Raw genomic sequence first — 523,445 nt, 5'->3', positions numbered from 1 at the left:
GCTTTCCATCACCTTGACATCTTCAGGAAATCTTTCCCCAGGCTCAATCGCTGACATCACCAAGATTGGGTGGGAAGAAGTTGAGGTGAGAATGTAAAAAGTGCATTTTAAGTGATATTCTCTGATCTGTGGTTACCAAGAAAATTCTGAACAATCAGCCCAAATGCTGTTAATCCGGAATAGCAGACAGTGCAGTACACATGAGGTGCCCACGCTTCGTCACCAAATGCTTGTATGTACTTTGAAGTCTGCTGGACAGATTCTTTTGCTGATCTTGGGCTAGATTCACTAAGCAAATCGATCGTGTACCGATCGGTTTGTGACCTGATTCACTAACCTCTGTCCTGATCATCCTCCGAGCCGCGCATGCAAATGAGGGGGAAAGACATTCAAATGTAGGCAGGCAGTGATTCACTAATCAAAACCTGCAACACCGACTGGGCTGGCCGATCAGCAAACAAGCGACTGCTGGGGACCAGTCGTTCAGTGGTTTCCGACTGCATCTCCTGCTCTCTGCCCCCAATTTTCCAACTCTCTGCCCCCGACTCTCCTGCTCTCTCTGCCCTGAGCGCTGCCCTGCTTCTGCCGCGACTCTCCTGCACTCTCTGCCCCGAGCGCTACGCTGCTTCTGCATCCATCCGAGGGTAATTAAGGAACTGAAAGGGGCTATAGCTAACTGCTCCAACTAATAGCCAATCTGTCGATCAAATCGGGAAAGATCCCGGAAGACTGGAAGATGGCGAATGTTACGCCGATCTTCAAAAAAGGTTCGAGGGGAGATCTGGGAAATTACAGACCGGTGAGTCTGACCTCGGTACCAGGAAAGGTGGTAGAGGCACTGATAAAGGACTGCATCATTGATCACCTTGATGGACACAGGCTGATGAGGACCAGTCAGCACGGTTTTAGCAAAGGCAGATCGTGTTTGATGAACTTGCTGCACTTCTTTGAGGGAGTAAACAGGCGGATAGACAAGGGCAACCCGGTCGACATTGTATATCTGGATTTTCAGAAGGCGTTTGACAAGGTTCCACATGAATGACTACTTCAGAAAATTGCGAGCCATGGAATTGAGGGTGAAATACTCACCTGGATTAAAAACTGGCTAGAGCATAGGAAACAGAGTGGGGGTAAATGGACAATACTCGGACTGGAAGAGTATCACCAGTGGGGTGCTGCAGGGCTCGGTGCTTGGACCCGTGCTCTTCAACATCTTTATAAACGATCTGGATATTAGTACGATGAGTGAGGTGATTAAATTTGTGGACGATACAAAGTTATTCAGAGTAGTGAAGACACAGGGGGATTGCGAAGATCTACAAAGTGACATAATCAAGCTCGAGAACTGGACATCGACATGGCGAATGAGGTTCAACGTGGATAAGTGTAAAGTGATGCATGTCGGTAACAAAAATCTCATGCACGAATAAAGGATGTCCGGGGCGGTACTTGGAGAGACCTCCCAGGAAAGAGGCTTGGGAGTTATGATCGACAAATCGATGAAGCCGTCTGCACAATGTGTGGCAGTGGCGAAAAGGGCGAACAGAATGCTAGGAATGATAAAGAAGGGGATCACGAACAGATCGGAGAAGGTTATCATGCCGCTGTACCGGGCAATGGTGCGTCCTCACCTGGAGTACTGCGTCCAGCACTGGTCGCCGTACATGAAAGATACGGTACTACTCGAGAGGGTCCAGAGAAGGGCAGCTAAGATGGTTATGGGATTGGAGGAGCTGCCGTACAGCAAAAGATTAGAGAAACTGGGCCTCTTCTCCCTCGAACAGAGGAGATTGAGATGAGACATGATCAAAACATTCAAGGTACTGAAGGGAATAGACTTAGTAGATAAGGACAGGTTGTTCACCCTCTCCAAGGTAGGGCGAACAAGAGGGCACTCTTTAAAGTTGAAAAGGGATAGATTCTGTACAAACGTAAGGAAGTTCTTCTTCACCCAGAGAGTGGTGGAAAACTGGAACGCTCTTCCGGAGGCTGTTGTAGGGAAAAACACCCTCCAGGGATTCAAGACTAAGTTAGACAAGTTCCTACTGAACAAGGACGTACGCTGGTAGGGCTAGTCTCAGTTAGGGCTCTGGTCTTTGACCTAAGGGACACCGCGTGAGCGGACTGCTGGGCACAATGGACCACTGGTCTGACCCAGCAGCGGCAACTCTTATGTTCTTATGCCCCGACTCTCCTGCTCTCTCTGCCCTGAGCGCTGCCCTGACTCTCCTGCGCTATTTGCTCCCGACTCTCCTGCTCTATCTCCCCCGAGCGCTGCCCTGCTTCTGCCCCCAACTCTCCTGCGCTCTCTTCCACCGACTCTCCTGCTCTCTCTGCCCCAAGCGCTGCCCTATTCTGCTGCGACTCTCCTGCGCTCTCTGCCCCGAGTGCTGCCCTGCTTCTGCCCCAACTCTCCTGCTCTCTCTGCCCCGAGCGCTGCCCTGCTTCTGCCGCGACTCTCCTGCGCTCTCTGCCCCTGACTCCTGCTCTCTCTGCCCCGAGCGCTGCCCTGCTTCTGCCGTGACTCTCCTGCGCTCTCTGCCCCTGACTCTCCTGCTCTCTCTGCCCCAAGCACTGCCCTGCTTCTGCCGCGACTCTCCTGTGCTCTCTGCCTCCGACTCTCCTGCTCTCTCTGCCCCGAGCGCTGCCCTGCTTCTGCCGCGACTCTCCTGCGCTCTCTGCCCCTGACTCCTGCTCTCTCTGCCCCGAGCGCTGCCCTGCTTCTGCTGTGACTCTCCTGCGCTCTCTGCCCCTGACTCTCCTGCTCTCTCTGCCCCAAGCACTGCCCTGCTTCTGCCGCGACTCTCCTGTGCTCTCTGCCTCCGACTCTCCTGCTCTCTCTGCCCCGAGCGCTGCCCTGCTTCTGCCGCGACTCTCCTGCGCTCTCTGCCCCTGACTCCTGCTCTCTCTGCCCCGAGCGCTGCCCTGCTTCTGCTGTGACTCTCCTGCGCTCTCTGCCCCTGACTCTCCTGCTCTCTCTGCCCCAAGCACTGCCCTGCTTCTGCCGCGACTCTCCTGTGCTCTCTGCCTCCGACTCTCCTGCTCTCTCTGCCCCGAGCGCTGCCCTGCTTCTGCCGCAATTCTCCTGCGCTCTCTGCCCCTGACTCTCCTGCTCTCTCTGCCCCAAGCACTGCCCTGCTTCTGCCGCGACTCTCCTGTGCTCTCTGCCTCCGACTCTCCTGCTCTCTCTGCCCCAAGCGCTGCCCTGCTTCTGCCACGACTCTCCTGCGCTCTCTGCCCCCGACTCTCCTGCTCTCTCTGCTCCGAGCGCTACCCTGCTTCTGCCCCAGCCTACCCCTGCAGTGCAAGCCTGTGGTTTTAACCCATGGGTTTAAAGTGGGTTAAAACCACAGGCTCGCTGGGCTCGCTAAAAAGTTTAAAAAGTAAAATTAAAAAAAAAAAGGTCGCTGCTCTTTAAGCATGTGCAGACCATTTACAGATGGTCTGTGCATGCATCGGGATCACTATAGAGCGATCCAGGTGCTCGGGTGGGGGTGTGATTCCAATCACTATTATTTGCATGAGGACGATTCACAAATCAACCCCCTGGACACGGATCCGATCCGATCTGTGCCCTTAGTGAATCTGGGCCCTTGTGCAGGAAATTGTCCACAGACATAAGAGAAATTATCAGGATGGTTTACACAACCTCGTCTGTTCGTAATAATGATATCTTAGACAAAACCAAACAAAATATAAAAATTCACAGTGAGAAAAAGCAGCACAATCACTTTTTAGCATAAACTTTCAAATTACTGGTATATGTGATCGATGAGCTGTCCTAAAATGCAATATTGCGTTACAGAAACAGTAAAATACCGATGCTTCACGGTAGCATTATTGACGCAAATGATATAAACACAAACTGACGCATAACTTAGACACAGGATGTGATAGACGAAAACGTTTTCAGATTTAGAGTCAGCGTGTGACCCTTGTTAAGGTTCAGGTGACAGAACTCCAGTAGCAAAATAGGTCATTTTATTGGCCACTCTGACAAGTCTGAACTGGAAATCTATGTAGGACTTAGATGATTCAGAGAGTCCCTGACTACAGAGTGAGCTTTCTGTAGTTTGGTCAGGTTTAGGACAGTTTTTTCCTTGGAGCAGATCTAGTGTTGGACGTGTTTGGGTTTGGAGCTTAATTGGTACTGGTGAAGTCCGGCCTGGTTCCTGCCTTGGGGTTACGATGAACCTAGTCTGGTCTCTGGCATAGTTGCTTTCATAGTTTCGGGTATGGTTTATAATGGAAGTCTTTCATGGGGGTCTAGTCTCTAGTGTGGTCTGGTTTCTGGTGGGTGGAGGCCTGGTCTTTGATGTGGTTCTTTCATAGATGGGATCTACTCTTCACTCCTACGTTCTAGGTTGGTCGCTCACAAATCTGGAACCTTTTTGGTTTGAAGAACTTGGTCAATCCTTACAGGGAGCATCGGGTCCTCTCTATCCCCTCCCTCATCATTACCAGCTGCTCTCGATTTCTCTGGTGACAGCTCTAAAGGAAGGAGCAAAGGTTGAAAGCAGTGAATTTGGGAAACCGCAAGACACAGGATATGCTGATCTCACAGAAATGGCTGTTTACCAGTAATTCTAGTTTCCTCTGCAAACATTATTTCCGAGTGAGATGCTGGAGAGACAGGAAAGTCTCCCACATAGACGGGTGTCAAAGCCGACCTTCCTCTACGTCAGCACAGGCGGCTACACTGATCCCCAACATCTCAATCTGTCAGACACGAGAGTTTCCCTCTACACAGCCTCCATCTGTCTCCTTCCACTCATTTCAGAAATAGATACAATACTCGAAGCACTTATGGAAATCTCCAGCTTCCATCAGTCCTTCCCATCACACAAGGGTTTAGGTAGGGTGGAGAAAAAGAGGGTGCCTGATGTCATTTGATGCTAGGCAGAGAGAGGGGCTGTGACTCACTTCTGCCTCTGCCACGTCCCTTGCAATTATCTGCATGCCTTATGATGTCTCCCAGAAAACGCATGTCGCAGCTTTGTCCCCTGCAATATCTTTTAGCTGCAAATGTGATGGAGAAATTCTGCCTATAGGGCTGCTCCTTTATTCCTGGCAAGGAGTGCCCCCTGCTGGTGGAATGTGGGAATAACCACCCAAACACTGGACAGCAAACGGAGCTGTAAGACTCTTTTCCTTTCCTATGGATACATTGGTTCTTGACCATAAATTGAAAGAGAGAGCCTATAGCTAGAGAGTCCAATAGAAGGGCTCAATATGAATGCATGTGACGGCTATTCCTTATCAGTAAACTGTTCAAAGTTGTTAAAATGCATGCGGGTTGTGAAACATTGCAGGCAGACCTTAGGAAATTGGAAGACTGGGCGTCCAAGTGGCAGATGAAATTTAATGTGGACAAATGCAAAGTGATGCATATTGGGAAGAATAACCTGAATCACAGCCACCGGAGCTAGGGTCCACCTTAGGGGTTAGCGCCCAAGAAAGGGATCTGGGTATCATTGTAGACAATATGATGAAACCTTCCGCCCAATATGCGGCGGTGGCCAAAAAAACAAGCAGGATGACAGAAATTATTAAAAAAGAGATGGCTAACAAAACTAAAGATATTATAATGCTTCTGTATCGCTCCATGGTGCGACCTCATCTGGAGTATTGCGTTCAGTTCTGGTCTCCTTATCTTAAGAAAGATATAGTGGCGCTAGAAAAGGTTTAAAGAAGAGCAACCAAGATGATAAAGGGGATGGAACTCTTCTCGTATGAGGAAAGACTAAAACGGTTAGGGCTCTTCAGCTGAGGGGAGATAGGATTGAAGTCTACAAAATCCTGAGTGGAGTAGAACGGGTACAAGTGGATCGAATTTTCACTTCGTCCAAAATTACAAAGACTAGGGGACACTCAATGAAGTTACAGGGAAATACTTTTAAAACCAATAGGAGGAAATCGTTTTTTTTACTCAGAGAATAGTTAAGCTCTGGAACACGTTGCCAGAGGTTGTGGTAAGAGCAGATAGCGTAGCTAGTTTTAAGAAAGGTTGGACAAATTCCTGGAGGAAAAGTCCATAGTCCTTTGTTATGCATATGCTTTCATTCCTGAAACTCCAGACATTTCAGACAGGTTTTTACTGTTTCCTGAGAGAATGAGTGCTGATGGATGCTGGAGAGAAATACTATGGACTGATAAAGCTTGGTTCCTTGGTTCTGACGTGACCACGTTTTGTTCTACTGCTTCAGGAAACCAAACAGCTATGCGCTTGGAGAATGACAGCAATACACTGCTTATTGCTGTCATTCTCCAAGTACAGTCGAGTGCATAGCAGTAGAACAAAACGTGGTCACGTCAGAACCAAGCTTTAGCTAATCCACTTGATCAACTAAGAGAATCACTGTATTTTTTGAGATTTATACATTGATTGGGTGGTGAGGTGGTTGGGGGTATTTTATCCTCTGTTGTGCCCCTCCATGTCTCTGAGCTGCTTATATTCACAAGTCAACATTATTGTTGATTGAGGGAAGTGTTCTTTCTTATACATATTGAGTATTTTCACTCCCCATTTGGATCCCTAATGGTATTTATTGGATTTTCCCTGTTATTTTTTGACTGTCATATTTCTAGAACCATAAAGCTCAGTGACCTCACAATGCAGGTGTAAAAGGCAGGCCTATGGCCCTAGAGCACAGGTGTCAAAGTCGGTCCTCGAGGGCCGTAATCCAGTCGGGTTTTCAGGATTTCCCCAATGAATATGCATGAGATCTATGTGCATGCACTGCTTTCAATGCATATTCATTGGGGAAATCCTGAAAACCCGACTGGATTACGGCCCTCGAGGAGGGACTTTGACACCCCTGCCCTAGAGGGAGAGGAGGAACTAGTGGCCATTTGGCCTTTATCTGCCGTCCTGTTTCTATCTCGGGCTCTTCTCTCTCCACACTGAGCTTCGTGTAAGACTGTAGACCAACTCATAGCAGACAGCCAGAAAAGAGGGGCAATCCCCAGAATGGCAGGGGGGCTGGAGAAAGGAAGAAGGGGAAAAGTGCTTTATTCTGAGTTCTGTGTTATGAGAGAGACGAGAGGTGTAAAGTTATCATGAGTCATTGCTACCTAACCACTCATTTTCCTGCTGGCTTCAGTTCTGAAAGTTTCTTATTTTAGGTGGCAAGAAAGTGAAAGATATAAAACCATGACAAGGCTGATGATGGCGATGCTGGTTAGTTATTTATTCATTCAATTTTCTATACTGTTTACATGAACTGATTCAGGTACTCAAGCATTTTCCCCTGTCTGTCCTAGGGGGCTCACAATCTGTCTGATTTGCCCAGGGTCACAAGGAGCAGCATGGGATTTGAACCCACAACCTCATGGTGCTTTAACCACTGCGCCAGTAAAAGTAATACGTTGCAAAAGAGACTCAGGGACAGTGGAGCTCTTCGGAAGGCATAACATTGATATGAAGAAAGTATTTGATTAATTAATCTTTCTAAAGTCAGCGTGAGCAGGAACAGGCTGTGGGTTGTACTGGTTCCTTTTCCAGGGGCTGGAGGGTGTCTCCTTCCAGTGTCTTATATTAGGTATGTGAAAATTACTTCAAAGGTAACATGCTGGAAACTTTGAGGCGTTGACCAGAAGGAACAAAACCATTTTATCAACCTCTCAGTGAATCTACAACTGCCCACAACATACCAGTACCAGCTACAGGACTCACTCACAGCATTGGGCAGGTGTCTAAACTTGGAGAGCACCTTCCACTACAGAGAAGACCTAAAACCAAACTTCCTGTTTCAAATCTAATGCTAAGGTTAACCTGCTTTACAGAACAAACAAACAAAAAGCTCTAATGACAATCTCAGTCCTTATTACACAGCATGGCAGGGCTACTGACAATCCCAGTGCTTATTACTTACCCATGACAGCTTAGTCCCTTTTACAGAGGACAGGAAAGGCCATAACAATTTAGTCCCTCTTAGAGAGACCATAAAAGGCCACAGACAGCTTAGTCTCTTGTATAGGGGACGGGAAAGGCCATGACAATTTAGTCCCTCTTAGAGATGCCATAAAAGGCTACAGACAGCTTAGTCCTGTTTAGACAGTACAGGAGGATCACAGACAGCTTAGTCCCTTTTACAGGGGACAGGAAAGGCCATGACAATTTAGTCCCTCTTAGAGATGCCATAAAAGGCTACAGACAGCTTAGTCCTGTTTAGAGAGTACAGGGGGATCACAGACAGTTCAGTCTCTTTTACAGAGAACAGGACAGGCCATGACAATTTAGTCCCTCTTAGAGAGGCCATAAAAGGCAACAGACAGCTTAGTCCCTATTATAGGGGACTGGAAAGGCCATGACAATTTAGTCCCTCTTAGAGAGGCCATAAAAGGCAACAGACAGCTTAGTCCTCTTTAGAAAGTACAGGAGGATCACAGACAGTTCAGTCTCTTTTACAGGGGACAGGACAGGTCATGGCAATTTAGTCCCTTTTAGACAGGCCATAAAGGCCTCAGACAGTTTAATCCTGTTTAGAGCGTACAGGAAGATCACAGACAGCTTAGTCCATTTTACAGGGGACAGGAAAGGCCATGACAATTTAGTCCCTCTTAGAGAGACCATAAAAGGCCACAGACAGCTTAGTCTCTTGTATAGGGGATGGGAAAGGCCATGACAATTTAGTCCCTCTTAGAGATGCCATAAAAGGCTACAGACAGCTTAGTCCTGTTTAGACAGTACAGGAGGATCACAGACAGCTTAGTCCCTTTTACAGGGGACAGGAAAGGCCCTGACAATTTAGAACCTCTTAGAGAGGCCATAAAAGGCCACAGACAGCTTAGTCCTGTTTAGAGAGTACAGGGGTATCACAGACAGTTCAGTCTCTTTTACAGAGAACAGGACAGGCCATGGCAATTTAGTCCCTCTTAGAGAGGCCATAAAAGGCAACAGACAGCTTAGTCCTCTTTAGAAAGTACAGGAGGATCACAGACAGTTCAGTCTCTTTTACAGGGGACAGGACAGGTCATGGCAATTTAGTCCCTTTTAGACAGGCCATAAAGGTCTCAGACAGTTTAATCCTGTTTAGAGCGTACAGGAAGATCACAGACAGCTTAGTCCATTTTACAGGGGACAGGAAAGGCCATGACAATTTAGTCCCTCTTAGAGAGACCATAAATGGCCACAGACAGCTTAGTCCTGTTTAGAGAGTACAGGAGGATCACAGACAGCTTAGTCCCTTTTATAGGGGACAGGAAAGGCCCAGACAATTTAGAACCTCTTAGAGAGGCCATAAAAGGCCACAGACAGCTTAGTCCTCTTTAGAAAATACAGGAGGATCACAGACAGCTTAGTCCCTTTTACAGAGGACAGGAAGGCCACATCCAGAGCCTGGGATGTGCATTTGCTTAGAAAGGATGGGCTTGTTGCATTTTGAAACCAAATTGCAGCTAAACCTGTCTTTTCTATTTTGCAACAGCAAATAGTGGGCTCAAGGCAGGAAGTATAGTAGACTTGTGAGTGCCCAATACAAAGAGGAGTTTGGGGCATGAGCTATGCTAATGAAAGTATTAACTCTTCAGTGAGGAGTTGTAAAGGGTTAGTTCCTTCCTCTGTGGTCAGTGTTAATGAGGGTTTCACACCTGGCTGGTGTGCTGGAAGAAAGAAACATCTGCTGTGCACGGAAGAGCAGGGCAGCACATGTTAACATGCCTGCTGATCCGTGTGTGCACTGGCCCACATCAGTCCATTTGTATTCGATTTGCTTAATGTAGCAGGAAAGCCCTGGCTGAGGTTATACATAGAAGATAGGTGGGTGCTTGAGCCTCCCCGTGACTGAGTAAACTTGTCTCCAGGAAGGGGTCTTTCAGAAGGAGCCTAACCCACAGTTTCTGCATCTGCCCGGCACATATGAAACACAGTTTTAAACAAAGCTTTCATAGAAGCGTGTAGGGTCTTGACTTGTACCTCCTGGTACCAATGCAGTGTGGATGGTCAGACTGGATAGGCCATTTGGCCTGTATGGTTCTACTGAACTTGTCAGCTCAAGCAGCAGTGAAGCTGAGCTGCTAATCTCGAAGTGCGCAGCTGGGTCCCAGGGCCTGAGAAGGGCTGTCACAGAGCAAATGTTGAGAAATAGCAGAATCTATAAGTGAACCATGAAAGCATTCTCTTGTCTTGACTGACTCACGGGAAGACAGTAAGGGTGTGTCAATTTTAGGGGTAGATTTTTATTCTTTCAAATTTTACAATCTACTAGTGACCAAGTTGTGCAGTTTTGCATGTTGAATCTAAAGCTAAGAACATAAGAATAGCCTTCCTGGTCTCTGGTTGCTTCCTGAGGGTGGGGGCAACTGGGTTTGATTCGCACTGCAGCGCCTTCTGACTCTGGGCAAGTCACTTAACCCAACATTGCCTGTAATATAATATGTAAAACTGCTTTGATAGTAACCACAGAAAGTCCTGAAGAGGGTGGTGTAGTGATTAGAGTGACAGCCTCGACACCCTGAGGTTGTGGGTTCAATCCCCATGTTGCTTCCTCCCTGTGACTCTGGGCAAGTCACTTAATCCTCCACTACCCCAGATACATTAGATCAGGGATCTCAAAGCCCCTCCTTGAGGGCCGCAATCCAGTTGGGTTTTCAGGATTTCCCCAATGAATATGCATTGAAATCAGTGCATGCACATAGATCTCACGCATATTCATTGGGGAAATCCTGAAAACCCGACTGGATTGCGGCCCTCGAGGAGGGACTTTGAGACCACTGCATTAGATAGATTGTGAGCCCATCGGGACAGGTAGGGAAGATGCCTGAAGTACTTGTGGAATTCAAAGCCCTTTCCCTTAAGACAGGAGTGTCAAAGTCTCTCCTCGAGGGACGCAATCCAGTCGGGTTTTAATGATTTCCCCAATGAATATGCATGAGATCTATTTGCATGCACTGCTTTCATCGTATGCTAATAGATCTCATGCATACTCATTGGGGAAATCCTGAAAACCCGACTGGATTGTGGCCCTTGAGGAGGGACTTTGACACCCCTGCCTTAAGAAGAGAGAAACTACAGAGCCTTTGAGTCCAGTCCTGGTTTAATCCAATATCCCAACGCCACGGGGGATTTGCACTTCCTCCTTTTACCCACTGACTTGCTGCAGGACCCACAAAGCACCAGAAATCCAGGGCTGGACTATAATCATCCTCTTGGAAGCTCTGAAACCTCAGCCTGGAGGTTGCAATTAGAAAAGCCACTGGTGGCTCCACGTGTGTTCATTCTAGTGAAGGTGGAGTTTTGTCTCCAAGTCAGAACCTGAGCGGCCAGGTTTTAGGTGAGGAAAGTGAAAATACAAACAAAAGACTGGCCTTAGGGAGGTGTTTTACGCTGCTGCCTTGGGGAAAAAAGCAAAACAGTTGAGCAGATACAGAGTCTGGCTGGAGAGTTTTCTGTCTGCTTTGAAACTTGTGCTTGATGTTACAAAAGCTAACGGAGCTGCTTTGATTTGGGGGAATTCTTGATGCTACCGGGGTACCTGATCCCCTTTGGTGGGCAATCAGGAGCCGAGACTTCAGCTTTGCTAGCTTATAATTCAGTTGAAATCTTACTTGTTTGGGGAGTTTTTCTGCTGGAAAATTTAGCAGCGCTAAGAGTGAGAACTGTTGTGTTGACTTTGATAACCACTAGAGGGCGCTGAAAGACGCTCATGCTGTTCTTACGGCGTTTAGCGCGCACTAATGGCTTATGTGCGCTAACGTGCATGCAAATAAATTCCACTTCTTTTTACTGTCTGTGCTGTGCCAGTTGTATTTGACACAATTTGACTTTGCTCAGCTATTTGTAGGATTTCCTGCTGCTTCTGTGAGTGCAAAATGCTGATGTGTGATTGTTAAAATATCGCATGTTTTCTCTGCTCTGTCTCTGTCGTGGCTTCCAGTTGGGAAGCGATGCATTTTTAAGGCTTTTCGTTAAATGATTCCAAGGTACATATTGAAGAAACTGCTCATTTACTATATCCTATATAATAAAAGGCTAACTCGCCCATGCGCACTCCTATTTGCGTGTTCCGTGCGCTGTAGGTCTGTGGCCGCAGGAGTGCGCATGCGCGAGTCCCCAGTCTACGGAGCCACAAAGCCACGCGTGAGAGGAGCCGCGGGGGCGCCTTTTAAAATGACTCCCTTCTCCGAGTGCCCATCCCCTCCTCCTCCATCGAGCGGCTCCCCAGCCTTCTTCCACCACCTACCGAGCCAGACCCCGCCTCCCCGGTTCCAACCGACACGGCGCCGCCAGACCCGGACAGCTTCAAATAGGAGAAAATAACGTTAGGACCCGACGCTCACAGAGCCGCGAGCAGGGTTGCCATGGAAACCCAACCGCCATAACGAGGCAGCAAGACCGGTCCCGGAAGAGAAAGGGAAAGCGAAAGCGAGGCAGAAAATGGGTGAGAACAGGAGAGCAAAACAGTGAGAGGGGGGGGAGGAAGAGTGGGAAAATAAAAACAACCACTGCCACAGAGAGGGAAAGGGAAGGGTGGGGCTTCTCGGTGGATTAATAGGCTCCAGGGACATGGGAGAAAAGGGGGCTGGAAGCTGAGAGGAAAAAGAGGGGAGAAGAGGGCTGGAGGGAGGGAGGAGGGGGGGGGCTGAAAATAGGGGACATGTGAAGGAAGGAGGCTTTAACACTAGAGGGGATCAGGAGTGACATGCACAGCAGGGGCTTAGAGGGCAAGAGAGCTGCAGTTGGAGAGACTGAAGAAGGAATAAAATAAAATAAAAAAGAGACACCTACAGGGAAACACAGGATCAGGAGCATACAGAGAAAGGAGAGCAGAGACCCCTGCAAGAAGAGAAAAAGAGCAAAGAGACTGGGGATGAGAAAGAAAGCAGAGACAGCGCTACACAGGGAAATGGAGGGAGGAAAGAGACAGAAAGAAAAAGACAGACAGACATATATTCTAGCACCCGTTCATGTAACGGGCTTAACAACTAGTGATAGAATATTAACATAAATCTACACTTTAACACCTAACTTTCTCCCCCTTTTACAAAACTGTAGTGCGGTTTTTAGTACCAGCTGCGGCAGTAACAGCTCCGACGCTCAAAGGAATCCTATGAGCGTCGGAGCTAATACCGTCGAGGCCAGTGCTAAAAGTCACGCTATGGTTTTGTAAAAGGGGGAAGGGTTTAGGCGCAAGCCCTTATGCTAACTCAGGGCTCCTTTTACAAAGGTGCGCTAGGGCCTTGACGCACGCAATAGGGTGCGTTAAATTCCTGAGCTCGCTAGCCAGTACCGCGGTAATTATGTGCATGCGCTAAAAGCCCTAGCGCACCTTCGTAAAAGGATCCCTCAATGTCTGGTAGAAATTGCTTGCACATAGGCAGTTTTTATTTTTGGAGGTGGGGGGAATTCTATAAACAGTGCCTAGGTTGGGTAGTGCCCAGTGGTGCCTAGCCAAATGCCGTGCACAACTCCAAATTGACTGGCATTTTAATTGAAAATGCCATTAAAAGTCAATTAAAAACCATTAACTTTGGTTGAAGGTCTGCGCAGAATTCAGCATGGCAAGTACCGATGCCTAAGCCAAGGTGCCTAACAGAAAAGTGGGTGTAGCTAGGAGCCGGAGAATAGGCATGGTAAGACTTAGGCACCAGTAAATTAGGCTAGGAAAATGCCATGTCAAAAAAGTGTGTGAAGACAGCAGCCCGCAAACATTGCAACCAGAGATTTCTGTTTCCCGCTATAACATCTTTCAAGTAACACTTAATTGACATCCACTGTGTCGTCAGGTAAAAGCATTGATCGCTTGTGAGGCTCAGTAATAACTCATTTACAATCGGCGTTCAGACTTCTGAGGCCGGGCCTTTTGGGACAAAACACGATCGTGTCGAGTATTATCTAATACAATAAAACCCTTACCCGCTGCATGCGTTGAAACGGCGTGATCCCTGTCGCCGTGATTTCTGCTTCCGCGGCCATGTTCTATGTGCGGTGCATGCAGCGCGTGCGTGGCAGTGGAGTCTGTGGTGGTTTGATTTGCGGCGCATAAGCGAAGCCTGCAGCGCCGATTTTATCCATTGCCGATGTCATTTCCTGTCAATGGCTGTGTGAGACCCAGGAGGAGGGGGGGGGATGAGAAACACTACTGATGGCTGGCCTACTATAGGACAGGAGGAGCAGGGAAGGGGTGCTGCTGGACGGGCGAGGTAAAAGTAAGGGGAAAGAGCTACTGCAGGACAGGGAGAACGGAATGGGTGCTGCTGAACAGTGGGAGGTAAAAGGAAGGGAGAAGGGCTACTGCAGGACAGGGGGAGCAGGGAAGGGGGTGGGTGCACAGGGAAAGGGAGGAAATGCTGCTGCTGTTGCACAGAGAAGGGGGGAATGCTACTGCTGCACAGGGAAGTGGGGGGAATGCTGCTGCTGCTCAGGGATGGGGGAATGCTGCTGCATAGGGAAGTGGAGGAATGCTGCTGCTGCTGCACAGGGAAGTGGGGGGGGGGAGAGGGAAAGGGGGCCAGGGAGCAATCTTGGTTTGCTTTGGGAGGGAGACAGATGGAGGCCATGGAGAGAGACAGAAAGACAGGCAGGCAGCGCATGAGAATGAAAGACAGACACACAGAAAGACAGCGGGCAGAGAGAGATAGAAAGAAAGAAAGATAGACAGTGGGAGGGAGAGAGACAGAAAGAAAGGAAGAAAGAGACATGGGCAGGGAGAGACACAGAAAGAAAGAAACACAGACAAACATATTCTAGCACCCGTTAATGTAACGGGCTTAAACACTAGTATATATATATATAATGCTCTCTTTCATAAAGGTATGAAAACTTAATTCTGCAATGAACAAACTTAAAACAACTTTGACTGCAATTTTAATCATGTTTAGATTTTTTAAAAAAGCTGTTTGCGAATGTAGTGTGTAACCCAATGTTCTTCAACCTTTTGACACCTATGGACCCGCGGAAATAAAATAATAATTTTGTGGACTGGCACCGATCCGCGGACCAGTAGTTGAAGATCACCAGCAAGGTAAGGAAGCGGCGGGCACAGAAGGTAAAGGGGAGACAGGCACAGAAGGAACACACACACACACAGAAGAAGCAGGTACAGAAGAGAGCACACACACAAGCAAAAGGCACCGGTACATTAGTAGAGAGTACTCCAAATAGGCGGACAGCAATGGAAGCAGAGGGAATCCAGAGGATGAGCTTCCCAGTGTACTGCATGAACTGTCATATGTACGATTACCTCCCCTCCGGGAGGCAGTCGTATGTATGCAGTCGGTGTCAGAAGCTGAAAAGCTTGAAGAAGGAGGTTAGTCGCATGAAGTACAGGATTCAAGAACTGAAGGGACTCTACATCACAGAAGACCCGCTTAGGACAGCTGAAGACCCAGAGAGAGAGAGGCACATCGAGGAACAAGTCAGGGAGCTTGAGGAGCTCATCGAAGAGGCCTACAGGAGGGTGGAAGAACAAGAACATCGTAGGAAGGACGAAGATACACCCACAAAGAATAAAAAGCAAGAGCAGTCGGACTCTAAGGAAAAAGATGCCCTTAGAAGAACTCCGCAGGAAGGGGAGGCAAGGTCTTGCTGGTGCCTAGAAGATGAAGTAGTCAAGTACACCGAGGACACAGACCTGCGACTGAAGCGAAAATTGAAGAAGGGAAAGTGCGATCCTAGTGGGAGACTCAATCCTAAGGAATGTAGACAGTTACATAGCAGGTGGGAGAGAGGATCAACTAGTGACCTGTCTCCCAGGAGCGAGAACAAAGAACATCGTGGACAAAATTGGAGAGATTTGGAAGGAGCAGAGACAGAAGAGACTGCAGTAATGATCCACATCGGGACAAATTATGTCAGCAGGAGAGACTACAGAAGAAGTGCACTGATAGAAGAGTTCAAGATTCTGGGAAGGAAGCTGAAGATGAGGACCCAGAAGATGGCGTTCTCAGAGATCCTACCAGTACCGATGGCAGATGTGAAAAGGCAGGAGGAACTACAATCAATAAATGCGTGGATGAGGAGCAGTGTTCCCTCTAAGCGGGCGGGTGTTGTGAGCAAACTTTTTTCACCGTGAGCCAAAAATATCGGGCGCCAGCAAGTTATGAGCCAACTCGCCCGATTCTCCTCTCGCCGCCCTGCCATCTGCCGTACGCCTCTTCCGATCGTGCGCTGTGACGAGAAACGTGTGCGCTGCGATGTAATATTTTGTGCGCCAGCGCACGCCAGCGCAGCTTAGCGGGAACACTGGTTCAAATGGTTTTATTTATTTCCCCAAATTTATTTTTGTTATACGCATTGAAAATATTTGATATTGCGTTTAAATCAAAATCTCAATAAACTTGAAACGAGTGCCCGTGAGATTGTGGGAGGGTTAAATACTCAAAACTTAGAAGTTTTTGCTACGCCAGCTTTCTGGTATCTTTACATACAGTGGCGTACCTAGCATATGTAACATCCGGGGCCCATCATTTTTTGGCACCCCCCCCCATCTGTAAGAAAAACATGATTTTTAGTAACAAACCACACGTCACACATGAGTACCTAGGAAAAGGCAGCATCTTACATATTGCAGTGAGCAGTACATCAATACACCCATTGTAAAACTAAACAAGCCAGACCAGCACAGATCAATCCTACACCGTCAATCCTAACAGAAAACCATGTCTTTCGAACACACAGAACACAGAAAACACCTTCGCCTAGTAAGGAATATGTAATCACAAACTAACCCCTCCCTCTTTTACAAAACTGTAGTGTGGATTTTAGCTACGGAGGTAACAGCTCTGATGCTCATAAAATTCTGAGCATCAGAGCTGCTACCACCAAGGCTGGTGCTAAAAACGCTTCACAGTTTTGTAAAAGGGGGGATAAAATAAAAATACATAGACAAAGGTTAAATTGAACCAGCAAGAAGCTGGACTCTGCATACAATGCTTCACAGAAACAGTGACACATGTCTCCTAAAGCAATAAATAAATAGAAATTTTTTTCTACCTTTGTCTTCTGTGGTTTCTCCTTTCCTCATCTTCTTGTAACTCTCTTCCTTCCATCCACTGTCTGCCGTCTCTCTTCCCCTATATGGCATCTTCTCTCCTTCTATGCCCCTTCCAGAAACTGTATGCCTCCCCCTTCCATCTCTCCTTTCACCCCATTGGTCTGGCATCTCTCTCCTCGCCTTCCCTCTCCCACACCTCTCCTCATAGTCTGGTATCTCCCCTTCCCTGATTCTCTGGCATCTCTCTCCTTTCCTTTTCTTCCATCTTTCGCTCCCCCTCCATGCTCTCACATCTCCCCCTTCCTTTTCCCTTAGACTGGCATACCTTCCTCCTACGCTCCAAGCCCTGGCATCTCCTTTAATTCCCTCCCTCATCTTCCTTCTCCCTCCAGCTGGGTACCGCAACACTCTTCCCTGCAGCTCTGCACTTCCCCACAATTGCCATGCTTCGGTTCCTCTTCTTCCTTCCTTCCTCCCCCCCCCCGCGGGACCCTGCGGCACCATCAACTCTTACTCCCTCTAATGTCGGCCCTGCAGCTCCAGACTTCCTCGCACCTTCTCCCCTCCCCCTTTGGATCGCTATTATTTTAAATGTTATAGCCGCGGAGCTGTATCCATCAGTGGAGATGTCTAACCTCGGCCTGCCCCGGAACTCTTACTGCAACAGTGACTTCCTGTTCCTGCCTAGACGGGCGGCTGCTGCAGTAAGAGTTCCGGGGCAGGCCGAGGTTAGACATCTCCACTGATGGATACAGCTCCGCGGCTATAACATTTAAAATAATAGCGATCCAAAGGGGGAGGGGAGAAGGTGCGAGGAAGTCTGGAGCTGCAGGGCCGACATTAGAGGGAGTAAGAGTTGATGGTGCCGCAGGGTCCCGCGGGGGGGGGGGGAGGAAGGAAGGAAGAAGAGGAACCGAAGCATGGCAATTGTGGGGAAGTGCAATCCCCCCAATGCGTCCCCTTACCTTACCTCCCCTTACCTTTGCGACGCGTGTGTGCGCTGTGAAGAGAAACTTGTGCGCTGCGATGTAATATTTTGTGCGCGAGCACAGGCCAGCGCAGCTTAGCGGGAACACTGATGAGGAGATAGTGTGAAGAAGAGGGGTTCCACTTCGTGAGGAACTGGACAACGTTTTGGGGTAAGAGCAAGCTCTTCAGGAGAGATGGACTGCACCTGAGCGCGGAGGGAACTAGACTTCTGGCAAAAAACGTCAAGAGAGGAATAGAACAGGCTTTAAACTAAGAAGAAGGGGAAAGTCGACAGTCGACCAAGGGTCGAAGATTCGGAAGAAAGTATCCTGCGAAGATACTAAGGGGGGGAAAATAGGAAGAAACAATGGGCAAAACACAGGAGTTGACTAACCCAGAAGAGGAGGATAAAAGGATTGCAGCACAAGAGAAGAAAATAAAGTTCGAAACACATCGAAAGGAAATGAAGACAAAAAAAATACCAGGACCTAAATTGCATATATACTAATACAAGGAGCCTAAGGAACAAAATGGGGGAATTAGAAGTCATGGCCAAAACTGAGAACATAGACATCATTTGGGTCTCCGAAACATGGTAGAATGAAGAAAACAAATGGGATAAAGCACTACCGGGGTACAAACTGTCGCCAGGACAGGTCAGGTCAGAAAAGAGGAGGAATAGCCCTATACATAAAAGAAAGCATACACTCAACCAGTGTGGACACAGCAGAGACGACCAACAAATTGGAATCGCTATGGGTTAAAATACCCGGAAGGAAAGGGTCTGAGAGAAAGATGGACCTGTACTATCGTCCACCTGGGCAAACCGAAGCTATCGATGAAGAAATGGAAGCCGAGATGAAGTGAGAATGCAAAAGTGGTAACACGATAATTATGGGAGACTTCAACTATCCTGGGATAGATTGGAGTCTTGGAAGCTCAAAATGCGCCAGAGAGACCAGTTTCCTGGAGGCTATACAGGATTGCTTCATGGATCAACTTGTTAGAGAACCGACTAGAGGGAATGCCACTCTAGACCTAATCCTAAATGGACTAGGGGGACCTGCGAAAGAAGTGGAAGTAGTGGGACCGTTGGGAAACAGCGATCACAATATGATCAAGTTCAAAGTTGAAGTAGGAATACCTAAGGGAAAAAGAACCATAGTGACAACTTTTAACTTCAAGGAAGGAGACTACAAAGCGATGAGAGAAATGGTAAGGAAGAAACTTAGGAACATCTCAAAGAAATGGCAGACTGTAGAGCAAGCCTGGTCTTTATTCAACGACACTGTGATCGAGGCGCAAAATCTGCATATCCCAAGATTCAGAAAAGGGTGCAAAAAGAATCGAGCAAAAGATCTGGCATGGATAACCAAAGAAGTGAAGAAAGCGATAGGTGATAAGAAGAATTCATTCAGGAAATGGAAAAAAGGCAAAACTGAGGAGAACTGGAAAGAGCACAGGAAGTTTCAAAAAGAATGTCACCGTGCGGTCAGAAAAGCCAAAAAGGATTATGAAGAAAGGCTAGCCAAGGAAGCACGAAATTTCAAACCGTTCTTCAGATATGTTAAAGGGAAGCAGCCGGCTAGGGAGGAGGTGGGACCGCTGGATGACAGAGACAGGAAGGGAGTGGTAAAGGAGGAGAGAGAAGTGGCGGAAAGACTAAATATGTTCTTTTCGTCTGTATTTACAAAAGAGGACACATCTAACATACCGGAACCTGAGCAAATCTTCAAAGGAGACCAAACAAATAAATTAACATCCATGGAAGTAAGCCTTGAAGAAGTATGCAGGCAGTTAGAAAAATTAAAAACCGACAAATCGCCGGGCCCGGACGGAATCCACCCAAGAGTTCTGAAAGAACTAAAAGAGGAAATAGCGGAACTACTACAGCAAGTTTGCAATCTATCCCTGAAAACAGGAGTGATCCCGGAGGATTGGAAGATAGCCAATGTTATGCCCAACTTTAAAAAGGGATCAAGAGGAGACCCGGGGAATTACAGACCGGTGAGTCTGATCTCGGTTCCGGGGAAAATGGTGGAAGCGCTGATAAGACAGTATCGATGAGCATTTTGAAAGAAATAAACTTCTAATCACAAGCCAACATGGCTTCTGCAAGGGAAGATTGTGCCTAACGAATTTACTACATTTCTTCGAAGGAATTAACAAACGGATGGACATAGGGGACCCCGTAGACATCGTATATTTAGATTTCCAAAAAGCCTTTGACAAGGTCCCCCATGAACGCCTACTTTGGAAACTGAAGAACTATGGGGTGGAAGGAGACGTACATAGATGGATCAGGAATTGGTTGGCGGGTAGGAAGCAGAGGGTAGGAGTGAAAGGCCACTACTCGGACTGGAGGAGGGTAACGAGCAGTGTTCCCGCTAAGCTGCGTTGGCCTGCGCTCACGCACAAAATATTACATCGCAGCGCAAAGTTTCTCTTCACAGCGCACACACGCGTCGGTAAGGTAAGGGGACGCATTGGGGGGATTGCACTTCCCCACAATTGCCATGCTTCGGTTCCTCTTCTTCCTTCCTTCCTCCCCCCCCCCCCCCCGCGGGACCCTGCGGCACCATCAACTCTTCCTCCCTCTAATGTCGGCCCTGCAGCTCCAGACTTCCTCGCACCTTCTCCCCTCCCCCTTTGGATCGCTATTATTTTAAATGTTATAGCCGCGGAGCTGTATCCATCAGTGGAGATGTCTAACCTCGGCCTGCCCCGGAACTCTTACTGCAACAGTGACTTCCTGTTCCTGCCTAGACGGGCGGCTGCTGCAGTAAGAGTTCCGGGGCAGGCCGAGGTTAGACATCTCCACTGATGGATACAGCTCCGCGGCTATAACATTTAAAATAATAGCGATCCAAAGGGGGAGGGGAGAAGGTGCGAGGAAGTCTGGAGCTGCAGGGCCGACATTAGAGGGAGTAAGAGTTGATGGTGCCGCAGGGTCCCGCGGGGGGGGGGGGGGGGGGAGGAAGGAAGGAAGAAGAGGAACCGAAGCATGGCAATTGTGGGGAAGTGCAGAGCTGCAGGGAAGAGTGTTGCGGTACCCAGCTGGAGGGAGAAGGAAGATGAGGGAGGGAATTAAAGGAGATGCCAGGGCTTGGAGCGTAGGAGGAAGGTATGCCAGTCTAAGGGAAAAGGAAGGGGGAGATGTGAGAGCATGGAGGGGGAGCGAAAGATGGAAGAAAAGGAAAGGAGAGAGATGCCAGAGAATCAGGGAAGGGGAGATACCAGACTATGAGGAGAGGTGTGGGAGAGGGAAGGCGAGGAGAGAGATGCCAGACCAATGGGGTGAAAGGAGAGATGGAAGGGGGAGGCATACAGTTTCTGGAAGGGGCATAGAAGGAGAGAAGATGCCATATAGGGGAAGAGAGACGGCAGACAGTGGATGGAAGGAAGAGAGTTACAAGAAGATGAGGAAAGGAGAAACCACAGAAGACAAAGGTAGAAAAAAATTTCTATTTATTTATTGCTTTAGGAGACATGTGTCACTGTTTCTGTGAAGCATTGTATGCAGAGTCCAGCTTCTTGCTGGTTCAATTTAACCTTTGTCTATGTATTTTTATTTTATCCCCCCTTTTACAAAACTGTGAAGCGTTTTTAGCACCAGCCTTGGTGGTAGCAGCTCTGATGCTCAGAATTTTATGAGCATCAGAGCTGTTACCTCCGTAGCTAAAATCCACACTACAGTTTTGTAAAAGAGGGAGGGGTTAGTTTGTGATTACATATTCCTTACTAGGCGAAGGTGTTTTCTGTGTTCTGTGTGTTCGAAAGACATGGTTTTCTGTTAGGATTGACGGTGTAGGATTGATCTGTGCTGGTCTGGCTTGTTTAGTTTTACAATGGGTGTATTGATGTACTGCTCACTGCAATATGTAAGATGCTGCCTTTTCCTAGGTACTCATGTGTGACGTGTGGTTTGTTACTAAAAATCATGTTTTTCTTACAGATGGGGGGGGGTGCCAAAAAATGATGGGCCCCGGATGTTACATATGCTAGGTACGCCACTGTATGTAAAGATACCAGAAAGCTGGCGTAGCAAAAACTTCTAAGTTTTGAGTATTTAACCCTCCCATAATCTCACGGGCACTCGTTTCAAGTTTATTGAGATTTTGATTTAAACGCAATATCAAATATTTTCAATGCGTATAACAAAAATAAATTTGGGGAAATAAATAAAACCATTTGAACCAGTGTTCCCGCTAAGCTGCGCTGGCGTGCGCTGGCGCACAAAATATTACATCGCAGCGCACACGTTTCTCGTCACAGCGCACGATCGGAAGAGGCGTACGGCAGATGGCAGGGCGGCGAGAGGAGAATCGGGCGAGTTGGCTCATAACTTGCTGGCGCCCGATATTTTTGGCTCACGGTGAAAAAAGTTTGCTCACAACACCCGCCCGCTTAGAGGGAACACTGGTAACGAGTGGTGTCTCGCAGGGGTCGGTGCTCGGACCACTGCTTTTCAATATATTTATCAATGACATAGAAAGAGGGAAGAAGTGCAAAATAATAAAATTTGCAGACGACACCAAACTATTTAGTAGTGCTCAGACTAAAGAGGACTGCGAAGAATTACAAAGGGACCTGAACAAGCTAGGGAAGTGGGCGACGAGATGGCAGATGAAGTTCAATGTAGAGAAATGTAAAGTATTGCATTTAGGAAGCAAAAACCTGAGGTGCAGCTATACGATGGGAGGGATGTTATTGAGTGAAAGTACCCAGGAAAGGGACTTGGGGGTAATAATGGATAAGACAATGAAGCTGTCGGCACAGTGCGCAGCAGCCGCTAAGAGAGCAAATAGAATGCTAGGTATAATCAAGAAGGGTATTACAACCAGATCGAAAGAAGTTATCCTGCCATTGTATCGGACGATGGTGTGTCCGCATCTAGAGTACTATGTCCAATATTGGTCGTCGTACCTTAAGAAGGATATGGCGATACTCGAGAGGGTTCAGAGGAGAACGACACGTTTGATAAAGGGTATGGAAATACTTTCATACACTGAGAAACTGGAGAAACTGGGGCTCTTTTCCCTGGAGAAGAGGAGAATTAGAGGGGATAAGATAGAGACTTACAAGATCATGAAGGGCATAGAGAAAGTAGAGAGGGACAAGTTCTTCAAACTTTCGAAAACTACAAGAACGAGAGGGAATTCTGAAAAATTAAGAGGGGACAGATTCAGAACCAATGCTAGGAAGTTTTTCTTCATCCAACGGTTGGTGGACATCTGGAATGCGCTTCCAGAGGGCGTGATAGGACAGACTACGGTATTAGGGTTCAAGAAGGGATTGGACAATTTTCTGAAGGCAAAGGGGATAGAGGGGTACAGAAATAGGACTACTACAAAATCCTGGACCTGTTGGGGGGATGCCGTGCGAGCAGACTGCTGGATCTTTGGTCTGACCCAGCAGAGGCACTTCTTATGTTCTAACAGACAGCGGATGTAAATCAATCACTAAATTAAAATATAAAATAATTCCCCCTACTGTTGTTGTCTCTCTCCCTCCATCAGGGCCAGATTAAAGGATAGATCCAGGATGCGCGTGCCTGGGGCCCAGAATTGTCAAGGGGGCCCTAGGGCCGGCGTTAGGGGCGAGCAAACAGGGCAGCTGCCCTAGGGCCGGTGTTAGGGGCGAGCAAACAGGGCAGCTGCCCTGGGCCCAACAGATCCAGTGGGCCCCGCAGTCCGAACTTCTTGATTGAACTCCTACATTGTCCTTTTTAGAGGGGCCCTGACACGGCAGCTGTTCTCACAAACTGCTGGCGGCTGCCCCGAAGTTTTCTCTCTGTCGCGATCTGCCCTGTCAGAAACAGGAAGTTGCGGCAGAGGGAAAACTTTGGGGCAGCTGCCAGCAGCTTGCGAGAACAGCTGCTGTGTCGGGGCCTCTCTGAAAAGGACAATTTTGGCTGCAGGGGAGAAGCGATCTCTTGCCTCGCCTCCTCCTCCTCCCCCCGTATTGTCAGAACACCTCATCTCCCCCCCCCCCCCCAAGGCAGGGCCGGCGTTAGGGGGGAGCAAGGAGAGCATCTGCCCTGGGCCCTTGCCTTCTCTTTTGAGCCGCGATGGTCGTCTGCTTTCCCCATGCTTCCATGATGTGGCGGGCCCATAAACCTTCTTCCTCCCTGCCCCCCACGTCAATTCTGAAGTTCCGGGTTCAGAACTTCCTCTCCGACATCAGATTTGATGTCGGGCAGGAAGGCTTGTGGGCCCGTCGTGTCAGGGAAGCAGGAGGAAATTGAGGGCAGTGGCTTGGCGAAATCAGCAGCAGCAGTGGAGAGAGAGGAAGAAAGAAAGCCAGAAAGAAAGAGGGGGCAGGGAGAGAAAGAAAAAAGGGGACAGGGAGAGAGGAAGAAAAAGTTGGACTCATGGAGGGACAGAGAGAGATGTTGGTTGGGATGAGGTCTGGAGGAGAGGAAGCATGCAGGAGGAAGGAAGAAAGGATGCACAGTCAGAAGGAAGTGCAACCAGAGACTCATGAAATCACCAGACAACAAAGATAGGAAAAATGATTTTATTTTCAATAGTGATCAAAATGTGTCAGTTTCTCCAAATTTACATCTGCTATATTTATATTTGCAGAGTATTAGGGGGCTATGTTAGAGGTTGTAAACTGAAAAAACACCATGAACATCACACCAAGCAGCATTATGGGGTAAAGACCTAGAACAATTGCTCTCCCCCACCACTTACATGGAATTCAGGAAGCGCCTAAAGACATATCTGTTCCTGTTATATCTAGTACTTCTCCCTCCTCAATATCGGTTTTCTAGACCTTATACCCTCTCTCGCTCTCTTCTCCTATGTTCAATCATTTTGTACCTTCTCTTAATCTTTTGTAAACCGCATAGAACTTCACGGTATTGCGGTATATAAACTGTTATTATTATTATTACTATGTGTCATTGTGTCTGTGGTGTTTCACTGTTTGCAGTTTGGCTTCTTGGCGGTTCAGTTTAACCTTTATCTACATATTTCTATTTTTAGTTTGTGATTACTTATTCCATGCTGGATGAGGGTGTATCTGTGTTCCGTGTGTATGAAAGACATGGTTTTCTCTTAGCGTTGACTAGTCTTGTTTGACGAAATGCATCAGGCATGGTTCTTGGGAGCACCTTGAATAAACCTGATTTGAAACTCCTTTTTTTCTACCGATCTTCTTTTGATTCATGTTGGATTCTTTGGACCGCTTGCCTTGTTGTTCCGTTACAAGTTAATATACATGGAGTGGAATGTAGTAGAGGAGTTACAAATTTGGTTGTTTATACATACATATGGGTTGATGTAGAGGTGGGAAGGGAAGGATGGGGAATTTGTTCAGAGATGTTTGGGGGTGGCATAGAAGAAAAACTGCACTGGTATGCTAATCTTTGCTTGTTTTGAATTAAAAAAAAGAAATACAAGTGGAAGTAAATAAGAAAACAGATAAATGGGGCAGGGGCGGGGCGGGGCAAGGCCAGGGAGGGCCCAGTGTACTTGTGTGCCTAGGGGATCTCGAAGAATTAATCCTGCCCTGCCCTCCATGCTGTGCCTTGCCTTCTGGCCTATCCCCCGGTGTTATCTTCATGCTGGTCCACGATGCGATCTTCGAGCTGGCTCCCTGAGTGCTGCATTGCACAAAGCTGTGGGCAGCGGCTCCTTGCACGCATCCTGCGTCTCATCTGGAAGCCTTCCCTCTGACATTGCGATGTCAGAGAGAAGGCTTCCAGTTCAGGCGCAGGACGCGCATAGGAGCCTTTTCCCACAGCTTTGTGCACTGCAGCACTCGGGGAGCCAGCCCGAAGATGCCATGTTGATTGCATCGTGGACCGGTGGCTGCAGAACACTGTCTTGAGCTCAATGGAGGTGCCGGCCCTGTGGACCGGCAGAAAATTTCTGCGGACTGACACCGGTCCATGGACCGGCGGTTAAAGAACACTGGTGTAACCCATTCTGGGCTTTTTTGGGGAGGTCAGGCTAAAGAACTAACAAAATCAATATTACAGTGTAAGGAGTCCCTCAGCATGAAAGCTTCAGTACCAAGTTTGACCAGCAGGAGGTGTCTTAGGACAAATGATTCTTACCGTAGCTCATTCCCCATCCAAGCAATTACCTAAACATGACACTATCTTTCACAGACAATATTGCATAACTAACATAGCTGCAAATGTATACGTCCCAGATTGTATGATCATGTAATACATGACTCACAATGAAGCAGACAAATTTCTAAAGCAGTTAGAGATGTTTGCCGCATTGTACATGTGCATTTAACATGTAATAAGACGAGCCCTGTTCAGAGACTCAAAAGTGAAGGGAGGAATATGTAGAAGCTGATAAAGAAAAGACTGACTTACTTAACAAATATTTCTGTTCTGTGTTCACGGTTGAAGCACCGGGAGCGGGACCACAGAAGACAAACGTGAATAGGGATGGAGGAGTAATAGACCCTGATTGATTTTTTTCAGAGGGTTGTGTTTGTGAGGATATAGCTAAAATAAAGGTAGACAAAACGATGGGGCCGGATGAGTGTACATCCAAGGGTGCTGAAGAAACTTAAGGAAGTTCTAGTAGCTCCACTGACTGACCTTTACAACGAGTCTTTAGAGTCGGGAGTGGTACCGAAGGACTGGAGAAGGGCAGATGTGGTCCCTCTCCACAAAAGTGGAAGTAAGGAAGAAGTAGGGAATTACAGGCTGGTAAGTCTGACTTCTGTGGTAAGCAAATTAATGGAAACGCTTTTAAAACAGAGAATGGTCAAGTTTCTGGAATCCTGTGGATTTCAAGACTTGAGGCAACATGGATTCACTAGAGGTAGGTCTTGTCTGACAAATCTGATCAATTTCTTTGATTGGGTGACCAGAGAATTGGATAGAGGGAGTGCGCTAGAATATTGTGTACAATTTTGGAGACTGCGCCTTCAAAAAGATATAAATAGGAGGGAGTTGGTCTAGAGCAGGGGTAGGCAATTCCGGTCCTCGAGAGCCGGAGCCAGGTCAGGTTTTCAGGATATCCACAGTAAATATGCATGAGATAGATTTGCATCTCAAGGAGGCAGTGCATGCAAAGCCATCTCGTACATATTCATTGTGGATATCCTGAAAACCTGACCTGACTCCATATCTCGAGGACCGGAATTGCCTACCCCTGGTCTAGAGGAAGGCTACTAAAATGGTGCGTGGTCTTTGTCATTAGACGTATGGGGATAGATTTAAAGATCTCAATATGTATAGTTTTGAGGAAAAGTGGCAGAGGGGAGATATGATGGAGACATTTAAATACCTACGTGGCGCAAATGTGCATGAGTCAAGTCTCAATTGAGAGGAAGCTCTGGAATGAGAGGTGATAGGCTCAGGATGAAGTTAAGAGGTGATCGGCTCCGGAGTAATCTAAGGAAATACGTTTTTACAGAAAGGGTGGTAGATGTGTGGAACAGAGACTGTGTCTGAATTCAAAAGGGCCTGGAATAGGCAGACTGGATGGGCCATTTGGCCTTTATCTGCCATCATGATTCTATGTAATATAATTTTAGATAGATAAACAGTACATATAGGGGATGGAGAGTTTCTCATTGGGAGAATGGTGCGATGGGCATACGTATTAAAGTGGCACAAGCCATTTAGTAAAAATGCAAAATTCAAGGCTCATTATTACAGAATAACACAGTGACAAAATTCATCACCGGTCCTGGTTCCGTGGAAACCATCCCGTGTCATTCTTTAGCGTCCGTCTCAACCTCTGTCCTTGTACGCCAGTGTTCTTCAATGCGAAGCTTGAGGGTCAGTGGCTGGGCCCATTCATACTCTGATTCTTCCCTCTCTCCTTAAAAAATGACATGGAGATGTTTCCCGCAGTTATCCACAGGGACGAGAATAGTGATAAATTTTGACACTGTGTCATTGTCTACTCATGATCTGTTTTCTAGTGCCCAGGCTAGGCCAGCCCTGGTGAGGGGACGGAGTAGCAGAAATGAGGCTCCTGGTCCGAAAAACCTGGGGGATTTTTCTCTAATAACACAAGTTAGAACTGAAGATTCAAGCTCACTGGAAGCACAGACACTAGCCAGAGGCCCAAAGGTCTGCGTGAACATTGATTTCACAAGCCAGAAACGGCTGCATGTGTTTGCTTTAGGGCTGTGTTGCAAGTTAAGTGAAAATTGTCAGATATTGGGCAGCACCTATATTTCTTTACAAATACAAGAGGGGTCAGAAACAGAAAACCAGGACTGACAGATGGAAAGAGAGGGACGGATGCTTTTCCCTGCTGGTGGCACTGATGTGCTTTCAGCTGCAGCCTCTCTGGCCGTCTGCTGAATTGTACAGGATGAAACAGAAATGAGTCGGCATCTCCAGCATCGCTCTGGAGAAACTTACTGCAATATATCACTTATTTTTCCCGGTGATTTCCTCTCGCTGGGTGCTGGAGGAGGAATGGATGCCCCCACCCCTTTTTAAGAGCAGGTGAAAGTGGACACTCGTACTGGGTTATGAGTTGGTAAGGGAGGGTTTTCTCTGCATCCAGCCAGAATTGCACTTTCACAGATTCTGGTTCTTCTCATAGGAATTTTCCAGAGAGGAGGTACTTGATTTGCCCAAACCATGCAGGTCCATTCATTTATTGCACTTGGACACGTTTTCATTATATCTGACCAGCTTTAATGGAGCATTGCGAGACACTCTTATTGGATGACATCTGACACAGCCACTCGAGACACGCACACGTGTACACTTAGAGGGAAGTCGTCGTGTGACCAGGCACGCTGACACTCGTAGATGTGCTCAGAGGGGAGTCGTATCATCATATCATATGTTGACATGCGTTTGATAAGAGTTAAAAGGTTTATGATTTAGTTTTATTTAAATCCTGCTCTTTCTTAGGCGATTCACAAATTACATTAAAATTAGAAATGAACTACAAAATTGAATTTAAAAGGAAAGTAAAAGCAAAAAAAAATCTCCAATGTGGACTCGGCTGTGAGTGAAAAAGGAAGGTGGGACCAAAAAGATAGTAGGAAAGAGAAGAAAGGGATGAGAGCTTGTGTTTAGTGACCTAGAAAACCTGTTTGGAGACAGTATTGCTGACTTGTTGGTCTTCCTCGACACTCGTTTCTTTTATAGGGAGGTACTGGACAAGCAAACGCAGGTAGGCTCAGAGCCATGTTTCGCTGTCGTGTGGAATAGCTGGCTGGAGATAATATGGAAAGCACTTTGGCTCTGCCCCCACTGCAGGAAAACCCACTAGTAGCCCTCAGAAATCAAGGCTACCTTTCTGGGAGATGGCCATAGTCTTGCCAGCTACTGAATGATGCCACTAAGGCCTCGTCGCCATCCTGCTGCCACCACTGTGACTTATTTGAAGTAGGATAGGTGGGGATGTTTCCCAGAGGTTTGTGAAGAGAAGGGACCGCTCCTCCGTCCTTAGTGACACTGGGACATGGCTATAAATCTAGCAGGGGCAGCTTCTCCTTGGCCTAGGCACTTGGCATGTCAGCATTACATACAAAACCTGTCCACAATTCAGGCCTTAATCTCTGCTGTGTGGCCTAAATGGGTCGGCCAACACCTTGTTCCTTAACAAGGGACCCCTCTGACCTATGTCGCTGAAGGTCTGGTGCATTATTTTGCATGTCCTCATCTGGAAACAGGACATATATTGGAAAATCAGTTGCCTGCCTCGACCACCCATGAAATATCAGGTGCAGAGTACACAGAGACTTTGGGAGTGCAAGTTTTACAACGTGGGACATTTCTCTTTGAACATTCACACACGTTTAAAGGCAGCAGCCTCAATGGGCACCTCTAGTGTCGATTAAATAGGGCGGTGCCCAGAAGTTCATAAACTGAAGCTCGATCCTGCTTTGAGTTCGTGAAGGGGTCACGGATTGCATGGGAGGGGGGTTGGGACATATACTGCCTTTTAGTGGTTACACATTCAAAGCGATTCACGTATGTACAGGTGATGGAGGATTAAATGACTTGCCCAGGGTCACAAGGAGTAGTGCTGGGATTTGATCCCACAGCCTCAGGGTGTTGAGGCGGGAGCTTTACTACTAGGCCACTCCTCACCTCCGAATGGGTGCTATCAATCTTCTTAGCTCTTTAGATGAAAATGTGGCTTAAAATTGCTCCTCTCTTCTGTACATCTTGCTGCCGAGCCGTTTCCTCTCTAGTCTTGACATGAGGCCAAAAGTCTTCAGGCTGTGGTTTGTTTTTAGGTCAGGGAGCAATTATAAGAGCAGACCTTGTGCTCTAATTCTCAGTGGAGCATGTGGTTATGATGTGGTTTGGGTAAAGGCAGTTGAGTTGCTCGGCATGATATAAGGTGACGGTGTAGCTCAGAAAGGACCTCCAAGATACCCCTACTCTCTGCCATAGCTGGCGATGAGGAAAGCGCTTCCAAGACTGATCTCATGAATTAGAAAACAAAACAGGGACCCCCCAGTTCACGAACTAGATGGAACTAAGGAAACGCTTCCTAGCCACAGCCAGCAACTTCCAGAAGCTTTCACACCCAAACTGAAACATGATGGATAAAGCATTTACCCCATTAGGGAGCTTTTGGTGGCTTTCTTGGAAAATCAGCTACAGCTGACACTTTTTGGTTTGTCTTTGTGTATTACTCATTTCTTCAGAGGTTGGGGCTCTTCAGCTTGGAAAAGAGACATCTGAGGGGAGACATCCTGAGTGGTGTAGAACAGGTACAAATAGATCAATTTTTTTTAACTCCATCAAAAATTACAAAGACTAGGGGACACTCGATGAAGTTACAACCAATAGAAGGGAATAGTTAAAGCTCTGGAACGCATTGCCATAGGTTGTGGTAAGAGCGGTTAACGTAGCTGGTTTAAAAAAAGATTTGGACAAGTTCCTGGAGGAAAAGTCCATGGTCCGTTATTGAGAGAGTCATGGGGGAAGCCACTCTTGCCCTGGATTGGTAGCAGGGAATGTTGCTGCTACTCTTTGGGGTTCCAGAATCTGGCTATTCTTTGAGATTCCGCATGGAATCTTGCTACTCTTCAGATATTCTGGATTGTTGCTACTACTTGAATTTTTGCCAGGTACTAGTGACCGGATTGGCCACCATGAAGATGGGATACTGGGCTAGATGAACCATTGGTCTGACCTTATGTTCTTATCTTCTTATGTAGTTTAACATAACATAGTAAATAACGGCAGGTAAAGACCCGAATGGTCCATCCAGTCTGTCCATTATTTATTCTCATTAAAAATATATGATTAAATTAACTTGATATTTCTGGGCCATAGACTAAAGTCCACGTGGTATTGTCCTAGGTTCCAACTGCTGAAGTTGCCGTCTAAGCTTACTCCAGCCTATCCAAACGTCCCGTTGTTTGCAGGATATCTACCGTAAAGTCTGGCCAGTAACATCCTCATGTTCCAAAGTTAGTGGAGTTCCCAATCCTACTTGAATCACCGCATATGGGACTCGGACCACTGAAGCCTTTGTTCTTCCATTTATACCATTTGTTTTCTAACGAGAGATCCTCTGCTTGTCCCACGCTTTTTTGAATTCCACCACCTCCCTCGAGAGGGCATTCCAGTCAACCACCACCCTCTCCGTGCTGTAGAAAGGATTTAAACTTTCACTCTCTGGGAGGAATGTCCTAGTGGCCTGAGAATCATCCTTTGTTCTAGAAAAGCACAGCCGTTCCACCCTTCCATTCACAACCCACCTATCCATTTTATTTACTCAGGCCTTGAGCAAAACTCATTCTGGCTTTTTAAATGTTACCTATCCAGGTTGTCTAAGTGGACTCGAGCACTTTCCCTGTCTGTCCTGGTGGGTTCACAGTCTATCTCGCATATTTGGGGCAGTGGAGGATTTTTTTTATTTTATTTTTTTTTTGAAATAATGTTTATTAGAAGCAGTTGCAACACAGAAGACACAGATACCCAGCAGTACAATATCACCAGGTCCAAATAGAGAAAATACAAATTCCAACAATACACGGTCTGGTAAACTCAGAATAAGAAAATAAGAACGGCCAAGCTCTGAGCCAGTCAGTCACAATCTGCAAATTTTTAAATTATTCAAAGAAGAAGAACAGAAGCAACCCCCCAGCCATACCAAACGCACACCCCCCTCCAATACTCCATACAAAACACAACAGTCACTCCACAACCACACACACCCCCACAACCACACACTCCCCCACACATCCACCAGCAGGCCCCCCTGAAGGAGGAACGAGATACAGAGAGTAAGAAAGAAAAGAACTGTAGCCTCAAGAACGGGTTTCCAGCTGTGCCCCCAAATCCCCGGGACACAGCGACAAAGCCGCCTTCCATAGCCCCACATAGCAGCGCTGATCAATGCGTCCCCCCCGTGGAGAAAGGTGAATTTCAAATTGTGCTACCTGGGCCATCCGATGGAGCCAATGATTAAAAGAGGCCACCTGATCAGACACCCAATATTGCAAGAGAAGCTTTTTCACCAAAAGGAAGGCTAAATAAAGAAATTTTTGTTGAGGAGTCGAAAAACCAGCTTCCTCCAAAACTCAAGTTGCCCAACAAGAGCATGCCATAATCACGTGGGACTGGACGGTGCACTATGCGCTCCAGAAAAGGGATAACCTGCAGCCACAAATCAGTGGACGGGCATTCCAAAAAATGATGGGTCAAAGTCCCAGCAGCACGGCAGCACTTGATGCAGACATCCCCCTCCCAAAGGCCCATACGAGCCCCATGCTTCCGTGAGATATATGCCCTATGTAATATCCTAAACTGCATTTCCCGAAGATCTGACGAGCCCCCCATGGTTCTAAGAGGACCAAACAATGCAAGGAACGCGCTCCGATCCCCCAGGAAGCCCAGTTCCCTCCGCCATACATCGGCCACATCATCAAGGGCTCCCACAGGCAATTGTGCCCGCAACAGCCGACCCCAGGTGGACAGACTGTTCTGAGCCGGCGGAACCAGAAAGAATAATGCATCCAAGGGACCACAGAGCCAAGCATCCCCCCACTTCTGAGTTAGCGTAGTATAATAGTGGCGTATCTGAAGGTACACCCAAAAGTGAGTGTGGGGCAGATTCCATCTCTTCTGAAGTTGAGCATAAGAAGGAAATACTACCCCATCTCCTCCATCCCAAACATCCCTTAAGGTCCGACACCCCCGCTCCTCCCACGCCCTGAGGCGAGTAGGACCCATCCCCGGAACAAAAGCAAGGTTACCACATAAAGGCAGGAGTATCGACGCAGCAGGCGTTTTCCGCTGCTGTCGCCTCCACCATCTCCATGCCAACCGAATCGGCTGGAGGAGAGCCATTGTCGAGGAACCCCCTGGAACCGCCGAAGGCGGCAGATGTAGAATAGCCAAGAAGGAGTGCGGCGCACACCAAGAAGCGAGCCATCCCCCCGGAGCATACCTATAATGGCCAGTCCAACCCTCATGAATGAAACGAAACAGAGCCGCTACATTGTAATGTCGAACATCAGGGAGATTCAAGCCCCCCTGCGCTCTATCCAGCATCAATTTAGCATAACTAATACGAGCCCTCTTGCGCCTCCAAATAAAAGTAGAAATAGTGGAACGAAAAAACCGCACATCCCGGGCAGAGAGCCACAAGGGGATAGTCTGTAAGGGGTATAAGATTTTGGGCAGAAGAACCATTTTTGTGAGGGCCACTCTGCCCCACAAGCCCAACGGTAACTCCCTCCAACGTTCACACTGGGCTGCGATGTGCTCAAGAGGTCGACGAACATTGTACTGATACAGAAGGGATAAGTCAGGCGTCAAATACACCCCTAGATACCGCAACGGCCCTCTAACCGGCGGAATGGAAAGAGCAGAGTGCCACGCCTCCTCGTGAGTGGAATCCAGAGGCAACAGTTCGGACTTGGCACAATTAACCCGCAAGCCCGAGAAATTACCGAAAGTACGAACCATCCCGAGCGCTCGCTCCAGATCATCGAGGGGACGATCCAGATAGAGTAAGATGTCATCTGCGAAGAGGTTAATCCGACTCTCCCTGTCACCTATCCGAATTCCCCTAATGGAAGGATCAGAGCGCAACCGGGCTGCCAAGGGTTCTAGGGCTAGCACAAAAAGCAAAGGGGAAAGGGGACACCCCTGCCGAGTGCCTCTACCCAAAGGAAAAGAAGCGGTAAGACCCCCATTCACTAGCAAGCGCGCCTGCGGGTGGAGATATAGACTACGAATCCATTCATGATAGCGGCCGACCAATCCATATTGTTGCAGAACCCAGAATAAATACTGCCACGAGATGCTGTCAAAGGCCTTTTCCATGTCTAAACCAACTATAGCCGATGTGCTCCCTGTCCCCCGTCTGGAATGTAGTGCCATCAAGGCCCGGAAAAGGTTCATGGAGGCATACCTGCCCGGAATAAATCCCACCTGATCTTCATGAATCAACAAAGGAAGGACAGCATTCAGGCGGCGGGCCAATATAGCAGCCAGTAATTTGACATCCTGATTAAGCAGAGATATTGGGCGGTAGGATCCCACCTGTGCTGGGTCCTTCCCCGGTTTAGGGAGCAATACCACATGGGCCATATTTCTCAGGCCCAATCCCTGTCCCGAATGCATTGCATTATAAGCTGCCCCCAACGCTGGAGGAATTAAATCCGCCACAATCTTATAGAATTCGGGTCCAAACCCATCAGGTCCCGGCGCTTTCGTGAGTTTCAACGCTTTGATACCCAACTGAATTTCCTCCCCCGTAACCGGCGCGTTCAGAAGCTCAAGTTGGGCAGCGGTCACTTGAGGCAAAGCTAAATCCCGAAAAAATTCCGTTCGGTCGTGATCAAGGGAATCGCGATGGGAATAAAGAGTCTCATAGAACTTCACAAATTGGGACTGAATAGCCTCTGCTCCAGTATGAAGCCGACCCTCCTGATCTTTAATGGACAAAATGACTTGTTGTTTTCGAGGAGGACGCACGAGATTAGCCAGCAACCGCCCCGCCTTCCCCCCCCAGCGGTGGAGGCGATATCGTTGGAAATAAATATCCCTATGGGCCCGTTGCGTCAGAAGGACCTCCAATTGAGAACGGACATCGCCCATCCGACTCCTATCAGCCGCTGAGAGCGTAGCGACATGCCTTCGTCGCAAAATTTTCAACTCCTCAGAGAGCCGCAATAAATCTGCCTCCTGACGTCGTCGAACCCCAGACACATAAGCTATAATGTGCCCCCTAAGTACTGCCTTCGAGGCTTCCCAGAATGTTATCGGGTCAACATCAGGCGTAGCATTATGGCGACAATAGTCCAGCCAGTGTTCCCTGAGATACCGGTGAAACTCCAAATCCTTGTACAAATGGCTCGGGAACCGCCACCCCCGCTGTGGAATATCATTCGTAAGTCGAACCGACAGTATCAACGGGGAATGGTCGGATAATGGAACCTCTTCTATAGAAACATGCTCCACCTGCGGGAGTAATGAGGGCGGCGCCAAAAAGTAGTCCAAGCGTGTATAAACATCATGAGGGTGAGAGTAGAAAGTGTATGTATGCTCAGTGGGATGCATAGTCCGCCACAAATCCAACAAATGCAGCTGATCCATCAAAAAGTTCACCCCCTTGGCTCCATGGTCCCTCGGGTACACCCTCGCTGGCTTGCAGTCCATCATGGGATCTGCCGATATGTTAAAATCCCCCCCCAGCAATGGTTGATATTCCGGGTACTGAGCCACTGTAGCCAACAGCCCAGAGAAGAAGCGGTGACTATAGACATTAGGGGCATAGAGATTACAAAACAGCCATTTCTGACCCCACAGTTCCCCCAACACCAACACATATCTACCCTCTTTGTCCGAGAGAGTTTTGTGGATATGCAGAGGCAATTGTTTATGAAACAGGATTGCCACCCCCCTCTGTCTGGAGTTAAAAGAAGAAGAACACACCTCGCCCACCCATTCCCTCCGCAACTTGGCATGCTCGGCATTAGAGAGGTGAGTCTCCTGCAAATATGCTATATCAATGTGATTACGCTTAAACCAATTTAGTAATTTCTTTCTCTTCACGGGGGAATGAATACCATCTACATTATAAGTAGAAAAGCGGAGATTAACCATTATCAAAGGAAGTACGAGATGACAAAATAGGAAGAAATGAGAAAAAAGAAGAGAGAAGGCCTCCCCAGCTAAGAACCACCCCTCTCTGCAAATAGGGCCCTGTTAGTAGGACAATAGCCCCCAACGTCCTCCAGCCCCGCCTGGAGAACCGGGACCCCCAGAAAAAAGCTATGGGTGCAGCTCTACCACTCAACTCCCCACCCCCCCTCCACACGCATACCCATACATCCCACCACTCACCCCCCCCCGCCCCTCCAGACTCATCCCCATTCACACGACCCTGTCCCCCCTCCCCACCCCAGAGAAAGCTCCCCCAGGTCTCCCCCTGAACTCCCACCAAACCCCCAAAAAATAAAACAGCAAAACAAAATCCCCTAAGGGACGGCATAAACATAAAACAACAGAGGGGTCATGGATCTGGGCAATCCACAATCCGATATTAGCAGTACAAAACATGTTTCATATAGTATAACACGGTAATAAACAGTATAGAACAATATCAAGCAATATCATGCGCCCCCCCTCCCCCATCACATTCAACCCAGCTAGATGATAATACTAGGCATTCTATAGCAAGAACAGGCGAGTGCAAAGAAAGCAGAACCACAGCAGGACCACTGCCCGTAGCACTCTCCGCTCGAGAAGTGAATGCCAACACCAGCAAGACCTTCATGAGCGCATCCTCAAATCTCAGTTACTGCTACAGCACAAGAGCTGGGAGAAAGGAAGAGGAGAGTCCAGCAGCACCAGTCCAAACAAACAGCCAGGCAGAGAGAAGCGCAAACCACCATGATGGCAGCAAGACAGGCACCCCGCAGCTGCATGGACATGCCAGCACCCAGTTCAAGAGGCCGATTCTTTACCACTCTCCCCATCGGGACCGGCAACATTGAGGGCGTCGAGGAATCGCTGTGCCTCCCCTTTGGTCAGCATAGTGTGCACCTTGCCTTCCCTCCAGATCCGCAAGCTGGCAGGGTAAACCAAAGCAAAGCGAACCCCTTTGCGATGTAGGGAAGTGCAGATGGGCGCCATTTCCCGCCTCTGGGATGAAACACGTGCTGAGTAGTCATTGAAAAGTAGCAGCCGGCTGCCTTCATACATCAGATTGCCAGCTGCCCGATACGCTTTTAGCAAGTGTTCTTTCTCTCGCCAGTTCGCATATTTGGCAATAGCCGCTCTAGGCTTGGAGTTGGGCCCCGCAGCCGGTCCCAGCCGGTGCACTCTCTCGCACACAAACGTGGCCGCCGATGCCTCCAGGCCGAGATGCTCCGGCAGCCAGGAGTGAAAGAAATTATAGAGGTCATCCGATGACTTCAGCTCCGGGAGACCCACAACCCTCAGGTTATTTCGCCGATGGCGGTTTTCCAGGTCGTCCACCTTGTCCTGGAGGGCCGACACCTGGGATTGCAGGCCATCAGCTCGCCTCCGTTCCTCAAGGGCCTCATCCTCCCGGTTGGAAACACGCTGCTCCACCGCCCCCAACCTTTGAGCCTGAGCTTCAAACTTCTCGTGGATGCTCTCCACCGCCGACTGTAATTTGTTTAGTCGGTCCTCCAAAGCGGTCGTGACCAGGCGAGAGATCTCCAGGGCCCAGTCTCCCACCACTGGCGGTGCAGCCTCGGGAGCCGACGCCATTTTCGGGTCCGGCGTGCAGGGTTTGCTCTTAGCAACTTTGGCCGCTTTAATGGGCATACCGGGGCTCAACCGGATCGGCAAACTCCCCCCGATGTTCCTGGCGGGAGTCCAAGCGCTCTGGCCGTATAAGGGGCGCTAAAGAATGACGAAGAAATGCAGGTATGTGCTGTTATACAGAAATCGGAGCGCGGAGCCCAGCGGCACACGTCCGATCACCGCGCTCGCATCACGTGACCCCGGGGCAGTGGAGGATTGAGTGATTTGCCAGGCTTTAACCTACAACCTCAGGGTGGGTTTCTGACTTCCTATAGGGCATTTCCTCCCTTTTTCTCCTAATTCTTTATCACATTGCAATCCTTTTAATTTTGTTTCTTTTCTGGTGTTTTCCTTGCTTGTTTTTTTCTTATGTTGGTAACACTGTTGCCCCATTTTAATTGGAAGATGGAAACACGATGGCACATAAAAGCTAAATCCCATCCAATTTGGTTCTGCTGTATTTCAAATAAAGTTGACTTTGACTCTTCCTGTTTTGGCCTTGCCTTTTGGAGGAACACCTCCTTCCTCTCGCCTAATCCCCAGTTCTTTGCATATAATTTTGAGAGCGAGAGAGGTCACGGACAACTCTGTAACTTGCTTTGTATGTGGGAGAAATCACTTTCTCTCCCTGTGGCTTGAGTCATTGTACCTTGCTGTGTCTCTGCTTTGACCCTTGGCTGTGTGCGTTTCTCTGATAAAGCAGGTACGAATGGGAAGACCCATGCGGAGCTGGTTTTAAGAAAGGTTTGGACAAGTTCCTGGAGGAAAAGTCCATAGTCTGTTATTGAGAAAGACGGGGGGGTGGGGGGGGGGAGCCTCTGCTTCAATGGAATGTTGCTACACCTTGGGTTTTGGCCAGGTACTAGTGACCTGGATTGATGGACCATTGGTCTGACCCAGTAAGGCTGTTCTTATGCCAAAGGGAGATATTTTAAAGCTGCAGCACTGCCACCATGAGACTCTTGAAATCTCAGGGCTCACACTTCCTGCCTGTTAATGTTTCAGCAGGAAGTGTCAGTGGTGAGATGTGAAGCATGACCTATCCAGCCCGCTCAGCAAGTGGTACCTAGCTGTACTTGCCGCTCTGTGCAGAACATCCAGGTTCCCTACTCTGTACCTGCGAAGACGCTGGCTTCTTAAAAGGAAAATAATTTCCTGGAATGGGATTTGAGGGTGTTTCAGGGATGATGTCACTTAGACATCATCTGATATTCAAAGTTGTTAACCATCTGGGAATGGCCACCAACTGGCTAATTTCAAAGGTGCGCCGGGGATGGGTCTGGTTAGATCCCAATATTAATACCTAACCAGCCGGATTTAGTGCATAAACCGCTGTCCTGACAGTTTTAGTGCTGATGACGGACAAAAGAGCCCTAATCACTGCTGGCTGACTATCGGGAGGGGGGGGATATATGGGCTGATATGAACTGATAATATGTCCTGGTTAAATTGTGCTGACCAAGTCTTCTCCAGATTTTCAGTGCCACATAACCAGATGGAGTTTGTCATGGCAATATCCGATTAGTGCTAGGGTGGGCATTGCCTGGTTAGTGGAAATTTTCAGGTAAGTGATCGGATAAAGTTAGGATGGTAAAAAGACTGTCTTGCCTTAATCTGGGCACCTAGATAACTTTCGGCAGCCAGCCAAGGCCTGAATATTTGATGCCAGCGCTCGGATTCGGCCCAGTATTTGAGATGCATTCTGTGACCAGCACCTTTAAGATTGCTGAATGTCAGCCGTTAACTTATATGTCTAAGGGAAAACAGTAATCCACTAAATACGTAAGTGATATACACAAAGAGCAGGTCTAACGTGAAATGTCTGACTGAGATGTTTGAAGTTGTGTGTGGACATTCGGTGGCGTTACCTGAACAGATAGCATTGCAGACTCTCTGGTTTGAAATGACGAGGCAAGAGACAGCTGCAGGGCTGAATATTGGCTTGTTTAACTTGGCACATTTTCCGCTTTGCTTTCTTTTTTACTGGAATACTCCTGCCGCAGTGGTTCGTGTCCTATTCTTCATATGTGATTGGAGGCTGGAAGATTCCAGGTTGATCAAAAAAAATGCACTTCTGAGCAAATGAGTGACTGCATTTCAGAACGGATACGTGACAAAGAAACTGGTCAACGCTTTCTATTGAAATCAGTCTGAAGTTTCCAAGCCAGGTTTGATTTTGAGTTAAGCAAATGCATCTGCATCTTCATCTCGACGATGCATCTCACAAAAATAGCTTTGCAAAAACCACAAAAGCAGATCACCCCTTCACTTTATTTTTAAATACTAAAAGCAGATAAGGCAGAGGAAAGGATAACAGATTCTCTATAAGTAAGATTTCCAAGTCATGTCCTGATACTGAGCAGATAGTCAGACTTAAACTCTCCGAAACTAGGTCCCCAGGCCCGGGAAGCTTGTAAGCTGGCTGTCAGGCTCTGCTGATTCTATGCAAGGTTTGAAATGCTAGCAGAGTTTAATTATCGGTACTGGAGTTCAGCTTGGGCTGAATTTAAATCCTGAGGCAGAGGTGGCCTATGATATGCTAAAAAATAACCAACAAATATTCAGAATAAAGCTGCTAATAGTGGAAGGAAACAGGCTGAAAGGCAAGTAACTAACATGGAGTAAAAGACCTCAGTGTTTCAAGGAAACAACCAAGAAACTATATGTTCAGTTATAAACTGCCATACAAAACACATCCCAGGTCAAAAAACTCCATGGAAAAGATTCATAAAGATACAGTTTAAAATACACAAGTTAAACTGCAAAAAAAACAGCAAAAAACTGTAAAAACTTGCACTTATCTTCCATTCATCTCCCACAAGCAGTGGAAATAAATATCCGTTGCTCCAATACGGAACCAAAGAATGAACTCAGTATTCCCGACAGGCCCTGTTTCGCCTAGTGGCTGCGTCAGGGGAATATCTTTAGAAAGAGAGCAACTGCTTCAAAAAATCTTCCACGGCTTTATTCTGAATATTTGTTGGTTATTTTTTTGATTTTTTTGGATATTCAGCTTGTATACTTTTTGATACTATGATATGCTAAAACATCAGGAAGGTTAAAATTTGGAGACAAGCAGAACATTCCTGATAGTAAAAAGGAGACTACCTAAACTTTTTTCTTAGGCAGGTGACTTTTAGAACAGGCCTGCTTTAACTTCCACCAGGTTTCCAAGGGAAAGCCCAAAATTATATGTGGACACGACATGCCAGCCTTATGGACAGAAAAATGCTTCCACTCTGGAGATACAGTGAATGAAGAATATGGTTACAACCAAAAAGACCCAACACAGCCAGTGTTTCAGTGTCAAATGGCGTCTTCCTCGGGGTGGGGGGTTCTTAAGATGGCTGGAGCCGGCATCTCTTGGGAACTGATTTTCTTTGTGCAGAGGGCCAGCCACTTCAGAGGCCGAGTTTGGAGGTTTTGGAATCAGATTCTGAGAGGTGCTTGTTCCAGACATCATAACCCTTTATTTGGCATTGTTGCTCAGAAGCAGCAAACAGTCCACTCACACCATCCCTACCAAAGCCAACCCCTCCACCCTCCACCCATCCCCGGGCTCCTAGGGGAGACCTGCATCTCCAAATGCCTATTACTTAACACTGTTCCTCTCGCAGAACATCAAGTTACATAAAGCAGCCGTTTCACAATCTGCCGATGAAAGGGTTAAGAGCAAAACCCTGAGGAAGGCACCATTTGACACCGAAACACTGGCCAGGTGGTCCATTTTGGTTGTGATCATATTCTTTGTCGCTGTATTTCTAAAGTGGAAACATCTTTCCATCCCTATGCTTTTGTAATGTTGGATTCCCCACGGGGACTGATTTTCTGTTCAGGTTTTATGCATATACATATCAGGATATTTTATGAAAATGGTAGATTTTAAAATAGACCAGAGAGAATATTTCTTCACTCAACGTGTAATTGAAACTCTGGAATTTGTCGCTGGAGAATATGGTGAAATCAGTTAGCTTAGCAGGGTTTAAAAAAGGTTTGGATAATTTCCTAAAAGAGAAGTCCATAGGCCATTATTGAGATAATTTGGGGAAATCCTAGTTTATAGTAAATGATGGCAGATAAAAAGACCTGAATGGTCCATCCAGTCTGCCCATTATTTATATGCTTTAAAAATAAATGATTAAATTAACTTGTCCACTACTTATTCCTAGGATAAGCAGCATAAAATCTGCTTTACCACTTGGGATCTGGTTGGAAACAGGATCCTGGGCTTGATGGACTCTTCTGGTCTTAAAGCCTTACATCTGCACCTAAATCACTGCCTTACTCTGGAAATGCCTTTTCACCCCACCCCAAACATTTTCAGGTCTAAAGTGAGAAGACTATTTTGTTCTAAAGTAGAGGACTTCAGTCAGGAGCCAGAGCCATCTCTTGTGGATGCTAAAACTCAACACATTCACAGAGCTGACATCTGAGTCCTTCCCAGTCTAGGGGACGGAATGGGTAGACTGGTATCCTACTACGGGAACTCACTGGAGATGCCGAACTGAGATCTACTCTTCCTATCTTCTATAAACTGGTTTTGGACTGCTCTTTAGGACTTTTCTGGGATGGGCCTTGTGGGGAGCATTTCCTTGGAATGCTGTCTTGGGATCCTGGGAATTTACAGCCATAAATCAATAACTTTAATGTAATGTAATGTAATTTATTTCTTATATACTGCTAAACTCCGTTAGGATTCTAAGCGGTTTACAGAAAAATAGACAATAGGGTACATTAAAATTATAAGTAAAACTTTAAGTACCTGAATATCAGGTAACACTTTCCTGCTTTTGTAAATTTAGTTAAGAGCTAATTTTCAAAGCACTTCAGCCACACAAAGTACAATAGGCTGCTGTGAAAAGGAACCCCAAAATCTTTTACAATAAAATGCAAAAGAAAAACATTTTCTATAGAGAAAAGCAATGTGAATCCATCTTACGCAAAAATGAAACCCCAAACTTCATTTATGATCAGTAAAATCTGTGTTTTCTCCTCGTTTTTCTCCCCATACCTCTGTTAAGCACCATCTTCTTCAACTATCAACCCATGGATTTAATGACGCTTTTGACTTTTGTGAGAAGGAATTGTGGTAACCTTACATCAGGGATAGTCGGAGAACATTTACCATTTATTCCAAGCTACGCCTACGTGTCACTGCCCTGCCAGGAACCACAAAAATAGTGACATGGGACCCTGCTCACCAGGGACCCCACTGAGAACATCGTTAAAGAAAGGGGTGGCAGCAGCCCTGGAGCCTTTACTGGCCTGCATGACCCCAGTAGCATAAAAGAACCTTTGCTCCTTCGATTTGGACCTGCCATTTGTCCCCGTAAAGTCCCCCTTGGTCTTAGAAAGTGATTTAAATCATGAACATGCCGAAGTAGGACCTGGTTCCGTCTTTGATCCGTACGATGTGCTTACTGGGCACTTTGACAAAAAGTTCCTCCTCCTCCTCTAGGAGGACGATTCCAGCCAGGAAGCTGTTGTCCCACCACTGGTCCGAGTCCTTTCTGTTGCAGTAAGGCTTGTTATTCACCATCAGGGCCATCTCCTGGGGGTAGCTGGGAATCTTTTTGTAGATCCCATGAATCAGTATTAGCGACTCCTTGTTATGAGACTCACATTTCAGCTCTCCGAACTGGATCTTTGAGTATATGAAGTAGTGACCTGGTTTACGGCAGTGAAAATGTCCATTTCTGTAATCGACCTGGTGAAGGAAAGCAAGCCCTTGCTTATGTTCCCAGAGCAGCGCCTCTTCGCCTGAGGTGTTCTGTGTGTAAACTGCGCCTGGAAGAAAGCAGATATTTATCAACTGAAACATTTTCACCTTCCCACCAGGAACCCCTTGGAGGAATAGGAGCCAGCTCCATGGGTGCTTCAGCACCCTCAATCTCTGGAAAACCCCCGCCTCCTTGACTATGTGTAGAGAGAGGTAATTTCAGCAAAGCCTTTGATACAGTTCCTCATAGGAGGCTGCTGAACAAACTTGAAGGGCTGAAGTTAGGACCCAAAGTGGTGAACTGGGTCAGAAACTGGCTGTCGGACAGACGCCAGAGGGTGGTGGTTAATGGAAGTCGCTCGAAGGAAGGAAAGGTGACTAGTGGAGTCCCTCAGGGTTCGGTGCTGGGGCCAATCCTGTTCAATATGTTTGTGAGTGACATTGCTGAAGGGTTAGAAGGAAAAGTGTGCCTTTTTGCAGATGATACCAAGATTTGTAACAGAGTAGACACCGAAGAGGGAGTGGAAAATATGAAAAAGGATCTGCAAAAGTTAGAGGAATGGTCTAATGCCTGGCAACTAAAATTCAATGCAAAGAAATGCAGAGTAATGCATTTGGGGATTAATAATAGGAAGGAACCGTATATGCTGGGAGGAGAGAAGCTGATATGCACGGACGGGGAGAGGGACCTTGGGGTGATAGTGTCCGAAGATCTAAAGGCGAAAAAAACAGTGTGACAAGGCAGTGGCGGCTGCCAGAAGGATGCTGGGCTGTATAAAGAGAGGCGTAGTCAGTAGAAGGAAGAAGGTGTTGATGCCCCTGTACAGGTCATTGGTAAGGCCCCACTTGGAGTATTGTGTTCAGTTTTGGAGACAGTATCTGGCGAAGGATATAAGAAGACTTGAAGCGGTCCAGAGGAGGGCAACGAAAATGATAGGAGGCTTGCGCCAGAAGACGTATGAGGAGAGACTGGAAGCCCTGAATATGTATACCCTAGAGGAAAGGAGAGACAGGGGAGATATGATTCAGACGTTCAAATACTTGAAGGGTATTAACGTAGAACAGAATCTTTTCCAGAGAAAGGAAAATGGTAAAACCAGAGGACATAATTTGAGGTTGAGGGGTGGTAGATTCAGGGGCAATGTTAGGAAATTCTACTTTATGGAGAGGGTAGTGGATGCCTGGAATGCGCTCCCGAGAGAGGTGGTGGAGATTAAAACTGTGACTGAGTTCAAAGAAGCGTGGGATGAACACAGAAGATTTAGAATCAGAAAATAATATTAAATATTGAACTAAGGCCAGTACTGGGCAGACCTGCACCGTGTGTGTCTGTGTATAGCCGTTTGGTGGAGGATGGGCTGGGGAGGGCTTCAATGGCTGGGAGGATGGAGATGGGTCTGTAAGAAATTTCAGTGGCACTATTCAGCAAGGAAGGGTGGGTGGGGTTTTAGAGGAACTAAAGCGGAGATCTTGGCTTTATCCTATTTAAGACTGGAAAATACACAAGACGAGGATGGAAAGGAGACAGAGCTGCATAGGAAGAGATCCCTTGCAGGCTGCTAGGATCAGTGTGGACAGAATGACTGGATGGGAAGAGTGGTCTTTTCTTCCATCCTGTACTGTGGCTGGCACCTGACTGGATGCGTTGGACTTTTTTCCTGCCGTTATGAACTGTGGTTCTCTGTGTTCTGGGGCTGGATTGTTTCCTTAGCCGTGTGGACAGAAACCCAGGGCACAGCAGGTATGACCAATCTGACATTCTGTGCAATTATATAGATTTTCCCTTGACTTTTACAGGAAATGAAGGTTTTGGTCTTACCTATAACATGTGCTGCCGGTTTTTTTTCTTCTTTCACTGTCCTGTCTGAAAGAAATAAAGTGAAACAGGCTTGTGATGCTCTGATACAGCAGAGGAGGAAATAGTGGTTGGGCCATTTGGCCTTTATCTGCCATCACGTTTCTACTAATAACAATCTTTGGACGCCTTTAGAATAAACCACAAAGTGCCAGTAACACATCCAAACACTGGTGCAATCACAGAACCAAAATCCCAAGCGAGCACCAAACTGCCAATGAAATAACTTCCTAATCAACCAGCGATGCAGCTGAGGTCCAAAACCCGGCGCTGCACTATTCAAAGTGATAACACCTGGAACATCACAACTTGAGCACACTCTTGGCCACCAGCTACTACATTTGCCAAACTGGCACATTAATTCACTCTTGCACTCTGACCTTGAAGGTCTCGGGCGAGAGAAGAAAGGAGCCTGTCATGAGACTTTCATGTTGGAAAAAACGGGGTGTTTCCACTTACCCTGGACCACCTTTGCTACACTGGAGTTTATTCCATCCTGAAATATAGAATGGTTTAAAAGTCTTTTAATAAGTTTGTATGCATACAAGTTGGTACACATATGTACACAAACACGGTGACACACTGGCACACATGCTAATGCTCCCCTGCATACACCAGTGCACATGTGTACGCAAACACGGCACGCTGGCGTACATGTTTGCACATGCTAATGCTCCCACGCATACACCAGTGCACATGTGTACGCAAGCATGGTGACACAATGGCGTACATGTTTGCACATGCTAATGCTCCCACACATACACCAGTGCACATGTGTACGCAAGCATGGTGACACAATGGCGTACATGCTTGCACATGCTAATGCTCCCATGCATACACCAGTGCACATGTGTACACAAACACAGCAGCACGCTGGCACGCATGCTAATGCTCCCACCATACACCAGTGCACATGTGTACACAAACACAGCAGCACGCTGGCGTACATGCTTGCACATGCTAATGCTCCCATGGATACACCAGTGCACATGTGTATGCAAACACGGTGACAAGCTGGCGTGCATGCTAATGCTCCACGCACACTAGTGCACATATTTATACAAACACAGCAGCACGCTGGTGTACATGCTTGCACATGCTAATGCTCCCACGCATACACCAGTGCACATGTGTACGCAAACACAATACTTACATGCACACAATGATATTCAAAAGCAGTTATGTTGTCAGCAATAAACAAACACCTTTTTGACCACATTGGCATGTATAAATTGAACGCACTGTACATGGCAATGGACCAAAAGGAATAACTTCCGACAGAATGGAAAACCTGATCTGAGAGATTTCTGTATTGCGTGTGCAAGTTTACCCAAGAGTTTCTGTGGTATACAAAAGGGTTAAGATGAATGGTGTACTGGAGAGGGATTGGGAGCATTTCAGGTTAAGGGCCTCTAGGCCAGGGTTGCCCAACGTTGGTCCTTAAGGGCCGCAATTCAGTTGGTTTTCAAAATTTCCCCAGTGAATTTGCATAAGATCTACAGTTTCTGCATGCACTGCTTTCATTGTATGCAAATAGCTCTCATGCATATTCCATCCAGAATGTGCCCTCTTTCTCTACCTCCTTCCATCAAGCATCTTCCCCTCTCGCTTTCCTCCACTTTCATTCAGTGTCTGCCCACTCTTTCTCACCACTTCTGTCCAGAATCTGCTCCCCCTCTCTTCTATCCCCACTAACATTCAATGTCTGCCCTTTCTCTCTCTCCATCCACCCCACTGTTCCTCTTTCTCTCTCCCTCCACCATCCTTCTATGCAGTATCTTACTTCTCTCTCCCTCCATCCCACCTCCACCCAGTATCCTTCCCCCTTACCTTCCAAACCAACAGCAGCGGTAGTACACTTATATGCAGCCATTGTGGGATCTTCATGCATTCTCCTGCGGCTTCCGGCTTTGTGCTGGAAGAAGGAAGTGACGTAGGAGGGGGTGGACTGGAAGTCGCGGGGGGAGTGCCCAAAGATCCCACACTGGCTTTATTTAAGATTACTACCACTGCTGCTAGTTTGGGAAAGCAGTGTCGGAGGCAAAGAAGGGCAGAAGGTGCTGGTGTGCCGGCTGTACAACCCTCCCCACCCCAAAACCTAGTGCTTGCACTCGGGGTGAGCCACTGGGCCCAGAAGGAGGCTACTAAAATGGTTGCTGGCCTTCATCATAACACTACAGGGACAGACTTAAAGATTTCAATACATATACCAGTGTGTCTCAAACTTTCTCGACCTGGGGCACACTAAAGGTAGTGGCCATGGCTTGAGGCACCCAGAAGTGTGCGGACTTCGCCATGATGACATCACGCATATGTGTGGAACGAAACGGGGGCAAAACAAACCCACAAACACAAATATGCAAAAGACAGAATGGAATTGTCCAGATCAGAATGATGTGCACCAATAAAAGTGTCCTCCAATTCACCTGATAATATAAGAATCTTTATTCATCCAATAGCACAATGATACATCCAACGACTCAATGACTCGACATGTACATGTTTTGGCCAACAGGCCTGCTTCAGGAGTCTTAAGAACCACCAATGATAATGTCTGGAATGTGCTTCCACTCTGATAGATTTTGCCAGGCTTCAAAGTGGAAGCACATTCCAGACATTATCATTGGTGGTTCTTAAGACTCCTGAAGCAGGCCTGTTGGCCAAAACATGTACATGTCGAGTCATTGAGTCGTTGGATGTATCATTGTGCTATTGGATGAATAAAGATTCTTATATTATCAGATGAATTGGAGGACACTTTTATTGGTGCACATCATTCTGATCTGGACAATTCCATTCTGTCTTTTGCATATCACGCATATGTGTGAAATCATGTCAACATCTGTGCATTGTCAGAGGGATGCCAGTAGGGGGTGCCAGCAGGGAAGAGAGAAGGAGAGGCACTGGAGCCAGCTGATTGCCTACAGCAGTGTTTCTCATCTACTTCAAGCTAATTACCCCCTAAGTCTAACAAATATCAACTGAGTACTGCAACCACAGACCTCCTTAGGCCCAGCCAAGCTCTGTCCCAGATCCCATCCCCTTTACTAATTGTAATGCAATTTTTTTCCATTCATTTTTCATATACATACACAATATACACAGATATAAATTCTCAAATGTAAATGAAAGGAAATTCTGCAATGAGAGGGCATAGGATGAAGTGAAGAAGCGACAGGCTCAGGAGTAATCTAAGGAAATATTTTTTTGCAGAAAGGGTGGTAGATGTGTGGAACAGTCTCCCGGAGGTAGTGGTGGAGACAGGGACTGTGTCTGAATTCAGGAAAGTGTGGGACAGTCACGTGGTATCTCTTAGAGAGAGGAGGAGATCGTGGATGGGCCATTTGGCTTTTATCTGCTGTCATATTTCTGTGTTTCTAAAAATATCTGATAACCAGGAAGGAAGAGATGTTTTGTTTAGGGGTTTTTTGGTGTTTTTTTTTTTTTTTTTTTTACAGAAAGCATCATTTGTTGTATTTTATAAAAATCTATGCCGCGCTAGCAGCTATCTTTCAAACCTCTCCCCCATTCCAAGACCTGAACATTTTCTTTGGCAGCATTTTAGAATTTGACAGCTAACAGATCTCTCGCTAAACTGGTGTCTGGAAGTGCCAGGACCTCAAGGTAGTTTGCATGCTTTGGATTTTTCAGTGTCAAATAATATTTTTTCTGAAGGCTTTTTTAAGACTTACAAGAGACAAAAACTCATTGCAGCTCCACACAAGTTTTCCTCTGCAGCAGAACCATGCAAAAATAGCACGTTCTAAGCTAATTGGGCCCTCTTTGGTCTGACCACTTTGGGGTGCCTTTTATTACTTGGGTTGTGATGTTTGCACCACTTTATGGAGAGGTCATTGAAGCAGCTTTGAAAGGTTCTCCAAATTTGAGGGATCGGAATGTGTATCCCAGGATTCCTGACCTGTAATTTTAAGGGGAACTCTACCTCCCAATATGGGTAGTTACCGTATATTAGGAAAAGAAGAAAAATCCGCAGACTGTTCATGAGGAAATGGAGCAGAGATGGCTGAAGGGGGTCATAATATATCAGAACCAGTAGCCTCATTCTATGATCAGAGCTGTGGTTTGCAGGGTTTTCTTTTGTCCCAGAGAGTTACAAGATATCTTTGTTGATTGGTTACCTGCACATTGAAAGAATAATATACGCCTGGGTCTGATTATAGTTATGCTGTGTTTGATCAGCTAACTAATCGAGACTTCTGATTGACACCTGGGGCTCAAGTCTCCCTTTCCTTTGGCCAACCCAGCTCGTTTCCCTGCTTATGTTAGGAACCCACTGGAAGTCTGTGTTGCTGGTTAACATTGTCATGAGGTTACCAAAAAATTTGGAAAGGGATGACGTAATTTTGAGACAAAGCTGGTCCAGTTCAACCTGCTTTTTAACAAGGAGTCTTATAATTGTCCCTGTATGATAAACACTTAGCCAGCTAAACATTAATATTCAGCGGAAGATGACTGATTGGCTGGATAGATCCACATTGAGTTTCCAGGTTTGCCATCAATTGCTGCTTAGATATACTTTACTGATCTGGGAAGACACGGGATGAGAATGGAGACCTGATGATCACCTGAGACATCCCCCAGCTGGATGCAAGAAAGCCAGATAGCATGGTAAGGGAGAAAAACACCAGGACGACATTGATCAGAGGTGTTGGCGTCAAGGAAGAAATGTGGTCAGAGACCAAAGAGCTCCCTATTGTTTTTGGAACTAGAGGCCTCGTTCGGAAGACTTTCCAAGCACACCTGTTGAAATTGCCTGTACATGTAACTTCTTAGAAACGCCAGAGGGAAACTCTCGTTAGAACAATGCAAGGACTACAGTGAGCTTTAACAGTAAATTTGAAAGACTGCAATCATTCTTCGCCTACTCTGGCTTAGCCGTCAAATTTGCAATGGCCCATCTAGCACAGAATCCTGTTTCCACAGTGGCCAATCCAGTTCAAAACGGAACTTGAGAAAAGCCGGCAGAGGCAGATGGGGGTCCATTGATCCTAGCACCAATGGTGGAAAGTCTGAATCATCAACACCCAGCAAGTAGCATAATGCTTCAGTTTCTCTTTTGCAGGGTTGAACAGTGAAGACTCTTTAATAACTAACTAATCCCAGAATCCCACTTGACACCAATGTCAATGCCAAACCAATGGGAGTGTGTGATGCAGCCTCAGCACCCTGAGGCTGTGGGTTCAAATCCCTGGGCAATCCCCCTCATTACCCATGTGACTCCTTTGCTTTTGAGTCTCCATTGGTTCCCGGTTTATCTCGGTTTAAATGTATATGTATTATTTTTTAAATTTTATATGGTGTTTTCTTTCCTCTTCTATGGAATGTCTAGAGTTTCATATGCGAGAGGCACTCAACGATTTAAATTTTCTCTCCCTTCTAGGAAAGGAATTAAAGGAGTCAAGAATTTCAGCCTTTCTCTGGCTTTTAAATTTCACCAATTATGAGGTGTCTCGGCTCTTTTCAATCTTTTCGGAAATCTTTAAAATCTTAATTTAGTTCATGTGAAATGGCCTTGGAATCCCAGTGAAAATGATCAGACTTAAATGGATGACTTAGAAAGGACCAAATACTTCAAAGGTTCATTGAAAAATCTCCAGACAGCAAATAATTTGTGAAAAAATGTAACCACCCCTTATCTTGCAATTACAAAACTGTAGCAGGGTACAAGGACCATCTGGAACAAATCGGAAGATAAATGGTGGTTACATTTTTCATGAGTTACTGGAGGGTGTTTGATGGATCTATGAAGTATTTTGTCCTTTCTAAGTCATTTTGACTGGGATTCGGAAGCCATTTTTCCTCTGTACATGAACAATTGAATTAGGGCATTTTTGAATACGTGCACTGAATTCTATTCAAGTGGGATTCTGGTGATGACTCTCCCTGGTCTACTTGGCTAACAATTTTTGATGGGCTTTCCATAAAGAAAAGAGTCATATACTGAAATAGTGGAACCCAAGGGCAGATATAAAAACACCCTCCTGGACTCCATGTAAAGAGCATCGTTTTTTCCTGGCAGCTAAGGATCCTCTTAAATTACTGTTATCAGCCCTGTATCCCACTATTTACTGCATCCAGAGGACTCTCTTTTGATAAACACCATCAATGACTCTGGACTCGGAACCTTGTTTCCCATACTTTGAGCATTAGTATATACTGCTTTCCAGACATTGTCCCCTTTTCCTATTTGTGTAGAGAGATTTAGTGATTCAGTTAGCCGAGAGCTTATATTCACCGGGGGGCTTGGAACGATTCTAGTTTAAAGCCCTCTTCAGTAGGTTAGCCAGTTTGTTGCTGAAGACACTTCTGCCTTTCTTTGATGGATGCATACCATCCCTGCTTAGAAGCCCTTGGAAAATCATCCCAAGATCTGGGAAGCTGAAATTTTTTGACAACACCATCATTGCAGCCACGCATTCATCTCCAGGATGCAAGCTTCTCTGCCTTAGCCTTTACCCTAGATGAGAAGGATTGACAAGAAGACCACCTGCACACCTGACTACTTCACCTTCTCTTCCAGAACTACAAAGCCACTTTTGATACATTTGCGTTCAATTCTGGTTTCAAGTTTATTTAAATTCTTTGATTTACTCGCATACTCCAAATCCACTAGAAAAGGTTCAAAGAAGAGCAACCAAGATGGTAAAGGGGATGGAACTCCTCTAGTATGAGGAAAGACTAAAACGGTTAGGGCTCTTCATCTTGGAAAGGAGAGGGCTGAGGGGAGATAGGATTGAAGTCTACAAAATCCAGAGTGGAGTAGAACAGGTACAAGTGGATCGATTTTTCGCTCCGTCAAAAATTCCAAAGACTAGGGGACACTCGATGAAGTTACAGGGAAATACTTTTAAAACCAATAGGAGGGAATTTGTTTTTACTCAGAGAATAGTTAAGCTCTGGAACGCGTTGCCAGAGGATGTGGTAAGAGCGGGTAGCGTAGCTGGTTTTAAGAAAATTTGGACAAGTTCCTGGAGGAAAAGTCCATAGTTTGTTATTGAGAAAGACACGGGGTAAGCCACTGCTTGCCCTGTATTGGTAGCATGGAATATTGCGACACCTTGGGTTTTGGCCAGATACTAATGACCTGGATTGGCCACCGTGAGAATGGGCTACTGGGCTTGATGGACCATTGGTCTACCCCTCTATTGGACAACTTTCTGCTGGAAAAGGGAATAGAGGGGTATAGATAGAGGATTACCGCACAGGTCCTGGACCTGTTGGGCCGCCGCGTGAGCGGACTGCTGGGCACGATGGACCTCGGGTCTGACCCAGTAGAGGCATTTCTTATGTTCTTATGTTCTTATTGGTCTGACCCAGTAAGGCTATTTTTATGTTCTTATTCTTAAGTTGCTCTTATGAGTATCTGTATCTCTTTCTAAACAAGGGTGCTGAGAATCAAATTACAGGTATTTTGGTCCATACTCCAGTGAGCTTACAAACAAACTGAATGCTGAGTCACATAGAAACTGAGTTTTGAAAGAACTATATGCCTGACTTTAGGTGCTAAGGGCTGGCATCATTTCAGCTATGCTTAGGAGACAAACGGGAGAAATTATCAATGTGGGCTCACATTAAAATAGGTTATTTATACTGTTAACCCAGGTATTAGTAACTAGGTCTCGCTGCATAAAATGGGAGCTATGCTAAAATAGCACACGTTAGAGAAAATAGTACATCTATGTTGATCACTTTCCCTCTTAGTGTGAAGAGTTTCAGTTTCTGGTAACCAGAGTTGATATGAGGCATTATGATATCACAATTGCACCAATAAGAGCCATCCTCATCCGTGATGTCGCAATGGTTGATTGTCAACTTCCCCCCCCCCTTAGTGTGAAAAGTTTCAGTCTCTGGTAAGCAGAGCTAAGATTGTGATGTCATAGTGCCCCATTCCACCAATAAGAGCCAACCTCATCCGTGATGTCGCAATGGTTGATTGTCAACTTCCCCCCCCCCTTAGTGTGAAGAGTTTCAGTCTCTGGTAAGCAGAGCTAAGATTGTGATGTCATAGTGCCCCATTCCACCAATAAGAGCCATCCTCATCCGTGATGTCGCAATGGTTGATTGTCAACTTCCCCCCCCCCCTTAGTGTGAAAAGTTTCAGTCTCTGGTAAGCAGAGCTAAGATTGTGATGTCATAGTGCCCCATTCCACCAATAAGAGCCATCCTCATCCGTGATGTCGCAATGGTTGATTGTCAACTTCCCCCCCCCCCCTTAGTGTGAAGAGTTTCAGTCTCTGGTAAGCAGAGCTAAGATTGTGATGTCATAGTGCCCCATTCCACCAATAAGAGCCATCCTCATCCGTGATGTCGCAATGGTTGATTGTCAACTTCCCCCCCCCCCTTAGTGTGAAGAGTTTCAGTCTCTGGTAAGCAGAGCTAAGATTGTGATGTCATAGTGCCCCATTCCACCAATAAGAGCCAACCTCATCCGTGATGTCGCAATGGTTGATTGTCAACTTCCCCCCCCCCCTTAGTGTGAAGAGTTTCAGTCTCTGGTAAGCAGAGCTAAGATTGTGATGTCATAGTGCCCCATTCCACCAATAAGAGCCATCCTCATCCGTGATGTCGCAATGGTTGATTGTCAACTTCCCCCCCCTTAGTGTGAAGAGTTTCAGTCTCTGGTAAGCAGAGCTAAGATTGTGATGTCATAGTGCCCCATTCCACCAATAAGAGCCAACCTCATCTGTGATGTCACAATGGTTGATTGTCAACTTCCCCCCCCTTAGTGTGAAGAGTTTCAGTCTCTGGTAAGCAGAGCTAAGATTGTGATGTCATAGTGCCCCATTCCACCAATAAGAGCCAACCTCATCCGTGATGTCGCAATGGTTGATTGTCCTATACTTGGTTCACTTTTATTACATACAGCAGTTGTATTCCATTTCTCTTTTCTATAATTAAGGGATCCCGTTAAGATGTGACTAGATCTCACTGCATAAAATGGGACCTGGGCTAGCTAAAATCGTATGAGTTAGTCTCCCATTAAGACCTGCCCCTAATCTGAAGAGTGGAAATTTGTCAGGTTGAGGTTCCTACATCTAGGCCAAGCTATTTTTGCAAAGGTGCTGGAAATGATTAGCTCATGTTTTCCACACTGGCCTGGTCCACTTTTTAAGCTCCGAAAGGGGAAATTTTCACCTATTCGGATGTGGGCTCCTTAATCGTTTGAATATGCACCTGTAAGTTTTGGAGAGAAGCTTCTATACTGTTAATCCTATAGTCATAATGAATTTCAGTTTGAGACATGGATAGAAATCCTTCTGGAAGATACTTGAAATCCCATGAGGCGCTGTTTGAATAGTATTGTGTAAAACTCTAAACCCTTCCCACAGGTCTCCTAAAGCACATGTAAAGACATCGACTCCAGTCCACACTCCCGGTACTACTGAGTGCCAGGGCCGGCAATACTATGGTATGACAGAGATTTCAGCTCGTAAAACAGACTGACACATTCACCACTGTTGGGGAGAATTTTTCTCCTCCTATAGACAGAAAATATTATTCTGACTTTTACTCACAGAAAGCTGAAATGATGCTCTCTCCAGTTCATCCTGGAATTGTTTTAAGAAGTAAGCTTGTACGGCCACTCCCGCAAGTGCCAGCAGTACTAGGAGAGTGAGCACCAGGTAGGCAAGGCTGCAGGACCTCCTCTTCCGCCTCCTCGGAGGCACGAAAGGATAACTTCCAGCTTGTCCATCTACGATAAAGACTGAGGGGTAGACCATGTTGTCTGCCATTCTACTCAGCTGTCGGAGTGTAGGGCGAGAACTGAACCTCAAACACTGCCAAGCAGTCGTTCCTCTGTGAAAACTGATAGGTCAAGACACAGGAGCCTGTGGCATCCTTTCTGAGGACTGGAATTGTAGCAGTGGATCAGACTGATGAGCGGCTGACTCCCACTGCCGAATGAGCCACCCCACGCCCAGAGAGCTCTCCCCACATGCTGTGACCACGGTTTCCTTTCACGTAGCATGCTGTTAGTGAAACGGCACAGACAGGACAGACGGCGCTGTCCCGCCTTCACATGTCCTCAACACTTTTACTCTTTAGGGCAGAAGCTGATGAAGGATGAGAGAGCTGAAGTGGGGGTGTAGTATGCCGAGCTGAGATGCAAATGCCATGGAGATACATATTTATCAGGGCCATACCAAGAGCTGTGCAAAAATTAATTCCCATCCGTAATGTTCACCTTATGGCAGTAGTGCCAGGGTGTGAGTTGTACAGAGTGCGATTCTGGCCCAACATAATCTTGCTCTTTGTCACAATCGATCGTCAACCTTGTTACACAGTGGCCACAACTCAATCAGCCCCGAATCCGAGAAGAGCCAATTAAGGTCTTTCGAACAACATAGTATTGGCACAATACAAATGTAACATAGTAGATGACGGCAGATAAAGACCCGAATGGTCCATCCAGTCTGCCCAATCTGATTCAATTTAAATTATTATTTTTATTTTTTTTTTCTTCTTAGCTATTTCTGGGCGAGAATCCAAAGCTTTACCCGGTACTGTGCTTGGGTTCCAACTGCCGAAATCTCTGTTAAGACTTACTCCAGCCCATCTACACCCTCCCAGCCATTGAAGCCCTCCCCCTGAATGTTCAATACTGCTTACTTTATATTTCTTGGTTGAAACTCCTAAACATAATGTAAATTTCTTGATTTGTAAGCCACCTTGAACCTAGATAGGCTTAGAACGACCCGGAAATTGAAGATTAGATTAGATTATTAGAGGTTTCTTTGGTATTATATTAAATCTATGAGGAGCCACGGAAAAGTTCTCAGCCCAACCAGCAAAGTTGGGGTCTCTCCATTGAGGGCTATAGGCTTAGTTCAGTGATTTTCCACTTTCTTCATTCTGTCTGAAAAATGTGGAACAAAAAAAGTGGAAAATCACAGGACTAAGTGTATGGTGACTGCAAGGTTGGTCCAATGTGGTGACTTTATTGAATAATGTCTATGATGTGCTCTGTGAATTCTCTCATGTAATGAAAGAAAAGTTGTATTATACTGTAGAACTTCTAATCTAATCCAGTTTGCCAAGTTCAGTCCTTGAGGCTAGATTTTCAGGATTTCTCTATTGAATCAAATTGGGTTATCGTGAAAACTTGGCCTGTTTGCAATCCTTGAGCCAGGTTTAGCCAACTGTTAGTAAATGACAGCTGTCCAGCAAGTGTAAATTAAATTTCAAATAGTAATAACTGTGAATTATCTAATCTAGTAACCATTTACCATGTTATTGACAATCTGCCTGTGAAATTGTATTTTTAAATTTCGTTTTCCCTTAGTGAGATATTAGAAAATATTGTTATCCATTAATCTCCATTTGTTTGTCTATTTTGAGAATGGCTTTAAGAGTATCCACTAATATTTTATCTTGGATTTTTGTGAGGAGAAGAAGCAACGGTAGTGGAGAACATACTGGGATAGACAAAGGTCCTTCAATTCCAGTATCCTGTTTCCAACAGTGGCTAATCCAGGTCACAAGAACCTAGTAAGATTTTATGCTCTTTTTATCCTAGGAATAAGCAATGGATTTCCCCAAGTCCATCTTTATAATGGCTTATAGACTTTTGCTTTAGGAAATTATCTAAATCTTTCTTTAAACCCTGCTAAGCTAACTGCTTTTACCAGATTAGATCACTTTCAGTGTTGAACCGTCTTGGTTCCTGTGTTGTAGTTTTATTGGACAAACCCCGCTAAGGAAGCCACATGATAATTTTAAAAAATGTGGAAATCAACTCCTCTGGGGTGTCCTGTTACTATGGACCTATTGTGTTGTGTGTGCAGAGGCAGTGCTCCCCACTACATATGAATTGCCGCTGCTGGGTCAGACCAGTGGTCCATCATGTCCAGCAGTCTGCTCACGCAGCGACCCTTAGATCAAAGACCAGTGCTCTATTAGAGTCTAGCCGTACCTGCGTACATTCTGGTTCAGCAGGAACTTGTCTAACCTTGTCTTGAATCTCTGGAGGGTGCTTTCCCCTATAACACCCTCTCATAAGAACATAAGAATAGCCGTACTGGGTCAGACCAATGGTCCATCAAGCTCAGTAGCCCGTTCTCATGGTGGCCAATCCAGGTCACTAGTACCTGGCCAAAACCCAAGAGATAGCAACATTCCACGCTACTGATCCAGGGCAAACAGTGGCTTCCCCCATATCTTTCTCAATAACAGACTATGGACTTGTCCTCCAGGAAATTGTCCAAACCTTCGTTAAAACCAGCTAAGCTATCCACTCTTACCACAACCTCTGGCAATGCGTTCCAGAGCTTAACCATTCTCTGTGTGAAAAAGATTTCCTCCTATTGGGCAGTATTTCTTTGTGTCTGTGTTCATAAATACTAGCACACCGCTTCCTCCTCCTAGGTCTGTAATCACCAAGATTTTGAGGGGCATGAGCTGAAGATGTGCTCCCTCAAAGCTGGTCCCTACCTCTGTGAGCCTACAAGCACTGAAGCGCTGCTCTCTGCTGACTCACTCTGACTGAGCTAAGATAGATCCAAGGGTCCTTGTGCAAATGCGGGTGGTGGTAATACAGCCCACACGAACCCAGCTTCAAAGGCTTTTGCACTCAGAGTGAAAGTCTTTCATTTCAGCACAGTTCAAGGCAGAAATGTTGAGTACGTGAATTAGTCAGTGAAACCCCCACCCCACACCATGAACGCTCTGAGGTTTTGGGGCTATGGCACACGGGGAGGTGTTTAGAACAGTTTACTCTGCAAGTTTTTGTGGCAATACACATTTCTGCATGTAATTGATAGAATTAGATTCATGCTAAAGCACAGCATTACATTCCATTATGTTCTGACTTATACTCCGCTGAAACCCTTATGAGTTCATGGCGGATAACAATATATTTCTATTACTGGGAACAAGCCCAGTTAAATATGATGCAATGACAAATATTCAAATAGAACATTTATAGTAGAAGATGATAACATTTGTTTACGTTTCCTGAAAGCAGAATATTGACCTACAGATCATATGGAGATCCTTCCAAATTAAAGAAACCTGATAAAAGAAAGATGGCTTCCATTGAATGAATTTGGTGAGGGAAATTGAAGCTAGAATTGCTTTTGGTCTTCCTGCTAGTAATGAAATCAATTCCTGGCCATATAGAATATTATAAACCATATTTCCAAGCTTAAAATAAATCCTTGCATTTACTGGCAACCATTGACATTTAATCCTAGTTAGAGATGGAAAAAATTACCCTCACCACAGTATTCTACGCAGTTTGTAATCTTTTCAACAATCTTTTGATGTTTTTAGGCACCTTCGACTCGTACTCAAGTGAGTCCTACTGATTTGATGAATTGTGGATCTAAAACGAAATCTGTTTTGTGCTAGTCCGGAAAGGTCCTCCAGTTTCATCCCCATCTGATTGCAGGTCGCCCTCTTCGCCTGGTTCCTTCTCCAGTGATCTCTCTCTTCTGACGGTGTGACCAAAATAAGACAGTCGTAACTTCATCATTTGGGCTTTGAGTGACGTAGCCAGTTTGATCTCTTCTAGAATTGATTTGTTAGTTCTTCTAGCGGTCCACGCCTAAAATCCTTCCAGGTTGTAATCTTTTCAACCAGTGACGTAGTAAGAGTGAGGGGCACCGGGGGCAGTGGCGCCCCTCCCCTGCCACTCCCCTTTGCCTTCCCCTGTACCTTTTGGCATTCTCGCTGATGCTACTTCCTAGTTGTGCATCCTGGAAGCGACGCCAGAGAGCGCCAAAAAGGTATGGTGGAAGGCAAGGGGCGTACGCAGCAAGGAGAGGAGTGGAGAGCGAGTGGGGGGGGGGGGTGGAGAGGAGGAGGGGGCCACCGTGCCCTTAGGAAGACAGCGCACAGGGTGGACCGCTCCCCTTACAATGCCACTGTTTCCAACAATCCTTTAGCACATCCTAAATAAATGATTTTACAGTCATCTATCTGGGAAAGAATAAGCAATTGAACCACAAGGGCAAAAACTGACTTTATCAAAATATTTCCAAATTTCCTTAAAAGAAAAAATGATTTTTTACTAACCAGATTAACATGATGCTCCAAGCTCAATGAATTATCTAATTGAATGCCCAAAACTCTAGTTTGCATATCAAAAGTGTCATTAGTTTGGCCTAAGTGTGATAAAAGGTCTGATCTAGCCAAAGAACCTGCTGTAGGATGGGCATGAGCGCTGGCGGTCGAATTCTGACTTACACTCTTCTTCTGTAAATGGGCCCAGTTAGCGTTAAGGACCAGCTTTTCATGGGCTTTTTGATGCATTCTACTGAATGGTCCCTAGAGGTCTCCATACCGTGCATGTGTGTGTGCTGATTTATTTTTTAAATTCTTAGTATGAGGGGCTGCTGAAAAGTTCCCAGCCCAACCAAGAAGAGAACGATATGGATATGGTTCAATCAATGCCAAAACATAGAATTTTGTTCTCAAATTGGCACTTAATGAAATAAGATAACGCTCAGAATTTAGGAAGTTGGTTGGTTGGGCTGAGAACTTTTCGGCGTCCCCTCATATTGGATAGACTACTCCCATCACTGTTCAGAGTCACGAAGAAGATGGTCCTTGCTCGAATGAGCTTACCATCTAAACATATAAGACAAACAAATAGGTGCCAAGGATACAATTAGAAGCTGTAATCAAACCAGTTAATGTACATAGTGGAGGACAGTATCATAAAACTGCTTGAAGAAAGCGAGAAGGTTGAGCATTACCGTGAAATATCGGTAAAGAAGGCATTGAACGGGAAACCAAGAAACAAAGCAGGGAGGGCAATCAAGGACTGAATGAACGCTAAGCTGACCTTAAGAGGTGAAAGAACAACAAACGATGATTGATTGTTTTTATAGCGCTACCAAGTCCACTCAAAGCGCCTGGTGCAAAGTGGGCTTCCAGGGCAGATTTTTAAATCGCATTCAAGATGGATCTGATTGCCTGGACGCTGGCAACTAAAGCCAGAGTATGAGAGCTAAGAATCAGAAAGGTATCGAGAGAGGCAGCCCTAAAGGAGGGAACTATGGAAGGTTCTCGGAAGAGCAAAGCACTCAGGCACGCTGATAAGGAGAGAGCGTTTTAGATCAATTCAGAGGATAGTCTTGCTAGAACGCTATGAGATATGTTTGTGAGCGACATTGCAAAAGGGCTAGAAGGAAAGGTTTGATATGTAACAGAGTAGACACCAAGGAGGGTGTGGAAAAAACATAAAAAAGGATCTGCCAAAGTTAGAGGAATGGTCTAATATCTGGCAACTAAAATTCAATGCAAAGAAATGGAGTAATGCATTTGGGGAATAGAAGTCAGAAGGAGCCGTATGTGCTGGGAGGTGAGAAAGCGAAGATCTAAGGCAAAGAAACAGCGTAGAAGAAGAAGGTGTTGATGCCCCTGCACAGGTTGTTGGTGAGGCCCTACTTGGAGTATTGTGTTCAATTTTGGAGACCATATCTGGCAAAGGACTTAAAAAGACTTGAAGCGGTCCAGAGGAAGGCGACAAAAATGGTAGGAGGTCTACATCAAAAGACATACTAACATAAGAATAGCCTTACTGGGGCAGACCAATGGTCCATCAAGCCCAGAAGCCCATTTTCCAATCCAGGTCACTAGTATCTGGCCAAAACCCAAGGAATAGCAATATTCCATGCTACCAATCCAAGGCAAGAAGAGTACGAGGAGAGACTGGAAGCTCTAAATATGTATACCCTAGAAGAAAGGAGGGACGGGGGAGATATGATTCAGACATTCAAATACTTGAAAGGTATTAACGTAGAACAAAATCTTTTCCAGAAAAAGGAAAATGGTAAAACCAGAAGGTATAACCTGAGGTTGAGGGGTGGTAGACTCAAGAGTAATGTTAGGAAATTCTTCTTTACGGAGAGGGTGGTTGATGCCTGGAATGTGCTCCTGAGAGAGGTGATGGAGAAGAAAACAGTGACAGAGTTCAAAGAAGTGTGGGATGAACACAGAGGATCTCAAATCAGAAAAGAATGGTATATATTGAAGAACTATGGTCAGTACCGAGCAGACTTGCACGGTCTGTGTCCCGTATATGGACATTCAGTTGAGGACGAGTTGGAGAGGGCTTTGATGGGCTGGAGTGAGCTTTGACGGAGACTTCGGTAGAAGGAACTTAAGTCCAGTACTGGACAGAGCTCTGGGTTTCTGGACCAGAAATATCTAGGAAAAAAGACAATTTAAATCAGTAATTTAAAGAGCGGGTACAGCTGGGCAGACCGAATGGACCATTTGGGTCTTTATCTGCTGTCATTTGCTATATTAGGAGAATTTTATAACAGATCTTGCTAGAGACTGGCAGAGAGGTGACATGATTGTTACCATACCATACCATACCATATGTCAACGGAAGTCATTGCGGCTTACATAAGATTAATAACGTTAGCACAGCGTCCTGCAAACTTTGTCGAGCCATGGCACACTAAACATAGTGGCTGCGGCTCGAGGCATCTAAGTGTGTGGACGTCACTGTGATGACATCAAATGCATGTATGACATCATCATGTCAACATCCGTGTATGCGCGAAGGCCCTCCAGACAGACTGCGTTGCCAGTGGGGTGTGCCAGCAGGGAAGAGACACAGAGAGTCACCGGCCGATTGCCTATAGGACCCTCTCCTCCCCCCCAGTGTGTCGCAGCACACCTGAAATCTCAGGAGACACACTAGTGTGCCAGGGCACAAGTTTGAGATACACTGCGTTAGTAACATAGACATTATGAATTATGGCAAGACTATAATGAATAAACAACGTAGAGCCCAACAAAAAGAATATGACAATAGATGGCTGAAAATAGAATCCTTTCTGTGCAAAATATTGACACTGTGTAATCAAATTAAGTGCAAATATGTGAAGGTCCTTAGTATTCACTACTCTCAAGTCAGGGCAAGCCTGTAATAAGAATTGTGAGCCAAAATCACCCAACGGGGTAGTCAAGCGTGAAACATCCTCTTACCTATGTGCACAATAAACTGTAAAGTGTCTAAAATAATCAATAATATGTTGTCTAGAGACACTCCCAGTGTACAGTAATGCTAAATAGCAAAGAATGAGATACAAGATTCAGTAGGGGAAAAAAGTTCTCTAACATCCGCTGCAAAAGTTCACAAGATACTTGAAAAATGATGAGTTTGTACTTATCTCGATAACTGAGCATAATTACATTACATTAGAGATTTCTATTCCACCATTGCCTGTGGTTCAAGGTGGATTACAAAAAACGTATTACGTGAAGAAGATATCTGGTAATTTCTAGAGGAGATAAGAGTAGATGAGGCTTCTTTGGAGTTGATGGTTGAAGGCTCATCTTTCGTGCAACATAAGAGCATCTGAAGAATACTGAGGACCTTCACATATCTGCACTTAATTCGATTACACAGTGTCAATATTTTGCTTGGAAAGGATTCCATTTTCAGCCAGAAGACTATAAGTACTTAGGCAACTAACCTCTTCCCGTAATAACTGATCCCTAGAGCTGTTAATCACTAGTTTTTAACTTTGTTAAATCCACTCAATTTGTAGCATCTTTCAATCAATGTTAACCGACAGAATCCATTCAATCTGTAACATCGTTTAATTATTGTAAACCGCATAGAACTTCACGGTCCTGCGGTATATAAACTGTTATATTATTATTATAATGAAAACAGTTGCATTTTTAGCACCTTCCTAAATTGAAGATAGAAGGAGGCAGTTCCAAATTTTGAGGCCTGTGGATTCAAAGAGTGATTTCCTCCAAACTTGACATGGAGAGGGAAGAGGTAATTTATAGCATTGAGTCAGTCTTGAGTGAAACTTGAATGGCTGAAGTTAGCCCAGTCGAACTTTCTCCATATATAGTCCTGTGAACTATACATGTAATTTTAAATTGAATTCTATACTTGACTGGTAACCAGTGTAGTTCTAGCAGAGTGGACTGGCCTTCTCAAATCGGGCCTTATGGAAAATCGGTGTAGCTGCAACCTCTGAAGTCCTTTCTTTGTGATATTGCAATAATCTATATATGGAAGTAGAACTGTTTAAGTAACTCTCCGAAAACTAGTCGGGCTCAGGACTTATTGTCCTCAATCTGAAGCAAAATCTTTTGAACAGTGAGGTCATCTGCTTGCCCATGGTGAGATTGGAATCTAGAATTACTCCTAATACTTTTGACATTTCATGAGTTCTCATCTAAGTGAGGTATTGAGTTGTGATCACCAAACCATAGCACCTTCATCTTCTGCTTGTTTAATTTAAGGAAGCTCTGCTTTGACCAACTTCTTAGATCCTGAATTAGAATAGATATGTGTTGCAATGTATCCATAAAGAAGTTATTGGCTACACAGAGGAGAAAGATCATCTGCATACAAAAAAATATGGACTTGTGTGGAGGAGAACCACCTGTCCAAGGAATTCATTCATATATTGATGGTGAAAAAAGAGAGCCTTGTGAAACTCCACAGAAGGCATCGCAGGTTTGAGATTTCTTATGATCTTTCCTCACTTCATATGTTCTCTTGCTAATGAATTCTGTGAACCATTTCAACACTAACCCACACGAGATGCATTATAGATCAGCAAGGAATGGTATGGAAAGACCACCGAGATGGTCATGATCTAGACAAGTGAAGACCAACGCATGGAACAATGTCCGAGTTGCAACATCAGAATAGCCATACTGGCTCAGACTAACCCCGTCTTTTATTAAGGTGCATTAAATTGGCTAGCACGCCTTAGTAGAAAGACCCCTAGGACCTTGTCAAGAAACTGCTATTTTCCTTATTTTGGGGTGGCTAAAATCTCTGTAGGTTCCTGATGAAGGGGTTTTCCTGAAACCGAGCTCAGTAGAACCGGGGCCAGCTCCAGCCACAAAATAAAAAGGCCAAATGCTGGTAAAACCCTGGTGGGCCAGCAAAGATAAGTGTGCTAATATTTATTCTTAAACAACCAATGTACTAAAAACAATTTGGGTGGTTGCGAAATTTACATGACTCTTTCTACTCCTAACTTTAGGTATTTAAATTGACACTTTCTCTTTTTGCACTATTTGCTTTCAGCACAAGGGAGGGTCCAAGGATGGTGTGCTGCAATGGGCTGCGGAGGCCCATCTGGCTGCTTCGGTGGAGGGATCCGGGAGGAGGGGAAGTACAGAGAGAAGAGGAGAGATGCCTGCAAGGAGGAGAGTCATCCGCGCTGGCTGCCTGCCTTCAGGATGTGCCTCTCGCATCCTGAAGGCAGGCAGCCGGCGCGGATGACTCTCCTCCTCGCTGGTGTGCCGCGATACACTGAGTTAAGTATTGAACCCTGTTGCGCTCACCTGACTATGCAATCAAACCGAGGACCTCCTGTTTCTAAAATATTGAAATAGTTATTGATGTAAGATTTAAAACTCTTCTGAGGGGAATGTGTGTTTTTCCACAACCGCTTTGTTTTGTTGAGAAGAACTTCATATCTGTTCAGGATTTTCATAGTGTTCTTCAGGTTACGATTTGACAAATAAGTTTTTTGGGGGAGGGAATTTTAGTACAAGTTTTTATCCTAACTCAGCACATACTGAGGATCTAATACCAATATACATAACATACAGATAACAGGTTGCAACCTCCTCTTCAATTTGATCTAATCTATCATAGTGATATAATTTGTACCCTGGTAATAGTGTCCCATTGATTGTCCTACTTCCACTAGGTCTCTAAGATGCCTATTGTATCTATCTCATCATTCAGTGCTACTATATATACTTTAATTCTCCCATCTTATTTTTTAGGCTTCTAGCATTTGTATACATTGTGGGTTTTACCTTGCATTTACAGGCTGCTGAGAAATTGACAGGGATAATTTGTGTCTGCCTTCCTCTTAAACACTACTTTTCACCATTATTGAAACTTCCCTATTGGGATTCCCTAAATATCCTGTTTCAATAGTATCCTTCAAGGATACTCCCCACTGAACCATCTGTTCCTGAGCGACTGGTGTGAGGCTTTTATTTTTACTTGCTGAGGATGTACTTGTGTGGCTTTCATCTTTATTTTTCGGGCTTCTTCTACTTTGCTGCAGTGCTAGTGCAGGATGTACTCAAGAGTCCTGCAGCAAGTTCCTAATCTGTGCATATTATCCTTGCACTAAAATAGATTTAACATTTTTGTGCGGAGAGAGCATGTCTGGGGAATGGAGATATGGGCATGTATGCATTAATCAGTTAGTACCGTGAGAGCCTTTATTGCCTACAAAATAGGTGTCAGTAAGTGCGAACACAGTAATTTTATTTATTAGCCGTGCTCTAATGGCCAACATTTAGTGCATGACCATTAATGCAAAAAAGGAAAATTGGTCATTTTACTGCTGCAGAATAAAATGGACTTAGCTCACGGGAAAACCCCCACCTAAGGGCACAGTTAAGGCCATTTTATACTGCAAGAAAAACCCAATTACCATATTAGCAGTTACCAACAGCTTAGTAAAAGGACCTCTTTATTTGCTCAAGATGTATGAACCATGTGTGGCTTATTTTTGTTTATTTGCCGAGGATGTACTGTGTGCAATTTTTATTTTCGCCCTGCTGGTCTGACATCAGGAGCCTTGTTGTGTACATTTCCTGTATTCCAGCCACTGGCCTGATATTGCAGTGCACACTGGAGACCATCACTTGTGCACACATGATACCTGGGATTATTATCTATCTCTCTGATGGGCCCAGATTTGTGTTTAATTGCTGGCATTTGCAAACTCTGTATCTCAAGTCTAGAGTGCAGATTGTAGGTCCCTGCTCCCAAGGGCTTAAACATCTATTTACATTATTTAAAAATTTATATACCGCATAGAATTATGCAGTTTATATATCACATACATAGTATCTTACGTTCCCTATGGTTTCCATACATATAACAGACATAACTGGATAACTTCATTAACACCCCCTCCAATACATGATGTCAAATCAAATTTCAACAGTTGAGGAAGCAAAAAAGTATTGGATCAAACGATCCATTCTTTGGTAGATAACAAAAGCCAATCAACATATAAAGGCAAGAACAAATCAAAGTCAAACAATTTAGAAATGCAGACAAGCATTGAATCATAACATAGTAGATGACGGCAGATAAAGACCCGAATGAATGGTCCATCTAGTCTGCCCAACCTGATTCAATCTAAAAATTTGTTGGGGGTTTTTTTTTCTTAGCTATTTCTGGGTAGGAATCCAAAGCTCTGCCCAATACTGTTCTTAGGTTCCAACTACTGAAGTCTCCGTCAAAGCTCACTCCAGCCCAACCTCAACCAAACGGCCATATTGCAACAGCCTCTACTTACCTTGCCCGACCAACACAATAAAAAAACTACAGACCATCCAGAACACAGCCCTCAGACTCATATATTCACTCAGCAAATACGACCACATTACCAATGCATACCTAGAATCTCACTGGCTACCAATAAAAGCAAGAACACAATTCAAACTCTACTGTCTCATTTTCAAAGTAACCCATGGCACGGCACCCAGTTACCTAAATAACCGTTTTCACTACTACCACCCACCAAGAAAAAGGAGAACACAGAACCTCTTCACCTATCCACCACTCAATGGTACTTGTCGTAAGAAACTCTACGACAACCTCCTGGGGACACAGGCAGCCAAAATAGACTCTGACATCTCTAAATTACTGACCAAAACAACAGACATAAAAGAGTTCCGCAAAGAAATAAAAACACTACTGTTCAAAAAATATCTCCCATCACTCTAACCACCGCCCAATGAGTTCCCAATCAACGACTTCGGAATCACTCATCCATATTATCTCTTTGTCTGTGATCAAGAATGTACTGTAACTCTTCTACACTACACCCGACTTAACTGATCGAGTTGACATGTATTACCTCTGTAAAATGCATTATCTTCTGCTATATGTATTATCTTCTGTAATAAGTAATATCTTCTGTGAAATTGTAATATCATAACTCTTCACTGTTCCTGTAACTTACTCCTATCCTGAAATGTAATTCTACTGGAATGTCCCAGATATTTTCTATATTGTAATCCGCCTAGAACCGCAAGGCACAGGTGGAATAGAAATCCCTAATGTAATGTAATGTAATACAGACACAGACCGGCCTTAGTTCTTCAAGATTTACTATTATTTTCTGATTCTAGATCCTCTGTGTTCATCCCATGCTTTTTTTCAAATGGAATAAACATTAGCATAGAATTGCGTTTTCAGCATTTTCTTAAAATTTATCCTCCCAGTTAGAGAATGACACGGTGACAAAATTCATCACCGTTCCCGTCCCCGTGGATAACCACGGGAAATAATCCCATGTCATTTTCTAGTGTCTATTTCAACCTCAATCCTTCTACACCAGCATTCTTCAAAGCAAAGCTTGTGGGTCAATGGTTGTGGCCATTCATACTCTGATTCTTCCCTCTCTCCTTAAAGAATGACATGAAGATGGTTTCCCGCGGTTATCCGCGGGGACGGGAACGGTGATGAATTTTGTCACCGTGTCATTCTCTACTCCCAGTGCAGAATCATAGAATACCAGGGAGGGTATTCCAGAGTTTTACGTCGGCCACGACATCATTGATGCTCCAATCCTAACATGCATAATCAACATCCTTCCTTCCAAACTTAATTTAATCTCATTTACTGATCTAATATCTCTTCTCGGTTTATAAATTTCAAAGAGTTCCTGTAATATCTTTGGAGAAACATGTTACAATGTCTGGTGGATAGTCACAAGAATCTTGGTTGTGTGGGTAACAAGTGCCATTTTTTGTGTATTCCTTGAAACCCCTGTGATTATATAATAGATTTTAAGCCCTCTAGACTGAACCTCAGTTTGTATCTGAGATAAGAGGATGAAGTGACTTGAACCCTAGCCCCTGGCCTGCTGCCACTGGACTCACATTGGACCAGGTCCTTTAAAAGGAAATGAGTTCTTTGTTCCTGTTTGCTTCATTTTGTTAATAGAAGTGATTTTGTAACGTTTGATCAATAAGACCTTTGCAATTCTTCTATTTGACCAGCTCAAGTTTTGACAGACTAATCCTGTTGTTTCTTTCAGCCTAAGTCAACAGTTTCGCAAGTCAAATGGGAGGACATTTTGAAAGGGTGTACAAACATGTTTGCAAATATTTCTGATAATTCCAGGAAACCAGTCCTTACCGAAAAGCAGCTGATTACATTTTTGGCTGGCCTTGAACTTACACAGTACTTCTCCCACACCACACAGGTAAAATTGTTAGGTTTACGTGAGTGTGATAAAGCTTCCCAGGGCAAGATGTTATGGCACCCCGGACCCACTTTTGTTTTGACTCTCACCCTGTGCATCAAACTTAGGCCCACTTCTGTTTTGACACCTCTCTACCATTTTAAGAGAAAATGGGATACTCACGTGGGATCTTTAAGGGAGTAAATTCAGGGGAGGGGATACTTGGAATGGGCAGACTTGGTGGGCTATAGCCCTTTTCTGCTGCTTTTTTCTATGTTTCTATGTTTCTACCCACCTCTTCAGGCCATTTGACATTACTCCCCAGTCCTGACAGGAGGTGGCTTCATAGGCTAGTTGCTGCGAGGATGGAGGACCAATGTCGGTAACGAGCAGCGGCATCAGGAGGGAGGACGGAAGTGCTGCATTTCTGTCTTCCCTTCTCTGATGCTGACGTTGATACTGTCCCTCCCCCCTCCTTGTGGCAGCTGTCGGGCCCGAGCAGTGGCGTTGGAGGAGGGACGATGAGGAAAATGTTTAAACCGCATCTCATAGCTTAACTTATGGGTCTGTGATGTCATGGGCCCATTCATTTGGCGCCTTGGGCCAGTCCCTCAGCTGGTCCATAGGTTAAGCCGACCCTATGAGTGGGAACATCAAATCCAGCATAGAGTGATGTAAAAACATGCTGGAAAGTCTCGTTTTGGTGCCCACCAGGCCAATGGCGGCTCGCGCAAGAGACCAATCTGTAGCTACTCAGCCTTTTGGTTGGAGATGTTGAGACAGGGTGTCGCTGGTGAAGGGGAGACTGAGTTGGACAGCTGTTGATTGTACAAATAATTTGCATCTTTATGTTGCTGTGAAGTTTGATGCCTGAGTTTGCAGGGGTTCCCTCTGGTCAGGATGGCAGTTCCCCGAGTGTTTTACAGAAGCTCCCTGACCCAGGAAGTGCACATACTCATGAAAGAAAAGAGCGCCATGCGGGCTTTTGAAAGCATCGTGTAGGAGCTGAATTTTCCAAAAAGTATAGTAAATGACGGCAGATAAGGATCCAAATGGTCCATCCAGTCTGCCCAACCATACACTCTGCTGCTGCTGCTGCTGCTGCTATTTATTATTTCTATAGCGCTGAAAAGTGTACGCAGCGCTGTAAATTCTGACACATATACAGCCCTGCTCAGGAGAGCTTACAATCTAATTTAGACAGGACATTTCAGGGTTGGGGGGAGATGACAGCAGTGAGGGGGAGTTATGAGTTGAAGGTAGTTTCAAAAAAGTGGGCCTTTAGCTTGGATTTGAACACTGCCAGGGATGAATGCAGTCTGTTCCAGGTATACGGCGCCGCAAGAAATAAGGGATGGAGTCTGGAGTTGGCAGTGATGATTAATGATTTCATTTAAATTGTTCTTTTCCTAAGATATTTCTGGGCCAGAAACCCAGAGCTCTGCCCGGTACAGTGCTTAAATTCCATCTACTGGAGTCTCTGTCAAAGCTCACTCCAGCTTATCTAAACCATCCCAGGCCGTCCTCAACTGAATGTCCATATACGGGACACAGACCATTGGCCTTTGATTTCTGATTCGAGATCCTCTGTGTTCATCCCATGCTTGTTCGAACTCTGTCACGGTTTTCCTGTCCATCACCTCCCTCGGGAGTGCATTCCAGGCATCTACCACCCTTTCCGTAAAGAAGAATTTCCTAACATTAGTCTGAGCACTGAGGGGGCAGGACAGAGTCTAAAACTCATTTTTAGGAAAATCAGGGAAAAGAAGTAAGAAAAGAGACAGGAAGATGTGGATAAGATAAAGGAATTGAACAGAAATACCAGAGCGCCTAAGCCTTCCCAAAATAGGAGTAACCTGGCACATTGTTAAGAAACAAACCCTGTAACTGGTTAACGACTTTCTCCAGCTCCTCTATCTGTATAATACACTGTAAACATCTGTAATTCAGCAAGGATGGCAGAGGTTGCAATGGGCAACCAAACAAGTCTGAATGAGGGGATAGGTACTGTTGAGTAGTGCTGCTGATTCAGGGGAAAAAAATCGATTCAATTCAGCCTATTGAATCGATTTTTTTGATTCGATTTTTTTGATTCGATTTTCCTGCCCAATTGGGTGTGTTTGTTTTTTCAAACATCCTGTTGGTTTTTTTAAAAAGCCTCTTCACCTCCTTTGCTCTCTCCTACCCATACTGGTGCTGTGGTGTAAACAAAAAAGATTTTTTCTTTTGCTGTTAAATCCTAACTCATGTTTGTGGTCTTACACCAGCTCTGGCAAGATACACATTTCACAAAACAGAAAATAATATTATTTTTTCTACCTTTTGTCGTCTGGTCATTATTCAAATCATGTTCGTCTCGTGCTCTAGTTGTCTTCTGCCCATTTTGAGACATCTCCAGGGGAGGGGTTAAGACTAGGAGTAGCACAAAGGGATTTAGAGGGAGGGAATAATATGCATAAGTGGGTTCAATTTAGCTACTGTGCAAAATTCCAGACCAATTCTTAGGTAAAGCTTGATAGGCCCAATCGTTACATACCAACTGCTTCAGTACCATTTTGCAACCAGCCAGTAGAGGCATCATAGAGACTGACAAAGGGCATATCACTGAGGAGTGGGGAGGGGGGGCAGAGGGGTAGAGATAGGAGCATTAGGCTATACACCTTAAAGGGACAAGACGGAGAGGGAACCTAGGACAGGAGGTGGTACCCATGGATGTCTGCAGGAGTTGGGGGATTTTAAATAGGACAGAAGTGGGTACAGTTAAATGCTCAGGGCATGGTCAGAGCTGCAACCCTGGAAACCAGGAGAAATGAGAGCATTGGGCAACTGGGACTGTTTGGGGTTTAAGTTCTCCCTGGCCCCTATCTGTTCTCCAAGCCTTCTATGTGATACTGATGGGGTTGCAGGCAAGGGAGAAGCAGGCCTGCATATTCATTGGGATTAAGGGGAACATTAAAACTAGTTTCAATAGGTCAGAATTATCAGCAATCATAATCGGAGCTTCCCAAGCAGTTTGTAGGAAAAAAGTTATTAAAAAGAAGTACAGGTTCCAAGTCAAAGAAAATAATGGACGTATGAATATTGATCAGTCCAGAAAGTCTCTTCAAGTGTATCTGTAACCTGCAGCTCAGCAGTCTCTGGATAAGTTACAGTGGGTGATCATCTGGCAGCCAATGATCACTGCATGCTGCAGTTTAATATTAAGATGGGTATAGAGAGGGCTCATTCAAAAGCAAAGGTTCTAGACCAGGGGTGGGCAACTCCGGTCCTCGAGGGCCGGAATCCAGTCGGGTATTCAGGATTTCCCCAATGAATATGCATTGAAAGCAGTGCATGCAAATAGATCACATGCATATTCATTGGGGAAATCCTGAAAACTTGACTGGATTCCGGCTCTTGAGGACCAGAGCTGCCCACCCCTGTTCTAGATTTTTAAAAAAACTAACTTTGTTCGGATGGAGGGTTTACGTCAAGGAATTATTGTCTAGAGGGAACGTCTGAAAGGAGTGGAAATGTGATGGGCAAAACTGAAAGGAGCGATTGTTAGGGCGCCAAACCTTTTTAGTGAGGCAAGTAAGTAAAAGTAAGAGGAGAAGAAGGCCGTTTTGGTTCTCAAAAGTAGTAGCTGAGAAGGTAGGGAATTGGAGGTTAGCTTTCATAAACTACAAAAGATCGCAGAAAGAGGAAGACAGGCGAAATATCTGGAAAAGTTAATAGAGGCTGGTCAAGTAGTCAGGAAAGCAAATATGCAAAATATAGAATGGACGTTGACTATTAAAGACCTTAGATGGATGTTACGTTTAAATACGATGAATCAATGACACTGAAGATTGGCTGACATTAGCTGACTACGTGAATATGGTAGGACTTTCCCCAAGCAGTGGTTTGATTGGCTATTCTGGCGGTTAGGTCAGAGGATTTTCTTTTTCAAAGCGCTGTTAGACGCCGTGGCCAATTTTCAGTACCGGCGAAGTATAGCTATGGACAGCATTGACGCTAAGAGTTCCTTACACAGACATAAGTGTTTGTCTGACGAACCCTTTTTCAGAAATTAGAGAAAGGGCAGTCGTCCTACTACAACTATGTATCTGTATCTAATGAGGACTGCTAGGATACCATCATTACAGTGGCCTCACAAATTCTTTCCAGAACAAAGTCAACCAAAACTAGCTAGAAACACATTGTCAATACCACATTATCCTAATTTTTTCCTGGTTGGATAGCAGCAATATACTGTTCCTTCAACTCTAAGGTACTATGCTATTTGACCTGTTTTTTCTTAATATGGTTTTTCAACATGTTATCTTTAGTTGAGTATTTTTGCAAAAGTCTAGTTATGATTCGTATGAGAACACTGTCACTTCAAAGACTGGTGTTTCAGCTAGCCAGGCCTAGTGCATGTGTCAAAAAAAGAAAAAATTAAGGCTGTCTGTACTGTTTGTTAAACTCCATGTTCTCCATGCACTTATAACTTTTCTGTTTCATATCTAGTCCTGTCTGTGCTACGGATACACATTCAGACAGTGGCTTTCGGAAATAGCTACTAAGAACATTTGTCATTTCTTCTCTCTTTAGATAAAACGAATGCCCTTCATCTCCTCCAATCTGGCTACTATAAAGACACCCCCCCCCCCCTCTTTCTCCTAGAAATAAAGCTAATTCTTTTTCTTGGCATCTTCTTAAAGTGGAACAGTCTCCCAGAAGAGGTGGTGGAGACAGAGACTGTGTCTGAATTCAAGAAGGCGTGAGTTAGGCACTTGGGATCTCTTAGAGAGAGGAAGAGATAATAGTTATTGCAGATGGGCAGACTGGATGGGCCATTTGCCATCATGTTTCTATAACCATAAAACTCTATGACCTCAAAATGCAGGTGTAAAGAGCCTTAGCCTATAGGAAGAGGAGATGCAAATGTTAAGAGCCTTAGCCAATAGGGAGAGGATATAGTGGATGCTGTGGATGGGCCATTTGGCCTCTATCTGCCGTCATATTTCTATAATGCTCTCTGACCTCACAATGCAGGTGTAAAGAGCCTTAGCCAATAGGAAGAGGAGATGCAAATGTTAAGAGCCTTAGCCAATAGGGAGGGGAGGAGATAGTGGATGCTGCGGATGGGCCATTTGGCCTCTATCTGCCATCATGTTTCTATGATAAACAAGATGAGGAATGAGAATACACTTGGAAGTAGAGAGTTGTGCGGGGACAGAAATCCCACCTATCCCCGCCAGGATCCTCTCCGTCCCCACCTGTCCCTGCAAGGATCCTCTCCGTCCCTACCCGTCCCCGTCAGGATCCTCTCCATTTCTACCCATCCCCGCAAGGAATTACCTCCATCCCCGCCCGTCCCCATAAAAAGCAGCAATTATTTCTGACAGGATCATCAATTCCACAGTTTCTTTTGCTGTTTTCCTTGTGGAATCTCTTTGGTGGAACCCTTTTATTTGTTTTCTATTCAGGTAATTAACTTATAAACCCTCTCTTTTACTAAGGCTGACGTGTCCATTATTATATGGACGAACCCTGCTTCCAAAGCGTTCTATCCCCGTGGGAGTCCCGTGGGTTAGGGGGGAATTCCCGTGGGACTCCCGCGGGATTCCTGCGATCCCCTTTCCCATGCAGACCTGTACTTAGAAGAGAAACTTTCTGCACCTTTGCAGTTCATTAACTGTGCATGAGGCCAGAAAACCAGAAAACTGGATTTGGGAGAGTCCTTAGACATCGTGTACTTGGACTTCAGTAAAGCTTTTGATAGCGTTCCACACCGTAGGTTATTAAGCAAGATGAAATCACTGGGATTAGGAGAAACACTAACTTCATGGGTCAACGACTAGCTAAGTGGTAGACTTCAGAGAGTGGTGGTAAATGGCACCCTCTCCAAAACATCGGTAGTAGCCAGTGGAGTGCCGCAGGGCTCGGTGTTGGGCCCGATCCTTTTCAACATGTTCATAGGAGACCTGGCTCAGGGGCTTCAAGGTAAAATAACATTATTCGCAGATGACGCTAAACTGTGTAACATAGTGGGTAATAGCACTTTGCCCGACGGTATGGCACAAGACTTACTCTTGTTGGAACGCTGGTCCTCGACTTGGCAACTTAACTTTAACGCTAAGAAATGTAAGGTCATGCACCTTGGCAGCAGAAATCCGTGCAGAAATTACACCCTAAATGGTGAGACCTTAGCAAGGACCACAGCAGAGCGCGATTTAGGAGTAATTATTAGTGAAGACCTGAAAGCTGCCAATCAAGTGGAGAAGGCTTCATCCAAGGCTAGACAAATGTTGGGCTGTATCCATAGAAGTTTTGTCAGCCGGAAGCCCGAGGTCATTATGCCATTGTACAGAACCATGGTAAGACCTTATCTGGAATACTGTGTGCAGTTCTGGAGGCCACACTACCGTAAAGATGTACTGAGAGTCGAGTCGGTTCAGCGTATGGCCACCAGCATGGTCTTGGGGCTCAAGGATCTCTCATATGATGAGAGGCTGAATAAATTGCGGCTGTACTCTCTCGAGGAACGTAGGGAGAGGGGAGACATGATTGAGACATTTAAGTATATCACCGGTCGTATCGAGGAGGAAGATGATATTTTCTTTCTTAAAAGACCCTCGGCCACAAGGGGGCATCCGCTAAAAATCAGGGGCGGGAAATTTCATGGCGACTTCAGGAAGTATTTCTTCACCGAAAGAGTTGTTGATCATTGGAATAGACTTCCTGTGCAGGTGGTCAAGGCCAGCAGCGTGCCAGATTTTAAGAATAAATGGGATGCACATGTGGGATCTCTAAGAGGGTAATAGTGGGGGGAGAGTCATCGGAATAGGCAGACTCGATGACATATAGGATATCTGGGAGAATAAATTTAGGGAAGGGGATCTTTAGTGTGGGCAGACTAGATGGGCTATGGCCCTTTTCTGCCGTCATTTTTCTATGTTTCTATGAGGCATCCTTATGATGGAGCTGCTTCAGGAAATAATGTTGCTGAATTTATTAATTACCCACTGCAGAGGTGCAGAGCGTGTTCTTCCGAATGCGCTCTCATTCCCATTCTTGCGAATTCTCCTTGTTTGCTGTGTCTCAAATTTCTTTCCTCCTTTGATTTTAGTTTGCATCTTTCTCTCCACCTCACTATTGCCTGGAAACGCCGAGATTTGGAAACTCCAAGGTATGCATCTTTCTGTCCAGTTAATGATTCATTGCACTGAAAGTCCTGTGAAGTTTCTGATTACACAAGAGGAGGGGGAGACATCCTATATAAAAATCCTGCCCGTTCTAGGGAAGGCACTTTGTCCAGCATCATGGGGGGATCAGCTCTCTGTCTGGCCCTGGTGCTGCTATGCTTGGCAACTCGATCTTACAGTCAAGCACCGTGAGTATACCTTAATGGGGGGCTTGATGGGGAAAGATTTGGGCCCCTATTTCTGCTGGATTATTATGAAATCTTCAGTGCTCTTAAACTAACCCATTTCAGCGCATGAGAGAGGAGTGAAGTGATGTGAACCTGGCAACACCTGACAGGGAGACTCGTTCCCTGCTACCCACTCTTAGAAGGGGGGTGATGAAAAGGACATCACCTTCTGCTGGTATCGCAGTATCTGCTCAGAACCTCTATTTTTATCAGGTGACATAAAAATATTGAATAAAGAACGGAAGACTTCTGGATACAGTTTGTCACCTCACACAATGTCTGCAGCATAAGAGAGGAATTTCCTTCTCTCTTCTCGCTCGCATGCATAGTTCAGCCTTAGGACTTGAATTTTACAGATTCATATGCAGGTGTTTAGGTTCTGGATATCACATCTGGTTTGATTACCGTCCGCATCACTCAACTCCTACATCTTCACTGCAAAATCCTTTTTGCTGTTGTATCAATCCAGCTACTCTCTTGGGACTGTAAATTAATTACATGGAAGCTGAGGCAATGCTGGAAGAGTGTGTGGAAAGGCAGGGAATTCCACACCAGTTTACATAGCCTCAGGTTATCAGGAAAGTAGATTTGTTTTTTTAAAGAAATGTTCCAGACTCTCTCTATTAATCAGACACTCTGTTGGTGAGTTGAAAAGGAAGGTCAAATGAATCCAGGACCCCCAAATATCAGATCTTCACCTTCTCACTTGTTGAAACATCTCTCATGTCTAATTTAACACTCCTGGCGTGAATGTACCATCTATACCAGGGTTATCCAAAGTCAGCCTTTGAGGGCGGCAATCCAGTCAGGTTTTCAGGATTTCCCCAATGAATTTGCATGTACTACTTCCATTGTATGCAAATAGATCTCATGAATATTCATTGGGGAAATCCTGTTAACCCAATGTGCTGAGGGCTGAGGTTGGACACCCCTGATCTATACTGTATTCACTGACTTTGTTTCAAAGGGATTGGGACTTGCAGACCACCTTTTTCTAGTTTTACAATCGCATTCAAAGCGGTTTACATACTGGGCAGTGGAGGATTAAGTGACTTGCCCAGGGTCACAGGGAGCAGCGTGGGGTTTGAATAAATGTAACTATTGGTTGGTTCAAACATCTCTCTTGTCTCTTTTTAAAAATCTAAATACACCACATCTAGCGCACTCCCTCTATCCAATTCTCTAGTCACCCAGGCAAAGAAATTGATCAGATTTGTCTGACAAGACCGACCTCTAGTGAATCTCCTCAACTATGCCAGTGTCTCTCAAACTTTTTTTAAGCTCCAGCACATGTTTTTCATGGCACATTATAATCAAAATTCTAAACTTGCAAAACCAACAAAAATGTATGGGTAATTGTAACAACTTTGAAGCTAATCAGTGCAATCAATGTGCTTGGTTTTCTGAGTGCAAATGAACTCAAAATGCAGCTTGATAGTCAACAAGCAAACACGCATTTCATCATTCACCATCTGCACTCATTCTCATTTTTTTCCGATTTACCCGTAATGTCTATCAGAGCTGAAAATCCAAGTGCACAGAGATCAGAAGATCTAAACGGTAAGAAAGCCTGAATTGCTTTTTTGCTCGTTAGGATAACAACTGCATACAAAATAAAAACAAAATTACTCGCCGTTAGTTTTCAAGGACCAACCTTGTCAAAGAATGATGCTTGTCTCATAACATTTACAGGCTCTTGCATATGCGATGCACATGTCATCTATTCTTGTGTATACTTACGAATGGAATTTTGTCAAATAAAGTCAAATTCTGGAATCTCTTTGGGGCACACAGTTTGAGAGACACTGCTCTGTCTAGCGTACTCGGCTTCCACTTTTTCAACTTAAACTCATATATTATAAAGACGCTGGGTCAGACCAGAGGTCCATCGTGCCCAGCAGTCCGCACCCGCGGCGGCCCATCAGGCCCATGACCTGTAACGTGATCCTTCTCTAAGCCCTTTGATCCCTTTTATCCTTCTATCCATACTCTATCTAAAACCTATCTCTACCTCTATCTGTCCCCTTCATTAATCTCATATTGTCTGCAAGGTGTAAATTATGCCAAAATTTCAGAAACAAGGTAACACTAAAAAATGAGAATAGAGGAATAAAAGAATCAATATTTGTCTGGAGTTATTATGTTTATTACGATTTGATATTCCGCCAAAGCTTACAAGAGTTCTCGGCGGCATTCCGATAAAATAAAAGGAGAGAAAAGAACTCCATAACTAATAGGAAAGACCTAATAGCATAAACAAAATTCATACAAAATTAAGAGAAAATAAAATATATACTATAATAAGCTAAAAATATACTAAAGAGCCTGTTATGTGGCAATCGTATTTTCCTTTTCTTCTTCTCCAAGGAATTGTTGCTTATAATTTCTTCCTTGAGGGATATTTGATGAAATATTTCTTCCTGCTGATAGATGTACCCTAATCGCACCAAATGTTCTGCGGGTGGACAGCGAGGAGACGGTCTTGCTCGAAGTCCATGGCGTCAATACTCCCACTGTGGCCACCATTACGGTGAATGATTTTCCACAGAAGCGACAAAACCTTTTCAAGAAAGACATTGCATTGAATAACGAAAACAGTTTCATGAACACAGTGCAAATACAGGTGAGTGACGTGGAGATGTCGAAGATAACAGAACTTGGCGATTGTCTCGTTCTGCAGGCACAGCTGATAAGTGCCCTTGTACTTGTGGTTCCCCTTAGTTTGAAAAATCTGTCCCTGTCTACTTTCTCTATGCCTTTCAGGATCTTGAAGGTTTCTATCATGTCTCCCCTAAGTCCTAACTCTTTCAATCTGTCAGTATATGAAAGGCTATGGAAAATCCCTCATATACTGACAGATTGAAAGAGTTAGGACTTTTCTCCCTGGAGAAGCGGAGACTTAGGGGAGACATGATAGAAACCTTCAAGATCCTGAAAGGCATAGAGAAAGTAGACAGGGACAGATTTTTCAAACTAAGGGGAACCACAAGTACAAGGGGGCACTCGGAGAAATTGAAAGGGGACAGGTTTAGAACAAACGCTAGGAAGTTCTTTTTCACCCAGAGGGTGGTGGATACATGGAATGTGCTTCCGGAGGCTGTGGTAGACAGGAGCATGTTACAGGGCTTCAAAGAAGGTTTGGATAGGTTCCTAGAGGACAAAGGGATTGAAGGGTATAGATAGGTGTAGATATGGGTTGTAGGGATAAGAGTAGAGGTAAGTTACAGGAATAGGAGTAGAGATAGGCTATAGAGCTAGTCAGGGACCACTGCTCAGGCAATGTGCCTGATGGGCCACTGGGCGAGATGGACCTCTGGTCTGCCTCAGCGGAGGCAACTTCTTATGTTAAGTCTCGTTAAAAGCAAATGATCACGCTGTACAAATCACTACGAGTTTGTGTTCATTTGTCTCTCCATTTTTGTGATTGTTGTATTATGAGAATTAATGTCTTGTGCTTCAGAAATCTCACAACTGGCAGATTCAAGACCACAATGCTCTCTCTTCCATTGCATGTAGGTTCCCTCGAAAAACATGAAGAAAGATTCCAAATTGAACCAGTATGTGGTTTTGGAAGCCAGTTCTCCCTTATTCCATGTAGAGAAAGTTATTCTTGTTGTCATTCAAAAAGGCTACGTCGTTGCCCAGACAGATAAAACCATCTACACACCTGGGTCTACAGGTACTAGGGTTAACCGCATGTGATTTATTTATTTAGAATTTTTTTTTTTAATAGTACATTAATTAAAAGGTCATTGAATCTTTTAGGCCACTGACTGTTGCTTTAGCTTGGAATGAGGGGCCCAGGTCAGATTCTAGGTCACTGGGACAGCCTTTATGGTGTTGATAGGTATGTCAGACCTCCATTATGGTAGAACCTTGTGGTTGATCAGAGCTAGACTCTACAGAAGAGGCTGCTCGGCAGAAAATCATGTTATCTCTGCAAAAATGTATTTATTTAATTCGTCTTCTATCGCATTGTCTCCAAAGAGCTCAGAACGGGTTACAATTTGCACTGGATTTGCCATAATTTCAGTACAAGTTTTCATCCTGACTTGACACATACCAGGGGTCTAATACTAATATTCATATTATACAGTTTACCCTAGTTATCCTTACAGTACAAGTTTTATCCTAGTTGACACACACAGACAGTTTACAGGTTGGATTTGCCATAGTGGGGGGAGTGTGTGGCGCAGCTCCAGCCTCAGCACCCTGAGGTTGTGGATTCAAATCCACACTGCTCCTTGTGACCTTGGGCAAGTCACTTAATCCCCTATTGCCCCAGGTACATTAGATAGATTGTGAGCCCACTGGGACAGACAGGGAAAAATACTTGAGTACCTGAATGTAAACCACTTAGATTATAAGTGGTATTTAAATACTGAAATAAATAAATGAATGAAAATTTTACAATTCTTCTCTCTCTCTCTTCAGTCTATTATCGCGTCTTCACCATGGGCCACAAACTAGAACCCGTTGACAAAACTATCATTGTGGAGTTTCAGGTGAGTCCACCAATCTCTGGAGCGGGTTTTATGCACTGGAGTTTCAGCCTGGTTCAATTATATAGCTCCATATCGGACTCCCTGAAGCCCATCTCTCTGTCTCCCTTTCTGCTTATCTTGGGAATATTCAGTAAATGTTTGCATGTGATCGGCTCAGACTGCCATGGTGACATTCAGGAGGTGATTTTATAAAGGCCACACAGGCATCTACTGTATTTTCAGTGTATTTTATAAAGAGACACAGATATCTCTGTGTCTTTATAAAATTCAAGGGGTAAACCATTAGGAATCTTGGCGAGATCAAAGCGGGGAATATCCATGCTCATTCTGCCCAGACTTTGCCCCAGAACATGCCCACAGCTGGTCACATAACCCTACGTGCCTTCTTGACGCAGTATATAATATCTGGGAGAGTGTGGCGCAGTGGTTAGTCACAGCCTCAGCACCCTGAGGTTTTGGATTCAAACCCACGCTGCTCCTTGTGACCTTGGGCAAGTCACTTAATCCCCCCATTGCCCCAGGTACATTAGATGGATTGTGAGCCCACCAGGACAGATAAGGAAAATGCTTTGAGTACCTGAATAAATTCATGTAAAATTGAGTAAATAAATAGTGTGAAAAGTTTCAGCCTCTGATAACCAGAGCTGGTATTGTGACGTCATAATGCCTCATTCCACCAATAAGAGCCAATTTCATTAGTGATGTCACAGTGGCTTCATTATCCTATACTTGGCTCACTTTTATGACTTTTTAATGTCTAGAGTGGCACAAACCATTCTAAACTCCCTTGGGAGAACGGTATAGAAAATTGAATTGAGTAAGATGTACCTCCAGTGACTGTAGCTGAGGTGATATTATGCTGAACTGGTTCCTAACAGAAACTTGCTTTTCTAGACTCCTGATGGCATTATCGTGAAGAGGGATTCTGCCCTGTCTGAGGGGGGCACCGGCATTATTTCTCAATCTTACAAACTTCCGGAAATTGTAAAGTGAGTGGCAATAAGCAGCAAGAATTCTTACTGAATTATAGCGCTGACCTAGGACAAAAATAGGTCACAGTAATTACGGGATCGATTTGCAAATTCAAACAGTGATCAGCATTTCTCCTAGGTGTTTAAATGTTATAACCACTGAAAGGGGAGCTCACAAAATATCACTATAAGCCTGTGTGCAGATTTAACTTTTATTACTTTCACAAAGCTTCCTAATCATTAATCAAACAAAATATGTGTATTATTAAAAAGTGTCCCCGTATCCGCCTTGGGTAACAATGTTACTTTAATTTATCACTACTCTTAAAACACCATTTGAAAGTGCTGTGATGGTGGTCTGAGCACTTTTTAATAATACACATATTTTGTATGATTAATGATTAGGGGGTGAAGAACTTATGTACACAACAGAAGAGTAGGACTTGGGTTTGATTGTATATGATGATCTTAAGGTGGCCAAACAGGATAAAAAGGTGACAGCGAAAGCTAGAAGGATACTAGGGTGTTATCCCAAGGGAGTTGGTGGGCTATAAGGAAATGTGTTTTTACAGAAAGGGTGGTAGATGCGTGGAACTGTCTCCCAGTAGAGGTGGTGGAGACAGAGACTGTGTCTGAATTCAAAAGGGCCTGGGATAGGCACGTGGGATCTCTGAGAGAGAAAGAGATAATGGTTACTGCGGATGGGCAGACCAGACGGGCCATCATGTTATAGTCATTTCTATGCCCAGATTCAAAAACACATTGAAAAAGTGGAGACCTTTGTGAGAAGACCAAGGGAGCAACTTTATTGACCCTGAAGGCATCATGGATATAGGAAACAGCAATTAGCACACCTCCCTCCAGTCCTGGGTTTACTCAAGTTGTTGCAATAAGGGAAGACTAGAAAGGAAACTATTATGTGATGATGGAAAAAGAAGTGGACAAGACTAGAAAAAACCAATGGTCTCTAATAAAATATAACCAAAGTACAAAACTGATTTGGCTTATACTTCACAGAGAAAATGAAATACTCCTAATTATCCTAGTGCTGGAACAATTTTAAAAGATGACCAATTCCAAATCTTTTCCCAGGAGCAGGAAGGCACTTCTCATCCTTCTCACATAATCCACAGAAACAAAGAGCAGATACTCAGGGGAGGGGGGAACACTTTATTGAAGCCTGAGCATCACAAACTCTGTAGACAATGGGCTCTTTAATTCTGGCCAGAAGCAGGAAGCGAAGCAAAACAGTTCTGTTGGGAGCACCCAGTCTTCATCTCTGCAAAGCCATTAATACAGGGATTCAAACCTTGTAGATACCCTTTGTGATTGCTTCTGGCAACATCTAAAATCTTCAATGTAACCAATCGGGCTAATACTGCTTGCCCTGGATCGGTAGCATGGTGTGTTGCTACTCTTTGGGTTTTGGTCAGGTACTAGTGACCTGGATTAGCCACTGTGACAACAGTCTACTGGGCTTGGTGGACCATAGGTCTGACCCAGTAAGGCTATTCATATGTTCTTATGAGTATTCAAGGTACGTGGCTCGGATATATTACATAGTTTATTCTGGATATAAGTGTTTTGATTTAATTGGTAGCTCTGCATAGAAAGTGGCTGGTCTTAGGTCTAGTTCAGTATTCATAGTAACAAAACAAATTGCAGTCGTCGTTCACCTTTTGTCTACAAAGTCAAGGCTAGTACCAATGTTTATACCAGATAGATTTAGAAAGGGGCGTCTTGTTCTCCAGAGCCAGTTCCCACGTCTGTCCCAGAATAGATCTAGAAAGGGGCGTCTTGTTCTCCAGAGCCAGTTCCCACGTCTGTCCCAGAATAGATCTAGAAAGGGGCGTCGTGTTCTCCAGAGCCAGTTCCCACGACTGTCCCAGAATAGATCTAGAAAGGGGCGTCGTGTTCTCCAGAGCCAGTTCCCACGTCTGTCCCAGAATAGATCTAGAAAGGGGCGTCGTGTTCTCCAGAGCCAGTTCCCACGTCTGTCCCAGAATAGATCTAGAAAGGGGCGTTGTGTTCTCCAGAGCCAGTTCCCACGTCTGTCCCAGAATAGATCTAGAAAGGGGCGTCGTGTTCTCCAGAGCCAGTTCCCACGTCTGTCCCAGAATAGATCTAGAAAGGGGCGTCGTGTTCTCCGGAGCCAGTTCCCACGTCTGTCCCAGAATAGATCTAGAAAGGGGCGTCTTGTTCTCCGGAGCCAGCTCCCACGTCTGTCCCAGAATAGATCTAGAAAGGGGCGTCTTGTTCTCCGGAGCCAGCTCCCACGTCTGTCCCAGAATAGATCTAGAAAGGGGCGTCTTGTTCTCTGGAGCCAGCTCCCACGTCTGTCCCAGAATTCATCTACAGTAGGTGTGTCTTGTGCTTCCTTTCCAGTCTTGGGACCTGGACCATTATAGTGCATTATGAAGATGTTCCACAGCAGAACTTCAGCACAAAGTTTGATGTCAAGCAATACGGTAAGAGCAATGTGCATAATCTCTGCTGCCGGGTGAGACTTCTTCCCGTCTGGCAGACACTAATGCTTGGCTCTCGCATTTACTTTCTACACAAACATATTTTCCTTCCTGTTCTTTAGTTTTGCCAAGTTTTGAAGTCACTGTGGTACCAAATGAGAAGTTTTTTTACGTCGATAGTGAAAGCCTTGACTTTGACATCACTGCAAGGTGAGTCAAGTTTTTATTCATTTCTCTTTTTTCCTCTTCTCTCTTCTCCTCTTTCTCTTTCCTTTTCTCTGGCTGTGTAGCAACTTTTTTTTTTTTTTTTTAAACAATGGTCTATATATGTGCCAGTAACATTTTTAAGCACTTCTATGGTCAGAGCCTGTTGTCTTTTGGTCAGTGCTTTGAATATTGGACCCAAAATGTGTAAAAAAAAAAATTAATAGCACCTGTGAGATTTTGGGGAACTGACACATTTCAATCATGAAACTGAAAATAAAATCATTTTCCTTACCTTTGTTATCTGGTGGTTTTATTTTTCTAATCATCTTTTCCCAGGCTCTGGTTGCATTTCCTTCTGTCTGTCCTGTTAACTGTGTTTCCAGGGCCTTCTTATCCTTTTGCTGTTTTTCTCTCCTTCACTACATCCATCTTTGGCATTAACTTTTAACATTCAACTTTCTTCCATTTTTCTGTTTTCTTCTCAAAATCTATCTACATTTCCATGTCTTCCCTTCCCATTTATCCTTGTGTACCATCTTTTCCCTCTTTCTTCTCCCTATTCCCATCTATCCATAAGAAGCATTTCTTATATCTTTCTTCCCTTCCACACCCATTTCTGTTCACCATCTCCTCCCTCTCTCTCCCCTTCCCCTCCATCCCTGTGCATAATCTCTGCCTTCTTGCTCCCTCTCCCATGGTCTGACATTTCTGTCTTTCCCCCTTCCCCCTCCTATGGTCTGACATCTTTTTCCTTGCCTTCCCACAGCCTGGCATCTCTCTCCTCTTCCATGGTCTGGCAATTCTCTCTCCTTCCCTCCCTCTTCCTGTGGTCTAACATCTCTCTCCTTCTCTTCCCCTCTTTCCATGGTCTGTTATCTTTCTCCCCTCCTTCCCTTCCATTCCCTGGTTTGGCATCTCTCTCTTTCTCCTTCCAGTGGTCTGACATCTCTCCCTCCATCCATCTCCTTTCTCCAGAATCTGACATCTGTCCCTTCTTTGAATCATTCCTTCCTCCCTCCCTCCTTTCCCGACTATCATGTTCAAGAATTCTCCCTCTTCCTTTCCCCATGTATACCAACTCTCTTTCCCTCCCATGCCATGCACTTATGTCCAACAATTCTCTTTTTTTCTTCCCCCACCCCCCGACAGCATCTCTTATTCCCTCCCTTCTCACCACCAGAAGTCTTCAATCTGCAGTGTCCTACCTTTGTGGGAAGAGGATTCGCTGCAGAATGAAGACTTCTCGGGCAAGCTGATGGCAGCAGGTTCACTTTGTTGCTGCCGCCAGCTGCCCGAAGATTTAAAATTACACTGGCTGGAAAGAAGGTCGGTGGGAGAGTCAGGAGAACCATAACTCGCTCTTCTGACTTTCAATCTTGGGGGAGGCCATGGCCTCTCCCCCATTCTAATACCTATGCCTTGCGTTAGGGTGAGTCTGGGAGCCAGAAAGTGAAAAGGAAATAGCAGAAAGTGCCTCTCGTCCAAGGTATGTTTTGTCCAGACACTGCCCTCACAAATCTTCTCCATTATGTTTCACCTGGATTTAATATTTTCATGAATCTCGAGTTGACTTGTAGCTCAAGGCTTGTTTTGGTGATTTCCTTCCCAGGTTCTTGTATGGAAAGCCTGTGGAAGGAATGGCATATGTTCTCTTTGGGATACAGGTGGATGATGAGAAAAAGAGCATCCCGCAGTCACTTCGCAGAATTGGAGTAAGTTACAGTATTTGATAGTAAATCTCTTGGAGACGAGGGCATGGGGTGTGGTATTCAGCAGTGATGGTGTTACTCTCTTTGTGTATTCAGAGCTGGCCGTAGATAAGTTATCGGAGAGCAACTTCATGTTGGCAATCTCTGGATAACATTTGGACATCTCTGGGCCTGTCTCTCAATCTCTGCATAGCCTTTACTACTACTATTTATCATTTCTATAGGGCTGAAAGGTGTGTGCAGCATTGCACATTTACCATTCAGTAAGACGATCCCTGCTCAGAAGAGCTTACAATCTAATTTGGACGGACAGACAGGACATATCAGCGGAGCAAGGTGTTAAACTGAGAACTGACTTTAGCACAGGCAACTTTGATCTATATAACTTGCCACAGCATACAAAAGCTTTTAAAGCATGAAAATTCAGTTCTAAAAAAAAGAAGGCTTAGCGGTGTAGTTATTAATGTGGGTTCCTGTTAAAATGTGTTCTTTTACTACTAATTGGTGGTATTTTAGCCCAGGTCCCGTTTTATGCAGCAAGATCTGTTTTAATGGGAGCCTGCGGTGATCCCCCCCAATAATTGAAGAAAAGAGAAATGTCTCTAGAAATAGAAATTGCTGCTATATGTATGGATCTTATTGGTGGAATGAGACATTATGACATCACAATCTCAACTCTGGTTCCCAGAGGCTGAGACTCTTCACACTAAAGAGGGAAGTGATCAATGTGGGCTGCCGTTAAGATGGGTTATTAATAACTAGGTCCCACTGCATAAAACAGGATCTGTGCTAAAATAACACCTCAGTATCACATGTTGATCAATTCCCCCCTTAGTGTGAAGATGTATGTGGTAACCAGAGCTGAGATTTTGATGCCATAGTGCTTCATTCCACCAATAAGAGTCAGCCTCATCAGTGATGTCATAATGGTTGATCGTCCTGTTGATTGACAACTTCCCCCTTGGTGTGAAAAGTTTCAGTCTCTGGTAACTTGAGCTGATATTATAATGTCGTAATGGCTCATTCCACCAATAAGAGTCAGCTTCATCAGTGATGTCATAATGGTTGATCATCCTGTTGATTGACAACTTCCCCCTTGGTGTGAAGAGTTTCAGTCTCTGGTAACTTGAGCTGATATTATGATGTCGTAATGCCTCATTCCACCAATAAGAGTGAATCTCATCAGTGATGTCACAATGGTTGATTGTCCTGTACTTGGCTCACTTTTATTACACAGATCAGTGATTTCCATTTCTAGAGACATTCCTTTTTCTTTAATTAAGAGACGAAATGATCAACGTGGGATCCTGTTCACACTTGTTATTGTTCTGTTAATCTCAGTTATTAGTAAGAAGGTCTTACTTCATAAGTTAGTGTAGAATTCATGGTTACGTGGTTAAGAAGTATGATGTTACAACTTGCCCTCTTAATGGTTGATGTCAGAAAGGTTTATGAATAATGGTTCAGCCAATCCATGTCTGCAGATCTTCCCCACCCTCTATCCCACCTAAAGCACCTTTATAACAGGGCTCATGTGATGAACCCTCCATGTATCTAAGAAACCGATGTGCAATGAGCAGAGCTTTGGTTTAAGTCTTTGTAAATTTAGACGTTTGCTTTAGCTAAGTAGTGCTCTTTGAAGTTGATTACAACCTGTGTGTTTTCAATAATTTTGCAGTTAACATTTTCTGAGTTGGATTTGAAACTTACCAAAAAAGCATTTCTATTGGAAACACATAAGAAGTGCCTCCGCTGGGTCAGACCTGAGGTCCATCGTGCCCAGCAGTCCGCTCACGCGACGGCCCAACAGGTCCAAGACCTGTGCAGTAATCCTCTATGTATATCCCTTTTTCCAACAGAAAATTGTCCAATCCCTTCTTGAACCCCAATATCTATCACGCCCTCTGGAAGCACATTCCAGGTGACCACCACACATTGGGTGAAAAAAAACTTCCTAGCATTTGTTTTGAAGCTGTCCCCTTTCAACTTTTCCGAATGCCCTCTCGTTCTTGTATTTTTCAAAAGTTTGAAGAATCTGTCCCTCTCCACTTTCTCTATGCCCTTCATGATCTTGTAAGTCTCTATCATATCCCCTCTAAGTCTCCTCTTTTCCAGGGAAAAGAACCCGAGTTTCTCTAATCTCTCAGCGTATGAAAAATTTTCCATACCTTTTATCAGACCTGTCGCTCTCCTTTGCATCCTCTCGAGTATCGCCATATCCTTCTTAAGGTACGGCGACAAATATTGGACGCAGTACTCCAGATGCAGACGCACCATCGCCCGATACAACGGCAGGATAACTTCTTTCGTTCTGGTTGTAATACCCTTCTTGATTATACCTAGCATTCTATTCGCTTTCTTAGCGGCCGCTGCGCACTGTGCTGCCGGCTTCATTGACTTGTCCACCATTACCCCCAAGTCCCTTTCTTGGGTACTCTCATTCAATAACATTCCTCCCTTCGTATTGCTGTACCTCGGGTTTCTGCTTCCTACATGTAATACTTTACATTTCTCTAAGTTGAACTTCATCTGCCATCTCGTTGCCCATTCCTCTAGTTTGTTCAAGTCCCTTTGCAATTCTTCGCAGTCCTCTTTAGTCCGAGCACCACTACCGTATTTTCACGCAGATAACGCGCACCCGTGTATAACGCGCACACGGGTATAGCGCGCAGAAACCACGATTTTATGTATAAAAACTTTTGTATACCGCGCTCACGGGTATAACGCGCATGCAGCCCGACTGTCCTTTCGCCCGCCCCGACTCTCCTCTGGCCACCCCGACTCTCCTTTCGCCCTCCCTGACTCCCCCGGAGTTTTCTCAGCAGAATTTCCCAGACCACCTCTTCCTCTCAACACATTGACACTAGTGGGTTTATTTTATAGCTTTTTCACTCCCTTCGGTCTGCCTGTCCCCCTTGAAGGTCTGTCCCCCCTTGAAGGTCTGCCTGTCCCCCTTGAAGGTCTGTCCCCATCCTGAAAGCCTGATGCCCCCCCCGACGTCCGATACATCCACCCCCCCCCCCGGCAGGACCTCTCGCACCCCCACCCCGAAGGACCGCCGACTCCCCGACAATATCGGGCCAGAAGGGAGCCCAAACCCTCCTGGCCACGGCGACCCCCTACCCCCACCCCGCACTACATTACGGGCAGGAGGGATCCCAGGCCCTCCTGTCCTCGACGCAAACCCCCCTCCCTCCAATGACCGCCCCCCCAAGAACCTCCGACCGCCCCCCCAGCCGACCCGCGACCCCCCTGGCCAACCCCCACCCCTCTTCCCCGTACCTTTGGTAGTTGGCCGGACAGACGGGAGCCTAACCCGCCTGTCCGGCAGGCAGCCAACGACGGAATGAGGCCGGATTGGCCCATCCGTCCCAAAGCTCCGCCTACTGGTGGGGCCTAAGGCGCGTGGGCCAATCAGAATAGGCCCTGGAGCCTTAGGTCCCACCTGGGGGCGCAGCCTGAGGCACATGGGCCCAACCTGACCATGTGCCTCAGGCCGCGCCCCCAGGTGGGATCTAAGACTCCAGGGCCTATTCTGATTGGCCCACGCGCCTTAGGCCCCACCAGTAGGCGGAGCTTTGGGACGGATGGGCCAATCCGGCCTCATTCCGTCGTTGGCTGCCTGCCGGACAGGCGGGTTTGGCTCCCGTCTGTCCGGCCAACTACCAAAGGTACGGGGAAGGGGGGTGGGGGTGTCGTGGGGGTCGGCCAGGGGGGTCGCGGGTCGGCTGGGGGGGCGGTCGGAGGTTCTTGGGGGGGCGGTCGTTGGAGGGAGGGGGGTTTGCGTCGAGGGCAGGAGGGCCTGGGATCCCTCCTGCCCGTAATGTAGTGCGGGGTGGGGGTAGGGGGCCGCCGTGGCCAGGAGGGTTTGGGCTCCCTCCTGGCCCGATATTGTCGGGGAGTTGGGGAGTCGGCCGGGCAAGAGGGCTTGGGCTCCCTCTTGCTCCGATCGTGGATGTGGGTGCGGGTGGGAGCGCGTGCGAGCGGTCGTTCGGGGTGGGGGTGCGATCGGTCCTGCTGGGGGGGGTGAATCGGGCGTCGGGCGGGGTGGGAACTATGTAGAAAAACTTTTGTATACCGCGCTCACGCGTATAACGCGCGAGGGGTATGCGCGGTAGGTAAAAACGCGTATAACGCGCGCGTTATATGCGTGAAAATACGGTAAATAGTTTGGTGTTGTCTGCAAATTTTATTATTTTGCACTTCATCCCTGTTTCTAGATCATTTATAAGTATATTAAATAGCAGCGGTCCGAGCAGAACTTCCGTTGGCCAGAACTTCCTCTCCGACGGCAGAATTGATGTCGGGGAGAGGAAGGCTGATCGGCCCAAGATCGACCTATTGGAGAAAATGCTGCCGGGTCCTGCCTTTGAGGAAACAGAAAGCAGGCAGGACCTGACAGCAAGAAGAGCAAATCGCAAGCTTAACTGACCTGTCTCCCGCTTTAGCCCGCGAACGGGGCTCTAACATGTGCGTGCCGGCTTCCCTTCTCTCTCCCCCCCCCCCCCCCCCCCCCGGACATAACTTTCGGTTTCAGAGGGAAGAGAAGGGAAGCCGGTATAAGCACACGTTAGCCCCCGGAGCATAAATTCTCCAAGCCGGTTTTTGTTTTTTTTTTAATGTTGAGCAGCAGAGGCAGCAGCATAATTCAGGAGCGGGCCAGTCAGGAGGGAAAAAAAGAGAAGGGAAGAAGGGAACCCGCTCTGCGATCGACTGGGGTCGCCCGAGCGAACGACCTGTCGATCGCGATCAACGTGTTGGGCACCCCTGATCTAAAGTAATATTTAATAACTCCTCAGCAAGTATAAATTCAACAAAATTTTGGGATTCCACAGGGATCAATTTTATCTCCACTACTGTTTAATGTATTTCTGGCACCACTATTAACTCTTAGTCAGTCAGTTGAGTTCATACCCTTTCCTTATGCAGGACGACTCCCCCCAAAGAAGCGTAGAGTGGTAGTTATTGGAGATTCACTGCTAAGGGGCATCGAGGGACCAATTTGCAGACCTGATATGCAATCAAGAGAGGTTTGCTGTTTGCCAGGGGCCAGGATCCGAGATGTAACCGCCTGCCTAGACGGACTCATCAAGCCACAAGACCACTTCCCCATGCTTCTCATCCACGTGGGAACAAATGATATTGCCAGAAACACACCGGAGAGCATACCTGTAGACTTTGGAGCCCTGGGTGAGAAGCTGAGGAGGATGGATGCGCAGGTGGTCTTCTCCTCGATCCTCCCGGTGAGGGGCAAGGGAAGAGCCAGGGAAGATCGTATCCAGAGAACAAATGACTGGCTGCACGGATGGTGCAAGGAGATGAACTTTGGGTTCCTGAACCATGGAGAGGCATTGCAAGGACTACAAGGACCAGACGGACTACACCTGACCAGAAGAGGTAAGCATGTCTTTGGACACCGACTAGCCCGCCTACTACATAGGGCTTTAAACTAGGTAAGTTGGGGGAGGGTACTGGCACGAACAACCAACCTGGCAAGGTAAGCTGCCAATCCATTTCTGAGTCTGAGGTAAATACACATTGCATTCCCAAGTCTGGGGTAAGTACTCATTGCATTCCCAAGTCTGGGGTAAGTACCCATTGCAACTCTAGGTCTGAGGTGAGTACACACATTTCCGAGTCTAGGGTATGTACACATTGTAATTTTGGTTCTAGGGAGGGTACACACCTTGCAAACGGTACTGAAGGGGGCATGTTAGCTCAGGCAGGAATATTTAGACAAGGACATAACAAACATAGGGTATGGAGGGCTATGTACGTCAATGCCCACAGTTTGAGCAACAAGATTCTAGAATTAGAGATGGAAATAAGGAACGCCGACCTAGATGTGGTGGCGATATCCGAGACCTGGCTCACGGACTCCCATGGAAGACATAGAGAATATCACTCTTCGTGGGGACACAGTATTATTAGGAGACTTCAATATGCCTGATGTGAATTGGAACAATCTTACCTCTGCAACTAGCAGCAGCAGAAGGCTATTAAACTCTATAAAGGGAGCAAGACTCAGACAAATGGTATTGGAGCCCACTAGGGATCAGGCGATACTGGACCTGATACTTACCAACGGAGAAAGTGTCACGGAGGTCTCGGTAGGAGACACGTTGGCCTCCAGTGACCACAACATGGTATGGTTCAACCTCAGGAAAGGTTTCACTAAATCGACCACACTAACCAAGGTCCTCAACTTTAAGGGCACAAACTTCGAAAGCATGGGAGACTTCATCCATCAGGCGCTGCAAAACCAAGTAGAAACAGACAATGTAGAGGTAATGTGGTCAACTCTGAAAACAACCATACACGAAGCAACCAACCGTTATATAAAATCAGTTAGTAAACGGCGCAGAAACAATAAACCACAATGGTTCTCTGCGGAGATCTCAGACCTCATAAAAAAAAGAAAAGAGCATTCATCTCCTACAAACAATCAGGTAAGCAGGAATCTAGGGAAGACTATCTGGCCAAGTCAAAAGCGGTCAAAACAGCAGTCAGAGAGGCCAAATTTCAAATGGAAGAGAATCTAGCGAAGAACATCAAAAAGGGCGATAACTCCTTCTTCAGGTATATTAGTGATAGAAACAGAAACACAGGTGGGATAGTACGCCTTAAGAAACCTGACGGGAACTATGTAGAATCGGACTCCGATAAAGCCAAAATCTTAAATGAATACTTCTGCTCAGTCTTCACTTGCGAGGCGTTGGGATCCGGCCCTCAGCTGCAGACAAGGGAAAGCATGGAAGACCCATTTTGAAATTTGAAAGTGAACAAAGCTATGGGACCAGACAAACTACACCCCAGGGTGCTCAGGGAGTTGGGCGATGTCCTGGCAGAACCGTTATCCGCACTCTTCAATCTTTCCCTAAGTAACGGAAGAGTTCCGTTGGACTGGAAAATGGCTAACGTCATCCCGCTCCACAAAAAGGGATGCAAGGAGGAGGCTGCGAACTACAGACCGGTGAGTCTAACATCGATAGTGAGCAAACTAATGGAAACTCTAATCAAACGTCAATTGGACACGATCCTGTCCGAGGAGTATCTACGAGATCCCCATCAACACGGATTTACAAAGGGAAGGTCCTGCCAATCCAATCTGATCAGCTTCTTTGACTGGGTAACAAGAAAGCTGGACATGGGGGAATCCCTAGACATCGTGTACTTGGACTTCAGCAAAGCATTTGATAGCGTCCCACACTGCAGGTTATTGAACAAGAAAAAAAAGCCCGAAAAACCAGGCAATTGTTCAAACCCTCCCGGTAACACTATCCTGGATTAGCAGCTGCACCGCTCTCTCCTCTGTAGCTTTAGCAAGTCGGTTTCCTTCTGCAGCCTCAGAGCCTCAGGGCCTCATCCCACTTCCGATGATACAACTTCCTTCTTCCTCGGAGGCGGGACGGCCTATCAGAGGTCCTGAGGCTGCAGAAGGGAATTGACTCGCTAAAGCTATGGAGGAGAGAGCGGTACAGCTGCTAATCCAGGATAATGTTACTGGAAGGGTTTGAAAAATCGCCTGGTTTTTCAGGCTTTTTTTTCTTTTTTACTTTCTTTGGCCGGAGTCAGACACAAAACTTCAGGCTGTGCCGAGTCAAGCCGGGGAATCCACAAGCCGGTGAGAGGGTTTTAAAAAAAAAAAAATGTTGAGTGGCGACAATGGCGACAGCAGGATTTGTGACTGCAATGACAGCCGGGCACGGAGAGGAGGGTTGTGCTCCGAATCAGAGAGGCCGATTTTTTTTAATTTTTTTTTTAATACACATCGATTCGAATCGATTCACCCAAAGTGAATCGATTCGAATCGGAAATCGGGCAGCACTAATGGGTACGGAGAAAGCCAACAGCCAAAATACTCTTTCTTCCAAACATAAGGGCTTTTCGAAGAAACGCCTCACAGCCTGGTTTAATGAGATGTAGGCGAGCGGACATAGTAAAGAGAAAACTGGGATGCAAACACCAAATACATTCCCATAGGCTCGCCACATAAGCCACTAAAAAAAAAAAAATCATTCTGCAGATGAGGTGAGTCTGGTAGCTTCTTAGCATGCAATAGATAACTGAAATGATAAGGGCTATAAGCAATGCATTCTACCTCGGGGACTGAAAAATAAGCAGCATTAATGTGTCTGAGTTGACTAGCCATATTAAATGTGGATTGGGTTTGCTGAGTATATCCAGATCAGAATGGACATAGGTCTACCCCGCCACAAAAAAGCAAACAGAGAAGCCATATGGTGAGCAATATGGCGATTGGTCAGCATCAGAGGAAGCATTTGCAGTAAATAAAGCTATTGAGGTACCACCATCATATTATATAGGACTATACGGCCTAATAAGGAAAGCAGATAATCCTGCCATGCCTGTAATTTAGCTATGGTCCTATCTAATAAGGGAAGCACATTCAACTTATACAAGTATGTCAGGTCCTGTGGAATCTTAACACCTAGATATACCAGGAACGAAGAAACAGGGACAAAGTGCGAAATAATAAAATTCGCAGACGACACCAAACTATTAAATGGGGCTAGGACTAAAGAGGAATGCGAAGATTTACAAAGGGACCTCAACAAACTAGGGGAGTGGACGACGAGATGGCAGATGAAGTTCAATGTAGAGAAATGTAAAGTCTTGCACGTAGGAAACAGAAACCCGAGGTACAGCTACACGATGGGAGGGCTGTCATTGAGTGATAGTACCCAAGAAAGGGACTTGGGGGTAATAGTGGACAAGACAATGAAGCCGTCGGCACAGTGCGCAGCGGCCGCTAAGAAAGCGAATAGAATGCTAGGTATAATCAAGAAGGGTATTACAACCAGAATGAAAGAAGTTATCCTGCCGTTGTATCAGGCGATGGTGCGCCCGCATCTGGAGTACTGCATCCAATATTGGTCTTGGGCCCGATCCTATTTAACATCTTCATAAGAGACTTGGCTGAGGGGCTTCGAGGTAAAATTACATTATTCGCCGATGACGCCAAACTATGCAACATAGGCAACCGCACAACAGATGAAAGCACAGTGCCCGACAAAAGCTCAATGCCCAACAGTATGACGCAGGACCTACTCCTGCTGGAGCATTGGTCAAAGACTTGGCAACTAAGTTTCAATGCCAAAAAATGCAAGGTCATGCTCCTTGGCGGCAAAAATCCATGCAGGACTTACACCCTAAATGGTGAGATCCTAGCAAGGACTGTAGCAGAACGTGACTTGGGGGTGATCATTAGCGAAGACATGAAGACTGCCAATCAAGTGGAGAAGGCTTCATCCAGGGCTAGACAAATCATGGGCTGTATCCGTAGAAGTTTCGTAAGCCGTAAGCCCGAGATCATAATGCCATTGTACAGATCCATGGTGAGACCCCAATCTGGAATACTGTGTACAATTCTGGAGGCTGCATTATCAAAAAGATGTGCAGAGAGTTGAGCCGGTTCAGCGAATGGCCACCAGGATGGTCTCAGATCTCAAGGATCTCCCGTATGAGGAACGACTGGGTAAGTTGCAGCTGTACTCACTCGAGGAACACAGAGAGAGGGGAGACATGATCGAGACGTTTAAATATGTCACAGGCCGTATCGAGGTGGAAGAGGATCTCTTTTTCCTTAAAGGACCCACGGCAACAAGAGGACATCCGTTGAAAATCAGGGGTGGGAAATTTCATGGCGACACCAGAAAATATTTCTTCACTGAAAAGGTGGTTGATCGCTGGAATAATCTTCCACAACAGGTAATTGAGGCCAGCAACGTGCCAGATTTTAAGAAAAGATGAGATTGGCATGTGGGATCTCTTCATGGAGGTAGTTAGGAGGTGGGCCATTAGTGTGGGCAGACTAGATGGGCTGTGGCCCTTTTCTGCCGTCATGTTCTATGTTTCTATGTACCTGCAGAAGGATATGGCGATACTCGAGTGGGTTCAGAAGAGAGTGACACGTTTGATAAAAGGTATGGAATACCTTTCATACGCTGAAAGACTGGAGAAACTGGGGCTCTTTTCCCTGGAGAAGCGGAGACTTAGAGGGGATATGATTGAAACTTATAAGATCATGAAGGGTATAGAGAATGTGGAAAGGGACAGATTCTTCAAACTTTCGAAAACTACAAGAACGAGAGGGAATTTGGAAAAATTAAGAGGGGATAGATTCAAAACCAATGCTAGGAAGTTCTTCTTCACCCAACGGGTGGTGGACACCTGGAATGCGCTTCCAGAGACTGTGATAGAACAGGATACGGTATTAGAGTTCAAGAAGGGATTGGACAACTTTCTGAAGGAAAAGAGGATAGAAGGGTATAGATAGAGGGTTACTTAACAGGTCTGGACCTGATGGGCCGCCGCATGAGTGGACTGCTGGGCATGATGGACCCCTGGTCTGACCCAGCAGAGGCACTGCTTATGTTCTTATGTTATGTACCAAATACTGATTCGCTCACTTTAATGGGAATTCCCCCACCCAGCCAGCTTGAATTAAAGGGTCTGTAGGAAGTACCAGGGACTTCTGCCGATTTAAAGTCAGCCCAGAATAAATCTGAAACTCGTCCAGAAGTTCTAAGGCCTGAGATAATGAGCGCCGAGGGTTCCCCAGGGTGAGTAAAAGGTCATCAGCAAAAGCTAACACACAGAGTTGGGAAGCGCCTTCCGGTAAGCCCTCAAGCTCATCATCTTGCTGTAAAGTGCGAAGAAGGGGTCTAAGTATAGTATGAACAGTAAAGGCGATAACGGACAGCCTTGTCTTGTGCCCCTACCAACGGAAAATTTCCCCGTGTGTACCCCATTAATTAATACTGAGGCCATAGGATCTTGATATAAAGCCAGCAAGGAGTTATAATACCACCCAGTGAACCCCAGATAGCGCAGCAAAGGACACAAATAATGCCAATTAACCTTATCGAAGGCTTTAGCTGTGTCAAGCCCTATTAGGAGACCAGGATGACCGCTGCTCCATGCCCTGGAATAAGCCATCAGCACCCTACGAATATTAATAACCGAGTGACATATCTTCACAAACCCCACTTGTTCCGGTGTCACTAGGGTGGGTAGTATAAGAGCCAAACGATTTGCTAATATACGGGCAAAAATTTTAATATCTGTATTGACGAGTGATATTGCTCGATAAGACTACAATTCTAGTTTTGGCTTGTCTAGTTTTGGAATCAGAGCTATTAAGGCTTCATTAGCATAACGCGGCAATGTGCCTTTTTTCTGTATGGTCTCATAATAGGCTAATGGGGAACCCCCGATGGAAAGAGACAAGATTTTATAAAACTCTGGGGAGTAACAGATTGAGATCTTTAAGTCTGTCCCCATTCGCCTTATCACGAAGACCACACACCATTTTAGTAGCCTTCCTCTGGGCCAACTCCATCCTTTTTATAATTTTTTGAAGGTGCGGCCTCCAGAATTGTCCACAATTTTCTAAATGAGGTCTCACCATAGTCTTGTACAGGGACATCAAAACCTCCTTTTTCCTACTGGCCATACCCTCTTCCTATGCAACCCAGCATCCTTCTAGCTTTCGCCATCACTGTTTCAACCTGTTTGGCCACCTTAAGATCATCACATACAATCCCACCCAAGTCCCGCTCTTCTGTCATGCACATAAGTAATTCACCCCTAAACTGTACCATTCCCTCTGGTTTTTGCAGCCAAATTGCAAGACCTTGCATTTCTTAGCATTAAATTTTATCTGCCAAATTTTGCCTAGGAAGTGACATCAGAGGAAGAGCTGATACTGGTACAACGGCAGCTTGGAGGTTGCTACTTGCACCAGGAATGTTACAGAGGTACAGGGGAAGGGAAGCGGCATACGTGCGGCAGGAGGGGGAGGGGAAGGAGCGTTTCGAGGATGGAGAAGATGGTGGGGGAGTGGTGCACACCACATTGGGCACCTCTTGCCACACCACTGTTTAACATAAGAATATCCTTACTGGGTCAGACCAAAGGTCCATCAAGCTAATCCAGGTCCCTAGTACCTGGCCAAAACCCAAGGAGTAGCAACATTCCATGCGGAATCCCCAAACAGTAGCAACATTCCATGCTACCGATCCAGGGCAAGCAGTGGCTACCCCATGCCTTTCTCAATAACAGAGTATGGACTTTTCCTCCAGGAACTTATCTAAACCTTTCTTAAAACCAGCTACGCTATTCGCTTTTACCACATCCTCTGGTAACGTGTTCCAGAGCTTAACTATTCTCTGAAAAAAAGTTTCCCTGTAACTTCATCGAGTGTCCCCTAGTCTTTGTAATTTTTGACGGAATTAAAAATCGATCCACTTGTACCCGTTCTACTCCGCTCAGGATTTTATAGACTTCAATCATATCTCCCCTCAGCCGTCTCTTTTCCAAGCTGAAGAGCCCTAAGCGTTTTAGTTTTTCCTCATATGGGAGGCATGCCAGCCCCTTTATTATCTTGGTTGCTCTTCTTTGAACCTTTTCTAATGCCTGAGATAAGGAGACCAGAATTGAACGCAATACTGCAGGTGAGGTCGCACCATGGAGCGATACAGGAGCATTATAACATTCTTAGTCTTGTTTAACATCCCTTTTTTAATAATTCCTAGCATCCTGTTTGCTATTTTGGCTGCCGCCGCACATTGGGCAGAAGGTTTCATTGCATTGTCTATGATGACACCCAGATCCAAGGTGGACCGTATCATCCAGTAATTGTGATTCAAATTTTTCCCAATGTGCATCACTTTGCATTTGTCCAAATTAAATTTCATCTGCCATTTGGACGCCGCCCACTCTTCCAATTTCCTAAGGTTTGCCTGCAATTTTTCACAATCTGCATGTGTTTTAACAACTTTGAACAATTTAGTGTCATCTGCAAATTTAATCACCTCACTCGTCATTCCAATTTTCATTTTCTCTGTTTCTATATAGGTAGAGATTAGTAGTTGGTGAGGATGGACAGACTGGGTAGGCCGAAGGGTCTTTATCTGTGTCATTTTCTCTGTTTCTATATAGGTAGAGATTAGTAGTTGGTGAGGATGGACAGACTGGGTAGGCCGAAGGGTCTTTATCTGTGTCATTTTCTCTGTTTCTATATAGGTAGAGATAAGTAGTTGGTGAGGATGGACAGACTGGGTAGGCCGAAGGGTCTTTATCTGTGTCATTTTCTCTGTTTCTATATAGGTAGAGATTAGTAGTTGGTGAGGATGGACAGACTGGGTAGGCCGAAGGGTCTTTATCTGTGTCATTTTCTCTGTTTCTATATAGGTAGAGATAAGTAGTTGGTGAGGATGGACAGACTGGGTAGGCCGAAGGGTCTTTATCTGTGTCATTTTCTCTGTTTCTATGTACAGAGGATCACTCAGGGAGAGGAAGGGATGGTAGAGATTAATGATGTGGATGGACAGACTGAAGAGGCCGTAAGGTCTTTTAACTGTGTCATTTTCTCTGAGGGAGAGGAAGGGATGGTAGAGATTAGTAGTTGAGGTGGATAGGCTTTATAGTCTTTCTCTGTCAGTTTCTATGTCTTGTGTGTGTTTTACCATTTCAGAGTTTTGCACATCTAGTTCTACGAGTGATATGAATGCAACGCTCCCTTTTTCTTTTAGATAAGCAATGGTGAAGGCCGTGGAAAGCTGGAAAGAGAGATGCTCACATCCCTGGGGCAGGATATCAATGAGATGCTGGGTTACAAAATCTTTGTCGTTGTAACGGTTATAATAGAATCAGGTGAGTGACGGTTTTCTGTCCCAAGAGATGGGCAGCCATAGAAATCGGTAACATCTCTCAAATTAAAATGTTGAGTTCTGCTGTCAGTAGCATGACATACAAGGGTAAAGGGTAAGGGTCATGGGTTTGATGGACTACCTTTCTGAGGTACAACCAAAGCAGTTTACAATTACTTTCTCTGTCCCTGGTGAACTCAGTCTAAGGGTCCCTTTTACTAGACAGACATTAGCAGACGCTAGGAAGCTCATTATATGCCTGTGAGATTTTTAAGACCTTAGTGGGCTCCAATTCTGTTAGTGCACTTAATATTTTGTGTACCTCAGGTAGTGGACGGTTAAATGACTTTCCCAGCATCATATGGGGCTGCAGTGGAAATCAAACCTAGTTTCTAAGTTCTGATCCCATTGTGCTAAGCATTAGGAATTCCCTTCTACAAGGCAGGACCCTGGACTTCCCTCATCTGGAATATAAATTAAACCAGTACACGGATCCCAGTATAAAGATGCTCACACTCCACAAGAGGCTGACTGCACCTGATGTGCTCCACTGCCCCTCTGGTCCTAACCACAGCTAGTGATTCTCCTTCCCCAAATACCTACACAGTTCTAATTTATCTCCTTGAGGCCTCCACCCCAGGCATATTATTTTCCTCTCATGGGAATGATTGGGAACTGGTCCCGTTCGCCCATTGGATTTTTAATGATCTTTTGTTTTTACAGGAAGTGACATGGTAGAAGCAGAACTGTCAGGAATTCCAATTGTGACATCACCATACAAAATCAACTTTGCAAATACACTCAGTTTTATGAAGCCTGGCATACCCTTTGACCTCACGGTAACTTCATCTCATTTTCTGTACTGCGCGATGCTTCTACAACTGTTGCCCATCCGTGGAGAACACGTTATTCTGTGGTTGTGTGTGTGTGCATATTGTAGTAAGTGGAAGACGTTTTTGCACACTTTTGATGCGTCTCATTGCTGTTAATGTGGTGTGGACTTCACCTTTTGTCGTAGGTCCATGTAACAAACCCTGATGGCTCCCCTGCTCACAGAGTTCCAGTGGAAGCCGATAATGGAAAGGTTGAGGGAGTGACTCAGGAAGATGGCACCACCAAGTTGACTGTGAATACACACGCTAGTGAACAGCCACTACAGATTACTGTGAGTCCCTTTTACAATCCTTCGCATGTAGGGCTCTGACTACACGGTGCACGCTTCATGCAATCACTAAGCCAGGGTAGGGTTTTATTTAGCTTGTGAAATGAGAAAGATAGGGGAAGAGCTCGGGCATAGAGTGAGGCAGGCAATAAAGTCCTTTGAGGTTAATATTGCTAAACAAATACTTCTGTCCTATGTTCACGGAAGAAAATCCAGGAGAAGGACTGCAATTGGCTGGTAAAGCTACATTTGAGAATGGAGTGGATAACACACTGTTCACAGAAGAAAGTGTTTATGAACAACTAGAAAAATTAAAGGTGAACAAAGCCATGGGACCGTACGGGATCTATCCCAGGATACTGAGGGAGCTCACAGAGGTTCTGGAGGGTCCACTTAAAGATTTGTTCAATAAATCCCTGGAGACAGGAGAGGTTCCGTGGGATTGGCGAACAGAAGATGTAGTCCCTCTTCACAAAAGGGTTTGCCAATAGTGTAGAATAAATACAGTGGTGCCTCACACAACGAACTTAATTCGTTCCAGGAGCAAGTTTGTTATGCGAAAAGTTCGTTATGTGAAACGTGTTTTCCCATAACAATACATGTTAAAAAAAATAATTCGTTCTGCAGCATAAAATATGCTAAGATGACATAAAAAAAGATAAATTTGTCAAAATGGTGAAAATGGTGGTCTTGCTGAGGCCAAACTCTTTGACGAGGTCACACTAATTATTATTGGACTATCATATGATACAATATTATTTGGAACAGCAATGAGAACACAAAGTCCGATTTCTGCTGATAATAATAAACTTTTATTAATTTTAACAGGGGTAGCCATACAGCAAATTACTCAGAACTGGAAAGATTACACTAAATTGAATTACACTTTTTGGTGGAATTCAATTTGTCATATATATAAAATGGAAAAAGTACTGGCATTACAACAAGGTTATATTAACAAATTTAATAAAATATGGAGACCATTGACAATTTATTCCACTGATCAGATATAATAACACATGTATAGAACATATAGAAGGGGTAGGGAGGGAAAACTATTGTAATATTAATATGATATAAATTCTGAAAAAGGGTTTATTTAATTCACATTGTAAGAAAATTTAATGATAATTTCAAGTGTTTTTTTGTATAATTGAATGTATTACATGTATTTCACTTGATGTAAGAATTAAAAAAAAAAAAAATATTTATACTGTTTTACCCCACATTCACTCCTTCTAATTATTTCCCGTTTCATTTCAACAGAAATCACCTTCCTGCTTTTTTTAGAAGCCATGATATATAAAAAATATTGAGTTTATCTTAAAAGGACGACTGTATACAGTGAGAGAGGGCAGTTAAGCGCAGTGACTAACGACTGCCTGCAGTGCCTGCGCGGAAGGATGCAATACATCGGCAGCTCGGGCGACTTCGTTGTGTGAAACGAAGTTCGTTGTGTGAAACGAAGTTCGTTGTGTGAAACGAAGTTCGTTGTGTGAAACGAAGTTCGTTGTGTGAATCAAGACATGAAGTTCGTTGTGTGCAGCGTTCGTTGTGCGAGGCGTTCGTTATGCGAGGCACCACTGTACACCAAGACATAGTCCATGTAAACAAAGTGAAGAAGTTGTGGAAAGGAATCCAATTTCATTACAGTAATAACTCCTTGGTCACAGGGTGGATGCTGGTGAAATCCCTCTCTCTCCAAATGCCTGTTAGCCTACTTTACTGGTTCGATGCCTATGTCCCCTCTGTCAGCTGTGGTAGCCCTTTGGCCAGTGATTAAGCTCGGTATTTCACTCAGTAAAAACAGTTTCTCTGTTCTTTAGGTTCTTTTCCCCGGTGCTGTGGTTCTTTTGTGGAACAAATTAGTAGATGAGCCCTAAATGAGTTTTTTCTCTCCCGTCACTGCTTCCAGTTTTCAGGTCCTTGTATCAGCAGCGTCACTCTTCAGCTCTCTGTGCCAGAGGGATGAGAGTGCATCGTGATGCTAGAAAACAGAATTTAGAATTCAAATTTGATTAGCAGCTTTCTGGAGCAGAAGCTCCAAATGTCCTTCCTGCTTTTTTGGCAGGTGATCTTGGGGTGTAGGTGGCATGGTGCAGGGGTGAATTTATGTGACAGAATTTGTGCTCTAGTAAAATTCACTCTATCTCTGTTTTATGTATTAAAAAACACAAACCCAGTTGCCTTTCGGGTCATAATACTCGTATATCACCTGTACATACATCATTGGATGTCCAGAGCAGAGAAACGTTCTGGGGAGGATTTTGGGCAGGATACATACCTTTTCTGATTCTGGAAGCTTTTTATGTGAATTTTACTTTGGCAAAACTTCTCATACGAAACTCTCAAGAGTAACTTTGTGCCGGTGGTTCCTCCTGAGAGAATTTTCAAGTGAACGTGTGTGTGAGCTGCTTTTCCAAACTGGTGTAAGCTGGTCATCTAGCTGACAGATTCATACTAAATTATTGAAAAAGTCCCCCCCCCCCTTCCTGCTTATAAATATACGAAGCTTGATAGTCTAAAGGATTTAACTGTTCAGGAGAGGTCTCTGCCTGGTTAAACCACCGTAACCAGGGTCAACCTGAATATTCAGTGGGGCTTAACTGGATGATGATCTGGTCTACACTATTCAGGCAGTACAGGTGGCAATCTGGAGTGGAGTCTGGGAAGATCTGACATGGATGTTTGTTTGATTATCCACTATTTCTGAAAACAGATCACAGCGGATCACAATTAACTTTAAAATTCAGAAAAACAAAGAAAGAAGATAGAAAGGAATCAGTCACTCAAAGAATAAATACATGTTCCTGCATCAGCCATTGATGCTGCTCAGATCTGAGGGGAAAAATTATGTCATACCAAATGAAAGTTAAAAAAAAGAGCTTTTAAAAGGGACTTAAACATGGGGCAAGGTTATTCAATAGAAAAGGGGAATAGAGAGTAAAAAGCAGAAGCTCTAGTAGACTCAAGAACATAAGCAATGCCTCTGCTGGGTCAGACCTGAAGTCCATCGTGCCCAGCAGTCCGCTCACACCGGCGCCCAATGGGTCCAGGACCTGTGTAGTAATCCTCTATCTATACCCCTCTATCCCCTTTTCCAACAGGAAATTGTCCAATCCTTTCTTGAACCCCAGTACCGTACTCTGCCCTATTACGCTCTCTGGAAGCACATTCCAGGTGCTCACCACATGCTGGGTAAAGAAGAACTTCCTAGCATTCGTTTTGAATCTGTCCCCTTTCAACTTTTCCGAATGCCCTCTTGTTCTTTTATTTTTTGAAAGTTTGAAGAATTTGTCCCTCTCTACTCTCTCTATGCCCTTCATGATCTTATAAGTTTCTATCATATCCCCTCTAAGTCTCCTCTTCTCCAGGGAAAAGAGACCCAGTTTCTCCAATCTCTCAGCGTATGAAAGGTTTTCCATCCCCTTTATCAGGCGCGATGCTCTCCTCTGAACCCTCTCGAGTAACGCCATGTACTTCTTAAGGTACGGCGTCTAATATTGGACGCAGTACTCCAGATGCGGACGCACCAACGCCAGATACAATAGCAGGATAACTTCTTTCGTTCTGGTTGTAATACCCTTCTTGATTATGCCTAGCATTCTGTTTGCCTTATTAGCGGCCTCTGCGCACTGTGCCGTCGGCTTCATTGTCATGTCCACCATTACCCCAAAGTCCCTTTCTTGGGTACTCTCATTTAATAACATCCCTCTCATCGTATAGTTGTACCTCGGGTTTCTATTTCCCACATGTAATACTTTACATTTCTCAAAGCTGAACTTCATCTGCCATCTCGTCACCCATTCCCCTAGTTTGTTCAATTTCCTTTGCAATTCTTTGCAGTCCTCTTTAGTCCGAGCTCCACTAAATAGTTTGATGTTGCCTGCAAATTTTATTATTTCGCACTTCGTCCCTGTTTCTAGATCATTTATGAATATATTAAATAGCAGCGGCCTGAGCACCGAGCCCTGTGGGACCTCACTCGTGACCCTCCTCCAGTCCGAGTAGTGGCCCTTCACTCCTACCCTCTGTTTCCTACCCGCCAACCAGTTTCTGATCCATCTATGTACGTCTCCTTCCACCCCATGGTTCTTCAGTTTCCGGAGTAGGCGTTCATGGGGCACCTTGTCAAAGGCTTTTTGGAAATCTAGATATAAGATGTCTATGGGGTCTCCTTTATCCATCCGTTTGTTAATTCCTTCAAAGAAGTGCAATAAGTTCATTAGGCACGATCTCCCCTTGCAGATACCATGTTGGCTGGTTATCAGAAGTTTGTTTCTTTCAAAATATTCATCGATGTTTTCTTTTATCAGTGCTTCCGCCATTTTCACTGGAACTGAGGTCAGACTCACTGGTCTGTAGTTTCCCGGGTCACCTCTTGATCCCTTTTTAAAGATGGGCGTAACATTGGCTATCTTCCAGTCCTCCGGGATCTTGCCTGTTTTCAGGGATAGATTACAAATTTGCTGCAGTAGTTCCACTATCTCCTCCTTTAATTCCTTCAGAACCCTTGGATGGATTCCGTCCGGACCCGGGGATTTGTCAGTTTTTAGTTTTTCTATCTGCTTGCGTACATCTTCAAGGCTCACTTCCATGGATGTTAATTTTTCTGCTTGATTTCCATTGAAGAATTGCTCAGGTTCCTGTATGTTGGATGTGTCTTCGTTTGTAAATACAGATGAAAAGAACATGTTTAGTCTTTCTGCCACTTCTTTCTCCTCCTTCATCACTCCCTTCCTGTCTCCGTCGTCCAGCAGTCCCACCTCCTCCCTACCTGGTTGCTTCCCTTTAACATATCTAAAGAACGGTTTGAAATTTCATGCTTCCCTGGCTAGCCTTTCTTCATACTCTCTTTTGGCTTTTCGAACCACTCGGTGACATTCTTTTTGATACTTCCTGTGCTCTTTTCAGTTCCCCTCAGTTTTGTCCTTTTTCCATTTCCTGAATGAATTTTTCTTATTACCTATCGCTTCCTTCACTATTTTAGTTATCCACGCCGGGTCTTTTGTTCGACTCTTTTTGCACCCCTTTCTGAATCTAGGGATATACAGATTTTGCGCCTCGCTCACCGTGTTCTTGAGAAAAGACCAGGTATGTTCTACCGTTTGCCATTTTTTGGAAGTGTTCCTAAGTTTCTTCCTTACCATTTCCCTCATTGCTTCGTAGTTTCCTTTCCTGAAGTTGAAAGTTGTCGCTATGGTTCTCTTTCCTTTCGGTATTCCTACCTCAACCTTGAACTTGATCATGTTTTGATCGCTGTTTCCCAACGGTCCCACTACCACTACTTCCTTTGCAGGTCCCCTTAACCCATTTAGGATTAGATCCAGAGTGGCATTTCCTCTCGTTAGTTCTCTAACAAGCTGGTCCATGAAACAATCTTGTATAGCCTCCATGAATTCTGTCTCCCTAGCACATTTTGAGCTTACAAGACTCCAGTCTATCCCGGGGTAGTTGAAGTCTCCCATAATAACTGTGTTACCGCTTTTGCATTCTCGCTTCATCTCGGCTTCCATTTCTTCATCGATATCTTCAGTTTGCCTGGGTGGACGATAGTATAGGCCCATCTTTATTTCAGGCCCTTTCCATCCCGGTATTTTAACTCATAGTGATTCCAGCTTGTTGGTCGTCTCTGCTGTGTCCATTTTTGTCGATTGTATGCTTTCTTTTATGTATAGGGCTATTCCACCTCCTTTCTGTCCTGACCTGTCCTGGCGATAGAGCTTGTACCCCGGCAGTGCTGTTTCCCATTTGTTTTCTTCATTCCACCACGTTTCAGAGACTCCAATGATGTCTATGTCCTCTGCATTGGCCATGGCTTCTAATTCCCCCATTTTGTTTCTTAGGCTCCTTGCATTAGTATATATGCAATTTAGATCCTGGTATTTTCTTGTCTTCATTTCCTTTCCCAGTGCTTTGGTCTTTAGTTTCTTCTCTTTTGTTACAATCCTTCTAACCTCTTCTTCTGGGTTAGTTGACTCCTGTAATTTGTCCATTGTTTCTTCCCAGCCTTTTTTCCCCTCGGTATCTTCACGGGATACCTTCTTCCGAATCGTTGACGCTTGGTCGACTGTGGTTTTCCCCTTCTTCTTAGTTTAAAACCTGTTCTATTCCTCTCCTGATGTTGTTTGCTAGAAGTCTTGTTCCCGCCGCGCTCAGATGCAGTCCATATCTCCTGTAGAGCTTGCTCTTGCCTCAGAATGTTGTCCAGTTCCTCACGAAGTGGAACCCTTCTTCCTCACACCATCTCCTCATCCACGCATTTATTGATTGTAGTTCCTCCTGCCTTTTCACATCTGCCCTTGGTACTGGTAGGATCTCTGAGAACGCTATCTTCTGGGTCCTCATCTTCAGCTTCCTTCCCAGAATCTTGAACTCTTCTATCAGTGTGCTTCTTCTGTAGTCTCTCCTGCTGGCATCATTCGTCCCGATGTAGATCATTACTGTGGTCTCTTCCGTCTCCGCTCCTTCCAAGATCTTTCCAATTTTGTTGACGATGTCCTTGGTTCTTGCTCCTGAGAGGGAGGTCACCAGTCGATCCTCTCTCCCTCCTGCTATGTGGCTGTCCACATGCCTCAGGATTGAGTCTCCCACTAGGATCACTGACTTTCCCTTCTTTAGGTTTCACTTCGGTCTCAGGTCTATGTCCTCGGTGTGCTTCCTCTCCTGGGCATCGACTAGCCATTTTCTCCCCCTCGTGCGATGTTCCTCTGTGAGTGTCTTCTATGAGGTCATCTGCTTCTTGTTCTCCCTTCCATGTGCAAATTTAGGTGAAGGGAATTGATGCGAATCTAATGAACGCAGAGAACGCGACAGTGTCTAAGGAATAGTCAGTGTGGCTGAATAAGATGGGGACCCAAAGTGAAGAGATTTTTCTGTTAAACACAGGAACCAGCATCTAATATCGAATGGGAAGCTAGTGTAGACAAATGTCCAGTTATTGGTGGTTTTCAGAACTCCAACAGGATGGCTGACCAAAAGAAATTTAGCACAAAAAGGACTGGGGCTGAGGACAAACAGCTTCTCCCTCTCTCTCTAAGTTTCCAGCCTCTTTCCGCCAGAATTAATAGCTGTGACCAATGGACTTTCCCGCCAAAATTCAAATTTGTGACCAACGGATTTTCCTGCTTTAGTCACCTCAAACCCCAGCCAATCAGGTTCAATGAACCACTATATATAAAGACAAACTAGAGACCTCGCACCACAGTCATCACGATGACTGAAACGTTGATTCTACCTACCCAGGCATGGTGAGAGCCAGCAACTGCAATAATCGTGACTAGATGGAGTTAAAGACAGTAAAAGGTCTGACCTAACTTTTGCCTGCTTAGTTCCCCAGGTGCCGAGCTAAGTATTGCTGATACTGGGTAAATGTTGGCAACCCAGACTTTTGAGCACCAGAACCCAGACACAGAGCCTATGGTGTCCAGCATTTAAAACCATGCAGAGGGAGGAAGTGACATTGATGAGCTAGAAAGAAGCGTAAGCCCATGGCTCCCCGACCGCTGGAGTGGAAGCTGAATTGCTCTGGAGACGGTGTTACTTGAGAGGCTTAAGACTGATTTGCTCCTTGAGCTTTGTTGATAATTGCAAATCCAGTCTACAAATGAGTAAGAAAAAGACCCCTGATTGAAGGAGTATGCTTATCCGGGCAGTAGGCACCCTGGGAATTGATTCATTCAGCGGAGAATGAGAGTGTATGGAAGAGTTGCGAGGATGGTTTCAGGAACTGAAAGCAAATATAGTAGCATCGAGAGAGGACTTGGCAGCAATGAAATCTGAACTTAAGGTGGATATAACTGGTCTGGGTCAGTGTATAGAGGACGCGGAACAACAAGTCAAGGAAGTAGCAGTACAATTGAATTTAATGGAAGAAAAACACACGCAGCAGGAAAAACAAGTAAATGAACTAATGGACCGTGTAGAAGAATTGGAAAATAGGGGTAGGAGACAAAATCTTCATCTAAGAGGCCTACCTGATATGCCGGAATATCGTAATTGTAAAGAAATAGTTCAAAAAATATTGGCGTTTGTTCTGGCTCAAGCTCAAATTGAGAAGCAGGCAGATCAAATTCATTTTGATCGCGCACATCGTGCATTAGAGGCAACTAGGCCCAATCAATTTAAGGACATTGTAGTATGATTTCATAACTATGTACAAAAGGAGGAAATCATGACGCAGCACGGAAACAGGAGAAGATATTATGGGACACATATGAATTAATAAATAACTGCAGCAAAAAATGTTGCAAAAATGTTATAAGCCAAGTGGTGGAAATATCCTTTGAAAAACCATTTAAGTAAAGTGGAGAAAAAAGCCTCAACTAGTTTTATGCGCAGACGGCAACCCAATGAGATTTTTAGCCGTTCTTAATCTGCATCATAGGCAATAAAACTCCACTACTTCTCTAAATGTAATCTTTCAAAATAGGAAAATATTTCACCACTGTGCACAGGGAACAGGAAAAAAAACCTTCAGGAAGGTTACACTTATCTTCACAGCTGTTGATGTAAGCCAGGACCATGATCCAAAAACGCAACGATCTTCCTACAGTCACATTTCTGGCATTGAAGTGAAGACAAGAAACCGATGTCCAAATCCAACAAGGCACTTGTTTCACCAACGAATGGCTGCTGCAGGGAATTCCCTCCTATTCCGTCCCCAAGTGTAACCTTCCTGAAGGTTCTTTTTCCTGTTCCCTGTGTACAGTGGTGAAATATTTTCCTATTTTGAAAGATTACATTTAGAGAAGTAGTGGAGTTTTTTTTACCTATGATACAGATTAAGAATGGCTAAAAAACTCATTGGGTTGCCATCTGCATATAAAACTAGTTGAGGCTTTTTTCTCCACTTTACTTAAATGGTTTTTCAAAGGATATTTCCACCACTTGGCTTATAACATTTTTGCAACATTTTTTGCTGCAGTTATTTATTTGTTTAGATTGTTATTGCTAGTATTGTTTCTAGTTGAACACATATGAATTATCCATATAGACGGATATCTCACCCCTTACGTTGAGAAGACGAAGGGAATTTGCTCCTTTTACAGCAAAACTTAGAGAAGAACAGATATGTTATAGATGGACATTTCCATTTGGATTACAATTTAATACAAAGGGAGCCTCTTACTGCATTTCATCTAAAGATGCAGTCCTTCAAACTGTTCAATTTTTAGGATGGGGAGAAGAAAATCCCGTTGCAGGACAGGATAAGAAACAACAACAGACAATTAAAACGCCGAAATGGCAACGGGTTGGAGCTGGTAGGGGCAGATTGCGCTCTGCATTAAAAAAAATAAGAAGATTAAGATTGCTAATAAGGAGAACAAGATTTTTCAATCTGCCATAAGAATTATTAGGTAGAATGTATGACATGAATACTAAAAGAGGAGCTTTGGGTAGAATTTAAAGGTATTACTTTTGTTAGCTTTTATTGCCTCTGGAGAAATAAGTGGAAAAAACATATAAAGAGTACTCAGGAGGGGGAGGGGGGCGGCAAGGAACTGTTATAAATATACATAAAAGATTATATTTGTTTATCTATCCAAAGCTGGGCAGAGCAGATAGTCCTATCTGGTTGTTTTCTGCTGTGTTTCAGGTTCGAACAAAAGTGCCTGCCTTATCACCAGAACGCCAAGCCGAGGCCTCCATGATAGCGCAACCGTATAAGACCCAAACTGCTTCCAAGAATTACCTTCACATTAGCATCATGTCCACAGACCTGAAGCCTGGAAAAAATCTGCCGGTCAGCTTCCATATGCGAAACGCTGACCTGAGAGTCCAGGACAGGGTCGGATACATTACCTACCTGGTAAGGACACAGGATGTAGACCCTAGTCTGGCAAGGTGATGCCATGACACTTACTCACCATGGGAAGAATGTTCTGGTGACTGCTGGCATCATTGGCTACAAATGGTCCATCTCTGGATGATGTCATGCATGATTTTTGAATTCACACGTGCCTCAACATGTCTCTCTTCATTTACTTAGATAATGAATAAGGGGAATATTATTAAAACCGGCAGACAACCCAGACAGGTTGGACAGAATCCTGTCACATTGACACTGAGCATCACTCCACATTTTATTCCATCTTTCCGTGTCATGGCTTATTACTATGTGGAAAATGCTGGCGTGAAAGAGATTGTTGCAGACTCAGTCTGGGTGGATGTGAAGGACACCTGCATGGGAACGGTAAGGCGTACTGTCTGCAGGAATGGATTACCAGCGAGAGGGACTTTGCTGTAACTCACACCTATACTTGATATGCAAGATGACTTGCATTCATCTACAGAGGGAATTTTCCTGACTCTGGGGTGTTCGTACATGTAGTGGAGTTTGGAAGGTTTACACCTGTGAAAAATGGCCATCGCGCACACATGGCGGAGTGTGGAAGGTTTACACATGTGTAAGGTGGTCCATGTACACACATGGTGGGATGTGAAAGGTTTACACATGTGTAATGTGGCCATCGTGCACACATGGCAGGGTGTGGAAGGTTTACACCTGTGTAAAGTGGCCCTTGTACACACATGGGGTGTAGAAGGCTTACATTGTGTAAAGTGGCCTTCGTACACACATGGTGGGGTGGGGAAGGTTTACACGTGTGCAAAGTGGATTTGGAAGAAGTGATATGTATAGGTGAATGCAGGCAGCACACACAGATCGAAGGAGATGTGTTTCAATTGTGATTTTAGCAGACCTTAAAAGAATATATTTGTTTTCCCTATTTTGCAATGCTAATGTGTTAATCTTAAAAAAAAAAATTGCCATGTCAAAATTTACACCTGTTCCAAAGTTGCAATTAACTGCTCATTTGGACCCAGGGGGTGGGATTCAGGGGCAAATTTTGCTCCCCCTTGCTGGTCTTCAGAACCAGCTCAAAAAAGCAAAAAGTTTGAGTTTGCAGATCTGCTCCTCCTGGAGGTGAGGTTTTGCATCTGGCATGTACAAAGCTCCGAGTGAACAAGCGTTCTGGTAATATGATTTTTCTGCTATAGGCCTTGTACACGATGCAGACAGGCTTTATTATGACAAGTAAATTTAGGTTAAAAACCTTTTACCAGGTGAGGGACCCAACACGGTCCGTGTTTCGGACTAACCTTCGTCAGGGGTCCAATTTTGGTAAAGCAGAAAATTATCAAAAGAAAAAAGCCTTGGGTGATTAGCCGATAGGTGACATGCTGAAAAAACCGCCCGAGCATGTCACCTATCGGCTAATCACCCAAGGCTTTTTTCTTTTGATAATTTTCTGCTTTACCAAAATTGGACCCCTGACGAAGGTTAGTCCGAAACACGGACCGTGTTGGGTCCCTCACCTGGTAAAAGGTTTTTAACCTAAATTTACTTGTCATAATAAAGCCTGTCTGCATCGTGTACAAGGTCTGCAGTTTTTTGCTTAGTTTTTTGCTTGTTTGTTCTGGATTGTTTTTCACTGCAGATAGTTGAACCTTGTTTTCCTCCTTGGATTTGGTTTTTTTCTGCTATAGGATCACCAAACATATCTCATGGCCCGTGTGTGTATTTTACAAAAAAGCTGTGGGTTCAGTGAGTCTTTTGTAAAGAACAATGCGTGTTTGTGGTTCCTTTTCCAAGCTAGGCACTCCACAGAATCTCACTTCTGGGTGGTGCAAGGTGATTCCCAAAACCAAATCATTTTATAATGAAATGTGTAACTGCAGAATCATATCATAAATTTGTACCTTAGACTTCTAGTGGTTTTTGCCTGAAAAGCCTGATTTAGGGCGCTAAAGAGTTAAAATCTAACCTTGAGAACCATTCTTTGAAAACACATTTCCAGATTTTCTTCTTCGGACTTAAAACGTTTCTTTACCTACTGAATGAACCAGCTTCATTGTTCAATGTTCTTTCCAACAGCTGGTGGTCACTGGGGCAACCGACAGAGATAACAAGATTCATGAACCGGGCAGGCCCATGAAGCTGAAAATCAAGGCAGATTCCAGAACCTTGGTTGGTTTGGTGGCCGTGGATAAAGGAGTCTATGTTCTGAATAGCAAGCATAAATTATCTCAAAGCAAGGTAGGTTAATGGGGCTGTCCGTGGTCTGCATGTCTGGGATCTTGCTTATCATGAAGATACAGGAGATGGACCAGTTCACCAAAGGCTCCTAAGAAAACACAGACACACCAAAGAAAAAAATGTATATACCGTATATTACCTATACGGTTTCCATAGTAACAAGCATAAAATGTTAAACATACATAATTCAGTTGAAAACCAATACTGTTTTTAATTCTGTTCTTACCCCTATTTTATCACTGTAATACACTTAGTATTTTGATAAGCGTTCAATCAAATTTACAATAAACTTGGAAACTTAGAAATCTCCAAATCCAGTTTGAATATAAAATTTCAATTCAGAAAAGCCTTTTTCTTAAAATTCATTCTAGCAGCACACAAATGCAGGGCATTCCACAGCTTTACACCCCAAATTTCCCAAAATGCAAGGACACAAAGGCGCCTGTGTTTCTGTAACAATACCACAACCTTCCCAGGTAGAAAGACAAGGAAAACAGCAAATTCTTTCTTTATTGGTCAATGGAGACAACACGTTCGTGCTTCGGCCTGCCTCAGGAGTCTGAATCTTGAACTTATAAATGAAATTAATATCAACTGTGTTATTAGCTGCTAGAGTCAGATATTTTATTTCTACAAGCAGACACATTTTATTTTTAATTTTTATTTTCTTTCAAGTACAACAGCAATAAGGCTAATAAGTTTCAAGTTTATTAAAAGATTTTTTAAACCACTTAATCAAGTTTCTAAGCGGTGTACAATATAAAATTTACATAAAAACATATTAAAACTGGGGATACTGAGTACAATCTAAGTGAAATAATAACATACTGATAAGACATATAGACCTACTTCAAACAATAGGAAAATGGGGAAGAAGTACAATCGTGAAAGGGAAAGTACAATAGGTTAGGGTAAAATAATAATTTTAATTTAATTTTGTCCTTAAGAGGACAGTTGTTATCCAAAAGCATCCTGGAACAAGAACGTTTTTAATTTTGCTTTAAATTGTTTTATATCGGATTCGCTGCGCAAAGGGTTAGGCAGCGAATTCCAGAGAGGAGGGGCAGTGACAGCAAAGTTATTAGAGCGCAACGTATTGATTAATTTCAAAGAAGGTATAATGAGAAGATTCTGAGACATTGAACGAAGAGATTTTAAAGTATTATAAGGAATTAAATAATAATAATAACTTTATTTTTGTATACCGCCATACCCAGGGAGTTCTAGGCGGTTCACAACAGTTAGATGAAGTATAGACAATGTGGTTAATGAACTCTGGTTGGTTGTTTAATTTTGTTGTAAATGTTAAAAGTTAGATTTTACAACTGATTCTATGTTCAACTGGTAACCAATGTGCATTAATCAGAAGAGGTGAAACGTGATCGTATTTCTTTGCGTCACAAATGATCTTAATAGCTGTGTTTTGTACAATCTGCACAGTTGATATTAATTTCTTTTATAAGTTCAAGATTCAGACTCCTGAGGCAGGCCGAAACACAAACGTGTCGTCTCCATTGACGCAATAAAGAAATTGAACACCGCAGGTCACCTTTGCGGGTTTTCTGTAAAAATAGCCATCCTGAAACTGCCCACAGAGTTTCACCTTCACTCAGGCACCAGTAACTTTGTGTAAGTGCCAGTACAAACCAGTGCTTATGACTTTATTTAATAATAATAATAATAAAACTCCACCTCTCACTAAAGCCAACTACCCCAAACAAATAACCTTACCCATTTCTTACTCTTTTTGAAAATGACCAATTTTTTATTTTTTTTTATAAGTTCTTGTTGTAATACATCTTGGATAATTCTTTTGTAATCCGCCTTGAAGGTAATGGCGGGATAGAAATCCCTAATGTAATGTAATGTAATTTGGTCCCTGCTCCTTTCTCAGGAATACATAGAGTATATCATAAAAAATGGGTGTATACCACCAGTTTACATGTTAAAATCACTTAGAAGTCATCTGACTATGGCGGTATAGAAGAATAAAGTTATTATTATTAAAATAATCCCCAAAGGAGGGAAGAGTCACAGAGCTTTATGTATAAAGATGAGTTTTGAAAATGATCCCTTCACTCCAACCCTGTAGGAGATAGATGCTGTGGATGAGCAGACTGGATGGGCCATCATGATTCCGTATTTCTATGACCTCACAACGCAGGTGTAAAGAGCCTTAGCCTATAGAGAGAGGAAGAGATAGCGGATGGGCTGTTTGGCCTTTATCTGCCATCATGATTCTATGTTAGTTTGCCATTATTCGCACCTTTCTAAATGAGAGAAACAAAAAAAATGTTACTCCCTCAAACGTCAACTGAAGCCTCTGGTTCCCCAGGTCCTTCTCTGCACTCCACAGGTTAGAAGAAATCTCATAAGAGGTCACGGCCAATCAGTGGCTTATTACATGGCATTACAATCATAGAATCGAGCTATGATAGAGCAATAATCACACACTACAATGGGGCACAACATGAGCCTGAGGCTGGATTTGAACTCCAAGCTGTTTTCACAGATCTGGAATTCTGTGGAGAAGAACGACATTGGCTGCACCCCTGGAAGTGGCATAAACAATATCGGGGTGTTCACTGATGCTGGACTTGCCCTCGAAACAAACTTTCAGATTTCAACTCCCCAGAGATCAGGTACGATGTCCAAAATTCTAACTAATGTGAAATGAGAGTGTGCACGAGGAACCACAGGTTTATAAAACATGTCGAGTCTCTCATTTGAAAGCTTTTTCATTCTCTCACTCTTCAAGATCCTTTTTCTCACTCATCAGAACTTCAGTAACACTGCTTTCAGAGAGCGAAGCCTTAGGGAAGTAAAGTGTAGTTACTTACCTGTAACGTAGGTTCTCCGTGGACAGCAGAATAGTCAGCCACATATGGGTGTTGTCCCAACAGCTCCCAATTTGCGGATAAGCTCTCCAATAGCTCAGAGAGATTTTTTTTTTCTCTCTCTCTCTCTCTCTCTGAGCACGTGCAGTGCCCGGGCCCCACTGGGCATGCCTGAGCACTACCCATTTCCCCCTGCTTCCCCCTTATCCCCAGGATGTTCCTAGCTGTGGCCGGGTTGGCCGTATGGGGAGGCGAGTGGGTTGTGTTGCTAACTATCCTGCTGTCCACGGAGAACCTACGTTACAGGTAAGTAACTACACTTTCTCCTAGGACAAGCAGGATGAGTCAGCCACATATGGGTGACTCCCTAGCCGAGGGATGTACCAAATGGACCTGCGCCTTAGCGCTCTGTGCATCCCTCGTCTGGCTTTGGAGGCCGAGCTGGGCAGGGTAATCAGGGAAAGCAGGTTAAGTTGTGCAAAAAAAGGTTTTTGATAAAGTGCTGTGTTAACTGGGCAATAATACTCACAGAACAGTAAAATTGGTCAATAACAATCAATGAACAGTGAGAAACCAACTGGTCAACAGTGACAATTTGTATTTGCATGTGACAATTCGTACTTGCATATTCAACATTCAGTCTAGACAGGTAGTCTAGACTGAATGTCTAGACCTACTTAATCAATATCTATAACCCCCTACTTGATCAGTGTATGTCAAGGCTGTGCTAGTGGTTGCTGTCCCTCCCGGGAGGGAAGGGCTGCTTGCAAGACTGTTCAGCCGAATGCATTTCGGCATATATGTCGAGGCAGTAGTGCTTGGTGAAGGTGTGCATGGAGGACCAAGTGGCTGCATCACAGATGTCCTCTATTGGTGTGTAGTGTAGATGAGCCAGAGTGGTGGCTATGGTTCTGAGCTGGTGGGTGTGGGCTCCCACAGGCCGGTCACGCGCTCTTCTATAGGTAAAGGAGTTGCACTGGGATATCCAGCGTGACAGCGTGCATTTGGTGACCGGCAGTCCTGATCTGTTTTGGTCGTAGGAGACGAACAGTTGTGAGGTTTGTCTTGTCCATTGCGTCCTGTTGATGTAGGTAGTCAAGTCCCGCACACAGTCCAGGAGGTGTCGCTGAGGTGGCTGTGAGCCTCCCTGTGGGGGATGTAGAGTGCAGGGAGGATGATAGACTGGTTGATGTGGAACGCTGAAGCCACCTTCGGCAAAAATCGGGGGTGGGTTCTGAGCACCACCCTGTCCTCATGGAGGAGTGTGTAGGGGGGCTGATGGACCAGGCACTGGATCTCGCTGATATGTCTGGCCAACGCAATGGAGGTCAGGAAGAGGGTTTTCCAGGCAAGGAATCTGGGATCTGCCTACCCCAAAGGTTCGAAGGGGTCAAGGGTGAGCTGATGCAGCACCAAGTTGAGGTCCCATCCGGGTGGTGGTGGTCTGACCAGTGGGTGCAGATTGGACAGTCCCTTCATAAATTTCGCAATTACTGGGTGCCCTGACACTGCTGTGTAGTCTAAGCCAGTGTGGTACGCTGCGATCGCACTTAGGTGGACCTTGATGGAAGTGGGTTTTAGGCCTCCCCTGAGATAAGCTCAGTAGAAATATAGAAAGATAGAAACATAGTGGCAGAAAAGGGCTATAGCCCACCAAGTCTGCCCATTCCAAAGTATTCGCTCCCGAATTTACTCCCTTAAAGATCCCTTCCATAGCAAAGCAGCAGATGAATCCAGACTAGTGGGTATAGCTCACATCGACCAGCAGGTGGAGATAGAGAACTGATTAACAGTTGGCCTTAAAGCCTGGTGTTCCTCTTGTTACTTCAGTTTTGCTCTATCTCCCAGCAGGAATGGAGCTTACTCTACTAGCTCCTGGATTCTGGCTGGGGCCGGTTTGGTGGTGTTCCTGTGGCTTCCTCTGTTGAGACTCGGTCTCTTCAGTAGGACAGGGGTGCCTGGCTGAGCGGTGCCGGCTTTGGGAGCTACACCTGGGCCCTCCCAGGTCCCTTCTCCACCCTCCCCTCCGTTGGTTTGAGTGGGTTCTTGGGCCACTGCAGGAATGTGTGCTTAGGTTTCTTCATTCCAGTAAAAAAAAAAAAAAAAAAAAAAAAAAACCCAACGACTTCCTGCTTGTGCTGAGCCATGCTGTGTTCGTGTGGCTTTCAGTACATTTACCAGCTGTAACCTGGCTGCAGTTAGAGCGGGGGATCGTCAATTTTCCCAAGAGTTTTCTGTCCCCGTCGCAGTCTTTGGTACATCTGGGGGTCAGATTAGACACTGCTCTGGGGAGAGTTTTTCTACCCCGAGACCGGGGAGAGAAATTGCAGGCTCAGATTCGCCTACTTCTCGGGTCGCCCAGACCTCGGGTTTGGGATTATGTGCAGGTTTTGGGCTCCATGGTAGCGACTCTGGAGGTGGTCCCCTGGGCTCGGGGCCACATGAGACCCTTACAACAGTCGCTTCTCTCTCGCTGGTCCCCAGCTTCTCTGGACTACAATGTGCGTCTCCGATGGAGTCCTCGGGCGGCTCGCAGCATGCAATGGTGGCTACACGAGTTGCACCTGTGGCGGGGCATGCCGTTAGCCACACCAGAGTGGGTGGTGGTGACGACGGATGCCAGTCTGAGGGGCTGGGGGGCCCAGTGCCTGCAAGCATCGGTGCAGGGAGTGTGGTCCTTAGAGGAAGCACAGTGGCCCATCAATTTGTTGGAGTTAAAAGCGATCAGATTGGCGCTGAGGGCTTTTCAGTCCCTGATTCAGGACAGACCGACCAGAATCTTTTCGGACAGTGTCACGGCGGTCGCATATGTCAATCGTCAGGGGGGCACTCGGAGTCCGCAGTTGGCCGAAGAGGCAAGGATATTGTTTCAGTGGGCAGAAGGGCATGTTCCGCTTCTGTCGGCGGCATACATTGCAGGTCACGAAAACGTGCAAGCGGACTTCCTCAGCAGAAATCTTCTAGATCCGGGCGAGTGGGAATTGTCTGCTCGAGCGTTCGACCTGCTAGTCCGTCGGTGGGGGTTGCCAGAGTTGGATCTCATGGCTTCGTCCCACAATGCGAAGTTGCCTCGCTTCTTCAGCAGGCGCACGGAGAAGGGCTCGGAGGGGGTGGACGCGTTGGCCCTCCCATGGCCTCCAAATTCCCTTCTGTATGTGTTCCCGCCTTGGCCCATGATAGGGCGGGTGTTACAACGCATCGCTCTCTTTCACGGCAGGGTGATCCTGGTGGCTCCGGATTGGCCGCGTCGACCGTGGTACGCAGATCTCGTTCAGCTTTCAGTAGGCGATCGGGTGACGTTCCAGGTAACTCCGGACTTACTAACCCAGGGCCCAATCTGGATGGAAGATCCGGCCCGCTTTGGTCTTACGGCCTGGCTCTTGAGCGGTCAAGGCTAAAGAAGAAGGGCTATTCGGAGCAGGTGTTTGCCACGCTTCTTAAAGCTAAGAAGATTTCGACTTCGACCTCCTATGCGAGAGTCTGGAAGATTTTTGATGCTTGGTGCGGTCGACAGGGAATCGCGCCCTTCCATGCATCTCTGGCGGCTATTCTTGCCTTTCTGCAGGAAGGCGTAGAGAAAGGAGTAGCCTATAACTCTTTAAGGGTTCAGGTGGCGGCCCTTGCCTGTTACAGGGGCCGGGTGGCTGGCGCGTCGCTGGCGTCGCAGCCGGACGTGGTCCGTTTCCTCAAAGGGGTTCACCATATCCGCCCGCCGGTTAGGCGAATTTGTCCTTCCTGGAATCTTAAACTCGTACTGGGGAGGTTGCAGGGAGCACCTTTTGAACCCCTGTCAGCGGCCACTTTGAAGGATGTCACGCTGAAAACAGTGTTCTTGGTGGCAATGGCTTCGGCGAGGCGAGTATCAGAGCTTCAGGCGCTTTCTTGCAGAGAACCCTTTTTACGTTTTTCTGAGACGGGGGTGTCAGTGCGGCCGGTGCCGTCCTTCCTGCCTAAGGTGATTTCTTCATTTCATGTGAACCAGAGTGTATTCCTCCCGTCCTTCCGGAAGGAGGATTGGGGTAAACGATTTTTGTCTTTGCGTCGACTGGATGTGCGGCGTATGCTTCTCCATTATTTGGGGGTGACGAATGATTTTCGTAGGTCGGACCATCTCTTTGTATTGTTCGCGGGTAAGAACAAGGGGATGGCGGCGTCTAAAGCGTCCATTGCGCGTTGGGTCAAGGAGACGATTGCTTCGGCTTATGTGTTGACAGGTAAGAAAGTACCGGAGCACCTTCATGCTCATTCCACTCGGGCGTTGGCTACGTCTTGGGCGGAGTCTGGGGGGATGTCTTTGGAGGAAATTTGCCGAGCGGCCACTTGGTCGTCGGGTAATACCTTTTCGAAGCATTATCGCTTAGACGTAGCAGCCAGTGCGGAGGCAAGTTTTGGCACTGCGGTACTGGCGGAGGCGGCATTGGCGTCCCACCCGGTTTGAGTTTGCTTTGCTACATCCCACTAGTCTGGATTCATCTGCTGCTTTGCTATGGAAGGTAAAATTATGGTCTTACCTGTTAATTTTCTTTCCTTTAGAAGCAGCAGATGAATCCAGAGCCCCTCCCCAAGTGCACTGTATGTGTGTAGGGTGTTTGTTTATGGTTTCAGTTGGGATATTACATTACATTACATTAGGGATTTCTATTCCGCCTGTGCCTTGCGGTTCTAGGCGGATTACAATAAAGATGATATCTGGGCATTTCCAGTAGAATTACATTACAGGAGAAGAGTAGATTACAAGTAACAGTGAAGAGTTACAATGCATTCAATATCGCAGCAGATGTAACATAGCCACGGATTACAATAAAGAAGATATCTGGGCATTTCCAGTAGAATTACATTACAGGAGAAGTGTTAATTACAGATAATAGTGAAGAATTACAGTACATTCAATATCACAGGAGATGTTACATAGCAACTGAGTCAATTTACAACTGGTGGAGAATAAGAATTACAATATATTCTAGATTACAAAAGATGTTACATGAGCTAAGTCAAGTTTCTTCGGATGGAGAGTAGCATCATTTGCCTATAAGTGGAGGTGTATTTATTGTTTTGATGATTGCATGATGTTGGTTAATTAATGTTGATGATATGGACAGTAGGGGTGTTTAGTTTGGGTTGGATAAAGAGATTCTAATTCCCAATGGAATTGGTTGGGAACTCATTAGGTGGCGGTTTAGATTGATGGGAGATATTTTTTGAACAGTAGTGTTTTTATTTCTTTTCGGAATTCTTTTATGTCTGTAATTTCGATCAGTAATTTTGAGATGTCGGAGTCAATATTAGCTGCCTGTGTTCCTAGTAGGTTGTCATAAAGTTTCTTACGTCGAGTACCATTGAGAGGAGGGTAGGTGAAAATGTTCTGTGTTCTCCTTCTTCTGGATAAGAGATAGTAGTGAAAACGGTTGTTTAGGTAGCTGGGTGCTGCGCCGTGGGTTACTTTGAATAGGAGACAGTAGAGTTTGAATTGTGTTCTTGCTTTTATTGGTAGCCAGTGAGATTCTATGTATGCTTTGGTAATGTGGTCGTATTTGCTGAGTGAGTATATGAGTCTGAGGGCTGTGTTCTGGACGGTCTGTAGTTTTTTTATTGTGTTGATTGGGCAAGGTAGGTAAAGGCTGTTGCAGTAGTCTACCATACTTAGCACGAGGGATTGGACAATGATCCTGAATTGGTCTTTATTAAAGAATTTTCTTATTTTTCTCAGATTTCGCATTGTGAAGAATGCTTTTTGGATGATTTTATGGATTTGTGTTTGCATAGTGCAGCATCTGTCTAGTTGTATTCCCAGGATTTTGAGGGAACTCTGTATTGGGTACTTGGTTGAGTTTACTTCCAGTTCTGTTAGGGATGGTTTTTTGTCCTTCTCTAGTAGTAGGAAATTAGTTTTGTCCGTGTTCAGCTTCAACTTATGATTTGTCATCCATTTTTCTACTGTTTCCATTGTAGTTTTCAGGCGTCCTGTGGAGATGGGGTCGTGGATGTCGAATGGAAGGAGGATGGTTATGTCGTCCGCATAGCTGAATGAAGTTATGTTTAGGGCATCTAGGGTGCTGCCTAGGGAAGCAATGAATAGGTTGAAAAGTGTGGGAGAGAGGGGAGAGCCTTGTGGCACTCCGCAGGGGTTAGACCATGGTTCTGATAGTATTTCTTTTGACTTGACTCTATATGTTCTTGTTTTAAGGAAGCCTTGGAACCAGTTGTGCACTTTACCTGAGATTCCTATTGCGTCTAGAATCTGGAGAAGTATGGAATGGTCCACTAGATCGAAAGCCGCTGAGAGATCAAGTTGGATGATTAGCAATCTGTTTCCTTGGCTGAGGTGTCTTCGGGCTATATCTAGTAAAGATACCAGGAGAGTTTCTGTACTGTGGTTAGTTCTGAATCCAGATTGGGATGGATGTAGGATGTTGTGGGCTTGGTAATTGTATTATTTAGGGGCACATTTTCTACTGGAATGAAGTTTTGTGGATGCTCATGCTCCTTTCGGGCTGCTTGGGCAAAATGCATAACTGAAGTAACAAGAGGAACACCAGGCTTTAAGGCCAACTGTTAATCAGTTCTCTATCTCCACCTGCTGGTCGATGTGAGCTATACCCACTAGTCTGGATTCATCTGCTGCTTCTAAAGGAAAGAAAATTAACAGGTAAGACCATAATTTTACCATGTGAGCATCCCATTTACTCTTAAAATCCTTCACGCTGCTGGCTTCAACAACCTGCAGTGGGAGTTTGTTCCACTGATCCACCACTCTTTCGGTGAAGAAGTACTTTCTGGAGTCTCCTTGAAACTTCCCTCCTCTGATCTTCAGCGGATGCCCTCTGGTGGTCGAGGGACCCATAAGACAGAAGATATCATCTTCTGACTCAATGCGACCCGTGATGTACTTAAACGTTTCAATCATGTCTCCCCTTTCTCTTCGTTCCTCAAGTGAGTACAGTCGCAACTTCTTTAGTCTTTCTTCATACGTTAGATCCTTTAGCCCCGAGACCATCCTGGTGGCCATTCGCTGAACCGACTCGATCCTCAGCATGTCTTTACGGTAGTGTGGTCTCCAGAATTGAACACAGTACTCCAAGTGAGGCCTCACCATGGATCTGTACAATGGCAGTAGGTACTGCAGGATGTCCGGTATGGGGCAGTTGTAGCCCGGTATGTCTCGCTGCGTGCCTGTGCACCAGTAGCGGAACCTTCTCCATTTCAACATGAAGCATTTTCTGGTTGAAGGTCTTCTGGCTGCCATAAGAATGTGCTCCACGACTTGTGGTAGGTTCATCCTCTCAACATCCATACGGTCAGAGCTAGGGAATGCAGGTCGTGGTGGAGAGTAGAGCTCCCGTATTGCATTATGAGATCTGCGCTGATCGGGAGGCGGATGGGTGGGTGAACCGCTATCCATTGCTGGAACAGGAACCATGGTTGCCGGGGCCAGAACGGGGCAATCATGATCACCATTGCTCTGTCCTGATGGATCTTCTGCAGGACTTTGGGTATGAGAGGTGTTGGCGGGTAGGTGTATAAGAGTCCATGGTTCCAACTCAGAGACAGACCGTCGGGGCTGAGACGGCGATGGGTCGGTCTCTTTGAGCAGAATGTTGTGCATTTTGAGTTCAGTTCTGTTGCAAACAGGTCTATGCTCGGTGTGCCCCAGGTGCTGAAGATCTCCTTCGTCACCGCAGGGTTGAGGGACCACTCGTAGGGATCCAGCCGGCGGCTGAGGCTTTCTGCCAGGTCATTCTGCTCCCCCAGGAGATAAGTTGCCTGGATGGGGCATTGAATGGAGTTGGCGAACTCCCATATGCGGCAAGCTTCCTTGCAGAGTGAGGCTGACCCTTTCCCTCCCTGCTTGTTGATATAGAATATGGCCACCTGATTGTCTGTTTGGATAAGGAGTGTCCTGCCTGTCATCCACTGTTTGAAGGTTTCGAGGGCATTCCCTATGGCCCTGAGCTCCAGTAGGTTGATATGGAGTGAGGACGCCTGGGCAGACCATGTGTCCCCTGTGCGAGATGGAGAAGGTGTGCCCCTCATCCATGTTTGGAGGCATCCGTGGTGACCACCAGCTGGTGAGGTGGTGGTCTGAATGGTTTCCCCTTCACTAAGTTATCTCGGACCATCCACCAGTGAAGCGTCTTATGTATGGGTTGGCGAATGGGTATCTGGGTGGTCAGTGGTTGGGTAAGCTGGTTCCAGTGACGTCTGAGGTGCCATTGCAGGGGTCTCATGTGTAGTCTGGTGTGCTGGACAAAAAGACCACAGCCGCCATGTGACCCAGGAGATGCAGGAGGGAGCGTGCTGATGAGCTGCTGGCAGAGATGCGCTGGACCAGGGATGTCATGGCATCGATCCGACAGTACGATAGGAAGGCCTTGGTCTGTGTGGTGTCGATGACTGCCCTGATAAATGATACCCTCGGGGTGGGTATCAGGTGAGATTTTTTGTAGTTAATAAGGAACCCCAGTTCTTGGAGGAGGGTTATGATGGTTGTCAGGGCTGCCTGGGCCTCCCCTGGTGAGCGGGCCACTAGCAGCCAGTCGTCGAGATAGGGAAGTACGCATACTCCCTACAGGCGAAGATGTGCTGCTGCCACGGCCACGCATTTTGTGAATACTCTTGGGGCTGTTGAGAGTCCAAAGGGTAGGGACTTGTACTGGAAGTGTCTCTCTCAGATCCTGAAGTGAAGATACTTCCTGTGGGGCTGGATGTGTAGGCACATGGGTCCTGTAAGTCCAGAGAGGCTAGCCAGTCGTAGGGCTGTATCAGGGGCAAGACTGTGCCTCAAGAGTGCATCCGGAATCATTTCTTTTGTATGCACTTGTTGAGCTTGTAGAGATCCAGGATCGAGCATTTGTCCTTGCCCATGGGGACGAGGAAATTCCTGGAATAAAAACCCCTTGGTGATCTCCTCTGGTTGGCACTGCCTCTATTGATTCTGCCCGAAGCAGGTCCTTTCCTTTCTGCAGGAAAAATTGGGTCGTCAGATGAAGGGTGACCCGCCCACTCGGGGGGCGGGAGTGGAGACGAATTTGGTATCCCTGCTTGATGATGCTGAGGACCCACTGGTCAGTGGTGATCCTGGGCCAAGCCTTCGCAGACAATCTGATCCTGCCTCCCCTGGCCCCTTCTGGGCCGGAGGGTGGTCACAGATTCTGTTTTTGTTTTGGGGAGAAGGCTGCCCTTGATTGCCCCTATCCCTCGGGTGGCGCTTGTTTGCATAGCAGTTATATTAATGTTGCAAGCGCTGGGGCATGGAATGCTGCCAGTGTGGTGTTCTGGGGTATCACATGGGGGCGGTGAAAGACATGTGAGGTTGGTTCCTCAGGTGTCTTCATGGGTATGCCCAGCGTTCTAAGCCATTGGAGGCGAGGGTTTTGAGGGTGGTGCAGTCCTCTTTGGTGCCATTGACTGTCTCCGTAACCTTGTCCTCGAACAGGTTAACCTCTGTACATGGTGCATAAGAACATAAGAGATGCCGCTGCTGGGTCAGACCAGTGGTCCATCGCGCCCAGCGGTCCGCTCTCGCGGCGGCTCTTTTGGTCAAAGACTAGTGCCCTAACTGAGACTAGCCTTACTAGCGTATGACCTTGTTCAGTAGGAACTTGTCTAACTTTGTCTTGAATCCCTGGAGGGTATTTTCCCCTATGATAGCCTCCGGGAGAGCGTTTCAGTTTTCCACCACTCTCTGGGTGAAGAAGAACTTCCTTACGTTTGTACGGAATCTATCCCCTTTCATCTTTAAAGAGTGCCCTCTTGTTCTCCCTACCTTGGAGAGGGTGAACAACCTGTCCTTATCTACTAAGTCTATCCCCTTCAGTATCTTGAATGTTTCGATCATGTCTCCTCTCAATCTCCTCTGTTCTAGGGAGAAGAGGCCCAGTTTCTCTAATATGTCACCGTACGGCAGCTCCTCCAACCCCTTAACCATCTTAGTTGCTCTTCTCTGGACCCTCTCGAGTATTAATATGTCCTTCTTCATGTACGGCGACCAGTGCTGGACGCAGTACTCCAGGTGAGGGTGCACCATGGCCCGGTACAGCGGCATGATAACCTTCTCCGACCTGTTCGTGATCCCTTTCTTAATCATTCCTAGCATTCTGTTTACCCTTTTCACCACCGCCGCACATTGTGTGGACGGCTTCATCGACTTGTCGATCAGAACTCCCAAGTCCCTTTCCTGGGAGGTCTCTCCAAGTACCACCCCGGACATCCTGTACTCTTGCCTGAGATTTTTCTTACTGACATGCATTACTTTACATTTATCCAAGTTGAATCTCATTTGCCATGTCGATGCCCATTCCTCGAGCCTGGTTATGTCATGTTGCAGATCTTCGCAATCCCCCTGTGTCTTCACTACTCTGAATAACTTTGTGTCGCCTGCAAATTTAATCACCTCGCTCGTCATACCTATATCCAGATCGTTTATAAAGATGTTGAAGAGTATGGGTCCAAGTACCGAGCCTTGCGGCACCCCACTGGTGATGCTCTTCCAGTCTGAGTATTGCCCATTCATCCCCACTCTCTGTTTCCTATGTTCCAGCCAATTTTTAATCCACATGAGTATTTCTCCCTCGATTCCATGGCTCGCAATTTTCCGAAGTAGTCATTCATGTGCAACCTTGTTGAACGCCTTCTGAAAGTCCAGATATACAATGTCGACTTGGTCACCCTTATCTATCTGCCTGTTTACTCCCTCGAAGAAGTGCAGCAAGTTCGTCAAACAAGATCTGCCTTTGCTGAAACCGTGCTGGCTGGTCCTCATCAGACCGTGTCCGTCAAGGTGATCAATGATGCGGTCCTTTATCAGTGCCTCTATCATCTTTCCTGGTACCGAGGTCAGACTCACCGGTCTGTAGTTTCCCGGATCTCCCCCTCAAACCCTTTTTTGAAGATCAGCATAACATTCGCCACCTTCCAGTCCTCCGGAATCTTTCCCGTTTTGATCGACAGATTAGCTATTAGTTGAAGTAGCTCAGCTATGGTCCCTTTCAGTTCCTTGATGACCCTCGGATGGATGCCATCCGGTCCTGGGGATTTATCGCTCTTAAGCCTATCAATCTGCCTGTATACCTCTTCTAGGCTGACCGTCAACCCTGTCAGTTTCCTGTTTTCACTTCCAATATTTGCTAGAGACTCTCATCGTGGAGCGCCCGGGCAGGGACGGCTGTTCCCCCAGTGTGGCTGGATGTTTCAAAGAATTCAAAGGCTATCTTGAAGAGGTGCTTGCTGCATTCCTCTAAATCATGGAAGAGGGATGAGAGAGACTCCTGGACCGGCTTGGTGGTGAGCTGGAGTCCCTGTTTTATTTTATTTATTTATTTTTTTTCTCTCTGTGGCCTCCTGCTAAAGCAGCAATTCATGCGCTCTCGAAGGTCTTTTTCCCTGTGGAATCCAGGGTTTTTCAGGTCCTTCCCTGGCGGTGAGTTGGAGGGGGGTCGTGCTGTCCTGTTTCTCTTGAGTGCCGAGGCTATGTTGGTTGCCCTGAGAGCAAGTCTGCCAAATCTGTACCTGCAGTCCAGGAGGTTCTTGTGGACTGGAAACGCCACTGCCTGCCTGGAGTAGTCCAGGCATTGTAGTAATCTGTCTTGGGTACTGGTGGTCCCCCCACGTGGATCTTGAGAAGGGCTGTGAGTTGCTGGAGGAAACTGCCTTGTTTGTATATTTGTTTTTTGTTTTTTTTTTTGGGGGGGGGGGGTTATTATAATTATTTATTTATTTTTGTGGGTGGTGACTCAGGGCGTGGCTGAAGGCTGGTTTGCTGCTTGTTCCTCCGTTACTTGGGTGTATGGCATGCCGCTGGAACGTGCCATGCTGTTGTGCGTGGCTTTCTCTAAAGGGGGACATTGGGGGGAGTGTTGCCCGCTGAGAGAGGAGCTGGGTCAGCAGGAGGATTAACTGCTGCTGCTGGTCCAACCCTGGTGGTTTGCAAGTTCATGCGCTGCTCCGCTTGACTGGTTGTGGCTCCATGTATCCCACCAAAATTTTCTGTCCCTCTTGAGAGGGGGGGTGAGCCTGCAGAGAGGGGCAGCCTGCAGAGAGGGGGCAGGATGCACCCCTGCATCTGTGCCAGTGTCCCTGGCTGCATTTCCCTGCTGTGCCTGGAGGCAGAGGAGTGGTGATGGTGCCTCCTGTATGGGCTTCTCCTGCTATGATTATAAATTCTTCTGAGCAGGAATTGTCTAATGCATGTTAAAATGTACACCCAGTTTGGGTAGCAGACACAGGCAGCCAATAGTGGTTCCTACACGCTGCTGGCGGCTGACCCAGAATCCTTCCCTCAGAGGTGTTTGCTTCAGAGGAAAGGCTTCTGGCTCAGCCGCTGGCAGCATGTAGAAACTGAAAAGAAAGTGTGTGTACAAGGGTGCTCAGACACACAGTGACATGTGCACAGAGATTTCCATGAAAGAGAGTGTGCCAGATAAGCTGCTTCCATGCTTTTGAATGTCCTCTCATAGGATAATTTACTGCTTTCTTCTGCAGATCCATCGTGTCCACAACCAGTGAAACGCAAGCGACGCTCAGTTCAGCTTATGGAAGCGAAGACCAATAAAGGTGAGTATCAAGAGAACTGGTCCTCTGCTGGGAAAGTGTGGCTGTGCTTTTGAGTGTGTGAAAATCTTGCACTGGGGTAGAGAAGAGGAGGTTGGGTAGTAACAGCAATGGTGGGTGGAAACACTTTTTTGTAAGAGTCCAAGTTCTGTTATGACATTTAATGGTGCCTAGGAGAAAGCGATTTCTCTGTCTCCGGCTTCTGTGGGGATTGAGAGTGTGAGTGTGTTTGGGGGGGATTATATAGCTAATGCTGTTGCACTTTTTCTTATATCATTATTAATGAAATTGTTTGTTTATCAGGGGAGAATGGGAGGGTGTTTGTAGAAGAGCCTCAGGGTTTGTTTCTCTGTTCTTCAGTATTTTGGTTGCCTAAGGAGTTCGTTAGGGACTGGGGAGGAGGAGGCTGGGGGAATGGTTTATAAATGAAAATATTTTTACTCTTTTTGAAGGGAACTGTTGGTATTTTTTTGCACTTAAAAAAAAAATTATACACCACCTATAACTATACAGTTTAGAAATAAGCATGCAGGGCATAGAGAAGGTAGACAGGGACAAATTCTTCAGGCTGTGGGGAGCCACAAGTACAAGGGGGCACTCGGAGAAATTGAAAAAGGACAGGTTTAGAACAAATGCTAGGAAGTTCTTTTTCACTCAGAGGGTGGTGGACACATGGAACGCGCTCCCGGAGGCTTTGATAGGCCAGAGCACGCTACAGGGGTTCAAGGAGGGTCTAGATAGGTTCCTAAAAGAAAAGGGGATTGAGGGGTACAGATAGAAGTAGAGGTAGGTTATAGGATTAGTCAGAAACCACTTCACGGGTCATGGACCTGATGGGCCGCGATGGACCTCTGGTCTGACCCAGTGCAGGCAACTTCTTTTGTTCTTATGTTCTCATATCCTAGGTCATATTTCCAAACATAACACACACAATCCAACATAATACAGTCTCCAAATAATACAGATAACAAAAAGATGGGTCTTCAATAATAATAATAATAACTTTATTCTTTTATACTGCCATAACTAAAAGTTCTAGGCAGTTTACACTAAAAAGAGCAAAATACAATAATACAGTAAAAAATACAAATATTTGTAAAATAGAATTTCAGTAATAAAACTCTCATTAAGTAATAAACTTATCGAACAAAGTGGTCTTAATTAATTTCCGAAAACTGCAATAGGATAACATAGCTTGCTGAATACATTGACCTAACCAAGATTGTTGCCAGGGTCCTATCTAAGAAAGTCTTATATCTACACCCATTAATTTTGGGATAAGCAAATAAATAGAAGTTTCTAGTTTCTCTTGATGGTCTATGCAACACAAAATGAGGGAAAAGGTAAACTGGAGAGAATCCCGATATCAGCTTAAAGCAGATATAGGAAAATTTGAATAATACTGTTGCCTCCAAAGGCAGCCAATGAAGTAAACGATAATATGGAGTAATATGGTCATTCTTTTTTAAACCAAAAATCAATCGAACAGCTGTATTCTGAATTATCCTTAATTTCCTTAGAATTTTTTTGGGTGCTCCTAAATAGACGATGTTACAATAGTCTAAAATAGAGGAAATCCACTGCTTATTCCTAGGATAAGCAGCATAAAAATCTGTTTTATTCTTTGGGATCTTGCCAGGTACTGGTGACCTAGGTTGGCCATTGTTGGGAACAGGATACTGGTTTGGTCTGTCCCAGTAATGGCAACTCTTACGTTATGTAAGCTGGTCATAGAGTTTAAATCTCTAAATAAAAGGTAAATTTGTTAGTGCCTCGTGCAGAAAAAAATGCTCTTTTATCATCCAGATCATTTGAAAGTACTAACAGATCCACCTGATTTTCACTTCCAGCCATGACATACAAAGACACAGAGAGGAGATGCTGTGAAGACGGGATGACTGAGAATATGATGGGTTATAGCTGTGAGAAACGCGCCAAATACATCCGTAACACTGCCGCCTGCACGGCTGTTTTCCTGGACTGCTGTAACTACATCGAAAAAGTGCGCAAAGAAATGAGACGCAAACAGACTGTGATAGGAAGAAGTAAGTACCACAGAGCACCATGAATGGCAGAAGATGGGGAAAAGAAAAGCGAGGTTTGAACTGCCACATCTCTGACCTCTTCCCCTTAGGTGAAGTCGATGAGTTTTACTTATCAGAAGAAAACATCATGTCCCGAACTGAGTTTCCAGAAAGCTGGCTCTGGAAAGTGGAACATCTAAACAATCCACCGGATAAGGACGGGTAAGAATGTAGTTATGCAGTTCGTTACCTGACATGCCCCCTCCCCCAAGCTTTATCTTTCTTGAGGGATAAACTAGTGAATTGAGAAACTCGTGTCTCTTACTCTGTTTAGACTTTCCACGAAAACCCTGAATATTTTCCTGAAGGACTCAATCACCACATGGGAGGTGCTAGCCGTGAGCCTCTCAGAAGATAAAGGTGAGCAAAGTTTCTGTTTCTGTGAGAGGGGCCATTCAGAAATTGCAGCAGGAGATGAGGAGTCAAGTCCAAAGCAGTGACTGAATGGCTCTTGCCTCCCCTCAGGCTGTGCCCAGGGATCGATCACTTGAGTCCGAGAGCAACCTGCAAGCCCTTCGCGGTTCAAAGCACTAGTCGGAGGAGATTGAGGGTATGGTTCGAGATGCCACCATTCATTTCCTCCTGGTGCTGGTCTAATCACCCTGGAACAGGGTGTCACTGAACTACGAAGGGACTTGGGAGGGATCATTGTCAGCTGAGTGGAAGGAGGACTATGGGAGAGGGATGACTGTGTGGATATTGGCACCTGGGATGGGGGAATGAGAAGGTGGACATCTGCAGGAGCACCTGAGCAGGTGACAGTTATCAGGCATCATTCTTCTTTCTAGGAGAAGTGGAACATCTCCACGTATGATCATTAGACATAAGCCCCAGCCAGCACTATGGTTAGGGTGGGGTCAAGTTGGAGGTGAGGGAGCAGAAGGGGATTGAAGGGGGGATGGGGAGCTTAGCCAGGTGACTCGGCTTTGTTTCCCTTCTTGCTACCATGAACCCAGCTCCTTCGCAGGAATCAGCAGCCTGCCTCACATCACCAAAACCTGGACTTCCCATCTTTCCCCCTTGGTCTTGGGATCTCCCGTGCCATTCTCTGACACTGTGGTTCATCCATAGGAGGTGTCCCCATTTTGTCCACTTCTTCCTCCTGCCTCTGGCATTCTTTCTCTCCCTCCCCCCAGCAAATAACACAGCTATTTCCTATAACTGTGGCTTTTCTTCTGCTGGAGCCCCTGTTAGCACCCTGGTGCTTATATTTTATTTGGGCTGCGGGGTTGGGTTCCAGTGGCATTTTCTGGAGACAGGGTGGACACCCTGCTGATGTGTGTTCCCAACTTCTCGTTTGAGCAAACATAAATTTTGACAGACATAAAGATAGACAGACAAACAGGATGAACCTTTCCCAAGAGTTGCTATCACTTAAGAAAATCCCCTCTAAGGAGATCTGCTGTGGTCAGATCCAGACTTAACCCTTTATACACCTCTAAGCTTAGGAACCAGGGAGTGGAGGGGTGGTAAGGAGGTGCCTCTAGACAGAAACCTGCTTCACTGTGTTTCCCCTCTCTTGGACCTGAGCAGGTATCTGTGTGGCTGATCCCTACGAAATCACAGTCATGAAGGAGTTCTTCATCGATATGAAACTGCCTTACTCCGTTGTCCGGAATGAGCAAGTGGAAATCCGTGCTATACTCTACAGCTATTTTGACTATGAGATTACGGTATGTTTATTTAATTAATAAATCTCACCAAAGCTATTCAAGATGGCTTTACAATTCCACAGAAAGATAGACAGACATTTAAGAGTCTGGCTATATCACTGGTGAATCGGATTGGGTTTCAGTTATCATGCCACTGCACCGGGCCATGGTGCACCCCTACCTGGAATACTGTATCCAGCACTGGTCGCCGTACATGAAGAAGGATATTGTACTACTAGAAAGGGTCCAGAGAAGAACGACTAAAATGGTTAAGGGGCTGGAGGAGTTGCCGAACAGTGAGAGATTAGAGAAACTGGACCTCTTCTCCCTTGAACAAAGGAGACAGAGGGGACATGATCAAAACATTCAAGATAAAGAAGGGAATAGACTTAGTAGATAAAGACAGGTTGTTCACCCTCTCCAAGGTAGAGAGAACGAGAGGGCACTCTCTAAAGTTAATAGGGGATAGATTCCGTACAAACGTAAGGAAGTTCTTCTTCACCCAGAGAGTGGTAGAAAACTGGAACGCTCTTCTGGAGGCTGTTATAGGGGAAAACACCCTCCAGGGATTCAAGACAAAGTTAGACAAGTTCCTGCTGAACCAGAACGTACGCAGGTAAGGCTAGTCTCAGGACACTGGTCTTTGACCTAAGGGCCGCCGTGTGAACGGACTGTTGGGCACGATGGACCACTGGTCTGACCCAGCAGTGGCCATTCTTATGTTCTAAACTTTTAACCTGTTGATTAGTGTAGCAGTCAGCATTTGAACACTGTAATATGTAGCAGTAAAATCTCAATTGGCTCATTCAGTCTGTGACGTTTCTGTCCACACTGGTAAGAATATCATCCCGCTGCCAGCCACAGAGCGTGATGCTGTAGAAACAGCGCTCATTTATCCAAGGCAGAATCTGCTATCTTCTGAAAATGAACTGGGATATGTCCTGGATTAACCAGGCAATTGGACTGTCATTTTTATTATGGGAGGAAGAGCCATCTGCAAACGCTACGCCAGCTTCTAAAAAGAAAATGCACACAGATTACCTCACAGAAGAGCTGTGCACACACGCAGCCCTGATATGTAACTTGCAGGTAAGGTAGAAACCCTTCCCTAACTGCCCCCAGGAAGTTCTGCACTCTAGTCAGGGTATTTCAACAAAGCTATTTCTGTACATAGAAATGCCATGTAAGTGAGCATTTCATGCATTTTCCATATTTAAAGCATGTTTTAAAATAGTGGTGGTCTGCAAGAGCGCACCCCTCCATGCACTCTGCATGTGGCATTCCTTTTATAAAATACACTTGTATGCACACACAGAACTTGTCCAAATTTGCATCAAAGACTAGGGGGACACTCGATGAAGTTACAAATAGGAGGAAATTTATTTTTTCACTTGGAGAATAGTTAAGCTCTGAAATGCGTTGCCAGAGGATGTGGTAAGAGCGGATAGCGTAGCTGGTTTTAAGAAAGGTTTGGACAAGTTCCTGGAGGAAAAGTCCATAGTTTGTTATTGAGAAAGACATGGAATATTGCTACACCTTGGGTTTTGGCCAGGTACTAGGGACCTGGATTGGCCACCATGAGAACGGGCTACTGGGCTTGATGGACCATTGGTCTGACCCAGTAAGGCTGTTCTTAAAGAGAGAGGAGGTGAGGGATGTTTATAACATCATGAGTGGGGTGGGACTGAGTAATAGGGAATAGTTGTTTAAACTTCCAAGCAAAAACAAGAGGCCACTCCATAAAATCAATGACGGAAGTTGAAACCTTATGTGGCAATGTTTGTTTTCCTGCCCTTAAAATCTTTCATCTCGATGGTTTGTCTCCCTCTCTTCCCTCCTCAGGTTCATGTTGACCTGATATACAATGAAGCTTTCTGTAGTGCTTCCACTGCCAAAAAGAAGTTTGGACAAAATATCAAGATAAGAGAAAGATCGTCTCGTGTTTTGTCCTACATCATCGTCCCCCTGCACCTGGGATTGCACAATGTCGAGGTTAAGGCCGCCGTGATAAACGGTCCTACAGATGGTGTCAGGAAACAGCTGAAGGTTGTGGTAGGTAACCAAGTGTCATAAATGATGTGAATTGCCCTGTCTTGGATTCTGCCTTTATTCCTCCTCTGATGTCCCAGAGCTGACCCACCTGAAGGATGTAAGTTTTTGGTAGGGAAATTGAAGATTAATTGCTAGAAATAAAAGCTCAATTTAAGATCATTAGTAAGATAAATATAACTGATTTAAAACTCTATTAACTAGTTGCTGATCTTTGTATGCAACAGGTTGCCCACATAGAGGTTAAGTAGACAGAAGATGCTTCTGCCAGGGCTGGCTCAAGGGGGACCCCCTGGCACCCTGAAACAACTCTTTACTTGGCATTCCCCCATCCGCAATCTGATATCTCTCCCTCCACTCTCCCCTTCCCACCATCTGTGATTCAGTATCATCTTCACGCTCCCCCTTCTGCTGGATCACATGAGACATTGGTCCCTAGCGCTGGTGACAAAAGGTGACAAAATACCAGTTCAGCTTCTCTCCCTTTAGGAGTTTGAAGGTAGATTGGATTGGGATTTTGGTGCCCTGAGCCAGTGCCTCACCTGGTTGAGCCAGTCCTGCTCCTGATCAGTGGGTCATTCCCGGATATGGTACAACCATGGCTGGGGCAATCGTGGAGGAGCTGTGCCTATGAAATACAGGGGTTAAATGATTAGAGTACTAGCCATAAGCGTGGAGTAGTCTGCATGTGTGAACTTAGATGTGTAAATGTTGGGGGCTACTGAATCTCCGATATTGAGTAATTTGCATATGGAAGTACACCCGGGCAGAGTCTGGGCAGAACGTGGGTGGGGTGCACAATTATGCATGTAAATTATAGAATGCTTTGGGCTGCCATTAAGTTGCAGAGATGCTAGATTTCCCAGTTCCAGGCTGGAGGTGTTAGGACAGTACTGGATTTCTGACCACCCCATCAATGGGCAGGATCAGGCACTACAAATCCCACCTTCAAAACCAGGACTGGCCAAAAAGTCCCCAGTCTTGAACTGGGTAACCTCACTTCTCTGAAGACATGTCATTTTACCACTGGTCTCATTTCAGCAGTGAGACCTAGTTACTAATAACTGGGGGTTAACATGAGCCCACGTTGATCACTTTCCCCCCATAATTGAAGAAAAGAGAAATGTCTGTAGAAATAGAAATCACTGATCTTTGTAATAAAGGTGAGCCAAGTATAGGACAATCAACCATTGTGACATCACTGATGAGGTTGACTCTTATTGGTGGTCTGACATCACAGTGTCAGACTCTTCACACTAAGGGGGGGAAGTTGTCACTCAACAGGACAATCAACCATTGTGACATCACTGATGAGGTTGACTCTTATTGCTGGTCTGACATCACAGTGTCAGACTCTTCACACTAAGGGGGAAGTGATCAATGTAAGGTTTGCAAAAATACAAAGTCTATTGATAAATAAAATCTCACCAAGTATAAAACCCCACAATATTACTGGAACTTTTCACCAGTGTGTCATCCAGTCTAAAGTACAATCAATCTAAGGGTTTTCCAAGATCTTTTGATTTGTATCTCACTCTGTCTATACATAATCCTATTGCACAGTGCATACAAGGAAAAAAAATTGAATTCTACTTACCCAAATGAAATAATCAGGAAGGACCGAGAGAAGCCCCCAAAATGTAAGGTTTGTTAATGGCCCCCACAATGTAAGGTTGGTGGGGTCACTTGAGAGGCTCCCTTACAAACGCCAGGTCCCAGGTTCAGTTCCCTCACAGATGATTCACCAGGAGTAGAATCAAATAAGAAACACAGCCAGAGGTGCTTGCATAAAGAATATATTATAGAAATAGGCTTACAGAAAAGTAGTATTTATAAGCATTACAATTAATGAGAGAGCAAAGCAGTTTCCCTGTCTTACATAGTTCAGAGGCAAAGAGACAGAGAGTCTGAAGTTCTAGGGAGAGCCAGAGAGAGAGAGAGAAAGGGGGATGGGGTGATAGTCTAAGTTTCAGGTTCCAGAGATCAGCCAGAGAGAGAGAAAGAAAGAAGAAGAGAGGGGGGTGATGCTGCGAGGGGGCTTTTATAGCTTGGAATCTTATTCTGAATATAGAAACTATTGAGCTTCAATAGAAGTTAAATCTCCTCCTCCTTACTAAACTTGTGCTAGACAGCCGAAGAATAGGCTATAGTCAAATGTAATTTCCAGTCTGTCTCTGACAATAGTTTCTGATTAACTTTAGTTATCTGTGCACCTGGACCCATTGTCCTAAGCACCCTCTTAATCAGACATTAACACATTAACACCTTTTAGCTAATCATGATTTAATCAGGGCTACTTGAAACCATCTTTTTGGGCGATATGAAACAGTGTGCCTTCACTCAGGGTCTATCTGCATTCACATGCCAAAGTCAGATTGATATAATTTCCCATAGGCCTTTGCTGACATTAGTTATGCCAACTGAAAATGCTGATTGCTAGCAATAGCTATGCTGACAATCAACATGGGCTAATTTATCACTAGCTCAGGCTATGTTAGTGAAGGGCCCATTTTATGCAATAATCGAGGTTACCAGTGAAATAATATCTTAGCGATAGCTCACGTTGATAACCTCTCCTTCAGGCATGAGCATTTAAGCCTAAAATGTACCATGCTATGTTAGTATTCTGCAAGGAACAGGTGTCTCTTTCCTTTACAGAATAGGCTTCTCTTGGTGCCCCTTTATAGAATTAGCACGCAGTAAACACAGTATGATCACCTTTACCCTGGAATATCGGCACAACAATAGCTTGTGCTTTGCTAAGTGTGTGAGTGAGCAAGTGCTCTGAGAATTCTTCAGATTGCTCCTCTCTGAAAATCAGTAGAATCACACAAGCATTTTACAGCCGATATTCATATATATATCTTGAAAACTTAGATACCGCTACTAATGACTAGGGAGTCAATTCAGAGTGGTTTACTTGAGCTTCTGTAATGGTGTTACAATACAGAGTGTTTTCAATATAGACACATTTATTCCATAATCATCCTTCGTATATACACATATATATATCTATATATCACAAGTATCATGTATTATCCCAGGACAAGCAGGCAGCATATTCTTGACTGATGGGTGACGGCACCGACGGAGCCCCGGTACGGACAATTTTAGAGTGATTGCACTCTAAGAACTTTAGAAAGTTCTAGCTAGGCCGCACCACGCGTGCGCGAGTGCCTTCCCGCCCGACAGAGGCGCGCGGCCCCAGTTTTCTTAATTCCGCGGAGCTAAGAAGACACGTGTTTCCAACGGCTGTTGGAAGTTTTTTCTCTTTTCACTTGCCTTCCCGCTCGCGCGTATTTTTTTCTTCATATTTTATTTCTTTCCTTCTTTTTTACCGTTTGTGTAAAAAAAAAAAAAAAATCTTTTTACTTTTCATTTTTTGTCGATCTGCCCCGGCGGGGCCTGTTGGCACCTTCAAAGCCTCCGGCTTCGATTTTGCTACAGCAGTTTTTCCCTTCATGCCCCCATCACCGGGTTTCAAAAAGTGTCAGCGGTGTGCACACCCTATCTCCCTCTCTGACCCGCACAAGTGGTGCCTTCAGTGTCTGGGTCCGGACCATAGGGCTGAAACCTGCACCCGCTGTAGTTCTTTACAAAAAAGAACTTTAAAAAATCGTCAAATTCAGCAGCGGATCCTTTTCGGTACCGCTATGGAAGTTGCACCGGTATCGACGTCGGCGACTTTCTCCAAATCGACTCCGACTGCCTCGGCACCGCAAGATACATCGCCGGTGTCGACTCCTGTAGGTAAGCCGGCTAAGAAGCCTTCCCCTACTGTTCTAGGCCCGCCAGTCGAGCATGCAGTGAGCCAAGTCCTGCAGACTGAGCGCCGGCCCCGTAAACGCTCCGCTCCCATTGAAGTAACTGCCTCGGCATCGACTTCACCCGAGCGTCGAGCGGCACCGAAGGTACCGAGCAAGAAAAAAACGGTACCGGTGCCATCGGGACCAACGTTGGATGAGCGTATTGCCTCTATCCTCCAGGCCCAACTTAAGGAGCAACTCCAACACTTGCTCCCGGCTCTACTGACTCCGAACCTTCCAGTGTCGGTACCGACTGAGCCTTCGGTGCCGTCTGTCGATCAGCCTCTTTTATTGTCATCGACTGTTTCGGCACCGCACAAATCTTTGTCCATGCCTGTTCTGTCAGCAGAACCAAAACGGCGTGCTACTCCTACGGTGTCGGAACCGGTACTGTTCTCTGAACCCCGTACCGTACTACATTCCCCGGGTACCGTCTCCACTCGGTCTGGTAAATCGGTACGCAAGACTAAGCATACTGAAACATCGACTCCACTTTCCCAGGGCCATTTACAATCGGTACGGGACCCTGACTTGTGGGACGACTCAGATGATCCCCTCGGTACCGAGGAGGATTACACATCTGATGAGGATGAACCATTGGTGCAGGATACTACTGCTAAGCCAGAGCACTCCTCCTTCACAAAATTTTTAAAGGAAATATCAGACACCCTGTCTATTCCTTTGGAGTCTGACTCTAAAAAATCCAAAGCATTTCTGGATGCTTTGGATTTTGACCAACCTCCTAAGGAGTTTTTAAAGTTGCCCCTCCATGACATCTTGAGGGAAACTTTTTATAAGAATCTTGAAACTCCTTTGACAATTCCGGGAGCCCCAAGAAAACTGGAATCTCTGTATAAAGTGATTCCAATCCCAGGGTTTGACAAGCACCAACTTCCCCATGAATCTCTGTTGGTAGAGTCAACCCTAAAGAAATCTACAGGAGCCAGTGTGTATGCCTCTGTCCCTCCTGGCAGAGAAGGAAAGGCTATGGATAAATTTGGAAAGCGCCTTTACCAAAATGCCATGCTGGCCAACCGTTCAGGTAATTACGCTTTCCACTTCTCGTTTTACCTGAAGCATCTCATTCAACAGGTGACCTCTTTTCAAAAGTATATTCCGGACCGTAAGCTTCCTGCTTTTCAGCAATGTACCTCTAGTCTTTTGCAACTCAGGAAGTTTATGGTCCGTTCCATTTATGATACTTTTGAACTGACGTCACGAGCTACTGCTATCTCTGTAGCAATGAGAAGATTGGCATGGCTACGGGTCTCAGACCTGGATGTAAACCATCAGGACCGGCTTGCCAATGCGCCTTGCCTAGGGGATGAGCTGTTTGGGGAGTCCATGGATACCACCACACAAAAGCTCTCCGCCCATGAAACTAGGTGGGACACCTTGTTGAAAAACAAGAAGAAACCTCCTCCTCCTCGTCCATTCAGGCAACAATCTTCATATCAAAGGAGGTTTTCTCCTCGACCGGCTCAGCCTCATCCCCCTCAACCTCGCAGACAGCGTCAACAGCAGCAACAGGCTCGTCAACAACAACAGCCTACTGTAAAACCGGCTACTCAACCTAAGCCGACACAGCCCTTTTGACTCTCTTCTCCAGAACATTGCCAGTCTTCCTCCCTCATGTCCTCTACCTCAGCCCATAGGAGGTCGACTACAGGTTTTTCTGTCTCGCTGGGAAGCAATCACTTCCGACCAGTGGGTACTTGCTATCATCGCTCACGGCTACTCCCTAAACTTTCAGACTCCTCCACCGTTAAGTCTGCCAAAAGAGTCTGCTTCCAACAAGGCTCAGTCCCTCCTCCTCGCTCAGGAGGTTCAATCCCTCCTTCTTCTCAATGCCATCGAACCAGTTCCTCTAGACCAGCAAGGACTGGGATTTTATTCCCGGTACTTTCTTGTACCCAAAAAGACCGGAGATCTCAGACCAATATTAGATCTCGGGGATCTCAACAAATGTCTGGTCAAGGAGAAGTTCAAGATGTTATCTCTTGCCACCCTATACCCTCTTCTCTCTCAGGAAGACTGGCTGTGTTCCCTCGATCTCAAGGAGGCGTATACTCACATTCCAATTCATCTGATGTCCAGACAATATCTTCGCTTTCTTGTCAACCAACATCATTACCAATACAAGGTGCTACCCTTCGGCCTAGCCTCTTCTCCCAGGGTATTCACCAAATGTCTGATTGTGGTCGCAGCTTATCTCCGCTCCCACAATTTTCAAGTCTTCCCTTATCTGGACGACTGGCTCATCAAGGCTCCTTCTCCTCAGTCCGTTCACATAGCCACCAATCAGACCATTTACTTCCTTCGACTGTTGGGGTTCGAAATCAATCTACCCAAGTCGCACCTCATTCCAACTCAGTGACTTCAATTCATTGGAGCCATTCTGGACACTGTTCAGATGAGGGCTTTTCTTCCTCCAAACCGCCTTCACACCATCCTTCATCTCTGTCAGCAGGTGTTCCAGGAAACTTCCATCTCTGCAAATCACATGATGGTGCTCTTGGGACACATGGCCTCCACAGTACATGTCACTCCCTTCGCACGTCTCCACCTGCGTACCCCTCAATGGACCTTAGCGACCCAGTGGTCCCAAGCGACGGATCCTTGTTCACAACTCATATCTGTGACCTCGTCTCTTCGACAGTCGCTTCTTTGGTGGTTGAAATCCTCAAATCTATCCAGAGGTCTACTGTTTCATCTACCTCCTCATCAACTGGTCATCACCACGGATTCCTCCCCCTATGCATGGGGAGCTCACTTGAACGAGTTCCAAACTCAGGGGTTTTGGACCACCCAGGAAAAGAAACACCACATCAATTTCCTGGAACTCAGAGCGATGTTTTACGCCCTCAAAGCTTTTCAACATCTCCTTTTTCCTCAGGTTCTTCTCATTTGCACAGACAACCAAGTTGCAATGTACTACATCAACAAACAAGGAGGGACGGGATCCCGTCCTTTGTGTCAGGAAGCTCAAAGGATTTGGACCTGGGCGACTGCTCGTCACCTATTCCTGAAAGCAGTTTACATCCAAGGGGAACAGAATTGTTTAGCAGACAATCTCAGCAGAATTCTTCAACCTCACGAATGGACTCTCGACCCCTCGACTCTCCAGTCCATTTTCTCTCAATGGGGCACTCCTCAAGTGGATCTTTTTGCAGCTCCCCACAACCATCAACTGCCCCTGTTTTGCTCCAGACTTTACTCTCCTCACCGTCTGGAACCCGATGCATTTCTCCTGGATTGGACCAATCTCTTCCTTTATGCATTCCCTCCTCTTCCGCTCATGCTGCGCACCTTATTCAAGCTCAAGAGGGAACAAGCCACCATGATTCTCATCGCTCCACGGTGGCCCAGACAGCATTGGTTTTCCCTTCTACTTCAACTCAGTTCTAGGGAACCCATACCTCTTCCTCAGTTTCCTTCACTACTTACACAGCATCAGCAAACGCTTCTTCATCCCAACTTACAGTCTCTGCACCTGACAGCTTGGTATCTCTCGGGCTGACTTCAGCACATGCTCTCCTTTCTCAGCCTGTCCGTTCTATTATTGATGCCTCCAGGAAACCGTCTACTCTTCAATGTTACCAACAAAAGTGGTCTCGGTTTTCTTCCTGGTGCAAGTTCAGGACTAATGTCAGGAAGTTCTGCTTCACACAGAGAGTGGTTGACATCTGGAATACTCTCCCAGGGGAGATTATTGCGGAATCGACAGTCCTAGGCTTCAAAAGCAAACTAGATGCATATCTCCTTGAGAGAGGCATATAAAGATATGGTTGGCTATAAAATAAGCCAGGTGAATACCTAGCAGGGCCTCCGCGTGTGCGGATCGCCGGACTTGATGGACCGAAGGTCTGATCCGGAGATGGCGCTTCTTATGTTCTTATGCCTGTTACATCACCATAATCCCATATCTACAGCAGTGGGACTGGTGTTGGACTATCTATTGTCCTTATCTGACTCTGGTCTTAAATCCTCTTCGATAAGGGTCCACCTTAGTGCCATTGCAGCTTTTCATGAGCCGATTCATGGAAAACCCCTCTCAGCTCATCCCTTAGTTTCAAAGTTCATGAAGGGCCTTTTCAATGTGAAACCACCTCTTAAGGCCCCTCCTGTTGTATGGGATCTTAATGTGGTTCTTTCTGCGTTAATGAAGCCTCCTTTCCAGCCGTTGGCCTCAACGCATTTTAAATTTCTAACTTGGAAAGTGGTCTTTCTAATAGCTCTCACTTCTGCCAGGAGGGTCAGTGAGCTTCATGCACTGGTGGCGGATCCACCTTTCACTGTTTTTCACCATGATAAGGTCGTCCTCCGCACACATCCAAAGTTCCTTCCTAAGGTTGTGTCTGAATTTCATCTTAACCAATCCATCGTTCTACCTGTTTTTTTCCCAAAGCCTCATTCTAATCCAGGTGAACAGGCTTTGCATACCTTGGATTGTAAACGTGCTCTGGCTTACTATCTTGATCGCACCAAACCTCACAGATCATCTCCTCAACTGTTTTTGTCCTTCGATCCTAACAAGTTGGGTCATCCTGTATCTAAACGCACTCTGTCTAATTGGCTTGCTGCTTGCGTTTCTTTTTGTTATGCTCAGTCGGGCCTGACACTGGAAGGTTCTGTCACGGGCCACAAAATTAGAGCTATGGCAGCGTCTGTAGCTTTCCTCCGTTCCACTCCTATTGAGGAAATCTGCAAGGCTGCTACTTGGTCCTCAGTTCATACTTTTACATCTCACTATTGTCTGGATGCATTCTCCAGACGGGATGGACACTTCGGCCAATCTGTTTTACAAAATTTATTCTCCTAATGGCCAACCTTCCCTCCATCCCTCTTTTTGTTAGCTTGGAGATCACCCATCAGTCAAGAATATGCTGCCTGCTTGTCCTGGGATAAAGCACAGTTACTTACCGTAACAGGTGTTATCCAGGGACAGCAGGCAGATATTCTTGCGTCCCTCCCACCTCCCCGGGTTGGCTTCTTAGCTGGCTTATCCTAACTGGGGACCGCACGCCTCTGTCGGGCGGGAAGGCACTCGCGCACGTGCGGTGCGGCCTAGCTAGAACTTTCTAAAGTTCTTAGAGTGCAATCACTCTAAAATTGTCCGTACCGGGGCTCCGTCGGTGCCGTCACCCATCAGTCAAGAATATCTGCCTGCTGTCCCTGGATAACACCTGTTACGGTAAGTAACTGTGCTTTATGTTCATACTAAATCCTACTTATTTGCACACAAAATACCTGATTTGTGATGCCGATTGGGGGTTCAATATTGTGTGATCACACGTACGCACACTTTCTTTCCCTCTGACCTAACCACAGCATCAGAAACTTCATTTTATGCCTCCTAAAAGTATGGAACAGCCCTCCAGGGATTTTTAACAAGACTGAGTGAAGTCACCTCATTGGTTTAAATGGTTTAGAAATTACTCGTCTAAACTGTTAAGACGGTCCCCCAGCCTGTCTGTTTCTTGGACACCTACCATAAATATTTCATTATTTTAAATGTTACATGTTAATGATTTTAAGCTGTGTGTTTTTGTAAGTTGTTTTATTAGGCACTAGTGTTTAAGCCAGTATGGCTATTCTTCTTATGTCTTAGCCCCATATTCAGGCTCCCATTTCCCCTCTTACCTTCCCTATTTCTACCTTTTTTCACCAACTTAAATCTGTCCCCTTTCTCTGTCCTTCACCACCTCTATAGAACTCCCTCTCCATTCCCCCTTTCCCCATCAACCTTCACTTATTCTTCCAGCTCCTATCTTCAGCCCCTTTCTCTCACATGTCCCCCTTCTCCCATCTCCCCCTTTTTTCATCCCCAGCTCCCTTCTCACACATTTCCTTTTTATAGTCCCCAATCCTAACCCCCTTCTCATACCTGCTCTTCCAGCCCTCAGTTCTAGGCCCAGTCTCCTTATCACACCTGTCTTCCTTTTCAGCCCCCCAATCCAGACCAAGTCCCCTTCTCTCACAACTCACCTTTTGCAGTCCCGAGCTCCATCCCTCTTCTCCGAACTGTCTGCTTTTAACAGCCTTCTACACAGCTACCAAGAACCCCCCTATAAAGCCTCCTTCCCTCACATGTCCCTTTTTTTCAGCCTCGGCTCCAAACCCCTTTTTAATCCCCCCAGCCCCCTTCTCCCATCTTTTCCCTTTCAGCCTCCAGTCCCAGCCCCCTTCTCTTACCCATTGTCAGCTCCTTTCTCTAACATGTTCCCTTTTTACAATACCAACCCCAGCTCCAGCCCCCTTCTCCCACCTCCCCCTTTTTTTCAGCCCCTAGTTCCCTTCTATTTTCTCCTTTTGCCTCTGAAGTGTACAACTGCTGGCACTGTGTTTTTCTCAATGTGGAGTGGATTAGATTAATTATGGCAAAATAATGTGAGGCGCTGAGGAGGTTTTGATTTTTTCAGCGTTTTGTTTTACGTTCCTGTTCCTTACTCAGCGATTTTGTAGCAGTGTGCATGCATTTGATTGTTGTAGGGAGGCACGGACACAGCAATTATGTTTGTACGTTGATATTATCCTGCGCTCAGACGCTTCTCTGCTCGGTGGTTCTATTGTACTGCGCATGCGTTTTAATGTGGCACCAAAGCACAGAGTTTCAATCGTAGTGCGTATGCGCTATCTAAGGTATTATTATTAAAGATGTGCTGTTACCCGCTTAGAATTGTAGGCTATAAATTTTTAAATAAATAATTGGGATCTATTAACTGCCTTTTCATGAAGAGATTCACCCAAAGTGGTTTACAATACATTGAAGAATAATCAGGTACTGTTAAGTAGTGTCCCAGCAGCCTCACAATCTAGCTGAGAGGTTAAGTGACTTGCCCAGAGCCACAAGGACCAGCAGCTCTATCCACTAGGCCACTCCCCACTCTATAAGCATGAGATTTACATCCACTAGAGTGTGATTGTGCTGGTCTGGGTGGGGGATGTCCTCTGGGACTGTCCTAGAATACCGTCCACACCAGGCACTGTTCCTGCTCAAACCACTCCCTTGCCTTTACCATGGTCTGTCTGTCTTTCAGGCTGAAGGAATGCAGATATCAAAGACCATCAAATCTGTTACCTTGGATCCAGTGAAGAAGGGACAAAGTGAGTGGTGAAATTATCGATCTGAGAATAAAGTGAATGAACAAGGGGCTGGTAGGATGCTTGTCTGCCTATCAAATTGCTCTTTTAGTCCTGGGCACCTGTGGGAACTTGCGGCAGCCATTTTGGATTGCGGCTTTTACAGGGCAGGAGCGTAGGAAGCTTCGCTGCTAGACCACCAGGGCTTTAAGGAAAGGTGTGGAGGAGTCTCAATGCCAAACCCGTAAATATGGAACCCCCTCCCCATCCCAGTTTTCCTATAGAATCCTGAACATATGGTTCCTTTGAAAATTGGGGATAAGCCTCAAATACTCACAGACTATGCTTTTAGTGCAGATGAAATTTCACTGGAACATAATGTATCTTGATTGGATTTTTAAATCTGATCTAAACATGCTTCAAGGAATCTCTCGGTGCTATGAAAGACTGCAAATTTCCTGCCACACTGAGGGAAAGATTCTCAAAACTAAAAGGTGCCTTTAACGTGTTCGCTAAACCGGTTCCAGATGGTTTTTATATATTTTAGTGGTGGATTATCAAAATGGCTTACCATGGTCTTTTCCGAGTTTCCTAGCAGTCTCCGATATTGCCATGCAAATATACTACAACGAGGTCATTAATATTAAAATGATCACTCTGAGCGATTCCCTGTCATTGCCGAGTGATTCCCTAACCTCGTTGTGCCACATTTGCGGCTAAACTTTGCAGAAAGGTCTAAGCTGTCAAAGCCTTTTTTTCTGATCAGTGCCTGAGCGATGATTGGCTAAGGTACTGACAGGAAAATAAGGTTGACAGCTCAGACAGACCCCCTTCCATGCAAATTAAAATAAAAAACACTCCAAATTGAAGATCGTCAGGAGAGATGCCGACTCTCTCCTGCCGTGTTGCACAATCCACCGACACTACCACCTACCTCCCATTCTCTCCTACCACGTCACACAATCCTACGACACTACTGCCCACCCACCCCCATCGACAGCAGGAGAGATGCCCAGTCTCTCCCGCCACACAATTCTCTGACATAACTACCCCCCACCCACCCTGCAGCGGGAGAGATGGCCACTCCCTATCTTATTCACAAAGTTCAGCCAGAAGGACGCCTACCTGCTCCGGCTGGCAGGCCCGTCTCTTACAAAATGGCAGGCTTTCCCCTTCCTGGTGCATCCTGGGATGTTCCAGGGAGGGACCTAAGCCTCTGATTGGCCCAGGTACTTAAGGCCTCTCCTAGGAAGGGGAGTTATCGGGGGTGTCGGGCGATGGCAGGAGGAAGCGGACGGGCATCCTTCCCACTATGAGGGAGGGTGGTGGTAGTGTTGGGGGATTGTTCAATGCGGCGGGAGAGAGTAGGCATCTCTCCTGTTGATCTTCTGGTGGGGTTTTGGGGTTTTTTTTTTAATTCTCTGCATGTGCTGATCGCTACCACCAGCGACTCATCTCAAGTAAATTTAGCGAGCCTATGTGAACATCTGTGAACCTCATTTGCATGCGGAGTCTTTTGAGAATAACTTGCCTTTTTTCGTTACAATAGCGACCTCGGTAGCAGCCCATCGGATTTTACTGTGACGTTTTGAGAATCTTCCTGTGAGTGTGGGTAATTTTCAGACAAACAGGTACCCCTGGTAAATAGTTTTGAAAACTGTCACTCTTAGAGGGTGGTTTAGAAACTGATCAGGAATCTTGTTGGACCTGCAAACTAATTTTCAAAGGGACAATTCGCTGCAGGGTGTATAAAGCATATGGCACACTGTGTGAAAAGCCTGTGAGTTTGCTACCTCCTCCGACACCTTTACTCTGCAGCCACAATATCTCAACTTGCTGAGCAGCTCAGATAATTCACCTGGTTCATGCAAATGTGAAAATTCTTCTAGGCAGATGATCACGAGAAGATCTCCAGTCTGTTGGATCAGCACCTAAAAATGATACGAGATGGCTAATTGTATCATTCCAATATATTTGAGAAAAAGGCAAGAATTATGCCCAAAATTCCAGAATGTCTGAAGCTGCCGGGCTGTTAGTTGAATGATGTACAGAATATTTGTTGGGTTGTTGATTGATGAATGAAGTCCTCCTATCTCTTGCATTTTTGCTGCTGTCTCCCTCAGACTGTTCATTTTCCTTTCTTGTCTCGGATTCTAACACGTGGCCTGAAACCCCTCACTCCTTGCTTTGATGCTCTGGTCTGGTCCTTGCTGATAGAATCATGAACCTAACTTAGTCATGTGTTTTTTTCCCCTCTTAATTTGGTGATCTTAAGACCTGTCACTGAAGAGTATCCCCCTTTCCTTTCAGATGGAGTCCAGGTGGAAAAGGTCACTGCACCAAAACTGCCAGATATTGTTCCGAAAACAGAAACCAAGACGATCGTCAGTGTCCAGGGTAAGAGAAACCACATCTGAGGACTGATCAAAATAAATGAATTCTTGATCACTTCTCTTAAGTGGATTTTCAAGTGGTTTAGCTGGTTAATGTTGAGGGTTAACAGGTTTTTTCTTTGCTTAAATTGAGGGGCTTAAAAAAATGGAGGACCCCTAGGCTCTGGGTAGGTTGGCTGTTAGCCAGCTAATGTCCAAATTTTGGAAAATCAATTATAAGCTTAAATCTAGCTGGGCAAACTTCCACTGGCTAGATAGATGTCTAAGACATTTTTCAGTAGAGATCAGGAGTCATTTCAGATGAATTAAAGAACATCGGCAAATTTCTAATATCAATTTAAGACTGATGTAAATTGGAATGCGTTAATTATCAGCCCCTAGGGGGGGTGAGTGGGGGCAGAAGCAATCCCCAGCTTCTTCTGCCTGCTGGTGCCGGCTGAGGTTATCCTGCCTCCTCTTTATTGGGTTGGGGGAGGTTGAACTTTCTGGCCTACACATCACAAGGTTATGGCTAAAAATTGGTTTCACTTATCCAGCCAACTGTCTAGCACCTCACAATACTTCCAAAATCTAGCATTCAGGGATGACAAAGATCAAGTAATAGATAAATAACTGCAGCAAAAAATGTTACAACAATGTTATAAGCCAAGTGGTGGAAATATCCTTTGAAAAACCATTTAAGTAAAGTGGAGAAAAAAGCTTCAACTAGTTTTATATGCAGACAGCAACCCAATGAGTTTTTTAGCCGTTCTTAATCTGTATCATAGGCAAAAAAACTCCACTACTTCTCTAAATGTAATCTTTTAAAATAGGAAAATATTTCACCACTGTGCACAGGGAACAGGAAAAAGAACAACAAGGCACTTGTTTCACCAACGAATGGCTGCTGCAGGGAATTCCCTCCTATTCCGTCCGACTTGACATACCACTTTTTCTGTGTGATTTACACCATCAAAGCGGATGACGTGGGGCGATGAAGTGTTAAGTGACTTACTCGGAGTGGGAATCAAACTCACAACCTCAGGGATGCCGAGGCAGCGGCTCTAACCACTAAGCCACTCTCCTGTGACTGTAGCATACTTATTATCCCCTTGACTTCCGAAATTATACAGATATCAGGCCATTTCAATCATTAAATAGTGCAATATTATCTGCACTTTTAAGGGAGCAGCAGAGGCAGTGCCAGAAATTATCCATTGAATGATAATATTCAGCTACTAAACTAAGTTATCCATTGGAGATTTAGGTCTAAACAAATTAGCTCGTTTGGGTCACCAACAAATGCATATATTCAGGGCAGCTCCAGATGCAAATAATGGTGTTTAATATATGTATTATGCTGCATGCCGGGGGCAGCGCTTATCTGACAGTGGTAACTGGGCCAGCTCGATATTCAACCCCAAATTGAGAATGACACAGGGACAAATTTGTCCCCACCCCAAGGGATCGAAATATCCCTGTCCCGTTCCTCCAAGCTGTGCCTTAACCACACAAGCCTTGAACACTTAAGATTTTAAAGTGTTCAAAGCTTGTGCAGATGAGGATGGAGCAGGGATAGGGAAAACTTGCTCCCGTGTCATTCTCTAAAATCTCCTCATCCAAAAGACCTGGTTCACCTCTTCTGATGAAATATCTGTGCACATCTGGTTTATTTTCTGTCATTAACAGGGACCCAGATCACTCAGATGGTTGAAAATTCCATTGATGGTTCAAACCTGAAACATCTCATTCAAGTTCCTTCCGGCTGTGGGGAGCAGAACATGATATCGATGACCCCGGCTGTTATAACTACACATTACCTGGACAACACAGGACAGTGGGAAAAGCTTGGCGTGAATCGCAGGGCTGAAGCCATCAAGTTTATTCAACAGGGTAATTATCATGTTAGAAACGCTAAACCATAAGAGTGCGCCATACAAAGATCAATGCCAACTCTATCAAAGGCCTGAAGGCACATCAACTATTCCTTGGGTACAGACACCCCAACGGTATCTGATCCCTGTGGGCCCCCTCACTCCACCTGCTCCATGTAAACATCCCCTCTCCACGCACATTAACCACTTTCAGAATGGCCAGTCGTAAAAACTCAGAGGAGGGAGATTTGGTGGTGACACCAGGAAGTATTTCTTTACAGAAAGGGTGGTGGATCACTGGAACAAACTACCGGTGCAGGTGATCAAGGCCACTAGCGTGCTCGACTTTAAGAATAAATGGGACATCCACGTGGGATCTCTACGTGGGTCGAGCAGCACTCTGACTTAATGGGGTGGGACAGTAGAGTGGGCAGACTTGATGGGCTATAGCCCTTTTCTGCCGTCATCTTTCTATGTTTCTAAATGAGGGGCTGTGGTATTTAACTACTCAAGTGGTTTTTGTTAAATGTCCTCGTGTGACATAATGCCTTTTGCTTTTTGAAGGGAATTTACTCAGTACTTCAGAAATAACTGGTCTTTGTTTACATTTTATTAATCGCTATTCAATCTAAAAACTATCTAATTCAGCCAGCATAATCTTTCATCTGCATAACCATTTCATGGAGTTTACCTTTTATCTTCCCATCGCACCAAAAAACGGAGAATAAAGATTGAGATAATGGTTCAAGAAGAAACAATGTAAGTTTAAAATAGAACAAGAACAAAGCAACATAGGAGAAGAGAGGAAAAAGGAACAAGATAGGAGAAGAGACTGGAAAAAGAGAGATCGAGACAATGAGGAAAAAGGACCAGGAGAGGAGAACAGCTTGAGAAAATGTTCTATCCAGAAAGGACCTATATTTACAACCAGTGATCGCTGGATAGGCAAAAATATTACTATTTCTGGTTATAAAAATATTAAACAGACGGCCATATTCTGCACTATTCTTAATTTTCTCAATTTTTTTACGTATACCCAAGTAAATGATGATACAGTAGTCCAATATAGATAAAACCAATGACTGAACCAGTAGTCTAAAACAGTGTTTTTCAACCTTTTTACACCTATGGACCAGCAAAAATAAAATAATTATTCTGTGGACCAGCATCGGTCCGTGGACCGGCGGTTGAGGAACACTGGGCTAAGTCTTGGGCCAGACCCCGCCCCCAGAATAGTACTAATTGCACCTTGCATGACCTGTGCCTCATCTGGAAGCCTTCCCTCTGATATTGCAACATCGGAGAGAAGGCTTCCGGTTCAGGTGCAGGATGCCCGTAGGAGCTACTGCCCGTGGCTTTGTGCACTGAATCAATTATGAAGAGGGAGCTGGCTCGTAGATAACGCTGCATCGATCGCACCGTGGACTGGCGGTTGAAGAACACTGTGTTGGGCCTGATGCATGTGCTGGCCCTGTGAACAGGCAGGAAATTTCTGTGGATCGGCACTGGTCCATGGATTGGTGGTTGAAGAACACTGGTCTAAAAGATAAAGGGTCAAAATATTTTTAATGGTCTTTAATTTCCGTAGTGCAAAAAAGCACTTCTTTGCCAGGATAGAGTGCTTTATTTTGCAAGGGTCTGGATAACCACACAAATGAGAATTTTAGTGTAAAATGGTGCACAGAATGAATGCGAAGGAAAAGGCAATGATCAGACTCATAGCACTAGATGGGAGGAATGGATAGATCTGAGAAGTCATAGGATGAAATGTTTGAAGAGGAAAGGAAGTCAAATCGTAAAGCGTCCAATGAGGGGGGGGGGGTGGAGCTGAAATTGGGCCTATTAAGATTTAAAGAGCTGAAGAAGTGATCTACTGAATCCCTGGAGCCCCGTCTTTAATTCCCTAATCTTAGTAAATATATAAGAACATAAGAAATACCTTCACCGGTCAGACCTTGGGTCCATCTAGTCCGGTGACCCGCACAGGCGGTGTTGCCTGTTGATAGAAAACCACCACAATCCACATGGTACTGTTACAGTGAAACATAGTAACATAGTAGATGACGTCAGACAAAGACCCAAATGGTCCATCCAGTCTGCCCAACCCGACTCAATTTAAATTTTTTAATTTTTTCTTCCTAGCTATTTCTGGGCAAGAATCCAAAGCTTTACCCGGTACTGTGCTTGGGTTCCAACTGCCGAAATCTCCGTCAAGACCCACTCCAGCCCATCTACACCCTCCCAGCCATTGAAGCCCTCTCCAGCCCATCCTCCACCAAATGGCAATATACAGACACAGACCGTGCAAGTCTGCCTTAGTTCAATATTTAATCTTATTTTCTGATTCTAAATCCTCTGTGTTCATCCCACGCTTCTTTGAACTCAGTCACCGTTTTCCTCTCCACCACCTCTCTCGGGAGCGCATTCCAGGCATCCACTACCCTCTCCGTAAAGTAGAATTTCCTAACATTGCCCTTGAATCTACCACCCCTCAACCTCAAATTATGTCCTCTGGTTTTACCATTTTCCTTTCTCTGGAAAAGATTTTGTTCTACGTTAATACCCTTTAAGTATTTGAACGTCTGAATCATATCTCCCCTGTCTCTCCTTTCCTCTAGGGTATACATATTCAGGGCTTCCAGTCTCTCCTCATACGTCTTCTGGCGCAAGCCTCCTATCATTTTCGTCGCCCTCCTCTGGACCGCCTCAAGTCTTCTTACGTCTTTCGCCAGATACGGTCTCCAAAACTGAACACAATACTCCAAGTGGGGCCTCACCAATGACCTGTACAGGGGCATCAATACCTTCTTCCTTCTACTGACTACGCCTCTCTTTATACAGCACAGAATCCTTCTGGCAGCAGCCACTGCCTTGTCACACTGTTTTTTTGCCTTTAGATCTTCGGACACTATCACCCCAAGGTCCCTCTCTCCGTCCGTGCATATCAGCTTCTCTCCTCCCAGCATATACGGTTCCTTCCTATTATTAATCCCCAAATGCATTACTCTGCATTTCTTTGCATTGAATTTTAGTTGCCAGGCATTAGACCATTCCTCTAACTTTTGCAGATCCTTTTTCATATTTTCCACTCCCTCTTCGGTTTCTACTCTGTTACAAATCTTGGTATCATCTGCAAAGAGGCACACTTTTCCTTCTATCCCTTCAGCAATGTCACTCACAAACATATTGAACAGGATTGGCCCCAGTACCGATCCCTGACGCGTGTAACGACCTGAAGATGTGATCTACCAAGCTGTTGCATCCCCTTTTCCCCTATGTAAATCGGTGACCTATGTGTGTTAGGTGGGAACCAAGCAGTTTTCTCAAATCTTAGCACGCATCACGCATAGCGTGGAAATCCAAGGGGCAGGTCAAGGGTTTTGAATATGGTGGTGTATTTAGGCTTGCACTTTTATGCCTGGTGTTGACATGGGATAAGTGGCCGTGTTTAAATTAGAGAATGACACGGGGACAAATTTTTCCCCGACCCTGCGGGAACTCATTTTCCTGTCCCGTTCCTGCGAGTTCTTTTCCTATCCCTGCCCCATTCCTGCAAGCTCCGTCCTCATCTGCACTTTAAAATCATAAGTGTTCGAGGCTTGTGTGATTAAGGCAGAGCTTTCAGCAATGGGGCAGGGACAGGAACCATGACAAAACTTGTGGGGACGGGACCAGGAAATTGAGTTCCTGCGGTGACGGGGATAAAAATTGTCCCCGTGTCATTCTCTAGTTTAAATGTTGACCTGCAAATACTAACACGCTTCTGTTCTGTAATGAAATCTGTGCATCCAGGTGCTGTTGTGGTATCAAGTTTCAAGTTTATTAAAAAAATTTTAAACCGCTTAATCAAATTTCTAAGTGGTATACAATATATAATTTACATAAAAGCAGATTAAAAGTCAGGGATACTAGATAATACCAAAACAACTTAATAAAACACATAATATGACAGATGGACTTACTTCAAACAATAGGAAAAAAAAAGGGAAGAACTACAGTCGTAAAAGAGAAAGCAAAACAAAAAAGGAAAATACAATAGGTAAGGGTAAAAAGCAATAAAATTTGTTTATTTTTTCTCCTTAAAAGGACAGTTATCGTCTAAAGGCATCCTGGAACAAAAATGTTTTTAATTTAGATTTGAATTGTTTTATTTTGGATTCACTGCGCAAATGATTGGGAGCAGTGACAGCAAAATGATTGGAACGCAACGTATTGATTAATTTTAATGAAGGTATGACGAGAAGATTTTGTGACATTGAATGAAGCGATTTTAGAGAATTATAAGGAATTAAAAGTCTGTTAATAAACTCCGGTTGATTATTTAGTCTTGTTGTGAAGGTTAAAAGTAGGATTTTATAACTAATTCTATGTTCAACGGGTAACCAAAGTGCACTGAATAGGAGAGGTGAGACATGATCGTATTTCTTAGCGCCACAAATGATCTTAATAGCTGTGTTTTGCACAATCTGAAGCCGTCTAATTTCCTTTTTCGTAATGCCTTTATAAAGGGCGTTACAGTAGTCTAAGCAAGAGATTACTAGAGAATGGATCAATGTATTCAAAGAAGCTGGTTCTAGTAACTTTGCAAGAGAACAAATCATTCTTAGACGATAAAAACATTTCTGAACAACCGTGCTAATGTGATTGTGATAAGAAAATTTACTGTCAAAAGTGACTCCTAACAATTTTAGAGACAACTTTGATAGGGAGCGATTCAAACTTTAGGGGAGCCTGAAGCGTTATTCCTTCTTTGGAAGGGAAAATCATAAGTTTTGATTTGTTGATGTTAAGAGAAAATTTGTTTGAGTCTAACCATGTTTTAATTTTTTCAAATTTATGGTTTATATACAACCTCCTCGATATTATTAAGATCAATGGGATGGATTAATTGTACATCATTGGCCCACTGTCAAAAGGGGCAACATAAAGATGTTAAAAAGCAATGGTGACAAAATGGAACCTTGCGGGATTTCGTGTTTGGTGGTAAAAGGTTCAGACGATGCGCCATTGAACATAACCTTGGATGATCTGTCTGAAAAGTATCTGTCCTTAATGTCCTGCGTCTGAGCACGTAACTAACTAACTTTTCACGCTCTTTGCTGAATTCCTTCCATGGAGGTTCATCTTTAAAAGTGTGTCTAGTTTGTAGGTAATAAAAATTTGTCTTTCTGTAAAACAGAAAACTGCACACCTGGCGTCCTGTATAGGATACCAGCTAAGAGGTGAGACTAATCGCTTCCGCCAGTCACATCTCGATTGTTAAAGAATGCGCATACATTGATTATGAAACAGTCTAATCTGCATAAGTGTGCCCTGCCCACACTGCAACCAAGCTCTGCCCAAGTCACTGCTCACCTGCAAAGTTATGCGTTGAATTCTGGCGCTTGCTTGAAGACTAACGCAGAGACAGAAAATGTTTGTTCTAAACTCGTTGTGTAACGGCACGCATAATACGAAGGGGGTTTATACGAGGGTACGGCTCACACGTCACTCTTCAGCCATTTCCAGCAGGATTTTAATAAAGTCTTTTTCTGTTTTTCAGGATACATACAGCAGCTGGTGTACCGCAAACCTGATAATTCCTACGCAGCCTTTAAAGAGTGGGCAGGAAGCACCTGGTAACTAACTGTTTGCATTGAAACTCTGTAGAACCAAGCAGATAAACTCGCTGCGGGGGCACACGGGAAAACTCTTTCTGGGGTTTGTGGTTGGGTTTTTTTATAAATTTGTTTTTATTGAAAACTGTTTCTGAAGCAAGAGAGAATGGGTTATTTTTAATGATTTTATCATTTCATTTGAAATCTGTCTTGTCTAAAATGCAGACATGAAAATCCACATTCATGTCATGCAAAAGGTAAGAATGTTCAGCTCTGAGGTATAATTTAGTAAAAAAAAGTTGCCCCAGGGTGACTACCAATTGCCCAAATGCAAAAGCGAGTGTCCTGATATTGTGCAGTGAAAACCTAAAGCACCCCAGTACTCAAGGGAGTAAATTAATTTGCAATGAACCTCTTTTGTAAATATTCTGACCTCTGGGTGCTCCTACCTTCTTATTCAATGCAAACATCACCTGGAATCAGTGTGTCTTGCCTTACACCAGCCATCGACCTGGTGGAATTTTGGTCTCAAAAATGCATATAAACTTAGGATGTAAGTGGTAATCCCAGCTCCATCCAATGGGTTTAGCCCCTTCCATTCATATGCCTGATCACTTGCACAACCTTTGGTCTCCTGTTGGCACTTTCTCAGGTAAGTCTTCACCTAAGTGTGTCACTGCTACTGTTCTACATTTTCACACTGGGTGCCCAGTTGTAGAATCCTTCTTAGAATGGCTGGATCGCTGAGCACATATGTGAACAGGACACAGGACTACCCAAAGCTCCTAATTGTGTCTCTCCCTCGTCTTGGTAGGTTGACTGCTTACGTAGTCAAGGTGTTTTCCATGGCTAATGACCTAATCGCCATTGAAGCTGAAGTTCTCTGTGGGGCAGTGAAGTGGTTGATCTTAGAGAAGCAGAAACCCGACGGGATATTCCAAGAGGATGCTCCCGTGGTCCATGCCGAGATGGTGGTACGTAATACATAGTGAAAATCAGGCCAGGATCTTGAATTGTGTTTAGGCTCCTCCCCAAATAATCTGGCTCTTTCTGGCCCACAGTTCAAGCAGGTTAAATCAGTCTGGGATATCCGGAAATGACATGGATATTGCATCTCCTCATGTGCAATGCCTGTAGACTAATTCCATGTCCACTTGGTAAATGCTCTGTTTACTCTCTAAGTCCCTCAACATGCCCCTCTCTGCACTCCTGGCCTTTATGGGGTCTCTTTGTTTTTGGGCAGGGTGGCTACAGAGGTGCTGAACCGGAAGCATCATTAACCGCTTTTGTCCTGATTGCACTGGCAGAAAGTCGTGGAATATGCCAAGACCAGATTAACGTGAGTAAATCTGTAAGATTAATTTCAAAGATGTTGTGTTCTCCAGTGGTGCTGTGTCCCGTTACTGCTCCATTCCATAACCAAAGTTAACATTGGCAGATCCTTGCGACATCTACTCCCTGAGCTGTTTTCAGAAGCAAAGCCTATCGGGTGAAATGGCCAGTGGGTTCAGCACTTTCACGTCTCTCTCTTTATCTTTAAGATTATGGCTGGAAGCATGACAAAAGCGGCTGACTTCCTGGAGAAAAAGTTCCCCACCTTGAACAAACCCTACGCAGTGGCGATCACTGCATATGCGCTTGCGTTGATGGACCGACAGCCCTTGCTGGAAAAACTCATGGGAGCCGCAACAGGTGAACTGCCCTAGACACATCCCTGCGGGGAGATGTGTGGCACGAGAGACTCCAGCCCCTGCCGTAAAATTTGCTGAGATGCAGAGAAGCAATCATTATATCCCCAAAGAATGAAGTACAGTATCTTTGTTCAGAAATAAGAACATAAGAACATAAGCAGTGCCTCCGCCGGGTCAGACCATAGGTCCATCCTGCCCAGCAGTCCGCTCCCGTGGCGGCCCAAACAGGTCACAACCTGTCTGAATCCCAGAAGGGGCCCCCTTGCCACCTTGGTTTCCCATTGAGTCCTATCTTCTCTAGGAGAAAATAGATCCTTTACTCTCTCATTATCTGTAGCAGAAGTCATGAACATGCAGAGAGGAGAAGAAAAAGTGATCAAAAGGGTGGCATGTCTTCACCCTGGAGAGAAGAGAGAGCTGAGGGAGTTGGGAGAGATACCGACAGGTTCATACATTTCTGAGTGGGGTGAAACCAGTTAATACGAAACAATTATTAAGCTGTCAGACTGAACCAGGGTTAGGGGAGACGATTACTAATCATTTCGATAGCGCTGCCAGACACACGTAGTGCTGTATATTAAACATGTAAGAGACCATCCCTGCTCAATAGAGCTTACAATCTAAAACAGGATAAATATGGAACATAAGATTAGCCTTACTGGGTCAGACCCAAGGTCCATCAAGCCCAGTAGCCCGTTCTCACGGTGGCCAATCCAGGTCACTAGTACCTGGCCAAAACCCAAGGTGCAGCAATATTCCATGCAGTGGCTTCCCTGTGTATTTCTCAATAACAGACTATGGACTTTTCCTCCAGGAACTTGTCCAAACCTTTCTTAAAACCAGGTACGCTATCCGCTCTTACCACATCCTCTGGCAATGTGTTCCAGAGGGGTAGGGAATTTTCTTACAGAGGGAATGATGAAACAGACATGGGAATTTTACAAGTGAGTGGGAGTTTGGAGTCAAGAGCAGCTTGAAAAAGTGGGCTGATTTAAGAACATAAGCAATGCCTCTGCTGGGTCAGACCTGAGGTCCATCGTGCCCAGCAGTCCGCTCACGCAGCGGCCCAACAGGTCCAGGACCTGTGCAGTAATCCTCTATCTATACCCCTCTATCCCTTTTTCCAGCAGGAAATTGCCCAGTCCTTTCTTGAACCCTAGTACCATACTCTGCCCTATTACGCTGTCTGGAACCTCATTCCAGGTGTCCACCACACGTTGGGTAAAGAAGAACTTCCTAGCATTCGTTTTGAATCTGTCCCCTTTCAACTTTTCTGAATGCCTTCTTGTTCTTTTATTATTTGAAAGTTTGAAGAATGTGTCCCTCTCTACTCTCTCTTTGCCCTTCATGATCTTATAAATCTTTATCATGAAGGGCATAGATTCCTGGTGATATGTTGTATGGTGACTCCTGTCATAATCAATACAAGTTTATTATTGTTTGATGAAATTTGACTTTTTGTTCTCATTGACGTACCGAACAGAATTGTATCATATGATAATGCTACATGGTTTTCTAGTAAACAATTAATTTGAGACCAAATTGATTTCCAAAAGGCCATGATCCAGGGACAGTAGAATATTAAATGATCCAGAGTCCCTGCTTCCAGATTACAATGCCAGCATCTATTAGACTTAGAGCTATTCTTGTGTTCATCACATGCCCCCTAGTCCTAGTATTTTTGGAAAGAATGAACAAGCAATTCACTTCTACCCTTTCCACTCCACTCAGTATCTTATTGCCCTCTCTCATATCACCCCTGATCTGTCTCTTCTCCCAGCTGAAGAGCCCTAGCTGCTTTAGCCTCTCCTCGTAGGAAAGTTGTCCCATTCCTTTTATCATTTTTGTCGCCCTTCTCTGTACCTTTTCTATTTCCGCTAGTCCAAGTATTTTTGACAATAGTAAACAAGCGATTCACGTCTACCTGTTCCACTCAGTATTTTCTATTCCCCTACCATATATCCCTCTTCTCCAAGCTGCGTTAGCCTTTCCTCACAGGGAAGTTGGTCCGTCCCCTTTTTCATTTTGCTTGCGTTTTTCTAGTTCACTATGTCTTTGCTTAGATGCAGTGACCACAGCAAAATAAAAAAGCTTTTAGTTTCTACACAGTTAGGGTGGGGACCTTGTTGCCTGAGAACAGGGTGAATTAAAACAAAAAAAAAGCTTTGGACAGATTTGTGGAGGGTGTGTATGTAATTTCTTAGCCAGATCGACTGGGACAGATCAATATGGAAAGAAATGGGATCCTGCAACGACTGAGACCAGTCACTGTCAGACACAGGATACTGGGCTTAATGGGCCACTGGTCTGACTCCGAACAATACACTCCTGGGTAACAAAAATCATAACAGCGCTTTGAAATGCAGATAGAACAAACCTTTAAATGTAATTAAAGTGTGTTTGATCTAAATCCAGAGAGTGGACACCGCGGAAACTTTTGAAACTGGCCTTTTCTCTTATTTAGATGGAACCCACTGGGCTGATTCCAGCTCAAACCAAGTCAGTATTGAAGCTACCTCATATGCGCTTCTCGCCCTCCTGCGTCTACGAAAATTGGACATAGTTGCCCCATTGGTCAGATGGCTGACAGAGCAAAGGTATTACGGAGGTGGATATGGCTCTACCCAGGTGAGAGTCTAGGCAACTTCACGGTATTGCGGTATATAAGCTGTTATTATTATTATTATTAATTCCGGAAACAGAGAGAAGTATACAAATGGAGTCTCTGTGAGACCACTGGCTCTGGAGCAAGTGTGTCTGTAAATAGAGTGAGTGTCTCTTTATCTAGAGCGGTGTTTCTCAAAACTTTTTTTTAGCTCTGGCACACTAAACAGAGCAAATGGTTTTTGTGGCACATAATTGAAATTATAAAATTGTAAAACCAACTAAAAATTAAAGTTGAGAGTTATTTATTTAAAGTTCTTTAAGCTATGTCTGGGTAATTGTAACAACAGTGAAACTAAAGTAGATGGAATGGAATTGCTAATCAATGCGACGGATGGGCTTGTTTTTGAATGCAAATGAACTCAAAACACGTCTTGATAGTTGAAAAGCAAACATGCATTTCATCACCATCCGTAGTCTTTTTTTTTTTTTTTTTTCCAATTTAATTTCTGTCAAAGTTTGCAAAGATAAGAAGATCCAAATGGTAACAAAGCCTTGATTTGCTGCATCAAATGACTTGCCATTAGTTTTCAAGGACCAATCACGTCAAAGAATGATGCTTGTCTGGGCACACAGACGCTCATAACATTGACAGACTTTTACATATGCGACATACATGTCGTCTATCCTAGTGTATTCTTAGGGAGGGAATTTTTAAAATAAAGTCAAATCTTGGACACTGATCTAGCGAAAGAGGGAGGAGTGAGTGTATATGTCTGTATTTAGAGTGGGGGGGCAGTGTGGTGTGAATGAGAGGGGGACAGAGGGGCAGCCACTTCGAGGATCCAGGACTGATTGAATGACTCTGTTGTTGTGCTGGGAGGAGAAGACTAACCTCCTGCTTTTTCCTACCACAGGCCACCATTATGGTGTATCAGGCACTGGCCCAGTATCTGACTGATGCACCAACTGAAAAGGACATCAACATGGACGTTTCCTTAGAGTTACCTGGACGCAGTCAACCCCTCAAGTACCGAATTGACCGTGGAACTACGTTGCTTACGAGGACTGCGGAGGTAATCATCTCTCCATGCTCATGCACACAGCGTCTTTTCTTGGTATCGAATGCTGAGTTTATACTGTCTCTGATCATCCTCCGTCCTCAGGCTTAGGACCCTCTGCTTCTATTCAGGGTCAGCATCTTCCCATTCCTGTACCAAAATCATCCACAGTCTCCCCCTGTGACCTGTTGGTGTTGGATTTCCCAGTGAACCCTCTGTAGCACGGTGATCCCCATCTAATATCTGCGTTTGACCCCCCTCAGGTGATATAGAAAAGCATTAGCGTCATATCTACGTTATTTGAAGGTTCTGATTTGTGTTTATCAGATGCTTCATAAGTATTCTGCCTCCCTTTTAGAATGTATTCTATCTCTCTCATTTGAATTTTAGTGCTGTTAATAAGTTTGTTTTTGTTTTTTTAACTGTTTCATGATGGTCGTATTATTAAGTTTCAATTTACTGATTTTGACGTCACCTCATTCATTGGTTTGATGTTTATATTGGGTCTTTTGACTGTTATACTGTTAACAAAACTAAGTTTTAGGTCAAATTATATACCTGCTATACACCGCCTTGGGTGAATCTCTTCATCAAGGCGGTCAATAAATCTTAATAAATAAGTGACATTCAGTATTTAAACACTGCAGTGGGAGTTTTCGTAAAATCCCGGCCACTGTGTTTCAATAATGGAATATATTTAACTCCAACAACCGGATGATTGGTCAGGCCAAATAGGCGCCGATGGCGTTCACCGCTGGTGACTCTAGAGAAAGTGATGACATTCAGCTGCTCTCGGCACATAAAGCGGTTTAATCACATGGAAATCACATGGAAATAAAATGACTCTTGAGTAAGAGGCAAGGGCATCCTGCGATGAAAGGCAAAACAGTCACCTACACTCGGAGTCTAATATTTAAAAGGATGATGTCGGATTATAGGGTAATCACGATTGTAGTGTTTAATGATCAAAATCAAGTTTCAAGTTTATTTCGGATTTGATAAAATCGCTTTTTTCAAAGATTACAAAGCGATGAAGAATAAATAATTTTCAAATAAGGGAGACATAGGGAAGAACTACAATTTGAAAGAGAAAAGAGAAGAAATAAGGATCAAACAAAAGGAGTTATGTTAGATTAGATTAGTAATAGGGACCAGGAGATCTACCATTTTCTCGGTTATAGCTCCTCCCTCAGCTTTGGAACAATTTACCAATATACTTACACAATGAACCTTCTTTAGAAAAGTTCAAGCGTTCCTTAAAAAGCTTCCTGTATAAGGACACATTTGAAACATAGATAGCTTAACTTACCAATTACTAAATCTTATAGATCTTAATTAGACCTACAAGTAGGTCGTAAATTTATCTTCTTTTTTCTATGATCATTTCTGCCTTTATATCCATTTTTTTTGTTTGTTTGTTGTTTCTCTTTTATGTTCCCATCATATGTGTTCTTCCCTAAATGTTTCTTCTCTTTCTTTAAAGATTGTAGTTCTTCCCCCTCACCTTCTGAATCATTTATGTATTAGAACGTATATAATTTGTATTAAATTGTATAAAAATGTTATGTTTTGTCCCCTATTTTTTTAAAATGTTATACACTTTGAAGTATATGATATTGCGTATACAACAAACCTTAATAAAACTTGAAACTACTTGCCGACTTCAATTAGGAATAGTAACTCGGTTTGAAAGTCTAATTAATTAAAAGCATCTCGATACAAGAAACTTTTTAGTTTTGATTTGAATTTTTTGAGGGTCTTTTCTTCTCTTACCTGAGCAGGTAGTAGGTTCCAGCGTTTGGAGCGCAGTGACAGAGAAGAGGGTGGTACGTCTAGTAGTTATGATTCGTAGGGATGGAACTGAGAGTAAATTTTTATCCTCGGATCGTAAGGAGACTATGGAATAATAACGAATTGAATTGTAAAACTTTGATTGTTTTGAGCGCCTGTTTATAAGTTATTCTGTGGTTGATGGGAAGTAATGGTCAAATTACCTGGGATGATTTTTATGGCAGTTTTTTGTTTTAGTTGTAGTCGTCTTATTTCTTTTTGTGTGATTCCTTTATAAAGTGAAAACCTGAAAATTGACTGCAGGGGATAACGCTAACGATACTCCTGCTAATAAGATGAATTTCTCTCTGAACCTTTGTTCAGTGAGAAATAGAGGGGGGGGACTGATTCTGGAGAATCAAGAGAGGGTCTTAGTCAAGCACAGAATAAACCCTTCGACCTCCTCGTCAGACCGTTTGACTTCGCTTAAACTCTCTATGGAAAGGAAAAAGGATGAGATGTAGTCGACTGCCTTTTTGTGGTTCCAATCAAAGTGGGGGGCAGTGGATGGTTGAGTGACTGGCCCAGATTCAAAAGTTTTTTTTTTTTTTTTTTCCATTATATTTTTATTTTCAAATTTTACAAAAAGTGTACATAATAATAAAATACAGTTGTTAAATGCATGGTATCACTTTTATATCTAACACAATGTATGTCTGGGTTTGATTTTCCCCTTCACCCTCCCCCCACCCTTTTATTGCTTTAATATAATATTTTCAAATTTTATAAAAGTATACAACATATTAGAATATAATTGATAATTATTCAATAACATATTTATATCTAATACAATATATTCTGGATAAATTTTATTCATTTTCCCTCCCCCCACCCTTCTATTATTTTTTAATCATATGTTACATTTTGTATCATATAATATAATTTATTATATATAATTTGTTTTCCTTACCCCCCCTATATGTGTGTCATAAAAAAAAAAATCTCTAAAAGAAGAAAAGAAGAAAAAGTATTCCATTAATTAATCATTACAGTATTTTGTCAATGGCCCCCATATTTTTATAAATTTATTATATGTCCCCTTTTGTATTGCTATTGTTCTTTCCATTTTAAAAATATGGCATATTGTATTCCACCAAAATGTGTAATTTAGGTTGTTGTAATTTTTCCAATTGTTAGTTATATGTTGAATGGCAACCCCTGTCATAATTAATAAAAGCTTATTATTTTCTGGTGAAATTTGACTTTTTTTTCTCATCATTGTTCCAAATAAAATTGTATCATATGATATTGCAATATGATTTTCCATTAATTTATTAATTTGTGGCCAAATTGAATTCCAAAAAATTTTAATATAAGGACAATGATATAATAAATGATCTAATGTCCCTGGTTCTAGATTACAGTGCCAGCATCTATTAGACTTAGAACTGTCTAGTTTTTGTAAACGAGTAGGGGTCCAAAAAGCTCTATGTAATAAAAAGAACCATGTTTGTCTCATAGACGCTGACACTGTACATCCCATTCTCCAAGACCAAATTAGTGGCCATTGAGATGCATTAATTTGATGTCCAATCTCAATGCTCCAAATGTCTCTTAGACCATTTTTTGGTTTTTTATTCAAATATCCAGATATTAATTTATACCACAATGCGGCTTGATGTCCTAGGAAGTCTGCTTTAAAGCATAAGAACTTTAAACTATATTGATTGTTTAATGATTTCCATTCAGGGAACCCAACCTGAATGGCCTGCTTCAATTGCAACCATTTAAAACTTTGTGTTTTATTAAGACCAAATCTATGTTGCAATTGTGAAAAATCCAGCAGTTTACCTTCTGAAATAATATCATCTAGAGATCTAATTCCTGCAATAATCCAGTTCTTCCAAAGGATTTGAGCTCCGCCAATTTTGATCTTGGAGTTTATCCATATGGATTGATTAGTTGATTTATATATTGGGATGGGTGTTAATTTATCAATAAATCTCAATGTTTTCCAAGTATCCATTATTATTTTATTTTCTCTGTATCTTTTAGGTATATTAATACTTGGTAAATGAACTAAATTTAGGGGAAACATAAGGCGCCATTCCAAATATAACCAATCTGATGCATTATCTATAAGTTCTGGGAGGATCCAATACATACCCTGACGTAGAATATAGGCTTGATGGTACCTATAGAAATTTGGAAAATTTACCCCTCCCTCCTTAATTGATTTTTGTAAGGTTACTAAAGCTATTCTAGGTGTTTTACCAAGCCAAAGAAATTTTGTTAAAATTCTATTAAGCTTTTTATAAAAGGACCCCTGAAAATAAATAGGTATCATACTCATTTGGTAGCAAACCACAGGCAACATCATCATTTTAATAGTTTGAACTCTGCCCCACCAAGATATATGTAATGGGTTCCATTGTTCACATAACTCCATTACTTTTTTTAATACATATTTTTCATTTTCTTTTACAGTATCTTCAATTGTTTTTTTAACTTGAATGCCTAGATATTTAAATCCTTCTTCTTTCCATATGAATGGAAAAATATCAAATAATCCTTTTACACAGTAAACATTCAAGGGTATAATTTCAGATTTATTCCAATTAATTTTATAACCTGAAAATTTGCCAAACTTATCAATTAATTCCAATAAAGAAGATAAGGTAGACTCTGGATTTCTCAAATAAAGCAAAATATCATCAGCATAAGCCGAAATTTTATATTCCATATCTGAATATGGAATTCCTTGTATCTCCCTCGTTTGCTGTATTGCTAACAATAAGGGTTCTAATACAACATCAAATAACAAAGGAGATAAAGGACAACCTTGTCTAACTCCCCTCTGCAATTGAAAACCATCAGATATCTTATTATTAATATTTAATCTTGCAATCGGGAAGCTATACAATGTTTTTACCATTTGTATAAATCCAGAACCTATACCAAACCATTCTAAAGCCTGATACATAAAATTCCATTCTACCCTATCAAATGCTTTCTCAGCATCTAATGAAACTGTAAAAGCCGGTTCATCCATTTTTTTTGACAAGTTTAGCATGTGAAATAATAGTCTAGAGTTATTGGAGGAATGTCTTTTAGCAACGAAACCCGTTTGATGCATATCTATAATATGTGGGAGAGCTTTGGCTAATCTCAAAGCCAAAATTTTCGCCAAAAGTTTATTATCAACGTTTATCAAAGATATAGGCCTGTAGTTTGAAACCAAAGTAGGATCTTTATTTGGCTTAGGCAAAACAATTATTATTGATTCAGCCATAGTACCTTTTATATTACCTTTTATAAGTTGTGTCTGATATAATTTTAATAAATGTGGGGAGAGGATATTTTGAAATGTTTTATAAAATTCTACTGTGTAACCATCACCACCTGGAGCGGATCCAACTCTAAGAGATCTCAATGCTGTTTCTAATTCTTTTAATGATATAGGTTCTTCTAAACTTCGTTTTATATGATCAGGAATCTTAGGTCCATTTATTAAATCTAAAAATTTTTTTCCATCTTTTTGTTTCTCCAAATAAGGTTCGGAAGAATATAGATCCTTATAAAAATTTAAAAATTGTTTTAATATTATATTTGTTTGATTTGTTATTATACCATTATCATCTTTTATTCCATTAATATTAGTTCTCCTTTTTTTTGCCTTAAGATAATTTGCTAATAATTTTCCCGCCTTATTAGAATTTCCATAATACACCGTTTGTTTGGAAAACAAATCTTTTCTTATCATTTTTGAAGTTAATTCATTATATTTACCTTTTACTTTCAAAAGAGCTTGCAAAACTTCATATTCCCATTTACTTATCAATTTAGCTTCTAATATTTTTATTTCTTTTTCTAATTCCATATATTGTTTTTTAATTTGTTTCCTAATAAAAGCTGAATATGATATGATATTACCCCTCATAGTTGCTTTAAATGCATCCCATACATTCTCTATAGATGTATCTTCCACTAAATTTATTTGAAAAAATTCATTAATTTGTGTTTTAAAATTTTCCAAAAATTTGTCATCCACAAGCAATGCATTATCAAATCTCCAAAGAGGTCTATTATTTTCTAATTGATCTAATTGTAATTCTATCCATATTCCCGCATGATCCGAAATGATAATAGGATCAATGGAGGCTTTAATCACTTGTTGCACTTTATTTGTTGAAACAAAAATATAATCTATTCTTGAAAATGATTTATGAACCTGTGAACAAAATGAATACTCCTGATCACCAAAATGAAGAATACGCCATATATCTTTCAAATCACATGATCGAACTAAATTATCTAGACCTAAAGATTTAATATTTTTACCTGGTTTTTTATCCAATAATGGATCCATTACAGCATTAAAATCTCCAGCCACCACTAAATTAGAGGCAGCCAGTGGTAATAACATATTTTGTAGCTTTTTGAAAAATTCTGATTGATTCGAATTAGGGGCATATATATTAAATAACGTCAGGGTATCATTTCCCATACCTATATCGATATGTATCCATCTTCCATGTGGATCTGAATTTTTTACCTTTATATTGGCCATACATTTTTTATTTATAAGGATTGCAACCCCTGCTTTTTTACCCACTGCTGGAGCAAAAAAACATTCTTTTATCCATCCACCTGATAATTTCTGTGATTCCTTCATATTAAGATGGGTCTCTTGCAGACAGTAAATATCTGCATTTTGTTTTTTTAAAAATGTTAATATTTTTTTCCTTTTAATTACGTGATTCAGGCCATTGACATTAATAGAATATATTTTAAAAGACATTATATATTTTAATACTTTTCATTATCTTATTCTTCCTCTCTTCTTTCATATTTAATATCCAAAAAATTTTCTTCATGACACACATATTTAACCCTAATGTATCTCCCTTAATTATTCTAATAAATATTCTCCTTATCCCTCCCTTTCCCACCCAATACATTGGCTGCTTAAGGATACACATTGGAACTGTAATCCTAACATTCTCCCCATTCCAGGCAATCAATATTCAATTGTTTAAACAAATTTCCCTTCTATCTATCTATATTGATCTTTTATATTTATTTAATCATTTTCCATAACATTTTATTAATGTATCATTTTCCATTTAACAATATGTTAATTTGTATTTCCTTAGTATTATGATTTCAACATATAATTATTTTAAACATATATGCAGTGTATTATTTAATAATTTTCCTATATTCTGTTCTTTCTTTCATATAATTATTATTGTCTTTTCTTTGTATTGTTTTCCTCCATTTCTTCAAATATTTCGATATGTTATATTTTCTAATTTTTCATAGAGTCTTCAAAACCATCTTAATATATTATGTTAATATATCATAGGTTCTGGTTTAGAGAGAAAATCTTTTAGTTTTTCGGGATCCTCAAAATATAAGGACTTGTCTCCAGATGACACTCTCATTTTCGCCGGGTAGTATAGACCATATTTAAATCCTTTTTCTTTGAGTAGAGGTCTCATGTCTAGTAGTCTTTTTCTTTTAGTTGCTGTGTTTTTGGCGAAGTCTGGTAAAAACCATAATCTTGATCCTTTATAATTTAAGTTTTTATCTTTTTTTGCAGCATTTAGTATCTCTATTGCTTGTTGGTATCTCAACATTTTGAAAATGATTGGTCTTGGTCTGTTTTTATTTTCTAAATTTTTAATTGGGATTCTATGCGCCCTTTCAATTTCAATTGGTTGTTTCAAGTCTAATTGTAGAATTTTTGGAATTAAATTTTCAAGGAAAAGGATAGTATTTTTTCCCTCTAAATTTTCTTGTATTCCAAAGAGTTTGATGTTCTTTCTTCTTCCTCTATTCTCGTAATCCTCCAGTTGATCTTTTAATTTATTTAATTCCAGGCTGTCGTTTTTACATCTTTTTGATTCACATTCTATATTTTCCATTTTTGATTCTAGTTCAGTTGTTCTTTTGTTGTTAACTTCCATTTGTCTATGTATATTTAAAATTTCTTCTTTCATTTCAGACATATTAGTTATAGTTTCTTTAAGCATTTGTTTGATTTGTTTTAATTCTTCCATGACTTCAGCTTTGCTTAATATGTCTGGTTCATCAATAGGAAGTGGTATCTTGCTTGGTGTTATTTGATCTTGTTTTTGTCTTTTTGCAGATGTACCAGCCTCATTTTTGTTTTGTCTAGTGCTTGCCATATTGTTGTTTTTAATCCCTTTTCTTCCAAAATTTAGTTTTATCTTTTAAAGTAGAAATTTTCTTTTCCTTTTTTGCTTTTTTTCCTTTTCCTTTTCTCTTTCTCAGTTATCTGTCTCAATCTTATATACTCCTTTTTTAGTGTCTTTATCTCTTTAATATTGGTAAAAAGGTTCTTTGAAGTAAGTGTCAGTTATTTGTTTCCAGTTCTATAGATGTGAGAAAAAAAAAAAAACTAGTAATCCTTTTTTATGGTTCTTTTCCTTTAAGCCCCTTCACTGTTTCAATGAAAGAGGGGGATATTCAATCCAACAGCATTTCCTTCCTTAAATTTTTCGCAGACTTGTCGGGTTCTTCTACAGATTTAATTCATTACCTCTGGCGTCTCTCAACTGCCTCGATGTCTTGCCGCTTCAGCTTTTTTCCAAAAGTTCCGTTAACCCCTTCCTCTGTCTCCTCTCATACAAGCCCAATCGCAGCTTTGTAAGAGAAAAGCAATTTCAATTCAGTTTTTTGTTTATTTAGTAAGTTTATATTCTTTCTCTGTCTTCAGCGTTTCAGTGTTCAATCACTGAGAGAAAACGCCGGTATTCCTTTCACTCAGTTTTTTTCAATCAATCCCCCCTTTCAGCGTCGTCACCGAAGGGCTTTCACATATATTGTCAGCTCTTTTTCCCTCTAGCTCCGTTCAGCTTTACTCTCTCCCAATATCTATTCGTTTTAGCACGGAGGGAAAAAATTTTTTATCAGCCTTTTTCAGCGCTGGCAGGAGAAGGCTGTATCAAACTGTCACAGTTCCACAATCAACCGTCAGCAGCCTCACATCAAAATCGGCTTCCTTTTCAACAGTTATTTAGCGCACAGAGAAATAACAACACTTTTTATATTTCAAGCTTCTCTTTCAATATCTTACCCTGGCTTGGCAGTTTATAATATCAGGCTGATGTTCCCTACGCCGAGTTTACTTCAAATATGCCCCGTTGCTCTGGCTATCAACTTCCTGTCATGAAAGAACTCAGCATAAAGAGAAACAAACCCTCTTTCTTTACTTTCCTCCTTCAGACTATTGTTTGATTATCAGGCAGTATACTTTTTATCAATCTTTTTTTTTTTTTTCAATACTTCAATTTATTAATTGATCTCTCAGGGCTTCAACTGGCTGTAAAGGGCAATTTCAAACTGTCACAGCTCAGGAATTCAATCAACAGCAGGCTTCACACTAGAATCAGTCTTTCTCTTACTTTCCTTCTCTTTTTGGTCAGTTTAAATTTCTAATATCCCTTCTCTATCCCGTGCCGATCCAATTTTCTTTATTCAATGATCTGTCCAGCAAAAAGGACAATACTGATCTCTCTCATTCATCACCCGTAGGGCTCTGAGTCAGCGCCGGCAGGAGAAATCAAATCACCACACAGATCAACTGACAGCAGCCTCACAATTAGATCAGTTCTTTTCTTTTTAACTTTTTGTCAGTTTTAATCGCTCCAGCAAACCTCCTCTTCAGTCTCCTAATATTTCAGTGAGGAGAAAATTTGCCGATTTTTGCCCTCAGAGTCTCTGTTCAGCGCGGGCAAGAGAAGTTTGTTTCAAACCGTCACAGCTATATCTTTTAAATTTCTCTCGCTGCAAGACTCTCTCTCTCAGTGCCCATAAATTTTATATACGTTGGCCATTTTAAGTTTTTATCTATCTTCACTCTCTGCTTTGCCGTTTCAGTAAAGATAAATGCCGGTAAAATTACCTTCCCCTCAGCTTTTTTTTGATGTCGGCGATTTGTTGTCGGCACTCTAACTTTTCAGCTGTTATTCTTTCAATCTTCAACTTCAGGCTTTAGAGGGTAACACCATCATTATTAATAATTATTTTTTTTTTTGAAATCTTCAAGAAGGGAATAATATTTTTTCTTCAGTTGCCTAGATATAGAGGAGCTTAGCGATCACACTTCCATTCGTGTTCGCGTTAAGCCACGCCCCCCCAGATTCAAAAGTTGCTGTAGTAGGAATCCAACCCAGTTTCCCAGGTCACGGCATTAACCGTTAAGCTGTTTCTCCACTGCAGGTCTAACCTCCTCTCTCTCTTTACAGACTAAACTGAACCAAGATTTCATCGTGAAGGCCAGTGGCATTGGAGAAGGAACGCTGACAGTAAGTGAAAATTTCTCTCTGAAGGAGGGAAGTTTCCTGCCTTCCTAGAAGCAGGTTTTCCTACCCCATGTGCTCCCCTGGAAGAGATCAGGAGGCTGAGGACTAGATGAACCAAACACGGTTGTTAAGACTGCATGAGTCGCTGTTGGCCGATTTATTTTGAGCGACTCTGGAACAAAAATTTATGTTCCAACAAGTTTCCATACAAATGATTTGCACGGAGGTTTGCCCTAATCCTGTCGGACTAGTCGCTCTGAGAGTGATTTTGACAAACGTGCAGAGCTGGTTTGGGGAAGCCCCAAAGCAGCCTCCTGATCCTCTGGGCTTATTTCTTTTCCTTTTTTTTTAATGGCACAGGGTTTGGGGCGCCTTCCTGAGCGTGGGATAGGGGGAGTGAGGATATTTAGAACAGGGGAGAGGATGGTGTTATAGGAGGAAACAGCCTCCTTTTACAGAGGGCAAAAGAGGGGTGGAGAGAATGCTGGGGTTGATGGGCTGAAGATTTCCAAATGCACAGGAGGAGATCGGCCGGGGAGGATGATGGGTTGTGAAGGTTATCAGATGATGGTCAGAGAGGGGAAGGACAGCCCTGGAGAAATTAGTGAAGGAGCAGTTAGAGAAGATGATGAGATCAAGGCAGTGGGAAGACCCCCCCCTCCCCTCCCCCTCAGGCAGTGAACCTGAGCAACTCACGACCCACATTCAGATAAATCTACCTGGCGGATTTTAACTAACTTCTTTTTTTGTTTGTTTTTTCTGTAAAGGTTGTGACGATTTATAATGCTTTACTGGCTGACAAGGCCTGTAAGAACTTCGATCTGAGCGTGTCTGTAACGGAAATAAAAGACCCCAAATGTAAGATGATCAGCTCTTCTTCACTTGCTTTGTATTAAAACTGTCTGTTAAAAGATTTCCAGAAAGTCATTCATCCACCTTTGCAGATCCACGACTTCCACACTGCCAGTCGCTCTCCAGCTCTGCAGAGACACATGACCCCCCCCCTCACACACACACACACTGCCAGTCACTCTCCAGCTCTGCAGAGACACATGACCCCCCCCTCACACACACACACACACTGCCAGTCACTCTCCAACTCTGCAGAAACACATGAACCCCCCCACACACACACACACACTGCCAGTCACTCTCCAGCTCTGCAGAGACACATGACCCCCCACACACACACACACACTGCCAGTCACTCTCCAGCTCTGCAGAAACACATGAACCCCCCCCCACACACACACACACTGCCAGTCACTCTCCAGCTCTGCAGAGACACATGACCCCCCCACACACACACACTGCCAGTCACTCTCCAGCTCTGCAGAAACACATGAACCCCCCCCCCCACACACACACACACTGCCAGTCGCTCTCCAGCTCTGCAGAGACACATGACCCCCCCACACACACACACACTGCCAGTCACTCTCCAGCTCTGCAGAGACACATGACCCCCCCCACACACACACACATTGCCAGTCACTCTCCAGCTCTGCAGAGACACATGACCCCCCCCACACACACACACTGCCAGTCACTCTCCAGCTCTGCAGAGACACATGACCCCCCCACACACACACACACACTGCCAGTCACTCTCCAGCTCTGCAGAAACACATGAACCCCCCCCACACACACACACACACTGCCAGTCACTCTCCAGCTCTGCAGAGACACATGACCCCCCCACACACACACACTGCCAGTCACTCTCCAGCTCTGCAGAGACACATGACCCCCCCCACACACACACACACACTGCCAGTCGCTCTCCAGCTCTGCAGAGACACATGACCCCCCCACACACACACACACTGCCAGTCACTCTCCAGCTCTGCAGAGACACATGACCCCCCCCACACACACACACATTGCCAGTCACTCTCCAGCTCTGCAGAGACACATGACCCCCCCCACACACACACACTGCCAGTCACTCTCCAGCTCTGCAGAGACACATGACCCCCCACACACACACACACTGCCAGTCACTCTCCAGCTCTGCAGAGACACATGAACTCCCCCCCCAAACACACACTGCCAGTCACTCTCCAGCTCTGCAGAGACACATGACCCCCCCCACACACACACACTGCCAGTCACTCTCCAGCTCTGCAGAGACACATGACCCCCCCCCCTCACACACACACACACTGCCAGTCACTCTCCAGCTCTGCAGAGACACATGACCCCCCCCCTCACACACACACACACTGCCAGTCACTCTCCAGCTCTGCAGAAACACATGAACCCCCCCCCCCCACACACACACACTGCCAGTCACTCTCCAGCTCTGCAGAGACACATGACCCCCCCCCACACACACACACACTGCCAGTCACTCTCCAGCTCTGCAGAGACACATGACCCCCCCCCACACACACACTGCCAGTCACTCTCCAGCTCTGCAGAGACACATGACCCCCCCCACACACACACACACTGCCAGTCGCTCTCCAGCTCTGCAGAGACACATGACCCCCCCCACACACACACACACTGCCAGTCACTCTCCAGCTCTGCAGAGACACATGACCCCCCCCACACACACACACATTGCCAGTCACTCTCCAGCTCTGCAGAGACACATGACCCCCCCCACACACACACACTGCCAGTCACTCTCCAGCTCTGCAGAGACCCATGACCCCCCCACACACACACACTGCCAGTCACTCTCCAGCTCTGCAGAGACACATGAACTCCCCCCCCCCAAACACACACTGCCAGTCACTCTCCAGCTCTGCAGAGACACATGACCCCCCCCCCCACACACACACTGCCAGTCACTCTCCAGCTCTGCAGAGACACATGACCCCCCCCCTCACACACACACACACTGCCAGTCACTCTCCAGCTCTGCAGAGACACATGACCCCCCCCCTCACACACACACACACTGCCAGTCACTCTCCAGCTCTGCAGAAACACATGAACCCCCCCCCACACACACACACTGCCAGTCACTCTCCAGCTCTGCAGAGACACATGACCCCCCCCACACACACACTGCCAGTCACTCTCCAGCTCTGCAGAGACACATGACCCCCCCCACACACACACACACTGCCAGTCGCTCTCCAGCTCTGCAGAGACACATGACCCCCCCCACACACACACACATTGCCAGTCACTCTCCAGCTCTGCAGAGACACATGACCCCCCCCACACACACACTGCCAGTCACTCTCCAGCTCTGCAGAGACACATGACCCCCCCCACACACACACACTGCCAGTCACTCTCCAGCTCTGCAGAGACACATGAACTCCCCCCCCCAAACACACACTGCCAGTCACTCTCCAGCTCTGCAGAGACACATGACCCCCCCCCACACACACACACTGCCAGTCACTCTCCAGCTCTGCAGAGACACATGACCCCCCCCCCACACACACACACTGCCAGTCACTCTCCAGCTCTGCAGAGACACATGACCCCCCCACACACACACACTCTGCCAGTCACTCTCCAGCTCTGCAGAGACACATGACCCCCCCCACACACACACTGCCAGTCACTCTCCAGCTCTGCAGAGACACATGACCCCCCCCACACACACACACTGCCAGTCACTCTCCAGCTCTGCAGAGACACATGAACTCCCCCCCCCAAACACACACTGCCAGTCACTCTCCAGCTCTGCAGAGACACATGACCCCCCCCCACACACACACACTGCCAGTCACTCTCCAGCTCTGCAGAGACACATGACCCCCCCCCACACACACACACTGCCAGTCACTCTCCAGCTCTGCAGAGACACATGACCCCCCCACACACACACACACTGCCAGTCACTCTCCAGCTCTGCAGAGACACATGACCCCCCCACACACACACACTCTGCCAGTCACTCTCCAGCTCTGCAGAGACACATGACCCCCCCCCACACACACACACACTGCCAGTCGCTCTCCAGCTCTGCAGAGACACATGACCCCCCCACACACACACACACTGCCAGTCGCTCTCCAGCTCTTCAGAGACACATGACCCCCCCCACACACACACACACACACTGCCAGTCACTCTCCAGCTCTGCAGAGACACATGACCCCCCCACACACACACACATTGCCAGTCACTCTCCAGCTCTGCAGAGACACATGACCCCCCCCACACACACACACTGCCAGTCACTCTCCAGCTCTGCAGAGACACATGACCCCCCCACACACACACACACACTGCCAGTCACTCTCCAGCTCTGCAGAGACACATGACCCCCCCCACACACACACACTGCCAGTCACTCTCCAGCTCTGCAGAGACACATGACCCCCCCCACACACACACACACACTGCCAGTCACTCTCCAGCTCTGCAGAGACACATGACCCCCCCCCCCACACACACACTGCCAGTCACTCTCCAGCTCTGCAGAGACACATGACCCCCCCCACACACACACACACTGCCAGTCACTCTCCAGCTCTGCAGAGGCACATGACCCCCCCCCACACACACACACTGCCAGTCACTCTCCAGCTCTGCAGAGACACATGACCCCCCCCCCCCCACACACACACTGCCAGTCACTCTCCAGCTCTGCAGAGACACATGACCCCCCCCCACACACACACACACTGCCAGTCACTCTCCAGCTCTGCAGAGACACATGACCCCCCCCCCACACACACACTGCCAGTCACTCTCCAGCTCTGCAGAGACACATGACCCCCCCCACACACACACACACTGCCAGTCGCTCTCCAGCTCTGCAGAGACACATGACCCCCCCACACACACACACACTGCCAGTCACTCTCCAGCTCTGCAGAGACACATGACCCCCCCCACACACACACACATTGCCAGTCACTCTCCAGCTCTGCAGAGACACATGACCCCCCCCACACACACACACTGCCAGTCACTCTCCAGCTCTGCAGAGACACATGACCCCCCCCACACACACACACTGCCAGTCACTCTCCAGCTCTGCAGAGACACATGACCCCCCCCACACACACACACACACACTGCCAGTCGCTCTCCAGCTCTTCAGAGACACATGACCCCCCCCCCACACACACACACACACTGCCAGTCACTCTCCAGCTCTGCAGAGACACATGACCCCCCCCACACACACACACACTGCCAGTCACTCTCCAGCTCTGCAGAGACACATGACCCCCCCCACACACACACACACTGCCAGTCACTCTCCAGCTCTGCAGAGACACATGACCCCCCACACACACATACACACTGCCAGTCGCTCTGCAGATCACCCGTGGGTCCCAGATCTATTTCTGCAGCTTCCATTTTTAGGTTTGTCTTTGCAAAAGTACATAATAATAATAACTTTATTCTTGTATACCGCATTACCATGGAAGTTCTATGCGGTTAACAGATGAAGAGACTGTACATTTACAGCGAAGTTACATTTTCAGTAATGTTACATTTTAGACGATAAATTGAAGTTATTTTTGCAGTTAGGTTACATATACAGAGTAGTTACATTTGCTGTAAGTTACGTACAGCGGTGTTACAAATAGCAGTGTTACATACGGCGTTGATGAGTCTGGGGGTGAGTCGAGGTCAGAGGAGGAGGCAAGGAAGAGGGTGGATAAATCAGAGGAATTTGTCAAAATGGTAGGTTTTGATTAACTTCCTGAATGTTTGGTGGGGGGGGAATTGGAGATGAGAGTTGAGAGGCTTTTGTTCCATTTGCCCGCTTGGAATGCTAGGGATCTATCGAGGAATTTCTTGTAGAGGCAACCCTTCAGGGAGGGAAAGGAAAACAGGTGGTAGGTGTTTCGAGTACGAGAGGGGCCTGCAATTTCAAGGTGCTCAGATAGGTAAATTGGTGAAGAGCCTGCTAAGGTTTTGAAACAGAGACAAGCGAATTTAAAGATGATTCTTGCCTCCACCGGCAGCCAGTGGAGTTTAGTGTAATAGGGGCTAACGTGGTCATATTTTTTGAGGCCGAAGATGAGGCGGACAGCAGCATTTTGAACTATTCTTAAACGTTTGATGGTGTTTTTATAGGCTCCCAGGTATATGATATTACAATAGTCCAGTATGCTTAAGACCAGTAGACGGAAGGAGAGGTGGTCGAAGTGGCGTTTGATGGTGCAAAGTTTCCAGAGGGAGCAGAAGCATTTTTTGACCTGGGCACTGGTATGATCTTCGAAGGTCAAGCATCTATCTAGGATGACTCCAAGTATTTTTATGGTGGGGTTGATAGGGTAGTTTCAGGGAAGTGTTTGTTAGTTTATGGGTAGGGCTTGCCAGGAAGATTTTGGTTTTTTCGGTGTTCAATTTTAATTTTAATTGTGAGGTCCATAGTTCTAATTTGGTGAGGATAGAAGAGGTGAGTTGTTCCGTCTGTTGAGTGAATGAAGTTAGGGGGATGATAATGGTGATGTCATCAGCGTATATGAATGATTGAAGGTTTAAGTCGGCTAGTGTCCGTGCCAGAGGGGCCAAGTAAATGTTGAAAAGGGAGGGGGATAGGGGGGAGCCTTGTGGGACTCCGCAGGAATTACGCCAATGATGGGAGAAGGTTCCATTGCTGTGGACCTGGTAAGTATGGTTAGTTAGGAAGCTTGAGAACCAGTTTAGTACTTGGCCGGTAATGCCAATGGAGTCAAGGCAGCAGAGCATGATATCATGGTCGACCAGATCGAAAGCGCTGCTTAGGTCGAATTGGAGTACTAGGGCGCTTTTGCCCAATGAGAACAGGTGGAGGAGGTAATTGGTTAGAGCAGCTAAGACCGTTTCTATGCTGTGGATTGGGAATCGTGAAGAATGTTGAACTTTTCTAGATAGTTCATGAGGTCATGGTTAATAAGGCCTTCCATGAGTTTTTGGAAGAGTGGTATGTTGGCGATGAATCACAAGAGGTTTTGGTTATCCTAAAAACCCAATTTCTTAAGGAGAATGAAGCAGTGCTATGCATAAAACAATTAAGGAGCATACTTGAAGCTTTCTGTACGTCATAAGCAGGATTTTAACCTGTAACTTGTTCAGAACACTTTCTTAATGAGCTCTTGGGAGCCCTCTGGTGGTGTTATGTCACACTGGCCAGAGCTGCTCCATATGAACAGTTTGGAAATAGGGACATAGTTTCACTCACAAATTAATAAATATATGTTATAAGGAAGGAGAAGATCTGGCCACCTTTCACTCTGCTGTAGTCACACATTTCCGGCTGTCTTGGTACATATGAAAAAGGGATGGGGATTTGTATACCGCCTTTTCATACTTCCACAACCACACTCAAAGAGATCCTTACTTTGTAGCTGGGGAATGGAGGATTAAATGATTTGCCCGGGGTCACAAGGAGCAGCCCTGGGATTCCATCCCACAACCTCTGGGTGCAGGGGCAGCAGACTGCTGCAGGGCACCCCCAAAATTGCAGGAAATAGAAGACATCAGGGCAGGTAGGAAATAGAAGACGAGCCTCGCGGCTCGAGCTACTTCTCAGAGAAAGTTGCTGAAAGGAAATTTACTGGAAGATGAGGGTTGGACACGAACGTGGGAGGCAAACACAGGACAGAAGGGGGTCAAACGTAGGAGGCAAACGCAGGACACAAAAAGGGAGAGGGAGTGTGTTTTTGAAACAAGGCATGAGCTTGGGAGAGAGGATGGAGGAAGGGAGGGAAAGAGATGCTGAGGTGGGGGAGGGAATGTGTTTTTGGACACAGAAGGCATGAACTTAGGAGAAAGGAAGGGAGGGAAAGATATGGTTGTGTACACGGGGAATGGAAGAAAGGAAAATTTTTGGTCATAGGGAGGGAGTGAGGTACAGATGAGAGGGAAGAGAAAGATGAGAGGGAGAAATATTGTGGTGGAAAGGGAACAGTGGGACAGATTGAAATGGATGCAAGAGGGAGGAATGTTGGACATAGTGGTGAAGGGAATGGAGGGAGAGATGTGGCATGGTGCTGGAGAGGGGTTATAAAAGGAGAAATGTTGGGCATGGGGCTGGTGGGCAGGGTCGAAAGATGAGAAAGGGATAAATGCTGGGCCATGGTAGGAGGAACCAATGGACAGCAACAGAAGCATTTACAGAAGATGGGAAAGCGGAAAAAAGAAACTGGGACCAACTTTATGGAAAAATTAGTCTCCAGCCAACAAAGGTAAAAAATGGAATTTATTGACTAAAATATGTTTGCTTTGGGAAATGTATACAGCAGATGTCTTTGTATTGTGTTCAAAAGAAAAGGAAATGCATTTCTACAGTGTTGAAGTACTTGCTGGCCCTTGCTGTGGCTGGTGGGGATCCCCAAGCACCGCCAGCAGAGGACCTCCTCTAGAGATGGCTAGAACTCCCCTCCACCAAGCACAGCAGTTGCTGGCAGCATCCATGAGCCACTGAGGTGCCAGCATCTGTGACTCAAGGACGCTACTGCTGCCTGCCAAGCTTGGCAAAAGGGACCCCCGGCCAACTGCAAAGGAAGTCCTCAGCTGACAGCTTGGGGGTTCTCATCAGCTGAGTATTTATATTTTATATTTACATTAGAGGCTCTGGTAGAAACCCATTTACAAAGTATGTATTCTTCCCAATTAATATTTCCAAATTAATAAAGTGTCTTTGCTTATTTGTAAATGGGTCTCTACCAGAGTCTTTAATCCAGTAGCATAATTAAATGAAATAACTATTTCTGAAGTTTATAAGGACAGGTGGGGACGGAGAGGATTCCTCAAGGGGATGGGCGGGGACGGAGGGGATTCCTCGCGGGGACGGGTGGGGACGGAGGGATTCCTGGTGGGGACAGGTGGGGACGGAGGGGATTTCTCGCGGGGACGGGTAAGGACGGAGGGGATTTGGGCGGGGACCGGTGGGATTTCTGTCCCCGCGCAACTCTAGTGTAGGCCTGTCAAGCCATTGTGACATCACTGATGAGGTTGGCTCTTAGGCATTGGTGGAATGAGGCATTATGACATCACAATCACAGCTCTGGAATGTTGCTACTCTTTGGGCTTCTGCCTGGTACTTGGGACCTGGGCTCGATGAACCTTCGGTCTGTCTCAGTATGGCAACTCTTATGTTCTTTGTAGGATTAGGTGCTTCTCCTGGAGATGGATCATGTTTGTGCATTTTGATTCCCTGCTAAAGATTGATTCTCATGCCTTTGCATTTCATTATAAGAAAGAAGAACATCTATGTGTCTTCTTGTTTGGTATGAAATATTCCTGTGTCCTTTTTCACTTTGTTGTAGATAAAAAGGCAGAAGGAAAACTACATTCAGTCTTCCTGGAGATCTGCACAAGGTGAGTTTGCTCACTTCTGCCTCCCTTGTTATAAGGCGTATGGGGACAGACTTAAATATCTCAATATATATACTTTGGAGGAAAGGCGGGAAAGGAGAGATAAGATAGAGATGTTTAACTAGCAAATGAGTGACACTCGAGTAATCCTGCTGCCTGACATTCAGTATCTTAGTCCAGGCCTTCTAGCTATCATGAGTGTCATTCAGTGCAATAACTGTGGTGCCCTAGTTCTAAGGGAGACCATCTAGAGGGTTAGAGCTCACCCTATGGTCTCCAGCTCTGCTGTGAAAGAGGAACTCAAATAGGAATTTGCTGCAATTTAAAGGAAATAGAGAAACATGATGGCAGATAAAGGCCAAATGGCCCATCTAGAGCACCCACTATCTCCTCATCTTCCTATTGGCTAAGGCTCTTAACATTTGCATCTCCTCTTCCTATAGGCTAAGGCTCTTTACACCTGCATTGTGAGGTCATAGAGCTTTATGGTTCTAGAAACATGATGGCAAATAAAGGCCAAAGGTCCATCTGCAGCATCCACTATCTCCTCCTCTCCCTATTGGCTAAGGCTCTTAACATTTGCATCTCCTCTCCCTATTGGCTAAGGCTCTTAACATTTGCTTCTCCTCTTCCTATAGGCTAAGGCTCTTTACACCTGCATTGTGAGGTCATAGAGCTTTATAGTTATAGATACATGATGGCAGATAAAGGCCAAATGGCCCATCCACAGCATCCACTATCTCCTCCTCTCCCTACTGGCTAAGGCTCTTAACATTTGCTTCTCCTCTTCCTATAGGCTAAGGCTCTTTACACCTGCATTGTGAGGTCATAGAGCTTTATAGTTATAGATACATGATGGCAGAAAAAGGCCAAATGGCCCATCCAGAGCACCCACTATCTCCTCCTCTCCCTACTGGCTAAGGCTCTTAACATTTGCTTCTCCTCTTCCTATAGGCTAAGGCTCTTTACACCTGCATTGTGAGGTCATAGAGCTTTATGGTTCTAGAAACATGATGGCAGATAAAGGCTAAATGGCCCATCCAGAGCACCCACTATCTCCTCCTCTTCCTATTGGCTAAGGCTCTTAACATTTGCTTCTCCTCTTCCTATAGGCTAAGGCTCTTTACACCTGCATTGTGAGGTCATAGAGCTTTATAGTTATAGATACATGATGGCAGATAAAGGCCAAATGGCCCATCCAGAGCACCCACTATCTCCTCCTCTCCCTACTGGCTAAGGCTCTTAACATTTGCTTCTCCTCTTCCTATAGGCTAAGGCTCTTTACACCTGCATTGTGAGGTCATAGAGCTTTATGGTTCTAGAAACATGATGGCAGATAAAGGCTAAATGGCCCATCCAGAGCACCCACTATCTCCTCCTCTTCCTATTGGCTAAGGCTCTTAACATTTGCTTCTCCTCTTCCTATAGGCTAAGGCTCTTTACACCTGCATTGTGAGGTCATAGAGCTTTATGGTTCTAGAAACATGATGGCAGATAAAGGCTAAATGGCCCATCCAGAGCATCCACTATCTCCTCCTCTCCCTACTGGCTAAGGCTCTTAACATTTGCTTCTCCTCTTCCTATAGGCTAAGGCTCTTTACACCTGCATTGTGAGGTCATAGAGCTTTATGGTTCTAGAAACATGATGGCAGATAAAGGCTAAATGGCCCATCCAGAGCATCCACTATCTCCTCCTCTCCCTACTGGCTAAGGCTCTTAACATTTGCTTCTCCTCTTCCTATAGGCTAAGGCTCTTTACACCTGCATTGTGAGGTCATAGAGCTTTATAGTTATAGATACATGATGGCAGATAAAGGCCAAATGGCCCATCCAGAGCACCCACTATCTCCTCCTCTCCCTACTGGCTAAGGCTCTTAACATTTGCTTCTCCTCTTCCTATAGGCTAAGGCTCTTTACACCTGCATTGTGAGGTCATAGAGCTTTATGGTTCTAGAAACATGATGGCAGATAAAGGCTAAATGGCCCATCCAGAGCACCCACTATCTCCTCCTCTTCCTATTGGCTAAGGCTCTTAACATTTGCTTCTCCTCTTCCTATAGGCTAAGGCTCTTTACACCTGCATTGTGAGGTCATAGAGCTTTATGGTTCTAGAAACATGATGGCAGATAAAGGCTAAATGGCCCATCCAGAGCATCCACTATCTCCTCCTCTCCCTACTGGCTAAGGCTCTTAACATTTGCTTCTCCTCTTCCTATAGGCTAAGGCTCTTTACACCTGCATTGTGAGGTCATAGAGCTTTATAGTTATAGATACATGATGGCAGATAAAGGCCAAATGGCCCATCCAGAGCACCCACTATCTCCTCCTCTCCCTACTGGCTAAGGCTCTTAACATTTGCTTTTCCTCTTCCTATAGGCTAAGGCTCTTTACACCTGCATTGTGAGGTCATAGAGCTTTATGGTTCTAGAAACATGATGGCAGATAAAGGCTAAATGGCCCATCCAGAGCACCCACTATCTCCTCCTCTTCCTATTGGCTAAGGCTCTTAACATTTGCTTCTCCTCTTCCTATAGGCTAAGGCTCTTTACACCTGCATTGTGAGGTCATAGAGCTTTATGGTTCTAGAAACATGATGGCAGATAAAGGCTAAATGGCCCATCCAGAGCATCCACTATCTCCTCCTCTCCCTACTGGCTAAGGCTCTTAACATTTGCTTCTCCTCTTCCTATAGGCTAAGGCTCTTTACACCTGCATTGTGAGGTCATAGAGCTTTATGGTTATAAAAACATGATGGCAAATGGCCCATTCAGTCTGCCCATCTGCAGTAACCATTATCTCTTCCTCTCTGTAAGAGATCCCACATGCCTATCCCAGGCTTTCTTGAATTCAGACACAGTCTCTGTCTCCACCATCTCTTCCGGGAGACTGTTCCACGCATCTACCACCCTTTCTGTAAGAAAGTATATACTCCTGAGCCTATCACCTCTTAACTTCATCATAGAAACATGATGGCAGATAAAGGCCAACTGTTCCATTCAGTCTGCCCATCTGCAGTAACCATTATCTCTTCCTCTCTCTTTAAAAGATCCCACAACTCTGTCCCACAGTTTCCGTCTCCACCACCTCCTCTGGGAGATAATTTATCCCCCCCTCCCCTCTCCTCCCGCCACAGAAAATACAACAACCCACAAACAGATGGGCCAAAGGATAAAGTGAATTGGAAAAAAAAACACCCCACCTGTGCTGAAATTTAAAAAGAAATAGAATATATACAGTGGGCAAGAGGGAGAGAATCAATATACCTAAGACCTAGACTGGTCACTGTGGAAAGAGGGTAAAGGGTCATGGATTTGATAAACTGCCTTTCTGTGAGTACAATCAAAGTAGTTTTTATAAAGTTCTGCGCAGCTTACAATTAAAAAAAAAAAACCTGGACGTACCCAAGATATACAATAATAATGCAATTTCAAATTCATGACAGAGCATGGACAGTAAATTTATTGAACAGGTAAGTTTTCAGGCGTCGTCTAAAAGCTAAATAAACACTAGATGAAAAATAACAAGCCAGTTTATTGTAATGAATGCACTGGTTCCAATGGAGGGTTCTGTCAAAGCATGATACACGCTCTGCTGAATTGCCAGCCTCCTCTCAAGTTTATTAGGGTTTTCTATCCCGCAAATCAAACCAGAAATACAGCTTATGTTCTAAAATAGCAGAGAGGTGCTACGATACCTGATAGCGAGAGGTGGGCGGGGAAGGGATATTAGATCTTACCTGCTAATTGACTTCCCTTTAGTCCCTCTGGACCGGCACGGATGGGCTCCATGCGCTCCCACCGGCAGGCAGAGACCGAGAGCCACTGAGTTTTATATTATATGCAGGAACTTTCTATGGAGGGTTAAGTGATTTGCCCAGGTTCACAAGGAGCTGCAGTGGAAACTGAACCCAGTTCCTCAGCCCAAAACACTAACCATTAGACATTGGGCTTGATGGACCTTTGGTCTGTCCCAGTATGCATTAATGCCTGTCAACTCAAAACAGCTGACATCATGGGTAGGGTTCCCAGATTTCTTCAAGAAAAAGAGAGGACACTCATCTCTTCTCCTTCTCAAAGTCCGGGCCGCATCTGGACGGCTTCCAAGCATGTGACACAATGACGTTGCATGCATGCGTTTTGGAAGTCCACTTTTGTTTTTTCTGTGTGGTTGTTTATTCCCGTGGCAGGTACAATGCCAATCAGTCACAGAGAATAAGATAAACTGAGGCCACCTTACTGGGTAGACTGGATGCCCCACAACGGTCTGCTTATTTTGTTAATATGTATTTGATATAAGACTGTTTACTCTCTGCATCTGATGGGTGAGATTTTTTCTGCTCCTCCTTGTCTAGGTTTCTTGGGGAGGTCGACTCCACTATGACAATCCTGGATATTTCCATGATGACCGGTTTCCAAGCAGACCAAGAGGATCTTGACAGGGTAAAGTGGTATTAACTATTTCATCAAGGTTTTTGTTCTGCATGCTGGGTCATGTGGTTTCTGCTTTTCTTATGGAAATTACAACTACAATTCTCAGCATGCAATGGAGGGTAAGAGGGGCCTGAATGAACTGTTATGGGATGACCTGGGTGAGGTGGGGGTGACAGTCTAGCCCTGCACAGTAAAAGTAACCAAAAACAGAGGCCAAAAACACTGTGTTACTTTGGCCAAAAAGGGACTCTTCGTCAAGTAGGTCTTGAGGGGACCGAGAGGTGCGTTTTCATGTAGTCACAGCTACAGCTGAACATTGCATTGATTTGTTTGCAAGAGACTAGTGACAGGGGACTAACGATCCTTCTTGTGTATGCAGCTGACCAATGGAGTGGACAAATACATTTCCAAATCTGAAACCAACAAAGACAACGTCATCATCTACTTGGACAAGGTGCATTCTCTTTATATTTTGTGCATTGATAAAGAGTTGGGACCTCATCCTCTCCTCTTTTTTCATCTTTTGGACCCCTGTTTTTTTTGTATTTTGGTTTTTTTTTGCAGGTGTCTCACACCGAGGAAGAGTGTCTGAAGTTTAGAGCCCATCAGTTCTTTGAAGTTGGTCTGATTCAGCCAGCAGCTGTCAAGGTCTATGAATATTATCGTTTAGGTAACAGAAAATAGATTTTCATTCACTCCTGAAAGAGACTTCAACTGATCTTAACTGATGAGAACCAAATTCCACTAAGCCACTTGGTAATAAGATAAGGTGATGTCCATGGGTAGTAATATCCCTGGTATTTGCAATCTTTGACTACTGCAATGCAGCCCTCCTGGGTTTACCAAAATATATGATTAGACAGATCCAAGCAGTACAAAACGCTACAGCTAGGTTTCTACTAGTTAAATCGAGACAGATGAGTGCCACCCCACGACCTAAAGAGTTACACTGGCTTCCGATTGAGAGCAGGGTGAAATTCTAAATCCTGTTGCTGACGCACAAAACTGTTCACCTCTTGGAACTGCAATACCTAGCGGCAAGTGGAATGCTCTACCAGAGGAATTAAAGCTAGAAAAGGACACCGGAAAATTCAAGAAAGGGATAAAGACTGTCCTTTTCTCAAACTACTTCCCCTGAAATTATGAAGTTGACAGAGAGGAAACTAGAACTTTCATGGATGCGTGCAAATAGATTTACATTTAGTTGAAATGGCCAACCTCCTTAGGAAGTGTGTAAATTTAGCTGGAATAGTAAACCTAGTAGGACGGTTGATTTGGTATAAACGTGTGCATAGAGAGAACGAGAGGTCACTCTCTAAAGTTAAAAGGGGATAGATTCCGTACAAACTTAAGGAAGAGAGTGGTAGAAAACTGGAACGCTCTTCCGGAGTCTGTCATAGGGGAAAACACCCTCCAGGGATTCAAGACTAAGTTAGACAAGTTCCTGCTGAACCAGAACGTACGCAGATAAGGCTAGACTCAGGGCACTGGTCTTTGACCTAAGGGCCGCCACGGGAGCAGACTGCTGGGCACAATGGACCACTGGTCAGCCCAGCAGCAACAATTCTAATGTTCTTATGTGCCAGTAACGTAAGTAGGATGATTGATTATGGCATAATCTTGCCAGTATTAATAACTCTGTATTGTAACACCTCACAAAAGCTCTTTGTAACTCCTTATGGTAACAACTTTACAGACGCTCATAAGAATAGCCTTACTGGGTCAGACCAGTGGTCCATCAAGCCCAGTAGCCCGTTCTCACAGTGGCCAATCCAGGTCCCTAGTACCTGGCCAAAACCCAAGGAGTAGCAATATTCCATGCTACCGATCCAGGCCAAGCAGTGGCTTCCCCCGTGTCTTTCTCAATAACAGACTATGGACTTTTCCTCCAGGAACTTGTCCAAACCTTTCTTAAAACCAGCTATGCTATCCACTCTTACCACAACCTCTGTCAATATGTTCCAGAGCTTAACTATTCTCTAAGTGAAAAAATATTTCTTCCTATTGGTTTTAAAAGTATTTCCCTATAGCTTCATCGAATGTCCTCTAGCCTTTGTAATTTTTGACGGAGTGAAAAATCGATCCACTTGTACCTATTCTACTCCACTCAGGATTTTGTAGACTTCAATTATATCTCCTCTCAGCCGTTTCTTTTTCCAAGCTGAAGAGCCCTAACCTTTTTAGTCTTTCCTCAAATGAGAGGAGTTCCATCCCCTTTGCCATCTTGGTCGTTCTTCTTTGAACTTTTTCTAACGCCACTATATCTTTCTTGAGATAACGAGACCAGAATTGAACGCAATACTCCAGATGAGGTCGCACCGTGGAGCGATACAGGGGCATTATGACATTCTTAGTCTTGTTAACCATCCCTTTTTTAAATAATTCCTAGCATCCTATTTTCTCATGTAGTGTAGCACCTTTGCAGAGGCTCCTGTAGACCGCTCTGAATTGACTCGTAGCGGTATAGAAGCTCTCAATAAACAAGCAACTCCTCTGGCTGGTTTGATGGGGAGAAACCATGTGTTGCAGCTGTACTTCCCCAATACAAACATGTCGCCAGGATTCCCTACTTACAAAACAGCTGGGTTAGAAACCCAATGGGGGCTGTATTTAGCCAGTTAGTAAGGGGCCACTTTCACATTTGTAGGTCATCTCAACCCTGTCCTGGGGGAACCGCAGCCAGACAGGTTTTTAGGATTTCCCTAATGAATATGCATGAGACATATTTGCATGCCTGTCTCCTCCATTATATTCAAATCTCTCTTCTGCATATTCATTAAGGGTATCCTGAAAACCCAACTGGCTGGGGGCCCTCTAGGACAGGGTTAAGAACCACTGCCTTTGCTGACTAAATCTCCTTTGAAAATGGTCTTTGATATATTTTTAAGCAGGTTTAATGGATGCATCATTGTGTCCCGTGAGGTTGGCTTGGGGGGGGGGGGGGGGTATTCTTAGTTGAATGACACTGCCTGTGGACTTTTGCCTAGCATAAAAGAAATACATGAACTAGATCTGACTTTAAGACCTGTCATGTGTACCCTAACCCTAATGCAGGTAGATTTAAACATGCAGTTATCCAGTATATGGGTATTTGGGCAAAAGCAGGCCTCTGGGAGTCCTTCCTCCTTCTAATGTAGTTAAACATGCATGGGCTTTTAGTTAGATTAGTCCAGGCAGTTTCTGGCCTGTTTTTTGTTGTTTTTTTTACCTGGGTAAATTAACATTTGTATACTGACTGGCTTTTCTTTTTTTTTTAACTTTTTATTTATAGAATTTTCATTCTTTCAATACATGAATCACATATTATAAAATGTATAATAAAATATATATGTATGTACAAATTCATATCATAAATATTCATTCCTTTCCCCTATTAATTGTTTTTCCATTTTTTTTTCATATTAATATCTATATTTCCCACCCTAACCCTATATTACTATTATCAATGTGTTAAGATATCTGATCTCTAGAATAATTAGTCAATGGATCCCATATTTTCTTAAAATTTTTAATATTTCCTTGTTGTAAAGCCAAAATTCCCTTTAAGTTATCAAAAAAAATCTTCTAAGTGAGTTACCAGGTCGACTTTTGGATGTCAGTTATGTCCTCCATGGATAAAAATAACTGTGGGTACATTTCTCCCTTACCACAAAAGAGTAAAATCGCAAGTGGGGAAGAGCCTCAATCAGAAGAAAACGCACGGGATTTCATTTTGAAGTCCTCGTCTAGGATTTTTGATGTGAACTTTCCGCCTGACACATTCCAGCGGCATGTCAATTTTCAAAGTTAGACTCTTTCCGCTGACAGGCCTCAGGAAAGTTTTAAAACTTACTCCCATAATTAAGTGTTTTTCCTTCACACCTCCTCCAGAGGGAGTCTGAATGAAACTCACATTAAATAAGGTGGGGGGAGGGGTAGGTAAGAAGATAAAATAACTGGAATTGGAAAAAAACAAGAGCCTTTTGAGGGCTTTAGCTTGAATTAAATTTACCTTTCTACTGTTTCTTTGCACAGAAAACAGTTGTACAAAGTTTTACCATCCATCTAAAGAAAGTGGACTGCTAAGTAAAATCTGCCAGGGTGACGTATGCCGATGTGCCGAAGGTACAGTATTAAAGATGTTTATTCCTCTCCTCATCTGTCTCCTTCAGCATTTAAATGTCCCTTTGATTCCCTTTCATTTGTATTTAAGTAACCTGCAATTAGGAATAGTCCCTCCCATATCATGCTGTAGTGGATGTCTACCCCATGTGTGACCCAGTGGCATAGCGACATGTTGGCCTGGGCCCGCCCAGTGGCAGCACACATACGATGCAGCTGGTGAAGATCCCTAAGTTAAACCAGCTACAAACTCCCCAAATCTCTCTTGCGGAAAACGTTTTGAGAGCCGACCTTCACTAGCAGCGAGCAGTGTGACGAATGCTGGCCCCACAGCCTTCCTTTTGACGTAACAGGAAGTTGCGCAGAAGGAAGACTGTGGGGTTGGAGCAAGCAGTGTGTATCAGTCATACTGCTTGCTGCCTCAAAGATCGGCTCTCCAAAAGGTACGCTGTGGGGAGCTTGAAACACCAGAGAATCGGAGGGCTAGGGCGGGAGAGGGGCGACTTCAGACACCAGAGTGCCAAGGGGGCCGGATCACCTGGATGGAAGAGGGAGAGATCTGCCCACCCCTGCTGTCACTGCTCTGCACTCCTCCTGGTTCTGCCGTAAGTGTTCTGAATCTCTGAGATTGAAGATGCTAACAGAGAATTATGTTTGTATTATGCAGAAAACTGTTACTTGCAGCAGTCAATTGATAAGGATATTACGCTGGAAAAGCGGATGTCGGCCGCTTGTGAGCCTGGAGTGGACTATGGTAAGTCATTCTAATATTTTTCTGGCTTGAGGCTACACTTTGGACAAGTCCCTGCCCAGCCTCTGGGAATACAGCTGGGTCACTAACCGGTTTTCTCTGTTTTTCAGTGTACAAAGCCAAGCTAACTGCAATTGAGAAATCGCATAACTATGACACCTACCTTATGACAGTTGAGGAAGTTATCAAAAAAGGTGATGATTATTTCTGCATACTGCTCAGACTTTGCCTGTATTTGCATGTTTTACATTAAGTATTTGTATGTTGTGCATTGTTTGTCCATTTTCTGTCCAATGTATATATTTTTAACAATAGTCTGTATATCTATTTATTGTTTGTACATGTAAAAGGCAGGGGTTTTTAAGTGCACGTGTAAATGCACTTTGCTATTGTGTAAGATATTGTATAACTGTAAGAGGTGTTCAGGTAGGCAGGACATGGGCATGTCTCCAAATTATAGAATACGTCATGAGTGTTGTATGTTGATTAGAGCAGTCCCCATTTGCCCCATTTAGATCTAGGTACACCGAGTATTTCTGCTCCCTGCTTCTCCCCAGGGACTAGAGTCGGCACTGAGTATAGCATCCCAGTCGCACTCTCTAGGACCAGCCCGTTTCTGCGCATCTTACACTGACCTTCCCTCTACATTTTAAGACTGAGAACCACTGTTAATATGCTCCAAAAACTGACATTTCTTTAGCACTCTCCAGACCAGTAGAGGTTAATCTTTACGAATGGGTATATATCCAATCATGACCAGCAGGTGGAGACTGAAAACAAAACTGTGGGACAGTATATACTATCCTCCCTTCTCTATTTCCCTCAGTCTTCTTTCAGTCTCCAGCAGGTGTTGATGTGATCTGTACCCATCTCCCTTGGTAGGGCTGTTGGAATTTGTTTAGGGGGTTTCTAGTCCCTGTTTTTGGCCGGACAGAGCTTGGGCGGGCCCTGTTTGGGGGTCCGTCCGACCTCGGGGGTGTCAAACCCGGCGGGTCTCGAGCGGGGTCCCTCCCCCCACTTCCTCCACCTCCCCACATTTTTTTAGAGGAGCCTCAGCAGTAAGCCTTGCCCCCTAAATCAAGCAAGGCATATTGCTTCGAGAGCCTGTGGAGTCTGTTCTGTAAAAAAAAAAAAAAAAAAAAAAATCCTGAGGTAGTGCTGGTCTGGAGGGTTGTTTCCCTTTAAGAAAACTGTATTTTACTGTATTTTTTCATCTAACCGGCACTTTTTTCTAGCTAGGTCGCGTATGGAGCAATTGTGCCCTTCTCCGGGGGAGTGGGACACAATTAGGTCCAGCCGCGAGGCACTCGCGGCCGGCCTGAACTCGGCGGTTTGGGTCGGTGAGGTGGTGGAGCTCCGTCGGCAGCGGCTGCAGGCGCCCAGAGCTCCCCGCCGATGGTGCCTCGTGAGTCGGCTGGGAGCAGTGGGGAAGCCCGGTCTTCCCCAACCGCCCACAGAGGGATTCCCCGAAGGATTCCCTCTCAGCTGATTTTTTGACAGCTGATGCCGACTTGCCTGTTTTAGCGGCTGGGACTGTTCAGCCTTCTCAGCCGCTACAGGCCATGGAGGGAGCATTTTTGGCGGGAACTTCGCCATTTTCTCTGTCTGGCCCCTCCATTTTGTCTGCAACCTCAGGTGACCTTCCCCCTGTATTGCAAACACAGGGGCAGGTTTCAGCAGGGACCCCTGCTGGGGCAGGGAGTCCCTGGGGACCCCCAGGGGTTTTTTGTCCCCAATTTAATTTCTTTCTTTGTGCAGACAATTGGGGGTCCCACGTGCACCTGGGGGGTTTTGGGGGTGGTTTTCCCTCCGCGCCCCCTATGGCTTGCCTCCCTCTTTTCGTTTGGCGTCCCCTCTTTCTCCTCCCTCATCCAAGCGCCCGCGGGGGGGCTTGGATTGCGAATTGGTGGTCGGAGGAGCGTGTTGGCATGGTTGAGGACCTGGCTGCTTTGGCGGGCTTCCAGGATCCTCTAGAGGGGACGCCCGCTGGCAGCGGGGCGGCGGTTTTCCCGTCTTCCAGAGCAGATGCGTCCGTGGTACGCTTTTTATTCAGAGGGATGAGCTTTTAGACCTGATGTAGCAGGTCTCCTTGGTGCTGCATTTTCGAAGTTGCGCCACCGGAGACCCCGCGTATGGGGGCCCCTCTGCTTCAGGGGGGTCTGTCCTGTTTCCCGCTCTTTTCCTGTGCATCAGGATTTTCGGGATTTTGTGTTGGCGCAGTGGCCTATGGGCGCCGTTTCGTTTGGTGTGCGCCTTGGCTCATGGGTATCCCATCCCGGAGGGGGATAGGGCTACCTTACTTACGCCAATGGGGGACGCGGTGGTCTCGGCACTTCCTAAGCGGCATACCGTGCCTGTTATGGACGGATCTGCTCTTAGGGTCTCTGAGGAGCGTACGTTAGAGACACTTCTTAAGTATAATTTTGATGTCTCTGCCTTGGGGGTCCCGGCAGCTATTTGTGTGGGGCTGGTGGCTCGCACCGTGTTTCGGTGGTCTGAGCATGTCCTGGATCGTGAGTCTGATGACTGGTCCTTAGTGGATCTGGAGGTGGTGAAGTTTGAGATGACTGCCTCGTTCCTCTCGGTTGTTCTTTGTGACTTGGTGCTGCTAAGTCTGGGTCTTTTGGTGGCCGCACGCTGTACCTTGTGGTTTCGCGCTTGGTCGGCGGTTGCCGCGTCCAAAACTGAACTTCCCAAAATTTCCCTTTCGGGGGTTGTTTTTTGTTTAGAGAGGACTTAGATCCGGTGGTTCAGACTCTGACGGACCCGGAGGTGCCCCGTCTGCCTGAGGACCGTGCCCGCCCGGCTTCTCGGGTTGGCATTGCCCGGGGGCGTCTGTGGGAATTTCGCAAGTTTCGCCTGGGGCATGGGACTGCTTCTTTCCAGGCTTCCGGTTTTTCCCCGGGGTCGGTTGGCTTAGCGCATGCAGTCTTTTTCAGGGGGCCCGTCGGGGGGCTGGGAGTTTCCCCCCCCCCGGTTTCCCTGCTGCCCGTCCTGCGCGATGTCTCTTTGCCGGCGCCCCCTTTGGTTCCCGGGAGTGCCCGGCTTCGCAACTTGTTTCCAAAGTGGGCCAAGATCACGTCCGATCAGTGGGTCCTGGTGGTGGTGCGGGACGGTTATGTACTTGAATTTTATCCGCTCTCTGCCGGATCATATCTAGCCTTTCCACGTCAGGTGGCATGGGAGACTCTAGCCTTTCGCCAGACCCTTCAGCGCTTGCTAGATCTCTAAGCAGTTGTCCAGTGTCCCCTCAGGAGTGCGGTATCGGCTGGTACGCCATTTCCTTTATGGGGCCCTAAAGGGAGGGGACCTTTCGGCCCATCCTTGGTTTAAACTGAGGTCAACAGGACTCTCAGAATTCCCTTTTATTCGCATGGACACACTGCAGTCTGTCCTTCTGGCGGTTCAGCCGGGGGAGTTCCTGACTTCTCTCGCTCTGGCGGAGGCCTACTTGCCTGTTTCCATTCGGGCCGCTCCTCAGCTCTTTCTTTGCTTGGCGATATTGGGTCTGCACTATCAGTTCTGGGTGCTTCCCTTGGGCCTGGCCACGACTCCCTGGATGTTCGCCACATTGATGGTGGTCGTCACGGTGGCATTGCAGTCAGAGGGCATTCTGGTGCACCCCTTCTGGGATGACTGGTTGTTTCGGGCGAAGTCGTTGCAGGAGAGCGCCCGAGTTACGGCTCGGGTGGTTGAGTTTCTCCGGTCGCTGGGCTGGGTGGTCAACCTTTCCAAGAGTCGGTTGGTCCCCGCTCAGTATCTGGAGTACCTTGGAGTTCTGTTCGACACCTCCTTGGGGAAGGTCTTCCTTCCAGAGGCCCGGGTAAGCAAATTGCAATCTCAGATTCGCCTTCTTTTGGCGTCCCGGTGTCCTCGGGCGCAGGATTTCCTCCAAGTCTTGGGGTCGATGGCAGCGTTCCTGGATGTTGTGTGGTGGGCCCACATGTCTCTTCAGTATGCTCGGCTCCGTAGATGGTCACCCCAGTGGCTCAGTTTGGAGGTCCCTGTCCCTCTGTGAGGCTTGACGCGCTGCAGTCTTCTTTGGTGGCTCCAGACCTCTCATCTGGTCCAGAGGATGAGTCTGGACCTATCGCAGTGGACGGTGCTTCTCTCGGATGCCAATCTCCTCGGTTGGGGGGGCTCAGTGTCTAGGGGCACCTGGTCCATGGAGAAAGCATCCTGGTCAATCAACATGTTGGAGACCAGAGCCGTCCCTCTGGCGCTATTAGCCTTCCGCTCCCGCTTGAGGGGCAAGTCGGTCAGAGTCCGGTCTGACAATGCCACAGCGGTGGCTTATGTCAAAATCGTTGAGGCACCAGGAGCGCTCAGGTGGCGGAGGAGGCGGCTCGGCTCATGCTTTGGGGCAGAGTCACGCCTTCTGGACCTCTCGGCCTCTCACATGGCCGGGGTAGAGGTTGTTCAGGCGAACTTCCTCAGTCACATCTTAGATCACAGAGAGTGGTGTCTCAGCCCTGTGGCTCTTCAGTTGATAATGCCGGCTTGGGGTCAATCCCTGATGGACCTGTCGGCCACGAGTGGCAAGGCCAAGGTGTTCCGCTTCTTCAGTCGTCGCAGGGATGGACTGGCCGAGGGTCTGGATGCTCTGGTTCAACCATGGCCAACAGAGGGGCTGTTGTGCAGGTTCCCTCCGTGGCCATTAGTGGGCAGAGTTCTTCTCCACATTGTTCGCCATCCGGGTCTGGGGGTTCTGGTGGCTCCAGATTGGCCTCGACATCCGTGATACGCAGATCTGGTGACACTCTGGTGGCGGATCCTCTTCCTCTGCCTCCCTTGGACGACCTTCTGACGCAGGGTCCCATTCCCATGTTCGACCCGTCTCCCTTCTGTCTTACGGCTTGGCTTTTGAAAGGGGTCGCCTTGGTAAGAAGGGGTATTCAGATAGGGTGATTTCTACACTCTTGGGGTCCTGGAGGCTTTCTACCTTTCAGGCTTCTGTGTGGATTTGGCACTTCTTTGAGGGGTGGTGCCAGGTGCGGGGAGTGGTCTCTCTTCGCGTTTCTGTGCCTAACTTCTTAGAGTTCTTGCAAGATGGCATGGATAGAGGCCTGGCTTCGGCTTCTCTCCGGGTTCAGCTTGTGGCCTTGTCAGCCTTTCGGGGGTTTGTGACGGGTCAGCGTTTGACAGCCATTCCTGATGTGATTCGCTTTTTGCGGGCGGCCAAGGTGCTCAGGCCTCCCGTGCGGTCCTCTATTCCCTCTTGGAATCTCAGTCTGGTTCTCTCTATTCTGATGCACCCGCCCTTCGAACCGTTGGGCGGCTGCTCTTTGAAGGACCTTCCTCTGAAGACGGTCTTTTTGGTGGACATTTCTTCCACTAGGCGTGTTTCTGAGCTACATGCTTTCTCTTGTAGGGCTCCCTTCTTGGAGTTTTCTAGGGAGCAGGTTGTCTTGAGGCCTGTTCCTTCCTTTTCTGCCAATAGTAGTTTTTCCTTTTCATGTCAATCAATCTGTGGTCCTCCCGGTCTTGGGTAGTTGGGAGGGCTCTTCTGAGCAAAGTCAGCTGAGCATGTTGGATGTTGGTCGGGTCCTTCGCTCTTATGTGCACCGGACCCAGGAGATCAGGAAATAAAATCATCTCTTTGTCCTTCTGACTGGTCCTCTTAGGGGGGCTGGCGCTTCTAGGGCTACTATTGCATGCTAGATCAAGGAGACTTTTGCTTCCGCTTCTCTTCTGGGGAAGCAGCCCGTTCCGGAGTTTCTCAAAGCTCATTCTACTCGGGGTCAGGCGGCTTCTTGGGCTGAGTCGTCGCTTGTGCCTCCAGTGGACATTTGTACGGCTGCGGTTTGGTCTTCCTTGTATTCCTTTGTTAGACTTTTTCGGGTAGATGTTCTGGCGCGTCAGGACGCGGTGTTCGGTGTGTGTGTTCTGGTGTCGGCCCTTCGGGGGTCCCGCCCGTGTGAGGGACTGCTTTGGTACGTCCCATTCGTACAGATTAACCTCTACTGGTCTGGAGAGTGCTAAAGAAGGAGAAATTAGGTTCTTACCTGCTAATTTACTTTCTTTTAGCTTCTCCAGACCAGTAGAGGTCCCCACCCTGTCTATTGTTGTTGTGCTTGGGGCTGTTTCGCGGGCAGTTTTTGTTTTTTTTTGCTGCGGGTTCTAGTATTTTTCTAGGGCCGGGGAGAATTAAAGAACAGCGGCTGTGGCTCGGCTGGCTTAGCTGGCGAGCTGTGGGGACATTTTCCTTCTGGTATTTCTCCTCTGCATTTTCCAACAGCATTTGGGTATGTTATTTGTTACTCCTGTTCGGAGTATTGTTTTCTTTCTGTTTTCCAGTTCTTGGTTCTGCTTGGCTATTCGGCAGACTGATGTAAATAGAGAAGGGAGTATATTATATACTGTCCCACAGTTTTGTTTTCAGTCTCCACCTGCTGGTCATGATTGGATATATACCCATTCGTAAAGATTAACCTCTACTGGTCTGGAGAAGCTAAAAGAAAGTAAATTAGCAGGTAAGAACCTAATTTCTCCTTCTCATGTGTATCCTGACAGGGACTGATGAGAACCCTCTACAAAAGCCTCGACGTTTCATCAGCCACATAAAATGCAGAGATACCCTGAATCTTCAGGTCAACAAAGATTATTTGATCTGGGGCGTAAACAACGACCTATGGGATGTCCAGTCTGAGTAAGTAAAATGTGGCCGATTTCTTCATTAGACAAATAAATGTCAGGCGGCAAAGGAACAGCCTGCAATGGATGCAAAACAGTAGATCCTGATAGCCATTTGTTCTGCCACTTATTTCCGCCCAATGGGATGATCAGTGACACTCAAAAAAGCACACAGACTATATAAAGCCTAAACAATAACACTTTATTACATGCATAGATAAATATAAAAATAGAATAACATCACCGTATTTCCGGACATCACTATCCCTCACAATCTGGAATCCACAGCGATTAAGAACATAAGAACATAAGCAGTGCCTCCGCCGGGTCAGACCACAGGTCCATCCCGCCCAGCAGTCCGCTCCCGCGGCGGCCCAAAACAGGTCAAGACCTGTCTGAATCATCAGAAGGGGCTCCCTTGCCACCTTGGTTTCCCATTTAAGTCCTGCCTTCCTATCGAAGTCCTAGCCCTTCGGTCTTGCACATGCACGACCAGGTTAGTTTATACTCATTACCTGATTTACTTCCTATACTTGTGATAGGAGAGGAGAACCGAACCGGGCTGTCCCTTGGTTGTAACGAAACTGGATTCATTTTCTGTGGGCTGAGTTCGTCTCTTTTATAGAGAAAAACTGCTGCCCTCTTAGTAAGACAGCCGGTTCTGGTCTTTTGTTATCTGTTTTGACAACACCCTGGTCAAAAGAAGTCAAGATAGCAGATACTTGTTTGGTTCCCCTTTTCCTTTTGATGTAACCCAGGAGGTGTGGCAGAGCCCGGTTTCCCATTTGTCTTTACTGATGTTATTACGCATGCAAAGGAAGTCAAGCTGTTAAATAAGCAAGGTTATTGCAGAGACCATCTGGTCTTACTGTTCTGTGGAGATCAAAGAGGTCAGGATCTCAAATACGCAAGGAGGTGTTGCAGTTTTATTGTCTCTTTGATGCTATCCAGTTGTCACTCAAATAAAGGAAGTCAGGATAGGTGTTGCACTGTCTCTTTGATGCTATCAAGAAGGTGTTACAGAGGCCATCTGTCTTTACTATCCTTTTGGTGTGGTCAAGGTAACACTCAGGACAAAAAGGTCAGATAAGCAGACTTGAGGAGACATATCAGTAATATGCTGAACATGTCAGTAATATGCTGAGGTATAACACCATGTGAAACTTCAGACAGTCCTCGGTGCACACGTTTACCCAAAGGACATGATGTACAATCTGGTGGGTGGGGGGTTTAGGATTGCTCTGGGAAGGGTGATCATAATTATCATTAAATGTGAAAGTCCAGTGGGAGACATAAAATATGTTGGAATCCAGTGAGATGAACTGGCATAGATCTCCTTCTTGGGGGGCGTGGCTTGGACGCGAATGCTGACGGTCGGGTGAAGGAGAAGCTCCGTACCAACAAGCTTATTTAACGAAATTTACTACAAAAAAAATAATTTCCCATGATCTTGATGGTGTAATAAATTGAAATCTGTATCCTCAACTGAGACGGAGAGACGTTTGAAGACGAAAAATTAAAAGTGAAAGTGCCGTTTTTTACATCCGGAGAAGCAGGAGATCGACGGAGTTGAAACTGCTGGTGAGCTATCTAACAACAAGGATGAAAATTTATTCTTTATAAATAATAAATGAGGAGGTTGGTGCCTGTCGTCCTGTGGAGATAAGCTGTTTTGAAATAGCTCTCCCCTCCCGGAGATGAAGTAAAGTTTGCTATAAAACCTACTTGGCAACGGTTTTTTTTTTTTACTATTTCCTTGCTGCCAATTTCAAAAATTTGTAAATGACTAATATAAACATAAATACAATATAATATCAATCTCCTCTCCTCTTCTGAAATTGAAAAAGATTCTGATATAAAAGATTGTTGGCTTTTTCTTTCTCTTCAGCGCTTGGGCTGTGAGAAAGATGACAGAATAAAAGACCAACGGTTTCTAACCTGAAAAAAAAATATCGAAGTAATTGAGAAGCGCTGGAAACAAAAAAAAAACATATACTTATACATATACTTCAAATATACTGGAAGGAATACTGCTCTCCTCAGTAAGGGCTGCGATTGGGCTTATAAGAGGAGAGCAAGGAAAAAAAAAAGGATTATTGATTTTTTTTCAGCGCTGAAGTGACTAACGGATTTAACAAAATAAATCTGTAAAAAGATTGACCAGCAATATCTAAAAAATTTAAGGAAAAGAAAGGCTGCTATTATTGAATGTTATTGCCTTCATAGAGGCTGAGATAAGGCTTACTCACAGCAATAGAACTTGAGACAAACAACTGACAGTTGCTCTAAAAATATTGAAATAAAAGTTTTGAACCTGTTCTAATATAAGATTGGGACAGATAATCAAGAAAGGAGAAAAGAAGAAAAAAAAAAAGACTGAAAAAAGAAAAATTTTAAAATATAGAAACAAATCCTGAAAGAAAATCACTCATCATAAATTGAATACTCAAAACAAAAAAAGACAAGCAACATAATATTGAAATATTGAAACTGATACCAAGAGACAGTGAAGATAAGCTGAGATAAAGAGAAGAGAAGAATAACAAAAGATGACATCTAAAAAACAAAACAAATGTGATTCAGAAGCAAGTGGTTCCGGTATTGGTAGCAGCAATAAAAGATCAAAACCAGAGCCAAATAACACACCCTCAAAAGTTCCGTTGCCATCGGATGAAAGCCCCGACGTCATGGAAGAATTGAGACAAATTAAAGAAATAGTATTAGACAGCAATAAAAAACTAAAAAAAGCAATTGAAGATGCTGCAATTCTCACCAAAAGAGTTGATATAGTTGAAAATAAAATAAATGACCTAGAAAACAATACAGAACAACTAAATACAGACATGAGAAAATCTAAAATAATATGGAAAGAAGTTGAAGAAATTAAAAGAGACTTGGAAGATAGTCGAAATCGAGAAAGAAGGAATAATTTAAGGATCATCGGGATTCCGGAGGGGGTAGAAAAAAATGACCCTATAACATTCCTGGAACAATTTCTACCTAAAATACTACCTTTAAAATTCAAATCTGCATTAGAAATAGAAAGAGCACACAGGATACCAACACAGAATAAAAACCTTCAATCAAGACCAAGAACTCTAATATTTAAACTTTTGAGACACCAACAAGCAGTAGAAATCTGCCAGCTAGCAAAGGAAAACAAAAACCTTAAATGCCAGGATGCAAGAATCCACATTGTTCCTGACTTTGCAAAAGAGACTGCACTACGAAGAAAACAATTCCTGGACATGAGACCCCAACTGCGAGCTCTAGGGGCTAGATATGGCCTTCTGTATCCAGCAGTAATGAAAATTACCATTGCTAACAAGACTCAAAATTTTTCAGATCCTACAAAACTTCAAGATTTTCTCGATCAATGTGAACAACCAATGTCCTCTTAAACAAGAACTTATTATCGAATAATATATTTGTGTTTATATTTATAATTATGTTTAAATTAATAAAACATAAAGATTAAATATAGAATACAAATGTAAAGTTCGATACAGAAACAGAACTTTCAACTCCAACTGAAAGGAATTAGAAGAACATGGAACTGTGAATTAAACTGCAGGAATATTCTAAACAACGAGACTGGAAAAAATTCTTAAGTTCATGTTTAAAGATATATACAAAAAACTTACATGTAAAACTCTGAGCCAGGAAACATTCCAAAGATGAGATTGTGGTTTAGTAAAGAAAGGGAATGCTCTTCTGGATATAATAATTTCCTACTCTTTGATTTGATATTCTAAAATGTAACTAATAACTATTTTGAAGAGAAAAGGTTAAAGAAAATCTCCTGAAGGTTGGACTGAGGAGAAATCGGTTCATCCTTTGTGAATACCTTCAAATATATACCTAAGCCTTAAAAATATAAGTTATAATATTTCAATTACAATTATTCATCATTTTGAATTAATTCATATCTAACTGAATTTGTGGTATACATTGTTGTCATATGTAATAATTTCCTTAAAGATAGGGGAAAAAAATATAATTTAAACTTAATATTTAAAAATGAAAACATTTCTAGACACCACTTAGAATTTACTGTTAGAAAACAATTACTTTATTATACAATACAAACCAAAACATAATAATAAACTCAAAAAAAAAATAAATTATACATTGGGAATTTATAATAGAATAAAATAAATTAAAACATCTTTAAAGGGAGAAACATAATTTAAAAAAAAAAAAAATAAAATAAATAATAATGGTAGTAAATAAAGTTATATATTTTAATAGCTTGTAGGAGTTATATACACCTAACCTCAAAATGCGTATCCAAGTGGTCATATTAAAATGGGGAGGGAAGGGAGGGAAGGGAGGGAAGGGAAGGGGGAAATATAATGGAGAATGGGGAAAAAAAGAAAAAGTGTATATTCTAAAATATTTTAAATACTGGGGAAAAAAAATTAAGAAAAACAATTCATATAATTTTAAGGAAAATATATCAAAAATGCATAAATGGATCTTAAAATAATATCATTAAATGTTAATGGTCTAAATCATATGATAAAAAGGAAAAAAGCTCTATTATTTTTAAAAAGGCAAAATGCGGATTTATGCTTTATACAAGAGACCCACCTCTCAAATATTGAATCTAATAAACTACAAGGAGGTTGGGTCAAACATTGTTTTTTCTCACCAGCTACAAGGAAAAAAGCAGGTGTTGCTATTCTGGTAAATAAAAAATGTACTGCTACATTCAAATTAAAGGCAACAGATATTAATGGAAGATGGATAATAGTGGAAATGAATATGGGAAATACTACCATGACGTTGTTTAATATATACGCCCCTAATTCGAACCAAAATGAATTTTTTAAAACTCTTCAACAATTGATATTGCCACTGGCTACTTCAAATCTAATAGTAGCTGGGGATTTTAATGCTGTTATGGATCCTCTATTGGACAAAAACCCAAGTAGATATATGAAATCAATGGGACTAGATAATTTAATACAAACTTGTGATTTAATAGATATTTGGCGAATACTTCATTTTAATGGACGGGAATTTTCATTCTGTTCTCATGTTCACAATTCCTTTTCAAGAATAGATTATATTTTTATATCAAAACACCTAGCGCATCAAGTAACAAAAGCTGCCATTGATCCAATTATTTTATCTGATCATGGTGGGGTATGGATTGAAATTAAGATTACAGATCAAAATACAAATAGACCAATATGGAAGTTTGATAATGCATTGCTTGCTGATCCAATATTTTGTGAAAATTTTCAAATAAAAATGAAAGATTTTTTTCAAGTGAATGATAAAGATGAGATCTCTAGAGAAATATTATGGGATGCATTTAAAGCATCAATAAGAGGACAAATCATTTCTTATTCGGCTTATCTTAACAAACAAAATAAAAAACAATACTCTAATTTAGAAAAAGAAATTAAAAATTTAGAATTAAAACTAATAGAAAAATGGGAATATTCTATACAACAAGAACTGTTAAAACTCAAATGTAAATACAATGAAATATCATCAAAAATGATAAGAAAAGATTTATTTGCACAGCAGGCACTGTATTATGGAAACTCAAATAAGTCGGGAAGAATACTGGCAAATTATCTAAAAGTGAAAAAAAAGAAAACAAAAATAATTGCTATAAAAGATGAAAATGGTGAAACACTTACACAAATTGAACCAATCTTAAAACAATTTCTAAAATTCTATAAATCTCTTTATTCTTCCGAGACTTATTTAAATAAAGAAAAGGAAGGTTTAGAATTCTTAAAATTATTAGAGGGTCCAAAAGTTCCTGAACATATAAAACGAAGTATGGAAGAACCAATATCACTAAAAGAATTAGAAACAGCTTTGAAATCCCTTAGAGTTGGATCCGCTCCAGGTGGTGATGGTTATACAGTTGAATTTTATAAAACATTTCAAAACTTTTTATTACCCTATTTATTAAATCTTATTCAATATCAACTTAATAAAGGTTGTACAAATGGCACTATGGCAGAATCATTAACAATAGTTTTGCCAAAGCCAAATAAAGATCCCACTTTGGTATCGAACTATAGACCAATTTCTTTAATAAATGTAGATGGAAAATTATTAGCAAAAATCCTTGCGTTAAGATTGGCTAAAGCTCTCCCACATATTATAAGTATGTCTCAAACAGGATTTGTTGCTCAAAGACATTCATCTCATAACACTAGACTAGCATTCCATATGTTATACTTAACAAAGAAAATGAACGAGCCCACTTTTGCTGTTTCTTTAGATGCAGAAAAGGCTTTTGATAGAATAGAATGGACATTTATGTATCAAGCAATGGAATGGTTTGGTATAGGTCCTGGATTCACACAAATGATACAAACATTATATAGCTCCCCTTCTGCTAGATTATACATTAATAATATGTTTTCAGAAAAATTTAATCTACAAAGAGGAGTTAGACAAGGTTGTCCTTTGTCTCCTTTACTGTTTGATATAGTTTTAGAACCCTTAATATTAGCAATCCAACAAGTAAAGGAGATACAAGGTATAAATCATTCAGATAAAGAATACAAAATATCAGCTTATGCTGACGATTTACTATTATATTTGAGGAATCCGGAAACTACCATTCCATATCTACTTGAACTAATAGAAAAATTCGGAAAATTTTCAGGATATAAAATAAACTGGAATAAATCAGAAATACTTCCATTAAATATACATTGTACAAAAAGTTTATTTAATTCATTCTCTTTTGTTTGGAAGGAAGATGCTATTAAATACCTTGGAATTTGGATTACAAAAAATTTGGAAGATACAATGAAAATTAATGAAAAAAATTTATTACAAAAAGTGACAGAGATGTGTGAGCAATGGAACCCCTTACACTTATCTTGGTGGGGAAGAATACAAACTGTTAAAATGATGATATTGCCTATAGTCTGTTACCAAATGGGAATGATACCAGTTTTCTTCCAAAATTCTTTTTATAAAAAATTAAATAAGATATTAACAAAATTTATTTGGCTTGGAAAAAACCCCAGAATTGCATTAGTGTCATTGCAAAGACCAATTGCGGAGGGAGGGGTAAATTTTCCCAACTTTTATAGGTATCATCAAGCCTATATTTTACGTCAAGGCATGTATTGGATCCTCCCAGAGCCCACTGTAAATATCCCAGATTGGTTTTGGCTAGAATGGAGACTTATGTTTCCATTACGTCTTAGTCATGTAGTTAGTATCAAAATGCCAAGGCTATACAAAGAACATAAAATATTCATGGATACATGGAAAACTTTAAGATATATAAGTAATCTAACTCCTATTCCAATTAGTAAATCAACAACTCAAACAATTTGGTTAAACCCCAAGATCAAAATAGGCGGTTTCAAAATAATCTGGAAAAACTGGATGACAGCAGGTATTCGTATTCTAGACGACATAATAAAAAATGGTAAAATGCTGGAGTTTTCACAATTGCAACATAAATTTGATCTTAATAAAACACAATATTTTAGATGGTTGCAATTGAAGCAATCCATTCAGGAAGGGTTCCCTGAATGGAAAAATCTTACTAATTATCACAGCTTGGAATTCCTGTGTTTCCAGATAAATTCAATAGGACATGAAGCTGCACAGTGGTATAAATTAATATCCGGATATATAAATAAAAAACCAAAAAATGGTCTTAGAGACATTTGGAGCATTGAGATAAAGCACCAAATTAGTGCATCTCAATGGCCACGACTTTGGTCTTGGAGGTTAAAATGTACGGTGTCAGCATCTATGAGACAAACTTGGTTTCTTTAGCACTCTCCAGACCAGTAGAGGTTAACTTTACGAATGGGTATATATCTAATCATGACCAGCAGGTGGAGACTGAAAACAAAACTTTGGGACAGTATATACTATCCTCCCTTCTCTATTTCCCTCAGTCTTCTTTCAGTCTCCAGCAGGTGTTGAGTGATCTGTACCCATCTCTCTTGGTAGGGCTGTTGGAATTTGTTTAGGGGTTTATTGTCCCTGTTTTTGGCCGGACGGAGCTTGGTCGGGCCCTGTTTGGGGGTCCGTCCGACCTCGGGGGTGTCAAACCCGGCGGGTCACGAGCGGGGTCCCTCCCCCCACTTCCTCCACCTCCCCACATTTTTTTAGAGGAGCCTCAGCAGTAAGCCTTGCCCCCTAAGTCAAGCAAGGCATATTGCTTCGAGAGCCTGTGGAGTCTGTTCTGTAAAAAAAAAAAAAAAAAAAATCCTGAGGTAGTGCTGGTCTGAAGGGTTGTTTCCCTTTAAGAAAACTGTATTTTACTGTATTTTTTCATGTAACCAGCATTTTTTTATAGCTAGGTCGCGTCTGGAGCAATTGTGCCCTTCTCCGGGGGAGTAGGCCACAATTTTAGTCCAGCCGCGAGGCACTCGCGGCCGGCCTGAACTCGGCGGTTTGGGTCGGTGAGGTGGTGGAGCTCCGTCGGCAGCGGCTGCAGGCGCCCAGAGCTCCCCGCCGATGGTGCCTCGCGAGTCGGCTTGGAGCAGTGGGGAAGCCCGGTCTTCCACAACCGCCCACGGAGGGATTCCCCGAAGGATTCCCTCTCAGCTGATTTTTTGACAGCTGATGCCGACTTGCCTGTCTTAGCGGCTGGGACTGTTCAGTCTTCTCAGCCGCTACAGGCCATGGAGGGAGCATTTTTGGCGGGAACTTCGCCATTTTCTTTGTCTGGCCCCTCCATTTTGTCTGCAACCTCAGGTGACCTTCCCCCTGTATGGCGAACACAGGGGCAGGTTTCAGCATGGACCCCTGCTGGGGCAGGGAGTCCCTGGGGACCCCCAGGGGTTTTTTGCCCCCAATTTATTTTCTTTCTTTGTGCGGACTTTTGGGGGTCCCACGTGCGCCTGGGGGGTTTCGGGGGGGGTTTCCCTCCGCGCCCCCTATGGCTTTGCCTCCCTCTTTTCGTTTGGCGTCCCCTCTTCCTCCTCCCTCATCCAAGCGCCCGCGGGGGGGCTTGGATTGCGAATTGGTGGGCGGAGGAGCGTGTTGGCCTGGTTGAGGACCTGGCTGCTTTGGCGGGCTTCCAGGATCCTCTAGAGGGGACGCCTGTTGGCAGCGGGGCGGCGGGTTTCCCGTCTTCCAGAGCAGATGCGTCCGTGGTGCGCTTTTTTATTCAGAGGGATGAGCTTTTAGACCTGTGTAGCAGGTCTCCTTGGTGCTGCATTTTTGCAGTGGCGCCGCCGGAGACCCCGCGTATGGGGGCCCCTCTGCTTCAGGGGGTCTGTCCTGGTTCCCGCTCTTTTCCTGTGCGTCAGGATTTGCGGGATTTTGTGTTGGCGCAGTGGCCTATGGGCGCAGTTTCGTTTGGTGTGCGCCTTGGCTCTTGGGTATCCCGTCCCGGAGGGAGGTAGGGCTACCTTAATTTCGCCAATGGGGAACGCGGTGGTCTCGGCACTTCCTAAGCGGCATACCGTGCCTGTTATGGACGGTTCTGCTCTTAGGGTCTCGGAGGCGCGTGCGTTAGAGACTCTTCTTAAGTATGATTTTGATGTCTCTGCCTTTGGGGTCCAGGCGGCTGTTTGTGGGGAGCTAGTCGCTCGCGCCGTGTTTCGGTGGGCTGAGCGTGTCCTGGATCGGGAGTCTGATGACTGGTCTCTAGTGGATCAGGAGGTAGCGAAGATTGCGATGGCTGCCTCGTTCCTCTCAGATGCTCTTTATGACTTGGTGCGGATTTCGGCTAAGTCTATGGCATGGCCGCGCGGCGTATTTTGTGGCTGCGCGCTTGGGCGGCGGATTCTGCGTCCAAAGCTAAGTTTACTAAAGTTCCCTTTAGGGGGTCTTTTTGTTTGGAGAGGAATTAGATGAGTTGATTCAGACTCTGACGGACTCGAAGGTGCCCCGTCTGCCTGAGGACCGTGCCCGCCCTGCGTCTAGGTGTGGGGCTGCCCGGGGGCGTTTGCGGGAATTTCGCAAGTATCGCCCGGGGCGTGGGGCTGCTTCTTTCCCGGCTCAGGGTTTTTCCCGGGGTCGGTTCTTCCAGCGCATGCAGCCCTTTCGGGGGGCCCGTCGGGGGGCAGGGAATCCCTCCGCCGGTTCCCCCGCTTCCCGTCCTGCGCAATGACTCCTTGCCGGCGCACCCTTTGGTTCCGGTGGGGGCCCGGCTGCGCAAATTTTTCCCCAAATGGGCCGAGATCGCGTCCGATCAGTGGGTCCTTGAGGTGGTGCGGGACGGTTACGCTCTGGAGTTTACCCGCTCTCTGCCGGACCTTTTCCTCGCTTCTCCATGTCAGACTCCATGGAAGACGCAGGCTTTTCGTCAGACCCTTCAGCGTTGGCTAGATCTCGAGGCAGTGGTGCCGGTGTCCCCTACGGAGTGGGGCACCGGCAGGTACTCCATTTACTTTGTGGTGGCCATAAAGGAGGGGACCTTTCGGCCCATCCTGGATGTCTCTCGATCTGACGGAGGCCTACTTGCAGGTTCCTTCGGGCCTCTCATCAGCACTTCCTTCGCTTTGCGATCTTGGGGCGGCACTTTCAGTTCTGTGCGCTTCCCTTTGGTCTGGCCACGGCTCCTCGGACGTTCACCACGGTAATGGTGGTCGTCGCGGCAGCCTTGCGGTCGGTGGGCATCCTGGTTCTCCCCTACCTGGACGACTGGTTGATTCGGGCAAAGTCGTTGCAGGAGAGCTCCCGGGTTACGGCTCGGGTGGTGGAGTTTCTCCGGTCGCTGGGCTGGGTGGTCAACCTTTCCAAGAGTCGGTTGGTCCCGGCTCAGCGTCTGGAGTGCCTTGGGGTTATGTTCGACATCTCCTTGGGGAAGGTCTTCCTTCCAGAGGCCCGGGTGAGCAAATTGCAATCTCAGATTCGCCTGCTTTTGGCGTCCCGGGGTCCTCGGGCGCGAGATTTCCTCCAAGTCCTGGGGTCAATGGCGGCGTCCCTGGACGTGGTGAGGTGGGCGCGGGCCCACATGCGTCCTCTTCAGTATGCTCTGCTCCGGAGGTGGTCTCCCCGGAGGCAAGATTTGGATGTTCCGGTTCCCCTGCGAGGCTTGGCGCGCTGCAGTCTGCGCTGGTGGCTCCGGACCCCTCACCTGGTTCAGGGGGTGGGTCTGGATCTCCCGCAGTGGACGGTGCTCCTTACGGATGCGAGTCTCCTCGGTTGGGGGGCTCAGTTTATGGGCCACTCAGCTCGGGGCACCTGGTCCGCGGAGGAGGCCTCCTGGTCGATCAACGAGTTGGAGACCAGAGCGGTCAGGCTGGCGCTGTTAGCTTTTCCTCCCTTTTGCTGGGCAAGTCGGTCAGAGTCCTGTCGGACAATGCCACGGCGGTGGCTTATGTCAATCGTCAGGGGGGCACCAAGAGCACTCCTGTGGCGCAGGAGGCGGCTCGGCTCATGGTTTGGGCGGAGTCCCATCTTCTGGACCTCTCGGCTTCTCATATAGCCGGGGTAGAAAATGTTCAGGCAGACTTCCTCAGTCGTCACTTCCTGGATCCAGGAGAGTGGTTTCTCGGCGCCGGAGCGTTTCGGTTGATAGTGCAAGATTGGGGGCAGCCCCTGATGGACCTGATGGCCACGAGTGGCAACGCCAAAGTGCCCCGCTTCTTCAGTCGTCGCAGGGAAGGGCTGGCCGAGGGTCTGGATGCTCTGGTCCAGCCGTGGCCAACGGAGGGGCTGTTGTATGTGTTCCCTCCTTAGCCGCTGGTGGGCAGAGTGCTTCTTCGCATTGTTCACCATCCGGGTTTGGTGGTGCTGGTGGCTCCGGATTGGCCTCGACGTCCGTGGTATGCGGATCTGGTGAGACACCTGGTGGCGGTTCCTCTTCCTCTGCCTCTCTCGGACGACCTTCTGATGCAGGGTCCCATTCCCTTGTTCGACCCGTCTCTCTTCTGTCTTACGGCGTGGCTCTTGAAAGGGGTCGCCTTAGCAAGAAGGGATATTCAGACAAGGTGATCGCTACACTGTTGGGGTCCCGGAGGCTTTCTACCTCTCGGGCTTATGTGCGGGTTTGGCGTCTCTTTGAGGAATGGTGTCGGGCGCGGGGAGTGACCTCTTTTCGCGCTTCTCTGGCTAACATTCTAGAGTTCTTGCAGGATGGCCTGGATAGAGGCCTGGCTTGGTCTTCTCTCTGGGTTCATCTTGCGGCCCTGTCGACCTTTCGAGGGTTGGTGTCAGGTCAGCGTTTATCGGCTCTTCCTGATGTGATTCGGTTTCTGCGGGCGGCCAAGTTGCTTAGGCCTCCCCTACGGCCCTCGGTTCCCTCTTGGGATCTTAATCTGGTTCTCTCTGTTTTGGTGCGCCCGCCTTTCGAGCCCTTGGACGACTGTTCTTTGAAGGACCTTACTTTGAAGGCGGTCTTTTTGGTGGCCATTACTTCTGCTAGGAGTATTTCTGAGCTGCAGGCTTTCTCTTGTAGGGCTCCCTTCTTGGAGTTGTCTAGGGAGCGGGTCGTCTTGCGGCCTGTTCCTTCCTTTCTGCCGAAGGTTGTTTCTCCTTTTCATGTCAATCAATCGGTGGTTCTCCCGGTCTTGGGTGGTCGGGAGGGCTCTTCTGAGCAACGGCAGCTGCGCAAGTTGGATGTCGGTCGGGTCCTTCGCTCTGATGTGCAGCGGACCCAGGAATTCCGGAAGTCCGATCATCTCTTTGTCCTCCTGGCTGGTCCTCGTCGGGGAGCTGGCGCTTCTAAGGCTACTATTGCGCGCTGGATCAAGGAGACGATTGCTTCCGCTTATCTTCTGAAACAGCAGCCTGTTCCGGAGTTTCTCAAGGCTCATTCCTCTCGGGGTCAGGCGGCTTCTTGGGCTGAGTCGTCGCTCGTGCCTCCGGTGGATATTTGTAAGGCTGCGGTTTGGTCCTCCTTGTATTCTTTTGTTAGACATTATCGGGTAGATGTTCAGGCGCGTCGGGACGCGGTGTTCGGTGAGCGTGTTCTGGTATCGGCCCTTCGGGGGTCCCGCCCGTGAGAGGGACTGCTTTGGTACGTCCCATTCGTAAAGTTAACCTCTACTGGTCTGGAGAGTGCTAAAGAAGGAGAAATTAGGTTCTTACCTGCTAATTTACTTTCTTTTAGCTTCTCCAGACCAGTAGAGGTCCCCACCCTGTCTGTTGTTGTTGTTGTTGTTGGGGCTGTTTTCGCGGGCAGTTTTTGTTTTTTGCTGCGGGTTCTAGTATTTTTCTAGGGCCGGGGAGAATTAAAGAACAGCGGCTGTGGCTCGGCTGGCTTAGCTGGCGAGCTGTGGGGACATTTTCCTTCGGGTATTTCTCCTCTGCATTTTCCAACAGCATTTGGGTATGTTATTTGTTACTCCTGTTCGGAGTATTGTTTTCTTCCTGTTTTCCAGTTCTTGGTTCTGCTTGGCTATTCGGCAGACTGAGGGAAATAGAGAAGGGAGGATAGTATATACTGTCCCAAAGTTTTGTTTTCAGTCTCCACCTGCTGGTCATGATTAGATATATACCCATTCGTAAAGTTAACCTCTACTGGTCTGGAGAAGCTAAAAGAAAGTAAATTAGCAGGTAAGAACCTAATTTCTCCTTTTTCTTTTACATAGAGCTTTATGGACCCCTACACGTTTACATAGAATTGATAGCTCTAAATCTAATAGATGCTGGCACTGTCATGTTGAAATTGGGACATTAGACCATCTTCTATTCTTTTGTCCATTCATCTTAACATTCTGGAAATCAATTTGGCCTCAAATTAATAGGATGTTAGAAAACCCAGTAGCCTTGACATATGATACTATATTATTTGGAACAACAATGAGAACAAATAGTCAAATAACATCAAATAATAACAAATTATTGTTCATTTTAACTGGAATAGCAATACAACAAATCACATTGAATTGGAAAAATCATGACAGATTAAATTACACTTTCTGGTGGAATTCTGTTTGTCACATATATAAAATGGAGCTTACCATAGCAACACAAAAAGGATATATTAATAAATTTCAAAAGATATGGAGACCATTAACAGAATTTTGTAATGAATGATTAATTTTTCCCAAGATAAAAATTGATTAGAGGGGAATGAGATGGGAATTTATTTCTGATTTACACACTATATCAATGTTGAATGAATTTACAATAAAGTTGTTTTTAAATATTATTGATTGAATGGAAGGGAGGGAGGGAAGGGGAATACTACATTCAAAAGAAATTATATAAATCTAGATTTAATGCATAATATTATAAAATTTGTATAAAATTAATTTTCTAAAAAAATGTTAAACTTGAAGATGATAAGTATGTATATCAAGTGTATATATTTAAGTGTCTAATAAGTTTATATGAAACACTTGTTGTAACAAAAGAAAATGAATAAAGATTATAAAAAAAAAAAAAAAAAAAAAAAAAAAAAAGATCTCCTTCTTGAATGAAAGGTCTCAGAAAATACTACTGGAGCCCACCTGCCTAGAGCCATTATTCAAAAATGGTCCACATTAAGGAGTGCCCAAAGGGGCTTGTCTTGCCCCTTGTGCACAATCCTTAGACATATGCCTGAGATGTGTACTGTTAATAGCAATTAAATGTAAGCTTTTTGCTCAGTGATGTCACCTTCTGGTTGTGGACAGGGCAAGATCTGCATAACCCTATGTGAAGCTGAAAATTTCAAATAGTCGATATCCGGAATGGGCCAATGGGACATAAATATGATTTAGGAGGTCATTTCAGAAGGCTTGCATAACATTTGCACATGGACATAGTGGTATTTCCATGTATAAATGGTGATTTCACAACACTGCTATTTACATGTTAGCAATGGTGGTTCAAAACTGACACACAGATTTCCTATTGTACCCTGGGAATACCTGCATAGTTTTAAAAATGTCCCCATTGGCTTTTGCACCGCATTAATCTAATTTTCCATTTGTGAGTGGTACAAACCTATATAAGCTCAATTTCTTCACAAAAGGGAGGTAACTAAATCAGCTTTGGTAAAGTTTTCTTTCATCAAAGGCTTGAAATGAGTGACCCAGACAACAGTTAAGCTTATCAGCCTTTAAAAAGTGAAACTCTTAACTTATTTTGTCATTTTATCAGAACATGGCTCTTTGGTGTAGAGTTAGAAAAGGTGCCACCTAATATATTTGCAGATACCCATCTCAAGTGTGGCCACCTTTGTCCTCTTAGTGTATCTTTCTGAAACCCTCACTAGTGTATATTTCCCAGAGTCCTTATAGCTAGTTTGCACCTTGTATTTGGGGAACTGTGAACGTCCAGACCTAGAGCTCCCAAATCCTTCCTCGATGTCCAGTGCAAAATAGAGCTTCACATTTGTCAGTTTAGCAGCTGCAGAAGGGACAGGCAAAGACCCTCCCCAAATATTAAATGGCATTTGAATGGAAATCTTGGTGACCCAGCAAAGTGCATTGGTACAGTCTGACTCTGTTTCCTCTTTCAGCATGTCCTACATCATTAGCAAAGATACATGGATCGAGTGGTGGCCCAGTGAAGAGGAATGCCAGGACTCCGCAAATAGTCAGATCTGCGACATCCTTCAACAGTTCTCGCACACCATGATGATGAATGGTTGTCAGTCCTAAACCCCGGCAAAGTCTTCCATCGAGCACCAGAAGATGACAATATCATCAGTCAACAAGTCCCATGAGCCTAGTGACTCTGATGCAGCCTTTTATTTCTATAGGACTTTGTGCGTATATGTGTGTGTGTGGGGGGGGGGGGGTGTTTCTTTGTTTTAATAGACCCTATCCAAACTTATCAGCAGTCAATAAAATTTCTACCAAAGTAGATCTGTTTTGCAAATGAGTGTGTGAGCATATTTATTTATTTGAATTTCATGAATCACTAATGAATGGTGATAAGCAGAAGCAGTGTCCATGAGTGAACCAGGCTATCCAAAATCACTGGTCTCTTGTTACTTTAGGCTTCATGGAAGTGGACAAACTCTGGCTATGCTGAAGCCGCTTCAGAGACTAAAGCCAGTGTCCAAATTAAAAAGAGGAGTTTTGGAGGAGGTGTGCAAATGAGAAAGGGAAGTGATAAAAATCGGTCAAGTGTTGCTAGTTGAAAGTTTACACTGAGCATGCCTACAGGAAAGTGTGCATGAGAATTCGCAGGAGACCTGGAAATAGCTAAGAGCAATTTAATTGGTTGGTGGCTCAGGAGGTAGGAATTTTAGCTGAGACATTAAGGCCTCCTTTTACGAAACTGCGCTAGCAGTTTCTAGTGCGGGGAGCCGCGCTGAATAGCCCGTGCTGCTCCCGAAGCTCATAGAGTTCTCTGCGCTAAAAACTGCTAGCGCAGTTTAATAGAAGAGGGGGTAAGAGTTGGGGGACAAAGAGCAACTGTCTGTTTATACTCCTGGAATGAAAGATTTCAAGTTTTATTAAAATTTGATCTAATCACCTATCAATGAATTTCTAGGCGAATTAAAAGTATATATAAAATACAAGTTAAAAATAATACGAGTATATAAATTACAAAACAGCAAGTACATTCGACAAGGGAAATGAACAAGAACATGAAGGGAAAGAACTATAATAATTATAGGATAGTTCTGTGTACCCAGATGTGCAAAAATTAAAGCCTTCAAAGTAGTATTGCTCCGCTCAAAGGCGTTGCCTCAAAATGGTATAGTTTACTGCATCAAAGGCTGCCTGAGTCCATATCGCAAATGATGAGTGCTTGGCACCCTGAATTAGATATCTCTGCAGATGAGCTTTGGCAAGAGGTGTGGACCAGAGTATTCAGGTCAATTCACTCGGCCCCAGTCCTCCAGTCAATATACTTCTTTTTACATCGGACCCACTGGACCCCGCAGAAGATTGGTAAATTTTCACATAAAGTCTCCCAACTTATGCTGGTCCCGTAGGATATCAGTGGGTACTCTACCCCATATGATATTTCTCACAGTATATTGGGGGTAAGGTTTGGAACACCATTTCTGCCATATTAAAGATTCACGAACCGTGACATCTCAGAATTATTGTACTTGGACAACTGGATCTCATACAAGCTCTCTCAGAACCCAATGGTCACTTGCTCAGTATCCTATTGGTTTTGGCTATCAAAAATATATTGCATTGCTGGAAGAACTTAGCCAAGGTAGAGTTCATGGTATGGTGGAACACAGTATGTATCATTGCTAAATTTGAAAGGATGATTGCAAAAAAACTTTATTCCACCAGCTCATTCCTTAAAATCTTACTGTGGTTCAGACCGCTGACAAATAGTAATTTAGAGTATCCTGCACAATATATATATATATATATACTAGTCTTATAGCCCGTTACATTAACGGGTGCTAGAATATATGTGTGTGTGTCTGTCTTTATTTCTTTCTCTCTCTCTCCTTAGCCACTTTCTTTCTTTCTGTCTTTCTTTTTCCTTGGCTGTCCATCACCACCCCTTGCCTGCTCCCCCTGTCCATTCTCTCTTCCTTTTACCTCCCCTGTGTCCACCACCACCCCTTCACTGCTCTCCTTATGCAGCAGCAGCCCTTCTCCCTTTGTTTTACCTCCCCCCTGTCCAGCAGCACCTCTTTCCTTCTCCCCCTGTCCAACATTAGGCCTCCGTTCCTTTTTCTTCACCCCCCCTGTCCATCAGCACCTCTTTCCTTCTCCCTCTGTCCAGCAGTAGACGTCCCTTCCTTTTTCTCCCTCCCTCCTTCTTAACCCTATGATACACTTACCTTGCTCTGCCCCTGATCAGAGGTTCCCGACAGCCGCCCAGTTGCACCCATTGCAAAAGTTCCCTCTGCCGCATCCCGCACTCCTCCTGACGTGACTCCCGCTGTCTTTCTTTCTGTCTGTCTCTGTCCCTGGCCCCCTTTGTCTTTCTGTGTATCTCCCTGCCCCTGTGTCTTTCTTCTTTTTTTTCTGTATCCCTTCCTCCCTCTGTCTGTCTGTCCAAAGCAGCATTCCCTCCCCCCACACCAGTTCTCTGTAGCAGCATTAGCGTTTCCTCTACCCCCTTTCCCTTCCCGCAGTACAGACTACGAACCTGGCGATTCCAGCGTGTGCAGCAGTCTTCACACGCTGCTTCGGGTCCTTCTACTGGCCTGATTTACTCTGGCACGTCACTGATGACATCATCAGAGAAGCGGCAGAGCAAATCAGGGCAGTAGAAGGGCCCGAAGCAGCGTGTGAAGACTGCTGCACACGCTGCTTGAATCGCCAAGGTAGTCGGATCCGTGGGAAGGGGGGGGGGCGGCAAAGGACTCGGGTCCCGATCCGGGGCGGAAAGTTGCTGGGCTCCTTGGTGGGGGCACTGAGCGGCCGCGATCCCTCTCCTCCGAGACACCTCCCTGCCCGCCCGCTCGCCCGCTGGAGGAACGGAGATCGGCGGTTGGCTGCGGTCCCAGCTTGTGGAGGCATCGGCGGCTGGTGACATAAGCGCGCATGCGCACTCCTACCTAAGGTGCCCTACATCTCACGGAAAACGGACGCACGCAGATGGGAGTGCGCATGCGCGGCCTAGCATTTTATTATATTAGATATATATATCGATCCCTTTTTTTTTTTTTTTTTTTTTTTTTAGATTAAGTCAATACGTAATGCTCATTGAAAATCCTATTACAAGTTCACATATGTACCCTTCACTGATAATGTGTGTACTGATCCTACTATATATATATTTGACATGAAATAAGTGGGGGAGGGGTTGTTTTGCTTTGTAGATATCACCCATGATTTGTACAGTTGGATTGTTGTTTTTGTTTTATCCTAGATAATATCTGTATATCTTGTTAATTACCATATAAAATTAATAAAAATAGTTGACCCCCCCCAAAAAAAGAAAAACATACCAGGTCAACACAACTGGGAGCGGGGACAAAAAAGAAAAAAAATTATCTAAAGAAAGTGGGAAAGAAAAAAGGCAGAAAAAAAAGAATAGTGGGAAATAAAAAATTGAAATGGCTCTCCAAAGTATATAGTCAGGGAGTTTCTGAAGTTGTGATAGAATGTGGAATAAAAGTGAAGACAGTGTGCTTCTGGCTGGTTAAATAGTGATAATATTCGACAGGAGCTAGCAGGCCTTCTCCACTGAATATATTAGTGCTTAGCAGCTATATCATATAGAAACATAGAGTGTGACGGCAGAAGAGGGCCGGCGGCCCAAGTCTGCCCACTCAAGAACCCTCCCTCCCTGGAGTACCCATCTTTTATGCATAACTCTGTAGCATCCCCACCTGTTTGTCCCATCAACGTTTGAAGTTGAGCACGCTACTAGCTTCGACCACCTGGCGTGGAAGTTAATTCCATTGATCAATCACCCTTTCGGTGAAGAAGTATTTCCTGGTGTCACCATGAAATCTTCCCCCCTTAAGTTTTAGCGGATGCCCTCTTGTTGCCGTGGGACCCGTAAGAAAAAAGATTTCTTCCTCCACTTCAATGCGAACCGTGATGTATTTGAATGTTTCTATCATGTCCCCCCTTTCTCTGCGCTCCTCGAAAGAATATAAGCGCAGTCTGGTCAGACGTTCTTCATATGGGATGTCTTTAAGTCCTGAGACCATCCTAGTGGCCATTCTCTGGATCGACTCCATTCTCTAAAACTGGACACAGTACTCCAGGTAAGGTCTCACCATGGATCTGTATAACGGTAGTATGACTTCAGGCTTTCGGCTGATAAAGCTCCTTCTGATGCAACCCAGCATTTGTCTTGTCTTTGCTGAAGCTTTCTCCACCTGATTGGCAGCTTTCATATCTTCCTGGATGAAAACTCCCAAGTGCCTTTCTGCAGTGGTTCTTGCTAAGTTTTCACCGTTCAAGGTGTATGTTCTGCATGGGTTTCCGCTCCCAAGGTGCATTACTTTACATTTTTTGGCATTAAAGTTTAGTTGCCAAGTACTGGACCATTGTACCAACAAAAGCAGGTCCTGCTCCATAGTGCTGGGCCCGGTTGCGCTATCAGGTTCTGTTGTCCTGCCCATAATGTTGCATAGTTTAGCATCATCAGCAAATAATGTAATTTTGCCTCGAAGTCCCTGAGTTAGATCCCTAACAAAGATATTAAATAGCATCGAGCCCAAGACCGAACCCTGTGGCACTCCGCTGGTCACTTTTGACGTTTTTGAGGGAATACCGTTCACCATTACTCTTTGAAGTCTGCCGCTAAGCCAGTCTTGTACCCATGCTGTCAGTGTTTTTCCTAGTCCTAATGCGTTCATCTTGTTTAATAACCTACGGTGTGGAACACTATCAAAAGCCTTGCTAAAGTCTAAATACACAATATCCAGGGACTCACCCTCATCCAGTTTTTTCGTTACCCAGTCAAAGAAGCTTATCAGGTTGGATTGACAAGACCTTCCCTTTGTAAAGCCATGCTGGTGGGGATCCCTTAATCTTTCATCATCCAGAAATGTGTCCAATCTGTTCTTGATCAACTTCTCCATGAGTTTACTCACTAATGATGTGAGACTCACCGGTCTATAATTTTCAGCCTCTGACCTGCATCCCTTTTTGTGGAGCGGGATAACAATGGCAGTTTTCCAGTCCAGGGGAACTTTTCCCTTGCTTAGGGAAAGATTGAAAAGCACAACTAACGGCTCTGCCAGGACATCATGTCCGGGCCCATAGCTTTGATTACTTTTAATTTTGATAATTCTTGGTAGACTTCACTCGCAGTAAATTCCATGTCCCGGAATGGGTCCTCCAAATTCCCCTTTGTCTGTAGCTGAGGACTGGATCCTGGTGCTTCACAGGTGAAGACTGAGCAGAAGTAGTTGTTGAGTAGTTCCGCTTTGCATCTGAATCTGTAAAGTTGCCGTCAGATTTCTTTAGGTGCCCAATACCGCTTGTGTTCTTCTTCCTGTCGCTAACACATTTAAAAAAGGATTTCTCCCCTTTCTTTACCTGCCTAGCTATGTTATCTTCCATCCAGAGTTTGGCCTCTCTGACTGTCGTTTTAACTTTTCTGGATTTGGCCAGATAGGTTTTTTTTAGCTTACGGTCGTTGTGATTGTTTGTAGTTTATGAAAGCTTTTTTTTTTTTTTGCTTTACTAGTTCTGAGATTTCTGCGGAGAACCACTGTGGTCTATTTTTTCTGCATCATTTGCTCTCGGTTTTGATGTATATGTTGGCTGCTCTTTGCAGGGTATATTTCAGAGTCGACCATAGTTCCTCTACATTGTCTGTTGTGCTTTGGTTTTGCAGCACTTTGTAGACGTAGTCCCCCATGCCCTGAAAGTTAGTTCCTTTAAAATTTAGGACCTTAGTCGATGTGTTTGGCCTAGTGAATCCTTTCTTGAGGTGGAAGCAAACCATGTTGTCAAGTTTTCAAGTTTCAAGTTTTAATAAAATTTTGATTAATCGCTTTATCTAGATTCAAAGCGATATACATCGTAATAAAATTACATTGTTAAAATTCTTACTATAATAGATAAAACAAACTAGACTTTAGACAGATGCGACGAACTGGAAACATGAGGAATTAGGGGGAGAATTTACATTGTATTAAAAGTCTGGAGAGACATATAGGGAAAGGACATGAGGAAGGGTAGGGTGTTTGGTAAAAAAGAAAACATTTTTAAAAATTAATTTATAAAAGCATCATTGAAAAGAAAAGTTTTCAATTTACTTTTGAATTTTTCTATACTGGTTTCCTCTCTTAGATAAATAGGAAAAGAATTCCAATTTTGGGGAGCAATAACGGAGAACATAAACTGGCGGCGTGTATTTATTATTTTTAAAGATGGGATAGATAATAAATGTTGTTCTGTAGATCTTAAAGTTCTGTTGGTAGTGTAAGGTATTAACAATTTGTGAATGAAAGCTGGTGTTTTAAACATAAGGGATTTGAAAGTAAGCAGACCAAGTTTGTATATTATTCTGTGGGCTACTGGTAGCCAATGAGCTTCTTTAAGAAGGGGCGTTACATGGTCAAATTTTTTAGCTTTACAAATAAGTTTTATGGATGTGTTTTGTATCATTTGTAATCGTTTAATTTCCTTTTGTGCTGTTCCTATAAGCAACGCATTACAATAGTCTATTTTTGAAATGACAAGAGAATGAATAAGAATGTTAAGAGATTTATTACTAAGAAATTGTGACACCGAACGTATTTGACGGAGCCTGAAAAATGAAGACTTGATGACACTACTTATGTGTTCATGAAAAGAAAGTTTTTGATCAAATATAACGCCTAGTATTTTTATGTTATTAACCTCTTGTAGTGGTTGGCCCTTGATGGAAATAGGGATCTGTAGATTGAAATTCTCCTTTAAAGGGAAGAGTAATACGTTGGATTTCTTAATATTTAATGCAAGTCTATTTTCATTTAACCAATTATGAATTTTCTCTAGTTTAATATTAATTGATGCTGAATCAGATGGATTATTGGTATCTATGGGATGTAAGAGTTGAATGTCATCGGCATATGCAAATACATTGAAGCCTATGGATTGGCATAAGGTCAGCAAGGGAGAAAGAAATATATTAAACAGAAGTGGAGATAATATAGAGCCTTGAGGGACACCGTAAGCTGTATTAAGAGTATCAGAGGTTGTGTTGTTGAAAGAAACAGAAGAGGAACGATTAGAAAAGTAAGATTGGAACCAAGATAGGACTTGGTCTGTAATACCGATTGATTGAAGTCTGTTTAAAAGTAAATTATGATCGATTGTGTCGAAGGCTGCCGAAAGATCTAATGAAATTAAGAGAACTGACTGATGGTGATCTAAGTAATAATGGATAGTGGTAGTCATACCAATTAAAGAGTGTTCTGTGGAGTGATGTTGTCTAAATCCTGTTTGGTTGGGGTGGAGAATGTTAGTTTTTTCAATGAAATCTGAAATCTGATTAAACACGACTTTCTCAGTTATTTTAGATAAAAAAGGGAGATTAGCGATGGGTCTGTAATTTGAAGGATCTTCAGCATTAATTTTGGAATTTTTAATGATTGGGTGAATGAGTGAATGTTTCCAGACGACGGGAACAATACTTTGTTTTAAACTTTCACTTATTAGAGTATGAATTGCTGGACCAAAAATAGTGAAGAAGCGTTTGAGTAAGAAAGGAGGAATTGAATCTAATTGAGAACCTTTGATGTTCATGGATTTTATTACAGATTCTATTTCAAGTAAATTTGGAATTTTGAAGTGGGAACATTTTGAAGAAAGAGAGCTAACCTCGATAGATGCTTGGTCATGATTAGTAAGTGAGTTTATGGTAAATGTCGATCTAATCTTATCGATTTTGTCCATGAAGTGTGATGCGAGATCTTGAGATGTGAGATTAAGTAAGTTATCTTGGTTTTTTCGTTTGGTGGAATGTGAAATTGAGTTTAATATGCGATAAAGAGTGGAGGAATTTGGAGCTTTCTGAATTAATCCTGAATAATATTTTGTTTTGGAGGAATTAATTTTAGCTTTGTAGTATTTGGAATGTTCTTTATATGTTGTGGTCGCGGGATGCCAAGGTGTCTCCCACCGATACCTCTGTGACACTGTCTCCGTTGGTGAGCAACAGGTCCAGGATTGCCTGGTCCCTGGTGGGTTCCAATACCATCTGCTTGAGGTGTGCTCCTTGCATGGAGGCAAGTAGCCTCTTGCTGCCACTGGTTGTAGCGCAAGGTTTGTTCCAGTCCACATCGGGCATGTTAAAGTCTCCCACCAGCACTGTATCTCCACGCAGTGTGATGGTCTCAATGTCATCCATTAGTTCGTCGTCGGCATCCTCCTTTTGTCTTGGTGGTCTGTATACAACACCAAGATATAGGCATTTGTTATTGCCCCTGGCAAGGTTCACCCAGAGGGATTCTCCCGTATACTTTTTTTTGTTTGTTTTGTTTCATAAACATCTTTATTCAACTAGGGCAACAATAATACACAGGCAGAATGCCAACAGCCAATAAACAACCCCTAACAAATCAACACCCCCCACCCCCAACCGAGTGACAGAGCACAGTACAAAAAGGAAAAGAGGAACAGAAAAGTCCAGGAGTAAAGCAGAATACATCCAAGGCTCAAGTAAGGCCCCTCCAGGAGCCGTAACGATGCCAAATACAAGAAAAGGAACCACAGGTGTCATTGTTCAAAGCAGTCAATTTGGACATCAAGTAGATCTGATCTACTTTAAGCAGAAGATCAGAACGGGTAGGCAAAGAGGCTTGTTTCCAAAAAGTGGCCACACAAAGTCTGGCCGCCGTAGCAACCAGGGCCACAAAGTGGGCTTGTTCACTAGCAAGACCCCCCACAGAGTAATTATGTAAGAACACTTCCATATGAATTATCCCGTATACTTTGATGTCTGTGACTTTGATGTCATCTCTAATGTACAAAGCTACCCCTCCACCTGATTTGCCCTCTCTGTCTCAACGGAGTAAGTATGACCATATCCCATCCGTGGGACTCCGAGAACCACGTTTCTGATATCACCACTACATCAAAGTCAGCGTTTCTCATTTCCGTTTCCAGTTCCAGTATTTTGTTGCCCAAGCTAGGGGCATTAGCATACATGGCTGTCCATTCTATCTTTTTGCATGGAATGTTTTCTGACTGAGATAGTTTGTCCCCTTCATTCTTGCCTTTGTCCCCTTCAATCTTGCCTTCAATTTTGCCTTTGTCCCCTTCATTCTTGCCTTTGCCCCCTTCAATCTTGCCTTCAATTTTGCCTTTGTCCCCTTCATTCTTGCCTTTGCCCCCTTCAATCTTGCCTTCAATTTTGCCTTTGTCATCCTTACTATTGCCTCTGTCTCCATCAGTGTCCATGTGATTTCTCCCCTCTGACCAATTCTTAACACTGACGGGCCAAGTTTAGCAACTAAATTGGGCTGCCTAAATAGCTACTCCTTTTTTTAGCTGTTATAACTTAACCGGCCAGAGCTTCAAATCGACTTAGCCAGCTACATTTGAGTGGAAACGGCCCTGCCCTGAATAGCCAGCCTCAACAGCAAAGTCAGCCCCAAAGTCTCTGTTCTGAATGCTGTTGAAATTTGTGAAGTTGTGAGCCTAAGTTTGGGGAGGGGGAGAGGTTGGAAAGATGCTGTGAGCTATATGGGGGGGGGGGGAAGCCTGGTGCCCAGCCATGTTAATTCTGGGCTCACCCAAAATGTTAATTCTCCCTTTACTACTGCCCCATAGAACCAGCAATTTTGTAGACAAATTCATATATTCAGTAAGATGATAACATACAAACACTACAAGTACTTGAACTATAGGAACATGTTGCAGCTGGAGTGTTAGACTGTCCTGCTTAGGAAAAGGCTTTCTAAATGAAGGTCTTCAGGGTAATTCCATGTCAACCGGTCCAATTTCAATGAGGGTTTCCAGTCAACATCTGCCACAGATACAAAATAGTGGCACAAATAAAGGTTGACCTAGTTGAGATCATGCCCCAAATCTTTGGATATCCTATGAAAAAATGTCACCAATTTCTGAAAAGGTTGATTGGGGAGCTCTGGTAGATGTGAATCGCTTGTTCATTCTTTCCCAAAATACTAGGACTAGGGGGCATTCGATGAAGCTACTAAGTAGTAGATTTAAAAGAAACCATGATCAACTGCAATGTTTTTCTGTGACTATATTTTTTTCTTTCTTGTTCAATTTCCTGAGTTGTTTGTTTCCAAGCTGATTTGCATATGTGATGTCAAAGAAGATATTTAAGATGTAGGTGGGTACAGGGGTAGAATTGAAGTCTGAGTGTTCCTGGGGAGTTGGTTGTGTTTATTTCTGCTTTTACATTTAATAATTGTTTTATTTTTTTCAGGAAAGAGCAAATATTGGACAAGTTTCCAAGGGCAATTAAAAACCTTAATCCCCTGAGGAAGCCAACATGAGTAAAGTGAAATGAAAGCGGTCTACACTGAGAATTTAAAGCTAAGTGTCCCTTATCTTTATTAGCATTGGTCTTCTCAAGTTTTAAGATTGTTCAATGGGTGGTTTTAGCAGTAAGATTTAGAAAATTAAAAAAGCAGAGAATTTTTTCAGATATTGGAACCTATATTGGAAAGACATCATTTAAGTCTTTTTCAAGACTGCCAAAGTCTCTTTTCCTCTCAATTAATAGTTGAGAAGTATCACAGCTTGATAAAGTGCTTATAGCGGGTTTTGTTCATTACAGTTGTCAGCACATATATCACTTGTTTTGTTGGTGTATGTTCATCTAAATATTTCTTCATTCCAATGTGCAATTAAACTCTGGAATTTGTTGCCAGAGAATGTGGTGAAATCAGTTTGCTTAGCAGGGTTTAATAAAGGTTTGCATCATTTCCTAAAAGAGAAGGCCATAGAGGAGAAATCCACTGCTTATTCCTAGGATCTGTTTTGCTACTTAGGATCTAGCTAGGTACTTGGGACCTGTATTGACCACTATTGGAAACAGATCCTGGGCTTGATGGATCTTCGGTCTGTCCCAATATGTTAATGCTTATGTTCTTATAAATTGACTCCCCTCCCTTTCAGGGCAAGTTTTGTGTCTGATTGAGAGGGTGCCGGATTTTTGTTGGGCCTTATTGCTATGGATCAGGTTATCATTGTTTTAAGAAATCTAGAGTTCTGTTGAAACATAGAAACTTGATGGCAGGTAAAGGCCAAATGGCCCATGCAGTCTGCCTATCCGCAGATCCCACGCCTTCTTGAATTCGGACACAGTCTCTGTCTCCTCCATTTTTTTCTGATTGATGTTTGAGGGTCAGACTGGGGCTGAGTGAGAGATGGGATGCGAGTTGTAGGTCTTTGTCATTATTTCCAGTTCTTTTCCTATTTTGTGACTAACATTGGCTAGACTTGTGTTCAGGCTATAACTAATTTACTTTGTATACAGCTTTCAGTTTTGATTTGTCAGATTAGAATTGAATTATATGTTTAAAAAGTGACTGAACATATGGCTATTTAGTGATTTATGAATTTATGCAGTGTTTTAACTGTATCTTGATTAGTTTGACTGTTTATTTGTACATTGCTTTGAGATTTCTTTGTGAATGTGAAATAAAACTAAGTTACATGAACTAAAGTTCCTTTATCTAAGATGGAAGTCAGTGCTTGCAAATTTCTACTGACGCCTCCATCTAGGCACCTGGAGGCCACGTGGTAGGAGCGTGTTCTGAAATGAAGCGCTTAACATCTACATGCCCATATCAGCCAGAGACCTGGCCTATTCGTGTGCACTTAAATGACATGCCTAAGTCCCGCCCATTTCCCATCATGCCCTGCCCTGTGTTCCATCTATGTCATAAGAACATAAGAATGATCCATCTAGTCTTCACGGTGGCCAATCCAGGTCACAAGTACCTGGCCAAAACCCAAATAGTAGCAACAGTCCATGCTACCGATCCAGGGCAAACAGTGTTTGACAGGAGCTACGGTCATGGTTAGACACCCCTGCTAGTACGGTGTGGCTAACTGAATACTTAATGCCTGTAATATCATCTACTTCTATACATTATGTCCAAGAGGCCTGTAAAGGGGGGGTGCGTTTTTGATAGCCCTTCTGTAGGTGTGCCGTTCTAGGAATTCCCTCCCTCGTCAAAGCTGTTCCTTGGGGCAGAGTTGGGTTTTATGAAATTTGCAGCTGCATATTTGAATTGCACACAATCACAGCTTCGCACCACTGGGGCTAGCTCTGTTACCTTATTTCAGAACAGTCCTGAGGCACCTATAAAATAAGGTTACAGATGCCCTATTAAAAAAATCGCTCCCTGTATGTGTAGATTATGTTCTAATGCATTCAGGATATCATTTTGGGGCAGGGATATGGTCTGTAGTTTCTACTGGATAATGTCTAGAAGTGGGGTGAATATGGGAATAATAAGACACCCCCTCTTGCCCCCTTTCCCTTCCAGTAATGGACCAGTTGTCTCCCTCCCCACCACGGCAGCTTAAACAGAAAGGCAGTTACACACATAAACCCACCACTCTGATGAAGTAGGATTCAGGAAGAAGTTTAATGTTCACCAGGAACCTCGCACATCTTGCAGGTCTTGTGCTCCAAATCAAATTTCCAGATCCCGCAGGAGGCTCATTTCGGAAAAGAGTGGTTGTTGAAATGAGCCCTGGGCAGAGCTGGCACCACTCAGATGCGCTTTTTGGTCCAAGATTTATTTTTGAAAATGTTTATATTGCATTACAATAAATTAAAACATTTAGCTCAAGAAGGTGAAAACAGCAGGTGCAGCAAGGAATGACTTTGTTCTTGAAAGAACAGCAGTTACAGGCAGAAGAGCTACACCGATGCAGTCCTGAACTGGAGAAGAAAAACGTGGTACGTGGTAGGCACAGTTGTGCGTCTGGCGTGTTGAAACAAAAGGTGCAACCAGGACCCTGCTGTTTGTGGCCAAATGGCTGTCCCTGTGGCAACAGCTAGAGCATAGCAAAAGTGTTTTCCAAGGATGGGGGGAGGCGGCAAGAAATCAGCTGCGTTGCTTTAATCGAACAATTCTTGCAAAGGAAAAGCTGAGTCCACCCTGTCTCCCCTCCCTTCAGCACATGGACTTATTGTACATTGAGACATAATTTCTCTACCCCACCCCTATGTAGCACCAGAGGAGCTTAGCAGGCCATGAGCTCCCCATTTGACCTGGAAATGTCTCCAGGGAAATCTTTGGATGGACCATAGCTGCAACAGACGGAGATCTCCATTCACTGCGAGGCTGCTATGCCGAGGTCTCTCTACTGGTGGATACTTTCTTTAATTTGGACACGCCATCAAACAGACCTGTGTTAGTTATCCTACAAAGAGAGAGAAAACAAACCATTACATTTTCTCCTCCTCCTCCTCCTCTGCCAGCCCCTGTCTGATGCTTTCGTTTACAGGGTAGGGGTTAGTACGCATGCTTTGGCAAAGAACCTGGCGAGATAAATCCTCTACCCTTTAGTTTCTTAATTTTTTTTTTTGGGGGGGGGGTCCTAAGATAAATGACATGGATTCAGTCAGGGGAGGATGGAAAAGACCTGCTCTCAATTCTGGGCTTTCAAAGTTTGAACTACTTGATTAATATTGGGGCCTCTCGGAGCATTTATGAACACTCGATTTCACTCTAATATGAGCTTTGCTGGAGAGGAGCAGTGCTTGATTTTGTTTTCAGTGGAAGATGTCCCTGAAGAAGGAAATGAAACGGGGCTCTGTAGGGCAACAGACCCTCTTACTAGATGGATGTTGGTGGCTTCTCAGATAAGTTTAAATTGATTGGATTTCACATGGAGATGGGTCTGTAAAACAGCCAAATTGTCTTCTAGGGTGTCTTTATATTTGCCTATACAGGGCAATGGAGCTTTCCAGCCGGGCATGCAAAATGCCACCTTTCTTAGGTGGCAAGCACAAGATCTACAATATCTTTTTCACCTGTTTTCGGAGGAGGGGAGCCTGGTCACATTTGCCAAGCTGCAACGGACTTTTGACCTACAGGCTAATGATCTCTTCGCCTATTACCAGATCCGTCACTATGTTCAGTCCCTCCCAGTGGCTGCCCTTACTGAAGTCTGCAGGGAAGTGCTTTCGGAACTCTTCAGCCTTTCAGCCCAACAGAGGATTCCTCTACGATTTCATATTGTGGGGATCCGGGATTGCCAACCAAGTACGAATCTGGATATATTAGTGACAGTGTGGGCTGAGGACTTGCATTGCCAGTTGACTGCTCAACAGTTACAACGGGTCCTGAAGAACATTCAGAAGGTGTCACCCAATATTACTCACTGGGAGATGCAATTGAAAATTGTTCTTAGACTTTACATTCCACCGGAACGTGCAGCCCGGATGGGGATTACTGCGTCACATTCTTGCCCGAAATGCAATCAGGCTCACGCATCTTTGAGTCACATGTTTTGGGCCTGCCCCGCAATCCAACAGTTTTGGAGACATCTGGACCTATATACCACATCGCTTTGGGGACGGCGATGGCTTCCGCAACCGAGGGCGTTATTTGGATTTTATAATATAGCCTCGCCCAAACCCAGGGAAATGTCAGCATTTATCTCCAGAGCCCTTTTGATGGGAAAAAAAGCCATCCTATCCAACTGGCTCTCCCGTGATCCCCCGTCATATGCACAATGGAGATCCCTAATGATAGTGCACGCAACTCTGGAGAGACGCATGGTGGGAGACTTGACTCTTGGCCCGGGTCGCAAATTTTGTCAGGTGTGGGAGCACTTCTGGCAGGACCTCACACCGCGTGCTCGCGGTAGACTTTTGAATCTTTAAGATTTTATTCCCACTCTCAGCTGTTGGACTGGCCATGGATTCTTGGGGAGGGGAACTGATTATGTTGTTGAAAATAATAATAATAATAATAATTTTATTTCTTATATACCGCTGTACCGTGAAGTTCTAAGCGGTTTACAATGGTACTACTGTTTGTATTTGCTTCTTACTGCTGGAATAATAAAAATCATTTAAACATAAATTGATTGGATTTCTTGCTTTTTGAAATTCAGGAATGATGTGATTTTGCACCTGACACTTTGGGTACTTTTTTATTATTATTTTCAATCTTTGCACATTAGAATTTTTAATACATTCAATTGGTTTTTTAAGCTAGTGGATGGCTTTAAATAATGTTTTTGGGTAACCTTGCATGCACTCTTGGGTGCTGTATGCCTGATATGCCCTGGTGAACTTTGGACTTTCTGCCAACAAGTTCCCATGAACTTAGAGCCATCCCTCTAGAGATTCCTGGTGTATCTAACCAATATTAACTTTGAAAGCCCACAGATAGTTCCCAGAATTGAGAGCAGGTCTTTTCCTTCCAGTTTACATGTTGTGACTCCTCTCGTGTAGAGTAGGCGCTTTCTTATTTTGGATTATCTGATCTGATCTTACAGACCCAGTTATATATATTTTTTTCTTTTACAAATTTCCCTAGTATAATCCTCCCCGTTGTTGGTCTAATTATATAACTGTTGCTATTATTAAAGTTGTTTTCTTATATATTGCTTAAGACATAAAGGGCAGGTTTGGTTTACTGAGTTTGGAACATAATTTGGGGTCACTGTCGCGAGTCTGTCTTTTTATTCTGCTTAATAATGTGGCTTTTTATTTTCTATATTGCATTTCATCGCTTGCTATGTTTTATGTCATTTTGATGGTTACATCTGTTTTAGTTTTGCACTTCAGATTGGGCTCTTCTAGCGCATTTAAACTCAGATTTTCAAACCGGTGTCACCATCCAAACGGCATTTTTGACCAAGATTTGAGGCGCATGCTGGTGCTAGGCTGTCGAACGCTAACGGAGGGATGGCCAACGCCGTCCTTCCTTACTCCGGCTATGTCATCGATAGCTTATAGTAGGGCTGCCCAAGTCTGGTCCTCGAGATCTACTGGCAGGCCAGGTTTTCTGGATATCCGCAATGAATATGCATGAGAGAGATTTGCCTGCACTGCCTTCTTGGTATGCAAATCTCTCTCATGCATGTTCATTGCGGATATTACATTACATTAGTGATTTCTATTCTGCCATTATCTTGCGGTTCAAGGCGGATTACATAAGATTTACCAGGAGGTTACAAGAATTATAACTTTACATGAGAATTGTCATAGGTTACAAGGATTGTAGCTCCAGAAAACCTGGACTTGGGCAGCCCTGGCTTATAGTGTATGTCTTATCCTTATTTGAAGTCCTTACTCCCAACTATTGTATCACTTACTTATATTATGTATGTAAACTTGTGACCCGTTCTGGGCTCTTTTGGGAGGACGGGCTAAAAAACTGAATGAATGAATAAGTGGACGTTGGACGGCCTAAAGCGCCTATATCGATGCGAATCATGTGAAAATAGGCGCCAGAAATGTAGGCCTGGAAAACCCTAGCATCTATCTTTCACGTTAGCACAATACCGAAACCAGTGCCAATGCTCTACTGATGCAGGCCTTAATGAATACATATGAAGAATGAATTAATTCACTATCTCTATAATGAAACAAGAACCCTAGCTCACACTTCATCCATCTGTATGTCATCTTCCTCATCCTGGGGCAGCTGGAGATAAGGGTTATTGCAAGCTGGCCGGAACTTATATCCCGTGAGAATGAAGAAAATAAACGTGGATACTTCAACCAGCAGCTGAAACACAAAAGAGAAGTCCTTAAGTTTCACAGATTGCCACACAACAACGGTCCTTAAATCTGTCTCTAACTCGTAAACACAGGAGGTGCCAAGCATGTTTCTAAATGAAAGGAAAGCCATGTGATCTTTTGTTCCCCTCCCCAAAGCCTCTACCCAGAATATCCAGGAATAAACCCAACTAGGCTTCCTTATTTCATAAAAGTGGTGGTGGTTTCTTTAGGTCTCAGCAGTAGTTGTCTCTGATGGGAACCCCGTAGAAAATAGAGGGGTAAAGTTCATTTTGTGGCCATAGTCGTGCCTAGACCCAGCTCACCCCCACTCCTAGGACATACTGTGGGAGAAGGAGAAACTCTGCGCTGTCAGGAATCTTTGTAGGAACTGGTGTTGGCTTTAGATACTAACACAAAGGTACCATTTTTTTTAAGTTTCATGGACCAACATAACTGAAGCAGATTTTCAGCTATGAACAGCCATCAGTAGCTTAAATTTTTTTTTCTATATAGCCAAAAGAATTTTTATTTCCAAAAATGTTTTTTTAATATTACACAAAATCATCAATATTATAGAAGCAGTACAGATTAGGTGAAAATTGCCAACCACCAACACGATTGATGCCCCGCATCAGACACCTCAAACTAATTCAATCCCTCTCCATAGTGCAAAATCTGATATAACACATCATGCTTACTGCGCTTCACTAACGTCATGTCCAGACAGATATCCTGAGGGGGGGGGAGGGGTTGTCATTTATTTAAATCATTTATAACCTGTTCTATTTAAGCAATTCACATAATAACATACGCAATCAGAACAAAAAATTTAATATGAGGATGAAAAACAACCAAAAGAATAAGTAAAACACTTGAGTCAACAGATCTGCTTTCAAACATTTCTGAACATGCCAAACATATGCCACAGTGCCTAAGTCCTGTGGTTAAGAATTCCACAAAAGAGGATCGGCAACCTAATTATCCCACGCACCTGATACCTCTTTCCACTGAACTAGAGGTCTGCACGGGAACAGGGATCCCCCCCTAGGTCAACAGGACTCCCACGGGGATCCCTCCCAGGCCCATGGGACTCCCACAGGGATGGAACTGGGGTTCCTATCTTCCTCACGGGGACGGGTGGGGAAGGAGGGATTCCTCATGGGGATGGGTGGGATTTCTGTCCCCGCGCAACTTGCTAAACCTCCAGTGGTGCCTCAGTACTGTGTTTTCGATTGCCAGGGGCTGGCAGATTCCCTGGAGTCCTGCAGAGCTTGCTTATACCTCACTATTGAAAATGTGATAGTGAAACAGCACCCCCTGCTGGCAGGACAGTAGATGGAGCACTCCCGCTCAGCTTAGAGCAGTGGTCTCAAACTCAAACCCTTTGCAGGGCCACATTTTTGATTTGTAGGTACTTGGAGGGCCGCAGAAAAAATAGTTAATGTCTTATTAAAGAAATGACAATTTTGCATGAGGTAAAACTCTTTATAGTTTATAAATCTACTCCCCCCCCCCGAAGGCCTGCAAGTTCCCCCCTTCTTTGCAGCATCCTCCAGCTTCCCCCTGGCCTCCCGGTTTTAGTTTCAGCTAATTACCGCAGCCTGCAGAGAGGATTGCTGGTTCTGTAGCATTCCTTGCAGGCTGCCAATGGCCTCCGTTCCCTCTGCCGCGGTCCTGCCCCTCCTCTGACATCAGGGGCAGGATCGCGGCAGAGGGAACGTGATGCTGAGGACGACAGCACCAGCAATCCTCTCTGCAGGCTGCGGTAATTACCTGAAGGTATGAGCGGGAGGCCATGGGGGAAGCCAGATGACGCTGCAACGAGCGGGCAGCACTAGTACAGACAGCACTACTACAGACTGCGGGCCGCAAATAGTACCTGGCGGGCCGCAAGTTTGAGACACTGGCTTAGAGAGAACAGTGGAAGTACAGCCAACATCAATTTAACTGCAGACCTCAAAATTTATTTATTTTAAAAAATTTTATACCTTTTAAAACTAAACTGTGTACATGAATTATAAGCGAACATAATAAAACAGCTCTAAAAATAGCAGCAAAAGCTTAAATAAAAAGATCCTGAGAAATGGCGTGATGATGAAAATGATGGCTATTGATAGCCGAATGTCATACGAGACCTATAAGGGTCTGGTGCTGGAGGTGTTATTTGATCCCAACCATTGGATTTTTTTTTGATTGACTTATAAAGCAGGTATTGCTTTTGACTTTCCACCTATTTATAAAACTTCCTGCAGTACAAATCCCGTCTGTCCCCACTGACCCTCCCTCATACTGGGGGAATCGGGCTCACCTGATGCAGCCACTGCCACTGGAAAGGGACTATGACTTTCAGGAGGATGGCAATGATTCTGGTGAAGTAGATGTAACACACCACCTGAATACAGCAGAGACACAGGAAGAGTTAGGCCCAAAGAAGCCACTGAACCGAGAGCCTCAATGCTCAGACGGGACATGAAACATAGCGCCCAAGACCTAAACAGAAGAGCAAATTCCTTACTGTGTTCACGTTGGATTCATTTAGAAAACTCGGCTTGTACAATCAAGAGCAATGAATAAAATCTAGCACTTACCATGACGTAATAATATCGGAAAAGCTTCAGCTTTGCCAAGTTGATAGTCGCTGAAAAGGAAGACAGAAGATCAGCCGAGGCAATGGGAGATGGGAGATGCATTTTAATGACGTCTTTTATGCAGTGTACTCACATTTACCATCCGTATTGGAGGTTTCCTGAAGGTGGCGAATGGACCTGCAGGAAAGAAAGCATCGCTTCATTTCAGACTCTTCTAGAAGCCAGTTATCCACTTTTTAAAAGCACAGTGTTGCGATGATAAAGTCCTTTTTTGCAGCTCCTTCCCTACGAATCAGGGTCCACAGGATAAAGCAGAGACCAAGATTCAAAACGCATTGAGCTCAGGGCTGAAAGTGGCTGGTGCTTAACTGGATCATCTGCTCGGTAACAAAATCCATTTAACCAGTAGCCATGCTGGGGCTTAGATATTATAAAGGAGTGGATTAACCCGGCTGCCACACCACTTCACTAAAGGAAAGCAGAAACCCTGTGTATCGGAGGCTGGAAAGCTGAACCCCCTTGGGAGGGGCCAAGAGCCATCTCATAGATACTCAAGGGCTAGAAAGGTAGGACTTCCACCCAGCAGGTGAGGCTCCAAGCATTGGGGCTTTAGAACCAGGAGCCCGAGTGATGCTCTGAACAGCGAGAGGGAGATGATGCCACAGATAGAAGTCAAGGTGTGTTTTCTAAACGAAACTTGCAGAGAAGGGCTGAAGAATAACGAGGCAACCTTCATAGTTTATTTAAGTTTTGATTAAACGCTTATCCAAAAGTACAAAGTATTTAAAAATAGCTGGGAGACGAACATTTTTAAATTATTAAACATACATGAACTAAACAAAAGAGGGAAGAACTACAATTTTATAAAAAGAAAATACAATAGGAAAAGGGAAAAACTCCCAGAGTGGCAAAATCCCAGTGCCCCAAGAAAAGCCAGTAAACCGTTGGGTTATTAAGATAAGTGCACGTTAAATATTTAAGGAAACTTGCTTAGTTTTTCACATTTTCCATGAGGAGTTCTCCTGATCTGCGATTTTACCTCTGATTGCTCTGGAAATGGAGCAGCAAAACTGCTAAAAAGGGCAGGAGCGCTTCTGAGCTCATTTTAAGCACCTAGTTGGTCTTGAATTGATTCCATGCTTCCCTATTTTCATGTGTATAAACGGGCTCTTGTGACCGGCGTAGGATTGTGGGCGAATTCACAATATACATGTTCTAATATACATATATTGTGTGTAATCCGAGAACAGACCTTCACAAGGCAGATGCAATTTCTACTGCTTCTGAAAAAAACAAAACCCATGATTGGAATTGCCGTACTGGGACAGACCGAAGGTCCATCAAGCCCAGTATCCCATTTCCAACAGTGGCCAACCCAGGTCCCAAGTGGTAAATCAGATTTTATGCTGCTTATCCTGGGACTAAACAGTGGATTTCCCCAAATCCATCTTAAGAATGGCATATGGACTTCCCTTTTAGGAAATAATCCAAACCTTTTTTAAAACCCTGCTAAGCTAACGGATTTCACCACATTCTCAGGCAATGAATTCCAGAGTTTAATTATACATTGTGTGAAGAAAAATTTTCTCTGGTTTGTTTAGCAGCTTCATCACATGCCTCCTAGTCCTAGTATTTTGGGAAAGAGTGAACAAGCGATTCACATCTACCTTCTGCACTCCACTCATTATTTGATAGACCTCTCTCATATCATCCCTGAGCCGTCTCTTCTCCAAGATTCTTTACATTGTGTATCAGAGAGAGAATTTCCATTCTACTAGGGGGTCACTGAAGGAATTTACTTTATGAAAGTGCACACACTTCTATGTTGCTTTGATAAAATAAGGAATCCTTTCCCAATATTGACGTAAGCATATTTAAACATGTGTTATCAGCCAAACAGCTCCATTAGGAAGATAAAGAGTCCAGTTGTACTCATATAAACACCATAAACATCTGCCCCCTGCTGGTGAAAAGCAGAAGTTGCTCTCAAGCTCAGCTCCCGTGAATACATATTTCCCTGTGACTCAAGAGTTGTTGCACTTACCAAATAACAGGAAACAAAATGCTTCCACAGCAGATAAGATCCACCAGGAACAAAATTTGCATCCAGAGAGCGTAGTCACTGGAGCCCTCTTCGGAGGACTCGAGGATAATGTATGCAACATTGGCCAAAATCTACAACACAGAAGAGAGAGCACAGCAGCAAAATGAAATTGTTTACACCCTGCATTGCTTAAGCCCACGTGTAAGCACGCACACACAATGAATCCCTCCCTCAGCTCATGTGCGTAGTGCGTACACACACAAGCACACGTGCTATCCCTCCCTTAGTCCCTCTCTTCCTTTACCTGCAGTGGGAGAACAATCATGAAAATCTTTTTCTCTTTGTCTGACAAAATATATTTGATGAATGCCCATCCTGATCCGATCAGCAGTATCGTGATAAACAGAAGAGCGCCTTTCAATCTGTGAGCAACAAAACCTTGTGTGTTGATCTCCATATTCCTCCTATACATCCTGAGCAAAGTTCTTGAAATATTTCCTCACCCACTGTCAATATTCCAGCACCATTCTCTACTGCACCACCTGCTGGGAGAGCCTAAGATTGCAGGAGCTGTAAGATCTCCCTCCTGCTTCGTTCCCTAGGATAAGCTGGGACTGCAGGTGCTATGAGCTTTCCAAACAGTTATACTGCTGTACCATTCTCTACTGCAATAAAACGGCTCTTCCTGATCTTCTGCACTTCACATAGTCTCGGAGATCAATTGATTATACTCACATGTGGGTGATGTAATACATCACAGCTAGGCTTTCAATCGGTTGTCCCTTGGTATTAATCACATAATAGTTGACCTAAAGAGAGAACAAAATTCTGCTATTTCTTTTAGTTCGGTCAATGGAAAAGACAGCAGATGCCCACAAGGCAAGGGGTGCCTAATCCCCAGAGCAGAGTGGATCTCCCTTCTTATGAGAGACATTTTCTTCCGCTGTGTACACGGAGAGAGAAGAGATAGGTAGAAGTAAATCCAATTCGCTGTGGATAGAGGAAATCTCACCGCATTTCTGAGGTGAGTGTAGCTCTGCCCAGCCTGGCCTGAAAAGGAGGGGAAGGGGGGGGGTTCACATTGTCTTCCCCAGCTGGATTAGGGAAAGGGGACAAAAATTGAAGAACGTTACTCACACTGTGAAAGAGAAGTGCAAAGCTTTTGGTGAAAGTGAGAGCAGCCATTAGCCAGTGAATCTTGAAGACACAGTGCCTGGAAAGGGAAAAGACAAAATGAGACAGACCCTGTTGTATACCATATATTTTCAATGTTGCTTGCTTAGTATGTAATAAGCGATTTATCAAATTTAAATAAACTTGAAACTTGAATTTCTAATGCTAAAGCGCTTATCACACACACTTTTTAATTCTCTGTTTAAGATCAGTTCCATCTCCCCCTACTCCACAGTCCCTTGCAGGTGACATCAGTCAGTTTCTGAGCGATTCACATGCCCCATCCCCCTCCTCCCCTTATTATCCAAGCTGTTCACCACCATCACCTGGACTTCCTTTCATCTCTTCAATTGCACAGAAACTGCCCTTGCTAAAGTCTCTAATGACCTTCAATGGCCTCATCCATCTCGATCTGTCTGCTGCCTTTGATACCGTTCATCACCACCTGCTCCTCGATATGCTATCCTTGCTGGGATTTTCTGGGTTCTGTTCTCTCCTGGTTTTCATCCTAGCTCTTCCATTGCACTTTCATCCTCCACTGCTAACCTGCTGTCAATTGGTGTACCCCAAGGCTCTATCCTGGGACCTCTCCTTTACTTCCTAGGTACACTGAGTTCCTCCCATGGTTTTCAGGATCATCTCTATGCTGATGACTCCCAGATCTCTCTTTAGGAACCAAGGCCCAAGTCTCAGCCTGCCTGTCCAACATTGCCGCCTGGATGATCTAAGACTGAATATGGTTAAGACTGAGCTCCTTATCTTCCCATCTCAACCCACTTCCCCTGTTTTCTCTCTCTGTCTCATCAGCTTGTAACCTTAGGGTCATCTTTGACTCCTGTCTCTCCTTCTCCGCTCAGATCCAATAAACTGCTAAAGCCTGTCACTTCTTCCTCTATAATATTACCAAAATCTGACCTCTACCAAAACTCTTAGCCACACGCATTTGGTCTTGAAGAATTGGATGTACAATGTTTGCATCTATGAGGCAAACATGGTTTTTCCTGTTGCATAGAGCATTCTGGACCCCTGTTCGTTTACAAAAATTGGATTGCTCTAAGTCTAATAGATGTTGGCATTGTCATATTGAAATTGGAACTTTGGATCATTTATTATTTCATTGTCCACTTGTTAAGGCCTTTTGGTACTCAATTTGAGACCAAGTTAATCTTATGATGGAAAACCATGTCGCGTTATCCTATGATACGGTTTTGTTTGGAATGTGTATGAGGAGTAAGAGTCAAATATCTGCTGCTAATAATAAGCTTTTAATGATACTTACAGGTGTGGCTATACAACAGATCATGTATAATTGGAAAAATTATACTAGATTGGGAACTCTGTATGCTATATGTACCAAATGGAAAGATTAATTGCAGTACAAAAGGGGTGCTTTAATAAGTTCAAGGATGTGTGGAGGCCATTAATTAGTTATCATAATGATTAATAAATTTTGTTGCTTTTCCTTATAGGATATTAGTGAAAGAAAGGGGGGAGGGGAGGGTTATGGAATTATATGATCAGTAATGATGGGATATATATATATAATTAATGAATTGTATGATTATTTGTTGATGGAGGGAGGGATGGGTGGTGGGAGGGAGGGATTAAAGTACTTAAAATAACTTTGCTTAAGATTGTCAAGTGAGTTATGTGAATTAGTTGTATTAATATTGTACTCTTGTTGAAAGATTTGAAAATGAATAAAGATTTATATAAAAAACAAAAAAACCCTTAGCCACACTCTCATCACCTCTCGCTTAGATTATTGCAACTTGCTTCTCTCAGGTCTTCCGCTCAACCAACTTAAATTTAATGAGGGCCGCCATATTTGCATTACCCCTCTCCTCAAGTCACTTCACTGGCTCCCCATCAATTTCTGAATACTGTTCAAACTCTCCTTACTTATCTCCCCCTATCCACCTCCCTTGCCGTCTCTGGAAGTATTCAAATCCAAGCTAAAAGACCACTTTTTCAAGGCTGCATTCACCTCCTAACTCCCACTCACCATATAATTACCTATGTCCATCCTATCATTCTCTCTGCACGAAACTCCCCACCCCATATATGTCCTGTCTGTCTGTCCAATTAGATTGGAAGCTCTTCTGAACAGGGACAGTCTATTGCATGTTGATTGTCCAGCGCTGTGTATGCTTTTCAGTGCTATAGAAATGATAAATCATATTAGTTCATACCAAAGCACAATCAACTAAATGAAATTGATGGCAGGTCTGAGATAGCAGCCATTTATAAGAATACACAGCACTTTATGAATGCAATGATGTTATATGTATATTGTGAAATTTTAAATAAATAGTGTTTAATAAATATCTGATTTATTTATTGTCATGTAATGATTGCCAGAAAGATTTTTGTTGTTCGTATTGAAAGCATGACTTGCTCCTTCCTGTGCTCATGATCTTTCTTTCCTGGACATTCTGGCTTTCACTTATGGTGTTACCTCCACCAGGTAAGGCTTAAAGCTCTTCCTCCCGTCCTCTGTGTCCTTCTGATATTGCCCCAACCACTGTCCTTTGCAGATGTTTTTTTCAAAGTTCACAGACAAAAACATCTCCTTCACATCCTTATTACTGACTGGCCTTTGGATATCGTCTGCCTTACTGAGACCTAATTGGCTAATTGGACCAAATATGTCCCCCGACTACCTAATATGCTCAATCTACTCTTTTTGGACATCACGGCTTTCAGGCCATCGATTCATCCTTTCTACACTATGCTCAGACTTCACCTCTTTTCACCAGTCTTCAGCTTATCCTGATCAAGAAAAGATTCTTTTTTTTTTTTTTAATTCTTTATTCATTTTAAACTCTTACAACAAGTGATTTATACATAATAAAACAATCATTCAGATTACACTTGTGATTACATTCAAAAATTCTTAAATAATATAATATCTTCCCCTTTTCTCCAAAATTCTTCTAATTTTTTTTTATACTCACCACCCCACCCTCACCCATCCCCTTCCCTTAACTCTACCAGGTGCTAAGATGTCTGATCATTAGAATAATTAGTCAATCAAGAAAAGATTCTACGGCATCACTCCCTTGCTTCTTAGTGAATATCAGTTAACCATCTCACACCAATCCCAAGGTTGGCTCATTGGATTTTCCATAGACGATAAAAAATTTTTTTGATAGTGCATCATTTAGATTATTGGTGCAATCATCCATTTTATCCATTCTGGATTATTGTAATATAATATATGTGGAATCTCACAAAAAGCTTCAAAAGATTTGCCTGATTTTTGGGTTGAAAAAATATGACCATATTACTCCATTTTATCGACAGTTGCATTGGTTGCCGTTCGAGGCAAGGGTATTATTCAAGTTTGGCTGTATCTGTTTTAAAGTGTTGTTTGGTATGGCGCCTATTTATCTGTCTTCATGCTTTGAATGATACAAACCTAATTGGACTACTCGAGGGCAATATTTAGTTGTCCTCCCGACTATTAAGTCGTGTCGCTACAAGAGATTTTTTGATAAATTGCTCTGTTTTCAGGCAGGTAAAATGAATACATGGTTAAGTACAATTATTTTTCAGGCACACTCATATATGTCTTTTAGGAAACTACTAAAAACTGATTTATTTGACAAATTTATAAACATGTTTTAGTATTTTGATAGGTAAAAGTACATTAATTTTACAGCTTGCACATTTTATAGGATTTTAATGTATTTTAGCAAATTGCATTTCATTGATTGTATAACTTTTAATGTATGTGAACCGCCTAGAACTATGTGGTAGGGCGGTATATAAAAATACAATTATTATTATTATTATCCATGACTCCTCTGTAGTGCTCTCATTCCATACGCTCCATCCCACACTCGGAGTTGAGCTCAACAGTCTCCCTGTGGCCCCTTCCTTTTAATTTTAATGATTTTTATCAGAAAAATATAGCTCACAATAATCTCAATACAAATTATAAATTACATTGACATAATTAGCCTCTCCAACCTATTGATAACAACCCCAGACTACAAGATGTTCAGAAAGGAAATAAAAACTATACTCTTCAAGAAATCCCTGAATAAGGCTTAATACCACGAATACTGTCATTCTTACCATCCTCTCTCTAACACCTGATCCTACTTAACCCTCTCTTGGAACTGATCTCTGATCTAACTTTGTAACTCTCCTTCCATAACTCTTTTTGTAATCCGCTTTGAACCGAAAGGTAATGGCGGAATAGAAATCTGTAATGTAATGTAATTTAAGATAATACATCTTATCATTTAAAATCATTTCCCCCCCCCCCTCCTGGTATCTCATTCCATTAGGATAGTTTGATGAAGTAAATAATTTAGATCTTTCAGAAATCTTTTTCCAATTCAATCTGTTTTTCCCATATATCTGTAAACTTTGCCCACTGATTTGGCCCCTTCCTAATGTGTAATTAAATTCTAAAAACACCCTTTGGATCCAAGTTTTCCTGGACAACAGACTCCAGCCTTGAAACAAAAACCGAGAGCTTATGACTTGTAGAAGACGTTCTTCCTTCCTGCCATTCTCCTAACCATCCTTCCCCCTCTTATAACCCTGACCCTAATCAGGGTAACCTAGGCCTCCTGCTCTCTCCTGTACTTTTCACTACATTGTTTTAAATTGTAAACTGCCTAGATATGAATTGACTGGTGGTACATCAAATAAGGTGAACCCGAACCTTGAACATTTCCTCTTCTTTCTCTCACATAATATACATTTGTGGTCGTCAATCCTATTTCACACGGCTTTGCCATCCTTTATGAGCTAAGCCTCCAAGGACAGAAACTGCACATGAGCAGTCACTAACATCACAACCTGTGTGTCGATACCATTTTCCAAAATGACAGATAATCGAGTCTGAACACCCCATGATCTTTCCCCTAGTTGGAATGCATAACTGTGGGTCTTTCTTTTCCTTTTACAGAAGACCAACTCAAAAGGGTTACAGGGCACTGTCCAAGGCAAATCCCCTGCTCTGAACCCCTCAGTAACACCACCTGGTCCTTGCATTTCCTACAGAAAAGTTGAGAATCTGTACAAGCCCACAGAAGTCAGGGGGAAGGAGGAAGCAGAACATTTGAACATAGATTGTTAAAGACTTTTACTTGTGTTTCAGAAGAATGATAAGCCAGACTATGGCTGCGATGAAGAAACATCCAGAGGTGAGCAGGTAGAGTTTGATAAGAGGGAGCTCAGCTGCAGAAAGGTAACCTTCTGGGTTCTTCTCTACAATCCCAACCTATAGAAAAGAGAGAGGGTTCATGAGAGTCCTGTGGGCGGGGGAGGTGCATGGGCAGCGCTCGTTATGCAATTAACATACCATGAGTTATACACCTTCCTGCTGCACTTGGGCAAGGATAAGCGAGCACAGCTAGATTTTAAGCATGTCAATACCTTGTTTTGTTGGAATCATAGGAAGGATTGCATTTGTTTACAAAAAGGCCCCCTACAAGGCACTGAGCTACAGAACTGTCCTAATGGATATGTGAATTTTCAGCAGCACGGAGGGGGGGTGGGATTCTGTAGATGCTTAGCTTTATGTATGAACAACATGTGTAAATGTCGGTATTTTAGTTAATCACCTGTATATAATGCCACTTTTATAAATAACTGATCAGCATAACAGTATCTGCGTTGTTTGTGGGGTGAAGGGAGGAGTTGGATTGTGGGGGAATATATAACTAAGTAGTGTAATATTTCTCTGTGTGCATCGAACATCGCTATACAGATAGCAGGACCGAATTTACAGTCCGTTCTCATTATATACGGTAGTACAGATCTGAAAATGTTCACAAATTGCCTCACAATGAAACGCTATGTCTATGAGAATATAGGATCCAACACTACAATGAGTCCTATTGGGAAAATAGGGTTAGGTTCCTGTTGAAGTATAGGCAGTCCCCATTTTACGAACATCTGACTTACGAATGGAGGTCCTGTTCTACCTTCGGTGTCACATCGCGTCCTCTCCCTCCTGAGTCCAAAGACGCCCCTCTTCCTCCCTCCCTTCTGTACCCCAAGTTCGTGCCTCCCTCCGGTGGGCGTTTACCTTCTGGCCAGCTCCCTCCTCCTTCCAGCCACGGGCAGTGGCTCCTACACACATCCTACAGTTGAGCTGGAAGACTTCAGGCTCAGCTGCAGGATGTGCGTAGGAGCCGCTGCCTGCGGCTTTGTGCAGAGAAATGACTGCGGCAGGAAGGAGGAGGGAGCCAGCCAGAAGATAAACACCCGCCGCAGGTAGGCACGTACGTGAGATACAGAATGGAGGAATGGAGAGAGGGGGGCGTATTGGGACGCAGGAGGGAGGGAGCACAAACTTTGGGCATATGATGGAAGGAAGGAAGGAGGGAGGTGGCATGAACTTGGGACACAGAATGAAGGGAAGGAGGGAGGGGAGCATGAGCCATAAGATGGAAGAATGGAGGGAGTGAGGGAAAGAGATGCTGAGGTGAGGGAGGGAATAGGAAGGGAGAATTGGGTTTCTGAGAGAGGGAAAGAGAGATGGTGCACATGGAGAGATGAAGAAAGAGGAGAATTGTTGGGCGTGGTGGGAGAGGAGTGAGGTACAGATGCATGGGGAAGAGATGAGAGGGAATAATGTTGGATGTGGTGGTGGAGAGGGAACTGTGGGATGGATGGAAATGGATGCAAATAGGGCCTCAAGGAGGAGGAGAAGGTGCGAAGAATACTAGGATCTGAGTTGCATACAAATTCAACTTAAGAACGGGGACTGCTTGTACCTGTAGATGTCTGTAATTCACTTTCTGAATGCTGGAGGGGGGCTATATCTGGAAGCAAACACCAGACCACAAATTGAAAATGAAAGTAAGGAAAGCTGGTTTTGTTAAGCAGGTCCACAAAAATGCGAACACAGTGGCGTGAATGAGGAATATTGGTCACAATGGATGCAACTGCAGATACATGAAATAGCGCATTGGGAACACACAAATAACAAGAATGGACTGTATACAGCTGGTATTAACTTTAAAAAACCACTCACTGACAGTAGGGTTTAACCTGAGCAACTTATAAAATTCCATAAACGCAGAAGGAATCCCTGCCCCCTCTCCCCCCCCCCCCCCACCAGCATTAAGCGATTTGCCAAGGTCACAAATAAGGCCAAAGTACAAGCAGGATTTGAATTTAGGTCTCAAGGCCTAGAGGCCATAGTAATGTCATCCATGAGGAACTCACAACGAGGTCGTACAGATGGCGCTGGCTCCCTTTCAAGTTGTAACAGTTGTGGAAATTCATGTTGTACAGACCTTCGTCTTTTGAGCCGATCATGATGTGGAACTGTACAAGAAGACAGGAAGAGGCAGAGTTTCAGATAGTCAGAAGGAAAGAGGAAGCGTAGGTTTACGACGCAGTGTGAACTTACACTGAACATGTAGGTGTCGTTGACAACTTGCAGGGTCAGCGGCTCGATTTTGCGCACTGCATCCAGAGTGGGACTTGGTTTTGAGAGCTGTAAGACCCCAGTGCAATCACAATCAGGTTTCACATCAGGACATGATTTCCCCTCTTATCCCAAATACACTCCTCCTAGCCACCCTTTGAACTCAGCTCCCAGAGGGCAAAGGCTTTCTTACCGATGCAGCGTCTTTTGCTTCTCTAGTTCTCAAATTCTTGCCCACGTTTGGCTTTGGAATTGTTCCCTTTGTCTCTGTACCAGAAAGATCCATGAAATATTTTATTTAGAAAGTGAAGGAAGCGTGGAGTCAGGTTTCAGGTTTATTTAAAAATTTGACATACCGCCTTATTAAAATTCAAAGCGGTTTTACATAATATAAAAACAAAATATAAAACATTCAACATATAACCAATAACTGGAAGAATTATAATAACCTAAATTATACATTTTGGTGGAATACAATTTGTCATATATTCAAAATGGAAAGAGCAATAGCAATACAAAGAGGGACATATATTAAATTTATAAAAATATGGGGGCCATTGACAAAATATTGCAATGAATAAACAATAGAATTTTTCTTCTTCTTTTCTTCTTTTTAATAATTTTTTAGTGAGACACATAGAGGGGAGGTAGTGAAAATAATTTATATATAATATGATATAATATGATATATAATATGTAATATATGATTGAAAAGTAATAGAAGGGTGGGGGGAGGGAGAGGGAGAAAAAATATATTTAGAACATGATGTATTAGATATAAAAGTGATATTGTATATTCATCAATTGTATTTTAATAGTTTGTTCACTTTATGAAAAATTTGAAAATAAAAATATTGGGAAAAAAAAAAAAAACCCCAAAAAAAACAAAATATAAAAAAGAGCGTACATTAAAAACAAATTACAAATAATGCTACAAACAATCAAACGCACTGACAAACATTAATTTATCGATACAGGATGGAAAAGGGCAGAAATACAATTTGTATAAAGAGAAAGAGGGGGAGAAGGACCAAAACAAAAGGAAAGGGAACAATAAAATAAATAGTCTAGTATTTTGTAAAATAGGCTAAAATGATTCAAAAATGGCAAGGAACAGATTTCCAGTCCTCCCAGAATCCCACACACATTACACCCAACGCATGCATTACACACTGGCCCATGGTTTCACATACCACCTTCTTGACTCTTGACTGGGGGCTTCCCATAACTTTGTGATTTTTGGTCCAGTTTGTCCTGCTGTAGGTTAGAAAACACCTCGGAAGAAATTTGTAACGTCTCCAGGCCACCAACCTGCCAGATCTTGACCCTGTGAAGCAAATGTCTTTATTATTCATCAGCAAGTGGGAAAACTGCAGCTACATCCTGCTAAGCTGATACCCTTCGTTCCTCCCTCTCATTTTGCTAGAAGACCACTTCATTGCCTGAGGGCACAGGCATGAAAAGAAACTTATAAGAGAGCCGAGATAATCAAAAGAGGACCAGTGGGAGTCTTCAATTGGAACTTAGACTCCCATTTCATACAAAGGTTATCACATCTAATGCAGTCGGGAGGCCTCTTATTACTTCCTTGCTGCCTTCACATATTCCAGGACTGTTACAGGTCACAGATCAACTTCTAACACACTATTTTCTCCTCCCAACTGACTTCAGGCTGGTCCTGGCAGCCATGTCAGTACTCACATTTTCTGTTTGACATCAATGATGAGGGTCACCGAGTCGGTCTGATTTCTGTCCAATACACATTTATTGGTTTCCGGACCCTGCTGAAATGGAAACAGTTCAGAGAAAAAAAAGGTTCCGGGATTACCCAATATTCACAAGAAGGTCTCCCTTCTTACACAGGGTGTCCTACCATGCATCTTGGAATAGAGGCAAAGTGTGGAGCTGGGTTTCTGCCAGGTATTGTGACCTGGAAACAGGAAACTGGGTTAGATGGACCATTGGTCTGACCCAAGAGGTTGAGAATCATTTGTGGATTTGTCTGGTCAGGGGTTATCATGTATACTGCTCATTCTGTCTCAGGGGGACCAGTGGCTGAAAATACTCGCTCACGGGGACCTGGGTCCTACACAGACCCAGGCAGGGAAAGAATATGGGTGAAGAGAGAAGGCTTTGTATCACAGTGGTATAAAAACAAAGCTGTAGGAAACGTGTAAGTGTAGAGAACTCACCATGGAAGAGAGAATCTCGCCAGTCTTCGATCTGGACAACCTGAACCCAATCTAGTAAAAGAGACGCATTGGTTTATTTCTCAACTTACAGCCTCAGACCTTAGCAAACTACAGAGTGAAGAAACACATGGATGAAGCAGAGGACACAGCACAGGAATGCCTGCAGATACTTAGCAAATTTTAATTCGATTTAATTTTGGATTGTACAAAGCAGATTAAAATGCAGATTAATAGTAACAATTTCAAATCATTATTTCACATGGCAGAAACTGAGATTGAAAAGACTCTGCATTTCTGTAGTTGGGCAACTCAGAATTATGTTTTTGGCTATTTGTTCAGCAATAGCTCCAGGTGAATTACACATTCAGGTTCATTAGGTGTTTCCCCATCCCTGGAGAGCTTACAATCTGAGTTTGTACCTGTGGCAAAAGAGGGTTAAGAGACTTGCCCAAGACCACAAAGAATAAATCTACTAACTGGCCTCCCGCAGTGTCGCCTCTCTCTTTTGCAACCTGTGCAAAACTCTGCTGCACGACTCATCTTCTACCAACTTCGCTACGCTCATGTCACCCCTCTCCTTAAGTCACTTCACTGGCTACCTATCTACCATCACATACAGTTCAAGCTCCTATTGCTAACCTACAAGTGTGTTCATTCTGCTGCCCCTCAATATCTCTTCTCATACATCTCCCAGAGAACTCCGTTCCTCAGATAAGCTACTCTTAGCTGTACCCTTCTCCACTGCCAATTTCAGACTTTGTTCCTTTCATCTAGCTGCCCCCTATGCCTGGAATAAATTACCTGAGTTTGTCCACCAAGCCCCTTCCCCTACCTTGTTTAAAAGAAGACTGAAAACCCACCTTTTGAATATAGCCTTCAATCCATAAGCCTACTCCCCACTAATCTCCAACCCAGCCAGCAGATTAACCGTTCCCCTTAACTGTATCCATGACATCCTGTTTAGATTGTAAGCTCTTTCGAGCAGGGACTGTTTTCTTACTATTTGTGACTCTGTAATAGTAGTAAATCATTTCCCCAATTGACCAACATGACGTTCGCCTGAAGGTTGAATCTACAAAGGAGGAGGGCGGAAGAGACAATTTGGGTTAATTGAAAATGTGTTAGAAATCTTGTCTAACACACTCTCAATTCCCTCCCCGAAGCATCAGCGCAGTAGTGGCACTGAGCTGCAAAGCCCTCCCTCAAGTCCCTTAGTGGCAGAAGCAGGTGGTATCCTGAACTCCAAAACCCCTCCCTTACCCGAACACAACCTTTCAGCAGGAAGCAGCCTCAAAACAGGCTGCTTGTGGCCAGCCTCAGAAGGGCCCACCCTTTCCTCTGATGCATCGGAACTGATACGTCAGAGGAAAGGCCCTGCTGGGACTGGCCGCAAGCAGCCTGGTTTGAGGTTGCTTCCTGCTTCTGCCGCTAAGAGACTGGAATGAGGGAGAGGGATTTGCGGCTCAGGATACTGCCATGCTGGTGCTTCAGGTCGGGAGGGAGCTAGGGTTTGCGGCTCAGGACAGCTGCTGGTGCTTCGGGAGTCATCTTGTTTTTTCACCGGCAATTTTTTTGCTGGTTGGTTGAGATTGCCAGTTAACTGAGATTTGACTATATTATGATATATTTTGACTCTGGACTGTACTGGGCAATTTTTTGATTGGGAAAATGGACTATTGTTGTATCTAAAGAGAATGAGTCAGTGGGTACAAGTGTCCTGCCCTCCACTTACCGGATGCTCTTCTGGTTTGGAGCTGCCTGAGTCCCGCTGGTGCAGACTGACCTCAACGTCCAGGGTTCCATTGGTGTAAAATCCAAAACTGGTTACATGAACATGTGCACGTGTCTCGCTCTGAAAATAAACACCTTGGAACAATTAGTGCCCCCCCTCAAATGGCATCTTGGGGGATCCTGTCCCCCTCACTGCCAATGCCCTGCCATAGCTTACCTATCGCACATTCCAGTCCAATGGTTCAGTGTAGTTTATAGTAAGATACAAGGTTCAAAATGATATAACAGGTTGAAGGAAAGGCTATAGAGATTACGGCTGGGAGAAGAGACAGCTGAGGGGAGATAGATAGGATTGAAGTTGCAAAATTCTGAGTGGTGTAGAATGGCTAAAAGTGATTCAGGTTTTGTTTTTTTTAATATTTAAGTATTTTTATTGATTTCAATATTATATCAAGTAAACTTGTACAGAAAGCAATTTTAACCACAACATATTACAATCATATAAATCCATACTTAAAAGTGTTAAGCAGATTACAAAAGAAACTATTATGGTAAAATTAGCTCAAGTCCTCATTGGATCCAATAATTAATTGTGAGAAAACATGAAGAAAACAATCAAAGAAGTAATGCTATTCGTATAAATCTATTTTCTTTAGAGCTTAACCTTGAGTTTTTTCTTTGTCCAGACGGGACATCGCCAGAAAATTAGTCAAATGTTGAGGTTGAAAGAATACATATTTAATTGAATGGTAACGGACAATGCACTTACAAGGATGTCTCAAATAAAATGTAGCCCCTAATGAGATGACCCCCCCCCCCCCCCCCGGTTTCAAAAGAAGGAAATCGTGATTCAGTTTTTTACTCTTTCAAAAATTACAAAGACTGGGATAAATGTGATGATGTTACCTTTAAAACATATAGGAGGAAATATCTTTCACTCAAAGAATCGTTAGGCTCTGGAACTTGTTGCTGGAGGATGTGTTAATGGCAGTTAGTATAGTTGGGTTTAAAAGGAGTGGATAGGTTCCTGGAGGAAAAGTCCATAGGCTGTTATTGAGACAAATATGGGGGAAGCCTTCTGTTGCACTTTTGATTTTAACTTGTAAAGTAATGTGTATATACTCAAATATAAACTGAGATTTTGGGGCCAAAACATGGCCCAGAAATGGGGGTCTCGGCTTATATTAGGGTCAGCCGAAAGCCTGAAGTTATAATACTGTTGTACAGGTCCATGGTGAAACCTCATCTGGAGTACTGTGTTCAGTATTGGAGGCCACATTATCAAAAGGATGTGAAGAGAATGGAATCGGTTCAACGAATGGCCACTAAGATGGTCTCAGGACTCAAGGATTTCCCATATGAAGAACGGCTAAGCAGGCTGCAGTTATATTCTCTAGAGGAACCCAGAGAGAGGGGAGACATGATAGAGACGTTCAAATATCTTACAGGCTGTGCTGAGGTGGAGGAAGATAACTTTTTCCTTACAGGTCCCACGGCAACAAGAGGGCATCCGCTCAAACTCAAGGGTGGGAGACTTCATGGCGACATCAGGAAGTACTTCTTTACCGAAAGGGTGGTTGATCGTTGGAATGGTCTTTTACGTCAGGTAGTCGAAGCCAGCAACGTGCTCGACTTCAAGAGACGATGGGATAAACATGTGGGCTCACTCCCGGGAAATGCTTAGGGGAGGGTTCTTTTAAGGGGAGGGTTCTTTTAATGGGCAGACTTGTTGGGCCGTTGGCCCTTTTCTGCCGTCATACTCTATGTATCTAAGTATTGTCCTCCCGCCCCTCCCTTCCCAGACTTGTTGCAGGCCTCTGCTGGGCCTGCCAAATGGACTAGTGGAGTAGGCTGAGACAGGAGGGATCCCTCCCATCTCCTGTCCCAGCTGACAATGCCAATTTTTTTTTACCCCCTCCCGCCTACCTTTTTAAATCCCTGGTGATCCAGCAGTGTACTGGGCGTAAGTGAGCTTTCCTCGCTCTTGCCCGGCGCTGAACCACTCGCTGAATGGCTGTCCCAAGTTTTCATGGGACTTGTGAGAACTCATGGCAGCCATTCATTGAGCGGCTCAGCGCAGGACAGGAGCGAGGAAAGCTCGCTCATGCCTGGTACACTGCAGAGTCATGAGAATTTGAGGCAGCCATTTAGGGAGGGGCTCAGTGTGGGGCAGGAGTACAGAAAGTTTGCTCCTGCCCGGTACACTGCTGTACCAGCAGGGATTCAAAAAGATACGTGTGTGGGTTGGGGGGGGTAAAAAAAATTGACAAGTCGGCTGGGATAGGAAACGAGAGGGATCCCTCCTGTTCTGGGTCACCGGGTATTATGGCAGGCTCAATGGAGGCCTGCAGGACATCAGGAGAGAGGGGGGACAGGGTATAGGGCAGGGAGGGGGCTGCAGAGTAGGGCACAGATCCTGGCAGAGCACATTAATATCAACCCACCCCTCACCCATGGTCTTATATTCGAATCAACCTTTTTCCCCTACAGTTATGGGCTGAAGAATCTTAAACAATGTTTAATAGTAATCTTAACTCCTTTTAATTGGCAATTTGCTCCATTGATTTGGACACTAGAGAATGACACAGTGACTGTTACCCGCGGCTAGCAATGCTCACGGGTAATCCACTGAAATGGGGAGGAGAAAAAATGGTTGCCGCGGGTATAGGGACAAAGCCATTCACCGCCCTGTGGAGCGGTGAATGGACTTGTCCCCACAGTTAAATATTTTGCATCCGGCCTCGCATCACCCCTCACGATTGCGCAGTCCAGCAGCCCCCACCCTCCCTCTCGCCGCAGTCTGGGCATCTCCTTCCCTCCCTTCCCCTCACTTTCACTGGCGATTTTCATTGTATCTCCGAGTGGCACAAGCATTTTCACAAGTTGCACGCGGCTGCCTGAAACATCTTTTCTGACCCAACAGGAAACAGTAAGTTGCGTCAGAGGAGAAGTTTCAGAACAGCCACATGCGACTTGAGAAAAAGCTCGGACCACTCAGAGACAAAACAATAAAAATCATGAGGGGAAGGAGGGAGGGAGATGCCTGGACCGCGGTGATCAGGAGGGAGCTGCTGGAACTCACAAAGGGCACTGAAGAGAAGGGGAGGGAAGAGAGAGGGGAACACGTTGGAAGGAAGTGGGGGTAGGAGAGAGAGGGGAGAAGATGCTGAAGGAAAGTGGGGAGGGGAGATAGTGGAACCGATGCTGAAAGAAAGTGGGGAGGAAAGAGGAGAGAATCGTGAGAATTTGTGGGAGCCAGTCAAAGAAGCCACTGAGTGCCAACAGGAGCACCAAAGCGCGTTCCCGCTCATTGCTGCTCAGCGGCAGAAGAAACTAGCCGTGACTGACCGGGTTAGCAGCGGGACAGGAGCCGGAAAGCTCGCTCTTATCCACTGTACCTCTGGACCAGAGGAGGTAGGATAACGGGGCAGAGTCCAGAGCGAGCGAGGGAAGGGGGCTGGGTGCAGAGTCTTACAGGGGAGGGAAGGAAGGGGGCTGGGTGCAGAGCATGCCAGGGGAGGGAGGAAAGGGGAAAGGGTGCAGAGCCCGGCATGGATAGGCTGGGGGTAGGGGGTTTACCTTCGATGTATTCATTGCTCTTAATTTGTAGTTCTCCCCATTTTCCTATCGTTTCTAGTTGGTCATGTATTATTTTGTATTTATTTGTTTCTGTCTCCCTTTTTTAATTATAAATTGTGAAATGCTTAGAAGTTTTGATTTGCGTTTTATCAAAATTTTAATAAACTTGGGAAGGCAGGGAGGACAGATGCTCAGGGGTTTGGGAAAGACAGATACTGCACGTACTTAATTCTTATGTTCTTACTGGGAGAGGGTTGGGAAGGTCAAATGCATGGGCTGGGGGGGTTAGGAAAGAAGGAAAAGAAGAGGCTGCACAGGTGGAGTAGAGGAAAGGGAGAGAAAAAAATGGTAGGGGAGGGAAAAAGAACGGAGAATTGTTGGACATAGGTGCGTGGCGAGAGGGAAAGAGATGATGAATATGGGGAAAGGAAGAAAGAGGGAGAATTGTTGGGAAACAACTGTTTCCCGCTGGCAGTCTGTCCCGCTAGTGGAGCACTTTAGAATCCCTATACATCAGGTCTCCTGAAGCAGACTATGAAATGGGGCCGCGGTAGGACCCCTAAACTATCTAAGATAAGTGAAATTTACTTTTATCTGTTGGTCAGTTTGAAACCAGTTTTTTAGAACAAACTTTTCTCTAAGATACCAGTCTTTTGAAATAAATACAGCTTTAGATTGAGCACACCATCTATTTGCAATGACTGGATAACAAACTCTTACAGGAGGGTGGACAAGCCCCCCCCATGAGTTCTACACCTCTGAGCATACGGAAGCACATCAATCTTTGATTTGTTTTCATATTTAGCTTTGAATAGGAGAAATGTTGTATATTCTATTTATAGGTATACTTTGGTATACTGTTTATTATCTCCTTTGGTTTATTTATGTTACCCTGATTTGTTCACTGTTGATTCAAAGATGGAGAGAAAACCAGCAAATGGATAAGGTGGTCCTGGATACACAGTTAAGAGCACAGACAGAAGGAAGTGCAGCCAGAGACTGGGAAAGATGGTTTGAAACCCCAACTCACCAGGCAACAAAGGTAGGGGAAATTATTTTATTTTCAACTTAGTGATTGAATTGTGTCAGTTTTGAGAAATTACATCTACTATCTATATTTTGCACTCTTCAGGAAGAAATGCATTTGTTTCTATTTCTCTGGGGGTTGTACTGCATGCAGAGTCTTGCATCTTAGGGTTTTGTTTGTATATATTAGTACTTTGGTTTCTGATCCTGTATTTGCATAGGGGTTATCTGTGTTCTGCATGTGTGACCAAGGCCAGGTATTCTGGTAGAAATGAATGTTGAAAAACATACAGTGTGCTTTGTGTAGTTTAATTCAAGTTTATTAGGATTTTATATACCGCCTAGCAAGGTTATCTAAGCGGTTTTTACAATCAAGTACTCAAGCATTTTCCCTATCTGTCCCGATGGGCTCACAATCTATCTAATGTATAGTGAATAAGATTATATTATGTAAATATGAAACATGAATGGAAAAAATGGTATTATTAGTACAATTACGGGGCGGGGTCTGGGGAGGAGCTTGCGCCCCCCCCCCAAAAAAAAAAACAACAAACAAACAAACAAAAAAAAGCATTCCGCTGCCTATGCTATGAGATATGGACAGGGTTACCAGATTTTCCAGTAGGAAAACTTGGCCCATGGGTATTCCCCCTGGACTCATCCATGTCCTGCCCCTTGCCTCACCCCCTTAACCTGTTCATGTGTCGGGACGACGTCCGCTCACCTGACGTTGGAAATTTTTTAAAACCCAAAGTACCGGGTTTTGAAAAGCCTTCTGGACTCCTGGCATGTCCTCAAAAGGAGGAACTACGGACGCCTGGCAACCCTAGCTATGGAGCTCTATTTGATTTATTATGCTTTTTGAGTGTTAACTTACATGTTCGTTTTGGACCAAGGTGTGGAAAAGGGCGCTCTCTACCTCGATCTGATCAAATGATCAGTTTTAGGTCTCCTCCTCCCTTTTGGCTATTCAGGGTTTACAGATCCCTCTCTTTGAACTGTCAATAGCAGCCAAGCCAGGATTTCCCCAAGGCCTATGCATGAGATCTATTTGCATGCAAATTGATCTCACGCATACTCATCGGGGAAATCTTAAAATCCCACATTCTTTCATCGTTGCTCTCATTTTGCATTTAATAACGCTGCACCAAGGGACGTCTTTGCTTTCCATTGGCCTTTAAAAGCCCGAGGACTGCATTTCACGCGTTTCTGCACCGCCCTGTGAGCCACGTGCCACACCGCAGTCACAGCGCACGCGCACGCGGCAGTCTGGGCGGAGCTGTACGCACGCTAGCGGCCAGACGTGACCCCAGCGTCGACCGCTTTCGGGTTGGCTAGTTGTGGTCACGTGACGCCACGCCAGCCAAGGCGGAAGTAAGGGTGCGAGAGGACCACCGAGCCAATGCGAGGTCGCGCGTCCTTACCGTCAGCTGCAATCTGTGAATCCGCGCCACGGCGCCTTCGAGGCAGAGCAAAAGCAGGCAGGGAGCGAGGACGCGGCAGCGCGCCCCTTTCCGTTCTGCCATCGCGGTACGTCACCACAGCAACTGGCCGGAAGTGCTGCGCGTGGACCTCTCGGCCAATGAGACGAGGAACTCGGAGCCGTCTTGCGCCGCGCCCATCAGACGTCAGGCAAAGGGAACCAATCAGACGGTGGAGCTCCGCAGCGGCTCAGGTGACCATCTAGCCCTAGGCATTGTGGGGACTGTAGTTTGGCGTGGTATCTGAATGTTTTTCCTTGTCCCCAGTTATTTGGGGGGGGGGCAACTTTTCCAAATGATTGAGGGGTGCTAAACCCAATGGAAATGATCTCTCCCTGGACAAAATCAAGGACTTTGTTCAATATTGGCGATGTTCAAGCACCCACAAAGTGAGCTCCTATAATAAGAGCCAACTTTTCCAAATGATTGGGGTGAAATCAGAATGTCCATTTATTGCACATATTAGATAGACTGTGAGCCTGCCAGGACACATTGGAAAAAATGCTTGAGTACCTGATTGTAAACCGCTTAGTACACCTTGTCCAAGCGTAGGGTTACCAGATAGTAACATAGTAAATGGTGGCAGATAAAGACCTGAACAGTCCATCCAGTCTGTCTGCCCATTAGTTATTCTCATTAAAAATACATGATTAAATGAAGTTGTCTCTTTGATATTTCTGGTCCATAGATTAAAGTCCACCTGGTATTGTCCAACTGCTGAAGTTGCCATCTAAGCTCACTCCAGCCTATCCAACCATCCCGTTGCACAAGAGAGCTGGCATCGGAAGCCGAAATTCATCTGCTGACATAATCGCTGCACACTTGCAAAGATCTCTCTGGCTGGTGGGACTTGGCATCCCCACCAGCCATTAAAGCAGAGGGGGCCTGAGACAAAGATGAGAGATCCAAGCCCCCCCCCCCCCCCCATGACTATGAAGGGAAGTAAAGTTCCAATATTAAATAAATGACTGCTTCCTGGAGCAACTGGTTCAGGAACCAACAAGAAAGAGTGCTTTCTTATAGCTAGTCCTTACTGGAATGAAGGACTTGGTTCAAAAAGTACCAGTCCTGGTCATAACATGATCAAATATCCATTTAAATTGCATTGTATGTCACCTTGAACCTTTTTAGGGATAGAGCGACTCAAAAATATCAGATTAACAGGAGTGAAGACACTGAGGAAATCTACTGCAATAACATTTCACTTTCCAAAAGGGCATCTATGATAAAATGAGGAAAATGGCTTAAGAAAAAACGCTACAAGGAGGTTTTGTTAATGTTTATTCCAACTAAATGTAGTGCTTAACTTTTGCCAAACAAAGTGGTTTACAATTTATAGATAAAATTAAAAACGCCTATGAACACTCATACCAAGAGTTGGTCATAAATCCTGTGATCTGCAGAGCGGCTGGTGTGCATTAGGTATTTTTATCTTCCTAATTGATATCCGACTTGTTTGAAAAATAACCCCCTCCCACTTTTACAAAACCACAGAAGTGTTTTTAAGCGCAGGCTGGTACGTTGAATGCTCTGTGCTGCTCCCAAATCTCAAAGGAACGAGCATCGGGAAAAGTGTATTTATTTATTTAAAACAATTATCAACATGCACAGAATATAACAAACATCTTGGGTTACAGATGAATAATCGCATCTTAAATAGATCTTCACAGTACAGTTCATCTTAAAACCAGCATTCAATGTTTCAGCTTTATTGAAATGCTTCTAAAAAATAATGTTGTTTTAATTGTAGAGCATTCAGCACGCCAGCCAGGGCTAAAAACCACTTTCACAGTTTTCTAAAAGGGGGGGGGGAGTGGAGTTTTTAACAATACCTTGAACTCATTCAAATTTGCTTAAACACAGGCCCGAGTGCCACTCAGCAAATGCTCCAATGCCCATTCAGTCCCTATGGACATCGGAGCATTTAATGCATCGGCCCATGCTACTGGGCTTAGTAAATTAAGAGGATAATGTGGAAGAAGTCCTTCTTGAATTTGAATTCTGTTATCCAGCAATGACCATACATTTCTGTCTGGTGTGTAGGGGAGGGTCATAGAATGTAGAAATGTCTTTTATTTCTTATGTTACTTATTTGTGTTATTAATTGCTCGTTGATTCTAAGCCTTGGATTCTATTTTGAGGACTTGAGTTAAAGTTAAGCTACTAAATTCCTATTATATTGGTTAGATTATTATTATTGGTAAATTTTTTTCTTTTTAACTTTATCTTTCTGTACAAGTGGATACTTGATATGTTAATGAAAACTTGATAAATAAAATTTAAAAAAAAGAATGTAGAAATCCTGGTCGATGTCCATAGTATGTATTATGAAGGCCAAACGATAGTTGCCATGGTTAAAAAGTAAGGTGAAAGAGGCTAGAAGAGCCAAAGAACGTCTTTCAGAAAATAGGAAAAGGAACACAGAAAGCAGAATAAGCACTTGCAAGTTAGATGCAAAGCAGTGATAAGGTGGTGGAGAAGAAAACGTTGATGGAGTTCAAAGAAGCATGGGATGAACACAGAGGATCTAGAATCAGAAAATAATATTAAATATTGAACTAAGGCCAGTACTGGACAGACTTGCACGGTCTGTGTCTGTATATGGCTGTTTGGGGGAAGATGGGCCGGAGAGGGCTTCAATGGCTGGGAGAGTTTAGATGGGATGGAGTAGGTTTTAACGGAGATTTCGGCAGTTGGAACCCAAGCACAGTACTGGGTAGAGCTTTGGATTCTTGCCCAGAAATAGCTAAGAAGAAAAAAATTAAATTGAATCAGGTTGGGCAGACTGGATGGACCATTCGGGTCTTTATCTGCTGTCATCTACTATGTTACTATTGTTACTATGTAATTTGTGGTTTATTTATAATCCGCCTTTTATAAGGTGAAGTACAACACACATAATAGCACTTCACAAACAGTTTAGACATTTTACAAAAAAAAAATAATAATAGAAATATACATCATATTCAGCATAAAATCAAAATCAAATACCAGCCTGACAAAAATAGCAGCACCAATCACTTCTCCTATACCAAAAAAATCAAAAACAAATGTAACAAGAAAACTCTAAAAGGAATTCAGGGAAGACTAAATGAATGCTTTGCTTTGGGTTTTACTGAAGAGAGGGTAAAGGTAAGGTTACCAGATGTCCTCTTTTTAGAGAACTGTCCGGGTGGATTTTGAAAACCTGGCATTGTCCTGGTTATGGAAGGCCTTGGCTCTGTCAGAGCTTGGGGCCATGTCTGGAAGGACTCCAAGCATGTGCGGAGGTGAACAAAATTATTCAACACATTTTTAAAGGCATGAATACAGATGTGGACAGAAGTGAGACAGTTACTATTTCGACCATTGTTGCGTAGTGCTTGTTCTTATAAACACTTTAGAACTCAACTGAAAACCTATCTTTTTTCAAAGTATCTGGCGAATTAAGCTAAATGATAACCCTAGGTTATGTCATTTTTAATCTTTTGTTAACTATGTCGAACTTACAGTTACATGGTTTATAAGTATGATGTTATGTTATGTTATGCATCTGAATTTTCAGAAAGTATTTGACATAGTACTTCAAGAAAGACTCTTGAGGAAATTAATGATGTGCTGTTGAAACTGATCAAATATGGTGTTCCTATTTTTCAGTCTCTACATTAGACCTGTCCTAGCCCACAAATACCAAATACACTCCTTCGTGGATGACATCCAACTGTACCTACCGCTAGGAGAAACCCTTGACGCCCAGATCACAAAACTCCTAAACTGCCTCTCGGAAATAAAAAACTGGATGTCTGTCAACAAATTACAACTAAACACCTCTAAAACAGAACTCCTTTGGATCTGCAAAGAACACTGCAACTGCGCCCATCCCTCGCTACGCTGGGACTCAACTACCATAACTGCGAAGGACCAAGGAATACTCCTTGACGCCAACCTATCACTTTCCAACCATATCTCTCAGGTGGTATCTTCCTCATTTTACTACCTGTGACAACTCTGAAAAATAAGGAACTACTTTTCCGAGTCTGACTTCACTCGGCTACTCTATGCCTTAGTTCTCTCACGCATGGACTACTGCAATGCGCTATTCAATGGTCTCACAGTGAAGAATATGTACAAAGAGCAGCAATTGGATTTCCAAAAAACCTCCATATCCGCGACCCTGTCTCCAAGGCTCTATCATCGGCTCACTGGCCGCCAGCAGCCAAATGCATCTTCAAGGGCCTGATGCTAACATTCAAATCCTTGCACGACATGGAGCTGGGCTGCATGAAGACCAAGCTTCCTCCACTCTCAGGATGAAATACACCTCAAAACGCCCCCTGGTCATGTCCTTCAAATGCAATCCTCCAAATGACATTTCTACTCCCACTTCATACCAACCCACTGCAATAAACTGCCCCCACAGATTAGATCCCTTGAAGGACTCCTCAACTTTAGGAAAGCAATCAAAACATTCTTCTTCATCTAATTCCCCTGACCAATAGATTACAAAGAAATGTATATTGATACAAGATCATTGGTATGTGTCGCTTTAGGCCAGGATCTCTCATACTTTTTTTTAGCTCTAGCACACTAAACAGAGCAAATGTTTTTCGCGGCACATTATAATTGAAATTATAAAATTGCAAAACCAACAAAAAATGAAATTTGGGAGTTATGTATTTAAAGATCTTTAAGCTATGTAAAGTATGAAATTTGTATGTTTATGTTACAAGACTTTGGTAGGTGTTGTACCCACTTACCGTCCCAGTCATTTTGGGTTTTCAATAAATTCTCGACTTTTACGGAGAAATTCTCTGTTTTCATTGCCAACGTTAAAAGAATGTATCTCATAAAGATTCTTGGATAAAACTTTATCATATCAGGCTGGTATCTGGAGCAAAATCATAAGTGAAGTACTCCTGAATTAAATGTCTTATCAAACATTTAGAAAATCTCTGAAGGCTTAGTTGACAAATTTGTTTAAGAATTATCAGTTATGCACAGAACATGTTTCTTTCGTATTTCCCTGCTTTTGGCAGACTCTCTTAATGTCAACTGCTCTGAACTGTTAAGGTATTGCGGGTTATAAATAAAATGTTATTATTATGAAACTAAAATAGATAGAATTGCTAAACAATGCGATGAATGTGCTTGTTTTTGAGTGCAAATTAACTCAAAACATGGCTTAATTGTCGACAAGTAAACATATATTTCATCTGCAGTCATTCTCAGGTTATTGTTTTTTTCACTTTCTATCAGAGCTGAAATTCCATGTTCACACAGATAAGAAGATCCAAAAAGTAACAAAGCCTTGATTGCTTTGTTGCTCAATAAAAACCAAACTAAAATGACCTGCCATTAGTTTTCAAGGACCAACATTGGCAGACTCTTACGTCATCTATTCTAGTGTATACTCATGAAGGGAATTTTTTTTAAATAAAGTAAAATTCTGGAATCTCTTCAGGGCACACCGTTTGAGAGACACTGCATTAGGATAAAAACTTGAATTGAAACTATGGCAAATTGCAACCTCTTATCTGTATGTTATGCATATTGGTATTAGATCCTTAGTATGCGTTGAGTTAGGATAAAAACTTGTACCAAAACCCCCTCCCCCAAAAAACTTATATGTCAAATTGTAACCTGTTAACTTGTATATTATGGGCTAGATTCACTAAGCCCACCGATGAAGCCCCGACCACATAGCGACCCCAACCCGATTCACTAACCTTATTCCAGATCCGATCCGCGCATGCAAATGAGGGGGAACGGCATGCAAATATAGGCAGGCAACGATTCACTTAAAAAAAATGAGGGACACCAACTGGGCTGGCCGATCAAATCCTGCCTGTCTCCCTTGTCGGATGGTTCTAAAGTTTAATGTCCTTTTCTGAAGTGTTCTTCGGCCCCGACTCTCCTGTTCTCTACCCCGATCGCCGCCCTGCTTCTGCCCCAACTCTCCTTGCCTTCCCCGCAGTGCGAGCCCATGGTTTTAACCTGTGGGTTTAAAGCGGATTAAAACCACGGGCACGCGAAAAAGTGTAAAAAATAAAAGTTTGCTTTCCAGCAGCTCTGCCAGGCACGGAGGGCCAGCGCATGCGTCGGGATCACTGGAATGTGGTCGGTTGGGGGCGTGATTCTGATCGCCCTCATTTACGTGAGGGCAATTTGTGAGTCAGTCTCCCGGCCATGGATCCGTGGCGTTAGTGAATCTAGCCCTATGTATGTTAACCTGTAACCCGTTCTGAGCTCTTTGGGGAGGATGGAATCGAAAAATGAGGCCCTCTTGTGGCTTAAGAACTAATGAAAAGATAAAAGGAATGTAATTATGGGGCTCATAATCAAAACTTAAACACACCTAGAAGCCCCCAATACTGTCACACAGAATTTGTATAGCATTAAATATGTTACAAAGAATATCAAATTATTCATACAGTCTGAGGTCGTAAATAGCAGCTGTTTCGGGTCACATTGAATATTCATGAGAGAAATTAGCATACCTAGAAATTTGTCTTATACATATTCATTTTGGATATCCTGAAATCCTGACGGGCTGGATTGACCCTTGCCGAGGTAGAGGAGGATTTCCCAAACCACAGCCAGTCAGCTCTTCAGCATATGCAGAATGATCTTGCACCCCAGGAACCTGTTTTGAGTTTAGGCAGACAGTGTTGACATTACTAGTCTACCATTATCCAGAATAATCCCATTCAAATTATGTGGATGGTTTGACTCAGCAGATAAGAAAGCCTCCGTGCTGTGTTCGTTACATTGTCTGGCCGAGATCCTGTTCATTTGACTTTACTGTCTTGAATCATTTTCTGCTATGACTGAAGATAAAAAGGAGCCTTTTGTTTGTCTGGCCCTCCTGTTTTTAAGAAGAGAAGAGGAGAATGTAATCTAGAAATGTGAACACAAACCAACTCAGGTGGGCAGCCAGGTCTGAATTTTGGACTGAAACTGTGGCGGGTTTATCCTAAAGTTTTACTTGAATTTCAGAGGCTGTTCCAGGACAGGGCTGGTCTTTGCAGATGCTGCTATGAAGCTCCTATCTACCTGCATTTTCTCTGTAAGGTGGTGGAGCTAAAATGCCTCTTACCAGAATCCAGGGTTGGATGCTTTTCCAGTTATAAAACATAAACAGAAAGGAGCCTGTCAGACTCCTTGTAAAATATGAGCTTTGCCTTATTTTCTTTCTTTCTTTCTTAGGACGCCCTTTTGAAGGAATTCACTCAAAGGGATGTACAGCAAACATAGGTCATAGACAATTATAGCCGTACAACTTTTCAAATAACAATGGCAAATATGTTACCACAATATGTAATAAAACATTGTAATAGATGGGACATATAGATAGATGAGTAACAGGACTAAGAAAACAAGGAACCGATTTGAAGAGGTCAGACTGATGCTAGAAAGTTCTCTCAGCTGGGGGAGGAGCTGTAGGTAGTGTGTGCAGCCAAGGGTCCCTCCTTGTGTGTGTGACTAGCCCCTTAGTTACTTCTGCTTCCCAAAGTAGAGCGAAGCCTTTCAGGGGCTACTCCTGAGAAGTCTACAAAATCCTGAGTGGAGCAGAACGGGTACCAGTGGATCGATTTTTCACTCTGTCAAAAATTACAAAGACTAGGGGACACTCAATGAAGTTCTTTTAAAACCAATAAGAGGAAATATTTTTTCACTCAGATTAGTTAAGCTCTGGAACGCATTACCAGAGGTTGTGGTAAGAGCAGATAGCGTAGCTGGTTTTAAGAAAGGTTTGGACAAGTTCCTGGAGGAAAAGTCCATAGTCTGTTTTTAAGGAAGCTTGCCCTGGATCTTGATACTCTTTGGGTTTGGGCCAGTAAGGCTATTCTTATGTTCTTATAGTGAATGTATGAGTGGGATTTGCAGACTGAAAAAGATTTTTTTTCCTGTGTTCTGGGATTCGTTGTTTGAGGTGTGGTTTTTATTTATTATTGGAAGAGATTGACCAAGGCAGTGAAACCTAGTAACAGGACTAATATGCTACAGTCTCCATTTCCCAGCACTGTAGGCAATGAAACAGCCCGTAGCCTCTGAGGCAGTGGGCGTGGTGCTTTCCGTCGAGGGGCGGGGCTCCCGAAGGGGCGGGGCCTCCCTCTCCCGGGCACATTCCATCGCCTCCTGCTCGGCGTCTCTGCGCTTGCCAACGCCGCCATGGACTGGGGCTCTGAGCTGTGGGTGAGTCTGTGGCCGGGCCCCGGGGGGCGCTACTGGCCCTGAAGCTCTTGCACGAAGAGTCCCTTTTGGGGCCCTCCCTACAGAGACTGGGCCAGGCAGGAGGGAAGCTGGGCTGTCCGGGAAGGGTGCTTGAAACCCAGCCACTGCTGCTTGGCTGGGTGGGAGGGGCAGTGTAGTGGCATGCCCCCCCCCCCCGGCACTGCCCCCAGCTGATGAGAACTTGGGGGACTTGAACTCTGAGGCAGGAGGCCGAAAACTGTAACTTCAATCCCCAAATCAGAAAGCCTCTTCTAGAGCTGTTGGGAGAAAGACTTAAAGGGATTATCCACACAGAGCAGAGAGTGTCATGTCATGGGATCCCCCCCCCCCACCCACCCACCCACCCACCCAAAGGTCCTCGCTTTCCCCCTCCACTTTTTCTTACTGGGGCACTGAGTTTCCTTCTGTAGCTGGGCCCAAAGGGCAGAAGCAAACATAGGCAGGAAGCGGAATAGAGAGATGCCAGGGAGCCCCCACCCCCTCATCTAGGAACTCCCCCATGATCAGGAATTGTGCACAACTGGGGCTGCTTCTAGGATCAGCAGAGGAAGTTATTGGCAGTCCCTGAAACTCTGCTCACTTTTTTTCTTTTGCTTAGAAGAGGAGATTCTGGCCTTGGTCCTAGGACGCAGGGGGGGGGGGTTGGGGGCTACAGGCCTGGCCTTTGCTGCTGTTTATGATACGTTGCAGGATTTAAACACAGCTGCTTCAAGCGGAGTGCTGACTGAGACTAGGGGCCCTGTGCAGGACTGACTGGGGTTCTAGTCTTGGCTCTGGCACATGAACTCAGAAACTGTGGGGGGTGGAGGGTCCTAGGTGAGGCTGGGGCTTCAGGGTGTTAACCCTTCCAGGCTTGGAGTGCAGCAGCAGGCAGAGGGGCAGCTAAATTTCCATGGTCCAAATTGAAGAAAGGCAGCAAACTGTCTGAGCGGCTTTCAATTGAGAAATAATCCAAGGGGAATGTGTATCAAGGCTCCGTCCAGCCAAGATGTGCCCAGAGGGGTTTTGGCTTGGATCTGCCCTGATTATCGGTTCCTCCAGCTGTGCCCATGCTGATGTAAGGACACCCAACACTCAGACATGTTAGCACGTGTGTGATGCGTTTCATGGCAGGAGCATCATTCATCAGCCAGATAGCTAAGTGGTCCGCTGAGGGGGGGGGTCTCAAATAGCCCACCTTCTTGCATCTCAAATACATTTAAAAACTGACAAGCTCTGGGAGTGGGAAGTATACAGACAGAGAGCCTGTGGGGAGGGGCAGGGACCGCTGCGAGCAGAGGGGTCATCAAATAAAAGACATTGGAGTGAGCATGCGGGGGGAAGTAGGATAATGTAAGTTTTAAAGCTGAAATGTATTTTTTATGTCCACTGAAAGTGCTCTACCACGGGGTAGCTTTTTCTTTTCCAAATAAAGTTTGTGATCGTTTTCCTGCTGTCTCACCGGTCTAGATGTTTGACTTATTCTTACTGGTTACAAGATAGTGAATAAACCTTAATAAATAAAGATTTCACTTAACCCCAAAATACCTGAGATGTGCTGTGGGGGACTTGGTGTTTGCTTGGGAGAGATTTCTTCTCGGGGGAGGGGGTGTATTATTTTCAGTCTGTCCCATGTGTCTGAGAGAAGTGAAAATCAAGTCCCTCCTTGGCCCCCTCTTCCACCTCGGGTATATCCTCTACTTAGCTGCGTTTAGTTGATGCAAGGGGGAGAAGGAGGAATTGCCCCCTTGTCTGTGGATTTCATGCCCTCTCGCTGTTCTCAGAATGTGCTTCCATGGGTGGAAGTGTCACAGCATCACGGCACTGATGTTCACCCCTCTCTTTCAGCACTTTTTGAAAGATTTCAAACATGACATTCACAACATAGAGTCACAGACAACCCCCCCCCCATGCATGGCTACAGCGTATTTCACGCCAAACAAGAAACGTGCATTGATCTTTGGATCACCAAATTTTGCAAGTGATACCCCCTCTCCCCCGATCCAGCCAGTCCAAACTTGAGTCTCAGCTACTCATTATTAAAGAAAGTTGGCAACCCCAGGGGCGCACATTAGAATTCCTAAAAGAGGCTTTTGATTTTCCTCCGTCCCATCCTCATTTGAGCATTTGTACTTTGCACAGAGGATCAGATGCTCTTCTGCAGTCCTCTGTGTAAACGCCTGATGAAGACTGCATAAAATTTCCAGCCCCCCCCCCCCAAGTTGATACCAATTACAGGATCAAAGTCATCCAAAGTGATACACAGAAAATAAAAAACCAAGAAAAAATAAGTTATTATCAGCCAATAACATATTTACATTCTTCGTTTAGATTCAGACTAAAAATTAACATCAACATACAGGCAGAGCAAATAATCAGACCCCAACATTTTAAAATGCATCAGTCAGCAATGCCTGTCCCATATATTATAACAAATCAGGGAGTAAAAATGTCAACAAAAAGTAAGATGGAAATCTGTCTTAGCTCCATAGGCGATTTAGTCCTCTTGCCCTGAAACCACTGTGCTCTCTTTCAACAGATCTAAAAGCAGAAACCTCCAGGAAATTCTCCTAAATTTCTCTTAGGAACATGGCTCTGGATCTTATTCATATAGGCTGTTTGGGTTTTTCAAGTTAACGCTCTTTGGGATCCTTTTACAAAGCCACAGCAAATGTAGCGAAGCCCATTCAGTTCCTTTGGGCTGAATCGCATGTGCTGGGCAGCTTTGTAGAAAGAGGACCTTGATAGGAAGCCAGTGGGGTTTTCCCCGAGAAGACATGCGCTGTAGCGTTTGCCACCTAACGATAGCCTGGAGTGGAATCCTGAATCGACTGGACATATATGGATACTTTTGAGTGGAAGACACGTTGCATCGCCCTCAAGACCTTCAAATCAAGATACGTTTTTCACTTCTTAGTCATCTTCCATGTCAAAAGAGCTTCTTGCAGACATTGTGATCTCTTTAGATTCAATTCCATCTGAGCCAGTGGTATCATCCTCCCAATGATTCAGCCAAATCTACCTACATGAAGTCAGTAGGACCCATCCTTGGCAGGATGGAGCAAATCTTGAGGCACTGGTCTTTGCCCTAAACTGGTAGCATTGGTTAGACTGCTCCAGAACTGCCCATACGTCATTGTTAACAGACAGGCAAGCCAGATATCTATGTCTCTAAGAGGTCACCCTGAACTAAGTAATCGAAAGGCCATAACACAGAGTACAATTCTGGGGTTCAAAAAAGGACTGGATGACTTCCTGGAAGCGAAGGGGATAACAGGGTACAGATAGAGGTTTACCTTACAGGACATTAAGCGAACAGGGTATGGACGTTTTAGGTTAGGTAGGGAACACTTACTGGTCATGGACCTGGGAGGCCACTGTGAGAGCGGACTGCCGGGCACGATGGACCCCTGGTCTGACCTGGCAGAGGCAATGCTTATGTTCTTATGTTCCATCAGGGGATATCGGCCCAAACTTATTAAGTAAAAGAATCCACTCAGGGTTTTGGCAAAATGTACATCCCTTTTGTGGTCCACTGTCTGTGAGGTTGTAGGACAGCAGATGGTGACTACCCTTCGGTGTGACAGTGGGTTTTCTGGGTGAGATTTACCCTGCCGTGAAGTGTCCATCTTGCATTGGAACTAGATGGGGCTGACATTTTATCTGTTTTCTCCAGTTTGGTTACTCGCCCTAAACTGTGGATGATGAGGGAGACCCCAGAGACTCTCTTCCCTTCACCATCTGTTTCTCATCAAATATGAGAAAAATAATGTCTTACAATGCCAATAGCAAGTGCTGAATGAGAGGCCTTCTCCAGAATGAAACCACTCGTACCATTGTCTCTTTAAAGACTAGCACAGCCTTCCTGCTTGGAAAGCTCTGTGGGAATTGCTGTATTTCTCTATTCTGCCTTGCAAGAGGCAGCATTTGGGCTATGTAGAATCCCATGTGCCTCACCCTCCCCACCCACCCACAAAAACAAATCCTGAGTTTTGTCAGTTTTACCTAGCTTTTCTCAGTAAGCCTCCACACTGCCTGTGTCCGTCTCAACTAGATTGTAAGCTCTGGGAAGAGGGACTGTCTCTTGTGTTTCTAGGTATTACAATAATCCCCCCAAATTTGCCGGGGTTCCATTCCAGGAACCCCCGTGAATTTTGAAAATCCGCAAATGCGGTTTTAGGCCTGTCAAAAGGCAGGAGAGGTCAGCTGGAGCGCCGGCGGGTGAAGAAAATCACTCGCGGTCTGCTCCAACCACCCCTTCCAGTAGTAAAGTCAAGCTACACCAATCAGGAGCTGCTTTCCCGTATTGCATTGAAGCCCTGGAGGGCTGTAATTCCAGTATATCCCTAATAAATATACGTGAGAGCCAAATGCATATTCATTAGGGAGATCCTGAAATGGAGTGGATTGCATCCTTCTTATGGCATGATTCTATCATTATTTTAATTGCTTATGTACTTATTTATTGAGCTATTTATTTATGTATGTTATGATTTTATGATTGGTATTTTTAATTATTTTATGTTGGTGACTACCACCGATGTGGCCTGTGAATGAAATTTGGCCATGTTGAGTTAAATTGGACTTCTGATTATTTGGACCGATTTTACTTCTTTTATTTGGACTGATCTGCTTTTTTGTTTTATTAAACTGCGGGATAGAGAGAGACAGAGGAAATTTTGCATAGGATGTACAGGTTTGTAAACAGCAACCAACAATCTCAAAATTTATAGCACAGTAGACATAGTCACCCCATTGTATTCTCCATTTAAATCGCTACTGTATGATTGTATAAATGTATTAAGCAAATTTGGTTATTGAAAGAATCTCCAAGTTTCTGGCATTGGAGGAACCAGTTTCATCGTTTACTTTTGTTTGAAATTTAGGCGATCGTCTAGAAAAACACGTCTTTTTATGGAAGTTTGGGATCTGTATATTCAAAACCTTTCACCTAGAGCAAGAAGTTTAATTCTCAGTGATTTACGTTGAAGCTAAGGTTGTTTAAATTAAATTTCAGTTCTTTATTTTTGTCAGCTTTCATCCGGGGAGGGGGAATTGATTGTGGCATGGAAGGGATATGGATTAGAATTTTAACAATTGAGAATTATTTATTATTTGTATAGAATATCTTTTTGTATAATTTATATGTATTTTTACTCTATTTTTTAATAAAATGTTTGACCATAAATAAAGGCTGGGTAGAGAGGGGGAAGGGAGATGGGGAATGGGTGAATGTATAGAGGTATGAGGTGGGTAATATGGAAATATATTTTGGAGGAATGATAGAAATATGTATAATGAATATCTTATTGTATTATATTATTGTATACTTATTTGATTCCTTCAATAAAATGTTATAAACTAAATAGCTAGTGTGTCAGCGGGTGGAGGAGGGGCTCTGAGGCTTTTTCCTACCTTTTGATGTGAAACTGTTTCAAGTGTTGGTCCCTGGTGTTTTGAATAACCCCATGATTTATTGTTTTTCTTTTCTCATCTGGACTATATGTCTACTGTGCTATAAATTTTGAGATTGTTGGTTACTGTATTTCTGTTTATCTCATATACTTGGGTTGTTCTCACAGGAGCCCAAACGGATTACAATGATACATTCACAATGTTTTTGAGGCATTATATTGGTCTAGGACTAAGGGTACACATTTTACTAGAGATATAGGTAAGGAATATAGCGGCCGATTCATAATATATTGATGGCACAACATACTGTACGTGACGTATTCAAATCTAGGCATATAGAGATGCAATCATAGTGAATTGGAGGTGTTTGGTTAGAGTACTTTCTCTACATATTCGAGTGAAGGAATAGGTTGACGGTGGTGTATTCTCCCCTGAACTGGAGATATAGGGCTAATGAGACCTTGAGGTGTTGGGAAGATACCGGTAGAGAACAGTGTTTCGCAGTTGGCAATGTGCCTTAGTGAGCAGTTTGAGTTACATACTGTTAAAGCCTGGTCGTTAGAGTCTCAAGGCGGGTATGCATTGGTTCGAGACCAATCTGGTTTTTACCGCTCGAATGTCTGGGGGGAGCTGGTTCCACAGTTTAGTCATACTGTGAGAGAAGGATCGTTTCTGGGCGGTTTCAAGTTGGAGCTGGTGAGCTGGTGGGATGCTTAGTCGGTGTTTCTGCTATGATCCGAGTGGTCCAGTTGGTTGATAGATGGGAAGTTTTTTTAGCTACATAGTGGGGAGCCATGTTGTGGAAGCATTTAAAGGCAATGGTCAGTTGTTTGAAGATGGCCCGTTTTCCTATGGTTAGCCAGTGTTCTTCGTTCAGAGCAGGGGTAATGAGATCGAAAGGACTGAGGTTTTTCAATAGTCTGACTGCGGTGTTCTGGATTCTTTGTAGTCGGTGTTGTTCCTTTAATGGGAGGCCGGTGTACAGACTTATTACAGTAGTCCATGCGAGAGAGCACAAATGTGTATAGCAGTTGGGTGAAGTCTGTGTCGGGAAAAATATCGCCAAAGATGCTTTAGTTGGCGTAAGTGGTAGTAGGATGAGAACACCACCCTGGAGATCTGCGCTGAAAACGTGAGGTTTGCGTCTAGGATTATGCCCAGACTGCATGCTTGTTTTTTGAGTACGAGAGTGGTTTTGTCCCAGGTGAGGGAGGGTCAAGTGGTCTCTCTATGGATCCATAGCAGCTCAGCTTGAGTTTGTTGGACGTCATCCATGCTTTTATCTTGTCGAGTTGTGAGTTCCTTGCTGATCCCAGTGGGATGTGGAGCTGGAATGTGTATTCTATGCCTTGATGCAATTTCAATGACTGGTTTGATGTAGAGGTTGAAGAGCCATGGAGATAACGATGCCCCCTGGGGTACTGCATCTTTTGGTGTTGAGAGGTGAGCACCCTCTGTTGTCTGTCTGTCCGAAAGGATTGGAACTAGAACAGTGCCATGTTGCTGGTCCTGATCTCCATTAGTCTAGAGAGCAGGATGGTATGGTCTAGCATGTTGAAGGCTGCGCTTAGGTCTATCTCTGTCAGAGCTAAGCAGGAATCTTATGAAAGGCGTCTTGAGTGCTTTTGACGTAAAACAAATGGATTCCACGCATGTTAGAAACTGGAGCAGTCTCTCTACGTAACTAGGGTCTTTTCTAGCATAACTCATAACATGTGAGCTTGCTGTATATAAATCCTGTCTGTATGTGCAGAAAGCTTGTAAACCTCATTCCAGAATCTGAGCTGAGACTCTTCACTTCATGTTACTGGGACATACGGGGTCGTTGCTGCTCTTTCTCCTCTCTCCCTATGTAACATAGCACTGTAAGGACAAGAGACAGCTCTTTCTGCGTGTGAGAGGTTTTGTCTTTTGTTACTGGGAGACATTGTGCTGTAAGGCTAAGAGTAACCCTGCCTGAGAAACTCCCTGACCCCCTACTTGTCCTGTTTGTAAGCTCTACTGAGCAGGGTCTGTCTCTTGAATGTTTTAATGTACAGTGCTGTGTACATCTAGGAGTGCTATAGAAACGATAAGCTGTAGTAAGAGACAGCTCTTTCTGAGAGAGGTTTCAGAACACTCTGTAATATTGAGAACATTTCCGACATGGATAATGCTTAGTTTGGGAGCTCCAATGCCTTCCTCTGATTTCTTCTCAGGATCAGTTTGAAACCATTGAGCGACATACCCAGTGGGGGCTGGAGCTGGTGGATAAGTACGTGAAGTTTGTGAAGGACCGGACAGAGATTGAGCAGTGTTACGCCAAGCAGCTGAGGTAAGACCTGCTCTACCTGCCTCCATCGCAAACGCTTGACTTCTCTCTATTTTTCTTTTGGCATTTCCAGAGCGTGTAGAATTTGGGGGGGTTTTCTAGCCTTGACATGCTTACTGTCCTATTTAGCTGACCCTCCATTTTTTTTATAAGGCTCACAGTGCCCCCCCCCCCTTGGCATCCTAAATTTACATCTTCTTTTGGGATTCACTCACTCTTGTTTGTACCCAAATTTCACATACACTTCAGGAGTAACGGAGGGTGGGGGGGGGGGGGGGGAAGTAACATCATCTGACCTGATGGCTGCTTAGACTGCAAGGTCCCCGGAACCCAGCTTGAAAGACACCGATAATCATGCTATTTTGCTGACATCGAGCCTCCATAAGCATTTTTGTAGCTGCAAATATGATTCTATTGGTCCTGTGATGAAGAAAGGAGCAGTGATTTGCACAGAATTAGCAAATTTTGCTTACCAACCCTCTCCGGTGCAGGCCTCGGCCTCTGACAAGATGGTGGCAGAGCAAACATCCTCTGTGCAGTGCACAACCAGGGACTCGTGCTCGAGCATGGAGCATCCTTCGGTAGCTGACCCTATGGTGGATTTTTGCTTAATATTGGAAGAGAATGAGTGATATCGAAGCTGTTGCTATGGACCTGTGAGGGGAAATTACCGAGCTGGGTAATAAATTGCTGGACTCTGAATCGTGCCTCGAGGCAATTTCTAGATTGGAAATCTCACTTCAGAACTATAAAACCACCAATACCTATCTCCTTGACAAGATAGAAGATTCTGAAAATCACTTACGGAGGAGCAACCTGCACTTTTGGGGAATCCCGGACTGTGGGCACACGATACAGAAATGGTTGAGTGCTTTGCTGCATAACACAACCCACTCGGTACCCCCTGAGTATTTGCTGCTTGAAAAGGCCCATCGGGCACTGGGCCGCTCCCGTGCGATCACCCTTGACTTTAAACTGAAAGAGGCCATATTGGTCACCGCTCGATTGGGATACTTCTCCCATCGAGAGATATCAGGACTTGGCCGCCACCACGTTGCGCAGAAAGGGAGAACTTAAACCATATACGCATTTCCTTTTTGAGAAGGGCATTAAATTTAAGCGGTAACACCCGTTTTCCCTTGCCTTCTACTTGAAGGGCAAACTTCAATGACTGCGCTCGGTGACAGAGGCGAGCAAGCTGTTTCTGGAAGTATTTATTTTAAAAATTTCTTACCCGCCTATACCTAGGCAGCTTTCAAAGTACAATCACAATATGAAGACAAAGATACAAGTAACAAGCAATGATGTCTTCCATAAAACAGATCCATTCTCTTAAAACATCTCTACATATAATAATGCCGATATCCTCATGAACCACCATGAGAACAAGCTCCCTTGGATAAAGACCGATCGGACACAACTCCCCAGCCATGGCGAGCAGGGCTTCTACAACCGTCTCACCTGTCAGTCCTCTGATGTCCAGCTTCCTCTGTGTATCTTTCAGGGTCAGCGATGGCTGATGATATTGTTTTCCTGGCTTTACTGATCGTACTCGTTGCCGTGGGTGTTGAACGAGGGACCTGGTCCTCCCCCGGTCTTTTCTTTTTTTTTGGTTCTCTCTTTTGCTTTTTATTTTTCTTCTCTGGGAGCATTGGCCATCCTGCTGGTGTACCATTAGTTGGAATGGGGGGGATTCTTTGTTTTTGCAATGGGGTTTCTTTTTGATTTTCCCATTTTGATGCCATTCTTGTTCTTACATGCTTCAGGAGTAACTTAGACTCTTTCCCTTCCCTACACCCAAAAGCTGCTCTTTTGCCTGGGCTCTGGTGAAGATCTACTTCTGCATATCAGCATGGTAGATGCCCGGGGCAATGGTGGAGATCCGTTCTTCAGCTGTCTGTGCTGTGTTCATGCACTCTGTGTATCGGGGCGGTAGATCCATTTGCGGTGAATATTCTGCAGTTATATCCTTTTCTCTCCTTTGTTCACAGGAATTTAGTGAAGAAATATCTTCCAAAGCGTAATACAAGAGATGATCCAGAATTCAAGTAAGAAACCTGAGATATTTCATCCCCCCCAAAAGTTACTGAGCTACCTGAGGACTCTTGAGAGAGGAGAGGGAGTGTTGTAATGGGGAGGTGGAGGAGAAAGGTGGGGTGGGGAAGGGAGGTTAGTGGAGGAGCCTAATGGGACATTTTGAGAGTAGGAAGGTGGATCAGCGGTCTGTCAATTTGGTGAATTTCTGGTGTCTCTAACCTTTTGCTCACCCCCCTAGGTATTCTCAGTATCAGGCATTCCAGCAGCTGGTTAAGGAGTTGGGTGATTTTGCTGGACAGAGAGAGGTTGTTGCTGAAACCCTAATGCTTACAGTCTGCATGGAGCTTGTGAAATACTCACAAGATATTAAACAAGAGAGGAAAACGGTAACGACGCTTTCCTTCTGAGCTTGTTCTCTGGGGCCCTGGGCTCTTTTTTTCACTCCTGTGTACCGAGTATAACCCTTCCTCGCCAGGGTCTCTCCCCTAGTGGGTAGCATATCCTTCTTCCTGCTGGATTTGACACCTGCATCCACTTCACAGCCCCCCCAATATCTTTCCTCACTTGTCTCCCCCTAAGTCCCCTCCCTGCAAACTCCACTCATTGAGTAAGTCTGTACCCTTCTCCTCTATTGCCAACTCCAGACTGCATCCCTTCGATCTTCCTGTACCGTATGCCTGGAACAGGTTACCTAAATCTCTAGCTGTCATCAAATCCAGGCTTCAAACTCACTTCTTCAATGCTTCCTTCAACTCCTAAAATGCACCATAGCTTAACCTGTTGTCTGTTTTTGCTTAGATTGTAAGCTCTTCGAGCAGGATCATTTTTCTTATATGTACTAATAACTATCGATGTTTAGTAGATATAGTACTGGGAGATCCATCGCTAGCTGGACTTCAGCATCTGTCACTAATTTCTGCAAAAGACTTTTCCTCCTGGTTACTCTGTTTTGTTTTTTTTGTTTTTTTTTCATATTTCAGCATCTACAGGAGGGCAGAAGGGCCCAACAGCATCTGGAAACCAGTCTGAAACAGCTGGAAAGTGTAAGTCTGCTCCAGTTCAGACTGTGATGACAACATTCGGTCCTCTTGACTTGCTTCTGCTAACCACACTGGCTCTCTTGCTCTTCATGTTCTCTTAATGTACTTTCCACAACACCTTGGAGTTGTATCAAACTCTCCCTTAATTGCACAATACATCTTCCTCTGTCTCATTCCCAAATGCATCCCTAGAGTGTCCTTGTGCTATAATGCACACCTAAGCATCCTTTTACCACGCTAATCAGTTTCTCCATATTCTTTTTGTAAGTTGCCGTGAACCTTTGTAGGCATAGCTTGACCCTTAAATCCCAGGTTAGATTATTCGGCCTGCAGTGGTCAGCAGTTTTTTAAAGGTTGACTTCTGTTGACGGAATTAGGCATATCTGGGCACTTCCGGCCACTGCTATGAGTATCTGGGGCTAATTCATGATGTGGTAGCTGTTGGGTTGTATGCAGGTTCTGCATAAGGATATCTGGCCAGGTTCCCCCCCCCCCCAACTTTCCTGCTCATTTAAACTGTGTTATGTATCGACCCCAGTGTGTGTTATGTGGTGCAAACCTTTTAACTCTCCCCATCCCAAGACATTCATGTGGCATTTCACAGGGAGAAACAGGTGTGGGTGAAGGCGTGTGCTCACCCAGTGCCACATCGGGCTGCAACTAATACCAGATCATCTTTTACAGAGTAAACGGAAGTTTGAGCGGGATTGCAGGGAAGCGGAAAGAGCCCACCTGACGGCTGAGAGACTGGATCAGGACATCAATGCAACGAAAGCAGACGTGGAAAAGGTTAGTGACTTCTTGGATGGACACAGGCTGTCCTATATTCAGAGGTATTTAGGCAGCTGGGAACAGTTCCTGGCTGGCTAAATACCCCTAACTGTCGATATTCGGCAGGGCATAGCTGGCTGTCTCCCATTGAATATCTCTGTCAGCGGATTGGCTATATCAAGCAATGTAGCCAGTCACCATCAACATTCATTGGGTTGCCGGCTAAGACTAGGGGCCAGACAGTCCCACCTGAAAAACAGTTATACCTTAGCTGTTAATTAGGCAGCCAGAAATTCAGTGCCTGAGGCCAGATATCTGGGTTTATTGCCGACCTCCTGTGAATTGAATATCAGCCTCAGAGAGTCCCTGTGCACCAGGTAAACCCTGGCCTACATTAAAGATGTCTACAATGTACTATGCGTAATTGATACATCTGGGTGTCTACAGATGAAGGCGTCCTTAACAAAGGTGGCCCAGAGAGTCCTATACACCCCACCTCACCCCCCTCAGGAAACTGTCTTGACATGTTCATTTGGTGCCTAAAGTAATACTTTAGGGAAGGGGGAGTTTCTAGAGAATGACATGGGGACAAATTTGTCCCCACAGGAACTCAATTTCCCTTTCCCTGTCCCTGCCCCCCATTCCTGTAAGCTCTGCCTTAACTACACAAGCCTCAGACACTTATGATTTTAAAGTGTTTGAGGCTTGTGCAGTTGCGGAGCTTGCAGAGACAGGAAAAGAACTTGTGGGGATGGGAAAATGAATTCCCATGTGGATGGGGGAAAAATTGTCCCTGTGTCATTCTCTAACCCAAGCACAGCTTTCCGTAGTGTGCGTATTCCAGGCTGAGGTCTAGAAAGGTACCTGAGGACAAATGACATCCAGGGCAAAGGCTGCTCTGGGCACCCCTTTCCGTTTTGGGGGTGCAGGGTTCCTGCAGTTCTGTAACATCTCCTCCTGGATGCTCGTGCTTGTCACTTGACTGGGTTGTAAGCTCTTCAGGGAAGGGACTTGTGTGTATTTGTGTCCAGACTAGGCTGTAGGTTCTTGAGGCAATTTCTCCACAGTGGGTTAGTTTTCCACATACCATGACAGGAATGAACTTCACTCCTAAGCCAGGGCATGGGAAAGCTTCCTTGCCAGTAAAGCTGCTTTAACAAGTCTTGCTAGCACAGAAACCTTTTGAGCATCGGAGCCTCGTTCTAATTCTTCTATTGTGCCAAATACAGTTCATGTTACATGTATAGGTCACTTATCCAGGTGCACTCGGAAGTTTTTTTTAATCAAACCTGTGGCACCCAAAATGATGGGAAATATTTCTATATCTTTAGTACTTGAGAATCTTTCATCTCTCCATGCGATTAGAACTGACATCTCTATAATCCTTGCCGTTCTGTTGGTTTTTATGTCCAGTTTTCTGACATCCAGCTTTTTCTCACTTGAGATGGGAATGTCTCAGGTGATCATAACACCTTTGTTTTCCACATTTCTCTTAGGGTCATGATCCCAGTGCTTGTCTGGTACGCTGATGTTGTCATACTTAGTTTCCAGTGAATGAGATGTGAAACCTTGTGCCTTTCTGTATAAAATTTTCCTGCCATCAGCATTTCGCAGCCAGCCACGAGATGAGTAATTGTTTCTAGCTCTCTCCTTCAGAATCTAGAGATGTCTGTTAAACCAGTGTGTTCAGTGCTTGTTGTGAACCATCTAGTCATAATCCGCTGACTTGGGCTGTGACTGCTTATCCTTACATTACATTACATTACGGATTTCTATTCCGCCTATACCTTGCAGTTCAAGGCGGATTACAAAAGATTTGACTGGACATTTCCAGTGATGATCACATTACAGAGGATTTTACTGGACATTTTCCTTAGGTTTCAATTCACCTCTTCTTAACCATTCGTTTGTCCTTTGTTGATCCACAAATGGTTCCTGGAGTAATAATTTGTATTTGATCATCCCCCCCTCATGATTCTTATTCTCCTCTCCCCTACTGTTTCCCACTCTGATTTTATTGAAAACTGAATAGTTGCCGCATTGAATCACTTGTGGTATCAAGTAGAGAATGACACGGTGACAAAATTAATTACTGTTCCCGTCCCCGCGGAAAACCGCAGGAAATAATCCCATGTCATTTTCTAGTGTCTATTTCAACCTCGGTCCTTCTACACCAGCATTCTTCAAAGCAAAGCTTGTGGGTCAGTGGTTGTGGCCATTCATACTCTGATTCTTATGTGAGCCATTGTGACATCACTGATGGGATTGGCTCTTAGGCACTGGTGGAATGAGGCATTATGACATCACAATATCTGCTCTGCTCTGTCATTCTGTAGTGTCTGTTTCAGCCTCAGTCCTTCTACACCAGCATTCTTCAAAGCAAAGCTTGCGGGTCAGTGGTTGTGGCCATTCATACTCTGATTCTTATGTGAGCCAAGGATAATGAAGCCATTGTGACATCACTGATGTGATTGGCTCTTAGGCACTGGTGGAATGAGGCATTATGACATCACAATATCTGCTCTGGATACCAGAGACTGTCATTCTTCAGTGTCTATCTTAACCTCAGTCCTTCTACACCAGCATTCTTCAAAGCAAAGCTTGCGGGTCAGTGGTTGAGGCCATTCATAATCTGAGTCTTATGTGAGCCAAGGATAATGAAGCCATTGTGACATCACTGATGTGATTGGCTCTTAGGCACTGGTGGAATGAGGCATTATGACATCACAATATCTGCTCTGGATACCAGAGACTGTCATTCTGAAGTGTCTGTTTCAACCTCGGTCCTTCTACACCAGCATTCTTCAAAGCAAAGCTTGTGGGTCAGTGGTTGTGGCCATTCATACTCTGATTCTTATGTGAGCCAAGGATAATGAAGCCATTGTGACATCACTGATGTGACTGGCTCTTAGGCACTGGTGGAATGAGGCATTATGACATCACAATATCTGCTCTGGATACCAGAGACTGTCATTCTGTAGTGTCTGTTTCAACCTCGGTCCTTCTACACCAGCATTCTTCAAAGCAAAGCTTGCGGGTCAGTGGTTGTGGCCTTTCATACTCTGATTCTTATGGGAGCCAAGGATAATGAAGCCATTGTGACATCACTGATGTGATTGGCTCTTAGGCACTGGTGGAATGAGGCATTATGACATCACAATATCTGCTCTGGATACCAGAGACTGTCATTTTCAACTGTCTGTTTCAACCTCGGTCCTTCTACACCCGCATTCTTCAAAGCAAAGCTTGTGGGTCAGTGGTTGTGGCCATTCATACTCTGATTCTTATGTGAGCCAAGGATAATGAAGCCATTGTGACATCACTGATGTGATTGGCTCTTAGGCACTGGTGGAATGAGGCATTATGACATCACAATATCTGCTCTGGATACCAGAGACTGTCATTCTGTAGTGTCTGTTTCAACCTCGGTCCTTCTACACCAGCATTCTTCAAAGCAAAGCTTGCGGGTCAGTGGTTGTGGCCATTCATACTCTGATTCTTCCCTCTCTCCTTAAAGAATGACATGAAGATGTTTTCCCGCGGTTATCCGCGGGGACGGGAACGGTGATGAATTTTGTCACCATGTCATTCTCTAGTATCAAGCATCGGGAATGAATGCTAAATAAATACCACTTATTTCTCCCCTGCTGATCTAATGCCTTGAAGAGTATTTTCTCTTCCTTTGCAAATTCTGTTGCTTCCTTATCTTTTGATACGGATGGACTCTCAACCACTCCTTCTACTTGTCAAAATGTGTGCCTGAATTTAATGATGAAGTAGCTTTGAGAAATTTTATTGCACATTTTAATATCTTCCGTGCACTGGGATCTGATGCCATTAGATAAGCCTGAAGGCCTATGATAGCAGCTCATCTATTTCTATGAGATACATTCCTCTTTCAGATCTAGGAATGTACAGCTGAGTCTTATAGATGACCTCATGGGGATGGAGGAGTTTTCTCATTCGCACATCAAGACCTTGAAAAACTAGAAAAGGCCAGTCTACAATTCCAAAGCAATATGAGAGTGCAGGAAGTGCCATCTGATTAATAGCCTGTATCTTATTCTGTGATGTTAATGTTCTCTTTAATATTGGTAAGCTCTTCACTGCAGGGACTCTCGAGTATGTTTGGACTAGGTTGCCAGCTCTTTAGTGCAGGGACGTGCACCTCTGCCATTGTTCTACAGATAATAGTTGTGTCTGACACATTGTCTGGCTCAGAAGGGCATTATGGTGCCCCTGGACTTCGTGCTGAGAGGTTGCCCTGCCTGGAGGCCAGTTGCATACGTTGGTGGGATTTATTTTCAATAAGTCTGCAGGTCCCTTGTACTCATTGGCCCTAGCCATATGTTTTCATTGAAGGCTTTGCATTTACTTGAGGTGAACTGTTTGAAATTACCTCCAAAACAGTGAGCGAGTAAAGAGGCAAATATGCTGGTCTCTGATTTCATATGTTGATCTGAAATTTTTACAAAAGGTGCAGCAAAGAAGTTAATATCCAGGTTTGTCCAGCTAAATTTGAGAGGTATTTGAAGAAACTGGTTTTTAACCTCATTGTCTCCCTAGCCCACTTATTGGTTACACTTTTCATGTGGGCAAAGTGCTGCCTGTACAAGTTTAATCTGGTTAAAATTCAGCTGTCCTGGGGTTATTCCTAGGGTGTGGTTTAACTTTCAGCTGACCAAAGGTATCTGGTTAACTCTTGCCACTGAAATGATTCTCCTGAAATTATAGGGCTGTTTACCCACTTGGACCACATGACAATGGATTTTGGCTTAGTGCCCCATCAAAAACTGCACCTGAATTTGAATTCCAGCAAAGATGGTAGTTTTCTGCATTTAGAGTGAATTAGCAGGTTTAGTGATTTAGAAACATAGAAAATGACGGCAGAAAAGGGCCACGGCCCAACAAGTCTGCCCACTCGAATGACCCAACCCCCTAATTTCTTCCTTGAAGTGATCCCATGTTTTCTTAAAATCTAGCACGCTGCTGGCCTCAACTACCTGCAGTGGAAGATCATTCCAACGATCAACGACTCTTTCGGTGAAGAAATACTTCCTGGTGTCGCTATGAAATCTCCCACCCCTGATTTTCAACGGATGCCCTCTTGTTGCCCTGGGTCCTTTAAGAAAAAAAGATATTTTCTTCTACCTCAATACGGCCCGTGACATATTTGAACGTCTCAATCATGTCTCCCATCTCTCTGCATTCCTTGAGTGAGTATAGCTGCAATTTACCCAACCGTTCCTCATACAGGAGATCCTTGAGTCCTGAGACCATCCTAGTGGCCATTTGCTGAACCGACTCAACTCTCAGTACATCTTTTTGATAATGTGGCCTCCAAAATTGTACACAATATTCCAGATGAGGTCTCACCATGGATCTGTACAACGGCATTATAACTTCGGGCTTCCAGCTGACGAAACTTCTTCGGATACAACCCATCATTTGTCTAGCCTTGGATGAAGCTTTCTCCACTTGATTGGCAGTCTTCATGTCTTCACTAATATCACTCCCAAGTCTCGTTCTGCTGCAGGTCTTGCTAAGGTCTCCCCATTTAGGGTGTAAGTCTGCAAGGATTTCTGCTGCCAAGGTGCATGACCTTACACTTTTTGGCATTAAAACTTAATTGCCAAGTTATGGACCATTGTTCCAGTAAGAGTAGGTCTTGCGTCATACAGTCGGGCACTGTGCTTTTGCCTACTATGTTGCATAGTTTGGCGTCATCGGCAAATAATGTAATTTTACCTCGAAGCCCCTGAGCCAGGTCCCTTACGAAGATATTAAATAGGATCGGACCCAAGACCGAGCCCTGCGGCACTCCACTGATCACTTCTGACGTTTTGGAGAGAGTACTGTTCACCACCACCCTCTGAAGTCTACCTCTGAGCCAGTCTTTAACCCATGCAGTTAATGTTTCTCCTAATCCCATCAAACTCATCTTGCTTAATAACCTGCGGTGTGGGACACTATCAAAAGCCTTACTGAAGTCCAAGTACATGACGTCCAGGGACTCCCACATATCCAGCTTTTTCATTACCCAGTCAAAGAAGCTGATTACATTGGATTGGCAGGACCTTCCCTTTGTAAATCCGTGTTGATGGGGATCTCGTAGATTCTCATCGTCCAGGATCATGTCTAATTTGTGTTTGATTAATGTTTCCATAAGTTTACTCACTATCGATGTGAGACTCACCGGTCTGTAATTCGCGGCCTCCATCCTGCATCCCTTTTTGTGGAGTGGAACAACGTTAGCTGTTTTCCAGTCCAATGGGACTCTTCCTGTACTTAGGAAAAGATTGAAGAGCGTAGATAACGGTTCCGCCAGGACATCTCTCAACTCCCTAAGCACCTTAGGATGTAGTTTGTCTGGTCCCATGGCTTTGTTCACTTTGAGCCTGGATAGTTCATAGTAGACGCTGCCGGACGTAATCTCAAAATTTCGAAACGGGTCTTCCGAGCTTTCCCTTGTCAGCAGCTGTGGACCGGATCCCGGCGCCTCACAGGTACACACTGAGCAGAAGTATTCATTTAGTAATTCGGCTTTATCGGAATCCGATTCTACATAATTCCTGTCTGGTTTCCCAAGGCACACTACCCCATCTGTGTTTCTTTTTCTGTCACTAATATACCTGAAGACGGATTTATCCCCCTTTTTAATGTTCTTTGCTAGATTCTCTTCCATCCGGAGTTTGGCCTCTCTGACTGCTGTTTTGACAGCTCTAGACTTGGCCTGATAGTCTTTAGTTTCTTGTTTTCCTGATTGTTTGCAGGAGAAAATGCTCTTTTCTTCTTTTTTACGAGGTCCGAAATCTCCGCAGAGAACCACTGAGGTTTATTGTTTCTCTGCCGTTTACTTACTGTTTTTATATAGCGGTTGGTTGCTTCGTGTAGGGTAGATTTCAGAGTTGACTACATTACCTCTACATTATCTGTTTCGGCTTGATTTTGCAGCGACGATGGACAAAATCTCCCATGCTTTTGAAGTTAGTGCCCTTAAAGTTGAGGACCTTTGTGGATGTGTTGGATCTAGTGAAACCTTTCCTGAGGTGAAACCATACCATGTTGTGGTCACTGGAGGCCAATGTATCGCCTACCGAAACCTCTGACACTTTCTCCGTTGGTGAGTACCAGGTCCAGTATCGCCTGATCCCTAGTGGGCTCCAATACCATCTGTCTGAGTCGTGCTCCCTCTATGGAGGTAAGTAGCCTTCTGCTGCCGCTGGTCGTAGCAGAAAGTTTGTTCCAATCTGCATCAGGCATATTGAAGTCCCCTAACAACACCGTGTCTCCACGCAGAGTGATGGTCTCTATGTCTTTCTGTTGTCTTGGAGGTCTGTATACTACACCAAGATACAGGCATTTGTCATTCCCCCTGGCAAGGTTTACCCATAGGGATTCCCCGGTGTATTTGACTTCTGCGATTCTGATAACTTTGATGTCCTCTTTAGTGTATAGTGCTACCCCTCCTCCTGTTTTGCCCTCTCTGTCTCGACGAAGTAAGTTGTATCCCGGTATAGCCATATCCTACCCATGGGAATCCGTGAACCAGGTCTCGGATATTGCTATCACGTCTAGGTTGGCGTTCCTCATTTCCGTCTCTAATTCCAGAATTTTATTGCCTAAACTGTGGGCATTGACGTACATAGTCCTCCATACTTTATGTTTGCTGAGTCTCCGTTAACTCAGCATTTTCCGTGGATGGTAGGATAACTCTGTCACACAAAGTTGACGTCCTCTGGTGACCTCATGGACAGAATTAGCTCTCCTAGAGCTGAGAAAAGACAAGAAGACCTTTTGAAACATGTTCTTTCCCCCTGTCTGTTTCTGCCTCACTTTTTCTATTGCCTGCCCAAATCTTCTTTAAGAGCATAAGAATAGCCTTACTGGATCAGACCAGTGGTCCAACTAGCCCTGCATCCCGTCTTCATGGTGGCAAATCCTGTCAAAAACCCAAAAAAGTAGCACCATGTGATGCTGCCGATCCAGGGCAAACAGTGGCTTCCCTCATGTCTATCTCAATAGCAGACTATGGACTTTTCTTCCAGGAACTTATCCAAACATTTTTTTAAACCCATGTACTTTAACCACTCTTATCACATCCTCTGGCAATGCGTTCCAGGGCTCAATTATTGGAGTAAAAAATTGATCCACTTGCACCCGTTCGACACAGGATTTTGTAGACTTCATTCATATCTCCCCTCAGCTGTCTCTTTTCCAAGCTGTAGAGCCCTAAACTCATATTTTCTATTTCAGATTAAAAGTGCATTCTTTGGTTGCTCTCCTTTCCTTCCTATCCCCCCCTCCATCCAGGGACAGTCTCTCCCTCCCCAAAATGTTTGCAGGAGCCTTGGACATCTTCTCACCTGACGATCCCTCTTTTTTAAATATTACAACTGTAACATTCTATTTATTACATGTTTTCACTTATCCATTCTGTTTTTATAGTTTCCACTAGATGGCGCCATAACCATAGTACTGTATGTTTGAAATATCTTTTACTTTGAGTCAATTCATTTTTAATTTTTTTTTAACTATTTCCACTAGATGGCGCAATTCCTTCATTTATATTTATATAAGTTTCAGCTTATTTTATTATTTTAATTGTATGTTTACTTTCTTGCCCACCATTTATCTACAAGTTGATTTTTATTTTATTTTGCTATGCATATGTGGGTGTTTTCTGTCTTGACTTGCACTCACTATATAGCCACATCACATTTCACCTTCTCTAGTTTATCATATGGTTTCTACTTTTTGGTTTTCGATACTTACTCCACTTGATTTATTTGCATATTTTGTCATACTTTGTGTTTTCTGGATCTTCTATTGTGATATATAAAGTCATGTGAAAAAATTAGGACACCCCATAAAATATTCCATTTTTTCTTAAGAAATGTTCACATATCGATGTCAAATTTTTTTAAATTTATCTCTGGGAAAGAAAGTGATATAATTGCAAGAAAATAAAAAATTCCTTGATTTACTCATGAAACAAAAGATAACCACAAAAATGTGTATCTAACTGAGAAATAAATTAGGACTCTCTATATACCCTAATAGATAGTGTTACCCCCTTTTTAACTGAAATAACTGCTATGAGACACTTCTTGTAGCCGTCTACCAGTCTCTGACATCGGTCTGAGGAAAGTTTGGCCCACTCCTCAATGCATCAAAGCATCCCAAACCATGGCACTTCCACCTCCATGCTTCACAGTTAGTATGAGGTTCTTTTCCTAGAATGCTGTATTTGGTGTACGCCAAACATGTCTTCTTTCTGGTGTCCAAATAATTCAATTTTAGACTCCTCTGTCCATAGAACATTATTACAGAAGGCCTGGTCTTTGCCTACGTTCTCTCTGGCAAACTTCAGTCTGGCCTTGATGTTTCTCTTAGAGAGCAAAAGTCCTCCCATGCAAGTTAAATTTGTGCAGTCTCTTTCTAATTGTAGAGGCATGCACTTTCACATCAACAGTAGCAAGAGCCTGCTGTAGGTTCCATGATGGCATTTTAGGGTTTTTGGAGGCTTCTTTTAGTATCTTGTAGTATGCTCTGGGGGTCAACTTGCTTGGACTGCCTGACTTGGGCATGTTGGCAATTGTTTGGAAAGTCCTCCACTTGTACACTATTTTCTTGCTCGTGGAATGACTAATGTCATATTCTTTTGAGACAGCTCTTTTGATCTCACCATGGTGTTCACTCTCACCACAGCAGTCATGAGCACACCAAACTAAATGTCTGAGGTTTAAGTAGAGCAAACCTTGTACACCTGTATGTGATTTGAGCCACTTTAAGTGGGAGGATATGTGTACATTTCTTAAGAAAGAACTGAATAGTTCATGGGGTGTCCTAATTTTTTCACATGTGGTAATATTGTGTGTGTATTTTTGTGAGTTGCTCTAGGAATATTATTCGCAGATAGATATCTACCAGTTACTCCCAGTGACTGAGACATGATGCTAGGCACAGTGGACCTTTGGTCTGGTTCACATGATACCTCTCGTGTTCTTTCAGAGTGCTGTCCCATTTAGTCTTTCGCCTTCACCCTCAAGATCTTGGCTGCAACCCTTACTGTGAACAACTTTATCTCATCCTTGCAGGCGAAACAACAGTCACAGCTGCGCAGCGACATGGCTGAGGAGAGCAAGAATGATTACGCCTCCTGTTTGCAGAAGTTCAACCAGGATCAGAATCAGTTCTATTACAGCCAGATGCCCGAGACCTTCAGGGTAAGGAAGAAGGTCTCTGTTGCAGCCTCTCCTTAGTGCCCTCAGACCTTGCTATGTAATCAAGCTCTCTCTCGCTCTTTTACTCTTGCACTATTTATCTCAGGACAAGCAGGCAGCATATTCTCTACATGTGGGGTGACGTCGCCAACGGAGCCCCGTAGCGGACGTTTTCGCAAGCAGACTTGCTCGAAGACCTTCAGGCTTGCGATTGGCCCGCGCATGCGTGCGTGCCCTTCCCGCCCAGCCTAGGGCATGCATCTCCTCAGCGTGTCCTCAGTTCTCTGTTTTCCGCGGAGCAAGAAGCACTGCTCCCTTGCTTTGCGCGATCTCATTGTCCCTCTTGCACCGCAGCTTATTTTGTTAGTTTTTTTTGAGTCGCTGTGATCGCGTCTTTCATTTTCTTTCTTTTCATTTTTTCAGTTCATATATTTTTGACCGGGTTCCCAGTCTTCCTCTGGCCGCCTGGCCTCTTGGGGCCGCGGCTCTCTTTGTCCCGGATTTAAACACTGCACTAAGTGCAACCGGGTTATCTCCATCACCGATCCTCATCGTTGGTGTGTGGAGTGCCTGGGTGCAGAGCACCGTGCTGAGTCGTGTCCCCGTTGTGCGACTTTATAACCGCGGGCTCTTCGTTGGGCGCCTCGGCCTAGAAGTCCCCGTCAGCCTCGAAGGATCCGGCCTCGGCCCCTCCTGCTACTCCAGCTTCGGGTAAGTCTCCTCTTTCCTCCTCAAGTATGCCAGCGAAGAAGCCTACCTCGGAGTCTCATGTTAGCGCCGCCTCGTTGGCGTCAATCTAAGCTTGCCTCCTCATGTAGGGAATACTCTTCCTCGAGGTCGCCCCCGAAGGAGCGCACTGCTGCACCTCCGACCCACCTATCTTTGGTCTCGGTGCTTATGTTTGAGGACATGCTTAAGGCTATTATTACCACGCAGTTTTCCTCGGTGGTAAACCAACTAGTCCCGACTTTGACGCCCTTGACCTCGGTCTCGACCCAGTCGTGGTCTGACCAGCCTGAGCGTCCCCTCGTCTCTTGAGGCCTCAACCGTAAGACTCGTCGGATTCCCTCGAGCAGGTCTTCCTCTCCAGAGTCACCGGTGACTTTTCGAGGGTCCAAGCTGGGGGCTGCTTGTTCCGCCGCTTCTGTGGTGAGGCTCGCCTCTTCCAAATGGCCCCGGTCTTCCCCGCCCCATAGGGGCAGGTCTCTGACCTCGAAACCGTCTAGACACACACTTGTCCTTGAATTGGACTCTAGTGTTTGTTCCCCATCGAGGCGCTTGCCAGCTTCTAAAGGGACTGCTTCGAAGCCAGTTGGGGATTTTTCCTATACCCCGTCTTCTCCGAGGCTTTCTCAGCGCTTTCCTAGGACCCAGGGGTCTTCCCCGGTCCATCTGGCGCGGGGCCGTTCTTCGACGCCCCCTACATGCCTTAGTCGAACCTCTTCGGTCTCCTGTTCACGGGACTTTGAGACTCTGGCTTACTATTCCAGGGAAGTTTCTCCCTCTTTCTCGGCTGCACCCCGATCTCGGTCGGAGTCCACCCCCCCCCTCCCCCCGGAGGATGACTCTTCTTCTCGGACTTCCTTCTTTTCTCGTTTCATCTCTGACATGGGCAGAGCTCTGAACTTGGATCTTCAGTCTGACTCCTGCTTTACCCAGGAATACCTGGCGGAATTGGGAGTTGACAATAGAGAATGACAAGGTAGCCGCGGGTAACCCGCCGAAACGGGGAAGAAAAAATAGTGGCCTCTGTGGTAACGGGGACAAGGCCATTCACCGCCCCGTGGAGCGGTGAATGGACTTGTTTCCGCAGTGAGGCAATCAAAGATCGCACGGTCCCCACCCACCCAATTGCAGCGTTCCACCATCTCCCTCCCTCCACATCACCTTAGATGTAGAGCACTGTTCTTCAACCGCTGGTCCGCAGGAAATTTCTGCCGGTCCGCACAGGGCCGGCAAGATTAAGGGACAGGCGCAAAAAAAAAAAAAAGCCTCCCTCCTTCCTTTCCCTTGCTCTTACCACCCTGCTGCAGTTGCTAAAGCCGGTTTGAGTCCATCTTAGTGCTATTGCTGCTTTTCATCAGCCGATTGACGGGAAGCCTATCTCTGTTCATCCTGTGGTTTCCCGCTTCATGAAAGGACTTATCCATGTTCAGCCGCCCCTTCAACCTCCTCTGGTGGTTTGGGATCTAAACGTGGTTCTTGCACAAATGATGAAACCCCCGTTCGAGCCGCTGATGCGGGCTCACTTGAAATATCTTACTTGGAAGGTTGTGTTCCTTATTGCTCTCACTTCTGCCCGCCAGGTCTGTGAGCTTCAAGCCTTGGTTGCGGACCCACCTTTCACTGTCTTCCATCATGATAAGGTGGTCCTCCGTACCCATCCTAAGTTCTTGCCCAAGATTGTTTCTGATTTTCACATCAACCAATCCATTGTTCTTCCTGTGTTTTTTCCGAAGCCCCATTCTCACCCTGGTGAGGTGGCTCTGCATTCTCTTGATTGTAAGCGTGCGCTGGCCTTCTACTTGAAGCGCACCGCTCCTCATCGTACTGCTCCCCAGCTGTTCATATCTTTCGATCCTAATCGTTTGGGTTGCTCTGTTTCTAAGCGGACTATTTCTTACTGGTTGGCCGCTTGTATCTCTTTCTGTTACGCTCAGGCTGGTCTCTCCCTACCGGGTCGAGTCACGGGCCACAAGGTCAGAGCGATGGTGGCGTCTTGCTTTCCTCCGCTCGACTCCCATCGAGGAAATCTGTAAAGCTGCCACTTGGTCCTCGGTTCATACGTTTACCTCGCATTAATGTCTGGATGCTTTCTCCAGGCGTGATGGCCGCTTTGGCCAGTCTGTTTTGCAGCATCTGTTCTCCTAAATTGCCAACTTTCCCTCCATCCCATTCTAATTAGCTTGGACGTCACCCACATGTAGAGAATATGCTGCCTGCTTGTCCTGGGATAAAGCACAGTTACTTACCGTAACAGGTGTTATCCAGGGACAGCAGGCAGATATTCTCGCAACCCACCCACCTCCCCGTGGTTGGCTTCTTTGCTTGCTATCTGAACTGAGGACACGCTGAGTAGACGCATGCCCTAGGCAGGGCGGGAGGGGCACGCACCCATGCGCGGGCCAATCGCAAGCCTGAAGGTCTTCGAGCAAGTCTGCCTGCGAAAACATCCACTAGGGAGCTCCGTCGGTGACATCACCCCACATATAGAGAATATCCGCCTGCTGTCCCTGGATAACACCTGTTACGGTAAGTAACTGTGCTTTCTCTATCTTTCTCGCTCTTTCTCTCTCGCTCTTTTACTCGCTTTCACTCTTATTCTTGCACTCTTTCTCGCTCTTACTCTCTCTTTCTCACTCTTGCTCTTACTCTCTTGCTCTTTTACTTGCTCTACTCTCTCGCTCTTTTACTCGCTCAGCTCTTTTGATCTCTTGCGCTCTTTTGCTCTCTCTCGCTCTTTTACTCTTTTACTCTCTTGCTCTTTTACTCTCACTCTTTTGCTCTCTCTCGCTCTTTTACTCTTTTACTCTCTTGCTCTTTTACTCTCTCGCTCTTTTACTCTCACTCTTTTGCTCTCTCTCGCTCTTTTACTTTCGCTCTTTTGCTCTCTCTCACTCTTTTACTCTCGCTCTTTTGCTCTCTCTCGCTCTTTTGCTCTCTCTCACTCTTTTGCTCTCTCTCGCTCTTTTACTCTCGCTCTTTTGCTCTCTCTCGCTGTTTTACTTTCGCTCTTTTGCTCTCTCTCACTCTTTTACTCTCTCTCACTCTTTTACTCTGACAGAATCTGCAGGAAATGGATGAGAGAAGAACGGTGAAACTGAAGGAGGGCTTCAGCCTCTTTTCCAGTGCAGAGCAGCAAGTTGTGCCTATAGTCAGGAAGTGTCTGGAGGGTATGAAGGTGGCAGCGGATTCTGTGAATGAGAAACATGTAGGTCAAGGTTGTGTGTGTGGAGTTTCTTATTGGGGTTGTTGCCTCTGTGTGTGAGATGCATTATTCTGCAGTATCTCTTAAGGGGGATGTCCTTGTGGGGAAGAGCAACATAAGAATTGCCGCTGCTGGGTCAGACCAGTGGTCCACTCCCGCTGCGGCCCTTAGGTCAAAAACCAGCACCCTAACTGAGACTAGCCTTACCTGCGTATGTCTAACTTTGTCTTGAATCCCTGAGGGTGGGAGGGTTTGTGTCTCTGTAGCATAATAAATGACCTGCCTAGCAGTCATACTCATTATTAATTCATCATTAACCAATAGTGAATGTGGTGAAAAAAACCCACCTGATCAAAGCCTCTTTTTTTGCCATTTCTGGGACAGACCGCAGATGTCCACCCAGTCCTGTCCTTCCATTGCAACTACTGGAGCTGCCCTTCTTCCACAAATTTAGCTAGGCTGCAGTGGACTTCAAGGTCAGCTGGGTGGACGTCCCAGAAATGGCAAAGAGAGGCTTTGATCGGGTATTTTTTATCGCATTCATTTTACTTTGATCATGAATTGATGGCTCTGACTGAGAGATTATTCTGGACGGCCTTGTTGTGGCTGTCTCTTGTGTGTGTGTGTGTGTGTGTGTGTGAGGGGGGGAGATTGTATATAAAAAGAGAATTATTCTGGATTGTCATGTTTTGGTTGTCTTTTCTGGGGGAGGGTGATATTTTGTTTTTTTCCTTGGTGGTGTATCCTGGCCTGTAGTCACCGGAGACTCCCCCTTCACCCCCCACCCTGCGCAGTCAGCAAATCTGGTGTTTTCTTAAAATATTGTTGGTAGGACTCGCAGATGCTGATCGAGATGCATAAATCTGGCTTTGAGAGACCTGGAGATGTAGAATTTGAGGATTTCAGTCAGCCCATGAACCGCACCTCATCGGACAGTAGCTTAGGAACTCTTAAAGGGGCCCTGGACCCTCGAGGAGACTCCAGATTGCTGGGAAAGAGCAAAGCAAAGCGCTGGCCCTTTATGAAGAAAACCAAAGTGAGTATGGACCACTTGCTTCCGTCTCACCCTGGGTGTGTGATTTTTCTCACAGGGGAATATTAAGTGCTTCTATCTCGCCCTGGCTGTCGGGCTTATTTTAGCTCCTCTGCCCCTGAATCCTTTTCCTCTCTCCGGTCTCCCTAAGTTCTTGGCACTGGTTCTTTCGAGAGCTTTCCTGCTGGTGTTGCAGGAGATTTTGAGGGAATCTTTGGAGGTGGGGGGAGAGGGGTATTTGTTTCAAGGTCTTTAAGAGGAGGGGTTTAGGCCAATGGTAGAGTTGATTCTAGATCTCTCTAAATGAATTTTTGAATTATAATTAAAGCTGGGAGCTGCCTTTATTTTGTTAAAAAGTGAGGCGATGAGGGGTACCGTGTGTTATCCCAGGACAAGCAGGAGCCTCGATGTGGAAGCCTCGCTAGCAGACTTGCTTGTAGAAACTAGAAGTTTCAAGTCAGCTGCACCGCGCATGCACGAGTGCCTTCCGCCACTTTGCGGAGGCTGTTTTTCCTCCTATGTCCCAGCCAGCAACAGGCTTCAAGAAGTGTAGCCAGTGTCAGCGTGCGATTTCTCTCATGAACCCACACAGTTGGTGCCTCAAGTGCCTTGGGCCAGACCATCACCCGAAGTCGTGCGAGCGCTGTGCTATTCTTCAACCTCAAGCCCTTAAACGTCGTCTACTTTCAGTGGAGAAGCTCTTCAGGATGGATTCGACCACTTCCTCGACTCCGAAGCCGACCTCGGTCTCACCTTCGACCGAGGGTCCTCCTGTCTCCACTGCTTCGACCTCGAGCCTCATCAGACCTTCTTTGTTTGCAGCGGCTCTTTCCTCAACGAAGTCTGCTGTATCTTCCCCTGTATCCTCAGGTCAGATTAGCAGAAAGTTTCAGTGGTGGTGCTTAAGGTGCCTAAGACTTCCAAGTCGAAGCACATTTCCACTGCCTCTGTGGAACCTCCAGCCAAAGTAGGTGGTCCGGTTTCAGATGCGGATCCATCCTTGCCGGCTTCTTTCTAGACCATATTAGAGAAGCAATTCATTCAGTTCCTCACTAATATGGGATCGAAGCTTGTTACTCTAATCCAGCCTAGGCATTCTGAAGACTCCCGCTAAGTCGAGCCTCTTCCTATGCCTCAGTCTGAGCCTACACACTTTATGCAGGAAGCAGAGTCTCTGCGAGTGTCTGGTCTGGCATCTATGCACATAAAGCAAGGAGCAGATTCTTTGCAAGTGCTTCGACAGGAATCCTCACACTCCATACAAGGAGCAGTCTTTGGGAGTGCATCGAGGTTCCTCCATCAAGCCTCTGGAGCTTCGATCCACAGCTTCCAGCCCTATCCATTCCTTGGTGGCATCGACTGCTTCCATCTCCGGGGCGAAGTCTCCTCGATCTTCGAGATCTGCTTCCAAGCACCATTCTCACCGATGATCGAGGCCTTCCTCGAGGCATACTTCCAGGCATAGCTCTTCTTCCAAAGAGCGTCCTTCTTCAACTAAGCCTTGATCTATACCTTCCAGTTCTACTAGACCACCGACTCCTCGATAGAGATCCCCACTTCCACACCTCGAGGTCTCGGCGGTTTTGATTGCTTCATCCAAGTCTCCCTATTCTTTTGATGCCTTTTTTCCTGCCTTGACAACCTCGAGTCCTTCTTGAGGCAAGGCATTGGCTGATCAGCTATCTTTCTCTTTTCTTCGTCAGATGGCTATTGACTTAGACCTTCAATTGGATGCTTGTTCCAAATACTCTAAGGAGTATCTCGAAGTTATGCATCTTTCTCAACCTCCAGCAGAGTCACTTAAGCTTCCTCTTCACAAACTTTTGTCTCAGACTTTTACCAGATGCCTGGAGACTCCTTATGCAATTCCAGCTGTTCCAGGCAAATTAGACTCCAGATATAAAACTCTCCATTGCAAAGGATTTGAGAATTCAGTTATCCCATCAATCCCTACTTGTGGAGTCCTCCTTGAAAAGGTCCCATCCTTCCAAGGTTTATGCTACCATTCTTCCTGGAAGGGAATGGACAAGTTCGGACGTCGCATCTATCAAAATGCCATGATGTCCTCTAAAGTCCTTAATTACAATTTCCATTTTATCACTTATTTTGAGTTCCTCATTGCGCTTTTGCCTAAATTTCTCAGTTATTTAGATACTCAAAAGCACTTTGAATTTCAAGAAATCATAGCTTCTCTATCACAACTCAGATTACATCTACTTAAGCCTTCTTACGATGCCTTTGAGTTGTGTGCCAGGGCAGCTGCTTGTTCTATAGCAATGCGCCGCCTTGCCTGGCTTCGTACTATTGACATGGATCCTAATCTTCAAGACCGCTTTGCTAATATTCTTTGTGCAGGCAATGACCTCTTCGATGAATCTATTGAGGCAGCCACCAAGAAATTGTCTGAGCATGAAAAATCCTTTGCTTCTATTGTCAGACCTAAGCCAAAGCCAGCTCCTGCCAAGCCTGCACGCCCTCCTCCTATTTACCAGAGGCATTTTGTTCCGAGAGCGGCTCCTTATACTCGCCCTCCTCCCAAGAAACAGCAGAATCAGAAGCAACAGAAATCTTAACCGTCTGCTGCACCTAAGGCTACGCACTATGCAGCCTTTTTGACTGTTTAAAACAGAGCATAATCTCCACCGTTCTGTCTCCGGTGTTTATTCCAAAGCCTCATTCTCATCCTGGAGAATCAGCTCTTCATACTCTGGACTGTAAACGTGCTTTGGCCTTCTATTTGGAACTGCTCCTCAACTTTTTGTCTCTTTCAATCCAAATAAGTTGGGACATCCTATCTCTAAGCGTACCACCTCCAACTGGAAGGCTGCTTGTATCTCTTTCTGCTATGCCCAGGCTGGATTACCCCTAAAGAGTAGAGTCACAGCCCGTAAGGTCAGAGCAATGGCAGCTTCGGTAGCTTTCCTCAGATCTACACCTATTGAGGAAATTTGCAAGGCTGCTACTTGGTCCTCGGTTCATACCTTCACTTCTCACTATTTCCTGCATGTTTTCTCCAGACGGGATGGCCATTTTTGGCTGACAGTATTACAAAATTTGTTCTCCTAAATTGCCAACACTCCTACCATACCATTCTTGTTAGCTTGGAGGTCACCCATATGTGAGAATAGGCTGCCTGCTTGTCCTGGGATAAAGCACAGTTACTTACCGTAATAGGTGTTATCCAGGGACAGCAGGCACCTATTCTCACAACCCACCCACCTCCCCTGGTTGGCTTATCTGCTAGCTATCTGAACTGAGGAGACGCGCCCTGTGCTGGGCGGGAAGGCACTCGCGCATGCGCGAAGCAGCTGACTCGAAACTTCTAGTTTCTACAAGCAAGTCTGCTTGCGAGGCTTCTGCATCGGGGCTCCGTCGATGACATCACCCATATGTGAGAATAGCTGCCTGCTGTCCCTGGATAACACCTGTTACAGTAAGTAACTGTGCTTTACAGATGTCTGACTGCTTTAAATCGCTCCATGGGTCTTCTGAACCTGACAGACACTTGTTAGTGACTGGACAAACCCAATTGTACAGTAGAGAATGACACGGGGAAAAATTCTGTCCCATCCCTGTCCCACCATCCTCTTCACCGCCCCGTCCCTACAGTCCCCTTCACCGCCCCTTCCCTGACCTCCCCTTCACCGCCCCGTCTTCGCCTTGCCCTTTCACCGCCGCGTCCCTGCCCCCACAGCATCCATACAAGCCTCAGTACTGCAATATTTAGCTTATTCCTTCCTTATAATCAAAGTACTGTCTGCTGAACTAGAGAAAGAGATGTTCAGCTGGCAGGGCTTTGTTTGTAAATTTTTATAAACACAATTAATATACTACTTTATCCTAAAGCAAAAAAAAAAAATAATAATAACTATATAGAAATTTTTTTTCTACCTTTGTTGTCTGGTTTCTGCTTTCCTCATCTTCTTATTCAATTCCTTCCATCCACTGTCTGCCGTCTCTCTGCATCTTCAATTTGCTCTGTTACTGTGCCTCTCCCTTCACCCCCTCCCCAATTGGTCTGGCACCCATCTTCTTCCCTCCGCTCCCCCATAGTCTGGCTTCTCTGTCTTCCCTGTTCCCCATTTCCCAGCGTCTTCTCCCCACTCTCTGTTCCCCATTTCCCAGCGTCTTCTCCCCACTCTCTGTTCCCCATTTCCCAGCATCTCCTCCCCACTCTCTCTTCCCCAGTGTCTTCTCCTCTCCATCCCCCCACCCCAGCACCCTTTGCATGGTCCAGCAGCTCCCTCCCACCGGCCAGCCGTGCATCTCCCTCCCTCCCTCCCTTTCCCTTACCTTTTCTTGTGGTGAAATTGGCAATTTCTATAAGGCTATGCGCTGTATTACAGCGGGAGCCTTGAAGTCGCATCGTGTTGCCTGCTGGAAAAGTCCTCCGATGCCACTGAAACAGGAAGTTGCGTCAGAGGAGACTTTTCCAGCAGGCAACACGACGTGACTGCAAGGCTCCGGCTGTAATACAGCGTTTAGCCTTATAGAAATCGCTAGTTTCACCACAAGAGAAGGTAAGGGAGGGAGGGAGATGCACGGCCGGCAGGGAGAGAGGGGGCTGCCGGACCGCATGCTCGTTCACTACGTGTGCTCACCATTCACCGCTCTACAGGGCGGTGAATAGCCTTGACCCCGATCTCGCGGTGACCTTTTTTTTTTTTTTTGTTCACCATTTCGTTGGTTTACCCCACGGGTAACAACCACTGTGTCATTCTCTATTGTAGTTAGCTTCACATGTGGAATTAAGAACATAAGAATAGCCTTACTGGGTCAGACCAATGGTCCATCAAGCCCAGTAGCCCGTTCTCACGGTAGCCAATCCAGGTCACTAGTACCTGGCTAAAACCCAAGGTGTAGCAACATTCCATGCTCCCAATCCAAGGCAAGCAGTGGCTTCCTCATGTCTTTCTCAATAACATAATTGGCCCTTTCACACATGGGTCTTAGGTGATAAGATGCCTGGTACTTATAGATGCACAGCTAGCTAGAAATTGGGCAGAGTCAGCACCAGTGTTACATTTTTTTGTTGAGGTGGGGAGGAAGCTCCATTCTCAGCTCCTCTGTCCTTTTCTCCTCCAGTTCTTGTGTTTTTTCCCTAGCCCCCTTCTTTTTATCCTAGTTTTGGACTACCATCTGCCAGCGTAAGCCCCCTTTTGCCTTCCCCAGCCTCAGTCTCCATATTGGGCTCATTTCCTCATCGGCCCCAGCTTTAAACTTGGCCCCAACTGCTTTCTCCTACCTGCCCAGCGGCTTTAAATCACCCGCTGAGTTCAAAGTTTATTTAAAGTTTGTTAATCCGCTTATCAAATTTCTAAGCGTGGTTATACATAAAATAGGTCAGACAGACAAATTGGGAAGAAGGGGTATTGTCCTTTTTCTGACCACTAGCATGGAGCTGTTAAAATCGGAGATCAGTTACTTGCTGGGGTTTTCTTGCAAGGGACAGGAAGATGGTGGCCAGAGAGGTCCAAGGACAGGTAGAGCAGTGACAGCAGGAAGACGAGCTGCGGGAAAATCTTTGTGGCTCCCCCTCATTCTGATATGCATGTGCAGAGTCCAATATAAAATGAGTTCACATTTCTCAGATAAGGTGTGAGTTTGTCTTAATCTTTGGGAACTGTTGAGGCTGGTTCTGGGTGTCCATTTTCACACACTTCCATTTGAGGCAGGAATAGTACGTTTTGGAATCTCATACCCATGCGCTATCCGTCCATGTGCCCTGTGAAATTATGATCCTGTTTTTCCCATCTCCTTCACACTTTGCTCTAGGCTCTGCTCCTCACTCCCTCCCCCCTCTTCTCCAGTTCCTCCACCACCATCTGCCCTGCTGATGCCTCCTCCATGGGATCCTGAGGACCAGCGTTTCTCAACTCGGTCCTGGAGTACCCCCTTGCCAGTCAGGATATCCACAATGAAAGAAAGTTGCATATAATGGGGGCAGTGTATGCAAATCATTTATGCATATTCATTGGCAAGGGAGTGCTCTAGACCCTGCTCCTCACCCCCCCCTTTAACTGCTAATGCTTCAAGGCTCTTCTCCAGCTCCTCTGCTGATGCTTTTGGTTTTCCCTTTCTCCCTTTTTCCAGGCCTGTGTCTGCTGCCTCCTTTCCCCCCACTTGCCTGCTGCTGCCCCTTTGCCTGTGGCCTCCAGATCATTCTCTTTATCAGTCTTCCGGTCATGTCACGTTATTTTGGAATCACTGTTTGTTGGATGTGGGATGCTTTCTCTTTGCACTGGGTCAGGGTGGACGGGTGATAGTCTCTTATGCTTTGATGACTTAATGTGAAGGGAGGGGGTTGGGGCTCTCTTCTTACTATTCTTGGGAGGGATCTCTATCCTTGCTGTTGTCTCTGGGGGTTGTATCTATGATTTTCTCTTCAACTGAGCCTTTTTTTTTTTGCTTTCTCTCTCTTGTTATTTTTCCTATACTTAGCTTCTGTCACCTCCCCTTTCACTCCTAAATTCTTACCCTTCATCTGCTGCTAATGGACCCCCACCCCCCAGGTTCAGCCGGGATCCCTTGTCTTACTGTCTGAATGAGGTTAATAAGACATTGAAACCCCGAATCTCTTCCTTCTGCACCCTGAAGAGGGGGGTAAGTTGGATTTCATACACTGGCTGCTTCTCTGCTAGACTTGTAGATGTTTCAGTTTTAGGGAAGGGGTAGACTGCTCCCCCGTGCTAAATCTATGCATGCCCAGCTCTTGGAGACGTCTCAGTGACAGCAGGAATCTCTTGTTACTACAGAGTCTCATAACGGAGGATTTCAGCCATTTGCCCCCTGAGCAGAGGAGAAAAAAGCTACAACAGACGATCGAAGAAAGAAAGCGAGATTTGCAAAAAGAGATCGATCAAAGGTAATGAAGTACCCAGTGCTGGTCCATAAGGGTAAGAGAATGGTTCTGATGTAGTAGGGTGATTGGATTTTATGCATGTTTTATTGGCATTTTGGATCGTGCAATATATAAATATGTAAATGAATGCATGGGCCAAAATACTGTCCGGACCAGACCCTGGGGTCACAATCTGAGAATTGATTCCAGCACATTCTCTGAGGCAGGCTAGATCCTACAGGAGAATCGGCATTCGTAGCTTCCACATCATGGAATTTTCTTCTGCAAAGAGATGTGATTAGATCATTTTTAAGGGTGTGTTTTGAAGAGGCTCCCGGCTGTTTTAAATCGCTTTTGCAGGGCTCTTTGGGGATAAACGGTTCTGCCCTCACCCCCCCCCCCCCCCCCCCACTCCCTTATGCCAAACTCAGCTTGCTTGTCCGGAGCGGAGTTTGGACTTCTATGTTTTGTTTATTCATCTGTTTGTATCGCACAAGTTCAGCCTACCCTGGCTTTCAAGGTCGGTTCAGTCAGGGCATTCTTTTGAATAGATAGGTCACAGGCAAATTCTAGGATGTACAAAGTATCATGGGAAGACAATTAGGGCCTGATATAGACAGCGTGTCGAGCCATAAAATTGCACACCAGCATCTTCTCCACTGTGTTGGTTTGTTAGCTTTGGGATATGTACATAACAAATATATTTGTATCTATTCAGTGGCATAGCCACGTGACTAATTGGGATGGGGGGGGGGGGGCAGCAGGAGCCCAACATAGATGGATGGGCACCAAAGTTTCTTCCTACCTGAATGCAAAATATCCATACTTGAGCTGGTGGGGATCCCCCAAGCCCTGCCAACTGAAGACCTCCTCCTCTGGTCCAGCAACCAGAAATCTCCAAGCTTTGCAGCTAGCATGCATGAAAATACTGTTCCAAGCTGGACCTGAGGAGGTGGTCATCAGCTACAGCAAGGGAGATGTTCATTTTGAGGGAGCCTAAGCTCAAAGTGGGAAGCCCAGTCCCCTCTCATGGTTGTGTTTAGTACAAAACGAAGTACTTGCTGAATGTAACGTTTTGGGGTTTCTAGTTCACTTTTGGTATTCATATTTCTATTTCTAATTTACGATCCATTGTTCTGTATGTGGTGAAGGTTTGTATGTGAAGAAGTTGTTTAAAATGGTTTTATATAATACTAGTATTTAAACCTGATACATTAACGGGTGCTAGATTTCTCCCCGATCCAACGTCTCCCTTCTCCTCCCCACCCGCCATCCCACCTGTCAAACTGTTATTTAAAGTCGGCGACAGCAACAGCAGCCAAGTCCCTCTGGTCGGGAGCGTTTACTCTACCCCTCCTGACGTGACTTCCTTTTTCATGCCTGACAATTTGAAGGTAGGAAGAGAGGGCACAGCCGGAAACGGAAAAATGGCACTATTGGTTGAAGTTTATTTTTTAAGTTTAAAGGTGCCGTGGTGGCTCCTCTCTCAATCGCTGCCTGCGTCGGAAGCCTTCTCCGACGCAGATGCGGCTCATGAGAGGAGCCGCCACAGTGGCTTTAAACTTTAAAATAAACTTCGGCCGGTAGTGCCGTTTTTCGTTGTTGGAGGTCTGGGAGAGCAGGGAGGCCAGCGAATTTGTCTGCCCAGCACTTTCCGATTTGTCTGGTGGCCCCTGTCAAAGGTAAGCGCGCATACGCACTCCTGCCGGCCACGGACCTACTGATCAGAGATCACGGAAGCACGCAGGTAAGAATGCGCATGTGCAGCAAGGGTTTTATTATATAGGATGGTAGTAATGGTGCATGGGGAAATTGTTAGAAGAAGGGCCCCTCCTTAATTTCTGCCCTGGGCCCCAGCCTGTCTAAACCTGGCCCTGTGTATGGATTGTGCATCTTTTAAGCATTTAATTAAATTTAATAAAAATCTGAAACCTGAGAGAGATGTGAAACTTCTACATGGAGACTTTGCTCCAAAGCCCCTTCAAACACGGGTCCAGCTGCAGGAACTTCTTCTCAACGGCACTTCTCAGCTATCCTCTGCCACCATGTTATCTGCAAAGATGCCGCTCTAGCTAGCTTCAAAATTTGTGCCTCTGTGGGTTTATATTCTACTCAGTCACTTTGTCAATATATTCTTCCTCCCAGATGCTAACTGTTGCTTTTATTGACCTGCAGAGATGCCTTAAATAAGATGAAGGATGTTTATCAGAAATCCCCACAGATGGGGAACCCAAATAGTCTGGAGCCAAAGATCTCAGAAACACTCGGCAACATTGAGAAATTACACTTGGAAATCCAAAAATATGAGGTGAGGGCCAGGAAAATCCATGTGAGTGAGTGGTTTTACAGAAAGGGTGCTGCTGGTTTAGTATGTGGGGAAGGACAATGTGTGTGATTCTGTAGGTACACTTTGCGGAGCTGTAACTCTGGTTTTTGAGGTGGTTTTGCCGGGCATAAATCTTCCTTTTTCTTTATGCCCTAGACTTGGCTATCCACGGTAGAGAGTCGCATGAATAATCGTGGTGACAGTATGGTGAGGAACAGTGGCCATTCTGATCCCACCTCAACCCTGAACGATAGTGTCTGCTCTCTTGAGAAGGACAGGTAATGATTTCTGTTTAACCAGAACTTTCCCTTCTATGTAAACTAGGAAAATGTATCGGCATTCAGGGAGAAAAGGCCTCTGAAGTAAAGAGTTCATTAACTTTAGCGCGAAGGTGTCCGTTTGGCCTGTTTTACCAATTTACCTGGCACACTTGACTTTGATGCGCTGCAAAAACTAGATGGTGGCTATGAAGCCAATTTCAGAAGAGATTCACAGATTTTGATGGACACCCTAATCTTTATAGATTCTTCAGCACCGTCAGAGGTCATGTCAATGGGAGCCAGTTTCACCATATATCTTTGTCACTCTAAAGCGTAATATCTTATATTTTTTAAAACGGATTTTAGACTTTTCTTTCTTTATTTAGTTTACATATACTTAGGGCTCCTTTTACGAAGCCACATTAGCGATCCCTGCGCTAGCCGAAAAAGTACCACCTGCTCAAGAGGAGGCGGTAGCGGCTAGAGCGGCCTGCAAATTAGCGGGCGTTATTACGCGTGTTAAAATGCTAATGCGGTTTCGTAAAAGGAGTCCTTAATGTAATGTCTGATTTTATTCCTACTCTTTACGTTTTATGTACTCCCTTTTTTTATTATTCTACACCGTCTTGAAGCCAGATTAGGCGGTATATCAAACTTTTAATAAATTTGGATATGGCCTTGAGACAGCCTGTACTGGCGAAACATGGGTTCGCGTCGGCAGAATGTACCCCCCCAATATGAATACAGATAAGTGCTTCAGCTTCTAAATTTTAACGCTAGTAAATTTCACTATAAAGGGTGTTACATATAAAGAAAAGTCTGAAATAAGTTTTAAAAAAATTTAGCTTTAGACTGATGATGAAACCGGCTCCCATTGATATTGCTATGAGAGTGTCACCTCTGACGGTCCTGAAGAATCTATAAAGTGTTATTACTGAGATATTCTCTTGGAAAAGATACTGGAACCATTCAATGTAGATGAAGATTCAAAGTTGCAGAAACGAATGATAAAGCAAACTGGCAGACTCCATAGTAGGATATCGTTGGGACATGATGGTATTCATCATAGAATTCTAGATAACTCCAATGTGCAATTCTATCTGTGCGCAGTGCCACCTAGCTGATTTCTATCAGATGGTTAGTTACCCCATTCTGTAGTATCCTGTGTAGAAAGCCCTGAGTTGAAACCTGTGCATTAGTGTCATCAGCTATCTACAGTAGAGAGCTGCATGGGAACGGGGACGACGGGAATCCCGCGGGACCTGTGGTCACGGGGATCCCGTGGGGACGCCCCTCGTGGTCTCGGGGATCCCGTGGGGTTGGAGGCAGCGAGAGGCTCCTCTTCTTTTCCTACCTGCTCGCACACGTAGCTGACCGGAAGTCTAACCCTCGACGTCAGAGTAGGCGTCGGAGAGAAGGCTCCACGTCAGTCACGTGCAGGGTAGTGGGCAGATCTCTTCCTGGGTGAAGAACATGTAGCTGTCGCCTCTGGCAGCCTCGTGGAGGGCCACGCAGTCCTTCTCCTCCAAGAACCAGTAATTGAGGTAGGCAGGAACCTTGAGCAGTGGAATTGAGGAACAGGGAGCAGTGGAAAGGCTGGTCGGAGGTGGCGTACTTGGACGCACCGTAGAGTGGGGGAGCAGTGGCGGAGACGCCTTTTACTAGAAAGACGCAAAGCTTATGGCAAACTGCGTTGGGGGATAGGGTGAGTTAGAAGCTCTCCTTAAAAGCTTTTCAAGGATGGGTTATGAGTTCTTCCTCCAGGCAGATCTCAACACAAGGACTATCAGTATGGACGGTGAGAGGCAAACAGGCAATAGCTCACTCACCATTTGGGTTTCTCCCCCTCTCTCTCAAATCCAAAGCCTCAGCCTCTGTCCCCCCCCCCCTCAATTCTTCCAACCTGTTCCACACAACTGTCTTTCTCCAGTCTCTCGCTCCCTCTGATGCCGTTTCTGCTGTTTCTCCGGCAGGGCAGAGGGAGAGCCAAGGCGAGAAGTGGTGTTGGAGGGGGCAGGGTCCTGGAGAAGAAAAACGGCGGGTGATTTCAGACATGAGTAAGAAGGTAGGATTGGGGGGGGGGAGGAGGGAATGAGATTAAAGTGGCTATGTTGGATGGCAGGCTGGGAAGAAATGGTAAACCACAGGGTGAGATGGTAGACCACAAGGTGAAGAGGGGTGCTTAAAGGGTGAAGGCAGTCTCTGTGGTGGGCAGTGGTTGGCAATTGAAAGTGTGGTGGAGAGCATCGCCTACCTCCCTGCCCCCCCCCCCCGTCTTCCAAATGGTTCTGCCCACTGGAAGCCGAATGTGTTCATCCCTGACGCACCCATTCGCAGATGGACCAGCACGGCAGGGTGGCCTGCTCCTGCACCATGCACACCAGGGCGTACATGGAGTAGAGGAAAAACCTGAGCTCTGATGAGCAGTGCACCTTCACCAGCGGGTAGAACTGGTGCACCTCCAGGCCACCATCCTCCTTGTTCTTATGGCCCAGCATTTCCAGTTAATTACCAGGTAACAGTAACTGGAAAGGCACCAGAGAATTTTCTAGCCTGAAACCTAACCATACTTGGTTTGTTTGGGTTTTTAATGCTTTATTTTGATGATGCCAGTTATAGAAAAATGCTCAATATATAGGGCCTTGATGGTCTGGTTGTAGGCGATGTCCATGCACAGGGTGATGGAGATGGGCTGGCAGAAGCCGTGGTCCTGGATGTAGATGCCCCTTTCCCTGTGGAACTGGCACGCCACCCAACATTTCAGGAAGGGCAGCAGCGGAGAGGCCAGATGGTGCCAGATGCCAGGGACAGGCATGGTTGGTGAATCGGAGCAAAAAAATCACTGCAAAAAAAACAAAACAAAACTTGGGAGGAGAAATCCTCAGTTCTGTGGCTTGTGGAGACCAAACGGATCCACCGTGCAAAGAAAGTTTTCAGAACACAAGCTCATGGGCGCTCAGTATTTCCAAATAGGCCCTGCACGTGATTGACGCAAAGCCTTTCCTCCGACATCAGCTCTGACGTCGGGAGAAGACTTCCGGTTGGCTACATGTTCATGCTGTAGGCAGGAAAAGAAGACGAGCCTCTCTACCAGAGACTTTAATTCAGTAGCATAATTAAAAGAAATAACTATTTCTGAAGTTTATAGGGATGGGCGGGGATGGAGGGGATTCCTCGTGGGGACGGAGGGGATTCCTCGCGGGGATGGGTGGGGATGGAGGGATTCCTCACGGAGACGGGTGGGATTTTGGCGGGGACGGTTGGGGATGGGTGAGATTTCTGTCCCCGCACAACTCTCTAATCTACAGGAGTCTCTTTAAATGGGGGAATCTGAAGCAGCACTGTATGTGTTGCCATGAAATCAACACTTTTCACGATCTCCTGCTCTGTTGCTTACAGTCCTGAAACCCCTCGTTCAGATGACAGCCAGGACCCCTTGAACCAGCCAATTTACACAGAATTTGATGAAGACTTTGAGGAAGAGGCAGGATCTCCGATTGGACAGTGTACAGCGCTCTACTCATTTGAAGGTAATTTCTGGCACTTTCTAGCTTCTGGTCATCAGGTAATCCAGGGGTAATGAAACACAATCCAGTCTCTCTCTCTGCCCCAAACCTCTCTCATTGCTGATATTGTTCCAAATAAAAATAACGTAGAGCTGTGGCCACAATCGCCCACCCCATTCTGCTGTCTCTGTGCTCTCCTTGCACCCCTCATTAATCTGTGAATTGTGTTCCAAAGACCCCTCCAGGTTAATGCACTTTTGACCCTTCTTAGCCATGTGTTCATGACTTTATTCTGCTACTCATGTGGTAATCTGCATTTCGCTTCATATAGAATACAGAATTTATCAAAATGATTGTGGGAAACGGACACAATACGATGGTGGTGACATGTTTCTGTGTGTGTTAGGTTCTGCAGGCTTGGTGGTGACGTTATGCTCTTTGTCTGTCTCATCTTTTGGAGGCTGTTTGTGCATGTTAACTTCCTAGACTCCTGTTTAATAACCGTGATTTCACTATAGATGTAATAAATTAAGCTGTCTAATCTCATTTTATTCCATCTGTCTGTTTTGAATGGACTGTAAGCTCATTGGAGAAGGGACTCTTTCTTGGGTGTTTGTGTACAGTTCTGCATTTGTCTGTAATACGATAGAAATAAGCGATAGTAGATGGCTAACAAAGTCAACCCCCCCAAGGCTAAAGAAGTTGTGGCTGTTTCATATTGGAGAAGAGATATGATAGAGATTTCTAGTAGAGAATGACACGGGGAAAATTTCTGTCCCCATCACCGCCCCGTCCCCGGACCACCATCCTCTGCACCCCCCGTCCCCGCTGTCCCTTTCACCGCCCCGTCCCCGTCTCTGCCGTCCCCTTCACCGCCCCGCTGTCTCTATCACGGCCCCGGCCCCGTCTTCAGCGTCTTCTCCTTTCCTTCCCCCCACCCCCAGCACCCTTCACGCGGTCCAGCAGCTCCCTCCCTCCTTTTCCCTTACCTTTTCTTCTTAAAACTGGCGATTTCTATAAGGCTACGAGCTGTATTACAGCCGGAGCCTTGAAGTCGCTTCGGGTTGCCTGCTAGAAGTCTCCTCCGATGCAACCGGAAACAGGAAGTTGCGTCAGAGGAGACTTTTACCAGCAGGCAATGCGACGCGACTTCAAAGCTCCAGCTGTAATACTGCTCGTAGCCTTATAGAAATCGCCAGTTTTAAGAAGAAAAGGTAAGGGGAAAGGAGGGAGGGAGAAGCATGGACGGACGGCGGGACAGAGTGGGCTGCCAGTTCGAACACTCGTTCACTGCGCGTTCACTCCTTGTTCACCACTCCGTGTTACCGTTCACCGCTCCACGGGGCGGTGAATGGCCTTGTCCCCGAACTCGCAGTGACCATTTTTTTGGGTCACTGTTTTGGCGGGTTACCTGCAGCTAAACGCGGCTAGCCGCGGGTAACCAGCACTGTGTCATTCTCTAATTTCTAGGATCATGAGTGGCATGAAACTAGTAGATAAGAAACGGTTATTTTTGCCTTCAGACTGTACCAGAACAAGGGGGGAGCCCCGTGAAATTAACAGTTAGGGAGTTAAAAGAAACTGGAGAAAAATCCTCCCTCCCCCTGAATTTGAGCTTAGGTATTAATTGATCAGCCTAATGGTACCCAGATCACGATTCAGAGTGAGTAAGGACATTTGTTCTGCTGCCCCACTGAGAAATTCCACTAACCAAGAAACTCCAGCTCTGGCCCTGTATTGCCCGGCGTGTTGGTGCTTTTTCCTGATTTGTTTCATTATGGATCTAATCTAATTCGTCTCCTAGAAACAGGATCGTGTTGGGTAAAGTTGGCTGGCCAGTAGGATATAGCCCTTCCCACCCATTACTTTCCACTGGACGTCAGCCAGTGGCATAGTGAGGGTGAGAAGCCGCAGGGGGCAGTGGTGCTCCTCCCTATCCTCTTCCCTTCCCCCATACCTTTAACTTTCCTGGTTTGAGCAGCATCACGGACTTGCTGCCCACATCTTAGGCATGGAGCCCAGAAGTGACATCAGAGGGAGAGTTGACGCAGGCGCCAGCAGCAGGTTGGAGTTGCTGCTCACATCCCAAAGAGCTAGAGGTATGGTGGGGGGAAGGGGCGGAGGAGGACGGGTGCTGGGACCACCCCCCAAGATGGCACCTGGGCCACTGATGTCAGCCCTGATGTTTTTTCACTCCTTAAAGAACCTGGGGGGGTCATGCATTTGATAATCTCCCTTTCTGTGGTATAATTAAAGCAGTTTATAGCTATTATCTGAAGGGACTTAAAAAGGGCTTTGAACATGTTGATAGAGGAGGCCTTTGCAGTGCATATAGGAATGTTAATATTTCAGTCCCGGATACCCTTTCCCAGCCATACAATTCCTCTTTTCCACAAGCCACACCTTTGTGGTCTTAAGAGACCCTGACAGGGTTATCTCATAACAGCCCCTCGTGTGACTGATTTCTGTTCTTACTGCAGCTGAAACCTGGTTTCTGAAGCACAGGCCATAGTCAGTTTGTCTGTCTGCAAAATTCTCCTTCTAAGTTAATACTTTTAACCTGCCCTTGTTTTTTTATGCTCAGGGTCCGGTGATGGCACGATTGCCATAAATGAGGGTGAGGAGCTGAGTCTGATGGAAGAAGACAAAGGTGACGGGTGGACCCGGGTTCAAAAGAATAAAGGGACAGAGGGCTATGTACCGACATCCTATGTTCAAATCCATCTGAAATAGCCTAGGTGGGAATGTGACCCACACAGGAAAAATGGACTGTACCAGAAAATGCACAAGTGCTGGTATTGTAACTTTATTTCATAGGAATTTAAAGCCATTGTCTGCACTCGGACTTCAGAGCAGGCACCTGCTGTATAAGAGAGACTGAGCTGCGTGTGGTTTTGAAGGTCCCTCATGACCTGCCCTGATGGTTTTGCTTCTGTGTCGATGCTTTGGGGGTCTGGGCTGATAAATTTGGAGAAGAACATCACATAACATCTTTAATGTAGTGGGGTCAAGCGTCAAATGATAGGTTTTATGGAGCTGTGGGAAATGGTGGACTTCTGCTGGGAGGCAGTGAGCTGGCATTAGACTGTTCGGTGCTGTGTCACCATCTGGCTGGGCAGAGGCAGGGGGATGGCAGAGGGGCTATTAGTGATCCTGACAACGGTGGTGGTGAGCGAACTGACATAATGGCCAGAAATAGAGCGCAAGCGTTGAATGAAATCTCTGGAACAGGAAACCTTTCTCCATGTCAAAATAGACTTGGGACATGTGGTCAGAGTTCCTGGAGGGTGGGGGCGCTTTGAATTAGTAACGGTTTTGATCAGCGGGGAATCTTTGAGCCCCGATCCTGAGTGAACATTGTGAAATTCTGGGAGCAGGTGGTGATCCTGCTGTCCCCCTTGTGCTGGGAAAGGAGGGACTGAAACACCCCTTTCTGATTTCCTTGCTATATTTCCCCCCATCGTTGTGCACTTTATTTTATGAAACAGAAATGAAAGGACATGTTTCTGAAAAGAATGTACCATCCCCTTGCAAGATTCACCTGCAAACGCAATCCTGTGTCAATTAATTCTGTTGGTAGGGAATTATTTAATGTGTAGATTTTCTGTACCACTTTTCCTAAACTGTGTATAAATTGCTTTGATCGCACTGAATCTCAGGCTAGTGCTTTGGAGATGAGATCCAGAGCCACAGCCCTTTTCAGTGTGATTCAGAAATGTTTCTTCACCAGCTTGTGCCTTTTCTATGCTGTGGAAAGATCTGTATTTTTGCCTTGACAAGGTTTATAAAGAGAGAAATTGCTTGTGTTCGGTTGTGGGTATTTTCCTGGAGAGTTGGTGGGGTTGAGGGCAGTATTTGGGCTGCTTAGTTATGACACGGCAGCAAAGTTTGAAGTATTTTCAGCAGTTGGGTTGGATGGACCTGAAGAGTTTTGAACGTCAGAGGTTGTTCCTAGTATTTTTGTTTTTTGCAGTTTTCTCAGCAACCGCTTTGGACATGTTAAAATTATTAACCAAGGACTGGGTGACTGAGTGACTGAGGATAGCGTAGCTGGTTTTAAGAACATAAGATTTGCCGCTGTTGGGTCAGACCGGTGGTCCATCGTGCCCAGCAGAGTTCGCTCATGTGGCAGCCCTTAGGTCAAAGTCCAGTGCCTTATTTGAGTCTAGCCTTACCTGTGTATGTTCTGTTCCAATAGGAACTTAGCCAACCTTTTTTTTTTTTTTTTTTTATAAATCTTTATTGATTTTTAAACTTTGACAATGCAATACAAATATCTGAACATAAATATTTCATAAAATGCATTATTAAACATACAATTTATACTTGGAACAATCATTTTCTCTCCCCTCCCCCTTTACCATGTTAAAATTATTAACCAAGGACTGGGTGACTAGGGTGTCTTATTTATCACCCCTCACCCCCCCTTTTTACAAAACAGTGAAAGTTCCTATGAGTGTTGGGAGCTACTAAAAACCATTTTTGTGGTTTTGTAGGGGGGGGGGGGTTAGTCATTATACTTACGCATTACTGTTAAACAAATGACGTAATTGGCTTTTTAAAATTATTACCTAGCAATTTTTGTGCGTTAAAAATGTTTGAGCTAAAACAGTAAAATAACGTCATTCAAATGATACAATTAGCAACGCATCAAGATTTTGTTTCTTCCGGGCTGAGCTGCTGTTCGTGACATGATTTGCTCCAAAACCTTGTTCCTGCAGTATCTGGATTCTCATTTCATCTGTTACATGATTGCTCTTCCGATCTGAAAAACTGTTAAAGAAATTATCTGTAAACTTTCATACACAAATTCAAATGATCCAAATTATTATTTACGAAAGTCTGCGTCGCTGTGACATTACTAGTAAGCTGGTGTCCCATTTTATTTTTCAAATAGTGGTAGTTTAACAGTGCAAAAATGCAAAAATGAATATGCAAAAATCGTTGGGTGGTCATGGCTAAAAGTCAGTAATTTCACTTTGTTTAAAGATAATAATCTCGTTCCACTCAGGATATAAACATTAGAGATAAAGCTGTACAATTTCACCTTGTAATTCCAAGAGATTGCTAAGAAAACAGCAAAAATGCTCCAGGGGGCTACGTTTTTTGCCTCACCCTGTAGAAGATACCTGTATGTGTAAGAGAGTGTGTGTGTGTGTGTGGGAGGGGGGGGGGGGGTTGACTGGAATGGCTAAGCATGGTGTGGGTGGGGGTGGTGCGGGGTAGTTTGGAGTGCTTGGCCAGGGTGGGGAGACTGGAATGCCTGGGCATGGTGGCTGGGGGGTGGCTGGAGTGTCCAGTCTCGGTGGATGAGTAGCCAGGGTGGGTTGGTTGGAAACTCATGATCGAGAAATATTCCATGTTGTGCAAATAACCGTTTTTAATCACAGACTAGTTCCAGCAGTAAGTGCACAAGGTAGATGATGATACTTGAGTGACCTGGGGGCCTGCAGGTGGCATCTGCTTCTTAATAAATACAAAAAGTCATCCAGTGTTCTGTAGCCGTGGGCAAGCCAACCATCACCTCAAATCTCTGCTGTATGCCTCTCTAGGGCAGCCCCCCAAAGTCTTTGCTGCCTCTTTTCTCCCCAAGTGATCCTGCACCTGGGTCCTTCAGCAGTGGGCACAGCCTTGAACTCCCTCTGCCCCCTGCTCCAGCGCCACACCAGAGGAAGTCACCACTCCAGTTTCTGGGAAAGAACAGTCAAAACTTGATCAAATTTTTTATATCGTTCACTCTGTGGTGCTTCAGCTCCTTTACTGCCCCAGAACAACCGGAGAGCAAACTCTGTCCTAAAGGCCTCAAGCAGCTGTGGGCTGGGTTCAAAACCTGCGAAAGGAAGGAGAAGCTGTAAGTAAAAACATGCGAGAAGCAAGACCCTTCTGCCACTGCCTTTATGAGCGCTATGATCAGAAGCAGCCAATTTCCAGAAAAAAAATACTTCAGCACCTTGAAATGGAGTCACGTAAGTACTTTCAGATTTCAAATGTTGGTCTTAGAAGGATTTATGTATGATAGTTAATCACTGATGTGCAAAGGGCTCTTTTATGACTGAGTGTTGGGGGCTGTAACAGTGCTCACTTGGCCTGGGGTTGGGAGAGGTCCTGAGGACAGTAACCTTGCTCCCTCTTTTGAACTTCCACTCTGCAAAATGTTATCTCATGGAGGCTGATGCTCTGGAATCTGAATTTCCACTGATTTCACATTCTTGATTTATATAATGTTGAGATGGACAAATTTAAAAATCGTCTCACAAATATCGGCATGAAATCTCCCATGATGCCATCGCCAGTAGGCAGTGAAAGGGATCTCCTGAGACCAAGAGAACAAAATCCCAGGGCTATGTATGCACTGACTTTCCTTTGTCCCACAGAGCAGAAAAGCTGAAAGGGCCACGTCTCATGTTCAGTTGCTCAAGGCCTCACCTGCGAGTTTGTCCTCTGCATTCCTCTGGTAAACTCTCGCGTTCCCTGCAACGGATCGTGCTGACTCCAGGATGCGCAGCAGCAGTTCACAACCCTCTTCGGTGTGATCCCACAGCTCTGTCCCCTCCATCACGCTAATCAGAGGAAGAATATGTGGTACTGAGATGCCACCGAGGGACACAGACACATTTTCTGCAAAACAGACATGTCTGAGATTACTCTCAGGGAGGGGCTGACTAGATAGATGGTCTCTCTGGGGGGGGGAGAGAATAACAGGAGAAAAACACAATTAGGTGGGAGTCTCTTACCTTTGCATTCATTCAGGATTTTCATGAAGGGTTTTAGCTGTTTCTGAAATGCAATGGCGCTCGCTGTGTGATGCTGGCGCAAAGCTGACCAAGTCTGCTCAAGTCTTGCAATCTGTAAAAAGGAGCAGAGGGGATAGTTAAAAAAATGCATGTGCAGTGCGGCTGAAGTTCCTGCTTGAACCCAGCACAGGCGTTGGTATTGCATCATCACAGGACTGGTGGACGTGGAGCAGGAATGCTGTTAGAGGCAAAGATCCAGAGTAAATTAGTTAATGACCTGAATAGTCCATCCAACAGACACGCACTTTATTAATTCATGATTAAATTGACATTCTTTGACCGTAGAGCTTTTCCTGGTACTGTCCTTGGGTAGTAACTGCTGGAGCCGCTATCAAAGCTCATGCCAATAAGTCCAAACCAGTGAAAAAGATAAAGGCGAGAGGTGTAAAAATTTGGGAGCGGGTACAAAAGCATCACTGGGACCTTCACTAGAACATCCTGGTTCACCATTTCCAGGTCCCTCAATGACCTTTTCACTATATGGTGTTTCCAGAGGGGGGATCATTTTTCAAACATGCCAGTTTCCCCCTTGGTTGTATCGGATTCAGCACTTGGGTCACAGGGGCCTTCAATGTAAGGATTCTGTCATTGAATCCTGTGTCCTGCCAAACTAAGTCCTTAATACACAAACAAAGTTAAAAATAAGTTATGTGCATTTTTTCATGGTTAGGAAGACCTAAAGCCCAAAGGCCACTGCAATGCTTCTGTATCCCCTGTCCCTACACCTGGGTCTGCTTTTGGTTCAATCCTCTTTCTCTAGGACAATGTTCTTATTATTGGCTGACGCAGAAGCTGAATTGGAGCTGTCCTACAATCTCCCTCCCACCTCACAATAGTTTACATTTTTATCTGTTTCTTGATTCAATTGACTCTTGGCATCCTACCCTGACGGCAGATCGATGCACACACCTGCGGGAACTCGAGGGCTTTCATCACAGCAGAGAAAGCAAAGAGGTCTCCAATTGAGGCTTTCAGCTCCAGAGCTAGTTCAATGATCTTGTGGAGGGTCATAGCTCTCTCTGCAACTGTACCAGTGCATCCCAGAATATCCACCACAATTCCCAAAGCAATCAGGTGATGCCTGTAAGGAGGAAATGTTTACTTGTATTTTCATAAGAGACATTACTGACAGGCATGAAGCCTCCTTCCAACCACATACATCATCTACCCTACAGCCCCCACACACAAACATGATTTCTGCAAGTTATCTCACCCCCTTAAAGAACCCTGCAAGCCCCCCTACCCAAACTTTGCTGTTTAAAGTCCTGTAAGCTTAGGGTTACTAGACGTTCGGATTTCCCCGGACATGTCCTCGTTTCTCATCTGCGCATGCACGGATGCCATCCCGACGCACAAACAGGTTAATGGGGATGGGGCGTGGTCATGGGTCCGAATTTTCCTTCAGGAAAATCTGTAAGTTTGCTTCCCTTAACCATTCAGTCTCTACCTGCAGCACATGCAATGCATAAGATGAGCAGTAGGGGGCGAACCTCTCCAATAGATCTTTCCTCAGCTGCTGTCCATGAGGTAAAGTGATCAGTTCCAGACCAGAGGCAACACCCATCATCGTCTGCTGTTCGGGAGAGACCCCACAGACACGAATGACCTGTTCCAAAGACAGCTGTTAGTGTAGGACACAGAGGATCCCTTCAGAAAGATCACGTCACACTGTGCTAGAGCAGTGGTCTCAAACTCACACCCTTTGCAGGGCCACATTTTGGATTTGTAGGTACTTGGAGGGCCGCAGAAAAAAAGAGTTCATGTCTTATTAAAGAAATGACAATTTCTTTATAGTTTCTAAATCTTTCCTTTTGGCTAAGTCTTAATTATAATATTGTCATTTATAGCTAAAGAGACATATGAGCAAGAAACTGCTTTATTTTACTTTTGTGATTATGATAAACATACCCAGGGCCTCAAAATAGTACCTGGCGGACCACATGTGGCCCCTGGGCCCTAAGTGTGAGACCACTGTGCTAAAGGAACACGCTAGTACTAGTCTTATATCCCACCAAATCCTCACAGAGCGGAGTTCTAGGCAGGTTACAAACTGCATCAACGTTGCATAGAAGTTACATACATACAATATACGCTAAAAATCAGATCACATCCTGAACAGATATTTCTGAAACGCTGGTTTACAAAGAGCTTTTTTGTAGCTGGCAGGTTGCTGATAGCATTATCTTCACATGTAATTATTTCTAGGTTTAGTGACTTGTGGGACCCTGGGTTTGGTTTCTGGAATAAGGTGTGATGAGGGTTTTCTGTATATGGTGAAGGTTCAGTTGATTGTGTGGGGGATGTTTAAGTTTATTAAGGTACTTATAGATCAGTCTGTCCTATGGCACCTTCTCTCCCAACCACCTTTGGTGGTTCCTCTTCCACAGCCTTCCCGCTCTGTCCAAGAACTGTTCCTTTTCTCAATCTCTGCACCAGCTCACTTGGATCGCTGATCTCCTCCCACGGCTTCCAGTATCGACTCCAAGATATCTCTCCTGAAACCTAGACCCAAGTCTCAGCCTGCCTGTCTGAAACTGAATATGGCTAAAACGGAGCTGCCCACCTTCCCATTCTGTCGCTGTGGCCAATGCTCTCATCCTCCCTGTTTTGTCTGCTCGCCATCTCAGGGTCATCTCCTTCACCGCCCAGATACAACATATCGCTAAAACCTGCCGCTTCTTCCTCTCTGATATTACCAAAATCTGACCCTTCCTCTCCGAGCACACTACCAAAACCCTTAGCCACGCCCTCATTGCCTCGCACTTAGACTACTGGAATTTGCTACTCTCTGGTCTTCCCCTCTGCCATCTTTTTCCCCTTCAATCTGTCCAGAATTCAGCTGCACGACTCATGTTCCATGAGAGCCACTCTTCTAAAGGCACTTCATTGGCTTCCTATCCATTTCTGAATACAGTTCAAACTCCTCTTACCGACCTACAAATGTATTCACTCAGCTACCTCTAACTATCTCCCCCCCCCACCCCCGTGAGCTCTGCTCAACTGATAAGTCCCTCCTATCTATGCCCTTCTCCTCCTCTGCCAACTCCAGACTCCATCCCTTCTATCTTGCTGCGCCGTATGCCAAATCCCTACGTCGTGCTCTGTTGCTGGCAGTGTTCTAGTCCAAGTTAAAAGCCCACCTCTTTGAGACTGCTTTTAACGCCTAACTCTTCTCACCTTGGGTTCTGCATCTCCAACCCTATATGTCATGTCTGCCTGTCCGAGTTAGATTGTAAGCTCTTCTGAGCAGGAACTGTCTATTAAATGTCAAAATGTACAGTCTTTAAGCGTGATATAAGTGATAAATAGTAGTTGTGGGAAAATGGAGGATGAAGTGACTTTCCCAGGGTCACAGGGAGTGACATAGGGATCGAACCTGCAACCTCAGGGTGCTGAGGCAGTGGTTCTAACCATAACCAGCTTAACCTAGGGACAAGATGAGGCTCTGGCCCAGGGCTAAGACTTCACTGGCCCGTAAATGAATAGGAGGGAATGTTTTTGAAAAGAAATGTATATTGTTTTAAAATTTTGTTTATCTGTTTTATGATTATGTATGTTGGAATTCGCTTAGTTATAGGTGGGCTATAAGCTTTTTAACAAAAAAAATAACTAAATACCCTGTAGCTTTCCTTCTTCTCTTCCTCCCTTTTCTGATGCTTCATGGGCCAGTGACGTTACTGCTTGACACCGGCGCTGGCCTATGAAATCGCATCCTGTCAGGACTGGGGAGGAGGGAACTGGCAGGGGGCGGGGCACGGGCTGTGGCGTTGTCATCTCTTGAGCTGGCCCTACTCCTGTTGGTAGGGTGTACGTGTGGATCTACAGTTGAGTGTGTTGAGATGAGGGTGGCATGTGTGTGGCAGAGAGAACTTGTGTGAGCTTGTTGGGTTGAAGGTGGGGAGGGGGAATGAATGTGCTTAGGGTGGGTTTGGGAGGTCAGGTGACAGGTTTTCTCTTTACCTTGCAGTCCTCTTGCAGGATGTGTAGAGCTGTAGATCTGCAGTCACTTTGTGTGAAAATGTCTTTCAGCACTTTCAGAGCTCCTGAATCTAACGGTTTGTTTTCCAGGGTCAGCAAGTGAGACTTAAAGCTTTTGGGTTTAAAAGACGACGCAGTCTCGATTTGTGGACGGACAAATACATGTCCGTCATTCTGCAGGTCCTCACTGACCTGACTGCAGGATGTTGGAGCGGTGTTTGAACTTTCAGCGTCCAGGAACCCAAAGGTGGTCTCGGTCACCCGCGCACGGCTTTTCCACTTCTCTGCTCTCAGACGGTCCACGTAACTTCGGGTCGAGGTAGGTACTTTGGGTATCAGCTCACAGTAAGTTGTTCTCTCTGTCTCTACGTTTTCCAGAGGCTCCGAGACCAGCAGTGAAGGAACACGCAGGGGTTTGGGGGGGGCTTTGGAATGGAGCTGTCCATCAGATCCTCTAAGTGGTGCACCCCCCTCAGAGCATAAGATGTTGTGTTGAGAGGCGTTGGGCCTTAGCAGGGGGTCGCTACCTGTGCGGAAGAGGGGAGATGGGGGAGGGGCAGTTTGTTCTTCTGCAGTCAGCGTTTCTAGGTTAGCTGTGGAACAGAATGAATAATAGTTAATAAAGTGTGCAAATATGGAAATACTTCATGTAATGTCCCCCCCCCACCCACCTCTCCCCTAGAACATTCAGGATGAAACACCAAGTTTAGGAATTTCTGCCAATGGAAACTATAAGCGCAAATCAGGAGAGCGGGGACGTGACATGCAGCTAAGCTCCAGGCGTGCTCAGGACATAAACGCTGCTCCATCAGAGCCAGCATCGTGCCTCAGAGGGGATCTGGTCCACCCTGTTCGAAGATGTGTGACTGAGGAGCTCTACCTGGCTTCTGCAGAAAGATTGGTAAGTGTTTAAAGAATCACATGCACAAGCAGGTTGCAAAAATACACAACCAGAAGCTTTCCACAGAGGAGCAGCTAGTTACCTTTTAAATATCCAGCTGACCTAAGGGTTGTTTGTTTAACACCATATGCTAATGCTGTTATTGTATGCCTTGGATTCTGTGGCAAATACTGCTCTTCATAAATGATCCCTTTGGTCAAATGTGGCCACTGAATGTGGTCGCCTAACCTTATCTAACTGCTTTTATCCAGAGATTAGGGCTGCCAGGTAAAGTTAACTGTCCCCGCTCCACACCGCTTCATGACATAGTAACATAGTAGATGACGGCAGATAAAGACCCGAATGGTCCATCCAGTCTGCCCAACCCGACTCAATTTAAATTTTTTTATTTTTTCTTCCTAGCTATTTCTGGGCAAGAATCCAAAGCTCTACCCTGCACTGTGCTTGGGTTCCTACTGCTGAAATCTCCGTTAAAACCTACTCCAGCCCATCTCTACCCTCCCAGCCATTGAAGCCCTCCCCAGCCCATCCTCCACCAAACAGCCATACACAGACACACACCGTGCAAGTCTGCCCAGTACTGGCCTTAGTTCAATATTTAATATTATTTTCTGATTCTAAATCTTCTGTGTTCATCCCACGCTTCTTTGAACTCAGTCACAGTTTTACTCTCCACCACCTCTCTCGGGAGCGCATTCCAGGCATCCACTACCCTCTCCGTAAAGTAGAATTTGCTAACATTGCCCCTGAATCTACCACCCCTCAACCTCAAATTATGTCCTCTGGTTTTACTATTTTCCTTTCTCTGGAAAAGATTTTGTTCTACGTTAATACCCTTTAAGTATTTGAACATCTGAATCATATCTCCCCTGTCTCTCCTTTCCTCTAGGGTATACATATTCAGGGCTTCCAGTCTCTCCTCATACGTCTTCTGGCGCAAGCCTCCTATCATTTTCGTCGCCCTCCTCTGGACCGCTTCAAGTCTTCTTATATCCTTCGCCAGATACTGTCTCCAAAACTGAACACAATACTCCAAGTGGGGCCTTACCAATGACCTGTACAGGGGCATCAACACCTTCTTCCTTCTACTGACTACGCCTCTCTTTATACAGCCCAGCATCCTTCTGGCAGCAGCCACTGCCTTGTCACAATGTTTTTTTGCCTTTAGATCTTCGGACACTATCACCCCAAGGTCCCTCTCCCCGTCCGTGCATATCAGCTTCTCTCCTCCCAGCATATACGGTTCCTTCCTATCCCCAAATGCATTACTCTGCATTTCTTTGCATTGAATTTTAGTTGCCAGGCATTAGACCATTCCTCTAACTTTTGCAGATCCTTTTTCATATTTTCCACTCCCTCTTCGGTTTCTACTCTGTTACAAATCTTGGTATCATCTGCAAAAAGGCACACTTTTCCTTCTAACTCATCAGCAATGTCACTCACAAACATATTGAACAGGATTGGCCCCAGCACCGAACCCTGAGGGACTCCACTAGTCACCTTTCCTTCCTTCGAGCGACTTCCATTAACCACCACCCTCTGGCGTCTGTCCGACAGCCAGTTTCTGACCCAGTTCACCACTTTGGGTCCTAACTTCAGCCCTTCAAGTTTGTTCAACAGCCTCCTATGAGGAACTGTATCAAAGGCTTTGCTGAAATCTAAATAAATTACATCTAGCATATGTCCTCGATCCAGCTCTCTGGTCACCCAATTAAAAAATTCAATCAGGTTCGTTTGGCACGATTTACCTTTTCTAAAGCCATGTTGCCTCAGATCCTGTAACCCATTAGATTCAAGGAAATACACTATCCTTTCTTTCAACAACACTTCCATTATTTTTCCAACAACTGACGTGAGGCTCACCGGCCTGTAGTTTCCTGCTTCATCCCTGTGACCACTTTTATGAATAGGGACCACATCCGCTCTCCTCCAACCAGACACTTTGTGTAGCCAGCCTGTTATGCTGTCTGAAGGTGTGGGGGGAAGGTATTTAAAAAGCTAAGTTTTGTTCAGATACCTCTGGCTGTTAGATAAATCCTCTGACTAAATTGGAATCTCTCTAGGTTACCTGTTAGTAAGTTGCTGTCGGACTGGGCTGTTTGCAGCGGTGGCCGCTTCCCCACCGTGTCCAGATTTGCTGGGTGGCTCCCGCTCTTCTCTTTGCTTCTGTAAGGGAAGGGGCACTTGCTGAGTGAAAACATTCCTGATCTGAATTAGAGGTTTATTATCTGAAAAGTCTTAGCTTATGTTCATGGAGGGTTTGTAACCTGCAGGAAGTTCCAGTGTTAAGGTTCAGCGTTCTCTGAACAAGAATTCAATAATCTCAGAGGCTGCAAAAGATTTGTAAATGCTGCAGCTAACTTTCAAACAGAACCCAATGTGAACCACTCGCATAAAAGTATCCGTCCCGACTGCGAATCCTGCAGGCAGCTAACAAAGATCAAGCGATGTGTGCTCCTGAAAGTGGCCAGTGACTGCGCTGTTTTCCAGGCCAGCCTCGCTGAGCCTCAGGACCCCTCTTAAACCTATAGTGTGCTATGGAAACCTGAGTGTGTTTTAAGCTGAGCCTGGTGATCAGAAAGGCACATCACCGGGATAAGTAGCTTTCAAACATTCTGTATATATTTTAAGAAGAAATTCACCCAAGGTGGTGTATTCCTTGAACTAAACCTCACAATTTTGTTAAACAGCTTAACAGTGAAATGATCTGACATAAGCATAAACTGGAGATGGCAAGTTTATTAGACTGGTTTCAACTTCCACCCAACACTGTAGTTATTAAATTGGCATCTAGCACAGCAGGGCATACAGGCAGGAACGAGGTGCACTGGCAGAGCTATATGTGTGTGTGTGTGTGTGTGTGTGTGAGAGTCTCGGTTCTGAGACAGAAGAGGGGCTGTAGGGCAGGAACGAGGTGCACTGGCAGAGCTATATGTGTGTGTTTGAGAGTCTCGGTTCTGAGACAGAAGAGGGGCTGTAGGGCAGGAACAAGGTGCACTGGCAGAGCTATATGTGTGTGTGTGTGTGTGTTTGAGAGTCTCGGTTCTGAGACAGAAGAGGGGCTGTAGGGCAGGAACGAGGTGCACTGGCAGAGCTATTTGTGTGTGTGTGTGAGAGTCTCGGTTCTGAGACAGAAGAGGGGCTGTAGGGCAGGAATGAGGTGCATTGGCAGAGCTATTTGTGTGTGTGAGAGTCTCGGTTCTGAGACAGAAGAGGGGCTGTAGGGCAGGAATGAGGTGCATTGGCAGAGCTCTGTGTGTGTGTGTGTGTGTGTGTGAGAGTCTCGGTTCTGAGACAGAAGAGGGGCTGTAGGGCAGGAACGAGGTGCACTGGCAGAGCTATATGTGTGTGTGTGTGTGTGTGTGTGAGAGTCTCGGTTCTGAGACAGAAGAGGGGCTGTAGGGCAGGAACGAGGTGCACTGGCAGAGCTATATGTGTGTGTTTGAGAGTCTCGGTTCTGAGACAGAAGAGGGGCTGTAGGGCAGGAACAAGGTGCACTGGCAGAGCTATATGTGTGTGTGTGTGTGAGAGTCTCAGTTCTGAGACAGAAGAGGGGCTGTAGGGCAGGAATGAGGTGCATTGGCAGAGCTCTGTGTGTGTGTGGAGGAGGTCTTAGTACTGGGATTGCAGAGGGGTTGTAAGGCAGGAACGAGGTGCACTGGCAGAGCTATATGTGTGTGTTTGAAAGTCTCGGTTCTGAGACAGAAGAGGGGCTGTAGGGCAGGAATGAGGTGCACTGGCAGAGCTATATGTGTGTGTGTGTGTGTGTGTGTGTGAGAGTCTCGGTTCTGAGACAGAAGAGGGGCTGTAGGGCAGGAATGAGGTGCACTGGCAGAGCTATATGTGTGTGTGTGTGAGAGTCTCGGTTCTGAGACAGAAGAGGGGCTGTAGGGCAGGAATGAGGTGCATTGGCAGAGCTATATGTGTGTGTGTGTGAGAGTCTCGGTTCTGAGACAGAAGAGGGGCTGTAGGGCAGGAATGAGGTGCACTGGCAGAGCTATATGTGTGTGTGTGTGTGTGTGTGTGTGTGAGAGTCTCGGTTCTGAGACAGAAGAGGGGCTGTAGGGCAGGAATGAGGTGCACTGGCAGAGCTATATGTGTGTGTTTGTGTGTGTGTGAGAGTCTCGGTTCTGAGACAGAAGAGGGGCTGTAGGGCAGGAATGGGGTGCATTGGCAGAGCTATATGTGTGTGTGTGTGAGAGTCTCGGTTCTGAGACAGAAGAGGGGCTGTAGGGCAGGAATGAGGTGCATTGGCAGAGCTCTGTGTGTGTGTGTGAGAGTCTCGGTTCTGAGACAGAAGAGGGGCTGTAGGGCAGGAATGAGGTGCATTGGCAGAGCTCTGTGTGTGTGTGGAGGAGGTCTCAGTACTGGGGTTGCAAGGCAGGAGTGAGGTTCAATGGCATAGTGAGGAGGGGTGAACCTTAGCATTGGGTAGCAGGAGGTGCATTGATAGAGCTGTGGGAGGTACTGGTTTAATTTAGTATTAGGGATTGATTGTTTATTTATTCAGCTTTCTATACCATTCTCCTTAGGGGAGATCAGAACGGTTTTACATGAAGTTATTCAGGTACTCAAGCATTTTCCCCTATCTGTCCTAGTGGACTCACAATCTATATAATGTACCTGGGGCAATGGGGGGGGGGATAAGTAACTTGCCCAGGGTCAAAAGGAGCAGCGTGAGTTTGAACCCACAACCTCAGGGGGTTGAGATTGTAGCTTTAACCATTGTGCCACACTCCCCCCCCCCCCCCAGTACCTGTGCAGAGTGCTGTCGGCTGTCTCTCCTGGGGATCCTGCTCGCAGGCTTGGCTTCCTTGTGGGCTTTGTGGAGGTGAAGCTTGAATTTCTGTATCTCTCTTCCAGGCATCGCAAGGGAACTGCTCTGGTGATGGGGTCTGTAATGACTGCTTCACTCTCTTCTGAGATCACTTTGCGGTTACCCACGTAGAATCGAACCAGAGCCGGGATATTATCAAATTGTTCCTGCTCAAACTGGAAAAGGGTGCGAGAGTATCCCTTCTTGGGCCGGAGGAGCACACGGATGATCTTGAAATGCAGCGGCTTTTCTCTGAACTGGCAGGTGAGAACATAGTCTCCGGGACTGGAGCGTGAGTCTCGGATCAGAAAACGACCATCGGACTGCAGGAGGACTTCAGCTTCCTGTGAAGATTAAAGAAATCTAATGAGAAAATAACTTCCACTGGTTGGGAAACAGGGAAGAACTCCTTCCATCCCATGTTAATCCCAGCAAAAGCACTGAAAAATCAATCCAGTAGCCTTGTTAGAACAGAAATTTCAATACATGGCTCAGTATTGGACCTCGCTAACTCTCATCGGAGCAGTTTTGGACAGCGTCTGAATTGCTTTTATCCCCTGACAGCAGGTGTTCAGCAGGAAGGGTTCTTTAGAAAGATCTCAGACAGTTCACGTCTTCTTCCTCTTATCCTGGCAGATGCTGGGCTGGGCGGTAAGGGGTGGTGGTGCCTGGCACTGGGGAGTCAAAAGGAAAAGCAGTAGAGAGAGATTGTGTGTGAATGTGTTCGGGGGAGAAATTGGGATGAGGAGGAGAGAAAAGGTAAATAATTGGCGAGAAGAGCTAGAGGAATGGATGGTGAGGATGGAGGAGAAGATGGCAGAGGGCTGTGGAGAGGGTAAGAGAGTGGACTGGCCTGTGAAGGAGAGTGTGGATGAGTGGCAAGACATACAGGGACTGAAAGTGAGGCTGAAATGCAGAAGATGGGAGGCTGAGGAGGAAATGAGAAGAGAAATGGACTAGAAAGTGGATGAAAGAGGAAAAGGAGGCTGGGGAAGGAGTGAGAGCAGGAGGGACAGGAATGGAAAGAGGGAGAGTGGACGGTGGGAGGAGCTATGTAGGAGATGCAAGAAGCCAAAAACTAGGGTGAATTAAATGGTAAGATCGTCACAAACGTTAGGGATCTCTGCTCTGAATTGCAGCAAATCATCACAGATGTGGATGGAGTTAAAACTGTTGGAAAGGGTTCATTGTCTTCCAGTGGAGAGGAAGATTGAAGGGAGATGCCTTGGATTATGAGAGAGGGGTCCAATGTACTTATTCCAAGCTTTCTTGAATCCAGATGTCTCCACCACCTCCACTGGGAGGCTGTTCTAGTATTTTCTAAGGTTATTTCCTAGTCTAGTCCCTTTTGCCTTCATCCTGTGTCTCCTCGTTGTAGAGCTTCCTTTCAACTGAGACTTATCTCATATGCATTTATGTTACATAGGTATTTAAACATCTCTATCATATCACATCTCTCCTGCCTTTCCTGCAAAGTATACATCTTTCAGTCTGTCCCTGTATGCCTTATGACAAAGATCACTAGCCATTTTGGAAGCCTTCCTCTAGACAGACTCCATCTTTTGGAAGGTGGGGTCTCCAGAATTGTAGACAATATTCTAGATCAGTGGTTCCCAACCCTGTCCTGGTGGACCACCAGGCCAATCAGGTTTTCAGGATAGCCCTAATGAATATGCATGGAGCAGATTTGCATGCCTGTCACTTCCATTATATGCAAATCTCTCCCATGCATATTTATTAGGGCTAGCTTGAAAACCTGAGTGGCCTGGTGGTCCTCCAAGTCAGGGTTGGGAACCACTGTTCTAGATGATGTCTCGCATCAATTCCTCCTTTTTCCTACTGGATATTCCCCTGCCCAACTATCCTTTTGAGCTTTTGCAGTTGACTTTTTTACCTGTTTGACCACCTTAAGATTATCGCATTAACATGGGGTTCTTTGCTTTTTATAATGTCAAATTTGTGTACTCTGAAGATCTCGATGTCTCTTTCAGTTTGATCCTGATGCAGCATTAAAGCGAAACGCTGGTCACCATCACTGGAACTGTTCTCTGCTCCTAATTATTTCTGAACTAAGGGATTTCAGATAAGTGAAAGATTTTTAACATATCAATTATAGTATTTTAAGTTTCATTGGAAGTTTTCATGGTGTTTTGCACAAAAGCATATTTTTGGAAGGTTTTTGCAGTGAGGTAAAATTGCCTGTATAATTTGAGCCTGAATAATGTTAAGATTCAGTGTGACTCTGAGGCTTTCCCAATCTCAAATCACTATGTATATTGTGTAAATTATACCTAAAAGTTCCAAAATAATTTTTGAAAACTCTGATATTTTTATGATAATCTCTTAGGGAAGGGGTCCATAATACCTATCTGTACAGTGGTGGTGAGTGTTACGTTGCGTGGGAGGGTGCAGGGGGTGGTTTACCTTGCGTGGGAGGGGTCCGTGGTACCAAGCGTGGCTCCGCAGCTCTGCAGAACTCAATTTTAGCTCCTCCTCTAGTTCTTTCTTCAGTTTTTCTTTCATAGATTCCATGAATTATTCGTGGTAGTTTTCTGGAAATAAAATTAAACAAAATTATTCTTAAGGAATCCTGGGCACCTGGAGCTACAATGCCCTTCTCCAGTGATCTTTGACTGGATTATTCTTTATATAAGACTGGAAGAAAGTTATGCTTAGAAGTAATGGTCCCTTCTGTCCAGGACATATGTGCACAAGCTTCTACACGCACATGAGAAGTCAAAAAATAGGTCCACCCCCATCAGCCTCACCTGCAGTTCCCCAATGCACTGGATTTACATAGGAACAGATCCAATGGTGGCATTACAGACCAGCATGGTTCATTCAGTTTGCCTAGAAGAATGAGCAGAGTTGTGTCTGTGAGTCTGTGTGAGTAACTTCCTCCACCACTCATCGTTTTTAGGGTTGTTACCGACACCCGGTGAAAGTTTAATGAGGTTTTACTTTTATTCCATCTTCATGCCATAGAAGGAACTTCTTTGTTTGGTCCCACACCTTTTCCTGTTCCATCAATATTTTTGACTGCATCTCTTCCCGGGGAAGAGCATTCCAGCCATCCTCCACCCTATTTCCTGATTTTACTTTTAGAAAGTGTAAAGGATGTCAAGTGACAGCATTCTTCAGGCTGGCCAAAGTGACATTCTGGATGCTGAATATACCTGACTAAAGAGATCCATACAAATCCCACTGCCCACTCGCCTCATCTCTCTTTACCCAGCTGACGTTGGCTGGATAATGTTTTACTGCACCTCAGGAAACAGGAACCTCTCCAGAACTTCCTCCTGTTACTCAGCTACATTTTGTGCAAGTAAGGACATGACTAGAGGTTTGAACATTCCTTTCCTACCCCAAGCAGCCAAATGTTTAAGTCAAAGGTTCAGGCTCACCAAGGGGGAAGAAGGGAGGTTAGAGCAGAGCCAGGGCAAAATATAACAGGGATGGCGATCTGGTTTGGAAATGTTAAGATTTTAATTTCATTTTTGTGGCTAAAGCAGAAGTGATCCTTTGACATATGCCAAACACAACCAAAGAGGCTTAGATATTCTATGCAGGTATTTTCCCCTTCCCTAGATGGTCCGTAATCCTAAAGAGTCACAAGGAGCCGCAGTGGGAATTGAACTCATTTCCCCAGCTTCACGAACAAATGCCTGTCATGAAGGTGGACAAAGAGCTGTTATAGGGCGGGGTTGGACAGGGTTAATTCTCAAGCGTCTGTGTTTTAACTCAGATGAGTGAAGAGCAGGTGTCCACATATATATGTTTTTGGTTTGAAAATCTGGCAGGGTCAGCTTATTCAAAATGTGCATGAAATTTTAATTACGATACATTATCCACCCCAAACTGAGAAAACAGACTTCCTTTGAGTAATAATAAAGCAATTACTTCTTTGTATGAACTTTATGCTCCATCAGAAAATGACCTTCTGCTCTTCAGAAGCTGCACATTCTCTCTCCTCACCTTTTACCTTAAGTGAATTTAGGGGCTTTAGTGCTTTTTCATGGGACAAAACAATAATTATTTCTAGTAATCTGGAAAGATTTTTAAATTTCTGGTCCATCGAGAGAGGACACATACTGCAAATTGCAACTAGTGAAAAATTCAACTAATTCATATTTCCGACCTAACTCTGGATATAATATTTCTTCACTCCAAACATCCTTGTTTCTCTAATTCAGATTGCCCTTCTAAACTGATTGACTCAGGAAACTACAAAGCCATGGCATAGAGGGGGATATACAAAGGTGGATAGGCAAATGGCTGGAAAACCGAAAGCAGAGAGTGGGCATAAATGGGAAGTTCTCCGACTGGGAGAAAGTGACTAGTGGTGTACCCCAGGGCTCGGTACTTAGGCCGATCCTTTTTAATATTTATATCAATGACCTGGAGGAAGGAACATCCAGTGAGATCATCAAGTTTGCAGACGATACAAAACTATGCCGGGCGATCAGATCGCAGGATGATAGAGAGAAACTCCAGAGCGACTTGTGTCGGTTAGAAACATGGGCGGAGAAATGGCAGATGAAGTTCAATGTGGAGAAATGCAAGGTAATGCATTTAGGCAATAAAAATAAGGAATACGAGTATACAATGTCAGGTGCAACTCTGGGGAAGAGTGAACAAGAAAAGGACCTGGGTGTACTGATAGATAGGACCCTGAAGCCGTCGGCACAATGCGCGGCAGCGGCAAAGAAGGCAAATAGAATGTTGGGCATGATAAAGAAAGGAATCTCGAGTAGATCGGAGAAAGTTATAATGCCGCTTTATAGGGCAATGGTCAGACCACACTTGGAATACTGCGTCCAACATTGGTCTCCCTACCTAAAGAAGGATATAAAACTGCTGGAGAGGGTGCAGAGACGAGCAACAAAACTGGTGAAGGGTATGGAGAAACTGGAATACGAGGACAGACTTATAACACTAGGATTGTTCTCCCTTGAGAAAAGGAGACTGCGTGGGGATATGATCGAGACCTTCAAAATACTGAAAGGAATCGACAAAATAGAGCAGAGAAGATTATTTACATTGTCCAATTTGACACGGACTAGAGGACATGTAATGAAGCTAAGGGGGGACAGGTTCAGGACTAATGTCAGGAAGTTCTGCTTCACTCAGAGAGTGGTTGACACCTGGAATGCCCTCCCAGAGGAGATTATGACGGAATCGACCGTCCTAGGCTTCAAGAGCAAACTAGATGCATATCTCCTTAAGAGAGGCATATAAGGATATGGTGGACTATAAATTAAGCCAGGTGTACACCTGGCAGGGCCTCCGCGTGTGCGGATCGCCGGACTTGATGGACCGAAGGTCTGTTCCGGAGAAGGCAGTTCTTATGTTCTTATGTTCTATTTTGCGATGGCCCTTATGCATATTCTCAAGAACTGGAAATCTGCCTCACTGTTGGACTACATTTTCTGGTGAACTCTGTACAATAAATATGAACAGTATGCTTTAGAAAAACGGTATATTTCTTCATCACACTTCCATAATTCTCATCATATATCACCCTGGAAGTTTCTGGATCAGTATGTTCAATTACCGGATGCTAGGCTACACCTTGGGGGTTAGCGCCCAAGAAAAAGATCTGGGTATCATTGTAGACAATATGATGAAACCTTCCGCCCAATGTGTGGTGGCGGCCAAAAAAGCAAACAGGATGTTGGAAATTATTAAAAAAGGGATGGTTAACAAAACTAAGAATGTCATAATGCCCCTGTATCGCTCCATGGTGCGACCTCATTTGGAGTGTTGTGTTCAATTCTGGTCTCCTTATCTCAAGAAAGATATAGTGATGCTAGAAAAGGTTCAAAGAAGAGCAACCAAGATGGTAAAGGGGATGGAACTCCTCTCGTATGAGGAAAGACTAAAACGGTTAGGGCTCTTCAGCTTGGAAAAGATACGGCTAAGGGGAGATATGATTGAAGTCTACAAAATCCTGAGTGGAGTAGAACGGGTACAAGTGGATCAATTTTTCACTCCGTCAAAAATTACAAAGACTAGGGGACACTCAAAGTTACAGGGAAATACTTTTAAAACCAATAGGAGGAAATATTTTTTCACTCAGAGAATAGTAAAGCTCTGGAACATGTTGCCAGAGGATGTGGTAAGAGTGGATAGTTTAGCTGGTTTTAAGAAGGTTTGGACAATTTCCTGGAGGAAAAGTCCATAGTCTTGTTATTGAGACAGACATGGGGGGAAGCCTCTGCTTGCCCTGGAGTGGTAGCATGGAATATTCCTACACTTTGTGTTTTGGCCAGGTACTAGTGACCTTTATTGGCCACCATGAGAACAGGCTACTGGGCTTGATGGACCATTGGTCTGACCCAGTAAGCCTATTCTTATGTCTCAACTGATTATTCAGGTTATTGTAGCTGCCCCTTTTCTCAACTTTTTTCTTCAGTTTTAGGATCGTCAAGGAACTGAAAGGGACTATAGCTGAACTGCTTCAACTAATAGCCAATCTGTCGATCAAATCGGGAAAGATTCCGGAAGACTGGAAGGTGGCGAATGTTATGCCGATCTTCAAAAAAGGTTCGAGGGGAGATCTGTGAAACTATAGACCGGTGAGTCTGACCTCGGTACCAGGAAAGGTGGTAGAGGCACTGATAAAGGACCACATCATTGATCACCTTGACGGACACAATGTGATGAGGACCAGCCAACACAGCTGCAGCAAAGGCAGATCCTGTTTGACGAACTTGCTGCACTTCTTCGAGGGATTAAACAGGCAGATAGACTAAGGTGACCCGTTCAACATTGTATATCTGGATTTTCAGAAGGCGATCTACAAGGTTCCGCATGAATGACTACTTCGGAAAATTGCAAGCCATTGAATTGAGGGTGAAATACTCATGTGGATTAAAAACTGGCTGGAGCATAGGAAATAGAGAGTGGGGGTAAATGGACAATACTCGGACTGGAAGAGCGTCACCAGTGGGGTGCCGCAGGGCTCGGTGCTTGGACCCATGCTCTTCAACATTTTTATAAACGATCTGGACATTGGTACGATGAGTAAGGTGATTAAATTTGCGGATGATACAAAGTTATTTAGAGTGGTGAAGACATAGGGGGATTGCGAAGATCTGCAATGTGACATAATCAAGCTCGAGAAATGGGCAGCGACATGGCAATTGAGGTTCAAAGTGGATAAGTGTAAAGTGATGCATGTTGGTAACAAAAATCTCTTGCACGAATACAGGATTAGAGAATGACACGGGGAAAAAATCTGTCCCTGTCACCGCCCCGTCCCCGGCCCACCATCCTCTGCACCGCCCCGTCACCGCCACTGCCATCCCATTCACCGCCCCGTCACTGTCCCCGCAGCATCCATATAAGCCTTAGTACTGTAATATTTAGCTTATTCCTTTCTTATAAATCAAAGTTCCTGCTGCTGAACTAGAGAAAGAGATGTTCAGCTGGCAGGGCTTTGTTTATACATTTTTATCAACACAACTAATATACTACTTTATCCTAAAGCAAAAAATAAATAAATAAATATAATTTTTTTTTCTACCTTTGTTGTCTGGTTTCTGCTTTCCACATCTTCTCATTCAATTCCTTCCATCCACTGTGTGTCTTCTCTCTGCGTCTTCCATTTGCTGTTACTGTGCCTCTCCCTTCACCACCCCCCAATTGGTCTAGCACCCATCTTCTTCCCTCCGCTCCCGCATAGTCTGGCATCTGTCTTCTTCCCTTCCAGCATCTTCTCCCCACTCTGTCTTCCACATTTCCTTTCAAGGTCTGTTCCTCTCCACCCTCCTTCAATGTCTGTTCTATTCCTTTTCACCCTTCCCTCCCTCATTTACCATCTGTTACTTTCTACCACTCTTCAGCTCCTCTTGCATGGCCTATCTATCTACCTTCCTCCATCTTATTTTCGTGGCACGTTACAATGTAATTTGTGCAAGCCACTGGAGCCTGGGAGCTCGGTCCCTGTCCCATCCCCACAAACCATCTCGCTTCTGTGCTCCTATTTTTCCCATTTCTAATATCTCCCCTGTGTATCTGCCATTGCCCCCCCCCCCCCTGTGTCCATATACCATCCCCATGGCATGTCCCCTTTATGTCTCTGTCCCTATGCCCCATGCACATAATTTCCCCTCTTTCTGTTATCTTCCTGTGTCCAGATTTCCCCTATCTTCCTCTTCCATACCAGTGTGTCTCTTCTTTTCAACCCCATCTAGCTTCTTTCCCTCTTTCTTCCCCCCCCCCACTGCGTCCAGCATCTGGCTCACCTGCCTGTCCTCCCCTTTCTTTCCTGCTGTGGGTTTTTCTTTCCCTCTTCATCCCCTTGGCCCAGAATCCTTTTCCCTTTCACTCCCTCCTTCCAGTGTGAGCTGGGAACATGCGCGATCGCGCGGTCCCCGCAGCCCCCACCCACCCGCCCGCCCAATCGATGGTAGCGTTTAGCCAGCTCCCTCCCTTCACCTCACCTTAGTTTGCAGGCTTTCTTTTTCGGCGACCTGCACACTTTCAAAGAGCCGCGCACGCGCGGCTGCTCAGTGTTCAATCTTCTGCTCTGCTGCAACTTCCTGTTTCCGGTTGCATCAGAGCAGAAGATTGAACACTGAGCAGCCGCGTGTGCGTAGCTCTTTGAAAGCTTGCAGGTAGCCGAAAAAGAAAGCCTGCAAACTAAGGTGAGGTGAAGGGAGGGAGCTGGCTAAACGCTACCATCGATCGAGCGGGTAGGGGCTGCGGGGACCGCGCGATCCTTGATGCCTCACTGCGGAGACAAGACCATTCACCGCTCCACGGGGCGGTGAATGGCTTGTCCCCGTCCCCGCAGTGACTGCTATTTTTCTTTCCCCGTTTCAGCAGGTTACTTGTGGCTAAACGCGGCTAGCCACGGGTAACCGCCACCGTGTCATTCTCTATACAGGATGTCCGGGGTGGTACTTGGAGAGGCCTCCCAGGAAACAGACTTGGGAGTTCTGATCAACAAGTTGATGAAGCCATCCGCGCAATGCACGGCGGTGGCGAAAAAGGCAAACAGAATGCTACGGATGATAAAGAAGGGGATCACGAACAGATCGGAGAATGTTATCATGCTGCTGTACCCGGCCTTGGTGCACCCTCACCTGGAGTACTGCATCCAGTACTGGTCGCTGCACATGAAGAAGGACACGGTACTACACAAAAGGGTCCAGAGAAGAGCGCTAAAATGGTTAAAGGGCTGGAGGAGTTGCCGTACAGTGAGAGATTGGAGAAACTGGGCCTCTTCTCCCTTGAAAAGAGGAGACAGAGGGGGGACATGATCGAAACATTCAAAATACTGAAGGGAATAGACTTAGTAGATAAAGACAGGTTGTTCACCCTCTCCAAGGTAGAGAGAACGAGAGGACACTCTCTAAATTTAAAAGGGTATAGATTCCGTACAAACATAAGGAAGTTCTTCTTCACCCAGAGAGTGGTGGAAAACTGGAACGCTCTTCCGGAGGCTGTTATATGGGAAAACATCCTCCAGGAATTCAAGACAAAGTTGGACAAGTTCCCGCTAAACCGGAATGTACTCAGGTAAGGGTGGACTCATTTAGAGAACTGGTCTTTGACCAAAGGGCCGCCCTATGAGTGGACTGCTGGGCACGATGGACCACTGGTCTGACCCAACAGCGGCAGTTCTTATGTTGTTTTTCCTGTTTGTTGTTTCTAACGTTATGCATCTCTGATTGTATTCTTGTGTAAGCATTTTATGTATTATTAAAAATTTTGAACTAAAAAAACTTGTTCATCTCTTCTTAAGATGGAGGAAAATCCATGTTCCTTTGTGATAGATTAAACCTTAAAGCAATATGTCATAGCAGATCGTGCCCGGGAGAGGATGAGACTGCAGGACCTCTGCACTCCCTCACACTCGTGCCCCTGTACCATTCTCTATAGTACCTCCCACTGGGAGAGATTGGGATTGCAGGAGCCGAGTGTTCTCTCAGTTCTGATATGAACGGATCCTTAGGGAGGCCTTATTTGGGTAAGAAAAGGCATCCTGCCCTAGAAGCAAAGTCATCGTCTCTCCTCCCCCAAGCACCTCCTACCAAGGCACTCTGGTGTAATCAGACAGCTTCTTTATAGTTGATCATTAACCAGGGGAAAGAGGAGAGAGCCCAGTGCTTAACCCTTTGGAAGAAAACGCTGCCAGATCCTGGTTTCTCAGAGATGCTTTTCCACATTAGGCATCAAACGGTTAAGGAGAGAGGATATGAATCATTTCATACAATGTACAACAAGAAGAGCAGACTCTTGCAGCTGCTCGTGCCTTGCCTCTGCCCTGGGCCTATCCCCTCCCGTTCATTTCCTGCTTTGCACTCTTAAAACTGTTTCTTGAGCAGCTGAGAAGTACATTTCAGTGGCTTTCTTAGCATGGATTTGTGCTCAGATAGAAAGTGGCAGTGGCCTGAGAATCTGTAGAATTCTCTATTTACTGTATAAAGTCTGTTGAATAGGGCCTGAGGCACCTTCAAACTCTCGATTTACTGTGGTCAGTTTCTCTGGTCTCAGTTTTTGGGCTACTTCTTGTGCTGGTAGGGTTGCTGGGGTGAGGAGGAGAAGGGTACCCATCACTCACTGTATTGGTACGCCTGTCCTCATAGCATGTCACTTCCCCCAAAACACTTGGTTACTTACTAGTTATGTTTTATAACAGGGAGTGGAATGTGAACTGATTGTGGTATTGGGGTGGGGTACGGGGGGAATTCCCAGAGTATTTGTAAAATTTAAATTAAGAAAAAAAAACCTTCAAGTTCAAGTTTATTTATTCTTGATGAATCGCCTATTTAAATTACTAGGCGATGTACAATAATAATAACATAAATTAATAAAATTAAACAAATAAAATGTTAATGTTGACATAAAAACAAATTTGTTGTTAGTTAAAATTTAACAAACTGAGTGTAGACATAACTTTAAAATAATTTTGTGGGTAAGACTTACAAGACATGTGTGGTTAAGAAGGGGAATAGTTACAATTTTTGATAGAAGAGAAGAAAAAACATAAAAGGGAAGAACAAGTAGAGGGGTAATAATAGCTGTTAAAAAAAAGAAAACTCCAGGTTGCAATTGAAAAATAATCGATTTTTTAGTGTCCTAAGATCAATACGCATCTTTAAAGAGAAAGGTTTTTAACGTTTTTTTAAACAGTGTTAGATCTTTTAGTTCTCTAATGTATTGTGGTAAAAGATTCCATGAATGTGGGGCCATAACTGAGAACATGTCGTGTCTTCTAGTTCCTATCATTTTAATTGAAGGCACGGAAAGAAGATTAAATGAAGTTGAACGAAGTGATCGTGTTGTACTATAAGGGATAAGCCATCTGTTAATAAATTGGGGTTCATTAAAGTTTAAAGCTTTAAACACCAAAAGCAATAATTTAAAGGTGATGCGATGGCTTATCGGAAGCCAATGGGATTTAATCAGCAGTGGGGTAACATGATCATATTAAACATTGAAAACGTTTTTATTCCCTGTAGGAAGATCTGGCGAAAAGCCAGTATCCACTATCCAGTCTCACTAGCCAGTGCCGGGCCAGTTTAAAAAATATTCAGTGACATCTTGACTATTTCAGTTGAACTGGACATGTCTGCTTGTGTGTTTGACTGAAAAAGACAGGATTCCCGGTGTTGGGATGGGTGGAAAGAGTAAGTTGGAGTCATTGAATGAAACCAAATGAAGGATTCAAAAGCTACTGGGTGGGGGACAGGAAAGAGGGGCACGCAGGTATATGATTTTAGAAGACAAGTTTTATAGAAAATAATAGAGTAATGACAGTTAGTGAATGGATATGTGCATAAGATATAATTGAAATGGTCCTTCTTCTTAGATATTTCTGAAACCCAGTACTGTGCTTAGGTTCTATCTACTGGAGTCTCTATCAAAGCTCACTCTGGTCCTCAAGGGCTGGAATACAGTCGGGTTTTCAGGATTTTCCCAGTGAATATGCATTGAAAGCAGTGTATGCAAATAGATCTCGTGCATATTCATTGGGGAAATCCTGAAAACCCGACGGGATTCCGGCCCTCAAGGACCGGAGTTGCCCACCCCTGCGAGTCTAGCTCATCCAAACCATCCCAGCCCATCCTCAACTGAATGGCCATATATGGGACACAGACCATGCAAGTCTGCCCAGTACTGGCCTTAGTTCTTCAATATCCTCTATGTTCATCCCATGCTTTTTTGAACTCTGTTACCATTTTCCTCTCCACCACCTCCCTTGGAAGCGCATTCCAGGCATCAGCCACCCTCTCTGTAAAGAAGAATTTCCTAACATTACTCATGAGTCTACTACCCCTCAACCTCAGATTATGCCCTCTGGTTTTAGCATTTTCCTTTCTCTGGAAAAGATTTTGTTCTACTCTAATACCTTTCAAGTATTTGAACATCTGAATCATATCTCCCCTGTCCCTCCTTTCCTCTAGGGTATACATATTCAGGGCTTACAGTCTTTCCTCGTATGTCTTTTGGTGCAAACCTACTACCATTTTCGTCACCTTCCTCTGGACTGCTTCAAGTCTTTTATGTTCTCCAGATACGGTCTCCAAAATTGAACACAATACTCCAAGTGGGGCTTCACCATCGACCTGTACAGGGGCATTAACACCTTTCTTCTACTGGTTACACCTCTCCCAATACAGCCCAGCATCCTTCTGGCAATAGCCACTGCCTTGTCACTCTGTTTTTTCACCTTTAGATCTTCAGAAACTATCGCCCCAAGATCCCTCTCCCCATCCGTGCTTATCAGCCTCTCACCTCCCATCACATACGGCTCCTTCCAATTTCTAATCCCTAAATGCATTACTATGCACTTCTTTGCATTGAATTTTAATTGCCAGATATTAGACCATTCCTCTAACTTTTGTAGATCCTTTTTCATGTTTTCCTCTCTCTCCTCGGTATCTGCTCTGTTACAAATCTTGGTATCATCTGCAAAAAGGCAAACCTTTCTTTCTAACCCTTCAGCAATGTCGCTCACAAACATATTTAATAGGATCAGCCCCAGTACTGATTCTTGAGGGACTCCACTACTCACTTTTCCTTCCTCCGAGTGACTTCTATTAACCATCACCTTCTGGTATCTGTCCGTCAATCAGTTTCTAATCCTTTTCACCAATAGGGGTCCTAACTTTAGCCCGTCAAGTTTGTTCAAGAGCTTTCTATGAGGAATCGTGTCAAAGGCTTTGCTGAAATCTAAGCAAATTACATCTAGCATATGCCTTTGATCCAATTCTCTGGTCACCCAATCAAAAAATTAAATCAGATTCATTTGGCACGATTTACCTTTAGTAAAACCATGTTGCCTCGAATCCTGTAACTTGGATCCTGTAAGATTCTAGGAATTTTACTATCCTTTCTTTCTTTCTTTCAGCAATGCTGAAAGATATACGGCAGAATTCACGTATAACATAACATAAATCTTTATTTATATATCGCAAAAGGTAGTATAAAAATATGAATTAGTCAAATTGTTGAATGTTTGGTCTTTAACCACGAGTGCTATTTCTACATTCAAACATATATGCTTACGTGGTATATCATATGTTAATAAAACATAAAGATATGGATAAATTATTACCCCTATCCATATAACTTTAATCCAAATGACAAGTCGACTTAGACAGACAGAGTTATCCCTTCAGAAGGTAGAATCTGAAAGCAAGACTTTTATTCATATCATGTTGGAAGATTAACAAAGGGATCCTTCTGAACGAGGGCTTGTTACTTTGTTGGTCTTAATCTGTTCTCATAATCTTTTTATATTCCATGGCAGCTGTTTCCAGATCACCTAACCTGACAGGTTATTCCAGTCACTTCTGTGGGAAATACTTGGTGACATCTCTCTATACACATTACATCTTATGAACTCCAGAGGGAACTCTTTAGCACAATGCAATTACTAGAGTAAACGCTAGCGGTAAATTTGAGAGACTGCGATCATACTCCACATACCCTGACTTAGAGGAGTGACGTTTGTTGCTATCTTGGATCTCTTAGGGAGAAGAAGAGTAGATAGTGTGGATGGGCAGATGAAAGACCATGTGGCTCAGAGATTTACTCTCATCTGGTAAGGAAAGATTTGTGTAACCTGTAATAGGTGAAGTTCTTTAGTTTCCTTTCAGTACATCTGACCCACCATGAAGTTGAAGACAGCTAATGTGAGATTCTCCTTTAAGTGAACCAGAGATTCAAGATGAAGTCTTAACAGATCGACAGGAACCAGATGGTTATAGAAAAGGAATCTGCTTTTCTCTCCAGTCTACAGATGGATCAAATCTGGTCACTTCAGTGATGCTCAGAGGCGTGAAGGCTTTGAAAAGAAACGGCTGGTGACAAAGATGTAGCATTCGGCATCTTTTGAAGATCTGGGGGATTTACAAGTGTCCTTCCTCACTTGAGTCCTCTGGAAGACATAAAGTGGGGAAAAGAATTACAAGGCTTTCTCGGATGAGTATAACTGTTGTGTAGATAAAGAAGGAGTGTGTGTACTTCGAAAAGAAATAGCAATCTTACAAAATAGATTTCATATTTCAAAAGACTGAAACCAGGGGCTGATTCTAATGCTCAGAGCAGAGTTCCCTAGTGGGAAAAGTAACGGCAAAGAAGCATTTCTGAACGACCATGCTAATGTGAAAATGATAAGAAAATTTACTGTCAAAAGTAACTCCTAATAGTTTTAGAGTAGGGACAATTTTGATGAGGAGCGATTCAAGCTTCAGGGGGGCCTGAAGCGTTGTTCCTTCTTTAAAAGGAAAAATCATGAGTTTCGATTTGTTGATGTTAAGAGATAATTTATTTGAGTCTAACCATGATTTAATTTTTCCTAATTTATGGTTAATGGATGCTACCTCTTCTGTATTGTTGAGATCAATGGGATGGATTAATTGCACATCATCGGCGTAAGCAAATGTGGTGAAGCCAATAGATTGGCCCACCGTCAGAAGGGGCGACATAAAGATATTGAAGAGCAATGGTGACAAATGGAACCCTGTGGTATTCCGTGTTTGGTGGAAAAAGGTTCAGACGATGTGCCATTAAAAATGACCTTAGATGATCTGTCAGTAAAGTAGGAAACAAACCAGTCCATGACCTGGTCGGATACATCAATTTCATGAAGTCACGTTAATAGCAGGCTGTGATCTATAGTATCGAAGGCAGAGGAGAGATCTAAGGAAATAAGCAGAACTGATTGATGATGATCAAGATGGTATAGTATTTTAGTAGTAAGTCCTAGCAAAGAAAGTTCTGTAGAATGGTAGTGATGGAAACCAGTTTGGTTAGGATGAAGTACATTTGTTTTCTCAACGAATTCGGAGATTTGATGGAAAACTATTTTTTCAGTAAGTTTTGCCATGAATGGTATGTTTGCTATAGGTATGGCCAGTAGGAAAAAGGAGGTATTGATGCCACTGCATAAGACTCTGGTGAGACCTCATTTAGAATATTATGTACAATTCTGGAGGACGCACCTTCAAAACAGGATGGAGTCGGTCCAGAGGAATTGTGTGTGGTCTTCATAATAAGGCGTATGGGGACAGACTTAAAGATCTCAATATGTATGCTTTAGATGAAAGGCGGGAGAGGGGAGATATGATAGAGACGTTTAAATACCTAAGTGATGTAAATGCGCATGAGTCGAGTCTCTTTCATCCGCTTCAATTTGTTACATCCATAAAAATCTTAGGGGTCACCTTTGACAATAAACTTACTTTTCAAGAACATATTAGTTGTGGGTCAAATCTTGTTTCTTCAAACTTCGACTAATACGGTCAATATCAAAATTCTTGGAACCTAAATCACTAAATATTCTAATTAATTCATTGGTGATCTCCAAATTAGACTATTGCAAAAGATTACTTATTGGAATTACTCAAAAAGAACTAAGGAGACTTCAGATAATACAAAATACAGCCATCAAAATCATAACAAATTACCCCTCTGTTGGAAAAGGCCCATTGGCTTTCAATGAAATATAGGATTTCTCATAAAATGTCATTATTAACAACAAAATTGATTGATAAACTTCTTGTTCCTTATGAACCATCCTGAACACTTAGATCATCTGATCTTGGATTACCAAACGCCAGGACATCTTTTCTGTTGTCACACCACAATATTGGAATTCACTTCCCACCAATCTGAGAACTGAAAAGAATCTTGATCGGTTTAAAGGTTTACTTAAGTCATTTGTTTAAAGAAACTTTTACACTACGACGTCCTTCATTTCCAGGCTGTTTTTATCAACTATCAAGGAAACACAGGCTCATTCCCGGACCTTTTCGTCCTTCCCTTAAATGTTCTTTTCTTTTACAATTGTATTTCATACCTTTTTAACCTTTCGTTTCCCATTAGTCAAAATGTCCATGTTTTAATTCTGTTATTTGTGTTGTATTTTTTTAATCCCTGAAATATTTTATTGTAATTCTCTTAGAAATCTAGATGAGTGATTTTATCAAATTTTAATAAAACTTGAAGAAGCTCTGGAATGAGAGGGCATACGATGAATTTAAGAGGTGATGGGCTCAGGAGTAATCTAAGGAAATACTTTTTTACAGAAAGGGTGGTTAGATGCATGGAACAGTCTCCCAGAAGAGGTGATGGAGACATAAGAACATAAGAAGCGCCATCTCCGGATCAGACCTTCGGTCCATCAAGTCCGGCGATCCGCACACGCGGAGGCCCTGCTAGGTATACACCTGGCTTATTTTATAGCCAACCATATCTTTATATGCCTCTCTCAAGGAGATATGCATCTAGTTTGCTTTTGAAGCCTAGGACTGTCGATTCCGCAATAATCTCCCCTGGGAGAGTATTCCAGATGTCAACCACTCTCTGTGTGAAGCAGAACTTCCTGATATTAGTCCTGAACTTGCCCCCCCTTAGCTTCATTTCATGTCCTCTTGTCCGTGTCAAATTGGACAATGTAAATAATCTTCTCTGCTCTATTTTGTCGATTCCTTTCAGTATTTTGAAGGTCAAACCCACCACCCAATTTGTTAATTTTTTCAATAATAGTGTAGAAAAAACTATCACTTAGCTTCTGAAAAGTGAAAAGGTCCCAAACTTTGTCAAGGAACCCGAAACTGGGGATTCTAACACTTCAAAATGCCAAAGGTATCAGGCAAAGTGGTAGCAATACATTTAGTTCTGTCATATAAAAGTTTCAAAATCTCTGCTTGTTAGCTAAGTGATAGTTTTTTCTACACTATTATTGAAAAAAATGAACAAATTAATTTATATGAAAAGTTACAATATTATTCCTTGCGCAGTGATTGGGCGGTGGGTTTGGGTACAAGAGCTTAAGGTCTTGGCCAGATTACACACTTCTGAGTGCATGAGAATTCCACTGAATATATAAATAAGTTGATATATTTGTATTAACTCATGACATTTTCATATTACGATTATTTTTACTAATCTCCTATCTAAAATAACATTTGAAGCTCCCCAACACAACTACGTCCAGAAAAAGGACAGAATGAGACATCCGGGTTTTTCTTCTACTGAAAGCAATGGCAGTAAAACCCAGATGTCTCAATCCGTCCTCCTTTTTCTGGAGCCATGTTACCCTAGTTATAGGCTGTATGGTTTTTATCTGTCCTCAGTGTTTACTCTGTGTATATATAAGAAAGGCATGGGCTTCTTTGGGCCTCAGGGAAGGTGAAATTTCAGTGGGATCAACAGTTATAAAATACACATTGCAGGAATAAATTTGTGCAGTGCTAGGGAAAGAGGGTAGGAGTTGATTTTTGTAAAGCTACCTACTCGTCTGTTGCTTTAATACCTCTGTCTTCATGGAAGAGCTTTGGGCACAATTTTTTCTCCTATTCCCTATGGGGGCAACTTTTTAAAGCATTTTTTACATGTAGAACAGAGAGGTGCATGTAGAAATCTCTTATCAAGGCACAGAACTCTCTCTTGTCTGCATAAAATGCGAATTTACCTTTTTTTGAGGGCCTGATAGAGGATGCATCACCAAATTATTTAACCAGCTGAATTATTTCAGCTTCCTGGGAAAGTGAGGGTCCGAGTATTGGACCGAGATCCAAGAAAGCCAAGTTAAAATCTTGCTTCTCGTACTCTGGTGCTCCTTGTGAGTTTGTCTGTCACTCGCTCCCCAATCACTACAGGTACAAAGGTCGTAAGCTCTCTGAGGACAGGAAAAGACCTACCTTAACGGCATAGAAAACTGGCTTTTAGATCAGGCATGGAAAGATGCCATCACCTCCCTCGACAGTATCATGAGCAAGGGCGGGACAAAATCTTAACATATAATGTTTTATATTTCTGACACCTCATTGCCTGTATTTATTCTTATTTGGTAATTTTCTGTTAATTAAATTGTAAATTTATGTTGAGCTGAAGCAGCTGTGCATCACCTTCATAAAAATGGTTAATGGCCTACAGACACAAAGAAAGGCAAGAGGATGGAATACAAATATAGCACATTTCCATCAAAGTATAACGTAAATAACTCACCAAATAAACAGAAAAGCAAAAGAAACAACAAAAAAAAGAGCAGGGAAGGTAACTTGCAGGGAGCGGCAGGTACAGCCCTGGCCACCTCCCTGGGCAGACTGGATGGCTCATGCTGGTTTTCTCTGCCGTCATTTCAAGGACATGTTTATATCTGATACAGCCAAGTCAAAGAAACTCCCTCTCGGCCCCCCCCCCCAAAAAAAAAAAAGGAATTAAAGCAGGCAAGAAACAGAGAGGATGTAATTCTAAGAAATAAATGCAAATCCCAACTTCCATCATCAATTATTTAATATTTCCTACTATCTAAGAAAAAGAACATAAGAATTGCCGCTGCTGGGTCAGACACGTGGTGGCCCTTAGGTCAAAGACCAGTGCCCAAGTTATTTGCCTGTCACACTTAGCAACTGAACGTTCATACTGCCCCTGATGCTTCAAGGGGTGGCGAGTGGGGGTTAAACACACCCACTTCTGCACTCCCCTGAGCTAAACGCATCCACGGACTGCTGGGTTTACAGGTAACCCATCCGAAAAGTACAGGTTTCACACGATACATTTTACCCAGATAAACAGCTTTGAACTTCTCCTCCTGACTGAGGAATTCAAAAGAGACTCAGGACCTGCAGGATAATGAACATATAACCAGAGCGTGTGTGAATATGAGCTCTGCTGCTGGCAAGGACCCCCATGGGCTCTGGGCGAGTTATATTCTCACTGCCAGGCCTTGTCTGTGGGCACCAGATTCTGCTGGTCTTAAGGATCTGTTTCTGGCAATGGAGGTGACTGCATCTGACTTACCTCAGCTCGTCCTGCCTCTGTTCTGACCTGCTGTTCCCTAAACACTGGGCACCCTGTCTGTGTCCAAATCTTCCCTGTGCTGTTCCCAGTACCGCCCCTGGCACTCCTTTCTCCGGACCTACCCGCCCCCATTCCTGACATTCCTTCGGTGAGGGACGGCTCAAAGCACTATCAACTACCCCACCCAGAGGATAGAGCAACCCCCCTCCCCAGTGTAGAACAGCCCCCTCCTCCCCTACATACTAGCCTACTGGATAAAGCAGTGGGCTGAGATCCAGGGGATCAAATCTCACTGCAACTTCCCAATGCCTCTGTTACAAACTCAGATTGTAAACCCTCTGGGTCAGGAAATACCAAGTGTGTATGACTAGAACTCACCTTGAGCTACTTCTGAAAAGATGTGAGAGAAATCCAAAATTCCTCCTTCCGTGATACACAAAGGCATCACAGGACAGAGGAATGCACCCCCCACCCCCCCCCCCCCCAATACACAAACCCACTTAAGTCACGCAGCTGCAAAGAGAAATATTGCAGGGTTGAATCTCTCTCCCACCCTGATCTACCTTTCCTATCTGCAGAGTGGTATCAAAAGACCGAGGCTTCACATGCTTCCCCCCATCCACTACTACTATGAATTATAGCGCTACCAGACGCACGCAGCGCTGCACAGAATCACAAAGAGTAAGAAAACAGTCCTTGCTCAAAAGAGCTTACAATCTAAACAGGCAAGACAGACAAACAGGATGTCATGTATCCAGTTAAGGGGAAACGATTAATCTGCTGGCTGGGTTGGAGGGCAGAGGGGAGTACAGGACAATCAAGCCATTGTGACATCACTAATGAGGTTGGCTCTTATTGGTGGAATGAGGCATTATGACATCACAATCTCAGCTCTGCTTCCCAAGGACTGAAACTTCACACTACTAATTATTTCTATAGCGCTACCAGACGCATGCAGCGCTGTACAGAGTCACAGAGAAGACAGTCCCTGCTCGAAAGAGCTTACAATCTAAACTGGCAAGACAGACAAACAGAATATCATGGATATAGTTAAGGGGAATGGTTAATCAGCGGGCTGAGTTGGAGGGCAGAGGAGTAGGGTTAAGGATTAAAGGCTATATCAAAAAGGTAGGTTTTCAGTCTGACACATAACCCTGCCTTCCTACCCTCCTCATTCTCCAACTCCCCACAATAAAGCCTAGAATCAGCTTTACTGTCCTCCTCACCCCTAGAGCTTGTCACACTTCTAGACCTAGAGCACTTTGTGGGCTTCTAGTAGAGGCACAGCGCCATCAAGTGGCCATGACAGTGTATTGCCTTCCAGGCAGGCAAATGGAACGATTGGCTTAGTAACGTTTTCACGCTCTCATCATCCTACTTCAATTTTAGAAAACTGGTAAAAACGAGCTTGTTCAATCGATTTGTTAACTAAGAATCTACTCAGCTCTGCTTACTCAACCAGTAACCCTAATGAACTATATAGCTTTCATATTCCTTCATTATGTAAGATTGTATTGCTGTCTTTGATTGTAACCTCTTCGCTGACTTTGACTGTAACCTCTTAGCTGATTGTCCAGCACTTCTTGCTGTAAACTGCCTCGAACTTCTATGGCTTTGGCGGTATATAAGAATAAAATTATTATTATTATTATTATTTCTGGTCTGGATTTCTCTTGGATCTGGGTTGCGTTCTTCCTTGATGTACAGGGGGTCTATAGACCCATTTACCTAAGGTCTGCGTTCATCCCCTTGGAGGACATAACGTGACTTGAACTGTTTGCTGTGGCATCAGGATGTGGGTCAGAGATACTGGAGAATACTCCGATGAGTAAGTGAGAGATCAGTCTCTTGTTTTCTGGAAGAGGGATATGCATTTGATCTGTTTAAGCACCTTAAACTAGGGGAAAAATATTTAAAGCATGAAAACTAACAAAATTCTTTTTGGCCTCACCAACTAAACATATTGAAGAAAATGTAACATGGAATGGGATTTTATAGCCTTTTATTCCTACCATTAAAATTCTAGGAGTCTACTTGGATGGCAGCTAAGCTTCTCCCAAATGCCCTGAATAGATCGCTCCACTCCCAGGAGGAAACATGCCTGCAAATACCCCCTGTCATTCTCTCCAACTCCAGAGCGCCAGACGCCAATCTTACTCAACTTATAACCCACTCTGAGCTCTTTGGGGAGGGCAGGATATAATAAGAAATAAGAACTTAGCTATGAGTGCTTTGGTTTGGAAAAGTTTTTCTGCGTTTTGGAAATTACGGGCAATTAGATCATATTTTAATGTGACCTCATTTAGGTTATTGGTACAGTCTTTGTTCGTAAGTATTTTGGATTATTCTCATATTGTTCATTAGGCAGGTTACCATGAAAGTCTCTATAGATTATGAATTATATAAAACACCAGTGGCATGGTAAAAGGGGGGTGCAGTCTGCCCCAGCCACGGTCTTCCTAAGGGTATGGCACCCCCCTTGCCTTCCCCCATACCCTTTTTACTTCCCCAGTGTGAGGTTGCCCATGTCGGCATCGGTGCTCTTGGGCCCGCACATAGGAAATGACATCAAAGGGCGCGCCGACACAGACATGAGCATGCACGTCAGATAAGTTAAAAAGGGAAAGGGAAGAGGGCGCCGCTCACCCTTATAAGCGTTTTATCAAATTACACCACTGCAAAATGCTGCTGTTCGATTCATTTTCAGCTTCAAAGAAGAGAGATCATATAATACCTTATTACAGGGCGTTACAGTGGCTTCCTGTCGATGCCAGCACTTTTTAAGTTTGGGTGTATATGTTACAAAGTCTTACAATGTCTTCTTCCCATCTATTTAGTGGAGAAATGTCCATTTGCCAATCATAGTTGCATATTGAGTACCACGGCATTTTTTGCTTTTCCAACTGTTAGTGGTTGCGCATTTGTCATATTTTTTCAGCATTTATTATCCAGCTGGAATGTTGAATTAGTCATTTATTGGCTGGCTCCACTTCTTATTTGCATTTTAGGAAATTGTTGAAAGCTAATTTGTTTAAGAAATTTTTGGAAGACTGATATATATGTCACTGTGTTTATACAATCCTCTTTGTTAAACCGCACAGAACTGCAAGGTCCCCTCTCTCCTTGCAAGGTCCCCTCCCCTCCCCCGTACCTTCCTCCTCCTTCTCTTGCTTTCCACTGGGGACCTCAACCCCAATCCTAGTCCTCCCAACCAACTCCCACCCTACACCCCAGATCCGGCCAATTGCTAGTAACACATTCAGGAACTTTCAGGCTGTTGACCCCAGAGCCCTCCACTGCTGTCTCATCCCTCTCCTCAACTACTATATCACAAAATACTATCGATGAAGCTGTCCTCTCTTATAATACCATTCTCCCCTCTGCTTTAGATACCCTTACTTCTCCAATCTCATACACTGTAAGGCATGCCAAACCCCAACCCTGGCTCACCCCCCACATCTGCTACCTGTGCTCAAGTGCTCATTACGCTGAATGTCTCTGGCTTAAATCCCATGCACATGCCAACTTCATACACTTCAAATTCATACAGACATCATTCCAGCCTGCCCTCTCGCTGGGCAAACAAGAATACTATATCCACTTAACTGCTTTGTTTAGCTCCCTTCCTCACCGTCTCTTTACCACACTAAACTCCCTACTCAAAGCACCCTCACTGCCTATCCCCCCTTCAATTTATCCCCAGACAATGGCAGAGTTCTTCTATGATAAAATTCAGAAGATTCACCTTGAGCTCTCAACCAGGTGCTTCCCCATCCCCTCTCTCCATCTCCATCTGCCCTTTCTACTAACCTCCCCTCAACACCTGCCACCCTCTCCTCTTTTTCTAAGATAACTGAGGAGGAAAACCACACATCTTCTCTCATCCTCCAAACTCACTACTTGCTCCTCCGATCCGATTTCCATTCACCTACTTGGTGCTATCTCGTCCTCTATCATCCCTCCTATCTGTTACACCTTGAACCTATCGCTCTCTCCTGCAACTGTCCCTGATGCCTTCAAACATGCCGTTGTCACACCCCTCCTCAAGAAACTATCAGTGAACCCCACATGTCCTTCCAACTACCGCCCCTTTTCCCTCCTCCCCTTCTTATCAAAGTTACTTGAAAGTGGGATACAGATAGAGGTAGAGATGGGATATAGAGAGAGTATAGATAGAGACCAAGGGGGATTTAAGGGTTCAGACAAAGATCACCGTACAGGTCATGGGCCTGATGGGCCGCTGCAGGTGCGGACTGCTGGGTGCAATGGACCTCTGGTCTGACCCAGTAGAGGCAACTTCTTATGTTCTTATCACCGTTGCCTGGACTTCTTCCCATCCCATGCTATTCTGGATCTGCTTCACTCAGGCTTTCGCCCGCTGCATTCCACGGAAACTGCCCTTACTAAAGATTCCATTGATCCAAAGGCCTCTACTCCAGCCTCATCCTTCTCGGTCTGTCTGCTGCCTTTGATACTGTTAGTCATCGCCTACTCCTTGATACGCTGTCCTTGTTGTGATTCCAGGGTTCTGCCCTCTCCTGGTTTTCTTTCTATCTCTCCCATCACATCTTCAGAGTATGCAACGGTGGTTCCTCCACAGCCCCGCTATCGATTGGTGTTTTTCAAGGCTCTACCCTGGGACCCCTCCTTTTCTCAATCTACATTTGCTTACTTGGAGCACTGATCTCAAGTTTCAAGTTTTATTTATATTTGATTAATCGCTTAATTAAAATTATTTCTAAGCGAATTACAATGTATGAGTAAACATGATATTAAAATAGTAAATAACATAAAATAATATAAAATTAACAATTTATACAGTAAATAAAAACAATATGATACTAAATAGGAAATAACATATGAAATATTATAAAATTATAAAATTGAGAAATTTACTTAACAAATATATAGTAGACTAATAAGTTTATAAGTAATGTAAAAGATATTTACATGTAAGAGGAGCTCATATGTAATTCAGAAGTTAAACATTAAACATTAAAGGCATCCTTGAATAAAAAACATTTTAAATTCTTTTTAAAGTCGCTTAAATTATTTACTTCTCTTAACTGTAAGGGCAAAGAATTCCAAAGTTGCGGCGCTGATACAGAGAACATATCTTGACGGCGGGTTCCAATAATTTTTAAAGAGGGAATCGTTAGAAGTTTATGGTTATTTGAACGTAGTGAACGTGAGGTATTATATGGAATAAGTAGTTTATTTATAAATTGGGGTTCATTAGTGCTGAGGGTTTTGAATGTTAATAATAGAATTTTGTAAGTAATCCGATGATTTATGGGGAGCCAGTGTGATTTAATCAGAAAGGGAGTGACATGATCATATTTTTTTCCTTTGTAAATAAGCTTAACGGCAGTGTTTTGTATAATTTGTAGACGTTTCTTTTCTTTATGTGTAATATTTAACAGTAGAGAGTTGCAGTAATCGAGTTTAGAGATGATCAATGAATGAAGTAGGATATTTAGCGATTTCGGTTCTAAATATTTTGAGATTGATCGGATTAAACGGAGTCTGTAAAAGCATGATTTAACAGTATTATTTAAATGATCATGGTAGGAAAAATTATTGTCAATAGTGATACCAAGTATTTTTAAAGATGATACAATCTCAATAGACATATTGTTAAGAGTAAAGGGAACATGCAGATTGATTCCTTGTTTCCAAGTAAACAATATAGCCTTAGTCTTTTGTACATTTAGGGCTAACATGTGTGTAGTAAGCCATTGTTGGACTTTTTCTAATTTTGAATTAATTTGTTGAATTTCTTCTTTATTTTCAGGATCTATAGGGTGAATAATTTGTATGTCATCAGCATAACTAATCGTAGTAAATCCTATAGATTGGCATAACGTTAGTAAAGGAGATAAGAAAATATTGAACAGTAGTGGCGATAAAATGGATCCTTGTGGGATACCATAATTAAGAGAGTATGGTTTAGAATTAGAGTTGTTGAAAGTCACTGTCGAAGAATGATTGGATAAGAATGATTTAAACCAGTCAAATATTTGATCACAAATTCCAAGTGGATCGATTTTTCACTACGTTAAAAATTACAAAGACTAGGGGACACTCGATAAAGTTACAGGGAAATGCTTTTAAAACCAATAGGAGGAAATCTTTTTTAATTCAAGAGAATAGTTAATCTCTGGAACGCGTTGCCAGAGGATGTGGTAAGAGCAGATAACGTAGCTGGTTTTAAGAAAGGTTTGGACAAATTCCTGGAGGAAAAGTCCATAGTCTGTTGTTAAGACATGTGGGAAGCCACTACTTGCCCTGGATCGGTAGCATGGAATGTTGCTACTCCTTGGGTTTTGGCCAGGTCCTAGTGAGAACGGGCTACTGGGCTTGATGAACCATTGGTCTGACCCAGTAGGGCTATTCTTATGTTCTTAACATGCTAAACTTCTGAAATTTGATGAAATTAGCAGCAATCTCAATTGTTTTGGCTGTTTGTCGGATGAGCATCTGTGAAAATGATGAGAACCTTTCCCTGCTGCAGTCTCATTTGCATGTTCACCTCCGTTCATTCAGTTGCTTTGCACTTTTTGTCACTTTCAAGTGAAGGATTTCTTTCACTGATGTTTGGGGAAAGTCCAAGTTCTTGTGCAATTTCAGGCTGATCTTCCTGACTTAACACAAAATCATGAAGACGATCAATGTTGGCTCTACCAGTTTCAGCCTCTTTCAGAAGCTAATTTACTCCTCCCCCTTGTCCAGTTCTTTGTCAAAATTTCAGCAAAGACAAAAGAATTGTTGCAAAACCTTGATACATTTATCTTTTTTTAATAAGCACCATTTTCACAGTTAGGATTAAAAGTGACATCACGTTAATGTTACTTTTGCATGATTGAAAAAGTAAGTAAGAAGCAAACAATTTTATGCAAAGTGTTGCTTGACTTTTATTTTGGTGGAAAATACCCACCTTTGCTTAAACTACTGTTCAACAGCAAAGTTAGACCACGACATTGACACTTGCAGGAATATTGAGAGTAACTCACACACACATACGTCTGGGATACTCAAGGTATACCACGGATATCAAAACAGATATGGCCATTTCATTCACAGGTGTGTCTAGCACTCGCCTCACGTGTGCATGGGGCTCTGTATCTCATGTAAATTGTACAGTGGGATGTCACACAATCATCAGATAATCTCTTCACTCCATAAACTCCTCCTCTTTCTTCCCCCTGCCCCACCCTACACGTAGAGAGACACATGTTGCTTTGTGGTTTAAGTGTGGCAGTTGCAGAAGCAGAAGAGGAAGGAGCTTCATTTCTTCACACAGAGAGAGAGAGAGAGAAAGACAGACAGACAGGCGTACTGCACAGATCCCATCTCCAGAATCGCCTGTCTATGACTGAAATGGAGCTGTGGAAACAATGTGCTCACTGGTTAATCCAGTGCCGAGTTCTGCCCCCGACTCACCGGGTGACATGGAGTACGGCTCAAGTGTGTGATCTGGCCCAGGCCTTGCGTGATGGGGTGCTGCTCTGTCAGCTCCTGAATAATCTTTTACCCCATGCTGTCAACCTGAAAGAGATTAACCTCCGTCCACAGATGTCGCAGGTGAGACTTGGTCCTGTACTTCTCCATGATCACTGGCAGGTGTCGGGAAGAAATTAAAAAAGCGTAGCATTTCGGAGGCTTCAGACATTGCTCTACGCCTTCTCATGGCCTCTTACATTTCCTGTTTGCATTAGCTTTGTCAGAGTTGGTCTATCAATTTTATAGTGAGATAGAAAAGTGGCAAAAACTTTAGATTTGAGCAAAGATGAAGAATCTGAGTAAAAGGGAGAGAATGTGAGTTTGTCAAGGAAAGATATCTATGAGTGAGGGTTTGTGTAGGGAATGTCATCTATGTGGAGTGTATGGATGGGGGGAGTAGAGAGATCTGAGGGAATATCACCTATGAGGAGTATGAAAGTGGGGATAGGGAATTAGAGATCTATGAGGGAATGTAATCTGAGTGGTGGGATGGGGGAGATATCTGAGGGAATGTCACCTATGAGTGGTAGGTGGGGGAGATATCTGATTGGAATATCACCTATGATGAGCATGAAGGTGGGGATGGGGAATTAGAGATCTATGCTGGAATGTAATCTGAGTGGTGGGATGGGGAGATATCAGGGAATGTCACCTATGAATGGTGGGTTGGGGGAGATATCTGAGGGAATGTCACCTATGAGTGGTGGGTGGGGGAGATATCTGATTGGAATATTACCTAAGAGGAGTATGAAGGTGGGGAGGGGGGAGTAATGATCTGTGATGGAATGTAATTGAGTGGTGGGTTGGGGGAGATATCTGAGGGAATGGCATGAAGGTGGGGAGGGGGGGTAGAGATCTGTGAGGGAATATCGCCTATGAGGAGTGTGAAGGTGGGGAGGGGGGAGTAGAGATCTGTGAGGGAATGTCATCTATGATTGTTGGGTGGGGAGAGATATATGAGGGAACGTCATCTATGAGGAGTGAGGGGGTGCATCTAGCATTGTATGTATATGTGTATGAGAAAATGTTGGGGGGTATGTATGTAGGATGTGTGATTGGCCTAATATTTATGTGTGTACCTTTAGGTGTGTATATACAGCTCAGTATGGAATATAATTGAGAGGTGTGTTTTGGGGAGGGAAGTGTCAATGAAAGAAGTGTTTGGCGTAGTTTGTTTGCGAGAGGACCATGTGAGACTGGAAGATTGAGCGTCAAAATGACAGATGACGTTTAATGAGAGTAAGTTCAAAGTGATGCATGTAGGAAAGAGGAACCTGAGTTATAGATAGGTGATGCTGGATTCTGTGTTAGGAGTCACTGCCCAGGAAAAGGATCTAGATGTCATTGTTGAGGATACGTTGAAACCCTCAGCTCAATGTGCAGCAGCGGCTAAGAAAGCAAATAGAGTGTTAGGAATTATCAGGAAAGGAATGGAAAACAAAGATGAAAATGTTACCATGCCCTTGTACCGCTCTTGCACCTGTGCGCAGTTCTGGTCACCATATCTCAAAAAAGATATAGCGGAATTAAAAAAGGTTCAGATAAGGGCGACAAAAATAATTAAAGGGATGGGAGAGGCTAAAGCATCTTTAGTTAAGAGACGGCTCAGGAGTGATATGAGAGGTCTATAAAATACTGAGTGGAGTGGAAAGGGTAGATGTTCGCTTGTTCACTCTTTCCAAAAATACTAGGACTAGAGGGCATTCAATGAAGCTACTAAGTAGTAGATTTAAAACAAACCATAGAAAATATTTCTTCACACAACATATAATGGGCAGACTGGATGGACCGTTCAGGTCTTTATCTGCCATCATTTACTATGTTACTATGTAATTAAACTCTGGAATTCATTGCCGGAGAATGTGGTGGAATCAGTTAGCTTAGTGGGGTTTAAAAAATTTCCGAAAAGTCCCAAGGCCATTCTTGAGATGACTTGGAGAAATCCACTGCTTATTCCTAGGATAAGCAGCATAGGATCTGTTTTGCTACTTGGGCTCTAGTTAGGTACTTGGGACCTGGGTTGGCCACTGTTGGAAACAGGATAGTGGGCTTGATGGACCTTTGGTCTGTCCTAGTACGGCAACTCTTATGTTCTTATGAGAGCCAAGTCTAGGACAGTCAAGCCATTGTGACATCACTGCTGAGGTTGGCTCTTAGGCATTGGGGAATGAGGCATTATGACATCACAATCCCAACTCTGGAATGTTGCTACTCTTTGGGTTTCTGCCAGGTACTTGGGACCTGGGTTGGCCATTGTTGGAAACAGGATACTTAGCTTGATGAACCTTCAGTCTGTCCCAGATTGGAGTTCTTAAGTTTGTATCTGTCTTTGGGAAGAGGGGTGTACTGTATATAATGCAGTAGATGGTGCCAGATAGGCCTGCAGAGTCATCCAGTCTGCTTAAAAAAAATGGCCAGAGCCACACCCTCCACACTGCTAAATACTGGCATTGCAACCAGGTAAGCTGACAGTTTTCCACCATAAGCTGTATTTGATGCAATCGAAGAACACCACACCACACCACATCACACCATCATTCCAATACGAGCGTACTCTAAAGAGTGTTTTCATTCGTATGGCTGCAGCTTCATCACAATATTACTAAGTATCATTTTACTTGTTAATGTCCTCTTCCCCATTTGATACACAACATCCACACTCATAGCATGGGATATAAGACACACACATTTGATCCTGATCTGTCATTGCCATTTTTGGGACACAGACAGTAGAGGTCTGCCCGGCATTGGTCTTACTTCCTAATTACTGGAGCTTCAGTCTAAGCATCATTTGTGCCTGTCGACAGCCATGAGGTCACTTATGTTTTGTTTTGGATCCCCCGCCTCTTTGAGTTCTTGATTTTTATTATATATTTATTTTTCTATAAGGTGTGTTTACTATCCAGATGTGGAGTTTTTCTTACTTTTGACTCTTATACTGTACTTTGTTGTGTGTTTACATTAAGTCATGTGTAGCAAGTGTAAAACTGAGACTCTAACGTCTTTCACTGTTTTTATCTATACCAAGAAGGCATTTCAAGCATCCATCACCCTGTGAAAAAGTATTTCCTGATGTTACATGTAAGTCTACCATTCCACAACCTCAGTTCATATCCTCTAGTTCTACCATTTCCCTGTCTCTGGAAAAGTTTAGTATGTATATTAATTCCTTTCAACTATTTACACATCTGTATCCTGTTTCCCGTCCCTTCTTTCCTCTATAGTTTACATATTCAGGTCTTCCAGTCTCTTTTCATAAATCTTTTGGTGCAAATCCCATATCACTTTCATCACCTTCTGAACTGCTTCAAGACTTTGGATGTCTTTAGCAAAATACAGCCTCTAAAACTGAACACAATGTTCCAAGTGGGCCTTACCAATGACTTGTAAAGGAAGATCAACGCCTCCTTTCTTCTGCTGGTTACACCTGTCTCTGAGTTGCCCAGCATCCTTCTGACTACGCCCACCACCTTCTTATGTTGTTTCACTGCCCCAAGGTTCTTCTCCCAGTCGAAGCACATCAGCCTCTCGCCCCCCATCATGTTCAACTCCTTTAATGTACAGTATATATATTCTCTGGCTCGGTCCAAAATTAACTGCCCACCCTCTTCGCACTGCCCTATGGCGCCACACTGCAGCTTGAGTTCTCAAGCAAAGTTCTAGGCATCATCATCGACTCTTCTCTTTCCTTCAACGACCACCTCAACTCCCTGGTAAAATTATGCTTTTTCAGCCTTCACATGCTGAGGAAAGTGAGATCCTGCTTCCGCCAACAACATTTTTGCTGTCCTTGTTCAATCCATCATCCTTTCCAGGCTAGACTATTGCAATTCCATCTACCTAAGTCTAACTAAAAAAAGTCTTCAAAGACTTCAACTAATTCAGAACACTGCGGCCAAGTTGATCTTTGCAAAACGCAAATTTGACCCCACTTTTGTCCAAACTCCACTGGCTCCCAATAATTTCCACGGTTCATTTTAAATGCGCCTGCCTAGCTTTTAAAATCCTACACGGCATCCTTCCTCTCCTAATCCCACTATCTTGGAACTCTTCGAGTGCTGACAACACCAGGCCCACCCAAAAATTTAAACTATCCTTCCCTTTACTAAAAGGTATCCTCTATGCGGGAAAACTGGGAAAATTTCTCTTCTTCAGAATCACCCCACTACAGAATCAGGTCTCCTTCCAACTATTCCGTAAGCACCTGAAAACTAGGCTTTTCATAAAAATGTAATGCTCTCCTCCCCCTATACTCAACCACCAAACCCAATGTGTTATACCTTCCTCTTTTACGCTCTTGTAAACTTTCCTTTATTAAGCTCTTCTGATTCAATTTAAATTTTTAAATTTTTCTTCTTAGCTATTTCTGGGCAAGAATCCAAAGCTCTACCCGGTACTGTGCTTGGGTTCCAACTGCCGAAATCTCTGTTACAACCTACTCCAGCCCATCTACATCCTCCCAGCCACTGAAGCCCTCTCCAGCCCATCCCCCACCAAAATGCCATACACAGACACAGACTGTGCAAGTCTGACCAGTACTGGCCTTAGTTCAATATTTAATATTATTTTCTGATTCTAGATCCTCTGTGTTCATCCCACGCTTCTTTGAACTCAGTCACAGTTTTACTCTCCACCACCTCTCTCGGGAGCGCATTCCAGGCCTCCACCACCCTCTCTGTAAAGTAGAATTTCCTAACATTGCCTTTAAATCTACTACCCTTCAATCTCAAATTATGTCCTCTGGTTTTACCATTTTCCTTTCTCTGGAAAAGATTTTGTTCTACGTTAATACCCTTCAAGTATTTGAACGTCTGAATCATATCTCCCCTGTCCCTCCTTTCCTCTAGGGTATACATCTTCAATGCTTCTAGTCTCTCCTCATACGTCTTCTGGCGCAAGCCTCCTATCATTTTTGTCGCCCTCCTCTGGACCGCTTCAAGTCTTCTTATGTCCTTCGCCAGATACAGTCTCCAAAACTGAACACAATACTCCAAGTGGGGCCTTACCAATGACCTGTACAGGGGCATCAACACCTTCTTCCTTCTACTGGCTACGCCTCTCTTTATACAGCCCAGCATCCTTTTGACAACAGCCACTGCCTTGTCACACTGTTTTTTTGCCTTTAGATCTTCGGACACTGTCACCCCAAGGTCCCTCTCCCCGTCTGTGCATACACAGACCTCTATGTACAGCCCAGTACTGAGAAGTATTTGACAATGTGGACGTTCACACATGACCTCCTCAGAGACCCTACTTAGAAGATTTCCTATTGAAATCAAAGCTTAAAAAAACACTCTAAATTTGTGCTGGAAAATGTGAAGGAGGGTCTAATCTAATCTAATCCTTAGGTTTGTATACCGCATCATCTCCACGTTCTTAGAGCTTGACGCGGTTTACAGTAGGAGAAATAGGAAGGAACTACAACAGAGGGTTAGAGGTAGAAGTGTGAAGAAAATTTAGAGGACTTGGGATGCCAAGATATAAGAGTTTCCTTGATTCCTAAGTTGGAGGGAGACTTACATTTTGTGAGAAAAGCCAGGTTTTCAGATGTTTGTGGAAAACTTGGAGAGAGCTCAAGTTCCGAAGAGGGGAGGTAAGGTTGTTCCAGAGCTAAGTGATTTTGAAGTGGAGGGAGGTCCTTAGCTTTCCTGTGTCTAATGACGCCCTCAACCTCCCCAGTCTTTGTGCAAAAGAGAGATGGTTCTGTGTGGGTTATAGCATGACAAGTAACACCTACCCTTCATTAGTGAGCTCCTGGAATTTCTCCACTATGCCAAGGTTTTCACTAAGTTAAATCTTAGGGGAGATGAATAGAAAACACATCATGAAATGGGCCTTAGTCTTACTAATGACTTTACAGACCTCCATCTTAACCCCTTTCAGTCATCTCTTTGCCAAACTGAAGGACCTTAATCTCTTCAGCTCTCTTTATAAGGGAACTTTGTATTCCGTTTGATTTCTGTTGCCCTTCTCTGTACTTTTTCCAGTTCCGATATATCTGATATCTGTATCCCTAGGCCAACTTTGTTGACGCTTTTATGTATCCATCCAGTATTAAAAACACAGGCAGATCCTCTATATTTGAATTCCTGTTGCCCAGTCTTGATATTGGTCATTGCTTAAAGTTTTGGAGAGGGTTTTGTATCTCTAGTTGGTGAACTTTATTCTCCGGTTGGGTGTATGGAGTGGAGACATGATTTGTATTCTTTGTGATGCTTTATGGAAAGGATTGGATTGTGTTGATGTAGAATTTTTGTTGCTGTTTTAAATGTTTATTCGGAGTTTGATTCTGTCAGCCATTTTCTTTTATTGGAAAAGTTGCACAGGATGGGATTGGTTTGTCACATTGACGAATAGCCTCATAAGAACATAAGAATTGCTACTGCTGGGTCAGACCAGTGGTCCATCGTACCCAGCAGTCCGCTCCCACGGCGGCCCCTAGGTCAAAGACCAGTGCCGTAACTGAGACCAGCCCTACCTGCGTACGTTCCGGTTCAGCAGGAACTTGTCTAACTTTGTTTTGAATCCCTGGAAGGTGTTTCCCCTATAACAGCCTCCGGAAGAGCATTCGAGTTTAACACCACTCTCTGGGTGAAGAAGAACTTCCTTACATTTGTACAGAATCTATCCCCTTTTAACTTTAGAGAGTGCCCTCTTGTTCTTCCTACCTTGGAGAGGGTGAACAACCTGTCTTTATCTACTAAGTCTATCCCCTTCAGTATCTTGAATATTTTAATCATGTCCTCTCTGTCTCCTCTTTTCAAGGGAGAAGAGGCCCAGTTTCTCTAATCTCTCGCTGTACGGCAACTCCTCCAGAAGATCGGCGTAACATTTGCCACATTCCAGACTTCCGGAATCTTTTCCGATTTGATCGACAGATTGGCTATTAGTTGGTCTACAAAATCCTGAGTGGAGTAGAACGGGTACAAGTAGATCGATTTTTCGCTCCTTCAAAAATTAGAAAGACTAGGGGACACTCGATAAAGTTACAGTTACCAATAAGAGGAAATTTTTTTTTCACTCAGAGAATAGTTAAGCTCTGAAACGTGTTGCCAGAGGATGTGGTAAGAGCGAATAACATAGCTGGTTTTAAGAAAGGTTTGGACAAGTTCCTGGAGGAAAAGTTCATAGTCTGTTATTGAGAAAGACACGGGGGAAACCTCTGCTTGCCCTGGATCGGTAGCATGGAATATTGCTACTTCTTGGGTTTTGGCCAGGTACTAGTGACCTGTATTGGCCACCATGAGAACGGGCTACTGGGCTTGATGGATCATTGGTCTGACCCAGTGACTATTCTTATGTTCTTATGTCCCATGATGTGGTCTGATCACAGAAATTTAATTTCTTTGGCTTATTAAACATTTTTCCCCTTTGAACGTTTTTTTATATTTTCTTAATGTTGATGTGAAATAGTGTAATTTATTTCAAAATGCAAAAAAAATAAAAAAGCTTGCACGATCTCACAGAATATCCTCAGCTACCACTCGGCAAAGGGGATAGGATTTAATACTGTATATTGCCTTTTTGTGGTTACAATCAAAGTGCTTTATGGCACGACCATCAAATAATTGCCACCTATAGAGGCTACTTGCACAATTTTATTGTATATTTGTAGCCAAGGAGATCTTTGTTAAGCCTGTTTCTGTATCAACCCATTCAGCTTCCTCATAGCGAACCCCTAACTCAGCTTCCAGGATGGTATTTTTAAACAATTTCCACTTCTCATTTCTGTAACTGCTTTTAATTTCTATCTAGTTTCCTCATTCTCCCTTAGTCTCGTTGTCTGAACTTGTATGCTACCACAGTATACTCCTCAGAAGTGGAGAGGAAAACGGTGATGGAATTCAAAAAAGCATGGGATAAACATAGAGGATCTCTAATTAGAAAACAAAGAATGGAAATTAAAGAACTAAGGCCGGTACTGGATAGACTTGCATGGTGATGATTTGGTGTAGGATTGGGCTGGGGAGGGCATCAATGGGAACTCCACTAACTTGGAACATGAGGATGTTCCTGGCCAGACTTTGTGGAAGATATCCTGCAAACAGGATGGTTGGATAGGCTGGAGTGAGCTTGGACGGCAACTTCAGCATTTGGAACCTAGGACAATACCAGGTGGACTTTACAGTCTATGACCCAGAAATATCAAAGAAGAGATAAGTTAAATGAATCATGTATTTGTAATGGGTATAGCTAATGGACAGACTGGATGGACCGTTCAGGTCTTTATCTGTTGTCATTTACTATATCTACAACACCCTTGCATGGACACTGGCAGACATCGCTGCTTGGAGATGCACCAAATGCTGCCAGTTACTCTCAGCCTAAAGAATATTTAAGAGTCGCTGTACTAGGACAGACAAGGTCCATCTAGCCCGGCATCCTGTTTCCCACAGTGGCCAACCCAAGTACCTGGCAGAAACCCAAAGAGTAGCAACATTCCAGAGCTGAGATTGTGATGTCATAATGCCTCATTCCACCAATGCCTAAGAGCCAACCTCATCAGTGAGGTCACAATGGCTTCATTATCCTATACTTAAGGGGCTGGAGGAGTGAAACTTCTTCCTTCCTCGTTACCCAAAATTGATTACCAGGAAGTGATGTAATTTTGGGTGACGAGGAAGGAAGAAGTTTCACTCTGTTCCAGCTTTTGAAGACTCTCTGAGGAAGGCAATGGCGAAACGTGTTAGAGCCTGCTGGAGTGAGCCTGCTTCCTAACCACCCATGCAAGCTAAGTTTCAGCACATTTTTACAAACACGCTTTGCTTATATTATATATATATATTTTGACACCAGTTAAGTTTTTGCACAAGTTTTTCACGGATTTCAAGATGCAATGATAGAGCATTGAAACACTTATAGGGGTTTTCCCCAGTTAGTGTTTTTCATCACCTTTATTCAAGGTTCTGAGCACCTCTCTGGTTGAAAGTCTTCTCTTCTATACATAAGGAGTTCTCCTTTATTTTTGTTTATTTGTTTGGTCTTACATAAGAGTTGCCATACTGGAACAGACTGAAAGTCTATCAAGCCCAGTATCCTAACAGTGGTCAATCCAGGTCACAAGTACCTGGCAAGATCCCATGAGAGTAAAACAAATTTGAAGCTGCTTATCTTAGAAATAAAGAGTGTATTTTCACAATTCCATTTTAATAATAGCTTTATGTACTTCTGATTTAGGAAATTATCCAAACCATTTTTTAAACTCTGCTAAGCTGTTTTCCCCACAATATCTGGTGAAGAATTCTAGAGTTTAATTACACATTGAGTGAAGAAATATATTTTCTCTGGTTTGTTTTATAATTACTATTTAGTAGCCTCATTGCATGCCCGCTAGTGCTCGTATTTTGGAAGAGGTAAACAAGAGATTCTCCTCTGCCCAGTCCACTCCACTCAGTATTTTATAGACCTCTATCATATCTCCCTTCAGGTGAAGAGCCCTAGCCACTTTAGCCTTTCCTCATAAGGAAGTCATCCCTTCACCTTTATTATAACCAGAATTGCACACAATATTTGAGGTGCAGTTTCACTATGGACAACACAAAGGCATCAAACTTTCCCATTTTTGTTTTCCATTCCTTTTCTAATAATTACTAGGGTTCTATTGGCTTTCGAAGTCACCACTGCATACTGAGCAGAGGATTCTGTTTTCTGATGTGGATGGATCCTTGCTTCACGTAGCCATAGTTTGGATTCCTTATTCCCACAAGCTCACATTAAATGTCATCTGCCAATGGGATGTCCAGGTACCCAGTCTTGTAAGGTCCTCTTGCAAATTTTCACAATCCTCTTGTGATTTAACAACTTTGAATAACTTTGTGTTATCAGCATATTTAATTACCCTACTAGATTTTCTTATCTTTAGAGCATTTATAGATACAATATGTTTAAAAGCAGATCCCTGGGTAATTCCTTTATCTACTGTTCTCCATTGAGGATACTAACCATTTAACCCTACCCTCTGTTTTTTATCTTTTAACTAGTAATCATTATTTCCTTTCCCATGACTTTCTAATTTCCTCAGGAGTCTTTCATTAGGTATTTTGTCAAATACCTTTTGAAAATCCAGATACATGATGTCAACCAGCGCCCCTCTATCCACATGTCTACTCACCCCTTCAAAGAAATATAGTAGATTGGAGAGGCAAAGATTTCCCTTGACTAAATCCATGTTGGCTTTCTCTCATTAATTCATGCTTATGTATATGCTCTGTAAATTTGTTCTTTTTAATAGTCTCTGCCATTTTGTCCAGCACTGACATCAGACTCACTGGTCTATAATTTCTCAGATTACCTCTGGAACCTTTTTAAAACATTGGAATTATATTGGCCACCCATTGGTACCATACTTGATTTTAAAGATAAATTACATATTACTAACAATAGTTTGGTAAGTTCATTTTTCAGTTTTATCAGTACTCTGGAATGTATACCACCCAGTCCAGATGATTTGCTACTCTTACTGAGCTTAAAGCTGTAGTTAGTCTCATCCTAGAGAAGAGTATTGACCAGTGAGCTTAAAGCCACCAGTTATTCTCATCCTAGGGAAGAATATTGAGCTTAAAACTGTACTGAGTGTCTCTGCTCAAGGTTTATCTCACTGGAGTTGCTCTAGAGAACTCTGCAGGTCAGAAGGTGCTGTGCCGACCCTTATCCTCTGGTATTCTTGTAGGTCTGTTATATGTATTAAAACTCACTCTGAATGCACTGGAAAAGATGAAATGAACCGGAAGGAGGGAGCACTGTGTTATGTCTGAGGAAGTCGGCCTTGAGCATTGTGGGCTAGTGAGAGAGGAAGTGGGGAGTTCCACTAAGCAGCCCAGAGTCTTGTGTCACCTTCTGGGCTTTCCCAGGGTAGAAAGTGTGTTACGTCCATTCGGTAGCAGAGTTACCTCCAGGTCAGTGACCTCTTTCTTTGGACACCTGCGTTTGTGCTGACAAAGGCCAAAACTAAAAGCTGTTGGTCTCTGGGTTTTTCTCAGATTTTCGGATGAGATCTGAAGTCTGCAGTCTTGCTTTCTGTAGCACTCGGGTTTTGCTGTTGTAAAGTGCAGTGGTTCCCAACCCTGTCCTGAAGGACCCCCAGGCCAGTCGGGTTTTCAAGATAATAATAATAATAATAATAACTTTATTTTTTCTATACCGCCAAAGTCAGGCGACTTCTAGGCGGTTTACATTGTAAGAAGGCTGGACATTCAGCGAATAACAACTGGTCTTAATACAATACAATAAGTCTACTTACAATACCGTACAATGAGTCTAAATACAATACAATACAATAAGTCTAAGTACAATACCGTACAATGAGTCAAATACTATACAATAATCTAAATGGGAAACTTACGTACTAATTGGAGTTCTATGGGTTATGAGTACCTGAATATTTAGTACTTACATATTAATTGGAGTTCTATGGGTAGAGACTACCTGAATACATGAAAGGAGCTTCTTGAGAGCAAGAAAAGGCGTTTTCAGGGGGGAAGTCCTAGTGAGGGAGGGGACAGTTTTAGTCAATGAATTTGGCGAAAAGGGCGGTTTTGATCGATTTTCGGAATGCACTGTATGTCAGATTGGGTTCGTTTATGTAGTTTTTCAGCCAAACTTGCTGTCTGTTCGCTTGGAACTTAAAGGTTCTGTCCAGGAATGATTTGTATCTGCAGCCTGTAATCTTTGGGTATGCAAAGATGTTTTTGTTTCTGGTTGCTCGTGTGGGGTTATGTAGGATGAAATGAGTTTATAGGTAAGAAGGTGCTAGTCCCCAGGCTTGCCTGAAACAGGTGCAAGCAAATTTGAATAATATTCGCGCTTCTATTGGTAGCCAATGCAGCTTTTTATAGTAGGGGCTGATGTGGTTGCTTTTTCTTAGTCCGAAAATTAGGCGAACGGCAGTGTTTTGTATTAGTCTCAGTTTTTTTATTGTTTTTTTGTGGGATACCCAGGTAGATGATGTTGCAATAGTCAAGAATGGATAGGATCAGTGCCTGTACCAGCAACCTGAATGATGTTGGGTCAAAGTATTTTTTTATGGTCCTTAGTTTCCATAGCGTGTAAAAACATTTTTTCACTAGTGAGTTTGTGTGGTCAGTCATAGTTAGGTGTGTGTCTAGAGTGATACTGAGTATTTTTATGTTTTTGGATATTGGGTATTCGTGATTGTTTATTTTTCCACAGTCTTTCACTGAACATATTGAATACCACAGTTGGTGTAAACACACACTCTCATCCATAGGAGATAGCCCTAATGAATATGCATGGAGCAGATTTGCATGCCTGGTACCTCCATTATATGCAGCTCTCTCTCATGCATATTCATTAAGGCTATCCTGAAAACCCAACTGGCCTGGGAGTCCTCCAGGACAGGGGTGGGAACCACTGGTATAGTGTACTCAAGAAAAGACGATGATGATGATAACATAGGAGCTAGTTCTGTTGGTGATGTGGCTGCTTCTGCACCCCCAATATTGAGCAAACTCCCCGAATGTTTCCAGGGAGAGGTCATTTCTGTTGGGTTTTGCACCCCCAATCATTTTGAAAAATTGACTCCTATGGATGAGAGTGTGTTTACACCAACTGTGGTATTCAATATGTTCAGTGAAAGACTGTGGAAAAATAAAAACAAATAAGAACATAAGAATAGCCTTCCTATACCTGGTCTCCTATTTTAAATTGGATTGTTCCACCAGGCCTACACACAGAATACATATGTTTAGCTCACCCTATAATAAAAACCTGCTGATACAAAAGATTCCTTGACAGAACTCTTGCTTTCCAAGCAAGTCAACAGAAGGGCTGGCTAGGAAACATCATCAAGCACTCCTCAACCTATCTTAACTTCAGAAAACTAGTTAAAATCAACCTGTTTAACCAATTTGTAACCAAGAACTCTTAAAGCCTTATCCCTGTATTCTTCTTACATGTACTCAATGTCCCTACATTGTGACTTTTACTCTGGCTCTCTCCCTCCCTACAAATATTCATGTATTCAAAGGCTTCTTTATAATTTTTCGCTGATTGTCCAGCTCCTCTTATTGTAAACCGCCTCGAACTACTATGGCTTTGGCGGTATATAAAAATAAAATTATTATCATTCAAGTATCTATAAATTTATCATAATTCCGTAATTCACTACATATTTTAAACATAAAATTACACATTTATCCACTTAGACATATTTTAAACTTTATAAACCACCCATCCCCCATCAATAATAATAGTTGATTATAACCCTTATATTCTTCCACCCTCCCCCCTCCCTCCCTGGATGTGCAGTTCTTCTAACAACAAAAATGTATAATTATATTAAATATACAAAAGACGTCAAAGGACCCCATATTAGATTAAAGTTTTTAAAATTCCCTAACTGATCAGTTCTCATTTTTTCATATTTATATATTTGACATAAACTTGCCCACCAGAATGCAAAATTGAGACAATCCCAGTTTTTCCAGTTACGTGTAATCAATTGTATAGCTGTACTTGTCGTAATTAAAAAGAGACTTCTTTTATATTTATCTAGGGGATCTTTTATATACAAAATGGTACCACAGATTACTACTTCATAAGTTAAAGGAATGTCAGATTCTAAAATATTAGTAATATGTCCCTAAATTGATTTCCAAAAAAACAATATTTTAGGGCAATAAAACAGTAAATGATCCAATGTTCCTACATCTAGATGACAGTGCCAGAATCTATTAGACTTAATAAAACAGTAAATGATCCAATGTTCCTACGTCTAGATGACAGTGTCAGCATCTATTCGACTTCGACTTATTGAACTTATTCAATCTAACCAGGGTCCAAAAAGAACGATGCAACAGAAAAAAACAAGTTTGTTTCATAGATGCTGAAGCTGTATATCTCATCCTCCAAGATCAAATACGTGGCCATCGAGATGCAGAAATATACTGCTTAATCTCAATGCTCCAAATGTCTCTAAGAGCATTTTTGGATTTCTTATTCATAAGTTCAGATATTAATTTATACCACTTGGTGGCTTGATGTCCTAGCATGTCTGCCTGAAAACAGAGAAACTGCAAGCTATAATAATTTTTCAAATTACGCCACTCAGGGAACCCTTTCTGAATAGCCTGCTTCAGTTGCAATCATTTATAAAATTGAAATTTTGAAATACCAAAAGATTGTTGCAACCGTGAAAAATCCAGCAGTTTCCCATTTAAAACAACATCCTCTAATGTTCTTATGCCTACTTGCATCCAATCTTTCCAGGGGATATTCACGTTGGATCTCTAATGATATAAAGGCAGGGGGTGGTGAACAAATTCAAGGCGAAGGGTCACTAGAGTGGGCAGACTTGATGGGCTTTGGCCCTTTTCTGCCGTCATGTTTCTATGTTTCTATATTTCTATTTGTATTTTGGAATTCAGCCATAGGGATTGACTCAAAGACTGTTATATAGGTATTTCAGTTAACTTATTTATATATCTCAGGGTCTTCCAAATATCAAAAATGTTATTATCCTTTGCATAACTGGGTAGTTTAATGTCTAATATATGAGATAGGCGCATTGGAGACATAATTTTCCATTCCAAAATTAACCAATCTGGATAATGATCCATGAAGTCAGGCAGGATCCAGTACATACCCTGATGCAGAATATAGGCCTGATGATACCTATAAAAATTTGGAAAATTTACTCCTCCCTCCACAATTGATTTTTGTAAAGATACTAAAGCAATTCTAGCAGTTTTGCCCATCCAAATAAATTTTATGAGAATACTATTCAATTTCTTGTAAAAAGAACTTTGAAAATAGATTGGTAGCATTCCCATTTGATAACATACCACAGGCAAAATCATCATTTTCACTGTTTGAACTCTCCCCCACCAAGATATATGTAACGGATTCCATTGCTCACACAAACCAAGCCTATATCCAGTTTTTAATTAGTAGTCTTATGATTTTACTTCTTCCAGAATATTGGCGTGTAGAAACAAGTACTTCCTGGATTTTCTTCCGTACCAATCACGAACAAAGCCAATTGGAGTAGAACTGATTTATTTCAGTTACAACTGTAAAACTTGTCTGACTTTTGTTTGTATCTTATTTCAATAAACCGATGTCTTTCTTGCAGACAAACTTAAAAAAAAAAAACCTTCGATATAGATAAGGAAGTGATCAATCCATCAGAATATTATATACCGGTAATTATAGAATATTTGTATCCTTTTGCATAATGTCAACCTGACTTTGTTGCCGGAAGTGTAAAATTTGCATTTGAAACAATTTACATAATTTCACATACATCATAAGAAAATACAAGACATTTACAATAGGAAAAAGATTATTCATCAATAAAGAAATAAAATAATTACAAAATATCTTAGATAACTTGAGACCAAACCATTAGAACTTAAATTCCCCCCTATCTATCCTACTTTTTACCAAGTTCCTTTAGAAAATATGGAAGAATAAGTCTCTGGATGTCACAGGAACCGTAAGGCAATGAGAATTTATTGACATAAAAATCCAAATATAAACATGAAAATATAAAATGTGTAAGAAGTCCATATAATGCCAATTGCTCATATGACAGACATTGTTTCGGCCATCTTTGCCTTCATCAGGGATCCTAATGTAGCATGATATTGAGCAACGAAGCTGACGCTGTGCTTTAAAGATGTATGACACGTTGTGAGAAAATGAAGTATTATTAGGATTTTATATACCGCCTATCAAGATTATCTAAGCGGTTTTTTACAATCAGGTACTCAAGTATTTTCCCTCTCAGTCCCGGTGGGCTCACAATCTATCTAACGTACCTGGGGCTATGGAGGATTAAGTGACTTGCCCAGGGTCACAAGGAGCAGCGCTAGATTTGAACCCACAACCCCAGGGTGCTGAGGCTGTAGATCCAACCACTGCGCCACACACTCCTAACCTAATGAAGATGAACCAGCTTCATATAAGGCTGTGACCATCAATGTTTGGAGCGTCACTACTCTACATTAAGACCCCTTTCGCTTCCTGCATGAGCAATTAGCATTACAGTATATGGACTTCTTAACACATTTTATATTTTTGTGATTATATTTGAATTTTTATGCTAATAATTCTCATTGCCTTATGGTTCCTGTGTCATCCAGACTTTTTGCTCCATCTTTTTGTTTTTGGACTCACCAGCATTTTTGGAACATAGGTCCTTTCTGTTTTGTTCCAGTTCCTTTAGCAATATTCCAGAGGAGAACAGTCAAAGAAAATATATTTTATTCCCTGAAATGCAGCATAACATTTTCAAGGGAAACGTAAAGAAAAAGTTGCTCCTCCATCTCATCCTTGATTCTTAGTTGAGTTTTCCTAGCTACATCTGGAAAAACTTGAATGGTCTTCTCACAGAAGTGCATGGATTTCTTCTTAAAATAGGGATTCAACACTACAGATTTATCCCCTTGATAGGCAAAGGTAACCAGGAGGGTGGCCCTAGCAGATAGTTAAATCTCTACCAGCTGTCGTTTGGGGATCCTCCTGTATCAAAACAACTTTTCTAAGAAAGTAATAAGGTTTTACAAGAGCCATATGGTCAGAATTTGACAAACTCGCTCTGCCATATAGTGAAGGGGCAGAGAGAAGGAGGGTGGATGGAGAGCACATTGGCCGTATTTTCCAGTCTGTGTTGAAATTATTACTACCGTATATTGCAAATCTAGCTGCCTAGTTTAAGCTGCTGAAATTACTTGACCTGCTATCACCTATCCTTATCAGTAGTGACCTCTTAGTTTCTTGTGCAAATCTGATATGAGAGTGATCTAGAAAGAAATTGTAGATCTGGGTGTAAGACCAGCAGAAGGGACTAAACCCTTCCCTTTTTCATTTTATCCTGATGTTTGGTTGCAAATGGACATCGTGAGCTTGTGTGTCCAATGGAAGTCGCTATAAATCATTTCTGTTCCCTCTGCCTTTCTTTTCAGTTTCTGTGTTTAAAGAATATCCGGACGTTTCTTTCCACCTGTTCTGAGAAGTTTGGCCTGAGGAAGAATGAACTGTTTGAAGCATTTGATCTCTTTGAAGTGCGAGATTTTGGAAAGGTTAGAACTTCTTAATGAGTGATCCTATTGCAGAAGCAGGGCTACAACATTTGTGTTAAAACACACTTCTGTGGACACACATGGATTTGGCAAGAAGTCAGTTTACAAAGAAACACTTTAAAACCCAAAGTAGTATCACAATGTGTTGCTAAATGCATTTACACAATCAGTCCCTGATTTTACAGTACTGGACATAAGTACAGGGGAGCCACAGTCCAAAGTAGAGAGCTGCACAGGGATGATGGGAATTAGAGAATGACACGGGGAAAAAATATGTCCCCGGCCCCGGCCCACCTTCCCGACCTTCACCGCCCCGTCACCGTCACTGCCATCCCATTCACCACCCCGTCTCCGCAGCATCCATACAAGCCTCAGTACTGCAATATTTAGCTTATTCCTTCCTTATAAATCAAAGTTCTGGCTGCTGAACTGGAGAAAGAGATGTTCAGCTGGCAGGGCTTTGTTTATACATTTTTATCAACACAACTAATATACTATTTTATCCTAAAGCAAAAAAATAAATAAATAAATAGAAATTTTTTTTCTACCTTTGTTATCTGTTTTCCTCATCTTCTCATTCAATTCCTTCCATCCACTGTCTGTCTTCTCTCTGTGCCTTCCATTTGCTGTTACTGTGCCTCTCCCTTCACCCCTTCCCCAATTGGTCTGGCACCCATCTTCTTCCCTCCACTCCCCCATAGTCTGGCATCTCTGTCTTCTTCCCTTCCAGCGTCTTCTCCCCACTCTGTCATCCCCATTTCCCTTCAGCGTCTTCTCCCCACTCTCTCTTCCCCATTTCCCAGCGTCTTCTCTCCACTCTCTCTTCCCCATTTCCCAGAGTCTTCTCCCAACTCTCTCTTCCCCATTTCCCAGCATCTTCTACCTACTCTCTCTTCCCCATTTCCCAGCGTCTTCTCCCCACTCTCTCTTCCCCATTTCCCAGCGTCTTCTCCCCACTTCATCCAAGACACCTTCCCAAGGTCCCTTCAGTGTCTGTTTTTCTCCACTCCACCTTTCTCCCTCCCTGCCCCTTAACTTCGCTGCAGGCAATTTCTAAATATGTTTCCTACCAGCAGCCGGAGAGTTGAAATCGCGTGTGGCTTCTGTAAAGGTCGTCTCTGATGCAATTTCCAGTTGCATCAGAGATGACCTTTACAGAAGCCACACGTGATTTCAGTACTCCAGCTGCTGGTAAAGAAGCACATTTAGAGAAATTCCCTGCCGAAGGTAAGGAAGGGAGGGAGATACGATTGGGCTCAGGCGGCGGCGGCTATCAGGATGGAGGGAGGGAGGGAGATGCTTGGGTAGCAATTGGGCTTAGGCGGTGGCAGCAATCAGGATGGAGGGAGGGAGATGCTTCTGTGGCAGCAGCGATCGGGCGGCAGCTATCAGAATGGAGGGAGGGAGCGCGATCGGTGACCGCACGCGTTCCCTCCCTTCACTGTGGAGACAAGGCCATTCACCGCTCCACAGGGCGGTGAATGGTCTTCTCCCTGTACTTGCCGTGACCACTTCCTTTCTCTCCTCCATTTCGGCGGATTACCCATGGCTACTTGAGGGTAACAACCACTGTGTCATTCTCTAATGGGAATCCCCATGTATTCCCCCATGGTGCTGCAGGGACAGCCCCCCCTCAGGTCGCTGGGATCCTGCAGGGATGGAGGCACCTCGAGGGGCTCAAATGTTACCTCAACCACACTTGACACCTCCACAAAACAGCGTGTAGAGCTCATAGTACGCCACCTATAGCTGACCAGGTAGTTTTCCCTCCCAATGTCAGAGCTGACATCAGAGGGAAGGCTTCTAGGTCAGCCACATGCAGGAACTGGCCTGCTGTCCTGCCAAGAAGTAAGTGTGGCTGGAAAGCCAGGAAGGAGGCGGCCAACCTGGACGGCCCTAGTACTGTCTCATGGGAGGAGGGTACAGAAATAGTTGGGCTACAGAAAGGAGGGAGCAAGTGCGCTCATGTTGGGCCAAGGAAAGGAGGGGGCATGAACTTGGGATAAAGGAGGGTGTGCATTGGGACATGGGAGGGACACAAAGTTTCAAGTTTCAAGTTTATTAAATTTTTGATTAATCGCTTTGTCATATTTTCAAAGCGATGAACATAAATACAAAGTAATAGAAGTGAATACAAAATTACCTTATTAAAAAATAAAAAATAAAAATTAAATAAAAATTAAACTTGGGACAATGCCTGGAAGGAGGGAGGGGAGCACAAACTTGGGATACAAAAGGGAGGGAGCGTGTTTGGACACATAAGGAAGGAAGGGGGCATGAACATGGGAGAGAGAATGGAGAGAGGAAGGGGGCACAAACTTGGGACATGGGAGGGAGGGAAAGAGATGCTGAGGTGAGGGAGGGAATAGAAAGGGAGAAATGTTGGGCATGGGTGTGTGAGTGAGAGGGAAAGAGAGATGGTGCATACAGGGAATGGAAGAAAAATAATTGTTGGGCATAGAGAGGGAGAGGAATGGGGAAGAGAAAGATGAGAGGGAGAAATTCTGGATATGGTAGTGGAGGGACAGATGTGGCATGGTGCTGGAGAGAGGTGATAAAAAGAGAAATGTTGGGCATGGGGCTGGTGGGCAGAGATGAAAGATGCTGCACATGGTCCAGGGGATGAGAAAGGGTGAAATGTTGGATGTGGGAGAGATGCACCCTGGATCCCTCCTCTCCTTCCCCTCTATCTTTGCAGCAAGGGAGGGAATGAGTGAAAGAGATGGTAGATAGTGAGAGAAACATGTTGTAAATGGTAGAGGAGAGAAGAAGAAATGCTGTGCATGAGTGGGGAGGGGAAAAAGGGAGAATGATCCAGGATAGAGAAGGGAGGTGAGGGAGTGAAGAGAGAAATGCTGGGCCATGGTAGGAGAAACCAATAGACAGCAACTGCTTGAAGAAGAATTTGCAGAAGACAGGAAAGCAGAAAAAAAGAGAAAACTGGGACAAACTTGATGGAAAAATAAATCTCCAGACAACAAAGGTAACCCCTCCCCCCACCCCCAATAAAAAAAGGAATTTCTTGACTGAAATATGTTAGCTTTGGGAAATGTATATAGCAAATGTCTTTGCATTGTGTTAAACAGAATAGGAAATGCATTTCTGCTTTTATTTCTTCAGTGTTGACATACTTGCTGATTTTTGCTTTGGCTGGTGGGGATCCCCAAGCACTGCCAGTTGAGGACTTCCTGCAAAGACAGCCAGAACGCCCCTCCACCAAGCATAGCAGCATCATTGAGCCACTGAGGTGCTAGCATCTGTGACTCAGGGATGCTGCTGCTGCTGCCTGCCAAGCTTGGCAAAAGGGACCCCCGGCCATCTTCAGAGAAAGTCCTTAGCTGACATAGCTTGAGGGTCCTCATCAGTTGAAGTATTTACATTAGAGGCTCTGGCAGAGAGCCGTTTTCAAAGTATGTATTCTTCCCAATTAATATTTCCAAATTAATAAAGTGTCTTTGCAAATTTGTAAATGGGTCTCTACCAGAGCCTTTAATTCAGTAGCATAATTAACCCTTTAATTGGCAAATAGTAAAACCGGTTGCTTTATATAACTTGAGGTTGAACGAGAGCAACAGTGCCAAGTAACAGGCATTTGGAGATGCAGATCTCCCATAAGAGCCTTAGAAACACATGTTTTTTCTGAGCAACAATGCCAAATAAAGGGTTAAATGAAATAACTACTTCTGAAGTTTATGGAGATGGGCAGGGATAGAAGAGATTACTTGTGGAGACAGATTTGATTTCTGTCCCCACCCAACTCTCTACTCCAAAGCTCAAAATTAAGGCTTTCTCATGTGTTTTTAAACTCTAGAGAGATGGGCTTTGGAGAAGCGACTGAGGAGAGAATTCTGCTTAAGTTCAGATGGGCAGCCGGGGTTTCAACCCAATCCTTGGGACATACCAAGCTAGTTAGATTTTCAGGGGAGAGGGAAGGGCATATGTTTTAAACCACTGGGGGATTCACGAGGGGGTCTAGCTTTGATCCTTCAGCAGTCAGCTATTCAATCAAGTCTAAATAAAAACATCTCTTTCAGACTGAGACATATCTTCCCATTCAATTACTGCTGTTGAATGTCCTAATTTGGACCCTCTCAAAACATGCCCACACACTCCCCCTTGTAGAATATTCAAATTCTGTTGTTCCAAAATCATGATTTGGAGGTTTGTGGTAGATGAACCTTTATTTGTCTATTTCAAGGTGCCCATGTGTTTTGAAAATGAACCCCATTCTTTAAATCTTTTTCAGCTTAAATTAAATAGGGTTACCATATGGCTCCAGAAAAAGGAGGATGGATTGAGACATCCGGGTTTTACTTTCAATGGAAGTAAGGAGGACAGATAGAGAAAGCAATGGAAGTAAAACTCTGATGTCTCAATTCATCCACCTTTTTCTGAAACCATATGGTAACCCTAAAATTAAAACAATTATATCTCATTCTTGGATTTTCAGCAGAGTCACTGAACGCCTGCAGAAGGCTACATAGATGAGATAGTGGCTTGAATTTTATATGGCTAACTTTCAACAAAATTTACTACTAGACTTGTAAATTCAGCTTTAAAATATCTGAGGTCTGGAACAGGAGAGCAAACAATCTCCTGGTTATAGTAACAGCCTCTTTTACAAAGCCACGCTAGTGGCTGCACTGCGCTAACGGCCCTGAAACCCATAGAGATTTAAAGGGCTTCGGGGCTGTTGCCGCACGGCTTTGTAAAAGAGGCCGTGAGTTTGGCTTCATCTCTTTTCTTGATAAAAATCAAGTTAACTTAGAATATGAGAGCAATTAGTTATTGCTGGTCTTTTTATTCAGAACTGAGCTGATCGCTTAGCAAGATGACCTCTGCAAGATAAGACATGCTGGGAAGATCGGGGAAAGAAAGCTTTCAGATGAAAATTTGTATATATTGCTTTTTCCAATTAGCATTTGGTAAGGGCATAACTCAAAAACATCAAATCCGTTGACATCCAACGCCTCCTTCATATACATCAGTTGTTTTTTGTGTGTGTTTGTTCTTAGGTCTGTCCTATATTTTTATGGAGTTCCCTTTCTATTTATTTTATGCTTTTACACTTCTCCTTCCGTATCCGCGGTGATTGGGGATGAATAGACCCATAAATTATTTGTGGTTTTCTATTAAAAACCTTCGGGAATATGTTGAAACCACAAATAACTTCCAAAACATCTTCCTTGTGTACACTGGGAGGGAACCTCTGCAGAGCCAGGGTCAGACTTCCCCAATGACCATCCTTGCCCAAAAGTCCAGGGCTCTGGAGCAGGACCAAGCACGGGCTTGGTCCTGCTCCAGAGCCCACACACTTTGCCTCCCCTTCCAAGCTCCATGCTTGCACGCCAGGCTTGGTCTCGCCCACCCATCCTTTCAGGAGGTGGCGCGCGCTCCTAGCTTGAGCTCTGGCTCAGCTCCCTCCCCCCTTTCATTTCTGGTAAACGGAGATGGACAACGAGGCTGCAGCATCGAGCTCCGGGTCTGCTCCGCCCGCTCGCACCATGCCTGGCTTTTAGGAGAGCAGCAGCTGCTGTCACAGCGTCCAGCTCTTCCCATGAGAACCAGGTAAGTGGAAGGCTCCCCGCCTGTTTCCTGTCCCCCGGTTCAGCGCTCAGTCCCTGCACGCTTGATTATTCCAGCCCTTCCCCTTGCACTCTTTCTCTGCCTCGCACTTCCCCTGCACTCATGAATGATGTAATTTGGGGGAAAGAGCCAGCAAGCTAAAAACCGAATAATCGAAATTGCGAGTGCAGAAACCGCGAATACTGAGGGAGAAGTGTATTGTAAACTGCTGAGAGCTTCATAAGCTTTGGCTGTGTATCAAATTTTAATAAATATAACTCTAGATATATGATGACCATAAAAGCAAACAAGATGTTCGGAATTATTAGAAAAGGGATGGTAAATAAGACCAAGAATGTTACAATACTTCTCTATTGCTCCATGGTACAACCTAACCTTGAGTTTTGTGTTCAGGTCTGTCACTGTATCCCCAAAAACATAGAGCCAAATTAGAAAAGGTTCAAAAAAAGAGCAACCAAGGTACAAAATAAGTACCTTTATATATGTACACTGCTTTGAATGTGTAACCACAAAAAAAGCAGTAGACAAGTCCTATTCACCCCCTATAAATTATCCAAAGGGGATGGAACTCCTCTCATAAGAACATAAGCAATGCCTCTGCTGGCTCAGACCTGAGGTCCATCATGCCCAGCAGTCCACTCACGCGGCGGCCCAACAGATTCAGGACCTGTGCAGTAATCCTCTATTTATACCCTTCTATCCCCTTTTCCAGCAGGAAATTGTCCAATCCTTTCTTAAACCCCAGTACTGTACTCTGCCCTATTACGCCCTCTGGAAGCGCATTCCAGGTGTCCACCACACGTTGGGTAAAGAAAAACTTCCTAGCATTCGTTTTAAATCTGTCCCCTTTCAGCTTTTCAGAATGCCCTCTTGTTCTTTTATTATTCGAAAGTTTGAAGAATCTGTCCCTCTCTACTCTCTCTATGCCCTTCATGATCTTGTAAGTCTCTATCATATCCCCTCTAAGTCTCCTCTTCTCCAGGGAAAAGAGACCCAGCTTCTCCAATCTCTCAGCATATGACAGGTTTTCCATACCTTTTATCAGACGTGTCGCTCTCCTCTGAACCCTCTCGACTAACACCATATCCTTCTTAAAGTATGGCGACCAATATTGGACGCAGTACTCCAAATGCGGGTGCACCATTGCCCGATACAATGGCAGGATAACTTCTTTTGTTCTGGCTGTAATACCCTTCTTGATTATACCTAGCATTCTATTTGCTTTCTTAGCGGCCGCTGCGCACTGTGCCGTCGGCTTCATTGTCATGTCCACCATTACCCCCAAGTCCCTTTCTTGGGTACTCTCATTCAATAACATCCCTCCCATCGTATAACTATACGATACCTCGGGTTTCTGCTTCCCACATGCAATACTTTACATTTCTCAACGTTGAACTTCATCTGCCATCTCGCCGCCCATTCCCCTAGTTTGTTCAAGTCCCTTTGCAATTCTTCGCATTCATAAGAACATAAGAAATGCCTTCACCGGATCAGACCGAGGTCTATCTAGTCCAGCGATCCGCACACGCGGCGGCCCATTTTGGTACTCCTTTATGGAGACCTGAAATTACCGTATCCCTCAATATGATTTGCAAGAAGGTGTGCATCCAACTTGCGCTTGAAACCCAGAACCGTAGAACCTTTAGTCCCAGCTCAACTAAATAGTTTTGTATTGTCCGCAAATTTTATTATCTCACACTTCGTCCCTGTTTCTAGATCATTTATGAATATATTAAATAGCAGCAGCCCGAGCACCGAGTCCTGCGGAACACCACTCGTGACCCTCATCCAGTCCGAGTAGTGGTCCTTCATCCCTACCCTCTGTTTCCTACCCGCCAACCAGTTTCTGATCCATCTATGTACGTCTCCGTCCACCCCATGGTTCTTCAGTTTCTGGAGTAGACTCTCGTGAGGCACCTTGTCAAAGGCTTTTTGGAAATCAAGGTATATGATGTCTATGGGGTCTCCTCTGTCCATCCGTTTGTTAATTCCTTCGAAGAAGTGCAATAAGTTAGTTAGGCACGATCTCCCCCTGCAGAAACCATGTTGGCTTGTTATCAGAAGTTCATTTCTTTCCAAATGTTCATCGATGTTTTCTTTTATCAGTGCTTCTGCCATTTTCCCCGGAACCGAGGTCAGACTCACCGGTCTGTAGTTTCCTGGGTCACCTCTTGATCCCTTTTTAAAGATGGGCATGACGTTGGCTATCTTCCAATCCTCCGGGATCATGCCTGTTTTCAGGGATAGGTTGCAAATTTGCTGCAGTAGTTCCGCTATCTCCTCCTTTAATTCCTTCAAAACCCTTGGATGGATTCTGTCCGTACCCGGGGATTTGTCAGTTTTAAGTGTACATCATCAAGGCTCACTTCCTTGGATGTTAATTTTTCTGCTTGATTTCCATTGAAGAATTGCTCAGGTTCCAGTATGTTGGTTGTGTCTTCGTTTGTAAATACAGACGAAAAGAACATATTAAGTCTTTCCGCGACTTCTTTCTCCTCCTTCACTGTTCCCTTCCTGTCTCCTTTGTCCAGTGGTCCAACCTTCTCCCTAGTTGGCTGTTTCCCTTTAACATATCTGAAGAACGGTTTGAAATTTCGTATGAGGAAAGACTAAAGAAGTTAGGACTCTTCAGCTTGGAAAAGAGACGGCTGAGGGGAGATATGATTGAAGTCTACAAAATCCTGTGGTGTAAAGAACAAGTAAATCAAATATTTTACTTCATCAAAAATTACCAAGACTAGGGGACACTCGATGAAGTTATAGGGAAATACTTTAAAAAAAAATAGGAGGAAATATTTTTTCTTTCCGGGAATAGTTAAGCTCTGGAGGTTGTGGTAAGAGCGGATAGTGTAACTGGTTTAAAGAAAGGTTTGGAGTTGAACAAGTTCCTGGAAGAAAGGTCCTTAGTCTTCTATTAAGATAGACATAGGGGAAGCCACTTCTTGCCTGGATCGGTAACATGCAATGCTGCTACTATTTGGAGTTTTTGCTGGGTATTTGTGACATGGATTGGCCATTAGTCTGACCTAGTATGGCTGTTCTTATGGGGTTCTGAGCCATGGAAGGCGGGTGAATATACCTTCCTCTTGTTTTATAAATGTAAAGAGGCCAGAATTCAGAGAACACAAGGGAAATTCATCTCACAAACTCTACAAAAAGAACAGAAAGAAAACTCACAGTTCAGAGAAGATGGGAGAAATTCATCTCTCAGACTGAAAAAAAGGGAAAGTAAGAACCCCAGGATACAGAAAAGATAGGAGAATTTCATTTCACAATCTCAAAAAAAAGGGAAAAATAGAAAGGAACGCCACAATTCAAGTTTATTAAGGCTTGATTATACCACTTTTCATTTCCAAAGCAGTTTACAACATTATGTATCTTTAAAAATTAAAAAGCACAGAATTGTAGACAAGGCACACAAGAGGGAAAAGGGAGAGAGAGGTTACATTGCTAAAATGAACAGGAAAGGGCAGGAAAAGGTAAAAGGGCAATATATGGGATAAGTTCAAGGTCTAGGTCTCGTTGGATTCACGCCTAAGAGCAAATGGAAGTGCATTCCACAACGTTGAGGCTGCCACTGTAAAAACTGTTTTACGAGTGGTGTCAAGAAATAATTGCCTAATAGAGGGAACTGCAAGAAGAGATTTTGGGGTGGATCGAAGCGGTCTTGATGTTGCATCTATGGAAGCGGGCAAATGATTGGAAAGTACCTGAAAGGTTAGAAAAAGTGGGCAGACTGGATGGACCATTCAGGTCTTTATCTGCTGTCATTTACTATGTTACTATGTCATTCGATGGGCAATAGGTAGCCAGTCGGGTAACGTGATCGACTTTTTGGGTCTGAAAAATAATTTTTACGGCCATATTTTAATTCATAAAAAGGGAAACATACCCCCCCCCCCCCACACACCTTTTACCAAGCCGCGGCAGAAGTTTCTACCGTGGCCCAGAGCACTACATATGTTTAAAAGGATGCTGGATCATGACAGCCTCAAGCACAGGGTAAAAGCTTCAGTGTGTCTTCAGTCCTCTTGGGTTTAACTAGTTACATACAGAATGTGGTAAAGCTTCAGAGTGTCTTGGTCCTCCAGAGCTGGTTTATTAATTGAAGTACATAATATTGGGATGGCTCAGGGTAAGGCGTACGTTTCATGGTTGAATGGGAAGCCAGTCTCTGTCTAGTTGTCCTTTTGTCGTGTTATGTTTATCATTGTATGTATTTGTAGATTTCTTAATGCAGAATACAGATAAGCGCTAGAATATGCAAAACTCCATTTATTGTGTATGAGTCAGAAAAGGACAGCATGGTGGTTTCATATCCTGTTCTTCTGTGGTACGGTAGCTGCCGACTTCCTCACACAAATGCTTTTTGTTTCAGTAGAGAGAGATGAAACAGCAGCATGTCTGAAGGACTGAGCAGGGCTTTGTTGTTTAATTCTACTCTCAGTGGCTGCAAATTCCACCCCAGCCACAGGTGAAATTAGCTGTAAGAAAGCAGATGTGACCTTTCAAAATGAAACCCCTGCATATACCGTACTATCTCACCTTCCAGTGCCGCCACATCTTCACACGGATTATATGAGAGCTCTCATCCAGCATGCAAACTTTTAAGGCCCCGATTATTCAGTGCAGCTTATCAGGATAACAGCAGACCCTATTGTGTTTTTTTAAGAGTGCTACATGGACAAGTACCTATGTATTGGAAATCCTTACACATGATTGCTGGGGTGGGTGGAGCCTAAGCGTTCTACCCAACTATACTGAAAGTGAGCCACACTGAATACAGTGACTAGTTTACATGCTATAGCTGGCATTTAACAAAATGCTCTTAGTTTAGGGTTTAAATATTGATAATAGAAACAAAACAACAACCAATACCTAGAGATTGTAGATGTATGAGACAAGAGCAGAGGGCCAGAAGACAGGTCTGCAATAATGAGGTGGTCTGTCTGCTGATATTTACATGGTTATTGAAGGCCTGATTCCCTCAAATGTAGATAATGACCCAACATAGCTGTCTTTTGGAGAATGTGCCTGCATTAGGGATCCAAAAGACCTTAAAGAAATATAGCTATTGAATCTATACGCAATTGAGGGAACACACCAGATAACCCTAGAATTACTCTTTCTACAAAGGCATGCTGATGTCCATGTTTGCAAACTCACTATGTTGGCTATATTGGGTCACTGTCTACATTTGAGGGAATTGGGCCATCAATAAGTGTATTAATATCAGACCCATCTCTGCATTTCACTGTTGACCCATAAGATTGTGCGGGGGGATATAAACCTTGCTATTCTGAGGGTTACTTCAGTTTAGGTATGATGGTCAAGCTTCAGGGTCAGAGGTGGAGCAGGATACAGCAGCTATTGAGTGTTTAAAGGTCCTCAACAAGCACTGAATCCACTTGCAACTTTGGCCCAGGCGAGGTAGGACAGTGATTGAAAGCCTGGTGACATGAGGGAAGAGGGAGGTATGCTGGATGATGAGATGGGGAAGATAGGAAAGAGGAGATGCTGACCCTGGCGGCTAAGGGAAGGGAAAGATGCTGTTCACCTGGTTGCAGGAAATTGTCCAAACCTTTCTTAAAACCAGATATGCTATAGCATGGAATGTAGCTGTCCTTTGGGGACTCTGCATGGAATGTAGCTGTCCTTTGGGGATTCTGCATGGAATGTAGCTGTCCTTTGGGGATTCTGCATGGAATGTAGCTGTCCTTTGAGGATTCCGCATGAAAACTTGATACTCTTTGGGGATTTCACATGGAACTTGCTGTCCTTTGAGGATTCTTCATGGAATGTAGCTGTCCTTTGAGGATTCTTCATGGAATGTAGCTGTCCTTTGAGGATTCTTCATGGAATGTAGCTTTCCTTTGGGGATTCTTCATGGAATGTAGCTTTCCTTTGAGGATTCTTCATGGAATGTAGCTTTCCTTTGAGGATTCTTCATGGAATGTAGCTTTCCTTTGAGGATTCTTCATGGAATGTAGCTTTCCTTTGGGGATTCTTCATGGAATGTAGCTTTCCTTTGAGGATTCTTCATGGAAACTTGATACTCTTTGGGGATTTCACATGGAACTTGCTGTCCTTTGGGGATTCTGCATGGAATGTAGCTTTCCTTTGAGGATTCTTCATGGAATGTAGCTTTCCTTTGAGGATTCTTCATGGAATGTAGCTTTCCTTTGAGGATTCTTCATGGAATGTAGCTTTCCTTTGGGGATTCTTCATGGAATGTAGCTTTCCTTTGAGGATTCTTCATGGAAACTTGATACTCTTTGGGGATTTCACATGGAACTTGCTGTCCTTTGGGGATTCTGCATGGAATGTTGCTGTCCTTTGGGGATTCTTCATGGAATGTAGCTGTCCTTTGAGGATTCTTCATGGAATGTAGCTTTCCTTTGAGGATTCTTCATGGAATGTAGCTTTCCTTTGGGGATTCTTCATGGAATGTAGCTTTCCTTTGAGGATTCTTCATGGAAACTTGATACTCTTTGGGGATTTCACATGGAACTTGCTGTCCTTTGAGGATTCTTCATGGAATGTAGCTGTCCTTTGAGGATTCTTCATGGAATGTAGCTGTCCTTTGAGGATTCTTCATGGAATGTAGCTTTCCTTTGGGGATTCTTCATGGAATGTAGCTTTCCTTTGAGGATTCTTCATGGAATGTAGCTTTCCTTTGGGGATTCTTCATGGAATGTAGCTTTCCTTTGAGGATTCTTCATGGAAACTTGATACTCTTTGGGGATTTCACATGGAACTTGCTGTCCTTTGGGGATTCTTCATGGAATGTAGCTTTCCTTTGGGGATTCTTCATGGAATGTAGCTGTCCTTTGAGGATTCTTCATGGAAACTTGATACTCTTTGGGGATTTCACATGGAACTTGCTGTCCTTTGGGGATTCTGCATGGAAACTAGCTACTCTTTGGGGATTCACTAAATACTTAGCCTATGGTATAAAGATGATGACTATTGAGTGAAGCAAATAACTCGGTCCCAAGAATAGCAACACTTCTAAATTAGATTTTTCAGTTTTAATTCCAAACTTCTAATACACTTCAATAGATAACTTAATTGCATATTCAAATCTTGCAGTTTTCTTACAGAAGAACATAAGAATTGCCGCTGCTGGGTCAGACCAGTGGTCCATCGTGCCCAGCAGTCCGCTCACGTGGCGGCCCCTAGGTAAAGACCAGTGCTCTAAATGAGCCCAGCTTCACCTGCGTACTAGAGAGTTGCGCGGGGACAGAAATCCCACCCGTCCCCACCCGTCCCCGTGAGGACTCCCACCCGTCCCCGAGAGGAATCCCCTATGTCCCCGCCCGTCCCCGTGAGGAATCCCCTACGTCCCCGCGAGGAATCCCCTATATCCCCGCCCGTCCCTATAAACTTCAGAAATAATTATTTCAGTTAATTATGCTACTGAATTAAAGGCTCTGGTAGAAACCCATTTAAAAATAAGCAAAAAGACTTTATTAATTTGGAAATATTAATTGGGAAGAATACATACTTTGTAAACGGGTTTCTACCAGAGCCTCTAATGTTTATAAACTTTTATCAACACAACTAATATACCACTTTATCCTGAAGCAAAAAAAAAAAAAAAAAAAGAATTTTTTTCCTACCTTTGTTGCTTGGTTTCTGCTTTCCTCTTGTTCTCATTCAATTCCTTCCATCCACTGTCTCTCTTCTCTCTGCGTCTTCCATTTGCTCTGTTACTGTGCCTCTCCCTTTCTCCCCCCTTCCAAATTGGTCTGGCACCCATCTTCTTCCTTCTGCTCCCCCCATAGTCTGGCATCTCTGTCTTCTTCCCTGCCAGCGTCTTCTCCCCACTCTTTCTTCCCCCATTTCCTTTCAGCGTCCTTCTCCCCCCAATCTTCCCCATGTCTGTCAGCATCTCCCCCCTCTGTCTTCCCCATGTGCTTTCAGTGTCCTTCACCCCCTCTGTCTTCCCATGTCCTTTCAGCGTCCTTCTCCCCCCCTGTCTTCCACATGTCCTTTCAGTGTCCTCCTCTCCCCCTTCTTCCCCATGTCCTTTCAGCATCCTTCTCCACCCCTTTGTCTTCCCCATGTGCTTTCAGTGTCCTTCTCCCCCCTCTGTCTTCCCCATGTCCTTTCAGCGTTCTTCTCCCCCCGTCTTCCCCATGTCCTTTCAGCGTCCTTCTCCACCTTTCTGTTTTTCCCATGTGCTTTCAGCGTCCTTCTCCACCCCTCTGTCTTCCCCATGTGCTTTCAGTGTCCTTCTCCCCCCTCTGTCTTCCACATGTGCTTTCAGCGTCCTTCTCCCCCCTCTGTCTTCCCCATGTCCTTTCAGCATCCTTCTCCCCCTTTGTCTTCCCCATGCCCTTTCAGCGTCCTTCTCCCCCCTCTGTCTTCCCCATGTCCTTTCAGCATCCTTCTCCCCCCCATCTTCCCCATGTCCTTTCAGCGTCATTCTCCACTCCTTTGTCTTCCCCATGTGCTTTCAGCGTCCTTCTCCACCCCTTTTTCTTCCCCATGTGCTTTCAGCGTCCTTCTCCACCCCTTTGTCTTCCCCAAGTGCTTTCAGCGTCCTTCTCCCCCCCTCCCGTCTACCCCATGTCCTTTCGGGTTCCTTCTCCACCCCTTTGTCTTCCCCAGTGCTTTCAGCGTCCTTCTCCCCCCTCAGTTTTACCCATTTCCTTAAGCGTCTTTTCTTCTCCACTCTACCTTTCCTCCCTTTCTCTCTCCCTGCCCCTTACCTTTGTGGCGCTTCCCCACCCGACCGACAACAGAACAGGCCCGGTCCGACAAACCTCCCTGCCCTGTAGCAGCGAATCTAAATTACCTTCTTACAGCAGCTGGAGTATTGAAGCTGCTGTAAGAAGGTAATTTAGATTCGCGGCTACAGGGCAGGGAGGTTTGTCGGCCGGGCTGTTGTCGGTCGGTCGGGGGAAGCGCCACAAAGGTAAGGGGACCTGACGGGCTGTGCACACTCCCCACCCATGGCTGCACCCGGGGCGGACCGCCCCCCCCTTTGGTACGCCACTGCCTTTTCCCTACCTGCCCTGCCGCACACAGCCAACCGGAAGTCTTCCCGATGTCAGCGCTGACGGAGGAAGGGAGGGCTTTGCTTAAGCCCTCCCTCCGACGTCAGCGCTGACATCGGGGAAGACTTCCGATTGGCTATGTGTGCTGCAGCAAGGCAGGCAGGAAATGGAAGACGAGCCTCGCAGCAGGGCAGGTAGGAAAATCAGATGAGCCTCACGGCATTGAACCCCGCGGGATCCCTGAGAGCATGAGGGGCGTCCCCATGGGATCCCCGCGACCCTAGGGGGCGTCCCCACGGGATCCCTGGGATCCGAAGGAGGAACTCGGGGATCCCCGTGAGTCCCGCGAGATTCCCGTTGTCCCCGTTCTCGTGCAGCTCTCTACTGCATACTTTCCAGTTGAGCAGGAACTTGTCTAACTTTGTCTTGAAACTCTGAGGGTGTTTTCCCCTATGAGAGACTCCGGAAGAACGTTCCAGTTTTCTACCACTCTCTGGGTGAAGAACTTCCTTACGTTCGTACGTAATCTATCCCCTTTCAACTGTAGAGAGTGCCCTCTCGTTCTCCCTTCCATGGAGAGGGTGAACAACCTGTCTTTATCTACTAAGTCTATTCCCTTCAATATCTTGAATGTTTCGATCATGTCCCCTCTCAATCTCCTTTTTTTGAGGGAGAAGAGACCCAGTTTCTCTAATCTCTCGCTGTATAGCAACTCCAGCCCCTTAACCATTTTAGTCGCTCTTCTCTGAACCCTTTCGAGTAGTACCGTGTCCTACTTCATGTACGGCAACCAGTGCTGGACGCAGTAATCCAGGTGAGGGCGCACCATGGCCCGGTACAGTGGCATGATAACCTTCTCCGATCTGTTTGTGATCCTCTTCTTTATCATTCTTAGTGTTCTGTTCGCCCTTTTCGCCTCCGCCATCTACTTGTCGATTAGAACCCTCAAGTCTGTTTCCTGGGAGGTGTCTCCGAGTACTGCCCCGGACATCCTGTATTCGTGCATGAGATTTTTGTTACCTACATGCATCACTTTACACTTATCCACGTTGAACCTCATCTGCCATGTCGATGCCCATTTCTCGAGCCGGATATGTCACGTTGCAGATCTTCGCAATCCCCCTGTGTCTTCACTACTCTGAATAACTTCGTATCGTCCGCAAATTTAATCACATCACTCGTCGTACCAATGTCCAGATCATTTATAAAGATGTTAAAGAGCATGGGTCCAAGCACCGAGCCCTGCGGCACCCCACTGGTGACGCTCTTCCAGTCCGAGTATTGTCCATTTACCCCCACTCTCTGTTTCCTATGCTCCAGCCAGATTTTAATCCACGTGAGTATTTCACCCTTGATTCCATGGCTTGCAATTTTCTGAAGTAGTCGTTCATGTGGAACCTTGTTGAATGCCTTATGAAAATCCAGATATACCATGTCGACTGGGTCACCCTTGTCTATCTGCCTGTTTACTCCCTCAAAGAAGTGCAGCAAGTTCCTCAAACAAGATCTGCTTTTGCTGAAACCGTGTTGGCTGGTCCTCATCAGCCCATGTTCGTCAAGGTGATCAATGATGCGGTCCTTTATCAGCGCCTCTACCATTTTTCCCGGTACCGAAGTCAGACTCACCGGTCTGTAGTTTCCCGGTTCTCCCCTCGAACCTTTCTTGAAGATCGGCATAACATTCGCCACTTTCCAGTCTTTCAGAATCCTTCCCAATTTGATCGACAGATTGGCTATTAGTTGAAGTTCAGCTATAGTCCCTTTCAGTTCCTTGATGACCCTCGGATGGACGCCATCTGGTCCCAGGGATTTATCGCTTTTAAGCCTATCAATCTGCCTGCATACCTCTACTAGACTGACCATCAACCCTGTCAGTTTCCTGTCTTCGTTTCCAGCATATAGCCTGATGGGTTCCGGTATGCTGTGTATATCCTCTTTGGTAAATACAGAAGCAAAAAATGTGTTCAGTTTGTCGGCGATTGCTTTGTCCTCCTTTAGCACTCCCTTCATTCCACGGTCATCCAATGGTCCCACCGCTTCCTTCGCGGGTTGTTTTCCCCTTAATATATCGAAAGAATGGCATGAAGTATTTCGCCTCCTTGGCTATTTTTCCTCATAGTCTCTTTTGGCCCCTTTTACCGCCCTATGGCACCTGCGTATATGTTGTATATTACAACGAACCTCCTCACTGGTCATATATTAGAACAGCACAGAGAGTGTGGTGGTCTGATCTAAATGAGGACTTTCCTTGATACAGCTAATAGCGAAACACAAATTCATGTCAGAGTACCTCCTTGCTGCTAATTAAGATAAGCGCTCACTGGCATGATATTACTATTTATAATATGAATGAATAAGTTTTGACTGATGAGGAGGCTTGCTGCAATATACTCGAATCATACATGAAATAGAAAATTTGAGTGCAGCCCTGAGGTCATGATTGAAGAATATAAGAAAATTGCAAGATTTGAATAAGCAATGAAGTTATCTATTGAAGTGTATTAGAAGTTTGGAGTTAAAACTAAAAAAATTTTGCAATCTAATTTAGGAGTGTTACTATTCTCGGGACTCTTTGGGGATTCCGCATGGCATGTTGCTACCCTTTGAGTTTCTGCCAGGTACTTGTTACCTAAATTGGCTACTGTGGAAACTGGATACTGTGCCCGATGCAGTATGGCTATTCTTAGGTTCTAGTTAATTAAAATAAACATTAATTAATTAACTTTTACTTGCTGTTGTCTGCAGTTTTAATTTTTCACGGTCACTGTTCTTTTTTTAATAAACTTGTTGGTTTCTCACCCCTCTGATGTTAACCCAAATATGTTTGCCCCTGGAAGATTCCTCTGTTTTTCTGTTTGGTCTGTAGATGTTTTTTTCTAGAGATTAAATAACTTCTGGGGGAAAATGGGTTAATTTTGCACAAGCCATGATAGGAATGAACCTCATTCCTAAGCTAGGTTATGTGGCATATGATCTCAGTCTCTCACATTTACTGCTAAAGTTCACCATAGAACTTGAGTTCTGCCAAAGAGAGTTTTTTTCGTAGCTCATAAGATGTTAAACGTAAAAAGTTGTAACATAGTAAATGAGAGCAGACAAAGATCTGAATGGTCCATCCAGTCTGCCCAACATGTACACACATGATAAATTAATGATTAAATCAAATTGTCTTTTTTTAATATTTCAGGGTCATAGACCGTTGAAGTCTGCCCGATGCTGTCCTTAGGTTCCAACCACTGAAGCTCACTCCAGCCTATCTAAACCATCCCAAATTACAGGATTTCCCATTGAAGCCCTCCCCAACCCAACCTAAACGGAATAGCCATATATGCAGACTGTACAAGTTTGCCCAGTACCAGTCTTAGTTCTCCACTTTATACTCGTTATTTTCTTATTAGAGATCCTCTATGTTCATCCCATGCTTTTTTGAATTTCTTCATCGTTTCTCTTGAGGACGTTCCAGGCATCAACCACCTTCTCTGTGAAAAAGAATTTCTTAATATTACTCCTAAGTCTACCACCCCACAACCTCAAATCATGCCCTCTAGTTTTACCATTTTCCATTCTCTGGAAACGATTTTGTTCTATATTAATACCTTTCAAGTATTTAAACATTTGTTGAAAATTTCTGTTAACCAGGCCTGAGGCATGCTAATAATGGGAAATATTTCTGTATGCTTCTGCCACCTTTCCTTGGTCTCAGACTGCATTTCTTGGTTCTCTCTCTCCATGAGACTCACAGAGTAATCGCTAGGAACTGACACCTCTATAATCAATGCCGTCATGATTTTTTTTTCTTTTATCTCTGTCTAGTTTCCTTGCATTCAGCCTTTTATTGATTGGCTTGGGGATGACCCAAGTCATTACAACCTCTTTGTTCTCCATACTTAATTTTGGGTCATAATCCCAATGCTTTTCTGTTCAGCTATGTTTTGATGTTTACAAAGTTTCCAGTGGCTAAGACCTGCCTACATTATTGCATCTTTCTGTAGAGGGATTTTCCCAGTTTTTCTACACCTGCTGTGAACCAGCTCATCCATAATCTCCTGTGAGCTTATGAAAAAACTGGGGTTTTGTGGAGTTTCAGAGTCCATAGAAATGAGCAGAGAATAAATTGTCCAACTGTGGGCCGATCATTAGAATGATGAGAAGATGCCACTGTAGGGTCGTCTTTGCAGACTAAGGTGTTAATCATGAAGTTTAACTGCAAGGACAAATCAACTAGCTTCTCTACATGGTATGTGTTCTCAAATTACAAAAGAAATTACTACTGTAGTGTTTGTGAAAATCACTACAAATGTTTAACATCTCTCCTCAAGTCCCATGGTCTCGTCTCTTGCAGTTGAAATGTTTGCTTTTCTAGGGATCACTGCTCCGACACCCACTTTCATATTCTTGGGGAGGTACTGCAGTCTTGGGGCAAGTAACTCACCTGGGAGTCCCAAACAACCCTCCTGTCCCCAGCTCCTTAGAGACCATGTTGACCCCAGTCATCCTGGATGTGCTGAATGAGATTTCCTTTTCCTGTAGGTCATTGATGCCTTGTCGATTTTATCTTGGACTCAGCTGGCACAGAATAAAGGAATCTCGTAAGTACAATTTTGTGGTAAGTATGAGACTGTATACTTCCAGTTATTGTTATGTACCAGAAATAAAGTCAGTGTATTCTGTTTTATAGTCCATTTCCCACAGAAGATAGCGCCGGCGATGATGACATCTATAGTGGATTATCTGACCAAATTGAGTAGGTGTCTTACTCCGAAACTTAAATGTTCTGGTGAATTCTTGTGGTCCCAGGGAACTTAGTCATTTTAATTTTTTTACCAGTGACACCGTGGAGGAAGATGATGATTTGTATGATTGTGTGGAAATGGATGAGAATGAAGGTGATGAAATCTATGAAGATCTGATGAAGATGGAAACATCTGTCCTACCTGTAAGTATCTATCAGAGTAGGGTTGTCCAACAAAACCTAAAGTTGGAAAATCTGTGTGAATTGAAGTTACTCCCATGATTGTATTTGATCAGAAAATAATTTTTTTTTCCTTCTTTATTCATTTTCAAATTTGACAATAAGTGCACAAAATAATATATTTCAACAAGTTATTACACAATAGCACTTTGATATCTACTACATCAAAATCTAGTGATACATTTACCCCCCCTACCTCCCACCCTTCATCATATTTTCAATCAGAATATACACATATTATAGAGTATATTATAACATATTATGTAAAATTGTACCCAACACCCTCCCCCCTTTAGTGTGCCAAAAGAAGAAAAAGAAAAGAAGAAGAGAAGTGATGACTATTCACTACAATATTTTGTCAATGGCCCCCATATTGTTATAAATTTAGTATATGTCCCTCTTTGTATTGCTATTGCTCGTTCCATTTTAAATATATGACACAATGTATTCCAGATTAAAAAAATTAAAAGATTTAAAAAATTCTTAAGCCCATCCTGGGGTCCCTCAAAGCCACTGATTATATAAGCTCCATTTTTCTTTAAAAAAAAAAAAAAAGCTATTACTTTTGCTTAATGGAGCAAATTTCTTGGTATTATAACTATAACTTTTACGTTTTCACACTCAGCAAATATAGATTGATAAAAAAACATCATATGCAAAACAACTAACAGTATAGCACAGTTACTTACCGTAACAGGTGTTATCCAGGGACAGCAGGAAGCTATTTTCATATATGGGTAATGTCATCAGCGGAGCCTTGTAAGCATACTTGCTTAAAGAAACTAGAAGTTTCGAGTCGACCGCACTGCACATGCGCGAGTGCCTTCCCGCCCAGCACAGGGCGCGTCTCAGTTCAGATAGCAGAGAAGACAACCAGGGGAGGTGGGTGGGTTGTGAGAATAGCTGCCTGCTGTCCCTGGATAACACCTGTTACGGTAAGTAACTGTGCTTTATCCCAGGATAAGCAGGCAGGTATTCTCACATATGGGTGACCTCCAAGCTAACCAGAATGGGATGGTGGGAGTGTTGGCAATTTAGGAGAATAAATTTTGTAATACTGTGTGGCCAAACTGGTCATCCCGTCTGGAGAAAACATCCAGACAATAGTGAGAAGTGAAAGTAGCAGCCTTGCAAATTTCCTCAATAGGTGTTGATCTGAGGAAAGCTACTGAGGCTGCCATTGCTCTAACTTTATGGGCTGTGACTCTACTGTGTAGGAGCAATCCAGCCTGGGCATAGCAGAAAGAGATGCAAGCAGCCATCCAGTTGGAGATAGTATGCTTAGAGATGAAATGTCCCAACTTGCTTGGATCGAAGGAGACAAAAAGTTGAGGAGCAGTTCTGTGTGGTTTGGTGCGTTCCAAGTACAAGGCCAAAGCACGTTTACAGTCCAGAGTATGAAGAGCTGATTCTCCAGGATGAGAATAAGGCTTAGGAAAAAATTCTGGAAGAACAATGGATTGGTTGAGATGAAATTCTGAAACCACTTTAGGTAGAAATTTAGGATGAGTACGGAGAACCACCTTGTCATGATGGAAGACAGTAAAAGGTGGATCAGCAACCAAAGCTTGCAGCTCACTGACTCGTCGAGCAGAGGTGAGGGCAATGAGAAAGAGCACTTTCCAAGTGAGATACTTCAGATGAGCCTTGTCAATTGGTTCAAATGGAGGCTTCATCAATTGAGCAAGAACCACATTGAGGTCCCAAACCACTGGAGGCGGTTTGAGAGGAGGTTTGACATTGAAAAGTCCTTTCATGAATCTGGAAACCTCCGGATGAGCAGAGAGGGGTTTCCCTTCAATAGGCTGATGGAAAACTGCAATTGCACTAAGATGGACTCGGATTGATGTAGACTTGAGGCCAGAAGTGGATAAGTGCAAAAGATAATCCAAAAAAGAAGATAAGAAGGAATGTTGAGGTTCCTTATTGTGAGAAAAACACCACGTAGAAAATCTAGTCCATTTTTGGTGATAGCATTGTCTAGTGGTAGGCTTCCTAGAAGCCTCTAAAACATCTCTTACAGATTGAGAAAACTGAAGAGGAGTCATGTTGAGAGATACCAAGCTGTCAGGTGTAGAGACTGCAGGTTGGGATGAAGAAGAGATCCTTGACTCTGTGTAAGCAGAGATGGAAAAACTGGTAGAAGGTATGGTTCCCTACTCATGAGTTGAAGTAGAAGGGAGTACCAAGGTTGTCTTGGCCACCGAGGAGCAATCAGAATCATGGTGGCATGCTCGTTCTTCAACTTGACTAGAGTCTTGAGAATGAGAGGGAATGCATAGAGGAAGAGATTTGTCCATTCCAGAAGAAAAGCATCTGCCTTGAGGTGATGAGGAGAGTATATCCTGGAGCAGAACTGAGGCAGTTTGTAGTTGTGGGGAGCTGCATAGAAGGTCTATCTGAGGCGTTCCCAATTGAGAGAAAATGTGATGAAGAGGCGAGGAATGGAGTGTCCATTCGTGAGGTTGCAGAAGACGACTCAAGTTGTCTGCCAAGCAATTCTTCACCCCTTGTATGTAGACAGATTTGAGGAAGGTGTTGTGGCGGATTGCCCAATCCCAAACCTTCAGAGCTTCTTGACAAAGGGAGGCAGATCCCGTCCCTCCCTGTTTGTTGATATAATACATGGCGACTTGGTTGTCTGTCCGGATGAGGAGTACCTGATCGTGAAGATGTTGAAAAGCGTTGAGAGCCTTGAGGATCGCTCTGAGTTCCAACAAATTTATATGACACTGATGTACCGTACTGGTCCAGTGTGTACAGAGACCATCGAGATGAGCGTCCCAAGCGTAGGTTGAAGAATCTGTCGTGAGGACCTTCTAATGGGGGGGTGTTTGAAAAAGCAAGCCTCTGGAGAGATTGGAAGAGAGCATCCACCAACGGAGAGACTTCTTGAAAGAAGGAGTGACTGTGATGTGTCGGGAAAGAGGATCACAAGCCTGCGTCCATTGAGATGCCAGAGCCCACTGAGGAATTCTGAGGTGAAGTCTGGCAAAAGGAGTCACGTGTACTGTGGAGGCCATGTGACTTAGGAGTACCATCATGTGTCTCGCTGAGATGGAAGAGCTGGAAGACACTGACAGAGTTGAAGAAGAGCTTCCAGGCGTTGTTGTGGAAGGAATGCTTTGAGTTGGACAGTATCCAGAACAGCTCCGATGAATTGTAGAGTCTGTGAGGGCTGAAGTTGGGATTTGGGAAAGTTGATTTCGAATCCCAAACTTTGTAGGAACCAGGTAGTCCATTGTGTTGCTACAATAACCCCCTGAGATGTTGAATCATTGATGAGCCAGTCATCCAGGTAGGGAAATACCTGAAGACCAGGGTTCCTTAGAGCTGCTGCTACCACTATGAGACACTTGGTGAACACTCTGGGAGATGAAACCAGGCCGAAGGGCAGCACTCTGTATTGATAATGCAGATTCCCCACCCGAAATCTGAGATATTGACGGGAGGCCAGATGGATGGAAATATGAGTGTAGGCCTCCTTTAGGTCATAAGCACTGCCTCTGCCAAGTCCAGAGAGCATAACCAGTTGTTCTGCTTGAGAAGGGGATAAAAGGATACCAGGGACAACATTCAAAATTTTTCTTTGACCAAAAATTGGTTGAGAGCCCTGAGATCCAGAATGGGCTGCAGATCGCCCGTCTTTTTCAGAACAAGAAAGTAACGCGAGTAAAAACCCCTGTTCTGCTGGTCCATAGGAACTGATTCGATGGCATGGAGACAAAGCAGAGCTTGAGCTTCCTGAAGAAGAAGAGCGGTCTGGGATGGATTGGAAAGATACTCTCTTGGAGTAAGCTCTGAGGGAACCTGAGTGAAACGAAGAGAGTATCCTTCCTTGATGATGTTTAGTACCCAGAGGTCGGATGTAATAGTTGTCCATCGGTGGTAAAAATGATGGAGAAGACCTCCTATAGGGGGATAAGAATGCAGAGTCAGAACGGTGGAGGTTTTGCTCTGTTTTAAACAGTCAAAAAGGCTGAGTAGCCTTAGGTGCAGCAGAAGGTTGAGATTTTTGTTGCTTCTGAGGCTGCTGTTTCTTAGGAAGAGGGCAATTGTAAGGAGCCATCCTCGGAGCAAAACACCTCTGATATATAGGAGGAGGACGTGTAGGTTTGGCAGGAGCTGGCTTCGGCTTACAATGGAAGCAAAGGATTTTTCATGGTCAGACAATTTTTTGCTGTCTGCCTCGATAGATTCATCAAAGAGGTCATTGCCTGCACAAGGAACATTAGCCTTGCAGTCCTGAAGATTAGGATCCATGTCAATAGTATGAAGCCAGGCAAGACAGCACATGGCTACAGAACAAGCAGCCGCTCTGGCAGACAACTCAAAGGCATCATAAGATGACTGAAGGAGATGTAATCTGAGTTGTGATAGAGAAGCGATGACTTCTTGAAATTCAAAATGTTTTTGAGTATCCAAATAATTCAAAAATTTAGGCAAAAGAGTAATGAGGAACTCAAAGTAGGTGACAAAATGAAAATTATAATTAAGGATTTTAGAGGACATCATGGCATTTTGATAGATGCGACGTCCAAATTTGTCCATAGTTTTCCCTTCCCTTACAGGAGGAATGGTGGCATAAACCTTGGAAGGATGGGACCTCTTTAAAGATGACTCCACAAGCAGGGACTGGTGAGAGAACTGTGAGTTATCGAAGCCATTGCGATGAACAGTTTTATACCTAGAGTCCAATTTGCATGGAGCAGCTGGAATGGTATAAGGAGTCTCCAGGCATCTGAGACAAAAGCTTATGAAGAGGAAGCTTAAGTGACTCTGCCGGAGGTTGAGGAAGATGCATAACTTCTAGATACTCCAGTATCTAATTGAAGATCCAAGTCAACAGCCATCTGACAAAGAAAAGATGAAAAAGATAGCTGATCTGCCAATGCTTCCCTTGAGAAGGACTTGAGGTCGTCGAGGCAGCCTGGGTCGAAGATGAGGCTTCGGCCAGTAAAAAGGCATCAAAAGAATATGGAGACTTGGACGAAGCAATCGAAACCGCTACATCCTCAAGGTTTGGAAGGGGAGACCTCGATTGAGGAGTCGGTGGTCTCGTAGAAGTAGGAGTAGATCGAGGCTTAGTTGAAGAAGGACGTTCTTTAGAAGAAGAACTATGTCTGGAAGTATGCCTCGATGAAGGCCTCGATCGTCGATGAGAACGGTGCTTGAAAGCAGATCTCGAAGATCGAGGAGACTTCGCCTCGGAGACTGAAGCAGCCGATGCTACCAACGAATGGATAGGACTGGAGGCTGTGGATTGAAGCTCTGGAGGCTTGGTGGAGGAACCTCAATGCCCTTCCAAAGACTGCTCCTTGGATAGAGTGTGAAGATTCCTGCCGAGGCACTTACAAAGATTCTGCTCCTTGCTTGACGTGCTTAGAAGCCAGACAAGACATTCGCAGAGATTCTGCTCCCTGCAAAGAGTGTGTAATTTCATGCTGAGGCAAAGGAAGAGGCTTGACCTCATGGGAGTCTGCAGAATGCCCAGGTTGGATAAGTGGAAGAAGCTTCGGTCCCAAAGTAGGAAGGAACTAAATGAACTGCTTTTCCAACATGGTCTGGAAAGAAGCCGGCAAGGTTGGATCTGCGTCTGAAACCGGTCCACCTGCTTTGGCTGGAGGTTCCACAGAAGCAGTGGAAATGTGCTTCGACTTGGAGGTCTTAGGCACCTTAAGCACCACCGCTGGAACCTTCTGCTGAGCTATCTGACCTGAAGAAACAGGGGAAGATTCAGGAGTCGTCGAGGAGAGAGCCGTGGCAAACGAAGAAGGTCTGATGAGGCTCGAGGTCGAAGCAATAGAAGGAGGACGAGTCTCGGTTGAAGGTGAGGTTGAGGCCGCCTTCAAAGTCGAGGGATTGGAGGAGGAATCCATCCCAAAGAGCTTCTGGACCAAAATTCGACGACGTTTAAGGGCTTGAGGTTGAAGAGTAGCACAGCGCTCGCACAACATTGGTTGATGGTACGGCCCAAGGTAATTGAGGCACCAACGGTGTGGGTCCGTGAGGGAAATCGCACACTGGCACTGGCTACATTTCTTGAAGCCTGTTGCTGTCCGGGACATAGAAGAAAAAATAGCCGCCGCAAAGTCCGAGCGGCCTGTCCCGGCAGCCGAACGGAAGAAACAAAAATTTATTTATTTTTTTTTTAAAAACAGCGATTTGTGAAGAAAAAAACACAAACCGCGGTGTAGAGAAGGCACGAAGTGAAAAAGATAAACGCAGAGAGTCAAAGATGAACTTCTTGGCTCCACGGAAAACTGAGAACTGAGGAGACGCACCCTACACTGGGCGGGAAGGCACTCGCACATGCGCGGTGCGGTCGACTCGAAACTTCTAGTTTCTTCAAGCAAGTCTGCTTGCGAGCTTCCGCATCCGGGCTCCGCTGATGACGTCACCCATATGTGAGAATAGGCTGCCTGCTTGTCCTGGGATAATTTATGAAATGAACCTTCAATATCTACACTTTATTATTGGCAATAACAGAAATGTAACATACTTTGCTCATAGCTAAACACACACACTTTGGTGTAGTCATCTACCAATGGCGTTCCAAATACTCAAGCGTTCAATGTTGTCTTGAGATGCCTGCGATGCTGCTCAACTCCTTGCAACAAAGCCTCATGCTGCACTGGCCCACCCAGGCTTTATTCTTTCTCGAGAAGGCATTGATTGCCCTTCATGGTGGCATCAGGTTAGGAGAGAGGGGCAGCGCTCTCTGCAGGACTTGTGTTTAAGATGAATATAACAATAATGAAAACCAAATGATAATGAAAGGTAATTTGCTGAAGGATAACTGTGATAAGTTACAATTCTGAAATTTCAGCAGAGAATGACAGAGTTGGACAAGAGGAACTGCTGCCTTCAGGAGATCTGGCAAACGGAGGAGAAATATACAAATACGCTGGAATCTATCTCCATGGTAAGATTTTGCATTCTTGTAGATTGTCCAGCCTGGCTCATCCCAGTCTAACCTATCCTTAGGGATACGCATCTGAGGGCTTCTACACGTAGCAGATCTCGTGAGCTAAACTGGCTCAGACCTGCCTAGTACCTGGATGGGGGGGGGACCTCTTTTCTGTCTGGTTAAGAAAGTTACGGGCATCATGGTGGAGTCAAGATCACTTAACCCTCAACACTGAGAAAGGGGTAGAATACCAGATAAATGAAAGTAAGGCAACAGTTTTTAATAAATGGGGCTCATTTTCAAAGTACTTGGACTTTGAAAATGAGCCTCAAAATTTGTGTCTAGAGAAGGATTTCTCCACCAAGATCAAATCCCTAAAAATGCTTCTTCTGTAGGTTCAAGTAAACCACTGTAAAATGAGGTATAATAATAATAATAACTTTATTTTTCTATACCGCCATAATCTTACGACTTCTAGGCGGTTCACAGTAAAGAGAGCTGTACAATCAGCGAATTACAATCTTAAAGATCAATGAATTACAATATTGTATTAACATGTTACAGTGAAGGGGCTGGATGACCAGCGAATTACAGAATACAAATGGAGAGGAAGACACTGAACAGACAGAGTACAGGATACAATTGGTGAGGGAGCCTAGTATCAGCATGAAGAGTAATAGTTTTAGAAGGAGGGAGTATTTTGACTAGGAAGTAAATCTATTGAACAGAGCAGTCTTAATTACTTTCCGAAAGGCGCCGTAAATCAATCTAGCTCTATCAATGAAGTTGCCTAGCCAGGTTTGCTGTCTGCTAGCTTGAAACTTCAATGTTCTTTCCAGAAAGATTCTGTATTTGCAATCTGTGATCTTCGGGTAGGCAAAAAGATTGCAATTTCTGGTTGTCCTTGTGGGAGTGTATAGTTCGAAATGAGGTGAGAGGTAGTTGGGGGCCATTCCCCACACCAGTTTATAACAAAAACAAGAGAATTTGAATAAAATTCATGCCTCAATTGGCAACCAGTGTAGAAGTTTGTAGTAGGGACTAATGTGATCACTTTTCTTTAGTCCAAATATTAAGCGGACAGCCGTGTTTTCCACTACTCTTATGGTATCATTTGATGCTTTTGGAGGGTTAGTTGGTTGAACTCATCTTGTGTCTCATGTCTTTAAAATAACCTCTCATTAACAGTACTTTATGAAACCGCTGCAGCGATTTTTAAAGATCCAAGACATGGAAAACATTTTTATCAATCTTGAGGTAAGTATTTTTCCCCAAATTTAAATCCGCCTCTTCCATTTTAAGACAATACACATAACATTTCTCTTAATAGGAGACGACGAAGAAGTGGAAATTAGATGCAGAGAGCTTGTTGCAGGTTTCCGGGTCTCGCTACGAGACCCGGAAACTTGCAATAAGCCCAATGACAGCTGAGGAAGCAGAGAAGACAGTATACAAAACATTTCCTTTGCTGTAACAGCATTATACTTGTAAAAAGTGGCTTTTTAAAATCATTGCTCACCTCAGTGTGGGTTCGATTATCTGATTTGTTCAAAATCATGCATAATTTTACCAGTGAGCTTTAGATGTGCTCCAGAGGGTGGGGTTAGGGTCGAGGTAGAAAATGATGTGTTAACTTTTGCATCTTCAAAGCTGAGAAATCTTCCTGCAGAAACACAAGCACAAATTGAGGTGGTTACTTTCCCCTTAGGAAATATTCAAAGTTAAAGTCGCTGAGTATTTTTTATAGTTACTGATACAAATCCCTCTGCCATCCGCACGGAAGATCAGACTACATACACGGATCAATTTGTAGATTATTCAACCCACACTTAGATGTATATAAACTAACGCAATGGGGGGTTTTGAAGTAGATGATTACATCACATGCATTCAGAATGAAGACTTGAAATAACATCTAAGTTATAAGAGGTCTCTTTACTGAGAATTATGCATATTTATGATACTTCAACCTCAATATTAATTATAGGGATGAGTTCTATTTTTTAATTAGGTGATGGTGTATATGTTGAAAATAAATAAATAAAAATATTAAATCTTTAATAATTTAAAGCACTTTTTGTGCAAAACTAAAATTTGTCAAATATAGGTATTTATAAATTATCCCCAAAACCCCCATTGCATTAGTTTATATATATCCGCACGGAAGATGGCAGAGACATCTCTTTATCTTCTTCCCTCTGTCCTATTGCACATTATGTTAATTTTTCCTTCACTATCTCAAGTCCCATTGCATACCCCTACCCTGGACCAATATTAATTTAGTTGTAAACAGCTTAGATATTTTTATCAGCGGTATATCAAGTGGTAAATACATGGGAAGCTATGCAGCCCTGAATTCCTTGACATATTGAAGACAGTGGATTCAGTCTTGGGTTTTGTGAAGATCTGTTGTAATCATAGGTATGATGTTACAAGTAAAAATGGTGGCTTCTAGTGCATAACTGTGTGAGTGGAATTCTCATAGCACTTATCAGCATGAAACTAGGCAATGACGACTTGTACCCCACACTCAAATCACAAGCGTGTATGTATGATACAGTGACACAAATAGGCAGATGAACAGACATTTCCCCCTGCGGCTTTCTATAAAAACATCGGGAAAGCATCATTGGTACAAATTCACTTAATTAACTATTTTTGGCTTTCTCTAGGATCTTCTGAATGTCCACAGATACTTCCTGGAAGATCTCAAGAATTCAGTTTCTGTAAATAACTCCCAGAACCTCTATCAGGTGTTCATCAAATACAAAGAGAGGTGACTTTCTGGACAAAATTCATTCTGTCAATACTTAGGTTCAGAACCCTCGAGTGCACAGAGTAATAGAGCTTTATGGTTATAGAAACATGATGGCAGATAAAGGCCAAATGACCCATCCACCATCTCCTCCTCTCCCTATTGGCTAAGGCTCTTAACACCTGCATTGTGAGGTCATAGAGCTTTATAGTTATAGAAACATGATGGCAGATAAAGGCCAAATGACCCATCCACCATCTCCTCCTCTCCCTATTGGCTAAGGCTCTTAACACCTGCATTGTGAGGTCATAGAGCTTTATAGTTATAGAAACATGATGGCAGATAAAGGCCAAATGACCCATCCACCATCTCCTCCTCTCCCTATTGGCTAAGGCTCTTAACACCTGCATTGTGAGGTCATAGAGCTTTATAGTTATAGAAACATGATGGCAGATAAAGGCCAAATGGCCCATTTACTATCTTCTCCTCTCCCTATAGGCTAAGGCTCTTAACACCTGCATTGTGAGGTCATAGAGCTTTATAGTTATAGAAACATGATTATAAAAGTACACAAAATGTATACCATATTATTCCACCGGAGAAGTGTAACACATTACACAGGCCTCAGAATCGGAGCCTACGCACAGCTGCCCAATCACAACCGAGAAGTCGGCGTAATTATGCTCCTAAATGCTCCAGTCATCGGCCAAGGACTAAAAGTAAAAATCCAACTACCTTATTTTAACTTTATTATTATTTTAACTTTATTATTCTGTTTAATTTTCTTTAGTTTTTAATTTAATTTAAACCCTTTAAAAACTTGCTAGTGTGCATTTGCACTTATCCGGTATATTGAAAAGGTGACAAAAAAAGAAGTTACTTATCTTATGCTTGGTTGAGAAATCTCTATATTAATCTTTCAACATGCCGTGCTGCTTTCTACAAATGCCGACGCGGCCAGCGTTTCGCGGACTCTCTTCCCATCCGCTGCTTCAGGGCCAGCACCAAGGCATCCTATAATTTAAAAACTTAATTAGCTCTCCATAAACTTATATATATTTTTAAGTATATAAAACGTTACTCACAAAACTAAATTTCCTCCGTCAACGATTTCAAACACCATCAAAATGGCGACAGCATAGTTTTTATATCATCAAGATTTAACGTCATGACGTAAGTCCCTACTCTCATAACTCCTCCCACCATAACCTATTGGTTACAAATTTTCAAAGACTCACTTACCCTACACAAACAATCCCATTCAGTAAAAATGTTGCTAATACACTATTTTATACAGGCCATTAGGACTCAAAATAATAAACCATTAGAAGTAACACTCAATCCATATTCCAAATTTGACATAATGGCATAAAAATCTAGTGGCCTTAATAAAACCATGGAGTGGCAACACCTTTACTAGTTGGGAGTGGATGGGTTTGTTTTTGAAAAGTTGTGAATTTTATAAACCCATTGTATGAGTTCTGTTAGTAGATTTTTATGCCATTATGTCAAATGTGGAATATGGAGCATAATTATGCTGACTTCTTGGTTGTGATTGGGCAGCTGTGCGTAGACTCCGATTCTGAGGCCTGTGTAATGTGTTACACTTCTCTGGTGGAATAATGTGGTATACATTTTGTATACTTTTGTAATTTTGATTAGTAATACCACGGGGGTTAATTATTTTAGTATATAGAAACATGATGGCAGATAAAGGCCAAATGGCCCATCCAGCCTGCCCATCCGCAGTAACCATTATCTCTTCGTCTCTTTAAGAGATCACATGTGTCTGTCCTGCAAACTGTCTGACACTCAGTCTACAACTCTCCCCCCAAGAAACACCCTCTGCCCCTTACCATTCACACCCCTAGCAGACTCAAAACAGTACAGAATGAGGGCAGTTGTTCTTCTTTAAAACAAGTGAGTTACAGAGACTTGCACTATGAATGGGTAGCTGCTTTTTGCTTCCTCTGTGTTCCTGAGTCCTCAGACACACTCATCCTTCATCTGTTCAATGAAAATGAGATTGTTTCACTTATTTTCTAGATTTTTGCTCTATGGTCGATACTGCAGTCAGGTTGAATTTGCCACAAAACACCTGGACCAGACAGCCTGTGCCCGAGAAGACCTACGGATGAAGTTAGAGGTCAGAAAGAATTAATCCTGAAAGCTCTCCATAACTGATCTCTATATTGTAGCCAGCTCAAAAGGGTGAACTTTATATGTTATTAAGAACATTTAAGTAGTAAAGAAAGGCAGAAATGTATTAATACTAGTCAAAGATCTTTCCAATGAAGTTGCTGTAGCAGGAACTGGTATTTTTGAAGCATATCTTGGGGACTTTGAACTCCATGGACTTTGATGTCTCTTGGTATGACTTATGTAACTATGTTCCAGCTACAGCATATGCGAAATTCTACATCTCAGTTATGCACTAATTAGGCACTGATCGGGCTCATGTTATAAACTCTTCATGGGTAAATGAATGCACTGAAGAGGCCATGAGTGAATTCATGACTTGGGTTACAACCTGACTGGGGCAGGGGTAGGGGCAGGGGTGATACATTTAGTCTTGCATGTCAGCTGTTGGAGAATTGCTGTCTTAGTTTCCATATTGATGTTAGGGGAACTGATGCACCCAGAGCTCTATATTAAAACCAGAGTTAAAGCTCATAGTCTTGGATTATATACTGACTGGGGCAGGGGTGATACATTTAGTCTTGCATGTCAGCTGTTGGAGAATTGCTGTCTTAGTTTCCATATTGATGTTAGGGGAACTGATGCACCCAGAGCTCTATATTAAAACCAGAGTTAAAGCTCATAGTCTTGGATTATATACTGACTGGGGCAGGGGTGATGCATTTAGTCTTGCAAAAATGTCAGCTGTTTCCACATTGATGTTAGGGGAACTGATGTACCCAGAGCTCTATATTAAAACCAGGGATAAAGCTTATAGTAACATAGAAAATGGTGGCAGTTAAAGACTTGCATGGTCCATCTGATTTGCTCAACAAAATGGCCAGAGCCACACCCACCACACTCCTTCATGACTAACAACGTACCATCACAGCAACCACATATAGGATGTATTTGATGCAATCGAGGAACACACCACCACACCACACCAGCATGCTAGTATGAGCGTAATCTGAAGAGTGATTCTATTAGTATGGCTGCAGCTTCATCACATTTATTACCAATATGTGATTAGCAAGTAAAATCAGTTAGCTTAGCAGGGTTTAAAAAGGTTTGGATAATTTCCTAAAAGAGAAATCCATAGCATAAAAGCTGTTTTTCTACTTGGGATCTAGCTAGGTACTTGGGACCTGGGTTGGCCACTGTTGGAAACAGGATACTGGGCTTTATGGATCTTTGGTCTGTCCCAGTATGGCAGCTCTTATGTTCTTATGTGAGCCAAATATAGACCAATCAAGCCATTGTGACATCACTGCCGAGGTTCGTTCTTAGGCATTGGTGGAATGAGACATTATGACATCACAGTCTCAGCTCTGGAATGTTGCTACTCTTTGGGGTTCTTCCGTACTTGGGACCTGGGGTTGGCCACTGTTGGAAACAGGATACTGGCTGCATAGAGAGGGGTATAAGCAGCAGAAGAAAGGAGGTGTTGATATCCCTCTACAAGTCATTAGTGAGGCCCCACTTGGAGTATTATATTAGTTTTGGAGGCTGTATCTTGCTAAGGACATAAAATGAGTTAAAACATTTCAGAGAAAAGTGCAAAACTGGTATGGGATTTGTGCCACAAGAAGTATGAGAAGAGACTTGATGACCTGGAGGAAAGGAGAGACAGGAATGATATGATACAAACTTTCAAATACTGTATTTGAAAGGTATTAATATACAAATAAACCTTTTCCAGCAGAGGAGAGGTAGTAGACCTAGGGGACATGAATTTAGATTGCAGGAGGGATGAATGAGGAATAACGTCAGGAAGTACTTTTCTGTGGAGATGGTGATAAATGCCTGAATGCCTTCCCGTGTTTGGTGGTGGAGTTGAAAACAGCAATGGAATCCAAAAATACATGGGACAAATTCGTTGGAATCCTGTATGGAAGGCCTGGAACCAAAAAGCTTAGCGGTGATTAGATGGCTACACCAGTAATTGAAAAGCAAAGCCAGTTCCGGGCAGTGTCCTGATCATGGCTGGACAGATTTGGAAGGGCTGGAGAACAAGGTCTGTGACCTGAAAATGGTAAAGACAAATCCAAGATCAATTTTGCATGTGTGTTTCACGTCATACCTTATGCCATGAGTTTATCTTGTTGGGCAGACTGGATGGACCCTACAAGTCTTTTATCTGCTACAGTGTTTGACTGTTATAGTACAATATAGAGGCTGAAGCGTTTCTGTGCATGAAACAAAAGTGGGACTTATGGACAAAGGTATTTAATGATATTAAGGTGCAAAATAGGCAAAAAGGGATAGCAAAAGTCAGAAGGATGCTTGGATGCATAAGGAGAGCAATTTTCAGCAGGAAAAAGGAGGTGACAGTCTCTGGTGAGGCTTCATTAAGATAAGTGGAGACCACATCTTCATAAAGATAGAAGCAAGATGGAGTTGTATGTAGGGACAGAATTAAAGATTTCCATATTTATAGCCATTGGTAAAAAAGGTGACAGAGACATTTAAATACCTCTGTGACAAGTCTCTCAAATGAAAGGAAGCTCTAGAATGAGGGGGCTTAGGGTGAAGGTTAGAAGGGACAGTCTCGGAAATTAACCTCAGGAAATACTTCTTAATGGAAAGGGTGGTGGATGTATGGAATGGCCTCCAGTGGAGGTGGTTGAGACAAAGCCTGAATCTGAATTCAAGAAAGCTTGGAACAAGTACAGAAGATCTCTCAGAGAGAGGAAGGGAAGGTAGAGATTAGTAGTTGGGTGTGGATGGGAGACTGGATAGACCATAAGGTATTTTATCTGCTGCCATTTTCTGTGTTTCTATTGTAAAATAAACACATAAGATCATAAGAATAGCCTCACTGGGTCAGTCCAATGGTACATCAAGCCCAGTAGCCCGTTCTCACGGTGGCCAATCCAGGTCACTAGTACCTGGCCAAAACCCAAGTTATTGGAGGAGACGGGGACATTTTCTATTACTGTGAAATTAAAGAACTAGATGATATTTATCTTGCAAGAAATATGAAAGAAAAAAAGAACTAATGAAGATAAAGAGCTGAATTTGTTTTCTAGGAATGTTCTACAAGAGCAAACAATGGGAGATTCACTCTGCGAGATCTACTCGTGGTTCCCATGCAGAGAGTGTTGAAGTACCCCTTGCTTCTACAGGTAGGGGGAGCCCTCCCAAATGGGAAGTAGATGATTGGGTAATCTGGTGAGTGAAAGTCATTTCTATAACTGTGAAAAATAATACACTTTGAGAGGAATTTTCTAGTCTAAATCATTTGGATTGCCAAATACGCCGGTGAACTTACATATGTGCAGCCTATAGAGGTTAATTAGCTGACCTGAGTGTGGTGGTCACAGATTTCAAGGGGAATAAGAATGGTGTGGATGTGATTTCAGTGGCGTACCTAGGGGGAGGCGTGGGGGTGGTCCGCCCCGGGTGCACGCCCCAAGGGGGTGCACAGGAGAGAGCTGAACGGGGATGACGGGGGGACCCACGGGGTTAAATATAACTCGAGCCGTGAGGCTCGTCTTCTGCTTCTACCTGCCCTGCCGCTCACATATAGCCGATCGGAAGTCTTCCCCAATGTCAGCGCTCACGTCGGAGGGAGGGCTTAAGCAAAGCCTGTCCTCCGATGTCAGCGCTGACGTCGGGGAAGACTTCCGGTTGGCTATGTGTGCGCGGCAGAACAGGCAGGAAATAGAAGACAAGCCTCGCGGCTCGAGCTCCATTTTGCTGAGAAAGTTGCTAAGATGGGCTGGGAGGCAAACGCAGAACACAAAAGGGGGGAGGGAGTGCATTTTGGACACAAGGCATGAACTTGGGAGAGAGGAAGGGAGGGAAAGAGATGCTGAGGTGGGGGTGGAATGGGTTTTTGGACACAGAAGGCATGAACTTGGGAGAGGAAGGGAAGGAAAGAAAAGAGATGCTGAGGTGGGGGAGAGAATGCGTTTTTGGACACAGAAGGCATGGACTTGGGAGAGAGGAAGAGAGGGAAAGAGATGGTTGTGTACACGGGAGATAGAAGAAAGGAGAATTTTTGGTCATAGGGAGGGAGTGAGGTACAGACAGTGGTATAGCAAGGTGGGGGTGGGGTGGGGGTGAGGGCGGTCCGCCACGGGTTTACGCCCCAAGGGGGTGCACAGCTGACCACCCTCCAGTGTTCTCTCTAGGCCAGCAAACTGCGTTTCTTTAGCCACTTGAATGCCACCGTCACCATCGGGAACAGGCCGGCGCCGAGTTCTCCCTGCTTTTCCCTGTGGGGCCGACCAACTCTCGCCACCCGCGTCAATTCTGACATCGGAGAGGACGTTCTGGGCTAGCCAATCGCTGCCTGGCTGGCCCAGAACGTCCTCTCCGACGTTAGAATTGACGTCGGGTGGCGAGAGTTGGTCGGCCCCGCGGGGAAGAAGAGCAGGGCGAACTCGGCGCCGGCCTGTTCCCGATGGCGGCAGTGGCAGCCTATTCCCCAGTGGCGGTGGCAGCATTTTCCCAATGTGGTGGCATAGGGGAGGGCAGGGAGAAAGAAAGAAAGGGGGGGACAGGGAGCCAGAAAGAAAGAAAAGGGGCAGGGTGAAACAAAGAAAAATGGGGCATGGAGAGAGAGAGAAAAACAGACATACAGAAAGAAAGGGGGTATGGAGAGAGAGAAAAAGAAAGAAGGAGGCAGGGTGAAACAAAGAAAAAGTTTCGGGAGGGAATGAGGTCTGGAGGAGAGGAAGCATACAGGAGGCTGAAAGAAGGGAAGAAATATTGGATGCACAGTCAGAAGAATAAAGTGTAACCAGAGACTGATGAAATTACCAAAGGTAGGAAAAATGATTTTATTTTCAATTTAGTGATCAAAATGTGTCCGTTTTGAGAATTTATATATGCTGTCTATATTTTGCACTATGGCCCCCTTTTACTAAACCGCAATAGCGTTTTTTAGCGCAGGGAGCCTATGAGCATCGAGAGCAGCGTGGGGCATTCAGCGCAGTTCCCTGCGCTAAAAACCGCTATCGCGGTTTAGTAAAAAGGGAGGGGGAATATTTATCTATTTTTGTATAGTTGTTACTGAGGTGACATTGCATAAAGTCATCTGCCTTGACCTCTTTGAAAACCTGCGGAATATAAATGATAATTAACATTTTCTCTGCGTACAGCGTGCTTTGTGTTTTTAAAATTTTATTGTTGGTAGATCATTTTGACTTGGCCACAAAGGTAAGGGGGAGGGAGGGAGGGGAGCTGCTGAAAGACATCTAGTAATCCTTGCAGGCTTGACTGTGCAGGGAATTATTTTTGTAAAATCATGTTTTGTTATGTGACTGGCATTATTTAGACTTTAATTTCTATGAATGAATAGAATGAAAATGTTATAAAATTACTTGCTTGTTTTTATGTGCGTGCGCTGAAGGAAAGTGGAAAGAGAGTGGGCTGAGGACGCTGAAGGGAAATGGGGAAGAGAGAGTGGGGAGAAGACGCTGATTTATAAATTGACAACTGTACAGAATATTGTTTCTCTTTATACTTTAATATAATAAGTTCAATATAAAACAATTCAAGGCTTGTGTGGATGGAATCAGGTGGTTTGCGGGGATGGGGACCGAGCTTACGGGGATTAGTCCAATAAAATGGTATTTTTTTTATTTCTCATTATTTGTTTTATTTGTATTTGTTAATTTGTAAAGTGGTGATTGTTATGTATCAGTTTTTTCAAATTTACATCTACTGTCTTTATATTTTGCACTGTATTAGAGGACATGTGTTACTGTTTTTGTGGTGTTGCATTGTATCCAGGGTCTGGTTTCTTGGCGGTTCAGTTTAACTTTTGTCTACATATTTCTATTTTTAGTTTGTGATTATTCCATATTGGGCGAGGGTGTATCTCTGTTCTGTGTGTATGAAAAGAACCTAGTTTTCAGTTGGCATTGACTACAGGATCAATTGACTGTGCGGGATCTGGCTTGTTTAGTTTTACAATGTATGTGTTGATGCTCTAGTGCTCACTGCAGTGTTTAAGATGCTGCCTTTTCCTAGGTACACTCTTGTGCGATATGTGGATTGTTACTACAAATCATATTTTTCATATACATGGGGGGGGTGTGTGTCAAAAAATGATGGGCCCCGGGTTCCACATACCCTAGGTACGCCACTGTGTGATTTAGGCAGACTTTTAAAATATTTGCACATTTTCCATTTCACAGAGGAATATGTGTGTGTTTCAGAAAGTTCCCTCTCTGAATTGTGTGTGAATGTGAGCAAATATTTGTTTGGATCTTGGGTTTTGAGAAGTGAGTAAGTAACAAAGCTCATCCCTCCGCTTCTGTTAATTGCTCTGCCTCCCATTCAGGTGCATAATCACAATTTGTTTTCCATTATGGATCAGAGATAATAGGTCCAAGTCTGGTAATATTTTAGATAAATATCTCTTGACGTTAATCACAGACCTGGTCTGGAGAAACTAGAAGAATATACCAAATCAGCAAGGAGGCAAGGAAGGACCACTATAGTTGCAAGGCTTGTACCACACCCAAAAATCAAACTTAAAGACAGTGAATCCCTCTCAGACTTATTCCATGACAAGATATCAAAGATACGAGAATCCTTAGACTTAGAAGCCAAAGCCCTGCCAAGCATCCCGAAAACTATACTAAATAACCTATACAAAATAGAATCTCTAAACAGCTTCAAACCAGTTTCTAATGATGACCTAAAAAGTTCAATAGTCTCCTTACACCCTACAACCTCAATCCATGCCCATCCACCACACTTCTAGCTATCAACAAATCCTTCCTGAACTCTATCTTACCTCTAATTACTGAGTCCCTACAATCAGGCAAAATACCACAGAGCTGGAAATCTGCTGTAGTGAGACCACTCCTAACCCCCCCCCCCCCCCCCCACCATGGACCCAGACAATCCAAGCAGCTATAGACCAGTCTCAAATCTCCCACATGTCTCAAAAATACTAGAAAAGATAGTACTCACCCAACTACGAGACTTCATAGAAACAAACACCACCCTCTCCAACTTCCAATCAGGATTCAGGAAGCATCACAGCACAGAAACGGTGCTGCTAGACATGGTAGATGACTGCTGGAAAATCCTTGATGTGGGGAAAGACGCACTGCTGATCCTACTAGACATAAGTGCAGCCTTTGATACTATCGATCATTCACTCCTCCAGACTACACTTGATCAGAATCTGTGACGTCGCACTGGCATAATTCTCATTCTTGAACGAAAGGTCTCCGCAAGTACTACTGGAATCCTCCTTATCAGAACCAAAACCTCTCTGCTACAGAGTGCCCCAGGGTGCATTACTATTCCCACTCCTCTTCAACTTATATGTCAAACCAGTACTTGACATCGCAGAAAAATACCAAATCAATATCCACTCGTATGCAGATGACATACAGCTTTATCTTCCCCTTGGTCAACACCAAGATGCACAAATAAAAAAAACTTCACTGCTGCCTAGCAGAAATAAACAATTGGATGACTGCTAATAAACTACAGCTCAACACGTCAAAACCAGAGCTTCTCTGGATACACAAGGACACCTGCGCATACCCCTGCCATCTCTTTCTTGGGGAAATAACACCCTCACGGCCAATGACAACATCCGAAGCTTAGGGGTGATTCCTGACTCAAACCTGTCGCTTTCAGTCCATGTATCAAAAATAGTATCTTCCTCCCTCTTTCTATTACCTCCGCCAACTAAAGTGCATCCACGGCCTATTTTTCAGAACGCAATTTTGTCCAGCAACTATATGCATTTGAATTGTCCTGCCTAGATTACTGCAACGCTCTACTATTGGGCCTACCAGCAAAAACACTCTCCCGTCTCTAAGGGGTGCAAAACGCCACAATTCAACTCCTAAAAAAACTGGGCTTCCATAACCACATCACCCCTGTGTAAGGTTGGTAGCAGCCCCACAAAGTGCAGTTACTTACTGTAACAGTTGTTATCCAGGGACAGCAGGCAGCTATTCTCACAAGTGGGTGACGTGATCCAACGGAGCCCCGATGCAGATGCCTCACAAGCAGTCTTGCTTGAAGAAACTCGAAGTTTCGAGTCGCCCGCACCGCGCATGCGCGAGTGCCTTCCCGCCCAGCACAGGGTGCGTCTCCTCAGTTCAGATAGTTAGCAGAGAAGCCAACCCAGGGGAGGTGGGTGGGATGTGAGAATAGCTGCCTGCTGTCCCTGGATAACAACTGTTACAGTAAGTAACTGTGCTTCATCCCAGGACAAGCAGGCAGGTATTCTCACAAGTGGGTGACCTCCAAGCTAACCAAAGTGGGATGGTGGGAGAGTTGGCAACTTAGGAGAATAAATTTTGCAATACTGTTTGGCCAAACTGTCCATCCCGTCTGGAGAAAATATCCAGACAATAATGAGAAGTGAAGGTATGAACCGAGGACCAAGTGGCAGCATTACAAATCTCCTCAATCGGTGTTGATCTGAGGAAAGCTACCGAAGCTGCCATCGCTCTGACCTTATGGGCTGTGACTCTACTGTGAAGGGATAATCCAGCCTGGGCATAGCAGAAAGAGATACAAGCCGCCATCCAGTTGGAGATGGTACGCTTAGAGATAGGACGTCCCAACTTGTTCGGATCAAAGGAGAGGAAAAGTTGAGGAGCAGTTCTGTGTGGCTTGGTGCGTTCCAGATAGAAAGCCAAAGCACGCTTACAGTCCAGAGTATGAAGGGCTGATTCTCCAGGATGAGAATGAGGCTTTGAAAAAAACACTGGAAGAACAATGGATTGATTGAGATGAAATTCTGGGGATTAGGGGGAAGCAGGGGGAAATGGGTAGGGCTCGGGCATGCCCAGTGGGGCTCGGGCACTGCACGTGCTCAGAGAAAAAAAAAAAAATCTCTCTGAGCTATTGGAGAGCTTATCCGCAAATTGGGAGCTGTTGGGACAACACCCATATGTGGCTGTCCATGGAGAACCTACGTTACAGGTAAGTAAGTGCACTTTCTGGATTATGCAGAGTATTTTGTAACATACTGAGGAAGCTGTGAACATCCTATTTTCTGCCTTTCAGCATCTTTTGCAAAATGGAGCTTTGTGGATATCCTGAAACCCTGACGAGCTCTGGGACAGGTTTGGGCTCTTAACAGTGTGTCTACTGATGGCATATAAACTGAACAAATCCCCACTATCCCAAACAGAAAAACTGCAGCCGTGTGGGTATCTGGACCATCGTGGATGATGAGTAAGGGGGAAATGGTGTCAGGTCAAAAGTGCACCGGGACAAAGGCGCGCCCAGACAATTGAGCGCAGCGTGGGGGCACGCGCCGAACAAAATTACTGTTTTTAGGGCTCCGACGGGGGGGGGCGTGGGGGGAACCCCCCCACACTTTACTTAATAGAGATCGTGCCACGTTGTGGGGGTTTGGGGGGTTATAACCCCCCACATTTTACTGAAAACTTCACTTTTTCCCTGTTTTTAGGGAAAAAGTTAAGTTTACAGTAAAATGTGGACGGTTACAACCCCCAAACCCCCTATAACGCCGACGCAATCTCTATTAAGTAAACTGGGGGGGCTTCCCAACAAAACCCCCCGTCGGATCCCCTAAAAACTGTAATTTTCTTCGGCGCGTGCCTCCGTCTTGCGCTCAGTTGTCGGCGCGCGCCTTTGTCTTTCGCGGGGTTGTCTATGAACCGGGGGAAACCGACCTACACTAACCCCATCTTTAGTTTAGTAATATTCTTCCAGGGAGAACTTGTAGACTGTGAAACAACAGAGCCTGAGTGGCAGACATATGTATTTTGTGTTGACAGTTAATCCTGTCTTGTGTTTTCTCATGTGCTGTGCCTTCCCTATAACTCTTGCTTGGTATGAGATTAGATAATTTAGCATGTAACCTTTCACATTTCACTCTTTCTAGGAGCTGGCAAAACATACCCAAGAGGCGAAAGAAAAGGAAAACCTGCGACTTGCTTTGGATGCTATGAAAGTAAGGCCTAGTTTTCTGTAAAAATGTTTACCTTGTTTATTTTAAAATATGAAGGGGAAGGGTGACTTTTTTATTCTACTGGTATTATCTGTGACTAGTGGTTGTGGAAGGTTAGAAAATGTCTCTCTAACAAACCAAATTAAAATCCCATAGAGCAGACTACATGAGACTTTGGTGATCGTGCAGCTTGCCTGCAAGGGTGAAAAGGGAACACACACTCAGTGGGGATGCCACCTGAAGGGACTGGCTGTCAGTGCTTCCGCTAATCTTGCCTTTTTCTTGCCTACATTTAGGATTTAGCTCAATGTGTGAATGAAGTGAAGCGAGATAATGAGACCCTGAAGCAGATCACACATTTCCAGCTCTCCATTGAGAACCTGGTAAGTGGCAGCTTGGATTCCTTGGTCATCTCTGCTCGTTTTTTGCTGGAGTTTGTCGTTCTTTGCTCATTTTCTGTGCTTAGAACGGAACCCTTCCCCCTCCAACTCAGTGTAAATCCACAGCTGGTACTTGTGGGTCTGATGAGTTGTTGGGCTGAGTGTACATACAATATATAGACAAATGGTTGGGGTTCTGTGAATGTGGGTCACGTGTGACTGGAGGGTAGGCCCTTTTCTATTTTGGTGTGACACTTGCTTTGTCCTGTCCCATTCTGCTCTCTCCAGGTCTGCTAAAATTCTTTATCCTCTCCTCCTCCCACCTATTAATTTTATGTGGGTTTCTGCAGCATCTTGGAAGGAAGGGAAGGAGATGGGTCTTAAGAACATAAGCATTGCCCCTTCCGGGTCAGACCAGGGGGGTCCATCGTGCCCGGCAGTCCACTCCCGCGGTGGCCCCCCCAGGTCCATGACCTGTAAGTGCTCCTAACCTACAACTTCCATACCCTGTTCGCCTAGTGTCCAGTGAAGTAACCCTCTATCCCTTTGCTTCCAGGAAGTCATCCAGTCCCTTTTTGAATCCCATTATTGTACTCTGTCTTATCACCTCTCCTGGAAGCAAGTTCCAGGTGTCCACCACCCGTTGAGTGAAGAAGACCTTCCTTGCATTCGTTTTGAATCTGTCTCCTCTCAGTTTTTCTGAATGATCTCTTGTTTTTGTTGTCCCCGCTAGTCTAAAGAATCTGTCCCTCTCCACCTTCTCTATGCCTTTCATGATCTTATAAGTCTCTATCATGTCCCCTCTCAGTCTCCGCTTTTCCAGGGTAAAGAGTCCCAGCTTGACCAACCGTTCGGCATATGAAAGGTTCTCCATGCCCTTTATCATCCTTGTTGCTCTCCTCTGGACCCTCTCGAGTATTGCCATGTCCTTCTTAAGGTATGGTGACCAGTATTGGACGCAGTATTCTAGATGTGGGCGCACCATTGCTCGATACAGTGGCAGGATGACTTCCTTTGTTCTGGTAGTGATATCTTTTTTGATAATGCCCAACTTCTGTTCGCTTTCTTTGAGGCCGCTGCACATTGCGCCGCCGGCTTCATTGATTTGTCCACCAATACCCCCAGGTCTTTTTCTAGGTTGCCTTCCCCCAGTACTCTCCCTCCCATCATATAGCTGTACATTGGGTTCCCCTTCCCTATGTGCAAGACCTTACATTTTTCCACATTGAAGCTCATCTGCCATTTTTTAGCCCACTCACCCAATTTGTCCAGGTCGCTCTGCAGTTCTTTGCATTCCTCAACAGTTTTGACTCTGCTGGAGAGTTTTGTATCATCCGCGAACTTGATAACTTCGCACTTCGTCCCTGTTTCCAAATCTTTAATGAATATATTGAACAGCAGCGGTCCCAGCACTGACCCCTGCGGAACACCACTCGTGACACCTATCCAGTCAGAACAGTGCCCCTTTACTCCTACCCTCTGCTTCCTGTCCGCCAGCCAATTTTTGATCCATCTGTGTACGTCCCCCTTCCACCCCATGGCTCCACAGTTTCCTCAGCAGGCGTTCATGGGGTACCTTGTTGAAGGCTTTCTGGAAATCCAGATATACGATGTCTATGGGGTCACCTTGGTCCAATTGCTTATTTATCCCCTCAAAGAAATGCAGTAGATTCGTCTGGCATGATTGTCCTTTACAGAAACCATGCTGGCTTGTTCTTATCAGATTATTTTTTTCTATATGCTCATTGTTACCAGTGGCGTGCCAGGGAGTGGAGGGTAATTTTCATAAAGTCAAGCTGTGTTCCAAATAGCTGTTTACCAGGATAAATTCTCATACCAGGTTTGGGGGTGCATGGCTGCATGATTATAAATGTATGTGTCTAGGAAATTACAGTAAAATGTATGTGTCTAGGAAATTACAGTAAAACAAGTTTCAAGTTTATTAAATTTTTACTATACCGACCATCAACGAGTATCTAGCCGGTTTACAAGTTAAAAATAGTACAATAAATAATATAATTAAAAAGGAAAAAAGAAAGGGGGATTGTGGACATTTACATTACATTACATTAGGGATTTCTATTCCGCCTGTGCCTTGCGGTTCTAGGCGGATTACAATAAAGATGATATCTGGGCATTTCCAGTAGAATTACATTACAGGAAAAGAGTAGATTACAAGTAACAGTGAAGAGTTACAATACATATCGCAGCAGATGTAACATAGCCACGGATTACAATAAAGAAGATATCTGGGTATTTCCAGTAGAATTACATTACAGGAGAAGAGTTAATTACAGTTTATATAGAAGAATTATAGTACATTCAATATCACAGGAGATGTTACATGGCAACTGAGTCAATTTACAACTGGTGGATAATAAAGAATTACCATATATTCTAGATTACAAAAGATGTTTCATGAGCTGAGTCGAGTTTCTTCGGATGGAGAGTAGCATCATATGCCTGTAAGCGGAGGTGTATTTATTGTTTTGATGTTTGCATGCTGTTGATTAATTAATGTTGATGATATGGACAGTAGGGGTGTTTATTTTGGTTGGATAAAGAGATTCTGTTCCCAAAGGAATTGATTGGGAACTCATTAGATGGCGGTTTAGATTGATGGGAGATATTTTTTGAACAGTAGTGTTTTTATTTCTTTTCGGAACTCTTTTATGTCTGTAATTTCGATCAATAATTTTGAGATGTCGGAGTCAATATTAGCTGCCTGTGTCCCTAGTAGGTTGTCATAGAGTTTCTTGCGTCGAGTACCATTGAGAGGAGGGTAGGTGAAAATGTTCTGTGTTCTCCTTCTTCTGGATAAGAGATAGTAGTGAAAACGGTTGTTTAGGTAGCTGGGTGCCGCGCCGTGGGTTACTTTGAATAGGAGACAGTAGAGTTTGAATTGTGTTCTTGCTTTTATTGGTAGCCAGTGAGATTCTAAGTATGCTTTGGTAATATGGTCGTATTTGCTGAGTGAGTATATGAGTCTGAGAGCTGTGTTCTGGACGGTCTGTAGTTTTTTTATTGTGTTGACTGGGCAAGGTAGATAAAGGCTGTTGCAGTAGTCTACCATACTTAGCACGAGGGATTGGACAATGATCCTGAATTGGTCTTTATTAAAGAATTTTCTTATTTTTCTCAGATTACGCATTGTGAAGAATGCTTTTTGGATGATTTTATGGATCTGTGTTTGCATAGTGCAGCCTCTGTCTAGTTGTATTCCCAGGATTTTGAGGGAACTCTGTATTGGGTACTTGATTGAGTTTACCTCCAGTTCTGTTAGGGTTGGTTTTTTGTCCTTCTCTAATAGTAGGAATTTAGTTTTGTCCGTGTTCAGCTTCAACTTATGATTTGTCATCCATTTTTCTACTGTGTCCAATGTAGTTTTCAGGCGTTCTGTGGAGATGGGGTCGTGGATGTCGAATGGAAGGAGGATGGTTATGTCGTCCGCATAGCTGAATGAAGTTATGTTTAGGGCATCTAGGGTGCTGCCTAGGGAAGCAATGAATAGGTTGAAAAGTGTGGGAGAGAGGGGGGAGCCTTGTGGTACTCCGCAGGGGTTAGACCATGGTTCTGATAGAATTTCTTTTGACTTGACTCTATATGTTCTTGTTTTAAGGAAGCCTTGGAACCAGTTGTGCACTTTACCTGAGATTCCTATTGCGTCTAGAATCTGGAGAAGTATGGTATGGTCCACTAGATCGAAAGCCGCTGAGAGATCAAGTTGGATGATTAGCAATCTGTTTCCTTGGCTGAGGTGTCTTCGAGCTATGTCTAGTAAAGATACTAGAAGAGTTTCTGTACTGTGGTTAGTTCTGAATCCAGATTGGGATGGATGTAGGATGTTGTGGGCTTCTAGGTACATGGATAGTTGTTGTGCCACTAGACCTTCTATTATTTTGACGTATGTAGGGATAGATGCGATTGGCCTGTAGTTTGACGAGTTATTTGTTAGACCTTTGGGGTCTTTCAGTATAGGGGTTATTATGATTTCTCCAAGGTCTGGTGGGAACTGGCCTTCCCTGAGTGTGGTTTGCAACCATAACGTGTAGCTAGCTTTGAATTTGGTGGAAGCTGTTGCTAGTAGGTATGATGGGCAGTTGTTCAGGTCGCATGAGGACTTGCAGTATTTTTTATATAGCCTGTCTAGTTCCGACCACTGGGTTGTAGGGAAGTTGGTCTAGGACCTGTCTGCTGAGATGGCTTCATCTGTTGTGGGTTTTATTAGAATATCTTCTATGTTGTTTTGTGAGTTATTGAATGTTGTTCTGATTGTGATGATTTTATTTTTGAAGTGATCTGCTAGTTGAGAGGCTGTTGGTGTTAGGTTTCCCTGGGTGGCTAGGCATGGTTTGGTATCGGTGAGGTTTCTTACTAGGTTGAAAAGTTTTTTTGTGTCTGGTTTGTCGGTGCCGATGAGATTGGAGTAATAGTCTTTTCGTTTTTCCTTCAGTTTGATTTTGTATTGCTTGATTTGGATTTTCCATTCTGTTTTGGTGTTATCTTGTTTCTGTTTTTTCCATGCCCTTTCTAGTTGTCTACATTTCCTTTTTAGATGTAGGAGTTCTGTGTCGAACCATTTGTCTGATTGTCTACATATTTTATTTTTTGATTTTAGTGGTGCTAGTTTGTTTAAGGTCGAATCGCTGAGAGACCGCCAGGTATTTATGAATTCACTGGGGTTGCTGGAATCTATTGCAGGATCCACTGCTCTCCAGAATGTGGTGGGATCGATTTTCTGTCTGAACATAATGCTTGTTTTGGGAGGAGTGGGTTTATTTTTATTATGCTCCCAGTTGATGGTGAAGTTATATTTAAAGTGGTCCGACCATAGGGTGGGGTGCCAGGCTCCGTTGATGATTTTGATATGTTGTGTGTTGAGATTAGGGGATGAGTATGCTGCAATATCGAGTTGATGACCTTTTTCGTGTGTTGGTTCTGGGTTGAGGATCTGGTACGATAGGGTATTGAGGTATGATAGAATTTCTACTACTTGTTTGGAGGTGTGGTCTTCTAGGTGGAGGTTTAAATCTCCGAGGATCAGATTATTTGTAGAGGAAAGGGAGTTCTGGAGGATGAACTCTTCTAGTTCTTGTTTAGTGGTGTTCCATTTTCCTGGGGTGATGTAGCATAGAAGGCAGTTTAGATTTCCTGTAAGTGTGTTATCTGAAAGTTGGCAGGCTAGTAGGTCTAAGTGAGGTGTGGAGTGCTTGGCTAGGACTTTGATGTTGAAGTTGTTTTTTACTATGATTGCTAGCCCTCCTCCTCTTCTGTTGTCTCGGCATACTAATTCAATTTTGTATCCGTTTGGACAAATTTCAATAATGTGAGGGTCTGTGTCTGCTGTGAGCCAGGTTTCAGCAAGAAAGAGGCATCCTAGGTCGTCTTTAATTAGCCAGTCTTTGATTAGTTCTGTCTTTGGGCTTACTGATCTTATATTTAGGTATGAGCATGCTATTGATGTGGTTTTTATGAGAGGGATAGGGGTAGGAGCTATATTTGTGAGTATTTTTTGTGATGTCTGTAGTCTTTGTGAGCTTGTCTTGGCATTTGTTGTATATCTTTTTCCCCAGATTGAGGGTATGCTTGTATGGCTGAGTGATGAACAGAGGATTAAGGTTCTTGGGGTTTGGAGTTTCCTGGTTTGTAGGAAGGGTTTGTGTGGTACTGTGATGATTGGGATTGATTGTGTGTGGTATCCTGCTGTTTTCCATTTATCTGTGATGAGGGAAAGCAGTAGTAGGGCGAAGATGAGTTTAGGTGTACTTGTATCCATTGTGTGAGTGGTAGAAAGTGGTTGTTGTAGGGTTTGCTGGTACTTTTGAGGGCCTTAGTAGTTAGATTTTTAGTTAGAGTTGAATTGCTATTCTCACTCACCTCAAGTTAACTTGTGATGGCAGCTTAGTTTAGCGCAGTTATTTTAAATGGCTCCCTTGCTGGGCAGGAGAGGGGCGGAGCAGGGCTCCCACGCTGACCTCTCTCTCAGGATCATTTAGACTTTAACTAGACATATTGGAGAGTGAAGGCAGGGAATAATGAGATAGAAGGGAAAAAAAAAAAAAAAGAAATACATTATGCAAACAAAAATAAAAAAAAATAAAAAAATGGAAATAGGGAAGGATGAAACATGAGGAATGGGATCGCTTCTTAAAAGCGGTTGAGGTATTGAAGAATTGCGAGCATAATTCGTTCTGGAAACATGCTTGTAATCTTAAACAAATTTCTCCATAAGAAATAATGGATACTCCACAACCTAAAAACTTTAATACAAAATACTGTATGTACTTGTATTGCAAGACCTTGCTTGTTTAGAACAGTCACTACAGAGAGAGAGAGAGAGAAGAACCATCAGCTAAGTTGTGATGATGTGATGTGTGTATACTGTATGTACTCGTATTGCAAGACCTTGCTTGTATATCAAGTTAAAATTTAATAAAATTTTGCTTGTCTTGCAAAACACATGACTTGCAATCCAAGGTTTTACTGTATTTGTATTGTTTTTATGCTCTTATTGTCTTGGAGGAAGCACCCAGGAAACATTTCACCTGCTCTTTCTGCAGGTGGTTGAGTGGGTGGGGTGAGAATACCTCACGTACATTTGAAAATTAAATATATGCACACTGTTCTCCTTAGTATACAGTGGAAGACTTCCTTCTCAATCACTTAAGTGTGTGTGATTTTCAGTCAGGCTAGTCACCTGGTAAATATTTGGGAAATTGTGCTCCTGCTAAGATACCCATGAAAAAATACCAGACTTTAAGAAGCATTTCATTTGCTTGGATTTTGGACTGAATTTGTTGAAAGAGTAAGTTTGAAGTTGGAATAAGGCTTTGTGCATGCTTGGTAGCTCTTGTGTAACTCTCACCACTTTCTCCCCAGTGTTACTATCTAATTACTTTGCCACTGGATTTTCTTTTTTTCTCAAGAATGAATCATTGGCCCATTATGGGAGACCAAAGATAGATGGGGAGCTGAAAATTTCCAGTGCTGAGAAACGCTCTAAAATGGATCGGTAAGGTTAAAGAAAGTTCTGTATGAGGTACTTTTTGGAGTCGTTCTGTGAGTAAAACCTGAGCCAGGTCCAGTTTAAGCCCCTGTAAGATAAGAATTGCCATACTGGGACAGACCGAAGCCCAGTATCCTGTTTCCAACAGTGGCCAACCCAGGTCGCAAGTACCTGGCAGAAACCCAAAGAGTAGCAACATTTCAGAGCTAAGATTGTGATGTCATAATGCCTCATTCCACCAATGCCTAAGAGCCAACCTCAGCAGTGATGTCACAATGGCTTGACTGTCCTAGACTTAGTTCATATAAGTACATAAGACAGACCGAAGGTCCATCAAGCCCAGGATCCTGTTTCCAACAGTGGCCAACCCAGGTCCCAAGTACCTAGCTAGATCCCAAGTAGTAAATCAGATTTGATGCTGCTTATTCTAGGAATAAGCAGTGGATTTTCCCAAGCCATCTCAAGAATGGCTTATGCACTTTAATTTTAGGAAATTATCCAAACCTTTTTAACTACATAATCTTTTGTGCAGATACGCTTTTCTTTTGGACAGAGCTGTACTTCTTTGCAAAAGGAAAGGAGAATTGTTTGAGCTGAAAGATTTCATTCATCTTCAAAATTACCAAATCCGGGATGACTCTTCTGGGGAGAGAGAAAGTAAAAAGGTAGAATTCATTGTAATTGGGCTGAAATTTTAGCCAAATAGGAACACTTTGTTATGCCACCTGCACTGTCGAGCACAAGGTACCTGTGGAAAGGGCTTAGTTTGTTAGCAGGACACCTCTAAGATGGTTATTTCTACTATAAATAGCACAGGCACCTTTGTGTCTCTGTAGATGAGGTTCTAGGAACCAGCTTCAGCATGTATGTGGCCAGACACATGCTTATACCTGTTCCACAGTTAGGCCCTGATTCTGCAAAGTGCCGTCCAGATTTTAGGCAGCTGTAGGCATCCTACAGCTGTCTAATCAACCAATCGGGATGCACGTTTTTAAAAAATGCTCCCCAGGCAGGCCGCCTATATTGAAGGCGCCTCCGGGAGCCTAGGGAGGCCCGCAAGATGCCTAAGCTTGCCTACCTAGGCCTGGCCTACATTGTAAGTAGACGCAGCCGCTATACTTATCGTGGCAAGGGATCTCCCTGCCGCAATAAATATAGCGGCCGCCTGTCCGATCACCGGCAGGAGGGTGCCGAACCCCTCCTGCCGGAACGCCGCCCCCCCAAACTCACAATCGCCGGCAGGAGGGTGCCGAACCCCTCCTGCCGGAAAGCCGGACCCCCTCCAGACCCCCCATGCTAACGACCTCCCCCCCATGACTCCCCTAACCTCCCCCCCCCAACTAACCTATAAATGTTGGTCGGCTGGACGGGTCTTGCTGCCGTCCAGCTGACAGGCCCGCCTCGTCAAAATGAGATGGGCCCGCCCCTTCCCGGCCCATCCCCGCTAAGTGCCTATGAGCCTGGGCCAATCACTCCTTAGGGTTAGTGGGGATGGGCGGACCCGCTATGCCTAATGCCTAATTGGTCCAGGCTTCTAGAGCCTGGGCCAATCAGGCCTTAAACTTAGCGAGGATGGGCTGGGAAGGGGCAGGCACATCTCATTTCGACGAGGCGGGCCTGTCGGCTGGACGGCAGCAAGACCCGTCCAGCCGACCAACATTTAAAGGTTAGTTGGGGGGGGGAAGTTAGTTGGGGGAAGGTTAGGGGAGTCATGGGGGGGAAGGTCGTTAGCATGGGGGGTCTGGCTTTCCGGCAGGAGGGGTTGGGCACCCTCCTGCCGGCGACTGTGAGTTTGGGGGGGCGGCGTTCTGGCAGGAGGAGTTGGGCACCCTCCTGCCGGCGATTGCGAGTTGGGGGGGCGGTGTTCTGGCAGGAAGGGTTCGGTACCCTCCTGCTGGCGATCGGACAGGCAGCCGCTATACTTATCCCTTGCCGCGATAAGTGTAGCAGCCGTGTCTACTCTAACTGGCGTCTGTAACATGGACGCCGGTTACAGAATCAGGGTTAATGTAGGCCCGATTCTGTATAGGACACCTCTCCCGGGCGTCCTATACAGAATCAGGGCCTTAGTGTACATGTGGTGTGTGTTTTCTGAATCGGATCTGTCGGATCAGCGAGGTTGAGGGATACCCCCTGAGGCTGGTGCACAGATAAGTTAAAGTCTCATTAAAACAGATCAAATCTCCCATAACCTCCTTTCCCACTGCAGAGACTAATGGCAGACTTGCCAATAAGTACTAGACAAGACAGAGGCAGAGCTGCAATTTCAGTATTTCTTTATAAGATATGTGTTTACTTATGAACATATGTGGACATGCTAAAGTTTATATAGCCTCTGACTAGATTGAAATGTTTCTAGCTTCAGGCAAGGCCTGATTTCTGCCCCCTACCATTTCATAACGACCTATGTGACTTCCTCTGGAGAATCATTAATAAACTCTGGTGCTTCAATCATGTTTCCCAAGAAACAGCCACATGTGGGTTTGTATAAAGCACTGGATACTTGGCCTTCGTGCAAAGGCCGTCTGTTTATACAGTTACCTCGCTAAGAGTGTCATGTGTTTATGCATTCTTTCACAGCTCAGTTAACTTCACATACATGTATTTGTGTGGAACTGGGCTCAGAGGGTATGCTGTAAACTAGTCTTGATGAGGTGGGAGGAACTGGCTGGCACAAGTCACCAGAGCTGCCATAGCCATTTTCCCTTCCCCATTTATACTACCCCCTCCCCCCCTGCTTTCTGCAGAACAGGTTTCCCCTGACTTCAAGTTCTGCCCTTCAAAGCAGGTCATACTGGACCGTGTACATGGCACACTGCTGCCTGCCTCTTGCTTTCACAGGGGACACGCGTGTTCCTTGTGATTATGCTGGACCGTGTACTTCACGCACTACTGTCTGCCTTTTGCTTTCACAGTGGACACACGTATTCCTTCTGATCGAGAATCACAGAACCCAGGGATATGAACTGTTCTTCAAGACCAGAGATTTGAAGAAAAAATGGTTGGAACAATTTGAAATGGCTTTGTGAGTATTTGTTTTCTTAATCTGTACTATACATGTGATCTCAGGAAGTTAAGATGCCACAAAGGCCATTTTGTAGGTGGCTTTCTTAACACTTGAAAAAGGAATTTCTAAACATGAGCCATTGTACAGGAAAGTAGAGACAGGCAGTAGTGATAACAGCATCCTCGAGCGTGTGTGATGTCTGAAGGAGGATAGTTTTCTATGGTTCAGTTTTGATGCACTCAGCCACCTATATGACTTTATAAAATAGCTCCAAAATAGGTAGCACTTGATTTTGAAAGTCGAAATTTCAAGACCCCTTGGTTTGGGCGGGACCAAAATGTACCCATGTATTCCCCACTTTACACATTTATTTGATTTATTTAATTTTCTAGCCCGTCCTCCCCAGGAGCCCAGAATGGGTTACAGCGAGACATTCACAAAGTTTCGAGGCATACGAATAGGGGTACATTCACATTACATTTCCATAGGGTACATTCACACTGTATTGCCCTAGGACTAAGGGTACATTCACACTTTACTAGAGTTAAAGGTAAGGGAATAGAGAAGAGCAGCTCATTCATAATATATTGGTGGCACAACGTTAATCAGCATCTAGAGATGCCATCCTATTGCTTAGAGTACAGTTTCGCCATATTTTGAGACAAGGATTGAGTTGACAGTGGTGTGCTCTCCCCTGCTCTGGAAATATGGGGCTAGTGGGACCTTGAGCTGTTGGGAAGGTACCCTTAGCCAGCAATGTGGCTTAGTGAGCAGTTGTAGTTACATATTGTTGAGCCTCATCACTAGCCAGGGAGTTCGAAAGCAGTATGGTGTTTTGTGCTGCTTTCCAGTTTTGGTTGCATACTGTTAAAGCCTGGTCGTTAGGGTCTCAAGGTGATTATGCATTTGTTTGAGAATAATATGGTTTTCCGGAAAAGCAGCATGTATGGGGGAAAATTCCCATGTCGGGAATTAGATCAGCTCAAAGACCTACACAGGCTTTAAAAAGTGCTCATTCTGGCCAGGTCTTTCCACCATAAGTTAAGTCATTCTCCTTAAATGCATATAATTTAATTCAATCTCCAAAATGAAATCAAATTAAAAATGCTGCAGCAGTTACACACACCTGTAATTTGTAAAAGGGGGCAGCTACACATGGACGTAGAGAAATCACCATTCCATTATGTGAAAGCTGCTGGATCTGTGGTGGTCATTTTTTCAATGTAATTTGTGAAAAAGCTGCTTCATTCTCCTGCATTCCTACATGACTTTTAGACAGTTCTCTCTGTTGGCATCAGATGTGAGCATTAGTGCTGCCCGATTCGAATTGATTCACTGATTCACTTCAGGTGAATCGATTTGGACTTACTGATTCGTCGGCCCCCTTGGTAGAGACCCATTTGGGCTTTCCCTCTGCCACCAGAGTCCTTGCTTCTGATGTAACTTCCGGTTTTGCAAAACCGGAAGTTACAACGAAGCAAGGACTCTGGTGGCAGAGGGAAATCCCGAACAGGTCTCTGCGTGCAGATCGGCGGCAGCAAGGCTCTCTCCTTCCCGGGCATTAGTAGTTCTCCTCTCCTCCCTGGCCAGGCAAAAGCAGCAGTAGCGAATGCAATTCACTACCCTGCCGCTACTCCAGACGTCTTCTCTCCATTTGGCCGCCCAAGCAGAAACAGGAAGTTTTCACTGAGGGCGAGCCGCAGTGGAGAGAAGACACAAGGAGTGGTAGCAGGAGTAGATTGCTAAATAACTACTGCCACTGGCAACATGTTGTAACGTCAAAATAAAGGTAGATGGAGGGAAAGGGGAGATGGACTTGGGGGAGTTGGTGGACTGGAGGAGAGATGGGAGAAATTAACTTGGTGGAGGGGGGGAGAAGGAATTGGGGGAGTTGGTGGACTGGGGAGGGAGAGATGGGGAGAAGATGGATGGAAGAAATGAACTTGGTGGAGGGGGAAAGATGGATGGTGGAGATGGACTTGGGGGAGATCTTGGAGAGGGGAGATGGGGGAGGGATAGAAGAAATAATGGATCTAAAAACAGGAGAGGGAGAGAGATGTATGGGATTTAGGGAGGGAAGGAACAGAAAGGGAGAGAAGTTGGACACAAGGGATGGTGTGTGTGTGGGGATAGAGATACTGGATAGGAGGGTAGTTAGAAAGAGAAAGGAAGAGCTGGTGGGGAAAGAGAGATGCTGGATGAAAGGGTAGTTGAGAAAAGGAGAGATGGTGGATCTGGATATGGTAGGGTCCATCGCTGCAGCTTTGGGAATAGAGGCGGAAAAAAAGGAAAGATGCCAGACCTCCAGGGGAGCGAAGGGAAATGGAAGATGGATGGTTACCACGGAGAAAGAAGAAAACGACAAATGGGCAAGAGACCCTGGCAAGCAAGTTATCAGAAGACGTTTGTTGCAGAACCTGGGACCAATATGATTGAAAAATGATCAGACAACAAAAGGTAAAAAAATAATTTTATTTTTTGTTTTGTGATTACAATGTGTCAGATTTGAAATTTGTATCTTGCCAGAGCTGGTGAACGTGAGCTAGGATTTAACAGAGAGAAGAAAAGTCTTTTTTTGTTTGTTTGTTTTGTTTACACCACAGCACCAGTGTGGGTAGGAGAGGGCAAAGGGGGTGAAGTGGCTATAAAATAAACTCACCAGGGTGTTTGGAAAAAAAATAACCAAATTGTGCAGGAAAATCGAATCGAATTAAAAAATCAATTCAATAGGCTGAATCGAATTAAAATATTTTTTCCTGAATTGGGCAGCACTAGTGAGCATATTTTTGGATGTCTGTACCAGGGTTGTTTTCCCTGAGACTGCTGTCGTAGAAACTGCTGTAAAGGACTATTTTGCAAATAAAATGGTTTTCAAGCATGAACCCTGCACTATATATGGTGGCTACATGAGAAGAAATAATGATTTTTGTATTTTTAACAGCAGCATATTTCCACTAGTGTAAATTTCGTAAAATACATCAGCCACAGGTTGGTGATGGTATCGGACAGTACTAGCTTTATGAGGGACTGCTGAAAAGTTCTCAGCCCAACCAAGTTCTCAGCCCAACCAAGGGGGACAGCACTCAGGCCAGCAGCAGGAAGTTAGGCAGAGCTGTGCCTAGCTAAACCCGAGCACGTGGAGCAGAGAGAGCGGAGGAGACAGAGGGTGATTGCAGAGAGCGGAGGAAACATAGGGTGATTGCGGAGAGCGGAGCAGAGAGATCGGAGGAGACAGAGGGTGATAGTAAAGTAGAGTGGAGAGGAGCAGAGTCAGCGGACCGAGCAGAGTTGAGGGGAAGAGGCAAGCGATAACTCCGCCTACTCCCCTGAAATCATCAGCCGAACTCCCCCATATAAGGGGAGGAGCCAACGGCAAGGAACTTGTTGGGGACAGCACTCAGGCCAGCGGCAGGAAATTAGGCAGAGCTGTGCCTAGCTAAACCTGAGCACATGGAGCAGAGAGAGCAGAGGAGACAGAGGGTGATTGCAGAGAGCGGAGCAGAGAGATCGGAGGAGACAGAGGGTGATTGCAGAGAGCGGAGCAGAGAGATCAGAGGAGACAGAGGGTAATTGCGGAGAGTGGAGCAGAGAGATCGGAGGAGGCAGAGGGTGATAGTAAATAGAGCGGAAAGGAGCAGAGTCAGAGGACCGAGGAGAGTCGAGAGGAAGAGGCAAGAGATAACTCCGCCTACCTCCCGACGTCATCAGCCGAACTCCCCATATAAGGGGAGGAGCCAATTGCGAGGAACTTGTTGGGGACAGCACTCAGGCCAGTGGCAGGAAGTTAGGCAGAGCTGTGCCTAGCTAAACCAGAGCACGTGGAGCAGAGAGATCGGAGGAGACAGAGGGTGATAGTGGAGGAGACAGAGGGTGATAGCAGAAGAGACAGAGGGTGATTGTGGAGAGTGGAGCAGAGAGATCGGAGGAGGCAGAGGGTGATAGTAAAGTAGAGCGGAGAGGAGCAGAGTCAGCGGACCGAGCAGTCGAGGAGAAGAGGCGAGAGATAACTCAGCCTACCCCCGACATCATCAGCCGAACTCCCCCATATAAGGGGAGGAGCCAACGGCACGCAGCTGTTCGGCGAATGGCAAAGGCGCTCGCCTTAGCGAGAGCACCTTTGCGAAGGGCCTCAAGAAGGGCCTCTAGGAGGGCCGAATCTTTATATTTAGGGGCTCCAGAATACCACCAAGGTAAGGACTCAACTAACTAATTAACTTTCAAGCTATCTCTTAAGACTATCCATCTATCTTTAAAACTTTCCAACAGGCAGACCTTTCTAGCTCACTAACAAGCAGGCAGACCTCTCTAACTATATAGCAGGCAGACATTATCAGACACCCTAATCCTTCAAACTATCTAACAGGCAGACTTTTCTAACTAACTAACAGGCAGACCTTTCTAGCTCACTAACAAGTAGGCAGACCTCTCTAGCTATATAGCAGACAGACCTTAACAGACACCCTAATCTTTCAAACTCTCAAACTATCTAACAGGCACACTTTTCTAACTAACTAACAAGCAGTCAGACCTATACAACAACTTGAAATGGCAGGGAGAACAAGAAGCACCAAGACTACAATCAAGACCGGCATTCCAGTCACCGAAGGGATCCAGGGGGTGGCCACGGCCCATGTACAGGCGGAGGATGACCCAGGACGGTGGATAGAGGACTCTGTACAGACCAAGGCCATCACCCAGCAGTACACTACAGTCTCTAAGCAGACAGAGGAGGTGAGCCAGCTAGACGGAGACATCTTACAGGAACTGAGGAGCCTAAGGGAGGAGGTGAAGCGCCTGAGAAGCATCCAGGAAGATGAGGCCTTCATCGACGGAGTCATCCAGGAGCTGTCCCAAATCACCAAGCAGGCGCAAGACAAGACCATCCTCGGGACGCCCAAACTGACCAAACCTTCAGCTTTGGAACCAACGATTGGGTACAGGAAATGGCTGGAGATGATGACTCCTGGCAGCTGGTAACCTCCTCCTCAGGCAACCATAGAAGACCCCCCCCCTTTTCAGTTTCTTCTTCTTCTTCTTTTTCTTGCAAACAGGGCAGTTTCACATCAACCCCACAAATCACCCTGAGGAACAGATTCCAGATTTTACAGGAGGGAACTACCAATGTGGTACAGGAAGATGTCCAACATACAGCAACTGATCAGCCCTCCCCCCCCCCCCCCCGAAGAAGCACAGAGTGGTAGTCATTGGGGACTCCATGCTGAGGGGCACCGAGGGACCAATTTGCAGACCGGATATACAATCAAGAGAGGTTTGCTGTCTACCTGGAGCCAGGATCCGAGATGTCACCGCCTGCCTAGACAGACTTATCCAGCCCCAAGACCATTTCCCCATGCTTCTCATCCATGTCGGAACGAACGACGCTGCCAGGAATACCCCGGAGAATATACCTAAAGACTTTGGAGCCCTGGGTGAGAAGCTGAGGCGGATGGGAGTGCAGGTGGTCTTCTCAATCCTCCCAGTAAGAGGCAAGGGGAGAGCCAGGAAAGAGCGTATCCAGAGGACTAACGAGTGGCTACACGGATGGTGCAAGGAGATGAACTTCGGATTCCTGAACCATGGAGAGGCACTGCAGGGACTTCAGGGACCAGACGGACTCCACCTGACCAGAAGAGGTAAGAACGTCTTCGGACATCGACTAGCCCGCCTACTTCGTAGGGCTTTAAACTAGGTAAGTTGGGGGAGGGTACCAGCGCAGTAAGTAACTATCCTGGAGAGGTAAGTCAAAACTCCATTTCTGAGTCCGAGGTAAGTACACACATTGAAAACAATTCTACAGGAGTCACACTAACTCAGGCGGGAGATCCTCCACAGGAACTTAGCAAACATAAGGTATGAAGGGCTATGTATGTTAATGCACACAGCTTAGGCAATAAAATTCTGGAATTGGAAATGGAAATAAGGAACGCCGACCTAGACGTGGTGGCGATATCCGAGACTTAGCTCACGGACTCTCATGGGTGGGATATGGCTATACCAGGTTACAACTTACGTCGAGACAGAGAGGGCAAGTTAGGTGGAGGGGTAGCACTATATACTAAAGAAGACATCAAAGCTACCAGAATCACAGATGTCAAGTACACCGTGGAATCCCTCTGGGTGAACCTGGCCAGGGGAAACGACAAATGCCTGTATCTTGGTGTGGTATACAGACCTCCAAGACAACAAGAAGACAAGGATATAAAATTAATCGAAGTCATAGAGAACATCACTATGCATAGGGACACAGTACTGTTAGGGGACTTCAACATGCCCGATGTAGATTGGAACACACTTTCCGCTACAACCAGCGGTAGCAAAAGGCTATTGAACTCCATAAAAGGAGCACGACTCTAACAAATGGTATTGGAGCCCACTAGGGATCAGGCGATACTGGACCTGGTACTCACCAACAGAGAAAGCGTCTCAGAGGTTTTGGTAGGCGATACGCTAGTCTCCAGCGACCACAACATGGTATGGTTCAACCTCAGGAAAGGTTTCACTAGATCAAACACAGCAACAAAGGTCCTCAACTTTTGGGACACTAACTTCAAACGAATGGGAGATTTCGTCCATCGGGCGCTGCAAAATCAAGCTGAAACCGATGATGTAGAGGCTATGTGGTCAACCCTGAAATCTACCCTACACGAAGCTACAAACCGCTATATAAAAACAGTAAGCAAACAACGGAGAAACAATAAACCCCAGTGGTTCACTGCAGAGATCTCGGACCTCGTGAAAGAAAAGAAAAAAGCATTTATTTCCTGCAAACGATCAGGAAAAAGGGAGGCAAAAGAATACTATCTGGCCAGGTCTAAAGCTGTCAAAACAGCAGTCAGAGAGGCCAAACTTCGAATAGAAGAGAATCTAGCAAAGAACATTAAGAAAGGGGATAAATCCTTCTTCAGGTACATTAGTGACAGAAAAAGAAATACAGATGGGATAGTACCCTTAGGAAACCGGACGGGAATTATGTAGAATCGGATTCTGATAAAGCCGAACTACTAAATAAATACTTCTGCTCAGTCTTTACCTGCGAGGCGCCGGGGTCCGGTCCACAGTTGCAGTCAAGGCAAAGCTCAGAAGACCCATTTCAGAATTTCGAGTTTACACCCAGCAGTGTCTACTGTGAGCTATCAAAACTCAAAGTGAACAAAGCCATGGGACCCCAGGGTGCTTAGAGAGTTGTGTGATGTCCTGGCGGAACCGTTATCCGTGGTCTCAATCTTTCCCTGAGTACAGGAAGAGTCCCGCTGGATTGGAAGACAGCTAACGTCATTCCACTCCACAAAAAGGGTTGCAGGATGGAGTCTGCAAATTACAGACCAGTGAGTCTCACATCAATAGTGAGTAAACTCATGGAAACACTAATTAAGCAGAAATTGGATACGATCTTGAACGAGGAGAATTTACGGAATCACCATCAACATGGATTCACAAAGGGAAGGTCCTGCCATTCCAATCTAATCAGCTTCTTTGACTGGGTAACAAGAAAGCTGGATATGGGGGAGTCCATGGACGTCGTGTACTTGGACTTCAGTAAAGGTTTTGATAGCGTCCCACACCACAGACTGTTGAGCAAGATGAATTTGATGGGATTAGGAGAAACATTAACTGCATGGGTTAATGACTGGCTAAGCGGTAGACTTCAGAGGGTGGTGGTTAACGGTACCCTCTCTGAAACGTTGAGGGTGACAGTGGAGTGCCGCAGGGCTCGGTCTTGGGCCCAATCCTCTTTAACATATTCATAGGCAACCTGACTCAGGGGCTTCAAGGTAAAATAACATTATTCGTCGATGACGCCAAACTATGCAACATAGTAGGTAAAAGCACTTTTCCCGACAGTATGTCGCGTGATTTACTCTTACTGGGACATTGGTCCTCGACTTGGCAGCTAAGCTTCAATGCTAAAAAATATAAGGTCATGAACCTTGACAGTAGAAATCCGTGCAGAACTTACACCCTAAATGGTGAGACCTTAGCTAGGACTACAGCGGAACGAGATTTAGGAGTGATCATTAGTGAAGATATGAAAACTGCTAATCAAGTGGAGAAGGCTTCTTCCAAGGCTCGACAGATGATGGGTTGTATCTGCAGAAGTTTTGTCAGCCGGAAGCCCGAAGTGAAAATGCCATTGTACAGATCCATGGTGAGACCTCATCTGGAATACTGTGTACAATTCTGGAGGCCACATTACCAAAAAGATGTGCTGAGAGTTGAGTCAGTTCAATGAATGGCCACCAGGATGGTCTCGGGACTCAGAGATCTCCCATATGAGGAAAGGCTGAGTAAATTGCAGCTATACTCACTCGAGGAACTTAGAGAGAGAGGAGACATGATTGAGACGTTTAAATATATCACAGGCCGTATCAAGGTGGAAGATGATATCTTCTTTCTTAAAGGTTCCACGGCTTCAAGAGGGCATCCACTGAAAATCAGGGGCGGGAATTTTCATGGTGACATCAGGAAGTATTTCTTCACCGAAAGGGTGGTTGATCATTGGAATGAACTTCTATTACAGGTGATCGAGGCCAGCAGCGTACCAGATTTTAAGAGAAGATGGGATAGGCATGTGGGATCTCTTGGGGGGTGAAGTTGGGGGGTGGGTCATTAGAGTGGGCAGACTTGATGGGCCGATGCCCTTTTCTGCTGTCATTTTCTATGTTTCTATCCCAGTCTGAATGTCTCAGTTATGTTCTATGTATAATGTGCGATTGGATAGCCAGATTTTCATTTTGAGTTATTTCCTGTGCCATTTAGGAACATTTTAATTTTATTTAGGTCAGTTTCTGTTAACAGAGTGCACGGTTTGAGAAGGAGGGTGCGCTAGGTGGAAAAGGGGAATAGTGTTTCAGAAGGAAGGCAAACTAGGTGGAAGGGAGGAAGAGAGTTTCAGAAGGAGGGTGCGCTAGGTGGAGAGGGGGAAGAGTAAACATAGAAACATAGAGCATGACGGCAGAAAAGGGCCATGGCCCATTTAGTCTGCCCACATTAATGGCCCACCCCATAACTCCCTCCATGAAGAGATCTCACATGCCAATCCCATCTTTTCTTAAAATCTGGCACGCTGTTTGCCTCAATTAGCTGTTGTGGAAGACTATTCCAGCGATCAACCACCCTTTCAGTGAAGAAATATTATCTGGTGTCGCCATGAAATTTCCCACCCCTGATTTTCAACGGATGCCCTCTTGTTGCCGTGGGTCCTTTAAGGAAAAAGAGATCCTCTTCCACCTCGATACGGCTTGTGACGTATTTGAACGTCTCGATCATGTCTCCCCTCTCTCTCTGCGTTCCTCGAGTGAGTACAGCTGCAGCTTACACAGTCGTTCCTCATACGGGAGATCCTTGAGTCCTGAGACCATCCTGGTGGCCATTCGCTGAACCGACTCAACTCTCCGCACATCTTTTTGATAATGTGGCCTCCAGAATTGTACACAGTATTCCAGATGGGGTCTCACCATGGATCTGTACAGCATTATGACCTCGGGCTTACGGCTGACGAAACTTCAACGGATACAGCCCATGATTTGTCTAGCCCTGGATGAAACTTTCTCCACTTGATTGGCAGTCTTCATGTCTTCGCTAATGATCACCCCCAAGTCATGTTCTGCTACAGTCCTTGCTAGGATCTCACCATTTAGGGTGTAAGTCCTGCATGGATTTTTGCCGCCAAGGTGCATGACCTTGCATTTTTTGGCATTGAAACTTAGTTGCCAAGTCTTTGACCAATGCTCCAGCAGGAGTAGGTCCTGCGTCATACTGTCGGGCATTGAGCTTTTGTCGGGCACTGTGCTTTCATCTGTTGTGCAATTGCCTACCATGTTGCATAGTTTGGCGTCATTGGCGAATAATGTAATTTTACCTCAAAGCCCCTCAGCCAAGTCTCTTACGAAGATGTTAAATAGGATCTGGCCCAAGACCGAGCCCTGCGGCACTCCGCTGATCACCTCCGCCGTATCGGAAAGGGTACCGTTTATCACTACCCTCTGAAGTCTACTACTAAGCCAGTCCATAACCATATGGTTAATATCTCACCCAGTCCCATCGAACCCATCTTGCTCAATAACCTGCGGTGTGGGACGCTATCAAACGCTTTGCTGAAGTCCAAGTACACGGCGTCCAGGGACTCCCCTATATCCAGCTTTCTTGTTACCCAGTCAAAGAAGCTGATCAGATTTGATTGGCAGGACCTTTCCTTCATAAAACTATGTTGATGGGGATCTCGTAGATTCTCCTCGTTCAAGCTCGTATCCAATTGGCGTTTGATTAGTGTTTCCATAAGTTTACTCACTATCGATGTGAGACTCACCGGTCTATAATTCTCAGCCTCCGTTCTGCATCCCTTTTTGTGGAGTGGAATGACGTTAGCCATTTTCCAATCCAACGGGACTCTTCCTGTACTTAGGGAAAGATTGAAGAGAGCGGATAACGGTTCAGCCAGGACGTCACTCAACTCCCTGAGCACCCTGGGGTGTAGTTTGTCCGGTCCCATAGTTTTGTTCACCTTGAGTCTTGATAACTCCTCGTAGACACTGCTGGGCGTAAACTCGAAATTTCGAAACAGGTCTTCAGAGTTTTCCCTCGTCGGCAGCTGAGGGCCAGATCCCGGCGCCTCGCAAGTGAAGACCGAGCAGAAGTATTCACATAAAAGTTTGGCTTTGTCGGAGTCCGATTCTACATAGTCCCCATCGGGTTTCCTAAGGCGTACTATCCCATCTGTGTTTCTTTTTCTGTCACTAATATACCGGAAGGATTTATCGCCCTTCTTGATGTTCTTCGCAAGGTTCTCCTCCATTCAGAGTTTGGTCTCCCTGACTGCCGTTTTGACCGCTTTAGACTTGGCCAGATAGTCTTCCTTGGATTCTTGCTTCCCTGATTGTTTGTAGATGATGAACGCTCTTTTCTTCTTTTTTATGGGGTCTGAGATCTCCGCAGAGAACCACTGTGGTCTATTGTTTCTTTGCCATTTACTTACTGATTTGACGTAGCGGTTGGTTGCTTCGTGTAAGGTTGATTTCAGAGTTGACCACATTACCTCTACATTATCTGTTTCGGCATGGTTTTGCAGTGCCCGATGCTTTTGAAGTTTGTGCCCTTAAAGTTGAGGACCTTGGTTGATGTGCTTGATTTAGTGAAACCTTTCCTGAGGTTGAACCATATCATGTTGTGGTCACTGGAGGCCAACGTATCGCCTACCGAGACCTCTGTGACACTTTCTCCGTTGGTGAGTATTAGGTCTAGTATCTCCCGATCCCTAGTGGGCTCTAATACCATTTGTCTGAGTCTCGCTCCCTTTATAGAGGTTAATAGCTTCCTGCTGCCGCTGTTCCAATCCATATCAGGCATATTGAAGTCTCCTAACAATACTGTGTCTCCACGCAAAGTGATATTCTCAATGTCTTCAGAAGGAGGGAATGCAAGGTGGGAAGGGAGAAGAGTGTTTCAGAAGGAGGACATGCTCGGTGGAAGGGTGCTTCAGGAGGAGGGTGCGCTATGTGGAAAGGGGGAAGAGTGCTTCAGGAGGGTGCACTAGGTGGAAGAGAGCTTCAGGAGGAGGGTGTGCCCATGCATAAGTTTGCATATGTGCAAAGGTTTATGTGTGTGCTGCTTTTCCCTTATCAGTGAAGTGTGTGTGTGCACCATTATCAGCAAATTACAAACCATGAAATGCTCGGTTTTTCTCTTCTTGTTTTTGCTTGATAGTCATGACAGAATGTCATTGCCAGTGACAACCCAGCCCTAGCAAAACGGGGATAACAGTTCCAAAGGTGTTGCTCATAACCCGCACCACACCCTGATGTGTACATCTCTTGGTTTTCTGCCTTCTTCGGAAGCAGTTTAATACAAATCTTTAAGCTCTGGTTTCTTTTTGTGCAGATCTAATATTTATCCATGTGATGCTACTGCTAATGGCCATGAATTCCAGATGTTTTCCTTTGAAGAGACGGCTTCTTGCAAAGCCTGCCAAATGCTTCTAAGGTACGATACTAGAATAAGCCATTGAACAGCACTGAGGTGGGGGGGATGTTAAAAGGGTGCCAATGAGCGCAAGGTACAGGCGGAATATAAGCATGTAATGTAATGTAATGTAATATCATTACTCAATTGCAAATTTGCATTGCTTTGATGCTGCTGTGTGACCATGCGCAAACTTCACCCCTACCACTCATACTTTTCGGGTAGGCACCTCAGTGTAGATGCCTACATGGCACCTATCGAGTTAGGCACCTACCCGAAAATACGAGTTGTTTTTTTTATTGTTTTTTAATGGCACTGTTCAATTAACCCTGCTGATTGAGCCAATTAAAAAATTAAATTAGGCACCAAAATAGGCTAGGTATGCCACTCCTATCTAGGCACCTAAAGATAGGTGGCTTTTATAGGATCAGGGCCTCTATTTGTGCATGACAGCATCGCCCGTTTAGTCCCAGAAGCACAAATGAGGTTCAAGGTTGCAGTACATGTGATGTTTACGTCCATGCTTCACTCTGGGAAAACACTTTATAAAAGATCTCCAGTGGGTGTCAGAGTATGGATGATGGGTGATGAGATGTCATCACCTACCCCAGCACCTGCCCTCCGCTCACGAGATTCAAACAGTCTGGCTCTGCCTAACCCTGAAATCAACTAGACGTTCTGCTTTTACTTTTCTTGCACCATACCTTGGAATTCCCTCCCTGGTCTTATCTGAACTGAGCAACCATTCTCCCGCTTCATTTTTTTCATTCTCTCATCATCTGAACCCAGAGATTGATATGGGCATTCTTCAGCCGGCAGAGCAAAGAGGAAGGGACCCGCCATCTTCCCTCCCTGCCTTGCCAACCCAACCACCAGAAACAATTTTGGGGCCTTTGGCTCCGCCCCCAAGGACTGCTCAGCTGTTCTTCAGCCCTTTAAAAAGGGATTTTACTTTTAATGTTTTTTTACTGTGCCTCTGGAACCAACTAACTCATCTATTCTATAATTTGTTATCGAGCAGTTCCAGACTAGTCCCTGTGGCTTCCGCTAATTTTCATCATGGAGCCCCCATTTTGGTCCCTTTTTCTCTTACTCTGCCCATTTATCAATACTACTCATTGGACGAAATCTCTTTTCCCCAATGTATCTGGCTTTACTAGTGTTAGTGAGACCTGTCCTGGTCTTAGAATCCCCGTACTGGTGCGCACCAGAAACTATTGTTCTAAAAAAAACAAAAAAAAACTCAAGTTGTTAATACGCCTCTCTAAAGTCTGTACCTACTACCAACCTGCCCAGTTTTGCCTCTGACTCTCTCACTCCAGTCCCAATATTATATTGCAATGTTAGATCGGCATGCAACAAGACTCAAGTATTATGATTTACTAGGGGATCTCAATCCTGGATTCCTGTGCATTACTGAATCCTGGATCACAAAAGATGATTTATTTACACAAAATGAGCTCTTCTCCCAAGGTTACCAAAGTCTTTTTTCTTCCAGAAACTAACGGAAAGGAGGCGGCCTGGCACTCCTCTTTAAATCATTCTTCGATGTTCAGCTTCTCAAAAAGGGAAATGATACATCATTAGAATATATGCTAGCTACTGTCAGCAATGAGTTCCATCGTCACCCATTGGGTATTTTGTTGTTATACTGTCCTCCAATTCCCTGGAAAAAATCCTCTGAACTTGTTTTTGAGATCATAACAAGCGCTTTCCTAAAATTTCAAAGATTACTGATTGATGATATCAATCTCCATCTAGATGACAACACTAGCAAGGACATGACTGAATTCAACAATTTTCTCACCTCCCTGGGTTTCCCCTCTCTTAAGACCTCTCCAACCCATGAAAAGGGGCGCACTCTTCATATCATTAGCTTTCTCGACCTTACTGACTACAATACCTCAGTCAAAGATGTTCGTTGGGAACAAGTGGACTTGGACCAGATATACTAACAGATCGACAATCTTAAAAGCGACAAATCCCCTGGACCTGATGGAATTCACCCGAGAGTCTTAAAAGAACTGAAGGTTGAAATCGGAGAGCTATTGCAAAAACTTGCCAACCTGTCAATTAGAACTGGACAGATACCGGACAATTGGAAGATAGTGAATATCATGCCAATTTTCAAAAAAGGATTAAGAGGAGAACTGGGCAACTACAGACCTGTGAGTCTTACTCCCTGGAAAGATGGTTGAAGCACTAATTAAAGATAGCATAGTCCGGCACTTGGATAAATATGACCTGATGAGAGCCAGTTAACATAGCTTCAGGATAGGGAAATCATGTTTGACGAATTTACTTCAATTTTTTGAGACCATGAACAAACAAATTGATAGTGGAGAACCAATGGACATAATATTCTTGGACTTCCAGAAAGCGTTCGACCAGGTTCCACATGAAAGACTTCTCAGGAAACTACAAAGCCATGGAATAGAGGGAGATATACTAAGATGGACAGGCAAATGGCTGGAGAACAGAAAGCAGAGAGTGGGCATAAGTGGAAAGTTCTCAGACTGGGAGAAAGTGACTAGCGGTGTGCCCCAGGGCTCGGTACTTGGGCCCATCTTACTTAATATTTTCTAGTGCTGCCCGATTCAGAGAAAAATATTTTGATTCGATTCGATTCACCCTGTTGAATCGATTTTTCGATTCGATTCACTGTTAATGACACAGCTTTTTAAGTTTAAACATTTTATTTAACCAAGACAATATCATGTCAAAAACAGGAACATCCAAACTATAACATAGCTGTAAAATTAGTTAGAAACATAGATTCACAGCATCCCCAAAGTTTCCCCAGCCCCCCTGCCTGATTCTCAGTTTTTCCAGGCCCCTGCCAATTCTCAGCTTCCATCCCCAGCCCCCAAGACTCACCAGTCCCCCTGCCAATTCTCAGCTTCCATCCCCAGCCCTCAAGACTCGCCAGTCCCCCTGCCAATTCTCAGCTTCCATCCCCAGCCCCCAAGACTCACAAGCCCCCCTGCCAATTTCAGCTTCCATCCCCAGCCCTTGTGCCGATTTCAGCTTCCATCCCCAGTCCCCCTGCCAATTTCAGCTTCCATCCCCAGCCCCCAAGACTCACCAGCCCCCCTGCCGATTCTCAGCCCCCCCTGCCAATTCTCAGCCCCCCCTGCCGATTCTCAGACCCCCTGCCGATTCTCAGCCCCCCCATGCCAATTCTCAGCTCTCCCTGCTGATTCTCAACCCTCCCTGCTGATTCTCAGCCCCCCCTGCAAATTCTCAGCCCTCCCTGCCGATTCTCAGCCCCCCTGCCGGTTTAGTTACTTACTCGACTGGATGTGATATCGCGGGGAAGAGAGGAGAAATGCGGAGACAGAGCCAAAAAATACCCTTTGCTTCCAAGGTCCGCTGCACGAGGTCTGCTCGCTCCCCCCTTGACACTCCCACATCCTTTCGTTTTTTTCTGATGTAACATCCGGTTTCGTTTGGGGGTTCTTTCACATTTTTTATGATTGGGGTTAACATAATATGGCCTTGCTCTGGTGGGAAGTTTCCTGAGGAAAGTAGGAAGTTAACCCAGGTTAGCATGTTGGCTTTGAAGTGGATCGGAGCAGTTTTCATGACGTTTGGGGGACAGGTGTCCAGTTTGCAGACGGAGTTAGAATATTTATTGTAGAGTTTGTTGAAGGTTTTCCAGTCGAGTGTTGTGAATTGGTTCCAATTTAGATCTGCTCTGGACCCTTGGTCTGGTTTGAATATGTCGGTGTCTGGAAGAATGGGAAAGAGCTCAAGGGGATTGGACGAGGTAGGTAAAGTAGTTCTTAGTTTTTGGATCTTGGAGATGAAGAAATTAGCTAAGGTATTTGCGGTAAGAGTGGGTTCTTCATGGTTGTTAGTGAGTGTCTCGATGTTGTATAAGTTATTAACCAGCTCTTCAATCTCCCTAAGTACAGGAAGAGTCCCGTTGGATTGGAAAATGGCTAACGTCATTCCACTCCACAAAAAGGGATGCAGGACGGAGGCTGAGAATTATAGACCAGTAAGTCTCACATCAATAGTGAGTAAACTTATGGAAACACTAATCAAACGCCAATTAGATACGATCCTGAACGTGGAGAATCTACGAGATCCCCATCAACATGGGTTTTATGAAGGGAAGGTCCTGCCAATCAAATCTGATTAGCTTCTTTGACTGGGTAACAAGAAAGCTGAATATAGGGGAGTCCCTGGACGTCGTGTACTTGGACTTCAGCAAAGCGTTTGATAGTGTCCCACACTGCATGTTATTGAGCAAGATGGGTTCGATGGGACTGGGTGAAATATTAACCGCATGGGTTAGGGACTGGCTTAGAGGTAGACTTCAGAGGGTAATGGTAAACGGTACCCTCTCTGATACGACGGAGGTGATCAGCGGAGTGCCGCAGGGCTCGGTCTTGGGCCCGATCTTATTTAACATCTTTGTAAGAGACTTGGCTGAGGGGCTTTGAGGTAAAATTACATTATTCGCCAATGACGCCAAACTATGCAACATGGTAGGCAACCGCACAAAAGATGAAAGCACAGTGCCCGACAAAAGCTCAATGCCCGACAGGACCTACTCCTGCTGGAGCATTGGTCAAAGACTTGGCAACTAAGTTTCAATGCCAAAAAATGCAAGGTCATGCACCTTGGCGGCAAAAATCCATGCAGGACTTACACCCTAAATGGTGAGATCCTAGCAAGGACTGTAGCAGAACGTGACTTGGGGGTGATCATTAGCGAAGACATGAAGACTGCCAATCAAGTGGAGAAAGCTTCATCCAGGGCTAGACAAATCATGGGCTGTATCCGTAGAAGTTTCATCAGCCGTAAGCCCGAGGTCATAATGCTGTACAGATCCATGGTGAGACCCCATCTGGAATACTGTGTACAATTCTGGAGGCCACATTATCAAAAAGATGTGCGGAGAGTTGAGTCGGTTCAGCAAATGGCCACCAGGATGGTCTCAGGACTCAAGGATCTCCCGTATGAGGAACGACTGGGTAAGTTGCAGTTGTACTCACTCGAGGAACGCAGAGAGAGAGGGGAGACATGATTGAGACGTTCAAATATGTCACAGGCCGTATCGAGGTGGAAGAGGATCTATTTTTCCTTAAAGGACCCATGGCAACAAGAGGGCATCCGTTGAAAATCAGGGGTGGGAAATTTCATGACGACACCAGAAAATATTTCTTCATCGAAAGGGTGGTTGATCGCTGGAATAATCTTCCACAACAGGTAATTGAGGCCAGCAGCGTGCAAGATTTTAAGAAAAGATGGGATTGGCATGTGGGATCTCTTCATGGAGGTAGTTAGGGGGTGGGCCATTAGTGTGGGCAGACTAGATGGGCCGTGGCCCTTTTCTGCCATCATGTTCTATGTTTCTGTCTTAATTCTCTGGTAAACAAAATGCTTCTTTAGTCTCCATATGCTGAGAAAAGTGAGATCCTGCTTCCACCACCAATATTTTGTTGTCCTCATACAATCAATCAGTCTTTTGAGGTTGGATTATCTATGTCTAACCAAGAAAAGTCTTCAAAGACTTCAACAGATCCAGAATAGTGCAGCTAAGTTGATCTTTGCATAAATAAAATATGATCATGTTTCCCCACTTTTGTTAAAATTTCACAGGCTTCCAGTAATCTCTAGGGTTTACTTTAAATGTGCCTACCTAACATTTAAGATCTTGCATGGCACTCTTCTCCCTTTAATTCCTCTATCCTGGAACTCTGTAAGACCTGATATTACCAGATCTATCCAAAAGCTTATTATCTTTCCCCTCGTTAAAAGGTGTTATCTGTATCAGAAAATTAAGGAAATCTCTCTACTTTAAAATTACTGAGCTTTGGAATAACTTTCCTGTCCAGCTGCCGTAATTTGGGCTTTTTCCAATTATTTCCAATTATTATAGCTGCTCTCTATATAACCACTAATTGTTATTATATTTTCCTTTCTTAAACTCTTGTAATCCGTGTTGAGCTCTATCCTTATAAAGAAGATACAGTATAGAAGCTTAAAGGTTTAGTTTAGTTTGGCATTCGGGTTTGCTGAGACAGTTCATTGCCGACCTTAGCATTTTTGTGGTTAGGGGGAGGGTTTGTTTGAATGATTGTGGCTGAGTGTAGTTCCTTTTCTATTGAGAACTGGCATTCTTTTCAATATTTTGGTTTCTTTTTACTTTTATGTATACTGCTTTGATCCTTGGATGGTAAAATTGGTATATCAAATCAATAAAATAATAATAATATCTGCTTAAAGCCCCTGGGTACCTTTAACTGCAGACTTCAAACTAACTCTCCCCCTTGACCATTCCCTCTCTTGTAAAGTTCCCCCCTCAAAGTCTCTACCTCTCTTGTAATTTCTCCTCAAAGTCTCAATTATATAAACAGCTCCCTAAATTGTAATTTTCCTGGAAATGTCCAGTTATCTTCTGTTGTAATCTGCCTAGAACTGTAAGGTACAGGCAGAATAGAAGCCACTAATGTAATGTAATGTAATTCTCAGAGATGTGGCAGCTTCACTTTGAAAATGACCCCAGGAAAACTCCCCAGAAGTAATCTCAGCTGCTAGTTAGTGCACTTAAGAGGTGATTTTACAAGTTTTGGACAGCTTTTGCATGTGCGAGTCCCTTTGGAAAGGGTCAGAGCAGTATTACATGAGACACCAGGGAGAATTTTCCTGGCAGGGAGGAAAGGGGGCAAGAAGACCATCCACAAGCTAGAGGGCAAGGAAGATGACTGGTAGAATTGGATCCTGGCACTAGGGCACAGTGTATGTTAAGGTCACAGAAGGCAGCACTTGCCAGTACTTCAGTGATTGAAGAGGGATGGTCGCATGCAGAGACTGACCTCTCAATGACCATCAGGAATTGACAGCAGCTAAGAACACACATTAGAGAGACATTTCAAAGCAAAACCAAAACGTGTATACAGAACAGTAATATATCTCTTCTCTCTCTCTCTCTCTCTCTTTTTTTTTCTGTGTGAGCAGAGGCCTTTTCTTCCAGGGTTATCGGTGCGGTCGATGCAGATCAGCAGCTCATAAGGAATGTCTTGGAAGGATGCCTGCCTGTGGAAGACCTGTCCAAGGTAAGCCTTCCCATTGAATGGGAGGACGGTCCACCCTGGGCGCTTTCTTGGTGAGGGTGCCCCCTGCTTCTTCCCAACCCCTCCCCCCCCCGAACCACTTTAATTTTCCCAGCACGAGCAGTCATCACAAACTTGCTGCCCGCATTGCTGTTAGCTGTCTCTGATGTCACTTCCGGGTTCCACGCCTAGGAAGTGACATCAGAGGGAGAGACGATATGATGCGGGTAGCAAGTTCATAATGCTGCTCACGCTGGGAAAATTAAAGAGATACTCACCCTCACTATGCCACTGAATCAGTAAGGAGGTAGCTCACATAACTGATGGGGAGAGATGCCATTACAGTTATCTAATTCAACTGTAGCATGTGCTTATGAATTTAGCAATGAATATTATCAAATTTCTTAACACTTTCAAAATGCTTCTCTGGAACATTCTTGAAACTTTTGAAGAATATCAGCTTCGATAGTGTTCAACAACAGAATGTTTCAATTTCCTGCCCTTTATGGGAATGAGAAAAGAGGAGGCTTCGAGAGTGTGAGTTCACTGCTTCCACATGTAAAAATAATCTCCCCTTAAAAACAGCCCCAGTGGAGTAAGGGCAGATTTATGGGCAGATGGGCTCACCTTGTTACTAGGCATTTTGTGAAATTGTATCAGATAAATACCAATATTAATCTTTGGGATCTTCTTCCCTAGATCTCGGATCGTCTGCAATGAAAAAGGTAATATCTCTTATTCTTTCACCTATTAGGACAATAACTAGGATGTAATTTTGTCTGATTTAATTGGCCTTTTCTTTCTATCCTAAAAGAAAATTTAGGTGAGTAACTATGACAAACTAGAGAAGAGACCCAGCTTATACTTCTTTTTATTTATTAAAAAAATTGTATCCTACACTATCTACAATCCTGAGTGACTTGAAAGATATTTAAAAAAATTTTAAATTAAAATACAAAAATTAAAAAGAGCACTGTAAATAACCAATCATACAAGGAATTCAAACGAAGTCATTCAAATACCTGCTGGAAAAAAAAGACTTTTAGTTGTTGTGGGAAAAAATTTGACAGTTTTGGAGCTGTCACCAAAGAAATTGTAGACAATACTCTGAAACCTTGTGATCAATGTATGGCGGCAGCCAAAAAAGAACACTAGGAATTCTTAGAAAAGGGATGGTAAATAAGACTATGAATGTTATAAAGCCTCTGTATCACTCCATGGTGTGACCTCACCTTGAGTACTGCATTCAATTCTCAAAAAGATACAGTGGAATTAGAGAAGGTCAAAGAAGAGCGACCAAGGTGATAAAGGGGTTGGAACTCCTCATATGAGGAAAGACGAAAGATGTTAGGGCTCTTCCTGGGATGGATGGTAAATAAGACTATGAATGTTATAAAGCCTCTATATCACTCCATGGTGTGACCTCACCTTGAGTATTGCGTTCAATTCTCAAAAAGATACAGTGGAATTAGAGAAGGTCAAAGAAGAGCGACCAAGATGATAAAGGGGTTGGAACTCTTCATATGAGGAAAGACGAAAGATGTTAGGGCTCTTCCTGGGATGGATGGTAAATAAGAATATGAATGTTATAAAGCCTCTATATCACTCCATGGTGTGACCTCACCTTGAGTATTGCGTTCAATTCTCAAAAAGATACAGTGGAATTAGAGAAGGTCAAAGAAGAGCGACCAAGGTGATAAAGGGGTTGGAACTCCTCATATGAAGAAAGACGAAAAATGTTAGGGCTCTTCCTGGGATGGATGGTAAATAAGACTATGAATGTTATAAAGCCTCTATATCACTCCATGGTGTGACCTCACCTTGAGTATTGCATTCAATTCTCAAAAAGATACAGTGGAATTAGAGAAGGTCAAAGAAGAGCGACCAAGGTGATAAAGGGGTTGGAACTCCTCATATGAGGAAAGACAAAAAAAGTTAGGGCTCTTCTTGGAAATGAGATAGTTGAGGCGAGATATGATTGAAGTCTACAAAATCCTGAGTGGTATAGAACGGGTACAAGTGGATAGATTTTTTATTTTATTTTACTCCATCAAACATTAGGGGACACTCAATGAAGTTATAGGGAAACCAATAAGAGAAAATATTTTTTCACTCAAAGAATAGTTAAGCTCTGGGACTCATTGCCAGTGGATGTGGTAATAGCGGTTAGCATAGATGGGCTTAAAAAAGATTTGGACAAGTTGCTGGAGGAAAAGTCCATAGTCTGCTATTTAGACAGACATGGGGGAAGCCACTGCTTGCACTTGATCAGTAGCATGGAATATTGCTACTCTGGGTTTCTGCCAGGTACTTGTGACTTGGATTGGTCACAGTTAGAAACAGGATCCTGGGCTAAATGGATCATCGATGTGACCCAGGATGTTCAATATTGAGTCTCCATGTTCACTCATTTGAATGATGGAATTTCGAGTAGATTGATTTATGTTTTACATCGCTGAATGGTGAGCAGGAAAATTTGCCGAAGATTTACAACCAAAGGATTGGACAACATGAGAAATGAGATATAAATTTATAAGAATGGTTTCATGTTTGGCAGTTCAAATTTAATGCAGAGTGATGCATTTGGGGAGTAGAAGTCCAAGGACGCTTTATGTGCTAGGAGGTGAGAGCTGATATGTCCAGAGAGGGAGAGAGATCTTAGGGTGATGGTGCATAAGGATCTGAAGGATACTGGGCTGCGTAGAGAGAGGCATAATCAACAGAAGAAAGGAGGTGTTGATGCCCCTGTAGAAGTCAGTGAAACCCCACTTGAAATATCCCATCCATTTCCGAATACAATTCAAACTCCTCTTACTGTCCTACAAATGCAGTCGCTCATCTGCCGCTCATTATCTCTCTTCACTTCATAAGAACATAAGCAATGCCTCTGCTGGGTCAGACCTGAGGTCCATCATGCCCAGCAGCCGGCTCACGTGGCGGCCCAACAGGTCCAGGACCTGTGTAGTGATCCTCTATTTATACCCTTCTATCCCCCTTTCCAGCAGGAAATTGTCCAATCCTTTCTTAAACCCCAGTACCGTACTCTGCCCTATTACATCCTCTGGAAGCGCATTCCAGGTGTCCACCACACGCTGGGTAAAGAAGAACTTCCTAGCATTTGTTTTGAATCTGTCCCCTGTCAACTTTTACGAATGCCCTCTTGTTCTTTTATTTTTTTGAAAGGTTGAAGAATCTGTCCCTCTCTACTCTCTCAATGCCTCTCATGATCTTATGTCTCTATCATATCCCCTCTAAGTCTCCTCTTCTCTAGGGAAAAGAGACCCTGTTTCTCCAATCTCTCAGCATATGAAAGGTTTTCCATCCCTTTTATCAGATGTGTCGCTCTCCTCTGAACCCTCTCGAGTAACGCCATATCCTTCTTAAGGTACAGCGACCAATATTGGATGCAGTATTCCAGATGCGGGTGCACCATCGCCTGATACAACAGCAGGATAACTTCTTTCATCCTGGTTGTAATACCTTTCTTGATTATACCTAGCATTCTATTCACTCTCTTAGCGGCCGCTGCACACTGTGTCGTCAACTTCATTGTCATGTCCACCATTACCCCCAAGTCCCTTTCTTGGGTACTCTCATTCACTAACATCCCTCCCATTGTATAGTTGTACCTCAGGTTTCTGCTTCCCAGATGCAATACGTACTTTAATTTCTCAACGTTGAACTTCATCTGCCATAAGAATAGCATTACTGGGTCAGATCAATGGTCCATCAAGCCCAGTAGCCCGTTCTCACGGTGCCCAATCCAGGTCACTAGTACCTGGCCAAAACCCAAGGTGTAGCAATATTCCATGCTACCATCTGCACAGTGCGCAGCAGCCTCGAAAAAAGCCAACAGGATGCTTGGCATCATAAAGAAGGGCATAACAACCAGAACACGGGAAGTCATCATGCCATTGTATCGAGCGATGGTGCGTCCACATCTGGAATACTGCGTTCAGTATTGGTCGCCGCACCTCAAGAAGGACATGGCGGTACTTGAGAGAGTCCAAAGGAGAGCAACGAAAATGGTAAAAGGGCTGGAACACTGCCCATACGCCGAGAGGTTGGATAGGCTGGGGCTCTTCTCTCTGGAAAAGAGGAGGCTCAGGGGAGATATGATAGAGACCTTCAAGATCATGAGGGGCATAGAGAGGGTGGATAGGGACAGATTCTTCAGACTGAAGGGGACAACAGGTACGAGGGGGCATTCGGAGAAACTGAAGGGAGATAGGTTCAGAACAAACGCAAGGAAGTTTTTTTTCACCCAAAGGGTCGTGGACACTTGGAATGCGCTACCGGAGGAAGTGATCAGGCAGAATACGGTACAGGGATTCAAACAGGGATTGGACGGATTCCTGAAGGATAAAGGGATCGTGGGATACTGAGGGAGGAGCTGGGATGTAACACAAGTTTAGAAAGCTAACCAGGAAATGAGTATAGAAACCAAACCAGGTCGTGCATGTGCAAGACCGGAGGGTTAGGACCTCGATAGGAAGACAGGACTTAAATGAGAAACCAAGGTGGCAAGGGAGCCCCTTCTGGTGATACAGACAGGTCGTGACCTGTTTGGGCCGCCGCGGGAGCGGACTGCTGGGCGGGATGGACCTGTGGTCTGACCCGGCAGAGGCACTGCTTATGTTCTTATGTTCTTATGTTCTATACAGGGCAAGCAGTGGCTAACCCCATGTCTTTCTCAATAACATACTATGGACTTCCCTCCAGGAACTTGTCCAAACCTTTCTTAAAACCAGCTAAGCTATCCGCTCTTACCACATCCTCTGGCAATGCATTCTAGAGCTTAACTATTCTCTGAGTGAAAAAAAGTTTCCTCCTATTGGTTTTAAAAATATTTCCCTGTAACTTCATCTAGTGTCCCCTAATCTTTGTAATTTTTGACGGAGCGAAAAATCGATCCATTTCTACCTGTTCTACTTCACTCAGGATTTTGTAGACTTCAATCATATCTCCTCTCCCAATGAGCTCCGCTCAACTGGTAAGTCCCTCCTATCTGTGTCCTTCTCTTCCTCTGCCAACTCCAGACTCCATCCTTTCTGTCTTGCTGCGCCACATGCCTGGAACAAACTGCCTGAATCCCTACAGTGGGCTCCGTCTCTGGCAGTGTTCAAGTCCAAGTCTGCTTTCAACTCCTAGCTCCTCTCACCTTGGGTTCTGCATCCCCAGCCCTCTGTCATGTCTATCTGTCTGTCCAAGCTAGATTGTAAGCTCTTCTGAGCAGGGACTATCTATTTAATGTCAAAATATACAACACTACATACACTCTTCAGTGCTATAGAAGTGTTAAATAGTAGTAATAATAATATTGTGTTCAGTTTTGGAGGCCGTATTTTGCTAAAGATGTACAAAGACTTGAAGTAATTTAGAGGAAAGTGATGAAAATGGAATAAGGTTTGCAGCAAAAGATGTATGGTAGACCTGAGCACGAATACCCTAGGCCTGGGGTAGGCAATTCTGGTCCTCGAGGGTCAGGTTTTCAGGATATCCACAATGAATATGTATGAGATGGATCTGCATGCACTGCCTCCTTGAGATGCAAATCTATCTCATGCATATTTATTGTGGATATCCTGAAAACCTGACCTGGCTCCGGCTCTCGAGGACCGGAATTGCCTACCCCTGCCCTAGAGGAAAGATACAAACATTTATATACTTGAATGGTATTAATATAGAAACAAGTCTTTTCAGAGATGGGGAAGCAGTAGAACCAGGAGACATGAACTCAGGTTGCAGGGCATAGATTTAGGATTAACAGAGAGGATGGCAGATGCTTGTAATACCCTCCCAGTGGAGATGGTAGGAATTAAATTAAAAATTTGCCATAAACATAGAGGGATTCCTATGAAGAAACAAGATGGGTTCAAAACAAAACTTAAATGACTTCATAACTGTTAATGTGATAATGGGCAGGAGTGAGGAAGTGAGGCCAGTTTCAGACTTCTGCAGTCTTTGCCTCAAAAATGGCAAGCCAGATCATGATCAAGTCTGCCTATTTTGTATTACAGTTATATCATTACATTACATTAGTGACTTACATTCTGCCTTTACCTTGCAGTTCTAAGCGGATTACAGTATAAGACAGCTGGACATTTCCAGGAAGTTACAATTTAGGGGATGCTTACATTTCTAAGCAGGATATAGTATAAGATAGCTGGGATTTTCTAGGAAGTTACAATTGGGGGATGCTTACACAATAGATGCAGGGAATTACAATTTAGGGGACGCTTACATAGTAGATGCAAGGGGATTACAGTTTAGGGAAGGTTTAATAGAGGAGGCAGAGGGGAGAAGTTGGGGAAGGGAGGAGAATTGAAGAATACAAGTAGGGAAGAAGAGTTTAGGGTTGGTTACTAGTTAGGGTCGGAGGGGGGTTGTATAGTTTTTTTGAATAGTAGGGTTTTGATATCTTTTCGGAATGATTTAAAGTCACTTGTAGTTGACAACAAGTTGGAGATATAGGAGTCCAGTTTCGCTGCCTGCGTCGCTAGGAGGCCGTCGTACATCTTCTTTCGCTGAGTTCCCTTGAGCGGTGGATAGGCAAATAGGTTCTGGGTTCTTCTTATTCTGGATGTGCAGTTGAAATTTAGACGGCTGTTGAGGTAGGTGGGTGCAGATCCGTTTATTGCTTTGTATAGTAGACAATAAAATTTGAATTGGATTCGAGCACGTATTGGTAGCCAGTGTGAGTCAAGGTAGGCATTAGTGATATGGTTGAATTTTCCGAGTGAGTAGATCAGCCTGAGGGCTGTGTTTTGTATTGTCTGCAGTTGGTTTATCAAGTTTGTGGGGCATGGAAGGTAGAGAATATTGCAATAGTCCACTAGTCCTGGGACATGGGATTGAACTATGATCCTGTAGTGGTCTTTTTCGAAGAATTTTCTTATTTTTTGGAGGTTGCGCATGGTGAAAAATGCTTTTTGAGTGGTTTTGTAGATTTGTATCTGCATTGTGCAGCATCTATCTATCGACACTCCAAGGATTTTAAGAGAGGGCTGTATGGGGTATTTGGTGACGTTTGTTGCTAATTCTGTTATGGATGGGTTTTTTTCTTTTTCGAGTAGTAGGAATTTTGTTTTGTCCGAGTTCAGTTTCAGTTTGTGTTTTAGCATCCATTCTTCCACTACTTCTAGTGTTGTTTTTAGCTTGCCTAAAGAAGTGGGGTCTTGTGTGTCGAAGGGGAGGAGTATGGTTATATCGTCTGCGTAGCTGAATGATGTTGCGTTTAGGGTATCAAGAGTGAAGCCAAGGGAGGATATGAAGAGATTGAAGAGCATAGGCGATAGTGGTGATCCTTGTGGGACTCCACAGGGATTAGACCAGGGTTCCGATTTATGGTCGTTTGACTTAACTCTGTAGGTTCTTGATTTTAAGAATCCTTGGAACCAGTTGTATACTGCTCCTGAGATCCCTATAGTGTCTAGTATCTGGAGTAGTATGGTGTGGTCTACCAGGTCAAATGCTGCTGAGAGATCAAGTTGAATTAGTAACATTCTTCCTCCTTTACTAAGGTGCTGTCTGGCTGTGTCTAGTAGCGTTGCTAATAATGTCTCTGTACTGTAGCTGGATCTGAATCCTGATTGAGAGGGGTGAAGTATGTTATGGTCTTCTAGTTAGTTGGTGAGGTATTAATAATAATAATAATAATAACTTTATTTTTCTATACCGCCACAATCTTGCGACTTCTAGGTGGTTCACAAAGAAGAAGAGCTGTACAATCAGCGAATTACAGTAGATGAATACAAGGTGGTTGAAAGGAAAAATTATACATAGGTTGAATTATAAGAAATTAACTATTTTACATCTTACAATTGAAAATAGTCGGACATCAGCGAATATCAGGATACAATTATGAAGAGGGAATTTTAGCAGACAGGGAATGTGGATACCTAGTGTGAGGAAGAAATTCAGGATAAGGTGTAGAAGTTATGTTCGCGGGAGAGTGTCTGGCTAGGACAAGAATTTCTTAAACAAAGTGGTCTTTAGTTCTTTCCGGAAGATGCTGTAGGTCAACCTAGCGGTATCAATGAGATAGCCTAGCCATGATTGCTGTCTACCAGCTTGAAACTTGAAAGTTCTGTACAGGAAGGTTCGATATCTGCAGCCAGCGATTTTTGGATATGCAAACAGGTTATGGTTTCTGGTAGATCTAATGGGGGAATAGAATTCGAAGTGAGGTAAAAGGTAATTGGGGGCCATTCCCCAGATTAATTTATAGCAAAAGCAGGAGAACTTGAATAGAATTCTTTCTTTGATTGGTAACCAGTGCAGCCGTTTATAGAAGGGACTAAAGTGATCACTTTTCTTTAGTCCGAATATTAAGCGGACGGCTGTGTTTTGAACTATTCGCAGTTTTCTTACGGTTTTTTTAGGTATCTCCAAGTAGATGATGTTACAATAGTCCAGGGTGGATAAAATCAGCGACTGTACCAATAATCTGAAGGATAGAGGGTCGAAATATTTTTTTATGGTTTTCAGTTTCCAAAGAGTGGAGAAGCATTTTTTGTCACCGAGTTTATGTGATCAGTCATAGTTAATTTGGTATCTAGAGTGACTCCTAATATCCTTATAGTTTTTAATATTGTTGTGGTCGTGGCCGTTTATTTGTATTGCTGTTGTGGTGATTTTTTCCTTTGGGCTAGCCAGAAAATTTTTTGGTTTTTCTGAGTTTAGTTTCAATTTTAAATTTGTGGTCCATTGTTCAATTTCCATCATAATGGAGGAGATGTTTGGATGTGGCATTCATCACATTTGTTATTGGAATTAATATAGAGATGTCATCTGCGTAAATGTAATATATTAGATTTAACTTTTGCAGTAGGTGACCTAGGGAGGAGATATATATGTTGAACAAGGTGGGAGATAGTGGGTAGCCTTGAGGGACTCCCGAGGGGCTTTTCCAGGATTCCGAGTAATTCCCATCGTTGACCACTTGATATGATCATTTAGTTAAGAAGCCTTGAAACCAGGTCCACACACTTCCCGATATTCCCATTGCATCTAGACACTTGAGCATTATTTCATGGTCCACTAGGTCAAAAGCACTACTAAAGTCTAATTGTAAGATCAGGGTGCTGGTGCCATGACTGAAGACATTGTATAGGTGATTAAGGAGAGAGCCAAGGACTATCTCAGTGCTGAATCCTTTTCTAAAGCCTGATTGATGGTCATTTAAGAGATTGAATTTTTCTAAGTGATTTACAAGTTCCAGGTTGACTAACCCTTCCAACATTTTTGATGAAGAAGGGGGTGCTCGCAATGGGTCTGTAGTTGGACGTCAAAGTGAATGAGGCCTTCTGGTCTTTGGGGATGGGTGTGATTAGAATGTGACCCATATTTACCTGGTAAATTCCAGTTGTAAGAGTGGATGTTGCCCAGTTAAATAGATCCCTTTTGAATTCGTGAATTGCAACTTGCATGATCTGGGATGGGCATTCGTCTAGAAGACAGTTTGATTTGGCTTATTTATTGAATAATGTGAGGAAGTTAGACCAATCAGGGTGTTCGAATTCATTTCAGTACATATCGACAGAGTACGGTACAGGGATTCAAACAGGGATTGGATGGATTCCTGAGGGATAAAGGGATCGTGGGATACTGAGGGATGAGCTGGGATGTAACACAAGTATAGGAAGTTAACCAGGTAATGAGTATAAACCAACCAGGTCGTGCATGTGCAAGACCGGAGGGCTAGGACTTCGATAGGAAGGCAGGACTTAAATGGGAAACCAAGGTGGCAAGGGAGCCCCTTCTGATGATTCAGACAGGTCTTGACCTGTTTGGGCCGCCGCGGGAGCGGACTGCTGGGCAGGATGGACCTGTGGTCTGACCCGGCAGAGGCACTGCTTATGTTCTTATGACACTGGGCTCTCTTTCCTGTGGAATGAACTGGAAAACGAAGTTGGGTGAAGGTGAAGGTATTGAGGCTCTTAAATCAATGATTTTTTTGCTAAAGTGGTCAGCGAGGATGTTGACCGTTGGCATCCATTCATTTTGGTTTTTTAGGATCTGTGTAGTGTGTTAATTTGTTCAATATTTTGAACAGTTCTCTACTGTTGATATTGACTGCTCCTATTTTTTGTGCATAGCAGTTGCGACGCTTTTCTTTTATCAGGTTTTTGTAGATTTTCATTTTATGTTTCCAATTGGTTTTGTCATCCACATTTGCAGTTTTTAGCCATACTCTTTCGAGTTGTCTGAGTTCTTTTTTGAGGGCTAGTAGTTCGGCATCATACCATTCTTTAGACTCCCTTGTATTCTTTTTGTATGTTTGAACAGGAGCTATTTGGTTTAGTATATCTTTGGTTAAATTTTCCCATCTGGAAGGGAAACCATGTTCTTCCTCTGGTTTGGGGTGTAATTCATAATGGGTCCAGAATTCTGTTGGATTAGTGATTCTTCTGCGGGTGACAATTTTGTTCTGTTTGGCTTTGTTTGTGTGTTTTGCAATAGAGTTTTTCTTTTGCCAACGTAGTTCAAAATTGTGAATGTAGTGGTCTAACCATATGCATTTTTCCCAGTTTCCTATGTGGTATTGAATCTTTGGATTAGTGAGGTCTTTGTGGGAAAAGGTGACGATGTCAAGTTGGTGTCCCTTTTCGTGTGTTACCTCTTTGTTTGGTATTCCGTAGCCCAGGGTAGTAAGAAATGTGTCAATTTCAATCACTTCCGATTTTTCCACTTGTTCTAGGTGGACATTTATATCTCCCAATAGAATGTTGTATGCTCCTTTTGGCCGAGAGGAATTCGAAGAATTCTTCTTTTGCAGTGGTCTATTTTTTGAAGGGGATGTAGAATAGTGTCGCAATTAGTGATTTTTCCAATTCGGTATTGGTGATCTTATTGGTAAGGGTTTCCAATTCTTCTGTGATTTTAAAATCAATTATAGTGAAATCGAAGTAGTGTTTGAGGATTATTGCTAGACCTCCTCCTCTTTTCCAGCTTCTAGTTAGTGGAATGATTTTATAGCCCTGTGGTAATATTTCCTTCATTATGGCATCTGTGTCAGAGACCAGCCATGTTTTGGTTAGGAATAAAGAGGTCTGGGTTCTTTTGTTCAATCCAATCATATATGATTTGTGTCTTATTTCTCACCGAGCGAGCGTTCAGGTAATAACCCTTGAAGCTCCTATGTTGAGTGGGGATGGGGATTTCAGTGTACTTCAATCTTTTTAAGTTCCTTGTGTTGTTTGGAGGGTTTGTGAATGGATTTAGCTATAGGGATTTGTAATGGGCCAAGTTCTGAGCAGTTATTTAGGGTCTGGGGTGAGGTATTTTGTTTATTCAGTTTGGATGGCCTATGCCAGGATATGTGGACTGGTATAGGTTCTGGGGGGTTTTCATCATTAGCCCAGCTTCTATAGCAGGTTAGGTAAATTATGCATAGTATTATCTGTAAATTATTTGCCGCCCTCATTTTAGCTAAGGTTAGAACAGATGTGGTTGTATTTTACAGTATTGTGGCCGTTAATTATCGAAGGTTCTCATTCCTAGGGGTGCTTTGAGTTTATTGAAATTTGGCGAGGTGTGGAAAATGGTCTAGTTATCAAGCAGAGAATTAGTATTCTAGTCTAGGTGTTGGCAAATTGCACAGAGAGTTAGTATTTTAGTCTAGGTATTATCAAATTAGTCAATTTTGATCTAATGGATTTTCCGTAATTGTGTCACGAGAACTATGTGAGATATGATTAAGAATAGCATACAATTTCAGCACATAATAAGTAAAGGTATGATACAGTTTGTATGACACAGAATTATGATACAGTTTGCGGCACTTATAAGTGAGAGACAGTTTTCTACATCAAAAAGATATGATATCAGTTGGGGTACAGTACACATATAGTGTTCACATTTTCAGGCATGTCATGCAAGCTAAATTGTGGTTCATGGATAAGTATACTTAGCGCATGGAGTCGAGCTCGGATTCACCAAAGATATAGTATCATTTGGGGTACAGTACCCATATATAGATCACATTTTCATACAATGTCATTCGGGGTCATGCAAACTAAAGGAGGATCATAGGTACTTATACTTATCGCATGAAGTTGGGCTCAGGTCCGTCTTGCTGGTTTTCTGACAAGTTTGGTCGGTTTCGGTTTGCGTCGGTCGGATGTTGTTGGTAAAGCTGGACTTTTTCAGGCCATTCCCCTGTGGAATAGGGAGTGCGGCGGAGCACAATAGTTTACGCGCTCTGTTAAGATGGGTTCCTGCAGAAGTGGAGCGGTTAAAAATTAGAGATTAGGTTCCTGTAACCTTGCTCGCTGGCCTCGCAGGAGAGTTTGGGGATTCAAAAGTATCGGCGCTTCTCGTGGTGGTGCTTCACAAAGGCACACGCACTGAATGGCTGCAAGCCGTTGGGGAGTTTGTTTTAAAGGACTCCCGAGTCTTCCGTTGCTATGGGAGAGGGGCGGAGCAATGCTCCCATGCTCCTCTCCTGTGCTGAGCTTCGGCCTGCGGCCACCAGTGAAGGGCAGCAGAAAAGCTGCACGCCGTTGGGGAGTTTGTTTTAAAGGACTCCTGAGTCTTCCATTGCTATGTATTGTGCTACTAGTCCTTCTATTAATTTAGCGTATAGTGGGATTGAGGCGATGGGTCTGTAGTTAGAGGGGGTATCTATTGGTCCTTTAAGATCTTTCAGTAGAGGGGTGCTTATAATCTCACCTAGTTCAAGTGGGAATTGACCTTCCGTGAGTGTGAATTGAATCCATTGCATGAGGTTGGCTCTGAATTTAGGGGTAGCGTTTGTTAGGAGGTATGAGGGACTGTTGTTTAGGTCACATGATGCTTTGCTGTATTTTTTGTATAGACGGTCCATATCCGACCATTGAACTAGAGGGAAGGAGGTCCAAGTCCTGTTGGCTGCTATGGGTTCTTCTGATGTAGGTTTTGTTATAATCTCGTCGAGGTGGGCTGATGAGTTACTGAAGGTGGATCTGGTTGTGGTGATTTTACTTTTGTAGTGGTCAGCTAGCTGGGAGGCTGTTGGTGGGTGGTTTCCTTGATTGGCTAAGAGAGGCTTGGTGTTAGTGAGGTTTTTTACTAGTTTGAAGAGCATTTTGGTGTCTGGGGACTCAGTACCAACTAGCTTGGAGTGGTAGGCTTTCCGTTTTTCATTGAGTTTGATCTTGTACTGTTTGATTAGTTTTCTCAACTCGGCTTTGGTTTGTTCATGGTTCTGCTTTTTCCAGGCTCTTTCAAGTTGTCTGCAGTGCCTTTTTAGTTGTAGAAGTTCATTGTTGAACCATTTGTTGGATGGCCTGCTAATTCTGTTTTTGGGTTTTAGTGGGGCTAGATCATTCAGTATTGTTTCGCTTAAGGTGCACCAGTGGCACATAAATTCCTTGGGATCTGTGGAGCCTATTGCGGGGTCTATTTTGTCCCAGAATGTGGTTGGATCGATTTTTTGGCGAGTTGTGAAGGAGGTTTTTTGGGGTGTGGGTTTGTTGTTACTTTGTGCCCAATTGATGTTGAAAGTATATTTGTAGTGATCTGACCAGAGGGAGGGATGCCAGGTACCATTGGAGATGTGGATATCTGATGTGTGGGAGTTTTGGATTGTGTATGCTGCAATATCCAGTTGGTGGCCTTTTTCATATGCAATAAGTGAGTGCTGTGTATCTCGATGTGGGAGGGGAAGACATCTTGTACAATATTGTTGTTGGGATAATGATGAACTGATGGTGAATGTGACTGTTGGGTGGACTGGATGGACCACGCAGGTCTTTACTTGCTATTACTATGTGATAGTTTTGACTCTTCTTCCTTTGTCTCATAGAACAAGCTTCATTGTAAGCCGAATCCTTCAGGTAAGTCTCTGAATTGCCTCGTTCTAAGTTTCCGAGTTGAGTAGACTGATGGAATGCGACAGTTTTCCAGTAATTCATGTCAGTGCTGGGCCTTATAACTGTAGGATAAACATGTTAATATAATAACACACGTGCTTTAGAATATAGATATATTGCTGTTTCAGCCATGTTCACCATTATATTGGACAAACAGAGCCAGGATGTGAGCTCCAGGTTTATAAGTGTGTAAACCAGTGTTAGCAAGAACCTATATGCTCCCCCCCCCCCTTCCTTTGCATGGCATGTTATGTTCAAAGAGCCAATTAATTTTAAGAGGCTAAAATGTCAGATATTCAGCCACAGTTAACGGGATAAAGTTATGCACTGGCTTTGTGCATCTGTATGAAATTGGCAGATTTGAAAACTGCACAAAATGTACAAGTTAGATTTAACATAGCCACTTGTGTGACCATACTTAAGACTGGTTAACCCTGAATACTGTCTTAACGTACTAAATCTGACAGCCCTTCCCTACCCTGTTAAATCTGTGTGTACAGCATTCTTGTACTGACAGACATTAGATGTATGGAAGGCTAGTGGGGAGGGAGGGTAATAAGTTAAAGCCTCATAGAAATTATTTCACTAATAAATGATGGCAGATCCCATTATTCCTGTTCCAACCCTCATCCTGCCACTTTGTTCAGTTATCATCACCCCATGTCCAGTCACTCACTTTAGGGCCCAAACTTTCTTTATAAGTCCACCATGTCTGGTGCTCTCCTTTGATCCACCTCAGGGCACATTTGTCTGAGAAGACCTGCCGTCACTAAAACCATGCTGCCTCGGGTCTGGCAATCCACTGGACTCCAGAAACCTCACTGTCCTCTGTTTTAGAAGAATTGCCTTAACTTACTCACTACAGAAGCCTGTAGTTCCCCAAATCCTCCTTACTTCCATATCCACCCCTCTCTAGTCCTCCAGAACCGCACCTGACTCTAGAGAAGCTCCCCCTTTCCCTCACTCTAATGTGTAACCCCCCGAAACAGCTACTGAAACTTAGTTTGACTGTCACTGCTTGGTGCTACTGACTAGCAGGGTGCTTATCTATTTAATGTTTTCTTCTGGCCTCTCTAGGATTAACCAAAATGGAAGTTTTTCAGGAGTATTACGGACTGCCCCCTCCACCTGTAGCTTTCGGACCAACACTACGCCTGAATGTGGGAGACATTGTTGAACTCATAAAAGCCGATGCAGAGCAGACCTGGTGGGAGGTAAAGTCGAATGAAGGCAATGACTTAATTGAAAAAAGTTTGTAGAAAATCTTTTCCAGAGTCACTTCTCTTGGAACATAAGAGTTGCCATACTGGGAAAGACCGAAGATCCATCAAGCCCAGTAGAGGCCAACCCAAGATCCCAAAAGAGTAAAACAGATTTTATGCTGCCATTTTAATCCTAGAAATAAGCAGTGGATTTTCCCAAGTCCATCTTAATAACAGTCTATGGACTTTTCTTTTAGGGAATTTTCCGAATCTTTTTAAAACCCTGCTAAACTAACCTCTTTTACCTCAGTTTCATTTCTCTGATATCAGGAGCAATTACCACTTCATACACTATGAGAAGAGCAACCTAGTGGTGAAATATACATGCCACCTACTTCTCTGTGTGTGTTTAAATGACCCCAGGAAAACTCTGTATGACATTTCCAGACAAAGTTAAACAAGTTCCTGCTGAACCAGAATGTACACAGGTAAGGCTAGACTCAGTTAGGGCACTGGTCGTTGACCTAAGGGCCGCCGCAGGAGCGAACTGCTGGGCACGATGGACCACTGGTCTGACCAGCAGTGGCATTTCTTATGTTCTTAGGACACATTTGCTTGCATTTTAAAATGTCTAGCCCTCAACACATCATCTGGTGTGTCTCTGCTCACTGCAGGTAAATGAATGTTTTTATGCATCGTGGTTACTTTGATTTTACGTTTTGTTGTTTCATATATAAAACCAGTATGAATATGACTATTTCCCCTTTTAAATTTTAGGCTCCTACTCTGTTAAAATATATACAGTATTAGTGAATTTTTTTCAGCATCAGATTCTAAAAGCTTTGTTTATTGCCATTTAATTTTCTAATTTCACTTTTTCCCCTGGATTTTTTTTCTTTATTTCTCATTGCTCTATGTTGATCACTTTATTTTCTCTCTTTATTATTACAAAGACATTTCCTTTCAGTTCATAAGAACATAAGAATTGACATTGCTGGGTCAGACCAATGGTCCGTCGTGCCCAGCATCTCGCTCCCGTGGCGGCCCATAGGTCAAAGACCAGTGCCCGAGTCTAACCCTACCTGCTTACGTTCTGGTTCAGCAGGAACTTGTCAAACTTTGTCTTGAATCCCTGGAGGGTGTTTTCCCCTGTAACAGCCTCCGGAAGAGAATTCCAGTTTTCTACCACTCATTGGGTGAAGAAGAACTTTCTTACGTTTGTACGGAATCTATGCCCTTTTAACTTGAGAGTGCCCTCTCATTCTCTCTACCTTGGAGAGGGTGAACAACCTGTTTTTATCTACTAAGTCTATTCCCTTCATTATCGTTAATGTTTTGATCATGTCCCCTCTGTCTCCTCTTTTTAAGAGAGAAGAGGCCCAGTTTCTCTAATCTCTCATTGTACGGCAACTCCTCCAGCCCCTTAAACAAAATGGGAGAATTAGAGACAATAGCAAGACACGATGAACTGAAAATCATTGGCATAACAGAAACATGGTGGAAAGATGAAAACAAATGGGACACAATACTACAGGGATACAAACTATACAGAAGAGATAGAGTAGGGCAGAAAGGTAGAGGTATTGCCCTATATGTTCAGGATGGAGTAGAAACTGTTAGAGAGGCTACGACGGAAAGGACAGAGAAACTGGAGTCCCTCTGGATCAAGATTCCTAGACACTAGTGCTGCCCGATTCAGGAAAAAAAATTTTGAATCGATTCAGCCTATTGAATTGGTTTTTTGATTCGATTCGTTTTTCCTTCCCAGTTGGGTGTTTTTTTCAAACATCTGGTGGGTTTATTTTATAGCCTCTTCACCCCCTTTGCCTTCTCCTAACCACACTGGCGCTGTGGTGTAAACAAAATCAACAAACAAAAAAGACTTTTCCTCTCTCTGTTAAATCCTTGCTCACGTTTGCGGTCTAACACCAGCTCTGGCAGGATACACATTTCAAATCTGACAAATTGTAATCACAAAATAGAAAATAAAATTATTTTTCTTACCTTTTGTTGTCTGTTCATTATTCAAATTTTGTTGGTCCCAGGCTTTGGTTGTCTTCTGATAACTTGCTTGCCAGGGTCCTTCTTCTTTCTCTGTGCTAACCATCTACCTGCTATCTCTGTCCTCTGGCATCTTTCCTTTTTTCGTCTCCCTCCACAGATCCACCTTTTCTTAACTACCTTTTCATCCAGCATCTCTCCCTCCTTCCCCACCACCCCAGGGTCCACTATCTCTACCTTTCTTTTCTCAACTACCCTCCTATCCAGTATCTCTATCCCCCATCCACACCATCCCTTGTGTCCATCTTCTCTCCCTTTCTGTTCCTTCCCTCCCTAAATCCCATTGTCCATCATCTCTCTTCCTCTCCTCTATTTTTAGACCCATTATTTCTTCCTCCCCAAAGTCCATCATATGCACGTCTCTTTGAACCCCCCCCTTCCCTCCCTCCCTCTACTTCTACACCAGGGCCCCCTCCCTTGAAGGTCTGTTCCCCCCTGAAGGCCTGCACCCCACCCCTGAAGGCCTGTCTCCCCCCCCTTTGAAGGCTTGCCCCCTTGAAGGCCTGTCTCCACCCCGGAAGGCCTGCAAGTTCTCCCTGGCCTCCCATTGGTGTCTGGCTTCCCCCCTGGCCTTCCCGCACAGTTTACCTTTGAAGAGCAGCCTGCACAGAAGATCGCGGTGTTAGCGATGTTTGCAAACAGCTTCGGAGCTGTTTCCTCTGCCGCGGTCCCGCCCCTCCTCTGACATCAGAGGCAGGATCGTGGTGGAGGAAACAGCTCCGAAGCTTTTGCAAACATCGCTAACACCGCGATCTTCTGTGCAGGCTGCTCTTCAAAGGTAAACGGGTGCGGGGAAGCCAGACGCCAAAGGGGGGAAGCGGACGCCAGGGGGGGGACTGGACAGCAGCACTTCGCAACTGACCCTCCCCCCTTGCCCTCTAAAGCAGGTGCGGCAGAGGCTGGCCATCAAGAGCAGCGCTGCTGCTCCTGCTTTAGGGAGTGAGGGGGGGAGGGTCAGCCGAATCGGGAAGCCGTATTTATTTTAAATCGATTCGAATCGGGCAGCACTACTAGACACAATGGTGCAGACACAAAAATTGTCCTTTACTATCGACCCCCAGGACAAACGGAGGAGACAGACTCAGAAATGATAGAGGAAATTAAACAAGAATGTAAGACAGGTAATGTAATAATCATGGGAGACTTCAATTTCCCGGGGATAGACTGGAACCTGGGAACCTCAAACTGCGGCAAGGAGGCCAAGTTCCTGGAAGCGCTAGGGGACTGCTTCCTGGAACAAATGGTGGGACAGCTGATGAGAGGAAATGCCACCTTGGACTTGGTCCTAAATGGCATTATGGGACCGACAAAAGAAGTAGAAGTCACGGTCCCGCTGGGGACGAGCGATCACAACATGATCAACTTTAAACTTGACATCGGGAAAGGGAAACGTACCAAAACCTTAACCATGACCTTAAACTTTAAAAAGAGAAGATATGATAGCATGAGAGCCATGGTGAAACAACGGCTCAAGAAAAAGATGGACAAAGTTAAAACGGTTGATCAGGCATGGTCACTAATAAAAAATACTATCACGGAAGCACAAAATCTCTACATTCCGCAGATTTCCAAAGAAAGGAAAACTGGCATGGCTTACTAGAGAGGTGAAGAAAGCCATAAAAGAAAAGAAGGACTCCTGTAAAAAATGGAAACGCACAAAAACAACCAAAGCTTGGAACAAACACAAAGATGATCAGAAGAAATGTCACAAGGCGGTGAGGGATGCCAAAAAGGAATATGAGGAGAAAATAGCGCAAGAGGCCCAAAATTTCAAGCCCTTCTTTAGATACGTAAAAGGAAAATAACCTGCAAAAGAGGCGGTGGGACCGCTGGATGACCAGGGAAGAAAAGGGTACATCAAGGAAGACAAACAAATTGCAGACAGACTAAATTCCTTCTTTGCGTCTGTCTTCATGAAGGAGGACACTGCAACAATACCAGAAGTAGTGAAAATGTTCAAAGGAGTAATAGAGGACGGCCTCACCACAGTGGAAGTGGACTTGGACCAGATATACTAACAGATCGACAATCTTAAAAGCGACAAATCCCCTGGACCTGATGGAATTCACCTGAGAGTCTTAAAAGAACTGAAGGTTGAAATCGGAGAGCTTTTACAAAAACTTGCCAACCTGTCAATTAGAACTGGACAGATACCGGACGATTGGAAGATAGCGAACGTCACGCCAATTTTCAAAAAAGGATCAAAAGGAGAACCGGGCAACTACAGACCTGTGAGTCTTACGTCTGTCCCTGGAAAGATGGTTGAAGCACTGATTAAAGATAGCATAGTCTGGCACTTGGATACACACGACCTAATGAGAGCCAGTCAACATGGCTTCAGGAAAGGGAAATCATGTTTGCCGAATTTACTTCAATTTTTTGAGACTGTGAACAAACAAATTGATAGTGGAGGACCGGTGGACATAATTTACTTGGACTTCCAGAAAGCGTTCGACAAGGTTCCACATGAAAGACTTCTCAGGAAACTACAAAGCCATGAAATAGTAGGAGATATACTAAGATGGATAGGCAAATGGCTGGAGAACAGAAAGCAGAGAGTGGGCATAAATGGGAAGTTCTCAGACTGGGAGAAAGTGACTAGCGGTGTGCCCCAGGGCTTGGTACTTGGGCCCATTTTTTTAAATATTTTCATCAATGACCTAGAAGAAGGAACATCCAGTGAGATCATCAAGTTTGCAGATGACACAAAGCTATGCCGGGCAATCAGATCGCAGAAGGATAGCGAGGAACTCTTAGAGTGACTTGTGTCAGTTAGAGAAATGGGCGGAGAAATGGCAGATTAAGTTTAATGTGGAAAAGTGCAAAGTAATGCATTTAGGCAGAAAGAACAAGGAACACGAGTATAGAATGTCAGGTGCAACTCTGGGTAAGAGTGAACAAGAAAAGGACCTGTGTGTACTGATAGATAGGACCCTGAAACTGTCAGCACAATGTGCGGCAGCAGCAAAGAAAACAAATAGAATGTTAGGCATGATAAAGAAAGGAATCACGAGTAGATCGGAGAAAGTTATAATGCCGCTTTATAGAGCAATGGTCAGACCACACTTGGAATACTGTGTCCAACATTGGTCTCCCAACCTAAAGAAGGATACAAAACTGCCGGAGAGGATGCAGAGACGAGCAACGAAGCTAATAAAAGGTATGGAGAACTTGGAATACGAGGAACGACTTAGAGACTGGGATTGTTCTCCCTTGAGAAAAGGAGAGTGTGAGGGGATATGATCGAGACTTTCAAAATACTGAAAGGAATCGACAAAATAGAGCAGGAAAAAAAATTATTTACAATGTCTAATGTGACACGGACAAGAGGACATGGACTGAAGCTAAGGGGGGACAAGTCCAGGACAAATATCAGGAAGTTCTGCTTCACGCAACGAGTGGTGGACACCTGGAATGCTCTCCCAGAGGAGGTTATTGCGGAATCCACCATTCTAGGATTTAAAAGCAAATTAGATGCACATCTCCTTATGAGAGGCATAGAGGGATATGGGTGACTAAAATTACGCCAGGTGTACACCTGGCTGGGCCTCCATGTATGCGGATCACTGGAATTGATGGAACATAAGCAATGCCTCCGCTGGGTCAGACCTGAGGTCCATCATGCCCAGCAGTCCGCTCATGCGGCAGCCCAACAGGTCCAGGACCTGTGCAGTAATCCTCTATCTGTACCCCTCTATCCCCTTTTCCAGCAGGAAATTGTCCAATCCTTTCTTAAACCCCAGTACTGTGCTCTGCCCTATTACGCCCTCTGGAAGCGCATTCCAGGTGTCCACCACATGTTGGGTAAAGAAGAACTTTCTAGCATTTGTTTTGATTCTGTCCCCTTTCAACTTTCCGAATGCCCTCTTGTTCTTTTATTTTTTGAAAGTTTGAAGAATCTGTCCCTCTCCACTCTCTCTATGCCTTTCATGATCTTGTAAGTCTCTATCATATCCCCTCTAAGTCTCTTCTTCTCCAGGGAAGAGTCCCAGTTTCTCCAATCTCTCAGCGTATGAAAGGTATTCCATACTTTTTATCAGACCTGTTGCTCTCCTCTGAATCCTCTCGAGTAACGCCATATCCTTCTTAAGGTACGGCGACCAATATTGGACGAAGTACTCCAGATGCGGACGCACCATCGCCCGATACAACGGCAGGATAACTTATTTCGTTCTGGTTATAAAACCCTTCTTGATTATACCCAGCATTCTGTTCGCTCTCTTAGCAGCCGCTGTGCATTATGCATTGTGGCTTCATTGTTATGTCCACCATTACCCCCAAGTCCCTTTCTTGGGTACTCTCCTTCAATAACATCCCTCCCATCGTATAGCTGTACCTCGGGTTTCTGCTTCCCACATGTAGTACTTTACATTTCTCAAGATTGAACTTTATCTGCCATCTTGACGCCCATTCCCCTAGTTTGTTCAAGTCCCTTTGTAATTCTTTGCAGTCCTCCTTAGTCCGAGCTCCACTAAATAGTTTGGTGTCATCCGCAAATTTTATTATCTCACACTTCGTCCCTGTTTCTAGATCATTTGTAAATATATTAAATAGCAGCGGCCCCACTCGTGACCCTCCTCCAGTCCGAGTAGTGGCCCTTCACTCCTACCCTCTGTTTCCTACCAACCAACCAGTTTCTGATCCATCTATGTACGTCTCCTTCCACCCCATGGTTCTTCAGTTTCCGAAGTAGGCGTTCATGGGGTACCTTGTCAAAGGCTATTTGGAAATCTAGATATATGATGTCTATGGTGTCTCCTCTGTCCATCCGTTTGTTAATTCCTTCGAAGAAGTGCAATAAGTTCCTTCGAAGAAGTGCATTAAGTTCTCCCCTTGCAGAAACCATTTGGCTGGTTATCAGAAGTTTGTTTCTTTCAAAATGTTCATCGATGTTGTCTTTTATCAGTGCTTCCGCCATTTTCCCCAGAACCGAGGTCAGACTCACCGGTCTGTAGTTTCCCTGGTCACCTCTTGATCCCTTTTTAAAGATGAGTGTAACGTTGGCTATCTTCCAATCCTCCGGGATCACGCCTGTTTTCAGGGATAGATTGCAAATTTGCTGCAGTAGTTCTGCTCTCTCCTCCTTTAGTTCCTTCAGAACCCTTAGATGGATTCCGTCCAGACCCGGGGATTTGTCAGTTTTTAATTTTTCTAGCTGTCTGCGTACGTCTTCAAGGCTCATTCCATGGATGTTAATTTTTCTGCTGGATCTCCATTGAAGATTTGCTCAGATTCCGGTATGTTGAATGTGTCTTCATTTGTATATGCAGACGAAAAGAACACGTTAAGTCTTTCTGCTGCTTCTTTCTCCTCCTTCACCACTCCCTTCCTGTCTCCGTTGTCCAGCGGTCCCACCTCCTCCCTGGCTGCTTCTCTTTAACATATCTAAAGAACGGTTTGAAATTTCGTGCTTTCCTGGCTAGCCTGTCTTCATACTCTCTTTTTGCTTTTCGAACCACACGGTGACATTCTTTTTGATACTTCCTGTGCTCTTTCCAGTTTCCCTCAGTTTTGTCCTTTTTCCATTTCCTGAATGAAGTTTTCTTATTGCCTATCGCTTCCTTCACTGTTTTAGTTATCCATGCTGGGTCTTTTTGACTTTTTATGCAACCCTTTCTGAATCTGGGGGATATACATATTTTGCACCTCTCTCACCGTGTCCTTGAAAAAAGACCAGGCATGTTTTACCATTTGCCATTTTTTGGAAGTGTTCCTAAGTTTCTTCCTTACCATTTCTCTCATTGCTTTGTAGTTTCCTTTCCTGAAGTTGAAAGTTGTCGCTATGGTTCTCTTTCCTTTCGGTATTCCTACTTCAACCTTGAACTTGATCATATTATGATTACTGTTTCCCAACGGTCCCACTACTTCTACTTCCTTTGCAGGTCCCCTTAACCCATTTAGGATTAGATCCAGAGTGGCATTTCCTCTTGTTGGTTCTCTAACAAGCTGTTCCAGGAAGAAATCTTGTGTACCCTCTAGGAATTCTGTCTCCCTAGCGCATTTTGAGCTTCCAAGACTCCAGTCTATCCCGGGATAGTTGAAGTCTCCCATAATAACTGTGTTACCGCTTTTGCATTCTCGCTTCATCTCAGCTTCCATTTCTTCATCGACATCTGCGGTTTGCCCAGGTGGATGATAGTATAGGCCCATCTTTATTTCAGACCCTTTCCTTTCCGGTATTTTAACCCATAACAATTGCAGCTTGTTGGTCGTCTCTGCTATGTCTATTCTTGTCAATTGTATGCTTTCTTTTATGTATAGGGCTATTCCACCTCCTTTCTGTCCTGCCTTGTCTTGGCGATAGAGCTTGTACCCCGGCAGTGCTGTATCCCATTTGTTTTCTTCATTCCACCATGTTTCAGATACTCCAATGATGTCTAAGTCCTCTGCATTGACCATGGTTTCTAATTCCCCCATTTTGTTTCTTAGGCTCCTTGCATTAGTATATATGCAATTTAGATCCTGGTATTTTCTTGTCTTCATTTCCTTTCCCTGTGCTTCAGTCTTTAGTTTCTTCTCTTGTGCTACTAACCTCCTCTTCTGGGTTAGTCAACTCCTGTAATTTGTCCATTGTTTCTTCTCAGCCTTTTTTGCCCTTAGTATCTTCACGGGATATCTTCTTCCGAATCGTTGATGCTTGGTCGACTGTCAGCTTACCCCTTCTTCTTAGTTTAAAGCCTGTTCTATTCCTCTCCTGACGTTTGCTAGAAGTCTAGTTCCCGCCGCGCTCAGGTGCAGTCCATCTCTCCTGTAGAGCTTGCTCCAGAACGTTGTCCAGTTCCTCACAAAGTGGAACCCTTCTTCCTCACACCATCTCCTCATCCACGCATTTATTGATTGTAGTTCCTCCTGCCTTTTCACATCTGCCCTCGGTACTGGTAAGATCTCTGAGAACGCTATCTTCTGAGTCCTCATCTTCAGCTTCCTTCCCAGGATCTTGAACTCTTCTATCAGTGTGCTTCTTCTGTAGTCTCTCCTGCTGACATCATTCGTCCCGATGTGGATCATTACTGTGGTCGCTTCCGTCTACGCTCCTTCCAAGATCTTTCCAATTTTGTCGACGACATCCTTGGTTCTTGCTCCTGGGAGGGAGGTCACCAGTCGATCCTCTCTCCTTCCTGCTATGTGACTGTCCACATGCCTCAGGATCGAGTCTCCCACTAGGATCGCTGACTTTCCCTTCTTTAATTTTCGCTTCGGTCCTGTGGATTTATCATTTTTAAGCCTATCAATATGCCAGCCTACCTCTTCTAGACTAACCATCAACCCTGTCAGTTTCCCGTCTTCGGTTCCTGCGTATAGCCTGTCGGCTTCCGGTATGTTGTGTATATCCTCTTCGGTAAATACAGACGCAAAAAATGTGTTGTTTGTCGGCGATGGCTTTGTCCTTCTTTAGCATTCCCTTTATTCCATGGTAATCCAACGGCCCCACCGCTTCCTTTGCGGGTTGTTTCCCCTTAATATATGGAAAGAACGGCTTGAAGTTTTTTGCCTCCTTGGCTATTTTTTCCTCTTAGTCTCTTTTGTCCCTTCTTACCGCCTTATGGCACCAGCTTTGATGTTTGTGCTTTTTCCAGTTTTCATCCCTTTTTGACCTTTTCCATTCCTCGTGCGGTGTTCCTCTGTGGGTGTCTACTTTGAGGTCATCTGCTTCTTGTTCTCCCTTCCATGTTGGTGTTGATGTAACTTCAGCTTTCATCTGAAGTTCGTTCTCTTCCACCCTCCTCCTGTAGGCTTCCTCAATGAAGGTCTGATCCGGAGATGGCATTTCAGTCGTTCTTCTCTGTACCCTTTTGAGTAGTACTGTGTCCTTCTTCATGTACGGCGACCAATGCTGGACGCAGTAATCCAGGTGGGAGCGTACCATGGCATGATAACCTTCTCCGATATGTTCGTGATCCCCTTCTTAATCATTCCTAGCATTCTGTTTGCCCTTTTTGCCACCGCTGCACATTGTGCGGATGGCTTCATTGGCTTGTTAACCAGTACTCTCAAGTCTCTTTCCTGGGGGGTCTCTCCGAGTACTGCACCAGACATCCTGTATTCGTGTATAAGATTTTTGTTACCAACATGCATCACCTTACACTTATCCACGTTAAACCTCATTTGCCATATCTAAGCCCATTGCTCGAGCGTGTTTATGTCACATTGAAGATCTTAGCAATCTTTCTGCATCTTCACTACTCTGAATAACTTCATATCGTCTGCAAATTTAATCACCTCACTCGTTGTACTAATTTCCAGGTTGTTTATAAATATGTTGAAGAGCACGGTCCAAGCACCGAACCCTGCGCCACTCCACTGGTGACGCTTTTCCAGTCCGAGTATTGTCCATTTACCCCCACTCTGTTTCCTATCCGCCAACCAGTTTTTAATCCACGTGAGTATTTCACCCTCGATACCATGGCTCGCAATTTTTCGAAGCAGTCGTTCATGCGTGACCTTATCAAACGCCTTCTGAAAATCCAGATATACAATGTCGACCGGGTCACCCTTGTCTATCTGCCTGTTTACTCCCTCGAAGAAGTGCAGCAAGTTCGTCAAGCAAGATCTTCCTTTGCTGAAGCCGAGCTGGCTGGTCCTCATCAGATTGTGTCCGTCAAGGTGATCAATGATGCGGTCCTTTATCAGCGCCTCTACCATCTTTCCCAGTATCAAAGTCAGACTCACCGGTCTGTAGTTTCCCAGATTTCCCCTCGATCCTTTCTTGAAGATTGGCGTCACATTTGCCACTTTCCAATCTTCTGGAATCCTTCTTGATTCGATGGACCGATTGTCTATTAGTTGAAGCAGTTCAGCTTTAACCCCTCTCAGTTCCTTGATTACCCTCAGCTGGATGCCATCCAGTCCTGTGGATTTATCATTTTTAAGCCTATCAATATGCCTGCATACCTCTTCTAGACTAACCGTCAACCCTGTCAGTTTCCCGTCTTTGGTTACTGCGTATAACCTGTCGGCTTCTGGTATGTTATGTATATCCTCTTCGGTAAGTAGACGCAAAAAATGTGTTCAGTTTGTCGGCGATGGCTTTGTCCTTTTTTAGCACTCCCTTTATTCCATGGTAATCCAACGGCCCCACCGCTTCCTTTGCGGGTTGTTTCCCCTTAATATATGGAAAGAACGGCTTGAGGTTTTTTGCCTCCTTGGCTATTTTTTCCTCGTAGTCTCTTTTGGCCCCTCTTACCGCCTTATGGCATCTGCTTTGATGTTTATGCTTTTTCCAGTTTTCGTCCCTTTTTGACCTTTTCCATTCCTTAAACGAAGTCTTCTTGTCTTTGATCGCTTCCTTCACCGCTACAGTGAGCCACGCCGGTTCCTTGTTCTTTTTCCTCTTGGATCCCTTGTTGATATGTGGTATATATAGATTTTGTGCCTCGGTGACTGTGCTTTCTTAATCTTCTACCCCATCACGAGTCTCATCCCTTCGTAATTCCCTTTTCGGAAGTTCAGTGCCTTGGCCGTCATTTGGATCAATGTTTTGCCCCTGTGTCCATATTGTGATCACTGCTTCCCAGCGTCCCTTCTACTTCTACACCTTGTGCCGGTCCCCGTAGTCCATTTAGAATTAAGCCCAGAATTGTATTTCCTCTCATATTTTCCTTGACAAGTTGTTCCAAGAAGCAATCGCCTACAGCATCCAGGAACTTGGCCCCCTACCGCAGCCAGAGGTGACTAGGTTCCAGTCTATCCCTCGATAATTGAAGTTGCCCATGATAACTGATTTGCCTCCCTTGCATTTAATCTCATCCATCATTTCTCCATCAGTTTCTTCGGACTGCCCTGGGGATCAGTAGTAGATGTTGATCTTCATTTCTGTTCCATTTGCTTCCGGAATTTTGGCCCATAGAGACTCTACCTTATTTTTCATTTCCGGCGTGTTCTCTCCAGTAGACTCAATTCCCTCTTTGACGTATAGGGCAATACCCCCACCTTTTTGACCTTCTCTGTCTCTGCGGTATAGTTTGTATCCTGGTAGCACAGTGTCCCTGACGTTTTCCTGGTTCCACCATGTTTCCGTGATGCCGATGATGTCTAGGTTATCTTTTTGTGCCATAGCTTCCAATTCCTCCATCTTATTCCTTAGGCTCCTTGCGTTCATGTACATACACTTGAATTTGCAGCCTGTTACTTTCTTGCATTTCCTTCCTTCTTGTGTTCCTTTCGATCCGTCAGGATTTCTGTCTTGTCTATGATGGTGAGTCTTCCCTGCAATCTTCTTGCACGGTATCCTCTGGGTATACCGTTTCCCGAACCATTGACTCTTGTTTGACTGTTGGTTTTCCCCTTCTTCCTAGTTAAAAAACTTCTCAATTTCTCACTTGATGTTGCTTGCAAGTAGCATCGTTTCATCTCCACTGAGGTGGAGTCCATTCTTCCTGTATAGCTTGCTCTTCCTCCAGAATGTCATCCAGTTGCGCACAAAGTGGAATCCTTCCTCACACCAGCGCCTAATCCACGTGTTCACTGCTTGCAGCTCCGTCTGCCTCTTCTCATCAGCCCTGGGTACCGGCAGGATTTCTGAGAATGCTATCCTCGGCGTTCTGGTTTTCAGCTTCCCTCCTAGCATCTGGAACTGGTCCTTCAGTGCTTCACTGCTGTAGTTCCTGTTGCTCACGTTGTTTGTCCCCCACGTGGATCACCACCGCCGTATCTTCCTCTTCCACGCTGTCAATGATCCTGTTGATGCGGCTCACTATATCTTCTACCATGGCTCCCGGTAGGCAGGTCACCAGCCGATCCTGCCTTCCTCTCACTATGTGACTGTTGACTTGTCTGATGGAGTCCCCCATGACGATTGCTGTTCTCTATCTTCTCTTGTCTCTCTAGCCGCAGGTCCATGACCCTGGTGTATGTCCATCTCTCCAGGCATAGGTCCTTGTCCTTTTTGCACTTCCATCTTCCCTCATCCTGGCGTTGGCTTGCACCGGACTCGTCTTATTGTGGGTTCCCTCCGCTGTTTCTAGGTCTCGCTGCTGTGTCATCTAATTCTTCCTTGTGGTTGTCCTCCTGGTGGTCTTCACTCAGTCTTTACTTGGCAGTTCCACTGTTGTTGGTGATTTTCCACGGCCTCCCTGTATGCCTCCTCGATGAACTTCTCTAACTCCCGGATTTCTTCATCTATGGTTTCCTCTGTCTTGAAGTTTTCGGCCTCTCTGTCCTTCTAGTTCCAGTATTCTGCCTTCCAGGAGTCTGACTTGCTTCTTCAGGTTCTCCAATTCCTCGCATTGAGTGCATACATAAGACCGCCTCCCAGAGGGGAGATAGTCATATATATGGCAAACAGTGCAGAAAACTGGGTAGCTCAACATCCTGCTTGTCTGCTGCTTCTATTGCTCTCCGTTTGCCGGTCTGCCATCTGAAGTGGCTTCTCCCTGTTTCCCAATATGCCTTCTTACACTTTGTCTGAAGTGGCTTCTGCTTGTGTAGGATTCTGTGTAGCCTCCTTGATGTTACTGTGAAGTCCCTCTCCTGTTTTTAAACCTGTTACCCTTGCTTGCTTGTGTGTCCTCTGTATCTGCTGTGGTTGCCCTCTGCTCTTCTTGCTGTGACTCGTCCTTTCTTAAGGCCCTTCGCAAAGATGCTCTCGGTAAGGCGATCGCCTTTAACGCTTGCCTTCGACGCGCGCCGAATGGCTGAGCACCATTGGCCCCTCCCCTTTTAAGGCGGAGCTCCGGATCTGGGTTCTTCTCATTTCAGTCTTCATCCCCTGAAATCTTATAACAGGAAGCCTGAGATGCCTAAAGAGTCTCTGTTTTCTTCCCCATCTGCTATTATAAAATAGATTCCTATATGCATCTTTACAGCTGATCCAAAGATGCAGTGACCGAGTGTTTGCTAGGGGGAGAAATTTTGTACAAGTCAACATTTATGTGCCAAAATGGCAGATGCTAAACGCTGTTCCATGACAGAGCGCACAGGCACAATTATAGGATAAAGCATACGTCAGGCATTTATGCATGGTCTATGGCGGGTGTACATGTACACACCTGAAGGTTGCATTTTAACGCATAACTTAATTGCATGCTAACTTGGAACCACCAAATCGTCACCCACACCCCCCCTCACAGTTGCATACTCTAGAATTTATACACAAGCTTTTACAGCGCAAATGTTGGCCAATTAGTGCCAGCTAATACCAATTATCAAATAATTAAATTGTGTGCATAGCTGCCAACATTCTACACCATACGTGTACACAGTATTGTAGAATTTGTGATAACATGAACTCACATGGGCTCTCTAGGGGCATAAAAATTACCTGCACATTATAAATGAAAACCACTTTGATTGCACCACAGAAAGGCGGTAGATCAAATTCTCCCTTACACCAAAATGTGAATGAGGGGTAACATTGACTCATGTATATCTCAACGGTGGTTGGTTCATTTGGTTTTCTTATTGAGAAAATTGTACAGATGAACTTATGGCCCTCTGGAAAGCATTATTTGATACAGGGTGCCTGGTTTCATTGTATTTTCAATTGCTCTTCCTGGGTTACACATAGTGAGGTCTAACCATTCAAAAGTACAGAGCTTGCATTTGGAAATACAGCAATGAAAACTGCTCAGAAATGATCGTGTCTGTTTTCTTTCCGGTAGGGTAGAAATACTTCCACAAATGAAGTTGGCTGTTTCCCATGTACCAAAGTGAAACCGTATATTAGTGTAAGTGCACAAATCCATGAGTATAGACTTGTTAAATGAACAGCATTTTTAAAATTATCTAACCAAGGATGTTGCAAGGTATTTAAATATCCAGAGTACAGGCACATAGACCCTGTCCTGCCCTGAGATTTTGAGTTAAAAAATCATGATAGGCCTCCTTTCATCAAGTACGGTAATTTAAAAACGTAATAGGCATCTGGCCCGGTGGCCCAGTATTCAGAAAGTGTTTTAAGAGATGTCTTTGCCTTTAATTTCTTACCATAGCAATTCCTGAATGTCTACCCTTTCACTCAATTGTATACAGCACTTTCTCATACATATAATTTATTGCAGAGGAAAGGTGGTGTATGAAATGAAGATAACCATAACTGTATCACAAACACTTACCGATCCACTCTTTCATGAAAATCTGGCTCCCAGAAGCACTCAGACAAACCTGCCACAATTCATCCTACAATTCACAAAGGATCGATTTTTCCCCTTTCCCCCTCCATGGCTCCTGTACACTTCCTTCTCTTGATACTAACTTTTCCCCAGGGCGGTCTGATCCTCCCCCCTCCCCTCCCTGTTACTATCTATTCACTCCACTACCTCTCCGAGTAGAAGCAGTTTACCATCCCACTGATAAGTTCCTTTCTTTCTTTTTCACTGACTTTGATTCCTGGCCTTCCTTCTTTCTTGAACCTTCATCTCCTTCTCTCATTCTTGGTGATTTTAACATTCATGCTGATGCCTCTGACTCTTCTAGCCTTAACATCCTTATTCAATCCGTGCTTCACCATTCCTATGCACCAGAATGGTCTCTGCCTTGATCGTGACAAATTCTCCAACTGCTCCATTACAAATTTCTCCACTCTGACCAACATCTGATAACTTTCACTTTTCATCACCCTCCCCCCAGATCTGGATTTAGGAATTTTCAGGCTATTGACACTTGCACTTTCTCTTCCACTGTTTCACCCCTCCTCTCAAAAACTATGCTACACAAATCTGTCTCCTCCTATAATACCATTCTCTCCTCTGCTCTCGAGATACCCTCACTGCCTGCACTCTACATTCTGTAAGCTGTGCCAAACCCCAGCCCTGTGGCTGACCTCTAAAATCCTGGCCTAAATCCTGCACTCATGCTGACTTCGTACATTTCAAATTCCTACTGACCTCCTTCCAGTCTGCTCTTTCACTTGCCAAACAAAACTTCTATACCCATTTGACTAACTCTCTAGACTCCAACCCTTGCCATCTCTTTGCCACACTGAACTTTCTACTCAAACGGCGCTCGCCTCCAATGATTCCCTCCATCACTTTATCCCACACTATGGCTGAGTACTTCTATGACCAAGCTACACAAGATTAACCTTGAGTTCAGAACCAAGCCACCCCTACATTTCCCTTCCCCAGCCCAGTCTGTCAACCCTCTTTCGGTCCCCTGCCGCTTTTTCTTCCTTTCCTGAAATCACTGAAGAGGAAACTGCACCTTTTCTTTCCTCCTCCAAACTGCTCCTCTGTTCTGAGTCTCACCCATCTACTCAGCACTATTTCTCCTGCTGTCATTCCTTCCATTTGTCACATCCTCAATCTATCACTTTCTACTACAACTGTTCCTGATATCTTCAAACATGCTGTAATTACACCACGCCTCAACAAACCTTCACTGGACCCTACCTGCCCTTCCAACTATCAACCCAATAGGAGGAAATATTTTTTCACTCAGAGAATAGTTAAGCTCTAGAACGTGTTGACAGAGGTTGTGGTAAGAGCCGTTATCCCAGGACAAGCAGGCAGCATATCTCACGTATGGGTGATGTCACCGACAGAGTCCTGGTATGGACCACTTTAAAAGTGCATCACCACTTTAAGAACATAAGAACATAAGAAATGCCTTCACCGAATCAGACCCTTGGTCCATCCAGTCCGGTGATCCGCATACGTGGAGGCCCGAACTGCGCATGCGCGAGTGCCTGCCCGCCCAACGTAGGGCACGCGGTCCCTCAGTTTCTTAGCTTCCGCGGAGCTAAGACGCGTTTTTTCAATGGCCATTGAACCTTTTTCTCCGCTGCCTTCCTGCTCTCGCAGACCTTTGACTTTTCAGTCATTTTCTTTTATTTGTTAAGTTATTTTCAGATAAAAAAGTAACAAGTTTCATTTTTTCCCTTTTGTGGGTTCGGCCTGTTCGACCACCTTGGCCTCGGATTTTGATTTAGCCGAGGCCGCATCGCTGGTGTCTCCAATGCTTGGGGCCCGAGCACCTGTCCCGTAACCCATTCCTGCTGTTCTTCTCTGCAGAAGAGGACTCTAAAGAACCGCCTTATTCAGCAGCACCTCCTCTTCGGTGTTGCGATGTGGGTCAGTCACAGAGATGGGGCGAGCACAACATCCACACTTTTTGAAACCCGTCTGCGGGTGAGACATTGAAGGAAAGACGGCCTCGGCTAAATTAAAATCTGAAGCCAAGGTGGTCGAACAGGCCCCGCCGGGCCAAACTCACGCGAGAGAGAAAACGAAAATTTTTATTTCTTTTAAACTAAAATAAACTTATTTAAGAAAATAAAAACAAAACTGACTCAAATGTCAGAGTTCCGCAAGAGCAGGAAGGCAGCAGAGAAAAAGTTTCAACGGCCGTTGAAAAAAGGTGTCTTAGCTCCGCGGAAACTAATTAACTGAGGGACCGTGTGCCCTACGTCGGGTGGGAAGGCACTCGTGTATGCGCGGTTTGGGCTATCGCGAACTTTCTAAAGACTTAAAGTGGTGATGCACTTTTAAAGTGGTCTGTACTGGGGCTCCATCGGTGACATCATCCATATGTGAGAATATACTGCCTGCTTGTCCTGGGATAACACCTGTTACGGTAAGTAACTGTGCTTTAATGTAGCTGGTTTTAAAAAAGGTTTGGACAAGTTCTTGGAAGAAAAGTCCATAGTCTGCTGTTGAGATAGACATGGGGGAAACCACTGCTTGTCCTGCATCGGTGGCATGAAATGTTGCTACTATTTGGGATTTTGCCAGGTACTTGTAACTTGGAATGGTCTCTGTGAACATGGGATACTAGTCTAGATGGTCCCAGTAAGGCTATTCTTATGTTCTTATCTCCCTCCTCCCCTTCTTATCCATGCTGTTCACTGCTGTTGCCTTGACTTTCTGTCATCCCTAGCTATTCTTGACCACCTTCTCCTGACTTGGATTTCATAAGAACATAAGAATTGCCGCTGCTGGGTCAGACCAGTGGTCCATCATGCCCAGCAGTCCGCTCACACGGCGGCCCTCTGGTCAAAGATCAGCACCCTAACCGAGACTAGCCCTACCAGCGCACGTTCTTGTTGAGCAGTCTTCCTCTATAACAGCCTCCAGAAGAGCGTCCAAGCTTTCTACCACTCTCTGGGTGAAGAACTTCCTTACGTTTGTACGGAATCTATCCCCTTTCAACTTTAGAGTGCCCTCTCGTTCTCCCTACCTTGGAGAGGGTGAACAACCTGTCCTTATCTACTAAGTCTATCCCCTACAGTTGCGCCAGACATATCTCTCTCTTGGCTTCTTTCAGTATCACCCTGTAGTCCTTTATGCACTCCTCTTGGGTTTTTTTTATATTTCACAAACACCAACTCTTTCGCCTTTATTTTCTCAGCCACTAGTTTGGAGAACCATATCGGTTTCCTTTTTCTCTTGTTTTTATTTATTTTCTTCACATAAAGGTCCATAGCCATTTTTATCGCTCCTTTCAGCTTAGACCACTGTCTTTCCACTTCTCTTGTGTCCTCCCATTCTAACAGCTCTTTCTTCAGGTACTTTCCCATTGCATTAAAGTCCATACGTTTGAAATCCAGGACTTTAAGTATTGTGTGGCCGTTCTCCACTTTAGTTGTTATATCAAACCAAACTGTTTGATGATCGCTACTTCCCAGGTGAGTACCCACTTGAACATTAGAGATACTCTCTCCATTTGTGAGGACCAGATCCAATATCCCTCGTGGGTTCCGTCACCATTTGTCTGAGCAGAGCCTCTTGAAAGGCATCCACAATCTCCCTACTTCTTTCCGATTCCGCAGACGGAACCGTCCAGTCCGCATCTAGCAGGTTGAAATCTCCCAACAGCAGCACCTCCTATTTCCTTCTAAATTTTTGGATATCCACAATCAGATCCTTATCAATTTGCTGCGATTGAGTCGGAGGTCTGTAGATTACACCCACGTAGTCTTTCCTCTCTGAGCATTATATTGAAACTTTTATCCACATTTCTATCACCTCTCACTTAGACTACTGCAACTTGCTTCTCATAGGTCTTTGACACAACCACTGAAAATTCTGCTGCACGATTTATATTCTACCAAAGTCGCTGTGCTCACATCACCCATATCTCCTCCTCTTCCTAAAAGATCCCACAGGTCTGTCCCACACTTTCTTGAATTCATGCACAGTCTTTGTCTCCAACATCTCTTCCAGGAAACTATTCCATGCATCTAGCACCATTTCTGTAAAAAGTATTTCCTTAGATTACTCCTGAGCCTCTCACCTCTCAATTTCATCAGGCTTACAGTGTGTATTCTTAGCCAATGCACAGCTCTCTTACACTCATTTGTGGCTTCTAGTACACAGACATTGCCCCTGTTTCAGAGCAGCTTATAAACTGGTCATTCAGGCAAGGCATAGCTGTGTTCTTCTTTGCCCCTCTTGGCATGGCTGCATATGTCAAAACTCTAATGCGTTTCCCTTTTTTGATAACATTAGCTATGAGCTACCAGGGTGCTTCTGAATATGTGTCTAGAAGAAACTGTGCACTACTGGGTTTATTGTCTGTTTCAGTTTTTCTAGCAAGACTGCCAACTACTCAGGTTCTCACGATATCCACAATGTTACGCATGAGATGAAATACATTGTACTGTATTTCTTGAGGAATTAATTGGCCATGGGTCAAGTTTCAAGTTTATTAAACATTTCTTATACCGCCTAATCAGACTTCTAGGTGGTGTACAATTTTAGTAAAAAACATATATTGACAATAACACAAATTTAAAATAGACATCTTTAGGGATAGTTAATACATCCAAGGATGCTTTAACCAAGGACAAATAGGGACATAAGGAAAAAATGTTGGAACTACAATATTATAGAAAAGAAGAGGACATTTAAGGAAAGTACACTGGGAAGAGTTGCTGCAATAGAAAAGGTTTGAAAACCTTGACATGTGGTATATAAAAAACCTAATAAACTTGAAAAAAACAAAACAAAACACCATAGTTCTAGGGGAAGAAAATCATGTCACTGGAACCCAACCACAAAGATATGCTTCTGTTTTCATTCTCCCATAAATGGAAAATACAGACACTGCCTTTGTCACAGTATAAACAAACTTTTAATATTTGAATATATAAATAGTGATGATTTGACTTCTGACAGCATCAGCCTAAAATTAACTGGTAATAGCATGACTGATGTCAGCGTTTAGACTAAAGCTAAACCCAGAAAAAACTAAACTCTTCTTAGTATCCCCAAACGACAAAATTAAGGAAACTACGATACACATCAATGGACTTGACTACTGTATTGAGCAATCATTAAAAATACTAGGAGTCACTTTAGACAAGCATCTCACTCTGGAGAAACACACTGACCTAGTGTTTAAGAAAAGCATCTCGGTGCTCTGGAAACTCCGCACCATTAAAAAATACTTTGATGACACCTCCTTTCGTCTGCTGGTCCAATCTTCCATTCTTAGTGTCCTAGACTACTGTAACATCATTTATCTAGGCGCCTTCAAGAAAATCACCAGGAAGCTGAGACTGGTCCAAAATACCGCCATCCGCCTTATCTTTGGCCTGAAGAAATGGAAACACATATCCCCTTTCTACAACAAGTTGCACTGGCTGCCATTCGAATCCAGAGTTCTATTTAAGTTTTCTTGCATCTGCTACAAAACCGTATCTGGTATGTCACCAGCCTATCTTTACCCCCACTTCAACCTGAACTATAATAAGAAGAGCTCCCGCAGATCAATTTTGTTCACTTTTCCCTCACTGAAATCGTGTCATCTTAAAAGATTCCTCGAACGAACCTTCTCTTTTCAAGCGGCCAAACTAAATTCATGGCTCGCCCAAATCATACTTGACTGCTTTTCATACCCCCCCTTCAGAAAAAAGCTCAAAACTCTACTTTTTAATGGACCAAATCCCTAACGCTCCCCTCTTCCGCCATAACGTTTCCCCTTCTCCACCTTAGAAAACAGATTAAAACCCTTCTTTGCAACAGACCTATCCCTTAACGCCCCCCTTCCCCCATCTCACCCCCCCTCTCCTCTTCCTTACTTTTCCGCCCGCCCCCCTTCTAAGTTTGTTGCTCTCCCCCTTTTTTCCAGCTAATATGCTTGGTTCCCCCCCTCTCTTAAACTTAATTGTATCCTACTACAGCACACTCTGTATGTACCCCGTATTTGGCCCTTCCCTCACCTAAATTGTTAATGTAAACGAGTTTGACCCTAAGATTGCTTTGTTATGTTCTTCTTTTTTCTAATCGCACTGTATGTAATTCATCTATCTGTTGTGAACCGCCTTGAACTCCCTGGGTATGGCGGTATACAAAATAAAATATTATTATTATTATTATTATGAAAAACATTACAAAGATGTCTAATTTCTCTGTTTTCCTTTTCCCAGTCTCCTGTGCCAGATTTAACCCAGTATTCGTGGTAAGTAAAATTTACATGACAAAGTTACAGAAATGTTAAGAAATAAACTAAAATGTTTATTGCTTTTCAGATTGTGATAAATTAAATTGGATGAACAAAATGTACTCGTTTTGCTTAATAACAATATGCAAATGTCGAGTGTCCACCAACCAAGTTAATCATTTAACAAATGGATCTCAAAATCCAAAGAATCCCACTCCCTGAATTCAAAAATTCTTTAACGGAGAGGTAAAGAACTATCACTGGTCCACTCCGGAAAACACAGCCAGAGAGAAAAACCTCCCTCCAATAGGGAGAAAATATCTCTGGCTTAAAAACCGGGCTCAAATCAATGCTTGAAATTTAAAGGTTTAAAAGTTCTTGTTTTGCAGATACTTGTTCAGGAATGTTAGAAGAGAAAAAAGCATACAGAGCTCATGGGATTCTTTACATGTTCATGTTTGTTTGCATACATGCTCACGTGTTTCTGTGCTTACACTGCTTGTGTGTCTGTGTTGGCTTTATGTGTGTCTATGATTAGGAGAGGAATAAAAGGGGGGAGGACAGATTGAAAAGTGCAATTCCTTAAGAATCACCTGGTTACTGACTGATATTCAGTCCAGTGCTTGGTTAAAATTAGGACTTTTTTTTTTTTTTTTTGCTGTGCTAGATTGAGCCACTGAGGGGGCCAATGCTCAAAGCTTACTGGGCTTGTATTGTTCTACTTTGATTGGTTTTAGCTAGTTTTGTGCATACGTTATTGTGTGCCTAATGCTGAAAGGGTTTTAATGCTGCTTATACTGTATGTGAAAGCAACATCTGAAAACTAGATGCAAATGTATGAAAATGAGCAGGGAACAGGAAAAATGTTCTGGAGGTCCGAGGTGGCATTACAGATGTGAAGGCACTTCTCAGTGGTCGGCATTTTTTAAATGGTATCTGTGCCCCCCCTCGCTGCCCCCCCCATACCTCTTCAAATCTTCATTTGCGCAAGCAGCTTCTCTGGCTTTTCCTCTGATGTCACTTCCTGGCCCCACGACCTAGAAGTGATTTCAGAGGTAGCCAGGCGGGCATGAGCAAAAAGCTAGAGTAGTTGCTCGTGTTGGCAAAGATTTTAAAGAGGTAGGGGGCAGGTAATGGAGAGCATGAGCATGGCATAGGGGGAGGGCAGAGAGGTGCTGGCACTCCCACCAAGACAGCGCCTGGGGCAGTCTGACCCCTGACCCCTTACTATAGTCATTTTTCAAGTTAGGTTCTGTTTTTATTTTGCTTTGTATTTTATTTCTGCTTCTTTCTTGTGTAAAGGAGAACATCCTGACCCTCTTTTGTCATCCACTTTGAACCACTATTGATGGGAGTTGGCAGAATACAAGCGCTAGATAATATAACATACTCCCACATGAATACATTTCTATTTTCTGTGACAGAGGGGGGGGGGGTAACATTTTATCCTCTCATGTGCAAGCAGCAGCTTTTAGACATGTAAAATGGCTTAAACACGTAAAAAAGCATTTTAGAAGGTGGCTACAATTAACATGGAGAGGGCAGGCGCCAACGTCAAGCTCCAACCTCTTTCCTCTATCACACCTGTCAGCCTCTAATACCTCCACGCTCACCCCCCTGGAACACATCTCTTACCCACTACCCCAAAGCATCTGATTAGAGAATGACATGGGGACAAATTTTTCCCCCCAGGAACTCAGCCGAAAGCCTGAAATCATAATGCCGTTGTACAGGGCCATGGTGAGACCTCATCTGGAGTACTGTGTGCAATTCTGGAGGCCACATTACAGTAAAGATGTGCGCAGAATTGAATCGGTTCAACGGACGGCCACCAGGATGATCTCGGGGCTCAAGGGTCTCTCGTACGAAGAGAGACTGAACAAATTGCAGCTCTACACTCTTGAGGAACGTAGGGAGAGGGGAGACATGATCGAAACATTTAAGTACCTCACGGGACGTGTCGAAGTGGAAAATGATATTTTCTTTCTCAAGGGACCCTCGGCCACAAGAGGGCACCCGCTCAAACTCAGGGGCGGAAAATTTCATGGCAACACCAGAAAGTATTTCTTCACAGAGAGAGTGGTTGATCATTGGAACAAGCTTCCAGTGCAGGTGATCGAGGCAGACAGCGTGCCAGACTTTAAGAATAAATGGGATACCCATGTGGGATCCCTACGAGGGTCAAGATAAGGAAATTGGGTCATTAGGGCATAGGCAGGGGGTGGGTAAGCAGAGTGGGCAGACTTGATGGGCTGTAGCCCTTTTCTGCCGTCATGTTCTATGTTTCTATGTTTCTATTTCCCTGCCTCAATCCTGCAAGTGTTTGAGGCTTGTGCAGTTAAGGCAGAGCTTACAGGAATGGGACAGGGACAGGACGGGGAATTCTCAGCAGACCCTTTCCCTTCCCCTCTCCCCGTTCAATATTCCTGGCCTTAATGGGAACTGGTACATTGTCCACGCACTTCTGCTCATATGTCCTAAGTTCCAAAATGGCTTCATTGTCCCTAGTGGTAATCAACCCTCTCCAGACCCCTTCTAAATTCAGGAGCCAAATTACGTCAAGAATCCAGAAAATAGGTAATAACAGACAAAAATTGGTTTCTGCATTATTAAAATTCCCTTCCAAATCTGACAGTCACCAAAGCTGTACCTTCAAACCTTCATTTACCTGACAAAAGATTCTCTCTAGCAATTCAACTGTTCTATCAAATCTATTGCTACCCAAGATGAGGGACTCTCTAAAACTCTTCAATTTGTTCTTTTTAACTAACCTTTCACTTTCCTGTTTGGATGCAAAGTGACTTACAATGAAATGTTACTTCATACATTATCCCAGGACAAGCAGGCAGGTATTCTCACATATGGGTGTTAGTTGAAATGCTTTTGTTCTTATGTACAAAGTCTGATCTGCTTTGATCCAGGAGTAACATAAATTAATAAACCATAAACAATATAAACCTAAACTGTAAACATCATCTCTAAATACATGCAAAAGTAACATAATAAGGCTTTTTCCACAAGTAAAACCTGAAGCATTTACGAAGTTGAGCGACTGCCTAAGCAGGTGCCGCATTTACAGTGCCTTAGTTTGAACAGAGCAGAGGCAAAGAAGTGACGCGCAGGAGGCTTCAGCCCCCTCAACCTTAGATCCCCTGCTTCGCCCTTTACAACCCGGAAAGGCACTTATCAAGCTGCAGCGCTCAAATCACGTGTGCAGGAACCTTTATGGACTCCTCACATAAGTGTTTTGTCAATCACATCTATGTACTTCCATCGTAATTATATTAGATTCAAATCAGATTGATTTAAAACCTTTATGTTTTGTAATATTTTAACCTAAGCGGATCACGATGGCACAGTCATAAATATAGGCTGATGATCTCATTATGATTCCGGTGGTGTATGTTTAGAAATATCCTGAACACAATCCCCTTGATTCTTGGTGCTATTTAACTAATGTCATCGTCTGAACAGTAACACAGCAGATATGTAGTCCATCAATTCTAATTTTTTTTTTTGTAGAAACATAGAAATTGACGGCAGAAAAGGGCCATAGCCCATCGAGTCTGACCATACCAATGACCCACTCCCTGACTTTTACTCCCTTATAGATCCCACGTGAATATCCCATTTTCTCTTAAAATCTGACACGCCGTTGGCCTCAATCACCTGCTGAGGCTTAAGATTTTATTTTGAATGTCATCATATGGAAGCTGCCTAGAACATTTGAATAGTGCGGATTATAAGGCCAGTTAAATAGCGTTTAGCTGGTTACATTACATTAATGACTTCTATTCCGCCTGTACCTATTCCGCAGTTCTAAGCGGATTACAGTATAAGATTGCTGGACCTTTCCAGGAAGTTGCCATTTAGGGGACGCTTATACAGTGGATGCAGGGGAATTACAGATTAGGAGCATTGAATAATAAGGCAAAGGGGAGAGTTTAGGATCACTAGAAGAGAAGAAGAGGTTTAGGGTTGGTTTCTTGATAGGGTCATATTTAGCGGGATGTAGCTGTTTTTCTGCGCTGACTATTTGTGTTTCTGCCGGGTTTGGCGGTTCAAATAGGGTTACTATGTGTGCGGCCTACCTTGAACCGCTCTGAACTTAACCAGTTATGTTCCAATGGCCAAAAATGAAACTGGTCACTGGAAACAGCTTGGCACTGAACATCCAGAGTCTGTGTCAACTGCGGCACTTGGGCGAGCTGAATATCAGCACCAATGAAAACATTTTAATGTCATTCTGTACAGGACATGCTGCAGTTAGGTGTCGGTAAGCGACCAATCAGGGGGCATGCTCCTAAAAAAACATTGAAGGTGACATTGGAGGCACATAGGGATGCCTATGGATGCTTAAGGCCGGTGGGGGCGTGGTTTGTTCTAGAAGTGACCTTAGGCATCCCTATGCATCTCCATAGGTGCGAGATTGGCACCTTAAATATAGGCCTTTAAAATGGTGGCCTACATTTAAGGCACCTATGTTTAAAAAAAAAAAAAACCCAGTTCTTATTACATTTGTATACTTTTGTGTTGTTTTTCGGATTTGTATGTTTATTTAAAATTTCAATAAATTATTTAGGGGGAAAAAAAGAAAAAACAGCTGCGATTCTACAAATGTGTGTGTGATGGACATGCCGATAGCAGCGCCATATATAGAATTTAGTCCATTGTCTCATTATGATTCTGGTGGTTGATGTTAGAATGTTTTCACTGGGTGCAGGATGTTCTAATGAGTGATTATGATGGAGGCTGATTGTTTTCATTGTGTGTAGGATGTTTTAATCAGTGATTATGATGGAGTCCGATTATCTTATTATGGTAGTGGTTGTTTAGAATGTTTTTTTATTGGGTGTAGCAGGGGTTTAGCCATAACATGTTTTATGGGGGGAGCCCAGGCTTGGCTTGAGGGGGACCAAACATTCCTCAGTTCTTCCTCTCCACCCACCCGCCACTGGTGGGGATGCTCAAGTCCTGTAAGCCAGAGATTTTCTGCTAGAATCTCTGTCCACACTGCATGTGTGGAAGTACCAGCAGTATGGGCTCGGGCTCATGCTGTGAATCTTGTTTGGCTGACCGGGCTTGAGCATCCCCGCTAGCCATGAATCTGGTGCTCCAGTTTTTGAAAGGAGCCAAAGCTCCATGTGAGTGGGCCTAGGCCCCAGAGGCACCCCCGAGCTACACCATGGGTGTGCAGGATGTTTGTAATGTGATTGTGATGCTGGATATGATCATGATATTATTAGGTACGCTGGACCTCTGGAGAGAAAAGAGGCTGAAGAAACTCTAAGTAACCGTTCAGATGGCACGTTTCTCGTTAGACAAAGAGTGAAGGATGCCGAAGAATTTGCTATTAGTCTAAAGTAAGTTAATATTTCCAGGAAAACATTGATTTAGTAACTACAGCTGGCATCTGTATTAGTTTACTTTTTCATGGAGAGGAGGGTGGTCGATACCTGGAATGCCCCCTCCTGTGGAAGGTGATGGAGATAAAGACATTTTTATGACCTAAAAGATGTCTTATACAATTAGCACAGGAGTTATACATTCAAAATTATAGGCAGTGCCAAAAAGACACTTTTAATCTTTTGGGAACTTGCCAGGTACTTGTGAGCTGGGTTGGGCTTTGATGAAACTTTGGTCTGTCACTCTTATGTTCTTATGTGAGCCAAGTATAGGATAATGAAGCCATTGTGACATCATTGATGAGGTTGGTGTAATGAGGCATTATGACATCACAATCTCAGCTGTGGAATGTTGCTACTCTTTGGGGTTCTGTCAGCTACTTGGGACCTGGGTTGGCCACTGTTGGAAACAGGATATTGAGCTTGATGGACCTTCAGTCTGTCCCAGTACAGCAACTCTTATGTTGTTATTCACACTTAAGATCTGCTGAAAAAGATTTCACATTTATTGATTTTGGAACTGATATTTCCTAATATAATTGCTGTAGTTATACTTCATTGTAGTGTATATTTGGACTATCTTCCTAAAATGTCTCAATTTGGTCTAAACTGAGGTGTGGTGTAGTGAACGTTCAGGGGAATGTCTTCATAAAGGTGGTTATTAAGGAGGGGATTCATCAATGAGTGTGTTCTAAATACCAAGATGCCTGTTGATTAATCCTTCCTTAATCCCAATAAATATTTCTAAAATCCTGTTTTCAGGAGGAATAGCCTAGCTCTGTTACATATAAGATACATAATATTGACTCGGGAGAGAGTAAATGTGATTTGCTGCAGGTATAAGCATGCAGTTTCCAAAATAAATAGTGTAAGAGATGGGAAGTGAGGAAACGCCAGCTCTATCATGGTTTTAGCACTTGTGGTCAGTCTTACATGAACTCTGCACTCCTGAAATGAAACAACATTTGTGATCTTTGTTTCCTCAGATTTAATGTAGAAATTAAGCACATCAAGATAACAACCCTAGAAGGACTGTATCGCATCACAGAGAAGAAAGCCTTCAAGGGCTTAATCGTAAGTTTTGATGCCATCTTTTTCTGTTAAGAATTTTATCGATGGACTAGAGTGAACTTATTTGGTAGTTCTCAGGAGGTCCTAACGTTAAAGTTGTATAAATAATTTTAACATCCCCAATTTCAAACACGAGGTGTATATTCAACAGAGTGGGCAGTGCATTAACATAAGCAGATCTCATAATGCAAAATTTTCAATCCCACTATGGAGGTTATTTTAGTAGAGATTTGTATCATTTACATATGTAAATTGGTAAGCAAATATATATGTAGCAGTTTTAGAAAATATGCTGTTTATGAGGTAATTTAATAAAAGGATGTTCAAGTAATGTGAGTCCATAAATTTTTAATAATACATCAGTGTTTGCCCCAGAAATTTTTTCCAGCCAGGTGGCATGATAAAGTAGCCAGGTGAGGGCGGGACAGGGAAATTTGCTGGTTAGAATAGGGTCATTAAATCCAGTAGCTTACCTACAGCCAGTGCTGATCATTTTTAACAACCCCCTCCTCTATATAAAAAAGTTATTTTTAGTAATAATCCATGAGTCACACAACAAGGGTGCACCTAGGAAAAGGCAGCATCTTAAACATTGCAGTGAGCACTAGAACACCAACACACGCAATGTAAAACTAAACAGGCCAGATCCTGCACAGTTAGTTGATCCTGTACAATCGATGCTAACAGAAAACCATATCCTTTTCATACACACAGAACACAGATACACCCTCGCCCAATATGAAATAATCACAAAGTAAAAATAGAAATATGTAGACCAAAGTTAAACTGAACCGCCAAGAAACCAGACTCTGCATACAATGCAACACCACAGAAATAGTGATACATGTCCTCTAATACTGTGCAATTTATAAAGATAGTAGATGTAAATTTGAAAAAACTGATACATAACAATCGCCACTTTACAAATTAACAAATAAAAATAACAAGAAATAAGAAATTACCATTTTATTGGACTAATCAATTTTTCAAGACAGTACAGTATTCTGCGGTTATGGTATCCTGTCCTGTCCTTAGGAAAGGGGTTTAGTTCCCAAAAAATTGCCTTATTTCCATTTCCTATTTATAAACTTTTATCAATACAGTTACAATACTACTTGATTCTATGTAAAGCAACAAAAAAATTTATTTCTACCTTTTGTTGTTTCTGCTTCAATCATCTTCTCTTCGCTCTCTTCTTTCTATAGTGTTTGTCCTCTCTCCCTTTCATGCAATATCTGCCCTCTCTCTTTGCCCTTTCCACCCAGCCTCTGCCATCTCTCTTTACCCACCCCTTCCATCTACTGTCCATCAGTGTCTGCCCTCTCTCTTCCATACAGCAACTTCCCTCTTTTTATGTCCTTCAATAAACTGTATATCCTGTGCTCTTTCTCTCCTTTGTACTTGATTCATTTCAGTTTCAGCCCCTCTCCATTTTTCTCCCAACCCCCTCCCCTATGCTCTGGCATCTCTCTTCTCCTTTCCTTCCTTCCCACTCCACACCATGGTCTGGCATCTCTATCTCCTTCCTTTCCCTCCCCCATGCCCTGGCATCTCTCTCCTCTCCTTCCATCTCCCCCTCCATTATCTGGCATCTCCTCTTCTTCCTTTCTCTTCTGCCTTCCTAACTCTCCCCTGGTCTAGCATCTGTCTTCCCCCTCCATATACCCTTACATATATCCCTCCCCCTCCATGGTCTGGTATCTCCTTTCCCTCCCATAGTCTTGGCACCTCTCTTTCCTTCCCATGGTCCTGGCATCTCTCTCCTTCCCTCTCTCTCCCCAATTGGGTGCAGCAGCAGCATTTCTCCTGCCCCTCCCCCCCCCCCAACCAATGTGCAGCATTCACAATTCGCTAAAGGCTAAAGCAGGAGATAAGGAAGCGATGAGTGAAGCTTACAACTAGCTGCTCTTGCTTGCTTCAGGCCTTCCTTGTTGCCGGGTCCTGCCTTCGCGGAAACAGAAAGTAGGCAGGACCCAGCAGTGAAGAAGGCCTGAAGCAATCAAGAGCAGCAAATTGTAAGCTTCCCTCCCTGCCCTATCTCCTGCCTTAACCTGTAGCAAATTAAACCCAAGCTCCAGAGCTCTAAAGGTAACACTGCGTGCCGGCTTCCTTTCTCTTCCCCCCCGGGACATAACTTCCGGTTTCAGAGGGAATAAGGGAAGCTGGCACGCACAGTGTTACCGTTAGAACCCTGGAGCACAGGTTCAAGTTGCTTGCTGGCGCTTTAAAAATAAAAAAGTCAGGCAGAGGCGGGAGTCAAATGTTGAACTTCAGGGAGTCAGCTGGGGAATCCCCAAGCCAGTGAGAGGGTGTTTTTTTTTTAAATGCTTGAGCAGCAGTGGCAGCAGGATTCGCGACCGAGATGACAGCAGGGCAGTCATCTAAATTAGCTGGGCGGAGCGCAGAAAAAGGCCAACAGAATGCTAGGAATGATTAAGAAGGGAATCGCAAATAGATCTGAGAAGGTTATCATGTTGCTGTACAGAGCCCTGGTACACTCCCACCTGGAATACTGCGTCCAACACTGGTCCCTGTACATGAAGAAGGACATAGTACTACTCGAAAGGGTTCAGAGAAGAGCGACAAAAATGGTTACGGGACTGGAGGAGTTGCCTACAATGAGAGGCTAGAGAAACTGGGCCTCTTCTCAGTCTCCTCTTTTCAAGAGAGAAGGGACGTGATTGAAACATTCAAGATATTGAAGGGAATTGACTTAGTAGAGAAAGAGAGATTGTTCACCCTCTCCAAGGTGAAGAGAATGAGAGGGCACTCGTTAAAGTTAAAAGGGGATAGATTCTGAACAAATGTCAGGAAGTTCTTCTTCACCCAGAGAGTGGTAGAAATCTGGAACGTTCTTCCAGAGGCTGTTATAGGGGAAAGCACCCTTCAGGGATTCAAGAAAAGGTTAGATAAGTTCCTGCTGGACCAGAACATATGCAGGTAAGGCTATACTCAAATAGGGCACTGGTCTTTGACCTAAGAGCTGCCGCGTGAGTGGACTCCTGGGCACGATGGACCGTTGGTCTGGTCCAGCAGTGGCAATTCTTTTATGTAAGTAGCAATGAACTACATAAACAAGCAAAGAGGCACGGACTCTCTTCTGTTATGTCAGGAAGCCAAATAAATCTGAACTTGGGCAATGATTTGCAACCTGTTCTTAAAGGCTGTTTACATTCAAGGGGAGAATTCCCTAGCAACCTCAGCAGAATGGACTCAGCTTCATGAATGGACTCTCAACGCTGCAACTCTGCAGTCCATCTTTGCTCAATGGGGCACTCCACAAGTGGACTTGTTTGCAGCTCCTCACAATCACCAGTTGCCTCAGTTTTGCTCCAGGCTTTACTCTCCTCTCAGTCTGGAAGCAGATGCTTTTCTCCTGGATTGGATGGGTCTGTTTCTATATGCATTCCCGCAAATTCCTCTCATGTTGAGAACTCTGTTCAAGCTTAGACGAGACACAGCCACCATGATTCTTATTGCTCCTCGGTGGCTCGGGCAACATTGGTGCTCCCTTCTACTTCAACTCAGTTCCAGGGAGCCCATACCTCTTCCAGTATTTCCTACTCTGCTTACTTAGAATCAGGAATCAGGGTGGGTCAATGGTGTGGGCAGACTTGATGGGCTGTAGCCCTTATCTGCCGTCATCTTTCTATGTTTCTATGTTTCACTTCTACATCCCAACCTGCAATCGCTCCACCTGACAGCTTGGTTTCTCTCAGGCTGAGTTCTTCTGAGTTATGTCTCTCTCAGCCTGTTCGCCATATTATTCACGCCTCCAGGAAACCAGCCATTCATCAATATTACCAACAAAAGTTGACTAGGTTTTCTTCCTGGTGTCTTCTTTATCATTGCGATCCAACTTCCCTGGCAGTGGAATTGGTGTTGAATTATCTACTTTCTCTGTCTGACTCTGGACTCAAATCTACATCTATCAGAGTCCATCTCAGCGCTATTACAGATTTTCACATGCCAGTCTAGGGAAATCCTCTTATTGCTCATCCTTTGGTCTCCAGATTCATGAAAGGACTTTTCAATGTGATACCACCTCTCAATCCTCTGCCTGTTGTCTGGGACTTTAATGTGGTCCTTTCCAGCTTGATGAAGCCACCATTTGAACCAATGGCCCACAGCTCATCTCAAGTTTCTCACCAGGAAAGTGGTCTTCCTTATTGCTCTCAACTCTGCCAGGAAGGTCAGTGAGTTACAAGCCTTGGTAGCAGATCCATCCTTCACAGTTTTTCATCATGACAAGGTGGTTCTGCGCACACATCCAAAGTTTCTTCCGAAAGTTGTCACTGAATTTCATCTTAATCAGTCAATTATTCTACCAGTGTTTTTTCCTAAGCCTCATTCTCATGCAGGAGAAACCACTTTACACACTTTGGTCTGTAAACGGGCTTTGGCCTATTACATCGACCGGACAAAGCCACATCGAATATCTACCCAACTTTTCATCTCTTTTGATCCAAACAAGTTGGGGCATTCTGTTTCTAAGAGAACGATTTCCAACTGGCTGGCCGTCACTTATCTCTTTCTGTTATGCTCGGACTGGACTGGCACTGGAGAGTCGTGTCACAGCCCACAAAATTAGAGCTATGGCAGCTTCTGTTGCTTTCCTCAGATCTACTCCCATTGAGGAAATCTGTAAAGCTGCTACCTAGTCCTCAGTTCATACATTCACTTCTCACTACTGTCTGGAGTCTTTCTTCAGACGGGATGGGCACTTCGGTCAATCTGTATTACAAAATTTATTTTCCTAAAAGCCAACACTCCCACAATCCCATTCCTGTTAGCTTGGAGTTCACCCATACATAGAAACTGACGGCAGAAAAGGGCCACGGCCCATCCATTCTGCCCACACTAATGACCCACCCCTACCTTCCTCTATGAAGAGATCCCATGTGCCAATCCCATTTTGTCTTAAAGTCTGGCACGCTAGTGGCCCCAATTGCGTGAGAATATGCTGCCTGCTTGTCCTGGGATAAAGCACAATTACTTACCGTAACAGGTGTTATCCAGGGACAGCAGGCAGATATTCTCACAACCCACCCACCTCCCCTTGGTTGGCTTAACTGAGGGACCGCGTGCCCTACGTTGGGCGGGAAGGCACTTGCGCATGTGTGGTTTGGGCTATCGCAAACTTTCTAAAGACTTAAAGTGGCGATGCACTTTTAAAGTGGTCCATACCGGGGCTCCATCAATCATACGTGAGAATATCTGCCTACTGTCCTTGGATAACACCTGTTACGGTAAGTCACTGCAGTAAACCAGGCATGGTAGAATTACAGCCTTGAATTCTGATACATTATCTGAGAATGATCAGTAAAGGCAAATTGTCCTGAGAATCTGTAAACATCTGAATAACTTTTGATTTATAAACTGAAACTGTACATCTACATCTCGCCATATACCAAGATCATGGCTAATCTGGTACCAAATCTCAGCAGTGGTTCTCACTTTAATTAAATAGGAGCAGAATCATTTCAGAACCTGTGCTCTGACCCAGTCGGCATTTATTTGCTGATTCCTACTGGACAGACCCGGAGAGGACAGACGGGCACAATATGATTCAGAGAGAACTACGCTCCCCCCCCCCAATACAAAGACTGACAGGTCATCATGATTCATTTCATCCAAGGTGGCTGTTCTGGAGGGGAGGAGGGGGGGGGGGGTCCAGTATAGTCTGTCCATAAGTTGCTCTGAGACCAGTGTCGAGAGAATGTCCCTAAAATATTTCTGCCAAAAGATAAATATTAGCTTAATATTAAAGCCCAGACCTCTTTCCAGTCCAAATCTCAAACTATTGAGCAATATGTTAGGGGTAATTTTCAGTCTTTTTTTTATTTATTTAGGAGCTGGTTGAATTTTATGAGCAAAATTCCTTAAAAGATTGCTTCAAATCACTGGATACAACATTACGTGTTCCCTTCAAAGAGCCTGAGAAGAGGATGATGTTGAAAGCAACAGGTAGACATTGGTAATCGCTGATGACATTTAGAAATGTGACCCCATATGTTCATGTGGACAGCATAAACTTATAAGGGATTTTTAAAAATACAATTTAAGAAAAGTATTGCAATTCTACTGATATAGATTCATATATCCAAGGAAAAAACATGGAACAATTGCAATTGGGAGAGGAATACATAAAATTAGAAGAAAAAGAGCTTATCAGGTGGTTTTTAAAAATATATAACATATATACTCGAATATAAGTCAATCCGAATATAAGTCAAGACCCCCATTTTCCCCCCAAAAAAGAGGAAAAATGGTTGACTCAAATATAAGTCAGGCAGCTTAATATTCAAGTGTCCTGCCCTGCCAGGTTCTGCACTCAGCTCCCCTCCCTGCCAAGTTCTTCACCCAGCCCCCTTCCCTCACTGCCCTGCACTCAGTCCCATTCCCTACCAGGCTGTGAACCAAGCCTCCCTCCCTGCCAGGCTCTGAACACTGTCCCACCTTCTTTCCCTGTACCCTATTCCCCCCTAAAAAAGCCAGCCTCATCAGTGATGTCACAATGGCTTGATTGTCCCATACTCCCCTCTGCCCTCTAATCCAGTGGTCTCAAACAGTTTCTTGATCATATGTCTCTTTAGCTATAAATGACAATATTATTATTAAGACTTAGCCAAAAGGAAAGATCTATAAACTATAAAGAGTTTTACCTCATGCAAAATTGTCATTTCTTTAATAAGATATTAACTATTTTTTCTGCGGCCCTCCAAATACCTACAAATCCAAAATGTGGTCTTCAAAGGGTTTGAGACCTCTGCTCTAATCCAACCTGGCCAGCTAGCCCTCTAACCCAGCTTCTGCCCTTAACTTAACCCAGCCTCTGCCCTAGTGGTAGGCCGGGACAGGAGAGATCTGCCCTTAACTTAACCCAGCCTCTGCCCTAGTGGTAGGCCGGGACAGGAGAGATCCCTCCCGTCTCCTGCCCCGGCCAACACTAATAATTACCATCCTCCCTCCTTCCCTCCCTCGCGTACCTCTTCCCTGGTGGTCCGTGTATGTGCTGAAATCTTCCTTTGTAAAAGTAGCAGCCAGCGGCTCACGGCCGGTCCTGCACTGCTCCTTGATAGGCTACCGCGAGAGCCGCAAATCCAGCCTATCAAGGAGCGGTGCAGGGCCATCCGGGAGCATGAAAAGCTCACTCCTGCGTGCTGACCTGGGTGCGCTGCTGGCTGCTACTTTTACAAAGGAAGATTTCAGCGCATACACACTGGGAAATGGTGCGTGAAGGAGGGTGGTAATTATTAGTGTTGGCCGGGGCAGGACACGGGAGGGATCCCTCCGGTCCCAGTCTAAGGCAGGCCTGAGGGAAGTTCGGGAGGGTTTCAGATGGTCACTGGGGGGATGACCCGAATATAAACTGGGACCCCCATTTTTGGGCCAATTTGTTTTAATCCTAACATGATGTTACATTATATTAATCAGGTTTTCTATTTCGCCTTCACCTAGTCAGTTCGAGGTAAGATGACATTACAAGAGGTTGGGTCAGTTACCCAGGGAGTTACAATGGACAGTTTAGTTTGACACGGACATTCAATAGAGTTGCTAATACAGATAGATTAGTACAACTATTAACACAGCATGAGATTTTTGGTCATTGCTGCCATGCATGGTATACCAGTGGCCAAAAGTGCCACAGAATAAAAGTTTAATTTAGATGGGATAAAACCAGTCTAAATGAAACATTGCCAGCATGGGGAGCTTCATTCATCTGCCCCTCAGTATTATCCAGTATACTGACACGAATTACATTTCCAAGTATTACGTACAAGTTTGCCCATGCAAATGGAGGGAAAAGCCTTAAGATTTCTTCCCATTCACTGCACCTGTATCTGCATTGTGTATCCACATTTAAAAGACCTGTAGAAATTAAAAACTCCTGTGGATTTCAAAACAAAAAAAAGTGGAAAAAAATTTCCCATTTCCTTTACAGATGGAGGAGTACGATGTTTTGGTTCAGCAAAAGCACGCTATGATTTTTGTGCCAGAGATCGGACAGAACTGTCGCTCAAAGAAGGCGATCTTATAAAAATCATAAAAAAGAAAGGTCACCAAGGCTGGTGGAAAGGGGAAGTGTATGGCAAGGTATGTGAAATTGCTATCTGGAAGTAGCATAGAGGGGGATGGAGGGGAAGTGATATGAGAAACACATACACTGCACTAGAGGAAAGTAGGGAGGGACTGTGTGACAAGGTAAGAGAAGATTAAGGCCCTGATTCTGTATAGGACGCCCAGGAGAGGTGTCCTATACAGAATCGGGCCTACACTAACCCCGATTCTGTAACTGGCGTCCTTGTTACAGACGCCGGTTAGAGAATCGGGTTAGAGTAGACGCGGCCGCTATACTTATCGCGACAAGGGATAAGTATAGCAGCCGCCTATCCGATCACCGGCAGGAGGGTGCCCAACCCCTCCTGCCGGAAAGCCAGACCCCCCATGCTAACGACCCCCCCCCCCCCCGATGACTCCCCTGGGTTAATCAGGCCTTAGGCATAGCGAGTCCGCCCATCCCCATTAATCCTAAGGCCTGATTGGCCCAGGTGCCTATGAGCCTGGGCCAATCACACCTTAGGGTTAGTGGGGATGGGCGGACCCGCTATGCCTAAGGCCTGATTGATCCAGGCTTCTAGAGCCTGGGCCAATCAGGCCTTAGACTTAGCAGAGATGGGCCGGGAAGGGCAGGCCCATCTCATTTCGACGAGGCGGGCCTCTCGGCTGGACAGCAGCAAGACCCGTCCAGCCAGCCAACAATTTAGAGGTTCGGGGGGACGTTAGTTGGGGGGAGGTTAGGGGAGTCATAGGGGGGGTCGTTAGCATGGGGGGTCTGGAGGAAATCCGGCTTTCCGGCAGGAGGGGTTGGGCACCCTCCTGCCGGTGATCAAGAGTTTCGGGGGGGGCGGGGGCAGCTTTCCGGCAGGAGGGGTTTTTCACCCTCCTGCTGGCGATTGGGAGTTTGGGGGGGTGTTGCGGCAAGAGGGGTTTGGCACCCTCCTGCCGGTGATCAAGAGTTTTGGGGGGCAGGGTGGCTTTCCGGCAGGAGGGGTTTGGCACCCTCCTGCCGGTGATCAGACAGGCGGCCGCGGCCGCTATACTTATTGCGGCACGGAGATCCCTTGCCACGATAAGTATAGCGGCCGCGTCTACTTACAATGTAGGCCAGCATTTTGCTGGCCTATATTTTAAGCGTCTCTTCCTCTACTAGGGAAATGCGTAGGGCCGCCTAGGTTCACCTAAGGTCTTGCAGGCCTCCCTAGGCTCCCGGAGGCGCCTTCAATATAGGCGGCCTGGAGTCAGGGCCTAAATGTTTAAGGTGGTGGACTAGAATGGGGTCCCCAACATCAGTTCAATTTTTAGGGCGGTCTGGGGGAGTGGAGGGGATTTGGGGAGGTGGGCTGGGGTCCAGCGGGGGGGTTTCCAACAGCAAAGACTGGGCATCCCTCTTGCCGGCAATAGGTGTGTGTGTGTGAGGGGGGTTCTGGCAGGAGGGACAAGGCATCCTTTCTGCCGATGATGTACGAGGGTGAGGGGGTTCCAGCAGGAGGGACTGGCCATCCCTCGTGCTGGTGATGTTCAGTAGGGGGTGGGAGGATTCTGGCAGGAGGGACTGGGCATCCTTCTTGCCGGCAATGTATGGGGAGAGGATGGGGGGCCGTGACTGCTAAACTTATTGCGGCAGGGAGATCCCTTGCCATGATAAGCTCAGTGGCCGCGTCTACTTACAATGTAGGCCAGCATTTTGCTGGCCTACATTGTACACATCTACTGCAGGCCTAGGGAGACATGCACGGTCACCTAGGTTCACTTAAAGCTACTTCCAGGCCAAGGCATGCCAATGACTAGCTTTAGGTGAGCTTAGGCGGGCTTGCTCACCTCCCTAGGTTCCCAGAGGCGCCTCTAATGTAGGTGGCCTGCCTTGGGTGGGTTTTTTTAAGGAAACATACATCCCTATTGGCTGGTTAGGCAACAGTTGGCCGCCTTCAATCGGGACGCCGTTTATAAAATTTGGCCTAGATTGTTCAGTAATAAGTGGGAATTCTAATCTCAGCCTTTATCTTACGGTCAGTCAAAATGAGCTGAATATTTTTCCTTAGCATTCATCTGTGAACTGAAATTTTGTTCTTGGTTGGATTTGCAGTTTGGTTGGTTTCCTGCAAATTATGTGGAAGAAGATTACTCTGAATATTGCTGACTAAAGACACTGGAGAAACAGCAATGAAATATTCAACCTGTCCAGGACTCAACGTTGTCTATAGAAAGCTCTCTAAATAAGATATGTGGATTCAGCTTCCCTGGACGGAAGAATGACTTGCCTTTGTCCAAGAGGAAAATGATGTTCTGAGACTGTAGTGGACTATGCTGCAGAAGACAAATCACCTGTACAGTGGATCAGTTTTCAACATTTCTAGAGAATAAATAATTTATGAAATCTGTTACAAATGTCTGTTCTATGGAGTGGTGAAGTATGTTCATCTTTATTTTGCAAGTGGATTTAGATGTAAAACTGTTATTAGAACATAAGAATTGCCGCTACTAGGTCAGACCAGTGGTCCATCGTCTGCTCACGCGGCGGCCTTCTGGTCAAAGTGCCCTGAGACTAGCCCTACCTGCGTAGGTTCTGGTTCAGCAGGAACTTGTCTAACTTTGTCTTGAATCCCTGGAGGGTGTTTTCCCCTAAGTTCCAGTTTTCTACCACTCTCTGGTTGAAGAACTTCCTTACGTTTGTACAGAATCTATCCCCTTTCAACTTTAGAGAGTGCCTGTCAGCCTAGCATTGCTAGCAATCAGCATTTTCGGTTGCCCTAACTAATGTCAGCAAAGGCCTATGGGAGATCATATTCATGTCTGACCTTAGGAAATGTCATTGCAAGCCTAAATTAAATCAATGCTTGAAAGGAAACAAACGAACTTGCAGCTAAGAGGTGCGAAGAGGTGTTAAGAAGATGTGTTAACATAAGAACTGCCATCTCCGGATCAGACCTTCGGTCCATCAAGTCCGGCGATTCGCACACGCGGAGGCCCAGCCAGATATACACCTGGCATAATTTTAGTCACCCATATCCCTCTATGCCTCTCGTAAGGAGATGTGCCCAGTGGGGCCCGGGCACTGCACGTGCTCAGAGAGAGAAAAAAAAAATCTCTCTGAGCTATTGGAGAGCTTATCCGCAAATTGGGAGCTGTTGGGACAACACCCATATGTGCCTGACTCATCCTGCTTGTCCTAGGAGAATCTATCCATCTATCTCTCCTCTGTTGTAACAAAAAAACGTTGTATCTTCACTGGAAATTTCCAGTCAGCTCTTTTGTAATCCGCCTTGAACTGCAAGGTATAGGCAGAATAGAAATCCTTAATGTAATGTAATGTAATAGAACACTAACACTGAGAGAGACAGAACACATGAATACTGAGAGAGACAGAACACTAACACTGAGAAAGAGGGAACATTAAGACTAAGCGAGAGAGAAGAATTGAACACTGAGAGAGACTGAAAACTAACACTGAGAGAGAGAACATAAACAGAGAGAGAGAGAACATAAACAGAGAGAGAGAGAACATTAACAGAGAGAGAGAGAGAGAGAACACTAACAGTGAGAATGAACACTAAGAGAGAGAGAACACTTGAATACTAAGAGAGAGAACACTTGAACACAGAGAGAGAGAACACTAACACTGAAACTGACAGAACACTAACACAGAGAGAAAAAACACTTGAACACTGAGAGAGACAGAACACTAACACTTAGAGAGACAGAAAACTAACACTAAGAGAGACAGAACACTAACACTAAGAGAGAGAGAACACTAACACTAAGAGAGACAGAACACATGAATACTGAGAGAGACAGAACACTAACACTAAGAGAGACAGAACACATGAATACTGAGAGAGACAGAACACTAACACTGAGAGAGACAGAACACATGAATACTGAGAGAGACAGAACACTAACACTTAGAGAGAGAGAACACTAACACTGAGAGAGACAGAACACATGAATACTGAGAGAGACAGAACACTAACACTTAGAGAGAGAGAACACTAACACTGAGAGAGACAGAACACATGAATACTGAGAGAGACAGAACACTAACACTAAGAGAGACAGAACACTAACACTAAGAGAGACAGAACACTAACACTAAGAGAGACAGAACACATGAATACTGAGAGAGACAGAACACTAACACTTAGAGAGACAGAACACTAACACTAAGAGAGACAGAACACTAACACTAAGAGAGACAGAACACTAACACTGAGAGAGAGAGAACACTAACACTAAGAGAGACAGAACACTAACACTGAGAGAGACAGAACACTAACACTGAGAGAGACAGAACACTAACACTGAGAGAGACAGAACACATGAATACTGAGAGAGACAGAACACTAACACTTAGAGAGACAGAACAATAACACTAAGAGAGACAGAACACATGAATACTGAGAGAGACAGAACACTAACACTGAGAGAGAGAGAGAACACTAACACTAAGAGAGACAGAACACTAACACTGAGAGAGACAGAACACTAACACTAAGAGAGACAGAACACATGAATACTGAGAGAGACAGAACACTAACACTGAGAGAGAGAGAGAACACTAACACTGAGAGAGACAGAACACTAACACTGAGAGAGACAGAACACTAACACTGAGAGAGAGAGAACACTAACACTAAGAGAGACAGAACACTAACACTGAGAGAGACAGAACACTAACACTGAGAGAGACAGAACACATGAATACTGAGAGAGACAGAACACTAACACTTAGAGAGACAGAACAATAACACTAAGAGAGACAGAACACATGAATACTGAGAGAGACAGAACACTAACACTAAGAGAGACAGAACACTAACACTAAGAGAGACAGAACACATGAATACTGAGAGAGACAGAACACTAACACTTAGAGAGACAGAACACTAACACTAAGAGAGACAGAACACATGAATACTGAGAGAGACAGAACACTAACACTGAGAGAGACAGAACACTAACACTGAGAGAGACAGAACACTAACACTAAGAGAGAGAGAACATTAACACTAAGAGAGACAAAACACTAACACTAAGAGAGACAGAACACTAACACTGAGAGAGACAGAACACATGAATACTGAGAGAGACAGAACACTAACACTAAGAGAGACAGAACACTAACACTAAGAGAGACAGAACACATGAATACTGAGAGAGACAGAACACTAACACTAAGAGAGACAGAACACTAACACTAAGAGAGACAGAACACATGAATACTGAGAGAGACAGAACACTAACACTTAGAGAGACAGAACACTAACACTAAGAGAGACAGAACACATGAATACTGAGAGAGACAGAACACTAACACTTAGAGAGACAGAACACTAACACTGAGAGAGAGAGAACATTAAAACTGAGAGAGACAGAACACTAACACTGAGAGAGACAGAACACTAACACTGAGAGAGACAGAACACTAACACTGAGAGAGAGAGAACACTTGAACACTGAGAGAGAGAAAACACTAACACTAAGAGAGAAGAAACACTAACACTAAGAGAGAGAGAACACTAACACTGAGAGAGAGAGAACATTAAAACTGAGAGAGACAGAACACTAACACTGAGAGAGAGAGAACACTTGAACACTGAGAGAGACTGAACACTAACACTAAGAGACAGAGAACATTAAAACTGAGAGAAAGAGAACACTAACACTGAGAGAGAGAGAACACTAACACTGAGAGAGACTGAACACTAACACTAAGAGACAGAGAACATTAAAACTGAGAGAGAGAACTCTAACACTGAGAGAGAGAGAACACTAACACTGAGAGAGAGAGAACACTAACAGTGGGAGAGACAGAACACTAACACAGAGAGACAGAATACTTGAACACTGAGAGAGACAGAACACTAACAGTGAGAGAGACAGAACACTAACACTGAGAGAGAGAGAACACTAACACTGGGAGAGAGAGAACATTAACACTGAGAGAGAAAGAGAACACAAATGCTGAGAGAGAAAGAGAACACAAATGCTGAGAGAGAGAGAACATTAACACTGAGAGAGAGAGAACACTAACAATGAGAGAGAGAGAGAGAGAACATTAACACAGAGAGAGAGAGCACTAACACTGAGAGAGAGAGAACACTAACAATGAGAGAGAGAGAGAGAGAACATTAACACTGAGAGAGAGAGAGAGAGCACTAACACTGAGAGAGAGAGAACACTAACACACACAGAGAGAACATTAACACTGAGAGAGAGAGAACATTAACACTGAGAGAGAAAGAGAACACAAATGCTGAGAGAGAGAGAACATTAACACTGAGAGAGAGAACACTAACAATGAGAGAGAGAGAGAGAGAGAGAGAGAGAACATTAACACAGAGAGAGAGAGAGAGAGCACTAACACTGAGAGAGAGAGAACACTAACACACACAGAGAGAACATTAACACTGAGAGAGAGAGAACATTAACACAGAGAGAGAGAGAGAGAGCACTAACACTGAGAGAGAGAGAACACTAACACACACAGAGAGAACATTAACACTGAGAGAGAGAGAACATTAACACTGAGAGAGAAAGAGAACACAAATGCTGAGAGAGAGAGAACACTAACAATGAGAGAGAGAGAGAGAGAGAGCACTAACACTGAGAGAGAGAGAACACTAACACACACAGAGAGAACATTAACACTGAGAGAGAAAGAGAACACAAATGCTGAGAGAGAGAGAGAGAGAGAACATTAACACTGAGAGAGTCAGAACACTAACACTAAGAGAGACAGAACACATGAATACTGAGAGAGACAGAACACTAACACTTAGAGAGACAGAACACTAACACTAAGAGAGACAGAACACATGAATACTGAGAGAGACAGAACACATGAATACTGAGAGAGACAGAACACTAACACTTAGAGAGACAGAACACTAACACTGAGAGAGACAGAACACTAACACTGAGAGAGACAGAACACTAACACTGAGAGAGAGAGAACACTTGAACACTGAGAGAGAGAAAACACTAACACTAAGAGAGAAGAAACACTAACATTAAGAGAGAGAGAACACTAACACTAAGAGAGAGAGAACATTAAAACTGAGAGAGACAGAACACTAACACAGAGAGAGAGAACACTTGAACACTGAGAGAGACTGAACACTAACACTAAGAGACAGAGAACATTAAAACTGAGAGAGAGAACTCTAACACTGAGAGAGAGAGAACACTAACACTGAGAGAGAGAGAACACTAACACTGAGAGAGAGAGAACACTAACAGTGGGAGAGACAGAACACTAACACTGAGAGAGACAGAATACTTGAACACTGAGAGAGACAGAACACTAACAGTGAGAGAGACAGAACACTAACACTGAGAGAGAGAGAACACTAACACTGGGAGAGAGAGAACATTAACACTGAGAGAGAAAGAGAACACAAATGCTGAGAGAGAGAGAACATTAACACTGAGAGAGAGAGAACACTAACAATGAGAGAGAGAGAACATTAACACTGAGAGAGAGAGAACACTAACAATGAGAGAGAGAGAGAGAGAACATTAACACTGAGAGAGAGAGAGCACTAACACTGAGAGAGAGAGAACACTAACAATGAGAGAGAGAGAGAGAGAGAGAGAACATTAACACTGAGAGAGAGAGAGAGCACTAACACTGAGAGAGAGAGAACATTAACACTGAGAGAGAAAGAGAACACAAATGCTGAGAGAGAGAGAACATTAACACTGAGAGAGAGAGAACACTAACAATGAGAGAGAGAGAGAGAGAACATTAACACTGAGAGAGAGAGAACACTAACAATGAGAGAGAGAGAGAGAGAACATTAACACTGAGAGAGAGAGAGCACTAACACTGAGAGAGAGAGAACACTAACAATGAGAGAGAGAGAGAGAGAGAGAACATTAACACTGAGAGAGAGAGAGAGAGCACTAACACTGAGAGAGAGAGAACATTAACACTGAGAGAGAAAGAGAACACAAATGCTGAGAGAGAGAGAACATTAACACTGAGAGAGAGAGAACACTAACACTGAGAGAGAGAGAACATTAACACTGAGAGAGAAAGAGAACACAAATGCTGAGAGAGAGAGAACATTAACACTGAGAGAGAGAGAGAGAGAACACTAACAGAGAGAGAGAGAGAGAACATTAACACTGAGAGAGAGAGAGAGAACACTAACAATGAGAGAGAGAGAGAGAGCACTAACACTGAGAGAGAGAGAACACTAACACACACAGAGAGAACATTAACACTGAGAGAGAAAGAGAACACAAATGCTGAGAAAGAGAGAGAGAGAACATTAACACTGAGAGAGAAAGAGAACACAAATGCTGAGAGAGAGAGAACACTAACAATGAGAGAGAGAGAGAACATTAACACTGAGAGAGAGAGAGAGAGAGAGAGCACTAACACTGAGAGAGAGAGAACACTAACACACACAGAGAGAACATTAACACTGAGAGAGAAAGAGAACACAAATGCTGAGAGAGAGAACATTAACACTGAGAGAGAGAGAACACTAACAATGAGAGAGAGAACATTAACACTGAGAGAGAGAGAGAGAGAGAGCACTAACACTGAGAGAGAGAGAACACTAACACACACAGAGAGAACATTAACACTGAGAGAGAAAGAGAACACAAATGCTGAGAGAGAGAACATTAACACTGAGAGAGAGAGAACACTAACAATGAGAGAGAGAGAGAGAGAGAGCACTAACACTGAGAGAGAGAGAACACTAACACACACAGAGAGAACATTAACACTGAGAGAGAGAGAACATTAACACAGAGAGAGAGAGAGAGAACACTAACACACACAGAGAGAACATTAACACTGAGAGAGAAAGAGAACACAAATGCTGAGAGAGAGAGAGAGAGAGAGAACATTAACACTTAGAGAGACAGAACACTAACACTAAGAGAGACAGAACACATGAATACTGAGAGAGACAGAACACTAACACTTAGAGAGACAGAACACTAACACTGAGAGAGAGAGAACATTAAAACTGAGAGAGACAGAACACTAACACTGAGAGAGACAGAACACTAACACTGAGAGAGAGAGAACACTTGAACACTGAGAGAGAGAAAACACTAACACTAAGAGAGAAGAAACACTAACACTAAGAGAGAGAGAACACTAACACTGAGAGAGAGAGAACATTAAAACTGAGAGAGACAGAACACTAACACAGAGAGAGAGAACACTTGAACACTGAGAGAGACTGAACACTAACACTAAGAGACAGAGAACATTAAAACTGAGAGAGAGAACTCTAACACTGAGAGAGAGAGAACACTAACACTGAGAGAGAGAGAACACTAACAGTGGGAGAGACAGAACACTAACACTGAGAGAGACAGAATACTTGAACACTGAGAGAGACAGAACACTAACAGTGAGAGAGACAGAACACTAACACTGAGAGAGAGAGAACACTAACACTGGGAGAGAGAGAACATTAACACTGAGAGAGAAAGAGAACACAAATGCTGAGAGAGAGAGAACACTAACAATGAGAGAGAGAGAGAGAGAACATTAACACTGAGAGAGAGAGAACACTAACAATGAGAGAGAGAGAGAGAGAGAACATTAACACTGAGAGAGAGAGAGCACTAACACTGAGAGAGAGAGAACACTAACAATGAGAGAGAGAGAGAGAGAGAGAGAACATTAACACTGAGAGAGAGAGAGAGAGCACTAACACTGAGAGAGAGAGAACATTAACACTGAGAGAGAAAGAGAACACAAATGCTGAGAGAGAGAGAACATTAACACTGAGAGAGAGAGAACACTAACAATGAGAGAGAGAGAGAGAGAACATTAACACTGAGAGAGAGAGAGCACTAACACTGAGAGAGAGAGAACACTAACAATGAGAGAGAGAGAGAGAACATTAACACTGAGAGAGAGAGAGAGCACTAACACTGAGAGAGAGAGAGAACACTAACAGTGGGAGAGACAGAACACTAACACTGAGAGAGACAGAATACTTGAACACTGAGAGAGACAGAACACTAACAGTGAGAGAGACAGAACACTAACACTGAGAGAGAGAGAACACTAACACTGGGAGAGAGAGAACATTAACACTGAGAGAGAAAGAGAACACAAATGCTGAGAGAGAGAGAACACTAACAATGAGAGAGAGAGAGAGAGAACATTAACACTGAGAGAGAGAGAACACTAACAATGAGAGAGAGAGAGAGAGAACATTAACACTGAGAGAGAGAGAGCACTAACACTGAGAGAGAGAGAACACTAACAATGAGAGAGAGAGAGAGAACATTAACACTGAGAGAGAGAGAGAGCACTAACACTGAGAGAGAGAGAACATTAACACTGAGAGAGAAAGAGAACACAAATGCTGAGAGAGAGAGAACATTAACACTGAGAGAGAGAGAACACTAACAATGAGAGAGAGAGAGAGAGAACATTAACACTGAGAGAGAGAGAGCACTAACACTGAGAGAGAGAGAACACTAACAATGAGAGAGAGAGAGAGAACATTAACACTGAGAGAGAGAGAGAGAGCACTAACACTGAGAGAGAGAGAACATTAACACTGAGAGAGAAAGAGAACACAAATGCTGAGAGAGAGAGAACATTAACACTGAGAGAGAGAGAACACTAACACTGAGAGAGAGAGAACATTAACACTGAGAGAGAAAGAGAACACAAATGCTGAGAGAGAGAGAGAACATTAACACTGAGAGAGAGAGAGAGAGAACATTAACACTGAGAGAGAGAGAGAGAGAGAGAACACTAACAATGAGAGAGAGAGAGAGAGCACTAACACTGAGAGAGAGAGAACACTAACACACACAGAGAGAACATTAACACTGAGAGAGAAAGAGAACACAAATGCTGAGAAAGAGAGAGAGAGAACATTAACACTGAGAGAGAAAGAGAACACAAATGCTGAGAGAGAGAGAACACTAACAATGAGAGAGAGAGAGAACATTAACACTGAGAGAGAGAGAGAGAGCACTAACACTGAGAGAGAGAGAACACTAACACACACAGAGAGAACATTAACACTGAGAGAGAAAGAGAACACAAATGCTGAGAGAGAGAACATTAACACTGAGAGAGAGAGAACACTAACAATGAGAGAGAGAACATTAACACTGAGAGAGAGAGAGAGAGAGAGCACTAACACTGAGAGAGAGAGAACACTAACACACACAGAGAGAACATTAACACTGAGAGAGAAAGAGAACACAAATGCTGAGAGAGAGAGAACATTAACACTGAGAGAGAGAGAACACTAACAATGAGAGAGAGAGAGAGAGCACTAACACTGAGAGAGAGAGAACACTAACACACACAGAGAGAACATTAACACTGAGAGAGAAAGAGAACACAAATGCTGGGAAAGAGAGAGAGAGAACATTAACACTGAGAGAGAAAGAGAACACAAATGCTGAGAGAGAGAGAACACTAACAATGAGAGAGAGAGAGAACATTAACACTGAGAGAGAGAGAGAGAGCACTAACACTGAGAGAGAGAGAACACTAACACACACAGAGAGAACATTAACACTGAGAGAGAAAGAGAACACAAATGCTGAGAGAGAGAGAACATTAACACTGAGAGAGAGAGAACACTAACAATGAGAGAGAGAGAGAGAGCACTAACACTGAGAGAGAGAGAACACTAACACACACAGAGAGAACATTAACACTGAGAGAGAGAGAACATTAACACTGAGAGAGAAAGAGAACACAAATGCTGAGAGAGAGAGAACATTAACACTGAGAGAGAGAGAACACTAACACACACAGAGAGAACATTAACACTGAGAGAGAAAGAGAACACAAATGCTGAGAAAGAGAGAGAGAGAACATTAACACTGAGAGAGAAAGAGAACACAAATGCTGAGAGAGAGAGAACACTAACAATGAGAGAGAGAGAGAACATTAACACTGAGAGAGAGAGAGAGAGAGAGCACTAACACTGAGAGAGAGAGAACACTAACACACACAGAGAGAACATTAACACTGAGAGAGAAAGAGAACACAAATGCTGAGAGAGAGAGAACATTAACACTGAGAGAGAGAGAACACTAACAATGAGAGAGAGAGAGAGAGCACTAACACTGAGAGAGAGAGAACACTAACACACACAGAGAGAACATTAACACTGAGAGAGAAAGAGAACACAAATGCTGAGAAAGAGAGAGAGAGAACATTAACACTGAGAGAGAAAGAGAACACAAATGCTGAGAGAGAGAACACTAACAATGAGAGAGAGAGAGAACATTAACACTGAGAGAGAGAGAGAGAGAGCACTAACACTGAGAGAGAGAGAACACTAACACACACAGAGAGAACATTAACACTGAGAGAGAAAGAGAACACAAATGCTGAGAGAGAGAGAACATTAACACTGAGAGAGAGAGAACACTAACAATGAGAGAGAGAGAGAGAGCACTAACACTGAGAGAGAGAGAACACTAACACACACAGAGAGAACATTAACACTGAGAGAGAGAGAACATTAACACTGAGAGAGAAAGAGAACACAAATGCTGAGAGAGAGAGAACATTAACACTGAGAGAGAGAGAACACTAACACACACAGAGAGAACATTAACACTGAGAGAGAAAGAGAACACAAATGCTGAGAAAGAGAGAGAGAGAACATTAACACTGAGAGAGAAAGAGAACACAAATGCTGAGAGAGAGAGAACACTAACAATGAGAGAGAGAGAGAACATTAACACTGAGAGAGAGAGAGAGAGAGAGCACTAACACTGAGAGAGAGAGAACACTAACACACACAGAGAGAACATTAACACTGAGAGAGAAAGAGAACACAAATGCTGAGAGAGAGAGAACACTAACAATGAGAGAGAGAGAGAACATTAACACTGAGAGAGAGAGAGAGAGAGCACTAACACTGAGAGAGTCAAAACACTAACACTAATGCTGAGAGAGAGAACACATAAAATACTGAGAGAGAGAGAACACTAAGAGACACAGTACACTAACACTAAGAGAGAGAGAGGACACTTGAATACTAAGAGAGACAGAACACTAACCTAGAAAAAGACCTGGGGGTATTGGTGGACAAATCAATGAAGCCGGCAGCGCAATGTGCAGCGGCCTCAAAGAAAGCGAACAGAATTTTGGGCATTATCAAAAAAGGTATCACTACCAGAACAAAGGAAGTCATCCTGCCACTGTATCGAGCAATGGTGCGCCCACATCTGGAATACTGCGTCCAATACTGGTCACCATACCTTAAGAAGGACATGGCAATACTCGAGAGGGTCCAGAGGAGAGCAACAAGGATGATAAAGGGCATGGAGAACCTTTCATATGCCGAACGGTTGGTCAAGCTGGGACTCTTTACCCTGGAAAAGCGGAGACTGAGAGGGGACACGATAGAGACCTATAAAATCATGAAAGGCATAGAGAAGGTGGAGAGGGACAGATTTTTTAGACTAGCGGGGACAACAAAAACAAGCGGTCATTCAGAAAAACTGAAAGGAGACAGATTCAAAACAAATGCAAGGAAGGTCTTCTTCACTCAACGGGTGGTGGACACCTGGAGCTCGCTTCCAGGAGAGGTGATAAAACAGAGTACAATAATGGGGTTCAAAAAGGGACTGGATGACTTCCTGGAAGCAAAGGAGATAGCAGGGTACAGATAGAGGGTTACTTCACTGGACATTAGGTGAACAGGGTATGGAAGTTGTAGGTTAGGAGCACTTATAGGACATGGACCTGGGGGGCCGCTGGGGAAGCAGACTGCCAGGCACGATGGACCCCTGGTCTGACCCGGCAGGAGCAATGCTTATGTTCTTATTAGAGAGAGAATAGTTGAATACTGAGAGAGACAGAACACTAACACTAAGAGAGAGAGATCACTAACACTAAGAGAGAGAGAACACTAACACTAAGAGAGAGAACACTTGAACACTGAGAGAGACAGAACACATGGACACAGAGAGAGAACACTAACACTGAAAGAAAGAGAACACGAATACTAAGAGAGACAGAACACTAACACTTAGAGAGAGAACGCTAACACTAAGAGAGAGAGACCACTAACACTAAGAGAGAGAACACTTGAACACTGAGAGAGACAGAACACATGGACACAGAGAGAGAACACTAACACTGAAAGAAAGAGAACACGAATACTAAGAGAGACAGAACACTAACACTTAGAGAGAGAACGCTAACACTAAGAGAGAGAGACCACTAACACTAAGAGAGAGAACACTTGAACACTGAGAGAGACAGAACACATGGACACTGAGAGAGAGAACACTAACACTGAAAGAAAGAGAACACGAATACTAAGAGAGACAGAACACTAACACTTAGAGAGACAGAACACTAACACTTAGAGAGACAGAACACTAACACTGAGAGAGACAGAACACATGGACACTGAGAGAGACAGAACACTAACACTAAGAGAGACAGAACACTAACACTGAGAGAGACAGAACACATGAATACTGAGAGAGACAGAACACTAACACTAAGAGAGACAGAACACTAACACTGAGAGAGACAGAACACTAACACTAAGAGAGACAGAACACATGAATACTGAGAGAGACAGAACACTAACACTAAGAGAGACAGAACACATGAATACTGAGAGAGACAGAACACTAACACTAAGAGAGACAGAACACATGAATACTGAGAGAGACAGAACACTAATACTAAGAGAGACAGAACACTAACACTAAGAGAGACAGAACACATGAATACTGAGAGAGACAGAACACTAATACTAAGAGAGACAGAACACATGAATACTGAGAGAGACAGAACACTAACACTAAGAGAGACAGAACACATGAATACTGAGAGAGACAGAACACATGAATACTGAGAGAGACAGAACACTAACACTAAGAGAGACAGAACACATGAATACTGAGAGAGACAGAACACTAACACTTAGAGAGACAGAACACATGAATACTGAGAGAGACAGAACACTAACACTAAGAGAGACAGAACACATGAATACTGAGAGAGACAGAACACTAACACTAAGAGAGACAGAACACATGAATACTGAGAGAGACAGAACACTAACACTGAGAGAGACAGAACACTAACACTGAGAGAGAGAGAACACTAACACTAAGAGAGACAGAACACTAACACTGAGAGAGACAGAACACATGAATACTGAGAGAGACAGAACACTAACACTAAGAGAGACAGAACACATGAATACTGAGAGAGAGAACACTAACACTAAGAGAGACAGAACACATGAATACTGAGAGAGACAGAACACTAACACTTAGAGAGACAGAACACTAACACTGAGAGAGAGAACACTTGAACACTGAGAGAGACAGAACACATGGACACTGAGAGAGAGAACACTAACACTGAAAGAAAGAGAACACGAATACTAAGAGAGACAAAACACTAACAGTAAGAGAGAGAGAACACTAACACTAAGAGAGAGAGAATACTAACACTAAGAGAGAGAGATCACTAACACTAAGAGAGAAAGAATACTAACACAGAGAGAACACTTGAACACTGAGAGAGACAGAACACTTGGACACTGAGAGAGAGAACACTAACACTGAGAGAAAGAGAACACGAATACTAAGAGAGACAAAACACTAACAGTAAGAGAGAGAGAACACTAACAGTAAGAGAGAGAACACTAACACTAAGAGAGAGAGATCACTAACACTAAGAGAGAGAGATCACTAACACTAAGAGAGAGAGAACACTAACAGTAAGAGATAGAGAATACTAACACTTAGAGAGACAGAACACACTTAGAGAGAGATAGAACACTAACACTAAGAGATAGAGAATACTAACACTAAGTGAGAGAGAACACTTGATCACTGAGAGAGAGAGAACACTTGAACACTGAGAGAGACAGAACACTTGGACACTGAGAGAAAGAGAACACGAATACTAAGAGAGACAGAACACTAACAGTAAGAGAGAGAGAACACTAACAGTAAGAGAGAGAACACTAACACTAAGAGAGAGAGATCACTAACACTTAGAGAGAGTGAACACTAACACCTCTTGTGAAGACCCCCATCAGCAAGAGCAGCACCTCCCCACCCCAGGCCACTTCTGCTGCTGTGGCAAAACAGGCTACCTCAATATAATCAGCTGTTGACTCTGGCCTGTAACCTCAGAGGGGCATGAAGCAGCAGCAGGGTGTCAGGTGAGAGAGAGGAAGACATTGGATGGAAAGGGAGCGAGGGGGGCAGATGCTTTATAGAAGGGGATGGGGAGAGAGGGGGGCAGATACCGGATGGAAAGAGAGAAGGGGGATGATGCTTTATATAAAGGGATGCAAAGATGGAAGAGAACATAAGAACATAAAAATTGGCACTGCTGGGTCAGGCCAGGGGTCCACCTGCCTAGCAGTCTGCTCCTGCAGCGGCCCCCAGGTCAAAGACCAGTGCCTTAACTTAGACTAGGCAGATGGTGTGTTGAAGAGATAGGTGGAAGATGATGGAAGGGGAAAATGAAAGGGGAGGGGGCAGATGATTTATAGAAGGAGATGGTGGCCATGGGACGTAGAAAGGAAAGTTATGCTCTTGATGCATGGCCCAAGAAGCAGCAGCTGAGTTCCTGCAAAATTAAGTTGTTGTTTTTTTTTTTTAATGAGGTTCTGGCAATGAGAACAAAACAGTTCACATTTGATGGAAAAATATAATTTATTTAAAGTTCATCATGGGATATATAATTGATACCAAGATCATTTAACTTGGTGTACAGAATTAAATTTTGCAACATAGTCCACATACATTAAGAAGCTTATTCTACTTATAAACGCTCATTAAAGCATTTTGTTTTGGTTCAATATCGTTTGTGAGGTATAAAATCGTCCTCCTTTTGTGCGGGATAGAATTGTAACCGGACGATTAATCGGGTGCACGTCACTAGCGCACGAAGTTTACGTAACATCTACCACCCTATGAGGGGTGATGACCAAAGCTAGCGTAAATGATCATATGGCAATCAGGTGAGCGATGACGTGGAGCCTAATGACTGAGCGTATAAAGTTCACGGTATTCGCCACTTTTGAGAATGCAACGTTGGAATGAGGAGGTGTGATTGCGCTCGGTAATCTTTGCGATGCTGTAACCTTGGAGGGAAGAGGTTCCGCGCTACAGCGGGTAAGTTTTTAGATGCTGTTTTAAGATGTAAGCGGTTAGAATGTGTTTGAAAGTTTAAAGTTAGCTATAGTCGTTGCCTTCAGTATTCCTAAACCGAAGCTTTGTTTTAGCGATCTAAACCCGTACGGCCTTAAAAATCCGAGGTCCGTGTCTCTGCCGCTTGTAGTCTCTGCCTCTGACAGACCTGGAAGAGATTTTTAGCGCTGACGGATCCTAACACTTTTCCCTCCCTATGCAGAGACGGATCCGTCAGCGCTCAAATCTCAATCAAGGTCTGTCAGCGACAGAAACTACAAGCGCCACGGACACAGACCTCAGACTTTTAAGGCCGTACGGGTTTAGATCCGTCAGGTCCGTGAGGTCCGCGTTTTAGCCCTTCCCGTCCTTTACCTTCCGTGAAGCCCGGAAAAACTCGGCCTCGGCAGTGATTCAGCGACTTCCCCCGCGGCTCCCCTTCCGCGCTTTCCCGGGTGGATTACGGCAGAGACAGACACGAAAAGCGCGGAAGGGGAGCCGCGGGGGAAGTCGCTGAAACAGTGCCGACAGTTCTTTTCAGGCTTCACGGAAGGTATAACTTGAATTAAATTAAAACAACCACAATGATTTAACTGATTAAAAAAAGTAACTTTAGAAGCGGTAGAATGATTTCAATTAAATGAAAAAGCAATTTAAGAAACGGTCTTAAAATCACGTTGCCAATAGATTCATTATTGTATTATGTACCATGTGGTACTATTGATGTCATAGGTTTTAAAAGTTATAAAAAATTTAATATGCACATTAAAAATTAGCACAGTTTTAATTAAAAGAGAAAATGAGATCTTTTTTTAATAAGATGTGGTTTCAAATAATTTGTATTTTGTGAACACAATGATTTTTATTGCTGACTATAATTGATTGATAAATAGTTGATCTGGTAATTGATAGTATATTAAAAGTTGAAGCGTAACTCATACTAATCTAGCTTTTGATTATAAAGATTGCTATAATATAATTTGTTTGTTCTAATTAGTGAATAAGAGGTTAACTAGTGAAGGAATAAGAGAACAAATTAAAAGCATACTTAAGTGCTTCAATTGAGGCACCAGATTGATCTAGATTTTAATTATAAAGATCCCTATAACATAGGGGATTCAATTTACAAAGATGATTATGAATCAGTAATAAAGACATTAGTTTAAATCAAAATTTATATATTTTGTTAATATAATTCTATAGATTATATTGTGATGATTTAAATAGCTACTTGACAAGCAATAAGAATGTTTAGAAATGTAATTGGAAATTTATTATAATACAGTATTAGAATTCTTGCAGTAACTAAAGTTTGAAGAGTTAACAATAAAATATTATGTTGCAAATAATGAGGGTATTTTCTTTTTTTTCTATTTTTTTAAGGCTTCAATACCATGATTACAATTGAAATTATGTCTGAAATTTCCACTAGAGAATGACATGGTGACAAAATTCATCACCGTTCCCGTCCCCGTGGATAACCGTGGGAAGCCATCTTCATGTCATTCTTTAAGGAGAGAGGGAAGAATCAGAGTATGAATGGCCACAACCACTGACCCACAAGCTTTGCTTTGAAGAATGCTGGTGTAGAAGGAGCGAGGTTGAAACAGACACTAGAAAATGACATGGGATTATTTCCCGCGGTTATCCACGGGGACGGGAACGGTGATGAATTTTGTCACCGTGTCATTCTCTAATTTCCACCTTGGCTTTCATGAAAGCAGTAGCAGCTTGTGGATATTGCCATTGGCTGAGGAAGATGTCTTCAGTCGGCAGGGCTTGGGAGTCCACACTAGCTCAAGTATTTATAAATTGCACAAGGCAGGGAGAAACTTTGGTGCCCATCCACTAATTTAGGGCTCCAGTTCCTCCCCCAAATCAGCTGAATACAAAAATAATTGTGATTAGCATATCCCAAAGCTAACATATTCCAGTTAATAAATTCAAAATAAAACAATTTTTTCTAGCTTGTCTGGATGTATTGTTTTTCTATCATCTTGGTCCCAGTTTCTCTTTTTGCGTTTAGTCCATTTTTTTTCTCCTTCTCTTGTAACATTCCATTTCCTTCTTATGCCTGTCTCTAATGTATTTTTTTCCCCTTTCAGCTTAATTTTTTGCCTGTGTCCACTCAAATATTGCCTTCTTTCTCACCCTTCTTCTTTTTAAATGTTCAGCTACTTCACAATTCTCCATCTTATCTCAGTCCCTAGCTCTCCCATTTCCCATCTCGCTCTTTTCACAGCCTCCTTTTTGCTGTTTTCTGCTCCCCATTACCCCATTAATACCACTGTACTCGCTGCTCTTTCACTTATCTTGTCATCTCCCTTTTGACCTCATCCACATGGGTCACATCTCTCCTCAGGCTATAACTCCCTGTTCCTTTCTTTCTTCTAGCATCTCTCTGCCTTCCATCCCCAGATCCAACTTTTCTCCCTTTCTCTTCCCAACTGCCCCATCCCATCTCTCCCCCTGCCTGCCTTCCTTCCCCAGGTCCACCATTTCTTCCTTTCTCTCTTCCTCCACACCATCCCAGGTCCAACTTCTCTCCCTTCAGACTATTACCCACCATCTCTATATTTTGGCCCCATAAGCTCTCCCACCTCCCCCAGCCCAATCTAGCGCTTCTTTAATACCATCCCCCTCTGTACTAAAAAAAAAAAAGCCCAGTATGTTTTCCCCTCCTTCTCTCTGTGCCCCTGCATCTCTACCTCACTCCTCTCCTACTCCCTCCCTTCTCTCTCTGCCTAACAGTTCTCTTCATCTCATGTGCACCATCTTTCCCTTTCTATTCTCGCCCGCATCTCTTTCCCTCACTCCCTCCATTCTTCCATATTAAGGCTCATGCTCCCCTCCCTCTTTCCCTTCATTCTGTGTCCCAAGTTCATGCCCCTCCTTCCTTCATCCTGTATGTGCTCCCTCCCTTAAGTCTCAACACATCCTCCTTCCTTATTTCCCTCACTTACTTATATATTTTGTTTGTTTTTTGTACTGCAGGGATTCCTAGAATGTGAGTTACCTGATCACCGAAAGGAGTCGACTGAAATTTTACAGGAAGGATGGCAGGTAAGAATTTCCAGTTGTTAAATTCAAATTAAAACAATTTTTTCTACCTTGTCTGGATGTTTTGTTTTTCCATCATCTCGGTCCTAGTTTCTTTTTGCATTTTGCCCATCTTTAACTAAGTCTGTTTCTAGTGTCTGCTGTCCATTTATTTTCTCTTCTCCTCTCATTCCATTGTTTTTCCTTATGCCTATGTCCAATGTATTTTTCCCTTTCAGCTTTCTTAACTTTATTTTTTGCTTCTTTCCACTCAAATCTTGCCTTTCTCACCCTTTTTAAATGTTCCGCTACCTCAGTTTTCCATCTTTTCTCCATCCCTAGCTCTTCCATTTCCCATCTCACTCTTTTCCCAGCCTCCTTTTTCCTGATCTCTACTCCCCATTACCATAATACCACTGTACTCGCTGCTCATTTCTTGTCATCTCCCTTTTGACCTTATCTACATGGGTCACCACTTTCAGAATCCCCCTCCCTCTCCCCTCAGGCTGTAACTGCCTATCTTTCTTTCCATCCCCTATCATCTTATCCCAGCTCTTCCCTCCTGCCCTCCTATGGGTTCTACTCTGCTCCTCTATCCCCACAGTCCAATGTTTTTCTCTTCTGTTTTTCTTCCCTTCCCCCTCCTTGATGCTGTATCTCTGCCTTCCATCCACAGACCTAACATTTCTCCCTCCCTTCCTTCCATCCCCGGATCCAACTTCTCTTCCTCTTCCCAAATGCCCTATCCCATCATTTCTCCTTCCTTCCCTTCCATCCCCAGATCCAACTTTTCTCCCTTTCTCTTCCCAACTGCCCCATCCCATCTCTCCCCCTGCCTGCCTCCCTTCCCCAGGTCCACCATTTCTTCCTTTCTCTCTTCCTCCACACCATCCCAGGTCCAACTTCTCTCCCTTCAGACTATTACCCACCATCTCTATATTTTGGCCCCATAAGCTCTCCACCTCCCCCCAGCCCAATCTAGCACTTCTTTAATACCATCCCCCTCTGTACTTTAAAAAAAAAAAAAAAAGAATGCCCAGTATGTTCTCCCCTTCTTCTCTCTGTGCCCATGCATCTACCTCACTCCTCTCCTACTCCCTCCCTTCTCTCTCTGCCTAACAGTTCTCTTCATCTCATGTGCACCATCTTTCCCTTTCTATTCTCGCCTGCATCTCTTTCCCTCACTCCCTCCATTCTTCCATATTAAGGCTCATGCTCCCCTCCCTCTTTCCCTTCATTCTGTGTCCCAAGTTCATGCCCCTCCTTCCTTCATCCTGTATGTGCTCCCTCCCTTAAGTCTCAACACATCCTCCTTCCTTATTTCCCTCACTTACTTATATATTTTGTTTGTTTTTTGTACTGCAGGGATTCCTAGAATGTGAGTTACCTGATCACCGAAAGGAGTCGACTGAAATTTTACAGGAAGGATGGCAGGTAAGAATTTCCAGTTGTTAAATTCAAATTAAAACAATTTTTTCTACCTTGTCTGGATGTTTTGTTTTTCCATCATCTCGGTCCTAGTTTCTTTTTGCATTTTGCCCATCTTTAACTAAGTCTGTTTCTAGTGTCTGCTGTCCATTTATTTTCTCTTCTCCTCATTCCATTGTTTTTCCTTATGCCTATGTCCAATGTATTTTTCCCTTTCAGCTTTCTTAACTTTATTTTTTTGCTTCTTTCCACTCAAATTTTGCCTTTCTCACCCTTTTTAAATGTTCCGCTACCTCAGTTTTCCATCTTTTCTCTATCCCTAGCTCTTCCATTTCCCATCTCACTCTTTTCCCAGCCTCCTTTTTCCTGATCTCTACTCCCCATTACCATATTAATACCACTGTACTCACTGCTCATTTCTTGTCATCTCCCTTTTGACCTTATCTACATGGGTCACCACTTTCAGAATCCCCCTCCCTCTCCCCTCAGGCTGTAACTGCCTATCCCTTTCTTTCCATCCCCTAGCATCTTCTTTTCCCAGCTCTTCCCTCCTGCCCTCCTAAGGGTTCTTCTCTGCTTCTCTATCCCCACAGTCCAATGTTTTTCTTCCCTTCCCCCTCCTTGATGCTGTATCTCTGCCTTCCATCCACAGACCTAACATTTCTCCTATCCTTCCATCCCCAGATCCAACTTCTCTTCCTTCCTCTTCCCAAATGCCCCATCCCATATCTCCCCCTGCCTGCATCCCTTCCCCAGGTCCACCATATCTCCCTTTCTATTACCAACAGTTTTTCCTTGAAGTATCTTTCCCTCTTCCTCCACACCATCCCAAGTCCAACTTCTTTCCCTTAAGACTATTGCCCACCATCTCTCTCTGTTTCTGGCCCCATAAGCTCTCCTCCCCCTTCACGGCTAATCTAGCACTTCATTAATACCCTCCCCCTCTGTAGTTAAAAAGAAAAAGTGCGGGAGGCTTCCTCGGCCCAGTATGTTCTCCCCTTCTCTCCGCGCTCATACATCTCTACCTCACTCCTCTCCCCGTGACCAATAATTCTCTCTTTGTCTGTGTCTTCATCATCTTTTCCTCACTCCCTCCATTCTTCCATATTATGGCTTGTGCACCCCTCACTCTTTCCTTTCATTGTGTGTTCCAAGTTCATGACCCTGTTTGTGCTCCCTCAAGTCCTAACACGTCCTTCCTTCCCTCACTTACATATTTAGTTTGTTTTGTACTGCAGGGATTCCTAGGATGCGAGTTACCTGATCACTGAAATTTTACAGGAAGGATGTCGGGTAAGAATTTCCTGACTCCCAAATGGTAAATTGGTTGGCAGTGATTGGTCAAGGAGAACTTTGGAGTTGAGAATCGAATTATACACAAGATGGAAGCCATGCAATTCAAAAGGGACCACGCTGCATTTTTAAAATAGGAAATTTTTAGAAGTGTAGTGCAGTGGTTAAAGCTACAACTTCAGCATCCAGAGGCTTTGGGATCAAACCCACGCTGATCCTGATGACCCCTGGGCAAATCACTTCATCCCTCCATTGCCCAAGCTACATTAAATAGATTATGAGGCCATTGGGACCGGGGGGATAGAAAGATACTACATGAGGTAGGGAGGGATAAAAGCTGGAAGGGTTTTGCTGCACAAGGGATGGGAGGGAGGGATAGAAAGGAAATAGGAAGAATTGGGGTGGAGAAGAAGGAAGAGATGATCATTGTGTATGGGAAAAATCTAGTGTCTTTTTTGGGCTCAAAATGAATGAGTCTTATTTTTGGGGAAACGCATTTCTTAAAAATGGATAGAAATGAATTGAAATATTTGAAAAGTGTTTATTGAAAAATTATTTTTCTGAATACAGGAATACTTGGAGGCTTTGACTGAGCGGACTTGTCACAAGAACAGCCAGTGTGTATGAAAGACACATGGACCGATCCTGCACAGTGCTGGGAAAGATAAGTGTTTATCATAAGAGTATTAGGAACATTATATACTCGCACACAGTCCAATTACATTAGTGGGAATTTATTACTGAAGACAGGAATATTTGGAGGCTTTGGCTGAGCAGATTTTCCATAAGAACAGCAGTGGTCTACTTTAGGATGTTAACTACTTGTTGGTCTACCTTGGTGTTCACCACTGCCTTGGTGTACATCGCTTTGGGGGGGGGGGTTGGTCACCGCCCTGGTGTACACTGCCTTGGTGTACATCCCTTTGGGGGGGGGGGGTTGATCACCGCCCTGGTGTACACTGCCTTGGTGTACATCGCTTTGGGGGGGGGGGTTGATCACCACCCTGGTGTACACTGCCTTGGTGTACATCGCTTTGGGGGGGGGGGTTGATCACCGCCCTGGTGTACACTGCCCTGGTGTACATCGCTATGGGGGGGTTGATCACCGCCTTGGTGTACACCGCTATGGGGGGGTTGATCACCGCCCTGGTGTACACTGCCTTGGTGTACACCGCTATGGGGGGTTGATCACTGCCCTGGTGTACACTGCCTTGGTATACACCGCTATGGGGGGGTTGATCACTGCCTTGGTGTACACCGCTATGGGGGGGTTGATCACTGCCTTGGTGTAAACCGCTATGGGGGGGTTGATCACTGCCCTGGTGTACACTGCCTTGGTGTACACCGCTATGGGGGGGTTGATCACTGCCTTGGTGTACACTGCTATGGGGGGGGTTGATCACTGCCCTGGTGTACACTGCCTTGGTATACACCGCTATGGGGGGGTTGATCACTGCCCTGGTGTACACTGCCTTGGTGTACACCGCTATGGGGGGGTTGATCACTGCCCTGGTGTACACTGCCTTGGTGTACACCGCTATGGGGGGGTTGATCACTGCCCTGGTGTACACTGCCTTGGTGTACACCGCTATGGGGGGGTTGATCACTGCCCTGGTGTACACTGCCTTGGTGTACACCGCTATGGGGGGGTTGATCACTGCCCTGGTGTACACTGCCTTGGTGTACACCGCTATGGGGGGGTTGATCACTGCCTTGGTGTACACTGCTATGGGGGGGTTGATCACTGCCCTGGTGTACACTGCCTTGGTGTACACTGCTATGGGGGGGTTGATCACTGCCCTGGTGTACACTGCCTTGGTGTACACTGCTATGGGGGGGTTGATCACTGCCCTGGTGTACACTGCCTTGGTGTACACCGCTATGGGGGGGTTGATCACTGCCTTGGTGTACACTGCCTTGGTGTACACCGCTATGGGGGGGTTGATCACTGCCTTGGTGTACACTGCTATGGGGGGGTTGATCACTGCCCTGGTGTACACTGCCTTGGTATACACCGCTATGGGGGGGTTGATCACTGCCCTGGTGTACACTGCCCTGGTGTACACTGCTATGGGGGGGGGTTGATCACTGCCCTGGTGTACACTGCTATGGGGGGGGTTGATCACTGCCCTGGTGTACACTGCTATGGGGGGGTTGATCACTGCCCTGGTGTACACTGCTATGGGGGGGTTGATCACTGCCTTGGTGTACACTGCTTTGGTGTACACCGCTATGGGGGGGGGTTGATCACTGCCTTGGTGTACACTGCCTTGGTGTGTGTTCACTTTGTGGTGGTCTACTCTAAAGTCCTAAACAGCTGTGTCGCAAGCGATCATAAAATTTCTTCCCACTAATGTAATTGGACTGCGTCCAGATTGTGTAGAAGAGGAGGTAGGGGAGTTCTAGAGGCCACAATCCGCTTATTCTGATCTCTCCCCCTCTCAAAATGAGGCGGTACTTTATCAACCTGAGTTGTAGATCATGAAATTGTAGCCTTAAATTTGTAATCTCATTATGCCTGGAATTAATGGTTATAGAAGAGTTGACATTTGAGCAAATAATTTGGGCATACATCCTGTCTAAGACTTGCAGTTGGCTGCACTGCCATATTGGAATATGGTGTTTCTTCTTTTTGTTAGGGTATGGATTCCATGGTTTCTTTTAACTTCATGTATGTATTCTGCCTAGGTCTTACGCAGGAAGACGAGGTGTTTTCTGTTTGACCTTTGTGGATTTCTGACAAGAGGATGCATGTCTGGCTTTGGCAGAAATGTAAAGGTAAGGAGGGAAGTGGCAAATATTTAATTTGTTTGTTATCCCCTCCTCCTAGTAGCTCTGAATGGGTTAGAAGCAAACATTCACAGTGGGATACAGTTAGACAGTCAAAAGATTTTACAGTGACTTAAGTAAAGGTTAAGAATGGAGAAGCTAGTGCAGAAAGGAAGGCGAGTTTAAGGGAGGCGATGGGGGTTGATTTGCAGTTGGAATTTTAGTTGAAGTGTCCTGGGATGGTCACATGTTTGTGGGAGATGGCTAGCTCGCTGATGGAATTTGAGTAGGGATTCTAGGGCTTCTGCTCGGGAGCAGGGGGGTTCTGTAGAGTAGGATGAGGATGACTTTGTGCTTGTGGCAAATTCTAGGCCCTCTAGGGTGGGAATATTCACTAGGTAGTGAAATGGAGCGAGGGAATACGAGGTTCGGTGATGTGTCACCTCCCAAGGCTGTCGGTCCTTTTCTGATTCTTCATTTTAAATCTGTCTGCTTTTTTGGTCCATTATAAAAAGGAAAGAGCAGTGCAGGAATGACTGTTTCATTGTGTGAAGGTTGCGTATGATAGGTATTCCCCTGTCCTTAATTCATTTTGCATCTTTACTATGAATTTCTTTATTTTAATTTTCCAATGAGTTTGACGCCAATTTGGTTTTTTTCACAGTGCACCTATCACTTGAAAATTATACAAATGACCTGTCTTCACTTTTTGGATTCCTGGAAAAAGATCTGTGAAACTTGAGTGACGTACCCGTCGACAATGCAAAAGTTAAGTGAAACTTATTATTTTTTTATGAGAATTGTTTGATTCTGTCTTTTTTAAATGCAAGTAACATTATTATGTAAACCATTTAGGTTTTCATCGCTATAGAAACGTTTAAAATATACAGCTAGCAGTCGGCTTCGCTTTAAATCGCGTCAACAGGTATAGTTCCATTGAAGTCGGTGTTCTTTAAACAGGCAATAGATATAATTAAAAAAATAAAGGAAAAGTTAATACCTTTTTTTATTGGACTTGCTCACTCACTTACTCACTAATTCGCTCAGTAAAATAAGTGATTATCTTATTTCCTTTATTGGTTTTTTCCTATCTATTGCTTATTTTAAGAAGATCGACTTCAATGGAACTATACCCGTCGATTCGATTTAAGGCGACGCTAACTTCTAGCTGTATATTTTAAAACTTTTTATAGCGATGAAAACTCAAACCGTATACATAATAACATTAGTTACATTTATAAAATAGAAGCAGACAAAGAAAATCAGCAATAGGAAGACAATAGCGCAAAGCGGCTTATATAAAGAATGATAAAGTTCCCAAAGGTCAAAGGCCTTTAAGTAGTTTCCTCAATTTCCCTTTAACCACATTTTCTGTAATATGTGATTTATACATATCTTATGTACCAAAGCCTTGTGCAGATCCATCCCAGCTTTAAGTTTTTGTTTTTTAAATTTTTGAGCTCTATTTGTATGAGGGTTTAGGACATAAGAAATTTATGAATCGGACAGAGGTGCTCTCGCTCACATGATATTACAGAAATGCAGTAGGAAAGAACTTAAACGCAATTGGTTATAGTTTTTTCTAGATATTGATGTTTTTTGACTGCTAAGCCTTGGGAATTTTTTCATAATTGTACAAGCATTTCATGGCTTTCTTCCTAGTACTGATTTTTTAAGGATCAATTCAGTTTTTTTGCTTCTGTATGTAACTTATATAATTTAAATTTTCCAATGAGTTTGACACCAGTTCTGTTTTTTTTTTTTCACAGCGCAGCTCTTATCACTTGAACGGTATAGAAATGAGCTGTCCTTACTTCTGGATTCCTGGCAAAAGATCTTCAAAACACAGCTTACATTGGTTCCTGTCGACAACCCAAAAGTTAAGTGAAACTTTATTTTTTTTCTTTCGGCTCTTGGCCGAATTACACAATCGTTTGTACGAGCCAATTTGGGCTATTGTCTCGCTCATTTTCCTGAGGATTGTTTATTTGCTTCTGTTTTATAATTGTAAGTAACATTAAGTAAACCGTTTAGGTTTTCATCGCTATAGAAACGTCTAAAATATACAGCTAGCAGTCGGCTTCACTTTAAATCACATCAACAGGTATAGTTCCATTGAAGTCGGTGTTCTTTAAACAGGCAATAGATATAATTAAAAAAATAAAGGAAAAGTTAATACCTTTTTTTATTGGACTTGCTCACTCACTTCTCACTAATTCGCTCAGTAAAATAAGTGATTATCTTATTTCCTTTATTGGTTTTTTCCTATCTATTGCTTATTTTAAGCAGATCGACTTCAATGGAACTATACCCGTCGATTCGATTTAAGGCGACGCTAACTTCTAGCTGTATATTTTAAAACTTTTTATAGCGATGAAAACTCAAACCGTATACATAATAACATTAGTTACATTTATAAAATAGAAGCAGACAAAGAATCCGCAATAGGAAGACAATAGCGCAAAGCGGCTTATATAAAGAATGATAAAGTTCCCAAAGGTCAAAGGCCTTTAAGTAGTTTCCTCAATTTCCCTTTAACCACATTTTCTGTAATATGTGATTTATACATATCTTATGTACCAAAGCCTTGTGCAGATCCATCCCAGCTTTAAGTTTTTATTTTTTAAATTTTTGAGCTCTATTTGTATGAGGGTTTAGGACATAAGAAATTTATAAATCGGACAGAGGTGCTCTCGCTCACATGATATTACAGAAATGCAGTAGGAAAGAACTTAAAAGCAATTGTTCTAGATATTGATGATTTTTTACTTTTAAGCCTTGGGAATTTTTTCATAATTGTACAAGCATTTTATGGCTATCTTCCTAGTACTGATACTTTAAGGATGTACTTTTTTTTTTTTTTTTTTTTGCTTCTGTATATAATTTATGTAATTTAAATTTTCCAATTTGTTTGACACTGGTTCTGGTTTTTTTTTTTCACAGCGCACCTCTATCACTTGAACGGTATAGAAATGAGATGTCCTTTATTTCTGGATTCCTGGAAAAATCTTACACGGCTTACGTCGGTTCCTGTTGACAACCCAAAAGCTAAGTGAAACTTTATTTTTTGCTTCAGCTCTTGGCTGAATTACACAATCATTTGTACGAGGCTATTGTCTCACTCTTGCTTATTTTCCTGAGGATTGTTTGTTTGCTTCTGTTTTATAATTGTAAGTAACATTATTAAAGTAAACCGTTTAGGTTTTCATCGCTATAGAAACATTTAAAATATACAGCTAGAAGTCTGCTTCGCTTTAAATCGCGTCAACAGGTATAGTTCCATTGAAGTCGGTGTTCTTTAAACAGGCAATAGATATAATTAAAAAAATAAAGGAAAAGTTAATACCTTTTTTTATTGGACTTGCTCACTCACTTACTCACTAATTCGCTCAGTAAAATAAGTGATTATCTTATTTCCTTTATTGGTTTTTTTCTATCTATTGCTTATTTTAAGCAGACCGACTTCAATGGAACTATACCCATGGACTCGATTTAAAGCGATGCTAATTTCTAGCTGTATATTTTAAAACTTTCTATAGTGATGAGAATTTAGACAGTTTACATAATAATGTTACTTACATTTACAGAATAGAAGTAAATAGACAATCATCAGGAAAATCAGCAATAGGAAGACACTAGTCCAAAGCGGCTTGTACAAAGAATGATGAAAATTCTCAAAGGTCAAAAAGGCCTTTAAGTAGTTTCCTCAATTTCTTTTCACCCACATTTCTGTAATATGTGATATGTCTCTTATGTACCAATGTCTTGTGCAGATCCATCCCAGCTTTAAGGTTTTTGGTTTTTTTGGCTCTTTTTGAGCTATCTGCATGAGGTTTCACTATACAAGAGAAGTAAAAATCGGGCAGAAGCTGTGTTGCTCACATCATATTACACTAATGGGGTAGGAAACAACTTAAGATGCAATTGTTTATAGTTGCCTTTTTCTAGATATTGATGCTTCTTGACTATTGACCTTTGGGAATTTTTTTTATAATTTGTACAAGCCTTATTTTCCTACTGCTGGTTTTGTTTTTTTAGGATCAATTGTAGGTTTGTTTGGTTCTGTTTTTTATAAATTGATGTATAATATGTAAATTGTTTAGATTTTAATGAGTATAGAAATTTTAAAAATATATGGCTAGAAGCTAGCTTGGCTTTAAATCGAGTCAACATGTATATTTCTATTAAAGTCTTTAAATGGGCAATAGATGGAAATAAAGGAAATAACGCAAAACTTTTTTTATTGAGCGAGTAAGTGAGTAAAGTGAGTGAGTGAGTCCAGTAAAAAAGGGGTTGTCTTATTTCCTTTATTTCTATCGCCTATTTAAAGAAGATTAATTTTAATGGAAATATACCTGTTGACTCAATTTAGAGCCAAGCTAGCCTCTAGTCTTATATTTTATTGCATTAAGTAGTTTCCGAAGGTCTCCTGTTACAAAACCACGATAGCAGTTTTTAGCTCAAGGAGCCACACCAAACAGCCTGAGCCGCTCCCGACGCTCATTGAGTTTGTATGAGTGTCGGGAGCAGCGCAGGCCATTCGGCACAGCTCCCACACGCTAGAAACAGTTATCGCAATTTGCCGCCTTCACCACATTTCTGTAATATATTTCAGCAAGAGAACCTCTGTCTCATTTATACATTTTTGTTATGTACTGAAGTCTCGTGCAGATAGAGCCCAAAAATATAAATAAACTTAAAGCTGGGGTGGATCCGCACAAGACTTCAGTACATAAATGTATTAACCGGGCAGAGGCTCTCTTAGAAATGCGGTGAAAGGCAAATTGAGGAAGCTACTTAAAACGCAATTGTTCATAGTTGGCCTTTTTCTAGATATTGTCGCTTCATGATACTACTGACCAGGGTGTCCAACCTGCGGCCCCGGTTGAGGGCGATGCAGTGTTTTCCTCCACTCCCACCCCCCCCTGGTGTTTACCATCACTCTTCCATCTCGCTGCAGCATTTGCACGGCCCCAGAAACTTTTTTCGTCCAATGCGGCCCAGGGAAGCTTAAAGGTTGGACACTCCTGATTTTCACTATTGTTTGTACAAGCCTCTTGGCTACTGTCTTATTGCTTGTTTTTGTTTTTTATAAATTTATGTATGTATTATGTAAATCGTTGAGGTTTTCATTACTATGGAAATTTTATTAAAGTATATGGCTATAGGATAGAGGTATAGTTCCATTAAAATCAGTCTTCTTTAAATAGGCGATGGATAGAAATGAAGGAAATAACGCAAGACCTTTTTTATTGAGCGAGTAAGTGAGTAAAGTGAGTGAGCGAGTCCAGTAAAAAAGGGGTTGCCTTATTTCCTTTATTTCCATCTATTGCCTATTTAAAGTAGATTGATTGTAATGGAACTATACCTGTTGAGTCGATTTTAAAGCCAAGCTAGATTATAGCCATATACTTGTGTTAAATTTCCATAGCGATGAAAAACTGCTAACAATTGCCTTTAAGTCATTTCTTCAATTTGCTTAAATTTTGCCTTTTCACCACATTTCTGTAATAAGATACGTGAGCAAGAGCCCCTGCCCAATTTATACATTTTATGTACCGAAGCCTCATGTAGATCCATCCTAGCTTTAAGTCGGTATTTTTTAAAAATTTTTGAGATCTATCCGCATGAGGCTTCAGTACATTAGAGATGTATAAATCGGGTAGAGGCTTTCTTAGTTACCTATCGTATTATAGAAATGAGGTAGGAGTCCACTTAAACGCAATTGTTTAGTTTCTTTTTTTCTGCTGTTTCGGGAACTTGTTCATCATTGTTTGTACAAACCTTTTTTGGGTAGTGCTGATTTTCCAGAGGATCGTTTGGTTCTGTTTAATTTAAACTGTTTAGATTTTCACCACTATAGAAATTTCTAAAATACACGGTTAGAAGTTAGCTTGGCTTTAAATCAAGTCAACAGGTATTTCCATGAAAGTCAGTCTTCCTTAAATAGGCAATAGATAGAAATGAATGCAATAACGCAAGACCTTTTTTATTGAGCAAGTAAGTGAGTAAAGTGAGTGAGCGAGTCCAGTAAAAAAGGGGTTGCCTTATTTCCTTTATTTCTATATGGTCTGTTTGAAGAAGACTGACTTTAATGGAATTATACCCGTTGACTCGATTTGAAGCCAAGTTAGCTTCTAGCCATATTTTATTGCATTTTAAGTACGTTCCTAAGGACTCTTTTTACAAAACTGCAGTTGTAATTTTGTAAAATAGGGGGTAAATTTTGCCTTTATAGCCACAATTCTGTAATATAATATGAGAGCCTTTGCCCAACATACATTTTTTATGTATTGAATCCTTGTGCAGATCCACTGCAGCTAATCTTTATATATTTTGGCTGTATCTGCACGAGGCTTTCTCTGAAATACAATCGTATTACAGAAATGTGGTAGGAATCTACTTTAAATGCAATCGTCTAGTTTTTACAAGCCTCTTTTGGCTATTATCTTTTTCTGAAGATGGTTTGCATCTGTTTTATAAACTTATGTATGTAACATGTAAACTATTTAGGTTTTAATCGCTATAGACATTTTTAAAATCGGTCTTCTTTAAATAGGCAGTAGATAAACAAACAAGGAAATAAGGCAAAACATTTTTTATTGGGCTCGCTCGCTCAGTAAAAAAGGTGTTATCTTAGTTCCTCTTATCTATTTATTTAAAGACTGAGTAACTATCAGATTAAATTTCTATAGCAATAAAAACCTAAACGGTTTACATAATGTTACATAAATTTATAACTAGAATTGGCTAAACCCCCTTTAAACCTGAGATGAAAGTCTGAAAATATAATATTTGCTGAGAAGACACCAGGGTAGAGATCAAAGACATCAGTATGAGCCCGCCATAAATCGTGGAAACCTCTGGCTCGGGTCTAAATGAGAATTTCCTCACATAGTCTATGATCGTCTCCCGTGAACAAAATAGTTATATTTCCAAGTGAGAAAATACAGGCTTAACACTCAAGAAGGGGAGGTAAAGACACCACAAACAAATACCCTTTCAAAGACTAAACCAACACAATAACTACAATAAGTAATAATAAATAAGGAAAGTATGTGAATGGCAATCAGTGATTTACACATGCAAGATTCTAAATATTAAATTTTAACAATACATACATAGACATTGACATTAATAAATAAATACATATTATCCAATAAAATTAGTGCAAAATATCTAATAAATAATTCTCACTGAATAAATATGAAATCGTATACAAATATATAAAAGCAATGTATGAAAGAATTGTGCAAATATAAGAAAGGACCCTGAACTTAATTACTATAAAGAGATTATATACTCATGAAAAGTGCCTGTGCAAAAGTTCCTGTCTAAGATAGCAGCCAATTCTAATTAAAAACCTTAAACATCCACTAAAAGTAAAGTGCAACTGCTAAAGTGCAAATGCTGAAACACTAAAGTACAAGTAATACCACTCATAACAGGATTGCAACAGCTACTAAAGCACCAACACTGCAAAATATTACCGGGGTCCCAAACCATTACTAACCCCCAAACACATACATACACACACTACACCACTCAAACCATATACATATCGCCACTCGACAGAACTCCGTTTCACGTCTTCATCAGGAGCAGGATACAAATAAATTGATGACCCAGTGGAAAGACCAACAACAAATTTCTCAGGAAATCAGTCAAAAGTCATGAAAAAATGAAAATGAACGGCGTGTACGAATCAAACAACGCTAGCGTTTGATTCATACACACTGTTCATTTTCATTTTTTCATGACTTTTGACCGATTTCCTGAGATTTGTTGTTTATCTTTCCATTGGGTCATCAATTTATTTTTTATGACTTGCATCAATTTATTTTTTCATGACTTGACAGATTTCCTGAGAAATTTGTTGTCTTTCCACTGGGTCATCAATTTATTTGTATCCTGCTCCTGATGAAGACGCGAAACAGAGCTCTGTCGAGTGGCGATATGTATATGGTTTGAGTGGTGTAGTGTGTGTATGTTTGGGGGTTAGTAATGGTTTGGGACCCCAGTAATATTTTGCAGTGTTGGTGCTTTAGTAGCTGTTGCAATCCTGTTATGAGTGGTATTACTTGTACTTTAGTGTTTCAGCATTTGCACTTTAGCAGTTGCACTTTACTTTTAGTGGATGTTTAAGGTTTTTAATTAGAATTGGCTGCTATCTTAGACAGGAACTTTCGCACAGGCACTTTTCATGAGTATATAATCTCTTTATAGTAATTAAGTTCTCAGGGTCCTTTCTTATATTTACGCAATTCTTTCATACATTGCTTTTATATATTTGTATAAGATTTCATATTTATTCAGTGAATTATTTATTAGATATTTTGCACTAATTTTATTGGATAATATGTATTTATTTATTAATGTCAATGTCTATGTATGTATTGTTAAAATTTAATATTTAAAATCTCGCATGTGTAAATCACTGATTGCCATTCACATAGTTTCCTTATTTATTATTACTTATTGTAGTTGTGTTGGTTTAGTCTTTGAAGGGGTATTTGATGTCTTTACCTCCTTCCCGAGTGTTAAGCCTGTATTTTCTCACTTGGAAATATAACTATTTTGTTCACGGGAGACGATTATAGACTATGATGTATGAGGCAATTCTCATTTAGACCTGAGTCAGAGGTTTCCACGATTTATGGCGGGCTCATACTGATGTCTTTGATCTCTACTCCAGTGTCTTCTCAGCAAATATATTTTTAGACTCATCTCAGGTTTAAAGGGGGTTTAGCCAATTCTAGCAGTACTTTGACTAAGTTTCTATTGGCTATACAATTTAAGAGGGTTTTCTCTGGTTGACATAAATTTATAAAACAGAAGGGAAATCCTTGGGGATCATCAGCAATAGGAAGCAAAGGCAACTACAAAATGTTTTCCAAAGTTTGCCTTTCACCACACTTCTCTAATACAATATGTCTGCGATAGAGCCTTTGCATAATTTATATATTTTGTTATGTCTTGAAGTTTTGCAGATAGTCAAATATAAAATTTAAAGCTGGGGCGGGTTTAGGACACAAGAGAGGCAAATTTAGGAAACTACTTAAAAGGCAATTGTTCAGAGTCCATAGTCTCCTTTGCTTCCCAATGCTGATTTGTTGGGGGGTTTTTTGGAGGACGGTTTGTATTCTGTTATAAATTTATGTATGAAATAACGCAGAACCTTTTTTATTGAGCGAGTTAGAGCGAGCGAGTCCAATAAAAAAGGTACGCCTTATTTCTTTGTTTCTAGCTATTGCCTTTTTAAATAACATAAGGTAGTCATTTTAACATTTTATACTTTTTTATTGAATGTAATTCTAAAACGCTGACACCATCTTTTTGTCTTACAGATAAGCATGCGGGAGTATTGCGGGTAAGCATCCCTCTTTCATTTTATCTCTGCTCAACTTTTTATGTCTTTCTTTAATTGAATGTAGTTCTAAATTCTATAACGCTGACACTGTCTTTTTGTCTTGCAGATAAGCAGCATGCGGGAGTATTTCGGGTAAGCATTTTCAGTTTCCTTTGACCTTTGTCTTCACTCTCTTTTGTATTGTCTTTGTTAATTTTAATTGTTTTCTGTGCAGGAACCTACTGAAGCTTCTCAGGTAAATGTCATTTGAATAAAATTAAATGTATCGTATCGTGTGCACACAGGAAAACAAAGTTAAAGGAACTTCTCTGTTTGTAGGTTTTCTTGCAGTGGCTAGAATTAGAGGAGGAAGTCTTGAAGCAGTTGATGCCGGACTGCAGCTCTGGAAGCATCCATGCAGAATACACCAGAACCAGACTCAGCAGAAAGTCTGTTTTCCTTTTTTTAGTGTATAACCAATAAAAGTTTGCCTCGTGTCTTTTTTTTTTTCTTCTCCACCTTTTGCAGCTTTCTCTCCTTAACTTTTTTGTCTTTTGCTCTTCAACTTTTGTATTGCATTTTTCCTTTCCCTTCAACTTTTGTATTTTGTCTCTTTGCCTTCAGATTTTAAAATCTAAATCCCCCCACAGACAGTCCTGGAGGATTAATATCAAGTCCAACAATTCTGAACTAAAAAAAGCAAGGAAGAACTACTACGGTAACAATCTCCAGATCCAACAACCAAAGTAATACTTTAACATCTGGTGCTCCATATCCTCCAAAAATGACTCCATAGTCCCCTCCTCCTGACAATTTAGCAAAATTTTCAACAAAAGTCACTACCTTATGATTATCGTTCCCACCAACACCCTCCTACAACTCTGTGCCCACCAACTCTAACCGTACACTAACCATCGCCAACCATATCATAGTAGACAGATCCTGGACTGCCTTTGAGCTCATATCCAATTCCCAGGTTGCTAAACTCTGCCTCAAGTTGAAATCCTGCAACTGTACCTTGGACCCTTTCACCTCCTACCTATATGAGAAAATTCCCACACAAGCCATCTCATCTTTCACCAAACTTATAAATTCTGCCCTACTTTCAGGCCTATTTTCTGCTGAAATGGGACACATCGCCTTATCCCCACTACTGAAAAGCTGATCTAGACCCCTCCACACCATCCAGCTAGTGCCCAAGATGCTGGAGTCCATCTCTACCCAACTCTCATCCTATCTTGAGATTCTCCATTCTCCTATCCTACCAACATGGCTTCAGCACCAAATCCCTACTGGCCTCATTAATCTCAAAGGTCCAACAACTTCACTCTTGCAATAAGTTTGCTGTTCTTCAATTTGACCTTTCTGCAGGTTTCAACATTGTCCATCATGATATACTAATTATCCAACTCTCTGAAATTGGCATAAACTCAACAGTCTTAGATTGGTTCTGAAAATTCTTATGTTCCCTCTCCTACTCTGACCTCTATCCCTGATTCTTTTCAATATTTATATGTCCTCCCAACTATCCCCCTTGGAAACACTTTACACTTATGCCGATGACATTCTTGTGCTCCTCGAGACCGACTCTAATCTCACCAATCTCTCTGAGAACATCTCTTCATGTATTTGGAACCTCCAATCCTAGGCTCTCACTATACAAATGAGACCAAAACAAAGCTACTTTGGCTCGGCCCAAAATTAAATCAGCTACCCACATTGCAGCTTGAGCACTCGAGCAAAGTTCTGGGCATCATTGATTCTACACTGTCCAACGACCACCTTAACTCCCTAGTAAAGAAAATGCTTTTTCGATCTTCACATGTTAAGGAAAGTGATGAGATCCTGCTTTTGTCAACAACACTTTGCTGTCCTCGTACAATCCATCATTCTTTCCAGACTGGATGTATTGTAATTCCATCTACTTAAGCCTAACAAAAGAAAAGCCTTCCTAGACTTCAAAGGATTCAGAACGCTGCGGCTAAACTAATCCCTTTGTAAAAAGCAAATTTGACCACGTCTCCCCGCTTATGTCTAAGCTTCACTGGCTCCCAGTAATTCTTAGGGTCCACTACAAACGCACCTGCCTAACCTTAAAATCTCTACATGGCATCATTCCTCCCCTTTTTCCACTATCCTGGAACTCCTCGAATCCCAACACCACCAGATCCACTCAAACATTCAAACTATTCTTCCCTTCTTTAAAAGGCATATTCCATTAATGAAAATTAGGGACATCCATCGTCTTCAGGATCACCGAACTGGAACAGCTTTACTGCCCCGCTTCAGAGTCTAGCCTCCCAACTCTTCCAAAAACATTTGAAAACTTGGCTTTACTCTAAAATATAATTGACCTCTCCCTATTCAATATACTAAGTCCCTCTAAACTTTCTCTTTACTAAGTCCTTTAACTTTCGTTGGAGTTCCTTCTATTCCTGTAAACTGTGTTGAGCTCTACTTCTGTGGAGATGATGCAGTTTACAAACTTAAGGTGTAGTTTATCTTTTGCTTTAAAAGTTTGCCCTTTTTTATCTTCAACTTGCCTTTTTTGTATTCTATTTTCTCTCCCTTCAACTTTTGTATTGGATTTTTCTCTAACTTTTACTTTGCCGTTTTCTTCAACCTTCAACTTGATTTTTCTCTACTTTTTGAGTTTGCTTTTTTTCTCTATTTTCTCTGCTTTTTTCCTCTAGTTTTTCTTATCCTGCTACTTAGTGTTTTTTGCTGCATTTTCTTTGAATTTCTTCTATTTTTTCCTCGGGATTCCCAAAGTTTTTCCTGTGCCCTTTCAGGTTTCTCCACATTTTCCTCTGACCTTTTTAGGTTTTCCTCTGTTCTCTAGTTTCTCCAAGTTTTCCTTTTCAGGTTTCTCCAAGATTTCCTGTGCCCTTTCAGGTTTTTAGTCTGCCCTTTCAGGTTTCTCCACATTTTCCTTTTCCTCTGCCCTTTCAGGTTTCTCCACATTTTCCTTTTCCTCTGCCCTTTCAGGTTTCTCCACATTTTCCTTTTCCTCTGCCCTTTCAGGTTTCTCCACATTTTCCTTTTCCTCTGCCCTTTCAGGTTTCCCCAAGTTTTTTTCCTCTGCCCTCAAGTTTTTCCTGTGCCCTTTCAGGTTTCTCCACATTTTCCTCTGACCTTTTTAGGTTTTCCTCTGTTCTCTAGTTTCTCCAAGTTTTCCTTTTCAGGTTTCTCCAAGATTTCCTGTGCCCTTTCAGGTTTTTAGTCTGCCCTTTCAGGTTTCTCCACATTTTCCTTTTCCTCTGCCCTTTCAGGTTTCTCCACATTTTCCTTTTCCTCTGCCCTTTCAGGTTTCTCCACATTTTCCTTTTCCTCTGCCCTTTCAGGTTTCTCCACATTTTCCTTTTCCTCTGCCCTTTCAGGTTTCTCCACGTTTTTCTTTTCCTCTGCCCTTTCGGGTTTCTCCACGTTTTTTCCTCTGCCCTTTCAGGTTTCTCCACGTTTTTCTTTTCCTCTGCCCTTTTGGGTTTCTCCAAGTTTTCCTTTTCCTCTGCCCTTTCGGGTTTCTCCACGTTTTTCCTCTGCTCTTTCAGGTTTCTCCAAGTTTTTCCTCTGCTCTTTCAGGTTTCTCCAAGTTTTTCCTCTGCTCTCAAGTTTTTCCTCTGCTCTTTCAGGTTTGTCCACATTTTTTCCTCTGCTCTTTCAGGTTTGTCCACATTTTTTCCTCTGCTCTTTCAGGTTTCTCCAAGTTTTTCTCTGCCCTCACGTTTTTCCTGTGCCCTCAAGTTTTTCCTCTGCTCTTTCAGGTTTCTCCAAGTTTTTCCTCTGCTCTTTCAGGTTTCTCCAAGTTTTTCCTCTGCTCTTTCAGGTTTCTCCAAGTTTTTCTCTGCCCTCAAGTTTTTCCTGTGCCCTCAAGTTTTTCCTCTGCTCTTTCAGGTTTCTCCAAGTTTTTCCTCTGCTCTTTCAGGTTTCTCCAAGTTTTTCCTCTGCTCTTTCAGGTTTCTCCAAGTTTTTCCTCTGCTCTTTCAGGTTTCTCCAAGTTTTTCCTCTGCTCTTTCAGGTTTCTCCAAGTTTTTCCTGTGCCCTCAAGTTTTTCCTCTGCTCTTTCAGGTTTCTCCAAGTTTTTCCTCTGCTCTTTCAGGTTTCTCCAAGTTTTTCCTCTGCTCTTTCAGGTTTCTCCAAGTTTTTCCTGTGCCCTCAAGTTTTTCCTCTGCTCTTTCAGGTTTGTCCACATTTTTTCCTCTGCTCTTTCAGGTTTCTCCAAGTTTTTCCTCTGCTCTTTCAGGTTTCTCCAAGTTTTTCCTGTGCCCTCAAGTTTTTCCTCTGCTCTTTCAGGTTTCTCCAAGTTTTTCCTCTGCTCTTTCAGGTTTCTCCAAGTTTTTCCTTTTCCTGTGTCAGGTTTCTTCAAGTTTTTCCTGTGCCCTTTCAGGTTTCTCCATGTTGTCTTCTGCCCTTTCAGGTTTCTCCAAGCTTTTCCTTTGCCCTCTAGTTTCTCCAAGTTTTTTCCTCTGCCCTTTCAGGTTTCTCCACGTTTTTCTTTTCCTCTGCCCTTTCGGGTTTCTCCACGTTTTTCTTTTCCTCTGCCCTTTTGGGTTTCTCCAAGTTTTCCTTTTCCTCTGCCCTTTCGGGTTTCTCCACGTTTTTCCTCTGCTCTTTCAGGTTTCTCCAAGTTTTTCCTCTGCTCTTTCAGGTTTCTCCAAGTTTTTCCTCTGCTCTTTCAGGTTTCTCCAAGTTTTTCCTGTGCCCTCAAGTTTTTCCTCTGCTCTTTCAGGTTTCTCCAAGTTTTTCCTCTGCTCTTTCAGGTTTCTCCAAGTTTTTCCTCTGCTCTTTCAGGTTTCTCCAAGTTTTTCCTCTGCCCTTTCGGGTTTCTCCAAGTTTTTCCTCTGCCCTTTCGGGTTTCTCCACGTTTTTCCTTTCCTCTGCCCTTTTGGGTTTCTCCACGTTTTTCCTTTTCCTGTGTCAGGTTTCTTCAAGTTTTTCCTGTGCCCTCAAGTTTTTATTCTGCTCTTTCAGGTTTGTCCACATTTTTTCCTCTGCTCTTTCAGGTTTGTCCACATTTTTTCCTCTGCCCTTTTGGGTTTCTCCACGTTTTCCTTTTCCTCTGCCCTTTCGGGTTTCCCCACGTTTTCCTTTTCCTCTGCCCTTTCGGGTTTCCCCACGTTTTCCTTTTCCTCTGCCCTTTTGGGTTTCTCCATGTTTTCCTTTTCCTCTGCCCTTTCGGGTTTCCCCCAAGTTTTTCCTCTGCTCTTTTGGGTTTCCCCCAAGTTTTCCTTTTCTTCTGCCCTTTCAGGTTTCTCCATGTTATTTCCTCTGCCCTTTCAGGTTTCTCCATGTTATTTCCTCTGCCCTTTCAGGTTTCTCCATGTTATTTCCTCTGCCCTTTCAGGTTTCTCCATGTTTTCCTTTGCCTCTGCCCTTTTGGGTTTCCTCCAAGTTTTTCCTCTGCCCTTTCAGGTTTCTCCACATTTTCCTTTTCCTCTGCTCTCTAGTTTATCCAAATTTTCTTTTTCAGGTTTCCTCAAGTTTGACTCTGCTCCAGCATTTTCTTGGCGTTCTGCTTTTTTGTCAATTTTCTTTGTTTTCCATTGTATTTTGTTTTGTGTTTTCCTATATTTATCTCTAGTTTTCTTCTGCATTTTCTCTAAGTTTTTATCTGCTATTTTTCAAAGTTCTGCTCATTTTGTTTTCTCAGGTTTTTTTTCTCAAAGTTTTCTTCTGCAATTTGCTCTGTATGTTCTCCAAGTGTTCCTCTTCAAGTTTGTTCTGAATTTTCTAAGTTTCCTCTGCATTTTCTGTTTTGTCTGCATTTTATCTCAATTTGTATCTGTAGTTTCTCCAAGTTTCAGATTTTGTTGAAGTTTCCTGAATTTTTTTCCAGATTTTCTTGTCTCTTGAATTTTTTTCTAAGACCCCTGAATTTTTTCCAGGGTTTTTTCTAAGAGCCCAGAATTTTTTTCATAATTTTTTTCTAAGACCCCAGAATTTTTTCCAGGGTTTTTTCTAAGACCCCTGAATTTTTTCCAGGGTTTTTTCTAAGAGCCCAGAATTTTTTGTAGAATTTTTTTCTAAGACCCCAGAATTTTTTCCAGGGTTTTTTCTAAGACCCCTGAATTTTTTTCATAATTTTTTTCTAAGACCCCAGAATTTTTTGTAGAATTTTTTTCTAAGACCCCTGAATTTTTTCCAGGGTTTTTTCTAAGAGCCCAGAATTTTTTTCATAATTTTTTTCTAAGACCCCAGAATTTTTTCCAGGGTTTTTTCTAAGACCCCTGAATTTTTTCCAGGGTTTTTTCTAAGAGCCCAGAATTTTTTGTAGAATTTTTTTCTAAGACCCCTGAATTTTTTTCATAATTTTTTTCTAAGACCCCTGAATTTTTTCCAGGGTTTTTTCTAAGAGCCCAGAATTTTTTGTAGAATTTTTTTCTAAGACCCCTGAATTTTTTCCAGGGTTTTTTCTAAGAGCCCAGAATTTTTTTCATAATTTTTTTCTAAGACCCCTGAATTTTTTTCATAATTTTTTTCTAAGACCCCTGAATTTTTTCCAGGGTTTTTTCTAAGAGCCCAGAATTTTTTGTAGAATTTTTTTCTAAGACCCCTGAATTTTTTCCAGGGTTTTTTCTAAGAGCCCAGAATTTTTTGTAGAATTTTTTTCTAAGACCCCAGAATTTTTTTCATAATTTTTTTCTAAGACCCCTGAATTTTTTTTCCAGGGTTTTTTCTAAGAGCCCCTGAATTTTTTGTAGAATTTTTTTCTAAGACCCCAGAATTTTTTCCAGGGTTTTTTCTAAGAGCCCAGAATTTTTTGTAGAATTTTTTTCTAAGAACCCTGAATTTTTTGTAGAACTTTTTTCTAAGAACCCTGAATTTTTTCCAGGGTTTTTTCTAAGAGCCCAGAATTTTTTGTAGAATTTTTTTCTAAGAACCCTGAATTTTTTCCAGGGTTTTTTCTAAGAGCCCAGAATTTTTTGTAGAATTTTTTTCTAAGAACCCTGAATTTTTTGTAGAATTTTTTTCTAAGACCCCTGAATTTTTTCCAGGGTTTTTTCTAAGACCCCAGAATTTTTTCCAGGGTTTTTTCTAAGAGCCCTGAATTTTTTTCATAATTTTTTTCTAAGACCCCAGAATTTTTTCCAGGGTTTTTTCTAAGAGCCCAGAATTTTTTGTAGAATTTTTTTCTAAGAGCCCAGAATTTTTTGTAGAATTTTTTTCTAAGACCCCAGAATTTTTTCCAGGGTTTTTTCTAAGACCCCTGAATTTTTTGTAGAATTTTTTTCTAAGAGCCCAGAATTTTTTGTAGAATTTTTTTCTAAGACCCCAGAATTTTTTCCAGGGTTTTTTCTAAGACCCCTGAATTTTTTGTAGAATTTTTTTCTAAGAACCCTGAATTTTTTCCAGGGTTTTTTCTAAGAGCCCAGAATTTTTTGTAGAATTTTTTTCTAAGAACCCTGAATTTTTTGTAGAATTTTTTTCTAAGAACCCTGAATTTTTTGTAGAATTTTTTTCTAAGAACCCTGAATTTTTTGTAGAATTTTTTTCTAAGAGCCCTGAATTTTGTAAAAACTTTTTCTGCATTCCAAAAAAATTTTTCAAACCCCCTGGGCTGCTTGTATCCCTGACTCCTAATTTTTTTATTTTGGTTTGTTATTTTAGTTTTTTTGCTTTTGAGGGTTGCAGGCAGCCCAGGGGTTTGAAAAATTTTTTTTGGAATGCAGGACCCTGGGCCAGAACCTATCTCGAATATGCTAATTTTTGTGTAATGTGAGATTTTAATTTTATTTGAATTTTAAAGAGGTTTTTTTGAATTTCAGAGAGGGTTTAATTTTATTTTAATGTTAGAGAGGTTGTAGGGGAATTTTAGAGAAATTTTAGTGATTTATAAAGATATTTTGAAAGTAATTTTAGTAGAAATTTATTAGAAATGTTAGATATTTGAAAAATAGTTTGTATAAATGTTATGTGGTAGAAATGTGGTATTGGTATATTGTAGAATTCTGAGAATATGTTAGAATATGTTAAAGTGTTAGAAAGTTTATGGTGTTAGTGTAGGATTGCTAGGGTTGTGCCAGGGCTAGTGTCAAGGGTCAGGGGTTGGGGGTCAAGGGTCATGGATCAAGGGTCATGGGTTAAAGGTCAAGGGTCATGGGTTAAAGGTCAAGGGTCATGGGTTAAAGGTCAAGGGTCATTGGTTAAAGGTTAAAGGTCATGGGTCAAAGGTCATGGGTTAAAGGTCAAAGGTCATGGGTTGAGGGTCATGGGTCAAAGGTCAAGGGTCACGGGTTAAAGGTTAAAGGTCGTGGGTTAAATGTCAAAGGTCATGGGTCGAAGGTCATGGGTCGAAGGTCATGGGTCAAGGGTCAGGGTCAGGGTCAGGGTCAGGGTCAGGGTCAGGGTCAGGGTCGGGGTCAGGGT

The 523,445-nt window shown here is 44.0% G+C and overlaps 6 protein-coding genes and 2 long non-coding RNA genes across 17 annotated transcripts; 4 read left to right on the top strand and 4 right to left on the bottom strand.

Moving 5' to 3' along the window:
- Window positions 1–42,401: 42,401 nt before the first annotated feature.
- TNFSF14 (TNF superfamily member 14) lies at window positions 42,402–54,940 on the bottom strand. The gene is made up of 4 exons (XM_033923998.1): window positions 54,722–54,940; window positions 45,645–45,681; window positions 45,150–45,194; window positions 42,402–43,398 (listed from the first exon to the last, which is right to left on the bottom strand). Exons 1-4 carry the CDS (start codon window positions 54,938–54,940, stop codon window positions 42,971–42,973), a joined length of 729 nt encoding a protein of 242 aa, XP_033779889.1. The 3' UTR covers window positions 42,402–42,970.
- A 20,649-nt stretch (window positions 54,941–75,589) lies between these two features.
- Window positions 75,590–210,684, top strand: C3 (complement C3). Its single transcript, XM_033923996.1, has 41 exons — window positions 75,590–75,740; window positions 78,210–78,402; window positions 79,296–79,458; window positions 80,214–80,284; window positions 81,179–81,273; window positions 83,641–83,723; window positions 83,843–83,930; window positions 85,537–85,639; window positions 99,196–99,316; window positions 100,036–100,151; window positions 100,331–100,477; window positions 110,073–110,285; window positions 110,466–110,669; window positions 112,353–112,514; window positions 115,027–115,156; window positions 127,829–127,900; window positions 129,748–129,942; window positions 130,032–130,143; window positions 130,256–130,341; window positions 131,515–131,654; window positions 133,476–133,685; window positions 144,529–144,595; window positions 146,882–146,968; window positions 148,633–148,836; window positions 154,360–154,435; window positions 155,229–155,388; window positions 155,658–155,753; window positions 155,956–156,106; window positions 158,570–158,733; window positions 159,627–159,785; window positions 169,817–169,876; window positions 170,641–170,731; window positions 179,065–179,116; window positions 183,465–183,552; window positions 183,923–183,997; window positions 184,108–184,213; window positions 187,558–187,647; window positions 188,312–188,398; window positions 188,506–188,589; window positions 194,909–195,044; window positions 210,387–210,684. The coding sequence occupies exons 1-41, from the start codon at window positions 75,670–75,672 to the stop codon at window positions 210,526–210,528; spliced, it is 4,950 nt and encodes a 1,649-aa protein (XP_033779887.1). The 5' UTR covers window positions 75,590–75,669; the 3' UTR covers window positions 210,529–210,684.
- Window positions 167,658–169,808, bottom strand: LOC117350072. The gene is made up of 2 exons (XR_004537232.1): window positions 168,109–169,808; window positions 167,658–167,941 (listed from the first exon to the last, which is right to left on the bottom strand). It is a non-coding gene; the product is annotated as an uncharacterized LOC117350072 (long non-coding RNA).
- Window positions 210,685–222,792: 12,108 nt separating the features above from the next.
- Window positions 222,793–250,229, bottom strand: GPR108 (G protein-coupled receptor 108). Its single transcript, XM_033924875.1, has 18 exons — window positions 250,093–250,229; window positions 244,065–244,184; window positions 242,333–242,383; window positions 241,842–241,924; window positions 241,334–241,467; window positions 240,334–240,407; window positions 240,123–240,209; window positions 239,936–240,037; window positions 237,847–237,980; window positions 232,703–232,778; window positions 232,301–232,374; window positions 231,870–231,987; window positions 231,566–231,696; window positions 229,655–229,698; window positions 229,522–229,571; window positions 229,242–229,325; window positions 226,816–226,940; window positions 222,793–223,614 (listed from the first exon to the last, which is right to left on the bottom strand). Exons 1-18 carry the CDS (start codon window positions 250,192–250,194, stop codon window positions 223,539–223,541), a joined length of 1,665 nt encoding a protein of 554 aa, XP_033780766.1. The 5' UTR covers window positions 250,195–250,229; the 3' UTR covers window positions 222,793–223,538.
- A 7,942-nt stretch (window positions 250,230–258,171) lies between these two features.
- Window positions 258,172–301,842, top strand: TRIP10 (thyroid hormone receptor interactor 10). Of its 2 annotated transcripts, XM_033924704.1 has the most exons (15): window positions 258,172–258,324; window positions 265,956–266,071; window positions 268,060–268,116; window positions 268,344–268,491; window positions 269,086–269,148; window positions 269,830–269,934; window positions 280,017–280,145; window positions 283,927–284,073; window positions 284,903–285,106; window positions 291,545–291,706; window positions 291,859–291,968; window positions 294,120–294,252; window positions 294,427–294,548; window positions 297,930–298,060; window positions 300,621–301,842. In XM_033924704.1, the coding sequence occupies exons 1-15, from the start codon at window positions 258,301–258,303 to the stop codon at window positions 300,767–300,769; spliced, it is 1,800 nt and encodes a 599-aa protein (XP_033780595.1). In that variant the 5' UTR covers window positions 258,172–258,300; the 3' UTR covers window positions 300,770–301,842. The 2 variants fall into 2 exon arrangements, with proteins under 2 accessions (XP_033780595.1, XP_033780596.1); XM_033924705.1 differs by lacking the exon at window positions 291,545–291,706 and having other exon boundaries at window positions 258,301–258,324.
- Window positions 301,843–302,272: 430 nt separating this feature from the next.
- SH2D3A (SH2 domain containing 3A) lies at window positions 302,273–333,884 on the bottom strand. Of its 5 annotated transcripts, none has more exons than XM_033924521.1 (11): window positions 333,795–333,884; window positions 328,473–328,923; window positions 316,950–317,077; window positions 314,466–314,869; window positions 311,778–311,875; window positions 308,791–309,401; window positions 306,321–306,436; window positions 305,740–305,911; window positions 304,771–304,882; window positions 304,463–304,654; window positions 302,273–303,866 (listed from the first exon to the last, which is right to left on the bottom strand). In XM_033924521.1, the coding sequence occupies exons 3-11, from the start codon at window positions 317,055–317,057 to the stop codon at window positions 303,712–303,714; spliced, it is 1,968 nt and encodes a 655-aa protein (XP_033780412.1). In that variant the 5' UTR covers window positions 317,058–317,077; window positions 328,473–328,923; window positions 333,795–333,884; the 3' UTR covers window positions 302,273–303,711. The 5 variants fall into 5 exon arrangements, with proteins under 5 accessions (XP_033780412.1, XP_033780417.1, XP_033780414.1 ...); XM_033924526.1 differs by having other exon boundaries at window positions 309,001–309,401; XM_033924523.1 differs by having other exon boundaries at window positions 328,657–328,923.
- Window positions 333,885–341,046: 7,162 nt separating this feature from the next.
- VAV1 (vav guanine nucleotide exchange factor 1) lies at window positions 341,047–482,436 on the top strand. 5 transcript variants are annotated; one of them, XM_033925316.1, is made up of 27 exons: window positions 341,047–341,378; window positions 358,223–358,339; window positions 377,461–377,519; window positions 377,609–377,674; window positions 377,758–377,866; window positions 384,735–384,827; window positions 386,001–386,069; window positions 387,485–387,588; window positions 389,614–389,713; window positions 392,778–392,873; window positions 399,596–399,664; window positions 399,958–400,044; window positions 406,968–407,053; window positions 407,580–407,712; window positions 409,963–410,072; window positions 421,929–422,030; window positions 428,982–429,079; window positions 429,776–429,801; window positions 442,866–442,896; window positions 444,010–444,146; window positions 458,795–458,860; window positions 465,502–465,533; window positions 470,762–470,878; window positions 471,907–471,994; window positions 477,844–477,958; window positions 479,937–480,088; window positions 482,139–482,436. In XM_033925316.1, the coding sequence occupies exons 1-27, from the start codon at window positions 341,166–341,168 to the stop codon at window positions 482,190–482,192; spliced, it is 2,529 nt and encodes an 842-aa protein (XP_033781207.1). In that variant the 5' UTR covers window positions 341,047–341,165; the 3' UTR covers window positions 482,193–482,436. The 5 variants fall into 5 exon arrangements, 4 of the variants coding, with proteins under 4 accessions (XP_033781207.1, XP_033781206.1, XP_033781208.1 ...); XM_033925315.1 differs by having other exon boundaries at window positions 384,732–384,827; XR_004537287.1 differs by lacking the exon at window positions 477,844–477,958 and having other exon boundaries at window positions 384,732–384,827.
- Window positions 482,437–514,888: 32,452 nt separating this feature from the next.
- On the top strand, window positions 514,889–515,652 carry LOC117350011. The gene is made up of 3 exons (XR_004537223.1): window positions 514,889–515,099; window positions 515,206–515,334; window positions 515,418–515,652. It is a non-coding gene; the product is annotated as an uncharacterized LOC117350011 (long non-coding RNA).
- The last annotated feature ends 7,793 nt before the right edge of the window (window positions 515,653–523,445 follow it).

This window comes from Geotrypetes seraphini, chromosome 16, assembly GCF_902459505.1.
Source record: "Geotrypetes seraphini chromosome 16, aGeoSer1.1, whole genome shotgun sequence".
Lineage (NCBI taxonomy): Eukaryota > Metazoa > Chordata > Amphibia > Gymnophiona > Dermophiidae > Geotrypetes > Geotrypetes seraphini.
This window is presented reverse-complemented; position numbering and strand designations above follow the sequence as displayed.

What these genes read in the sequence shown, in the direction of transcription:
- TRIP10 (XM_033924704.1), top strand. Translation starts at nt 258,301, where the DNA reads ATGGACTGGGGCTCTGAGCTGTGG. An exon ending in CCTTTATGAAGAAAACCAAA is followed by an intron (nt 285,107 to 291,544) that starts GTGAGTATGGAC and finishes TCCTATACTTAG; the next exon opens with CTTCTGTCACCTCCCCTTTC. An exon ending in AGCGCTCTACTCATTTGAAG is followed by an intron (nt 298,061 to 300,620) that starts GTAATTTCTGGC and finishes TTTTATGCTCAG; the next exon opens with GGTCCGGTGATGGCACGATT.
- GPR108 (XM_033924875.1), bottom strand. Translation starts at nt 250,194, where the DNA reads ATGGCAGAACGGAAAGGGGCGCGCTGCCGCGTCCTCGCTCCCTGCCTG. An exon ending in AAGCAAAAGACGCTGCATCG is followed by an intron (nt 240,210 to 240,333) that starts GTAAGAAAGCCT and finishes GGGGTCTTACAG; the next exon opens with CTCTCAAAACCAAGTCCCAC. An exon ending in GCCATCTGTACGACCTCGTT is followed by an intron (nt 237,981 to 239,935) that starts GTGAGTTCCTCA and finishes TCTTTTCTATAG; the next exon opens with GTTGGGATTGTAGAGAAGAA.
- SH2D3A (XM_033924521.1), bottom strand. Translation starts at nt 317,057, where the DNA reads ATGGAATCTATGAAAGAAAAACTGAAGAAAGAACTAGAGGAGGAGCTA. An exon ending in TCCTGCAAGAGGACTGCAAG is followed by an intron (nt 306,437 to 308,790) that starts GTAAAGAGAAAA and finishes TCTTTGGAACAG; the next exon opens with GTCATTCGTGTCTGTGGGGT. An exon ending in AGGAAAGATCTATTGGAGAG is followed by an intron (nt 305,912 to 306,320) that starts GTTCGCCCCCTA and finishes TCCTCCTTACAG; the next exon opens with GCATCACCTGATTGCTTTGG.
- VAV1 (XM_033925315.1), top strand. Translation starts at nt 341,166, where the DNA reads ATGACTGAAATGGAGCTGTGGAAACAATGTGCTCACTGGTTAATCCAG. An exon ending in TCCGTCCACAGATGTCGCAG is followed by an intron (nt 341,379 to 358,222) that starts GTGAGACTTGGT and finishes CTTTCTTTTCAG; the next exon opens with TTTCTGTGTTTAAAGAATAT. An exon ending in AAGCCTTCAAGGGCTTAATC is followed by an intron (nt 471,995 to 477,843) that starts GTAAGTTTTGAT and finishes TTATTTATTTAG; the next exon opens with GAGCTGGTTGAATTTTATGA.
- C3 (XM_033923996.1), top strand. Translation starts at nt 75,670, where the DNA reads ATGGGGGGATCAGCTCTCTGTCTGGCCCTGGTGCTGCTATGCTTGGCA. An exon ending in TCCAGTGAAGAAGGGACAAA is followed by an intron (nt 144,596 to 146,881) that starts GTGAGTGGTGAA and finishes CTTTCCTTTCAG; the next exon opens with ATGGAGTCCAGGTGGAAAAG. An exon ending in CTATGGGATGTCCAGTCTGA is followed by an intron (nt 195,045 to 210,386) that starts GTAAGTAAAATG and finishes TTCCTCTTTCAG; the next exon opens with CATGTCCTACATCATTAGCA.
- TNFSF14 (XM_033923998.1), bottom strand. Translation starts at nt 54,940, where the DNA reads ATGGCAGACAACATGGTCTACCCCTCAGTCTTTATCGTAGATGGACAA. An exon ending in GAGCATCATTTCAGCTTTCT is followed by an intron (nt 45,682 to 54,721) that starts GTGAGTAAAAGT and finishes TCTATATTTCAG; the next exon opens with GATGGAATAAACTCCAGTGT. An exon ending in ACCGGCAGCACATGTTATAG is followed by an intron (nt 43,399 to 45,149) that starts GTAAGACCAAAA and finishes GCTTTCTTCCAG; the next exon opens with GCGCAGTTTACACACAGAAC.